The sequence below is a fragment of the Mastigoproctus giganteus genome, chromosome 2 (assembly GCF_048544385.1).
Source record: "Mastigoproctus giganteus isolate SK-2022 chromosome 2, ASM4854438v1, whole genome shotgun sequence".
Lineage (NCBI taxonomy): Eukaryota > Metazoa > Arthropoda > Arachnida > Uropygi > Thelyphonidae > Mastigoproctus > Mastigoproctus giganteus.
Genome location: NC_143576.1, coordinates 217,786,930 through 218,363,645, shown reverse-complemented (window position 1 = coordinate 218,363,645; position 576,716 = coordinate 217,786,930). Strand labels below are relative to the sequence as shown.

The 576,716-nt window shown below is 37.5% G+C and overlaps 3 protein-coding genes and 30 non-coding genes across 33 annotated transcripts in view; 14 read left to right on the top strand and 19 right to left on the bottom strand.

Moving 5' to 3' along the window:
- The window catches only part of LOC150090130 (putative receptor-type tyrosine-protein phosphatase mosPTP-1), a 529,269-nt gene extending 430,559 nt beyond the window's left edge, over positions 1-98,710 (top strand). The window contains exons 17-25 of the mRNA XM_090390174.1: positions 14,027-14,161; positions 32,134-32,285; positions 32,577-32,712; positions 42,146-42,301; positions 55,838-56,008; positions 77,219-77,347; positions 78,896-79,167; positions 92,899-93,034; positions 98,482-98,710. Coding sequence (XP_090246300.1) covers positions 14,027-14,161; positions 32,134-32,285; positions 32,577-32,712; positions 42,146-42,301; positions 55,838-56,008; positions 77,219-77,347; positions 78,896-79,167; positions 92,899-93,034; positions 98,482-98,649 — 1,455 coding nt within the window. The 3' untranslated portion in view covers positions 98,650-98,710. The remainder of the gene's footprint in view (positions 1-14,026; positions 14,162-32,133; positions 32,286-32,576; positions 32,713-42,145; positions 42,302-55,837; positions 56,009-77,218; positions 77,348-78,895; positions 79,168-92,898; positions 93,035-98,481) is intronic.
- A 42,451-nt stretch (positions 98,711-141,161) lies between these two features.
- On the bottom strand, positions 141,162-343,582 carry LOC150090129 (uncharacterized). Its single transcript, XM_090389758.1, has 19 exons — positions 343,444-343,582; positions 338,469-338,575; positions 276,550-276,645; positions 261,969-262,163; positions 216,167-217,082; positions 200,163-200,722; positions 181,958-182,002; positions 169,097-169,237; positions 164,958-165,050; positions 164,217-164,354; positions 160,058-160,118; positions 156,013-156,064; positions 150,945-151,041; positions 150,700-150,780; positions 148,568-148,760; positions 147,862-147,955; positions 145,982-146,146; positions 143,688-143,934; positions 141,162-141,608 (listed from the first exon to the last, which is right to left on the bottom strand). The coding sequence occupies exons 2-19, from the start codon at positions 338,553-338,555 to the stop codon at positions 141,465-141,467; spliced, it is 3,405 nt and encodes a 1,134-aa protein (XP_090245884.1). The 5' UTR covers positions 338,556-338,575; positions 343,444-343,582; the 3' UTR covers positions 141,162-141,464.
- A 19,221-nt stretch (positions 343,583-362,803) lies between these two features.
- On the bottom strand, positions 362,804-362,876 carry TRNAV-AAC (transfer RNA valine (anticodon AAC)). Its single transcript has one exon. It is a non-coding gene; the product is annotated as a tRNA-Val (tRNA).
- A 3,348-nt stretch (positions 362,877-366,224) lies between these two features.
- TRNAV-AAC (transfer RNA valine (anticodon AAC)) lies at positions 366,225-366,297 on the bottom strand. Its single transcript has one exon. It is a non-coding gene; the product is annotated as a tRNA-Val (tRNA).
- A 3,043-nt stretch (positions 366,298-369,340) lies between these two features.
- TRNAV-AAC (transfer RNA valine (anticodon AAC)) lies at positions 369,341-369,413 on the top strand. The gene has a single exon. It is a non-coding gene; the product is annotated as a tRNA-Val (tRNA).
- A 152-nt stretch (positions 369,414-369,565) lies between these two features.
- TRNAV-UAC (transfer RNA valine (anticodon UAC)) lies at positions 369,566-369,638 on the bottom strand. Its single transcript has one exon. It is a non-coding gene; the product is annotated as a tRNA-Val (tRNA).
- A 2,251-nt stretch (positions 369,639-371,889) lies between these two features.
- Positions 371,890-371,962, top strand: TRNAV-GAC (transfer RNA valine (anticodon GAC)). Its single transcript has one exon. It is a non-coding gene; the product is annotated as a tRNA-Val (tRNA).
- Positions 371,963-372,146: 184 nt separating this feature from the next.
- On the bottom strand, positions 372,147-372,219 carry TRNAV-AAC (transfer RNA valine (anticodon AAC)). The gene has a single exon. It is a non-coding gene; the product is annotated as a tRNA-Val (tRNA).
- Positions 372,220-377,062: 4,843 nt separating this feature from the next.
- TRNAV-AAC (transfer RNA valine (anticodon AAC)) lies at positions 377,063-377,135 on the top strand. Its single transcript has one exon. It is a non-coding gene; the product is annotated as a tRNA-Val (tRNA).
- A 156-nt stretch (positions 377,136-377,291) lies between these two features.
- On the bottom strand, positions 377,292-377,364 carry TRNAV-UAC (transfer RNA valine (anticodon UAC)). The gene has a single exon. It is a non-coding gene; the product is annotated as a tRNA-Val (tRNA).
- Positions 377,365-379,403: 2,039 nt separating this feature from the next.
- TRNAV-UAC (transfer RNA valine (anticodon UAC)) lies at positions 379,404-379,476 on the bottom strand. Its single transcript has one exon. It is a non-coding gene; the product is annotated as a tRNA-Val (tRNA).
- Positions 379,477-384,476: 5,000 nt separating this feature from the next.
- TRNAV-AAC (transfer RNA valine (anticodon AAC)) lies at positions 384,477-384,549 on the top strand. Its single transcript has one exon. It is a non-coding gene; the product is annotated as a tRNA-Val (tRNA).
- Positions 384,550-384,701: 152 nt separating this feature from the next.
- TRNAV-UAC (transfer RNA valine (anticodon UAC)) lies at positions 384,702-384,774 on the bottom strand. The gene has a single exon. It is a non-coding gene; the product is annotated as a tRNA-Val (tRNA).
- A 2,411-nt stretch (positions 384,775-387,185) lies between these two features.
- TRNAV-AAC (transfer RNA valine (anticodon AAC)) lies at positions 387,186-387,258 on the top strand. The gene has a single exon. It is a non-coding gene; the product is annotated as a tRNA-Val (tRNA).
- A 185-nt stretch (positions 387,259-387,443) lies between these two features.
- TRNAV-UAC (transfer RNA valine (anticodon UAC)) lies at positions 387,444-387,516 on the bottom strand. Its single transcript has one exon. It is a non-coding gene; the product is annotated as a tRNA-Val (tRNA).
- A 6,839-nt stretch (positions 387,517-394,355) lies between these two features.
- TRNAV-UAC (transfer RNA valine (anticodon UAC)) lies at positions 394,356-394,428 on the bottom strand. The gene has a single exon. It is a non-coding gene; the product is annotated as a tRNA-Val (tRNA).
- A 9,207-nt stretch (positions 394,429-403,635) lies between these two features.
- On the top strand, positions 403,636-403,708 carry TRNAV-AAC (transfer RNA valine (anticodon AAC)). The gene has a single exon. It is a non-coding gene; the product is annotated as a tRNA-Val (tRNA).
- A 184-nt stretch (positions 403,709-403,892) lies between these two features.
- Positions 403,893-403,965, bottom strand: TRNAV-UAC (transfer RNA valine (anticodon UAC)). Its single transcript has one exon. It is a non-coding gene; the product is annotated as a tRNA-Val (tRNA).
- A 3,867-nt stretch (positions 403,966-407,832) lies between these two features.
- TRNAV-AAC (transfer RNA valine (anticodon AAC)) lies at positions 407,833-407,905 on the top strand. Its single transcript has one exon. It is a non-coding gene; the product is annotated as a tRNA-Val (tRNA).
- Positions 407,906-408,965: 1,060 nt separating this feature from the next.
- Positions 408,966-409,038, bottom strand: TRNAV-AAC (transfer RNA valine (anticodon AAC)). The gene has a single exon. It is a non-coding gene; the product is annotated as a tRNA-Val (tRNA).
- Positions 409,039-417,841: 8,803 nt separating this feature from the next.
- TRNAV-UAC (transfer RNA valine (anticodon UAC)) lies at positions 417,842-417,914 on the bottom strand. The gene has a single exon. It is a non-coding gene; the product is annotated as a tRNA-Val (tRNA).
- A 3,218-nt stretch (positions 417,915-421,132) lies between these two features.
- Positions 421,133-421,205, bottom strand: TRNAV-AAC (transfer RNA valine (anticodon AAC)). Its single transcript has one exon. It is a non-coding gene; the product is annotated as a tRNA-Val (tRNA).
- Positions 421,206-426,713: 5,508 nt separating this feature from the next.
- TRNAV-UAC (transfer RNA valine (anticodon UAC)) lies at positions 426,714-426,786 on the bottom strand. The gene has a single exon. It is a non-coding gene; the product is annotated as a tRNA-Val (tRNA).
- A 1,741-nt stretch (positions 426,787-428,527) lies between these two features.
- Positions 428,528-428,600, top strand: TRNAV-AAC (transfer RNA valine (anticodon AAC)). The gene has a single exon. It is a non-coding gene; the product is annotated as a tRNA-Val (tRNA).
- Positions 428,601-432,413: 3,813 nt separating this feature from the next.
- On the top strand, positions 432,414-432,486 carry TRNAV-AAC (transfer RNA valine (anticodon AAC)). Its single transcript has one exon. It is a non-coding gene; the product is annotated as a tRNA-Val (tRNA).
- A 3,946-nt stretch (positions 432,487-436,432) lies between these two features.
- TRNAV-AAC (transfer RNA valine (anticodon AAC)) lies at positions 436,433-436,505 on the bottom strand. The gene has a single exon. It is a non-coding gene; the product is annotated as a tRNA-Val (tRNA).
- A 6,556-nt stretch (positions 436,506-443,061) lies between these two features.
- TRNAV-UAC (transfer RNA valine (anticodon UAC)) lies at positions 443,062-443,134 on the top strand. Its single transcript has one exon. It is a non-coding gene; the product is annotated as a tRNA-Val (tRNA).
- A 5,768-nt stretch (positions 443,135-448,902) lies between these two features.
- Positions 448,903-448,975, bottom strand: TRNAV-AAC (transfer RNA valine (anticodon AAC)). The gene has a single exon. It is a non-coding gene; the product is annotated as a tRNA-Val (tRNA).
- A 2,370-nt stretch (positions 448,976-451,345) lies between these two features.
- Positions 451,346-451,418, bottom strand: TRNAV-AAC (transfer RNA valine (anticodon AAC)). The gene has a single exon. It is a non-coding gene; the product is annotated as a tRNA-Val (tRNA).
- Positions 451,419-453,180: 1,762 nt separating this feature from the next.
- Positions 453,181-453,253, top strand: TRNAV-UAC (transfer RNA valine (anticodon UAC)). Its single transcript has one exon. It is a non-coding gene; the product is annotated as a tRNA-Val (tRNA).
- Positions 453,254-458,388: 5,135 nt separating this feature from the next.
- On the top strand, positions 458,389-458,461 carry TRNAK-UUU (transfer RNA lysine (anticodon UUU)). The gene has a single exon. It is a non-coding gene; the product is annotated as a tRNA-Lys (tRNA).
- A 2,711-nt stretch (positions 458,462-461,172) lies between these two features.
- TRNAK-UUU (transfer RNA lysine (anticodon UUU)) lies at positions 461,173-461,245 on the top strand. Its single transcript has one exon. It is a non-coding gene; the product is annotated as a tRNA-Lys (tRNA).
- Positions 461,246-489,948: 28,703 nt separating this feature from the next.
- Positions 489,949-521,297, bottom strand: Mkp3 (Mitogen-activated protein kinase phosphatase 3). Its single transcript, XM_090389757.1, has 3 exons — positions 520,583-521,297; positions 507,497-507,904; positions 489,949-490,537 (listed from the first exon to the last, which is right to left on the bottom strand). Exons 1-3 carry the CDS (start codon positions 520,980-520,982, stop codon positions 490,215-490,217), a joined length of 1,131 nt encoding a protein of 376 aa, XP_090245883.1. The 5' UTR covers positions 520,983-521,297; the 3' UTR covers positions 489,949-490,214.
- Positions 521,298-576,716: the final 55,419 nt, after the last annotated feature.

The following is a 576,716-nucleotide window of genomic DNA, read 5'->3' as shown; positions in this document are numbered from 1 at the left end:
TTTCATTTGTAAATTTTATAACTTCCACCATTATTTTTGTTTATAATTCTGTAATTAGTGCAAAATTTTATGGTCAGTGCTTGAAATAAAGCAGTAACCTTTTTTTACAGATTTTTATCCATTCAGTATAGCATGCTTCATAGCCATTCATTGTATTGTTTAGCTTTCTGTATTTTATTATCTAATTTAATAAATATATTTTAGCATAAATCTAAACTGATAAATGATAATAGATTACTGCATTTTCATGAATACCTCACACACTTTTTTTCCTTAAAGATATGGAAAAAAAAATTTGGGTGTGCTGCTTTTTTACAGAGTTAATCCAAAGTTTGACTACAGCCAAACAAACAAATAAAAATTCTGCATTTTTATTAATGTCAGTGTTTATATTTTCCCACCTTGTGATGACCTAAAAAAAAGTATTGTATTTATTAAAATGCAACTTGGAATGTTATGTTGCACTGAAAGTTAATTTTCTCTTTCAGAAATGAATATTCTTGTATCATAGCAGCATGTGCTCATTAAAATATTAGAATCTTGTTGATTTTTGGTCGAATTACAACATTTAATAACACCAATACTGTTTGCTACTCAGTGGAAATGAAAGGTAGGAGAATGGAGCATGCTCATTTGTCATCTTCCCTTACTATGACAAAAATATGGCATTACCTACAAGAAAACTAAATAACTGCCACAATACAACTACTTAAAGGATGTTTTGAGGCTGAACTGAGTAATGTCATCAGGCATAGAGAGCTAAAAAGCTACGATTGGCATTAAGGAAACTGAGACATTGTAGAGGCATTAACAAGTGACTGGCTTGAAAGAATGGAAGCCAGTAAAGGCAGCAGAGTTATATTTCAATACAGGCATTGGAATAATTAGATATTAGTATGCATTGTATTTCATTTTTCTGTCTTGCAAGCACTCTGGCTCCTCCACTGACAGCTATGAGGCTTTCATATTCATTACATTAGTTGCTATTTATGGAATTTTATTTTGGTGTGATTTATTTATCAGTTTTTTTTTTCTATATACTCTTCCATTAAATATGCATTTGAAGACTAAATTTGAAATTTCAAACAAAATTCCTACTGTTTGCACTTTTTTTAAAAATTTTAGGTTCAAAAGATAAGTTTTATTTATAAAATTTCAAATATTGTGAAAACATTTGAAATTTGTATTTACTTTAACAGAAATAGTAATACATAAAGGGGTAGTCTAACAACCATTGTAAGTCTTTTGCATGATTGTTTCTTCATCTTGAATATCTAAGTTTATGACATTGCTAATTTTTATTGAGGCAAGCAATGTTGTTCTTGTGATGCAATTACTTTTTTTTTGCTTTGCAAAATGATTTTATTTACATGTCACTTTTTTAAAGTTTGTATGCCACTTGCACTCTAAAGGTTTTTTAATGTTCTGTAATCTGTACATAGTTATTAGCATTGAGCAATTTAAAAAAATCTGTGGTATACCTAGACTTTATCTTTCAGAAGAGATAGGCCAGGCTCTACCTAGCTTTTTCATGTTTTTCCATATTTTCTTTCACTGTAAGAGAGTTATCAGCCATCCATTCAGTGTAGCACAGTTACTGTTTACCTCCAGTCTCCACCTTATCTAGATTTGAATAACTTGTCTTAACTTCGAGTTTTATAGTTATTTTTCCACTAACAGCTTGGAGGGCCAATGTCATCACTTGCTGAACACTTTATATCAAATGAAACTCTTTAACTTCATACACTTATTTTGTTGATGAAAATATGTAATTTAATTCTTGAAATATAAATGCATTAAATTTTTATTTGTGCGCAGCATAATGTCTGTTGTATTAATCCTAAGGTTTGTTTATTTATTTATAGTTTTTGATTTCTGATATTGCATGATTACCCTGCTATTTGCTTTGTCTATGTTTTTTGCTCATGCACATTACTATAATTTATGTCAAATTTAGCATTTTTGCATATTTTTTCAGTTATATATATCTCTGAGATCCTATCAAACATTCATCCTTTTGTGTTGGTGTTATTAAATCTAAGTCAGCTTGATGGCATAAATTTCTAGTTTTTAAGAAAAGGAAGAAACATGACAAAACAATAATATTGGAAGAAGATATCGTAGTTTCTTCCATTTAATATTGCAAGAAGAAACTACAAGCAAAAAGCAGTGCAATAAGTCTCTGAAAATTTCAAATAAATTGCATGATGTTTATAAATTTGATAGTATAAACCAGAGCTATGATGCCAAATACGTTCTGCATTAATTTCAATGTATGTAGAAGAATAAGAGAAATTTATCTCATAGATACGTAGAACACTTCCATATGCTACTCTTCAGTAATTAAAATGAATATAACATTAATGCAAAATGATTACAGTAAAAAATAAATAATTAAAAAAACAATTAAAAAAATCAATTGAACACAGTTAAAAAACAATAAAAAATCAATTGAACACAATTAAAAAACAATAAAAAATTAATTAATTTACAATGAGCCAGTAAATCAGAATGTCTTGTAATGGGGGATTTTAACTTTCCAGATATTGACTGGAACTTGTGGGTTGATCACTTGCATGATAGCAAGACTTTTGTGGATTTATTTGAGAATTGTTTTCTACAGCAACATGCTCAAGGGGCAACCAGAGAGAGTAATACTCTTGATCTGGTTATCAGCAGAGATTATTCGTGCCTTAAAGATTTTGCAGATAAAGGAACCACTAGGTGATCACAGTGTACTGATGTGGGATTTACTTAAAGATGTAACTAACATCGAGGGTGAAGGGAAGGGTTTTTGTTTTCATGAAGGTGACTACAGTGGTCTCATGCAGTTTCTAAATTCTATACAGTGGGATCAACTGATGATGTTATCAACGGTGAATTAATCTTGGTTACTACTAGGCTTTTCATACTAACTAATAAATAGTGTTCAAGGTTCAGGCCTAAATCAATTAATGAGGCTCGTGACAGAGAAGAAAAATGCATGGGATGCATATAAATTATCAGGCATATAAGCTAGTCTGTAATCAAGTCACAAAGGAGGTTAGGCAGGCGAAGGCAGATTACAACAAATCTTTGGCAAAGGACGCAAAGAAAAACAGCAAAGAGTTCTTTACTTATGTAAACTCTAGAAGGAAGAGGATGAATCAGATTGGTCCACTTAACATAGATGGTTCAGCTATTGATAATCCTGCTCAAGTAGCTGATAAACTGAATGAGTATTTTGCATCTACATTCACACATGAGAAGTTATTCAATGAGGGGAATGCCAGATGTTTATATCAAACTGGGAACTAAGTGATTTTGTAATAACTAAGAGCAAAGTGGAGGAGAAATTGTTTAAGTTAAAAAAAGGCATCCGGGACAGATGGAACCTATCCAGTTATAATGAAGGAGGTAGCAAGGGAAGTAAGCAAATCCTGAGCCATAATTATGAGAGCATCCTTAGAGTCAGTGGAGGTTCCCATGGACTGGAAATGTGAAAATGTATCCCCAATTCACAAAGGGGGGGGGTTCAAAGGGTGACACAAATAATTATAGACTTTTTAGTTTAACTTCTGTTCTGGGAAAAGTAATGGAGTCACTGGTTAAAGAGGTGATACAGGATCATCTAGACAAGACAGCAGCAATAGCTCAAACACATCATGGGTTTGTTAAGGGGAAGTCTTGTCTGATCACTTTAATTGGATTCTATGATATGGTCACAAAGTAACTGGGTGCAAAAAATAGTTTTGATATCATACACTTGGATTTCAGGAAAGCTTTTGATACTGTTGCACATGGAAGACTGCTATACAAATTAGAGCAGTATAGTATTAAGGGCAGGTTACTGCAATGGATAAAGGGATGGTTGAGTGGGAGATGGCAGAGAGTGGTAATAAATGGACACTGCTCTATGTGAACTAATGTTATTAGTGGAGTTTCCTGGGGTTTAGTGCTGGGCCCATTGTTGTTTTGTATATTTATCAATGATGTTGATGCTGTATATCACACTTAATGTCCAAGTTTGCAGATGATACAAAGGTTGCCAGGGTTGTTAATGACAGTAAAGACAGTATGCTACTGCAACAGGGTCTAGAAAAGTTAGGCAGATGGGCTGAGAAGTGGCAACTGAAGTTTAACATTGACAAATGCAAAATATTCCATCTGGGTAGCAGTAACCTAAGAGAAACAGTATCAACTGTGTGGTACTACTCTCAGGGAGATGGAGAACAAAAAAGACATGGGGGTAATTGTGCAGTCAGATACGAAGTTCTCTGGGCAGTGCAGGTGGGTTGCCAGAGCAGGTCATGGAGTTTTGTCAATGATATATAGGAATTTTGCTAGCAGAAACAAGGAGGTGATTATCCCTTTGTATAAGGCAGTGGTCAGGCCACACCTTGAGTACTACATACAGGTCTGGAGGCCTTATTTTAGGAAGGATGTAGAGTTGCTAGAATGAGTACAGAGAAGGGCAACAAGATTGGTGAGAGGAATAAAGGGGGTGTTCTTATGAAGAAAGGCTTAAGTTATGCAAGTTGCAGCATCTGGAGACTAGGCACCTGCGAGCTGATCTGATCGAGGTGTATAAGGCCTTGAATGGTTTGAGCAGGCTCAGTGCTGAAGGGATACTTCTGCTTGCTCAGATTAAGAACCTGGGGTGGCATAGATTCAAATTGAGGAAAGACAGATGTAGAATAGACTTGATTACTGGAACAGACTTCCAGCTGTTGTTGTGGAAGTTGATAGCTTAAATAAATTTAAGACTGAACTAGACAAACATTTGGAGTGACTGGATTGGTGAAATGGGAAGAGTTGGTTTTTTTTTTTTTGGTTGATGCTGTATAAGCTTGCTTTCTTGCATCATATTGAGTCCCTGAAGAACTCTCAGTTACATTTGCTTCTAGGGCTTGTTTCTTCAGTGACTCAAACTTTTATTGTAATGTACCAAGTTCTAATTTGTGTACACTCCTTACGTCAGGTGCAAAGAAAAGAATCATTAGTTGAGCTAGGACTGTTTACTGGACTAGCCTTAAAATACATGCCACAGGCTATACAAATGATGAAGTTGCGACTCACGCTGGAAATGCTCATTAGCATTTCTGTCTGAGTCATGTTGTCCTTGGACTTTGTATTGTAAATGGATGTTGTAGCAACTATTATTTAAATAAAATTTGAACTTTAGAAAGATTATGAAATTTAAATTTAGAATATACTATAGAATTTAAGTTAACAAAAATATTACAGAAATTAAACTGTTGCCAAATCTACTACTAAAGAAGTTAATTTTAAGCTACTGAACGAAAGTTACGAGTTTCCTGCCAAAATATCGATGATAAAGGCTATCTGAATATAAGTTGTAACTTTCCAAATGCTTTACAAATTTAAATTTACAATAATACTAAATAATTTAAATTAACAAAGTATTACAGAAATTATACTTTTGACAAAACTTTTAACCACTAGTGAAATTAAATTTAAGCTACCAAAGAAAGTTACAAAGTTCTTGCCAAAATATTGATAACAAAGGCTATCTGAATATTAAGCTGTAGCTTTCCAAATGTTTATCTAAATACAAAAATAAACTAACTTATGAGACTATAGGAATTCAAACTATATATTAACTACAGTTCAGTACTGTATATTAAAATAATAAGTGTAAGAACAATGAGGTTCAATATATTTTACATTATAAATTAATTGGTTAAAAAATAAGAAATTTACCTCAGTAATTTCTTATTTAGATATAAAGTAATAAAGCTGACACAGGTCCTGATTGTGCTTACACAATATGGGATACAATCTGTCTACTGTGGATATATCATATGCCAGATGTATATCCACAGTACACAGATTGGAGAGCCAATTACAGAATATGATTAACTCACTTATGCATCTTGAAGATTAATAAATGTTTAATCAAAAAAAGAGTTCATTAATGTTCTTAGAAATAACATGTACTAAGCTTTCTGCTTAAATAAGAATAAGTAAAAACATTCTAGGAACTATTTGCGGAAGGTGTATTAAGAAACTGCAAGCAACTCAGTAAGCAACAATGGATATACCTCTTTCACCTTTGTTAGTTTAATTTCATTTTTGTTGTATATTTCCAAATTACTATTCTCTTTCTCCATGTTAAAACTTTTAACATAACATTAAATGCTAATACTGTTTCTCTTTAGGTAACTAGCAGTGATATTAGAAATGGATAGTGTTAAGTGGTGACAAATACATTTGATTTGGCTATTTTTTAAGAATGGAGATAGAGTAGAGCGTCGAAAATCCGAACATCAATTATTCGAAATGTCAATAATCCGAACAAGCTAGCATTTATTATTTTATTTTATTTTTTTTATGATGGTACCATAAAATAATTCAGTAAGTGCCGGTTATTGTCATTGTGTTTGCAAATTGAATTTTGATTCTATTAAACAGCAATTGTAATAAGTTAAAATCTGAGGTATTATACACAAGCTATGAAAATGAAGATGTAAAGCACAAATTTACTTTTATTTTACCTTACCAATTAACAAAATATGTGAAAATCGAAAGAATTTCCGATAGCAAAATAAAAATAAATTTAGGCTTACGTACATAGCTTAATTAATATACATATAATACTAACTAAGCATAACACTTTGTAATCTGATATTTCTGTTCACTGACTTTTTTTTTTTTTTTGGTGGCAGGTTCTAAATTCTAAAACAGTAAAAAAGATAAGCATCAATCAATAACAAAGACAAATTATGAGAAATCTTTGGCAAAGGATGCTAAGAAAATCAGCAAGGACTTCTTTACTTATATAAACTCTAGAAGGAAGTCAGATTGGTCCACTTGATATCAATGGTTCAAGTGTTGAAGAGATCCTGCTCAGATAACTGAAAAACTGAACAAGTATTTTGCGTATACATTCACACATGAGGAATTCTTTGGGGAAGTGAAGGACAGAAGCTTATTAAACTCTAACAGGGAGCTTAATGATTTTGTAATAACTGAGAGCAAAGTGGAGGAGAAATTGTTGAAGTTAAACAGGAAAGGCTCCTGTGGTGGATTGAATCTATCCAGTTATATTAGAGGAGGCAGCAAAAGGAGTAAGCAAACCTTTAGCCATAATTGCAAGAGCATCCTTGGACTCAGGAGCAGTCTCCACAGACTGGAGATGTGCAAATGTATCCCCAGTCCACAGAGGGGGATCACAAGGTTACACAAGTAATTACAGACCTGTTAGTTTAACTTCTGTTCCAGGGAAAATAATGGAGTCACTGGTTGAAGAAGCATTGCAGGATCATCTAGACAAGACTACAGTAATAATTCAGACACAGCATGGGTTTGTAAAGGGAAAGTCTTGTCTGACAAATTTGATTGGATACTATGATGTGGTTACAAAGGAACTGGATGCGAAACATAATTGTGATATCATATACAGGTAACCCTCATATAACATGGCAGTTTGGTTCCTACAAAACCTCGTGTAGTGCGAAACTGTGTTATACAGAACTAAGAACCAGTACAAAAAGGAGGGTACGTTCCAAAAATACGCCATTTTTTTATAACTATCGGAAACTTAATTTTTATAGTAGTAATAACTTAATATTTTAACTTTATTTTTATAATAGTAATAACTTAAATAGTAATAACTGAACAAGCGTCTTACCTTACAAACTGTGATACATATATGTCAGGTAATGTACGTTCATTTAATTTTCTTCCTCTTTATCGCTGCTAAGCACAATCTCATCTGCAGCATCTAGATTTCGTGTACCTTCTGCTCTCTTTAAAAGTCATAAACTGCACTCTTCGAAGTCACAATTATTTTTTATGGTCTCAAACAAGCATAAGTTCAATAGCACAGAACCTAACCCAAGGTTCTCCCAACAAAATATAGTGGACCCCCACTTTAACTGATACGTGGAAATCAGAAGAATATTTTCCAGTTAGCAAAATAAAAATAAATTTATGCTTACATACATAGCTTAATATGTACATACTAATTGATATTTCTGTTCACTGACTTTTTTCTTTTTTTGGTTGTAAAATTTAAAACAGTAAAAATGATAAGCAATTAAAAACAAAGAAGCATGCACAAGTTGCAACAAACATGATACGGAGTAATGAGTTTCTGAAAATTTATTTATGTTTTTTTATATGATTGAATTACACGTTTCACCACAATGATGTGAAAACCCACAGAATTCCAGCTGCCGGCTACCCATTGATTGCACTAACAGAAAAGCCCACTAAATCGGAAAATGCAAATTGTTTTTATTGCTTTATAATAGTGATCTCCAGAAATGTACTTTAGAAAAAAAAAAAAAGATCACGAAGGCGATAACAACTAGCAAGTCAACAGCAGGGATTCACAAAAAGGTAAAATAGTACAAAAGCTGAAAAATACCATGTTATGTGAGATTTCCAGCAATTTTCAAACCGTGTTAGAGCGAAACCTTGTTGTAGAAGTACTGTGTTGTGTGTGGATTGCTGTAATTTATATATCATGTTAGAGTGAAACTGTGTTGTAGAAGAACCGTGTTATACGGGGATTGCCTGTACATCATTAGCATTAATAGATGCATATGATGCAAGAAAGCAAGCTTATGCAGCATCAGCCAAAAAAAAAAAAAAAAAAAAAAAACCCACTTCCACTTAACTCCTCCGTTCGTTCGAAATACCTGTCCAGCTGAGCCTTAAATTTATTTAGGCTATCAACCTCCACGGCAAGGGATGGAAGTCTGTTCCACCAACCAACCACCCCGCTGGCTAAAGACAAATTTCCACACGTCTATCCTACATCTGTCTTTCCTCAATTTGAATTTATACCCTCTCAGGTGATTATTCTGAGCAAGAGGAAGAATCCTATCAGCATTGAGCATGCTCAAACCATTCAAGGCTTTATACACCTCTATCAGATCACCTTGCTGGTGCCTAGTCTCCAGACACTGTAATTTGCAAAACTTAAGCCTTTCTTCGTAAGAGTACCTCTTTGTTCCATTCACTAATCTTGTTGCCCTTCTCTGTACTCGTTCCAGCAGCTCTACATCCTTCTTGAAATTAGGCCTCCAGACCTGTATAGAGTACTCAAGGTGTGGCCTGACCATTGCCTTATACAAGGGAATAATCACCTCCTTATCCCTGCTAGAAAAATTCCTGAATATCATTGACAAGACACCATGAGCTACTCTTGCAGCCCGTCTGCACTGTTCAGAGAACTTCATATCTGCCTGCACAATTACCCCCAGGTCCTTTTCATTCTCTACCACTGTCAGCGTAGTACCACAGAGTTCATACGTTGCTCTGGGGGTTGCTGTTTCCCGTGTGTAGTACTTTACATTTGTCAATGTTAAACTTTATTTGTCACCTCTCAACCCATCTGCTCAGCCTTTCCAGATCCTGTTGCAGCAGCATAGTGTCGGTAGTGTCCTTGACAACTCTGCCAACCTTTGTATCGACTGCAAACTTGGATATTAAGCTTGATATACCATCATCAATATCATTTTTAAATACAGAAAACAATAATGGACCCAACACTGAACCCTGAGGGACTCCACTAATAACATTAGTCCACGATGAGCAGTGTCCATTGATTACCACTCTCTGTCTTCAGGAAAGCTTCTGGTTTCAGGAAAGCATTTGATAATGTTGCGTATGGAAGACTACTGTACAAATTGGATCAGCCTGATATTGTTATTATTATTATTAGCCATATGGTGCAAGGAAGCCTGAGGCTTATGCTGCACCAGCCAAAAAAAATTTCTGTGTTACCCTGAGAGAATCAGAAGTAGAAGGAAATCACCAAGAAAGAGAAGAATGATGATATCCAGCTCAGGACCCTAGGTGTGCCAAGCCCATACTCACCAGATGTGAGCCCCTGGGGTTTAAGGTAAGTTGCTACAATGGATAAAACGGTGGTTGTGTGGAAGACAACAGACAGTGGTTACCAATGGTTCGTGGACTAATGTTCATTAGTGGAGAGTCTCCCGTGTTCAGCCCGCTGTTGTTTTCTATATTTATCGATGATATTGATGAAGGTATATCAGGCTTAATATCCAAATATGCACATGATACAAAGGTTGGAAGAGTTGTTAATAACAGTAATGGCAGTGTGCTACTGCAACAAGATCTAGAAAAGTTTGGCAGATGGTCTGAGAAGTGGCAACTGAAGTTTAACATTGACAAATGCAAAGTACTGCATATGGGTAGAAGTAATCCCAGAGAAACGTACCAACTGTTTGGTACTAAACTTAGGGTTGTATAAAATGAAAAAGACCTGGAAGTAATTGCTCAGTCAGATAGGAAGTTTTCTGAGCATTGCAGACAGGCTGCCAGAGGTCATGGGGTGATGATCAATGGTATACACAAATTTTTCTAGTACGGAAAAGGTGGTGATTATCCCTTTGCATATGGCAATAGTCTGGTCATTCTTTGAATACTGCCTACAGGTTTGGAGGCCTCATTTTAGGAAGTATGTAGAGTTACTTGAGCATGTACACAGAAGGATGACAGGATTGGTGAGGGGGCCCTCTTACCAATAAAGGCTAAGTTCTGCAAATTGCAGCAGCTGGAGACTAGGCACCTGTGAGGTGATCTGATTGTGGTGTATAAGGCTTTGAATGGATTGAGCATGCAGAATTCTGATGGGATTTTTCCGCTTGCTCGGATTATGAACCAACCGGAGAGGTATAAATTCAAATTGAGGAAAGACAGTTGTAGAATAGATGTGCAGAAATTTGCCTTTAGTCAGTGGGTAGTTATTTGCTGGAACAAATTTCCATTTGTCATTGTGGAAGTTGATAGCTTAAATAAATTCAAGGAGGAACTGGACAAACGTTTAGAAATTGGTGATTTTTTTTTAGCTGATTCTACATAAGCCCATATGCTTGCTTTCTTGCATCACATGCCTCTATTACTAACACAGCATGCAGAAATTGCAACTAACAGAATACACGCTGAGATATGGAGTAAAATGTTTATGAAGTTTAGATATAGAATGAAGAGATTCTGAACATTTACGGAGTTTTATTTTACTGTACTGAAGTTATGGTCTTCTTCTTTTAAAAGTAAGCAGAAATTTTTAACAATTAAATCGAAGATTGAGATTTTAAACACACTTTCAGAGGGAGAAAGCAGGTCTTTGTTAGTAAGATTTTACGAAGTAGGAAAGACAACCATAAAAAAGAAAACAATGAGAATAGCTAATGACCCATCCTCAAAGATGCTGTTATTTTGTTGTTGTAGTTGGGTTCTGAGAGCATCAATACTTAGGCCATATTGCTCCATGTATACTGTCTGTAAATTGCATGTTCTGTGGTTGATTTTCTGTTTGCTGGATGTATAAAGACTGTGTGTGCCCTGCATGCACAAAAGATATTTTATCTTTGACGAAAATGTTAAACTGAAATGATGAAGTTCTCTCGATGCAATCATAAATTGTGTAACTTTTAAATTATCTGTAAACTCTCGATACTGACCAAGGTAAATGCTAGGAAAGGACAATTCTTCAGCATGTTCATCAAAAAAGTAAACTTTGTGCAGAACATTTTGTTCACCAGGAGCTATTTGGAAATATTTGTCTTTGCTCCACAAAAGAATTTATTGTTGAGCGACTAAACTTTCTACAATAGGTTTCACCACGTTTAGGAGCATAATCGTGTTTAATGTCTTCATCGAAGAATACACGTTAATGCAATAATTGCCATCTATTCTCTGAGGCAAATAATTGATTATCGAATTAACATTTACAGGAACATTTATAATTTGGTCCAAAATTCTGTATTGGCCAAAACCATGTCTTAGTCTTCTAATTTGCATGAATGGTATATGAGGAGAAATGAGCCTCTTTGTCTCTAAATCCAATTGAGGCAGATGAGGTGGAATAGCAGGATAAACGAAACCGTTGCTATTCGAAAATGTTGGAATGGAATCATTTTTGAGAGATGCTCGACAAGTATTACAAGTCTTCATAGTCTTTTTGTCTGCAGTTGGAAATTCTAGAAGTAACTGGCTCTAAATGTATTTTTCTGAGTTTAATAAAATCTGCTCTGCAAAATCTTGAGAAGCAGATTTTATTAAACTCTGCTTTTTTTTTTTTTTTTTTTTTCTTTTTTTTTTCTTCTCTATGTTTTGAAATTCATTCTTTTGTCAACATGGGAGGCTTCTTCGGTGACTTTGAAGCTTTTATTCTTGCATAGGCTGAGGGAGCTGAAATATGATTTTTTTTTTTTTTTTTTTTTTTTTTTTTTTTGGGGTAATGCAATTGAAGCTGGTTGTTGCAGTATACTCTGTCTAGCCGGTTCAGGAATCAATTGAAAATCCTCAGGTAATTCTTCTAGATCGAAATCTTCTGGAAGTTCTTGAATATAATTACATGATGTGAACAGTCCAGCTTTTTGATGAGAAGTCGATGTAGTAGAAGCAGATTTTATTAAACTCTGCGTTTTTTTTTTCATTCTTTATGTTTTTGAACTCGTTCTTCTGTCAACATGGGAAGCTTCTTTGGTGGCCTTGGAGCTTTTATTCTATTCTTGCATACTTCTCTCAATTTCGCTCAGCTGGAGTTTTAACCCTCTTCAAAATACTTTTATAGGTATTTTTACAATTCGATAGTGAAATCCATTTGTAGACTAGTATGATGCCATAACCATAAAATTGCTGAAAGAAGTTATTGTTTGTCAAAGTGATTGTTTTATTGTTGTGTTCTTGAATCAAAACCATTTAAATTTTTAAATGGTTTTATCTTACTTACGCTACTTAGAAAGTTGATGTTGATCAAAATCTTAAGAAACAGATTTTATTAAAGTCTGCATTTTTTTCTTCGGTGGCTTCAAAGCTTTTATTCTTGCATAATATTACTGCCCGCTGTTTGCTATACCAAATAAATGTTAGTGACTGAGTTAGCGTCATTTAGGAAATGATGTCATTTCCGTATCTTAGTATGAACTTACTCTACTGAATCAACTACTTACCTTACCAAATCAATGTTAGTGACTGAGTTAGCATCGTTAACGCCATTTAGGAAGTGACATCATTTAAAATCTAACACCCACCTAATAGGAAGTGACGTCAATTGCATCATTTCCGTAAAAAAACTTTCGTTGACAATCGATTGTATCATTTCTGTTACTGTAAGAAAATTTCATTACCAATCGATTTTCTCTAGTGCGCCATAGATGTTTTCACATCAGAAACCCAAGTTTCGGGGAGTAAAACGATGCTACCCTCACCTGAGACCAACTACTTCAGCCATGTTGTGAAAAAAGGCCCATAAAAATTCCTGCCATCATTTACGGGACTCGTGAACTCAGGTCTTTTAAACCCAGGGTGGTGAGGACAGTGATTCTACCAACTGTGCTACCCATGAGGGCTAGGTACGAGCAACAAGCTGAATACTGTCTAACTGAACTACTCTTGCTGAAAAGAGTGAGAGATCTGGCAACAAAGAAACGAAGTTCGAAAATGGTGTAGCAAATAATAAGTAATTATTTTCGTTAATGGCCTATATATATGTGTTATTGTGGCTGAAAGTTCCATTTGTTTTGTTACCTATGAATAAAAATACATGAGTACAGCTTAGTGTTTTTATTTTTAAACTATCTAAACCTTTTTTTTAGTCTCCAGAACCATATTTTTGATAAGTTCGAAAATCCAAACAAATCGGAAGTCTAAACTACCCACAGTCCTAATTAGTTCAGATTATCAACGCTCTACTGTAGTTGGAAATATCAAATAGTTTTTGTTCATTCAGATTTATTTTTTGAAATTTATGCACAGTTAGGAATAATTGAAAAGAAATGCTAAGTCTGTTCATAAGTCAGAGAGTTAAAACATTTGGATCGTTATAAGCAAATTTTAAAGTTATATATTTGTTATCCATGGAAGTTAATCTTTTCATAGCTTTGACATACACTTGCATTTGGCAGGACCTCTTGATATTTCATTTTATTTTCATTTTATTTTCCTTTTTAGTAGTTTTTTTCCTTTGCCTGCTAAAACATGTATATGCTCAATTTGGCATTGTGTAATGAAAGTGAATTTACTGAAATTTCTTCTGTAGAGAAAGTGTGATATGTATTGGCCAAAAGAGGGAGCTGAAACTTATGGAATAATTCAAGTCCGAGTTGTACAAGAGGTTAACATGGCAACTTACACTGTACGCACATTTGCAATCCGCAATGTTAAAGTAAAAAAGGTAAGATGTGCTATTTTTAATTGTACTTGTTATTTACTTGTCAAGAATTTACTTGGCATTTTTTTTTTTTTTTTTTTTTGGATAAATAAAAAAAATTTTCATGCGTAAAAATATCTGCTAAGTAATATGCAATGTATTGTTATAATATATTATAAAAAAAAAAAATAAAGAGTAAGGGCCTAGTCCCCTGAGGGACTTCACTAATGCTCTTCATGAACTAATCAATGGGCAGTGCTCTTCATGAAGTAATAGTATGAGTGTATGAAGAACAGTGCCCATTGATAACCATTCTGTGCCTTGCCACTCATCCATAGCAGCAGGCCGACCGGGCTAGCCGAGTGGGTAAAGTACCTGCCCGGCAACCCAAAGGTCGCGGGTTCGATTCCCGCCTTGGGCTTGGATCAAAGTACTGCAAAAACCTTGGGAGGTGCAATATGGCCACAGAAGCCGATGCGCCAATAACTACCAAATCAAAATCAAAACCATAGCAGCCTGTCCCTGATGTTTGCCTCAATTGTTCATGTGGAACAATATCAAAAGCTTTACAAACCTAAGTATATGATGTCAAAAATATTTTTTGCATTCAGTTCTTTTGTGGTTATTCATAATAACTGATCATATGGCACAGACAAGATCTCCCCTAAATAAATCCATGCTGTGATTGCTGTATAACTGTATTAGTTATATGGTAATAATCGCTTCTCGGCTTTCTGACTTACATTGTATTGTAGTTATATGGTAATATCACAGCACAGATTTGTTATGACAATCATAACAAGTTGATCCTGCATTATTTCTTTTACAACAGACTTCATTATTTTTTGTGGAACAGAAGACAAGCTTACAGGTCTAATTTCTAACTTCACCCTTTGATCTTCCTTTGTAAATAGGAAGGACATTTGCTTGTCTCCAATCCATAGAGACCTCCCATGAGTCCATGGATGCTCTCACAGTTATGGCTAAAGGTTTGCCTACTACTTTTAATGTAATTGAATAGATACCATCAGCCATAGGTGCCTTATTTACGTTTAATTTTAACAATTTCTTTTCTGCTTTCTTCTCAGTTATCATAAAATCATTTAGACCCAAGTTATAATGTAATTATATCTGGCATTTCCATTCCTAAAAACTTTGAATGTGAATGTAGATATAAAATATTTATTCAGTTTGTTAGCAATATGAATAGGATTATTAATAGTTATGCCATTCACATTCCTTCGTCATCCCTTTCCTTCATCCCTTTCCTTCATCCCCTTCCTTCTAGTGTTAACATAAAGCATTCTTTGCTACTTTTCTTTGCATGTTTAGCCACACTTCTCATAATTTGCCTCAACCTGCCTACCCCCCTCTTTCCCAGTGACTTGGTTGCAAACTAGTTTTTACCTATTGCATTTTTCTGTGTCCCCTGATAATTTATAATCATCCCATACATTTTTACTGTCTGAACTAGTCTCATCAGTTCATTTGATGTCCATTTAGGTCTTAAAGTTGAATGATATCTCTTTGTTCATGTAAAAAAGCTGAACTGACTACCTCCGTGAATGCTTCCATTTAGAATTTGCAGTTCATTGTTTAACATCATCATTTAGTCTCACTTGAAAAGAATTTAAAAACTGTCTAAGACCATTGTAGTCACTGTAATGAAAGCAAAATCCCATTCCTTTAGTGCACATTATGGCCATAGATTTTTTTTTAATGAAAACCCCAAACACAAAAGGTATGAAAATTATGTACATGGATTATTCAATTCATATAATTAATACATTATATAAATTGAAGATTGGTAAGACAGAAGATACTTGTTAACTTGACATGAATTTCTGTAGATTGTAAATTATAAATGTTCTGTAGTAGTAGTAGAGGCATGTGATGCAAGAAAGCAAGCTTATGTAGCATCAGTCAAAAAAAAAAAACCCATTTCACAAATCCATTCCCTCTAAAAGTTTATCCAGTTCCTACTTGAATTTATTTAAGACACAATTTAAGTTCCAACTTTCACAATGACAGAAGGAAGTTTGTTCAAGCAATCAACTACCCGCTGGCTAAAGGCAAATTTCTGCACATCTATTCTACTACTGTCTTTCCTCAAGTTGAATATATGCCCCCTCAAGTGTATAATCTGAGCAAGAAGAAGAATTCCATCAGCATTGAGCTTGCTCAACCCATCAAGGCCCTATACATCCTCAATCAGATCACCTCGCATGTGCCTAGTCTCCAGCTGCTGCAATTTGCAGAACTTAAGCCTTTCTTGGTAAGAGGACCCCCTTCGTTTCCCTCACCAATCTTGTTGCCCTTCTCTGTATTCGCTCAAGCAACTCTACATCCTTCTTAAAATGAGGCCTCCAGACCTGTATGCAGTACTGAAGGCATGGCCTGACCATTGCCTCATACAAAGGGATAAGCACCTCATTTTTCCTACTAGCAAAATTTCTGTGTATCATTGACAATACCCCATGATTTACTCTGGCAGCCTGTCTGCACTGCTCCGAAAACTTCATATCTGACTGCACAATTACTCCCAGGTCTTTTTCATTTTTTACCACCCTAAGTGTAGTACCACACAGTTGGTACATTTCTCTGGGGTTGCTTCTACCCATATGCAGTACTTTGCATTTGTCAGTGTTAAACTTCAGTTGTCATTACTATCATATAGGTTAGTGCAAAAATATCATTTTACCATGCTATCATTTTACAATACCATGGAAACTTGTGAAGGCATTTACAATATGAGATATAACCAAAACGATGCCAATTTAATTAATTAATTTAACTACTTTGGTAGGTGGCTACATTAAAATTATGCTTTTGCACATAACCTATATGTTAGTCATCTTACCTCATAGAATGAGGCCTTTGCCCTTAAATATTTTATAGTCTATATTACTATTATTAACAGCCCTGCCAACCTTTGTATCCTTTGGTGCATCTGGTGCACCCAAAAAATTCTCAAGCAAACATATATCCTTTATCTAGAGATTCTTAATGCATGAAGAGTCACTGTTAATTGTCAAATCAAGAGTATTGCTTTCTCTTATTGCCTCTTTAACATTCTGAGTAGAAAATAGTCATCCATAGAGGCTTTACTATTGTGTTGAATGACCAGTACACAAATTCCAGTTGATATCCAGAAGGTCAAAATTTTCCATTATAAGACATTCTGATTTTTTGGTCCATTCCATTTCTCTGTATAGTTGTTCATTATAGTCAGTCATCAAGTCGTTGCGGCTGATAATTCACTTTTCTTATTTGATTGTAGATAATAACTACCATAGGCTTCTGTATCACCTGATAATTTATATGCATCCCATGCACTTTTCTTCTCTGCCACCTGTCTCAGTAGCTCATCTGACATCCATTACTATAGTTCTAAGCCTTGAATAGTATGTCTTAGTTGGTATGAAAAGCCTAGTAGCTTCTTTGATTATTTCCCATTTAGAATTTGTTGTTGGTAACATCATCAGTTGGTCCCACCGCACACATTTAAAAACTGTCTGAGACTTCTGTAGTCGCCCTTGACAGTAGTTATGTCTTTAATTAAATTCTTCATTAATACACTGTGATCTCTGCCACACAGTGGGTCTTTTACCTGAAGATTCTTAATGCATGAAGAATCACTGCGAATAACCATAGTTCTTGAGGGTGTCGCAGACATTCTCTCAGATATGTCAAGCTGGGCTTGCTACCTGGGAGCCTAAAATTCCAGTGGAACTGATATTTGGGTGACACTCAAGTCAAGTGGAGCGTGACCACCCAGGTGCGAACCAACGTAAGTAGTGGTTGAGGTGTTGCCGCCCACACCACACAGAGGAATGCCACCCTTTTGTGTTACCAGGCAATACTAGGTGGTAGATGAATCTCATCAACCGGTGCAATACCACCACTTTGCCGACCAGGCTAGCTGGCTGGGTCAAGTGCCTGCCTGGCAACCCAAAGGTCGCGGGTTTGAATCCCTCCTCGGACTTGGATCAGAGTGGTGCAAAAAAAACTTGGGAGGTGCATTATGGCCACAGAAGCCAATGCACCAACAACTAACAAAGGGGGGGGGACACCACTTTGTTTATTGGAGGCTTGAAGTGGTGGAACCCATGTTTGGTTTCCAGAGCAAAGCTCCAGTCAACCCTCCCCATCTCTTGCATCATGCAGTATGATTAATATCTTTTGAGGTTATGATGGACATCATGGCAAGGTTCAATCTTTCTTACATTACGAGGATACAGCTCTAAAACAGTGTTCACAGGCTGGCTGCTAGTTAGTACATTGGACCGAATCTATTGGTTATTCTCTAGAAGGCTTCTGGATAAGCTAGTGCATAATCTCACTGCCTCTACTCTGCCAGATAGTGACTGGAGGGTGTCCAAGTAGTGTATATGCAGAGGGCATTGTTGAAGCCACATTATGTCAAGGAGCAAGGTATATTCTTACCATGCGTATGCCATATCCAAATAATTTCTTACTTCATACGGCATGCCCCCCAAACTTTTTCATACTGCTGAACTACTGAATACACCATGTATTGTCAAACTAATAGAGCAAACTTATCTGCGAAAAGATCTAAACCTCTCAAACACTTCCTCATTCATTTAAGAAATATATGTGGTCTCAGTTATAATCTCAGCGATGTCCATTTCTACTTAGTCTGCCAAACCCCATGTACTTTTTTCTGACAGATCTCAGTTATCGGTTCAACCACTGCTCATCTCGGTTGTCTGAATTATTCACCACATGATTCCTTTTGCTTCAAAGGTGGTGCTTGTGCATATGTTCATTCTGATATTCCCTGTCAGAGACTTAGTAATTTGGAATCTCCTCTTTTTGATCTTCTCTGGCTTAGAATCTCTCTACCACATTCTGTCAAATTCATCTGTTGCATCTATCATTCTCCCAATTGCACTAACCACTAAGAACCCTTTGACTTCCTCTCTTTGAAGCTTAACTTCCTCCAGTCCAGCTTTCCTAACAGTGCGGTAATTTTAATGTTCACCACTCCAGATGGCTTCCATTTTCTAGTCACATTGACCCAGCTGGACGAGATACTGAGGCTTTTGCAATTGCTAATGACCTCCACAGATTGTAGTTACCTACCAGAATACCAAACAATCCTAACCACACAGTCAACATGCTTGATCTTTTTCTCACAAACAACCCTTCTAAGTACGCAGTCGAAGTGAGTGGTCCTCTAGGCACCTCAGATCACAACTTGGTGATTGTCTCTTCTCCAGTGGAACCTTTCTCTCATGGCCATTCCCAAAGTCGCGTTGTTTGGCATTAGAAGAATGTACAATGGGATGATCTGCAAGGTTTCTTTTCCTTGGTTGGATTACTGTTTCAAAACTCCTGATGTTCAGATCATGTCAGTGAAATTATTTTTGTAGTGATGGAATTTCCTTTATTCTACACTCCACCTTAAAATCTTGTCCTTTTTCCGAACCTTGGTTTTCCAATAAATGTGTTAAGGCTGTTCAAGAGAAGAATGTTGCTTATCGTAATTGGCTTGTTTCTAAATCTTCAGTTGCATTTTCTGCCTACACCAAAGCTTGCAACAATTTTAAAGCAATTATTAATCCAAACTAGATTTCGAACAGGCTGAGTAGAAAATTTGCTTCTTGCCCTAATGGTAGCCGAGCATTCTTGGTCTCTTGCCATAGCTATTGACTGAACTTTTTCCCATCTCTGCACCCACCTTTGTCAAAACCAGATGGTTCTATTGCCACTTCAGCCAAGGATAAAGCTGACCTGTTAGCATCCTATTATTCTTCCAACTCATGTATTAATGATCTTGGTAAAACCACCTCCCACCATTTCCAGTATGCTCCATTCAATGCCTCCTGTGGTCTTCCATCAAAAGAATGTTGAAGGATTTTGAATGATCCCGATGCTAAGAAAGCTGCAGGTCCTGATGGTATATCTCCACTTGTTGTCAAAACCTGTGCTCCCGAACTTGGTCCTGTTCTGTGTCTCCTTTTTTCACTTTCTTATTCCATAGGTGATTTTCTTTCTGCTTGGAAATTTGCTCATATCCAGATAGTTCCTAAAAAGGGTGAAAAATCCTTTTCATCCAATTATTATCCCATTGCAATTACTTCTACTCTTTCCAAGTAATGGAGAAATCAATTAACGGCTAACTCTTAGTTATCTAGAAACTTTCCATCTGATCAACGATCGCCAGTATGGATTCCGTCAGTGTCGATCCACTGGTGATGATATTCTGACTTATGTTACCCATCTATGGACAAATTCAATGGAAAAGTTTGGTGAAACTCATGCAATTGCTCTTGACATTTCAAATTCTTTCGATCATGTTTGACATAAAGGTCTTCTTAACAAGCTTCCATCTTATGGTTTGCCAACTGTTTTTTGTAATTGGTTATCCAGTTTTCTCTCTGATCTCTCACTGAGGGTGATGGTAGATGGCTCTCTATCTTCTAACTTCTCCACTAATGCTGGTGTTCTCCAAGTTCAGTTCTTTCTCCAACTCTTTTCCTCGTGAATATTAATGACCTTCTTCCATTGACTAGAAATCCTATCCATAGTTATGCTGATGATAATATATTACTTCCACCTTGAAGTTTGAGAAACCTTACTCTGCTCAAACAGCTTCAACTTCTCGAATATCCACTACCAATTTCCTTAAATGCTGATCTCCAGGTAATTCTCTAGTGAGGCAAAAACAACTTAGTTGATTTCAATCTTTCTAAAACTCAGTCATGTCTTATATCTTGCAAAAATCCTTCTGCTCCTATACTTATCTTTGATGACACTGATTTCTAGGCAAGATGATATGTCTCTATTGGAGATTACCCTGACTTGTAATCTCTCTTGGCATAAACAAATTATAAATATTGCTTCTTCTGCATTTAAAAAACTGGGTTTCCTCTTTTGCCCTTGGTGTTACTTTTCTTTCAAGCAGATGTTCACTCTGTATAAATTGAAAATCCTCCCTACCATGAAATATAGTTCCCACTTCTGGGGCAGTGCACCACCCAAACCTCTCTCAAGCTTCTAGATTCCATTCAGAAGAGGGCAGTTAGGTTAATTAATGACTCATCTTTAACAGAGTCTCTCCACTCTGTCTCATAGATGTTCTGTTTCTGCTGCATGCCTTTTCTGTGGATACCTGCATGGGGACGGTTCTTCTGTATTGGCTTCTATAATTCATGCTCTCTCTCTTTTGAAGCAGTCTGATTGCATGCAATTACCAACTCAACATTGTTTTATCGTCTAACTCTAAACTCACAGAACCAACTTTTGTTCTTCTTCCTCATTTATTCATTCAACTTCTATTTTCTGGAACAACCTTCCCTTGTACTTATTTCCTGATAATTGCAATCTCCAGAAGTTCAAGTCTAATGTCAACAAATATCTTCTTTTGTCTTCTCAACCTCCAACCCATGTATGGTATTAAGTACTATAACTTCTAATACCTCTCATGTTTGGGGGTTCCTAAAAAAACAAAAAAAAAAAAAAAAACACCCAGATCAAGAGTATTGCTTCTTCTTGTTGCCTCTCTGACATATTGCTGTAGAAAACAGTTATCCAAGAAATCCACAAAAGCCTTGCAAATGTGTGTGTGACCAACTCACAAATTCTACTCAACATCTGAAAAGTTGAAATCCGCCATTATGAGTGGGAGTCAGAATTGTTCAAAGTCGCTAAGTGGATTTTCTTATTTATTGATTTGAAATTATTGTTTTTCTAAAACTTTTGATTTAAATTTAGTAGTATAGCATTATTTTGTGATTTTCTGATTAATCTGGTGTATTTATTCTTTACTCGGCCTTGTAATTGCATAAAAGTATCGGTAAGGGTATCAAATCCACGTGTTACAAGTTGCAGTTCCGCTGAACGAGAAGTTTTTTAGCCATATTTAGCCGTTTTATTGACCAATTGTTGCATCAAATTATTTTCTATAGGCAGTTTATACACCTAGTCAGGAATCAGTTTATTCTGCATTGAGACAGCGAGATTTGGAAGTTAATTAATACTTAAGTGTCCTTAGATTTACCGTTCGTAACTTGCCGCCATTGTTACACGACACAATGTTATATCCCGAACTGGATAGCATAAGGTTAGTATAGTATAGTATATAATATAATATTGTCAATTAACCAGTAAAATCTATTAATCTTGTTAAACTTCATTGTCAATTAAATTGTACTTTTAACTAAATACATATAACGACTTAGATTACAAACGTAACATAATTAATTAATACATAACTTGATACGGAAGTTATATAAACGGAACTCGTAGATAATACTCAATACTGAAAAATATATATATAGCGTTATAACTGTGTTGGGATACAAGTTTAGCGTTATAGTTTTGTACTGAAATTGAAATTTTATTGAAATTAAATCGAAATCATGACTCAGACCAGAGCAGCAAAGCAAAAGGCTCAAGCTAATGGAAGTGCTGTGGCTCGGGAGAACTGAGGGGGGGGGGCAGTTGCCCTCTGAATCACAGCCTTTTAAAATACACTGCTTGCATGATGTTTGTGGATTAATTGGGTACGGGACATGATACTGCCATGAGGGATGTCTTTGTGTGTGTGTGCGCGCGATGTAAGGAAATCAGGCAACAATTCAGCGTTGTTATGGGCCTATATGAGAGTTTTAAGGACAGGGTGGATGCCCTCGAAGGATCTAAATTGAGGGGCCTATCAAGCTCTCAGCTGCCCACATCAATGCCAGAGCTTGCACTTGGTCATCGCTCAACACAGCGGAAACCACCAAGGCAGAATGCGCTGGTCCCATAGGAACTAGTAGTTGTTGGTGACTGTTGTTAGGGAAACGGGGAACATGCTTTGTAAAAAGGATAGGTGGAACAGGACCAGGGTATGTTTGCCAGGGGCAAAGGTTGATGACATTGTAGAGCGAATATCATCTTTTAAGGGCACAAAAGGTGATATAGTTGCACACGTTGGCACTAATGATATTAAGAGTAGGAGACCGGCAGAATTACTTAACAAGTATAGGTCACTGTTGAAAAAAAGCCATGAATTAGAAAGTGTCCACAATTCTGCCCAGACGCGATAGGAGGGAGTATATGATGAGAACCTTGTTGATCAATTCGGCCCTTGAAACATTGTGCACGGCTTAAGGGGTAAAATTTTTTTTAGCCTGGTCTGTACTTGTTAACAGGAGAGACTGCTTCTACAGGGATGGGATACACTTAAATAGAAGGGTGCAAGAATATTTGCTGATGCTATCGAGGCAGTGTTATGTGGGTCGGAAAACTGCTAGCTTGTGGGGGATACAAGGACTAATAGATTAACAGTAGCCACTGACAGAGGTGAACGTGATTCTTACACTGCTTCTATTGGAATGAGCAGCAGCCTGGAAAACAAGATGCAGGATATTTCAGAGACTGCTGGGAGTCATTGCGGTACAAGTAAACACATGGGTTGTGTTAGGGTAGCTAAGAATAGGAACAGGTGCATGTATACTTGCCTGTACACCAATGCTACACGTTGATGAATTTGAAGTATTGCTCAAAACTTCAAAGGCAGATATTGTTGGGATATCAGACATGTGGTGTCACACAGAGATAAGAAATGCAGAACAGGAATTTGGGGAGTACAATGTGTACAGGAAGGATGGAAAGGATAGGAAGGGAGGAGGGGTTATGCTATTAGTTAAAAAACACATAAAATCCAAGGAAGTGAAGCCAGTCGACATTGCTGGACAGTGCAGTGTCGAGTCAGTTTGGTGTGACATAAGCATTGGGAGATCAAAATTGAGAGTAGGAGTGTGCTATAGGCCTAATGACTCTGATGAATATAATAAGAAACTGTACAGGGAAATAGAGTGGGCCAGTAAATCAGAGAGTCTTATAATGGGGGATTTTAATTTCCCAGATATTGACTGGAATTTGTGGGTTGGTCACTCACACACTAGCAAGGCTTTTGTAGATTTATTGGATGATTGTTTTCTACATCAGCAAGTTCGGGAGGCAACTAGAGGGAGTAATACTCTTGATCTGATTATCAGTAGGGATTCTTCATGCATTAAGAATCTGCAGATAAAGGAACCACTAGGTGGCACTCATTACAGTGTGCTGAAATGGGATTTACTCAAAGAGATAACTACCATAGGGGTTAAAGGGAAGGGTTTTTGCTTTCATAAAGGCGACTACGATGGTCTGAGACAGTATTTAAATTCCATACAGTGGGACCAACTGATGATGTTACCAACAGCAGATTCAAAATGAGAAGCATTCAAAGAACTTATCTTGGAAGCTACTAGGCTTTACATACCAACTAAGAAATATTGTTCAAGGTTTAGGCCTAAATGGATGTTAGATGAACTAATGAGACATATGGCAGAGAAGAAAAATGCATGGGATACATATAAATTAACATGTGACACAGAAGCCTATGATAGATATAAGCTGATCTGTAGCCAAGTTACAAAGTTGGTTAGGTAGGCGGAGGCAGATTACGAGAAATCTTTGGCAAAGGATGCAAAGAAAAACAGCAAAGAGATCTTTACTTATGTAAACTCTAGAAGGAAGGGGATGAATCAGATTGGTCCACTTGATATCGATGGTTCAACTGTTGATGATCCTGCTCAGCTAGCTAACAAACTAAATGAATATTTTGCCTCGACATTCACACAAGAAAGCAAGCTTATGCAGCATCAGCCAAAAAAAAAAAAAAAAAAAAAAACTCACTTCCACTTCACCCCTCTGTTCGTTCAAAATACCTGTCCAGCTGAGCCTTAAACTTATTTAGGCTATCAACCTCCACTACAAGGGATGGAAGTCTGTTCCACCAACCAACCACCCGCTGGCTAAAGGCAAATTTCTGCACGTCTATCCTACATCTGTCTTTCCTCAATTTGAATTTATGCCCTCTCAGGTGATTATTCTGAGCAATAGGAAGAATCCCATCAGCATTGAGCATGCTCAAACCATTCAAGGCTTTATACGATTTATACGATCAATGTGAGTTAAGCTCACAGGTCTATAATTACTTGTGTCAGCCTTTGATCCTCCTTTGTGAATTGGGGTCACATTTGCACTTTTCCAGTCTATGGGTACCTCCCCTGAGTCCAAGGAAGCTCTCATAATTATGGCTAAGGGTTTGCTTACTTCCTTTGCTGCCTCCTTTAATATAACTGGATAGATCCCATCCACCCCAGGTGCCTTTTTTGTGTTTATCTTCAACAGTTTCTCCTCCACTTTACTCCCAGTTATTTCAAGATTCTGTAGCTTACTGCTAGAGTTGAATACACCTCTGGCATTCCCCTCGCTGAATAACTCCTCATGTGTGAATGTCGATGCAAAATATTCATTTAGTTTGTTAGCTACCTGAGCAGGATCATCAACAGTTGACCCATCAATATCAAGTGGACCAATCTGATTCATCCCCTTCCTTCTAGAGTTTACATAAGTAAAGAACTCTTTGCTGTTTTTCTTTGCATCCCTTGCCAAGGATTTCTCGTAATCTGCCTTCCCCTGCCTAACCTCCTTTGTAACTTGGTTGCATATCAACTTGTATCTATCATAGGCTTCTGTGTCATGTGTTAATTTGTAAGTATCCCATGCATTTTTCTTCTCTGCCATATGCCTCATTAGTTCATCTGACATCCATTTTGGCCTAAACCTTGAACAATATTTCTTAGTTGGTATGTAAAGCCTAGTAGCTTCCAAGATAAGTTCTTTGAATGCTTCCCATTTTGAATTTGCTGTTGGTAACATCATCAGTTGGTCCCACTGTATAGAATTTAAATACTGTCTCAGTCCACCGTAGACGCCTTTACGGAAGCAATAACCCTTTCCTTTACCCCTAATGGTAGTTACCTCTTTGAGTAAATCCCACTTCAGCACACTGTGATCACTGCCACCTAGTGGTTCATTTATCTGCAGATCTTGTAATAACTGAGAGTAAAGTGGAGGAGAAATTGTTGAAGATAAACACAAGAATGGCACGTGGGGTGGATGGGATCTATCCAGTTATATTAAAGGAGGCAGCAAAGGAAGTAAGCAGACCCTTAGCCATAATTATGAGAGCTTCCTTGGACTCAGGGGAGGTACCCTTGGACTGGAGATGTGCAAATGTGACCCCAATTCACAAAGGAGGATCAAAGGAGGACACAAGTAATTATAGACCTGTGAGTTTAACTTCTGTTCCAGAAAAATTAATGGAGGCCCTGGTTAAAGAAGCGCTGCAGGATCATTTAGACAAGACTTCAGTTATAGCTCGGACACAGCATGGTTTTGTTAAGGGGAAGTCTTGCCTGACCAATTTGATTGGATACTATGATGCAGTCACAAAAGAACTGGATGCAGCGAATAACTTTGATATTATATATTTGGATCTTAGAAAGGCTTTTGATACTGTTGCACATGGAAGACTGCTACACAAATTGGAGCAATGTGGCATTGGAGGCAAATTGCTGCTATGGTTAAAGGGATGGTTGAGGGGGAGAAGACAGAGAGTGGTAATCAATGGACACTGCTCATCGTGGACTAATGTTATTAGTTGCATCCCTCAGGGTTCAGTGTTGGGTCCATTATTGTTTTCTGTGTTTATAAATGATATTGATGATGGTATATCAAGCTTAATGTCGAAGTTTGCAGACGATACAAAGGTTGGCAGGGTTGTTAAGAACACTACTGACGCTATGCTGCTGCAACAGGATCCGGAAAGATTGAGCAGATGGGCTGAGAGGTGGCAAATTAAGTTTAACATTGGCAAATGTAAAGTACTACATATGGGAAACTGCAACCCCAGAGCAATGTATCAACTCTGTGGTACTACACTGATAGCAGTAGAGAATGAAAAGGACCTGGGGGTAATTGTGCAGGCAGATATGAAGTTCTCTGAGCAGTGCAGATGGGCTGCAAGAGTAGCTCATGGTGTCTTGTCAATGATATACAGGAATTTTTCTAGCAGGGATAAGGAGGTGATTATTCCCTTGTATAAGGCAACAGTCAGGCCTCATTTCAAGAAGGGTGTAGAGCTGCTGGAACAAGTACTGAGAAGGGCAACAAGATTAGTGAATGGAACAAAGGGTCGCTCTTATGAAGAAAGGCTTAAGGTTTGCAGATTACAGTGTCTGGAGACTAGGCACCGGCGAGGTGATCTGATAGAGGTGTATAAAGCCTTGAATGGTTTGAGCATGCTCAGTGCCGATGAGATTCTTCCTCTTGCTCAGAATAATCACCTGAGAAGGCATAAATTCAGATTGAGGAAAGACAGATGTAGGATAGATGTGTGGAATTTGCCTTTAGCCAGTGGGTAGTTGGTTGGTGGAACAGACTTCCATGTTGTGGAAGTTGATAGCCTAAATTTAAGGCTCAGCTGGACAGGTATTTCGAACGAATGGAAGGGTGAAATGGAAGTGTTTTTTTTTTTTTTATTCTGTTGGCTGATGCTGCATAAGCTTGCTTTCTTGCATTGTATGTCTCTACTAATGGTAATGCTAATTTTGATTTGCTGGCTCACTCTATTTCTCTGTATAGCTATTTAGTATGCTCATCACAGTCTTTAGGCCTATAACACACTTCTTCTCTCAATTTTATATTCCCAGTGTTTTATATTCTCAATTTTATAGTCTTTTATCACACCAGACTGACTCAACATTGCACTCGTCATCCATATCAACTGGATGCACTGCCTTAAATTTAATATTCTTCTTAACTAAGAGCATAACCCTTCCACCTCTCCTATCCTGTTTGGCCTTCCTGTATACATTGTACTCTCCATATTCCAATTCAGCATCACTTATGTCTGAGTGACACCACATCTCTGCTATTCCTTCAATGTCTGCATTCGAAAACTTAATCAGTACTTCAAATTCATCAAATTTATTTACAGTTTTTAGTATTAGTGTACATGCAAGTATACATGCATGTGTTCTTACTCTTAGTTACCCTAACACACAGCCCATGTATTTATTTGTTCCATTACGACCCACAGCAGGGCTTGAAATCCCAGACACCTCGTTTTCTGGGCTGTTGTATGTATCAGTAGTTATAGTGCAAGAATCAGTTTCATCTCTGCCAGCGGTTGTAGATAAACTATTAGTCTGTGTACCCCCTGAAGTTGGCAGTTTTCTGACCCACCTATTACTGCCTCAATAGCATTAGCAAATATTCTTGCACTCCTTCTAATTAAGTGTATCCCATGCCTGTATAAACAGCCTCTCCTGTTAGCAAGCACACACACCACACTGAGAAAAATTTTACCCTGTAAGCCTTGCCCATTCTCTTAACAGGTAGTCTGGGCAGAATTGTCTGCAATAATTTTACCGACATTGACCCGTACTTATCAAGTAAGTCCTCAGATCTCTTACTTTTAATATCATTAGTGCCAACATGTACAACAATATCACCTTTTGTGCCCTTAAAAGATGATATCTGCTCTACAACACATCATCTACTTTTTGCCTCTGCAGACATACCCTGGTCCTATTCCACTTTTTGCACAACATGTTTCCTGTTTCCCTGACAGTAGAGTCACTGACAATAACTAGCTCCTGTGGACCCAGTGCATTCTGCCTTGAAGATTGCCACTGCGTTACCTGATGCACAAGAATGAGCTCTGGCATTGAGTTTGGCAGCTGAGAGCTTGATGTGCCCCCCATTTTATTTCCTTCAAGGGCATCTACCCTACTCTTCAAATTCTTATAAATGCCCATCAGAACACTGAGTTGTGCCTAATTTCTTCACACTCTCTGCACCTAGCACACACACAGACATCCTCCTTGACTGGATCATGTCCTGTTTCAGAATGTCTGCAAACATTTCACAAGTTGCACATTTTTTTAGGCTGTGATGCTTTGGAGAATCCTCCCTTTCAGTTCTTCCCCAAGCCACAACACTCCAGATACTTTGTGCCTGTTACTTTTCTGCTCTAGTCTGGGACATGATTTCCATTTAAATACAATTTAATTGATTAATTGACAATACTGCACTAAGATAATAGATTCCAAAATGTAGATAAATGTAGATCAAGATATATGTTACACTATGCTGTAATGATTGCAATGTTAAATTAGTGCCTTGCCAAAAAGTAAAAATTCCTTAGCTAAACACAAAAAAGATATATGCCTAAGAAGTGATTAGAACCTTTGAGCTACTTATTTATCACAATTAAAACCTACTATTCCTCTGCACTATACATTACATGCTACGATATTCATGCCAAAACACTGATACAATAGCAGTACAAATAATAAGTTTTAAATGCAAATGGGCCTGTTGTACTGGATTCCATGACTTAAAGAAGAAAATAATGCAGTAATTAGAATTTTAATGATAAAGAATGAAGCTTTCAGGGCAAATGGACCCCTTCTTCAGCAAAAACGTATACAGATTAATATGGACATTATAGATAAAATTTCAATCTGTATACATTTGCTGAGGAAGGGGTCCATTTGCTCTGAAAGCTTAATTCTTTGTCATTAAAATTCTAATTACTGGATATATTGCATTATTTTCTTCTTTAAGTAAGTTTTAACTTATAAAATCACTAGCTAAATTTAAAAATAAGCTAACAAAGGTGACTAAGACTTTAAATTATTTGTAAAACACAATTTAATATGTTAATTAATCAAAAAGACTGTAAAAATTTCCAAAAAACTTCTGTTTTCATGGGCATAAAATTCTGTGGCTAACTTGTGCTGTCCATGAGAGCACATCAACAAAGAATAAGGAGAATAACAAAGTTATAGTTTACCAAACAAGGTATGTATTCTTAATTTTAACATATAGAACACAGGTAATTAAAAGTGCTTTAACATACATGACAACATAGTGACATCAGACATATTACAGCATATTGCAGTTTCCTAAGACTTTTACAATTAATAGCAAATAGTATAATTATATTATACAATATTGCTATTATTATACACTAAACAATTGGTGTAGGAAATTAGCAAATGAATCAGTGTTTAACATTCATTCAAAGTTACCTACTTGAAACTTAGCAAACAATTAATATTATTTGTTAATAGTATTGTTTATTTCTGAAACATAGTACTTAGTTCTTTTAAGTTTATATGGAGATTTATAGAAATAAGCTATCTCGTTTAACTTGAGATATAATGTAATTGATAAATTCTCCTGAAGTTAGTCTTCTTACTTAATGATCAGAATATTGATATTGTACAAAATATGTTTTAAAAAAAACTGTCTTATATTTAAATAAATACAGCAATTCCATCATATAATTTAATGATACAGATTGAAATTTTGAAAAATGGTATTATAATAGATAGTTGCTAAAGATTAAAATCTTATATAAAAAAGTAATTTTTTTTTTTTTTGTCAATTTTCATTTGGATTAATTTGGAAAGAGCTAAAGGGGTTTTTTACTGTTTATATTTTACATAGATTTTTAAGGGAATTAGTTTTTTTTAGTTGCCATTGTTAGTTGTGTATTCAGAGGAATTATAATTAAAGTGCACCAGTTTAGAGGCTTTTTTAAAGTTTGTTTTGAAATTTCATATGAATCATATACAAACTATATAAAAATGAATGACACAAAAAATTAATTAAAAGTAAACAACAGGACAAAAGTGCCACTGATGAGTCAGCATGCAAATCAAGTGCAGATAGCAATATGAAAAGACAAATCAGATGGGGAAGGGGGGGAAGCAGTTATGAAGACAGAAGTTAGTCGAAGTCAATGAGGAACTCTTGTCTTGGTAAGCTTAGCTTGTTCTATGTATGTATTGCTGGCAAACCTGAAAAGTTGTGTTTTGTCTTATTAGAACGTATTGTCTAATTTGTTTTATTAGAACAGCAGTTATGAAATTAATGGTAAGATGACACTTTTGCCAAATGAATTGTGCAAAATGAAGTTTGAGAAACAGGTATGTTGTCTGTGATCTGCAACAGGGACAGCTACTAACTGCTAGAGCAGTTTGACTAAAATTTGCCATTCCGTGACAAGTTTCAGTCAAATTCAGCCTACTTGTAAAGTAGCACTTTTACAAAATCCATATAGTGTTACAGGCTAACCCAGACTGATTCAGAGAAATGTAACACGTTTGCTCTCAAAACTCTGGTTAGGATAGAACTACATGAAATGTATTCCTGGAATATTCTGTATCCCTTTTCCGGCTAAATGGCATGAACAAAATTTCCACAAAATGCTATTTAAATCTTATGTGGGTTTGCAGCTAATGGCTTATGACATGTTCCTTGATGGATATTTGTTATTGCAAACTGCTTACTGGTCTTGTTATTCCTACTCCTCAAGAATGAGATTCCCTGTTTGTGGTCATCTTCGTGCAGGCTGGGACACCAGTCCATACTGTTTGTTCAGTGATATTAGAGCTTCATGATATATTTGCTAGTAACTTTATTATTTTGATAATGCCCCAAAGTTCTTTGCTACATTGTTCACTTATTCTCAGTCAATGAAGCTTTGGCTAGCTCTGTAAAGCATATCAAAATAGTATATGATATTAGTAACCGCTTCCAATGGCCTTCTTTGCTTTCAACATAGTGTGGATATGGGTGGTCATCACATTAAGCAGTTTGATTTACATAACATTTGGCATCTATTATTATTATTATTATTATTAGCCTACATGGCATGCAGTTTTACCTGTGGATGCACACACTTTTTCAGATATAATGATGATGGACATAGGAACTGGCATAGCATGTGAATTTGTATACTATGACCAAAGTAGCTGAGATTACAAAAAAACAAAAAAAAACAAAAAACGTTTTTATTAGTGGTAGTATATGGACTTTAATTCACTCGATGAGTGCAAGTTCGATATACAAGTCTTACACATGTAATGTATATGTTCTGTTTGGATTAAATGCAGTACCCATTTAGTGCTTTTTTTTTTCACCTTTTGTAAACTGCTTGAACTAAATTTTTTTGCAAAGTTGTTTATTTCTGCATGATGGTCATCATTCACTTTAATTATATTCAGTTTTTGTTTCTTTGTATATGTTTAAAAAGCATATAAATAAGTTTTAATTCTGTAAAATTTTATTAGAAACAAGGTGCTGAAAGAACTGTGCAGCAGTATCATTATACTAACTGGCCAGATCATGGAGTTCCAGATCATGCCTTGCCTGTATTGAGCTTTGTTCGTAAGTCTTCCGCAGCTAATCCACCCAATGCTGGGCCCATCATAGTTCACTGCAGGTATAAAAATGATAATATAAATAAGAATTTTCCAGAAGGGAGGCTATAGTTTGAAATTATTAACAATGTAATAGTCTTTCATTAACATTAAAATTAATTTTACCTATAGCTCATCATAAAATTAAACATTATCACAACATTAATTTCATGAAATAACAGTATTGTATTAATTACATTAATATTAAATTTAAGATAAAATGTTTATTTCTCATTCCCATGTTTTGTATGTTGTAGATACTGAGAAAGTTAATACTTTAATGATTGAAAAAATATTCTGTATTTTTATTTCAGTGCTGGTGTAGGCAGAACAGGAACATACATTGTCCTAGATGCCATGTTGAAGCAAATCCAACATAGACAAAGCATCAATGTCTACGGGTTCTTGAAACATATAAGGCAGCAGAGGAACTACTTAGTGCAAACAGAGGTAAGTTTTTGGATATATAAGAGTTATATGTGTGACCAAAAAAAAAAAAAAAACCCATTGTCATTAGTGGTAACTAGCCAGCAACATCAGTACAACAATTATCAAAAGAATTAATAACCAAAGTTTTAAAATGTAATGTAAAATCTAATTGAACTTAAAAACTAAGAGAAAATTATTCAATACTGGTTTTTCAAATTTAAATTAATTGCAAAGTTACTTTGGAATGCTTTATTGTAAATGATTCAAAAATTAATGGCCATCTGCTAAATGATATTTACCAACAAGGTGTACCAATGTTACATAATCCATGTTAGTGGTAGCTTTTGGAACCACACAAAAATAAAAAGATGTGTTAGGTGCACAATATGAAAGGTCACATAGCATCTTGCAGAAAGAAAAAAAGCAAAGAAATTTCAAAATGAAACGTATCATTAAAGTGAGGTCTGCAAATTTTAGTATTCCTCCAACATGAGGTATTCCTTGAGTGGCAGGCGCCTCCGTAGCCAGGTGGGAAGGAGCAGCAGTGCGTAGCACATGCTTCTTGATTAGACCGGGGTTCGAGCCCGTCACCACCAAATACGGAGAATGCGGAAAGGTCAGGGAATGACCACCGCATATCCCGGAGCAATGTGGCCTTAGTTGCTAATGCTCCTAAAAAAAAAAAAAAAAAACCAAACCTTGAGTGGCATGGTGCATAGGTAAACTGTGTTGTTTGAAAATAATAAAGCACTCAAATCTACATTGGTATAATTATGTTTATTTCCAAATTAGAAATATGTCCATAATGGAGTCAAATGTTTCATAGTATTTTCTTACCACTTCTTCAGTTCTTGTGTTCCTGTGACTGAAGTGACCTTTTGTGATGATGATATTACAAAGTGGTATTTTCTTAAGATTGAAGAAGTGGTAAGAAAATACCACAAAACATTTGACTTCATTATGTACATATTTCCAGTTCAGAAATAAACATAATTATACCAACATAGGTTCAAATGTTTTATTATCTTCAAATATCCAAATGCATGGGATAGATATAAGCTGGTCTGTAACCAAGTCACAAAGGAGGTTAGGCAGGCAAAGGCAGATACGAGAAATCTTTGGCAAAAGATGCAAAGACAAACAGTAAAGAGTTCTTTACTTATGTAAACTCTAGAAGGAAGAGGATGAATCAGATTGGTCCACTGGATATTGTTGGTTCAACTGTTGATGATCCTGCTCAAGTAGCTAACAAACTAAATGAGTATTTTGCATCTACATTCACACATGAGGAGTTATTCAGGGAGGGGAATGCCAGGGTGAATTAAGCTCTGGCAGTGAGCTAGATGAGTTTGTAATAACTGAGATCAAAGTGGAGGAGAAATTTTTGAAGATAAACATAAGAAAGGCACCTGGGGTAGATGGGATCTATCCAGTTATATTACAGGAGGCAGCAAAGGAAGTAAGCAAACCCTTAGCCATAATTATGAGAGCTTTCTTGGACTCAGGAGAGGTACCCATGGACTGGAGATGTGCAAATGTGACCACAATTTACAAAGGAGGATCAAAGGACGACACAAGTAATTACAGACCTGTTAGTTTAACTTCTGTTCCAGGGAAATTAATGGAGGCACTGGTTAAAGAAGCACTGCAGGATCATCCAGACAAGACTTCAGTTATAGCTTGGACACAGCATGGTTTTGTTAAGGGGAAGTCTTGTCTGACCAATTTGATTGGATACTATGATGTGGTCACAAAGGAACTGGATGCAGGGAATAACTTTGATATCATATATTTGGATCTTAGAAGGCTTTTGATACTGTTGCACCTGGAAGACTGCTGCACAAATTGGAGCAGTATGGCATTGGAGGCAAATTTCTGCTAGGGATAAAGGGATGGTTGAGGGGAGAAGACAGAGAGTGGTAATCAATGGACATTGCTCTTCATGGACTAATGTTATTAGTGGGGTCCCTCAGGGTTCAGTGTTGCGTCCATTGTTGTTTTCTCTATTTATTAATGATATTGATGATGGTATATATGGTTTAATTCCCAAGTTTGCAGACGATATGAAGTTTGGTAGGGTTGTTAATGACAGTATGCTGCTGCAGCAGGATCTGGAAAAGTTGAGCAGATGGGCTGAGAGGTGGCAACTGAAGTTTAACATTGACAAATGTAAAGTACTGCATATGGGAAGCAGTAACCCCAGAGTAACGTATCAACTGTGTGGTACTACACTGACAGTAGTAGAGAATGAAAAGGACCTGGGGATAATTGTGCAGGCAGATATAAAGACTTCTGAGCAGTACAGACAGTCTGCAAGAGTAGCTCATGGTGTCTTGTCAATGATATTCAGGAATTTTTCTAGCAGGGATAAGGAGGTGATTATCCCCTTGTATAAGGCAATGGTCTGGCCACACCTTGAATACTGTATACAGGTCTGGAGGCCTCATTTTAAGAAGGATATAGAGCTGCTGGAGCGAGTGCAGAGAAGGGCAACAAGATTAATGAATGAAACAAAGGGTTGCTCTTACGAAGAAAGGCTTAAGTTTTGCAATTTACAGTGTCTGGACACTAGGCACCTGTGAGGTGATCTGATTGAGGTGTATAAAGCCTTGAATGGTTTGAGCATGCTCAGTGTTGATGGGATTCTTTCACTTGCTCAGAATAATTGCCTGAGAGGGCATAAATTCAAATTGAGGAAAGACAGTTGTAGGATAGATGTGTGGAAGTTTGCCTTTAGCCAGCGTGTTGTTGATTGGTGGAACAAACCTCCATCTGTTGTTGTAGAAGTTGATAGCTTAAATAGGTTTAAGGTAAAACTAGACAAACATTTGGAGTGAGTGGATGGGTGAAATTAGAAGATTTGGGTTTTTGTTTTTTGTTTTTTTGGCTGATGCTATATAAGCTTGCTTTCTTGCATCATGTGCCTATGCTAATGCTAATCCTCCAATATGGTTTTAACCTTTGATTTGCATCATCATTTGTTAGCACTAAAGAAGCATGGCCATAGAAAAAAGCATTTAACATCTGTGCTCTGTTGTTGATGTACTCTTATACTTGTGCTTAATCATGTAAATCTGAAAATAGAAAAAAAAGTACTGCAATCTGTATAAAGTGTATACTGTGAACACTCAAAAGATTTTGAGTGCATCTTGTCAGAAGTGACCATGAACACTGGCAGACAGTTTTTTATTTAAAATATATATGTTTCAGTTTAAAAAAATAGTTATTTCTATTTCTATTTTAATATGCAATTTGCATGCAAATTTAATATTTTTTAATGAGCCCACTCAAGAGTTAAACAAAGGATGTTTGTTCAGATATTTGATTTTCAAATTTTTTGATTGAAATAGGAATCAGTATATGAGAGATCCAGATAATAAAAAGTGTCATTATTATGATTTCACTGTATTTATGAGGTTCTAATGTAGTTCTTCAGTATTTGGCATTAGTGTTTTCTTCTTAATACTTTATATCTCAGTTTAGGTATAATGTATGTTGTTTGATTTTGAAGTTACTCATTCTTGTCATTATATACTCTCACAGATAGCACAGTGGTTACGATTTCTCTGGAAGGAAAATTCCAGGATCTGCATTCCATCAAGGCTTTTTGCAGATTTTTTTTTTTTTATCATACTATATCTGAATTAATTGGTCTCCGATAAGGGCTGCCTGCTTTTATGGAAGGTCTAAAATTGAAGTGACGAGGGTATTAAAAGACGATATTGAGTATTTCATGGTAATAGGCTTCCATTATCATCTGATTAATTTGTATACTGAATAGGAGGCAAAAATGCCTCCCTCAAAGCAAACGAATATTTGGTGGACAATTACTACTGTCTGGAAAGAAGTGCTAAAAGGAAAGACAAATCAAAACAGTTTCACTTAATGTATGCTATTGAAATGAAAATCCATATGAATACTTTTCAAAGTTAATTTTTTGATTGCTTAATTTAAGTTAACTGATTGCTTGAAAATTACAAGCAGTTACTAGTGAGTGGCACTAGTAACTGCTTCATGGAAAATAACTTTCAAATTACAAACTTCTGGTACTTACAATCCTAAACAGCTGATAACTCTAGGCAGAGTGTCCTCACATGTACAGAAATGTCTGTTCATATTTCCCCCTCTTATGACTTGAATGAAACATTTTATTTATTCCTTTTAAATCAATATTTAAAAATTCAAACATAGTAGCTCTTTAATGAAATGTGCAAAACAGTGACTAGTTGAGCTGCTGATGTAGCACGTGTTAGCTTGGCCCCACCCCAACATTCTAGTTTATTTCATAGGTTTCAAATTGGGACCAGCAGTAAGGCATGCAGCATTATTCTGATGAAACAAATGTGAGTCTGTATGAAAGAGATGCCACATCGTAGGGAGCATGGAATTGTTTAAAATATTAAGGTAGGCATCAGTATTCATGATTCCCACACAACTGTCAAAGATCCTAAGAAAACCATGAGAAAAGTTCAACACCATATCCCCCACATCCTCCAAACTTTTGTTTGGAGGATGTAACTATAGATTATAATGCCCCTTATAAACCTTAAGTTAAATCTTCCACACGCATGTGTGTGTGCGTGCACACACACAAAATAAAAACCAGCTATAACAGTCCTTGTAATTTGTATTAATACAGTTGAACTTATTCAATCCCGATGATTGTGAGGCTATGGCCCTTGTAAATAAATAATCCTGTTATTCAAGCTGCATATCATATTAATTTTAAAATTTTCTTTCTTTTTTAACCCACTGATAAGTGTTTTCAGTGCAGAGTTCTCACAACAGACATTCCCTTGCATGTAGAATAAATACTCCATTAGACATTTACAAAATATGCCAACTGCCCACAGCACCGAAATGCTTCAGGCCGATATCATCAGTATTAACCCTACTCAAAATACTGGAAAAAGCAATTCTATCTGTGTTAACAAAGCATTCCATTACAGTCTCTGCAATGTCATTACACATTAGGTAACCTCTCTATTATAACAGATCTACTGGCAGTGTCTAACTTCATGCTCAAAGCCTGTGATCATATAGTAGAATTAGCTATTCTATATGTTGACCTGGAAGGAGCCTTTGACAGTTTCAATGTTGAAACACTTCTTCGCTGCTGGAATCATTTTTTCTACCTTCAGGAAATATCTCGGCCTTCATAAAATCCCTCCTCAGATACAGAATAACATACTTCAGGAACAAAAAATTACTGCTGGAGTGCAGTTGAAATACTGCAATCTGTATAAAGAAGGGAGGTTTGCCCAGATTGTTTCACTGCTATTCTCGCACCAAGACATTGGGGTTATTTTCAACCAAAAAGCTTAAATTCCACTAACATACTGAGGCACTAGTAACAGAAATGCATAGCTTTAGATGATGTGCTAAACAAAACCTTTTGTACTTAAATGTTGTAAGAACAATGAAGAACTATATCCAGACTGTAATTTACCTTTCAGTGCTCAACCACCTAGCTCAACTAGGTGGTTGATGGCCTAGCTCAACTTCCAAGCTGTTAACTGGTGCTGTTTCTTCTCCAAGCTGTATATTAAATTTTGGGGATCTCTATACTTGAAGTACCCTTTCACAATCCTTGAGATACCCCACTGCTACTGCTACTAAAATATAGACTTAAACTGAGTGATAGGTTCACAACTGTGCAGTCACTACCAGTATTGAAATATCAGAATCAAATGAAATGGATAAATTTGAAACCCAATCTGCTTATAGTTTCTGAATCACAGAGCAAAGTTCTTTCCATACTTGGTACATAAACATGTCAGAGCATTTAATGAGAACATTTGAAATATTTCAGTGTCAAGCTCTGTTTATAGTGATGGTATTCAGTCCATGTTGAAACAGTGCTCACAAAAATAGTTTTGAGGTATCATGGGCTGTAAAAAGCTGAGTGCCCTTGCATCTCCAGCCCAAATGATGAATTGTCTAAACAATATTTGCTGTCAATAGCTGTACAAGCAATTTTGTGAAAAACTCATAGTGATTGATAGGGACTACAATATTTAATTTGTATTTCAGATGGAAATTCTCGGCTGTGTTATGATATATGCAACTGGTAGGCTCTGCTGTACATCGTAATTTGTGTCGATTGGTATTGATTTTTTGTGTATATTATAATTATATCTAATTTTAATATAAATATCAAACAATTTATGCTGAACTTCATAAATACAATTTGCATGTTTATCTTTTGCCTCTTCTAGAAATTATTAACATATTTTTATATTATGCCTAACTTTCCCTTATCAGAATTGTTATAGAGACCTACTAATTTTTTATTGTTATACCACTAACTGTATGCAAATGTACTCATAATGTCTCAAACACCCACCTAGCCCTCTAGGATGTGATGAGTATTTATTGCCCACTGTATCTGTTGTGTGCAGTGAAAGATTATTTTTTTTTTTAATTATTATTATTTTTTTTTCTAAGTATAGAATATAATTTTCAGGAAACTTTCCCATGGCTGCTACTTTGGCATCTATGAGAAACTTCCATACATTGAATGGTGTGTTAAATAGCCAAATTTACAGTTTAGAAAATTTCACAGTGAGGTGAATTCTGGAATCATATTTTAAAATAATAACAATATGATATTCACAACAGTATTATATTCAAATGATAACAAAATAATATTCAGTCTTGGGAAGTACAGCTGGAATAACAGTAGTCAGTCAATTAGAAGCAACAACTAATTTGATTCATATAGGGAAATATTTGGCCCCATGCCATTTCCCATAGCTGTGTGTAATTATTTTTAAATAGCCAAAGATGTAGGGCCAGTGAACCATGGGATTCAGAGGAAACATTTGTTTATTTTTTTTATTTTAGTAAAATTTTCAAAACTGCTGGATTTATCGTATATTGTTTCTTTGGAATTCGCTTAGTTGTCATGAACTATGAAGATGTTACCGACAGCAAATTCTAAATGGGAAGCATTTAAGGATTTAATCTTGGAAGCTATTAGGCTTTTCATATCAACTAAGAAATACTGTTCAAGATGTAGGACTAAATGGATGTCAGACAAATGAATGAGACTCATGGCAGAGAAGAAAAATGCATGGGATACGTATAAATTATCAGGTGACATAGAAGCCTGTGGTAGATATAAGGTAGTCTGTAATCAAGTCACAAAGGAGATTAGGCAAGCCAAGGCAGATTATGAGAAATCTTTGGCAAAGAATGCAAAGAAAAACAGTAAACACTTCTTTACTTATAGAAACTCTAGAAGGAGGGGGATGAATTAGGTTTGTCCACTTGATATTGATAGTTTACTGTTGATGATCCTGCTTAGATAGCTGACAAACTGCACAAGTATTTTGCCTCTACATTCATATATGAGGAGTTCTGTAGGGAAGTGGAGGACAGAAGCTCATTAAACTCTAACAGGGAGGTTAATGATTTTGTAATAACTGAGAGCAAAGTGGAGGAGAAATTGTTGAAGTTAAACAGGTAAGGCACCTGGGGTGGATGGGATCTATCCAGTTATATTAAAGGTGGTGGCAAAGGAAGTAAGCAAACCCTTAGCCATAATTATGAGGGCATCTTTGGACTCAAGAGGAGGTTCCCACCGACTATAAATCTATGTGCAAATAATAATGTGCAAATCTATCACCAATTCACAAAGAGGGATCAAAGGTAAGATGAGTAATTAGACCTGTTAACTTCTGTTCCAGGAAAAATAATGGAGTCACTGGTTAAAGAAGCATTGCAGGATCATCTAGAGAAGACTACAGTAATAATTCAGACACAGCATGGGTTTGTAAAGGGAAAGTCTTGTCTGACTAATTTGATTGGATACTATGATGTGGTCACAAAGGAACTGGATGCAAAAAATAATTTTGATTCATATACTTGGATTTTAGGAAAACTTTTGATACTATTGCACATGGAAGACTACCATACAAATTGGAGCAGTATGGCGTTAAGGGCAAGTTGCTGCAATGGATAAAAGGGTGGTTGAGTGGGAAAAGACAGAGTAGTAATTAATGGACACTGCTCCCCGTGGACTAATGTTATTAGTGGAGTACCCCAGGGTTCGGTGTTGGGCCCATCGTTGTTTTGTATATTTATCAATGATATTGATGAAGGTATATCAGGCTTAATGTCCAAGTTTGCAGATAGTATAAAGTTTGGCAGGGTTATTAATAACAGTAATGACAGTATGCTACTGCAACAGGATCTAGAAAATTTTGTCAGATGGGCTGAGAAGTGGCAACTGAAGTTTAACATTGACAAATACCAAGTACTGCATATGAGTAGAAGTAACCCCCAGAGAAATGTGTCAACTGTGTGGTACAACACTCAGGTTGGTAGAGAATGAAAAAGACCTAGGGGTAATTGTGCAATCAGATATGAAGTTTTCTGAGCAGTGCAGACAGGCTGCCAGAATAGGTCATGGGGTCTTATCAATGATTTTCAGGAATTTTGCTATCAGAGATAAGGAGGTGATTATCCCCTTGTATAAGGTAGTGGTCAGTCCACACCTTGAGTACTGCATACAGGTCTGGAGGCCTCATTTTAGGAAGGATGTAGAGTTTCTAGAACAACTACAGAGAATGGGAGCGAAGGAGTGCTCTTACCAAGAAAGGCTTAAATTCTACAAATTGCAGCATCTAGAGACTAGACACCTGCAAGGTGATCTGATTGAGGTGTACAAGACCTTGAATGGGTTGAGCAGACTCAGTGCTGATGAGATTCCTCCTCTTGCTCAGATTACAAACCTGAGGGGACATTAATTGAAATTTAGAAAGGACATTATAGAATAGATGTTTGGAAATTTGTCTTTAGCCAGCAGGTGGTTGATTGCTGGAACAAACTTCCATTTGTCATTGTGGAAGTTGATAGCTTAAATAAATTCAGGGAAGAACTGGATAAATGTTTAGAGTGAATGGTTGTGTGAAATCGTTTTTTTTGCTGATGCTGTATAAGCTTGCTTTCTTACATCATATGCCTCTACTACCAATGCTAACTATTCTGCATGCAGTCTCTGAAAAAATCATATAATTTCTATAGCCAAAGAAAGTTTTAATAGTATTTACATGTTATTTATCTTTCACTTGATTTTACTCCTTTGATTTTACTTGATTTTACTCCTTGCTCGAAGACAGAAAGATGGCAACCAGAAATATGTGACACTGCTTATTCAGCAACCTGTGAACTTTTTATGAATTAATATTTCTTTCAGTTTGGTCTCCGTTAAAAACTAGTAATAGTAATCAACATAAGTCACCATTACAATTTTGCTCAACTTTATTGTCAAGTATAAGCTCCAAGTTAGTTAATTGGCTTATGTCTTTAAGTGAACATTAGTTGCTGATAAAACTCTCTTTATAACAACATAGTTTTCTGTTTCGTCATTCATTAATACTGTTCCAATATCATGACCTGCATTGATAATATTAGAATATATCATTGTAATTTATTGTATTTATTTTAGGAGCAGTATGTCTTTATTCATGATGCTCTGCTAGAGGCTATAGAAAGTGGAGAAACAGAGGTAACAATAAATCAGTTTGCCCAATATATCCACAGTCTGCAGACTCCAGAGAGCAGTGAGGAAAAGAGTGCTACTCCTCTAGAGAAGCAGTTCAAGGTATTACATACCTGTTATCATTAATACTTGGACTCTCATTCTTTGAAAGCATTTTTTAAATTTTATAAAAATGTTTTATAAATACTTTTGTGAATGAAATAAAAAAAAAAAACACATTTAACTTCTTAGTGGGTATGTTAGGACATTAATTATTCTTCTGTTAGTTCTACTCAGAAATGTAGTGTTCAGTCATGATGAAACCTTAACTACATTTCAGTAGCAGTATGAGAGACAGGCAGTAAAATCTGTATGGTGATGATAGTGCACCCAACCAGGGCCATCTTTCTTAGAAGAGCATGGTTATTCTTTAATATAAGACCAGTTGTACTAGAAAAACTCTCAATATTTTTCAAGAAAGTCAGCTGCTAGTCACTTTTGGCAGTTTCATCTGAGGGTGGTGGTTGGTTTGATTGATTTATGATCTCTACTCTCGCATGCAGTCTGCTTCTCTTGCTCTGTAAATACAATTTAATTTTTAGTTGTTTAATTTTCTAAATGGTTTTGTGACTTTGGAAAGTTTTTTTTTACTGTAATTCATCTGAAGCTTCCTCTGGAAAAGTGGTTATTTGATAATATTGACTGCTGTACCTAGATAAAGATAATGTTAGACATTGATAGTTTCTAAAAAGTTCCAGTTTTTTCCCTGAAACTTAGTAATTCATTCGCTTATGTTGTAACAAGCTAAAAAATTACTTAATTTTAGATTGCATTTATTTTGCTAAATGCAGTTTTTAAAAGTAACATTTAAATCCACCTAATGATAACTTGGTAGTTCATAGTAATAAATCATTAATACAGATTACATGGTTGACATGTGGTTTTGATTTTACTTTAGTCTATTGAGAAGTAGTAATAGTGTTTCTGTGATTTTTGCCCTCACATAAAATTTTTTCTAATATGTTTTAGGCTTATTCTTCTAATTGCTCTTAAGAAAGTGTTAGGAACCTGTGGCTAACTTTGAGATTGATTTATATTTTTTTGTGCTGTTGTTGTTTTCAAAAATATTGGGTGTTAGACACTTACTCCAGTATTAAAAAATTCTTCCATTATTAATCATGGTGAAAGTACTTTTCATTCAGAATTTTCGTTACTTCACATATGAACAATGTTGGGTGATAAAACCAAGACTTATTTTCAAAAATAGAACAGGCTGGAATTCAGATGAGCTGCATCGTGTTTCAATTTTAAAATGCAGAAATTTAGTTGCAGACAGAAAGGTGAAGACTTTTAGTATTCTGATGTCCTGAAGGGGGAAAAGAAGGAGGCTACTATTGCTACTTTTAATGTGTTTGATAAAATTTTTAAGATTAAATGTACTTTTAATACTTTTGGTATTAAATTAGTATTTTATTATTAATACTTTTAGTATTAAAAGATGGTACTTTTAATACTATTTTAAGGCTAAACAATGGAAGCAGGCTTTTCTTGCATCTGCCTAAAGCAAAAAAACCGTTCCTACTGTCCCTCTCTCCAAAAAGTGTCTATCCTATTCTGCTTTGAACTTAATCAAAATCAGCCTTAACTACTGTGGAAAACAATTCATTTCAGTGACCTACAATGCATTTCCCTAATTAAACTTCATGAGATCCAGCCTTCTGTTACTCCCCAAAATTTTATTTGTATCCTCTGGTTCTTCTGTCTCCTGTCAGTGAAAACATACCTCCTCATTTATTTTACTGATTCCTTTCAGGTCCTTATATACCTCTCTCAGGCAGGTCTTCCCCTAAGATATCCAGTTGCCAAGTTTTGCAGTTTGCATATTTTAAGCTGTTCTTCATATGGACATTGATTAGCACCCCTCACCAATCTGGTTACCCTTTTCTGAACCCTCTCCAGAAGTTCCATTCTTTTTTCAAGTGTGGCCTCCTGACTTGAACACAATATTCTATGTGTGGTCTTACCAGCGTCTTATTCACAGGGATGATGGCATCCTTTTGCTTACTTGAGAAGGTCCTATATGTCATAGGCAGGACACTTATCCTAATTGCTTGTTTACACAGCATGGAAAATTTCATGTCTGACTGAATTGTAACCCCTAAGTCATTTTTTTTTGTCCTGACCACTTTTAATTACTCTTTCTTTCTCTTCCCCCCTCCCCCAGCTTGTAAGCAACTCGTGGATGTCTCATGTTTGTACTAAACCTAGGTTTAAGAAGTATTAAACTTCATTCGCCATTTTTGCAACCAGTCTAAGTGATTTTGAAACAAAATAACCCTCTTGTTGTTAATCACCCTGCCTGCCTTTAAATAATGTAGCTGTGTAGCTCAGTAGCTGTGTCTCTTTCCATTGAATGCAGTATCTATACTGCAGAATTATTCGCATTAAAACTGGCTCTAGATAATATAAACAACTACCATATCAAGAAATCTTTGATATATACAGACTCCTTAAGCGCAATCACTGCCATTCAATCTACCTTTTCTCCCTCTCATCCCATTCTTAAAGAGATCCGATCTAAGTTATTTCACTATCAAACAGTCAATCAGAAGGTTACCTTCTGCTGGTTGTTATTGTTTGTTATTTGGTTTTTAAGAGCATTAGCAACTAAGGCCATATTGCTCTGGTATATGCGGTGGTCATTCCCTGACCTTTCCACATGCTCCGTATTTGGTGGTGACGGGCTCGAACCCTGGTTTAATCCAGAAGCATGTGCTATGCACTGCTGCTCCTGGCTACGGAGGTGCCCCTTCTGCTGGATCCCTGGTCATGTTGGCATCTCAGATAATGAACATGCGGATGCTGCTGCTAAACATCCCGACTCTGGATCTTCCAGACAACTAAAAGTTCCCTACACCAATTACAAATCTGTCATTAAAACAACATGCAGGAAACAATGGTCTCACCTTTGGAAAACTCAAACCAATAATAAACTGCTGCAGATAAAAAAAGAGCCACAACTGTGGACATCTAGTTCCAGGAGAAGTAGGAGACAAAAAGTGATTCTAGCAAGGCTCCGCATCGGTCATTCGCATCCAAATCACCTGTATTTGCTTATGGGAGAGAATCCTCCTCAGTGTTTCTTTTGTCAGTTGCAGCTAACAATAAAACACATCCTCATAGAATGTCCCCAACTTTCGACAGTCAGAAAATCAAGCTTTAGCTCCCTGTCCAACTTACAGGAACCCTTAACCTTATTTCATATTCTTGGAAATGAAGCAAATTTCGAGGAACTGTTTAATTATTTGAAACACATAAATCTTTATAATAGACTGTGATCATAGTGACAAACAAATCATGAACAGGCACAATATGGCCCAAGAGGCCCTTGTGCCAAAAAACCAAAATACAACAAAAACCAGACTGCGGTTTCGTCCATGATTGGGAGTCTCGTCGGTGGGCAAGTATTGTAAAAACTGTGACAACCCAATGATTAGAAGTATCCATAATATGTAAGATTGCTAGATGGTGTATGTTTCAAAATCAAATAAATATTTAGAGCAAAAGGCTCAAGCTGCTAATGCATATAACATTATAGTAAATGTTTATATACCATGAGTACCCTGACAACTCTGGATGAAGGTGCCTCAAATATGGGATCGGTGCATTCATAGCAAACCTCTTATGGATGCTATGTGTGTAAAGGACACCTTGATTAAATAAAGGAATCATTCCTTGTTGATTTTTTTTTTTTTTTTACTGTGCTTGGGTTGGAGGTTGAGAAGACAAAAGAAGATATTTGTTGACATTAGACTTGAACTTCTGTTCAATGCAATTTTCAGGAAATATGTATGAAGGAAGGTTGTTCCAGAAAACGGCAGTTGAATGAATAAATGAGGAAGATGAAAACTTGGTTCTGTGAGTTTGAAGTTGGACAGTAAATGGATATTGGCCAGTGGTGGCACATGTTTAGACTGTTTTGAAAGAGAGAGCTGGAATTATAGAAGCCAATTCAGAAGAACAGTGCCCATGGAAGTATCTGTAGAAAAAACATGCAGCAGAAACAGTATGTCTATGAGACAGCGAGTGGAGAGACTCTGTTAGAGTCATTAATTAACCTGACTGCCCTCTTCTGAATGGAATCTAGAAGCCTGAGAGAGGTTTTTGGGGCACCGACCCAGATGTGGGAACAATATTCCATGGTAGGGTGGATTTGCGATTTGTACAGAGTGAACAGCTGTTTGGAAGAAAAGAAATGCCGAGAACGAAAGAAAAAACCAAGATTTTTAGATTCAGAGGAAGCAATATTTGTAATGTGCTTGTACCAAGAGAGATTAGAAGTCAGGGTAATCCCCAAAAGAGATATATCATTTTGCTTAGAAATTGGAATGTCACCAAAGATAAACATAGGAACAGAAGAATCCTTTTTGCGAGATATAAGGCAGGAGTGAGTTTTAGAAGGATTGAAATCAACTAAGTTGTCTTTGCCCCACTGGAGCCCCTCGACGTGGGCACCTGTATGTGGTGGTGAGGGGACCTCCCAGTGACGCTGCTGGACTTCCAGACTAGCATCACTGGGATCCAACGCCCACAGCCTAGGTTCCAGGCTTACATCAATGGAATCCGGCGTGTCTGCCGTGCACTGCGACCCGTGGAAATTCGGAAAGGGGGATCCTGGTGGTTGAGGGGCCCAGCTTCGATACACCACTTTGGCCCCTGCTTCGACAAGACGGGTGGTCCTGGAAGGCCCGGCTAGGATCAATCGGCTAGTAGGCTCGCCTGCGAGGGTCAACCGTGTCAATGCCACGCCCCTACCCTCATGGTCCGAGGGACAGGATTCAGGCTGGTGGCAGTGCGGGTATGGTGTCTGGGTAGCCCTGGCGTTCCACTCCCGAGCGCATTTATTGCATGCCGGGTAGTGGGTGGCACTGAACAATTCAAAAAACTCCATGAATCCTGATAAACTTATTTCTTCAGGGGCCCCAACCCCGTCCCTATCTGAAAATATAGACACTGACAGCACTATTGCTTCAAAGAGGCAGCGGACTGAACTACCATCAGGGCCTATCCCACGGTTTTTAATCATGCACTCTACCAATGAAAAACCGATTGGTAAAATGTCACCTTTCTTTGTACAGAAAGGGTTAGATGGGTTAGCTGGTTCACCCAAATCAGTTAAGAGGCTCCGTTCCGGGGATCTCTTGATTGAAACTAAAAATGACAGGCAATCTGAACATCTACTCCGAGTAACATCAATCGGAGGAATCCCTGTAACCATGACATCACACAGAACACTAAATTCATCGAGAGGTGTAATTTCAGAGTGGGACCTTCTCGACGTCACCGAGGAGGAAATCTGCTCGGAATTGAAGTCCCAGGGAGTTATTGCCGTCAAAAGAATTAGTGTGTTTAGGGATGGGAAACTGGTTAAAACCAGAAACATTATCCTGACATTCAATTCACCTAAATCTCCTGATGAGATTAAAGCTGGATACATAAACTGCCCCGTGCGTCCATATGTTCCGAACCCTTTACGGTGTTTCAAATGCCAGAAATATGGACACTCGCAAATGGCCTGCCGTGGTTCCCTTGCATGCCCTCGATGTGGTGCAACGGACCACGAAATAACTGGATGTTCAGCTACAAAAGCCGCATGTATTAACTGCAATGGAGAACACCCTGCATATTCAAGAGCTTGCCAGCGGTGGAAGGAAGAAAAGGAAATACACCGACTAAAGGTAGAACTTAACATCTCATACCAAGAGGCCAGGAAAGCAGTTAAACCAGTAAGTGGCGGCAAATCAACATACGCTGAAAAGGTATCCAATAAATGCACGATTGGCACCCAAACGGATATGACTGTACCACCAAAAGAGTCATTCACGCCTATCGCCCGCTATCTATTAAGTTCAGTAAAACCAGCACAGAAATCTCAGTCAGCTGCCACTCCAATATCGATACCTCCCAGTGCTCAAGCACCATCAAAAGCGAGCACTAAAGTAACAGTACAAAAAAATCAAGAGACCATGCCAGGACAAGAAAAAATGGATGTCGAAACCAAGGAGGTACATGACGATTCAGTCTTGGAACTCTCTACGGAGGAAGAGATGGACACAGGACAGAGCCCTTTCTTCCCCAAAAAAGACAAATCCAAGACTGATAAAAGTAAGCCCTCAGCACCTCAGAAGCTGCCTGATGGACCCACCAAGCCAAAATAATGGCTAAAATCCTACAGTGGAACTGTCGTGGATTCCGACGAAACATTTAATGACATCAAGGCACTTCTGCAAAAGTACAAGCCATCGTGCTTTTGTGTACAGGAAACGTATTTAAAGGCGAATGATGACCCCACCATACGTAACATTATGATCATTCGTAAAGACAGAATTGGGGACAGTCCTGCTCATGGAGGAGTTGCAATCCTCGTGAGCAGCCAGATTCCCTTTCTGCCTTTGCAACTTACAACCAACGTAGAGGCTGTAGCAATTCGCCTTAAAGTGGGGTTTTTATTAACTGTTTGCTCTCTTTATTTACCACCTGGTATTGACATCCTCCAGAAAGACCTTGATGATCTCGTCATGCAATTGCCTCCCCCTTTATTATTTCTTGGGGATTTTAATGGACATAACACTCTGTGGGGTAGTACTAACATTAACGGAAGGGGACGAGTCATAGGCGTATGCTCACTGACAATGACCTCTCCCTTCTCAATGTGGGAACAAACACTTTCTTCCACATGCCTACCCGTATGTTTTCTGCCATTGATCTTTCTATCTGCTCCCCTTCTCTCCTTCCTTCAGCTATATTGGGAGGTGGAAGTAAACCCATAATGGAAGCGATCACTTCCCCGTGATAACCACCTTAACTAGTGGTAGACCGTGTCAGCCATTTAGTTTACCGCGGTGGAAGATTTATCAGGCTGACTGGAATGCCTTTCGACATCTGGCAAATCTTGACATCGCTACAGTCAGTCGGGAACATATCAATGATGCAGTCGCGTACGTTACAGAAAGTATTGCCCAATCAGCTGCAATTGCAATCCCAAAAACATCTAGCTAGTTTCCACAATTTCCTAAACCTTGGTGGAATTCAGAGTGCACAACAGCAAAAAAGGCACAAAACAAAGCCTGGGGGGATATTTCGTCGATATCCCACGACCGATAATTTAATATCATTTAAACATGCACGTGCAAAAGCACGTTATATCCAACGTCAGAGCCAACGGAAATCTTGGATCTGTTTTACATCATCCATAACCCAGACTGCCAGCTCAAAAGTAGTCTGGGACAAGATCTGGAAAATTAAGGGAAAATACCCACCATGCCCTTCGGTGATTCTCGAGCACAATGGATGTCTAATTGCAGACCGAACTGCAGTTGTAAACACTAGGGGAAACATTTGCCAAAATATCTGCAATAAGATCTTTCCCTCCAGAGTTTTTGCCCTTGAAAGAGAAATGTGAGAAACATCCATTAAACTTCTCTTCAAAAGGGTTTGAACCATATAACAAGCCCTTTACACAGGAAGAGTTGAATGCAGCACTCTTTCTTACGCATGCAAGTGCTGTCGGGCCCGATGACATCCACTACGAAATGATAAAACATCCGTCACCACATTCTAAAAATCACCTATTAATTTTGTTTAACAGAATTTTTCTTAATAAACAATTTTTGGAATCCTGGCGGAAAGCAATTGTTCTTACTTTCCCAAAACCAGGAAAGGATCCTAGATATCCAAATAACTATCGCCCTATTGCTCTGACAAGCTGTTTGTGCAAGCCTGGAAAGAATGGTTAATTCCCGCCTTGTGTGGTATTTGGAATCAAATGACTTGCTTTCCAGGACACAATGCGGCTTCTGAAGAGACAGAACCACTTTGGATCATTTAATCCGACTTGAAACATACATTTGTGACTCTTTTATTAAATCCGAGCATCTGGTAGCAGTTTTCTTTGATATTGAAAAAGCGTATGACACAGCCTGGCGAGTTGGAATATTAAAAGACCTCTACGGCGAGTTGGAATATTAAAAGACCTCTACGGCAAGTTGGAATATTAAAAGACCTCTACAACTTTGGTCTTAGGGGTAACCTTCCTCTTTTTATCAAAAACTTCCTTTCGAATCGTCATTTTCAAGTGCGCTTAGGATCCACTCTCTTGAGAGAGTTCTGTCAGGAAGAGGGAGTCCCACAAGGGTCCGTTCTAAGTGTCACGCTTTTTGCAATTAAAATAAACTCTATCACGGAACAACTTCCGCCCACGATAAACAATGCCCTCTATGTTGACGACTTTACTATATTTTGTCATTCATGCAATATGAGGGTCATTGAAAGGCAACTGCAGAAAACCATTGATCACCTTACATCTTGGTCATTGTCTAATGGGTTCAGATTTTCATCACAGAAGACCGTTTGTGTACACTTCTGTCGCAAACGTAATCTTCGTCCTGAACCAGATTTAAGGCTTGGACAAAATAACATCCCAGTCGTAGCAGAAGTCAAATTCCCTGGACTTATTTTCGACAAAAAGTTGACATTTCTTCAACATATTCGTCAGCTCAGGACAAGGTGTGTTAAAGGGCTTAACATCCTTCGTGCCCTTTCGTCAACTTCATGGGGCGCAGATCGCTCTACCCTTCTTCGTCTCTACCGAGCCCTTGTCCGTTCTAAACTCGATTATGGGTCCCAGGTATATGGATCTGCTAGAGAGAGTGTACTTCGGTGGTTAGATCCAGTTCACCATCAGGCCATTCGGACAGCCACAGGGGCATTTCGCACATCTCCAGTCCAAAGCCTCTACGTTGAAGCAAATGAACCATCCCTATTTTTTCGACGTAAGCAGTTGTCTTTACATTATGCCTTTAAATTGAAAGCCCTGTCTGATCATCCCACGTGGGCATCAGTTTTTGAGCCACGTTGGGAAAATCTCTATAATGCCCGTCGGACTGCCAACAGACCTTTTGGTATTCGGATTCAAGGGCTATTAAATGAACTAAACATGACGGTAGACAACGTTGCCCAGTCACCAAGGCAACTCCTTCCACTCTGGTATGCACATTTGCCAAAGTGTGACTTCTCCCTCAAGATCATGGAGAAGGCTAATACACCGGCGGCCGTCTATCAACAACTCTTCGCATCACATAGAGAGCAGTACTCTGACTTTCTGCCAGTCTATACAGATGGCTCAAAGTCAGAATCTTATGTGGGATCTGCCGTCGTATTTCCTCAAAAGACGTTATCATTCAAGATCCCGCAAGAAGCTAACATTTATACTGCAGAGTTGCATGCAATTGAAATAGCCCTTGAGTTCATTATAAATAGTGATTACCAAAGGTATATGATTTACTGTGATTCATTGAGCGTGTTACAGGCTCTTGTATCGATGAGGTACAACTCTCATCCGGTCCTATCCCGGATCCAGCAGATGCTTTGTTCTGCCTTTGAAACAGAATTTGACATTCGCTTCTGCTGGATCCCAAGCCATATTGGGATCCGGGGAAATGAACTAGCTGATATACTGCTGCCAAATCAGCCATTTCCCTGGATAGTTATTGCCTGTCAGTCCCCTATACAGACTACAGGCAAATAATATGGTCTAAATTATATTCCCAATGGCAAGACTCTTGGCACGGACAGACCGCGAATAAACTACACCGCATTAAACCTGTAATCATGCAGTGGCAGTTCAGTTTACGCAGGGTCCGAAGAGAGGAAGTGGTTCTTGCTTGGCTCCGCATAGGTCATAGCCCATCTAACACACTCCTTTTTGCTGAGGGCGGATGGCCCACCTATGTGTGAGACTTGTAACGTTATTTTAACTGTTTCTCACGTTTTTATTGAATGTCCTGTTTTTAGACAATCTTTTTCTAGAACTTTTAGTAATCTGGCTGAACCCTTTACACTCGGTCAGATTTTAGGTGACAGAGACAACATGTCTGACGTTTTTAACTTTTTACACTCGATTAATTTATACACAAAGATTTAAGTTTATATTTTTTACCTTTTTGACACGGTAGCCTGTTCTAAGGCTGACCAATATTTTTGTGTTAGTTTTATTTTCGATTTGGCACATTATGGCCACAGCTGCCAATGCGCCATTAAAAACCAAACCAAACCCCACTGGAGAATTACCTGGAGATCAGCATTTAAGGAATTGGTAGCAGAGATTTGAGAAGTTAAAGCTGATTGAGCAGGGCAAAGTGGAATGCAATGTGCTATCATCGGCAAAACTATGGATAGGATTTACAGTCAATGGAAGAAGGTCATTGATATACAAGAGGAAAAGAGTGAGGGAAAGAACTGAACCTTGGGGACACCAGCATTAGTGGAGAAGTTAGAAGACAGAGCGCCATCTACCATCACCCTCAGTGAGAGATCAGAGAGAAAACTGGATAACCAATTACAAAAAACAGTTGGCAAACCATAAGATGGAAGTTTGTTTAGAAGACCTTTATACCAAACACGATCAAAAGCCTTTGAGATGTCAAGAGCAACTGCTTGTGTTTCACTGAATTTGCCCATAAATGGGTAACATAAGCTAGAATATCACCAGTGGATCAACACTGAAGAAATCCATACTGGCAATCATTGATTAGACGGAAGGTTTCTAGGTAGTTTAAGAGTTGGCAGTTAATTGATTTCTCCATTACTTTAGAAAGAGTAGAAGTAATTGCAATGGGATGATAATTGGATGGGAGGGATTTGTCACCCATTTTAGGAACTGGCTGGATATGAGAAAATTTTCAAGCAGAAAGAAAAACATTTTTGGAATAAGAAAGTGAAAAAAAGCAGCAAAGAACAGGAGTAAGTTCAGGAGCACAGGTTTTGAGAATAAGTGGAGAAATACCATCAGGATCTGGAGATTTCTTAGCATCAAGATTCGTCAAAATCCTTCTGACATCCTTTTGACAGGAGACCTAATGGAGGCATTGAATGGAGCATGTTGGGAATGGTAAGGGTGTTTTACCAAGATTGTTAATACATGAGTTGGAAGAAAAATGGGATGCTGGCAGGTCAGCTTTATCCTTGGCTGAAGTGACAACAGAACCATCTGGTTTTGAGAGAGGTGGGAGCAGAGATTGGAAAAATTTGCAGCCAATAGCTTTGGCAAGAGACCAGAATGCTCAGCTACCATTAGGGCAAGAAACAGTTTTCTACTCCTAGCTTGTTCAAAATCTCGTTTATAACTTCTTTACATTTATTGCGAGCTTTGGTGTAGGCAGAAAATGAAATTGAAGATTTGGAAACAAGCCAATTACGATGTGTAATGTTCTTCTCTTGAACAGCCTTAGCACATTTATTGGAAAACCAAGGTTTAGATAAGGGACGAGATTTTAAAGTGGAGTGTGGAATAAAGAATTCCATTCCTACAAGAATAATTTCACTGACACGATCGGAGCAAACACTGACAAAAGTTTTGAAACAGTAATCCGATCAAGGAAAAGAAGAAAAGATATCTCGCAGGTCATCCCATTTTGCTTTCTTGTAATGCCAAACAATACGAGATTGGGAATAGCCATGAGATAAAGGCTCCATTGGAGAAGAGACAATCACCAAGTTGTGATCTGAAGTGCCTAAAGGACCTCTCACTTTGACCGTGTACTTAGAAGGGTTGTTTTTGAGAAAAAGATGAAGCATGTGAAGGCTGTATGGTTAGGATTGTCCAGTATTCTTGCAGGTAAATGAACAATCTGTGCAAGGTCATTAGTAATTGCAAAAGCCTCAGCATCTCGATCTGCTGTGGGTCGGTGTGACTAGAAAACAGAAGCCAGATGAAGTTGTGAACATTAAAATCACCAAGGAAAATTACCTCACTGTTAGGAAAATTGGACTGGAGAAAGTCAAGTTGCAAAGAGAGGAAGTCAAAGTGCTCCAAATGATTAGTGGAGTTGGGAGAGCGGTAGAGACAACAGATGAATTTGACACAATAAGGTAGAGAGATTTTAAGCCAGAGAAGATCGAAAACAGGAAATTCCAAATTACCAAGTCTCTGACAGGGAATATCGGAACAGACATATGCACAAGTACTACCTTTGAGAAGCGAAATAATCATATGAATAATTTATGCAACTGAGATGAGCAGTAGTTGAATCAACCGATAACTGAGATTCCGTCGGAAAAGCTACATGGGGTTTGGCAGACTGCAAGTGGAAATGGACATCATTGAGATTAGAATTGATTCCACGCATATTTGTGCAATGAACTAGGAAGTGTTTGGGAGGTTTAGATCTTTTCGCAATTAAACTTACTCTGACAATTCATGGTGTATTCAATAGTAAGAAAAATAGGCGCCTCCGTAGCCAGGTGGGAAGGAGCAGTAGTGCGTAGCACACGCTTCTTGATTAGACCGAGGTTCGAGCCCATCACCACCAAATATGGAGGATGTGGAAAGGTCAGGAAATGACCACCGCATATCCTGGAGAAATATGGCCTTAGTTGCTAATGCTCCTAAAAACCAAATAACAAACAAACAGGAAGAAAAATTGGGGTGGGGGGAAGATATGCTATATGAAGTAATGAAATTTTTGGATATGGTGTACATGTGGTAAGAATATACCCAGATTCTTGACATAACATGGCTTCAACAATGCCCCACGCATACACACTACTTGGATTCCCTCCAGTCACTATCTGGCAGAGTAGAGGTAGCAAGATTATACGCTAGCTGATCCAGAAGCCTCCTCAAAAGTTACCAATAGATTCGGTCATATGTACTAACTAGTGGCCGGCCTGTGAACATCATTTTAGAGCTGTACCCTCGAAATGTAAGGAAGATTGGATCTCGCCATGATTTTTATCATGACCTCAAAAGTCATTAGTCATACTGCGTGATGGAAGATCTGGAGACTAAACATGGGTTCCACCACTTCAAGCCTCCAATAAGCAAAGTGGTGGTATTGCTCCAGTTGATGATAGTCATCTACCACCTAGTATTGCCTAGTAACACTTAGGGGCGGCACACCTCGACCCCTGCTTGCGTTGGTTCACACCAGGGTGTGCTTGAGCATGGAGGTTATACCCAGGATTACTAACAGTCCCACTATCATGAAGATGCAAGCAGAGGATTTGGCTGTCACAGACTGTCCACACTTCTCCGAAATTGGGTCCACTTGACTTGAATGTCACCCAAATATCAGTTCCATCAGAATTTTAGACTCCCAGCAGGTTGCAAGTACAGCTCATCTGGCATATCGGAGAGAATGTCTGTGACAACCTCAAGGACAAGTATATCCGTGTTAATTATTATGCGATATGCTTTTGCAATACTTATTTTAAAACATATATCATTGTTGTAGTATTAATGACCAGGAAAAAGATTTTAATGAAAAATCTTTTCCTCTCTCTCTCTCTCTCTCTCACACACACACACACACACACACACACACACACACACACACACACACACACACACACACACACACACACACACACACACACATTTGTTTTGTTTGTTTTTGTAGAATAGTGCGATATTTTAATTTTAGAGTGATTGTAGTATTCAGTGACCAGAAAAAGAAATTCTTTCGCTTTCTGATGTGTTAATAGCACATCAATTACTTTATATCATTAAAAAATTTGAAAAATATATTGCATTTGCTGAACTTTCATATTAAAAAAATGCAGCATTTTTTTTCTCACCAGTGTATGGTTTTTTTTCTTTAGCTGCTGACCTCATTCAAGGCACGTGACTTCAATGTGGTATCTGCGCTGAAGCCATGTAATAAAGGCAAAAATCGCTCCTTAAACCTCATACCTATAGAATCCTATCGGGTCCATATTACTCCTAAGCCTGGAACTGATGGATCTGACTATATCAATGCCACATTCCTTCAGGTACATTTCTTCAGGTTTATGTATATGCTCTATAAATATCAGTTATTTGTATTTTAGCATTAACCATTAAAATTACAATGTTAACTTTACCAATTAATTAATAATTAATTAATCTTAATGTTAAGTTTGTGTGTGCATGCACACATGTATATTTAAGTGTAATGCAGAGCCTTCAAAAGAAAACTTAGTTGATAGATTTTAATAGTTTCACTCAATTCAAAATGTGATTTACTTGAAATATTTGGTTGTTTTTTTTTCTTCAGTTAATTATGTTTATTTTAATATATTGAAATAAACATAATTTTTTAACAACATAAGAAAACTTTTGCATTTGGAGATTCAATATAATTGCATTGGCTTCATGAAATAGTTTTCATATTTATAAATTAAAATATTGTTTTATCAGTTATGGTAATTTTAATGTACTGTTTTCCATTATCTGAGGTTTGGATTATTCTTTCTGCTTTCCTCTCATAACTGTGTATAAGGAAATTTTACTGTACTAGGATCTGGAAAAAATTTTAATGTACTATAAAAATATAATAAGGAAAATATGAAACTCTCAGTGCAGTTGTAAGATTTATCATTCCTGCTAGTGATGTAAATTGTAAAGAGCCATGTTATATTAGTGGATATTATGTCAAAAAGGACCAACAGGTTCAGAAGAAACATTTAAAGAAAGTTTTAATATTCCACAAAGAGATAGAAGAGAAAGATACTGTTTCAATAACAATACTTTCCCAAGTCTTAAGGCCAGAGAATGTCACAAATTTTACTAGGATGATGTCATTTTTGGAGTTTAAAAAATGGCACTTGTTGTTGAAAATTTATATTGATAATGAGGTTGTTGATAAGGTTAAAAAGTGTTTGTTAGAAGCAGGAAAGAACTGTTACTGGCAGTGAATAACAGTATATCCATGTTAATTCAATATTGGATTATTTCTAAATGCAGTGTATTTAAAAGTTGTTACCATTTCCTGAATAATTATATAGGAGTTGTATATATGCCTTTTAGTATGAGTAATTCAAAATGTGTACAATTTTTCAAAATGTGTACAAACAAATGAAGTTTGAGGTCTGAATTTGGTCCTGTGATTTGGAAATAGCTCTGTAATCTGGCACAATTTTTTGCACTTTTTTTTTTTATGCCTGCCCTTCCTTCCTTGTGTCTATCCAGTATTTTTATAAATTTTGTAACATTTTTGCCTAGTAGGAAGAATCATATGCTTTAATCTTTATATTATTTATCTCTCTCTCTCTCTCTCTGTATGAGAATAATAAAGTATCAATTGTCTCATTAAAAGAAAATGAAGTTTCACTTGTTACAATAAAATATTAATTTCCATAAATCGGTAAATGTTATAGATTGTGTTGTCTCTATGAAGTGCTTTTTGTTTTTTTATTATACATTTCATTGTTTGACTGTGATAGGTTCACAACTTTTATCTTCTCTAAAGATAAAAGTTGTGAAATCAAATCCAAAATATAACTTTTACATTAATGTAAGTGCATTTGCATCATTTCTGTACATAGCCAACTACATGAGTAGTTACAAAATGGCATCATTAAGTATATCTCATATTGTGAATACCTTCACAATGAGTTGCCATGATATTTCACTACCTCAAATAAGTAACGCTTCACCATAGGAGAAGACTATTGTTACTTATTCTCAGCGGATACCATCACCCAGACGACACTGTTTCAGAGCTTATTGACTCCTCATCAGTACATTTGCATCATTTCTGTACATAGTCAACTACATAAGTAGTTACAAATTGGCATCATTAAGCATATCTCATGGCAACTTGTGATGGTATTCACAATGTGAGATATACTTAATGATGCCAATTTGTAACTACTTATGCAGTTGGCTATGTACAGAAATGATGCAAATGCATTAACTTGTACATTAGTTAAACTATTTACATAACCTGAGGCTTTAGCCCTAAACTATACCATAATCTAAATTACTCCACACCATCAGGCAACTCTAATATTGTGGATTTATACTTTGCAACTGGGTTTTCATCATTGCAACACGAGGGTACCTGCCCACCCACTGATGAGGAGCCAATAAGCTCTAAAGCGGTGCCGTATGGTATCTGCTGAGAATAAGTAATAATAGTCTTTTCCTGTGGTGAAGCTTAACTTATTCGAGGTAGTGCAATATCATGGCAACTCATTGTGAAGGTATTCACAATATGAGATGTACTCAGTGATGCCAATTTGTAACTACTTATGTAGTTGGCTATGTACAGAAATGATACAAATGCACTAACTTGTACATTAGTTAAACTATTTATAACCTGAGGCTTTAGCCCTAAACTATACCGTAAATTTTACATTATTGTTTTGAATAAAGGTTCAGTTTAGTTTTATTATATTTTAGATTACTATTTCTTATTATAATGTAATCCCTTCCATTGGGCACAAAACATTGTGCCCAATGGAAGGGATTTGGGCACTTTTTTTTTATGCCCACCATTCCTTTTGTCTGTTGAGTATTTTTATAGAATCTATCTGACAGGCCTGACTATGTTTGGATATCATTATAATGAAATTGAAGGAGCTATAACAAAAATTTGCTACTATATAGTATTGTTACACAGTATGTATCACCTTTAAATTTTATTTTACATTTGTTATCCATTTCCTTAACCATGGATAAAAATACTGCTGTATAGAGGTGAAATCATGGAAAATTCATGTACTTCTGAACAGCAACTTGTAACTTATGCTACAAGTTGCTGTTCAGTCAGTTAAAGCACTGTTTGCTAAATAGTCCACAATATATGCTGCTGGTGAATCTCTTCAGTAACGTGGATAGCCATGGTATCGAAAAGGAAGTACAATTACTCTAAAACTCAAAGCCATATACTTCTTTTATCACTGAGTTTTATAGTTGTTATTATTAGAGCACTTTAAATGGACAAACAAGTGAAAACAAAAGGCAAAATTGCTAAGGAGTACAAGATTCCACTATTAGCTATTCCTATCCCTCTGAAAAACTGTGAAGTTATTTAAAGCATGCAGAAAGTAGTAGTAGTAGTGGCATGTGATGCAAGAAAGCAAATGTATGAGCTTATGCAGCATCAGCCAAAAAAAAAAAAAAAAAATCACACCATTCCCTCCAAATGCCTGTCCAGTTCCTCCTTAAATTTATTCAACCTATCAACTTCCACAACGACGGATGGAAGTTTGTTCCAGCAATTAACCACCCGCTGGCTAAAGGCAAATTTCTGCGCATCTATTCTACATCTGTCTTTTCTTAATTTGAATTTATGCCCCCTTAGGTTCGTAATCTGAACAAGTGGAAGGATCCCATCAGAATTCAGCGTGCTCAATCCATTCAAGGCCTTATATACCTCAATCAGATCACCGCGCAGGTGCCTAGTCTCCAGCCACTGCAATTTGCAGAACTTAAGCCTCTCTTGGTAAGAGGATTACTTCATTCCCCTCACCAATCTTGTTGCCCTTCTCTGTACACGCTCAAGTAAATCTACATCCTTCCTAAAATGAGGCCTCCAGACCTGTACGCAAGGCGTGGCCTGACCATTGCCTTATACAGAGGGATAATCACCTCCTTTTCCCTGCTATCAAAATTCCTATGTATCATTGACAAAACCCATGACCTGCCCTGGCAGCCTGTCTGCATTGCTCAGAAAACTTCATATCTGCCTGCACAATTACTCCCAGGTATTTTTCATTTTCTACCACCTTAAGTGTAGTACCACACAGTTGGTACGTTTCTCTGGGGTTACTTCTACCCGTATGCAGTACTTTGCATTTGTCAAGGTTAAACTTCAGTTGCCACTTCTTAGCCCATCTACTCGAATTATCTAGATCCTGTTGCAGTAGCACACTGCCATTACTGTCATTAACAACCCTGCCAACCTTTGTATCATCTGCAAACTTCGACATTAAGCCTGATATACCTTCATCAATATCATTGATAAATATACAAAACAACAGTGGACCTAACGCTGAACCGTGTGGGACTCCACTAATAACATTAGTCCAAGAAGAGCAGTACCCATTGATTACCACCCTCTGTCTTCTCGCACTTAACCATCCTTTTATCCATTGTAGCAACTTACCCTTAATACCATTCTGCTCCAATTTGTACAATAGTCTTCCATGCGCAACAGTGTCAAAAGCTTTCCTGAAATCCAAATATATGATATCAAAATTATTTTTTGCATCCAGTTCCTTTGTAACCACATCATAATATCCTATTAAATTTGTGAGACAAGACTTCCCTTAACAAACCCATGCTGTGTCTGAATTATTGCTGCAGTCTTGTCTAGATGATCCTGCAGTGCATCTTTAACCAGCGACTCCATTATTTTACCCGAAACAGAAGTTAAACTAACTGGTCTGTAATTACTCGTGTCACCCTTCGATCCCCCTTTGTGAATTGGGGATACATTTGCACATCTCCAGTCTGTGAGAACCTCCCCTGAGTCCAAGGATGCTCTCATAATATGGCTAAGGGTTTGCTTAGTTGCTTTGCCACCTTTAATATAACTGGATAGATCTCATCCACCCCAGGTGCTTTTCTTACGTTTAACTTAAACAATTTCTCTTCCACTTTGCTCTCAGTTATTAAAAAATCATTAAGTATCTTGCTACAATTTGATAACCTTCTGCTATTTTCAAACCTTAATAATTCCTCACGTGTGAATGTAGATGCAAAATACTCATTCAGTTTGTTTGCTATCTGAGCAGGATCATCAACAGTCGAACCATCGATGTCAAGTGGACCAATCATATTCATCCCCTTCCTTTTAGAGTTTATATAAGTAAAGAAATCCTTGCTGTTTTTCTTAGCATCTTTTGCCAAGGATTTCTCGTAATCTGCCTTCGCCTGCCGAACCTCCTTTGTGACCTGATTACAGATTAACTTATATCTGCCATAGGCTTCTGAGTCGCTTGATAATTTATATGCATCCCATGCATTTTTCTTCTCTGTTACGAGTCTCATTAGTTCATTTGACAACCATTTAGGCCTAAACCTTGAACAATATTTCTTAATAGGTATGAAACTTTTAGTAGCTTCCACGATTAATTCCTTGAATGCTTCCCACTTAGAATTTATTGTTGGTAAAATCGTCAGTTGATCCCACTGTACAGAATTTAAAAAACTGTCGGAGACCACTGTACTCGCCTTTACGGAAGCAAAAACCCTTTCCTTTATCCCTGCTGGTAATTAAATCTTTAAGTAAATCCCACGTCAGTACATTGTGATCACTGCCACCTAGTGATTCTTTTATCTGCAAATTCCTAATACATGAATGATCACTGCTGATAACCAGATCAAGAGTATTACTTTCTCTGGTTGCCTCTCGAACATGCTGTTGCAGAAAACAATCCTCCAATAAATCCACAAAAGTCTTACTAGTGTGTGAGTGACCAACCCACAAGTTCCAGTCAATATCTGGGAAGTTAAAATCCCCCATTATAAGACATTCCGATTTACTAGCCCACTCTATTTCTCTGTAAAATTGTTCATTGTACTCATTCAAATCATTAGGCCTATAACACACTCCTACTCTAATTTTTGCTTTCGCAGTGCTTATGTCACACCAAACTGACTCAACAGTGCACTGTTCATCTATATCAACTGGATGCACTTCTTTTGATTTTATGTTTTTCTTTATTAACAGCATAACACCTCATCCCTTCCTATCCTATCTATCCTTTCTGTACACATTGTACTCCCCAAATTCCAGTTCGGCATTCCTTATATCTGTGTGACACCACGTCTCTGATATCCCAACAATATCTGCCTTTGATGTCTTGACCAACACTTCAAATTCATCAAATTTATTTACTATACTTCTAGCATTGGTATACATGCAAGTATACATGCACCTATTCTTATTCTTAGTTACTCTAACACATCCCATATACCCACCTGTTTCACGATGACTGCCATCCGTCCTTGAAACCCCCAACACCCCTCACTCCAGGTCGCTACTTATTCTAATAGAAGTTGTGCAAGAATCACCTTCACCTCTGCCTACGGCTACTGTTAAAGTATTAGTCCTTGTCTCCCCCCAAGCTATCAGTTTTCCGACCGACCTAACACTGCCTCGATAGCATCAGCAAATATTCTTGCACCCTTTCTATTTAAGTGTATCCCATCCCTGTAGAAGCAGTCTCTCCTGTTAACAAGTACAGTCCAGGCTGAAAAAAAATTCTATCCCTTGAGCCTTGCACAATCTTTCCAGGGCCGAATTGATCGACAAGGCTCTCATCATATACTCCCTTCTATCGTGTCTAGGCAGAATTGCAGACACTTTCAAATTCAACCCTAATTCACGGCTTTTTTTCATTAGTGACCTGTACTTTTTAAGTAATTCTGCCGGTCTCCTACTCTTAATATCATTAGTGCCAACGTGTACAACTATCTCACCTTTTGTGCCCCTAAAAGATGATATCTGCTCTACAACGTCATCAACCTTTGCCCCCTAGCAGACATACCCTGGTCCTGTTCCACCTATCCTTTTTACAAAGGATGTTTCCCATTTCCCTGACAATAGAGTCACCAACAACTACTAGTTCCTTTGGGACCAGTGCAATCTGCCTTGGGGGTTGCCGCTATGTTGCGTGATGACCAAGTGCAAGCTCTGGTGTTGATGTGGGCAGCTGAGAGCCTGATGGGCCCCTCAATTTAGATCTTTCAAGGGCATCCACCCTGTCCTTCAAACTCTCATATAGGCCCATAACAACGCTGAGTTGTCGCCCGATTTCCTTACGCTCCTTACATCGCGCACACACAAAGACATCCCCCATGGCAATATCATGTTCCGTTCCAGATATTTCGGCAAACAATTCACAAGTTGCACATTTTTTTAGGCTGTGATGCGTTGGAGAATCGCCCCCCTCAGTTCTCCCCCGCGTCACAGCACTCCTGCCACTTTGTGCCCGTTGCTTTGCTGCTCTAGTTTGGGGCATGATATTTTAAATTAATAAGATCAATAAATTAAATTAAATTAAATGTCAATACTACGCTATCTAATAGAAACAGTGAAGCGTATTAATGTTTCTATAATTATACGTTAGAGCTACCTAGCTACCTCAATTAAAAATTTGAATTCCCTATCACTATATACAAAAAACAATGCCTGCAAGATTCGAACGAGATAACGGTTTTATAAAGTATTATGTATATCTACAAAAACTGTTTATATAAATTAAAATAAAAATAACAAGCGTAATTAGAACTATAAGACTAAGTATTAAGTACAATATAAAATCACAATTATGTAAATAAAAAGCAAACACTTATCGTTTTTTTCGGAGCCTGTAACTCGCAGCTGTATTTTCTAAAGAGAGTCAGCGCCCTCTCTTTAGAAAGTGAAACTAAAACGATGAGGAAGGGAAGCAAAGCACAAGGATTTAGAAAGAAAATTGTTCAAGTAGTTTTGTGTATTCCAAGTGAACAATACTACACTTTAGGGCCCCATTCTGAATTACAAAGCCATTAAATTGCTTTGAAACTGATTTCCAGTTCTTTAAGGTAGTTTCAGTGTCTTGTATATGTGGTGAAGCCTCACTGGTTGAAAATAAATGTGCTTCAATGAAAAATTGGTCCTTGAGGCTTGTCACAGACATTCTCTCAGTTATGACAAGCTAGTGCTTGCTACCTGGGAGTCTAAAATGCTGATGGAACTGATAATCAGGTGACTAAATTTTGGCAAAGTCTGGTCATTCTGCAACAACCAAATCCTCTGCTTTTACCTTCATGTTGGTGGGACTGTTAGTAATCCTGGGTATAACCCCCATGTGCAAGTCCTGAAGTGTGGCACCTGTTATACTGGAGGTGACTACCCATGTGTGAACCAGTGTGACCAGGGGGTTGAGGTGTGGTGTCTGTACCACACAGGAATGCCACTCCTCTGTGTTACCAGGCAGTATTAGGTGGTAGATGACTCTTGTCAACTGATGGAATACTACTACTTTACTTATTGGAGGTTTGAAGTGGTGAAACCCATGTTTAGTCTCCAGAGCAAAGCTCTAGCAACTCCCATCTCTTTCATCATGCAATATGATTGATGTCTTTTGGAGTTATGATTGGCATCTTGGCAAGATCCAGTCTTTGCATTTCAAGGATACAGCTCTAAAATGCTGTTCGCAAGCTGGTCACTAAATAGTCCACCAGACCAAACCTGTTGGTAACTCTCTAGGAGGCATCTGGATAACATAGTGGATAATCTCACTGTCTCTACTCTGCCAGATGGTGACTGGAAGGATTCTGAGTAGTGTGTATGCTGGAGCATTGTTGAGATCATGTTATGTCAAGGAGCTGGGTATATCTTGTTGTGTGTATGGTACATCCAAAAATTTCATTACTTCATACATGTCTCCCTGTACCATAATACATGTACCTTTGCTTTACTACTGAATACTTCATGAATAGTATACCAAAGTTTGCAACAATCGTAAAGCAGTTACAGGGCTGTTCAATAAAGAATGTTCATAATTTTTCATGGACTACTGTACTGCTTGCTATGTCTAGCTGAGCTGTGAAATTTAAGACCAAACCAAGTTGCATCACATAGCAATGTCACAGTTGATCCTTGTGCATGGTGGGACCTTGGTCGTCAGTCAAGTTTATGCCTGTTAAGTTTCGCCTATGTAACAATGGATGTGACACATGGGGAATGGTATGCTACTCTTAGATTTTGTTTCTGTCTCAAGGAAACATGCTGAAATGTTAAAAAAGGCTTATGGTGAATCTACGCTTCCATGTAGCACAGCTCGCAGGTTGTTTATAATGTTTAAAGATGTTTAACATTATTCAATCACAAAAATCAGTAGTTCTGGGGATCCAACCACTGTTGTCACCACAGGAACCATAAACACTGTTTCTGTAATCCTGAGAGAAGATTTTTGTATAACAATATGACAACTGGCAAAAATGTTGAGAATATTGGTGAGGAAGCACACACGGTATGACTATTTGCATATGACACATGATTGTGCATGCTGGGTTCCAAGACTACCCGCACCTGAGCAATATCAAATTTGCATAGGGATTTGTAAGGCGCTGCAATGGATAGTTACTGAAGATGGTGAGGTTCTGCACAAGGTGATAATGGCAGATGAGACAACCTCATCATTTTGACCCAGAGAGCAAGTGAAAAAGCTCTGTTTGGAAGTCTATGTCATCGCCAACACTGAAAAAAGAAAAAGTTGTGGCTTCTGCAGGAATGGTTATGGTCTTCTCTTTGTTTTTTGACATTCAAGGAATGGTTTACAAGCATGTCATAGCACATCATGCAACTGTTACTGGACCTTATTACAGAACTGTGCTGCTTACTTTGTGGGATCATTTCGCTGCAAATGACCACAACTGCATGCAGGTGGGTAGACGTTGCACCACGGCAATGCGAAACCTCACATTGCTCATTGTCATCAAGTACATAGCCAGCATTAATATCAGATGTGTTCCTCATAATCCTTACAGCCCTGACCTTGCACCTTGAAATGTTTCTTTATTTCCAAAGTTAAAGAAGGAAAACATTTCCAGTTGTCAGAAGGAGTTGTAAAGGCATCACAGACGATTCTCAAACACATCTCAAAAAATGGCTTTCACAGTGTTTTTTAAGAATGCTAGAAATGTTAGAGTAAGTGCATTTCATCAAATGGGGACCACTTTGAAAAGGACCATTAAAATATGGATGATTAATAAAGGTATGTTTGTGAAAAAAAAAAAAAAAAAAATTCTGATTATTGTTTATTGAACAGCTCTCATTAATTAGTCCAAACTAAATTTTGAATAGGCTAAGAGTAGAAAACTTGCTTCTTGTCGAGACGGTAGTTGAGCATTATGGTTTCTTTCCAAAGCTGTTGGCTATAACTTTTGCCAATCTGTACTCCCACCATCCTTTAAAACCTGATGTTTCCATTGCCACCTCAGCTAAAGACAAAGCTGACTTGCTTGCATCCTACTTTTCTTCTAACTCTCGTATTTACAATCGTGCTAAACCATCTCCTTCCATTACCCATATTATCCACTCAACGTGTCCTGTGATCTACCACCACATGGATATCAGAAAATTTTTGAACAATTTTGATGCCAAGAAAGCTCCAGGTCATGATGGTATTTCTCCACTTGTTCTCAAAACCTGTATTCATGAGCTTACTCACTTTCTTGGTCATATTTCTATAATTTCTTATTCCACTGTTGTTTTCTCTTCTGTTTGTAAATTTGCTCTTATCCAGCCAATTGCTAAAAAGGATGACAAATCTCTCCCATCCAATTATCATCCTGTTGCACTTCTTTTTTTTTTTTTTTTTTTTTAACTAATGGAGAAATCCATTAACCGTCAACTCCTAAACTACCTTGAAACCTTCCATCTGATCGATGATTGCCAATATGGGTTCTGTCAGTGTCAATCTGTTGAGAGCGAGTGTCAATTGTTTGAGAACGAGGGTAGCCTGTGCCGATGTAGCTTTTTGCCGCTCCTGGAACAGAGAAGTTTTTTCTGATTTATTTTCTGTTTTATTAGCTTAAATTGGCATATTAACTTATTTTCTAGAGTAGCTTTATATTCCTATTTATGATACTTAATTTAAAGTAACTTAGATAGAGATTTTTGTAGGTATTACTTAGTATCGGTAAGGGTATCAAATCCATGTGTTTACCGTTCGTAAATTGCCACCATTGTTACGCGATACAAAATATCTTGAACTAGATAGCATAAGCTTAATATAGTATAGTATAGTACATAATATTGTGCTGACCGGGCTAGCCGGGTGGGTAAAGTGCTTGCCTGGCAACCCAAAGGTCGCGGGTTCGATTCCCGCCTCGGGCTTGGATCAAAGTACTGCAAAAACCTTGGGAGGCGCATTATGGCCACAGAAGCCTATGCACCAACAACTACCAAAAAAAAAAAAAAAAAAAAAAAAAAAAAAACCCCATAATATTGTCAAATAATCAGTAAAATCTATTGATCTTGTTGAACTTCATTGTAAATTAAATTGTCCTTTTAACTATACATATAATTACTTAGGTTACGTAACATAAATAATTAGTAAAAATAAATAATTAATACTTAACTTGATACGGAAGTTATATAAAGGGATTTCGTAGATAACACTCGATACTGAAACATAAATATAGCGTTATAACTGTGTTGGGATACAAGTTTAGGGTTTTAATTTTGTACTGAAATTGAAATTTTATTGAAATTAAATCAAAATCATGACTCAGACCAGAGCATCAAAGCAAAAGGCTCAAGCTAATGGGAGTGCTGTGGCTCAGCGGAGAACTGAGGGGGGAAGTTGCCCTCTGAATCACAGCCTTTTAAAATGCACTACTTGCTTGATGTTTGTGGAGCAGTCGGGGACGGGACATGATACTGCCATGGGGGATGTCTTTTTGTGTGGCGATGTAAGGAATGTAAGGAAATCAGGCAACAACTCAGCATTGTTATGGGCCTATATGAGAGCTTGAAGGACAGGATGGATGCCCTCGAAGGATTAAAAGTGAGGGGCCCATCAAGCTCTCAGCTGCCCACACCAATGCCAGAGCTTGCACTTGGTCATCACGCAACACAGTGGCAGCCCCCAAGGCAGAATTCGCTGGTCCCAAAGGAAGTAGTAGTTATTGGTGACTCTATTGTCAGGGAAACGGGAAACATGCTTTGTAAAAAGGATAGGTGGAACAGGACCAGGTTATGTCTGCCAGGGGCAAAGGTTGATGACGTTGTAGAGTGGATATCATCTTTTAAGGGCACAAAAGGTGATATAGTTGTACACGTTGGCACTAATGATATTAAGAGTAGGAGACCAGTGGAATTACTTAACAAGTACAGGTTACTGTTGAAAAAAAGCATTAGCATTAGCATTAGTAGAGGCATTTGATGCAAGAAAGCAAGCTTATGCAGCATCAGCCAAAAAAAAAAAAAAAAAAAAAAAACCCACTTCCACTTCACCCCTCTGTTCGTTCAAAATACTTGTCCAGCTGAGCCTTAAACTTATTTAGGCTATCAACCTCCACCACAAGGGATGGCAGTCTGTTCCACCAACCAACCACCCGCTGGCTAAAGGCAAATTTCCGCATGTCTATCCTACATCTGTCTTTCCTCAATTTGAATTTATGCCCTCTCAGGTGATTTTTCTGAGCTAGAGGAAGAATCCCATCAGCATTGAGCATGCTTAAACCATTCAAGGCTTTATACACCTCTATCAGATCACCTCGCTGGTGCCTAGTCTCCAGACACTGTAATTTGCAAAACTTAAGCCTTTCTTCGTAAGAGCACCCCTTTGTTCCATTCACTAATCTTGTTGCCCTTCTCTGTACTCGTTCCAGCAGCTCTACATCCTTCTTGAAATGAGGCCTCCAGACCTGTATACAGTACTCTAGGTGTGGCCTGACCATTGCCTTGTACAATGGAATAATCACCTCCTTATCCCTGCTGGAAAAATTCCTGTATATCATTGACAATACTCCATGAGCTACTCTTGCAGCCCGTCTGCACTGCTCAGAGAACTTCATATCTGCCTGCACAATCACCCCCAGGCAGGTTGTAGAGTGGATATCATCTTTTAAGAGCACAAAAGGTGATATAGTTGTACACGTTGGCACTAATGATATTAAGAGTAGGAGACCAGTGGAATTACTTAACAAGTACAGGTTACTGTTGAAAAAAAGCCGTGAATTAGGGTTGAATTTGAAAGTGTCTGCAATCAACCTCCCTCCTGTCTTGTCTTTTCAGAGACAAGACAGGAGGGAGTATATGATGAGAGCCCTGTCGATCAATTCGGCCCTGGAAAGATTGTGCAAGGCTCAAGGGATAGAATTTTTTTCAGCCCGGTCTGTACTTGTTAACAGGAGAGACTGCAAATAGAAAGGGTGCAAGAATGTTTGCTGATGCTATCGAGGCAGTGTTAGGTGGGTCGGAAAACTGCTAGATTGGGGGGGGATACAAGGACTAATAGATTAACAGTAGCCACTGGCAGAGGTGAAAGTGATTCTTGCACTGCTTCTATTGGAATGAGCAGCAGCCTGGTAAATAAGATGCAGGATATTTCAGAGACTGCTGGGAATCATTGGGGTACACGTAAACACATGGGTTGTGTTAGGGTAGCTAAGAAAAAGAACAGGTGCATGTATACTTGCATGTACACCAATGCTAGGAGTTTAGTAAATAAATTTGATGAATTTGAGGTATTGCTCAAAACATCAAAGGCAGATATTGTTGGGATTTCAGAGACGTGGTGTCACACAGATATAAGGAATGCAGAACTAGAATTTGGGGAGCACAATGTGTACAGGAAGAATAGACAGGATAGGAAGGGAGGAGGGGTTATGCTATTAGTTAAGAAATACATAAAATCCAAGGAAGTGAAGCCAGTCGACGTCGCTGGACAGTGCAGTGTCGAGTCAGTTTGGTGTGACATAACCATTGGGAGATCAAAATTGAGAGTAGGAGTGTGCTATAGGCCTAATGACTCCGATGACTATAATAAGAAACTGTACAGGGAAATAGAGTGGGCCAGTAAATCAGAGAGTCTTGTAATGGGGAATTTTAATTTCCAGATATTGACCTGGAATTTGGGGGCTGGTCACTCACACACTAGCAAGGCTTTTGTGGATTTATTGAATGATTGTTTTCTACATCAGCATGTTCAGGAGCCAACTAGAGGGAGTAATACTCTTGATTTGATTATCAGTAGTGATTCTTCATGCATTAAGAATCTGCAGATAAAGGAACCACTAGGTGGCACTGATTACAATGTGCTGAAATGGGATTTACTCAAACAGGTAACTACCATTAGGGGTAAAGGGAAGGGTTATTGCTTTCGTAAAGGCAACTACGATGGACTGAGACAGTATTTAAATTCTATACAGTGGGTCCAACTGATGATGTTACCAACAGCAAATTCAAAATGGAAAGCATTCAAAGAACTTATCTTGGAAGCTACTAGGCTTTACATACCAACTATGATATATTGTTCAAGGTTTAGGCCTAAATGGATGTCAGGTGACCTAATGAGACATATGGCAGAAAAGGAAAATGCATGGGATACATACAAATTAACACGTGACACAGAAGCCTATGATAGATACAAGTTGATCTGTAACCAAGTTACAAAGGAGGTTAGGCAGGCGAAGGCAGATTACGAGAAATCTTAGACAAGGGATGCAAAGAAAAACAGCAAAGAGTTTTTACTTATGTAAACTCTAGAAGGAAGGGGATGAATCAGATTGGTCCACTTGATATCGATGGGTCAACTGTTGATGATCCTGCTCAGGTAGCTTACAAACTAAATGAATATTTTGAATCGACATTCACACATGAGGAGTTATTCAGCGAGGGGAATGCCAGAGGTGTATTCAACTCTGGCAGTAAGCTAGAGAATCTTGTAATAACTGAGAGTAAAGTGGAGGAGAAATTGTTCAAGATAAACACAAGAAAGGCGCCTGGGGTGGATGGGATCTATCCAGTTATATTAAAGGAGGCAGCAAAGGAAGTAAGCAAACCCTTAGCCATAATTATGAGATCTTCCTTGGACTCAGGGGAGGTACCCATGGACTGGAGATGTGCAAATATGACCCAAATTCACAAAGGAGGACACAAGTAATTATAGACCTGTGAGTTTAACTTCTGTTCCAGGAAAATTAATGGAGGCCCTGGTTAAAGAAGCACTGCAGGATCATCTAGACAAGACTTCAGTTATAGCTCGGACACAGCATGGTTTTGTTAAGGGGAAGTCTTGCCTGACCAATTTGATTGGATACTATGATGCAGTCACAAAAGAACTGGATGCAGGGAATAACTTTGATATTATATACTTGGATCTTAGAAAGGCTTTTATACTGTTGCACCTGGAAGACTGCTGCACAAATTGGAGCAGTGTGGCATTGGAGGCAAATTGCTGCTATGGATAAAGGGGTGGTTGAGGGGGAGAAGACAGAGAGTGGTAATCAATGGACACTGCTCATCGTGGACTAATGTTATTAGTGGAGTCCCTCGGGGCTCAGTGTTGGGTCCATTATTGTTTTCTGTATTTATAAATGATATTAATGATGGTATATCAAGCTTAATGTCGAAGTTTGCAGACGATACGAAGTTTGGCAGGGTTGTCAAGGACACTACTGACACTATGCTGCTGCAACAGCATTTGGAAAGGTTGAGCAGATGTGCTGAGAGGTGGCAAATGAGGTTTAACATTGACAAATGTAAAGTACTACATATGGGAAACAGCCACCCCAGAGCAACGTATCAACTCTGTGGTACTACTCTGACAGTGGTTAGAGAATGAAAGGGACCTGGGGGTGGTTGTGCAGGCAGATATGAAGTTCTCTGAGCAGTGCAGACGGGCTGCAAGAGTAGCTCATGGTGTATTGTCAATGATATATAAGAATTTTTCTAGCAGGGATAAGGAGGTGATTATTCCCTTGTATAAGGCAATGGTCAGGTCGCACATAGAGTACTGTATACAAGCCTGGAGGCCTCATTTCAAGAAGGACGCAGAGCTGCTGGAATGAGTAAGAAGGGCAAGAAGATTAGTGAATGGAACAAAGGGGTGCTCTTACAAAGAAAGGCTTAAGTTTTGCAAATTACAGTGTCTGGAGACTAGGTACCAGCGAGGTGATCTGATAGAGGTGTATAAAGCCTTGAATGGTTTGAGCATGCTCAATGCTGATGGGATTCTTCCTCTTGCTCAGAATAATCACCTGAGAGGGCATAAATTCAAATTGAGGAAAGACAGATGTAGGATAAACGTGCGGAAATTTGCCTTTAGCCAGTGGGTGGTTGTTTGGTGGAACAGACTTCCATCCCTTGTCGTGTTAGTTGATAGCCTAAATAAGTTTCAGGCTCAGCTGGACAGGTATTTCGAACGAACAGAGGGGTGAAGTGGAAGTGGTTATTTTTTATTTATTTATTAATTTTTTTATTTTTTTGGCTGATGCTGCATAAGCTTGCTTTCTTGCATCAGATGCCTCTACTAATGCTAATGCTAATCCGCTGGCAATATATTGGGTTATATTATCCATCTGTGCACAAATTCAATGGAAAACTTTGGTGAAATTCAAGCAGTTGCTCTTGACATTTCATTTGTAATTGGATATCCAGTTTGCTCTCTGACCACTCACTGCAGGTGATGGTTGATGGCTCTTCGTCTTCTAACTTCTCCACTAATTGGTAGTGTGCTCCAAGGTTCAGTTTTTTTTTTCTCCTGCTCTTTTACTCTTATATATTAATGACCATCTTCCATTGACTATAAATCGTATCTATAGTTTTGCTGATGATAGCACATTCCATCCCATCCTCCAGTTTGATAAACCTTGTCTGCCCATACATCTTCAACTTCTTGAATAGCCACTACCAATTCCCTAAATGCCAATCTCTATGTAATTTCCCAGTGAGAAAAAGTTAACTTAACCAATTTCAATCCTCAAACTCAGTCCTGTTTCATATCTCTCAAAAAGGATTGTTCTACTCCTATGCTTATCTTCAATGACATTCAGATTTTGAGACAAGATCACTTATCTCTATTAAGGATTTCCCTGACTTGTAATCTCTCTTAATCTCTCTTGGCCTAAGCATATTACAAATATTACTTCTCCTGCATCTAAAAACCTGAGTTTTTTTTTTTTTTTCTTTCATTCATGGCATTAATGTTCTTCTAAATAGCTACTCACTCTGTACAAATTGTAAATCCACCCTACCATGGAATATTGTTCCCGCATCTGGGGCAGTGCCCCTAAAAATTCTCTCAGGTTTCTTGATTCCATTCAGAGGAGGACAGTTAGTTTAATTAATGACTCACCTCTAACAGAGTCTCACACTCTCTGTCTCATAGACATTCTGTTTCTGCTGCATGCCTTTTCTATAGATACTTCCATGGGCAATGTTTTTCTATAATTTCCCCCTCTCTTCCAAACCAATCTGAACACATGCACCAGTCAACATCCATTTGCTGTCTACTTCAACTTAGTGGCGTCTCCATAGCCAGGTGGGCAGGAGCAGCAGTGCGTAGCACATGCTTCTTGATTAGACTGGGGTTCGAGCCCGTGACCACCAAATATGGAGGATGCGGAAAGGTCAGGGAATGACCACCACATATCCCTGGAGCAATATGGCCTTAGTTGCTAATGCTCCTAAAAACCAAATAACAACAACAGTCTACTTCAACTCACAAACTAACTGTTTTTTTCTTCCTCATTCATTCCTTCAATTTCCATTTTCTGGAACATTTTCCTCCCCTTCATACGGGGGCGCCTCCGTAGCCAGGTGGGAAGGAGCAGCAGTGCATAGCACACGCTTCTTGATTAGACCGGGGTTCGAGCCTGTCACCACCAAATACAGAGGATGTGAAAAGGTCAGGGAATGACCACCGCATATCCCGGAGCAATATGGCCTTAGTTGCTAATGCTCCTAAAAACCAAATAACAAACAAACAACATCCTCTTCATACATATTTCATGAAAATTACAATTTACAGAAATTCAAGTCTAATGTCAACATGTATCTTCTTTCAGCTTCTCATCCTTCAACCCACACACAGTACTAAGTACTATAGATTCTAATACCTTTCATGTTTGGAGGTTTCGTAAAAAAAATTTACTTTTGTTTTGGAGAATAAAAAAAATAAATATTTTTCTTAAGGAATAATTTATAAGAAGGAAGGTAAAGTTACAACAATATTACAGTCTTTATCAGTTTACACGAAATTTTTCTTTTAATAATAATATCTTGGGGAAATTCATTCAATTTCTCACTTGTAATAACAAAGACATAAAAATATGAAATTGCTAGGTTTCATTTTTGTTACCATTATTACTAGAATCATGCACTCAGTTTATATTAAGGTAATAGGTGTGCTATGGATTATTTTCAATAAGTTTCAGCTGTCCTGATGTGTTCATTATATACTGCATATGCTAAATACATCGGAGGGATGAAATGGGAGTAGTGTTTTTTTTTTTTTTTTTTTTTTTTTTGGCTGATGCTGCATAAGCTTGCTTTCTTGCATCATATGCTAATGGAAATTTTATGAAACTACTATACTGTACTATAAATATGTACGAAAAATATTTCTTTCTCATTCTTGTTACTTTCAAAAAAATCCTAAGGAGTTGCTGAAATTGAACTAACGATGGTAAAGTTGTGGTGTCAAAAACTCTTTAGCGTAACATCAAACATTTGTAAATTGGGAGATTACTATATATAAATGAAAGTATGTTTGGATAATCAGAGTACGAAAAGTTCAGATTGACACCATATCTATCTCTTGTTCCCCTGGGAAGGTTTGAAGCCTAGTTTATATTTTATAGTTATCCACACACACACACACACACACACACACACACACACACACACACACACACATGCAGAAAATTTGCTATAAATTTGAGACAGCAGCTTCAATCCTTTTAAAAATTTGAGCACTTATTTAGAATATTTTTTGAACCTTTGTGCCAAATTTGATTTCAGTAGTTTAATCCATACTGGGCATGGCAGTGATTTTCTTTTTCTCACACATTCACTCAATTAGTAAGGTAAAAAGCTGTCCCATTTATAACTTTAAAAAATTGACAAGAATAATTCAGAATTATTTGCTTTTTGCAGCCACCTTTATTTTCAATCATTTTTTTAACACGACTGTGAAAAATCCATTTTTATATTAAAAACATATATGTTTAATTTTTTTTTTTTTTTAAATAAAACATATCTGCAGTGCTTTCAACATATTTTTTATCTTCTCTTATTTGGGAGATTTGAATATTATCTCTCTTATTATCTTTGATTGATGGTGAGCGAAATTTCATTTGAAAAGCCATCATGCTCTATGATAAGGTATAAGGTATGTTCGTGTCAGACGGCACGAATATGCTACCATAAAGCATAAAGAGTGCACACTTTGATAATTGGGCACAAGAGATATGCACCAATTTGAAATTCATGTTTTTTAGCACATGCATATAATTATCAAGAATAGGCTTGACTTGATCCTTCATTTTTACTTTTTTTGCTTGATAACTAACAAATATTTTTGAGATTTTCAATGGCACAATCAAAGAAAACACTTTCTTTGAAAGATATTGAGAGTTTCTACTGTGTTGAATGAATAGATAGAGAGCACAACATCACTGAAGGTCATGTGGATGTCACAAAGACCCCATGTGCCTGGCTCAGGGCTAAGAAGTACTGCAACGCAAATCCTACTTTGTGGCTGCCCATCACCTGAATGTCGTGGAGAAATTTTGATGAACCTTTCTTGAGTATAGTATAAACGTTTTTAACCCCCGAGGCACTTATTTGCTAATTGATTGTATCTTAAATGTATTGCAATGCATGTTTTACCTAATTGTTTAATTTCCTCTGATACCAACTGCAAGTACATAATTCTTGTTTAAGAAAAATAATTCTTGTTTAAGTGCTGATTTAAATATGGTTATACATAATGGGTTATTTTTCAGTAAAAATATAATTTCATTCTTTTTCCTTGTTACTTAAATTATACAGGGTGTCTCAAAAATACTGGTACGAACGTTTAGGGGAGGTATGTAACATCTAAAGGAATGTGAATCGCATAGGAACCCATAACTGGAAACGTTACTGTAAGTCGGTACATGGTGCTGTTCATCAGTTTGTGAGAGGGAAAATTTCTGGTTTACTCATTCAAGCAATAGGCGCCACACAAAGAGCATGCATCAATATACGAACTGTGAGCTTGCAGACATGCACCTAGTGTATGGATTAGCAGAGGGCAATGGACGAGCCGCTCAACAAATTTATGGAGAACGCGTCCCAGACAGACATTTACTGGACCACCGTTTGTTTGCACATGTGCATCAAAATTTGTGCGATTATGGGTCATTTAGAGGTAACAAGAGTAGTGCGGGCAGACCACGTTCGACGTGAATTCCCGCCTTGGAAGAAAGTGTGTTGAATGCTATTCAGAATGATCCTACTACCAGCACACGTGCCGTTGCCTCTGCCTTAGGAGTGTCTCGTTGCAGTGTACAGCACGGAGATGGGAGAAATCCCAGGTGCCGTCCGACACAAACATACCTGCAGTGTACAGCGTGTCTGGCATGACGATTCCTTACACCCTTTCATCTCCAAAGGGTTCAGTTACTGCTCCCCCAAGATCATCCTGTACATGTGGCTTTTGCGCAGTGGTTTCTCCAAGAAAGTTTTCCAAGACTTGAATTTTCCTGCCTATGTTTTGTTCACGGATGAGGCTTATTTCACTCGGGAAGGCTTATTCAATCAGCACAATGCTCATGTGTGGGCAGGTATGGTCGGTGACTGCTTAGTTGGCCCATACCTGTTACCATCCCACATGAACTTCACTAAATATCGGATCTTTCTTGAACAAGTTCTACCAGGGTTACTTGAAGATGTTCCAGCAAATGTGAGATGCAACATTTGGTTATAACATGACGAGGCACCTGCCAATTATGGAAGGTGTGTTCATGACCATTTGAACAGGCGTTTTGGGTATCAATGGATTGGCCATGGTGGAACCGTTGCCTGGCCCCCCTCACCTGATTTATCGAGCCTTGATTTCTTTCTGTGGGGGGCCCTCAAATCTATCGTGTATGAATCACTTGTGGAGACGGAAATGGATCTCGGGGCGAGACTCGTCTGCACTGCTGCTACTGTCAAAGAAACTCCAGGTGTGTTCGACCGTGTCCGCCAATCCATGCTGTGTCGGTGTCACGCATGCATTGCGTCTCATGGTGGAACCTTCTAGCATCTGTTGTAACATCATGAAATGCATCCATCTCGTGCTCCATTGTTAATATTATGTCAAATAAATGTTTGCCACTAATTACTGTCTTGTGTCATTTCTGCTTCTTGTGCCTCTGCTACTACTTTCCCATGACGTTTCCGGTTATGGGTTCCTATGCGATTCACATTCCTTTAGATGTTACCTACCTCTCCTAAACGTTTGTACCAATATTTTTGAGACACCATGTAGATATAAATTCCTAATCACTACCTGGATAATAATTAGAAACATTTTTAGTGCACACATATTAAAAAAGTCTTTATTTCTCTTAAATTACTAAAATTTTGAGGTGTTTCATAAGTGCTTACCTACAGAAATACTTGCTTTTTCAGTAATCACATACTATAGGAATTTAAGGCTGAAATTAACAAGCATTTTATTTTTGTACTTATTTTAAAGATAAATGTCTAGTACTTATATTTTCCGTTTTCTTATCAGGGTTTCAACAAACTCCGTGAATTCATTATAACCCAGCATCCTTTTGAAGAAACTATATCAGATTTTTGGCAAATGGTATGGGACCACAATTGTCAAACTATTGTAGTACTTTCAGCTGTAGAAGAAAAGGTAAAATCTGTTTTACGTTTTGAGCCAATTCACAAAAATAATCTCCTAATATACTCTGAAAATGTCTGTTTAAAAGTCTTAATAGCATTAATAGTTTTAATGTAATACAATATTACACAGGATTATCAATATTACAATAATACAATATTACACAATAATACACAGGATTATCTTATATTTGCTCTTAAGTGTTCAAAACAATAATGCATTTGAGAAACACGTATTTATTATAAACTCTACTTTAACAAAATAACAGAATAACCTCATTTATTAAAAAAATTATTACCAAATTGGAGCAATTTTGGACTTAATAAATGCACATATATACTGCAGCATTCTTTTCACCAATTTCTGTTATAAAGCTAGTGATGCGGTTCTCTATTCTTCATTCAAAGCAGAAATGAGTTATAGCAATGCTGAGGGCTTTTAGTATGCTTGAATTCAAAGGCACTCTATTAGGTTGAGATCAGGGCTATCTAATTTCCACAGCATTATCCTGATGCTATTGTTTGCAAATGGAATCCACAAGCCATGCTTTGTGACATGAGGCATTATCACATTACTAGATATGTGAACCAGTTCCATAAAATTACCACAGCATATAAGTTACTCTGTGCCAGCCATTTTTTAACAACTATGCCTAAACATACTATACATGATATGTTTGGAGGTGAGGTGACATACATCTCCCACTCAACCATTCCTTTACCCATAACAGCAACTTGCCCTTAATGAGACTCTGCTTTGCTCCAATTTGTACAGCAGTCTTTAATGTACAGAAAGCACATCTATGTATGTTGACGTTTCTTTACAGTATGGCTTCACAGGATTATCTTATATTTGCTCTTTGTTCTGCTGTAAGCAAGCTGACTGCCAAAGCAAGTCATGTGTTTATGTTGTTAACTGACCTCTTTTCAACCAGGGAAGTGCAATCACTAGGAAGGCTACTTCCTGATTTCCCATCTTTGCCACACACACACTAGACTGCTTGCCTATACATTAGGTGTGGGAGGTAAGTCTTTTGAAGTTTGGTAGGAACAGAGTAAAGTTTATCATCAAATGTTTTGCTAATCAACTGCCTTTTACTAAAAAGGGTTTTAGATTAATTTTAGGAAATGTTCAAAACATAGAACCTTTTCATTCAAAATATTTGCCTCTCCATTAGTTTTCACCACTGGTAAACTAATGGAAAGTTATTTCTGGCAATATACACTTTATTCATTCTTGCCGTACTATATTATTCATTATATATTTTCATAATTTATGTTCACTACATAATTCTTCTTATTGCATTATTGCTAATTAAAATAATTTAATAACAGTCAGTAAGATAAACCCTAGTATCAGTCATTGAGTTTCATTAAATTCAGTTTATCCTTTAGCTAAAAGATATGGCTGGAATTAATCCAAAGAGAATAAAGACTATTGATCGCAAAAATAAAATTAACTAGTTAACATCATCTGAAAGTTGTAATGGATAAAATTTATAAAATATGTAAACCTTGAATAAATGAATAGCTCATTCATTCTTTATCTGTTTCTTTCCAGGATTATCCTTCCTTTTGGCCCCAAAAGGGAGAAGAAGTTGATCATGGTAGTTTCAAACTGAAGATGGTGGAAGAATCGTATCAAAATAACTTCGCTACTAGAGATTTTATGATGCAGGCCAACCAGGATGAGTATGAAGTAACTTGCCGAATCATTCAGTATCCTAGTTGGCCTGAGTCATGTTCCCCACTAAGTAGTGTGTTTGATCTACTTCATGTGATACAAGAGTGGCATTTAGAGTATCAGAATGGTCCAATGGTTGTTATGGATAGGTAATTTATTTGACTGTTTTGTTCAGTAATTTTTACAAAGCATTTTTTTCAGATTGCTTGGTTTTTTAAAAAAAAAAAAAATTGCTTGCAATTTGACAATGTTAAGAGTGTTTCTTTCTTTGCAGGGAAAAACTAGTGAAAAAATAATGCATATAACAGTAACATGTGTTAACATACATGTTCTTTTTTCCATTTATCCCTATTCATCCACTTTAATAGCCAGTATTCAGCATTTTATTTTTTAAGATGCATTGGAGGCATGGAAGAACAAATTATTGAAACATATAGAGGAACATTCATAGCTGTCAAGTCTGGAAATTCATTATCTGGATCCTATGCAGCCTGCAATGCAGCATAGACTCTTACAGTTAATTCTAACTTCCAGTTTATATAGCAGCCTTCCATGAGGGACAATATCAAAAGCTTTACTAAAGTATAGATATGGGGGGATAAAGGACCTGAAAGTAATTGTGCAGGCAGATATGAAGTTTCTGAGCAGTGCAGATGGTCTGCAAGAGTAGCTCATGATGTCTTGTCAATGATATCCAGGAATTTTTCTAGCAGGGATAAGAAAGTGATTATCCCCTTGTATAAGGCAATGGTCAGGTCACACCTTGAATACTGTATACAGGTCTGGAGGCCTAATTTTAAGAAGGATGTAGAGCTGCTGGAATGAGTACAGAGAAGAGCAACAAGATTAGTGAATGGAACAAAGGGTTGCTCTTCCATCTTTTGTGGTAGAAGTTGATAGCCTAAATAAATTTAAGGCTGAGCTGGACAGGATTTGGAATGAATGGAGGGGTGAAATGGGAGTTTTTTTTTTTTTTTTTTTTGGCTGATGCTGCATAAGCTTGCTTTCTTGCATCATATGCCTCTGCTAATGCTAAAGAAAGGCTTAAGTTTTGCAAATTACAGTGTCTGGAGACTAGGCACCTGTGAGGTGATCTGATTGAGGTGTATAAAGCCTTGAATGGATTGAGCAGGCTGAATGCTGATAGTATTCTTTCTCTTGCACAGAATACAAACCTGAGAGGGCATAAACTGAAATTGTTGAAAGACAGTTATAGAATAAATGTGCTTAACTTTGCCTTTAGCCAGTGGGTAGTTGATTGCTGGAACAAACTTCCACCTGTTGTTGTGGAAGTTTATACCTTAAATAAATTCAAGGATGAAGTGGACAAACTTTTGGAATGAAAGAATGGGTGAAATGCCTCTGCAAATGCTATTCAGCTTATCTGCCATTTTGGCCTTTCTGTTGACTTTCCACTGCAATTAGCAAGAAACTTGTTTGATTTACTTTTTTTTTTTCTTTTTTTTTTTATTTACAATGAGAACTCCTGATCCTTGTTCTTATCCCGCTTTTCTAGTGCATTCTCATAATCATCTTTCACCTCTCTCATCCTATCAGTGGTTTTGTTACATATTCTCTTGTACTGCTCGTACAACTCAGAATCACGTGATTGTAACAGTGCCATGCATGTTTCTTTTGCTCAGTTAAATTCTTAACCTGTCATCCATTCTGGCTTACGTTTACAGAATTTGACCTCTGGTACAAATGCATCTGTGGCTTCGTGGATATTGGCGCCTCCATAGCCAGGTGGGAAGGAGCAGCAGTGCGTAGCACACGCTTCTTGATTAGACCAGGGTTCAAGCCCATCACCACCAAATACAGAGGATGCGGAAAGGTCAGGGAATGACCACTGCATATCCCGGAGCAATATGCCCTTAGTTGCTAATGCTCTTAAAAACCAAACAAATGACAAGCTTCATGGATAAATGCCTTAAATATATTCCATTGAATATTTGTATCTGACAGTGTGCTATAATCTCTCCTGTTAACAGAGACCAAGAAATATCTCAAATAACCTCAAATATTTCATAGTCCAAAAAATAAAAATGAAATTATTTCTCCATCCAAATATACTACACTGTGTATATTTTGAAGGGAGAAAGTGATAGGTTTCACAAACAGCTCCATTAAAGTCTCATTGTTGAGTGTCTTGAACGATAGGCAAGGACTTATGTAATGTTCATTGAATTTTCTTTTAAATAGCTTATGGTGAATACAAATGGATTAAAGCTGATCAGTTAGTGTAGTTTGCAAACAATAATCTAGAATTTCTAAAACATGTACTAAACACTAAATGTGTATTAGCATTAGCATTAGTAGAGGCATATTATGCAAGAAAGCAAGCTTATGCAGCATCAGCCAAAAAAAAAAAAAAACACGCTTCCACTTCACCCCTCTGTTCGTTCGAAATACCTGTCCAGCTGAGCCTTAAATTTATTTAGGCTATCAACTTCCACAACAAGGGATGGAAGTCTGTTCCACCAACCAACTACCCGCTGGCTAAAGGCAAATTTCCGCACGTCTATCCTACATCTGTCTTTCCTCAATTTGAATTTATGCCCTCTCAGGTGATTATTCTGAGCAAGAGGAAGAATCCCATCAGCATTGAGCATGTTCAAACCATTCAAGGCTTTATACACCTCTATCAGATCACCTCGCTGGTGCCTAGTCTCCAGACACTGTAATTTGCAAAACTTAAGCCTTTCTTTGTAAGAGCACCCTTTGTTCCATTCACTAATCTTGTTGCCCTTCTCTGTACTCCTTCCAGCAGCTCTGCATCCTTCTTGAAATGAGGCCTCCAGGCCTGTATACAGTACTCTAGGTGTGGCCTGACCATTGCCTTATACAAGGGAATAATCACCTCCTAATCCCTGCTAGAAACATTCCTATATATCATTAACAATACACCATGAGCTACTCTTGCAGCCCGTCTGCACTGCTCAGAGAACTTTATATCTGCCTGCACAACCACCCCCAGGTCCCTTTCATTCTCTACCACTGTCAGTGTAGTACCACAGAGTTGATACGTTGCTCTGGGGTGGCTGTTTCCCATATGTGGTACTTTACATTTGTCAATGTTAAACTTCATTTGCCACCTCTCAGCACATCTGCTCAACCTTTCCAAATCCTGTTGCAGCAGCATAGTGTCAGTAGTGTCCTTGACAACCCTGCCAAACTTCGTATCGTCTGCAAACTTCGACATTAAGCTTGATATACCATCATTAATATCATTTATAAATACAGAAAACAATAATGGACCCAATACTGAACCCTGAGGGACTCCACTAATAACATTAGTCCACGATGAGCAGTGTCCATTGATTACCACTCTCTGTCTTCTCCCCCTCAACCACCCCTTTATCCATAGCAGCAATTTGCCTCCAATGCCACACTGCTCCAATTTGTGCAGCAGTCTTCCATGTGCAACAGTATCAAAAGCCTTTCTAAGATCCAAATATATAATATCAAATTTATTCCCTGCATCCAGTTCTTTTGTGACTGCATCATAGTATCCAATCAAATTGGTCAGGCAAGACTTCCACTTAACAAAACCATGCTGTGTCCGAGCTACAACTGAAGTCTTGTCTAGATGATCCTGCAGTGCTTCTTTAACCAGGGTCTCCATTAATTTTCCTGGAATAGAAATTAAACTCACAGGTCTATAATTACTTGTGTCCTCCTTTGTGAATTTGGGTCACATTTGCACATCTCCAGTCCATGGGTACCTCCCCTGAGTCCAAGGAAGCTCTCATAATTATGGCTAAGGGTTTGCTTGTTGTTGTTATTTGGTTTTTAGGAGCATTAGCAACTAAGGCCATATTGCTCCGGGATATGCGGTGGTCATTCCTGACCTTTCCGCATCCTCTGTATTTGGTGGTGACGGGCTCGAACCCCGGTCTAATCAAGAAGCGTGTGCTATGCACTGCTGCCCCTTCCCACCTGGCTATGGAGGCATCAAGGGTTTGCTTACTTCCTTTGCTGCCTCATTTAATATAACTGGATAGATCCCATCCACCCCGGGTGCCTTTTTTGTGTTTATCTTCAACAATTTCTCCTCCACTTTACTCTCAGTTATTACAAGGTTATCTAGCTTACTGCCAGAGTTGAATACACCTCTGGCATTCCCCTCGCTGAATAACTCCTCATGTGTGAATGTCGAAGCAAAATATTCATTTAGTTTGTTAACTACCTGAGCAGGATCATCAACAGTTGAACCATCGATATCAAGTGGACCAATCTGATTTATCCCCTTCCTTCTAGGGTTTATATAAGTCAAGAACTCTTTGCTGTTTTTCGTTGCATCCTTTGCCAAAGATTTCTCGTAATCTGCCTTCGCCTGCCTAACCTCCTTTGTAACTTGGTTACAGATCAGCTTATCTCTATCATAGGCTTCTGTGTCACATGTTAATTTATATGTATCCCATGCATTTTTCTTCTCTGCCATATGTCTCAATAGCATTAGCATTAGTAGAGGCATTTGATGCAAGAAAGCAAGCTTATGCAGCATCAGCCAAAAAAAAAAAAAAAAAAAAAAACCACTTCCACTTCACCCCTCTGTTCGTTCAAAATACCTGTCCAGCTGAGCCTTAAACTTATTTAGGCTATCAACTTCCACTACAAGGGATGGAAGTCTGTTCCACCAACCAACCACCCGCTGGCTAAAGGCAAATTTCCGCACGTCTATCATTAGTTCATCTGACATCCATTTAGGCCTAAACCTTGAACAATATTTCTTAGTTGGTATTAAAGCCTAGCAGCTTCCAAGATAAGTTCTTTGAATGCTTTCCATTTTGAATTTGCTGTTGGTAACATCATCAGTTGGACCCACTGTATAGAATTTAAATACTGTCTCAGACCATCGTAGTCGCCTTTATGAAAGCAAAAACCCTTCCCTTTACCCCTGATGGTAGTTACCTCTTTGAGTAAATCCCACTTCAGCACACTGTGATCACTGCCACCTTGTGGTTCCTTTATCTGCAGATTCTTAATGCATGAAGAATCCCTACTGATAATCAGATCAAGAGTATTACTCCTTCTAGTTGCCTCCAGAACATGCTGATGTAAAAAACAATCATCGAATAAATCCACAAAAGCCTTGCTAGCGTGTGAGTGACCAACCCACAAATTCCAGTCAATATCTGGGAAATTAAAATCCCCCATTATAAGACTGATTTTCTGGCCCACTCTATTTCCCTGTACAGTTTCTTATTATACTCATCAGAGTCATTAGGCCCATAGTACACTCGTACTCTCAATTTTGATCTCCCAATGCTTATGTCACACCAAACTGACGTGACACTGCACTGTCCAGCGATGTCGACTGGCTTCACTTCCTTGGATTTTATGTGTTTCTTAACTAATAGCATAATCCCTCCTCCCTTCCTATTGGGGAACTGGAATTTTCCCAGTTCCCCAACAGAACTGGAATTTGGGGAATACAATGTGTACTCTCCAAATTCCAGTTCTTCATTCCTTCTATCTGTGTGACACCACGTCTCTGATATCCCAACAATATCTGCCTTTGATGTTTTGAGCAATACCTCAAATTCATCAAATTTATTTACTAAACTCCTAGCATTGGTTTACACGCAAGTTTAGTGAATTATCACCTCAGTTTAATGTCTCATGTATCAACTGTGAAACTCAAACTGAATAATACATTACTTATTATCAATGAGTTTATTATCTCGTTCATGAACAGCAGTTAGCAGTGAAAGTAAAAACTTATGACTGTGAGGTAAAATCTTGAGGCTGCATAATCAACTCTTTGATATTGTGGCAAATGACCAATCTGAGAACTAAATTTGCAATTCTTGGTGTTTTTTTGGATTTGCCCATTTTTTTCTAAACATATACAGAAAATGAGTGAAATTAAATAATGGATTGCTGAATTTTCGAGGGAAATATTTCAAAATACAGCAGACTCTTGATTTACCGGGATTGGATTAACTGGGTCACTTCAAGACTCCAAATTTAAAAAAAAAAAAAAAAAAAAAATCAACCATAAATCATAAAATTCAAGTAGTAACTAGAATAGGTATAAACGGATATTTTGGAATTGTAAATAAGGGACAAGAAGCGGCATTATAAGTCGTCATTGAGAGATTAGTGTGCCTATTATCTTGCAACCCCTGTTGTCTTCACACCTGCCACTCAAAAAAAAAAAAAAAAAAAGAGAGAGAGAGAGACAAACTAAATGTTTAGTTTGTTTTAGTGCATCGCATCATGTCGATTTGTATTCCATCACACTGCAAAAGGACAAATTTTGTTTCATTATTTATGTCAGGAATGTTGTAATTTTTTTTTATAGTAACTTTTTTGTTTTGTTTTGTTTATAAATTGCAAAAATGATGAGCAAACGCAAGAGTTGTGTTTTCAATTAAACAAAATTTAAAAGTTTGAAAACGATGCATTTGTTAAATGTCTAAAGAACCATAATAATGTTGGTGACCAAACCATACGCGACATTGTTTTTTAAAACAATGTCGCATATAGTTTGGTCACCTACGTAAAAAATTAAGGGAAGCTATTAGATTTAAAATCAACATCATAAAAAATAAATGCATGTTCAATACACAAGTAGTGTGTGGTAAGTTTTTTTCATTTTTTATCTATTGCCATACTTTTTACGTAGGTTGCTGAACATTTTTCAATACAGTAAGTCCCTGACTTATGTAACTTCGGACTTACGTTATGTTATTTATATATATATATATATATATATTTTTTTTTTTTTTTTTTTTTTTATATGACTGAAGGGCGCCTCAGTAGCCAGGTGGGAAGGAGCAGCAGTGCGTAGCACACGCTTCTTGATTAGACTCGGGGTTCGAGCCCATCACCACCAAAAACGAAGGATGCGGTAAGGTCAGGGAATGACCACCACATATCCTGGAGCAATATGGCCTTAGTTGCTAATGCTCCTAAAAACCAAATAACAAACATATGACTGAAGATTTCAGTGAGGGGGAACTCATTTCACCATAATACTATAATGTAAAAACCCACACAATTCCAGCTATCGGTATTATCGCAAATGCAATAAGATCGAGTTTACTACCCATTTATAATTAGATGCACTAACAGAAAAGCCCAGTAAACCAGAAACTGCAAATTGTTTTTATTATTTTATGGTAGTGACCTATAGAAATGTGCTTTAGTAAAATGTGAGCTCTTGTGGGGTTTATAAATGAGTTTTTGCCCTGTGAAGTTCTTTTCAGGAAATTTAATTTTAACTGTTATCATGGTACCATCTAAGAGTGACAGCAAGACTAGTAAATCTACCAAGAAAAGGAAAGTGATCGAGTTGGATCAGAAAATTAAAATAATAAGGATGTATGAAAATGGCCAAACATTAACAAGTATCGCACAGAATTCAGATTTGTCAGTGGCGAACACAATAAAGGACAAAGGCAGAATACGAGAAGCGGTGAAGCGATCGGCACTAATGAAGTTAACTATAATAACCGAGGCTATGAAATACAAATCAGTTTTTACAGCACAATAACATGCATTTTTTCTTCCTTTTATGTTTTCTTTTCTTATGTGCCACTCTTGCTACTTCACCTCTGTCCCCAGATAAATTTTTTAATTGAACTAATTAAAAATATATAACTGTTTTTCTTCTGAGGACATTATGTGGCTTTTGTAATTTTGGCATATCACGTAAGAAGTCCTGGAATGTATCTCTTACATATGTTGAGGACTTACTGTATTTTTGGATTAACCGGGAAATCAATTATCCAGGAATTTTTTTTTTACCATCTATCCTGGAAAATCGAGACTTTACTGTACTTCAAAATACACTAGGGAAATCCTAATGTATTTTGAAGGTTAGAGATTAGGATAAAAATTAGGTTCCCCACATATGTTGCATTTTATGTTCTAGGTGATTGAGAGAATGGTTACAGGATTCGCAATCATGAAGTCATGCTTTTTTGATAGTGCTGTTGTTGTTGTGTTGTTTAATGGCACAAGAGCTGCTAAGGCCATATTGTGCCTGATTATATTTAATACTACAGTTAAAATGTTTTAAAATCTGTTTAATAATCGTGTCTGCTTCAAGAATGAAAAAAACTCAGCTAAATTTGCATTGTCTCCAATCAGATGAGATAATGTTAAAGGTTCTTGCAGATGTGAAAGCGATGTAAAAATTGTGTTTCGAGCATTAATGTAATGGTTACAATTTAGTAGGATATGCTTCACCATAAGTGCAGTCTGACAATATGTACAAATAGATGGATCTTCCCCCATGAGCAGATAAATATGGGTTAGATGCATGTGCTCAATGCGTGTCCTAGCCAGAATCGCCTCCTCTTGCCTATTTGATCTCAAGCTTGATGCCCACAACTGAGGTTCCCATTTGAATTGCAGCAGCTTATTACCATCCTGACCCTGCCAGATCTGCAACCATTGTTCTTCACTGACGTTTTTTATAACTGATTTGCAGTCTGTATACGGCACATGGTAGTTAGGAGAGCACACAGTGGTCGGATGTTTAGCAGCTAGATCTGCATGTTCATTTCCTTTGATGCCTACATGACCTGGTATCCAACAGAAAGTAACTGATTGGTTGGCAGCATGTAACACAATTATCTGTGATCGGATTTGCTTCAAGACAGGATGGATTGGCTTGGATGAAATTTTTAATGCTGTTATTGCACTCAGAGTCAGAATAGATCATTGTTTGCTTACAGGACAGATCAGTTATGTGATCTAGAGCTATCTTTATAGCAAAAAGTTCGGCAGTGTAGACACTGCATTCCTTTGGAAGGGACACAGAACTAGAAAAGATAGTGGAAACTACCACTGCACCTACCGTTGTACTTGTTTTTGAGCTATCAGTATATATATATATATGAAAATACTGGGAATTTTTAGCTACACGAGCAGCATGGAGTTTCCTGATGGTGGGATCTGCTGCCTGTTTTTTCTCCCATTGTTGGAAAGAGAGATCCCAGATCGGTATATAACTAGACCATGGAGGTTCATAAGTGTTTGTGCCCTGAAAGATATTATCTATATGTAAGTTCCAGCATTCTATTAACTGTAGTAGCCTTATTCCAATGGGCTTGATTTCATTGGGTTTGTTGTGATAAAAGGTGGTCCACTGGGGCTCGAATAAGTATGGCCAGGTAGAATGAACGGAAAGACTCCTTATTTTTGCTGCATAGTTCAGTAGCAACATTTTCCTTTGAAGATGCAGTGGGAGTTTGTGTGCTTCTATATATAGACTATGTACAGGGGATGTTCTGAATGTTCCTAATGCAATCCTTAGAGCACTGTGATGGGTAGTGTCTAGCTGAAGTAGTGCACTTTTCCTGGCCGAGTCATAAATTGGAGCTCCGTAATCCAAGCAAGATCTAATTAGAACCAGGTATAATTGAAGCAGAGTGGTGTATCAGTCAGCACCCACGTGGATGAAGATAGTACTCTGAGTATATTCAATTTTTTTAAGCAAATGGTTCTCAGATATGTGATGTGCTGTATGAAGTTTAATTTATTGTCCAGGATTAGACCAAGAAATCTGATATTATTGGAAAGAGGTATGGTAAAATTTAAGTTTTCATTGAGGCTCAGGGTGGATCTTACGATTTTTACAGAAATGAATACAGTTTGATTTTTGTGCTGATAAGCGGTAGCCATTGTGAGACATCCACAGCTCTATTTTGTTAATTGAGACCTGAAGCTGTCTCTCGATAGAATTCATATTTTTACCTTGGCACAAGATCATGAGGTCATCTGCATAGTGATATAATTCAACTGTTCTTGGAATATCATGGATGATGATGTTTATTTTAATTAGAAATAGAGTAGGACTCAAAATAGATCCCCGAGGAATGCCTTCCTCCTGTATCTGGATTTTAGAAAGAACATTTTGATAACGAACCTGAAAGGTTCTGCCCTGAAGAAAGCTTTGAATAAACAAGGGAAGCCTGCCTCGTAGTCCAAAGGTGTGAAGATCCCGTAGAAGACTTAAACACCATGTTGTATCAAAGGCCTTTTCCAAGTCTAAACTTACCATAACTAGGTGGTTATTTTTGACAAAAACATTTGTGATGTTTGATTTTGCTTTAGTCATCATATCAAAAGCAGATCTGTTTTGCCAAAAGCCACACTGATTTTTATGCAGGATGTTGTGTGATTCTAAAAACCAGGTGAGGTGTTTAAGAACCAATTTTTCCATTGTTTTTCTTAAACAACTAGTTAAGGAAATTGGACGATAGCTAACCAGATTAGAGAGAGATCTTTTCCTGGTTTAGGGATGGCTAATACAAGTGAATGTCTCCAAGAGCGAGGATAAATATTTTCCTTAAAAATTCTGTTAAAAAATATTAGTAGAGTTTGTAAAGCTATGTCATTCAAGTGTTTCAGCATAATATAAAATATACCACCAGACCAGCCACACTATTGGGTGCTCTGTTAAGCACTTCCTTTAACTTGGATATTGTAAAACGTTGATTATATGGAAAAGAGAGACAGTGTTGAAATTTACCTTGAATTTTTCTGCTGCCTCTTTAATTTTCTGGAATGGAACATCATATGAATGTGCTGCTGAAGTTTTAGCAAAAGCTTCAGCGAAAGCGTTTGCTATGTCTTTGGGGGAAGACAGTTCCTGTCCATTACAGATCAGTATAGGAGAGGATGACAATGGATATTTGCCATTTAGATGTTGGATTTTTCTCCAAATTAATCTAGTAGCGCTGTTTTTTGTGATAGTGGACGCAAACTGTATCCAAGAATCTTGTTTGGCCTTTCTTCTTATTTGCCTTGCTTTAGCATTCAGTTTCTTATAGTTTATAAGATTAATAGTAGTGGGATGCTTGCAGAAAATATTCCAAGCTTTATTCTTTGCCCTTTTTGCTCTATTACATTCTTCATTCAACCAGCAGTTTTTGTGCCTGCGTGGACGAGTAGATGACTGAGGAATAGCTTTATCAGCTGCTGCTAGTATTTGTTTTTTGTGATATGGTCAGTAGCTTCATCTATTGATTGATTGATTCTGTATGTAGTGTTTATCTAAAGTGGTACTTAAGGAGAATGTTATCCAGTTTGCTTTTGAGAATTTCCACCTTCTACGAATTTCCGGATAGTTAGAGATAGTTTGAAATTTGCAAGTAATTGGGAGATGATCACTGTTATGTGGATTTTCCAATACTGCCCAATGTATACTTGGATACAGAGCATGGGAGTAGATAGATGGATCTATGGCAGAAGTATTTCCTGTGGGAAAATGCACATGAGTATGTGCACTGTTGTTCAGCAGAGTTAGATTGTGTGTGTGTCCAGTAATGTTTCTATTAGCTGCCCTCTTTTATCTATATGAAGACTTCCCCACAAAGGGTGGTGTCCATTAAAGGTCACCCATTAAACAAATAGGAAGTGGTATCTGGGCAAGGAGATCATCAAATTCTCTGAGTATAAATGTTTGATTAGGCGGAAGATAAATAGAAACAAGTGATAAAATTATTCCAAGTTCTATGCTTACAGCAACAACTTCTAGGTTAGTTTGCAAGGGGATTTGCCTAGATGCAGTATTAATGGATACTAAAACCGCTACACCTCCATGCGCTGCAGTTGCTGCATTCCTGTCACGTCTGTACAAAGTATATTTTTTTATAGAGGGTGTCACTTGTGGAGTTAAAAAAGTTTCCTGTAAGCAAATACCTGCAGGATTAAGATCTCATCTGTATTTGTATGTAGTCCTCGACAATTCCACTGTAAAATGCACTGCATTATTTGATCTTAGTAGTAAGGTGATCTGGTTGCTTTTTAGAGGCAGTAGCCTTATGGCGATCTTTTTTTTTTTTTGGAAAGTTAGGACGTCCAGTGTCCATATCTTCTTCAACATAAATTTCTGATATAAGTTCTTCTTGTGTTGTGTCATCTATGCCCATTACTGCAGTATTAGTTTGGTTCTTAGCAGAAGATTCAGCCTTTCCCACCTCGTCTTACTTTGGGATTCAATGCCACTAGTAGCGGGGATGGAAATGGGAGTATTACCTGTTTGATCTTTGTTTTGCTTAGCAGACGGCTGAGGAACTGAAAGCATAGCTCTAGCCCATTCAGCAAGCGATTTGTCAGTTGGAATTGAGTCATTGGTTTGAGTCGCAACCGAGCGACATTTCTTTATAGCATTAGAATATGTACGTGCTGGATTATCTTTTACTATTTGTCGTCTGGCTTCTTGATAAGTCACCTTATGTTCGGCTTGATATTTCTGTATTGTTTTTCCAAGTTTCCATAAATCACAGTTTTTCGAATATGCAGGATCATCCCCCTTGCAATTTGGACAAACTGGAGATGCTGCAGTACAATCTGTTTGAGCGTGTTCTTGGAAACCACATTTTGGGCATACATTGTTTCCTCAACATGTTGTCTGAGAGTGTCCAGATTTTTGGCACTTATAACAGTGTATTGGATTTGGAATATAGGGGCGGATATGACAATTTAGATAACCAGCTTTAACAGTATTTGGCAAGTTTGGTGTGTTAAAAGTGAGTATTATGCTGCGTGTTGGAATGAGATTGCCATCCCTACAAGTCAGAATTCTTTTGGCTTGAATGACCTTTTGATTTTGCAGTTCTTTCACAAGCTCCTCTTCCGTTACATTCAACAGATCCCACTCAGAGATAACATCTTTAGAACTATTTAGAGTTGTGTTGGGAGAGATTTTAATGGGAATTCCCTCAAAAGTTGTAACCTTTAACAACAATTCTGAGTGTTTGGACTGTGTCGTTTCAATAAGTAAATCCCCTGATTGTAATCTCTTCACCATTTTAGGAGATCCAGCAGCATTTTCTAGAAATCTCTGTATCGTAAATGGTGAGAGTTTGCTCACTGGTTGACTACTACTTAAGGAATAAATGATAAGGAAAGTTGGATACTCCGGTTGGTGATTGTCTTTTTTTTGTTGCTTATGATGTGCATTATCTTCATCAGAGTTATACCAATCTGTGGTATTTGAGCTCGGAGGCTCTAATGCTGGATAATTTTCTGTATCCATGTTGGCTCCTTTTCGCCCTGGGGGATTTGCTTTTCCACCCAGGTTACCGGTCCACAAGCAGCACGGCAGGAGCAGTGCTGCTTGTGTTGGGTACTTGCCTTTTCCTGGCTCTCTTTTTATACTTTTAAAAAGTAGAGCTAATCAACAGAAAGACTTATGAACGAAATAAAACAAGGAAAAACTCAGTCGCTTCAGAAAATCACTTTGGGATTCACAGTACAAATAGCACAGAAGATCACTTGGCCTCAAGAAATGCTTGGCACCTGGGGCCTTTGATAGTACAAAAAGATTAAAGGGCCATATAAGTGATTTCTGTCTGTTTTGTTTGTATGGATTTTCGTCAAATTTGAAACATTTTATATTGTACATCTGCCATTCTATGACCTCTTGATGAGAACCTGCCAATACTTCAGCCAGTTTATAGATATAATTTCTGAATCCACTTTGACATTCTGTTATCGAATGGATTCAGAAATTTGGGATTCTGTAACGTAAGTGGATTCAGAAACATCTGTATATAAGTAATTTAATTTAGTACCAATTATATTGAATGTTCTGAATGGAGGGTTTCTCGGCATTACAGAGTCAATAAACAAATTGTTGCTTTTAATGTGCAGTTGTTTTTAATTAATTTAATCTAACTTTAATTGTTTATTCCTGCATCATAATTTCACTCAGCATATCATATTTTAATTTTTTTAGTTAAAGAATTCTAGCATGGCAAGTTTAAGGAAGAAGCATATTAAAAGTTCCACATAGGAGATAATCATTGTTGAAAAAAAAAAAAAAAATATATATATATGTATTGTAAAATGATATGAAATTTTGATATGAAAATTACAAATGAAGCTTAACTCTTTTATTTCTACATTTGTAGGTTTGGTGGAACAGAAGCAGCAATTTTCTGTTGTTTGACCACTCTCTACAAACAGATTGAACATGAGAGCTGTGTAGATGTATATGTATATGCCAAACTCTACCACATGCGCAGGCCTGGTATTTGGAGGACACAGGTGAGACGTGTAACAAAACTGTTATGATTCAGATGAGTTTAGTGACAAAGTGAATTTCATCTCAAACTATGTGCATCAGTTATCTTTAATTAAATGAGTAAAATCCTGAAGAAAATTCACACAGTTTGTTCTGTGTGTGGTATTTAATACTTCATTCTCCAGAAGTATTCTTTCACTAACTTTTAAGTAAAATTCACTGAAGAGAGAAATGTATATGCAGAAATATCAGTTCTGTTTTAAGTAACATAGATAACTGTTGCTGTTCAGAATATTTTTAAGAATATTCCAAAACTGAGCAATTATAAACAAGAAATTAACACTTGCAGAACCAAAAGTATCATTTTCCTATGGGAATTTATTTTTTTAAAAGAAGTGTGAGAATTATTTTTCTGGGTAATCCACATATGAATTCAAGTTAAGGTTTTATAATTTAGTTAACAGATATAGCATGTGAGGAATGAAAGTTATTTAAAAATTCAGGATAGGTCATATGGAGCAAGGATGGCTTAAAAACACATTCTAAAGTGCAGTCTGCAATTTTTCCTCCTTAATTTGAATTAATGCCCCTAGTTCCAACATCATTCATAACCATGAACATTTCAGTTTCATTCATTTTCTATTCCTTTTTGTCAGTTTCCTTATCCTGCATCACTTCAAGTATTTTCATTGGTATGTCATCAAGTCCAACTGCCTTTTCCTTTTTCATATCCATAATGTAGCTTCCATAATGGGAAATTCCCCCTAATTAACTGCTCTTTCCCTTTAGTATATTTCATCCCATTTGATAGAATCCAAGAAATTCTTTAGGCTACAATAATCCATGACTGCTGAAATCTTATTTTTTATCATGCACTTCAGATACTCTAATCAAATGCTGCTAATGGTTCATTGACATATTAGTGATATTACCTGAATTGCTAGCAACAACCAGATCAAGGATATTCATGCACCTTGTGCTTTCTCTTACATGTTGAGAAAGAACAATCATCAAGTTAATTCATCCAAATTCTAATCAACAAATGGTAAGTTGAAATCTCCCATAACAAGGCACTTAGACTTAATTGCAAGTTAACTAAGTCTCATCTGAGACTTAGTTGAGAGAGAGAGTGTGTGGGAGGGATAAGGAATAGAGTGTACATGTTTGCTAAATTCTATCCTGGAGTAATTAGTACAGAAGTTTTATTGGCAGTAATATGCCTATTAGACATTGGTGGAACCAGATTTTATGCTGGTACTGCTAATGTAACATGTCTTGCAACCTTGATAGCGCAGTAATATTCATTCCTGAAAAAATCTGTTTCAAGTGATGTGCTAACAAGCTGCAGTATAAGGTAAAATAACTTTCATACTCTGTAAGAGACTGCTTTAGTACTGGAGGATTCTCTGATCTATGTTTTAAAAGCAGAGCTACAGTATATAAATTAATGTCTTTTCAAACAGGAGATGTCTTCACCATTAATTCATAGCGCTATTTTGTAATATAGTAAATAATTTATCCAAATTTCTAAACAATGAAAACATTCAAACTTAAAAGTAGTGTTATTGGTTGCTGACGTGTGTGAGTGTGAGAGACGGGTAATCTAATCTAATGTAATTTATTTATTTATTTATTTCATATGATGTGATCAATACATGAAGGAACCAGTTTTTTCTTGCTTCCTTCGTGTATTGTGGCCGGGATATCCAACCAACCGGTTGGTTCAGCACCATCGTGATATCCAGCCCGAGGCAGGAATTGAACCCGTGACCTTTGGGTTGCCAGGCAGGCACTTTACCTACCCGGCTAGCCCGGTCGGCATCTAATGTAATTATAAGTTCATAGAAAGGCAAATGCTGCCTTACACATTGAATAGTTAATCTATTAAAAAGAAGGAAATAAAGCTACCTGCACATAGGAGAATACTACTTTAAAATTAATTTTGTAAAATGAAGAACAGAAAATACATTTGGAAGTTACTTGGCCAGTTTACTTCTGAATTCCTATATTGCAGTATAACCTTTAAGGCTTTCCTAGCCCTCATGAATAGCTCAATATATCCAGGGTGTCCATAAATGATGTTTCTGATTTTGATATTTTTTTATTCAGAATTACTTCAAGCTACACTCATGAAACACATACCAGCTGAAAGATCAATTCAATAAATTTTATTAAAATTGGCACTCGACTACCAGTTTTGCATTCTACCCACTACATTTGCCAGAATGGCAAAATGGCGACTGGACCTGAACAAACATCTTCCTCAGTGTTGAATTGGGTGTGGAGGCCATATGGAATGGCCTCCGAGGTCACCAGATCTGACACCAATGAATTTCTGTTTTTTTGGGTTATGTGAAGGGCAATGTGTACCTCCCTCCATTACCAATGACACTGCATGAGCTGAAGGCACGGATCATAGAGGCCTTTGGTAAAATTGATCACAAAATGAAGCACAGCATGTGGCATGAGATTGAATATCGCTATGATGTCATTCGAAGGTATGTAATAATTTTACGTACCTTCATAAAACTTATTGAATTGATATTTCAGCAGATATGTGTTTCAATAAAAAAAATATCAAATTCAGAAACATCATTTACGGACACCCTTTATAGTTACCATCCTCTTCACACTGGATGGATGGGAAAAGCTTGGGTTCAAGTCCTCTCAATCAGGCAAGGAATTTTTTTTTTTTTTCCTTCTCACAGTGTGGCTGAATTATCGGTCTTGGGTAAATGGTTGCATCGTTTTGTTTCCTGGAAACATGTTTTTCATCCACCGAATAGGCAAATTGATTGCAGAACACACACAGTTTGCAGTCATAATGTATGCACTGCAATATGGTCAGTATTATAGAAAATGGAGATTCTAGGACACTTTTCCACTTTTACAAACACAAAAAAATAAACACTTTAAAAACACTCCAATTTCTCTTTAAAATCATTCATTTTCCTAAAGTAATGTACAAAAATTAAAAAATAAAATTATTTACATTTTTAATGAAATATTGTTTTAAGCTCAATTTTTAATTAAAAAACCCCTGTTCTAATTATATACACTAATTTTATATATCCCTCTCTATAGGATTAATTCTCTATGCTACAGTAACTTTACCGTTGCACGTACACACACACACACACACACATATGCACATAGCTGATCAAATAGACTTCTCTTGCCACCAAAGAACTGTAAGCACTCTTATCACTACTTAAACACTTGAAACTCTTCATACCCCTATGCTGTTATCAGTAAGTAGAGATAAATAAAGGTGATAATAAGTAGGAAACTATTCAAGCTAATGTAAGATAATTAATTAGAATCCCCATTAACCTTTAACCTGTTATAATTTCTTAACTAATTATCTGATTTTAATGCGACTTTCAATAAATGACATGTCAGAATAAAGATTTTTTAAAACTATTTTCTATATTCAAAATCAAATACATGTTCAATATTATTTTGTAATTCACAGTGAATTTTAAATCTTTTTAAATTAAAAATTTTAATATCGATATCAGATAAGGTTTGACCAAACTTTTCTGGCATATAAATTTGAAGTAAATTTCTTTCCTCATTATAAACTTCTGCTATGAGATGAATGCCAGTGTCTTTTTTTAAATAGCTTCGAATTTATTTGTGTTGTATTCAAAGTATATTTTTAAATCAGTTATTTTTTTTGTAGGAAGGATTTGTAGCTTTGTATTAAGAATATCTCCCATTTAATTTTTTTTTTTTTTAAAGCTATTTTATTTCATAATTTTTCTAGCATATATAAAACTAGCCTTTTATAATTTTCGTTTCCGAATTCGTTTAATGAACGATTTAAAACAACATCCCATGAGGTTATTTTCATTTTATGTGTATTAACAAAGTCCTCGCTTAAAGATTGGTATTTAGCTAACTATTTCCAGTCTAATTTGTCTAATGGTTGCTTAATGACATCTGATAACTTCTGATATTTAGTTATAATTTGCATATCTAGTTCATCGGCAAATTCAAGAATAAAAGTATTACTAAGTGTTTGAAATTGAGTCACTTTTTTTGTGTTTAATTTTTCTTTGAATTCACAAATAAATTCCTCAGATAATCTTTGAAACTCTGAAATAAATTCCCAGTTTAGCTTATCTACATGTTCTTTAATAAACACTTCAGCTTGATGTTTAGATATTAGATTCCAGTCACTATTTTCATGAAATTCTTCTATAAAACTTACTGAGCATTTTTATTCTTTAGAAATAATATATTCCAATTGAGATAATTTTTAAATTTCCTAGCTAACTGTGAGGTTAGCTAGGCAGAGAGAGTGGGTTCTCTAGACACTTCACCCCATTTTACAGAATTAGGTTTAAAGCTGTATTAGGTTTAGAATGCATCTTGAGTACTGTATACAGATCTGGAGGCCTTACTTTAGGAAGGATGTAGATCTGGAACAGGTGCAGAGAAGGGCAGCCAGATTGGTGAAGGGAACAAAAGGGGTGCTCTTACCTAGAAAGGCTTCATTTCTGCAGATTGCAGCTTCTGGAGACTAGGCAACTGTGAGGTAATCTGTTTGAGTTGTTTAAGACCTTGAATGGTTTGAGTAAGCGGAACGTGAATGGCATTCTTCCTCTTGCTGAGATTGCACACATGAGGGGGTATAAATTCAAGTTGAGGAAGGATGGTTGCAGGATAGATGTATGGAAGTTTACCCTTAGGCAGTGGGTGGTTGATTGTTGGAACAGGCTTCTATCTGTTGTTGTGGAAGTTTGAATAAATTCAAGGAAGAACTAGATAGATTCTTTGAGGGTATGGATGGGAGAAGTTTGTAGTGTGTTTTTTTTTTTTTTTTTTTTTTTTGGCTGATGCTATATAAGCTTGCTTTCTTGCATCATTTGCTACTTCTCCTACTATTTTTGATTAACAGTCTTCCACTATATTTATTTTCAATTAAGTTATGATGTATATTAGCAGCTTTATTTACTAGCACTTGAAGTGGCGGAAAAGAAGTGTAATGATTTGTAAAATTTTTGAAAATATGTGGCGAGACGGCTTGTAAATTTTTTGACCATTTTCTGAGGATGTTTCAAGTCAAGGAACAGTAATGGAATGGTTTGGATCTGGATCCCCCATCACTGTGGTAATATTTCCTGCTTTTTATAAATATGCTTGAATCTAATAATGTCAAAAAAAAAAAAAAAGTAGGTGTCACCCAATGTGAATTGTGTTATTAAGTTAACAGTTACTTCCTCATAAAGGCGCATTATAGCCCCAGCAGCTTATGCGCCATTAAACCTCCATAACACATACACACACACACACTTCCTCATAAAAATTTTTATGAGGAAGTAACTCAATATGTTTTATTTTCAATAACCAAAAATATAACTGTATATTTAACAATTATTAATACAATTTTATTATTGAGTATTTTAAATATCAGCAATGATATGTACTAACATGTATGTTTTTCTTTTGTATGTATGTATAGGATGATTACCTGTTTCTCTATCAAGCCTTAGAAAGCATAAGTACTGCCTGTGGATCTGCTGATGTAGATACTTCTTTTGGCAGTCAGAGTGCCACTAATGGACATGTGAATAGTAATGGACATGCCGTAAAAATTTCATCAGCAATGAAAGAAGAAGCGGTAGCATGATGATAAAGAGATTAATGTGTATATAACTAGTATAGAAACTAATGGGAAACTGCATAAAGGAAGGCTGTAAAGTGTGTAATTAATGCATAAATCTCAAAAGTGTTATTGTTCCGAAATCTAAGATTCTCTGCTGTGGACTTGAGTCTCCGTTCCCAAGCTTGCAGTTCCCAAGGACTCAATTTTAATATGGTTTCTAAGGAATAAAACCACCTTGTTCAACACCAGTAAGTATTACAGTGAACAGGAAAATATTTTGTTTTTCCAAGGAGTGGATTTCAAAATGAATTGTCTGTACTCCATCTGGAGGATGCAAATTATTATTTTCTTTGAGATGGTTAAAGATGCAGACAGGAGAGTAAAGAAAGAAGAGTGGTGTTGACAGATTCTCCAATATGATGGTTCTCGCTACAGGCTCCATAAAGTTGGAGTTCTTTAGTTATTTACTCTTAGCACAATTGTAGTGAAATTATTTAGTTCAGCTTGAAAGACTTTGAAAGTGTGTACTGCTATCACATGTATTGGCGAACTCTGTATTCATCTTTGTATAATGTGTAGCCAATCATGGTGATAAATCCTTTGCAAGTGTCAGAGTCATGTTAAAGCTGACCACTAGTCAAGAGCTTGCCTGTCAAAAGAAAGGACTTTTCCTGGTTGCTCAAGTCACTGTTTTCTCTACAAGACCCAAGATTCAGACTGTTGATCTCTACTCTGTTGCCACAAGAACTTAAAAAAAAAAAAAAAAAAAAAGTCTAACCACTTATTGTTATGGAATCTCCATTTTACTAGATGTGCTTTAAACACCATGCTGGCACATTCCAGAGCCAAAAGCATAACTGTGCCTCTATCATCATGCGCTCTTTGAAATAATGCTGTGTAAGGTAATATTTCTGTGGGACTGCTCTTCCTTCATAATTTTCTTATTGTAAAAGTATATTTGCTATTATTAGGAAAAATTTGTTTTGCATTAGTATGTACTTTTTTTTTTTTTTTTAGAATATTTAATTTATCTAATAGCTACAGTACTGGTAGAAATTTCACCGTTAAATTGGTCATTTCTGGGCTGGGGGGTATCTCATCTCCTGTACCTTCAAACAGAAGTAAACTACTTATAGTCTTCCTACCAGCCATTGTTGGTAGTTGCCCATTTTTTGGGTAACTTCTTCATCCTTTCCTACTCTTTCTTACACTGTATCACCATTGGTTACGAAGTAATATTTCTAATTGCATTTGCTGAAAATTTTGCATAGTACATGAATGTGTTCCTGAATTATTTTTAGGTCTAGTAAATTTGTTAATTGTGCATTAATACTTAAGAAACCAGTGAGATTTATTATTATGCCTATTCAAATTTTTAAAGAAATATTCAAGCCTTTATATAGTATACAGGAAGTGAAACCAAGTAGAAACAGATACCCTTTATTATATTATTGAAATCATGGCAGTCTAGAAGGTTGTTAATTATGATAAAATAATAAATAAATATTCTGCTTTTCTCATTTTTGATACATGACATTTAAACTGTGTGTTAATTGATGTTCATAGATTTAAAAAAATATATTGAATAGTAGCATCCCATGGAAATGTTTTTGTACACAGGCATATGTGTTGGGTTGTTAAGACAGCCCTCCATGTAAACAAAGGTTTCCTTAATTTGTATTGTAAATTATAATTGTAAATCATCGTAGTTTTCCATAATGCTTGTGTTGTAAGTGAATTTGAAGTCGGGTACAAACTGATATTTCTGGTATGTCTGTCTCTCCATGGCTTTGATCTGTAAAGACATTGCTGTAGGAGATGGTCTGAATCAAATCGTTCCCAAGAAAGAGAGGAAGTCAAAAAATAAAACAAAAGCCATCTTTGTTAGCCTAACAAAGGTGGTCTAAACAGAGCTTCTTCAGGTGGCATTTGTATATTTCGAGGCTTTTCAGTGTACAGTAATTACAAATGCTTGTTTGATGTTAGATAGGCTTCTGACTCTAGACACTGCCATATTGCTCAAGGATATAGAGAATCTCTTTGTACCATTTCAGTTATTTGTAGGATTTTCCATTTTACTTTTATGTAAAAAAACATATGGTGTAAAGTTTCAATGCTCTTTTTGTTTTCTTATTTTAGCTCTTTCCTCCCATTAGGGATTTTGTCATTCCATGTTAAATTATGTTGTATGAGAATTAGTAGAGGTCAGAAATTTAGATAAGTTTAGCACAACTTAAAATTTTGACTTTAATTCTAAACTCTAATAGTGATTTGTACTGAACATGTGTTTAAATATGTGCTTTCAGAGTTGATTTCAAAATCTTCCTTTTTGTTAATTAATAAACAAAGTTATATTTGTTATAATCTGACATTGTTTTCCATTTTAAATAAGCTCTAGGCAATATAGATATATAGGAATGTCACTGATAATATTCTGTAGAAAGAGACATGGTACACAGTCATTATAAAATTTGATTAACAATATAGTAATATGACTAAAAAATGAATAGCAAATGCTTAGAAAACGGTACTCACCTTGTATAAGCATTTTTTCTAAGCATTTGCTATTCATTTTTTAGTCAGATTTATCACGGTATTATAAGATTACTATAATTTCACTATTGTCAATATAGTAATATTTAAGTAACTACAGCATAAACATCCAAGGGTTTCTTTCTCTCTCTTTTTTTTTTTTTTTTTTGTCAGGTAGTATGTAGAGGTAATGCTCTTTAATAATAATAATAAAAAAAAAAATCCTAAATTCTTACTTCCAGAACTTATGAGAAGATGAATAGAAATTAATAATGTCATATTGTAATATGTAATTGTCAACTACAGAAATAAAAAAAAAAAAGCTACTAGGTAATAACATTTTGTTCTGAGAGAGAGAGAGAGAGAGAGAGAGAGAGAGATAATGATATTATTTTGTTATTGTTTACCATTGTTATACATTTAGTGGGAAATGAGTTGCTCTTTGCATTGTATATACACCATCTGTATGATATTGCACTGACATAGTACTATATATAATACTGTGATGACCTTTAATGACCTTGTGGCGTGTATGTTATTTTACAAAAAATATTATCTTTTACTCTTGTTTTTCATGTTAAAATTTTGTCATCTTGATTAGTTGATTGAGTATGACCCTCTTATATTATTCATTTAACAGGAATTGGAAGTAATTAGTAAAGTTATGTTTTAGTATTATAAGTTATATTAGGCTACTCTATCAGTGTCAAGTAGCTTAAATCATAATAAAAATTTAGCATTCTTTATAAATAGCAATTCTGTTTACAATATATATTTTTTTGTATAGTTTGTTGTTTTTCTCAGGATGGAAAATAATTGTGATTTGTGATTAATAAAGCAGATTCTTTTCTCAGCAAAATATTAAAAATATAAAAATAACATGGAATTCATAGGTTTAACAAATAATTATAAATGTTAATATTTTACTATATTGTTTCAAGATAATAATAATTATTATTTTAATGTTTTTTTTAATTGGTGTACACTTAAAATGGACTGGGAAACCAGATGTAAAAAATAATAATCTGTAAGGATCACGGGATGTGTTTTAATTTTTTATACTTTTTGATAGTATTTAAGCAGCTTTCTGCTGGAAGTAGTTTAAATTTTTAGGCATTTTTTAATATTCTTAGCAGTAGAGTTTATTTGAAGGACAATTAGTTAAAAGTTGGTTGATAATGATTCCATGTTTATTTGGTATGATTTATTCATCAGTGATCCTTTTGAAATTTGAACTTATTCATGCTTACTTAGTAAAAACTTTAATATAACTGTTTTTCTTAAGAGAACCAACAATTGATACACTAATACCACAACTATTACCATTTATCTTTTTTTATCTTTTATCTGTTACTTTTGTTAACACCACTGCATCATTGGGGAATAGGGGATTACTGGGTTGACTGAGTCATCAGTTAGGAGTAATTTTAACTCTTATAATGTCTTCTCCTGGATTCTGATCATCAAGAGGAGAAGAGTGCATGATCAAGGGACTGGCAGAAGTTCTAGAACATGATGCTGTTAATAAAGGTAATAATCACAGTGTAATAGTGTATCAGTTGGTAGTTAACAGAAACAACCCGTGAAGAAAACAACTTTTAAATCATGCTTTTCTTGAATAAGAGAAGAAATCTTGTGCAACCATTTCCACAAGGTTCTGGAATGAAGTTTTGCTATAAAACAACCTTGTCTATATATTTATATATTTATTTATCTTGTGTTTTTTAAATACATTTTTTTGACTTGGTGATACTGTTAATATATACTGGAAAATATAGAAACCCCAGATGCTTGAACATAATTATGTAGAAAGTTATTCAAAAATAGTAACTAGGTTTATTTAATTTAAAAATATTGGACTATTGCTGTAAATAATCCAGGGGTAACAAATTGTTTAATAAGTTCTTTAATATTATTATCCTGCTGTGTGCTGTGTTTCTCTACAAGGTATTATCATTCCTCCATAATTTATCTTTTATTTGCTTACATGGATTTAAAATTAAAGTTTACTTTAAAAGACAATTGTATTATTTTCAAAATTTATGTTATTAAACCCTGCACCCCCTTGAAATAGTTAATCTGAATGTTTTAGGAACAATGTGCAGTTAACCTGAGTATTTGCATTCTTCTTCTACAATGTATCTTTTGTCTTTTTCAAAGATTATTATACTGTTGTCAAAGAAGGTCAATGTATTTTAAAAGAATGTTTTCCAGAAAATGTTTTATTTCATTGATGGAAAAACTGTATTTAAAAATGTTTGTTCCATTTTGCATTTTATAATTTTACTATGTGTATATAGCAAAAGATATGGAGAAAAATATGGCATATCAATGTGCAGCACAGTCATATGTATAACTGATTAGGTTAAATGTATTTTTAAAATTGGAAGTCATAGCCTACTCGTCTCAACATTCCACTTGTTATTTTTGTTTTACTTATTTTTTTTGAAACAATTTTATTTGCAACAAAGAAAGTAAACCTTTCTGAAGAATTGTATTTGAAATATAATATGCAGTTCAACTCTTACAATTGCTATTGTATATTCGTGCTATATTTGTTTTGTTTATATTACAGAATTCTCTTCTTTAAAAAAAAAAATAAATAAATAAAAATAATGGTTAATACGTTTCTGTTGATATAAAATACATTTCCAAGATATTTTAAGTGTATTTTATTATTAAGTGTATTATAACATAACCATCTGTATTTTCTCCATTAAAGGCTAGTGTCAGGAAAAGATGAATGCAAAGTCTTTACTGTTAGAAGGCTAAATGCAGTAGTGCGTATTTTTTTTTTTTTTTTTTTGTTTTTCAGTCAGATTCTTAGTGTTTATTTGCTAATAAATTGTAGATTCAATGCAATTATAGTTTAACCTTCCAGATGTCCGAAATATTCCTTGATGTCAAAAAAGGAATCATAAATGAATGCCTGCATTATAAAAAACAAAATGAGAAAACTAAATGACATACGATATTACTCAGGAAAGAAGTTATGAGTAGTACAAACTTTTAAACCTTATTTAACTATTTTCTAATGTCAGTTTGACTAGAATGATTCTAAGTGGTACTATGAAGTGATAAAAATGAAATTTTTTTTTTACAAGGAATGCGTTTTGTTTTGTTTTTTTAAGGAAAATTGCCGTTTGAATTTTTTTAATATTTTTTATTTCAAAATCTTCGTTTTGGAATTTAAAAAATGTAATTTATTTTAATTAATGTAATTAAAGTGTACATTCACTAAGGACAAGTGATAACTTTTGAGGAGGAAATACAATTTTTAAAATTTTTATTCAAAAGAACTATTGAAAAATGATACCTGGTAATTTGCGTAAAAGTGGTGGCTCTGTGGACACCCAAATGATTAACACTCCTGCTGTGACTTGTAGATCCTTTTATAATTATTTCTCCTGTTTTAACAAAACAGTGTTTTAATTGTAACTGTTCTTATTTATTTGGTTTTTTGTTTATTGTTTTCAATATGAATTTTTCATCTGACTTGAGAGTTGAGAATAAAAAATTTGGGTTTTAATTTATCCTTTAATGGATGTATATGCCTATATACATAAATTGTATGTTTACATTTCTACATATGTATGGGATAATTATAAAATAATTTCTCAAGGTTTGAATTCTGGTTGAAAAGAGTTTAAATTTTGAATTATTCCTGTATTGGGCATTTACTTAAAATATCCACATTATATTTGCATAATTGAGTAGCTTGAATGCACCTCCATATTTAAGATTACTACTATTAGGACAAATAAACCTGACACAAAGAATGACAACAAGAAGACTGTCAAAAAACTTTATTACTGGTATAAACTTTACAACATTCTCTCAGTGAAACCATCACTAATGTCTATAACACACTGCATGCACCCACAAGGCTGAAATAGCTGATGAAAGCATTTTATCTGGGATGTGTATTACCTTTTTAGGTAATACACATCCCTTAAGAGAAAGACTTAAGGTGCTTTTAAGTTTTTTACTGTTTATGGGACCGTGTATAAATTCTGGACTTAGTTGTCCCTATAATCTGAAATTGACTGTGTTAAGCCCAAAAAATGTGGGGACCATGTGTATGGATATGATGGGAAAGTACCCTACCAAGAAAATGTTCATTGAGGAATTACCTTTACCTTTCAGCCAGTATTTGGTGAAGTACCATCTTTGATGAAGATAATATTTCCCATTGCATTTCACTCTTGCAGAATGGGTATGATAACTTGGGTTTATTTTGGTTTGCTGACGATCACATTCCTGTTGGCATACTTGCCCAGGTATAATTTATTGACAATATGCTTGCCTGAAGGATGCCATTGGTGTATAGTTTATAGTCTCATTTCCATTATTTTACCAATAGTAGGCTCTTTATTTTGGCAAATCTTGTCTGTTTGTTATGAATATTACTCAAAGATAACAGCAAACCCTGAAGATAGGTAATAGATTTTATTCTCAGGAATAAGCAGTGCATGACTGGTGTTTATATTGAAATGTAGGCGTGCATAGCAGTTTTTTTTTATTTCAATGTTTGAATATCCTTAGGTTAGGCAGTGAAGTGTCAGCACATGTTGTAAGGTCAGTTCCTCTGCTTATAGCTGAAAAACTTGCACCTCCTCTTTATGCTCATTTACTCATCACATTTCAAGCTTATCATGACTGCATAGGCAACATATACATGCCTGTGGGGCATATACAGCAAAGGGAGACTAGAAATGGAGAAACAGTAACACTGGTGCACCACAAGTAACTGAAGAAACTAATCTTCACCAAGAATTAATTGGGGATGATAAGTTATTAAATAGCACATTTATTTAAATTGAATATATATTAGTTGCCCCCATAATCTGAAATTGACTGTGTTAAGTCCAAAAAATGTGGGGACCATGTTGTATGGATATGATGGGAAAGTATCCTACCAAGAAAATGTTCATTGAGGAATTACCTTTACCTTTCAGCCAGTATTTGGTGAAGTACCATCTTTGATGAAGATAATATTTCCCATTGCATTTCATAAATAAATTATATTATTTTGCATATTGCATGTATATTCTTTTAGGGAAAAAAATAAAAGTGAAAAAATTTAAGTATGTAATTCATTATTGGTGAAACAATGAATGCAAGAACAAAAAGTGCCCATTTGTTAATCAGTACAAATGAGACCAACACAATTCACACATAGTGGAAATGGGACTGACAAAAATCATCATAATGACTATGGGAAAGCCCGAGAGATGAACAACAAATGGTACCAAATACTACTAAATCTCATTAAGAGCATAATGTAAATTAGGTAACAGATGGATTGTGTGATTATTAATAAATGTGCCTTGTTTTTTAATAATCTGGGACATTGGCATGTCTGTAGAAAGAAATTTCAGTTTTTCAGCACAAAGAACAAAATTAAACAATATAAATAAGCAAATGAAAAGTAGAGTACGATTGGGAAAACACTGATATCAGGCAAATGTAGCATTGATGAATAATCCTAACTGTCTGTCAGGTGTACCTCCAGACAATTGGTATTGGGCAGACTTACTGTCAGGAATGTGATTGTTGTCTAGTAAACTTGATCTCTGTAGTACCCACTGTCACGATGGTATGTATTTTTGGTCCCTGCACTATTAATTCTTAAAAAAAAAAGTATAGATGATGAAATGAGCAATGAGGTCAAACCGAAATATCATGTTCATCATGAAGGGGAAGGGAGTTAGGTTTGCCATATTGTATTCACTGCATTTTTTCAGATTGTTGCCCTTATCTGGTAAGCTTTTGGGGCCCACACTGATATTTGTATATATGCCTGAAGTACACTTCTAAAGAAAGGCAAACTAATTAAAGTGAACTAATATTAAGAGAATGTGCTTCAGTTGTATTCTTGAATACTGTATTTCACTTTTTTCAGTATTGCCTGTCTCTCCAAGCAGAATTTCGAAATATATTTTTCTTAATACTTGTTTGGGCTGCAATGAACAGAGATTAGCACAGTTAGATACAGAATAATCAAGGATCATGGTGTGGATGAGATTCTGGCATTAACCAATAAAAGGGAGGCTAAGAATGCAGTAATGTTTGCTGAGGAAAAAGTCACAATGTTCATTTAGTATTATACATTTCATAAATCATTCTTCTAGCTTATAAATAATTCTTTCAATGGAATTTTGAAAGCAACAATATTTTGCATTAAAATTTTTCTTATGGTGAATTTTTATATTTAAGTTTTATTTTTGACATCATTCATATACTGGTTTTTTTTTTTGTTTTTTTTTTGTAACCCTGTTATTATCATCTTGATTTCAAATGAATTAATGGATATAGTATGATAATTATACTGTATACTATATCCATTAATTATATTATAATTAATGGATATAGTAGCTTTAGCATGAATATTTCTACTCTGACATACTGTTTACCTCTATTAAAAATCATCTTTAATTTAATTTACATTATGTCATGCAACATTTTCTGTTTAATATATAATTAGTTGTATGTCAGGGCTGGTGGCAGTGTGCTAAGTGAATTGAATGTGAATAAGATCCCAAGTTCTGTATTGATTGACCTTGAATTATATCATAATATGTTCATTCTGTTGGATTTTTAACTTTCCAGAAAGCCTTAAAGTCAGATGAGCATAGTACTAGCCACTCTGCCTCATTGTGCAGCATTTAGCTACAGAAACAGGTTGCCTTATCCATACCTGTTCCTATGCACCAGTCTCTGGTATGGGAAGGGAGAACTTTAGCTTTTTATGTTTAGTAGCTAAAGGGGGCTGGTTGCTCACTGGGTAAACTATTTTGCCCTGAACTGAATGGTCAAATTGGCAGTGATTGATTTCTTAGATCCTTGACTGGAAAAGCATGCATGTTGGCCACTAGCCCTGGATAGCTAGGTTAATAACAGAATTAAAGATAATTAAGTGCAGTTGATAACTATGCTGTTTTCTTTTGTAATGCCCTCTGACCTGATGCATCTCATCCGTTGTGTAATCTGAAAGTGTTGAAAAATGTGAATTTGACTCAAAAATACTGCATAATTTTTTTTCTGTTACTAATCATTCGTAGTGGAACTTGCTCTTTACTAACATTTTTGATGCAATTAGAATTAAAAATTTCTTTGAAAATTTTTCTCTGATCGGTTGTAATTTGCCATTTTACTTTTTGTTATTAAAGTTTCACTCCGTTTTCTGCATTCATTTTATTCACTTTAATTGAAGAGTAGAATTGCAAAACTATAAAACTGTAATAAAAATAAATTGAAATAACTAAAATCTTTGGTTTAAATTTCGAAATATATTTTTCTTAATACTTGTTTGGGCTGCAATGAACAGAGATTAGCACAGTTTTTATTTTTATGGAGGTGTGGGGAAAGGCAGACAGTTGCATTAGATTTGTAATATCTAGAATCGTCCAGTTTTTATCATTGGCCCAAAGGAGCAAATAATGTTCTTATAATTTGCTGAAGAAAATTGCAGTATCGTTAGCACATTTTAATTTTTAGAATAGTTTGGTTCAGTTTTTAGAAGGCTATGAAGGCTCTTTTTGTAGTGTTGCATAGTTAGTCATAGATGCAGTTATGTCCATAGGTGGACTTGACATTGCTTGTGCTTTTTGTGCAGCTTGTATATCAATATATCAGAGACAGTTAGTATCCATTTATTTTCATGCATGCTACATACCAGTGACTGCTTGATATATTTATAATGGACTATTGGTAAACTAAAAAAATATCCAAGCAAAAAGTGTTAATTCAAGGTCATGTTCTAATGTATTGCACTCTTTTCAACACTAAAGTTGGAATGATTTGCAAATTAATCAGCAGTAGTGTCAGATTTTTCTTGCATAAACAATATAACTTGTACATTAAATTATTTTAAGCAATATTAAAATCTCAAGAGGGGTGGAAAAAGATTCAAAATCAATATAGACTTTTGTAATTCATTAGCCCTTTCAGGAGTGCGTAGGTAGATCCATGTTTTACTTGTGTAGACTTTGGAGAGTATGTATGTAGATCACCTCAAACAGTGTCTGTTATTCTACAAATTGTTTCAAAAATTTTACAGTATTGTTGCCATTTGCTATATATTGGTTTCCTTCTAATTGTAGACATTGTTTTTAAATTAGAGGAAGAGATCATACTTATTGACCTCATTTGTCTGATTTGAGCTTTGAAAATTTGAAATCCAGAAAATTCTCTGGAATTCAGATCCAGAAGTTCATAAAATCAGATCAGGTGATACTTATGTATCACTTGACTGTTGAGGATATTATTGCATAAAAAAGTAACAACAGATTTTTATTTATTTATTTTTTTTTTTCAGAAATTATTTTGCATTCCTTTTTTAAATTCTGATTTTTTAACAATAATTTTACTCTAGCACTGGGGAATAAGGGAAAAAAAACCATAAATATAAGCATTTTGAAAGAGAAGTTTTTAAATAAAGTTTATTTCTGATTATCTCCTAGAAATTTATTAATGAGCTAAGATCATATGTATAAACATACAAAAAGTAATGAAGTCTCCCATTTCACGTCATCTAAGTGGCAATATTGATTTATGCCTGTGGGGACATTATTGTTTTATATGGCATTGGGAAATAAAGTTAGAATAAGAAAAAAATTAATGTTTAAAAGTGTTTATCTCAGTAGGGGTGTAAACAATGACAAATAAGGGACATTTATATACACTAAGTTTTTATCTTTTAAGTTTTTCTGATTTTTGCAAAATTACAAAATTCTGTGGAAAAACTCACTCTGCAGAGCCTGTCGCTATTAGAAAGTCACTTTGAAAGGGTTAAAATATTTTATTTTTGATATATACTATGAAATTCAATTCAAACAGGTAATGGCATTCAGAAAGGTTTATTTCTAAGTTTGTTGCTATTCAATATACTTCTATGTATTTTTTTTTTTAATAATGCTCTCTTCAAACTGACCTCTACAACTACTTTGTGTATATACTGTAGTTTAGATGTACTGTGAAAGGGCTAAGATTTATTCAGTTGGGGAGAGATTATGGTAACTGAATAAATATAATATGGGTATGTAGTTTTTAAATGATGTGCATCCTAGAGATGATCTGTATTTGGATTTCTATTTAATGCATGACACTTTAATTTAAACTTGATTCCTTGGTAATCCTGTATTTATATCTTCCCCTCATGACTGTTTTTAAAGTCATTTTTAAATGCATTTTTTCTAGATGCTTTAGTAATTCTTTATCTTCTAATTAGTATTTAATTTGTAATGTTTTTGAGTCATTTTACCTGTGAATAGAGAAGAGGAGAACTATCATTGTTTTGTTGTAGAAGGTTGGTGTGTATTTATGAGTATTATAATAAATCAAAGACCATTGTTTATTTTTGTTATTTCTTTATTTGTTTGTATTTATGCTGGAACTACAGTTTTATATTTTTAGACAGTCAGTAAGTTTGTTTATTGTAAAGTTTGTCAATTCTGAATGTACTGTCAAATCTAGCTGCTCTTTCCCAAGCTTTTTTTTTTTTTAAATTGTCTTGTGTAAATATCTTTCTTGGTGTAGTGTTCAGATATCTATTTTTAAAATAACTGTCTTCTAAAACATTAAATGAAAAATATTTCTCTTCCTGCCAGAATATTGTTTGGTATGATGAATAAACTGACTAAAGTTTGTATAGAGAAAGCTATATTAATATGCACTGAGGCCCGTCCTACATACGGGTAGGTCCTTGCATTGTGAGCAGTGTGTGTAGGATAATGACAAATAAGTGACCATAAGCCTTTACCCACCCTGGTCACATTTGACCTCCTATTTTTTCAATACTTCATTTGTGAATAAATCATTGTTATACATGCCCACAGTTTATCAGTTAACAAATAATAGAAATTGTTATTGTCACACTTGTTTGCTTTGTGTGTTGTATATAAAGCTTTATTCAGAACTTAAAAAAAAAACAAAAAAATAAAACAATTATATATATAGCTCAATCCTTATTTGGTGCATGTGTGAACATTCACCAACAGTTACTGCCTTGTCTTGTTCAAGCTTTATCTTTATAATAATTTTTCAAAGAAATAAAACCCATTGTGTCTCCAAATTGCAACATACTTTCTAATAATTATTTCAAACACTAATGTTGAAATGTCCATTTTAAAATTAACTAATAAATATATATTTTTTTTAAATTAAGTTATATTCACTTTTTCCTTGATATATTAAAATATACATTTTAGTGTATCACAAAAATCCTGGTGATTACTCATTATTGGACATTGAATCTTTGGATTGCATTTCTTTAAGTGTACCAGATGACTGTCAGTACTCAGTTGATGTATTTAGTTACTAAAATCTAAAAAAAAATTATTTATTTATTTATTTATTATTATTATTATTATTTTATTTTTTTTTTTTTCTTGGAGGTCAAAAGTTCACACAGTGACCAAATTTGCATTAAAAATTTGGGAGTGGGTAGAGGATTACAAAAATATAATATTCAACCAGTCCAATAGCTACTAGGGGCAAAAATTTGGGATTGACTAATATAGATATATATATAGATAGATATGGTAGCAAAGCAAGTAATTGTATCATTGTGCATATATATACCACCCATACATGTATGTGTTTAATCTCTTCTTTGCAGCTGACTTTTATTTCATAAGTATGATATTATTAAATTCTTCAAAATTATAAACACAATAAGGAACCATAAAATCTAATAATCTCATTCCAAGTAACCTTTTTTTATTATGGTTATAATATGGATTCTGTAATTCTTTTTCGGAATTTTTTTTTTTTTTTTTTTGTATACTCTCTTTCGGGACAATTTGGGGATGCAATATACTTTGTGTATATTACATCCTGTTGAAAAATTTGTTTGGTGAAACAAACTATCAGACTTGGCTTCCTATCAAGGTCCACACATTAAAGGGTGTACTTAAAGATTTTGTCTGGTTTGTTTTAAAATAACATGATTGGATTTAATAAAAGTTTTATATAATATTCCATCTTTATTTTACTTGCAAAATTATTTTTTTCCAAGTTAACTTCTCTGAAAAATGTCTATATAATTTCAGTACATATTATTGAGACAACTTCCATTCACAAAATGAATGCAGTTTTGTCCTTTTGAAATATAATGGAGATGAATAAAATCAAAATACAGTGGTTCCAGTCTGACGGAATAAATAATGTAAATATGGCAGTGCAGTTTTGTTCTTCCATTTAAAATTTCTTGTCACCTTTAAAAATGCAATTTCTCTTAATTTGACATAATGCTTCTGTTGGGTATAATTGTGAACAGCTAAAGTTCTCCCTTCCCATGGCAGAAATAGGTGCAAAGAGGACAGGTGTGGATAAGGAACACCTGTTTTTGTAGCCAGTGAGGCATATTATGTGGCTTGTGCTCAGCTGACTTAAGGTTTTATAGTTTCAGCATTATTTTAAATTATTTTCTCCTCTGTATGGTTGCAATATTCATAATTTTTAATCTTTTTTTTTTTTTTTTGTTTTTTTTTCTCCTGAATCTTAACTAGCTAACATATGGGATAATGTGAGACATGAGATTTTGTGCAACTGTTATCTGCTTTTTGTGGTACTCCAGTGATGCATTGTGATTTCGATTTAATGATTAAAGCTTAAACACATTTTTACCCTGTGAACATTACTGAAACTACTGTTTCAGTAATATTTCAGAAATTACTGGTTCAGTAATTTCTGTATGCAAGCAGAAATAAATAAAACATAACTGATTAAAAGCTAGAAACTAAATAGAGAAATAGTTAAAACTCATGTTTTTCCTTTCTTTAATATGATTTGTTTAAATTTTGAAAGAGCCTTATCTTGAATACTGAAAAGGGGTAGTTTTATATGAAAATTTTTCTAAATCTCTCTTATTATTAATGAACTGTTATTTCAAATACTGGATTCCATATTGTATTCCATTGAGCCTGAAATGATAATTTTGATGTATCACTTAGACATCTTATACATTGATATACTAATTTATAGTCTGTCGGGTGGTAATTTTTGATTCAGAGGATGACATGTTATAGTTTTTCTTTCCTGATACTTCTAAGTGTATCTTTTTAGTCAAAGTTCAACTAATAAGAAGTAATCTTAATATTTTTTTTTTTCTAAAACTAATTGGAAAAAATCAAACTCTTTACAAAAATAAAAGGTCTCTGGCTACAGCGACCTTTCTACAGAGCATTGTATCTGCCAAATTGTGTACACAATTTTAGTTACTGTAATTTTCAATTATTAAAAATGATTGAGCACTAATTACCTTTAAAGGTAATTAGTGCTCAATCATATGACTACTAGATGCTTTTATGGCAAAAGGAAATTTTCAAAATATACTTTTGGATTTTAATCCCATTAAATAATATTTAATCACAATTTAAATCATGGGATTCAATTTTGATATTCCATAATTTAAAAAAAAAAAAAATCCAGAATGGTCAGCTCTGTTAGAGACTCGCATTTAGTTGCCAACTGACCCAGTCTTCAAAATGAAGCTTATTAAAAAAAAAAACAAAAAAACCACCATCTATTTCAGGCAAAATTATCTTAGTTGGAAATTCCTGGTGTAAGCGTAAATTAATTTCGATAAACTATAATTTTTGCTTATAAACATGGAATCATGTGTCTGATTAGTGAAATTTAAAAAAGGTTTTTATGGAAGTTGATAGATTTTTCTCCCTTTCCTGATTAGGTATGCAAAACATTTTGCACCTGTAGCCGGTAATATGCTTTACCCTGGGTTGGGTGACTTCTTGTGACATTTTCTCTTTCATACTTCCATTTTTTCACTTTGCATAAAAACAAAACTCTGAGATGATTGAATTAGGAATTCTGTTGATATTGAGATTATGCTTATACCTTAATACATGCTCATCTAAATGTTTATAAATGAAAATGCTAATTTATTTAGCAACAACATCATCATTTTCATTGCCATACAAAATTATATTGACAATTCTAAAATATCATTGCGAGTTCTTTATATTAAAAATCAATCAGCAAAATCAATATTCATTGAATTGAAAGCTGCAGGAATTTTTTCCTAGTTATACAAGAATAAAGATCTGCTGAAGCAGAGATTAATCTTTCTTCTTACACTTCAGGTATATTGTATAGTGTGGCAATTCTTTAAGAAATTGAACATTTTCTCATATGATTTTAAAAAAATTTTAAATATTGTATAAACAAACGTTGAACAAAATATTTTAACTATAGCTGTGTTGTTAACAGGATAATAAAAATCAGAACTTGTTTTAAAAATTCCCACTTGGGAACAAATGATCCTTTTGTGTGATTGGATGATCAGACAAGACTTGGACTGGAGATTACTTCTACAGGCTTTATTGTAGTTGATTTTAAATTCAGCAAGATTTGAGAGTACATTTTTTTAAAAAATATATCTATCTATATACAGTATATACTTGATAAATATGTATAATTGCCCATCATAAAATCAATTGACCTTCATATCTTGCCCATAGCAAATGTTTTCTTGCCATGTACCGTAGCTTGTAAAACTACTACTGTTCTTTAAGACTGTGGCTAGCAGATTTTGTGACATGTTGACAAGCTAGGCAACTAATGTTTTGTGAATAGCTGCTGCAATAAACAAAGTTTAGAAAACTATATATATGTTTTTGTATGTTTTCAGTTTTATTGAACATAACATAGAAATCAAAAGTTCTACAGACAACCCCTCCCCAAAAAAGAGATGTGCACTCAGAGTTGTTCATATTATAGAATTCTTTCTGATTAAATAAAAATATATGAATAAACAAAAAAATACATGATTTTTACAGACAGCAATATTCCTTATAAGATAATTTATTAGGCATTTCTACCTTATCTTCTGACAAGGTAATAAGATAGGTAACTATTAACTAAAAAATAAATTTTCAGGATCATTGCTACTTGAATTACAGTGCAAAATTACATCACTCAGATGCTTGAATGTATATGGCCTACATGGGAAATGTGTTAGGGGAAAAATATACAACTCTCTAAAATATCTGAGAATAAGTTGTAATGACACTACCTGTATTCATAATAATAATATACTCATAAGCAGATGTTACAGAAAAACTTCTCAGACCACATCAAACAAGGTGAAATTTTTTTTCATATTTTTTATTTTATTATTATTATTATTATTTTTTGTACAAAAATTGAGAGGAAATGAATTATCCATATTAAATTTTGTCTTTCAAAACACAAAAGTGATGCTTTAAGTCACTTAAGTATTAGAATTACTAAATGAGGCAATAAAACAGACTTTTTCTGCATTTGCCAAAGGGAGGGGGAAGAAAATTACCCACATCACTCATATTTTCCTCACTGCTAAAAAGTAACTATCCGGCTGTGCTTTGAACTTAGCTAAATTCACAGCCTCAACCATCTTTGGGAGGTAATTTATTCCAGTGATTGAAAATGTTCTTTGAAAGTAAACTTATGAGCTCCTGCCTTCAGTTACTCCTTAAGATTTTACATTTGTGGCTTATAGTTCTTGTCTCTCCTATCAGGGAAAATATGCATCCCTCATTCATTTCACTGATAATCTTCGGGACATTATATACCTCTATCAGGTTCCTCCCCTAACATTTCAATCTTCAGAGAAGATTGCAAGTACATAATTTCCAAGTTGCAAAGCTTTGCAGTATGCATATTCTAAACTATTCTTTGTGTGGATGTTATTAGCACCTCTCACCAACCTAGTTGCCCTACTTTGAACACTCTATGGAAGCTGTACATGATTATCTAGATCCACTCCAATATTTTAAATGCAGTCTCACCATTGTTTTATACAGCAGGATAATGACATCTTTCTTCCTACTTGCAAAAGTCCTTTAAATCATATACAGGATGCCACGTGCCTTCCTGGTTATGCTGCATGATAAACTTCATATCTGATTGTACCATAACCCTGTCTTTTTTTTTATTGTCCTGAGAAACCTTTAACTTTTCTACTCCCGGCTTATAAGTAATTTCTCCTTAGAAGCATTAAACTAACACAGAGTAACTTGCATGACTAACACAGGGTTAACCATGTGTTAGTCATGTGGGGTCGATTCAACCCCAGTAATATCTCAGCAACTTGTGCTTCATGTACTCCAGCAATGCAGCTGAAACTCAATATCTGTTGTTGAAAAATTTTTTTTTAATTCTCTGCAGAAAATTCTAGAGATGTTAATTACCACACAATTAGGAAAAATTCATGATCCAGTTAAACCTAATTATGTGCACATATTGATTGTCATGTCACAAAGACCTATTGACAGCCAGTTTTCTTTACTGCTGCGTGATTTCCTCCATTCGGTAATACTTCTGATGTCAACGTTTGCTCAGATCATGTCAGTAAAATTATTCTTGCAGGAATTGAATCCTTTATCCCACACTCCACTTTAAAATCTCGCCCTTTATCTAAACCTTGGTTTTCCAATAAATGTGCTAAGGCTGTTCAAGAGAAGAATGTTGCATATCGTAATTGGCTTGTTTCTAATTCTTCAGTTTCATTTTCTGCCTACACCAAAGCTCGCAACAATTATAAAGCAGTTATTAATCAGTCCAAACTAGAGTTTGAACAGGCTAAGAGTAGAAAACTTGCTTCTTGCCCTAATGGTAGCCGAGCATTCTGGTCTCTTGCCAAAGCTATTGGCTGCAACTTTTGCCATCTCTGCTCCCACCTCTGTCCAAACCATATGGTTCTGTTGTCACTTCAGCCAAGGATAAAGCTGACCTGCTAGCATCCCATTTTTCTTCCAGCTCATGTATTAATGATCTTGGTAAAACACCTCCCACCATTCCCAACACGCTCCATTCAATGCCTCCTGTGGTCTTCCGTGAAAAGGATATCAGAGGGATTTTGATGAATCTTGATGCTAAGAAAGCTCCAGGTCCTGATGGTATTTCTCCACTTGTTCTCAAAACCTGTGCTCCTGAACTTACTCTTATTCTTTGCCGCTTTTTTCACTTTCTTATTCCAAAGGTGTTTTTCTTTCTGCTTGGAAATTTGCTCATATCCAGCCAGTTCCTAAAAAGGGTGTCAAATCCCTCCCATCCAATTATCGTCCCATTGCAATTACTTCTACTCTTTCTAAAGTAATGGAGGAATCAATTAACCACCAACTCTTAAACTACCTAGAAACCTTCCGTCTGATGAACAATTGCCAGTATCGATTCTGGCAGTGTCGATCCACTGGTGATATTCTGGCTTATGTTACACATTTATGGACTAATTCAATGGAAAGGTTCGGTGAAACACAAGTAGTTGCTCTTGACATCTCAAAGGCTTTTGATCGTGTTTGGCGTAAAGGTCTTCTAAACAAGCTTCCATCTTATGGTTTGCCAACTGTTTTTAGTAATTGGTTATCCAGTTTTCTCTCTGATCACTCACTGAGGGTGATGGTAGATGGCTCTCTGTCTTCTAACTTCTCCACTAATGCCGGTGTCCCCCAAGGTTCAGTTCTTTCTCCCACTCTTTTCCTCTTGTATATTAATGACCTTCTTCCATTGACTGGAAATCCTATCCATAGTTTTGCCGATGATAGCACATTGCATTCCACTTTCCATTTTGAGAAACCTTGTCCTGCTCAATTAGCTTCAACTTCTCGAAAATCTGCTACCAATTCCTTAAATGCCGATCTTCGGGCAAAGACAACTTAGTTGATTTCAACCCTTCTAAAACTCAGTCTTGTCTTATATCTCGCAAAAAGGATTCTACTGCTGCTATGCTTATCTTTAGTGACACTCCGATTTCTAGGCAAAGTGACATATCTCTTTTGGGGATTACTCTGACTTCTAATCTCTCTTGGCACAAGCACATTACAAATATTGCTTCCTCTGCATCTAAAAAACTTGGTTTTCTCTTTCGCTCGCAGCGTTACTTTTCTTCCAAACAGCTGCTCACTCTGTATAAATCGCAAATCCGCCCTGCCATGGAATATTGTTCCCATGGCAGGGCGGATTTGCAGGTGGTGCCCCCAAAACCTCTCTCAGGCTTCTTGATTCCATTCAGAAGAGGGCAGTTAGGTTAATTAATGATTCATCTCTAACAGTGTCTCTCCACTCGCTTTCTCATAGATGTACTGTTTCTGCTGCGTGCTTCTTCTACAGATACTTCTATGGGCACTGTTCTTCTGAATTGGCTTCTATAATTCCTGCTCTTTCTTTCAAAACAGTCTGAACATGTGCCACCACCAGCCAACATCCATTTACTGTCCAACATCAAACCCACAGAACCAACTTTTCATCTTCCTCGTTTATTCATTCAACTGCCATTTTCTGGAACAACCTTCCTTCATACGTATTTTCTGAAAATTATAATCTACAGAAGTTCAAGTCCAATGTCAACAGATATCTTCTTTCGTCTTCTCAACCTCCAACCTAAGCACGGTACTAAGTACTATAGGTTCTAATGCGTCTCGTGTTTGGGGTTCACATAAAAAAAAATAATACTCTCTGGCTTCATGACAATATGCATTGTCTGGAATGAAACCGTTTACATGCACACTTCACATTTCAGCAAGCACTCCTGTTACTGATATGTTTCCATCTAATGAAAGCATAGGTTGATGGACAGTTTTAAATTTGCATTCACTTGCCAACAGGTCTAAAGGGAGTTTTAATTTTCAAAAGTTAATTAAAAATATACTTTTAATGCAGAACATGAATTTTTTTCAGTTGTGTTCAGAAAAGACTGAACCGATTTTTTTCAAATTTTCTTCAGACTGCTGTTTAGTTAAACTTCAGTTGCTATTTTTTAAAACAATATCTGCAACTATACCAAGTAATTTTGAAGCACCATTGTCTGATTCTGGTTATTAACCACCCTTCCTACCTTCAGCAGCAGGGAATTCGAAGAATTGCAGGAGAAGATGAATCCATGGTGAATGGACAGAGAAAATCTAGAGATGATTCTCGAGTGTCCGTATAGTTGAGGCTGGTGATGTAACGGCAATGGTGCAGCCTGTGGAGCACAATCATTACTGGGGTCGGTATATTCCTATGGCTGACAAGTTACTTAACTCCTGCTGTGACTGGCAGTAGGGGGGGGCAAATGACAGAGACCTGTGGTTTTTGAGTGATTGTTCATTACGGGTATTCCAGTTGGAGGTTGTGAGTGATAGCGGCGTCTACAGAAGACTGCGGTGGTATAGGTCAAGAATGCTTTGTAGGCTTCTTTTGATTCCAATACACTAGCTTCTGGATAGATTGTTGATACATTGAGGGCCAGAAGAAATTGGTTGCAGAGGTCAAGGTAGATTGGACAGGAGTGCATCACATGGTTCCAGTCCTCTGGCTCTTTCAAAGATGCAAAAAGCATCATCTGCTAGATCAGTCAAAAGGAAGGATGTGTAAACATTAGGATAGAACCTGTTGGAACATCATTTGTTGAGGAAGGTATCATGCAGAATTTAGTAATTTCACTTGTTGATGAGCTCTTCCATCATGTCTGCTATAGGGAAACCAGTTCAGTCCACACATGAGCCATCTCATGTTTGATGGTGTCTGTATGTGTTTTAATGGTGAGTATTTCAACCTCTTTATTCTTTCTGATGGCAAGAGAGGCTGAATTATATGATGTGGAGATCTAGAGGCAGGCATCCAGTAAGAACTTGTAGTGCACCAGTTGATGTGAGTCTGACTCACACAAATCATTTGCAGCATCATAAGCCATTGGATCTGAAGGATCAGACATTGTATTCTTACTATCGCCATCCTGTTATACCACGCTGCACTGCTGTATGTGACAATGGGAATAAACACTGTAGTGTAAAGAAGATGTAAAACCCAGTCTTTGCAGGTGAAGCATGCCAACATTGTAATGTTGGCTTTAATTTTATCTTTGGGGGAACATAAGGTGGGGAATGAACATTCCCCACCTTATGTTCCTGCAATATAAACAGATGGTGGGAGGCCTTCTCACATCCAACTTCCCTTTCAGTAGAAGAGTTTTTGCTCTTTTCAGTAGAGACTGAAAGTTTGTTGTTCTCAGCCCACTCAGATAAGGCAGACAGTACTGCACCGGCCCTAGTTTCTATTGTAGCTCTCCTTCAATAATGATAACAAGGTCGTCGGCATAAGAAGTTTGTGTGACGTTGGGATAGATCATCAGGAGCTAGTCATCGAGGATCATATTCCACAATGATGAAGCCTTGGGGACATCCCCTGGTAAGTTGTTGGGTGATGAATGGAATTTCGTTTTGATGGTGAGACTCCGGTTACAGAAGTAGCCCTTGACAGTTGAACAGGTTCCTGGAACAGTAAGTGTCCCTGAGCCTTTGTAGGATGGGTGGCCACCAAATGGTGTCAAAGGACCCCTTTAAAATCTATAAAACTTTTTTTTTTTTTTTTGCTGGTAAAGTGGTCATTTTCTGCCCAGCATAAACATATGAATGTTATTATTAAATTACAGTTGCTCAGAGCAAAACGGATACAAAAATATAGATTGTGACAAGTTTAATAATAGGAAATATACATATATTTCCTATTATTAAACTTTGAACTTGAAAAATATACATATATTTCCTATTATTAAACTTGTCACAATCTATATTTTTGTATCCGTTTTGCTCTGAGCAACTGTAATTTAATAATAATGAATCCAGAGTGCACAGGCCTCTTTAATTATAACATACAAATGAATATTCTGTCTGGGTGGGAAACATTCTGACAGGATAATCTTATTTAGGTTTGTCTATATTGGGAATTGTCACAGTCCAGGTAGTTATGATTGTGTAAGTAGAGGAGGGGGTGGCACAGTCTGGGTGGTCATAATTTGGCTAATTCTCAAACTCCAAGACCTTTTGAGCAAAGCCATAGAAGGCCATATAGAGTGTTTCATCACAGATGAGTAGATGTTCATCTCCACAATTTATTGGAACTATCTTTGACAGTACACATCTGTGGGGATGGTAGTTGGAACAGTCATATAAAACATGTGCCTAATCCTCATCTGTTCCACAGGTTCATTTAGGATCCTGGATGAGATCTAGTTTGCATAGTTTTGGATTCAGGGAATCGCGCCCTATAAGCAAGAAGGTTGCATAGAGACCTGACAATTGTTAGAGGAGGGGCATCTGAGGGGGAGTGGTTTGGGAGAACTAGGGTTACCTGAGGAATAAGCCTCCTAGTGACTTCCCCTTTGATAGTCTCATCCCATCTGGTTTACCATAGTTGGCAGAGAGTATCCAGAGGGAGTGTGTCACTAGCATCTGAAGAGCAGGTGTGCTTACAGTATGGCGCCTCTGTAGCCAGGTGGGAAGGAGCAGCAGTGTGTAGCACAAGCTTCTTGATTAGACCGGAGTTCGAGCCCGTCACCACCAAATACGAAGGATGCAGAAAGGTCAGGGAATGACCACCGCATATCCCGGAGCAATATGGCCTTAGTTGCTAATGCTCCTAAAAACCAAATAACAAACAGCTTACAGTATATGTCCTTGTCAATGCATGATTGTGTCTAACTTGCCCTGTTCCTTTGATTTGCTGCAACACAGGTGTTTCAGAAACCCCTTTACAAGGGGTTTCTGAAAAGTAAGATAACACATTTTTTTTCTTAATAACGGTGAAAGGGAATGCGATAAAAAAACGCGGTGGACAGATAGACCCGTTCATAACGTTCAAAAAGACTGCTGGTGCAGTGTTGTGGTACTGTCGCCTCACAGCAGATTCCAATTGCAAAATGGCGGCTACCATGCTGGTGTGGTCCAAAACAGGTTTTTGTGAAGTTATTCGCTTTTTGTAAGCAAAAGGGTCTTCACCAAGTGACATTCACTGTGTGTGAACTAGTTGCTGTGTATGGCAAAAAGGTGATGATAAAGAAGCAGGTGTGTTTTTGGTGCAATGAATTTAAATCGGGCCGTGTTGACATTGGATGGGCAGGCTTTCATTGAGCAAGACAGAGACAATATTTTGTGCATTAAGGTCATCGTTCTTGAAAACAAGCAAGTGAAACTGCTTGAAATTGCATAAATAGTGAACATGAGTAAGTAGACTGTTCACGATGTCTTTGGCTTTTGAAAGGTGTGTTGCCACTGGGTGCCCTGACAATTGTCAGAGGAGGAAAAAGCAAGATGCATGGGGGATGCGTCTGGAGAACCTGTTGCAATACAGTGACGAAGGAGAGGATTTACTCACTCACATAGTCACAGCATACGAAACATGGGTTCTTCACTTTACCCCAGAGAGCAAACAAGACTCCATGACTTTAAAACATCCATAATCTCCTGTGTGCAAAAAATTCAAAACTGTTCCCAATGTCCACAGTGTTCTGGGATTGCCAAGGCATTCTGTTGGTGGATTTCTTGCCGAAAGGAGGAATAATCAATGCACAGCTTTACTGTGAAACGGAAAAACTGAAAGCCAACATTTGGCGAAATGACCAGGACTTCTGACAAGTGGCGTGATTTTGTTGCACGACAACGCAACCCCACGCACTGCCCACACCACTCATGAGTGGTTGCGCCATAATCATTGGGAAACTCTGTCACATCCCCCTACAGCCCAGACTTAGTACCTTCAGACTTCCATTTGTTTGGTCCTCTGAAAAAACACCTTTCGGGAAAGCATTTCACCACGGATGAGAAAGTTCATCAGGCGGTGCGATGTTGGTTACTGCGTGTGGGCATGGACTTCTTCAGTACTGGTATTGATAAATTGATCCATTGTTGGGACAAGTGCATCAATAAAACTGGAGACTGTGTGGAGAAGTAGTGCATGTTCACTTATTTCTTGGTATTTAATTTCAACTTCATATTATTATACATCGAGAGAAAAAATGTGTTACCTTACTTTTTGGAAACTCCTCATATAAGGAAATCTTCCTTCCAGTAAATGCAAGAGTCTGCCTTTTAAATCCCCAGTTGGTACAGCTAATCCTTACGATCATACTAATATAGTTCTGCACTTTTCTGGTAACATACATAAGATGGGAGCGAAAAGTTAGTCTAGTCAAACATTATTCCTAAGTATTTTTATTCCAATACTAAGGCTATTGTTTTCCTTGAGATTTTGAAGCCTATGGTTGATTTGTGGGTCACTCATTTACATTTAAACAGTATTGAGCTGGTGTCAGATAGTGTATTTAATGCAAAGTTTGCACATTGCCCCAGACCAGTTTGTTTACGCTAACCAAAAGAACAAGGTCATCAGCTAAGGCAACCTTGTCAAGTGAGCCAGTATCCATCCTCAGAAACTCATTCAGCACAAAGTTGTAGAAGGAATCCAGAACTGACACTTGGGGGAAATTCTTCTGTTATATTTCATTTGATACATTAATATCTTGTCTTGACTGAAACTTGCCTATCACTGAGGCAGTTTTGTTTGCAACTGTATAAGATCTGAAGTATTCCGGCATAGCAAAGTATGCGGGGCAAACATAATTCACAAGCAAAATCAATGTATATGGCAAGCTGGTAGGTTTCCTGTGTAGTAGTGGCAAGGGTCATTACATAATTCATGGCATTCTCAACGGAGCTTCATAACTTGAAATGAAACTTTTTTTGGATTGTAAGCCTGCACTCAAGTAATGAGTATCCAGGCAGAGTAGCATCATCCTTTCCATCACCTTTCCCAAGTACAATATATACAGATAGGACAGAAGGGGTGAGGGGAAGGGTTATGCTCTTGGTTAAGAAGCATATTAAATCTAAGTCAGTGCATCCAATCTAAATGGGTGGCCCAGTACAATGTTGTCAGTTTGGTGTGACATAAGCATGGGGAAAACGAAAATAAGTGTAAGAGTGTGTCATGGGCCTAATGACTATTATGAATATAACAAACAACTAAACAGAGAAATACAGTGGACCAGTAAATCAGAGCGTTTTATAACGAGGGATTTTAATTTTCCAAATAATGACTGGAACTTGTCAGTTGGTCAATTATACAATAGCAGATTTTGTGGATTTATTGGATGACTTTTCTACAGCAGCATGTTAGAGAGAGAACAAGAGGAAGCAATATTCTTGATCTGATTATCAGCAGCAATTCTTCATGCATTAAGAATGTGCAGGTAAAAGACCCACTGGGTAGCATTGATCATAGTGTACTGATGTGGATTAATTTAAATCAGTGTACTGATTGATTGATTGATTTAAAGACATTACCGTGAAGGATCATGATATCTTGGCTTTTGCTTTCGGTGGTCACAGACAGCTTTAAATTCTATGCAGTGGGACCATCTGATGATGTTACCAACAGCAAATTCTAAATGGGAAGCATTCAAGGAAGTAATTGTAGAAGCTACTAGGCTGGCCATACCAACTGTGAAATTCTCTCCAATGTTTAGACCTAAATGGATGTCAGATGTACTGATGAGACTTTTGGCAGAAAAGAAAATGTATGAGATGCATATAAAGTATCAGGTGATACAAAAGCCTATGGTAGATATGAACTATTCTGTAATCAAGTCACAAAGGAAGTCAGGTAAGCTAAAGCAGATTATGAGACATCTCTGGCAAAGAATGCAAATAAAAAGCAGCAAAGACTGCTTTGATTATATTAACATTAGGAGCAGTGTGTCTCGTGACTCTGATGTTTGGGGGTGCTGCGTCTTAAAGTAACATTAAATTGCCTTGGTTATAAGACATGTAGACATACACAGTAATAATAATAAGCAAGGTAAAAATACTACAAAACATTAACTAGACATTTATCATTAACAGACTTGAACTTTTATATAAAAACAAAATCCATTCTTTGGTTTTTATTTGTTGAAAATAGATTAATAACTTTTTCATTCCAGTTTGGTGCACTGTTGACCAGCTTTTTTCTATTGAAAGCATTGCTTGAGCATTTAGCCTTTCCTGATTCATAGTGCTCCTTAAAAATGTTTTTTTATTCTTTTTAATTTCGAATGGCAATGTTCTGGGTCTAAAGTAGTCATCAGAATGGTCAAAAGAACTTTTATGAGTTTTGTAAGTTCACCAAGAACTTCAGCTAAATTATTTTCTGAGATAATTTCAGTGTCAGTTAATTTGCAATAATTGTGTAGATGTCTGCTATAGAAAACTTGTAATTCTGTAAGAAGTTTTTCTCTTTCAATCATGGGATATGCCTCAGTAGTCTCCCGTACCTCTTCCATGGGCATTTTCATATGAAAAATAACAAAGTTCTCCTTGTTAAACAATTTAGCAGCAATTAATTGCTTTGTAAAAGAATTTTACCCCGGGGGCTCACATCTGGTGAGTATGGGCTTGGCACACCCAGGGTCCTGAGCTGGATTTCATCATTCTTCTCTTTCTTGGTGATTCCCTTCTACTTTTGACTCTCTCTCTCTCTCTCTCTCTCTCTCTCTCTCTCTCTCAGGGTTACTCGGGAACTTTTTTTTTTTTTTTTTTTCCCCTGGTGCAGCATAAGCCTCAGGCTTCCTTGCATCATATGGATATTAATAATAATAATAATAATAATAAATATCTCTCACCTATGTCAACACATATATAGTCACATACTTCCTTCGCTTCAATCATGAGTGTTTTTGAAGGATTTTCACAGTACATTGAATTCCTGATTTTTAGAATGGCATTCTTAAAGATTCCTAATATTAATGTATTTTAACTGCCTCAATTTCTCGAGATTGCATTTTGATTATAAATAACTTCCACGTGAGGCATTATCTGATGGAAAAGTTCTAACTAGAACTCGAATTTTTCATTACTCAAGGTGTGTAAAAGTCCAGTTGCTTCTGAAATCGTCTTATCTGCATTTGCTGTCGCTTGTAGTTCCTCCATGCACTTTTTTTTAAGGATTCAAAATTTTCATAAATGCTGTTCACTGTGCATACAGGGTGTTTCAGTTAAACGTTTCAGAACTTCTAAGAGGGGTAGGGTACATCCTGACAACTCGAAATCATATAGCAATGTGGGGTCGGAAATGCTTTCCTGAAGCGGTGTTGTACACAGAAGCACCATAAAGAAAAGAGACCATACTATAATAATTAATGATAGACACCAGCCAGGAATTAAACTAAAAATTTACTATACAATGAAATAATATACAATGAAATATGATGCAAATAAAATAAAACACTGATTAAATTATAGTTAAAATATAGTTAAAAACAATAAAATTAATTAAAATAAACTAGGTTAAAAGCGATAAAACAATACAATCTGGAGCTTTCGGAGAACTGCCGTCTCCTTCTTCAACAGCATACTACCAGTGCTAAAACACATCCTTAAGTAGCCGGTCCATGGCACTCATGCACGTGATCATCAGACACATGATCTACATTCTCCATGCGCGTATCGGAAATGGAAGTGGCTCGGGAGCGTGTCAAACAGAAACGGTCATCCCTTCTGAGGACAACTGCCTCAAACAGGGGGTGTAAACGGATCCCCCTGTCCCTATTAATAGTATTGTGACTGGATGAACCGATTCGCAAGCTCTCGAGCCACTTGCGTTCCCAAAATCCATGGGCGCGGTCGGTAATGACCGCGTCTTCAGGGGAGATCCGATGCTGCTTTTCCCAGAAATGCTCTGCCACAGCAGACCTCGCATAGTTAGCAGTCTTGATAGCGGTCGTGTGTTCCCCCAGACGGTCCTTTAAACGTCGGCCCGTTTCCCCCACATAACACTCCTCACAATCCGGGCACTTAATCTCGTAGACCACATTGCTAGTATGGTCCTGGGCTACGGGATCTTTAACTTGGGATATCACTGTGTACAACCTCCGACCCGGAAGTTGCACACAGCGAGTCTGGCACTCCCGCAATGCCCGTACAATACGTTCTGAAATGTGGTTTTATTTTTTTTTATTTATTTTGTTTTATTTTATTTGCATCATATTTCATTGTATATTATTTCATTGTATAGTAAATTTTTAGTTTAATTCCTGGCTGGTGTCTATCATTAATTATTATAGTATGGAAATTCCCAGCCCCATAGGCCTGTTTCAAGAGAAAAGAGACCGTAAGTGAGAAATCGTTTTAATAATACATGAAAAGAAGCAAAAGGTACATGGATTAAAGTAAGTGTTCGAAGTTTCTTCCACGGGCTGCAATGCAAGCCTCACATCTCCAACGCATGGACATCCGAACATTCTGGAATACTCCAGGCGAATTTCTTCGGCAGCTACTGCGATTCTTGCAACCAGCTCCTCAGCATTGTCAACAGGGGTGTCATAAACTAGCGATTTCATATGACCCCAGAAATAAAAATCAAGACATGATAGGTCGGGTGACCGAGCAGGCCAACGCACGGGACCACCACGTCCGATCCACTGTTGACCAAATGTGACATCCAGGTAGTTACGAACATCTCCGCTATAATGGGCAGGGGCTCCATCGTGTTGGAACCACATTGTCTGTTGCGTCGATGCAGAAATCTGTTCATCTCTCAAAAGTTGTGGCAATACTTGCTGCAGAAAGATCAAGTAGATAGGTCCGGTTAGACAACACGGTAACAAGTAAGGTCCGATGAGGTGATCTCCCATAATACCGGCCCATTCATTGACCGAAAATCGAATCTGTGCTGCACGACGACTTCTGTGTACAATACCGCTTCAGGAAAGCATTTCCGACCCCACATTGCTATATGATTTCGAGTTGTCAGGATGTACCCTACCCCTCTTAGAAGTTCTGAAACGTTTAACTGGAACACCCTGTATATTGAAGTTCCATCTTGTAGGGGAAGGTCAGGCTGTCCATATGCTTTCTGAGAACAGAGACACTGTGATCTCAAGAAAAATGTTGGTATCAATATAAGGTTCGAAAAGAATATTCTTGAATCTTGGGTACTACTTGCTGCATTTCTCATCATCAGATTTAGTTGGTGTGCATAGCAGTGAATAAAATGTGCATTTTTGTACACTTCTTTTCATTTAGACTGAACTCCCCCTTTCTTGCCTTTCATCACACTTGCACCATCAAATGTCTGAGCAACCAGTTTTTGAGTATTTCCTTCAAGGATTATGTCTAACTGATCTAGAATGCACTTCGATATTCTGTCTGCCTTTTGGTTTTCTGGAGTGAAAAAAATCCCAAAAAAACGCTCAAAAATGTCTCCATTCAGTTCATATCTCAGAACAGTTACCATTTGTATGTGTTCTGAAACATCTGTTGTGTCATCAGCCATGACCGCTATGAATGAAGCTTCTTTAATTTCTCTTTTTATTTCATCAAAGCATATTTGCAGCAAACAGTCAAGAATTAGTTTTTGAAATGCCTTTAAACGCTGTGTTACTTTCTAAATGGTTCTTTAAGTTGGAATATAATGTACAGGCAAAATTTATTAATCCTCTGAATACTCAGAATCTTCATGTCCATGTAAAGGAATTTCAAACTGTCCACAAAATTTAATGCAGCCTATTATTTTAGATAATATCTCACGATTCTTGGTAACTTTTCTGTTATGTTTGCAGATCGAAAGTCTGTAGGCCTCATAAGCTGTTCTTTAATATTTACGCTTCCTAAAAGCGATAGTGAAATCACATTATCAATATGTTTCTTCGAACTCTCATGTTTTAGAGTTCGTTCTGTTTACGTTTGTAAAGCCACTTTTTGTCCACGTTAAGTCACCTCTGAACAGTAAATATGGAAAACAAAACAATGCATTTTTAACTTCACAACCACAAAGCCAACTTTTCCTTTGGTACCATTCAGTTTTAAAACTGCGACTATATTTCTTATTATTACTTATTCCCCGCTGAGAAATTTGAATCTTTGGTGTGGGGCAGCCTTCTTTTTTAATTGCATTTTTTTCTTGGAGAGAGAATTGTGAAAAACTGAGTTGCTGAATTTTATTCACTGTCACGTGATTTACTTCATGGGGAAGCGTGGAGACCATGATCGAATCAAATTTCACAAAATCGTGTGTCATAGAAATAGTTTTACTTACACATCACCTCATAATATAACTTCAACTTACCAAGTTCAAGCTCAATTTGCAATTAAGCTGTAATCATATAATTACACTGTTGAGTATTGACTTAACACTGATATTATTTAATTACTTAATGGAAATTTGGGCAAATAACAAAAAGACACCAACATTGTGGCTACACACCCATCATGGCCAATGATGAAATCTGCACTGTGCGCTTTACAGCGACTTTGGTTCGTTTTACCTATAAAAAATGTATATTGGAAAGTTGCCAATGGCAACTAACTATTCAGTAGAATGCAAAATGTGTCACTCCCTGGTGCACAGGTTATGGTTAATTAGAGGCCTACAGTTCTTCAAAGTTGGAAATGATTTCGGGTTTTTATTCGTTTATTATTGAAATGATTACTGGAAATAGAGGATGCGCATACTATATGTGGGTCCTGTTAATAAAAATATTCATTGCGTTGCATTGTTCTTCACAAAATTTCATATAACTCCATTCACTGTATATCTAGATTTAAATAGCTGTGGGTGCTGCAGTGCCTATGGATGAGCTGCCCCTGATTAGGAGGAAGGGGTTGAATTGCATTAGTCCACTTGATGTCAGTAGTCTAACTGTTGATGATAAACAGTTAAATTTTTTTAGATCTTGTTTGCAGTAGCATACCTTGATTACTGTCATTAACCACCTGCCAAACCTTTGTATCATCTGCAAACTTAAACGTTAAAGCTGACACCTTCATCACATCACTATTAAATATAGAAAACAACAGCGGGCCCAGCACTCAACCATGAGGGACTGCTGTTAGTTCGTGAAGAGCAATGCCCATTAATAACCACATCTCTTCCACACAACCATACCTTTATCCAGAGCAGTAACTAGCCCTTAATGCAACACTACCCCAATTTATAAAGCAGTCTTTTTAGTGCAACAGTAGCAAAAGCTTTCCCTAAATCCAAGTATATGATATCAAAATTATTTTTTGCATTGTTTCTTTGTTACTGCATCATAGCATCCAAATCAGATTGGTCAAACAAGATTGCTCCTTAACAAATCCATGTTCTGACTGCAGTATTATTGCATTCCTGTATAGATGGTTCTGCATTACTTCTTCAACCAGTAACTACATTATTTTCCCTGGAAATGAAGTTACACTAACAAGTCTGCAATTGCATTTTGTCACCTTTTGATTCTACTGTGTGAATTGGGAATACATTCGCACATCTTATCAACTGTGCAGCACTACTCGTGGTAGGGAAAAATGAAAAAGACCTGGGGGTAATTGTGCATTCAGTTATGAAATTGTCTTAGTGCAAACATGCTGCCAGAACAGCTCATGGGGTTTTGTCAGTGATATACAGAAACTTTGCTACAGGGATAAGGAGGTGATTATCCCTTTGTACAAGGCTATGTTAGGCCACATCTTGAGTACTGCACACAGGTCTGGAGGCTTCATTTCTGGAAGGATGCAGATCTACTGGAATGGGTGCAGAGAAGGGTAACCAAATTGGTGAAGGCTTTAGTTCTGCAAACTGCAGCCTCTGGAGACTAGGCACCAGTGAGGTGATCTGATTGAGGTGTTTAAGAGCTTGAATAAGCTGAATGTGAATGGCATTCTTCCTCTTGTTCAGACTATACACATGAGGGGGCATAAATTTAAGTTGAATGAGGATGGTTGCAGGAAAGATGTGTGCCTTCAACTAGCACAGGTGGTTGGTTGTTGGACAGGCTTCTAACTGTTGATGTGGATGGTTTTAATAAATTCAAGAAACAACTAAAATTCTTGGAGGGTATTGTGGGTTTTTTTTTTTTTTTTTTTGGCTGATGCTATATAGGCTTGCTTTCTTGCATCTTTGGCCACTACACAGTTTGTCAGCAACCTGAGCAGGATCATCAACAGTCAGGCCATTGGCATCAAGTGGACCACTTGATTCAACCTCTTCCTTCTACTGTTAACATATTTAAAGTATTTGCTGCTTTTCTTTACAATCTCCAAAGATTTCTCATAATTGTCCTTAGCTTGCCTAACCTCCTTTGTGACTTCATTACAGACTAGTTTTTATATATACCACAGGCATCTACACTGGTGTTCAAAGAAAGTGCATCACCCCTTAAAATTGTAATTGTCATCCAAATAACGTAAGTATATGGCAATATTTCTTACAGATTGCATCAGATAAGATTGACACGCATAGGTGATGATGCAATATTGTATCAGCTGTTACTTTCAGCTTTATAAGCACGCTCTGCAAGAGTTCCTTGCTTGTGTCAGGATGGAGAGTTACGTACAGTTGACGCCACGAAGAAAGAGTCTATTGTGCTTTATGTGAGGAATGATGTTTTTCCCATCAGATTGCTTATAGTGTGTCTTGTAATCAGCCAACAGTGAATAGATTTCTTTACAAACTCAAGAATACTGGTTCTGCTGATAGGAAAAAAGGAACCGGATACAAACGAGTCTCTACGCCAAAACAGAACTGCATTTTGAAGCACTTATGCCTTAAAAACCATAAAACTTTTTCGTCCGAGTTGAAAAGAGAATGGGAAGAACATACAGGAGTGGTAGCAAGTGCAGTAACAGTCAGAAGATGACTCTTCAAAAATGGACTTGTAGCCCATCGTCCTAAGAAGAAGAAGCAGCCCCTCCTCGCACAAAAAATGAAAAAGGCCCAATTAATTTGGTGTAAGGAGCATGTCAAATGAACCCCCAAGCAGTGGAAGTCAGTTATTTTCTCGGATGAGAAGAAATTCAACCTGCATGGCTCTTATGGGAGACAATTTGTCGTAGACGTGGTGAATACCACGTCTACGTCTGGATGAATACCATCCAGACTGTACAGTGTCTACAGTGAAATTCCCTACCAGCCAAATGATATGGGGGTGCATTTCATATCACGGAGTAGGTCACCTGCACTTTATAAAAGGTTCCATCAATTCCAGTGGATACCTGGCTATATTGGAAGGTAAATTGCTGCCAACCATTAGAGACCATTTCAACCTGCCAAATAACTGCATCTTTCAGGATGACTCTGCTCCTTGTCATTGGGTGAAAAATGGAAGTGGGCACTTATGTAGTTACTTATGTAGTTACTTTAGCTTCATTTCTGCATTAGAGGTTCAACAGTAATGTGTTTACATTTGTTACAGGTGAAAAAATAGTTGGAAGAACAGTCCATTGCAACTCTTAGCTGGCCAGGAAACAGCCTGGACCCAAATCCTATAGAGAACTGTTGGCATCTGCAGTTGCCAGAAAGAAACTAAAGACCCTTCGTGAACTTCAGGGAGCCATAATTCATGTTTGGAATTACAAACTATCAGTTGATTATCTTCAGAAATTGATCTGGTCAATGCCATGATGGTGTGCTGCTGTCATCATGGCCAGAGGCGGTTCAATTAAATATTAATTTGCATCTGGTGAACTTTTCATTTTGTTTTCCATTTAAAATGATAAACTGAAGCAAATTGGGGACTTCTGATAACATTGCAGCCATAATTGTTGTGTTTACCAAAACTGTTGTATACAGGTTGTAAATACTCATTTTGGAATATTTTGAGAGCACCTGTCAAATATTACTTAGCTTTGCCTTAACTATTAATAAATATCTTGTTTATATTTCTATTTGTGATGCTAGTGATTAATGTAACACACCATCCCAAAAAAGGGTCAGAAATGTGAAATTCCTAGGTGATGCACTTTCTTTGAACACCAGTGTATATCACCTGATAATTTATATGCTTCTCACACATTTTTATTCTCTACCACATGTCTCAATGATTCATCTGATATCCATTTAGGTCTAAGCCTTGAACAATATTTCTTAATTGGTATGAAAAGCCTGATTAGTAGAAACTATTAGGCTTATTAGTTGGTAAATTCTAAATGGGAAACACATGCACGAGTACTTCCCATTTAGAATTGACCAACAGCAAATTAAAACCACTGTAGTCACCCTTTTGAAAGCAAAAGCTCCTCCATGTGAACACAGTCACCCAGTGGGTCTTTTACCTACAGATTCTTAATACATGAAGAATTGCTGCTAATAATCAGATCAAGAGTATTGTTTCCTCTTGTTGCCTCTATAACATGCTGCTGTAAAAAACAGTCATCCACAAAATCTTGCTATTATGTGACTGACTAACCAACAAGTTCCAGTCGATATTCAGAAAGTTAAAATCTCTCCTTATAAAGCATTCTGATTTACTGGCCCACTCTGTTTCTCTTCTATACTCGTCACAGTCATTAGGCCTATTACACGCTCCTATTTTCATTTTCTCCATGCTTATGTCAACACCAAACACTCAACAAAAGTTGATGATGTTGTAAAGCAGATATCTTTTAAGGGCACAAAGGGTAATATCGTTGTACACGTTGATACTAATGACATTAAGAGTACGAAATCTGCAGATTTACTCAACAAGTACAGGTCAATGTTGAAAAAAAGTTGCAAGTTAGGGTTGAATGTGAAAGTGTATGCAATTCTGCCAGACACGATAGGAGGGAATACATGATGAAAGCCTTGTCGGCTCTGGAGAGATTGTGCAAGGCTTGTGGGGTAGAAATTTTTTTTGAGTGGTTTCTGCTTGATGACAGGAGAGACTGCTTCTACGGGGATGGGATATACTTAAATAGAAAGGGTGCAAGTATATTTGCTGATGCTATTGAGGCAGTGTTAGATAGGTCAAAAAACTGCTAGCTTGGGGAGATACACAGATTAAAAGGTTAACAGTGGCCGGAGGCAGAGGCAAAAGTGCTTCTTGTACTGCTTCTATATGAATGAGCAGCAGCCTGGAAAGCAAGGTGCTGCAGATTTCCTGAACTGCTGGGAGTGATAGTGAAACAAGTAAATAATGGGCTGTGTTAGGGTAACTAAGAGTAGAAACAGGTGCATGTATACCAATGCTAGGAGTATAGTTAATAAATTTGATGACTTTGAAATTCTGGTCAAGATATCAAAGGCAGATATTGTTGGGATATCAGAGATGTGGTGTCACACAGATATAAGCAGTGCAGAATTGGAATTTGGGGAGTACAATGTGTACAAAAAGGATAGGAAGGACAGGAAGGAGGGGTTATGCTGTTAGTTAAGAAATGCACAAAATCTAAGTGCATCCAATTGACATTGGTGGACAATGCAATGTTGAGTCAGTTTGGTGTGACAGAAACAGTGGGAAAGGGAAAATGGGAATAGGTGTGAATTATATAATGAGTATAATGAACAATTGTGAAGAGAAACAGTGGACCAGTAAATCAGAATGTCTTATAATGGGGGATTTTAACTTTCCAGATATTGACTGGAACTTGTGGCTTGGTCACACGCACACTAGCAAGACTTTTGAGGATTTATTGGAGGATTGTTTTCTACAGCAACATGTTCAAGGGGCAAACAGAGGGAGTAATACCCTTGATCCAATTATCAGCAGTGATTATTCATGCATTAAAAATTTGCAGATAAATCAACCACAATGTACTGATATAGGAATTACTTAAAGATGTAACTACCATCAAGGCTAAAGATAAGGGCTATTGCTTTTGTAAAGGTGACTACGGGGATCTAAGACAGTTTTTAAATTCTATACAGTGGGATCAACTGATGATTTTACCAACGTTGAACTCTAAATGGGAAGCCTTCAGGGACTTAATCTTGGAGGCTACTAGGCTTTTCATTCCAACTAAGAAATACTATTCAAGGTTTAGGCCTAAATGGATGTCAGATGAATTAATGAGGCTCATGGCATAGAAGAAAAATGTATGGGATGCATATAAATTATCAGGTGACACAGAAGCCTATTGCACATATAAAATATGTCTGTAATCAAATCACAAAGGAGGTTAGGTAGGCAAAAGCAGATTAAGAGAAATTTTTGTTAAAGAATGCAAACAAAAACAGCAAAGAGTTCATTACTTATTTGAACTCTAGAAGGAATGGGATGAATCAGATTGGACCACTTAACATAGATGGATTGACTATTGATGACCATGCTCAGGTAGCTGATAAACTGAATGAGTATTTTTCATCTACATTCACACAAGGAGGGGAATGCCAGAACTTTATCAAACTCTAACAGGGAGCTAAGTGATTTTGTAATAACTGAGAGCAAAGTGGAGGAGAAATTGTTGAAGTTAAATATAAATAAGGCAACTGGAGTGGACGGGATCTATCCAGTTATACTGAAGGAGGCAGAAAAGGAAGCAAGCAGGCCTTTAGCCATAATTATGAGCGCTTCCTTGGACTCAGGGAAGGTGTGAAAATGTATCACCAATTCACAAAGGGGATTCAAGAGGTGACACAAGTAACTATAGACCTGTTAGTTTAACCTGTGTTCTGGGAAAAATAATGGAGTCACTGGTTAAAGAAGCATTGCAGGATCACCTAGACAAGACAGCAGTAATAGTTAAGACATAGTATGGATTTGTTAAAGAGAGGTCTTGTCTGACCAGTTTGATTGGATACTATGATGTGGTCACAAAGGAACTGGATGCAAAAAATTGTTCTGATAGCATATACTTGGATTTCAGCAAAGCTTTTGCTACTGTTGCACATGGAAGACTGCTATACAAAATGGAGCGGTATGGCATTAAGGGTAAGTTGCTACAGTAAATAAAGGGATGGTTGAGTGGGAGAAAAGAGAGAGAGAGATAACCAATAGACACTGCTCTTCGTTGATGAATGTTATTGGTGGAGTTCCCCAGGGTTTGGTGCTGGGCTCATTGGTTTGTGTATTTGTCAATGATATTGATGATACAACAGTCAGCAGGGTTGCTAATAACAGTTTGAAGATGATACAGTGGTTGGCAGGGTTGCTAACGACAGTATGCTACTCCAACTGGATCTAGATAAGTTGGGCAAATGGGCTGAGAAGTGGCAACTGAAGTTTAACATTGACAAATGAAAAAGTACTGCATATGGGTGGCAATAATCAAAGAGAAATGTACAAACTGTGTGGTACTACACTCAGGAAAGTGAAAAAGGTCTGGGGATAGTTGTGCAGTCATTTATGAAGTTCATCGAGCAGTGCAGACGGGCTGCAAGGGCAGGTCATGGAGTTTTGTCAATGATATATAGGAATTTTGCTAGCAGGGTCAGGGAGGTGATTATCCATTGTACAAGGAAATGGTCATCAGGCCACACCTTTAGTTCTGTGTAAAGGTCTGGAGGCCTCATTTTAGGAAGGATGTAGATTGCTAAAACAAGTACAAAGAAGGGTAACAAGATTGGTGAGGGGAACAAAGGGGGTGCTATTACCAAGAAAGGCTTAAGTTCTGCAAATTGCAGTGTTTGTACCTGGAGAGTAGGCACATGCAATGTGATCTTATTGAGGTATATAAGGCCTTGAATGAGTTAAGCAAGCTCAATGCTGATGGGATTCTTCCTCTTCCTCAGATTAAGAAACTGAGGAGGCATAGATTCAAAATGAGTAAAGACAGTTGTAGAATAGATGTGCAGAAATTTGCCTTTAGCCAGCAGGTGGTTGATTGCTGGAAAAGACTTCCATCTTTTGTTGTGGAAGTTGATAGCCTAAATAAATTTAAGGCTGAGTTGGACAGGCATGTGGAACAAATGGAGGGTTGAAATGTTAGGGGTTTTTTTCTTTTTTTTTGGCTGATGCTGCATAAGCTTGCTTTCTTGCATCGTATGTCTCTACTATGCCAATATTGATGCTAATCGTATGCTAATATTGATGAAGGTATATCAGGCTTAATGTCTAATTTGCAGACGATATGAAGGTTGGTAGGGTTGTTAATGACACTAATTACAATACTCTACTGCAAGAGGATCCAGAAACATTATGCAGATGGAATGAGAGGTGGCAACTGAAGTTTAATGTTAACAAATGTAAAGTATTCCATATGGGTAGCAGTAACCGTAGAGTAACATATCAACTGTGTGTACTACACTCAGGGTGGTAGAGAATGAAAAGGACCTGGGGGTAATTGTGCAGTCACATATGAAGTTTTCTGAGCAGCGCAGAAAGTCTGCAAGAGTAGCTCATTATGTCTTTTCAATGATATAGAGGAATTTTTCTAGCAGGGATAAGGAGGTGATTATCCCCTTGTATAAGGCAATGGTCAGGCCACACCTTGAATACTGTATACAGGTCTGGAAGACTCATTTTAAGAAGGATCTAGAGCTGCTGGAACGAGTACAGAGAAGGGCAACAAGATTAGTGAGTGGAACAAAGGGTTGCTGTTACGAAGAAATGCTTAAGATTTGCAAATTACAGTGTCTGGTAGTAGGTCCCTGTGAAGTGATCTGATTGAGGTGTATAAAGCCCTGAATGGTTTGAGAAAAGTTCAGTGTTAATGGAATTCTTCCTTTTGCCCAGATTAATTGCCTGAGGGGATATAAATTCAAATTGAGGAAAGACAGTTGTAGAATAGATGTGCGGAAATTTGCCTTTAGCCAGGGTTTGGTCGATTTCTGGAGCAAACTTCAATCTGTCATTGTAGAAGTTGGCATCTTAAATAAATTCAAAGCAGAACTAGACAAACATTTGGAGTGAATGGACAGGTGAAATGGTAAGGTTTTTTTTGGCTGATGCTGTATAAGCTTGTTTTCTTGTATCATATTCCACACTAATACTAAAGCATCTTTAAAGCTGTTGTAATGAAAACCATGAATGCATATACATAGAATGTGATAGTTTAAAGGAGCAAATAAAAAATACCAAAAAAGAAAAAGGCCAGGAATAATGACTGGTCAGTGGTCATTGTTATTATTAATATTTCAAGAAAGACTTTGGAAATTGAAAAATTATAGATTTTTGTTTGGCATTCTGCAAATGGAAATATTGAAAGAATATTTTCAAAAATAAAAAATACAGTGGACAGATGCTATGAAGCAATGATGTAAATACAATTTCGTTGTTATGAAAATTTAATGTGTAAAGATTTTTATAAGATAACCAAAATATTCAGCAAGAAGTTTGATAAAATATTATTGACTAAAACTTTTGGTTTCTGATTTATTTTATCACAATATTTCTTAAAATATATCCCATATTAATATCCCTCAAATATATTAATGTAATTATTTTTACTGTATATTAAAGCATACATTCTCTTTTATAAAGATTTTATTTTCCTCTTTGGAGTATATATGCTTAAAGCCAGATTTTAACTTTAGCATTTACTGTTCTGCTTAATCCTTTTGCAAGTGAGTTTTCAAACAGTATGTAAAAGACAGACAGTTTCAGACAGTAAAATTTTGGAAACACGTTTCAGATTTCTTAATTTTCAGTTTTTATTAAAATAGGAGACCGTTTTTTTTATTAAATTTTATTAAAATATTTTCTCTTATTGTATAAAAATCAAAAAACTTAAATAATATTTAAGAAACTTCTAGAATATTGTGCTATTATAACTCTGTATAAAGAAAGTTATTCTATAAGTATTGGCAAAAAATAGGCAATTCATTTAGAGGAGTACAAATTACTATCCAAAATTCAAGGAGGCTGGCAGTTTAAAGGATAAACCACAATCAGGATGACTGTGTGTAACAATGAAAGCACAAGATAAGACCTAATGCTGATTTCTAAATGCAATTCAGTGACTTGCTGACCGAAAATCTAAGCTGAGATCAATAGGAACAGAGAAACTCCCATGTACTGTAAAAAAAACTGTCTTAAACAAGGACTACATGGTCATATAGCAGTCCAAAAACCCTTATTAAAACCGGAAAATTGAAAGATATGGCTGGCTTGGGTTAAGAGCCATAATTGAAGAGTGGAAGAATGTACTGTGGACAGATGAATCCAAATTTGAAATTTTTGGATCCAAGAGATGTGAGATGATCAACCAAACAAAAAAAAAAAAAAAAAAAAAAAAAAATGGTGCCACATTGTTTAGTGCATACAGTCAGGCACGATGGTTGTTCCCTCATGATCTCTGGGTTCGCTTCTGTTTTTCTGGAGTGGTTGACGTCACCAGAATTGAAGGAATTTTAAGAAAAGAAAGCTACAAAAACATTCTTGAACATAATGCAATATCCTCTGGATTTCAACTTTGTGGAAGAAATTTTATATTACGACAAGACAACGACCCAAAGCATAGCTCTAAGCTGTGCAGGGACTTTCTTGCAACTAAACAACAGGAGGGAGGTTACAAATTATGGTGTGGCCACCCCAATCACTTGACTTAAACCCAATAGTGGTTTTAGGATCATCTAGATCATCGTCTGCGGCACCTCCATAGCCAGGTGGGCAGGAGCAGCAGTGCGTAGCACACGCTTCTTGATTAGACCAGGGTTGGAGCCCATGACCACCAAATACGGAGGATGCGAAAAGGTCAGGGAATGACCACCGCATATCCTCGGAGCAATATCTCCTTGTTGCTAATGCTCCTAAAAACCAAATAACAACCATCGTCTGTGGAGTCCACCCAAATATTTATGGGAAACTTTGTAAATCACTTGGAATAATGTTAGTCAAGATTATTATTAAACTGCCATAGATACTCTTATAAAAATTAATTTCCAGAATGCCACTTCTGTGTAAGGCAGTGATAAAATCTCATGGAGAATATTTTGATGAAAAATTGGTACAGTTGCTAATACTAATCATTTCAATATTTTTTTGCTGTAAATTTTTCAATGCTTAATAAAAAAATCTTAAAATACTTTGTGGTGTGTTTTTTTATATTAAATCTTACATTGTCATAGCTAATTTAAAAAAAAAATTAGCTAAAATTGTTGTTGTATGCTGCATTCCAATCTTTTACTTTTTTTTTTAATTAAAAAAAGTAAAGAATTATTTAAAAAAAAAACATGTCATTACTTGTTTTAATACAGCATATACATGTATTATTTGATACTTGTTTCATCAACTTCTGGATGCATATTCCAAGTTCCACATTCCAAAGAATTTTCTTCAATTTCACATCACCTCAAATTTTGTCAACAGGGTATGTCCTCCTATACCGATTTTCAAAACTATCGTAATTATAAAAATGACTATTAGTTATAAATACAGTTGATGGCAGCAAATCTCTGTGGAGTTTTGAGAGAATCTGTACATATACAGACAATTTTTTTGATAATACATTGAAAGAATCTTCAAAACATCCCCCCCCTTGGTCCTTCACACAAAAAAAAAAAAAAACATGCATACTTCAGAAATAGATAGCAGCAACCACAAAATCTTTAATGAGTTGTGTTAATTTGGGAAAACAGATAATTGTTTAAAATTTGTTGTTTTGTTTTAGCAACCACTTAGAAAAAACCTTCACATTTTATATTTGACTTTCGATAAGCAAATCAGAATCTCATATATTGAAAAACCAAAGTGTCTGCTTATACTATGTGGTGAATTATTTACGAAAAAAAAAAAAAAAAAGTAATGGTAAAATTTCTGTTTATTTCACCTTTCCACATTATTTTTGGTTTATATATTTTACAGCATTATCAAAGAAATAAGCTTTTAAGTTACAGCAGATGAAAAAGAAATTATTAATGTTAAATTAAAAAGGGGGAAAAATTCAAAAACAGTTGTACAAAACACTTCTTTCCTCCTGAAAGTTGCAGTAAATTTACATTAAACATTATGAACCTAATGATTAGATCCCTTCATATTTTTTTCTTCTCTTTACAAATGAAAGCATGCTGTTAAAACAAAGATTAACAACAGATAATGTTAACAATGGTTAAAAAAGGACATTATATAAAACATTTTCAAAAAAAAAAAGTTAAATTTGAAGTTTTTGATGTTGGTGAAATAAAACTTTGAGCACAAGAACAAAAAAAAATATTCTTCCCTATAGAAATTACACTCGCACATATAGGTACAAATGGAACATTGAGGAAAAATTACTGAGTTTTGAAATATTGGACAGTATAGTGAATTCACTACATCGTAAAATAAATGTCAACTTCCAGAGATGTGGCACAGTCAGATGAACACAAATGTGGAGGATCTGCACATTTTTGATGAATAACTTTATGAAATACATGCAACAGATCTCTCAAGTCAACAGATCTGTGAAATCATTCACATGGTATTTATGAATTGCAACACGTGTTACCATATTTTACACCTTTCTTCAGTTTCTTTCCTCTAAATGAAAGTTTCTTGGCACAGGCAGAGCTACTGAAGTCAGTACTCGAAATAACTTTACAAACTGTACATCAAGTCACTGTGTATGTTATAAAATTACTACACTGACAATAGTATAGTAAGAAGGATAGTGTGTATGTGTATATATATATATATATAACAAATTACCACATATTTTAAATGCAGTTCTTGGCCAATAGTTATAAAACATCTGGACAAATGAAACATATCCCTGGCTTATTTGTTCAACACAATAAATGCAACAAGACTGTTCTCACTGTTGATTTACAAAGACAGCTGCACTACAATTACACCATAAATAAATCTGTTCTATTATTTTAGACACTGATCTCATTTCGTATAGCTGAACAAGTTTACAACGTTATCACAGTCAAGTACTTGCAAATTCTCTTCTGTTCATTGTAGAACAGTAGGAATTTTATATATGCCACTTTTCTAGACAAGCATTTCCACACTTATGCCACTCATCAAGTGTTACACACACTTCATCAAAGCCTGCAGTAGAAGCTAGCTGACATGCACCAAGATAAGCCATATGGTAGCGATACGGAGATGCATGAACCTATAAGGAAAATAAAACGAGATGTTAAAAGAAGTGAAAAACACAGACACTGCGTAAAGCTAATTTCTGTTTAGTGTTGATTTCAAAAAAAAATAATAATAATAATTCCTCAACCCTTTTAAAGCCTTAAACACTCAGATCCTCCTCTTCCCCCCCACCCACTTTCTTGATAAGAATACCCTTTGCTACCTCCCAACCATCTTGTTAGGCATATTAACATATATGTACAAAGTACCTGTTGTTTCATTATGTCTGTCCATCTGTATGCACGTAACAACTCATCACCTATTGGATGGATTTTGATAAAATTTTATATTTCGCTATTGTAGAAAGATTTGTCAAGCTATCCCAAAGTTCATTAAGTCAAACAAACAGAAATCCAACAATTATTATTTTTGTCTGTCCATACAATAATAATAAATCTAGAGTAATAAATCTACTCCCTGTGGATGGATTGTCATGAAATTATATTTGGTGAGCTTTCCCAAATTTCATTAAAACTTGGACCAGTCAAAATCCAGCAATTATTATTTATTTATTATTATGTGCTAACGTGCCTGAAATGTAATGCACGGCATACATTAACTAACTTTTTGCCCTTCTTTTCTCTGCACCCTTTACAATGGATCTTCATCCTTCATTAAATGAGACTTCCATGCACCATTCAAGGTGCAGTTTAACCAGTGCCTTATATACAACAAGAGAATCACCTTGTTCCTGCTGGAAAATTCTTGCCAACAGGAACAAGGAGGAGATTATATCATTGTAAGCACTCCATGAGTTTTACATCTGCACTCTCAGAGAACTTTGTGTCTGACTGTACATTTACTCCTTCCATATCAACCACCTTGAGTTTGATGCTATCCAAATGGTATGTTATTCTGTGATTACTGCTACTTGTGATTGATTCCTGCAATTACTGTGATTACTGCATCACAGAATTGTGATGCAGTAATCACAATTCTATGATTACTGCATTTATCAATGTACTGCAAAGTACTGCAATTTACATTCTCAGAGTATCCTGAAGAATGTGTCACATTTACCACCTGCTTAATACAGATATCAATATGACAGAGCAAAGTAGATGGATGTTCATTTCTTGGTCTCCATTTCCTCAAACTGCCTTAATAAACCTAGCGAAATCAGTTCAAGCACAGCAACCAGTTTGGATGTTAAATATGCTTCAGTACTGAACACTTTGCTCCTTTTCAACTTTATGATACAACTTCAATAACACTGCCTTTTCCTTATGGGCTACTTCCTGAGTTAAGTTTTGGTAGGTACACTGCCACGCTAATCTTTGCCAAATTCCTTTCAGGCAGTCATTATGCATGCCTCTGCCTCTCTCTCTCTCTATATATATATATATATATATATCTCCAATAATTCAAAATAAAACAAAACATATGCCAGTAGTATGGCAAAAACTTATGTTACACTTTTAAGCCGTTATTTAAATATATATATTAGAGAGAGAGAGAGAGAGAGAGAGAGAGAGACTATATATATATATATATTTTTTTTTTTTTTTTTTTGATATGTTCTAGATATGTTAAAATGTTGATATAGTAGAATATGGTAGTGTAAAAATATCGGATTAGCGAGGTAACAAGTTGAGTGAGTTAAGGTGCAGTCTGAAAATTAATAACCTTAAGTTATATATGATTTTAAAATTTACAAATAATTCTTCACCTAATATGGAGATATATATATATATATATATAGTTACTCTTTAACATCACAAGATATTGGTTATATTCATTGGTTATACTACATAAAAACAATGAAAACGTTAAAAAACAAAATGTTATTTACAAATGCATTAATCATTAAAATGTACGTTAAAATATTTTTAAGCAAAATCGAAACTTTTTTGGAGGCCACTTTAAATTTCTTCACAGCCCATCAGTGGTCTATAGCCTACCTTTAGAGGATTGGCTCATTTTATAGATATTAAAACATATTGCTCACATACTTGACAAGCAAATAAATCGAACTGCTCCAACATACTATTAATTACAGAAATTCTGATCTAATGAGTTAAACCTAGTATTCTAAAAAAAGCAGTAAAATTACCTTAGGAGTGACTTTTGATGGTGTAAGCTTGTCAAGTTCCTTCTCTAGTCTCTCTTGAAGACCAGGCAATAAAGTAACACCACCACTGAGGCAGATACTGCGAGCCATTTCTTTCCTAATATCCATACTACACTCTTGAATGGCACAATAGACCAATTTATGAAGCCCTGGGTTATCCAGACCCCATAGGTCTGGGGAGAAGAGTCCTTCGGGAACCTGAAACCTACTACAGTCCAGTACAACTTCTCTGTAAAGATTACAAAAAAAAAAAAAAAAGATGTAAAAGCGTTTTATAATATCTGAAGATGTGAGAATGATTGTTAAACTTTACATCATATTGTGAAAAAAAAAATACTAATATATTTTAGCACACTAACGTAACAGGACTTCCCAAAACGGTGACAAGAACTTTGCAATATATTAACTTCAGGACCAGCAAGTATGTTGTTATTTGGTTTTTAGGAGCATTAGCAACTAAGGCCATATTGCTCCGGGAACATGCGGTGGTCATTCTCTGACCTTTCCGCATCCTCCGTATTTGGTGGTGACGGGCTGGAACCCCGGTCTAATCAAGAAGCATGTGCTGCACACTGTTGCAACTTCCCACAGAGGCACCTACCAGCAAGTATATGAAACTTGTTCTGGACACTCTTTAAAAAGCATTAAAGAAACTGGAATCTAGAGTTAATGACCCAGTTTATTGTAATGTGGTCTCCCTAAGTTACATAAAACAGGTACCCACCCTAAACCATCAACATTGCTGCTTGTTGTGACACCTGACACCTTCCAAGCACGCTGAAGTTATCTTTTGTTGGGAAGTGCCATTACACTGTAATTAGCAGTACTCATTTCTTGCATTTTCAGTTAGTTTAATATACTTGAAAGTGAGACCATGGTCTCCTTTGTTATGGTCCCACATTTTAACTATACTCTTTGGTTTGATTGAGTATGGGCAAATTCCAGTTCTGCTACTAACAAGGATGTTAAAATTGCAAGAGCTAGGGCAAATTTGGCCAAATGCAGGCATTCCCTCTTGTGTGCATTCCACAATGATGAATTTGTTTTCATGACCTTCAATCTACACTGTTTGGATGTTTTGTGTCTTTCCTGGGTGTTGCCCAGTCATTGCATGGGTTGTGTGCAGCTCCCTGGCAGGAGGTTGAAATCTATAATTATCAAAATAAAGTTGATTATTCCTTTCTTTTTACAAAATGGGTTCTGTTTATCAAATGAAATGCTCAAATTACAGTGTCTGTTTCAATAGTGAATCTGGCAGGAAACTTGGCAGACCATGTTTTGGAACATTTGTATAAGCAGCATATCAACCTCAATCCCTGCTCTAATATTGGGCTTGCCATTGAGATTTTGGGCTACTCTCAAGGATTTTACTACTGCTGATGGTAAATGAAAATAAGAGGAATCATACATGCATAAGTCTATGATCTTGCATTGTAATGGGTGACGTATCTCACCAAATATGATTCTATCAAAGCCTTTGTGCAATAGTGCCCCCAAAATCTAAAAAAATTATTCTTTCCTCCCCTCCCCCCTTTTTTAGCCACACAATCTATATTAGTTTATGTCTTGACTTGCATTTGGTGCACACATCTACCTTTATATTTTAAGAATTGTGTGCTTATAAATATACAAGGAGCACTCTATTCCTTCATCGTTGTTTTTCTGCTTCATTTTTTTTATTTATTTTTAATTGCTTTATACATTTTATCTATAGGTTTGGAATGTTATTTTATGTATTTAATCACTACCTGTTCTACTTATTAAGATTTGTTGTTTAGTTAATCATCACAATAATTTTTATATTATGTTTATTCCAACATTATGCTGTATAGTTTTTAATGTGAATAAATCATCATTATTAAACTGATATGCACTGCAATTTAACATCCAATTAAAGTTATTAACCAATGATAGTTGCTAGCATTTTCCATGTGTTACTTAAAATGCCTTTGCATGTCAGTGATTTGCCACTACTCTCCTAGAGTAACAGTTTTACATGCAAAGTTGTTCCTTTAACTGGCAGATCCATAATATTAGATAAATACAAGAAAAATAGTCACTTAATATATGATAATTCAAGTAAATTATTTGAGATGCCTCAATAAACAATAATTTTCAACCAAAAATTATTTTAGAATTACTTTTTTATTGTTTAATCTACTCTACATCTTGAAGGAATTTTTCAAGATTAAACAATTTTGTCCACAATAATCAACTTTTTTTTTCTCTGAAATTTACAATAATAAGATCTTCAATAAAGCATTTTTAGCACTTACTCCCATGGGCATTCTTCTTGAAAAAACTGCTGAATGGAAAGAGTAGCTTCCAGACTGTCTGGATCATTTCTAAATCTGGAAATTTCATCCTTGTAATCTTCTGCAACATAACACAGATGTTCAAGGATGTATCTCACCAAATATGATTCTACATCACTTAGTAAACTGGAAAAAAATAAAATAATAAATAATCAAATTGCATTGCATATTAAAAGATACAACAAATAAAAATAATGTAAAAAGATGAAAAATAATGTAAAAGTAAAAATGCATGTATAAATGGTAGCTTCCAACACACCAATTATTTTCGTAAACTTGATCACCTCATATCTGGCAGCATGCTCGCACCTGACATGTGGACGTTCATGTGCATTTGTGCTAACACTTCACTACTATCTCTGTAATTTGCCTTAAAGGTTGGCTGGGAAACCATGTGGATGCCATATAAAAAACAGATTTCAGCTTGACTATTGCCAAACACGTACAGCAGTCTGGGTCATCATATAAACCCCCACTGAGCTTCAATCATGGTTACAAGAAGATAAACAATGGACGATGGCTCACAGCAATGCATATTTGCTGTGAAAAACAATCAAAGAAAAAAAGGAACTTGTATTCACTGTCTTTGAATTGGTGATGTTGTATTATAACAGAGCTTTTTGGAATGAAAGAAGTGGCAGAAGTGGGGAGATTGGTTTGACAGATGAACCAAAAAATGACACATGCCAGAAAACCGTTAATGTGAACAGTCCACATGTCAAGTATTATACTATCAGATAATCAGGCTGAGATGCTGAAGACAATCTATGTGTTGAATGGTATCATTTATATATATATATATATATATATATATATATATATATATATATATATTTTTTTTTTTTTTTTTTTAACTCTCCAGTATTTTAATTGTATACTGATAATATATTTAATTTTATTATTTTATTTATATCAATTTTAAGTATTTTAAATTTTAATTGTACAGTATATATATTTATTATAAAACATGTAAATGGTGACTCAGTATTGTTAAAGGTTTTTAAATACAGTTGGTCAGTATTGGAAAAAAAGCAATACATAAGTTGATCTAGGGGTAACTGTACAGTCCAATGTGAAGTTCTCTGAGCAATGCAGATGGGCTGCTAGGACACCTCAATTTTGTTATATCATTAGGACAATGATATATTGAAATATTGTGAGCAGAGACAAGATATCCCAATGTATAAGAAATGGTTAGGCTGCACCTTAAGTACTGTATACAAGTCTCGAAGCTTCATTTTAGGAAATGATGTCAATCTGTTGGAATGGATACAGAGAGAAGAGCAACGACATTAGTAAGGGGCATACAGGAGTACGCTTATTTAGAAAGATTTCAGTTCTGCAAATTTCAGCAGTTGGATACCAATCAGGTATCCTGTGAGGAGACCTGATTAGAGTTTATAAAACTTTAAAAGATCGAGTAAACTTAAATGCTGATGGCATCCTTACTCTTTCTTTGAAAATGCATAAGGGGATATAAATTTAAATTGAAAAAAGATAGTTTCAGAATAGAAGTGCAAAAATTTGTTTTTCCATCCAAAGATTGATTGAATAAAAGAAGGTAGTCTGAATAAACATAGGGCAGAATTAGACAAATTATCAGAGGGTATGGACAGAGAATGAGGTTTTTTTGGCTTGGCTGATGCTGTATAAGCTTGCTTCCTTGTGTCATGTGCCACTACTAATACAATATGTTAACTACAAGAACTGTATATCAAGTGAAAAATAAACATGAAGATTGTGAGCTATGCATAATAATGTTTATAGCATTAACACTCCTAACACAATTCATTTCCTAACTATATATACTTCCTCAAAACTCAAAATGGGAGACAATGTACCTGATATGTTTTTGAGCTAATGCATGCCTAAGATGGTGGACTATCCTTTGACCTCCATAAGGCAGTCGAGTGACTCCATTCTCCACGATATACCCTAAAAAAAGGAAACAAATTTCTATATTAAATTTTTTATGTGATTGGTTTAGGAGGGAAAACAGAGTGATTTTCTTGAAGAGGGACTATTAATGTAGTCTTTTTATGATTTAATTACTGAAATCAAACCAAATAAAGTTTTGTTTACTAGCAATGCAACACCAAGGAAATTTACTGTAGTAGTCGGCCTTTACCATTATAAACTCTGATTTGAAAAATATTTATTTTAAGAAAATGGATGCAAATCCTGCTATTCACATTAATCACATTAATGCAGTAATTTGATTCAAATTAAAAACTACAACATGAATGCCATTATTTCTGAGTGTAACAAAAAAATAATCCTATTAAATTTTATTTTTTAATAAAATGTCTGGATATATAAACTAAAGTAAAAAAAAAATTAAAATTAATGTTTGATAAATAATTTATAGTGTGAAAATGAATGCCTGATGCAGCAGAGTGATCAAATCAGTGTACAGTAATACACACTTTTCAGCTGGGCATGGTTCATGTGATTGCTAAATACAATATAATGATTATTGTCATGTTGATTAAACTCTTGTGACCTACATGGTTGCTGGAAAATAAAACAGAATATTTTACTCCTTACCATCAATAATTGGCAAGATGTCTAGTCTGTCTCCAATGTCTACAACGATACCAGATGAAGCATTGTATGCATAAAGGGAAAGAATGGCTTGGTGAGTTAAATTGATAGCCTTAACTCCAAAGTCTTCTAGTAGTACTCTTGCTACTTTTATTTGTGTCTGTAAGCTGAAACTTCGAGGAACACACATCTGAACCTGGAAATTAAGAACGAATTTTTCTTTAAGAACTGGGTATTACTATTATTGAATTGAATGAAGATATAAGTAAGATGTATGGTTTATGCAGGTACATAAATAAAATTATTTTGTTATTACTGCTAATAACTTGTATGATTTTCACCTGACCTTTATTCAAAGAATTAAAATGTAGTTACAACTTAGTCATATCAATAAAAACCAATGTGAGATTAGTTTCAATTGATATAATGAATTGAACTGCTTGTGAAATAAAATGTTCGTAGTTATAAAAAGTTATTTAGGAATTAATTTTTTTTTCCAATTTCTGTTCATTTGATTTTCTATGGGAAAAAAAAAAAAAAAAAAAAAAAAAAAAAAACTTTTTTGAAGCTTTAAATTTAAAAATTTGCCAAGAAACAATTATTTTTATTAATTTATTAAATACATTTCTTCTAACATAAACAGAATTTGAGGGAAAAAGAGGATTAAGTTTAAATAAACAAAAAGTAATTCAAAAGTTCAAAAGTAATTCAAAACCATAACAAAATACAGAATTATCTGTATTTTGTTATGGTTTATAAATATAACCATATAACACGTATAGAAAACTCAAAAAGTAAGCACTTGGGAAAATATTATATTTTTGGATTGAAAAAAAGTAAATTTGGAAGAGAAGGGCAAAGCTTATCATCTTCAACTATCTTCATATAATTTGAAGAAGTTCTACCAGAAAACAGGACATTCATTACATCATTAACACTGTTCACCATTGTAATTATGGGTAACAAAAAAAACTCAAATTATATATAAAAAACAGCAACTTGTGACACAATGTTCAATTAAATTGCTCCATACAGGAGTAAATCACAACCAATTACTACTAGTAGGTGCTGTTGTCCCAGTACACACCATGCCTTACTGGCTGGTTTGAAACCATGGAAATCCTGTGCTTTCAAACTGTCCAGTAACATGATGGCACAGCAGGTCAGATTCTTAGCCTTCCTGTGACCTGCTATGCCACCTTTATGTCTATTTAAAGGGAACAAAGGTGTCCAAATATTTGGGACCACACACCCGAGGATCTTAATGCTTTAAATGTGAATGTGATACAATGTTTATGCACCGAACCTTCTCTTTTTGAAAAGATGGTATATGGGATTTAATTTTAGAAAACTACATGTAGCCTTAAGGAAAATTTAAGGGAGTTTGATTAGGAATAAATTCAAAAATATAATATTGGTTACACTGCAATTCTGTGGGTGTGCACCTCACACCTAGCACTTCCTGAACATATGCCCCTGCTAGATGCACGTTGTCCCAACCTGAGATTATCTTTGGTGACTCAAACTCTTTTTGAATTCAGCAACTCAAGCCTTCATGGTACCATATGATGGCCAATCATTATATGTCTCCATCATATTCTCACACATTTGCTTCCAGAAAGTCTTTAAAAACAAACTCTGCATGGTGCTTTTCTTTTGTGGAACCTTGCAAGAAGTCTTAATGAATCTTGTAATAGTTAAAAGTATAACAGGAATGGAGAAATGTTTTAATATTTTAGCCTTGACATCCAGTCAATCACATTATTTAAAATAAGAGAAAGCTTTCCATTCAGGATAAATGCATTTAGACCATTTGAGACTAAGTTGGATTTTAGGCTCCTATTACTACAAATTATTTATTTGGATGTATATTTCATCCTTTTTTGGGAGGGGGGTTACTCTGTGTCACCTAGCATGCACTAGCACAAATGCACCATTGCCATAAAATGTGGCTTAAATGTACCAAAAAGGCTTGACATTTTCATAGGGAATATGGGGGGGGAGGGAATGGTGAAGTCAGTTTTTAGATTCATCATGTCCTTGTGATGAAATATCATATGTTGTTGTTATAAACAATAACAACAACATAAGTGATAATGATAACAAAATAAGACTTTTTAATAAGGATGACTTACTTTATAATGCTTTGGATTCACATTCAGTTCCTGGAACACTTTTTTCAGCAAACCTGGTAGTGCTTCAACATCCATTGTATACTGTTATGAATAAACAGAAGTTACATGTAATGTGTAAAAGATAAATTAAAAAAACTAAAAACTTATTTCTTCACTCTAAAATGATCAAATGATTTTTAAAGCCCTTATGGAGGGCTTTAATCTTATCTCATATTAATTAATAAAACATAGTTCAAAACTCTTACTTTTGTAACTTTGGCAGAGGGTAGAACTGGAAATGTGAGTGATGAATTCCACCGAACTTCTGGCTGTAAGGCTTCGACACCAAATGTTTGCTTATCACTAAAATACAGAAGAATTAAGCATTTATTATTCCTAAATTTAACAAAGACAGTTTTTTAGAAAAGTTAAAATGAGACCAGTTTGTCAAAAAAGAGTTATAAAAAAAAAAAAAAAAAAAAAAAAAAATGGCTATATATGTTCATAAACAGGGCTCATTTTTAAGTTCTTATAGAAAAATTATATAGCCAATGCAGTATTAAGATGAATTTAATATAACACATGTATTGCCATCATCACAACATGATCATATTCTTTTACTGTATTTGTTAATGTATGATGGATATTAATGTATGATTGGACCCATATTATTAAAAAAATTAGTTCTATATACATATATGGAATGTGTATAGATGAAAACATTCTTTAAGTATATTCTGAAGAATTCATGTTCATTTTATATTTTAATACACAAAGGGAGAAAAATTCCATTACAACATAGTTTAACACTTTCACTGCTGGCTTTTAAAACAACCTTTAGGAAATAAATTAAAAAATTATGGGATTAAATTAATCTGGATTGGGGATGGCAGAGACATTTTTGGGATTTTGTCTCACTATGGTTGAATTTGTCAACTGCTAGTGAAGGTTGCTTGACAAAATATCTGGTTGTCCTTCTGTCAAATCAGAAGGAAATGGTTCTTAAAGTAAGGTGGTTTTACCTCCAAATGGATTAAAAATCCCATGACACATTTGCACCAACACCCAGTTAATATGGCAAGGACTTCATTTTTTGTTAACTGAAAACACTGATCTGAAATAACCACCCCACTCACCAAAATCTTATTTAATTATATCACTATTTTGCTGAGCAATATAAAAAAAATACATGCTACCAATGAGTGCTTAATGTAATCTTATTAATGTAGAAAATAGGATTTAGGTAACTAAATCTAGACAGGAATGCAATTATATTGCAGTCATAGGATGATTTCTTAAGGGGCAGCCTTGTCTGACCAATCTAATTATATACTATGATGCAGTAACAAAGGAACTGGATGCAAAAAACAATTTTGGTATCATGTACTTTGATTTCAGGAAAACGTTTTATACTATTGCACATAAAAGAATGCTATACAAATTGGAGAAATGTAGCATTAAGGGCAAGTTACTACTATGGACAAAGGGGGGGCGGAGAAGAAGAAGAAGAAAGAGAGAAATTATTAATAGGCACTGCTCTTTGAGGACTAATGTTACTAGTGGGGCACCCCAGGGCCCATCATTTTTGTTTTCTGTATTTATTAATGATATGCATAAATGTATTTCAGGCTTAATGTCTAAGTTTGCAGATGATACAAAGGTTGGCAAGGTGGTTAATGACAATAATCAAGGTAAGCTACTGCAACAAGGTCTTAAAAAAAAAAAAAAAAAAAACAGGCTGCCTGGCTGAGAAATGGCAGTTGAAATTTAACATTAACAAATGCAAGGTACTTCACATATGGGTAGTAGTAGTATTAATCCCAGATTAACATACCAACTGTGTGGTACTATACTCAGTATAGTAGAAAATGAAAATATCTGGGGGTAACTGTGCAGTCAAATTCTCTGAGCAGTGGAGACAGGCTGCCAGGAGAGCTTATTGGGTTTTGTCAATGATACACAGCAGGGATGGCCAATTTAATTTGCGATGCGATCTACTTTTTTCCTTCAAAATGTGCCGTGATCTACCATCTCGAGAATTTAATTGCACATGGTTAAAAAAGTTAATCAACATATATTGAAAAATGTTGTTTATAAATTTTTAAATTCAATACAATTCAGAATTCTTATTTTAAATTCATACGTATTTAAATTTTTAATTTATGTGACACTTTCAAAACGGGGATATACTGTGATAAGGCCAACCGTAAAGAGTCTTCTGTACGCAAGTCCGTAAGAGTAGAGCGATTCTTTGTCTTTGTTTGTTTCCAATACGAAAAGGCCGATTCACACAGATAACGTGGAACCAAAACAGGAATTTAAAAGTTGACAGCATTTTTTTACATTTGAGTACTTTTCTCAGCAAACGTATTTCCAAAAGTCTTTTTCTGATGGTCTGGCTTTTAGTAAGATATCGTTCTGCAACGTAATAATTTCATTTTCAAGTAATATTTTCTCCATGTGAAAAATCTGAGCGATTTTTTTCTGTAATTTGTTTCGTATATAAGTCGACACTGAATGGATAAGAAATATATTGAAAAATGTCTTCAATTGTTTTAAAATCACTGAATCTGGTTTTCAAAATTGTCCACAACTTTCTCAATTTCAGAAACACATTTCTCACTATTAAATTCAAAAACAGGATATTTTTGCAAATTATCTTGCATATTTGCAAAATGAATGATTTTTTTTTTCTTTGAGATCCTTGGCCATTGCCAAAAATTGATATATAAGTGCAGAAATACTAATAATCGTGTCACCCACATTTTTATTTTTTCCTTGTAATTCCAAATTCAGATCACTTAATTTACTGGTAAAATCTGCCAAAAAAGCCAGATTACACAACCACTCCATATCTTGTAGCTGCTGATAATCATCTCCCCTTTGATCAACAAATTTTTTAATTTCATTCAGGAAATTTCAAAATCTCTGTAGAAATTTACTCTGACTCAGCCACCTCACATCTGTGTGTAATATCAGATCTGGTTCATTTTCATCGAGGTGCATCTTGAAAAATCTCCTTTGAAGAGATTGTCCTCTGATGGAATTCACGATTTTGAAAGCTATGTCTGTAACACTTTTAGTATTTAATCTTTTGCTGGCTAACACTTGTTGGTGGATGATACAGTAGTAACTCAAAAAATCTGGGGATTCATTACCCTTCTGGCACAATGCGATGAATCTGTTAAGATGTCCTGTTATTGCTTTAGCTCCATCTGTTGTTATTGATACGACCTTAAATAGTGGCAATTTATTTTTTCAATAAAATTTTTGAATGCTTTAAATATATCAAGACCTCTAGTTCTTTCTTTCAATGAAACCATACCCAGCGTTCTTCTCTAGTGGCAGAAGAATCGAAAACCATACGAATAAAAACGAGCAATTGGGCTGTATCACTGACATCTGTAGATTCATCCAGTTGTAAAGAAAAGGACATACAATTTAATATCAGCTTGCAATTGTTCGCTCATACTTTTACTCATTTTTTTGATGCGTCGCATCACAGTATTTTGAGATAATTGCAGATCTTGAAGAGCACTTTTAATTTCATTTTTATTCTTAAAATTTTCAAAATGAGAATCTGTCAGTCCTAAAAATGCGTCTTTGATGAATTGACCATCAGAAAATGATTTGCATTTTTTTGCAAGAAGATGACTCGCTTTAAATGATATTACAGTTACTACTTTAGATTGCAAATTAGGTGTCATGAAGATATTTGGTTTCACGAATAATCTGGATTTAAGTTCGTTTAATTTATTTTTTTTAAGGTTGCTATTAGGCAGAAAATCTGATTGGTATTTAGAATGGAGTGTGTTGAAGTGCCTTTCTAAATTTCCTTTTTTCGGTATAGCCACGGAAGCACTGCAAATCAAACAGCAACATTTTTCTTTTATCATTACAAAAAATGTATTCTAGTTCCCACTCTTGGGGAAAATGATACGTTTTACTCTTTTTCATAGTATTTATTTTAAATCAAAGGATATTAAATTAACATTTAAGTACTACCCAGTTATTAATATTAAGTAAGCTAAATAAGAATTTCACACATACACTATGCTCTCCACAATGTAATTGCATAAATTTTCAGTCGACAACAGGGGCTCACATCTTGTGAGTATGGGCTTAGCACACCCAGGGTCCTGAGCTGGATATCAACATTCTTCTCTTTCGTGGTGATTCCTTTCTACTTCTCACTATGCTCTCTCTCTCTCAGGGTAGCACGGGAATTTTTTTCGACCGGTGCAGCATAAGCCTCAGGCCTCCTTGCACCATATGGCTAATAATAATAACAAGCTTGCTTAAAGTAGTCACGTGCCACAGATTTGTAATAAGAGTATGCAGTGGGGTGCATAATAATAATAACATTTAGATTTTGACTAATCTATTAAAATTTGTCATGATGAACCAAAATGAAAGCCGCAATCGACTTGTTGGCCACTTCTGATATACAGGAACTTTGCTAGCGGAGATAAGGAGGAGATTATCCCTTTGTACAAGCCAGTTAGACTAAATTTTGGGTACTGTATACAGGTCTGGAAGCCTCATTTTAGGAAGGATGTAGATCTGCTGGAAAATGGGTGCAGACAAGGGAAATGAGATTGGCAATGAGAAAGAAATGGTGCTCTTACCAGAAAGAGTTCAACAAACTGCAGCATCTGGAGACTAGGCACCTGCAAGGAGATCTGATTGGGTGTTTAAGAGCTTGAATGGAATGAGCAATTAAATGGATTGCATTGATGGCATTCCTCCTCTTGCTAAGACTACACACGAGTGGGAGCATAAATTCAAACTGAGGCAGGATGGTTGCAGGATAAATGTGTGGAAGTTTTCTTTCAGCTAGTCAGTGGCTGATTGTTGGAACAAATTTCCATCTGTTGTTATGTAAGTGGGTAGTTTCAATAAATTCAAGGAACTAGACAAATTCTTGGAGGGAATGGACAGGTGAGGTGGTAGTTTTTTTTTTTGGTTGATGTTCTATGAGCTAGCTTTCTTGTATCATTTGCCACTACTAATACTAACTAGCAATAACTGTAGCACTACATTATTAAGAAATTTAGCCCTTCTAAAAGAAATACATAAATTAAGAATTTGATACAAGTTTATTGTTGGATTCTGTTATTAGTACACATTCTGAATTCAGCAATTAAAGTAGATAAATTCCTTAACAGAAAATAGTTCTAGAGTTATTACTAAATACTATTTCCTCTTTCTTGCTATACATGTAACTGTACATTATAATTATACTGACTTTCCAGTCTTGAGACTGTTCAGTGGCATCTTTCATTCATGTGAATAAACTTATGTTAATAATAATAATAAAAAAAAAAATCATACCTTTCTCTATCTCTTGCACATACAGTAGGAAAAAACACTTGTGGTAGGGTTGCTGGAAAAAAAAAATTATCCTGAATTATGACCACCTCTTGAAGTTCAGTATATAAAGAGAAAATTAAAGTTTTTTTCTTTCTATTGGAAGAATACTTTTGAATTCTATTTCAAATAGAAGTTTTTAAATGTTTGGAAAAATAACCATTAAGGAATTATCAAAGAAGACTTACTTAGATATTTACTTACATAGGTTTACTTAGAATAAATAAATCATTCTAATAATTTAAGATTCTAAACATGAAAACACAATTATACAGGGTGATTCAAACAGAAGCAAAACACTTGCAGATATTTATGAAATGCTAACTTTGCATATGATAGTAAATTCTTAAATAGCAAATGATAAATACACTATGAATATTTTTACCTGCAACTAAATATGTAATTTACATGCTGCAGGTGGAAGCATGTTTTGAAAATTGCTTCTAGGTGGGGAAAAACATTTTGTGTCATCTAGTTTGCAGATATATTCAGTGGCTAGTGAGCAATATAGTTTTCATACATACTAAAAAATAGACTCTTCGCTACAGAATATGTCAATTTACAATTGGGGTAAGCAGTATGAAAGTAAATATTGTATTTACAAGAGGAAGTATCACTCTTATGCCACATAAAACAGTGTAGCATTTAAGAGATGTTCTTGCAAAAGTCCATGAGTTGAATACTCCTCAAACAAAGTGTTTACTTTTGAAAACTTACAAGTTGCAGCTAGGGCAATCATTAAAACTGAATGACAAATGCAGTAATATGAGGTTTACTGCAACTTTTAACAGAAAATGTATGAGGGTGGCATGGAAACAGTTTGTTTTCAGTGGCAAAGCCACTTTTTACTTGAACAGGAAACAACCACGTCATCGAGCATCAACACTACTTCAATGGGAACATTTACCCGGAGATGTTGAATAACTAACTTATATCTCTGCTTCATGAAGATTCCACTGGTATCATCTTCCAGCAACATGGTGCACCTCCTCATTTTCATGTGGATGCAAAAAATCTCAATATCGTACTATCTCAACAATGAATGGGATGGGGTACTAAAGGTGATGCAATATGGCTTTTTTATGTGGAGCTATGTAAAAATGATGTCTGTGAACCTTGCCAATGGACATTCCTAAACTGAAACACAGGATAACTGAAGCAGTGGCATTAACCATTATTACAGACATACTGTCAAAGTTCTGGGTAGAAACGAACTATCAAATATATGTCTACTGTATGGCTCATGGATCTCATATGAGGGTCTGTAAGAGCCATAGGAAGCTGTCAGAGAAATCTCTGTCCATATACCTTCCAGTGATAACAAATTTTTATTTCACCTGATCACAAACAGATTGCAAGTGTATATGGCCATATAATACTGGTATCCATGTCTAATTTGTTCCCCACCATCTCCTTATTTGTGCCAGAAAAAAATGATATTGTCATCTTTATATCTGTTGCTGGCTGGACAGTATGGGAATCATTTGACACTCTTTTCCATTTATCTTGAACTGCTTTGTACCCTTATGATGTCCTTCTGGAACTAACAACTCAAATAACTATAAATCTTAACCCCAAATGATTCCTTTATATAGGAATTTCATAATGGTGATAAAAGAATTCTGAAGAATAGAGACTTTGGTATATGTGAAGAAATCATTTTAATATGTCCTACAAGGGGCTGGTATATTGGTATTGGGGCTGGTAATACTGGTATCCATGTCTAATTTGTATAAGGCGATGGTCAGGCCACACCTAGAGTACTGTATACAGGTCTGGAGGCCTCATTTCGAGAAGGATGTAGAGCTGCTGGAACGAGTACAGAGAAGGGCAACAAGATTAGTGAATGGAACGAAGGGGTGCTCTTACGAAGAAAGGCTTAAGTTTTGCAAATTACAGTGTCTGGAGACTAGGCACCAGCGAGGTGATCTGATAGAGGTGTATAAAGCCTTGAATGGTTTAAGCATGCTCAATGCTGATGGGATTCTTCCTCTAGCTCAGAAAAATCACCTGAGAGGGCATAAATTCAAATTGAGGAAAGACAGATGTAGGATAGACGTGCGGAAATTTGCCTTTAGCCAGCGGGTGGTTGGTTGGTGGAACAGACTTCCATCCCTTGTGGTGGAGGTTGATAGCCTAAATAAGTTTAAGGCTCAGCTGGACAGGTATTTTGAACGAACAGAGGGGTGAAGTGGAAGTGGGCTTTTTTTTTTTTTTTTTTTGGCTGATGCTGCATAAGCTTGCTTTCTTGCATCAAATGCCTCTACTAATGCTAATGCTAATACTGGTATCCATGTCTAATTTGTTCCCCACCATCTCCTTATTTGTGCCAGAAAAAATGATATTGTCATCTTTATATCTGTTGCTGGCTGGACAGTATGGGAATCATTTGACACTCTTTTCCATTTATCTTGAACTGCTTTGTACCCTTATGATGTCCTTCTGGAACTAACAACTCAAATAACTATAAAATCTTAACCCCAAATGATTCCTTTATATAGGAATTTCATAATGGTGATAAAAGAATTCTGAAGAATAGAGACTTTGGTATATGTGAAGAAATCATTTTAATATGTCCTACAAGGGGCTAGATGTATGCTAGATGGTGCATTCAACTACAACTTAATTGCTGGTGTAGATCTGACTTTTGTCCAGAACAAATTTTAGACACTTTTGTATATAATAATTTTCATAAATATTATATATTCATTACTTTGCTATTGCAGAGCAATGACCGATTTAAGTATAAGTGATTTCTGAGGGGGGGCCCCCAAAATTTACTATATTTAAAATACAGTATAGTTAGGAGAAAAGTAGATTTTAAAAAAGAAGGCTAACACTTAACAATTAGACATTTGCTTGTAATATATTTTTAAATTAATCAATTAAAACAACATTTCCATTATGTTATGTGTAAACAAATACAAAATGTTATGTAATGTTATTTGGTTTTTAGGAACATTAGTAACTAAGGCCATATTGCTCCGGGATATGCGGTGGTCATTCCCTGACCTTTCCGCATCCTCCGTATTTGGTGGTGACGGGCTCGAACCTCGGTCTAATCAAGAAGCATGTGCTACGCACTGCTGCTCCTTCCCACCTGGCTACAGAGGCGCCAAATACAAAATGAATCATAATAAACACTGAATGAAAGTGTCAGTTTAAGTTGCTCAAGTATAGTTAATATAATAATGCACTATTACACAAAATGGGCCCAAAATATTAAGTCCATGCTGTTGTAGACAAAAATAAAATTTGATTCATTGGTTGTTCCATTTTCAAATGGTCCACTTCAATAGCTCCATGATACTGCACAGAGTGGATGGTACTGTTAATTATATTTAAATAAGGAATAAATATGCATCTGTACTGTAAATGATAGTGTTCTGTGATTAGAGAATATCTTATGTCCATGGTCTCAGACCACAGATGCAAGATATTCACTGTAATTGTTCAAGAGAAAGCAGTCTGGAAAATTTTAAATGTGGCATTACCAACTGATTTTGAATCCCACAGTCCTGTTAACAAGCATATCACTTACTTTGAACTATCGGATCCCTCAAACTTCAAAGGTTGTGATCAGAAATAACTGTTACTGATGAATATCTAGCCACCAAATAGTAATATATGGTGGCTCATAGCAGCAATGAATTAAGAATTTACAATATAAGCATACAGTTAATATAATTTTAAAATTAAAATAAAAAGAATAACTTTTTATATTTTTCCTTACACAGATTATTATAATTAAAATAATAATAATTATTATTATTTTAATTTAATTAATTCTGCAAGTTTAGATATTTGATATTTACTTAGAATTAGGACAACTTCATTTTCATTGTGGTTATGTCATCTCACAATGGTTATCTACGTCCCTGAAATAGTTGTTCACAAATAGTGATTGGCTAATTCTAAGCAATTTAAAGAAGACCAAAAAAAAAAAAAAAAAAAAAGAAAATATTTTAAAAATATTCTATTAATTTCATTTTTAAAAAATTTTACTTACGACTGTCCATAAGAATGCCTGCACGGATCGAACAACTTCCAAGGTCTATGACAATTACATCCTAGGAAAATAATTTAAAATGAATAGTTCATTTCTGATTAATCTCTTAACACATACTTAAACATATCAGTTATTTTACTGAATACATTCAGAAGAGATACAAGGAGGAACATGAATACATTCAGAAGAGATACAAGGAGGAACATGAATACATTGGTCTCTCCTTTTTTTTTTAAAAAGGTTTTTCCATGAGCACCACTGAGATTTAGGTTTTAATAAGTTTAATCTTCTTTGCTCTTTCAATTTCTCTTAGATTTTCTTGAGATGGTTTCTCAGCACAAACTCTTAAATTTTGAAAACTTTACAATCGCTACATATCACTGTCTTAATTATTTCTGTTGACTGTACGTATATACTTTATTTTCTTAAATTATTTCAATTTTTTTATTTAAATCATTTAAGTATATATCCCCAAGTTATGCAAGGGTCAAGATCCCTGTTGTTGAATATACACAAATTTGTAATCAAACCAACAACAAGACTTTAAGGAAATTTTAGAATTGTGAAAACAGTACTGTGCATATTAAAAGAAACATTTTAATACGGTAACTAAAGCAATGTGGCAGAATATATATGCATACATGACAACTTGGATCAAAACAGAAAACTGATCCATTTTTCAGCCAGAAAAGAATGGAATGTGTCTTCTAAATTAACACAATATAATTTATTTAAATCATCCACTTTATAATAATAATAATGACAAGGAAAATAAATAATGAATATCACATGTAACTGCAAAATTGTGTCATTATGAAATGTAATAAACTGTATTTTAAAGTTATTTGCTTTGTTCATATGTTCAAAAAGTCATTTATTTTTTTTTTCATCTTGTGTAATTACAATTATTGACTATTAAAAATTTTTGCATTTGGTGATCTTTACAGCCCTGAAAATATATATAATGTGTAGAAAGCCAAAATGACTAATTAGCCCACCAGTGGATCATCGCTTTCAATGAGAAAAGTCATCAGACATCAAAAGTTACATGCTCAAACTCTTAAATGCATTGCGGTATGCTTGTCAGCAATAATTTTTGGGGGGGAAAAAAAGACAAGAGACAGCTCAAAATGGTTTGCTTTAAAATTTTATTCTTAATTCCAGACTGGATAATAAAACAAATAATATCTTTAGTAACAAGTCTTATTATCCAAAATAATATTTCCTTATTACTTTAAATCAAATATTGGCACCCACAAAAACCACACAAAAAGCAAAGCTAAAACTATGAAAAGTTAACATATGGTGTGCAGTGCACTTTTAGCATGAGCATGTAGCCATAAACAAATTTTTTACAGCTATACTTCTGATGCTGATTGAAACCGAAGACCATAATTAAGGAATACTAAAATTCCCACTCAAAAAATTTTATGATATTTTAATTTAAGCTTTTTATTTCTGATTTACAGGATACCAAAATGCACTTACTAGAGGGTAATAATGCTTACAAAAACAAACACCAAAATTAAAGGATATTAAATGACAATCTTTAATAAAAAAATATCCTATATAAACATAGAGCATATCTGTCAAAAGATGCACAATAATGAGATGGACCTTCACCTAACTTGATATACTACTTCAATGAAGTAGCACATAAAATATTTGCTATAAATTTGCAATAAAACTCTGTTAACAGCAATAATTTGCATTATTATTATAACCCAAATTATTATTATTTCTATGAACTGAAATTAGCAAAAGATATGAATTTCATTCTGTTCTTTTTGGGAAAACCAAAACAATTGTCATATGACAAAACAATTTTAAATGTTTCAAGAACCTTCTGAGATCAGGAATTGGACACGTACGACTTCTTGCAAACAATGACAAGTTCAAAAGAAAATTTATTATAAAATAAAATTGTTAGTTTGTAAATTTTTATTTTATATTAAATTTTCTTTTGAGGTGGTCAGTGTTTGCAAGAAGTCAAAGTTTAATTTTAGACGTTCAAGTGTGTTTCATAATTCTAGGCTGATAATGTAGCCTGTTGTGCATCAACTTAGGTTCTGTTATGGTGATTGCTGAAATATCATTCTTCTGAAGATTAATTAAACTTTGAGGCTTCTCCACAAATGAAATGAAGACTTTTTTTTTGCATTCTGGAGCAGGCGCCTCCGTAGCCAGGTGGGAAGGAGCACACACTTCTTGATTAGACCAGGGTTGAAGCTTGCCACCACCAAATACGGAGGATGCGGAAAGGTCAAGGTAATGGCCACCGCATATTCCCGGAGTAATATGGCCTTAGTTGCTAATGCTCCTAAAAACTAAATAACAAACAAACAAACAGCATTCTGGAGAAGATGCTTGACAACTGATAAATTTGTTAAAAACAATAACCACAGAAATTAAACTAAATATTTGGGTGAACTACCCATTCCCAATATCTACTAATTAGGAGAATTAACCTAACACATTTTAGAAACTATTTTATCAAAGCATACAGCAAAAAATCAGAGGAAACATGGCATTGCCAAGACACTAAACCACATACTAGACCCTACCCTCAAGCATGCACTGTATTTAGTGCTAAAGATGATCTGAATAACTAATGGTAGCTTTGAATCCTCAGACATCAATATATTCAGTAACTTTGTATTTGAAAAACACAGAAAACTTTCCATGAGGGCACCTTATTCGTGGAAATCTTTGGGGAAAACTGGAAAGGTTGGCAAGCATGCATGTTTGGGAAGGAGATCCCACATCTCTACCTCAGATTGTTTACCTGCAGTAAAAACTGATAAAAAAATAAAACAACCACAAAATACATGGTGAGTGGTAATGCCACTATACCATCACCCCGACTATTTAGGGAGGAATTAATAGCAGGGTCACCAAATCCACATGAATTGAATCCTTGATGTGAACTACTTCTGGTAGGAGTGAGGTGAATTTCAAATCCTTCAAAGAGTTTGCCATCCAGGTATTCTGAAGATAGTTAATTTTGTTAAAAAAAGTGGAGTGAGAAATTAATTGTTGCCTTGTGTAATGAGGTTTTGTGGCCGACTGGAGAACAATCTGGTTAACTGATCATCAGAATGCATTTTAATATTTCAACAGGCAGGGTCGGATTTAAACTTGTTGTGGTCCTAAGCTATAAGATGTACAAGGACCTTCTCTCTCTTACAGTTCACCTGTGATAATATTAAAAAAAAGATTTTTTTAAGACGGAGGAGGCCCCTTGTAAGCTGTAGCTTATGTGTAAATCCGGCCCTGTCAACAGGGTAGGTGCAGGATGGTGCAGTGTGGTAACATTCTAATTATAGGTGGGAGCTTACCCCGTGCGGGAAGTGAAACCCAAACCATTTCAGAGAGAAAGACAATCTTCTCTCAAGACAAATGAAAAAAAGAAACACCAGTTAGCTATTTGCATTGACTTATTGTTATGCATTGCATCAAACTTCATGCAGAGATATACAGCAGGGGTTGCCTCAATTGGGACCACCTGGTACAATAAATAATAATAATAATAAAATGTACTTATAAAGGCAAAATAGCTTGACAAAACATTTCCTGTAAACACCAATACTGATTTTCCTATGCTATTTGATAATCATAAGAAGATATGATATAAATCATCAAACTGACATTTCACTTCTTTCTTGTTCATGAAAAGATTATTTTTCTCAACTCCTTTCCTTTGCCAACAAATAAGTGCAATTTTTTTCCCTTTAATCTTTTCATTTTAAATGATTTTACTCCTATGGTTTGTATAAATAACTTTGCCTTTATCTCACTATTAATTTATCTCAGCTAATTGTTATATAATTTCACTGTATTGAGTACTACACAGTTATGCTCTGTAGATAACAGCATGTAGATGATGCTCTAGATAATTCCTTCCATTCCTAGCAATGTATTTGCATTGCTAGGAAGCAACCTAGGAACAGTGATAAATCATAACAGGTAACATAAATGATAAGATATATCTTCATCATTATCACTCTTCATAATGGTTATAAAAGATACTCTATGGAAAAAATAAATATTATGGAGAAAAACTCTTTTAAGTCCACAAAATTCCATCTTTATATTCTCAAAATTGTTATTAATAAGTTTGCATACAATTTTAATGAATTAAATTAAACAAAAGAATTACCTTGCTACTCTTTAGGGGAAAACGTATTGGATGTATGTATGTCATAGTAAAATTTTCACAAATATGTGACTGTAAAGCTTCAATCCACAAATCTGCTTCTTGTACATCTGTACATTTCAGAACTACATAGTGTCCTTTCTGCAAAAAAAAAAAAAAAAAAAATCTGAAATTATAGAAATTACACATTTACAAAATATAAATAAATTTTTTTCTTTTTATATTTCAGGATGGTCACATACGGCATAAGAGTTCAGACAAGAGAGAACAGACAGAAAATACAACTATATCAAGCTGCAGAACGACAAAAATCAAGCAAAGTTCAAAGGTAAAGTAAATTAAATATCATATTTAAAGGGGGGAGGGGGATAAATTAAAAATAATATTAGTAACGCAAAGTTTTCTGGTAGATAACAGCATTTTTAAATTGAGCATAAACTTAGGCTGCCATTACTGGAGAACAATAGTCCCCAAATAGCAAAGACAAAATGGAGAGTAGCATTTGTGGCTAAAAATATTTCATTGCCTGCATTGAAATAGTTTCACTTCTTCACTAATTTAAATTTATATATTATGTATGGAGATGATTTTAAACAGAATCATCTCCATCTTGAAATTAATATTAACAGTTCTCTCTTAACCAGTGCTATATAACATACAAAGAAATATGCTCTTAGAAATATGAAATACATGTAAATGAAAATAATATGTATATATTTGAGATAGATAATCAAAATAACTTGCCATATCATCAATTCCAATCATATTGTTCTCCAAAGTTGAAATGTTTCCTCCCATAAGCAGAACTGATAACAGAGGTTTTTCTGAATGACTATTCTAAAAACAAAAAATTAAAAAAAATAAACAAACAAACAGATAAATAACAATTAAAAACTATAAAGTTTGCAATCATGCTGTGATTTCCATTTTATTGTAAATTTTCTACCCTAATAAAAAGAAAATCTTTAACCACTTTTATTTATTTATTGTTTATATCCATTTTTGTTTAACTGCATATGGCTATTTTAGTTTGATATATTACAGGAAGAAGAGGTGAAAAATATGAGGTCATTCAAATGAAAATTGAAAAACCTAACGGAGTGCATATTTAACCAAAATTGATGATAATCTAGATTTTCATCAATTCCAGTTAACACCATCAAATCATACCATGTGGCACCATCTGATGGTGTTAACTGGAAACAATTTTTAAGATGGCAGCACCCTTGCAGCCATACACCAAGATGTAGATGTAATCTTGTAATTTGATTTTTTTTTTTTTTTTTAATGCTGAAAGGATAAAACCTGCTAAAATTTACAGCAGAATGTTGGCTCAGTATTGTAAAGCATGCATAAGTTAAGTTCACAAGTGGATAAATCAGATTATTAATAAAACGGCATCGTTTTAAGTTATATCTCATATTGTGAATACCTTCACAACGAGTTGCCATGATATTGCACTACTTCGAATAAGTAACGCTTCACCTAAGGAGAAGACTAATGTTACTTATTCTCAGATGGATACCACCACCCAGACGGCACCGTTTCAGGGCTATTTGGCCCTTCTTCGGTGGGTGGGTAGGTACCCGAGTGATGCAATGATGGCAAAACAGTTATGAAGTATAACTCCACAATATGAGAGATGCCTGATGGTGTATCATGTATTTAGACTCAAGCATTTAGGGCATAAGCCTCAAGCTATGAAGGAGTCTAGACTATGTATAAATATAGTGCAAATGCATCAAGAATATTTTGCACTATATTTATACATAGTCTAGACTCCTTCATAGCTTGAGGCTTATGCCCTAAATGCTTGAGTCTAAATACATGATACACCATCAGGCATCTCTCATATTGTGGAGTTATACTTCATAACTGTTTTGCCATCATTGCATCACTCGGGTACCTACCCACCCACCGAAGAAGGGCCAAATAGCCCTGAAACGGTGCCGTCTGGGTGGTGGTATCCATCTGAGAATAAGTAACATTAGTCTTCTCCTTAGGTGAAGCGTTACTTATTCGAAGTAGTGCAATATCATGGCAACTCGTTGTGAAGGTATTCACAATATGAGATATAACTTAAAACGATGCCGTTTTATTAATAATCTGATTTATTCAGATATAGCTATGTATTCTTGATGCATTTGCACTATATTTATACATAGTCTAGACTCCTTCATAGCTTGAGGCTTATGCCCTAAATGCTTGAGTCTAAATACATGATACACCATCAGGCATCTCTCATATTGTGGAGTTATACTTCATAACTGTTTTGCCATCATTGCATCACTCGGGTACCTACCCACCCACCGAAGAAGGGCCAAATAGCCCTGAAACGGTGCCGTCTGGGTGGTGGTATCCATCTGAGAATAAGTAACATTAGTCTTCTCCTTAGGTGAAGCGTTACTTATTCGAAGTAGTGCAATATCATGGCAACTCGTTGTGAAGGTATTCACAATATGAGATATAACTTAAAACGATGCCGTTTTATTAATAATCTGATTTATTCAGATATAGCTATGTATTCTTGATGCATTTGCACTATATTTATACATAGTCTAGACTCCTTCATAGCTTGAGGCTTATGCCCTAAATGCTTGAGTTCACAAGTGGGTGAATAAGTTTAAAAACAGTATTGAAAGCTTGAGAATTCTCCTCAATCAGGGCAAGCACACTGTGTTGCAAGACCAGAAATCACAGCAGCATGGAAGAAACTCATACAAGAAACCATCATGTTAATACTGAAGAAATTGCCACATACCCCCAGGGGCTCACATCTGGTGAGCACACCCAGGGTCCTGAGCTGGATATCATCATTTTTCTCTTTCTTGGTGATTCCCTTCTAATTCTGACTCTTGTTTGTTCGTTCTCTCTCTCTCTCTCTCTCTCTCTCTCTCCCCCTCCCTCCCTCTCCTTCCTTCCTTAGGGTAATTCAAATTTATTTTTTTGGCTGGTGTAGCATAAGTCTCAGGCTTCCTTGCACCATATGTCTAATAATAATGTTCAAGATCAGTGTTGATTTGGCATATATTGTACTATAATTAACAAGGAGATGTAATTTATATGTTCTCAAAGGATTTCTCAGTGTTTAGCAGCACAACTGAAGGAATGACAACTAATTCTGTGCTTCTTGGATGGTACAAGCATGAAGGTTAACTGGAGGTAAATCCTAAGTAATTAAATAAATTTAAAAAAAAAATTATACTCTGGGATGATCACATAAGGACAGAAGAGCTCATAAGAGAAATACAAAAACTTCATATTCAGCAACCACATAGGCAGGCATGGACCACATGCAATTATACACCAGAAAGCAAAACTGCACAATACAGCTCTACTCTACATTCAAGCATTCAGCAGCAAATATTACTCACAACATTCTGGAATCATTGAGTGATTCTGGACATTGAGGGGTGGAAAAGGGGGACTTTCAAACCAATTAAAGCCAGCAATTTGAAAGAAGCATTATGGTTTGTCATCCTTCAGGTGTGTACCTGCAGCATCATAATGCCCATCCTCACACGTCATCCATCCTACAGTGAATCAGACAGGAATTGAAGTTAGAGATATTATCCCATCCTCCATATTCGCCAACCTTACAGGACATCACTTCTCAGATGACGAGGTCAAGATGCACAAACAGCTTATACCCACTACAAAACTTTGAGAAATCCAAGCATTAGTGTAATGTTGGAGGAAGTGTATCAAATATAAGAAGGGGGGCTAAACTTCTTTATGAAATACAAGTTTTATTTAACATTTGCAGTTTTCATTTGAATGACACTTGTACATATGAACTTTCTTGGATTTTTTTTTTATTACATATGGATAAATCTTTATTTATTTACTGTATATATCAATAAAAAATATATACGTATATACAAACAATGAATTAGCTGCTGTACTTCCATTTTTTAAGTTCTTCTCAAAATGCATCCCAGAGATTGTCAATAATAACTGAGGTTGATAAGTTACAAAGATTTAGTTGAAAGCAGTTTAGTTGAGTAGTGCTCAAAAGTTAAGGAACAAACACAAAAAGAATAAAATTTCTAAATACAAATAAAACAGAACCAAAAATGTGACACTTATGAAAGAAAGTAATTTCTTTCTGACCCCTATAACCCAATTCAAGCAAAACTTGTCACATGCAAATTGGATAACTAGCTAAAAACAGCCTGTTTTCAAAAACTCTGTATCTGGCAGTTATCACTCACACACTATTCATTTCAAGACATCCATAATTCTGAAAATTTCACAAAGACACTCTTCTATAAATTCTTTTAAGTGATGAGAAATAAGATGAATGAAGCAGGACAAGTCAAGCTGTATTCCAAAGTCAACCAATTCCAAACTATGGAAACTGTCTCTTTAAGACCTATCCTAGGATTTACTCGTGTTTCTCCCCCCCCCCCCACTCCATGCAAGGATGACCTAAATTTAGGCTTAAATTTTGCAAGGAATCATAGATTTCACAGCAACTTGATTCGAAGCTTGCTGAACCTACAGGAGAACTTTTATTTGACATTCGCACAGAACTTCATCTTGGTTACTTTTGGCAGACCCCAAAAAAGTTGGGGAACTGACTGCCAGAAAAAAAAAAAAAGAATTCTAAAATAGATAAACTGCCTCAGCTTAGAATAAGTTCTGAAACAGTTTATGTGTAGGATGAAAAATGCTGGTTTCTGGGAGGGAAAATAAAAATGCAACTGACTAACTTTGGCATGGGATACAAAAAATCCATGAAAGTTCTTCCCATCCCAAAAAGAATTGAACCTGTATCTTTACCACACAGAATATAAAAACAGAGATGAAAGTATATTAGCATTTTAATTAGGTAACATATAAATATGTTCAGAGTGCTGTAAAGTATGAGATACCATTACCTCATAACAATACAAGAATCCATCTTGTAACCTAAAGTAGCGTCTCTTCCATGGATTCCAATAGGTAGCTTTCTTCCTTCCTGATGGCAGCTTGTCTAGGTAGCCTTCAAGATTGATGAAGCCTGCAGATGTTCTTGATCCCTATAAATTTAAAAAAATAAATAAAATTGGCAAATTCAGAATTTTATTCATATTATACTGACTCCAGCATGTTTTACTCAATTTCTTTATTCTTAACTAATTACTTTTATTAAATACTTCTATTTAATAAATAACATGGCAGAAATATACACATTGATGTATGAATCGCCAACTTTAATATGCATAAGTATCTTTTATACAGTATGGATGCACTTTAATATTACATAAAAATAGCCATTTCATATCTAACACACACACACACACACACACACACACACACACACACACACACACACACACACACACACACACACACACACACACACACACACACACACACAATAACAAAAAAAAAAATTTAAACCCTTAAATTTGCATCTGTGAATTATGTTATTAGTGGAGTCCCACATGGTTTGGTGTTGGGCCCATTATTGTTTTCTTTATTTATTAATGATATTGATGAGAGTATATTAGCATTAGCCGAGGCATACAATGCAAAAAAAAGCAAGCTTATGCAGCATCAGCCAAAAAAAAAAAAAAAACCCTCCCATTTCACTCATCTATTCACTCCAAATCTTGTCCAGCTCAGTCTTAAATTTAATTAAGCTATCAACTTCTACAACAAGAGATGGAAGTCTGTTCCAACAATCAACCACCTGTTGGCTAAAGGCAAATTTCTGCACATCTATTCTGCAACTGTCTTTCCTCAGTTTGAATCTATGGCCCCCCTCAGGTTCTTAAACTGAGCAAGAGGAAGAATTCCATCAGCATTGAGCTTGCTCAACCCATTCAAGGCCTTATACACCTCAATCAAATCACCTTGCATGTGCCTAGTCTCCAATCTTAATATCAAGCTTAATGTCTAAGTTTGTGGATGACACAAATGTTGGCAGAGTGGTTAATGACAGTAATGAACGTATATTGCAGTTGCAACAAGATCTAAAAAAATTAGGTAGATAAACTTCAACTGCCATATCTCAGCCTAACATTGACAAATGCAAGGTACTGCATATGGGTAGCAGTAATCCCATAGTAACGTATCAACTATGTGGTACTACACTCAGGGTAGTGGAATATGAAAAGGACCTGGGATAATTGTGCAATCTGATATGAAGTTCTGAGCACTGCAGACAAGCTCTATGGATAAGAGACACCTGTGAGCAGGGCTGTAGTGGAGGGTATATGCTGGTATATCCTCTGGATTTTTTTTAGGTGAATAATGTATAGCTTCTGGTTTTTGATTTGAAAGACTTGAAAAAACAAATACAGGTAACCCTAGCTATTCGCGGGGGTTCCGTTCCTGAGAAATGCCGCGAATACCGAAAACGCGAATACTGAGTTATGGCTTCCATAGTAATAAAGGGGTTCCATTCCAAAGTATGAAATATACATCTGCACACTTGAAACAGTAGGATTGCTCGGACAAACCTACAAAGGAATTGAACAAATGTTTCTGAACTGTTTTTATTAAAACCGAGCAACAATTGAATATGATCTGCCTTCCTTCATAAGAGCACGAGTTGTGCTGTTGGGATGGTACTAAACATTTTCCTTTATCTGAAAAATAAAAAAATAGAAAACTGATTAAGGAAAAAAAAATTCAAGAACAAAATCAATGACTTTCTGCTTAAACCACCCCGGAATGCAGATCACTTTTTTTATTCTTCTTCAACTTTTTAACCTGAAAAAGGGATTATTGGTTTGCCATGTACGTTTGTCATTGGGGAAAATTTAAATATCCCCTAATTGAAAATATCAGAATCATTTGGCGTTATCCAGAGGACACGACAAGGAAACGATTCTGTCTTGCAGTTTCACCGACTTCATTGGAGGCATTGAAACTGCTTGCCAAACTGTAACTGACTTACTGTCTGCTCGGGTAGCACAGTGGTATCGTCACCATCCTTCCCACACCGGGTGGAAAAGGCCCGGGTTGGAATCCCGTCGATGACGCGCAGAACTTTAGTAAGCTTTTTTCACTCCTTGGCTGAGTTTTTCCGTTCAGCAAATCGACCAGAGAACACACGCAATTTACAGACAAAATAAATGGTTAGGTTCCTAACCCTGTAAATGTTAGGTTAGGAACCTAACATTTACAGGGGATCCTAATATCATAATTTTAAAAACAGGAAAAAACAATCCACAACACGTTTAAGAATACGCAACGTATAGCGAAAACCAACATTAAAATTTTGTCTTAATAGAACTGAATATTAAAGAAGCATTATTTATTTATCTTTTTTGAAGTTTTATTTTAATGGAAATGCGGCACTGAAATATCTTTTTAACTAAAGTACCTTTGAAGCAAACCACGCTATTCATGCTTTTTTTCTGAGATGCATTCTTCCGTTTTAATAATTGGTCTCAATTTTCATTTTGGTAATGACAGTCTCAGTATAGTTATCTTTCAAATTAAAGATCACCAGCTTTGTGTTAGAGGGAAGTTTAATTCGTCTTCTCTTCTCCAATGAATAGAGCTATCTACTCTGACGAGTACTGTCAAGGAGTTTCACCCTTGTGAAATGAATAATCTTTAAAAATTCAGTACTCCAGGGACTGCTTACTGTCTTTAAGACGAAATTTAAAAATGTTTTCACCTCACGTTCAAACATTCTGTCATAGTTCGGTTGTGTGGGTTGTTTCGATTAGAAAAAAGGAACGCTGACAATACTGCGCTTTTAAACTACGAATGTGTAAAGGTCAATTTGTCTGCTTCTCGAGGTAAAAACTCTGAACTGGAGTTTCCTGGATAGTGTAGTGACATTTGATTAAATGCGTATCGATCCAAAAAGAAATTTTTGTTAGTCTGTTGGTATTTTGCTAAAATGTATTAATCTATTGAGATTAATAAAAAACTTTCCAGGTTGTTAGGCCTGTTGGTTATTGAAATATCTCTTCCCTTAAAATAAGAAAGCCTCAAAATATTAATACCTACAGTAACTAAACTACCATACCTTCAGGGGAGGAGGCTGAGGGATCATGGGAACCAAAACGGTTGGTTTGATAGTTGTTAAAAAAAATGGGTAAAATTTCTAGGCTTCTGTGACATTACATACGGGATACTATAATATCTATACAATTTTTTTTATTTATAAATATGATTTTTATATATTTATAATTAAATAAATAAAAGCCGTCATGGTAGCACAGTTGGTAGGATCGCCATCCTCTCCACAACGGGTGGAAAAGATCTGAGTTCGAGTCCCGTCGATGACATGAGGAATTTTTATGGGCCATTTTTCACAACATGGCTGAGTTAGTCGGTCTCAGGCGAAGTTAGCGTGGTTTTTTCTCAAGGTTTTCTTCCAGCAAACAGAAAATCAACCTACAGACAATATACACGGAGAAATTTGGCCTTAGTCACTGATGCCTCTACTATAACGATTAATAACAATCCCAAATATATGTATCGAAAATTTTGTGCTTTACCCAGTCATTGAATTGGTCCGAAACAACTTACACTGGCATTTCAGTTATTAAAATATTCTCATCCAGATGTCAAAACCAATACTAGACTTGAAAGATGTTTATCTGTTTAATGGAATTTATAAGTGTAAGATACAACGAGGTCCATAAAAAAAGCCCTCTGCATAAATGCTCTGATAAAAGCTGCCCATCATTTGGAAGAAGAAGAGAGGTGATTAGTAGCATTTCATAAACATAGATTGCATTTAGAAGGGCAAAAAGCGTTTTTATCCATCTAAGACAAAACCAGCGGTAGATTTGACCAAAACAGCGTTCCAGCTGCTAAAATTTTTCAATGCGAACATGTCAGCGTTCTGGCTGTAAAAGTTTAACTTCGAACACTAGCTTTTTCTGAATGTACAGGAATTCAGTGCTTCTATTTTACCCTTAAATCTTTTGTACCTTGGTTAATCTACTAATAAAGGATATGTTGAGTGCCATCCTGAGCGAAGGCGCCATCTATTGATCATCTAGTACACCAATGCATTTTTGTTTAGAAAGATAAATTTCATGTTAATGCGTTATAAAACTAAACCAGGCCTTAAACTTATCGATCTTAAACGGAAAATTCGTAGTGAGGCCAAAGTGGGAAAAAAATTCAAATACTAGTGCTTAGAGTATCATTATTTGAAACTAATTTTATTTAATTAAAATTGATAATGATGGGTGTAGCATTATAGTGATTTAATGCAACCTTCCAAGCACCTAATTCCAAAAGATAATCCAATTAATGTAACAGATACTGGAACTGTTGTATGAGGCCAAATTAAATTATCTCTTATTTGCAAATTCAGCTCCGAGTTTGAGGGTGCTGGAATAATAACTTTTATTTGTTATGTTGTACAACTTCTACATTTTCATTTGCATAAACCTTCATTATCTGTAGCCTTTTCTTGGATTTTTTTTTTAATTACTGGAATAATGGGAAGATATATTAGTTTAAAATAGTTCATAAAGTATCTCTCAATTGCGTTTTATCAACACAAGTGTATTTTTACATTAGTTAAGGCAAAAAAATATGTTTACATTTATCTATACAATAGTTCTTCATACCGTCTAATTACCAGGAAGTGTACTCCCAGAATGAGATCTCAATACAACCCCTTCTCCAGGTATTTAAGCATATATGCATACTTGGGACTTTGCATAAATCTGCAATACTTGCGTAGAAACAGTCATAAAGTGCTCCTTGCCATGGCGTGTGTGTGTGTGGTGTCTGCACGGCACACGGGTTCCAAGCATGAAGGTAGCTTGCTAGAACTAGACATCCGAGGCGAATGCCCTTTGTTAGTAACACATATATGATGCATTTTCAAGTAATTTAATAATTTAACTGTATGCATTTCTAGCAAAAATGTAATTTTCGCGTTCTTCCTTTCACACAAATGTGAACTAAATAAGTATACAAAATTTTTATTGGAGAATTGGGGGTGCAGATTTTTTTTGCACGTGGGCGACAAATATAGGTACTTCATGGTACTTCAATCAGTTTCCTTCCATATACAAAAAAGTTCGATTTTATGAGGTTGGGACCATGGGGTCATACCACGGCCAAGTTAATTGGTCCCATTCAAGTTTTGCAAGTCCTCCCCCACAAAACCTGAGTTTCTCATCAAATAAAGACACTCACAGAATACATTCAATTTACAGGTACAATACGCTGATGTATAACAGCCTTAGTTGTATAGAATATAAAATCTATGACTGGTTAAAAGTGAGAAAAGCAAATACACTTCTTGAAAAACTTGCTTAAATCAGATCAAATATTCGTGCTACGCCCAAGGGCGTCCCACACATATTTTATCTGAGTTAAGTCTGCTGATCGTGCTGCCCAAAGCAGTTGTTGAATATCTTCAGTTTCAAGATTCCTCCACCTTTTCATGCACTGCCATGCATGAAAAGGCAATCTGGGGCAACCGTACCCCTAAAAATTCGACCATAGGGTTTGAGGATCTTGGTAACTCTGTGCAGTTACAGTACTGTATCTCTATCAAAAACAAGGGTTGTAACCATTGATATTCTGTCCCAAATGAGAACATCACCCCCACTGTATTCCTTTCTCTGATGACGGAGGGATGGTACCACATTCCTCATCTTCGAATGAGTCTCCAGATGAAATAATGAATATGATAAGTCCCTAAAATGGTACTCAAATAACAGAACTGTGCCCCATTTGTCAGGGCTCCAAGTCACATGTTCACGGCACCAGTTTCAACAAGTTCTGTGGTTTGGGGTTAATGTGATACAAACCACTGGCTTCCTTACATAGTCCACTTGATTTGAGCCTTCACAGCATAGTCCGATTGGAAATGTTTTCAACTGTGCTGCAGCAACCTGAAGAGACAGTTAATGACAGGACATAATAGGGTTCTATCTTGCTGTTAGAGCCAGATAGAAGTCTGTTCTGCTTGACATTACCCTCGGCCAGCTCTTGTAATGGTTCCTGTCTCCTAAAACTGCTTCCATAATGCTGAAATGACACATTAAGCCAACGTGCCACCTCCACCTGCCCGGCTTCTAGTTATCCAACAATCTGCCCTCTCAAAGAATCATCTAAATGACGATTACTTGTCACGCAGAGTGCTTGAGATGCAGCTATCCCACTGAGGAAGCCAAAAAAAAAACAGGAATGAAGTGATGTGGCTACAACTATGCTTTTGTACGCATGAATAATTTGCATAATGTGCAGCTCTGTAAGGTTATTGATTGATTTCTATTGGATACTCCTGTTTTTTGTTTCTTTCATGAAACCCCCAAACACGAGAGTTATTATTATGCACGGCAGGTGCATGGGCTGAAGGAGACCTTCCTAACATTCTGATAAAATCCTGGTTCATGCTATTGAATCAGAATTAATGGCTGCTTTGTACATATCTTTGAATGGTTCTTCAAATAGTATTATAACATGTCAGGAAGACAGAACTGGTTCAAGTAACATGGGTGAATTCAGCCTACTCCAGCAGCCTCCCCATTCACCAACTTCACCATCCAATTGAACACCTCTTCAGCAGTGATCCATAAACATCCTATTTGTAACAACTGTAGGAAGTAATTGAGTAGACCTGGAAGTCTCCCTTTGCACACTTTCTTTACTTCATTGAGTCCATGCTATGACAAATCCAAACTTTGCCAAAGGCTAAAAGGAAACCTACTCACTATTGGGTAGATATACCTAATAAAGCAGCCGCTCTATGTAGTTTTCAAATAATTTTTTAATATTTAAAAATGTCCACTAACATAATACTCCCCAACTAGTGGTGTTTTTCTTAATTGTTGGAGCATACGTTGATTGCTGCATTGCAACCACTTCCTGTATTATTTATTACATAGTGTTTGAAAATTGCACAAAACAACTTGTTATACAGTATTTCATGCTTTCTCGTGCACTTTTTATTTCCCCACCAAGGACCACTGTATACCATTTCTTTCATAACTGCATCTGGAATGTTCTCACATTGAAATAATTAACAGAGCTGACCTGCAAAATGCTTTCGTAAAGGCGACTATGATGGTCTGAGTATTTAAATTCTATACAGTGGGACCAACTGATGATGTTACCAACAGCAAATTCAAAATGGGAAGCATTCAAGGAACTAATCTTGGAAGCTACCAGGCTTTACATACCAACCAAGAAATATCGTTCAAGGTTCAGGCCTAAATGGTTGTCAGATGAACTAATGACACATATGGCAGAGAAGAAAAATGCATGGGATACATACAAATTAATGGGTGACATGGAAGCCTATGATAGATATAAGTTGGTCTGTAACCAAGTCACAAAGGAGATTAGGCAGGCAAAGGCAGATTATGAGAAATCCTTGGCAAAGGATGCAAAGAAAAACAGAAAAGAGTTCTTTACCTATTTAAACTCAAGAAGGAAAGGGATGAATCAGATTGGTCCACTGGATGTTGATGGTTCAACAGTTGAGGATCCAGCTCAGGTGGCTAACAATCTAAACGAGTATTTTGCATCTACATTCACACATGAGGAGTTATTCAGGAAGGGGAATGTCGTAGGTGAAGTAAACATTGGCAGTGAGCTAGATGATTTTCTAATAACTGAGAGGAAAGTGGAGGAGAAATTGTTGAGGATAAACATAAAAAAGGCACCCAGGGTGGATGGGATCTATCCAGTTATATTAAAGGAGGCAGCAAAGGAAGTAAGCAAACCCCTAGCCATAATTATGAGAGCTTCTTTGGACTCCGGGGAGGTACCCATGGACTGGAGATGTGCAAATGTAACCCCAATTCACAAAGGAGGATCAAAGGCTGACACAAGTAATTATAGACCTGTTAGTTTAACTTCGGTTCCAGGAAAATTAATGGAGACACTGGTTAAAGAAGCACTGCAGGATCATCTGGACAAGAATTCAGTTATAGCTCAGACACAGCATGGTTTTGTTAAGGGCAGGTCTTGTCTGACCAATTTGATTGGATACTATGATGTAGTCACAAAAGAACTGGATGCAGGGAATAACTTTGATATTATATATTTGGATCTTAGAAAGGCTTTTGATACTGTTGCGCATGGAAGACTGCTGCACAAATTGGAGAAGTGTGGCATTGGAGGCAAATTGCTGCTATGGATAAAGGGATGGTTGAGTGGCAGAAGACAGAGAGTGGTAATCAATGGACACTGCTCAATGTGGACTAATGTTATTAGTGGAGTTCCTCAGGGTTCAGTGTTGGGTCCATTGTTGTTTTCTGTATTTATAAATGATATTGATGATGGTGTATTAGGCTTAATGTCCAAGTTTGCAGACGATACCAAGGTTGGCAGGGTTGTTAAGGACACTACTGATACTATGCTGCTGCAACAGGATCTGGAAAGGTTGAGCAGATGAGCTGAGAGGTGGCAAATGAAGTTTAACATTGACAAATGTAAAGTACTACATATGGGAAACAGTAACCCCAGATCACCGTATCAACTCTGTGGTACTACGCTGACAGTGGTAGAGAATGAAAAGGACCTGGGGGTAATTGTGCAGGCAGATATGAAATTCTCTGAGCAGTGCAGACAAGCTGCAAGAGTAGCTCATGGTGTCTTGTCAATGATATACAGGAATTTTTCTAGCAGGGACAGGGATGTGATTATTCCCTTGTATAAGGCATTGGTCAGGCCACACCTTGAGTACTGTATACAGGTCTGTAGGCCTCATTTCAAGAAGGATGTAGAGCTGCTGGAACGAGTACAGAGAAGGGCAACAAGATTAGTGAATGGAACAAAGGGTTGCTCTTACGAAGAAAGGCTTAAGTTTTGCAAATTACAGAGCCTGGAGACTAGGCATCGGCGAGGTGATCTGATAGAGGTGTATAAGGCTTTGAATGGCTTGAGCATGCTCAATGCCGATGGGATTCTTCCTCTTGCTCAGAATAATCACCTGAGAGGGCATAAATTCAAATTGAGGAAGGACGGATGTCGGATAGATGTGCGGAAATTTGCCTTTAGCCAGCGGGCAGTTGGTTTGTGGAATAGACTCCCATCGCTTGTTGTTGAAGTTGATAGCCTAAACAAATTTAAGGCTCAGCTGGACAGGTATTTCGAGCGAACGGAGGGGTGAAATGGGAGTGGTGTGTTTTTTTTTTTTTTTTTTGGCTGATGCTGAATAAGCTTGCTTTCTTGCATCATATGCCTCTACTAATGCTAATGCTAATATAAGAAAAACTAGTCTAAAATTTTGTCTATGTATGTATTATATGTACCTTCATAATATGACTATATACATAGACAGTACATAGTGAAATGCAAGCATATGGCATCGAAATGAAAATAAGAAACAATTTAATATTAAATGTAATATTTATTAGAAATTTCAAACAAATCTTTCAAACCAGCGTCTTTGCTAGCTAAAAAACCTATCCCGCCAGTGTTATCACCAGTTTCGCTAAAGCGTTGATAAGGAGTTTTGCGTTTTCACGAATGATGAGTGAATTTAACGGAATTTTATTTTGAGTTCGGTCTTCTATCCACAGATTTAAAGCTTTTTCCATTTTTTCTAATTTAACATCACGAGTTACAGAGCAAATTTTTGAAGCAATTAGCGCGTTTTCACGGACACTACGGCGGATTTTTTCTTCCGATTTCTTGATTGATCGTACGTTGACTCATTGATTTTATAATGTTTTGCCACTGAGGAATTAGAAATTTTATCTAATAACTCAATTTTATTCGCTAATGTCATCACCTTCTTTGATATTTTCACATTTCTCTTGTTATTCGTAGTGATATTTTTGTAGGGGTTAGAAAGAACTTGTCCACAACAAAGTCACTTTCTTCCGTTAACACACTCGAAAAAGGCTGTTTTTCACCGCAAAACGGTAGATTTATCACTTTTGTAAGCATATCAATTTAAAATAAATTGATATGCTTACAAAATAAATAAATCAAAATCAAAATATCAAAATAAATCGATAAATTTATTTAATTTATAAGCATATAAATTAAAAGCAAACGACGAAACCTTCCATAACAAGCGCATAACACATATTGAACAAGGATTAGCGAGAAACTTTCACGCTCGCGATTTTGTCACCCCTCTCCCCCCACCCCCTCACCCACTGAGCGCTGTTTTGACCGGGAAAGATAATTTTAGCCACGCCCATGTTTTTTTATGGCGGAAAATATTCACGGCGCTTTAAAATTCACATTTTTTAGGTTTCATTTTATATTAAATCGGCGATCGCGAATACGCGAAACCGCGAATACAGATACCGCGAATAGCGGGGGTTTACTGTATTATTAAAATATTTGCTGAAAATTAAAAAATAAATTTATTAGAATTTGGTTCTTAGGTAACATTTATAGTTATTATTTTATATATATATGCTACATACATAAGTAAGTAAATATGCCATATATAAGTATGTATGAATGTATATATTAGATAAAGCATCCATAAAATTACTGAGTTTAGGTTGTAAAGATGTAAAATTATAGTTAAAGTGTAATATATAGAACACCCAATTAATGCCATCAAACGATCGAACATTACATCGGACATTATGTATATACTAAATAGATACGTTATAGTGTAAAGTTAATATCTTTAAAGTTTGAAAATCCATATAGCCATAGTCCTGCCATATCTCCAGTATACATGAAAACCAAAATATAAATCATATTAAGTAAATTAATAAAATAATAAAATAATAAGCCCAACACAGGAAAATTATTTTGCAAGGAACTTTGTCGAGGGCTAAACCCTTACCAAATAACCAACCCATGCTAGACTGAGCCATCGGTTTCTGTTATCATCTGCCTGTATACTAACGCCAAAATAATATAATAGTGGAAATGTGGAATAATTTAGTATAACATTAACGTAAGATTTGAGACAAATGTAAGTCTAGAATGCCAAAACAACAAGTGTCGTACCGTAATACATAACAACAATTTATAAATGATACAGGCTGGATGATATTTAGCCAGACCGATCGCTACCACATTATAAGCACAACTGAGTAATTATTAAAATTTTTGCTGAACACAATTTAGCATAAAATTTTGCAGAAAATAGCTAATAAAGCTAACCGAAGGAGAACGGAAAAATGTATAGTAGAGCAATAGTACCTCACTCCCCCTCGAATTACTCTAATAGTTCGCGAGGTATGAAAAATAAGGCAAGAGGAAAGCTAAAAGCAAAAAGAAAGAAAAGGTCAATTTATCGATAGTACATCGGATATTAACCGGGAGCGTAACTTCCCGACCCTAAAAGTAGGGATCCTGGTTAGGTAGTAAAGGCCTGTAAAAATATATCAATCGAATAAAAAGAAAAAGAAGAAAAAGAAAAAGGAAAAAACGGAATATTAGATAAATATGCATAGATGGAGGTGAAAATTACACAAAGTGTCAGTGACTAGAAGGGAAAGGATAACAAAAAAGAGAATTATAGTAGATTTGTAAAAGATGAAAAAATGTTAATATCCTAAAAACTATGATGAATTAAGATAATTATGGGCAGAATTACAAAGCCAATAAGAGATGAGTGAACTGTAAAGTAAAATTATTAATAATATGGTAAAGTACAAATAAAATTAAAATTAGATACAATAAAATAAAAAGCAGTAAAGCTGTCATCAGCTATGGGTAGGTATATTTAGATAAAGGTCAAATACAGGTAAGGAAAATATGCAGAATCTGATGTCAGCTGAAGTAAATATTGATACATGGTCAGGTATTTCATATTGTATCCTTATTATATATCTACCTTATCCATACTGTATAAGAATGTGCTAATTTCACTTTTTTTGCTATTTGGCCATTCACCTTTCTTCTACTACTATGGATAAGCACAGAATATCAGTTCTTGATACATGGTCAGGTGTAGTCCCCTTATTCAAGGAGTCGAATCATATATCTGATTAGACTCCTTGAATCTACTTAAATCATTTTCCTTTTATGTCCTGTTTTAATTTTGGGAATAGCCAAAAGTCACATGGTGCCAAATCTGATGAACAATATGGGTTCATCACAACAAATATTTTTTTACAATATTTGTAAAAAAAAAAAAAAAAAGTTTTCACATGTTTAAATTTCATCATTTTCAATACATAAGATAAATGAGAGTCACTCAAACCAGGTTTCCACTAAACTGGCATGTAACAAGTTAAATTTGGGAGGTGCACATGCAGAAAACATTTTGTTGTTAAACCCTGCTCAGTCTTTACCTATGATTATGTGTTCAAGAATTATAAGTTCATCTATTTCCTCTCTGCCCTGGGTTGACTACTCCCTATGGTCAACTATCCACGGAGAAGTATTAAGAAAGTGCAGGATTTTCGAATGGCAGATTTATAAGGTTCTATTATACTTGATATATGTCTTGTTGAAGCCAGTCGGCTCTCTTAAACATGACAATCATAAGTTTATCGTAATTCGAATAGTAGCAGCTGTCTTATTAAACTGCAGTGACTGGAGGGACGTTAATATAGATCTAACAGCACTTATAAGTAGAGGGCAAGTAGAGTACACTGTCGAACCTCAGTGGAGTTAGCATGATTTGTAGTAAACTATAAAATTCACAAAACTATAGCTAGATATTCTTGCTAAGCATATACTGTATATATAAAATGTTTATTTTTTTTTCTTTGGTGGAATCCTTTTCAATTTCTTAAAAATATATAAAAAAAAAAAAGCTCCTGTCTAACGAAAAAAAAGTTGAACAGCAATGGTCAAAAGACTACTGTCATAATTATGAGAAGTTAAAAAAAAACTTCAAAATAGAATATAAAAAAAAAAAAAAAAAAAAAATTTACCTCTTCTGGATATTCCACTTTATAAAGTTCCATTAACAGATCAACCTAAATAAAAAGAAAATAAAAATAAATTTTAAATTCTAGTACCTTTACTATGTAAAAGATACTTTATGTAGCCTTAAAAAACTTTAAAATAAAATAAACATTCTGAATAATTATTTGCCAATCAGAAGCCTACACATAACCAAACAAATTAGCTTAAACACAGTTGTTGTTGTAGTAGGGATTTAGGAGAATCAGTGACTTAGGCCATATTGTTCCATATATACTGTCTGTATTATGCTACCCTCGACTGAAGCCGACTAATTCAGCCACATTATGAACAAGACCCATAAAAATTCCTCACATCATTGATAGGACTCAGAACTCAGGACTTTTCCACCTGCTGTGGGAAAGGATGGCAATTCTGCCAAACGTGCTACACACGAGGGCCTAAAACACAGCATTAATGCTTTTCTTCCTCATTGTTCTCTCATTTTAACCAAGATTTATTGTATCCCAAGGAGGCATGGAACCCTCATTATTACTTATTTACCAGTTTTAGATGGTGCACTATGAACACTGTTGCCGATGTGCCTAATAAATCCCTAAACAAACAAACAAACAAACCAGTTTTAGAGATGAAGTGCAAAACCAAATGAGGAGAGAGTTCCCTCTTGCTCCTTAATAATCAGCCAAAGTGCTTTTTTTTCCTTTTAAATTTAAAGCATTATTTTTGTCAAAATAATTGGTGACCATATAAGCAATAAGTAAAGTTTAAAGGAACGAAGTTAGTGTGCAATAAAATAACCACTTCTGCACGCATCACCCTTTACAAAAAATACCCAAGACAACAGAGAAAATAGACAAAATAAAATAGTTTTACTTAAGGCTCTCACTCCTCTGTCAACCAAGCAGACTCTCCATATCCTATAATTTAGTTGATAAAGCTTTTTTTTTTTTTTTTTTATTCAAAGTGCCCACATTACATTACATTACAGTACTGTAGTGAATTTTTCCATAAATTCTGTTTTTGCATTCAGCATTATTAGAGGATCCAGGCTTAAGCTACAGATGAATGCATTTTTTTTTAGTAAAAAAAAAAAATCATTGTTCAGCTGTTGCACTTAAACGCAGCTGAACAATGTCCAGTGAACAGATGACCTGTAAGGCATATCTTGATTCCAAAAAACCCCAGAAGGATTTAAAAAAGAAAAATAATGAACAGATTATGTTCACCAATAATAGAGGTGGGGGACTGTAGTGTCAAAAATTCCAGGGGAGGAATGCTAGGCATATATGCATTTTCAAATTTTGAGTACATTCTTCCCTGAAGGAAGAATGCATCCAAAATTTTCAAATAAATATATCATAAACATAATACACTGAATGGACAGAAATCATGGGATACCTACCTAGTAACAGCTAGGCCCACCTTTCACCCAGATAAGGGCACTCACACAGCGAGGTATTTAGTCCACTAGTTCATGAAAGCATTCCATAGATAATTCCATCCATGCTTACTGTACTGCTGTCCATAATTCCATCGCATTCCTGGGTGGAGGATCCAAAGCTCGAACAGACCTTTCCACAGCATCCCAAAGATGCTCCACAGGGTTCATATCTGGTGAATGGGGAGGCCAATCCATGGTAGTAAAATCTGCAGAATACTCTTCTAACCATGTTCTAGTCACCATGGCTCTGTGGGGAGGCATATTGTCCTGCTGGAAGGGACCATTGCCCTGTGGTTGCATATGACCATGAAGGGGTGCAGATGGTCTGCAAGGATGGGCATGCAACCTGGACTGTTCAGAAATGTATCTAGACGTACCAGAGGTCCCAACGCGTGCCAGTTGAACATGCCCTAGACCATTACCGACTGTCCACCTGCCCGAACAGTTCCTTGTTGACATGATGGGTGCATAGCTTCATGCAGTTTCTGCCAGATACACACCCTCCCTTCCACTCGGAATAACTGGAAATAGGACTCATCGGACCAGGAGACCAGTCTCCAATCATCCAAGGTCCAGTGCCGATGTTCTTTCACCCAGTTGAGGCATAGAGTCCTGTGTTGTGGTGTTAGCAATGGGACTCTGGTGAGTCGGCGGCTCCCGTAACCTATTGCAGCTAATCACCTGATGGTCTTGGTGGAGATGTTTCTGGCATCACCCTTGAAGCCTTCAGTGATTTGTGCCACTGTCGCTCTCCGGTTGGCTGAAACAATGCAAGACAGACATCAATGGCCGCGTTCATCCACCACCTTTCTCTGCCCACAGCGCTGTCCACAATGATATGTTATTCCAAAAATGGCATATTCCTGATACACTCTTGATACTGTTGAATGGGGACAGTGCACTTTCTGTACCAACTCCGTGACAGAGTGGCCCAAGCACCAGGCACCCACTTTCATCCATACTGACATTGAATTACTGTCTACATGAACCCACTGCAGTGCACCTATATACCTGCCAAGCAGCAGGTATATAGGTACACTGCAGTGGGTTCATCCACTAGCGAGAGGGGTGAGAGTGTAATCATTGCCCAGGAACCAGGTATCCCGTGAATTCTGTCCTTTCAGTGTAATCATAATAAATAATAATAATATCTTTATAGTAACAATTTAAGTACAGTATTTAATATGATTAAATTAATCAATATTAATGTCTTTGCTAGAATCATAATTAACATAAACTGTATTTATTGATTTTTTTGGAAAAAAGGAAGTGCACAAACCGGGCATCTTATGTAAGAGAATAAGAGCTATTTGTGCATATAATTATATGCACACATAGCTCTTATTCTCTGCTATTCAGTATTGTAATGATAAAAAAGGGTCCGTAAAGTCCGTCAATTTTTCAATCGCTTTTGCAATGGAGGAACAACCAAAATTTTGTTTAATAGGAAAAGACATCTCGGTTATTCCTTGTGGATAAACAACCTTGTGAGATATATTCACTATTCCCATGTCCTGGCTGAGTATTTGAGTAAAAATTAATATCTCTCTATACATTAAAAAAGTTTTCCTCCTAGTGATATTAATTCGAGCCAATGGGAGAAGAGGGCAAGGGAATTACATCACTACAAATGCAATTAATTATTGACAAGTGTTTCCATAATGTTCACCAACCCTCGTGCTACCATTTGATATTCCAATATTAATGAATATTGTATACAATATTTGTATAGTTTATAAATATTTCGGTTAAATATTTTAGTCCTGCTCTTTCGGATGCAACAATATTCCTCATGCATTATGGGAAACCAAAACAAAAGGCCTTTTCCTATGTAAATGCGGGTAAATAATTACATAGTGATATTTATTTGACCTTGAGAACCCCAAGGGCTCACATCTGGTGAGTATGGGCAAATTAGCATTAGCATTTAGCATTAGTAGAGGCATTTGATGCAAGAAAGCAAGCTTATGCAGCATCAGCCAAAAAAAAAAAAAAAAAAAAAAGTAACATAAATAAATAAAAATAACCACTTCCACTTCACCCCTCTGTTCGTTCGAAATACCTGTCCAGCTGAGCCTTAAACTTATTTAGGCTATCAACTTCCACGACAAGGGATGGAAGTCTGTTCCACCCACCAACCACCCGCTGGCTAAAGGCAAATTTCCGCACATCTATCCTACATCTGTCTTTCCTCAATTTGAATTTATGCCCTCTCAGGTGATTTTTCTGAGCTAGAGGAAGAATCCCATCAGCATTGAGCATGCTCAAACCATTCAAGGCTTTGTACACCTCTATCAGATCACCCCGCTGGTGCCTAGTTTCCAGACACTGTAATTTGCAAAACTTAAGCCTTTTCTTCGTAAGAGAACCCCTTTGTCCCATTCACCAATCTAGTTGCCCTTCTCTGTACTCGTTCCAGCAGCTCTACATCCTTCCTGAAATGAGGCCTCCAGGCCTGTATACAGTACTCTAGGTGTGGCCTGACCATTGCCTTATACAAGGGAATAATCACCTCCTTATCCCTGCTAGAAAAATTCCTATATATCATTGACAATACACCATGAGCTACTCTTGCAGCTCGTCTGCACTGCTCAGAGAACTTCATATCTGCCTGCACCACCACACCCCAGGTCCCTTTCATTCTCTACCACTGTCAGTGTAGTACCACAGAGTTGATACGTTGCTCTCGGGTTGCTGTTTCCCATATGTAGTACTTTACATTTGTCAATGTTAAACTTCATTTGCCACCTCGAAGCCCATCTGCTCAACCTTTCCAAATCCTGTTGCAGCAGCATAGTGTCAGTAGTGTCCTTGACAACCCTGCCAACCTTCGTATCGTCTGCAAACTTGGACATTAAGCCTGATATACCATCATCAATATCATTTATAAATACAGAAAACAATAAAGGCCCCAATACTGAACCCTGAGGGACTCCACTAATAACATTAGTCCACGATGAGCAGTGTCCATTGATTACCACTCTCTGTCTTCTCCCCCTCAACCACCCCTTTATCCATAGCAGCAACTTGCCTCCAATGCCACACTGCTCCAATTTGTGCAGCAGTCTTCCATGTGCAACAGTATCAAAAGCCTTTCTAAGATCCAAGTATATAATATCAAAGTTATTCCCTGCATCCAGTTCTTTTGTGACTGCATCATAGTATCCAATCAAATTGGTCAGGCAAGACTTCCCCTTAACAAAACCATGCTGTGTCCTAGCTATAACTGAAGTCTTGTCTAGATGATCCTGCAGTGCTTCTTTCACCAGTGCCTCCATTAATTTTCCGGGAACAGAAGTTAAACTCACAGGTCTATAATTACTTGTGTCAGCCTTTGATCCCCCTTTGTGAATTGGGGTCACATTTGCACATCTCCAGTCAATGGGTACCTCCCCTGAGTCCAAGGAAGCTCTCATAATTATGGCTAAGGGTTTGCTTACCTCCTTTGCTGCCTCCTTTAATATAACTGGATAGATCCCATCCACCCCAGGTGCCTTTCTTGTGTTTATCTTCAACAATTTCTCCTCCACTTTGCTCTCAGTTATTACAAGATTCTCTAGCTTACTGCTAGAGTTGAATACACCTCTGGCATTCCCCTCGCTGAATAACTCCTCATGTGTGAATGTCGATGCAAAATATTCATTTAGTTTGTTAGCTACCCGAGCAGGGTCATCAACAGTTGACCCATCGATCTCAAGTGGACCAATCTGATTCATCCCCTTCCTTCTAGAGTTTACATAAGTAAAGAACTCTTTGCTGTTTTTCTTCGCATCCCTTGCCAAGGATCTCTCGTAATCTGCCTTCGCCTGCCTAACCTCCTTTGTAACTTGGTTACAGATCAACTTGTATCTATCATAGGCGTCCGTGTCACGTGTTAATTTGTATGTATCCCATGCATTTTTCTTCTCTGCCATATGCCTCATTAGTTCATCTGACAACCATTTAGGCCTAAACCTTGAACAATATTTCTTAGTTGGTATGTAAAGCCTAGTAGCTTCCACGATAAGTTCTTTGAATGCTTCCCATTTTGAATTTGCTGTTGGCAATATCATCAGTTGATCCCACTGTATAGAATTTAAATACTGTCTCAGTCCATTGTAGTCGCCTTTACGAAAGCAATACCCCTTCCCTTTACCCCTAATGGTAGTTACCTCTTTGAGTAACTCCCACTTCAGCACACTGTGATCACTGCCACCAAGTGGTTCATTTATCTGCAGATTCTTAATGCATGAAGAATCACTACTGATAATCAAATCAAGAGTATTACTCCCTCTAGTTGCCTCCCGAACATGCTGATGTAGAAAACAATCATCCAATAAATCCACAAAAGCCTTGCTACTGTGTGAGTGACCAGCCCCCAAATTCCAGTCAATATCTGGGAAATTAAAATCCCCCATTATAAGACTCTCTGATTTACTGGCCCACTCTATTTCTCCGAACAGTTTCTTATTATACTCATCAGAGTCATTAGGCCTATAGCACACTCCTACTCTCAATTTTGATCTCCCAATGCTTATGTCACACCAAACTGACTCGACACTGCACTGTCCAGCGATGTCGACTGGCTTCACTTCCTTGGATTTTATGTGTTTTTTAACTAATAGCATAACCCCTCCTCCCTTCCTATCCTGTCTATCCTTTCTGTAGACATTGTACTCCCCAAATTCCAGTTCTGCATTTCTTATATCTGTGTGACACCACGTCTCTGAAATCCCCACAATATCTGCCTTTGATGTTTTGAGCAATACCTCAAATTCATCAAATTTATTTACTAAACTCCTAGCATTGGTGTACACACAAGTATACATGCACCTGTTCTTTTTCTTAGCTACCCTAACACAACCCATGTGTTTACTTGTACCCCAATGATTCCCAGCAGTCTCTGAAATATCCTGCATCTTATTTTCCAGGCTGCGGCTCATTCCAATAGAAGCAGTGCAAGAATCACTTTCACCTCTGCCAGTGGCTACTGTTAATCTATTAGTCCTTGTATCCCCCCAATCTAGCAGTTTTCCGACCCACCTAACATTGCCTCGATAGCATCAGCAAACATTCTTGCACCCTTTCTATTTAAGTGTATCCCATCCCTGTAGAAGCAGTCTCTCCTGTTAACAAGTAAATGGGACACACACCCAGGGTTCTGAGCTGGATATCATCATTCTTCTCTTTCTTGGTGATTCCTTTCTACTTCTCTCTCTCTCTCTCTCTCTCGGTAGCTCGGAAATTTTTTTGGCATAAACCTCGGACTTCCTTGCATCACATGGCTAATGATAATAATAATGCTGAGCACTAGAAATGCACAGGCAAATAATTACATAGGTCATTTCTTGATTAGATATCGATCAGTGCATATTGACAGGTGTGTCTTTTACGTAAAAAATATTTGACTTACTCCGTATATCTACATTTTATGTAGAAAAGCTTGCCCAGGGGTGGGCGAGCAAAGCCCCCTAGTTAATATTAAAAAAATAAATATCTGGGGAAAAAATTTATATTTTTTCCCCAGATATTTATTTATATTTTATATTTATAATTTATATTTATATTTATAATTTATATTTTATATTTATATTTATAATTTATATTTATAATTTATATTTATAATTTATATTTTTTCCCCAGATATTTCCCCAGATATCTGGGGGAAAAAATATAAATTTTTTCCCCCAGATATATTTTTTTATTTTTTCCAGGATAAAAACTGAATGAAACAGCAATTGGTTAAACATTAGAATAAGGCACTTAACCATCGATTTTTGCAACTAGAAGCGATGGGCATGTCTAGTTCTGCCCGCTGCATTGACGTGATTGGCTGCTGATCACTGAAATTTTGCATTAAGCATGAAGGGCATACTGCAAGTGAGTAGAGCCAACAGAATACACTAGTCAGGCTGGGAAATCTGACCTTCATTTGCATTAGACTTTCATTTCGACTAATGAAAAAAAGGTTAGGTTTGTAACACTACCAAATCACGACAGGTTCACGCAAAAACCGGTGTCCATAATCTTCAGTGTACAATACTAGTGAAAAAAGGTTATGTTAGTTCATGCCACCTAGATGGGGTGAATTCAAGCATAAAATAGTGTCAGTTGATTACAGACATTGTTTTTTTTGCTTGAATCCATCCCTAATTGGTTTTGTAGCCTAACTACTTTTTTTCACTAATTGAACTGATAGTCTACTTAAAAAAAATAATAACTACATCTCTGTAATCTTCCAATCATGGTGAAGCAGTGGGCATAGCTAGATGTGCCCATCACTTCTAATCACAAAGATGCATGGGGAAGCACCATATTCTAAAGATAACCAAGTAATTTAAAATGCAATGTTAGTGTAAAAAGAAACTAACAAACCATCCAGACGATTTTAAATGTGACAAAATCGATAAACTTTAAGGGTTAAGAAAACATTAATGCAAACTGTACAGGCTAAATTCAGAACAGGGTGCCACTGGGCGTGGCAGACGAACGGGCGAAGTGAAGGACGAGATTGCTTCTCCCCGTACGTTTCAGTAAAATGTCACGTGACGAACAAAGGGTTAAAATCGGGAAACGAGTCCCCCCCCCTCGGTGCTGGTTTAAAATCGGATAATGAGTCTTCCCCCCCCCCCCCGCCTTCGCCAAACAAGTCCCGTAATTTCATGTTTAATCGTCAGGACCGCCGGCTTACCTAATTTTTACCTTATAATCAATAATAAAATTTTTTGCTTTTATACAAAAAGCAAAAGGTTTATGTGTAATAATAATGTCATATTATAATTTAAGTATATTTATGAAAACAAATGTGCATTTCTAATAGTTGGCCATATGCGTCGAAATTCCTAGTTATGCTTCTGCTCCTACATCTCCGATACACTACTGCAAGAGTTGCCAACTTAATTTGTGATGCGGCCTACCATCTCAAAAATTTCATTGCACAAGGTGCACAAATCGAAGGATGACTGTATATTTAAAATTCGTCGTGATCGACCGAAATTAAATCCGCGATTGACTGGTAGATCGCGATCGATTCGTTGGCCACCCCTGCACTATTGTATACAATAGTGCAGGGGTGGTCAACTTCCACTATTGTATACAATAGTGCAGGGGTGGTCAACTTCCACTATTGTATACAATAGTGCAAGTATTCCTCCCCTCACAGGATTCGAACCCAGATGTCTCTAAAGGGGATAAAAATGTGACGAACCCCTCTATACTCCACGAAACAATTATTTCGATTATTTTACAAAACCAATATATAAATTTAAATTTTGAAACTACGAAAGTCAGTGCCACTTTCTTGCAGATTGCAGAAACCGAACCCAAATTGTATAAACGTAACGGTGCACCTGGCAGCCGCCAGGTGGGGAAAGAGGATAACTAGTGTCTCAATAATTAATGTTAATAAAAACGAAATATTTTTTTAAAAAAATTAAATTTTCTACCGTTTTCTCATGTTAATCAAATGAGTAAATTATACTTTGTTTCTTCCCCCCCCCCCCAGTGCGTCCGACTTCACAGTAGCGGCGGCTCGTTTATGTTATTTGGATAGACGATAACTAAGATCCACATTTCCAGGTAGGCCCAGACAGTTTTTGTTATTATTATTAGCCATAGGGGCTCACATTTGGTGAATACGGGCTTGGCACACTCAGGGTCCTGAGCTGGATATCATCATTCTTCTCTTTCTTGGTGATTCCCTTTCAATCTCTCTCAGGGTAACTTGGAAATTTTTTTGGCTAGTGCAGCATAAGCCTTTGGCTTCCTTGCACCATATAGCTAATAATAATAAGCCTGAAGCTTATGCTGCACCAGCCAAAAAAAATTCGAGTTACTCTGAGAGAGAGAGAGAGAGAGAGAGAGAGAGAGAGAGAGAGAGAGAGAGAGAGAGAGAGAGAGAGAGAGAGAGAGAGAGAGAGAGAGAGGGGAATCACCAAGAAAGGGAAGAATGATGATATCCAGCTCAGGACCTTGGGTGTGCCAAGCCCATACTCACAAGGTGTGAGCCCCTGGTGTTCTTGAAACATCCTCAGCTATGAAACGCAGCCACGTGTCTGGCCGAAAGCACTATTCTCAATAATTGATGGGAGGATTGTGGGTTCAGTGGCAGCTATTACAGCCCTTCTTGTGCACTTACAGTATACAGTACTTAACACATACCAGATAAATACCATTCCAATATTTTATATATTCTCATAAAATAAATTTTAATATTTTCTCTCTTAATACGAGAATATTAGAAATCTGGATACATATTACTCGTGCATGCTACAAAAGTCAGTACCACTCTTACCACTTGGAAAATGTATTTTTCATCCTTTCTTTCTCCCACATAAATAATGTTTGTATTTTGTGTTTATTCGTCGATGCGATATTTCTGGTCTAAAATATGAAATGTCAAAAAAATCCCGTCATCCCATTCTAAAGCTACCACAAAATGCTGGGCGAAAATGCTTAGGGACACAGACCCTCCAATGAAGCATTGTCTTCAGCATACTGTATTCTGGGAATGAATACCTAAAATACCTTTTAACCAAAATAGGTTCCATGCCATGTTCAAAGTGGTAGCAGCGAAAATTCCTATATACAAAAAATCGCCTGCAACCTGATAAACCTAAAGCTTTCTTGACTGAAGCTATGACTGTACAAAATCAACATTCGGGAGAGAATGGGGAGAAATCGCAGTTAAATTGAATATGACACACACCACGAACCAACGAAGTTAACAGCTTCCTCAGACGCACAAACTAAATGAGCTCATACAGCTTCTAGATTTTAAAATAACATACTAAACCTCCATAACACAGTTTATGAAGAATTATTGGCAGTAATAAATATTTTAAGAACTTACATAAAATATGTTTTTCCTCTAGTTTTATTGACTGGATTGTGACATGCAACTAATAATGTTCGTAGTAATGCAAGCTATATTCAACATCGCAAATTTTAACTTTCAAAAATCTACAGACCTATTTCCTTGTAGCATTCATTATTTAGCTTTATGGCTTTTTATTGCATGCTTCTGTCCGAGAGATTGCAACTCAGACTTCTTTTTAGCGTGTTTTCATGAAACAAGCTTATGGGTTTTGGATTTTTTGTCTGAGTAATTTTATTTCAACAAACTTATTTACAGAGATTACTTCATAGGTGGGTTCCCCAAATGAATCTCACATGGCGTGATATTTTGAACTCTGATAGAGAAAGGTTGGGGAAGACGACTTTAATTTAAAGTGATTTTTAAACTGCTGTGTCCACATCTAATCAGTAATATATATGCATATGTTCAACCACCTACCCTTATACAAATGTTAATCACAGTACTTAATTCAACGCCCATTTCAAATACAGGACGCACATTACCTGACAACATCATGTGTTATCGCTCTATCATCATGTTTTGTCCACACACTGAAACTTGTGCATTTTTGAATCTACTACACCTTAAGTTGAATCTTAACACTAACTCTCGCCATTCAAAATGCTAATAATTCTAAGACACGAAAAGAATCCAGACCATTGTTATTTATCTCTTCACAAATAACACTTCCTAAAAAGGAACTCTTTGTCTCACTCTAAAATAAACCCCACCTCTCCTAGTGCCATCATCATTTGAAAAAACATTCAACACTTTCTGTACAGAAAATGCACCTCAATATCGTATACTATTCTCTCAAAAATCAGACAACCATAGGGGTGTGTATTTCACAGACCAGGGATTCTCAACTTAAGCACCAATAACAGAAAAAAAAAATAATAATAAATAAAATAATAAAAATTTTCTTTTATTCATAGAATTTATATAAAAGTGATTCGGCATGGATGCTGGAACCACGTCACATATCTCTTTCTGAGCCGATAACAATAAGAAAAGTTTTCACAGAAAGTCATGGCGATGCTGTTCTCACTTCTTGCCACCTGATCATGTTCCAAATGACTGCACAGTAGACAATAAAAAATGTCTCTCGGACCAGTCATTGTGAATAAAGAACGACCTTGTATTATCAAAATGCGGTAAAATTTTGATAATACAAGGAAAAGAGAACACGAAATACAGTACACTAAAATTCTACACAGGTTAACTCGCACAGTATATTGAAGAGACTATGAAGTGTACATGACTGGTGCGAAAGGTTTCAGAAGACGTCACCAACTGACTAGTTCATGTTCAACTGATAACTATCGCCGGGACCGACCGCACAAATGAAGAGTGCACCGGATGAAAAGCATTCGGTAACTACTTTTCATCCAAGCACAGAAAGCGAAGACCAAGAGGATTATTAAATGGCTATAAAAATAGTTAAAGCTTGTGAGGTTCAAAACCAAGTACATCCAGTAAAAAAAATGTTATTGCATGGTACTGGCTATTGGTGATGCAATTAGCCAGTTGGTCGATCGCACGAAGGGACTGGTCATATGTCGACGGATTTATACGGTTATACATGTAATCTTTATTTGTGTGTATTATGTCTGTAAAAATGTAGTCATACAGCCATTTTGCGGGTTGTAAGGACTGAAAATCTGTAATAAATGACGGAGAAACCTTTTGTGCCTGAGATTGGCTAATTACAACCCTGATTAACGTTGTTTAAGAAATCCTTCAGTCTCAGATTGGATTCGAACCCAGACCTCTCCATACGAGTGATAAGTGGCACTCTCACTGTTGTGTCACAGAGTACACAAGAGATAATATTCATGAAACATGCTTATCATTAAATGAAAAGCACAGGATCGGGTTCTAGTTGGGTTCGAGGACTGCACCATGCTCTTATTATATATTTATTTATTAGAAAACATCAATTCTATGTGTAACTAAATTACAATAACGTAAAATAAAGTTTGCAAAAAGGATATTATTTTCTTACAGTACATCTCCTACTATGAAATCTTTCACGAGTTCTGTCGAATGCCTCCACTCAGGCGGCTGACTGTCTCCTCATTTTGGGTGAATAGGTATCCAGAATAAGAGCTAACAACCCAGTTGTGAATTATCAAAATATGAGAGAAAGAAAACTTTATTATTTTTATTTTAATTTAATTATTTATTTAGTTTTTTTTTTTTTTTTTTTAAGCTTCTTAAGCTTACAAATTTATTTTTGTAAGCTCACAGCCTCTACCCACCCTTGAGAGAGAGGCCAGGAAAGGTCTGTTAAGTCGCCTCGAAAGACATAGTATTGTTAGTGCTCTTCGGATGTCGAGGAACTGATTTTGGAAGTCAGACGCTTTAGAATGCCTTATATTATATCTAAACTGTATATAAGCATTGAAAGTTTGGAGACTATTTATGAGTTCCTTGATGTTCAAAGAGTGTGTTCATGACGGGAATCAAAGGTGTTAACTTTCGACCAGAAGGCGCAATGCTTAACAGGTTTTATATTAACAGTTTTCTGATGATATACTAGTTGGAAGGATGGTAAATGATAGTAACCATGATATTCTGCTTCAACAAAAGCTATATAAATTATTCAGTTGTTCTTTAAAACAGCAGTTTTATCCAAGGTTATATTATTAATCTCTGGAAGCAACAGACTTTAAGGAAGTGACAATGACAAAAACTTAGTACAGTTGTATATGAAACCTTGTGTAGACCAAGTCTGAGCACTATTCATTGATGTAAAGAAGAATTCTATGGTCAGCGACTTTAGTTTTGTGGGATGCAAAGGCTTGAGGCAAGTTTTCTGCATGGTGGCTTAGTAAGGTATTTAGGGTACTGAAAATTTCGTAAATTAAATAATATGTATTTTTCTTTGTCAGGTGAGCACAATATAGAGGGCACGCAAATTCTCTTTTAGCCAAAGGACTACTGTTGAAATAAATGGCCACCTGATCTTGTAGAACTGAAGAACATATGTAAATTTAAGAAGGGTTGGACAAATTCCTGAATGGAACCAGGTTAAGTACAGTAGTAAAAAAGGAGGCCAAACAGGCTCCTTGTAAAATACTAAGAATCTTTCCACCTCCCAGATATATTACTTTCGGGTAAGGCTCTAAATTGACTGCCGCACACCGGAACGCCGATCTGGTTAGTTACGTGCGTGGACAACGATTCTTAAAAATAAAATAGTTTATTAACGAGCGTTCGAGCGTGGATGTTTCTCGCTAATCCTTGTTCAGTATGTGTTATGCGCTTGCCATGGGAACTTTCGTCGTTTGTTTTTAATTTATATGCTTATAAATTGAATAAATTTATCAATTGATATGCTTACAAAAGTGATAAATCTACCGTTTTGCAGTGTAAAACAGACTTTTTCGAGTGTGTTAACCCGTACAAAAATATGGCTACGAATAACAAGGGAAATGTGAAAAGATCAAAGAAGGTGATGATATTAGCGAATAAAATTGAGTTATTAGATAAAATTTCTAATGGTGAAAATGTCTCCTCAGTTGCAAAACATTATAAAAATCAATGAGTCAACGGTACGATCAATCAAGAAATCGGAAGAAAAAATCCGCCGAAGTGTCCCTGAAAACGTGCTAATTGCTTCAAAAATTTGCTCTGTAACTCGTGATGTTAAAGTAGAAAAAATGGAAAAAGCTTTAAATCTGTGGATAGAAGACCGAACTCAAAAAATAAAATTCCGTTAAGTTCACTCATCATTCGTGAAAAGGTAAAACTCCTTTATCAACACTTTAACGAAACTCGATAGCACTGGCGGGATAAGTTTTTTAGCTAGCAAAGGCGCTGGTTTGAAATTTCTAATAAATATTACATTTAATATTAAATTGTTTCTTATTTTCATTTCGATTTTTCACTATGTACTGTCTGTGTACATAGTCATTATGTACAGAGACATGTATGTATTATATGACTGTGTACATAGTCATATAATACATACATGGACAAAATTTTAGACTAGTTTTTCTTATATATTTCATACTTTGGAACGGAACCCCTTTATTACTATGGGAGCCATAACTCAGTATTCGCGGCATTTCTCAGGAACGTAACCCCCGCTATTCGCGGGGGTTTACTGTACAGTATTATCGGAACTTCGTGTTGGGATGGAGAGGTTTTTCTTTGCATTTGACACTTAAAAGTATTGACACGGCCCTAAAGCAATACAGTATTTCTCTTCATTATTGCATACATGGACATTGAAAGCGAAGGATAAGAGAGGAACTTGTCCCTTGTAATTCGACAATATTGCTTTTAGATTACTCCATACTTTTCTTTTATTAGACGGACCCTGACTTGTATAATACTAGTCCCTTTCCAAGGCAGAATAATTTCTGCTTTGGGGAAGAAACATGAGTTATAAAAAGAGGACTGGTATGAAAAATTAAGTTACGCTGTGATCGTGGAATTGTGTATACGCCTATTGCGTATTGAGAAATCAAATGCATATGCCAAAAATGTTTGGTCACGATTATTAATTATGATCAGGCACTGAGTAAAAAAAAAAATTTTAAATGTATCGTAATCTTAACTATGAGTTAAGTTGACATTATTTTTTCAAAATAATTTAGAAAAAATAAACTTATTTACACGATGTAATATAATGTAAACGAAAATATAATTCGGTTTTGGTGAATGGTGTAATTGCTATCTTCCAAACTTCTGATTATGCTATTTAATTATTCAACAAATTTGTGTAGATTATAAACTATAGATTTTTTTTTTTTTTTTTTGTAATTTTTTTTTTTACGACACTCCTTAACACTTCTGGAAATAATCGTTACTAACTGGACAAAAAGTAGTGAACATGAAGGGAAGCATCTTGTTGGTACCAACGTTCAACTACTCTTAGATTGTGACATTTATTTGTTGATCCGCTAGTATAAGGGAATCAAACGTGTGCCACCATCACAATTCCACCACCTCTTCCAGTGCTGACACTTGACACGATCAGTCCCTTAATTCAAACTATCGTCGCCATACCTTGGTCCCAGTATGTTACAACTGGAACCGGGATTCATTGGACGAGGCAACCTTTTCCCACTTCTGAAACAACCATTATGATTATTTTGTGCCCACCGCATCAGTAGAAGCTTGTTTTTAATTGACAAGAGTAGAATCTTGTCAGCTAAAAGTAAGCTAGTGGAACCCTATAAGGTCGTCTGCTGCTATACCCCTTCTCCCATTTGTGAAAGAGTTCGAAACATTTGTTCCGAGATACCCATTTTAGGATTTTTTTTACCCTCCGTCGGCCTCTCACATTAACGAGCTGTCTTCGACAACAGGACTACCGTTGGCTGGATGTTTTCTGGTTGCAGGACCATTCTCCTTGCACGCTAGACACTGTCAAGCATGAACGCTCCAGCAGAGCCGTATCGATAATACTTGCACCCCCACGTCCGGTGAAGACTACCATACTGCTTTTAAAAGTTAGGTTGCACCGTTGTCCTATTCTTTCGCTGAGCTACAAGCGTGCGCGCACGCACACAATCTCTCCATATCTAACTACCCGTTTTATTAATTTTACTATTATTATTATAAATTGTTTTTGAATCATATCCACCTCTTTGTAGCCCAATTCAGTTTCACACTACAATATACCAATTTATGTTGTAACATATGTGGTTTTATCAAAACGTTCTAGGATTGACTTTGTATTTTGAAATTTTAGCGTCTTAGCTAGTTAACGACTTGTCATAACATGTTCGGTGGGTAATGTAAACAACGCATGAATCCTGCTCATCTTCAGTCAATCTGAATAAGCACGAGAATATGTGATTTATGTGTTTCGTCTTAATGAGAAGCGAAAATTTACAGCAAATTTTGCTTCAAATTAAGGAACAGTGCAATAGGTTCAGAAGAAATGTTAAAAACTGCAAAACAGTTCTATGGTGATTGCTCGATGCTGTTAGGAGAAAAAGACCGGAAGAGGGCTTCGGGAAAATTCTTTTATTCAAAGAATAATACAGTATATATATTATATAGAAAACTTCAATGATAATGTATATGTGCAATATTATAAAAGACGAATTAAATAACAGTGCATATAAAAGAATAATATACATATTTAAATGCACACAGAATATACATATAAGCATCTGTATTTATATACAGAAACAATCAATTATTGAAAACGTATAATTAAACATATCAGAAAAAGTGCTGGGCCCATGTATGGGGCCGTATTAGCAGAGTTGAGGTGGGGGGATCCCGGTGCCGCTTGACAAGAAACACTATAGAGATCAGATTGAAGAATCGGGAAGAGTGCTGCAACAGATAAATGTCTTGTAAACACAGCATTGTTGAAAGTACTGTATAAGTAAATATCTTGATGAATCCAAGTACCTTATACGACTTCTTAAAACTTTCCAAAATATAAGAAATAAGAGGTTTTGGAAGAAAACAACCCCACTAGTTGTCCTTGTGATGGGATTCGTGTGTTATAAATTGATTATCTATATGGTAGTGATGAAAGAGTTCCTTTCTAGGATTCGCATAGATTACTACAGTGCATTTTGAAACATTGAGGATCAGGTTATTGTCGCATGCCCATTGTGAGAATTTGTTGAGTTCCCTAGGTTGAGCAGGGCGCACTCTAAACCGGAAGAAATAGAACGTAGAGCTTAATATTATCAGCAATGAAGAAATGATGCAAGTACTCCAGCACTACATCAGTGTGGTTCCCATCCGACACTCACCGGATTTAGCTACCTGTGATTTTGTTTGCTAAGCTTAAAGTCCCCTCGAAAGGTCACAGATTTGGAACGACTGAGGAAATTATTCAGAACGAAACACAGGAATTATTAACAATTTCAAAAGTATCTTATCAGGAATACTTTGAAGGCGATCGATCCAAATTACTGATAAGCTTCATCATTTCCCAGATGTTAACTCAGTCCTCCCAATTTTTTTTTTTTTTTGTAAAAATATCAATAAATTATATTTTTTTATATGTAAAAATATCAATAAATAAATGCACTTTTATTAGATGTAGAAGTCTGCATTATAAGTCTGGGACGGGGGAGACTCATTAGTCCCGCTCGAGCAACAAACATTTGAGCAAAATCAAAGTTAAAAGGGTTTGTAAATTATTTTGCCTGACACACAGAGTGGTCAACAGAAAAGTACAGTATTACAAACGTTTGAATTTTCCGTGATTCAAATACACATAACCACAACATACGGTTAATGATAATATTCTTATCAAATGGCTAATTTGCAAACTCTTCTCATCTACATGATCTTGTCCGCGAGTAACAGAACCTTAAATCTGTATAAGCTGTTAACGTCTAAATTCAAAATTTGCTACGAATCTAATATTTTTAAAAATCATTTCCCCCCCCCCCTCTCTATCATTCTTTTTAAAAGGTTTATAATACACAGTTTCTTATTTATGCTTATCATATTTGGATGAATTCTGTTCAAAACTAAACATTTTTATTTGAAATTTTAACTACTATTTTTTTTAGAAAAATAGTTACGATTTTTAAAAATAATTGTTTACTCTTTCAAACAGAGTAAACAATTTTTAACAGAGGCGGTTTAATGGAGCTTATTGCTTTAAGTTCCATTAAACCGTCTTCCTCCAAAATCTAAGATAATTTTGCTCCAGAAAATATAGATATTTTATATGAAGGTCTGATTACCTTGACCATGTTTGAAAGGATGGAGGGTAGGGAGAATACAATTCCTCCCGTGACGAGAATCGAATCTAGATCTTTTTCTAAATCGGTACGCCACCAATTTGGAAAAAAGATAATTATTCATATACATGTATTCTATATGTGTGTGTTCGCGCGCGCGCATACACAACACGTATACGAGTATATAACCTCTAATAATCAACAATAATGAATAATATTCATAGTTATGAAAAAATAAGTAAAGAATACAAACTTACAGGATTCCAGTTCATGGTGGAATTTCTTGGCTGTCTCATCTCTTCCACATCATTTCCATTTCTATTGACGTAATAATCTAACTTACTTCTGTGGAATGGTGATCCAACTGGGAGGTCAATTGCAGAAGTAATATCTAAATGCTTCAAATCGTTTTCACATGATAGTAAGGATGGAGATTCTGTAAACTGTGGAGAAGGAAAATGTTTAATACTGGAACAATACCTTCTGGTTTCACTTGGAAAATTTACTGTGTCATGATTTTCAGAATAATTTGTTGAAGAAAACATATCAGGATGATCTGAAACGGAACGATGGCTCTGCTTTTCTAAATAAGTTGGAGATTCACTGCATGAGTCATGTTGCAGAGAGCCTTTTGCACTATCTGTATCTCCCATGCTGCTGCTGTGCCTGTCAAAATCCTCTTCGCCCTCTTCTATATCACATTCTTCTGCTGTGCTGCTGCGTTGATCATCTGTAACTCCAGAGTCGCATTCTGTTGGACTAGTCTTGATGACATCATCTTCGCAACTACCATCAGTGGGTAGCTGTATCCCAAGGTCTTTGAAATAAAAAAAAAATTAGGAGAAATAAGGGTGTATTATGACAATGATTAATTATGTTTAGAGAGCAATAATTAAAGAATTACAAACACTTCCAAATAAGAAAGAATTAATAAGGAGAAAGATAATTTAGGTTTTAATTATGCACATGAGATTACCCAATAGAACTTTTATGTAATCATAAAATATTTATTTTCTGCTTATACCAAAAATGTTAAATTTTACTTAGGTGGCGCGCAATATCAACAGTTTTTAGTTGTTGCCATTTTGTTATACTCGTTAATGAGTTACGTCTTCTACGCTGGATTTACTGGTAACTTAAATACTAAAAATTGAATTATAAGATTGTTATCAGTATTAATATTATTGAATTAGGATATTATGGTAGAATGGATGTTACATATTGAACAATAAATACTTTATCGTTCAATGTAGTGATATACAAATCATGTGGTTGCAAATAACGTCTGCATTTTCTAAGCGAAAAACATTTTATCCAAGAAATAAGTTTTAAAATCTTTATATTTCAGCATTAAAAAATATAAAAAAAAAATCCGGTGAAAGCCATTTCAAATACGACTTTTCAGCATTTTCTGCAATTTTTTATTGATATATATATTCTTAAAATATAGTGAATTAATTTATATTGAAGCCATTTTTAATCCAATTATCAGCTTTGTCAACAGTTCTTCGTTAAGGCATGTTTAATAACATACTTGTTGAATGCCACTCCTAAACTTAAGTAATACAGTTATGTACTTAAGTGTTTGTTCAACGTTTTACACAATTCCATAGTGCCATTTAAAGGCTACATCACCTACACATCAACACCACACCTACTTGAAGATTCTTGCGTAGGCAATCCTCGTAGGTGTCACTGGTATGCGTACTTTTTCAAGGTATGAGTTTTCAGTATTAACAGGTGGCAAACAAGTTCACCCCTTTTAACTTTTCCTCTAATGAAATACATTTTTCTCTAAGCAAATAGATTTGCTGAAATATTTTAAAAAATACATAAATTTTAATGAAATATGTGCGAAAATGCTGTATCCTTACCTAACCACTGTTATTGAAATTTTTAGTGATTGCAAGTAGAAAATATTCTTCAAAAGATTGTTCTTGAGAATTATCCATTAAGTATATGCCATAGTAAATATAAACAACACACCCGTGCAGTTAGTAATAAATATCAGTATAGAAACAAGCAGTGGAAGAGCCTCTGGTCTCCTCCTTTTGTTGATTAGTTTCGTAATTTTAAAACTGCAGTGAAATAACTTTAGAAATGGTGATGCGCTTATCAAAACAACAATTTTAATGATGGCACAACACTGTCATCTTACAGACTAGTTCATCAGTTTGTTCTTATGATGCGTGGGTGAAACTCCTACGCCTCCACAAAGCAGTAGCGCTTGTTTAACTGTACTTTCTCATTATTTGCTTATTTTTTTTAATTTATAGTCAGATTAATTTATATTACTGTTATATAATAATTAAATTTATTATTCTATAACAGCAATATTATTCTATAACAGTAATATAAATTTAATTTATATTACTGTTATAGTCAGAGCTAGCGCGGAAAATCGCGAGGGTCGGCGCAAAGTGCGTGTGGAGCCTGTACGAATAAAAATTTAATAATAAAAATTGTCTTACGACATATTAGTGTGCACAGGGCCTCTGTAAACGCGGGCCCGATGCTGTTGCATTTTTGGTACCGTGATCGGGTTGGTTCTGAGTATACTGCTGTGTTTGTATTAGCCAAAGTCAGTTTAATATTCTTGTATAAAGAATGTGAAATTTTTCTTTTTTCAGATTAGGTATTTAAGGAGGTGGATCTAAAAAAATAGCTGTGTTGGAATAAGCCCTTATGAGACACAAAGCTAATTTTTTAATGACTACCTAAGCACGATATTAGAGTATTGTGATCGAATTATGCTTTCGAGCTGAATCTCAAATTTGATTTGATAAGTAATTTTAGATTATACGAAAATTTGTTCTCGCAAAATGTGAAACGGTCCCTCAAATGAAGTTAAAAATGGGAGATGAGAGCCTAACCAATCCATAAAATGCACTTCTATTGTTGGGATGGGGAGAAGAATAATTTTTAGTAAATTGGATAATTTATGGTATTTCATATTTATTAAAGGTCTGAGAAAAGCAAAACAGAAGCCCTTATTTAAAAAAAAAAAAAAAATCATCGCGATATGGCCACAGATGCTACTCCACTATATAAATCATAATAAATCATTCAGCTCACCTGTTCACTGTCACCTTCCTTATCAACAGATATTGAAATAAATGATGTAAAAGGAACTAGCCAAAAAAAAAAAAAAGAAAAAAAAAAAGAAAGAAAGTTGAAAGCCTATCGAGATTAATCCGAAAATTGAAATTTTTTCAAACCCTTAAAGTAGTAAATGTGGTCAACATAATCCTGATACGCTAACTCCAAAAAAGACGAATTCGGAAGATTTTTTCTTAAAGTTTATAACAACGAATGACTTTTAGTACTCTAGCACTGAACATTAAAGGAGCTACTGCGTCCTTGTTTGATGCTAGCGTTATGTTATAATCAAAGAACAGCATCGCGATCCTCGGGGTATTCAAATGACGCTGCTGCCAGACAAAGAAGCCAAACTATGGTGAAAAATTGTCGCCAATGAAAAACCGTACAAGTGTTGCAGTCTGAATTTCATCTGAACAACTTTATGTTGCCCAATATACTCACTTCATTGCAAGTGCTTCTGATACGCAGACATAAAATCATGTGAGAACAAGCAGTAGTCAGCAAAAATAGCTATTGTAAAGGTTTAAATATAAGCAGTTTATAATAATTTAAAGTTTCATCAAATATATAAATCTATAGGAGATTTATAATAGTTGGAATCTATGCAAGGTGGTGTCATTTAAAATATTTATTACACTGGACGCCAGTGTACCCCCCCCCCCTTCCATCTGTGTTCACTCTCAAGGTGACTTCCATTTGACATATCCAATATTTCTTCTGCAAATAATGCTCAACCTTTATGTCTCTCGTGGCACAGAGATGACAGAGAAATTGCTGCACGTGTTTGAACTATGATTGAACTATGCGCTGGATCTAACGGAAATTGCAGAATAAATCATAGAACGATATACCATACACACGTTGGGTATATTGATTTAACAGGAACTGACTGGCATTATTGAATTTACTTGAACCGTACCTTGAAGCATACTATGTCAGTAAAATCCAGGCTACACTAGCAACTGGTCATATTAGATGACAAAGAGAAGTCTTCTTTTAATGTTCTTTCCGCCAATTAAACTATGTAACATGTTTTCAAAAAGGTTCAGTTTCTTTATGAATTTTACCTTAGTTTTTGCATCACAATACTAATGGTTTGCCGAGAAATGAAAGAAAAGTAAATATGCAATAATATTATATCGGATTATTAACAACGTTTTAACTTCTGTACAGAATAGAATATTAAATCTTTGCTACAAGTAAACAATAAGCTAAAGATAATCACAAATTAAAAAGTAGAAACGCTCCTCAGATTAATCTAAAAAAAAAATATATTTCAAAATGTACATTTAATTATCTTTGTCTTTTGAGGTCAGTGGACGTGTGTTGTGTCTTATGTAAGGACGTCCCTAAACGTTAGTTCATCTCTGCCATAGTTCTCTGTAATGATATACAAAACTCTGTACAATGGCCAGAAATGAGTGTAGCGCTATGTTTGCGTAGTGTGTGTGTGTTTAGCTGTTTCTGGCCGCTTTGCTACCAGTATGCAGCGATTACCAGGAGTGTTGATTCCCAGTAAAGAACCAAATATGGCTACTCATCACAGCTTCATCCCACCTTCACTGATAACCCTTCTCCATTGATTTCGCTAAGGCGAAATCTCTCCCAATGATATTCAATGACATCGCTCCGATTTGTCTGAAGAAATCTAGGTGAGTGCAAGCAATAGAGTTTGACATCCGTTTTCCCGTAATTTTTAATCAATTTGTCAACCTGTTCTTTGTAATTTTCACTCTTAACGTTACCAAGACATTCACTACAAGGCAAAACACGACTGTCAGGCAATTTGCATAGCACCAGTCATTTTGTCTTCCAGCCCTTGCGACGCCAACGTTCATTTTACTTTGTGGACAAAAAAAAAAAAAAAAATGCCACCTTTCACTTTTGCATCAGACAGTTCTGGAAACATTGTATATGCTTGAAGATAGCATATTTAATCCAGATGTAGAGATATTCGTTACGCCTAGATTAAATAAAACGCTACAACAAAACATCAGACATTCTTAATCAGTAAGAATTAGATGACTAAGTGAGAGACTTGGGTCTGACCAAATCGGTGAAGAGCTCCTGACATCTCATTTGAACGATTTGGTATTTATGAAGAAATTGGTGTGGTATTAGTCATAATCCAGAGAGTGGAGTCTTTTCAGAGGCAATTCAAGTAAAAGTTTGAAAGCTCTGTTGCTTCACAATGTGAATATTCACTCATCGATTGCTGTTGCGCATTCTGTTCGTATTAAAAAAAAAAAAAAAAAAAAAACTGAAGCATGTGTTAGAGAAGACCAGTACAGTATAAATGGGATGTCTGTGGGGTCTTCAAGATGGAGTTCCTTCTGAGTTAACTAGTTTCACTACGTTCCCTTGCTTTTTCACCTCTGGGACAGCAGGGCAGTAGATCAGAATTACGGGAGAAGTGAACAGTCTGCCAGAATTGAGTTTTAGCCGGCAGCGCATAATGTAATAAACAAGCCCTTCTAAGAAACAAAAATCTTGCTTCCACTACCTCTTATTAAAATGGAATTGGTCAATATTTTAAAGCATTGAATCCTCAAGGTATGGTATCTCATTTGAACGAGTTTGAAGTGTGATCCCAATAATTCTGTTTACCAGATCCATCATACAGTTCCAAAGATTCTCTGTAATATCTATAAACATAGCAGAACGACTGTAGGGATGATAACTTTCACTTTCTTTTAGGAGCATAGAAACAGCAAAAAAAAAAAAAAAAAAATCGGTCAGCTACTGAGTGCCGGGCACTCCGGATGAAGGGTCCGTAGTTACGAATGGTCATTAGTGTAGTATCTCAAATAGAGAGCTTTATGGTAACTGAAAAAGAGTTTATAGTACCCCGGCTTGGCCTAAACCTGAGGAATTAACGAAAACGTTGTCTATTTTAGCCTTTCCAGTTGTGAATGACAAGGGCGAGAGAAGCGAAGTCTTGGGGGAGAAGCGACTGGCAGGCGAGGGCCATGCAAGACTCCGCGTAGGCTCCTCCCCACCACCACCACCTCAACACTGGCTCTCCGAGTACCTTCTTGCCGGGACAACTCCAGCCTTGAAAATTGTTAAAAAATACTTCTCGTCACAAAATTTATAAATGACCTTTATAGAATTATTAACTAACTATTTAGCAACTTTTTGCCACCCAAAGGAGAGTTACTTAGTACAAAGAAACGCGCTATCGAAGTGCAATAAAAATTTTTTTTTTTAATTAAAAAAAAAAAGTAAATGATAGATTTCAATCGGAATAGTTTTCCCTTGATAAGCATCGAATAACGCATAGCTAATGTGATTTTTAAATTTTTAGCTCCATTAGCGACGGAAATAGATGGGGGGGCACGAAAATTACTCACATTTTCCTGTCTGGCGCCGCCATTTTTAATTTTAAAAATATTTTAAAATTATATTTTAAACCTACTCGTTGAGCTCTTTCCAACGGTGTATAATAAGCTGTAGGTTGTCAACAACGTTTTGTTCCCCCATACATTTTACCCCCCGACCCCCGTTTCTCAGACAAATTTTTGTCAACAACAATCAACATGGCGCTATGTTGGCCCACATGATGTACAAACCCATGCAAAATTTCAAGTCAATAGGTTGAGTGGTTCCAGAGATACAATGCTGTGACAGATGGATGGATGGACGGACGGACAGACAGACAGAAAAAAAAAAAAAAAAAGTGTCATTATAAGGGTACTTCGTTAGACTACAGACCCTAAAAAGAAAAAATACAGGTTCTTTCTTATATATCAGAGTATTGGTACGCACTTACATAATATGTAAGTCCAAATGCTGCAAAAATATAAAACCTTGAATTGCTGCCAAAATATTGAGTACTAGAGAAAAACCAATGACATCGAGGATTGTGCACACAGAATACACATAGAAACAGTTAAATATAAATTTTCCCGCAAAATGATCAAATTTTCTGATTGGTGAAATCTTTTTATTTATTCATTTATTTTACCGAGTTGCCTTGTTTAACCAAAAGTAAATCTTCTAACCCGTATAACTAATTGTGATAATGAAATTCCCCATCTTTCAAAAGTGTTCCGAAGGGGCTTACATATTTAAGCACAGTCAGTTATTTTACCGAATTTTGATATTTCGATTTATATATTTGGGTAGTAAACCCGAGGAATGTACATCAGATTTTAACTTAAGATTTGAAACTGTTTTCTTCAGACTAACTGTTCCTACCCTGTTTCCACTTAGCAAATTTAGCATTACGAAAAGGATACTTTAAAATCTTGGTCGTTATTTGTATGTGGATGTTTCAACACCACCTGCAATTGCTATTACTATATTGCTGAATCATTTCACCTTTTATCTATTCTTCGTACCTCGTCATCATCAATCAGTGCCAGCTTAATGGTAAACGACTCACTCATTGTTATATTCCTTATCTCGTCTTGCCCAAGAACTGTTTCTCCCGTGCCATATGATTAAAAAAAAAAATGAAACACCCTCCCCCAGCTCTTCTTCCTTTCGCTGTTTACAGGTTTGGATCTCCAATCTAACCTCTCGATGCCTTGCTAGTCAACTATTGTTTCGACCTTCCAGCCATAATTGGCAACAAATTTGCTGCCCGCAAATAAACCTGCAGTGGATGGGAGGGGGGGGGAGTTGGCACGAAGAGCACCTGCCGTCCAACGCACGCCTTATTCATAATGCTATAGTGCGAGCACAAATTGAGCCAAGTTAGAAATATAAGTAAAAGCAATAAATAAAAAACAAAATGATACAGCACAAATAAAAAAAAAAAAAAAAAAATGAGTGCTTGATTGGTCAAATTTAAAGTATAGAATTACGTTCTTATGGTCCATATTGTAAAATTCTACTGGCCTTATGTGGCCGTCTCGGAATATAAACAGAAATTTATTTTTTCATTCATAAATATTAAAAAAATAAAATATAAGCTGTATGCAAAATAAAATTATAACTAAATCAGGCGATGTCCTGTCACCACCCTCTCAACTTTTTTTTTTCTTTTTTTAATCAGATCACTGAGCAGTCGGAATTTACCCGGATAGAATTTATGATACTTAAGGTGTATTTGTTAAATTTTTAATTATAATTTTAATCTCGATCTCTCTCAGCAATTACGATTTTCTAATATGCAATAGCTTCTCTTTTCACATAACCTAATTACTCTTCTAACGTGCGATTTCTTGAGGCAAGGGAAATCACTACAAATTGGGGATATGTAGATGTCTCTTATTAAGAAAGGGTGAAGTGGACTTATAATCTTGACTTCTGTTCCAGGGAAATTAATGGAGTCAGCAGTTAAAGTGGTTCTGCAGGATCCTTTACAGAAGAATGACGTTATACTTGTTACAACATGGATTTGTTAAGGCCTTGTCCGATCAGTCTGATTGGATACTATGATGCGGTAACAAGGGAACTGTTAGCAAAAATAAATAAATAAATTTAACATCACATACTTAAGATTTCAGAAATGCTTTTGATACTGCTCTACGTGAAAAACTTCTGTACAAATTGTAACAGCGTGGTATTAGGGGCAAGTTACTGCTGTGAATAAAGGGATGGTTGAGCTGGAGAAGATAGTGGTTATCAATGAGCACTGCTCTTGTTATTAGTGGATTCCCCCAGGGTTCAATGTCGATCCCATTGTTGTCTTCAATATTTATTAATGATATTGATGAATACTTCGAGGAAAAGAAAACAGAAAGGATACTAATAAAATGGGATTCATTTCATGATTCATCAAAATATTAAAATTTTATGGGGAAGATTTGCATAAAAAATAATTATTACTGCGATAATGGAAAACAAATATAACGAAATACTCTAAGCATATTCAATTTACTTTGAGAGAAAAGTTCTATGGAGCCTAAATCATATCAGCATTATCAAGCTAAAAGGAGCATCTTGTACAGCATGAAAAAGTTATCAACACTCTTTGAATTGTCAACCTGCTAGCCTGACGTATTTTCAGTCAAATAGCATATTTTATATTTCTCATGTTGGTTTGTGATATTGATATTATGTCGCAAAAAATTACGTAATTTAACATATTGCTGAGGTCAATTATAAACTTTGATAAGTCAGGTTTGGTTATCCCCAACTTATAAACTACGTTTGGGTTACCTGTTGATTACGTTAGCTCAGGTTACATTACCTTTGATTACTTTAATTAGATTAAATAAATTCAGATCAGTTATACGCTAAACACATCAGAAATGTAAGGAAATTAAAGCGCCTGTTACTGTTATCTGCCAATATGTTGAGGCCAGCCAATGAGATGGATACTGCGTCCTTTTTGATGGGCAGTATGCCAGGCAAATTAGCGAGTGGCACAGTTGCTGCTGAGATCTGGCTGTTGAAGTCAATCGATTCTTTCCTGTTGCCAAATTTAATTCTATTTATATTAATTATATATTATTTTGGAGACCAATTACAAAATTAAACATCAATGAAGATAAATTTTTAAGACCACTGACAAAATAAAAAATATAAATAATTTGTTGGGAGTTTCCAAAAACTGCACACCAAAATTTATTTATATATTGTATTTAAATTTTAAATAGAGCAAATTCTGGAAAGAAGGAAGAGAGAACATAATATCAAGTTTTCTCAAAAGTAGAGCTCATTCATAGAACTCAATTGCATTAAATCAGTCGCATTTCATCAATTAAGAGATCAGAGGGAGCACCATTAGCTGCTGAAAAACAATTGGCAAAATTATGGTTGGCATGCAGTGAACGATTGTAGATATTGCTTCGGATGAATAGATAGTTTAAAAATTTTTTTTCTTCAGTTTTATTTATTTATTTTTCACTTAACCCATGTGTTTATAGCAATTTTGGTTATTTTAGATATAGCGCTTAGGCAATTAAAGGATGTCTATATAAATTTCATTCTGTGATCGGTTTACCTGCTTTCCTGGATGAAAAACCCGAGTTTTGTTGGTGGGGGGCCGGAATAATATGTAACACTCACCCGACTAACTCCGCCCTCCCTCTCGATGTCAGTCAAATTCGAATCCAGGTTTTTGTATAGCTATCGTAAATATTGTGCTATGTTTATCATATACTGAGAGGGGTCAAAGTTTAAGACACGGACTAAAACATATCAGCGAGACATGGAACTGAAGAGACAACAACGTAAGAATCGTGAGAGGAAGTAAGACGGAATGCGTAAGGATTCTGCTTAAATTCAGAAATTCCTGTACTTTATTGAAGTATTTTAAACGAAACCGCTTGTTCTTACAGAAATTCTTTTTATCGAAACACGTTTTTCTTATATGTACCTTGGTGCGGTTGGAGCTTCATTCTCTGCTGTTTTATTTTATTCTATGCTTCGAGTATGTTTCAGTAAGACTAAAATTTTGTTACCAACGAGTGGATTGAGTGTCTTATTTAAAATAATTTATTTTTTCTGTAATCTTGTAAAAAGTTATGTTCACACTTTTTCCAAATCCCAGGTGGGAGTTGTCATACCTTATATTCCCCTATAGACAGAATGATGACACGTGGTCGCCTATAATAATGTATAAATTATACAAAGTGTAATATACGGTACGTGAGCTTGCGTACGTAAACCTCATGTGAGGTTGTCTTGCTTAGTCAGTTACTGGATTTTCACTCTTCGCTGATTAGCGTAAATTCATTGAACTTTGGTAACGTAGCAGTTCTCAGACAAAGGGATAATTAATTCCAAATATTAAATTTCCAAACATCGTGGATATTTGTATAAAGTTCTAGGGAATAATCAATGCAGAGCAGTGTTTTCTGTTGGAGATGCGTTGTCTTTCTTATACGAGAGAATTTTTCTGAAAATTACGTTTTCCACCAGGATGACTCAGCATCTTGCCATAGAATCCAAATGTGCGTGTGGGGGGGGGGGGGGAATTTGAGCGTGGCTTCAATACGCTAGTGAAGCTACGAAACTCACCTGACCTAAATTTAATCAAGAACTGTAAGCAAAGTTGTGAAACTACTAGTATCAGCGAGGTTAACAACTACAACAAGACAAATGATCGATGGAAGCATATGGTACAGAACCCTGAATTATCAGCACAGCATGCTCAGAATCTAATTTCATTTATGCCTTCTTAGAGTACTGTATAATGATATTGTAGACACTAACGTGAAAATTATTAGCTGTTATAACTATCCCGCTGGGACAGCCATTTCTTATTTTTTAAGCCTTTATGATTAAAGCCTTGTTTGTGACAATGCACCGGTTTTTTTTTTATTATTATCAAAAGGCATTTGATATTTTGAATAAGCTTGATTACTGAAAAAAAAATTCTTTATAGTATTAAAATGCTTTAAAAAATTTGTGAAAATACAGTTATTTTCTTACAGTTCTTCCACTTTTTCTGTTATCAGTGTTCTGTTCTGAGGATGTTTTGTAAATCTAATAGCAGATGCTTGTTTACAGCTTAAAATACACTTCCACTGGCACTGAATCTTGCTGCTTTGTCCCGATTTCAACTATCGCTGTTCTAATTAGGTGTTTTCACTTATCCTGTTTACCAGTTAGCTAGCATGGTGTGAATAACCTGTTCCATTTCATCCATTCTTTTCATGGTCTAGTCTCTCATTAATTCAGGAAACTATTCGATACGTTTTCTATGAGGACAATCAGACTTGCTCCTTATTGTATACGAATTTATTCTCTTGAAATTCACCCAGAGATGAACTTGAGATAATTATTCCTTTGATGATCCCATAACTAATCTCACCCTCTCTCTGACTTCGTGCCTTTTGCTAATCGATATTTTAATTTGTATTCATGTTAAATACTAATTACATTTTTCTTTTATCTTCTGACTTAACCAAACATTGTCATATCTAATAAAAAGATAACTTGGATTACAGGAAAAAATAAACTATTTAGCTTTTCTGCTAAATGTGGAAGCTTTTAAAAAGTCATACCTTGCTAAACTTACAACTAAAGCTAAATAAACTTAATTTTGCTATGGCTGAGAAGCCAAATTACATAATTATAGTAATACACTTCATATAAATAAATAAACCTGTTCGACAGGTTTATTTATTTATATGAAGGGTTTATTTATTGATTCTTGGCAGGTTTATTTATTGATATACGACAGGTTTATTTATTGATATAAATAAACCTGTCGAACAGGTTTATTTATATCAATAATGAAAAGCAATTCTGCAATTTTACAATTTTTTACAAATACAATGTTTCACCCACGTATGGTGTACAAAATACACCATACATGGGTGATTAACTATGGTATTTCAGTACACTTTAATCTAGTATAACATTCTAATTTAGCATCTTTAACTGCGTAAATTCAAATCACAATGAGATCTGCCTACTACTAAGAATGTCGCGGCAGTCAAATGAAAATGATACGTACTCTTGAGGTTCCAGAGATCCTCAAGCCACACCAAAGAGTCTACCGTCTCCGACACCACCGCCAAAGTACTCAGCGTTTCGTTCATGCTCCACGTGCCACAAACACCAGCTTAACGATCAGATGTTTCACACCAGGCCGATTCACAGATTTCGTGTAGCTTCGTGCCACCCCATCCTTGTGGAGGTCGGACAGCGAATAACGGATGTTACAGCTAGTTTCATCAATATCCTAGACATTTTAAGCTCGTCACGACAAACAGGTGATTGCAGAACACGGGTTTTCAAGCATCTCCTCTTTGCTCATGCGTAGTAGATTCTGCAACTCGTTTGTCGACAGATCCGCAGTCTTACCACACCTACGCCGTATAATTCTTATTTCTTTTTTGTAATATAATACAGAAATGTCAAGAATCTTTTTTCACAAAAGTCTAATTTTTATTATTATTGTTAATCCAGTCACTCTAGATTGCTAATTTATAAATAACTTCATTGTATTTTTTTTTCACCGAGCAAGTTTATTTATCTTGCTCTTTTAAGTTTATTATTTTCTGAACTAAAGTAAACTGTTATTGTCACATTGTAATAATTAAAATTATTGAGCAAATGACAAATAATATCTCCAGAGGGCGTAATTCGTGATTTTTCTATTGATGTACCGTTTTTCTCCATACAAAGTACAATACTGTATAACATTTTATGATAGAATAATTAGCTAAGTAAAATTAATATTATCATTTTATAAGCTGCCTCAACATTTCCAGTGAAAAAGACGGGATAATTCTTAAACGCGACCCATGTAAGAATTGTTTAAAAAATATGCAAAAAAATGCCAACGATGGGAATGATTTCCAAAATATATGTGATTTTTTAATATAGTTCAGAAATTTGGAAATTGGGTTTTCAGACTAGAAAGTTTTCGAAGTCCATTTTGGGTAATCAATTTAACAATGATTTTAATTCTGATGTTCCATCTCGTTTTTATTGACGAGTAGTAAATGTTTCAAGGTACTTGACAAAGTGCAAGCCAATAACGATTTCAAAGAAAAGGAATTATTTGGGTATGTTAACTTAGAAGGAAAGGAATGACTTACATTCAATATAAATGGCATAACTATTGATGATATTGTACAAATTACTGATAATATTCTGAACCAGAATGATTTTATAATATCAGAAAGAAAGGTAGAAGAGAAACTGCTGCGGCTAAAAGTGAAGAAAGCACTTGAGGGTTGATGGAGGTTCATCCAATAACATTAAAAGAAGCTGCAAAAGAAACTAAAAGTCATGATGATGAGAGCATCCTTAGATTCGGGAAAAGTACCTGCAAATGATATGCAAATATATCTCCCATTCACAGAGGTGTTTCAAAGGAGGAAGTGGGCAAATACAGATCTGTAAATGTGAAGTGGTGGACCTCTGTGCGAGGGAAAATAATATATGAAATAAAATAACAATAAATGGAGTCAAAAGTTAAAGGTGCATTGCAAGATCATCTTGATAAGAGTGGAGTCATGAGCAAATCAAATCATGTTGTTAATGGTAGATTATGCCTGAATAATCTGATTACTATGAGGTCGTCACAAGAGAACTAGATGCAAAGAATAATTTTGACATCATATACTTATATTTCAGTAAAGCGTTTGATCCTGTAGCACACGTACGATTGTTGTACTGAAGCAATGTGGCATTAGGGATAAGTTACTACTATGGATAAAGGGATGATTCAGTGGAAGGAGACAGAAGGGATTGCTCTTCATGTGATGTCACAGAGGTCGGTATTGGGCTCTTTATTGTTTATAATATTTATTAACGATATTGGGATTAAGTTGGATGTCTAAGTTTGCTGATAGAAAAGCGGGCGCAGTGGGTAATAACAGTAAACAGGATATGCAGCTTCAAGAATATATATGTAAACTAAGTGGATCGGCTGAAAGGTGAAAACTGAAGATTAATATTGCTAATTGCAAGGTTTAGGTAGCATCAATCCCAGAATAATATACCATTTGGCTATCACGAAAGCCAAGGCAATTTGATAAGGATAAATACCTATAAGGTAATTGTACAGTCCGACATGAATTTCTCTGTACAGTACAGACAGACGAATAAACCAGAACAGCACATGGGGTTCTGTAAGTGGCATACAAAACTTTGCCAGCAGGACAAAGAGATGGTTATCCCATCTTGATTACGCCACATCTGGAATACTATGTACAGGTTTGAAATCTTATTTTAGGAAGGATATAGATTTGTTGGAAAGGGTGCAGAGAAGAGCATCGATTAGTTGGAGGCCCAAAAGGATATTCTTACTAAGAAAGACTGGAGTGCTGTAAATTACAATCTGTGGAAACTATGCATCTCAGTGTATAATGCCTTAAAAAGGGTTGAGTAAACTGAATACTGATGGCTTCTTTAGTTTTTCACAGATGATACACGCAAGAATATAAACTTAAATTGAATAAGGATGGTTTTAAAATAGATGTACGGAAATTTGCATTCAGCTAACGAAGGAGTGGGCAAAAAAAAAAAAAATAGATAATTTTTTTTTATATATTTTGATTAGTGCTGTGTAAGGAACTTACACAGCACTAATCAAAATATATCATGTTGCCTGTACTAATATTGGTGTATTCATGTATGAAACAAAGAATTTTGCTTTGACATTAAAATTAAAAAATGAACATATTTTAAATGGGAAAAAATAAATTGCAAAAATTTACTGAAATTCAAAACTCATTTTAATTATATTAACCATTTTATATAACAAAAAAAGTAATAAATATAAGACAAGAATAGCTCAATGGAGGAAAAATTCAGTTTTGAGACGAAACACTGAATAAACAAGTTAAGCAATTTCCGGGACACCATTTGCCATGGTTTCTTAATAAAATAATCTTATGCATCCTTATTTAAAGTATTTTAAAGAAATTAAATGATCTTCGATGTTTTAATATAGGATATCCTCTACAGTATAATTATCATTAGCTGTAAAATATATTTTTTAATTACTAATTGTCTTAAGATTTCAAAAATAATTAAAAAAAAAAACCCAAAAAACTCACCAACGTTTTGTCGCTTTTTTCCAGAAGTATGCTTGTAATGCCTTATTAATTGTAATGTCAAAATGACTGATGCTCGAAGCCGGAAGTTATCCTGTTAGATGAAAACCACGTGTATATTGCAACTTCCTCGTTTGTGTCTGTATTCACAAAACCACAAATTGAGCGCAAAATTGCTCATCCACAAAAGCACAGCTAATGACGATTCAAGTGATGGTAACTTTGGCAACGTGAAAATTTGATATAAATGAGCTTGAAATTACTTCCAATCCGACAACTTTGTGCCTAACGTATAAACAGCAATATCCCAGTGCGGCTACAGCTGCAGTACTGGTTGCTACAGCAACGATGTTCATTCTCCAAGCTACAGCCTCGTCATCAGCATGAAAGGGAGTTAGAACAAAACTGGAAGAATATGATTACGCTGCAAATGATTTGCACACACAATCACGACCAATCCGAACATTCTTCCTCGCTAGTAATACACTGCACGTGATTTAGAAAAGACTTCCAGGATTACATCGTATTGGTGTTCTGCAGAAAGAGCAGCGACCTTGACCCTCACCGCAGATGCTTATTCAGCGTCAGGTACTATCTGCTAACCCGGCCGGAGTCTATTTATTTTTAATATAATCAATTCTCTTAGCGTGCACAATTCGCCTTACTCTGAGTTGTATCAAGACACGCAAAATGAAATAAAAACTAAAAGTCAAAAAGACTAGAAAAGAAAAAAAAACACGTACCTGTGATCTTTTCGCGGTTTATCTCCTCTTCATCCTCCTCCTCATCTTCGCGTTCGGAGTAAGTGTCCTCGAAGTCTTCATCTTCTTCTGGAATCACTTCCAATTCTTTGTCCTCGGGATAATACACATACCTTCTCGGGTCAGCGATGTAGGCGGCACTGTTGTCGACGAAATCGTCGTCCTGTTCCACCACGTAGTTGTTTTGCTCACCGTTGTGGTGAACTTGATAATCTTCATCATCACCCTCTTCGGAACTTCCATAGTCCGGTGATGGTATGTCTGGGGCCACGGTTGCCTCCTCCGTCGTGTCGTAGTCGTCAGTGACGGAGCTGTACGCATCTTCCGAGAGTGCATCATCAGCGAAAGTGTTCTGGTGAACAACGAAGTCTTTGGAATCGTAGTCGGATTCGTCATTGGCGAAGTCTTCGCTGTCGCTGTATTTTCGGTCGTGTTGGAGGTCTGAAGATTCTGAACAGATGGAAGAAGTCCGAGATGTGGAAGGAGAGTCTCTTAACGGCGAAGTTTGCACTTTCGTGGCCGTCAGTTCTTTGTTTTCTAAACGAGCCACAGAAGCGTCCTGAGAACTACGTAGTAGCTTTACACTGTTCAGAATACTTTCCACCGTTGGAGCACTGTTACCTGTCCTGGAATCCACGGTGGATTTTTGATTGTGTAGTCCATTTGGTACATGCACTGACTCCACTCCGGATGATGGCTTGGTGACTGAAACGGGTTTCAAGTTGTTTTGGAAGAACCGAAGACTCTCTCGAAAGCCATTACTAGAATGATGGCCGTTTTCAAGAATGGAAGGAGTGGCCATGGCTTGGACGGTGACGAGTGGAGGATCTGGGTTAGACCTCTCCATATTTTTCGACCGAGTGATCATCCACTGGTCTTTCTTGGCACGGATGGCTTGCTGAAAAATAATGAAGTTTTATTGATATTTTTAGGGTTTAAATATAAATGTAATTAAAAATTTAAATAAGTGGTTTATGAAAATTAATAAGTCTTTAAAAAAAAGTTCATCTTCGTTATAAGTGAGAAATTTGTGGAATTCTTTTCTTCATCAGTCTAAACAGTAGTTTAGCATCCTGGTCTGTTGCCAAAGCTATTGGCCACAACTTTTTGCCCATCAATACTCCCACCTCTGTTAACGACTGATGATTCTATTGCTATCTCAGCTAAAGATAGAACTATCCTAATCTTCGCAAATTTCAAATTGCAGCGGCTGGAAACTAGGCACCTGCGAGGTGATCTAATTGAGGCGTATAAGGCCTTGAATGGGTTGAGCACGCTGAATTCTGATGAGATTCTTCCGCTTGCACAAATTACGAACCTGGGGGGGGGGGATAAATTCAAATTTAGGAAAGACAGTTGTAGGATAGATGTGCGGAAATTTGCCTTTAGCCAGCGGGTAGTTTTAAGTAAAACTGAAAATTTCCTACTGATTTCTTGATTTCAAAGTATTTTACCTTCAAAGACTTAACCACAGTAGGTACAAACTTATGTTTTGTTTGGTGGAGGGAAATTTGCGTACTACTGTATATTTTCATATACATTGTTTAATAACCTGGATATAAAGAAAGGCTGAAATTTAAAGTAAAATTTTTTTAAATAAAAAATATACAGTATTAATATTGAAGATATTATGCCTTTTTTTTTCGATAGGAATATATACTCCCTATATCATCGTTTTAAAATCAGAAAAGTGAATGAATTGTTAATGTGATCACATCAATGATTTTATGCAAAATTCTCCACCCTTGTTTCTATATCCGCGTAACTAAACAGTATATTATACACTGGTGTTCAAAGAAAGTGCATTACCATTTAAATTTGCAGTTGTCGTCCGAATAACGTAAGTATATGGCAATATTTCTTACAGATTGCATCATGAGATTGACACGCGTATGGGGATGACGTAATATTGCATCAGCTGTTACTTTCAGCTATATAAGCACGCTTTGCAAGAGATGCAGTCATTCCTTGCTTGTGTCAGGATGAAGAGTTACGTGCAGTTGACGCCACGAAGAAAGAGTGCTATTGTTTCTTTAGGTGAGGAAGGATGTTCTTCCCGCCATATTGCTTATAGAGTGTCTTGTAATCAGTCGACAGTGAGTAGATTTCTTTCCAAACTCAAGAATACTGGTTCTGCTGATAGGAAAAAAGGAACCGGACGCAAACGACTCTACGCCAAAACGGGACTGGGTTTTGAAGCGCTTATGCCTTAAAAACCGTAAAGCTTCTTCGTCTGAGTTGAAAAGAGAATGGAAAGAACATACAGGAGTGGTAGCAAGCGCAGTAACAGTCAAAAGACGCCTCTTCAAAAATGGACTTTTAGCCCGTCGTCCTAAGAAGCCCTTCCCTCACAAAAAATTGAAAAAGGCCCAAATTATTTGGTGTAAGGAACATGTCAAATGGACCCTCATGCAGTGGAAGTTAATTATTTTCTCGGATGAGAAGTAATTCAACCTGAATGGCTCTGATGGGAGACAAACGATTCGCCGTTTCATTTCACTGCAGACTGGTGTCTACAGTGAAATTCCCTACCAGCCAAATGACATGGGGGTGCATTTCGTATCGCGGAGTAGGTCACCTGCAGTTCTGTAAAAGGTTCCGTAATGCCAATGGATACCTGGCTATATTGAAGGCAAATTGCTGCCAACCATTAGAGACCATTTCAACCTGCCAAGTAACTGCATCTTTCAGGACGACTCTGCTTCTTGTCATCAGACGAAAAGTGTAAGTAGGCACTTCTGTAGTCACTTTAGCTTCATTTCTGCATTAGAGGTTCGACAGTAATGTGTTTAAATTTCTTGCAGGTGAAAAAAATGGTTGGAAGAACGGTCCATTACAGCTCTAAGCTGGCCAAGGAAACTGTCCGGATTTGAATCCTATAGAGAACTGTTGGCATCGTGTGGAATCTGCAGTTGCCAGAAAGAAACCAAAGACCCTTCTTGAACTTCAGGAAGCCATAATTCGTGTTTAGAACCACGAACTATCAGTTGATTATCTTCAGAAATTGATCTTGTCAGTTCCTCGACAGTGTGCTGTTGTCATCATATTCAACTGAATATTAGTTTGCACCTGTTGAACTTTTCATTTTGTTTTCCATTTAAAATGATAAACTTGAAAAAAAATTGAGGGCTTCTGATAATATTTCAACCGTAATTGTCGTGTTTACCAAAACTGTTGTATAAAGGTTGCAAATGCTCATTTTGGAATATTTTGAGGAGTATCCGTCAAATTTTACGTAGCTTTGCCTTAACTATTAATAAATATCTTTTGTTTATGTTTCTATTTGTGATGCTAGTCATTAATGTACCATCACGAAAAAGGGTTAGAAATGTGAAATTCCTAGGTGATGCACTTTCTTTGAACACCAGTGTATATATGAAAATATATTGCATGCGAAGTCCTCACAATCTTCAGTTCTGCTTTTGATTAGAACTTCAGAAGGCCTAGCCCATTTAGGTTTTGAAAGCTTTACGAATGGACAATAGACTGCTCCTTATCGTTGAAGATATTGAGAATAAGTCTTACCTTATAAGCTTATTCTTTCAAGAAAAGCTGCAGTTTAATGATATAGTATGGCAGGGGATATTTTAATGTAGGAAATAAAATCTGACAGATATGAGGCGCATTACTACGTTAGGTGCTCCATCGCTTCCTCAGCATGTTCAAAACGAAACTAAGCACTAAAGCTCGTAAATATCATTATCCACGGTTCGCTTAAGTTGTTAATATATTTTTAAATTGAATAGCATCTCGTACACAAGTGTTTGCGCTGTAGTACAGTAGTTATAATCACGGTCCTCCCCATACTGGGTTGATAAGGCCAGGATTCGAGACCCATCAGTGACATGAGGAACGTATGGACTTTTTTCACTACGTGCCAGAGTTCTTGCGTGTACAGCAAGGTTTCCCCTTTATATCAACGAATGAGAAACTCGGATTTTTCATCCAGAAAAACAGACAAATCGACCATATAACACACGTAGTTTATAAACATAATACACATGAGTAGATGAGTTGGTTCCCGGGTGGAAGTAATATGACAATTTTAAAACGTTTTTAAAAAGTCACCTGAACAAGTGAATGCGCTATACATTTAAAAATCTGAGACACCGCCAGGACAGTTGTTTCGAAGCTTATCAGCTGGTCTCTATTAGCAAAATTATGCCTAAATGAGTGAAATAAGTATTTTTTTCTAAGTGAAGAGCCAAACGGTGTATGGAAGTAAACTTCCATTTAAATATGGAAGTTTACTTCCATACACATTCAGTTTGCATTCCTCTTAGAAATGGGCTTGGCTAGTCCTATTCAATATAATGATATAGGCAGGATGAATGGCATACTTAGGGAAATACACTACTAATACCAGAAATACCGTTTTTTTGTTTGTTTTTTTTTTGAAACGGTATTTTTGTTAGTGTCTATAAATACTTCAGATTTCCAAAGAAATGAAAGGACTTTGAAATTAACTGCGAGAATTAGATTCTTTACGGATTTGGATACGATGATCAATGTTGATACCTTAAACTCCTGGTTGGCGCTTGTAGGAATGTCTGAGATCGTTGTACTGTCGTACCCTCTAGTCACGTGAAGTGAGCTTCTGTGCTCTTTCTTCTAGTCGGTGGTGGCACAGTCATACTTCCACTTCATGATAACGTCACCGATGGTCAAATTTGGATAGTATGTATGCTAACAGCAATGTGACAACCAACTATAACATCCCTCCTGAAATTATTCAGATTATTCAAAACTTTGTGGATCATACGTCTTACTTATATATCGGTCTGAGTCACTTGTTTATCCGGGAAAGTCCAATGGACTGTGAAATAGGGATGCCTGGATAGGTTTTGGAAGATAGCATGCCTACATAGCAATAGTAATGCTGAAAAACAAAAGTTACGTGATTTTAATAATTGTAATAAAAGCTCTGCCTTAAATACCTTTTAGAACTGTGGGGCTCAATTTTTCGCATCGCTGTATGAAAAGTTGCACAGTCGCAAATGAGGAGTTACTTCCATTTTTTTTTTTTAAACCTAATTTAATCCACTGCTTAATTTGAATTTCTTACTTTTAGCAAGCAAGTCCTAATATACCTATAAAGGTACCTGATTTCGTACATTCTGATGTGTCTGTTATAAATAGTTTCTGTAATGCTGTATTTTTTTTCTTCTTAACTGTACAGTCAGTTATAACATTTTCGAGGAAGAATATCTTAACCAATACAGTGAGGTAGGTTTAATAAAAGCGCTATTGGTTGAGTAAGCATTTTAATTGACGCCTGAAAAACTCGATTGGTTTCTTTTCACTTTTTGGGTGTTTCGTTTATAAATGCCTCAAAAAGAGTGGTCATATTCAGACGAAGTATCATGAGCATTACTTGTTGTTAACAATAATTACAGTAAATCCGAATTTGAGATATGGTATTTCTGCGAACTCCTTTATGAGTTTTACTTTCACTTTGGGTACTTAAAGTAGTGTTGATCGTGGAATTCCCGGCAATAAATTTCCGACTGTCCTCCAATGCAAGATAAAAAATAACAAAGGACGAATAACAAGTTTCAACTGTGCCTGCCTTTTTATGTCGACAGAAAAAGAAATATAGAAAGACCGTTGGTTGGGTGAATTCTAAGTATAAACACCATTATATGGAAATGTCTTATACAATCTATTTTAATCGTAGAAGAGAATCACATGCACTTAAAAAGATGGCGTGTATCGCTTGTATTTCAGATGATATGACTTATTTAATAGTAAAGCTATTCCAAAGTGAATTTTTAAATAATTTAATTAAATATAATAAATGTGGATAAGCAGAAAGTAAAACAAAAGACATCGATTTACATATAAATCCAAGATTAATTCGCTGTGCAAAAACAGTAAACAAAATGTGTAATATCGGATACATGTTTTTTTACGAGATTTTACCAGAGGCAATCGTTGAACGTACCCTATACTACAAGCTATAAATACTGTTACAAGGATTTCTGTTAACAACTACCCTAAAAAACTCTGTACGAAACAGAAACTGTTGTACGAAGAATTTATTATATATATATTAGGAAACAAAAAAAAATCAGTAGTGTCGTTCAAAATGGTCATCCCCCCCTTAGCCTTTACACATTCCTTCAAGCTACAACGCTACTCATCTATCGCAGTACCGCCCAATTAAATATGACCATTGATCACTTCAAGACTATCAGTATTAGTGTGTCCTTTGCGGAATTCCATGAACTCCAACTGTGGCCATGATCTGTAAATCACTGAGTTCAGATCGATGCTCCCAGAAGGCCTTTCCAAAATGCGATGAAATTCGGGACACGATTTGACATCGATGTCCTGATTGCTATCCCTTTAGTAACAGTCCTGATTGCTATCATTTAGAATAGGAGTTAGCATCTGCCCTGTCCTCTTACGGAAGGCACACATACTGATATCTGATTCATTAGATATCAGTATCTGATTTATTAGTAAAAACTTTATTAATCAAATACAAATTACATTCAAAACTCGATTAACAGGAAACCCAGGAATTGTACCATTTGATTAGCCTTGACACGGTTTTGGGTGATATTTCTATTTCCCTAGCAACATCACCTTTTGTTTGCGGAGAAGATTTCGATGAATTCGGTTGCTAACAGCCTTGGTCGCCTCTGGAGCTCTGGCTATGCGTAGGCGACTAGATCTAGAGCAGTCATTATTCTCCAGGTGTCACTGTTTCTTTTAACTTTCTTTGTAAGTTTTGTATATAATTTGTAAATAATTGTGTACAAATAAATGGAAAAATGGAATGTAGTAACAACTACTTGATTTTCTCTCTTTACCTCATTTTGTGTTTATCCTGTGAGAAGAGAACTGTTTAATTACTACTATATTGTTAAATACTACAATTGGGAGTTTAATTATACTTAGATATTTCATTCCTCTGACTTTAAAACGGCATTTCTGGTGTATAAACATTTGATTTCCAAAGAAATGAAAGGACTTCGAAATTAACTTGGAGAATTAGCTTCCTTACGGATTGGGTAATATATCGAAAAAGTCCTGTAATATTAGGAGGATTTTTCATACTAGGTGAAGGTTTGGAAGAAACAGTACATAGTCATTTCTAATAAAAGAACAAGACAAATTTGAAAAATTGTTCCAGTAGTGTAGTTGTTCGTTTATGGAATGCATCAACCCTGCAGATTACGGAGAGAGCAGTTGTATAAAAGTACAAGGGGGTCTTACTTAGACCCCTTGTGCCTATTAATGATAAAAACAGTTGGATATAAGAAAAGTTCGTTCGTTTGTTCGGTTTACTTGAACCAGCTGATCACGTAATCTGTTTTTACCATGTATAGGATTTGTTTAGAATTTTTGCAGCATATTGTGCTCGTGAATTACTTGTATTCTCTGGTCCTTTTGCGGGATAAAAACTCGAGTAACTGGGATTAAAAAGTTCTCTTGAGAAAAAGGAGTGTATGATTATCTGCAGCTGATTTGGCTCAACTATAACGAAATTTAATCATGATCTAAAAGAGGAGGCAATCCTCAGGAAGTCAGATATTGCACTATTTTAAATGGGATTCAGCAGAATTTCGAAATTCTTTAATTTTGTGATCCGGACTTTTATTACGTTACTAGACTTTTTTTTCCCTCCTCCAAATGTTTAATGTCTAAACCAGATATCGCGTCATGAGAGCCAACTTCCTTCAAAAAGAAAGGACAGACTTAGGAATGCAACACTTACTGCTTTATTCTCCCCAGTCCTAAATATTGTTCACAAATTTTTGGCATAGCCTTTATTCAGACGGCATCGACATAGACAGCCAGAACAGGTAAAAACAAATGTTAACCGTTGGTCCTTGAGCTGAATGAGATAAAGCAAATCTACACGCTCGCCCCACTTACACAGGATAATAATATTATGATCAAATATATCTGAGAATTGCCATGTTAAAAAAAAAAGAGAAAATGCTGATGGAAAAAACGAAAAACAAAAAAATAGCATATTGCAGCACGAATAATGTTTTTCCTGGATCAATATTACTAGAAACTTGGGAAAATGAACAAACTTGGCCAGTGAACTGGAACTCCCCTGTGGAAAAACCAGTCGAGCAGGAAGCAAAGTCCTGTTCTTTGACTTCTATAAAAGTTTTCTGCCAGATTTCAGGTCACTTAAACATCTCTCCATCTCCCTCAACCGGTTCCCAAATTTTTCAACATTACCCACTCTAAACTGAAGTATGTGTCACCTATGTTTAATGGTTACTCAATTAAAACCATGCCGCTATTCTAGGCAACACGATTAAGGCAAACGATATAGGACTCCAGTTGCTCAGCAAGTATTAATGCCAAACAAATTACACAGAATTATTATCACTTCCTTAAAGGTGTAATAGTGATAACTGAATGCTGCATTCGAAAGCTAATGTTTAAAATTAACCTCTCAATTTTGACTTTATGATGATTCAACTTTTCCCCAAAGTTGAATCATCCAAACAGTTAAGTTAAAAAGTGGGGGTCAGTATTTTTTAATTTTTTTTTTTAAATCCCAAACGATTACTTGGTATTTATAATACTCTGGTACCACGAATCGGTTGAGGGTTGGCAAGTCAAAAGAGACTTATTAATAATGGACTTATTCAGTAGGTAGAAAATTTCCAGGAAATATATAAAAAGGAGGTTATTTCAGAGAACAAGAATGGAAGAAATAAATAAAATGAAACAGAAAAGTTGAATTTGGAGATATGAATCGTGGCGAGTTGTGCACGTGTTCGGAAAGATTTAGAAGAGGTGTCAATTCAAAACAGTGCCCATTGAATCCGGAAAAGACATTGCAGTTGATCCCGGACGTGCTGCGTAATAGAAGTGGAATGAATTTGTGAGAGAGAGATCATTAATTAACCTGCTGCTCTCCTTTGGATAGAGGAGAGTAGTTTTAGATATCTTTCCAAATAGTATTCTATGTAGGAAATATTTGATTTGTACAGGGTTAGCAGCTTTTCGGAGAAAAAGCAGTACTGAGAGAGAGAGAGAGAGAGATCTGATGAGTGTTGTTGAAAATAAACAAAAAAAAAAAAGTTTCCTAGGTGAAATAAGATGACTGAAAATATCCCATTTTTTCGTCTACCTACTCACACTGGTGAAGGGCTTCAAAATCAGCATTAAGCACTAGTTGTGGCCCATCTGCCTCCCCAACATACAGAAGCCCATAGAAATAAAGACATCGTTAGAGTTTGCACTCGAGTGTCAGTGGGGGGAGGTTCAAGTATGGCCGGGAGAGAGGCACTCATTCGTATTTTCACGATAACATAGCACTCAGTTCAAAAGATATTTCACAGTAGTGTGTAAAATCAACAGACATCTTCGCTCTGCCAGGAACGGTATCTAGAATAATCTTCAAGCTTTTCAGTGTCTGTAAAGGCCAGCAACTGTGTTTTATTGGGACCATGGCAACTCGGGCACGTAGGCGTCGGTATATCGTGTCTGTAAATTGCGCGTGTTGTTAATGCCAGCTTGTCTTTTCAGTGGGACGAGAAATCCTCGCATAAAAAACAGGAAGAAATGCTAAACAACATCAGCGCTTCATTCAAGAAGATCTGTACGCTACAGAATATTGTCAGCATAAAGCGCCTACCACATCCTGGAGCTTTTGTTTGTCTGTTTTGATGCATATTTTTAGTTCCTTATTTTTATACCGTGACCGAATTGTTTGTATCAGGCTGGATGAGTAACGCTTCCCCGAAGAGAAGTATGCAATTAACTTATCACTGATTTTTTTTATTTCTTGAAAATGGATTAAATCACAACTAGATTCTCTGGCTTTCAATTGATGAGGTGGAAGTAAGCGCCACATTAAAATAAGTAGTCGTATATAGTACAGTATATCTGTTTGGAGAAGTGTTATTTGTAGTGCAGTATCCTCACATTATGAGAAATTAATGCCAAGACTTTTCTTAATCGAATGTCTGTATGGTCGATTCAGAGTCTTATAATTCTTGAAATATTTTTTTAAAAAAATATTGAGGTTATCGTTAAAAAAAAAAAAAAAAAAAGTAGGTCCAATGTACATTGAAAACTATTATTACAACGCCCACAATTAACTTTATATAAAGAAAACTTGCTGTTGTTTTAAACTCTCCGTACGCTGATGGTGAAAGTATGAAGTGTGTTCCTTACTGGTGAAGAAAACAGCCTGTGGATTAATCCACTCCTGTGACGCATATGACATAAATTATACTGGTCAGCAAAAAAAAAAAAAAAAAAAAAATTCGCTCCCTGTTAAAATTCAGGGTGTTTCTTGTAGATTTGACGTTGGGAAATTCAAATATGGCAACAAATATTGCTGTAACTCCCACCAATTTTAAGGGAGAAGGGATTAAAATCATCAAGTTTCTAGTAAAAAAGATTTTTTTTTTTTTTTAAAAAGAAATGTTACATACAGTACTGATATTCAAAAATGGGTCTGTTAACCTTATTCTATTTACAAAAATATTTATCTGATAACAAAACACTTCTTTTGTCGTTTTTTTTACCTTTTATAATCGTCCATTGGTGGTCTCCGGTACGAGATTCCAAAAGTAGTGTGCCAACATATTTGGACTCCATTTTCCCTGGCTTTTTCCCATTTGAGAAATATTTTGGTGAACCTTTCACCGTGTTCATCGGGACCGCTCCCAAGTTTTCAGGAAAAAAGTCTAAATGGGAATGTAGGAAATGAAGCTTTAACGACAGGTCTTGAGTTTCGGTCATTAACCTACGATATTTGAAAACCGAGGGTGATGAGAACTGTTTAAGCACATATCTGAGTTTTTGAACATATTTCCTACGAGAATCTGTCGAAATTATTTCAGGGAGGAAATTGATGCCGACCAGTGATTATCGATTTGGAAAAAAAAATTCACCCAACACCTCTTCTCTACAAAATCTAATTCTGCTTCAAGGAAACACAGCACATCGAAATACACAGTGTAAACAAAATTTTCAGTTTGAAAATTTTCCTATTAATTCATAATTAAATATCACTAATCAAATATCTTTATTTTACTTTTATAAGTATAAAATACAAAGATGAGACATGTCGACCCTCAGATTTAAAGCCAGAAATTTTACAAAACTAAAAACTTCAAAAAAACTGGACAGGGAGAAAAGAGCCAGCTAAAAGATACAATAAAGTAAATTACTTAGAAAATGTAAGCATATACCGAAACAGTCGAGAATTAACCAAAGAAATCAAAACTCAGCGAAACTATTAGGATAGAATATTATGTACAAGGCATAATTAATTTAAGACTATTGTGATGTAGATGATCAGATCCGAAAAAGTCCTAAGTGCAAAAACACAAGTTGAGGATAAGAACACTATACATAGGTACACTCACGGGGTAGCTGATGGGGCTAAAGTTCACCGAGAATATTCTGTTAGTGTGGTAAATAATGCAAGGAGGCCAGCTTATACAGCATCAGCCAAAAAGAAGGGTGACATCATTATCTGTCCATTCAGGTTAATAACTTATATAATCTTCCCTTAAATTTATCCAAACCACCCACTTCCACAACCAGATGGAAGTTTTTCTCAAAAACCAGCTACTCTCTGGCTGAAAATAAATTATGCACACTATCTTCTTTTTTCAATTTAAGTTTGTCTCTTTGTTATCCCATTCTTCATACTATGTTATCCGAGAAAGAGTAAGGATGCCATCAGCATTTAGTTTACTCAATCCATTTAAAGCTTCAATCTTTAAATCTCCACTTCAATCAGGTCTCTTCGCAAGTTCCTAGTTTCCAGATGCTATAATTTGCAGAACTGAAGCCTTTCCTAGTAAGAACACCCTTCCACTAATTTCATTACTCTTCACTGCACTCGTTCCATATCCTTTTTAAAAGAAGGCTTCTATACCTGTTTTGCGGTACTCAAAAAGCGACCTAACCATTGCTTTACACAATCGGATAACTGTTTCCTTATCTCTGCTGTAAAAATTTTTGTATAACATTGACAGCACTCCATGAGCTGTCATAGCAACCTGTCTACACCGCTCTGGGAACTTTATTTTAAATTGTACTGTCGTGTGATGACGCTTCTAAAAGCTGTGGAACGTATAAGCCTCCTTACCCCTAAACACAATTTCTGGGTGTTCCACTGACTTTATGATGAAGCTGGGCGTTATCAGTACGTACCTTCCAGTCACCTCTTGCACACACTTGAGAACTTAAATCTGCAGTCCAACCTAATGGACGTCCGATAGCATACAATTTAGACAAGCTATTGGGAAGCAGGATAAATCGACCGTGAACTGCAAGGATAAGGCAAGTGGGAGAGCGAAAATTTTGCACTGGCACATCTGTCATTTTTTTTCAAGCGACAAAGGCTGCTATTTAATCCTAAGGTTATGGTCTTATGTTATCAATACTCGCAAAGTTGATCGGCATCTAAAAATATCTGAAACAGGTAATGGGAGAGTGCGACCTTGAGAGCTGTATATCAGCAAAGTTCAAGGGTAATGGGGAGGGGAAGTATTTATATACTGGACACGCTTCGATACTGATGTTGAGATAAGGGGGAGCTGAGACAGGGTGTTGTGCGAATTTCACATAACTTCAGGAGGTGATTCCTGCGGTCATTCTGAGTGAAAATTCTTGAGTCCGATTCTCAATGATTACGGGACCGACTGTGATTATTTGAAACGCAGCATGTATGCAAATAAGCGTTCTCCAGTTTTAAATCCTTTAGGTTACCACGTGTTGGATCAATGAAAAACGTAGTGCACATAACTCTGCAGTTCTTCGTAAGTTTACACATTAACATTAGTGTACAGTCATGAACACTAATTCATGTGCACAGTCACCTAAGCTGACTATACACATGAATCGTAGATTAAAATACTAAAATACCCATAGCTCTGTAACCTTTGCGAATCGGACCTTTGTTAATATAACACTTTTCACTTGGAATCTCAGCAATAACCTCTTGAAGTCAAAAAGTTGCGAGACACCTTGTATGAAATAGTGTTGAATGGTAGAATAAACGACGCAGTAAACCCATAAAAGCAATACATTACCAGTATACACCACAGGAGGGACATCACGCTACTACAAGTAAGAATAAGGAACTCTGTGAGAACCATTGGCACACAAGGGGAAAGATACAAGTTCTTCCGATGCACTGGATTCCTATCCTTCAGTCTAACTGCTATTGGTAGCTTATGCAGAAACTGAGAGGACACAAGGAGCAATATTGCACTTGCAGATTAAAGCGAAGAATGTCAATAATGTTCATGACCGTACACGCACCCGACTGGCTTCTACAACAGTTCATTGAGTAGTGACACGAACCATTGCAGTGACGTCACAACCAGTGCAAATAACAAAACTCGCGTTTTGCGCAACGTAACACGCGAATAATATTTTGCGAGCACTTCCCCGCGAACATTTTGTATTAAAATTAAGCACGACAACTGCGCCCGGAGCTTGTTTATTATTACCAACGATCAAAATGCTTTTATCTTACCGCAGGCCACATCAAACGATGGCTGTAGAACACTTCCGAAATATCCTGATGCATTTTCTGTCAATAAAAGGTTGCGGTTCCGGGTTTGACGTCGACGAGATGAGGTGAGGGTGTAGGGAGGGAGAGATGAAACGAATAATTGCCTCCATTAAATTTGCTCAGTGAATCGTATCTCAGTCATCTAACTTAACTCCATTCATGCGGGTTAAAGGAAATTTTGGAATACAGTACACGCTTTATGAAGACTTAAGTTTTTCATTGTTTACATCATGTGTGTGTCAATATTGATGTTATCACGTGTGATGCCCCTCGAAATGTAACTCTGAACAGTATCTAGGCCTGACGTAGCCCAGTGGTCAGGAGCGAGAGTGCATAGCACGCGTTCCTTGAGTGGACCGGGGTTCAAGCCCGTGACTACTAAATACGATAAATATTTGTATTGACGATTTAGTGTAAACTCTACTGACTTGGTTGTCGTGCCGGAGTATAAACAGAAAATTTATTTTTTATTTATTTGAACGTTTTCAATAGAAAAATAGCAAGGTGATGCTGCATTCCATGAAGCAATGAAGATATTCAAAATTAATAATAAATGACTCCTAACAGCAGGCATTATCGAGAAAAGCACCTTCACGGAGTTCCTGGATTGGCAAAAACACCTAAAAGTTCCCATAACTCTTAAATGTACCTAATCTATATTAAGTCGACTTTTTTTTTTTTTTTTTTTTGCCTTAAATTCGCCTTATAAGTCTAAACCTTTTTATGCGTGTTAACATATATGGATAATGCGCCTATTGTCTTCACCATGTCTGTCCGTCCACAGGTAATAACTCGCTCCTAGTGGATGGACTTTAATGAATTTTTATATTTGGGCTTTTAAAAAAGATTTATCGAGCCATTCCAAATTTCATTAAAATCAGATCGAATAGAAATGCGGCAATTTCCTTTTTTTTTTTTTTTTTTCTCCTAGTAAATGGATTTTCATGAAATTTGATATTTGGGCTGTTGCTGTTGATCCATTCCAAGTTTCATTAAAATCGGATTAATAGAAATCTGACAATTATTATTTTCTTGTCCACCTGTATGTTATAGTTCGACTCCCACTGGATGGATTTTAGAACGAGTTGTCGAGCTTTCCGAAATTTAATTAAAATCAGACCAACAAAAATTCGGCAATTATTATTTATTATACATATCAGATAGACTATCCATATAGTGTATACTGATGCACAGGATATTATGTTTGTTGCTATGCGCTGGTTGAAGCCATCAATGGGCAATGTGGTGGATGCGCAGAAACGAAATGTTCTTGGTACGCGCATAATTTTTTTTTTTTTTTTTTTTGTTATAAAGCATGAGTTATTACTATTTGCTAACGCGCTTGAAATGTAACGCACTGCATACATTAACTTTTTGTTAACAGTTCTTTAGCATCGCGTGTGTATAGGTATTACAATATGATACAAGTTAAGACAAAAGCTCATATCTGCTACGTACAAGTTTGTACGTAGCAGCTATGAGCAAACTAGGTTTACTACGAATGCATTAATCTCATATTATGGAAGCACAGTGCTATTTATTTAAATTTATGCTTATTACCCAGGCTACGGTTTCGTCCATGATTGAGAGTCTCGTCGGTGGGCAAGTACTGTAGAAACTGTGACGACCCTATGATGAGAAGTATCCATAATATGTAAGATTGCTAGATGGTGTATAAGTTTTAAAATCGAATAAATATTTAGAGCACAAGGCTCAAGCTGCTAACGCCATATAACATTATATTCGAATGTTTATATACCACGAGTATCCTGACAACTCTGGATGAAGGTGCCTCAGATATGGGATCGATACATTCATAGCAAACCTCTTATGGATACTATGTGTGTATAGGAAGCCTTGATTAAATAAAGGAGTCATTCCTTGTTGCCTGTTTGGTACGGTAATACAAAATTTTTTCCTCTATAAACAACGCCTCAATATGAAGCACGTTGTAGAGCATTATTATTTGCTAGAAAACACTGCCCAGCTGTCAAAATCCCAGGACTTCAGGTTTTAAATAAGGACATAATACTCCACCTGATACTGTTCAACTAATAGAACCCAGATCACGTGTGACCACTTCGATAAGCATGGCTATCAATTATTTTGTATGCTGCTATAATGCTATTGAATTGTCGTAGAACGTGCCTCCACTCTCTACTACATTATGAAGCTTTATCCACAGAAACATCCTCATAGTAATGAATTACGCATGGGTTATTGTGAGTGCCTCTTGATCTAACCTAATGCCAATAGATATTTTCTCTGGGATAACAAAATGTCAAGTGTTTATCGCACTATCACAAAAAGCTCAAGAAAATGTCTGTACTATATTATAAAGCTGTCACAATCTCTTTTCGAGATATTTTCCTTTTAAAAAAAAGTTTTGTACGTAGGGCCACATGAGTGTAGGTAATTGTAAGAATAAACTTGTTTAAAATATATTTGACAGTGCATATAGATTAATTAGCAGAAGCAGTTCTGCCATGTTTTAAAAAAAATTTACTTCTTCAGACGTAGTTGTAGGCGACTTATTTCACAATGGATTTCTTTATTTTTCTGTGGCCTCGTTCTGAAAGAGGGTCAAAGAGGCACCAATTAATTAGTTTTTGTGTAATTTATACCATATTTTCCAGCAGAGCGAGACTTATTTTGCGATACATAAAAACCTAGTTATTAGAGCATGCGTGTGTGGATGGGTATGATAATATCTATTGTTCTCACATGTCATTTGTCATCCCAACCCTTTGAACATTTTTTATGCATCCATTACTCTGCATACATCTCAAATGTGGGCCATTTCCAACAAAGTAATTATCACGAACCACTTCTGTGAAGGTCGCCATCCTAGTCAAAGCACATTCGTGTAGCCGAGTGGTCAAACATTAGGGCACGAGACTTCGAGCTGACCGTAGTTCTAGTTTATGTGACTGCTAAATACGGTGTTGTACTTGTATTCTATCTATCGTCGATTTTGTACACTCCTCTGCCCTTTGTGGCCGTTCTGGAGTATAAACAGAAAATTATTTTATTATTATTTTATAGCCAGTTTTCTGTTTGTTCTCACTTCTTTACAGTCCATGAATCCTCTGAAATATTGCTTAGCTTCCGGATTTTTAAAAATTTATTTTTGGAAGAGAAATTTTTGTGGGATGATATCATTACGCATGACCGATCATTCACGTAATTATACACTCAATATACAAGTAACATGTTAGACACTTGTTCTACACGAAGTACCACTATATACTGCTATATGAATAATAGCCTCTCATGTTCTAATAAAGAATAAATCCTTCCTGGATAGTTTTAGTCTGTGACGAAGGCCATCAGTTCGTTGGCTGTCAGAAAGCTATCAAAATACCACTGCCCAAAGCGTAAGATACATTTGAGTTTGTAGTCATTTAGTTGTGAAAAATGATAAATATTCTAGCATTTGTTCACGTATTGGTCTTTATATTAATTTCAAAGTAGAGGGACATGCTTTCGGATTGTTTTCAAATTGTTAAGCTAACATTACTGTCGTCAAAGTCCCTGGGGACATTGACAGATATAACCTGTTGCTATAGTTACGAGTGGTTGTCAGTAATATCCTGACTCGTAGACGACAGTTACGTATGACTGGTCAACCGAAAATGAACCGTATTTTTAGACCTAAGCCAAAGCTACGTCCTTGGATTACCGGGACAGTTGAATGCATCTCATTTACATGACATGGTGTTCAAAGAATGGTAATCACCAGAGAGTCCAAACACTTCACCTATGGTAACGTCCGTTCGTTATTCTAACTGTTACCGCGAAAACTTGGAGGGGTGGAGTTAATCCCATCGCGAAGGCGAGACAGAGGTCACAATATTGAAATGATTTCAACCACACTAAGAGGAGGAGAAAATTGTACTCCTTTTATCGGAACATTCTTAACAAGTAAAGGTATCCCATACTTAGATGAACATCTAAAAATAATAATGAAATAACAAAATTCAACTGTTCCCTCCTGAAGTGTCCCAATTATGATCGTAATTAAACTCATCCTACTTTTGCTTGCTAGAGGTGATAACTGAACAAGCTGATTCTTACATCATTTAGTAAAAAAAAATGTAGAGCATGTGGGTCTGATAAGCCTCAAAACTATTTCCGAAGTAACATTGCTTTCAAATACCCCCACCGGGTAACTATTAATCTTAGTTGTTCTAGATACGGCACGTGCGGGTACACTCTACAAGAGGTCATATGTTGTAAGTGGCTCTGCTCTCCATTAATTAAGTTAACTCTCCAGTTATTGCTGCTAGAAAAAAAAATCCGTAACAGTCTTTTAAAGTGCGGGCCTAGCTAACCGGAAGAAGAATGTAATAAGTTATCGTAGAGAGGTAGTTATTGAGTTCGTTAAGTGCTGCCACTTCCTCAGAAGTTCACAAAAGATAAGTTTAAAAGACCAAATATAGGATGCTTAAGAATGAAGTGCTTTTGCTTTTCCTTAAATATTTCGTAGGCACCATTTATCCTAATCGTTTTCATCATCTAAAAAAATAAAAACTTTTTTTTGTTATGATCAAATAAAGAACTTCGAAAGAATTACGGTAGATGGAGTTATTCTGTCAACTATTATTCTCTTAACGTAGTTTCTCCCAACGTTTCACTTCAAGCCAGACTATGACGTTAAGCGAAGGCTCTGGTTGTTCTTGCACGCGACCTTCAACCACCATATTGTTAACAATATGGTGGTTGAAGGTACTTACTTTTCAGTAGTCCAACTCTGGATGTGGATATTCTATAGATTATGATTTCTCTGTTGACTAAGTAGCTTTGTTCTTTTTTTTATTTGAGACATTAAGGAAGGTGGGGGTTACCATAGATTTTCGTCACTATAACAATGAAACGTGGTAGAGTATAGTCGTTAAAAACACGCAAGCTGATGCTATCTCTAAAACGAACAAATGATAATAAAACTGACTTATTCTTGATATGAGAAAGCTATAATTAGACCAATTTTCCTCAAAGGAAAGGTGTCACAATCGAGTAAATACAGCAATACTTGATATCCTTGACGTACCTAGTTATCTACTTTTAAAGAAATACAATTAGACTCGACCATCAACGCTAACCTCTCAGTAGTCCAACTCTGAATGTGGATATAAAATTATCATTTCTCTATTGACTAAGTAACTTTGTTCTTTTTTTTTTTTTAATTTGAGACATCAAAGAAGGTGGGAGTTTATCAAAGATGGAATATGATTATAAAAACTGTAAACTCCATACTTCCTTAATCAGGAAACTTCCCAACTAGGAAATGCAACGATATATTTCAATGGACAGAGGAAAGGTTATAAAGGTTCACTCCGATTCTAGAAAAAATGCAAACTTCCATTTTATTCGACTGAAAAATCATAAAAAGATTTTTAAAAAGTTGCAGCGTGTTCCATATAATATGAAAACAGTTCGAGGTGATTGGCCTATGGTGACTGTCACGCATTAAAAAACACAAAGCACCAAAAAAAAAAAAAAGCTATGTCGTGCGTCGTGTCCTGTGACATCCGAACGCTTCGACATACCATTCTTTCGTCACAGTACGATTAAAGCGAAACAGCAGAATTATTTGAAGCTTACGAGCAAGAGTCCGTAATAAATATAATGCACGCTCAGGCGGTGGAGAGAAGCCCAAGTTAGGTAGCACCAGCTGTTTACATCGTGGTGTTCGCCTTCAGGTGGCGCAAGGTTCGGTCTGGCACCCTTGCGGGCATGTTTTCATTAATACAATACACTGAAGTAGATTTCGTGGAATTGTACGCGGGTTCGAAGGGAAACGGATACGACAGACATTTCATTATGGTCCTGACGTGTATTTTGATGCAGGGGCATCCTTCCGAAGTGGCCCCTTTACGGAGTGTGTTAATTAACTGAAAAGTAGAAATTACAGTATTTCTACGTTACGTCTCGGGTGATTACTGTGGTGTACGGAAGCTGTTCGTGTCCTCCCACTTCTCCCCCTCCCCTCACTGGGTTCAAAAATGAGATATTATTGGTCGTATTTTGCCCCCCTTGACTGCATCATTGTGGCTGTCTAGATCTACATCCATAGCTTAAATAAACCTATAACCCTAATATGGAATCCAGCGGATAACGCAAGCATTTAAAATTTTGTGTTTGCATGAGTCAAGGTCAGCCAAACTCGTTTAACACCACAAGGCCTAAATGATACAAAAAAATTTTAATACCTGTATAATTAGGTCGCATCCACAGGGGCTGCTAATGAGCAGAACATTTGAAAACACACTGTTTGTAAATGCATCATGAGGTATTACAAAGTCTGATTAAGGAAATGTTTGGGGGCCCCCATTGGACAGTATGTGTTTTTTTTTTTTTTTTTTTTTTTTCTTGCTTTTGATCAGTGCACAAGATCAAATGCTTTTGATCAGTGCACTTGAAAGTGAAGGAAGGAACATTATTTTTGTCTAGGTGACTTAAATATATATATATTTTAATTAAATTAAAAAAAGGGAGATTTCTATGGCTTTCTCATTGATAACTTGGAATAAATTTGTTGCAGTTGTAGAAGTGTGAATAACTTCTTTAGTGGATAAAGAAAACAATCTTTTTCTCTAATCAACTTGTTTTGGGCCACCAGGCACGAATTTACTGTCAATTTCACTGTCAAATTCGTGATTCAAGACACTCAAAAATGTGCAATTCATATTTCCTTATATGCATCTCAAGTTTTGTCTTCATCTTCGAGCCAACTCCAATTACAAATTTTTCTTTGGCCTGGAACACTGACTCTTGAGAAGGCTAGACAGAATGGTTTTATCACTTCAAGGGCTTATATGCCAACTTAGGAAATTACAACTTGACGAAAAGTGGTGATAAGGGCACGCAACTGATAAGAAGATGCTAATAATATTAACCACTGGCTCACACCGGACCCAGAAAGCTAGGAACTCTGAGAAGCAAGCTGACTCAGTTGGACAGTTTGCAGAGATTCGTCCCATCAAACACACTGAAAACTTTTTCGATATGTTAATAATGATCCTGAAATTCTGTATACCAACGCACGTTGGTGTACCGAATTTCAGGATCATTATTAAGTAGTGGTAACTACGCCACTACTTAAAATTTACTATTTTAAGTAGTGGCGTAGCTACCATGTAGGCAGGCAAGGCAATTGCTTCCGGGCTCGGCATCTTTGGCTGTCTCCTGTTTTTGCAATTTTTATTAATTAAGTAGGGGCCCGAACATGTTCTTTGCCTCCCCGAAAAAGGGTAGCTACGCTAATGATTTTAAGTCTATTTCATATAAAATGGACTTAAATATCTAAATATTGTTCTAACATTGTATCTGATTTTCTTACATGCGACAGATGTATTTTAAATTTATTATTAACGTGCTATGCAGAAGTTTATAACTAATTATGTGAGAACCGAATTTGTTTGTAACTAATTATTCTCACATAATTAGTTACAAACAGCAACATTTAACATTGTAACCTCCATGTTAAAATGTCTACTCAAGTCTGAAGGTTCACCCCCCTCCCTCCATAGTCAAGAGTTGTCTCTGTGTCTCAAGTGAGAAATAGTGATAATAATTAATAGTTTCAGAAAACTGTGCAAAGTTATCCATAAGAAAATATTGCAAGTTTTCCAAGGATACCATATTTACGAAAGTTGCTCGAGCCGTGCAGAATTTTTCTTAATAGCCAGAGTCCTGGGCAACAAATTTTATCATTATTATTATTATAGAAAATGATGCAGTCATTAATTTGACTAAGGGGCTGGTTTTATTATGGGCGATTATACATTAACTGAACATCTGTGGAGGTAGTTTATAAAACTCAAATCGAAATTATCGAAAAATTTCCTCGTTTCTGTTAGCTTTTGCGCTAACTAAACAAGGAAGAGAAGTAGAAATACAAATACAGAGGGAAGGAACTATGTTTACTTGACCGAATATACAAAGACACTTAAAACCTTAAAAGACGATCAGTTCAGGATGTTACTGAACGAGGGAAGATCTAAAGAATAGCACCGTTATAAATTTTAATGTTTTTCTTTAAAATTTATAAAAGTTTATAAATTAAAATAATTTCATATCATTGAGGGAACCGTTTTTCACATCCATTTAATAATTAACTGATCTGCAAAAGCCGAGTAGTCAAACGTGAGGGTATAGTAGTATACCCATTTAAGTTGTCTTAGTTTTGGCTCACGTAACTGCTAAATATAGTTGGCTTAAGTTTTGCAAATTACAGCGTCTGGAGACTAGGCACCTGAGAGGTGATCTGATTGAGGTGTATAAAGCCTTGAATGGTTTGAGCATGCTCAATGCTGATGGGATTCTTCCTCTTGCTCAGAATAATCGCCTGAGAGGGCATAAATTCAAATTGAGGAAAGACAGTTGTAGGATAGATGTGCGGAAGTTTGCCTTTAGCCAGCGGGTGGTTGATTGCTGGAACAAACTTCCATTTGTCATTGTAGAAGTTCATAGCTTAAATAGATTCAAGGCAGAACTTGACAACCATTTGGAGCGAGTGGATGGGTGAAATAAGGGTTTTTTTTTTTTTTTTTTTTTTTTGGCTCTATATAAGCTTGCTTTCTTGCATCATGTGTCTTTGCTAATGATAATTCACTTTACGTTGTAAACTCTGACCTGACCCTACCTGATCCTCTTGGAGTATAAACAGAAAATTTATTTTATTTAAAATTTCACGGTGACTCATAAGCATTGACCAATTCGAAAAGGTAGTCCGTGACCAAATTGTTAGGCCATGTTGCTGCTAGGTGTGTACTTAATTTTCTAGTTGTAAAGTATTCTTTACTAGTAATTTATAGCTGTGCCACACCTTTGGGTAGTGTGTATGCTGCAACCTAATTTTTCCTTAATCATCTTTTCTCCTATGGAAAAAAAAAACAAAAAACCGTCCGCTAGAGGTAAATCTTATCAGGTAAAAATTAGCGTGTCATGGTATTTAAGTTTCAAGTATTGATAATAACGTAAAGTTGAATGTGCATAAAAATTAAGAGTCCAGTCTTTATTTTTGGCAAATATGTGGTTTCTAAAGAATTAGTGTTGTAAATTTGGCTGCAGTCATTAATTCACATATTTCATTTCAATTCGCCATCTGTTATTGCATTTATTTGAGTGAAAGTCAATGCAACAAGGCATCGTATGTTTAAGAGTATAATCTATATAATATTGATGTAAATACACCATAGAAAACTCTTAAACGAAAAAACTACGTTTGTAGTGTGAAAGGGCATCATTTTATCTCATATTGTGCTCATCAATAGTCTTCTCTTTTAGTGAAGCGTTACTTATTCGAGGTAGTGCAATACATGGCAACTCGTTGTGAAGGATGAGCACAATTATGAGATACAGATAAAATGATGCCCTTTCGCACTACAAACGTAGTTTTTTCATTTAAGAGTTTTCTATGGTGTATTTACACCAATATTATATAGGTTACTGCATTTATATATTTTATTTTTCTTTGAACTGCTTCTTTTCACAACCATTTTTTCTAAAGGCATTACTGCAAGAGGTATAGCATCGAGACTCCTTCTCTTCGATTTTTCCCTCCCCAAAAAAGCAATAGGTACTGTTGGTCCCAAAGTGCCTTTCACTCTTCATAACACACTAAGGAAGTTGAACATCAGAGTTAAGAGTGTTAAAATATGAAAAATTATGGGATCAGTGAGCACAAAAACAAGCCTTAATTATACGTCATGCATAGATAAACATCTTCCGTTCGTAATTCAGGCCATGGGGCCTCTTCCAGTCCCAAACCATCCATGGTGTGCCTCTATCACGTTTAATATGTCATTTAGTCTTGGTTTAATTCCGGTAATGCTTTCAAAAGTGAGACTTCTCGTTTGAAACAACGCAATTGTTTTTAGTTTTGTATTTATAAACTAAAATTGGCTTTTTTCGTAGTTTTAATAAAATTTCATATATTACTAGACAGTGCTAATTCTCTCAGTATATCAAGTAGTTAATATTTATCAAGTTAACATTATCTCCAAACTTTCCACTCTCCTGTAGTTCCAAAAACATTGATATTTTCTGGTAGAAAACTGTCCTTACAAAGCAAATTATATGCTGGATTAGGAAAAGGACCAACCATCTTATCTGAAAACGAAGGCCATAAGAAATAAAGGACCCAAAATTGTAAAGAAGGAAAAGGTAGAAATATTTCCAACCTGTAGAATTTAACTGTAGTAATTATACACTTACAGAGGCCCAGGAAGTACTTTGAAATAGGAGAATCAGTGCTAGAAATAGGACAATGCTACCTCCCTAACCCCACCCCCCCTTCAGTTGGCATTTCATGGGAACTGGAGGGAGATCAGGGAGGATTCAAATTATAGTTGGGTGAACCTGTTAGGAAACCGAATAGCTAGAGGACCAACTAAAAAATACAGCAGACTCTTGATTAACCGGTCTGCTGAATAACCCTCAGCGAACCAGGATATTCCCACAAATTGTTCTAAATAAATTTGGGTCTAAACTATCTTTACTACTGATGTGTTCATCCTGTTTACCATCCCTTTTATTTATTTTATTTTTTTGCCTTTCATCTACAGTATTTTCATAAAACGTAAATGAACTGTATTAACAATGTAACAAACTTTAGATTACTGAGAAGAAAGAATAAAGTTCAACAGTGAAGTCTACTGAATAATTAGCGAAGCGAGAAGTTTTTTTTTTTTTTTTTTTTGAATAAGGGCCATACTGATGATTTTAGTAAAATTTCCATCACTTTGCATATTATGCTTAACCTTTTTCTCCTGATAAGCGTTACGGCTTCACAACCTGTATTCTATCCACAGTGTAAACAAGACTGTTTGTACCGTTCTCCGTGTATGCAATAATATCCTAAAAAGAATCCTCACCCTTCCTTGAACTCCTTCTGGACGAAGTTGAACTTATCTTAAAGTTACAACGATATCTTCTTGCTTTTAACACCTTGTAATAGCAGAGGTGCTTTTTCTGATCTGGTAAATACACAACAGTGTTCCATGTTAGGGATCACTCTCTGCTACAATTTCCTTGGCTTCACTGAGCAGGGAGGGCAGACGTGCCATGGATAACTGCTTAAGGGGGTGGTGTTGTGTCATTTTTTGCAAAGGCAAGTACCAGTACTATCAGTACTTTGCCATATACTATTTTAGAAATACATATTTAAAAAAAAAATTAATGCTTGAGCGGTGTATTTAAATAATGCCATATTTATTTCATTTTCTACTAGAGTTTTGTTGCTGTTGTGTTTGTTATTGGCTCTTTTGTGATTATTACTGTCCATTATAGATTAGGAATAATTCGGCTTTGTAATCTGCTTATAGTCCAGCACGACCAACTAAGGGTCAGAGGAATTTACAATAAATCATTTCGACAATGATTACAATCGTTACGTATTAAATATCGGTTTCACAGAATTGAAAATCAGCCATGGGAAGATGGCAATAGAAACCTAATACAAAAATTTCATCACATTCTAGACGTAACGTGGGATCAAGACTTCTTTAAAAGACTATTTCATTAAGTATTGAAAAAAATAATAATAATAAATAAGACACGTTGGACTTTATGAGAGATCAAACAGGAATAAAAATTGAATGGGAATATTCGCCAGTTTGCTTTTAAAGCATGTTTATTAGCACAGAATACGAATACCGGATCTGAAGACTACTGAATATGGCAGGAAATAACCCACTTAAGATCCATATTATACGCTAACCTCACGATTGCGTCATTGATCTAAAAGCTACTCCAACGGTATGCAATTTTATAAAACAACGGGATGGCAGTAGGCCCCTCAGGAAAACGAATTGCAATAATAGCTCAACAAATAAAAAAAAAAAAAACGGCAGGAAAGAAGTAACCAGATGAAAAACTAATATCCAACTGGAAAGCTGTCTAATCTAAACGGCTGAACAAAAAGAAACAATTAAGTCAAAGGACTGCAGATAGTAGAATAATGCCTAAAATAAAAGTAAAAACTTATTTTAAGCCATCATTCTAATAATGAAGTCCGAGAAATCAAATAGATTAAGCATAAACGGCACTTCTGGGATACGAGTCATTCGAGAATGTGTAAATTTAAATTGAATCAAATGAACAAAGTATTACTATTTCTCTTTTTCTTTTATATGATATTTTAGTGATTTACCAAGCAGGTGTTCATTAACGCTCGCTCTCTTCCCCCTCAAAACTATTTTGTCTTCGATCACTACAGCCTATTTCCATATTAATATTCATAAAAATGCAAAGAAAACAAATTCTAGGCATTTCAATAGAAATGAAACTTGAAACTGTCAATCAGCATTAAAATCCTTTTCACGCAAAGGAAGGCTAGTATCCAAAATTAAAATTTTCCGAGTAAAACAACCTACACTTCAAATTTCGAAAACTAAATGAGCCTACATTTCACAACGGAAGATTAAAATTTTCTGAACCAATGCCAAACCAAATCAGCATAAGAACTTTCTTTGATATAAAATAAACATCCAAACCATATCAAAATTTATGAATCATTAAAAGTCTCCTTCAGACAATCATAAAAAAAAGACATCCATTTTGATTTCGCATGCAAATGATATGATGGAAGAGTACTTCCGTAATTGCAAGGGTTGACAAACTAGTCTCACTAATACACAATTTAATATAAAATTTTTCGTTTTATTATTATAAGCAATTAAATTAATATTTCATTATTCACTATCTTTAAGATTACAAACTTTACAGAGTATGTGCAGAGACATTAAAATCATTTTTAAAATTACAAGAAAAATTTTTTATGGCTGCTTAGTCAACAAATATACGCAACTTCCAGATATTTCGAGCTTCTGTCACAAAACAGTTTTAAGTGGGGTGCAGAGTCCATTAAGATTCTGGTGACTGGCATGTCGTCAGGGGTCTCTTGAATATGTTAAAAGAATGTCCTGCGATGACGAACACGTGGTTCTCAGAAAATGCGCTTAATTTCCACCCTTATAAGGAAGCTGGAAAAGAGCGACCATTTTATTAATCATACCAACTCGCACTCCTTACCTGAGATGTGTCCATGCTGTCATTCATTCTTCAGCAACAATCATTGTCCGCTTCTCACGCTCGCTCAAGATAGCAACAAACACACAACAGCGCGTAAGTCTTTTAAAAAGAATGAAGCACTATTCCAGAAGGTACCGTTGGCTACAGCAAGCTCATTATAGCTGCTAAACAATCCGTACGAGACCTGACACCCAACCCTGTCTGTACTAGCCAAAGTAACTCGCAGAACCACTCTCTCTTTGCCTTCCCCTCTCTCCTCCCCCTGGTCTACGTGGTTACCTCCTTGCTACTATCTTATAGGCCTCAGTTGCGAACGAGGTCACAGGACACACAAAGGCATGCTGAGAGAGAGAGGGGATAAAAAAAAAAAGGGAAAAAAATTAACTAAACACGTTCTCTGCCTACTGATGCTGCGGCTATGGTTTCTATGGTAACCGATAGATGGCTTCAGTTGGAAATACTCTCGTTGTTGGTAGCTACTACGAGTTATAAATCGTGTTTAGAATGAAGCTTAAAGGCTTATGAATCCAGGACAGGGTGATTATATGGGTTAACTAGGATCTATATGCAGTACTGATGTCACTGCTGCATAGGTGGGCGTGAAATCGGGATTGAAGGTTTTTCTTGGGTGCTAAGGACATCAGTCAACTATTATTCATTGATATATTTGCCATTCCAAGAAGAACTACTCTACCGCTGTCTTAGACCAACTGATTCAGTATGGAATGAGAAGCAAGTTTCTATGGATGGAATAAAGATCCGGTCGTTCACCCATTGGTAATGGTGCTTTAGTTTCTCCAAGACGGTCACCACAATTCAGCCTGCGATTTCCCACACAAGTAAAACGCTTGATCCTGTGACTTTTCCAAACAATAGTAGATCAACTTTAGATAATAAAAATTAGGGGCACGAGATGTCTTTTGTGTGTGTGTGTGTGTCACAGCGCGAGCGTGTTTGACCCACAAAACGCTTAGCCAGCCAAAAGGGGACAATCAAGTATAGATAGAGGGGGAAAAATAATTCTTCGAAGCGGAACAATAAATTTCTTCATTCATTTTTTCAAGACAAATGGAAAACAGTGTAGTAAGGACCCGTTATTATAGGTCAGTCAAACACAATTCGTGTCAAAGTTACATTTAAACCTGTTTAGTTGTAAATATGTACGTGCTGCGACCTTTATTATGCATTACGCTAAAACCTAAATGTGTTTACCAAATATATTGTGGAATTCATAAACGTTCAAGGTTTAAACAGAATAGTTCAATGGTTAGGCATGAGGGTGCCTAAGTGCACGTGTTTTGAGTGACCGTGGTTCAAAAGTCAAGCCTCGCGTTAATACAAAATCGTGCAGTTTCATTGCATTAAAACATTGTCTTATGAACTGTGACGGTGTGGTTTTCCCGGATAGAATATTTACTTATTTTTAGGCCACCTTAGCTGAGTGGTCAAATGCGAGGGTGCATAAGTATACGTGCTTTGAGTGACCGTGGTTCTGTTCCTCTTGATAACTAACTACGGTGCTGTTTCTTGTATTCTATCTTAAGAATTCTTCTCACTGTGTGGTCATCCCAGAGTGCGAACAGAAAATTTATTTATTTAACGTGTTACTTTTCAACATAGTCCCCTTTGGAGTCGGTACACTTTTCCCACTGGTACTGCAATTCGTTGATCCCGGCTGTGAAGAAAGTTTTCTCTTGGGCTTCCAGGAATGCATCCACTGCAAGAACGACGCTACTGTCGGTGGGAAAAATTGATATCAGTTAGGGATATTTTCGAATTAGGAAATACGTGAAAGTCCAGTTGTGCTAGATCTGGTCTAAGATTTAAAAACTGCACTCATTCAGTGCAACCATGGCATTAACAGACTTGTGAGCAGGTGCATAGCCCTGGTGGAACAAGATTTTTTCTGAGTTTCCCTCGGCGTTTGTCTTGGAGGCTTTCACGCAAACGCCTCATAAGCTCTTCGTAATGACTCTGAAGTTTCTTAAGGTAATCCGCTAGCAGCACACTCTGTCAGCACCTTTCCAGCAGAAGGGATCAACTTGGTTTTCTTTGGAGGGCTAAAAGAGCCGTGTTTACACTGTTTGGACTGCTCCATTGTCTGGCTGAAAGTGATGGACCCATGACCTATCCATGGTCAGAAACCTTGCAAGGAAATTTGCTGGATCTGCTTAAAAAGGATGCAAATGTTCACTTGACTTGGCAACTCATGCGTTTTTGTCTGCTGTGAACAACTTTGGGACCCATCGCACTGATACCTTTTTCATAGCGAGAACCTCTGTTATTATGTGGTACCCACGTCCAGATGAGATGCCCAAGACGATTGCAATGAACTGTGACTCGTCCCTCACCCATCGCTAGATCCTGCACACTGTCAACAACTTAATGGACGTTGCAGGTCTTCCACAGGTCATCTTCCATGCTCTCCCTCTCTCGTTTAAATTCTGCTACCCACTTCTTAACCATGGAACAGAAAGGGACATTCTCTTCCAATGTTGTAACCAGATTCTGATGAATTGCCTTTGGTAACTGATTTTGTCCATCTTTGTCCCATTTATACTTTAGGACCTGTAAATAAAAAAAGGCATTATTGAAACTGCATGGAACTTGGTTACTATTCAAAAGTCCCTCGTAAATAGTGCTGTTGTGATGGAAATTAGATTGTTATTGAAAACGTGTTGAAGTCACCTTTGTAAGAAGATAATGAAACCACGTTGGAATCGACTCATTGCTGATGTACTGAGGACATTTAATAGTGGACAGTGTATTCGTTAGGCAGTTCCTGTGGTTTCCCACAAATCCGCTTTAAATACTCTGTAATGATGCACAACTTGCAAAGCCAGTCGATGTGGGTAATGTGAGTAGTGTGTTGTTCGACTGGTCTCTTAGTTACCGAGAAGCGCGATCACCAGGAAAGAACCTCCTAGCATCCGTCCACGGCACGGGGAGCCGAACCAGGGATAGTAGAAAAATCTTGTTGGGCTGCTTGCACTCTTGCAATAGCGAGAGTGAAGGGAGAACAGCAGAAAGGAGCATTTTACAGAAAATGATGAAGGTAAGGAAGGCATATGGAGGCGGCAGAGCGGAAGGCACCTCCAAGGCGAAAATAGAGAAGAGGAAAATACTTAGCGCAAAGGGATGTCCCTAGAGAAAGGCGTGGGATGGGGAAAGAAAGAGAAAGTGCAAAAGCGTGAGTAGAAGTTCTGCCTGCTGCGAGGAGTCATCTGGAAAGTTGGGGTATCGGTTGAATTTGACTATGGAAGAGTTGATTCACTGTTGCAGGAGACTTTTCTGATGGAATGATCAGGGTGGTGCAGCAGAGCAGAGCAGAGAGGAAATTTAATATAAAATATCACCGAAAAAGAAGTCGATAATGGTGAATATTTTTACAATCGAAGAGTCGAGATCGGCACTGTAAATGAACTGTCGCCGACATTTATCGTCATGTACACATCTATTCAGACAAGGACCAGCCTGTTTGCCCAAAATGGTCACAGATAATCAGCAAATACGTTGTAATTGCCATCAATAGTCCTTCCTCACTTATCGCAGCAGACATATGCAGAGTGGAGTGGTTTAGTGTCAAACGGCACCAGGGGTTCTCCGCGTCGCAGCAGACATGAGCAGCCGTTTCCAGGACAGGTCAAAGGACGTCTGGCCTGGTGCATTAAATATAAAGATTGGGACGCCAACCGATGGTTATAAGTAATTGGCGGCGATGGGCCACATTTTAAATTAATAGTGAACGCAGAACGTTTATGCGGCATAAGTCATTCGAGAAAAATTGTTCATTCGAGAAAAAAAAAGTTCGGCGATTGGCTTCTCTTTTTTTCTGTCTCACAAAGCAAAGAAAAAAATATAGCTATATAATATACATTAATTGGTTTTACTATCATAAAAATTGTCTGAAGTGGCAAACTGCATTACGACTTCAACCCAAAAAAATGTTTGGTAAACTATTGATCATAAAGCTGTCGAAATATTAAGTTTTTATGGGAAAAATTTGGATAAATCTTTCTGTAAAACTTAATTCCTTTCTAAAGATAATTTATGACGTTAAACGTAAAACTTGTAGGCCATCATTATTGTTTCTTGTATATAGTTCCATAACCCATCGCTCAAAATAAAATGTTCGAAACATTAATTTTCCCCCGTAACTGCGAATGTTGATATTACACATAATTAAACTACAAACAGATGGATATTTAAATATTTAATAATCATTTGATAAATTAATTTTAATATATTTATGTACAGCATAAAACTGAAAGGTACTGCTCCATGTTTTGGCACACACTACTGTATGCGCGCGCGCACGCACACACACGAGTATAATTGGCTCATCTATTGACATATTCCCAACCTAAATGTACAGAATCCATGTCACTGAAGAAAATTCCAAATACGATAAGGGAAAAATTAGACTGTGTAGTCCAAAGTAGCAGTTATTCTCTTGTGCACCAAGTACACACGTTGCCTTTTATATTCTTAATAGTCTGGTGGTTCGAGACGGTATTATGTTATGTATGACATGAGTGGCAGGTTGAATAGATTGGCAGCCGCATGGGAAATCATATCCTGAACTAAACAGCGTATTAATCACTTGAAAATTCAGCGTGGCACGCATGCATCCCATGCCACTGGATGCTCCCTCACAAACTCAGAAAAAATAGTTTTATATTTTTAATAGCCATCTATTTCATCTATTTTTTTAAAGAATTGTTGTCGTGGAAAAAAAAAAAAAAAAAGGTTTTTAGTTAGTTCTCATACGATTTAAAAATTAAACTCAATTCCTTCGCATGTATAAAGTTTTTAGATGAGAGAAGATGCTATACTAGAGCGTACTTTAGTTGGCTACCTAAATTTTCTTTTGCTATGAATCAAAAAGGAATAGACACAGGAACACAAAATTTGATTTACAGGTATTTATACATTTATCTGAACAAAGATTAACAAAAGGTGCTGAAAATGTCCACCATCCTCGAATAGGCAGATACCTACGTGGTGGCACATATCTCCGATAATTAGTTGGAAGACAGTCTTACAAATATACTGTATTTCTCTTAGTAAGAACAGTTTGTGGAAGTAAAGCACTTAAGCAATAAAGAAAACATCATTACGGTAATATTTCCATTAGTGGGAGTAAGCCTGGTGGTAGGCCACTTAAGGGATATGGTCAGGTGCGAAAGGGTTAAAATTTGAAGAATATTTTAATCCTTCTATTACACCGCTACTTGAGGACGCGTCACAGTGCATTTTGGGGAAGGGCTTCCGTATGGAGGTGCAAAGGTATGATCAGCAGGTGATCTAGAGGTAAAAGATGAAAGAGTTACGTTGTGTGGGGAAAACAAAATGTGAGTTACTGACGTATGAGAAGAGTTTAAAGAATAATACCGTGATTGGGTCAGGTTTGAATTAGATAGGAGATAAGTAAATGAGAAGGAAATAAGGTTTTCGCAGAAAAAGTAAGGGGTTGTGATTGTTGTTGTAGTTCTGGGTTCAGTTCCTGGTCCAGCCCTCGAAAAGTCCCGCTATGTAGTGAAGAGAGAAATCTCAGTGTTAGGAGAGAAAGTATCGAAAAGAGTAAAGTAAAATGGTATCGGTCTTGTCCAGTTACTCCTTAACGTTATTAGGGAAAGTTTAACTTATCTGTTTTTGGGAATGTTCCTGTGCTAGAAGTTAACCCGGAAGCTGAGTAACAAGCCAGTCAGATAGTGTCCCTGACTTCTACTACTGTGGTAATTTCCTTCAGTATTAACAGAGAACTGTTCCAAAAATAAGACTACTTGAAGAGCTATATGGCAGACTTCAACTAAGAAGAGACTTCACCACACTCTGTGGAAGGAATCCGCACAAATAAACCCCATCCTGACAAGAGAAGGACCTGTCCTCTGAACTGTGTTGTATTGGAAAGGGTGCCTAGATAAAGCTGTAGATTTTAAGAGCAAGGTTGAAGTTGAAGAAATTACGAGAAATATAAGGAAATGTTTAGCATTCAGTTGGTTTATTGCTTGAAGTTGTAAAGAGAATTGATATTGCTAAATTAAGGCTAATCAGTCTTAAGTTAACTTATGGATTGCTGTTGTGAAAAGAAATAATATTGCTGATTAAGAGAAAATATGAGGAAGTGATTAAGATTGAATTAGTTTAGTGTTTTTAGCTGTAGAGAGAGCTGATACTGTTAATTGAGAGAAATTGTACGGAAATGATAGCATGTATTAACAGATTAAATGAGAAAATGAAATAGTTTAGATGTAAATGAATACCAGTTATGTATATACTTGTAAGTAGTTTTGTACAATAAGCGACTGTTTTATAATATTTGTGTCATTGCTCATGAGAAACTGACAGCTCACATATATAATACTGTACATATGGGAAAATTCCGATATTTTAACTCAGTCAGGTAGCTTGTGGGCCTTAGTGCTTGAGTGGAGCTGTTGTAATAAAGTAATAACACTTGCCACTGACCGCAATACTAAGGAAAATGGAGAAATAAATAAATATAAGAAAACAATCCCCCCCACCATAGTGTTATAATGGCCAAATAATGCAAGCAAGCGGACGTTTTCTACATCAGCCAAAAATAAATAATACAGGGGGGGGAAAAATTCTGTATTGCTCATACCTTCCCAGTCTCCAAAAATGTGGTTGTCCAATCACATTTTGAACTTTACCAAACTCTGTCTCGATCACACTGGCAGGCAATTTATTCAAGATCTACGGCAGTGCTATTCAAAGTGTGGTCCGCGACGGATTGGAAATAAAAGAAACTGGCCCTTCATCACAGATAGTTTGAGAAGTACTGATCTACAACACGCTGCCCGACAGAAAACTTCTTAAGATCCAGCCTTCTTTTACTCCCCAAAATTTTGTGTTTGTTGCCCCTAGTTCTTTCCCCTATCAGTGAAAATATACCTCCCTTCAGGGCTTTATATACCTCTATCAGATCTCTCCTTTAAGATGTATTGTTGCCTAAATTTGCAGTACTCACCCACTACACCGTTCTTCATGTGTATCGATCAGCATCCCCCTCCCCCTTTTCAACAGTCTCATTGATTTCTTTGAACCCTTCTGACTTATTGTTCCCCAACTCTGTCGGCAAACCGCTTTTAGGTGGTGGCTCAATGGCCACTTTAAAATTATTCACTTGTCAAGTAATCGTTCTGATACATATTTGGTACAAAGGCATAAAAAATATTCTAAACCTGTCGAACTTTATGAAAGACTCAAATATGAAAATTTAATGAGAATACGTTCACTAGGAATTCAGTTTCTAAATGCGGACAGAACTGACAGATAAAATGAAGACAACAGGCGCTTTATTCATTTTCAAAGTCAATAGCCACCCGATTTATTAATACAACTTGAGATTGAATTCGGCAATTTTCCTTACACTTTGCTGAAATTGACAAAACAAATATGGACAAATTTTGAAGATTCGAGAAAAATAAATAAATAAAAACTACCTCTTTCATCAATGAATGAATAAAATACATTGAAACAATGTACTTTATTCATTGATTAAAGTTCGCAATGCACAGTTTCACATCGCGAGCTTAGCATACATTAAACGATGCCCACTTATTGAAAAAAGGCGCAGGGTTAGGTACATAGGGTGTGAGGCATAAGGTAATAGGAAGCCGATAATATTATTTCTAGTGCAAAATTAAAGGTAATAATTAAATTGCATAAATTAGACCTGAATTAATAGTTAAACATGCACCTGTTAATTTTTCAGGTATATTAAAGTGCTCACCAGCAATCATAGTAAAGAATTTTGTGCCAGAACAGGTGATATACTAGTTGTTTATACAAGGAGCCCATATCTTTTTCGTAATCTGTGTATATTTTAGGCTTGAGAAGACCGACTAATCTTCTATAGGGAATTCTTCCCGTTATCTCCTGCGTTTTCAAAGGAGTGATGCGTGTGCTATTGTGTGTGTGTGTGTTAGTAAAAACAAGCAAAAAGTGGGCCAGAATAGCGAATTATAAACCTTATTTAATGTTATAGTGGTATTTAAAAAATCACTTTTGTTTTCCAAAAAAAAACTGGAGGCTGCTGAATTTCCCCAAAATGATTTAGGTCTACGTACTACTAACTTTATAGAAAGCAGTGGGGCTGGCTATGTCCATCCTGCATATTAGAGTCCTTACTCAGTCATAAAATTCAGTGCCCTGGTTCACTCTGATGGTGTATCGGCTACTGTAAACCTATGTTATAACCTGCACTTGCTACCGAGTGACTGTCCTGGAATTGTAAACCTGGACCACATACCGAAGTTAGCAAGCGAAATCCTCCTCCTTCTGCTGCCCCCCCCCCCCCCCGCCACACTGTTCTCTCCTCACCAAATGACATCCGGTGAAACAGGGGTGCAATTTCTGTGATAACACACTGTAATTCTGGGGCTGTTCCGTCCCACCACCTTGCATTAAAAAAGAAAAGAAAAAAAAAAGGCACATGGATGTTTTATACAATTGCAGGTCGCACAGCCTTAGGAAAAATATATACCGCCCCCTAAAAAAACCGAATTACGACAGAAAAAAAAGAAAGATAAGCGAAATCTGTGGCTCGTACTAATACGGAGAATTATTTATTATTTATTTATTTATATTTTAATAAGAAAAGATATGTGGATTGGCGTGAGTGCTTCAAAAAAGTGTATGCATGAAATTCACACTGGTCTATAGAGTGTTTGATGATTGTACTGGTGGGTTCTCCAAATAAGCATGTTCTTGCTTTTGGTGTCATTTAGGCGCATTAGCAACTCAGGCCCATATTGCGCCATTGTGTCTGTACAAGTGTGTTTCACGGGCCAATTTGCATGTTGTGTGGATGAAAAACCCGGAATAACTCAGTGACAAGACTCGAACTCAGACCTCGTCAAGCGAATTACAAGGGTTGAAGCCATTATACTAACAAGGAGGACAGAGAGGGGTAAATTGTACATAAACTACGTCAACACTGATACTTATGCTATAATTAATCGCTTCACAGTTGGTTTCCTTTTTTTTTTTTTTTGTTCTTTTCCCAGAGCGGTTGAGAGGAAGATTCCCCTCTGTTGTCATTGATGCAAGCATTGGTGAAACAATAAATACAGGACCATAAAAAAAAAAAAAAAAAAAAAAAACAAACACACTTGGGTTTTTTGGTCCTATATTCATTGCAAAATTATTAATATAAGGTATTCATTGATCAAAAAATAACCATTGCGTAAACAGTGGAGGTGAGACCAACAAAATTCATGGACAATGGTAACGAATGATGAAGAAGTGCGAAGAGCAACAAATGCCACCAAATATTGCGAAATCTCACCGAGAGTGTAACGGACAAAGGACTTAGGTACCAGATGGACAGTATGATTATTAATAAATTTAACCTAGTTTTAATGAGCTTGAAACAATGGCGTGTTTGTAGAAAGACACGACAATTTAAGCGAATCGTCGGCAAATCGTACTGCCCATTAAGCGAATGGTACCTGAACCCGTAAGAAGAGGATTGTTTCGGCTTTTCAAAAGAATTCAGTGATTTCAAGACGAAAAGTGTTGGAACTAACTCTTTGGTGCCCATTCAAAGCTGTTGTGAAAAAATTCTTTGGCTTTTCAGTGATGCTCGAATAAATTATCAATTTTAAAGCAAAATTAAATCTTCATTTTTTTTTTTTTTTTTTTTTTTTGCATAATTTATTCTTTACTCGGACTTTATTTCGTTTTCCCTCCTCCCGCATACCCTCAGTTTCCACACTTCATCCGTCGCCCTTTCCGAAATATTTTGCCTTTACAGAATCGACATCATCATGGAAGGCATTAGAATTTTCAGCACCACAGAACATGACATATCGGTATAAGTCGAGCATATCTGCATTTAATGGGTAGTTGAATTTTAATTCCTTTTTTAGGAGCTTCTACAACTCTAAGTACTAACTTAAGAGACTTTCCCATGAGAGCATTCATCATTCAAATTGACTTTTTCATTTACCTTTAAAAATATGCCATTGTGTGCATACTGCGAGACTTTATAACGGTATTAACTTTGATTCTGTAAAGAGTGGGTCAAAAACGAGAAAATATACTGAATGAGGATTACTAGTGGTAAGAGGTTGATGTATTGGAAGAAAGAGGATTAGTGGAAATTTTCACTTATATTAATGTGATATCTTAATATCCTCATAGCATTAGCACAACCAACAATTTACATAAAACGGTTATTGGTCGATGTTTCAATACTTTTAGTAACACAAAGCACCAAAAGTATTAAACACTTTAGCAATATTGGATCGCCAGCAATAAAGTATCAGTCATGTTGGACCGGAGTTGTTCTTCGCCAGTCAGTCTCAACAGATAGATAGTGGAAAGCAATACTATCAGATATACATCCATTCCTCACTTAACAAAAACAACTCATTAATTGGAATGCGTCAAAATTGTAAAACAATATGTCAAAGTTTGCATAAACTAATAATGACAACTACCAAACTATATAACAAGTAATGATAAAAGAGAACTCCATTAAATAAACCAACTATGGTTATGGAAGAAAGAAACGGTAGAAAGAAAAATTCTATAGTTATAGAAGCGAAGAATTGAAAACAGTTTATGGCAATAGTTAAAAAGAAATAGTTATGGAAGAAAGAAATTATAGAAAGAAATTCTGTAGTTATGGATGGAAGAAATTATAGAAAGAAATTCTACAGTTATGGATGGAAGAAATTATAGAAAGAAATTCTACAGTTATGGATGGAAGAAATTATAGAAAGAAATTCTACAGTTATGGATGGAATAAATTGTAGAAAGAAATTCTACAGTTATGGATGGAAGAAATTGTAGAAAGAAATTCTACAGTTATGGATGAAAGAAATTGTAGAAGGGAATTCTATAATTGTGGAAGAAAGAAATTGTAGAAGGGAATTCTATAATTATGGAAGAAAGAAATTCCGTAGTTGTTGGAAGGAAGAAATTATAGAATAAAAAAGATAATAAAATAACAGAATATAATGATAGAATAAAATCAATAAATGAAATGGGTGAACAAAATATAGCGTATAAGTATACTTATATGCTATTTTTACTTACTAAATGATACTTCGATTCAGAGGTAAACCTCGTAGCAGCTGTTTATTTTTACTCAGCTTGGAACGCTGCTCTTTGGTAGTGCGTTTTTTAATATTTCTGGATATTATTATTATTAATGTGTGGTCATAATGAGATGATGGATGTCGTAAATAGAATGTTAGCGGTCGTTTAAGTGTCATTATAATGAAATCTCATAAGTGAGACAGTACTGTATTGCTTACTGAAATTCGAGTTATCTTTGATGGAAAAATAAGGAAAACAAATTTATCATAAATTCCGTTATCTAGTGTTTATTACTAAGAATAGAGAAGAAATTTTAGTTACATATAAATAATTTATCCATTTTACATAATTTGCATATAGTTCAGTTAAGAAATATCAACGATAGCGCAAAGCCTAATAGTCAGGTGCTTCGAGGGTGCCTGCCTGTTGATCGGAGTACTGGGATTTGACTCTGACTTACGAATTATTTCTTTTTACCGATGCCTTTAGAAGGTGGGATCAATGGCCCTGTAGAAAATCATACTGCCAGAAAGTTATAAACCAGTTTCTACTTCTTAAACCGTGTAATCTGACGGAGACAGAAATCTCTTGATATTTATTATGAGCAAGGAGCACCAATCTTCCTCTCTCAATGCTATCATTACTCTCTGCGCTTTGGGCTTTTTTACATATACGATTACAGCCATTGGCGTAAGTAGCTTTAAACCACCCACCATTAAACGCTATCTACCAAAGTAAACATGCACATACCTTCCGATCAGACACTTGTAAAGGAATGTGGTCCGCTGTACAAGGCACAACACTTAATTTTCATCCTTGACCCAAATAGGTAACTAGTACGGTATAGCCACCAATTATTCCTAATCGGAGAAAGACCCTTAGACATCTCTTCGTAAAATGAAAGTATCATTTACCTGTATACAATCGAAAACAGTTACCTGCAACTAGTGCGTGACCCCAAGACGACAACACCAAGTGTCCTGAATGCGGCAGAACAAAACTTACCAACTCTCCTTTTCTAACGAACTAAAAACCCGACTATCTTTCTCTGTGTACACAGATTTTAAAAGTACGCCATGTGGTCACTTGATTCGCTGGAACGAGTCTGCTTGCTAGAGACTTGCAAACACAATCAGTCTAGTGACGTCACACGCATCCGGAACGCGGAAAGCTTTCTTTGTTAAAGGTCGATTATTTAAAAAAGAAGGAAAAAAAAATACGGAGGGAGGTGGGGGGTGAAATGCGTCACGCACTTTTGGACACCCTGATAGGCTGTGAATGGCTGATTTTGATGGGCATCTGCTCTCTATTTCCGTCCGTAGTGTAGCGGACGCTTCCAAGTCGGGTATCTTAACCCTTAATGATCTGTTTGAATAAAAAAACATGTTGATAAAATAACTATAAAAGTCCGTTGAAGCCATTACATCTTAAAACAATAGAGACATTCTCATTAGTTTAAAAGCCTCTTCGTGTCCAACGTATATATAGTACGATTAAATGACAAAAGATATTAATTACTATGGCGATTAACTCTAGTTAGAGAGAACCCTTTTCTTTATTTTAGTAAAATAACATGGTACTCACGAGGTCTGTAGGACATATTGTCTTTTCCATCTGGAACTGTTGTTGCATTCTCCAGTAATATCTAGCAACAACATGAGATACATGCTAACCAACTACAAACTGTAGTTGATAGTGACGTGCAGTGACGTCATCACAACTGTCGTAAAATATCCTTGTCATTTAGGTTTGCAAGAAAAGGTACAGGTAAATAGTACCATATATTACCGGGACTGCTCCAGCAGCATGCATATATTTTATAATGAATTTTATTTTAATGAAGCGAAGGTTTCAAGTCAGTATTTAATAGGGTGGGTTATGCAATCGAAACATGATGCGATTGCGAGCTAGATGCTGGCCAGTTGGTAGCACCGAAAGAGTTAACTTTGTTTTTTAATAGATCAGGAAAAGTATAATTATTGTCAACAGAATGTTGTTGTAGAGGTGACTGTTAACACCACCTTTCGGCGCTAACCATAAGTAGTAAATAATAATCACGAAAAAGTCAACAGAATTGCAAGAAATTCGTAATTTAAAAAATCGTAATAAAAAAAAGGTGAAGGATGACTTTGCTTTTAGCAGCTTTAAAATTAATAAAATTTTTCGTATTCACAACTTTGTTTTCCCAAAGTGAGACAGGGTATTTCATGTATTCTAAGGGAGGTCAGTGTGGGATAAACGAGGAAGTTTTTGTTTATCTCGCACTAACTGTACTTCTTTTGAAATGGGCTAACTCAACTGTTCTGGAACAACTTTAGTTAAGTTCATGTCACTGACAGAATTACCCGCGAACTCTGCCACAGAAGCTCCTCCATTTCAGGAGATAAACTTCACAAAGGAATGATACGAAGGTTTGAAGAGTGGTTAGTGATAATAATAAACTATGCTGCTGGAAAGTGATTTAGACTAGTTATAAACATGGTTTGAAAAATGTTACTACGGAGATTTGACTGCTAAATGTAAGGCCTTGCACCGGTGGTACAGAAACTCAGAAGTAACTTATACACTGGAGGAGGGATTCAACGTGGTTCAGGGGAAAAAAAACAAAAAAACAAATTTTGATATTAGGCTCCCCGTAAATGATTACATCTACCCATATTTATTTTATCTGTAAATTGCGTGTGTTCTCTGGTCGATTTGCCTGTTTGCTGGATGAAAAACCTTGCTATCTACGTCTGATACCGACCGACTCAGCCACGGAGTGAAAAAAGCCCACTAAAGTTCCTCGCGTCATCGACGGGATTCGAACCCGGGCCTTTTCCACCCGGTGTGGGGAGGACGGTGACGATACCACTGTACTACTGCGCAGACTTGGTTCAGGGGAAGAAAGTCTTAAAAAGCATGGTAAAAACAGACACGAAGTCTTCCATTAAGTATAAACAAGTGGAAAGAAAAGTGTGTATGCTGAGCGCCAAAGAAACTATGGATATGAGACAACGGTATATTGTGTTGGTAAATTGCTTGTATTCTCCGGTCGATTTGACTGTTTGTTGGACCAAACACCATGCAACCATCGCCAGAGACTGACAAAAATCATCCATATTCGGAAAAAAACGTCTGTAAAAATTCGTTGCGCCATTGACGGGATTCGAATTCAGGCATTTTCCACCGGGTGTGGGAGGAATGATTATATCCACTGTGCTACCCGCGAGGGCGACAGGAAGGTATAGTGTTCTAGCAATGGTTTATCGGACCTTTTTAAGTAGGGAGAAAGAAGTTCATTATTCCTCTGTATAGAGGAATATTATTCACCGCACTTGGAATACTGTGTTGAAGACCAGAAGCTGCATCTAACTGAAAGACGTTGAACTTTTAACAGAGGGTACAAAGAAAGACAGTCAGTTGTGGGCTACAAAGCTTGGCAACTAGACACCTTGTGGAGAGGGAAGCCTGATTAATGTGTATCAGGCCCTTAAGGGAATGGGTAAAATGGAAAAAGGAGGCACATCCTAGCTGATAGGCGAGAGACAAGACCTGGGGGTGGGATAATATGAAATATTAGGTTGTAAAAAGACTGGATGTCGTAAGTTTACCTTTTAGCAGCGTGTTGTTTATCACTGTAATAAATTACTTATTTTATTTACTTCATTTCACATAAGGTGGACGAGAGACGAATTTCTGGAATGGGAATAATGAGTGATTGGGGAAGGTTTTTCCTTTTTTTTTTTTTTTTTTTTTTCCTGCTGATGCAGTAAGTCCACTTCTCTGCATCATATAGCATTTTAATATTAATACTAATGTAAATATTGTCTCTGTTATCACCCTAATCAATTTTAATGCGAGCAAAGCTTCATTAACCGAAATCTGCTAAGCATTTAAAGCTCCTGAGTTATTCCAGGCTACTGAATTATAGAAAGAATGATTATTACAATTGATTCAATAACAACATAACAACCCACGTACTTTACTAGTTCTTCAACCTTTCACAGCAGAATTTTTTGCATAACAAATATTACCCAATACAGTATATATATATATATATATATTTTTTTTTTTTTTTTCTCTCTCTCTCTTAATGCGATACTTGCTGTCCATTGTTGATTTAGTCTAAAATCTTACTGGTGTTTATGATGAAACTCGAGGAAATCACACAATCTGATCATATAACTTTGATAATAATATCGTCGACATAGTAACAACCAAAACTCTCTACGCCCAGATGGGAAAACACTTGAGATAACTGACTTCCAAAGACTTTCGTTTGTAAGTGAGAATCTCTGACTACAATAGCTCGAACTACGGAAATCACAAAATTGGCCAAGGATACAATTTCCAGAATTCATAAGAGAGAGAGAGAGAGAGAGAGAGAGAGAGAGAGAGAGAGAGAGAGAGAGAGAGAGAGAGAGAGAGAGAGAGAGAGAGAGAGTGTGTGTGTAAAAAAGATTTCATATATTTTAAGACTAAATATTGAAAAATGTGTCTATTAATCTTGTTTTATTTACAAAAATGTTTATTTGATAACAACACACTTATTTTGTTGTTTTTTGCCTTTTATAATCGTCCATTGGTATCTCATGTACAAGATTCCAACAGTAGTGTGCCAACATATTTGGACTTCATTTTCCCTGGTATTTTTTTTCATTTGAGAAATATCTTGGTGAAACCTTTCACAGCGTTCATCGGAGACCGCTCCCAAGTTTTCAGGAAAAAAATATAAATGGGAATGCAGAAAACGAAGCTCTAACGACAGATCTTGGTTTTCGGTCATTAACCTACGATATTTGAAAACTGAGGGTGATGAGAACTTTAAGCATATATCTGAGTTTTTGAACATTCTTACTAGAATCATTAACCGACCTGTTAAGCATGTGAATAATAATTCACGTGCTTAGCAGATCGGTTAATGAAGATTTTCTCAGGTTATAATTGAAGTTAACTTCGCTGACATGCTTTTCAAGTCTGGAATAGGCCAATTACAGTGCTTTGAATGTGTCAAAGGAGAGTTATTTGTTTATATAAACAGACCCCATATGTAGAGAATCGGTATCTAACGATTATTCCTGGACTATTTTTTGTTTCTTTTTCTCTTCTATTTTTTGCCTGTGGTTTAGCCTAATTTCACTCTGCATTTATTTAATTTTTTAATGAGAATTTTGCACTAAAAGTAAAAATTTCGTTTAAAAAAAAAAAAAAAAAAAAACCACACGGAATGTCTTCACGTGCAAGTAAGCGAACAAAATGATTACTTAGTTCTTCCTTAAATCTTCGCCGATCTGCTGGCCTCAGGTCGTTGCACTGTAGGCACGCATGGTCAGCCTTACATGATACCGCTTAGAATTAAATCGCATCTTGAAGCGACAGAACAGTTAAGAAAATCTGACTGCATGCGGAGAAATATGGAAATCAGAGGGTTCCTGTAACGGATGGCTGAAGACGGAATATCGATTTTTTACTTTGAAAGTGCGGAAACGAAAGTAAATTGGCAGGAGAAAGCAGCAACGATCAATCGACACAGTTAATAAGCTTTTAAAACGATAGAAACTCAGTTCGCAAATTACAGGAAGTATACGAGGAAGGTCGGCAATTGGGATGGGCCCGTAGCGATAACACTCAGCCTGCTTATTAATTCAGGCTGGAGATGTCTTATTAGCGAAGTTCTATTAGGGGTACTTGCCTTCTTAGCCTTCTAGTAATGAGCAAATACAGCGCCAGGGGACTAAGAGTGATACACCGTGGATAATTCTCTGACCTTCTGTTGACTTTCATTAGCCTCTATTTTTGCTAAAAAAAAAAAAACTTTGCACTTTTCGGTCATCCCCACTGATTTACATTCGGTCATTGGCAATCCGATTTTCTCACTAGCTTAGAATTTTGTCATGCGCACATTGGTTAAAAAAAAAAAAAATCCACTACAACACGTTGATTACTCATTTCAGAATATTCGCCACACCAAGGATTTCGACAAGTTACCACAACTACAATTGATGAATAGGCTTAAAATTGATGTATACTGCTCCCCAGAAATATTTGGACACCACAGCTTGTGGATTATCAGCAAGGTATACTTTCTATTAAATACAATAAATATTGTTTAATTCTCCTTTTATAATCACGTGCAAGTAAAACTCTAGAATTTTTTTGAAACTTTTTGTTTACACGATGTCAAACCGTAAACACCAATTGGTATAAGTCAGTCTGCATACCATTTCCAAATCTCGGTGGGCCATCGGGTGGTATGCCAAGTACTGTTTCTTTTGTTACTCCGCAAAAGGACAAGACAATCTTTCCCAACAGCATATAGTGGATGGAAGTTAATGTTTACAAACACTACATTCCACTGCTGAATAAATTAATGAGAGATTCTCTGGGGTGAATATCTCTATCATCCCAGATACCTATCCCTCGTCAATACGGAAGGGAGTGTGTATTTTAAAGTAACTAAATAAATAATTTAAGAAATAGAACTGTCATAAAAATTAAGCCAGAAAACAATTTTAAATTAATAACAGCTGAATTACTTTTATATGGTTAAAAACCTTAAGATTCATATTTAAGGATCTTAAACTTTAGAATTAATTCTCGATGTTAATAACAAAGCTTACCTTGCTTGCTAAGACTTGTTAAATCTTAATGTGAAGGGAAAAAAAAAATCTTTCTGCTTATACTCCGGCACGGCAACCAAGTCAGTAGAGTTTACAATAAATCGTCAATACAAATATTTATCGTATTTAGTAGTCACCGGACTGAACCCCGGTCTACTCAAGGAACGCGTGCTATGTACTCTCTCTCCTGACCACTGGGCTACGTCAAATTAGGTCCAAGATGGTTTTAAAAAAAATGTTCCTTAACTCAGATTAAAGTAATTCTTTGTAGTTATCAAGTAGGGAAGATTTGTTTTAACATCAAGTATAGTTTACTAAAATTTTAAATTGACGATGCCATTAATATATCAATAGGAGAGATCCTTACTGAATCAAAATTAATTATGTGAAACAGTTATTAATTAAATATTGTTTTCTTTAAGAAGTTCATGTGACGAATAATTCTAATGTATTGGACCACATTTGGATCTAAAATTGGACTCGGGGTGATTAACTGACCGAAAACATTGACAAGAGTCCCTACATATTATTATGGGCATAATCACTATTTCAGTTGCTATATTTAGGAAATAACAAACATCTGTTTGTATGTGCTTTCGGGTCAAGGTTCCATCAAAAAATAAAACCAGCTCATTGCACATCATCTAACTCCAATCAAAGCTGCGGACTGCATTCCAGTTTATTAAAGGTTCTTGACAGGTACGGTATTTGAATCCTCCCTTCTGTGGTATCGAAGGTGACCCAAAAGACAAAGTGGGAGGGTTACGAAGGCGAGAAAATCGTTAAGAGTCAACATACTATGCTCAGTCTCACTCCACCCTTTTGAAAGAGTGAGTGGAGTGAGGTCAGCAAGCACCCACGAGGTGGCCTAGCTTCTGGAACATCGCCGGCGCGTGCACAGAGGTCGAAAATTAGGCGTGCCTTGAAATGCACGTCTTTATAAGTTGGCATCCACTGCTTAAATACTAGAGAACTTCGTAGCAGGTGGCTGGTGGGACAAATTATGAGAGAAAAATTGGACGAGAGAGAGCCAAAAACAGTCTTACCATTTATGAATACCTCAGATATTCCCCGAAATACTGTTCACTGTACACTTATTCACAAAGATGAGGTCGGTAAAGCTCTTTTCCAAACATTAGGGTAATGCACTAGGGGCACCTTGTAGCGAGCTTTAGTAGGCCGTGTATCCTGCCGCCAGTTGCTGCCGATAAGAGAGTAAAGATTGCATTCAAGGTCTCATATTGTTGGCTTTATGCGACTGGTAGGTGGGTATCCGGAATTTCCCGTTACACAGCTGTAGGTCATGGCCTTTATTGTCGTCAGAAATAGCCAAGCTTTCACGACAGCGATGTTGAGAAGATTTTAATCTAACCGCTCAGTTAAGTGAAAAGATTAACACCCCCGCAGTACTCATCGTTTCAATAATCCCAACTGAAGGAACTTTCCGAAATGGTGCCACTTGTCCTCCTGCTGCGAAACTAATCATTCTATTTCTTTCATTTTGTTTCAATCCTAATTTTATATCGATGTTAAGGTGACTTACCTGCGTGAAACACCTCATGTTTCTGGTACACAGCCGAGCCAGCCTCATCTGGGATGTACATAGTGCAGCAGAGATTTTTTTCTGATCCGGATTTTCTGGATCGGGATGGAGTTGTAATTGGAGACTGAGTTGGTCAAAGTGGTGCTGCTCTTCTGTCATGGCATTCTGAAGAGCAGTGACCAGATCTAGCAGTTCCTAAAATAAATAAATAAAAAAAGTAAATAATAATAATAAAATAAACAATACAAAGTACATTTAAAATGTTCCCAGAAAATTATCACAATAAATCTTTCCATGATGGAAAATGGCAAATCATGTCACTTCTTTCTCGATAAGCTTATCTGGAAGTAGTTTGCAACTTCTAGAATGTTTAAGATGGTAACAACACGTTGCATTCTGGTTTCTCTTGTAGCGTTATCCATTGTGTTTGCAGAACAGATGGATTTTTCGAGAAATTTATTACGGCAGGATGATGGTATGATGTCTCGTATGATTCACAAAGAAAATGACATGTCAGATTATAAGTTACTGTGAGGCAAATTCGAATGAACAGGAGCAAAGGCAAAGTAATGTTAGGAGTTTTATTTATTTTTACCCCAAACATTGTCCTTTTTGAATGCATCGTATACTGTATATGATATCCAGGGCCTACACAAATTTGTTCAAAATCTGGGTGCCGCTTCAAAAAATTAATCACCAACTGAATAGTACCAGCGCTTGGTAGCAGACTTATGTCGCAAGTACATAAATAGGCATTTTTTGCAGTATTGTTCAAAAGTCTGAAATAAGCATTTCTTCCGGATTGGCATTGTCTGTCGCCTCTATTTATAGGGCACCACAGGAAATATTGCAGATGTATCCCTGTAAAGTGAAGGCAGTAAACGAGTTGCTGTTGCGGGACCGTATCATCGATCTTTCACCGTTTCTATGACTCAACACCTGAAGCTGACAAAATGAATGCCTGGTTTTGAGCAGACCACGCTCGGTTCCATTGGGATGGATGAATACTTGAATATGGTTGGCAAACAATCGTCACGAAATTCGTGAGACTTCTGAAAATGTTGAAGTCTAGTGTACAATTTTGCGAAAAGCCTACATTATACTCTATTCTCTGTATTTACAAGGGATGTGTTCCTGGGACGATAATGGACTCGAATATTAATACTCTAATGAATTACATACACACACACACACACCATGCAGTTGTCTCGAACGATTTTCTGTTTTCCCGTTCTTAGCATTAGGCTGAAAAGGCATTTCTAGAGTATAATTAATATTTCCTTGTCCTCTTAATGTTTTTGTGGCCAGCAGGACAAACTGCGTTGTTAACGCAATGGTGTTATCGCAAACATCAGAACAAACTTTGCCTTCACAACGAGTTACGTTGTGAAGGCAAAGTTTGTTATTGAACTACATTCAAACAAATGACACCGCCAAAAAAGTGTCACATCTTTTAATTTAATGGCAGGTTAACCTTTTGGCGATCCATTTGTTTTAAAATAGTACAATACTAGAGCAACTTATTGTAAAGACAAAGTTTCATTGAGATGTTTAGGGTAGTTTAAGTCATGCTGGCCACAAACAAAAATACATGGAGGGGCAAGGCACTTCCTCTATGTTCACTAAGATCAAATAGACATTGGCCGTTTTATAATTTTGAAGCTCTAATTGTGTATAGTTAATTTTCATTCGCGTTAAATATCCAAAAATAAAAATTTATATTCTGTGAAATATAGCTAGTCCAACTATGAATCCTGTTATTTAACAGGACATACACGAGATATTATAGCTCACTTGAAATCTTAAGACACTTGCGCAAAAACGAATCGAAAAGTCCATTCTCAGCCCATTCAAAGAATTTGTGATCAGCGAATGCGGCGGATAGGGTGAACTTTTTTTAATGAGACGATCACCAGTGACTCTTATGCTGATGTTAAGACATCGTCAACGTGAAACCAGACGATGAAACTGCTCACACCTCTCCCGTGTCCTTAAAGTGTTTCATAGACAGCTTCTTCCAAAGGGATTGCGATTACCAAGTACAGAGCTTAGCCCCCCCCCCCCCATTTCTTTTTGTGTTTTTTCTTGAGGATATGGTGGCAAAGACCATGGATAACCCTATGCATTCACTTTAACCCATAGGTTTGCCTTCTGATAGATAGTGGCATACTGTTTGTGTGGGGGGTGCCTCCAGTGATTTCCCACATCTGCGCCGTTTACCTCTGTGTGGTAATCCAATACTCAGTAAAAGCCAGAGGTGTAAGTTGTGTTGTTTTGTGAAGTGTAGTGTTGGGTTGTACTCTGGCTTTTCGCCCCGTAGCCCTCATGTTGCCCGCCACTAGCCTCTGAGAGGTAGCCAGGCGGTTCCAAAGCGCTCTGGCAGGTCCTGCCGCCTAATTGTCTGAGCTTTCAGCAGCAAGGACCTAAAAAAAAAAAAAAAAAGAAAAAAAAAAAGTGAAGTTAGATTGAGGGGTAAAAGCTGACCTTTTACCCCTCAATCTAACTTCACTTTTTTTTTTCTTTTTTTTTTTTTCTTTTTCTTTAGGGGGAGAGAAAATGTAGAAGTATGGGGATGAGAAGGAAAACATCCCCAGAGGTTCAATGGAGGCAGATCACCATTGACATTGAACCTGTGGGGATGTTTATTTGGAGCACATTTCTCCCGTTCCCTTTTCCATCAGAGGAAAAGGAACGGGAGAAAGGATAAAAGTAGCAGTGCTAGAGTGCACAACGTCGCCAGTGCTATCAGTCACTTTTCAGTGTGATATCAAATCCAGTGGTGTATAGTCCAATTCATGGATGTTCAATCCGGTGAGTATATTCAAATCAGAGTGTGTTAGTCACGTTCTGTAGGCATGTCCAGTTTATTAATCCGTTTTATGAAGGTCAGGTAGATGTGTCCTAGTTGCATATTAAAGTTGCGTTTGTCAGTCGGAAGGGGTAGAGTCCTGGTCAGGAGTTTAAGTTGTTTGTCCAAAATTGGTGCTATTGGCATTTTCATTATCTTGATCAACACCCCTCCCGTGACAGATAGCGGTTTCAGGTTATATCTGGGTAAGCTAGTGGATAACCATTGCTATTGTAATGCTGGATTCCACCTTGTCTTGGTAAGTATTTTGCCATACGGATTTGTATTTTTTCATTTATTTGTAGCATTTTGAGAAATGGATATCAACGCCAGATATGCAAATTATAGCTGCGAATAATATTTTTGTAAATTTAGAATTGTATGGGGTGGGGGAGATGCAAATCGTTTAATAAATCCAATCTTCAGATAGTCTTTATATTAGTAAGGTGGCAAATAAACAAGAAGTTTGGTTGCCAATGCGATAATCGTAAACTATTTTTTCTGGTATCCTAAAATGAAACAACTTTGAATTTATTAATATAGTATTGATAGTGAAGTAATTGTTAAAGCCTCAGATACAAAATGTATGTAATGAATTCTGCATTTATGCGGTTAAATTGATTACTGCGGATTAAATAATTTTATGTCAGCTACGAAGACTGAAGAGTTTCTTTATCAGGAAGGTAGATCAAAGCTTAATCGTTAATGTTTCCTTATGCGTTATCAAGATATGGAATTTTATACAACCTGTTGGTGATATAGTCCATTAGCTAATCTAATAATGGTGGTTTGGTTTGGTTTTTTTTTTTTTTTTTTTAGGAGCATTAGCAACTAAGGCCATATTGCTCCGGGATATGCAGTGGTCATTCCCTGACCTTTCCACATCCTCCGTATTTGGTGGCGACGGGCTCGAACCCCGGTCTAATCAAGAAGCCTGTGCTATGCACCGCTGCTCCTTCCCACCTGGCTACGGAGGCGCCTAATATAATGGTGCACTAAAGACCATAAATTTGTAGTTTAATTTTTAATAATGCGATAAGTCAAGTCAAATGCCCTAGATAAATCTGTGTCGATGACATCCACTCAATTATCCCTTACGTATAGGTAGAGATAAAATGATAGAGGGAGGTGAGATTCGTCACAACAGACCCAACAATCCATGAAATGAAGGTGATAATTTGGGGTAAAAATTAATCTTAGGTTGAAACTGGGATAATGATCACCCTAAGATTACGCGCCTTTTCCAGAAGAAAACGAAAGCTGTATTTATTAGCTACCGTTGAACACATTTAAAGCTTTGCCTGGTTTCAGTTAATGTACACTCCCGCCTTAAAAGTTTGGAATCATTTCTTTTTTCTTAATTTTCAAAATTTTTATTAAAATATTTCATATTATGTATAAAAATTCAAAAACTTGAAAACTTAAATTCAAAAAATTTAAGAATTTCTAGAATATTTGAAAACATCCCAGAAAGGTATAGAAGGCTCCAGAATATGGTAGAACATTTTAGAAGATTCTTGAACTTTGTAGATGATTCTAGAAGATTCTTGAAAGTGGGACTATTGTTTCAATATTATAGAAGATTCTTGTGTTTTACAATACCATAAATTGAGGAGTAAGAGATGTAAGTTATAAAATCGAACACCCGTCATTCAGAAAGCGTTTGGTGTAAGTTTTGTTTGGACAAAAGAAAAGTTATTTCATGAGAAGTATTGGTAAATATTACAAATAGAGAGCAGAATCCAGCATACTTCAGGGTAAAGTAAAATGACTAACACACACGAACTCGCAGATGAGTATGAAATAACTCCTCCTATGATGAATATAAAATGTTCAAGTTTATATCTGTTGATTATCCTGCGAAATGCTGATTTTACACCGGGATTCTCTGTAATATGCTTGCTGAACTGCTTCGATATAAAGCTCAGGCAACTGCAGTGCCAGAAATGACTGGATATTTCTCATAATACCCATTTTTCAATTTATACAAGCGGCATTCAGACTATCGACGTCAGTCAATGAATTCATTTGACCATGTTAAGAGTAGGACGTATGTTTCAAGAATTCATCAACAGATGAAAATCCGGATTTGCTAATACAAACAGGATTCGTTTCTCTCTTCATGGTACTGTCAACACCCACAGCTAAGTCATTTTGGATAAAGGAGAATCCTAAAGCTTACTTCAAATTGTTTACTCATATCTTCATTCTGGCGTATATTTCCCCCAGTGAATAGTGCAAAGATATGCCGGGATTTTGTGAGGCATCGTGCTGCCTTGAATTAGCTGAAATTCAGGCAACCCATTTGCAGAGTTTCACTATCGGCGAAAACCTGACTACCGCTGGAATTGTGTTGTGTTACAAAGGCAGTTTACACAAGAAGGATTTCTTCGATCAAAAATTGCACACGTAACTCAGAACACGAAATTGAACTTCACTGAAATTATCGCATAATACTGAGCTCTGCATACACTACTCCCGCCCACAAGAAATAAGCAACACTCCTCGTGCCATGTTTAAACCACACATTCAAAACATGCATAACTCAATCTAGCTTCGCCATAGATTGAGAGCAGAATCAGCAACTCCGCAACACATGCAAAAATAACGGTCAATGTGCAATTACATACATTCACTATTAAAACAATGCCACCTAGCACGTGTTTCGTGCATCTGCCCAAGTAGTTAAGCACATGTAAGAAATGTAGTCACGAGATATATTCTAGACTACATTAGTTTAAATTATCAAACATGCCACTCAGCTAACTCCGAGTACGAAACAGCTCCCTTTACTCCACACGAAATTAATCTCCGTCATTTTAAGGTTGCCCAAGATTCATAGTTCGAATGTACGCAGTCATTCCACCAAAACCACCAAATGTTACCAAGCATAAGATAAATATAATCATGCGATACATCCACTTTCTCTTCACAAACTTTCTCTTAAACAACTTCATGGTTGCAGCGGTCCGAAAACCCTTATTAACACCTTAAAATCGAAAAGAAACAGTTGACTTAGGCTAAGAGCCATCAACGTTGGACAATTGAAGAGTAGAATCCGTACTGTAGACGGATAAAAAGGCTATAAAAACATTCTTGAACACTGAGGGCGAGCCGAACGAGGCTCTTGCCTCAGGTTAAAAGCTGAAAGAGGCGCCAAAATAAAGATTAAATAATTGCGAACATTGCCATCATTAACAGTAGGGAGCAATTTTCCATTCTTGCCTCAGGTACTAAAATGGCTCGGCTCGGCACGGCCCTGCGCAACATAATCCAATATTCTCAGGAAGAAATTTTATATTAGAAGACAGGTACTTTCTAGCAACTAAACAACGGGGTAGGGGGGTATTGCAAATTATGGTTTTGGCGCCCCAGTCGCATGATTTTAACCCAATAGAGCTTTTATAGGATCATCTAGACCGCCAAGTCCATGAAGTCTGCCCATCTTCACATAAATTTGCAGCAAAAATATTGAAATGATTAATCTATATAATATTGGTGTGAACACACCATAGATCACTCTTAAAGGCAAAAAACTACATTTGTAGTGTAAAAGGGCATCATTTTATCTGTATCTCATATTGTGCTCCTCCTTCACAACGAGTTGCCATGTATTGCACTACCTCGAATAAATGATTAATATCAACAACTACATTGATTTTTCATCAAATTTTTCACTTTATACTGGCATAGCTAATTTAAAAATAATAATAATTAACGGAACTGTCATACGCTGCGATTCCAAACCTTAAAGCGGGAGTGTAGCAATAGTTCTGACCATGGTTGCCATGACGATATAAAATACGTTATCTGATAACGACAGTTCCAGAATATCCATACATATCCTTAGCGTAATTTATTACTGGTACATGTACTGGTATTCGTGCTACTTCGTCACCTTTCCCAAGGTATAGCCTGTCTTCTGCAGTTCCACTCTTTCATTGATGCTGTGGCTTTTATGTCTTGCCCCCCCAGTTGAGTATAGTCCGCTTGGCGACGTTATTGTTACTTCCTGTGTGGTCTTCATGTCGTGACTACCACCAGAAGATCACGGCGACGAAGTTTTAAAGAAAAAAAAAAAAAAAGAATTCTTTTCACCGATCGCGCTAATGTTCCGCTCGTCTGACATATCAACTGAAGGATCCACTCAGGACACAAATGAATGGCAGTGGGTCAACTACTAGACATTACTGCTCCTTGCGTCAGCTCTAAAGTTAAAAAAAAAAGGTTCATTTTCTTCTTGTCCCCTTAGGCAGTTTCGTGCCAGTTCTACCATTATTAGAATACCCTTTTTTTCTTTATCCCTTTCTCCTCGTCATACTGACTTGAAATGGTAACTACTACATCGGAATGCAATGCTTTTTTTATTGCGATTTTTTCCCGCTAGATGCCGTTGTTATCCAATGACACAAAGTAGTTCCAGTAGCAGCAATTGGGAGAACGGTTTTTCCTGCTCGAACACGTCAGTGTTTCATCGACACTATGAGAACTGATGTGGCTGTTATGCTGTTAATATTAGAGTCAAAGATTGAAGGAAGGAGAAACTGGGGATCAGGATGAAAGAGGGGCTAAATACTGTATCCAAACTTGGCTAATTTTCTGCTGAAAATGCGGATTCATCTCCTTTTCTTTAGCATAGAGAAAATATGAACAATGATCTTTTTCCTCATTGGGCCTTATTTAAAGATTAATTTATTCTTGTCAGATGTTATGCGAATTTTATTTATTTCTGAGATTACAGGAATTATTAAACAGGGTTTTTAGAATCTATTTTGGGATAAACAAGGTCGCACGACCGATCTGCAAGTAACCATTTCAAAAACTAAAATTCAAGACGTTAAACGTTCGCTCAATTCCCTCTGCATCCATGGTTTCTTTTCATTAAATAGCATTGCCAAGCGTTTGGGTAAGTTACTGGTTTTTAATAAACTGTCTTCCAAGGGCGATTGCTCAATTTGTGAGGTAAGCTGATGGCAGGATTAAGCCGTATGGAACGAAGACTTGGTTTTTCTCAAAATAAAAATGTTATTTATATGCATTTTGTGGTTCAGCAAATCCGATAGACACCTGGAACATTTTTAGTGGATAAGGAGGTCTCTGATGAGGTTACAGGTTCGTGGTGCATTTCTTGTAAACAAGGAGATAGTTGCTGGAGCACAAAAATGGCTGTAACTCGAAAACAAAGCGAAATTAGACCTATGTTTATATGGATTTTTTAAAAATTGGCTTTTGAGCCTAAATCCATCTCTCAAGTCGTATTTGTCCTTGTTTTCTTAACGATTTGAAGATTATCGTGTCTCTCTCTCTCTCTGTTTTATTAACTAACATTTATTTTACCCTTTACGTATCTCTAAACGTTCAATAAGTAATGCTGAAAGTAATGATGTTGGCAGGACCTTACTTACACTTCTCTTGTCGAATTTGATCTTTTTCTCGTTACCTCTTTCGTTTAGATGCTCCAGATTCATATTTTCGCTGGGTTATTAACTATTAAATTGAACTAAATTTCACAGTTTTCGGATCTCAGCTTATATAAATTCTGAAATCTATGGGTGGTCCAATTAAAATAGTTTCCGTAGAACGAAATTTCTATATAAACGAACGGATTTCGAGAGACCTGGGTACGCATTGTTTGCATCTCTGGCCTTTAGACAATAGAGCGGCTGCTGTAGAATGCACGAATTAAATACTAAAGGGGTATTCCACAATTTAGTGGTGTGCATAACACATTTACAATCGACTCCCACATACTATATCGAGAAGTCGCGCTGGTCAACTGCTTTCTTGTGTTCATAGCCAGTGGAAAAGATTAAAGCATATTCCGACGCGGGTAATACGCCGTGGTAAACCTGTGTTCTACTTTTACATCCTATTAGAGAATTAGGAGAGAGTGATTTTCCTGTATTCTGGAAATTAATCTGTTCTTAGGCAGAAATGAGTCATCCACACCTGTCTGTTTACATGGTAGATACAAGTGGGCTCTAGTTTAGATCAGGGCGTTAAAAAAAAAGAAATCGCTTTAAAAATTTGCTATTGTAGAGGCCCTGCGAGGCTCGACGCTGGCGCCTCATGTTCCTGTTCATTAGTACGCCCCTGGACGTGGAGCGGAAGATAAAAGCACTGGCAGACCTCATTATGTTGCATAAATCAAAAATGAAGTTTATATATATATATATAGAACACGATAAACTTCATAATATATAAAATATATATATATATATATATATATATTTTTTTTTTTTTTTTTATTATTAACATATTTGTTTCCCCTCCCTATTTTTCATGGGATCCTTAGTCTTGTATCAATTGTATACTTGCGTTTTAGCTCCTTAAAATGAAAACAGGATCAATAATGTAGAATTGAAGTAATATCAGATCAGAGTATGACTACCGTAGTTCCCTGCATACATAACCAGATGTGTACTGTAAGACACCTGTCTTACAAAATTAGAGGTTATCTAGGGGAAGCGATTTAAAACTTGTTAATCGTGTTCCAAGAAAGACAATTGGAATGCAAAGCACAATATAATCGAGAAACAGAAGAATGTGTACCCTTCCGAATTCCAAGCCGGAACGAATGGGATTATGGTCAAGGAGAATGGAACACTTTGGTCATTTAGGACGCTGTTAAAAACCGTAAAAGCTAGCTTTGAAATGAAGGATGGAAAACTTTAATTTCTATGATTACAAGAAAGTAGTACAGTATCTCAGAAAAGTAGTATCTTTATCTGGGTGAGATTAAGAAATGTTGTGTGGAAAACATCGAAAGTTTTTGGGGCTGAGATGTTTGTTATTTGGTTTTTAGGAGCATTAGCAACTAAGGCCATATTGCTCCGGGGATATGCGGTGGTCATCCCCTGACCTTTCCGCATCCTCCATATTTGGTGGTCACGGGCTCGAACCTCGGTCTAATCAAGAAGCGTGTGCTACGCACTGCTGCTCCTGCCCACCTGGCTACGGAGGCGCCTTTGGGGGCTGAGAAGAAGGGAATGATGCATGACGTTCAGCTCTTGGAATGCGACAGAATCTGAGAAGGATTTTATTGGCCTAGTGGAGACGTTTAGAGGGGAGCTTGGTGTACTGGGGGAAAGATATATAAGAAAATTTTGGGGAGCGCAAGAAAAAAAATAGGGGGGGGGAGCGAGGCAGTGTAAAAGTGATGCAGTGTGGTGTAATGGGTGCATGTCCAATAAACGGGAAAAAAATCGTGGCGGGAAACTGATGTCGAAGAAAAGGGATAAATGGAAAAAATTAAGAACTTTGGTAGCCAACCTTTTGAAGGCGATCTTCCCTTAAAGAGAGCAGGGCAAGAATTGTAGGAGGGACATTCCAGTAATAAGCGCATAATAAGGAAAAGAAAAGAAGGGCCCAGCTAGAAACAACCCCCTCACAAAGGAAGGATGGTGCTGTTAAAAAAAAAAAAAAAAACAGAAAGGCAATCTGTTCTGCTTCGCAATCTGTTCAACCCATAAGTATGACAAAAATAACAAAACTTAAGAAAGGAAATAGGAAAATTAAATTGTACAGTGTAGTTCCCTAGTAATTAAGGTTAATTGAAGTTAGGTGCATACAAGGACGGACTAAGGTATTCCTCCGCTCCGGGCAGAAATATTATTTCGGTGCCCTTTGCATATCCTAGAAATCTGCGTAAGGTTTTGTAAAAAAAAATCCTTCCCTTGTTCTTCAGCTTCAGGCGCCCCCGTAAGAATTGCGCCCAGTGGGTCTGCCCTGTTAGTTCGTACCTTAATCCGGCGCTGGATGCATAACTAGAAACTTTATATAGATGTAGTAAGTTTGGATTTAAATAGTATGTGAACAAATTACTGATCTTAATGTTCATACAACTACAGAGTTTTCTAATTTGCTCTAAGGAACCGGATAGAGAAAGGACTGACTGATTTTATGATTGACTGAACAAGCTGCAGTATTTTAATTAAGAGTTTTGGTGGATGAAGAGAGTGAATATCTGGTGAAAATTTTGAAATGAAGGAATTAATGATTTTTAGTGATTGCTTATGTACATACCTTATCTTAATGTTTTGTTAGTTATTTTGTCTCCTCTAAATTGCCCATAAGTTACACATCCATTTTGCCCAAGAAAACAAATTATCAAAAGCTGTAACTCTCATTGTAACCAAAATATTGTAACTATAACATCCCTGCCCAGATAGCATGTGGGCAGGGATGTTATGGTTAAGGAACAAAAATAATAACAGTAGAACAACGAACCCTCCATAGTACCTTGCTGAGGCCAACAATTTTAAAAGAACGGACCCGTTTTGGTCAAATGGTTCCTCTGCAATTCTATTTACGTTTCGAGAATCATGTACAGATAAGCATTACACCTGTGATAATCTCAAACGCATCACAAGGTCGTAGGTCTTCTGCGTTGCTACTGTAGGTGTACACTCTTCTACTCAGTGTACTATATATATATATATATATATATATATATATATATATGACTGCATATACTGGTCCACGGATTTTCGGATTTGCTAGAAATCCGTGGACCAACTTCTTTTCCAACCAACTCTCCCAGATTAACACAAGTAAATTGCAACATGTTTAATTCTAGGAAAGTGACTCATGTACATACAAATTTTTCGCTAATTTTCTAATACAGGGCACCTCCACTGGGATGTACAGTTACAAAAGTTCCTTACTATATCTCATTACCAAGAAGATTTATTTACAGTTCCTTTAAAACATCAATTGTGTTTTTCCTTCCACCTCACAAGCTAATCAAGTCATTCACAGTTAGGATTTCAGAATGCCTTTCTCCTTTCCCCAGGACTATATCTTGACTAGGTATAATAATACTAACAGTACTTACAATTATTTGTCTCCTTCAGGTTGGGCCAGCTCCTTGATTTTAAGGCGACTTTCGATTATGGTCTTCAAATCTGATTCCTTTGTTCTGTACCCAAAAAAAAAAAAAAAAAAAACTCGCCAACCAACTCACTCCAATACTGCCTACTCACTTAAAACCACCAACAACTACTTATACTGTATATCCTTTTTGTCCTCAATTCTTCCCCTTCCCTTATTTTAATAGATTTGATAATAGAGAGCTATTAAGTGCTCCATAATTCCTATATTCTTTTATATTATGAAACAACAGGGATTACCTTTATTTTAGATATAGGAAGCTTCTTTTCCAACCAACTCTCCTGGTCCAACGCGCTAATAATTCTTTGGGAAGGCGATATCAAATTTTACAAAACATGTGGGACATCTTCCCCACTGTCAGAACCGTAGTGTTCAGACCACTCAAGACTTCTGTCTTCAAACACCATACCTCTGGCAGCAAGGAAACCATTACGTGGATTGACATAAAATTAAATTTTGAAGGTCTGAACCGCTTAATAAATATGGACCGATTATTTTCTTCGGTCCAGTAGCTTTACATTAGAGTTAAATTTAGGGGTCTAAAAAAGTTTAATGGATATGGGGGGAATTATTCTATTTTTTTAATATAATCCCAGATTAGTTCCATCGTCCTTGACCTTCTTCGTATATTTCTCCTGGTTCGGATCATTTCGGGGAAATTTAACTTGACCTTTTTGTAGCTCACCCTCCTTCTGGGAATTTTGTCTTGCCCTTAAACATTTTCCTAACGACTTATTCCTAATCCTAATTAATTGTTCACTGAATCAGCCTAATTTGTAAGAATATTCCGCTGTTAAATGCATATGTATATTATTACTTTATTTATTTATTTATTTTTTATTATTATTATTATTATTATTTTATTTTATTTTTTTTTGGTAAGCCAAATTTTCACTACACACACTTTATACTACCTTTGTAAAAAATCATTATTCAAGTCTCTGGAGTCTAAAGGTTAGATTTCCATAGGAGAACTGTGGTTATTTTGATCAGTCAGGTGGAGCATTGGTTCCTTGTTTTTGAGCATTGTTACACGGAGTTTTGCTGTGTTACTTTTTGCGATACCCTGTATTAATGGGTCTGGGAAGCATAATGACAGAAAATGGGAAACGCCTGGAGGGAATAAAAACAAGAATTTCAATGGGCAGAGGCATTTAGTAATAGAAAAGTACTATTGAGAAGAAATTTCAAGAAGGAATTAAGAAAGCAAATGGTGAAAACATTAATATGGACTGTTGCACTATAGGGCTCACAGACATGGACACTGCGAAGAGAGTAGATCAGACGGCTAGGAGCTTTCGAGATGTCGGTGTTGGAGGAGAATGGAAAGGGTGAAATGGGTGGTGGACAGAGTGAGTAACGAGGAAATATTGAGGAAAGTAGGAAAAGAAAGTTAGTAAAAGAACTAAGAAGAAGACAAAAATAACTTTATAGGACATGTTTCGAGAAGAGAAAGCATGTCGAGGAAAGTGATGGAGGGGAAGATGTGTGGAAAGAGAGCTGTTATGTTGGGGGAAGGAGAATCGAAATGATGGATTGGACGGGAAGAGGAAATTATGCAGGAATTAAAAGGAAAGCCCCAAGATAGAGAAGCATGGCGTCAATGGAGCCCTGAACCTATCTGAGGGCAGAAAACTTGAAGAATGTGTCTGGATTTTTTTTTATTTTTTTTAAGCATTGTATTCGTGTATGCGTACGAAGATGTTCAAAGTACAGTACAAAAATCTTTCTTAAGAAATTCCCTCTCTCCAGCTGGTACGGGATCATTTTCCTTTAACTGATGTAGTCGTGTGCTATCTGTGATGCCCTAATTATACGTAATGTCGTGTATCTACAGTAAGAAATTCAGCTGTGTCATTCAGTCTTAGAAAACTGAACTGCCCATGCGTACACATCTTTAAACTTGTCCTGAAAGCAGCTTATAGCCTTATGTTTTGAAACGGTTGATTTATTTACAGTGTATATGTTTTATTAAGAACGAATATAGTGTGTCGAGTACACTACAGCACATTGGTACGTGTACAGATCGGAGTGTTACAAAAGCAGTTTTGCAGAGAATCGTTAAGCCTTAATCCCATGCAGCAGATTAAAAAAAAAAAAAAAAGTCAAAACCGTTTAAAATCGAACAGCCAGAACCGGTTATGAACAATGTAACGTTTTATGCTCATGCCCGCTACTTACTCTACCGAATCAACGTTAGTGAATGAGTTAGGAAGTGACGTCATTTTGGTCTCGCATTTTCGTTACCAATCGGTTTTCTTCAGTCCGAAAAATTTAGCAGTTTTCACACAAAAAAAAAATTCCACATTACTTTATATTCCCTTTAGCCAATACCTGTGATCATCACTGGACATACTGAACATCACGATAACACTTATATGGACATTAAAATAATTTGTCAGTTAGGTCGAATTACATTTTGATGTAAAAATTACATCAAAATAATGTTAAATTACGTAAAATAATGTTAAGACAATTTCTTTTTGGAAGCGTGTTCAAAAAAGAAGCTAACATTTGACCCGCTATTCATATCGTTGTCATGGCAACCAGCCACAGAGATGAGGAATGAAACAGCAATACTGTACACCTTACCTATGGGGATATGAAAATTATTACTTGGAGAGAATAGAAACTACAAAGAGGAGTTCCAGTTCACGCATGCGTGCTTCGTTGTTCTGTTAATCTTGCAGTTAAAAAAAAATAAGAGTAATTAGTTCCGCGAAACTATGCGCATCTCTGTCGCTTTTTTTACCGTAGATACGACAGGATGTTAACACGACTCGACAGCCGTGTCGTGTTAACATCCTGTAAGTAGACTTGAAAAGCAGATCACATACATACCCTCATGTTTAATCCACTCACTGCATTCTCAAAGTCATCATCTTCGCTCCACATCAACCGCTGGATTGTATTCCAGTCGAGGTGTGGTCCTGCCATCTGGTGGAGAAAACATTTATATTAAAAATTGTACAATTCCTTAATTTGCATATTTTATTAATGCAGGATAATATAATTTGCAAATGTTAAGATTCTTTTGTAATTATTTAATTCAGAATAAGAAAGCAAAACACTTAGTGTAAATAATTAGGCCTAATAATTTGAAAATTAAAAATAATAATAAATGTTAGAAAACAAAAAAAAAAACTAGTTTTAAAATAGTTGAGTTTTGATTTTGTTACAGTAAAAACCTTAATGGTATGCATATTATATTACGCTACCCCCCGAGATACTGCTAATCAAATTATCTTACATATGATCAGATTTAAGAAACCAGTTTGTATGGTGGTGCCATCTAGTGTTTATACACAAATAAAATAAAAAAAAAACAAAACTTGTACCATTTTTTTTTTTTAATATGCCGATTGCTACTGATTTTTTTTTCTTTTAAATCCTTTTTTTTTTTCATACCGATGCTATATATAAAAAAGAAGTTAATTTCTTACGCATTAAAATTAATTTTTTTGATTTTGTAACAATACATAATTTTTAAAAAATTCAAAAATGAAAAGGCTATTAATTGATTAAAAAATAATTAAATATTTACAATATTTTTAATAAAAAATTCTTTCCCTAGAAATAGAAGTTAAATTACTGTACTCTACTACATCCAGTGGAGAAAGGAGTTAACTCGACTGTTTTTTGCGGCAACCGATATGACAGCGCCCAATTAAAAATGGTTAACTTTTTTATGACTATGTATTGATTCGATTCGAACAGTACTCTGGATCATCTTGTTCCCGGTTGCTTAAAAACCAATCTTCGATTTAATTCTTCTTCTTCGGGAAAGAGTTCGCTTGAACGATTAGGCCACAGCTCCAAATTTCTTAAGACTTCATTGCCAAAGCAGACGTTGATTGTTAAAGTCACGAACCCCAAAAATATTCAAAGGGCGAGAGATTTGGTTGGTTCAGATGTACACCGTCAGTGGCGCTTTTATGCATAGGCATACTAGGCGCGCTGGGAGAGGGCCCAAAAAGTCAAATACATACTTTTGTAGCAGTGAGCTACTCATAGTCAACAGCACCTTATGCTCCCCCCCCCCCCCCAAGTTGAACTGAATGCACCACTGATTGAATTTTTTTTTTCCATTCATATGTGGATCCTGTACATAAAAATGTTCATGCATACATCAAATTGAGAAATATAGTACTCAGGATGCTCCCACAAACAGAAAGTATCGTTTCAACAGGAGTCAAGCAATTGTCCAACGAATTGTGCTTTCTTCTCCACAGTTGTCACCATTGATGAGACACAGATCCCGTTGTGTCTCATCTATCTTTCTCATTGATCCTTCTTGTCTAACAGAAGTTGGACAAGCTTGATCTTGCCCTCCTGATTGAACCAACACTTGTCCAATACTGATTCACCACTGCCCTTCGTTGCAAGAAATTTCCAAGCTGATCAGTAGCATCTAGTGACACTGATAAATGACACTAGATGCTGCTAATCGCCTCTAAAGAAAACTTCGATGCTTCCTCCGTAGATTAAAAGGATTCAACAACTGTGTGGACATCGTTAAAAACAAAGTAAATATCATTCCTATTAAGCGTCATTTCTGTTCAATAAATTAAAATACTCGAACTTCAGCGAGTCTCCTAATCATCCTGCTTTTTGTGCAATAAATAATGTTGATGGTTTTTTTCCGATGCGACTTCTTCCCCTTTCTTAAGAACTTGTTAAAGAGAAATGATTTTTCAAAGGATTCCATAAAAAAGTTTCCAGCAGTGCAGCATCGTTGATTTAAGTGCGTGGCTTCACAGGAGACTGTTTTGAAAAAGATAATTTGCTGATTATGTACCAATAAAAGTGTTTATTATAAAATTAGACTCATTACTTTAAGACCACACCTGGTCGTCCACGACTTCGTGATTGTGGTTGTCACAAAAGACGACAGTAATCCTTGAATAAGTAACTTTCCATTGTTATTCCCGCCCCCTCGAGGATTAAGCTGATCGACTTCAGCTTTCTCCCTTTGGCAGGCGACAACGTAAAATTAGGTAGGTTTTGTATTAATCATCCCCGATTACAAATGGAATAAGGCGATTGTGGCATGCCACACTCCAGAAACAGTTCATTCACATTGGCGCACATGGAAGAAAGTAATGCTGCGAGCTGTCAGACGAGTTTTGTATGCAATAGCTCGCAAAAGAATACAATACAATAAGCTAATAACAAAACAACAATAGAGATTTTGAGTGATTCTGTTTGTTGAACATTTTGTTTTTTAGGTCTGAACCTCATTTATATATTGCAATTAAAACGGTGGAGGCTTCCTATACGAAATTATATATCCGTTTGTTAATTTGTGTGATTACCTTGAAAAAATCAGGTAGAATAGCAAAGGTACTATACCATGTCCAGCCTGGACATGGTCTCGTCTCCATGGTAACCGCTATGAAGACAATTTAAGATTCTTGCTTTACCACCTTAATACGGTAGCGATACGTTTGTGTTCTACTGACGGTTACCAAAGAGTCGACAACGTCACAGTAGAATTTGGATGGGTCAAATTTAGCAAAGCCCACAATGAATCTGTTATTAGTATATCAACCATGCTGCTTTGTACATCAATACGAAATTATATATCCGATTGTTAATTTGTGTGATTACCTTGAAAAAAATCAGGTGTCAATGATATACAGGAATTTTGCTAGCAGGGAAAAGGAGGTGATTGTCCCTCTGTATAAGGCAATGGTCAGGCCACGCCTTGAGTACTGCGTGCGGGTCTGGAGACCTCATTTTTGGAAGGATGTAGATTTGCTTGAGTGTGTACAGAGAAGGGCAACAAGATTGGTGAGGGGAATGAAGGGATCCTCTTACCAGGAGAGGCTTAAGTTCTGCAAATTGCAGCAGCTGGAGACTAGGCACCTGCGAGGTGATCTGATTGAGATGTATAAGGCCTTGAATGGGTTGAGCACACTGAATTCTGATGGGATTCTTCCACTTGTTCAGATTACGAACCTAAGGGGGCATAAATTGAAATTGAGGAAGGACAGATGTACGGAAATTTGCCTTTAGCCAGCGGGTGGTTAATTGCTGGAACAAACTTCCATCTGTCGTTGTGGAAGTTGATAGGTTAAATAAATTTAAGGAGGAACTGGACAAACATTTAGAGGGGATTGTTTGTAATTTTTCTTTTTTTTTTTTGGCTGATGCTGCATAAGCTCATACACTTGCTTTCTTGCATCACATGCCACCACTACTACTATTACTTTAATCGGAATGTATAAATAGAACTGTTTAGTTAAAAGTCCAATAAAGTGACATTTTACAAAGCGGGAACGGCCATGGGGGAACAGTTTCCAATCGTTTCCCTTATTTTCGTTGAGGATAAAAATGCTTTTAAAGCCGATCGAATTCGCAGCTTTTATGGAATTATAATCCATTTTTGAAAAATTTAAGTGTTAAAAACAAAGCTATTGGATAATAATTGAGTATTTCGATTCCAGTGCAACAGAATCAGTTGACTGGTAACTCCTATTGGAAATAATGTATTTAAAAATGGAAGGACAGTTGTGCTAGTCGTTCACTGGCTGTGAATGCTGTCAATCAAACAACATACGGTGCGCATCTCATTCGTCATGTGGAATAGTACGGTTTTTGAGTGTCTCATGAGTATTGTACTTGCCCATTAGGGGAAAAAGAAATCTTCTCGTTGACGAGAATTCAAGAAACTTTTTCTCTAACCAGTCAACATCCTAAAGAATAAACAGCGAGATCTATACCAGAGCTTTTCGAAGTATTTTTGGTTGAAGAACCATTTTGTGCATATAATTCTTTCGCAGAACCCTAATATCTTTAAGAACAGTAAATAATTAACATCTTGTCTTCTTAGGACGTAGTTTAATCCATGCACAAGACAAGTTCTATAGATTATAATAGAAGGAGATATAAAAACAAGATTAGAACTGTTTAGAAGCAGCAGATCGCATATTTAAGGGCGACCAAACGTATAAATGCTCCTTTGAATACCTGACATCGATTGACAGCATTCCAGACCAATAAGCAATCGGCGCAGTTTATGTGGAACAATCTGTAGTGGACGTAGTTTTTACTCCTCTCTCTCTCCACATAAGAAAAGGGGTAAAAATTAAAGATGAACAGAAGTGGATACACTTGACTTACGAGCAAGACCCCACACAGTGTGTATACCGAAACAGCACAGTGGGTGATGAAGTGATTTACCGAACTTGCGTGGAGTCGATCGCTTTGGTTGACCTCGAGGATAGACTGCGAATATCGTTAACCGTTACGCACTACTTGATGTCTCAGACATCAGCGCTAATTGTGTAATTATGGAGGATTCAAATTGAGCTATCCTGGAGAGGTTAACTTAATTTTTTTTTTTTTAATATGGGCGTACACCGGCAGTTTGAGAAAGACTTCGCCGTTAAGGTAAGTGAATATCGCTCATAATGGTGATAAAAGCAAACGACACTTATAATTGTGACGTCACAGTCTGTTTAATTCGCAGTGTAGATTTCTATGCCGAGTTAGCAGCAGACTGTTCCAAATGAGGATAGTGTTTTCAAAAATATTTAGGTCGATTTGTACAGTAAAATGCTCTTTACTTCTGGTAATGTTAGAAGATAATTCCGACGACAGAACTGGCCCATTTTCAACTAGGTCCCTTCTCCGATTAATCTGCAAGCGTTGCATTTGTACAGTAAAGACATCGTAGAAATAAAGCCCAGCTACAATAGCGAAAATAAATTTAAAAACAGCACTTTATGTGAATATTGATGACCTTAAGGCCTCGGTGGTCTAACGAATGGTAAACTGGTACAATAATTTCGCAACTTCTTAATCCCTATTCAAGTGTTTGTGACCTCGTTTTTATCTTATGCTTGGTAACATTTGCATTGCGTCTTGTGGGTGGATCGTGCCGTCTGTTTACTTGAAAGGACCGTAAAGGGCCAAGGGGTTCAAGTGTATAGAAGCGGCAATAAACCAGGGTAACCAGTTCTCTAGTGAGCCGAGCCTTACTTTGGTCAGTCTTAATTTATCTTATCAGCAAAACAGCGTGACAGGATCGCTCTAGTAACCCATTAACTGTGATACATGAGCTGTGGACATCCCCTTTTCAATTGATGCATCCCTTAAGATATTTTCGAAACTCGCATAGCCCCTGGTAGATTTTGAACTTAAACACGCCCTATATAGTGCCTTGAACTTCAAATTACTGTGTTCAGGTATATCATCCCTAATCTTAGGGGCACTGCAGTGGTGAAAATTGAAATGATTTTTTTTTTAGATTTAAGGTACACTGCTCGACAAAATTAACAGAACACATTACAGAAGTCGATACAAGATGTTCGAAAATATGGTCACATGACATTAGTACGGCATATAATCCTCCCCCCCCAACGGCTAAACAGGCCTGACAGTGATGAACCATGCTCGATATTAGGGTGAGATTCTGTAGCAACAAATCCCATTCTTCCACCAGTGCATACCTTAGCTCATCAAGTGACCGAGGAGTTGGTTGTCGGTGTGCAATCCCACACATGTTCGATCGGATTTAAGTCTGGTCATTGGGTTGGCCAAAGCAGTCCTTTGATGTCTTCACTTTCAAGATATTCCTCCACCACTTGAGCTCTATGTGCAATGGCGTTGTCGTGTATGAAAATAAAATCTCGACCAACCGCACCCCTAAAAAATTACCAAATCCTTCGACTTCCACCGCATAGTTCGTTTGGAAATGGGTCTTTTTCCTAAATTGGATTTTTCAGTCATTTGCTGCACACTGGACCTCGTCCTTGAAGTATCTTTCTGCCACATTTCTGAAATTCCTTTTAGGGATGCATTCTTCTTTCGTACTCTTTTCACTTATTTTATACTTTTGAGATGGTTTCTTTGTTTTCTCAATTGTGGCTCCTGCTAAACGTGTTCCAATAAATAACACCTTTCTGAAAATCGGAAACATCACCTGTCTTTTCCATTAGTGGTTCGAATAAGAAGCCTCAGGAAAGAGTACAGTATTTATGTGATATCAAGGAACTTGTGATCATGCCATGTGACAACTCACCGACGCAATTTGCAAACGGTTTCTAATTTTTTGTCCAGTGAGTATAGTTTTGCTTTCAATACTGCCATACAAAGCTTCTTCTGCATCCTTCTCTACAACGATTTTGTTTTGATTATTTGGTGCAACATTTTCACTGCTACAGGAAGGCTAACTTCATTTTCATCCATTTAAAAAAGGATATTTGTTTTTTCTCCTTTAAACAGTAGAATTTTTGCTTACTATATTACCTTAGCTTCTTTTTACCATTTTCAATCACATTAATATAAAATTTTGTGACGTGGCCCCACACTCAAGCGACTAATGTTACAGTTAAAACTGAAAACCCAAGATACAAAAAAAAAAATATATTCTTAACTTTTTTAAAAATTGACTCTAGTCAGTTTTTAAACAGTCCTTTTTGGTATTTGATTTCAACAGCTCGTTTAGTAACTAGAAGAAAACGAGAATTGGTGTGACGTAATGTGTAGCTCATGTCAAGGTGAACCTTTTTTCTTGTGGCTGCCATGTTTATGCAGACGCTTCCAAGCTTGAGGACCTTTAGTTCCTAATGGCCGTCTGAAAAGGTTGTTACATACGAGTTTAAAAGCAGTTTCCCACGGCGGCTCTTAACCTCAGCAAAAATAAGAACAAAAAACGGAAGCAAGAAACATCATTTAACCTTCTTGAGGTCCTGGAGTATATCCTACCACAGACAATTACTCTTGTTTTTATCCCATTACCTTAACTTTCCAAAGGCTAAACAACAGAAAATTTATAAGTAAAATCACCCGGAGACGAAAAGTCTTGGGTGCTCAACAGGTGTTCACCTTTATGATATACTACCCCTAACTTTAGATCCAGCAGCCACTAAATATTTCGAAACTTCCGTTTATTATTCATCAATCTGTGCAGCTGACACTTGATACAAGTTTGAAGAAATCGACTCCATCCCTTTCATCTTAAGAAAGTGTACATCTTAACTTTCCTCGTGGATGTAGAGACTTTTCGAAGATAAGCCAGATGGTTCAGAATTATTTTAGAAAAAGTTTATAATTTAAAAATAATGTTTACAGAATACACTTTTTATTTATATAAATATTAATTAAAGTACATTTTTAATTATGTTCTTAAATTTTCTATTCGCAATTTATGAATTTGAAATAATTAGTGTAAAAGAATTAAAAAAAATTATTAATATACACAGTACTGTATTTCGAAATAGGCGTGATTATAAAGTATTTGATCATTTTTAAAAATTAGTTATTGAAAAATGAATCTCTGTATAAAAATGTTTTTCATCTATATAATGTGCAATGAAGTTTTAGCGATTCAAAATTAGTTACAAATCTCTCTCTCTCTCTCTCTCTCCACCAGATGGCCAAAGTGGTTTGTATTTATTTATCAAATCCAGTACATATAGTGGCATTTCAAAAAAAATCTTAGCGTGTCTGCCATGTTGGTCTAAGTGTAAGGTCACGATTTCAAACATATGTGGCAGAAATATATCCTTGCAAAACACCAATGCAGAGGGCACAGTGTACATTTGACCCTCTGGTGGCGAGATTTGTAATTACTTTTCTTTGGTTAAAGAAAACCTCCAAAAACATAAATAGTGAATTTATCGATTTTTTTTGCTTAGAAAATTAATCAAATTTGGAAACAAATCAAAATATTTCCAAAATTTCTTCTTGAAGTTATCGAGGTAAATAAATCAGGCAATTTTAATTTTGAACGAACCAGATTGTTTTATTTCAATGTTCACAACAGTCCCATTCCCAAAAAGGCCACCATTCAATCCCTCTTTAAACTTAAGACTCATTGCCTCTTCCACGTTGGAAGGCGCCCTTTTGCACTGTTGGACAACCTGCTGCCCATAGATGAACTAACGGGATCCAATCATGCATTGTTTCCTGTGATTTTATATTTGGGCCCCCGAGTAGTCAGGGGCTTGAACCCCGGTCTACTCAAAGAACGTGTGCTATTGCAATTCCACTCCTGACCACTCGGCTGCGGAGGCCTTTATATTCGTCTAATTCGTCAGGAGCAGAGAATTATGAGTGAAATTTTGGATTAAGTTGGTTTTGGTATCGGAGATGGTGCTGGCGACCAAAACGAAAGATTATTTTGTAGTTTGTTTACAGACAAAAGCCAGAAGAGTTATTATATGATATGATGTGATATGGTATGATATGATATGATAAGCGCGTGTTTACCGTGGAGATAGCTGGTGCAGTTAACTTACTACACGAGACAGTAAGTCATTCAGTGATAAGATTAGGAATCATGTTATCAAGGAACTAGTAGCCAACGTGTCCCCTTTTGACTTCCTTATAATACAGTTTCCGTTTTAATGGAATTATTGAAAGTTTTGTCCAAGGAATGATACATCACTGTTAAAATGTGAATGTTTTATTCAAGATATTATGACGTGGAGGAAGATCAACATTGGTTTGGGCAGCAATATCTTGATATTCTTTAAGTCCTCTCATTACCCTGAACTGGGGAATTACTATCTTTGATTACTGATATTCTGAGTGACCAGTTCATCCCATGGTTCAAATGTTGTTGCCCACACGAGATGCCATGTTTCAAGATAATGCTCCAATACACACAGCCAGATGTGTCCAGTGTTGGTTTGAGTAGCAGGAAACCGAAAAATAAGCATCTCCCATGACTTCCACAATCACCAGACTTAAACGTTATCGAGCTACAGCGGGCATGTTTGGAGAGGGGAATGAAGTATAATTTCTCCACCTTCACCACTCAAGGAGCTTGAAATTTTCCTTCATGAAGAATGGTCCAATATTCCTTTTCAGACAGTACAAGATTTAGTTGAATCTATTCCAGGTAGAATATAAGCTGTTTTAAAAGAAAAGGATTGCCCAACACCATATTAGTGCATAGCTGTAACTCTCAACGCGAGCATTTCCATTATTTTGCCCACTCCCCCGGTATATTAAATGTATAAAAGGGGAATTTTCTAGGACTTTTGGCTCTAAACCTAGCATACACATGGATCGTCCTTGTCCGTTTGGTCACCAAAAAATGGTTTGCCTGGATGATGGCTGTTCCATGGTGGGTCCACTCTTAACATACACAAGAGAACTGTATGTGAACATGAGACAAAGATGTCCCCCCCCTCCTTTGAACTTGGTTGGTTATGTCCTCGACCAATTCTTCGCGGTACATCGATCTACTGAATGCTTTAATTCCGGCCTCTTGGCCTTATATAGGGAATGCACTACGTGGCTACAAACGTTGCGTATTAAGTCACAATTGAAGGAGGAGGGATTCCCTAATGCAAAACTATCTCGTGTGTATATTTACATACACGTACGCATTTTTTTTTTTTTTTTTTTTAATATAAGTAGTACTTAAGTACCGTTTTTCTTTTCATTGATCGCATCTTGGGCTACGTGCCAATAAAACACCTTCAAATCCTCCCACAAAGAGAAGGTTATAGTAGATATCATCTGAACAAAACCTCCTTCAAATAAATCTTCTCCTTTGTCAGGAAGCCTCCCTGACAAGTAGTTTCCATGGTTACAAGGTGCATAGGAAAAAGAAAATGCGTGCTAAACTTCAGGGAAGTAAGAACTTAATTATAGTCTCTTCTGTTGCTATATTCTCGTTTCATCTGAAAAGGTAATAAACTTGGTACCATGCTCAATCCCACCCACTCTTTCGCTGTGTTCATGTTCACCTGGTAATGCCGAGAATCCTTGACACAGTCTAGGCTGAGAGAAAATAGAAAAGAAATCTCCGAAACGGCTGGTCTGCTAAAAAGGTCATGGAAAGGTGGCTTCAAGTTGTTTCCTGGAATAAAACATTGACTTTACTCGTCTCGGAAGATAGTTGATATTGCCTGTTAATATAAATCTTTAAGATGCTAAAGAAATCAGAATATTTATCTATGGAGGGCTGTTAGTGAGGGCTATTTTTAATTATTTGGAGCAATAAACGGATTCAGGAAAATTCCCAGGAAGGATAACAGTAATCCACGATCAATGTTTCTTTATTGTAACATATCCATAGCACGTCAAGTGTCGATTCTGGCGAGCTCACTAAAAGCCAAAGTCCGATGTCACGTGATCAAAGACAATGAAGAGACTTTCACTTTTGTAATTTTTCCGAAAAAAATATATAGACACGTCTGGAACAAGGCGACCTCCTTTTAGGCTAGTGCACGAAGACATGCATAATTTATTAATCTTTCACATCCACTCTGCATTTAACCCTAAAAGTTATCCGCCAAAATTCGGATAAAGCCTTGCTTCTCGGGTACACACCCTCTTTTTGATGATCCTCGACTCCACCCTAAGTACGACCAATGTGATAACGTACGAATCATCTGTCCAACGCCCGTGCACAAATTTCATCTCGACTATGCTCATTTATAAAATACCCAATGAGCTAAATCATCTTCAGCACACAAAAAAAACCACGACTTTCTTATAAGAGAATTCTTCTTGCTGTTGACCTGACCAGTAAAAGTACCATTATGTTATGAGGTGGGGGGGGGGAAGGGTTTTGCTCATCTATTAGGAGTTCACAGAATTACGGACCACCACCCTGCTGATTTGATCGTGGTGATACGTCGCCGAAGGGTGGGTCCCAGTTATCGGTAACGTATAGTTGGATCGATGGTCTTTCTCACTATAAACCCAGCTGTTACCTACAGCTGGTATTTATCCTCAAATGTAGACTATAATTTCGCTCACCGAAAGGAACTTGGACGTTTTAATGAGTTCGCTAGACAGTTAAAGTTGTCTCCATATGATAGGCGCCAATACCTAATAGGTTTAGTTGAACAGGGTTATCATCTGGAGACAGTTGAAGACGATGTATTGGAATATTTGGCTTACTAGAAATAATACTCGTAGTAGGAGGGGGGGATGATTTCCTCCTGGATAGACATCAAATCCCTGTTCCGTAAAAATTACTTTCGGAAATATGACGTCACCTTTGCTATGTACAAAAGGTCATTTGGGAGAAGACTAGACGAAGATAAAAGGGATTGTGTGCGCACGTGCTATTACCTATTCCCCCCAACTACGCCAATGCATTGATCAAAACCGCTTCGTGTGTTAGTAATGCCAAGCAGCACGCATGTGTAATTAAAGTAATTTTCCCCAATACCTGCCCTTTAGGAGGACTCTCATCGGAGTGGTGAAGGCGTAACCTCGTTCTCACGTTCTTGATAGAAAGAAATTCAAGATTAAATAAAAATTGACTTCGAGAAAAAAACCGAGAATCAATTGACCGTCGCATTTAGGTTAAGAAAAATGCATTTTGATTGGGTGGTTGAATGAACTGTTGAGTCATTAGATTCCTTTGCTATGATTGCTGGACATCGCTCGTGCACGTAGAATATTAACTCACGAATGGTCTGAGATATTATTTATGGCTAAAAGTGATGTGCTCTATCAGCCGACTGTGGAAAATGCATTAAGTCCACTTTAGACAACCAGTTTTCTCTGCGGTTCCAGCATCCCTTCCTTACTTAATGCATAAAAGTAAATTAAAATCATTATGGGACCCTCTAGTTTTTATATAATCCCAAGAACCCGGATGTCCATGGATCGAAGAAGAAAACAACTTACCCCATACAATATTCCGTTGACATCTGACATCAATAAAAAGCGTTACTCAAAATATTCTCGTACACCAGTGTCATGTATCACTGATAACTCGTAGCCAATTCCACCCTAGCTGACAATGTGTCGTTAACACTCGATATTTTACTGTCACGCCATCTGTGTGTAGCCTTGAGAAAGACGATTCTCAAGTGATGAGGGGATGACCGCTATTTCTAGTCTACGTTTGGCTGCCTCGTATCGCACATACTGACCAATAAAGAGGGCATTCAACTCCCTCGTGCCAGCAACTTCTCAGGGGAATCAGAAAAGGGACAGTAATGAATATTGCTTACTATATTTCACCTCTGTCTACTTCCGCATCAGCAAAGGAGCAAGTTTTGATCTCTGCCCAACTTCTCTCTGATACCGTGTATTGCTAAATGAGAAGTAATAGTGCTCATGCGTGCTTCAGAACTCTGTTGTCATGACAACTGTCAGTTCCATCAGTCTTCCCAGAAATGTTTAATGTTTAGCAAGATATGCCGATGAAGTTTTGAATTAAACTCTTGTATTAACATCTTTGTTGGTAACGTCTCCCAATAATATCATGGAGTAAATAGACAGAAATGGTGTTCTTGTTATACGAATCTTTTAATAACAATTTCATTCAGAGTGTCAAAACAATTTATGATATGATAAGCTGGATGAAAATCTGAGTTCAACCTAACAGATGGAGGTTATGAAGCTTCAACATACCACTTAATTTATGATAATCCTAATAAAAAACAAAGCTATTTTAGAACATCTGGAAGTACCTGTCGAGTTAAATGAAAGCCCCTATCGACAACATTTTCCTTGTGTGTATGGGCACGTCGACACGTTGTGCAAAGCCAGAGTGAACGATCTGGCTGAAATTAGGTCACACTGAAAGTCTAATAAGAGATTGTTTTATGCGACACAATCTAAGCTTTATCAGCCCAACATCTGCCATTGTACGATTCATGGACCACTTTCTATATTCTATATTTGTGTTATGATTTCAGTTCAAAGTCATTGTTTCAGAGTGAACGTGTCTATAACGTAATTTCTATAGCGGTGTCCAAAAATAGAGACATTTCAATTAGATATCCTGTTTGAAAAAGAAAGCGGCTTTAAATACACTTTATTGATCTGTATGTATTTTGATAACTTTTGGTTGGTCTTAATCATGAAATAGTTGGATATCTTTTCGGGTTTCCTTGCTAGAGGTGGGTTGTTGTGTAGAATGAACGATGAGGCGAATAAGGCCATGGGATAGCGGTTGCTGTATATAGTTGATAAAATGCATACCGTCTAGCTGTTTGGTGAAACTACCCATTTTTAATGCAATACTATAGAAATGGTACATAATTTTATAAACTGATCAGAAAAGATAAACAGTGGGTACGCACACTTCACCCTTTGATTTCTACTTCTTTGGTAGTGGGAATCCTCAAGGATCGGTTCTTGGACCACTGTTGTTTCTTATTTTCATAAATGACATCGACGAAGGACTAGAAGGCGTGATATCAAAATTTGAAGGTGACGTAAAGATTGATAGAGTCGTTAACGATCAGTGCCAAGCAGCGCTCATTCAGGATGACTTGAACAGACTTCAAAGATGGTCAGAAGTGGCAGCTATGTTTTAATGCTTCTAAATGCAAGGTATTACACTTGTGGTGTAGCAACCCACAAATAAATTATACACTTGGAAGAGTTGAATTAAAAATAGTGGAGGAGGAAAGGGATCTGGGAGTTACAATACAGGCAGATATGAAGTTTTCTGAACAGTGTAAATAGGCAGCCAGGAATGCCCATGGCGTCCTATCGATGACTGATCGAACATTATTCTGTAGAGATAGGGAGATCACAATCCCACTGTATAAGGCAATTGCAAGACTACATTTGAACACTGTGTTCAAGTATGGAGACCTCATCTGAAAAAAGACATTGAGAAAGAGTCCTAAGACGGACAACTCGAATGATGAGATCGGCAGAAGGTCGATCGTATTGAGGAAAGACTCCGATTATGTGGGCTACAGAGCTTAGCAACCAGGCACCTCAGAGGTGACCTGATTGAGGTTTAAAAGGCTCTGAGAGGGATTAGTAAAATGAAAGAAGTTGGAATTCTTACTGTTATAAAGAATTCCAGAACTAGGGGTCATAAATTCAAAATAGGGGTTGAGGTTTAGGACAGATTGTAGAAAGTTTTCTTTTAGGCAGTGAGTCGTTGATTGCTGGAACAAGTTGCCCTCGCAGGTAGTTGAGGCTGACTGTTTGCATCACTTTTCATCAGTCACGTGAGACTAATCACGGTCAACTCAAACGCATGTATTACTGTATCCTGCGTTAAAACGGCTGGTGTGCTCAGATGTTAATCTACACGGTAGTGTGGTTACATATCATCCTTATCTTTATGCTAAAGATAAATACCATGAAGTTTTCGCTCTATTTATTCTAGACTACTGCCATTTTAAGTACCTTAGATATATATACGGTACAGCACCCCTACGCCTAATGTTTATTAGCTTATGGATTGGCTTCACTAATCAGCTCATACGGGTATGTAAAAAATAAAATCTTATTAAAAAACAGAATGAAGAAACCAAGAAGCGAATTCATTTTTAATAATAAAAATCAAGAATAAATTAATTTATAAATTTCGTTATAAACGTTTTGTATAAAATTCATTAGCTCATTAATGTACTACAGAAAAATCTCTGGACACTTACCAAAACAGGATATAATTAAAAGCTTAAAAAAATGATACTGGTTTGTCAGCATCCTCTTGGCGTTTGTACGATGCCTTTACCATCAAGAACCCCGCTTCGAAATTCGTGGGAAACTTGAGTCACCGTCACACACTGGTGTTTTCCCAAACGCGCGCACAACCCCCACTTCCTTTCTGTTAAATCAGCGATTTCAATTTTCTAAGCCGTTCTCAAGAGACTTTTTTGTCTGGATGAGAGCAGACTTCCCACGCCTCCACAGTTCGATCGTAATAAAAACAAAATGATGGAAGAGAAGGATGACCCGAACTGATGTTGCTAATCGTGTTCTAATGTGGAAGGACCTGTTGAACCACTTAAAAACTCAGAAAGCATCAAGAACAGTGCATGGGAGGTTGACAATAAGAAAGAGAAGAGCAAACGGCTATATTTGGTACCAATATATTCAATCCGAAGTGCATTTTAACACATTAGTACATTGAGTAGTCAGAAAAATAGCAACCCAGCACACAGAATACAATAAAACTTAATGTGGTAAAAATGAGAAAAACAATTGTGATTCTTTTGAAGTTGGATTATTTTCGAAGAAGAGATAATGCAGCCAAAGTCATTGAACATGTCTCGTGAGTTTCATGCATTCAAGTGTGTCAAGTGCTTGTCCTGAACCCAGTGTAAGGAGATTTGTCACTTAGTGCATATTTAAAAGTTATAAAAAAAGGGGAGAGCTTCAATGTTGTTTGTCTTGATGTCCCTGTCTATAGCCTACAATGATTTTCATATATATATAGGAGGAAAATGAACTATCACCTTCCCCACTGTCACTGGCCAAATCTAGCATTATATTTATTTAATTTTAGAATCATCTTATCAGTACCTCAAATAGATTCTTGTTCTTGTGTAGATTAAGGTGGCAATACATTCTGCGTATATATCTCCTATGTAAAAGTTCCAATAGTGCTATTCATATCTATGACCATAGAATAATGTAGAGGGCTGGATACGAATCCTATTAGAAAAACTGTTAAAAACATTTCTAATTGATACAGTAGTTAACCGATATCAGGAAGACTTAATGTGGTTCCTCGCTAGTTCGATTTTTCATCCAGCACCACACATGCTGGTGTAGATATAATACTTGCAGGTTCATATCCAAAAATGGACATTCTATAAAAAGTGTGTCTTCTCACATTCCCACGCATGCATCCACCGAGACATCTCTCTAACACGATATAGCAGAGTAGAGGCAGCGAGATTATTCACTAGCTGACCTACCTACAGGAAGTGGACAAAATAATGGAACAACTTTTGATAAGAGTTACAGGTATGCACTAGTATTGAATCCCCTTTGCTTTTAAAATAGATTGTATTCCACGTGGAATAGATTCAAATAAATCTTAAGCTCTCTTAAGAGGAACATTGGACCATTCTTCATGGAGGAACGTTTCAAGTTATGTGAGTAATGAAGATGGAGGAAATCTGCTTCTCATTTTTCTCTCCAAATATGCCTGCCCACAATGGCTCAGTAACATTCAAGTGTAGTGATTGTGCAAGCCATGGGAGATGCTTTCCTCAGTTTCATGATCCTCAGACCAGGATTGGACACATCTTGCTGTGTTTGTGAGAAAATGTTTGCACATGGAATGAACTTGGACATTCAGAATATCAGTAGCAGTAATTCGCCAGTTCAAGGTGATGATAGGACCTAAATAATACCAAGATATTGCTGCCCAGACCATTGTTCATCCTCCTCCATGTTTGACAGTTGGCACAAGACAGTTAGGATGATGCGCTTCATTTGGCATTTACCAAACGTAAACCTTCCTGGCGTTGGAAAAGGTGACACCGATTGGTGGGAGTGAAGTGAAGGGCCGGAACTTCTGATGTTCAATCACATCAAAGTTCCTAAGAAGCAAGTACACAGCTCCTAAGGAGCGAGTACACTACCTATTAGTATTAAGTGGGATTTTCCATAGCTGTGCAGGTGTGTAGCAGAGACTTCTTTCGTCATCTGTACGTCAAAATAGCCCACCACTATCGCACTTTTCAGTCAGACGCAGCTGCAACACCGTGGGCGAACGTTATGCAGCTGTTCGGGATCTGTCAGTGACGGCTTCTTTGATCGCGCTGATGAACTTTTCCTTGTTCGGACAAGGTTCTTCTTTCTGTACAATGTTTTAGTTTCGGTGTCCACGACAGGGAAGTAGAGCAGGCCATTTTAAGAACGTTCCGGACTTCCTCTTATGTCTCCGTGAATATGCACAAAAAGTTAATACCATTAGCGTAACCCTCCCTCGAATACACTTCCCTTAATCGCTAGTAGCATCACACACACTGCCAACAAAGCCTTCGCAGTGATTCGTCCGTCTGCGAACCCTTTCGGTATGTTGAACCCTTCTGTGACGTCATAGATGTGGGTCTGTTTACTTTTGAACTCTTTTTAAGCCTCGATCGTGCACGAGACTGTGGTAAGCCATCACGTGCCTGGATTTTCCGCTTTCAAGGCTAATGAGTCAGATGGACAAAGGATTTTTTTTTTTTATCCATTTATTTATACATTTGTTTCTCTGCCACCTTTCATTCAGAGGTGCACACAACTTATTTTCTCTACGAGTGTTTCCCTACATTTGTTGGAGGTTAGGAGAGTGAATCATAAATGCTTACAATTTCTTTGTTTATACAATTTTCCTACTTTAATTTGCTGATAAATTAATATGTTTACAATATTTTATTTCAATACTTGCTACAAAATATGTACAAACTCAGTCTGTTTTTTTTACTTCCACATTAAACTTATTTATACTTTACAGTCCTGGTATTGCTCCTGTTTACTTAAAGTTCTTTCCTTAGCCAAGGTAGCAATTATTAGCGTTAATTGTCTTCTTAGACGTTTGAAAATCCCTGAAACTTAGTGTCCATTTTTTTTTTTTTTTTTTTGACACTTCGCCGATAAGACTTGGCGAACATCGGGCTCCACCTCAACTCCTTGTAATCCCTTTCCTGAGGTTAATCTTCCTGGTGTTCAATCAATGTCTAGAGTCTCACAAATTTCATTGCATAACTTAGTATGTTTCTTTAAATATACCCCTTTAAATTTTCTTAAACTGGTTTACTGAACCAACTGTATTGCCTGGAACATTCTCTGAAGGGCTTTCATTCCAATCAATTCAGTTCCAGTTTATTGTTTCTTCTCTGGACATCCGATTCTCTGCTAATTGCCATATGCCACTTAGCTTTGGTGCATCAGTTTGTCCGTTACTAAGTTTTGCAAGGTACTTCGCTTTATTTCTGATTAATGGGAAACATCGATCTGTACCACTTTTGTTCAGCTGTTTCAGTGGCCGATACTCCTTTGCCAAGATCTGATTCTCGTTTATGTGTGACCGATAATCATGTAAATTGCTCCAGACATAAGAAATAAATAACAGCAAAACGAGAAAAATTATTTGGTGGGATATTTAGGTCTTCATAATCTTCTGTAGAGATGCTAGGATCAAGACGCTAAGCTGAAAACGTACCCACTATAGGGACATTTTCTTGATACAAACCACGAGTAATTCATGCCATATTTTTCTCAGGAAGATTCACTTGTTTATGGCAGCAATATTTCCCATTAATAATTAAGAACATGGAGCCTTAGGAGGTCTAATATATGAACTAGGTGAATGGGGACTGTTCGTAGAATGCTCCAAGATTAGCTTCTAAAAGGTGTTCTCCTTCGTAAGGGGAACGTACATGCTTCCGTTCCAGTTGCACTTTCCGATCAAGCAGAGTGCGAAATTAGCATTGACAAAGAAGCAGTGGCAGGATTGAGGTTTAAAAGTATTGAATGCAGAAGCTTATTGGACCAGACAAAACCCTTATTACCTCCACTTCGTTATCAACATAGGGATAATGAAGCCATTTATAAAGGCTTTAGACAAAAGTGGTAATTGCTTTTAGTTTCACTATCAGTTTCCAAGTTTATATGATAGAACGTTAATGTCTCAAAGAAGGCATTAAGGTTGGGTCACAGATAAGAAAATTAATTTCAGACGAGCAAGTTTGAAGAAACAATGATCACAGTTGAAAAGGAATCATGGATTGGCTTCAACTATATTGTCCACACTTCTTAGAGGACACAAAAAGAAAGATGCCAGTTATGAAAGTGTCGTTAAATATTCTCAATAAATTTTTAAAAAATTTTGGAGGTTCATTTCTTTCACTCCCGGAAAATTTTAGTTCTCAAAGGAGATTGAACAACAATACCAGGGAAGGTGGAAAACGTAAACATGGCACGGATTGCTACTGGTCGCTGAAAGGAGAGACATGACACTATGTCAATAATTATTTACTGATTTAAACTTAGATGTAATTAAATCTAGTTGACTTTGCAGAAAACTTTTCATTCAGTCATCTTATCGCATTTAAGAGAATAATCAGAGGGTGGGAGATGTCCTCAGGTTTTATTGAACCTGGAAAATACAGAGAAAAATCTCGAGGACCTCGCTAAGGCCAGCTCTCTGTACACTTTAACACACAGCCCCCCCCCCCCCCCAAATTTATTTTCCTGGGGCATCGTCATATGACACTTGTACTACAACTGTAAATACGTGGCCATGAAGGGGACGATCTCTCTAACCAGCACACAACCCCCCTCCCTATTTTCATGCAATGAAATCCAAGTGTCGACCTTTTCTTATTCATGCATGATAGCGTTACTAATAGTTTAAATACAAATACACCGGAAACCGTTATTTGATAATATCATCTGCGCGATCCGCATCTGTTACCAGAGCTCTGTCACCTTGCTTGTACACTTCGAAGCATTACCTTGGTAATTTTAACTCCAAAGAAAATCGGTTTTTAACATCAGTTGAACACTGCCTTTTGAAGGTCCCCTTACGGCGCATGTCTACTGATGCAACGTCTGTAACGGAAGTCGTTTGCGTGTGTCTGAAATACGAACATGGCTTTGTGTTCAAAGCAGTATTGCAATACAGTGTCATTTCTGACCCAAATGCTAATTTCGAAATTCCATCTCGTGATTTGCTGTTACTATAGCAACGATGCAAACGAGTACTTAAAAACAGATTTGGATAATTAATATAACCAGACTTTTGCGCAGAACAAAAAATACATTATTTTTTCCCCATAAGTGTATACACAACTGAAATCGTCCGTTGCTAAGGCACATTATCTCTAAGAACATTCTCATGAATAAGAAATGTGGTTTAAAGAAATTTCTGCAATTCTTTTCCGCGTTGTTTGCAATAAAAAATGAAGAGGGTTCGCCTAAAGGGACAAAATCCATTATTTATTAATGAATCACCCACAGGTACAGTATTTGCAGTAGTACACCTACTACGAAACGTGAAACAGCGCTCATCAAAGCAGAACAAAATCCTGGAAATATTCAATTTATACAGGGTAGTTCAGAAATATTCTTTGAGAATCTGAGAACATTTCTGAGATTCTTAAGAGAATTCATTTCTTAGATTTTCTAACTTTTGACTGCTGAAACTACAGCAGGACCTGTGCTCATTATTAAATAATTTATCCTTTTAAAACTCCCATAAAAATCAATCATAGATTTAAATTCGGAAAGCGCGGTGGCTATTCAATGGACCAACACCGTCCGATCCATTGACACTGGAACTTTTCATCGAAGGATTCGCGGGCAGTTTTTGCATAGTGAGCTCCTGCATAAAGAAGATGCTGAAAATTCATTTTGGTTCCATTAACCGAATGATTTTGTCTTTAAGAAGCCTTAGTTACTTTCTTCTCTCACGGTTCCCTGAAAGAAAAATGGTACGAGATGACATGTTCAAATTCCAGCGCAGATTGTCAAGCCAGGAGCTTTTAGGTCCTTAAATAATAAATGTGGGTTGGTAAAAGAGCAATAAACACAGTTTTAGCAATTAATGATTCCATTAAATGTGGCTTCATGGGTCCATGAAAAATTGTCAAGGATATCTGGCAAATAGTTTGTAACACTCATGACACAAAAAACCGTTCGGCAAATTTACAGTCGTCTCATTGGATCGTCTTCATTTCAAAATTTAAGTTCCTATGATTTTATTTAAGCTTGTTTTAGGGTATTTCAAGTTCCAACTTGGTTGATGTCTTGGAGATGTATGGTTCTTGTTCTTGTAGTAGGGTTCTAGGAGCTGTAAATTGCGTGTGTTCGAGGAGTCGATTTTCTGTTTTCTGGATGAAAAACCCAAGTTTCCAAGAGGAAAAACCATGATACCCTCTCCTGAGACGACTAACTCAGCCACATTGCGAAAAAGGCCCATAAATTTCTCCCGTCATCGACGGGACTTGAACTCACCTTTTCCACCCGGTGTGGAGAGGACGGCGATCCTACCAATTGTGCTAACCACGAGGGAAAGATGTGTGATCTACTAGATTTTGGTAGTTCCTACTTCAAAATTCTTCACAATTTGCTTTATGGTCTTTATTGTGGGTGTTTATGTCCAAAAATCTTCTTGAACTGGCGTGCAACTTCTGCAGCATTTTTATATTTGACATTCCACTTTACAATTTCAATCCTCTGCTTCATTATTAGGCTCATAGTACTTCTCCTGTGTTCAAATTATTCCGAAACAATAAAAAAAAAATTATGAACTCTTTTTCAAATTTCTTATACATGTTTACATCAGCAATACACCTCCCCCTTCAATTCATTCTGGATTTGCATATACCGAAAGAGGTGGAACTGTAGTCGCTCCTAATGCAGCTATGAGATGTATCTGTACATGCTTATCTGGATCAAGTTATTCACAATTCATTAAATGGACCACAGCTTTCTGTATTAAGATATGTATCACAGTTAGATGCGCGCGCGCACACACACAAGTTCCTCTTCAGGCTCTAATTATGTTCGACACTATTTCTGACTCGTGCACACATACGCCGTTGCGTTTTTTACGATTTATTTACTAGATTTCTGTCTCCGTTCTAATGGAAAGGCCTTGTGAATCTTGAAATCAGACAACTTTACCTACCTCCTTGTCAAAAAATATGACAAACGAGATTCAAACAGCATAAACTGGTTGGGGAGGAAAGCACGCAAAAGCGCATTAAAAACAAAAGAAAAAAGAACAAACAACAACAAATGGGCCTCAATTAACAATACGTTTTCAGGAATGCTTATAAGTTAATGTTCCTTGTTGCCGCTAGACGGCAGCAGACGACATCAGGAATAGCTGTATCATCGAATACAGTTCCTTAAAAAAAAAAGAAGAGAAAATTCACTCATCCGCATAAAGAAAAAAGAAATTCTTGGTCTTCCTCAATTTTTAGAAATATCAGAAGAAAACACATAAGGAAGCGATTATTTATTATATATTTTTTTTAACTGGTGTAGTGTATTCGGGTTCCAACCTATCAACTCGTAAAATAGGAAACAAGTGCCATTTTAAAAGGCTTAGCACACTCCACTGGTTTCTGCTAAGTAGGAAGATTTTTATTACAGTCGAATCGGACAATTTATAAAAACTGAAATTCTTTAGCACATAGTTATTATTGTGTCCGTTTGAATGCTCAGCAGATTATACCAAAGAGGTCTCGCACCATTTGTTTCAACATTTCCAAGAGCTAAGCAGTACAAAATCCGACATCGCTTTCTAAGTACAAAAACATTACAAGCTAGATTTAACCAGAGCGCATTCAATCAAAAGTCTCTCTTCACCAAATAAATTCGATGAGTATTTGAGATTCTATAATAGTGAAAGCCAGATGAAGCCATATTTTGTTGCTGGTACAAGTGCAGTATCCGAAGGTAAGCCGACACGCAAATACCCGTACATGACACATTATGGCAGCTGCTAGCGTACCCAATCGTTCACGGTTAGTCAAACAGCACGCTAGAGGTTTCAGGTGAAAACAGACAGGGAGAAACCCCATCTACTTTCTTTTACGGTAAGATAAGTTATCTTGTTAACGTTTATCAGGACCACTGCACTCAACCATAACCACTGCTTTTATCGGTATACCGTCATGGAAATTCATTTTAAGCGTTGTTCAACGTCACAGAAGACAGTACACTCTAAAGGCCAAATCGGATTCACATTATAAGGGGCCAATTCGCAAATGATGTGACACGGTTTCATTTTTTGAATACTCATAACACTTCGAAAACATTCATTTTATTCCTCCCTATTATTATATAACGAAATACTCCAATTCCAATTTTTTTATGAAAAAACCTGTTAAGTAACATTCGTACAACTCCCCCCTCCCCTCAACAAATGCATGCTTTCTTCTTTAAACATACAGATTAGTTTTTAATTTTTTGATCCACAAAGTAATTGACCTATTAAAATGTATAATCCTAGACTTAAATATACAAATTTATTATTTATTTATACATCAGGACAGCTATATGAGTCGCTAATATATTCCCGGGTTCAATATTAATGTAGATTGATAGTAGGTCAATCCCTCCCTCGAAGAAATAAATCGCCGTTCCTCCTCCAGAAGACCAAATAAATAATTAAATGAACCGCCTTATGGTCCATCATCTTATCGCGGTGAGGAGGTTTGAGTAATTAAACGAGTTAAAATAAATTTTTAATATTTTGCGACTCCTCCCAGAACGCGCCATCCTCCCTAAAGGCACACCCACTGTTTGAGAATCACTTACTGCAAGCGTATGTCTCTATTATTGCATCACAAATAAATAATTTGAAGCAAAAAAAAAAAATAAATAATAATAATAAACACGTAATACTGCAACATCACAGATTTAACAATTAAAATCGAGCAGCATTGTTAAATACGCAACAATATAAAATGAAAAATCTGCCAGCAGCAGACAGATTAAACAATTAAAATTGAGCGGCATTGTTAAATACGCAACAATATAAAATGAAAAATCTGCCAGCAGCAGTCAGATTAAACAATTAGCTGCCAACAACATTGTTAAAACACATGGAATAAAGAAGCATTATTGGTACTTTTCGTAATTAAAATATTTTCCAGTTTTTAGAGGTGACAATGTTCCTACCTTATAGTTGACTTCAAGTTGCTCACAACAGCCAATATTCCATCATTAGCACCACCAACATGTACAGTAACGTTTTCCAGCTACATCTTACCACCGCAGTCGATAGCACATTCTGTTACAAACGCATATCCACAATAAAATCAGACGTAAACAAGCACAAACACACGATCGACGCACACGGCTCCCTCCGACACCAACTTTTCCCGCTCGTCAGTTGAAACTTCGCAAACTTGACTGAGGGAGGCTTTAACCGTCGCTCGCGCTGCAACAATAGTCACACGCAACTAGCTATCCGTAGAGTGCTTTTCCAGATGCGCCGACACACAGCCGGTCCGCTGATTCAGACGCTCACAGCTGGTCGAGTCTTGTGGAGCGTGTTGGGCAACACAAAATGCAGATCACGTGCCGACAGTTAGGCCTTCTCCAGATATGGTACACTGGCGAATGTGTGTTAGGGGTATGCCGGACCCTGTCATGCACGACAGCCTGCGTTCCACTTAAAATAATCGCGACACGAAAAACAATCAACAATATGAGTGGTCACTTTTAAAAAAATCTTCCTAATTGGCATTCGTTATGTTTGTTAAGTTATGTTGTTTCCACTTGCTAATTGCGTCTGAAAAATCCTGAATTAGATCGCACATGGCGGCTTCTGTATTATTTTATCGCTGTGCGCTAATTAAACAACAAATAATTGGACCTCAAGCGATCAATCATTTGCTGCACGACAAATTAATTGAACATTATGAATTGACGTAGAGGGCGCTGGTGTCGATATCATAAATAATTTATCAGAAAGTGGCCGTTACAACGGTGTTTTTTTGTTTCTTTTTTGAAGTGTATGTATGTGCGCGTGCGCAGAGTTCTTTTAGCCTTGATTTAAGATCATTACGAATGTCCATAGTTCGATTTTACGATAACATACAGACGATTTTTATGGCAATGATTATCCACAGAAGATCAGATAGCATGTCAACTGGGTGAGAGAATGACATATGTAGTGCTGCACACGAAATAAAATTATTGACCGGGTCTCACCCACCCCTAAGTGTGCATGCGTCTCCCCTAAATCGGTATTACTATCACGTACCTTATGGAAAAATCCTATTAAGTGGCGGCGTCGTGTTGGGGAGTAACAGCCCATTGTGGGGTAGCGGAAGATTACGTCAGTCGTAAAAATACCTCCGGCGTCCGATGTTCCCTGTAGTCTGTTGGTATAGGGGGAAATGAAATTATGGGGGTGGTATCTTCCCTACTGGCCATACGCATTTTGTATCAGTTGAACTGCGTACTCTTATTGGTGTATAATCCCTGACCTTGTTTGTGGCTTTTTCTGAAATTTATTAATCAATTAAATTAATCAAAAATTAAATAAAAAAGCATGTCGCCGGAATAGGAATTCACTGACTAATTAACTAACCATTGAATGCTAAGCTGGAACCTTACTTTTGACATTTATTATCAGCCTCCTCGGTATTCCACGATCCACCTGGACCACAATTACCATAGACAAGTGAATCACAGATTCCGGGTGAAATAAAATGACTCCTTTGCTTATGTGGCCCTCGTGGGTAGAACAGTTGGTAGGATCACTATTCTCCCCACACTTGGTGGAAAAGACCTGGATTCGAGTCCCGTCGATGACGAGAGGAATATTTATGGGCCTTTTTCACAACGTGGCTGAGTAAGTTGGTCTCAGGCGAGGGTAACATGGTTTTTTCTCCAGGAAACTCGGATTTTTCATCCATAAAACAGAAAATCGACTAAAGAACACACGCAATTTACAGACAGTATATACGGAGCAATACGGTTATAGTTGCTAATGCCCCGATAACAACAACAACAACAACAACAACAATTTGTTAAATCATTGTACTAACTGAACATTTATAACACGCATTCCCAAATATCTTTGATAAATCCCACAAGGCAAATACTCTTAAGGGTCGATGTACACATTACAGTACAGCGTCCGTACCGTATCAGTACCAGCCGTGCTCTCACTCCGATATACTGTACGGGAATTGGAAGTGACCTATCCTTCCGGTGTCCGTATTTTCTAGACGTAGACTCGTGTATATGCTTGTGTGTTTTGCAATCTGATAAAAAATGACCTCATTTTTAACAAGAGAGCTACTATGAAATCTTTGCTTTTGGACAAAGACGGTGTCAGCAGCCAGAAACATAATTTTATTGAAAAAATGCGAGAGCACTTACATCTTTAGTCTTACGAGGAAGCTCAAAAAATATTTGGATTCACCCAGAAGTAGTTGTGATAGAAAGATGAAATTTTCTTTTTCAATACTTTGATATATTTATACTACACAAATTTTTGGTTTCGGTCTGACAATTATATTATTTTTCTTTGCAGCACTAAATCATATAAAGTGTCATAATGGAATGCAGATCACTGATTTGGTTCCTTTTAGCCCACGTGAAGCATAATTTGAAATGGAGTTAGAGGACTTAAAAATCAAGGACATATGGAGTGCAAGACTAAAATGCCTTAAAACTGAAATTCAGGATTTGGAGAGGCAAATGGCTGGCTGCCCTTGCAATTCTACACAAATGGATGGCGATAGATGAGTTGAAAAAGCAAGACCAAATTGTGTTCGATGCGTGGAGTAGCTTATCGGACTCGCATACAGAAATTTTAAAATATTTGCGTTTGGACTTCTCTCAGTTTTTGGTTCGACGAATTTCTGCGGGCAAATATTTTCGAACATGAACTTTGTATTAAAAATAAATCAAGAAACTGCCTGAACAATGCGAGTCCCTCAGCATGTTTAAAAATGAAAATTACGGTATACTCGCCTGATGTTGAGAGACTCGCTCAAGAAGCTCAGCAGCAAAAGTCACATTAATTCGTACCTAATTGCATGTTTGTTACGTTTTTTCAGTATTAATAAATAATATTTCAAAAAATATGTATATTTTTTTAAATAAAACACCTTCCCATTCTATTCCATTTCTTAAAAAACTCCCCCACCCCTCCTCCTCCTCCTCCTCCTTTCAGCTTGAGCTGAGATGTGGCTCTTCGGATTCTCTTTTTTTTCAAAAATGGTTCTTTACTCAAAAAAGGTTGCCGGCCCCTGCTATACGGTAATGTGTAAATCGACACCGTTAATCTTTCCCGGCTTAAGCTTGTTTTAATACAAAAGCTGAAACTGAATTCGACTCTAAAGAACTTGCAGTCAACAGCAATAAAAGTAAATAGGGTGGGATTGGGTCCATTTGGCGCTCTTTGATGTTTGCGACACGCAGTGATAAAAACAAAAGGCAATACCAAAAAGCTGTATTGGCAGAATGGTTTCTGAAGTGCCGGAGAGGCAAGTGCCCATATTTCAGCTGCATGTAATATTGGAGGGTATTTGTATAATGGACTGAGGTATCTGCTAGTCGTCTCTCTATATAGAGATGGTACTGTTTGGCCCTCTAATGTGGGGTGCTGAATCATTTAAAGAGATAAGTTACATGACATCAAAATCGAGTGAAATGTGATGATGAGATCTTCGTGGATAGTTACATTCAAGATTGGAGTTCCTTGTAGCTCAGGCAGGATTGCCTGAATAGGGAAACAAACCCTTTTTTTTTCCCTATCATCCACGTTTATCTCTAGAGATGGCAGAGTCGTTGTACTCATAACAAATGCCAAACGTAAAAAGTTTATTAACAAGAATTCGACTTGAGATTTCAACTCCGTGACTTACTCCAGAGTTCAGTTCGTGTAACGGTAACCTCGCAAATTACCTTGGTTTTTCACTTCGACCAAATAATCGTCCTCCTACTATCAATGCCAAACTTTAACTTTCTAAATCCTGTTGTGAAGAGAGTTGTGATGTCACCACATTGTGCTGTCTCTGGCCTTCCTGAATTGCTGAAATTCCTAAATATCTTGAAGCCGAAAGAATTAACCACCCTTGCAAATACAACCAAATACAAACAGTTATTGCTGGTAGATTCAACCTGCTTAACTGCCACCATCCCAAATCATTGTCTCATATATTAGAACTTGTAAGGCCACGATGAAAATTTTCTCTGATAATTTTGGAAGCTTGAGTAGCAAAAATAGATATTCTTGAACAGTTTCTTGAAGAGGAGGTTCTTGTTTGGCGGTGCACTGGATACACGTTTCTTTTGTCCAGTGTACCACCGTTATTGAGTTATGCATGGATTAACTTAGGTTAAATCTTACCCAGTGTTTTTTTACCTATCATTGCTTATGCAGCTGGAGCGTGGGGACATAGGGCCAACAAGTCTGCAATTACGAAACAGCTTCTGCAGGCCCAGCGTGCTGCCGCCCTGATGATGTCACGGACGTGTAGAACCACTTCTACTATGGCTTTGCAGGTGTTATTGGGAAAATTACCTCTACACTATGAAATACAAACAGATACATGAAGTATCATCTAAAGAAATCAATACTTGTTACTTTAGATGATGTGCAACTTAACCTAGATGCTTCTTTAACATCTGAGAAAAGAAGGTTTCGTTCTTTTATGTAGATAAATGGCAAAGAGACTGGTCAGCTTCGAAACTTGGCGCCGTGACAAGAGAGTTTTTACCATCGGTGAAGGAATTTAGGAAGAGAGAATCTTTGTGGTTTGCACCTGGATTGCATAGTACATTTTTGCAGTATTAACAGCAAATTATTCAAATTAGAATTGTCTCCTACCCCACTTTGTCTCTGTGGACAGGAAGAGAGTCTCGACCACATTATATTCGATTGTCAATATTATCAAGACTACAGGCGTGAACTGCAGCTTGTTTCAGATACCTTCACAATGGGAAATAAACCTGCGCTTATCCGATCTCAAGCAGCATTTATAGCACTGAACACCTTTGCCTCACGTGCTTTTAAAAGAAGAGAGGAGTTTAGACTTGCTAATTTGGGATAATTTTATCAGGAGTTGATGATGATTGGCTACTCATTGCAACCAAATATACCCTGCTGGACATTGAACGTGTACCTGTATGTAGTGTAAATTCTTGGTGTCCTTCTGGAGACGTGGAACCTGTTTATAGCGTGATTGGGGGGGAAAATAAATAAAACTTGTTTCTCCGAAGAAGTGCATGTAGCAATGTCTACAAGAGATTAGCCATAATCATATCTGAAGAAATCTTGCTGATCCAAGCTTCTAGGATGGGATCCTCCATGGGATTATTTCCCATGGCAAGAGAAGTCAGTCCACTTCTCCACCTCTATTTCCTTTAGTCTTGCTTTATTTCTTCTATCTTCTAACTATTGGAGGATTTCTCTGTTTGATCCTCCTCTCTTCTATTCTTTCCTACCTCTCCAGCTCCAAAACTTCTCCTTCTATAGCCTTTTCATTTCATCCTAATTTTGCTCTCTCCGGTCTTTTGCCCTGAGCTAGTCCAGCAGGTGATAGTAGATCCTGGCCACCTCCACGTGGCGGGAATGAGAGGTGGGACGTGGTGACCAGGTGTTTCTATTTCCCATCTGCTAAGAGCCTGGCCGGAAAAATAACAACACATCATAGAACTGGTCCCATATACTTTTCGACTGTGCAATATATGATGAATCTAGAGAAAAGTTGAGGAATAACGTCCAGGGATTCTCCCCAACTGCAGTGGAACATCTAATTCAAACACCAAGTAATCTTACAGCACTCCAGGCCTTTGCAAATGAAGTTTTTGCTCGAAGGAAGAGGCTTATTCTGGGGCGAACCCGGTTCTGCCCGGGTTCGCCCCAGAATAAGCACATTGCATTCCACCTTCCAGTTTGAGAAACCTTGCCCTGCACAAACAGCTTCAACTTCTCCAATGTTCACTACCAATTCCTTAAATGCTGATTTCCAGGTAATTCTCCATTTGGGCAAAGATAACTTAGTTAATTTCAAAACTTCTGAAACTCAGTTCTGTCCTATATCTCACGAAAAGGCATCTACTTCTATTATTATCTTCGATGGCGCTCAGATTTCTAGACAAGATCATATATCTCTATTAAGATTACCCTGACTTCTAAGCTCTCTTCTCATAAGCACATCACAAATATTACTTCCTCTGCATCTAAAAACTTAGTTGTCTCTTTCGCTCTGAGCGTCACTTTTCTCTGTACAAATCTCAAATCCATCCTACCATGGAATATTGATCCCACATCTGGGGCGGTGTCCCCATAACCTCTCTCAGGCTTCTAGACTCCATTCAAAAGAGGGAAATTAAGTTAATTAATGACCCATCTCTAACAAAGTCTCTCCACTCTCTGTCTCATAGACGTTCTGTTTTTGCTGCATGCCTTTTCTATAGATACTTCCATAGACACTGTTCATGGAAGTATCTATAGAAAAGGCATGCAGCAGAATCAGAACGTCTCTGCCGCAACTAGTCAGCATCTTTTTTACTGTTTAACTTCAAACTAACAGAGTCATCTTTTCTTCTTCTTCTTCATTTATTCCTTGACATCCTGTTTCAAGCTTCTCTGGATAAAATGTCCATCATTGCAAAACTAGGTTGATCAAGTATTTGTGATTAACGGATATATCTTTGTAACTGTTCCGATCCGGACACAATTATTTGCTCAATGGTAGTTTCATAATTTCCTAAGTGTGGGAAGTGTGCGACATTAGACAATTTGTATCGAGTCATACACAGAGAGGTGCCACTGGGCTCCAGCTTTAAGCAAACAAACAAACAAACAAACAAAAAAAAGTAATTTTTTTTCTAATCAAAGCAGCAGTCTGCGCGGGTTGCACAGTGGTTATAATCACTCTTCTCCCCACATCAAGTGGAAAAGGGCCTGGCGAAACCCGTCAGAGACGTGAAGAATTTTAATGGAATTTTTTTTTCCAATCCTTGATTGAGTTAGTCAGTCTCAGGAACAGATAACAAGGTTCCCCCCTCCCCAGGAAAATCGACCAGAGGACACATGCAGTTTATGGACATAATGTACATGGGCATATAAGTTTTAACGACCTCAGTCTCTCCCTGGGTGCGCTACTGTCCATACAGGTAATTATATTGTATTTAATACTTATGATTTTGACTGAGTCAGGAGCATGTCTTCTGAGTTGTCATTATCAGTTTGAGTTTCTACTTCAATGAGAATTGGCAAAGGTGGAATAGGAAGGCATTTTTAGAGATTTTTGTGGGGAGAATTAAAATCCGTCCACACATATCTTCACTTCAGGCGATCTCCCCTTTCTAACGCCGGCCCTCTTTTTGGCTCTGAAGAATTCATTGGAATGAGTATTACAAGTATCATTTCTGAAAAACCTATTTGAAGAGTGTGGAGAAACGCAATTTTGTAAGGAAACATTGATAAAATTTCTGAGGAACTCGACTTTTCAATATTTTATGATCATAATTGGAAAAAATAACAACCGAATGAAAAATATATTTATTTATATCAGTATATTGTTGTTAATCATTATTATTTTTATTATCTGTAATAAGGGCCCCGATGCTCTTTCGCCTTTGAAGATGCTAAGAACGCATGATTGAAATGCTCAATATAAGAATGTGCACTCACGATCATCATAATTCTTCCATAATTATTATAAATATCCTTATTGTAACTCAGTAGGACGTGCAGTAATGCCTTTCGCGGCTGAAAAATGCAAAACATTGATCAAAAGGTGAAGAGATCAAGATCCAGGCACGAACCTATCAACTGTTAGTCTGACTAACAAATACTAATAACAGTAATCACTCGTGATAAATAATAATAAAAATAAATAATAAAGCAATAAATATAAATTTTTTTAGCGTTATTAGTACTATTATTATCCATGTCGTACAAGGAAGCCTCAACTACCTGCTGAGGCAACTTGTTCCAGCAACCAACGATTGGCTGGATAAAAGAAAACTTCCTACAATCTAGTCTACACCTCTTCCCCTGTAATTTGAATTTATGACTCCTAGTTCTGGAATTCTTCATAACATTGAGAATTGCACCTTCATTCATTTTACTAACACCACTGAGGGCCTTATAAACCTCAATCAGGTCCCCTGTAAGGTGCCTGGTTGCCAAGCGCTATAGCCCACATAATCGAAGTCTTTCCTCGTACAGTCGCCCTTTTGCCGATCTCACCATGCAAGTTGCCCGTTTTTGAACCATTTCAAGAAGCTTAATGTCTTTTTTAAGATGGGGCCTCCATAACTGGACACGGTGTTCCAAATGCGGTCTTACAATTGCCTTTTACAGTGGGACCATGACCTCCTTATATCTACAGGATATTGTTCAATAAATCATCGATAGGACACCATGGGCTTTCCTGGCTGCCTGTTTACACTGCTCAGAAAACTTCATATCTACCTGTATCATAACTCCCAGATCTCTTTCTTCTTCTACAGTTTTTAATTTAGCCCTACCAAGTGTATAATTAATTTTGGAGTTTCTGTTCCCCAAGTAGTAAGATTAACACTGAGTGAAACAACAAATCTTATGGAACGTAAGCGTTTATCATGGTAAATTAATTGGTTCCGTAGAATGCCCAATAACATGTCTGTTACCATCCTGAAGTAGGAATCTGAAGGTGCTATTAAACACGTGTGTAAACGTTAGCAGGCAAAGAAAACGGTGAGCGTGTGACCATCTAACAGTACACAACGCTTTTAACACGCTTAAGGCAACGTTATGTACGGCTGATAGACTTTGAAAGAAGTTAGAGCGGAGTATCGAGAAGCAGGATGGTCAACACTGCAAATCGGCGTTCGTAGACGTGATGGGGATGGTCATTATTGTTCCATATTTCACATTTCTTTGACTTCCTGTTTAGGCCTGTGTATTTATCTTTCCCTCGTAGATTTTCTGGATGTTGCTGGTGTTAGACCTGAGTTCGAGTCTTGTCGATGATGGGAAGAACTTTTATGGGCCGTTTTTCACAACGTGGCTGAGTTAGTAGATCTCAGGCGATTGTAGCATGGTTTTTCGTCCAGCAAACAGAAAATCGACCTCAGAACACACGCAATTTCCTAAAATCCTACTACAACAACCGCTGGTCTTTGGCAGATCAGATAAGTAGCCCTTTCGTTCTTTTTTATTACGGTTATGTCTGGTCTATTGTGCAGGATCGTTCTGTCCATTATAATGGGATGATCCCCCCAATATACACTGAGTGATCACTGAATTATGACCATCCCTATGAAAACTGAATGCGACCCGTTGACCACGTGAGGTGCGACAGTGCGGAGTTAGTCGACCTACGTAGCATAGATAAGGTGTCAGTGGTTCAGTAAGTAGTAAACTTCCGAGCGTGATGGGTAAAAGGAAGGATTTATCGGACTTTGATTAAGGACAGATTGTGGGGGGCTCAACGAGCTGGTGCCTCGATTTCCCAAACGGCTGAACTGGTGGGGCGTTTGAGAGCCGCCGTTGTTAAAGTGTACCAGGACTGGCAACAAAATGGTCAAACAACGACCCGACGGCAAAAACTGCAAAGGTCAGCGAAAGGTTGATGTTTGAGGTGAGTGCCGGGTTCGACGACTCGTACAGGCGAACAGGCGCAGCACTGTTGAAGAGTTGACTACCCAATACAATGTGGGCCAACCGGGAACAATATCTAGCATGACCATGCGTCGCACGTATGGGCTATACTAGCAGACTACCTCTGCAGCATCCTCTCCTAACCAAAACCAAGGTTCATCGGCGTAAAAGACTCGCCTGGTGCAAAGAGCATGCAAGTTAGACGTTAGAAGACTGGAAGAAGATGTACTGGTCGGATTAGCAACGTTATTTACTCTACACCGTGGATGGTCGTGTACGGATTTGGCGTCAACAACGTGAGGCTCTTGATCCGTCATGCATTGTATCAAACGTGTAGGCCGGTGGAGGCAGTTGTATGGTGTGGGGCATATTTCACTGGCAGGAACTTGGACCTCTGGTACATGTGGAACAACGTATCAGTAGTCTCCGCTGTCGTCAACTGCTTGCTGACTGCGTACACCTCACTATGTTACACTTTTTCTCGAATGGCGATGGTGTCTTCTAAGATGTACAATGCGCCGAGCCATCGGGCACTTGTAATGCAGGAATGGTTTGAGAACCACAGTTCTGACTTCCAGCATATCGATTGGCTTCTGAACTCCCCTCAATATCAATCCCATAGAGGACTTGTGGGACACTATAGAAAGGCATATCAGGCATCTGGATACACTCACCTCCATACTTGCATTGCTGGCCGCATTACACACAGCTTGGTTGGCCATACCTCCCGAACGCTTCCGACATCTTGTTGAATCGATGCCACATCGGATAGTTGCTGTACTGGGAGCAAAAGGAGGACCTAGGAAGTACTAGATAGGGGGTCATAATTCAGTGATCACTCAGTGTACGCTGCCGTACCATTAATATCCGGACACCTGCCTTTAGACAAAAAAAAAAAAAAAAGAGCTTTTATTGTGTCATTTAATATTTTGTGCTGAAACCTTTTGCTTTTATGACGGCCTTCAATCTTCGCGACATACTCTCAACCAGCTTTTTATAAATGTCAGGTGATATGTTCCTTCACTCGGCCTTTAACGGAGTCACCAGTTCGGCCTTGTTCTTTGGGCGAAATAGGACCTGCACGTACTCGATGATACAATACATCCCAAAGATGCTCGATAGGGTTCAGATCAGCACCCCGGGCTAGCCAATCCAACTTTTCCACATCCATGTCCTCAAACCACTCTGTTACGACCGAGCAGTATGGCATGGTGCGTTGTCTTGCTGATAACAGGTATGGGCCTTCCTCGAAGTATTACCATAATGTTGGAAGTACATAATTGTCCAGGCTGTCCTGGTATTGCACAGCATTCATGGTTTTGTCGTTAACAACTAATGGGCCCAAGCAGTAGCGTAGCTACCCTTTTTCGGGCCCGGAGGCAAAGAGCATGTTCGGGCCCCTACTTAATCAATGAAAATTGCAAAAACAGGAGACAGCCAAAGACGCCGGGACACTAAAGGGCCCGGAGGCAATTGCCTTGCCTGCCTACATGGTAGCTACGCCACTGGGCCCAAGACAAACCATAAAAGGAGCCCCATACCATGACACTGCTTCCACCAGACTTCATTGTTGGGAGGATACAATTAGGAAGGAACTGTTCCCCTGGCATTCGCCGCACCCAGGAACGGCCATCAGACCTGTAGAATACCAACCTCGACTTGTCTGTCCATAGGACTGATTTCCACTGCTCTACAGTCCAGGATTCGCGCTCCTTACACCATGTTAATTGGCGTCAATTCTGTTGAACTGTTGAGGTATTTCGGTTGAACGTGTCATCTTGCATGCCCACTTTTGCAATTGTCTGTTCGAAGCCCAGTGTGCATATTTATAGGGGCGCTGTTGTCTGCCTACTTGGTTAGTCGCACATGTTTACTGCTCCAGATTTTTGCTTTTAAAAATTAATGTTAACAATGAGTTTTGTTTTAAAACATATACCAACGGATTCCTCGTCGTGTGGACTATCGCGGGAGTAAGTTTATTTTTGATTTTTTGGGTTCACCGCTGGGATATTTTCGTTATTTATCCGGCGCTATTGTCTGTGGGCCGGGTCACCACGCCGCCATAGACATAGCATTGGAGAGTGCGGTCACTCTATCTTGGCCGCCACGAAAGTATCTAGGCGACCTTGACTGGGGGTGGGTTCCCCCCTTGTGTGCTGACAGTGGATAGATTTGCTTGTGACTTAAGTGCGCTTGAACATTCCGGCAACTCTGCTGACCTTGAAATTCTCACCACGTTTTCTCTTACTGACCTTGCTGACCGACGGCAAAAAGAAGATCTGTATTGTCTTCCTCGGAGCGTCTACTGTGCTACAACTGATTCTATCATGTTTTCTGTATTCCCTCCCTCCCCACTTATTCAAATTTTCCGCGACTGACTTTCAACTCCTCCCGTTTCTTGCCCCAAATTGACGCACGAACTTGTGCTTCATCGCATGCATCCTGCAGCTGTTGTGGAGAACTTTACACAGTATAGCTTGCATCCCGCTAAACCAGAGAGCCCCGCAAATCCGAAATCGTAGGGAAATGGAGAATGGAATGGAAGAGACAGAGCTTGGTGCTCCAAGCACAATTGAGGTCACGCCACCAATACAGGGGACACAACCAAACTCAACCGAAAGAACAGAGGAGACCAAGGATCCAAAATCGGTCACGAAGAGGAAAAATACAAAATCGACGTTACCGAAATTTGATCGGGAAACCCGGAGTACAAGTGAGGCCAAGCAACCAAGCGATCAGGTGGGAGGACTTGAAGAACAGCATAAAACGGCAGAGGGAACCATCCTGGACCCGACACTCCCACAGGGAACTGTGCCAGAGCAGACACTCCTACTGCGTATGGCCCTCGAAAATATAATGAAGGAGAATAGTAGTAGGATCTCTTCATCCATCCGTGCAGAAATAATCCTGCAATGGTATAAGCTGGAGACCATACTAATGAACACACATACAAATTACCAGAGAACAATGGCAACCCTGGATGCCCTACGTGCAGATGGCGGCAATCAAATGCCACAGCGCGCCCCATCATATGCTCAAGCGCTGAGGAACACACCCACGGAAACACTGAGAATGGGCAAGGCCATAGAAGCTAAAAAGAAAACACTTCTGCCAACGCCCAATATAGTCATTTTAAGACCAACAGGGGAAGAAACCAGTACAAGTGAGGAAATCAAGAAAAAAGTAATCCAAAACCTCAGAGAAGAATTCGGAGCAACCAGAATAAAAGCCATAAGAAAGACCAGAAATCCAGGGATAGTAATAGAAACGGAGAGTAAGGAAGAAGCAGAAGGAATTATAACAAACCCCAAGATCCCTACACTGGGCCTCACAGCGGAGGCCCCGAAGAGAAAAAGGCCCTCAGTGGTTATCTTCAACATGGACCAGGATTTGACCCCTGAACTTCTGGCTGAGGAGATCTACAGGAAGAATCTAAAAAATGCACTCCCAGACCGGGATGGGAAAGTGCTGGTTTTCCCAAAATACAAAACCAGAGTAAATAACAGTGGCAACTGTAATTGGGTCATAGAACTTGCCCCTGAGGCTTGGCGAATTCTACGAACACAGAGTACCATCTATGTGGAGTGGAGCAGTCATAAGTATAGGGAGCATGTGGCAGTAATAAAGTGCTATAGGTGCTGCAAGTATGGCCACACCTCCCATACCTGCAACCAGAAAGAAGCTACGTGCGGCCACTGCTCAGAGAAAGGGCATGAATTTAAAAACTGCCCAAACAAGGAGAAAGATCCCATATGCGTCAATTGCAAATCCCTGAGGCTGGACCACACACACTCCATACGGGATGCAAAAAGCCCAACTTACCAAAAAGTAAAGAGTGTATTCCAACAACGAATTGATTATGGGGACACACCATAAGAAATATAACTACGGAGTTCTGAAGATACACCAGATCAATGGGCAGCGTGCCAGGGCAGTGGTTGACCAGGTGCGCCACAAAGCCGATGAAGAAAATGCCGACATCATCCTTATCCAGGAGCCCTATACACACACAAAGCAAGTCAGGGGATTCCCAATGAGTTATAAAATTATCCAGAGTGACGAGGATACCCCATGGGCAGCAGTAGTAGTGAGGAATCCGGAAATAGCGGCAACAAAATTACCACAGCTCTGTACGCCCTGGGCTGCCTGTGCTCATATAATCAGCTCAATTGGGAGCTTCTACGCAATTTCATTGTACTGCAGACCTGGTGTGGAGATCGACTTTGCTATCACATATCTCCAATCCGTCCAGACAACCCTAGCAGGACAAAGAATAATTGTAGGAGCAGATGTAAACTGCCGCTCCCCTGTTTGGCACAGTGCCACACCGGACCGCCGCGGAACCAGAAATGGACAAAGACTGGACGAATTCCTGGCAAGTTCAATCCTCACAGTCAAAAACCAACCCTTTAACCTGCCCACATTCTGCAATACCTTGTGGGAAGCCACGATTGATATCACCCTGACTACGAGGAATATTGAAGCCCACGTGACCGATTGGACAGTGCAAAATGCCTGGACCACATCGGACCACCGTACAATAACCTACCAAATCAGAAGATCAATGACAAAAATAACTACAAACAGACAATTGGCAAACAGATTCGCAATCCAAAAGGCAGACTGGGAACTCTTCAGAGTACAACTGACCAGCAAGGCGCAAAAAACGCTGGAGGAAATGGATAGACAGGCGGTGGACAGTGAGATTAAAAACCCAGATACACTCCAAGAGAAAATCACCAGTATCATAACTGAAGCAGCAGAGACAGCAATGAAGAGGAAAACCCCCTCAGTCGGGGACATGCCCTGGTGGACTCCAGAATTGCAAAGATTGAGAAAACAGGTCCAGACAAAACGGAAAGAATTCCAAAGAGCACGAAGAACATGGCCACCAACAGAGGTAGCAGTACTAAGGCAACAATACAAAGAGGTGCGAAACACCTATACAGAAAAAATTAAAAAGAACAAGCGAGCCTCTTGGGAAAACCTGGTCTCCAAGACAGGGAACGAGAACCCCTGGGGCGTAGTGTATAAAATCACCACAAACAAGCTCCCCAGGGGAGAAGCATCCACTGTAACGAGGATGCCCAATGGAAGCCTGACCAAAACGTGGGAGGAATCGATTACCAATATCCTTAGTACTATCATCCATGAACCACCAGATATCCTTAATGAACAACAAAAGGTAATATGCCAGGCAAACCAAACGTATAGAACCCAAGAAATAGAACCGCCCTTCACAGTCGATGAATTACAGGGTGCGGCCTTGCAAATGCGCAACAGGAAATGTCCCGGCCCGGATCTCATAGAACCAGAGATGGTCAAAAAAGCTGTGGAATATATACCAAACCTGATACTTAATCTCCTCAACCGATGCCTGGAAACTGGGAACTTCCCGACAAGTTGGAAGACTGCACACCTAAAACTTATCTTAAAAAACCCAACAAAACCTCCGGACCAACCAGCCTCATATCGCCCCATAGCCCTACTCTCTACCCTAAGCAAACTCTATGAAAGGCTGCTCCACAAAAGGATCATGAACCATTACAAAACCGCCAACCTAGAATCACCCAGGCAATATGGATTCAAACCGGGCTTCTCGACTATTGAAGCAGTCCAAAACCTCATAACCAAGGCAACCCAAAGTAACAAGAAATATTTTCTGGTAATAGCAGTGGATTTTGCTGGGGCCTTCGACACCATCTGGTGGCCCAGTGTCCTTGGCAGACTCCGGAAAGCAGCAATCCCAGAAAACTTGTATAACAGTGTCCGGGCATATCTGTCGGATAGGAAAATTGAGGTCGTCACAACTTTCCGAAGAGTTGTTAAAAGCGTCCGAAGGGGCTGCCCACAGGGATCTGTCCTGGGGCCACTAATGTGGAACATGGTTTTTGATGACTTCTTGGCTCTGGACCTGGGAAATGTGGCCAGTCAAGCCTTTGCTGATGATCTCATTTTAATGGTGGAAGCGGACTCCAGAACGGGACTTGAAACACAGGCAAACCAAGCACTACAAACCTTACAGAATTGGGCAAAAACACATATGTTAATGATCTCACCAACCAAGACAAACTCAGTACTACTAAAAGGCTCTCTAAACATCAGACGACCACCGCAAATAAAGATAGCGGGATCCACCATTAAACTAGCAAAGCAAATAAAGTATCTAGGTATTATCCTGGATGGAAACCTGTCCTTTACACCTCACCTCACCTACTTGAGAGAGAAACTAAGGAACTATGCAGCACTTGTAGCAAGAGTATCTCGCAGGGACTGGGGACTCAACAGGAAGACCCTGTCCCTGTATTATAAAACAATATTCATCCCAGCGATCACCTACGGATCACCAATCTGGTTCAGGAAGGCCGGAACCGCGGTCAACAGAAGACTGCTAGACACTATCCAAAGAAACATACTTCTAACTATAACTAGGGCATGCAAAACGGTGAGCACCCACGCTCTGCAGGTCTTGGCAGGAGCTCTTCCGCTGGACCTCGAGGTGACTAGATGTGGACTCATGTATTTACTGTCCAAGGATATACCTGCCTCCATCTATGACTTTACCTTGGACCCAACCAACAGCCGGACGGTAGAGAAACAACGAATAGTGGCTCACATGTTGAAGATTTGGCAGCACAGATGGGAGATGTCGCCAAAGGGTCAAGTTACAAGAAGCTTCATACCGATAGTCGCAAAAATGTACCCAAAAGCCCCCTCGTGGTTCTATCCTGGGCTAAATACAACCTTCCTCCTGACGGGCCACGGCCCATTTAAAGCAAAACTGAACGCACTCGGAATAATAGAAGAGTCCACATGCACCTGTGGAGAACCTGAAACCTGGCAGCATATTATGCACGACTGTGAATGCTACGAAGAACACAGAAGTAGACTTATAACTGAGATTCAATACTTGCCGAAAAATCAAGAGTACCATCTACTGGATTCAGAAGATGAATACAAAGCCCTCAGCCGATTTGCACTTGACGTCTTCAATAGACGACGAACAGAAATAGCCATCCACAACGATTAGATGACCACAAATAATAAATAAAGACAAACTGATAAAACATCAACACAGAGGAAAGGATCGCAAAATACTAAGGACAAACGGCGTAATATGCAGCAGAATAAATGAAACAGCATCGACCTAGGAACCAATGGGAGTGGCTCCAGCCAGATTGTCGTCGCTCCCAGGATGAAACCACACACCTAGAAAAGGACCAAACCCCACCAACGAGTCATCAACAGACTGCACTTGCTGGAGGGCACTGCAAATTGCCGCTATGGCGAACTGGGCAGGGCTCCCTTGCCCAGCCCACTTTCATTCCCTATCCCTGGTGGGGTGAGGGGAAGGACTTCCTGCCCCCTCCTCACCCCACCACCCCCTCATTTCCCTCTGGTGGGGCAAGGGCATGCCCCACTGATATACCTGGGGTCGCCTTCCCTATTGACCCCATACTTCTGTCTTTTCCCCCCAGCCTTCCGTCTCTCCCCCCTACTCTACCTATATCGCCAGCGAAAAGCGAATGCCCCACACAACGTAAAAATTTTAAATGCCAAACTCGACACACTTGCAACCTCTTTCGGCCTAATTAAATCCAAGCGTTTATCCCCCCCCCCCCTTTTTTTTTTTTTTTTTATATATAGGTCCTAGTCACTGAAATCTCAGGAAATTAGGTGGCAGGACCTGCCAGAGTACTTATCTAAAAATACTGGTGTACCTGGTCTGCCTCCACGGGGCTAAGTGTGGGCAACGTTGGGCCTCAGTAGGGGTCCAGCGGCTAAATGGCCAGATGAACAACAGAACACAACACTACACATGTACAATATCCATACACTTTTAAATCTCTGGCCTTCCCAGTGAACTGGTACACCCACAATGAAAGCAACGCGGAGATGGGGGAAACCCCTGGTGCCGTTAGACACTAAATACACTTTACACTTTGTGCATATTTATAGCAGGTCCTGTGTCTTGTTGCATGCATAGGACCTGTTTCCCCATCCATGGAGGGGTATTCGGATATTAATAGTAGGGCAGTGTAGTTTGTGAGTAGGTGTCTCTAGTACGGCCGGAAGTACTTGTACTACGGTACACTTTCTTTGATCAGCTGGTATTTTATTGTATTTATTTATTATTATGTTTATTAATTTTGATTTCATCTCCTGTACAACCGCTTTGCTAGACGGGCCTACATAAAAACGTACACAGACAGCACAGATATTACAAGGAAGTAATTAGGTTGCAATCCGGGTTGGACTGCTGGTATCTGTTGCCATGTTTTCCCAAGACTATTAAATCTCCCACATTTATAGAAACTCGTTATGTTGTACCTTCCTGGCACTAGAAGTGTGTTATGAATTTTAATTGTATTTATTATTCTGTTTTCTTTGTTATTTGTACTTATTATTTTTTATATCTATTTTTGTGTATGATATTCCTATTTATTTGTAAACTCCTGAAGAGTTGTCGAGATGGAGGAAAAGGGTATTTATTTAAAAGAAAATTATTAAGTTTAACAACATATTTACAAGTAGTTAGTTAAATCTGACTCACGATTATTCATTAGGCCTACCCAAATGGTTTCCCTGGAAATAAAGCCCAATTCACTGCGCACGCGTACTAGCCTCCACTACTCTTTATCGACCATGCCTTAAACTGCTACGCGAAGAGCAATACGTGAGTATTATTTAGTATGATGAGTTTTCCTCTCTTTGTGCTCATCCTACTCAACACCTACTTCCGCTTTTGTTGTATGAAGGGGTGCACTCGATGTCGCAAAGTTAGGGATGCGTGCGTCATATCCCTTTACCGGAAACAAATCGTAAACATTTTCCAGAAGGGCGAATTTCGAAATGGAGTCGTGTTTTACTAAATTTCAGAACAGCCATGTGTCGCAAGTGAATGTCCTGTTGGGACAAAAGGACGGAACTTGTGAGGAAGAATGCTCAGTACCCTCAACACGTGTCAAACCACTAATTAAAATTCAAAAACGAATTCTATTTAGCTGGCTTCGTACCTCACAGCATGTAGACCGGTAAATCACAGTCGGATGATTTGCTGGTCCTCTGAAATTCATCTCAATTTATTTTGCCAGTTGACATCTGTTTCTGGAGTTCTTTTCGCACATAAAGTCATGAATCATCCTGTCCTCCCTCATCAGAATAATCTCTGCAGCAACTGTCACGGTTAATGTGCTTGGTTGTTGTGACCAAAATGTTGTTTTGACTCCTTTGAGTTATGACGGGAAATAAACCGTAAGCATGACTATTTTAAGGCGTCTCAGTAGGAGCACAAGAAAGTCGGATGGAGGAATAGTTCAGCTAGTCGAAATAGTGAACATAAATTCAAGTACAACCTCACCTTAGTTTATATTATCGTAAGAAAGAAACAAAGGATGTTTACGATAAACATTTATGAAATGAAAGAACATCTGTTATCTTAGTTGGTATTTAAATGATAAGAACTGGAGCACTGGAGGTACTATATAAGGAGAGGGAGTGTGAAGAAGCCATAAACATAAATGTTAATATATCAGATCTTGTTCATACTTTTGTTATTCTAAGATGCTATTCGTAAATAATTGGAATGAAATGAGTTATTAGAACTTGGGAGCGACCTGCTACTCCTTCGTGGGTAGCACAGTTGGAATAACCACAAGACTTCAATTCGAATCCCCTCAATTATGCGAGGAATTTTTATGAGCCTTTTTTCAAAACGTGGCTGAGTTAGTCGATCTCAGGCAAGAGTAGCATGGTTTTTCATCCCGGAAACTCGGGTTTTCATCCAGAAACCAGCAAATCTACAGAACACACGTAATTTATAGATATGTTCTATAAAGCACAATATGGCCTAAATTGCTGATGCGGCTGAAATCCTACAACAACCAACCAACCTTCTCACTCTGTCTTCATGACGAATACCCAGAGTTCGCAAGAAGTCCGAAACGTTGCCAAGAATGCAGTATTGTTTATTATACACTGGTGTGCAAAACTTAAGGACCAGCACTAAATTTCTAAAGGTTACAACCACAAAATCTTTACTTAAGGTACTCTTTACTGATGAGAGTAGATTCAGTCTCAGCAGCGATTCTGGACGTCAGCTAATCTGGCGAGAGGTTGGCACACGGTATCACCCTGAAAATGTCACTGAAAGGGATAGATATGGCGGTCGAGGAGTTCTCGTCTGGGGAGGCGTTATCTTGATACACAACTCCAGATACTGGAAGGCGGTACTGTAACCGGTGAACGCTACTGTACTGAGGTAATCCTTCCCCCTGTGCGTCTGTTCCGAGGTGCCATTGGCCCCGAGTTCGTGTTTATGGATAATAACGCCACACCCCATCGTACTGCAGCTGTTGATATGCTTTTAGAAAGTGAGGACATTGTTCGTAGGAATTAGCCTGCCCGTTTCCGTCGATCTAAATCCCATCGAACACATGTGGCACGCTCTGGGGAGACGCCTAGCGGCACGTCCACACCCACCAGAAAATGTTCACCAGCTGAAGATAGCGCTGACAGAGGAATGGACGTTGTTACCGCAAGAACTTATCAACAACATTGTTCTAAGTATTGTTCATTGTTCTGCATCGACATTAGGGGTGGCCATATCCCCTACTGAGGACCACCTCTTCTCTTTGTTCCATCTTTGGCAGTGATGCATCTATATCATAGCAGCCAGTGCTATGTTGCCATTTTTGAATAAAGTCCCTGTGTACCGTTTTGTTTCTGTTGTTATGTCGGTGTTGTTTCCTTCATCATTTCTGTACCTCACGAGGTTCCTTTGGTATGCTTTTCCCATATCCAGGCCACTTCTATGAGAAACTACAGGTGAAAACATGAGTGATCCTTAAATTTTTCAGACCAGTATATGAAGCATCCCTTTAGTAGAAAATATGGTTAAGATTTTTGTCTAATTTCTACTTCGGAGTTTTAGTTGTTGTAGGATTTTAGGAGCATCAGCGACTAAGGCCATACTGCTCCGTGTATATTGTCTGTATATTGCGTATGTTTTGAGGTCGATTTTCTGTTTGCTGGACGAAAAATCCGAGTTTCTGGGAGAAAAAACCATGCTCCCCTCGCCTGAGACCGAGTAACTCGGCCTTGTTGTGGAAAAAGTCCTATGAAAATTCCTCACGTCATCGACGGGACTCGAACTCAGGTCTTTTCCAGCCGGCGTGGGGAAGGACGGCCAGGCGGAGTCTTAGCTAATCAATAAGAATTGCATATAAAAAAAGTGGAGTCAAGTGTCAAATTTTTAATAAATTGATTACAGTATTAACTGAAATTATTTTCTTGTCAATATGAATCTTTTATACACATAAAACTTTAATATAAATACACTACCTCACGGTATCACCCCGGGTTAAGCGCTAAAGCAACTAAGGTCTTGAGGTGTTAATATACAGTATTGTGTTTACAAACTGTGTGCATTCTGTGGTCGCTGTGCCTGTTTGCTGGATGAAAAACCCTAGCTTCCGGAAGACAGAAACTTGCAACTCTAGCCTGTGAATAACTGAGCCGCGTGATGAAAAATGCCCATAAAAATTCCTCGCGTCAATGACGTAATCCGAACCCAAACCTTTTTCAGCTAGTGTGGGAAGAACGGTGATTATATCCACTGTGCTACACGTGAGGGTGTTTCTTGAAGATTTTGCAAGATGGTATTAGTAATTCGAGTTTCCCCTTTAAAATTTCTGTGATGCTGCTGAATAATACATGAGCGAAGGTCCGGTGCAGAAGAGCCAATACAACCCTAAAATACTTCCTGAAATATTACCCTGAAGTAGTAAATAAACCCTGGCGTCACTCCGTGGATAATGCATTTAGCCTGATCGTTTAACATCCTCCACAAGTGTAGCCTTATACAAGTAAACTGCGTCTATTAGTGCTATACGGTGCAGTCAGTGGCGATGACCTTGTGCCGTGCGAGCTGGCTTTTTGAAAGAGCGGCGTACTTCATGGTGCAGTTTAAGCGATAACCAGTAGCCGTGATGACCCCCGCTGGATCAAGAAAGCAGTTCTTTGTCACGAGCACTTCCCATATCTTTTTCTTAATCCTCTTGTAACGAATTTGGCGGGGAAGGCCTTCATATGTCACCACAGTGACATAATACGACAAGGGGAGGGGGTGTGAAACTCCCTCGAATTTAGCGATAACTTACTCATTAAGGGTGCATTTCATCCTTGAAATTTCTACTCTGTTGTAAATCGTTGGAAGGTCATCATGCTCCCTCTGTCTTACCACCATAATTCCAAATAGGGTTTACTCCACGTCACGCTCTGTCCAGGGTCATTTAGAAAACTTCCTTATTATCATTGCTCAGGTAATCCTTAAGGAAAAGGCGGTCTACTTCCAATAGACAACTGAAGACCGAGGTCATAGAGAAGATAGTTATTTATTGTTTGTTTTTCTTTGAAGATAGCCTACACCAGGAAGCCTTCAGCGGTGCCAAAAAGTCTCTGTCAATATACCGCTGTCAGCGTACACTCATTTGTCAAATTATTAACGTCGCCTTACATATTATATTTCTATAATTCCCTTCAAGGTGGAATCAAGGAAGGCAAGAGCGGAAGACCCTAAGCTTCAGTACAGAGGATAAAGACCTTGATGGGAGATCACTGAACTCTCGGAAACTTCAGAACTTTAAATCATCGGAAGAAATAATGCGTAAAATCGAATTGGAAAGCGATTTTTCACGTTAAAGAACTTTTCCTCAAGAGAGGCAGAATTTAATAGAAGGCTTTGACATGCATCTATAAACATGTTTCTTTATAATCGCTCCAAGAGACAGTCATCTATGGGAAGAGCATGGTTTGCGTTCTGGCATAACGGGTATTTGACGTTCCTTGAAATAACTGATGACAAAATTCGAAACCAAACCCGATACACGGGTTGTTGGTCAGAACAGAAAATTGAAAATTAAGTGTGCGAAAAACCAGATGTCTACTTGTTCCTTGGAATGTTGAACAAATGTTTAACAATTTTTTTAAGGTTTTATTCTAAAATTAATAAAGGACATATGTGCGTGGATAATGTTATCTGCTTCAGTTCTTATGACCTTCAAGGAACACGACAAATTCTCCAACTGTCGTTTTAGCCTGGGGTCTAGAAATACCTGAGCAAAGTCGCATTTAAGTTGGAAGAGTACCATTTTTTTCCTGTTTTTTTTTTCTTCTTTTCTTTTTCGCGGGTGTATGTCTTTGGCATTGAAAAAATGTCTCACCGGAGAGGTTACTAACCCTTTTACTACCAGTCCTAAGTGTAGGCCGAAGGATGTACAAATACGGATGCCTTCTGCAAGGTCAAGATAAAATAATAATAAAAAAAAACCATGATCTAAGAAAGGTATCAGAGACATTCCAGTGACATTTCTTTCCTTTCCACCTCTCATGTTTTTTGTTTCTTTTTTGCCCTTTACTTTTTTATAACCCGATCTTTGTCTAGCATTTGGAATGAAAATGAGGCTGCAGTGATAAAAATATGAGGTCGTTTTCGTGGAATGTTTGCAGAAAAGTAACATTCTTCGAGTTGCTTAAAGTTCATAATATTGCTAATGTTTAACTTTTCAAAAACATACCAGTTTGAAATAAGAATGAATCCCTATTAGCTTTAGTTTGCCGATTTGCATAATATACAAAATAGTATTAATTATAAATACATTTTTTCCCTATGATATGTATAAGGCAGTAATAGTGATAACTCAAGTTAATGCAGCTCTGCTGGATATCGAATTGATCTACATCTTGAACAATCTTTTGAGACAATAAACCATGTTTCTAGCTAGCTAGATAATGAACAAACTTCAGACGCCTGAAACTCACCTAATATATGGGAATTTTAATCTTCCCCCACAACTACAGAAGTTTCATGACATTCTGTCAACTCATATTGCTCCGAATGGTATGGTGGTTGTTAATCAAGACCCTGCTGGAGGATCCAATAGCCTAAAATTTGGTCATCGGATAACTGAACCAGTAGCTGTTTCCTGAAGTTTGTGTGTGGTTGGTTGGTTGGTTGGTTGATTTGAGGGCGTCAGCTTTTTAGGCCTTATTGCGTACTATATAATATATCTAAATTGCGTGTGCTCTGTGGTCGAATTGCAGTTTGCTGGACGAAAAACCCGAGTTTCCTGGAGAAAAAAAAACATGCTATCCTCGTTTGAGACCAACTAACTCAGCCACGTTATGAAAAAGACTCAGAAAAATTCCTCGCGTCAATTTGTAAGATGTAAAATCTTACAAATATGTTATTTTATAGAAAAGTGATATTAGTTTAAAGTAAAACTTATAATATGGCAATATGGGGAAGCGAACCTTACAAGCCAAGGGATTAAATTAGACAACGTCTATACAAGGGGAGCGGTAAGTGAAAAGCTATTAGCAACCTGGGTAAACTCGACTCCCAGCTCACACAGGCAAACCAGAACAATAGAAACCAGTAGCAACTGCTATTAGTAGAAGGTGTCAACTCTGGAAAACAATGGCGCGGTGGACCATGTGCTGGAAGTGATGGCAAGTTTTTAGATCGTGGGAAATTAGTCTGCTACAGTATAACTATAAGCGGCGAACTTCAAAGGTACAGACAGCCTGAGAAATTTTACCAACTTCTTAAAATAAGAAGTTAGATCGAGCAATAAGGAATCAGCTTGAGAAAATAAAACGGGCAAATAAGAAGAGAGTGGAAGTTGATAAAATGAGTAAGATTGGTTAAACTAAAAACTAGGACCGATTTGACATATGTAGGCGGTACAGAAATTGAGATGAACAAAAAGTGAGTGAACAGGGGGAGACAGAGTCAGATCCCTGAGTTGAGATTCATGTGGGTGTTTATGGAAATGAGTTAGGGGAAGACAAAGTTTAGATTCTCGTCGGGTTTGGGAAAATGAGTTAGGACAGACAGTTGAGTTTTTTGTCGTTTTATAAATTGTGAGTAAAGACACAGATCCCCGAGTTGAGTTATGTGGGTGTTTAGGAAAATGAGTTAGTGGGATTCTAAGTTGAGTTTTGTTGGTGCTAGGGAAAATGAAATAGTCAGCGGACACAGCAGTCGAGATTTTCGTCGAGATAAGTAAAATGAGTTAGTAACATGGACAGTTGAGGGTTCTGTTGTGGTAGGAAATATGTGTCATTTAACAGTTGAGTGTTTGGTCGTGGTGGGAAAAGAGAAGGGTAGCGCCCTGGGAAGTTTTCTTCTTGAAAAAGTTCTTAATAGGTGGAGCGAAAAAACGAGGGTAGCACCCTATGAGTTTTTCCTTGTGATAAGTTTTAATAAAGTGGAGTGGAGAAGGAGTTAGTGTGAGATGCCCTATGAGTTTTCCTTGTGATAGGTTTTAATAAGGTGGAGAGAAAGGGAGCGAACTCCGCAGAATCAGTAGCTCGAGAGAAAGGAGCGAAAATGCGAAATTAGTAGCTCGATGAGAAGGAAGGAAGCAGCGAATGGATGGTAGCCCGAATAAGGTGGAGAAAGAACGCCAGTCCCATGCAGCCAAGAGTTCCTAAAAAAATTATCTGTAGCAAATTCAGGTGAAAGCAGATGAAGGAGATCCTCAGTGAGCCAAAAATGGAAGTTTGAAACCGCCCCGGAAAGCAAAGGAAAGAAAAAAAAGATAATAGTAAGTACTGTAAGTTAACAAGGACTGTTAGTAAAACAGTATAGTGATTAATTAATAAAAAAAAAAAAAGGATAGCACTAGAAGTAAATTGATAGATAAATTATCTCTTAAGTAAATTATATATCTACTAGCAGAGTTTAATTAATTAAAAAAAAGGGTTATTGTAAAATGCAAGAGAAACGAAAGATAAGTAATAGATTAAATGGTTGTTCAAATGATTATAATGTGTTAGAAGGATAAAAAGTTTATAGGAGAGGTTTTGACTATGTTTTAAGGATAGATAATTGAATATAGTGAGAATCTTTGAATGTTCTAAGGATAGATAATTGAATATAGTGTTTGTATTGATGAAAAATTGTTGGTCCAACTGAAAGACTAATAACAAATAGAGACTTTAGGAAAGTTAAGATTGGTTTTCAGTGTATTGTAACAGAATGGCGAGAACACAGAGTATAATGATGAAAATAGCATATTGATTGTTAATATAAGAATAATTATATGCAAGGTATCCTTGACTTAACCTTGTATGCATATTACATGTTTTTTTATTCAATTGTATATTTTGTTGTATATGTAAATAAACTTTGTTGTTTATTAATCTGAGTTTATTATTCCTGAACACTCAGCCTTTCCGAAGGGAATTATACACAATTGAGAAGTTCCCACGAATCTGGAATTCTCCTAGGAAGTAAAGTCAGATGCGTAAGTGGGGGAAATAAGAATAAAGTGGATAAACACATAATAGGGAACAAAAAAAAAAAATAAATAAGAAACAAGGAATAAATAAATAAATACCAAATATATATCCAATCATCCTCTTTTTCACCCCCCACAAATTGACGGAATTCAAACTCAGGTCTTTTCTTTCCAGTGCGGGGAAGATGATTACACTAACCATGCTTGCTACCCACGAGGACATTTTACGTCTGATCACAACCCTATAGCCATACCATTACAATAAAATTTTAATCAAGTTTTGTAATCAGGTAAATAATTTATGACTCCCTGTACTCTTTGACAAAGGCGATTTCGTGTGATTTGCACTAGATTCTGGAAAATGACTTCGGAAACGACTCCTGAATGTGTGAATTAAACTTAGCCTGTATTGAAGCTGGTACAATCAGTGCAATCGGACTCAGGTTCCCATTAAAAATAATATATTTATTTAAGAAAACATTTCTTATCTAATTCGCAAAGTAATAGAGTAAAATAAGAAATGGTGGCAGATTCAGATAACAGATAGTGGCAAAGTAGGGCTTACAATACTCGTCAAAATCTTAATACCGGTATTTCGGTATTTTTAATTTAGGAAACCGGGAAAAATAAATATTCTGAAAAAAAAAAAAATAATTAAAATACAGTTATTCTAAAAACAAAAAAATACATATTGTTACTGCAAAGTTTAGTTATGTTTAAGCATCCACACTACCTGTCCGAATAAAGTGAGCTCTTAAGAAACATAAACAATCAATAGTATGATCGTTTAAAATGGATCTAATTTTGGTACATACAGTATTTGATTAGCGGCAGAAAACGCCCTTTCGGATTCTATTCTGGTACTGAGATAATCGTAGACGATCTTAGTCCACATTTTTTAGGCTTTGAACTTTTTTAGCAAAAATAGTTAAAAGTATTTCATTCATTTCCGATTCAAGTTCATCTTTTAAAATCTCATTGGAGTCGGGCAGTTTCTTATTTTGGAAAGAACACTGATGTTCTGTTCCATCTTGGTCTTCCATGGTTGAATTATGTTCATCATTTTCTGAAGGAGAAAGACGTTTTATTCAGCGAAGTATAATTTTCACTATAGTATCTTTACTGAGTCTGGCAGAGAGCAAAGAGTGGGAATAAGGAATAAAGAAGAGAGCAAAGAGTGCAGTTCAGGAATTCTTCACATATATAAATGCAAAGAACAGAAGGACAAATCAGATTGGACCCTTATGTAATGGACGTGGGATAGTATTAAATAACATAGCTGAAGTTGCAGATGAACTCAACAGTTACTTTGCATCGATATTTACATAAAAAAAAAAACCTTTGTGTCAATGAGATATTATGGAAGTGAAGTTGAAAAAAATTTAATTAATGATGTTGAAATTTCAAATGATTATTTAATGAGAACACTCGCGCCTATAGTCGAGTAAGGCTCCTGTGGTTGATGGAATATACCATATAATCTTAAAGGAGGCGGCAAGTGAGTGCATTGAGCCATTAAGGCTAGTTATGAGAGCATCAATGGACAGGAAAGATTACGTTGGATTGGTGTAAATTGGAACATAAAGGCGGTTCTAGGAGTGCAACGGGAAATTACCGACTGGCCAGTCTAACTTCAGTAGTAGGGAAAATCATGGAGGCAATGATCAAGGGTGGAATTCAGGATCATTTAGATGGAAATGTAATTCAGGATCATTTAGATGGAAATAGAATTCTGTAGGATACACAGCATGGTTCTGTAAAGGAAAAATCATGTTTAACAAATCTGGTTAGCCATTTTGACAGGTCACTCGTGAGCTGGATTTAGGGAATAATTTCGACATTGTTTATTTGGATTTCAGCAGAGCATTTGACTCAGTCCCACATGAGTGGTAACTTTATAAGTTGGAGCAGGCTGGAATCATAGGGAAAATCCTTAGATGGATAGCACGAGGGCTTGAGGGCACTAGGCAGAGGGTTGTGATAAATGGTTATTTCTCAAATTGGGTTAATGTAAGTAGTGGGGTTCCCCAAGGATCAGTATTGGGACCACTGTTGTTTTTGATTATCTTAAATGACATCTATGAAGGGATGGAGGGCGTGAGGTCTAAACTTGCAGATGATGTAAAGATCAGTAGAGTAATTAATGATCGCCACCAAGCAGGGCTTTTTCAGAGTGACCTAGATAGACTTCAGGGATGGTCAGAAAAGTGGCAGCTATGCTTTAATGCAACAAAATGCAAGGTCTTACACCTGGGGAACAGCAACCCCAAAATAACTTATACACTTGGCGGAGTTGAACTAAAGTCAGTAGTGGAGGAACGGAACTTGGGAGTTACAATACGGTCAGACATGAAGTTGTCCGAGAATTGTGGACAGGTTGCAATGTTGCATGGTGTCCTATCGATGATTTATCGAATATTTGCTAGTAGAGATAAGGACGTCATAATCTTTATGTGATTAAATTATAAACAATTTTTTTTTTAAATTAGTACCGAAAAACCGGTATTTTTTGAATCAATACCGGAAAAAAATGTCCGGTATCCCGGTATTGTAAGCCCTATGGCAAAGTGATAGAATAAGGTAAGAATCGTGGAACTAGTTCCAGATCATTGATCGGGAACCAGTACCACGATTTCATTTAACGCATATGTTTAGAGCCCCCCCCCCAAAAAAAAAAGATAGCGGGGATCACTGAAGTCACAGTAATTTCATTGTTTCGGGATCCTCCACGACTTTGGGACCCTGAAGCAACCGGATCACTACACCTCTATAAATCCGACTTTCCCGATGATCACATTTTCTTAAAAGATTTATTTAAGGACATTTTATAGATGAATATTTTCTTTATTATTTTTCTTAAAAGTTTATACAACCTTTTCTGTAAATATAAGAGAAAAAAAAATACTGTCTCTATGGAGATGAATCATGTCCGTTAAATAAATTTTCTGTTTATACTCCGGCACGACAACCAAGTCAGTAGAGTTTACAATAAATCGTCAATACAAATATTTATCGTATTTAGCAGTCACGGGCTTGAACCCCGGTCCACTCAAGGAACACGTGCTATACACTCTCGCTCCTGACCACTGGGCTACGTCAGGCCTGATAGTTCATCCACATGTAATAACTAGGATTCCAGTGGATGGATTTTCATGAAATTTTATATTTGGGCTTTATAGAAAGATTTGTCGAGCCATCCCAAATTTCATTAAAATCGGACCATTAGAAAGTCGGAAATTGTTATTATTTACTTATTTATTTTCCATACATATCACATAGGCTAACCGTATAAATTAATTTTCTGTTTATACTCCGGGACGACCACACGGTCAGAGTTCACAAGGTAGAGATAATATAAGAAACAACACCGTATTCAGCAGTCACGGGCTTGAACCCGGATCATTCAAGGCACGTGTACTTATGCACCCGCGCGCCTGACCACTCGGCTACGGCGGACTACGAGTATATACACTGTGCTGCCACTTTATTAGGTACACCCCTGCTGTGCACACAAATGGTTTGTCCCACAACGTTGCAAATCACATGACCACAGTTGTGGATATAAATGCAACAGAACAACCTTTCTAGTATCACTTTAAGCGTACAAACCGTAGCAAGAATGGGGAAAAGGAGTGATCTAACGGACTTCGAAGGTGCAAGACGTGCTGGACAAAGCATCTCTGAAACGGCAGTTCTCCTGAACTTTTCACGCACCGCAGTTTCAAGGGTGTATCGAGAATAATGCAACGAACAGAAAACATCCTCTCAACGGCACTCCTGTGGAAGAAAATAGCTTGTTGATGAGAGAAGTCAGAGGAGGATGGCTAGAATTATGCAAGTAAACAGAGGGGCCACAATGTCGCACATCACGTCAGAATACAACCTTGATGCGCAGAACAAAATATCGCAAAGAACTACTAGTCGCACTTTGTCGCGAATGGGCTACAACTGCCGACGGCAGTTGTAGCGACCGCGTACCTTTGTTATCAATGAAGAACAAGAGAGCACGCCTCCTGTGTGCACAGCAACACCAGCACTGGACTATCGAGGATCGGAAAACAGTTGCTTGGTCTAACGAGTCGAAGTTCCTGGTGCATCATGTTGGTGGAAGGCTCAGAATTTGGCGAAAACAACATGAATCTATGGACCCGTCATGTCTGACGACTACACTGCAAGGTGGTGGGGGCAGTATTATGGTGTGGGGAATGTTTTCTTGGCACACCTTGGGTCCACTGATACTCATAGATTCACGTCTGAATGCCACATCGTACCTAAACATCATTGCTGACCAAGTGCATCCGTTCATGTTGACAGTTTATCCTCAGTCAGATGGTTACTTCCAGCAGGATAATGTGCCGGTGCACAAAGCCCGAATCACTATGGAACGGTTCCAGGAACACGACAATGACTTTTCTTTGTTTCAGTGGTTCGCTCAGTCCCCGGATCTCAATCCTATTGAACATCTTTGGGATGACCTGGAAAGGGCTGTTCGCTGCAGGCCTACACCTCCGTCGAATCTCAAGGAACTGCGTGACACACTGATGTCTGCATGGTACTCCATTCCTGCACAACGTTTTCAGCATGTTTTTTTTTTTTTTTTTCACAATTTTTCACAATTTTTCTTGAAGGATTTCCAAGCTTTAAAAAACCACACAGGGGCAGGTAAATTCTTTCTCTAGTGGCCCAAATATGAGTTTTTTTTTTTTTTGCTTCACTCACATAAAAAGCAAAAATATTTTGTATAGCCAGATTGTAGATCTCTTAGGCCTAAAAGCTGGTGAAAAGGTCTTCTCACCATCCCAACAAGATCTAGTTCCAATGGACTTCAAAATGTCAATCTTTCAATAACTGTCAGGTCTACAGACCGACGAATACAGCTACTTTGATTCTGGCATCAGTAATGTCTGGAAATTTTACTTTTAAATATTGAAAGCCATTTCCATTCTTGTTCGTAGCTTTTACGAAATTCTTCATTAGACTTCCCTTTATGTGAAGTCTGTGGGGAGTGCTCTGGCATACGCTCCTTGAGTATACCCGGGTTCAAGTCCCTGACGGCTAAATACGTCGATCTGCCAATCCGCACTGGATCAGTGTGGCAGATTAGGGTTCATTTCCCTCAACGTGAATTGTTGAGGAGGCTTCCATCCTGCAGTTGGTTGATAATGGCTGCAGTTTCCTTTTTTATGTGAAGCAGTGGTACATATTATTATTTATTATATATGTTTGGTCGAGCAGCTAGTGGCTTATAGGTGACATGTTTGTTTCTAGGTACAAGATTCATGCCAGCGATCGAAATCTGAGTTTCATAATGAATAGTTGGGGGTTTGCTGCCCCGTTCGCACAGGTCTTCGCAGGTAGCATAGTGGTTATAATCACCACACTAGCTGGAAAATTGCCCGATTCGAGTCCCCCCAATCGAGTAAAATTTATGGGCTTGCTTTTTTTTTTTTTTTTTGCAGCCCGTGGGTGATTTAGTCTCAGGCGTGGACAGCAAGGATTTTACCCTGAAAACTGGAGTTTTTCGTCCAGCAAAAACACAGGCTGATCGACCAGAGATGACACTCAATTTTTGGACATAACATACAGGGGCAGGTAAGTTCTTTCTCGAGTGGCCCAAATATGACAGTTTTTTTTTTTTTTTTGCTTCACTTGCATTAAAAGGAAAAATATTTTGTATATCCAGGTTGTAGATCTTTTAGATGAAAAGTTCTTCTCACCACCCCAACAAGATCCAGAAAAGCCTACCTCGAACTTCTCAATCAGAAGTATAATTAATATGAAATTATAGATCAATATCTAAGTACCTGGAAACCATTCAAAATATAATATATCTTTGCTAAGTGAGGATGCTAAGGAAAAGGTGCACTATGTTCAGCATCTTCAATAAAAAATAAAAATTCGCAGTGGTAACAGAACGAAATGTTTTTCACGAATATTTTGTTGTGAACAGTGTCTTCGGCGAAACTGTTCACAATAAAATAGGAGACCATTTTAGCCTACAAACGTTATTTCACCTGGAGATAACGAGGAATGCGATACCATCCCTCTAACATCAGAGAAAGGGACACTTAGGGTGGAGGCGGTGTTCCCGTGTCGGGCGGAATAATGATCAACGGCCGCGCCCCCTCTTCATGTTTTTGATAGGAGTGCCGTAACTGCGAAAAGGTACTGAGAACAGATCCTCGAACCTCTGTGCGACTTTTTGGGGTGAGGTTGGGCAAGTTGTTCTTTTCACGCACGACGACGCCATTGCACATAGAGCTCAAGTGGTGGAGGAATATCTTTAAACTGAAGATATCCAAGGACTGCAGTGGCCAGAGCGATCACTAGACTTAAATCCAATCGAACATGCGTAGGATGCCCTTGGCCGTCACATTGCACGCCGACAGCCAACTCCTCGGTCAGTTGGTGAGCTAAGGTGTGCGACGGTGGAAGAATAGGATTTGCTGACGCAGAATCTTAGACACCTTTATGTTGAACATGGTTCACCGCTGTCAAGCCTATTTAACCGTTGGAAGGGATCATATGCCGTACTGATGTCATGTGACCATATTTTCGAACATCTTGTATCGACTTCTGTAATGTGACCTTTTTGGTAATTCTTATATAAATGTCCTTTAAACCTATCCGAAGTTTCTCACGGTCTCTTCATTTCATCGTTATTCTATGGAACACCACTATACCAAATTTTGTCCCGGTTTATCGCAAGCTGCACGAGTTACATCATGTTTATTACGTGTTCTGTTAATTTTTTCGAGCAGTGTATTTTTCACTACAATAAGCACAATTAGTGGGTTTTCATTACTGGAGAATACGTTTTATTCATTAGGCTTAATTATTCAATGTGTATTGTGCATAATGAATTGACTATCAGAGCATTGTGATATGTATTCTAATAAGCGTAGAGTAGGCTGAATAGTTGAACATGGGTATCTTCCCATTGGTCTGTATTTGCTCCATGCCAAGGTTATAAACCTAACCGCAAGTGCAACCTTCACAAATCAAACAGAATCATTACAACCTCAAAATAGCCCTTAACTGTGTGAAACGCATCTTACCTTTGACCTCACTATGCCATACATTAACAACACCTCTGGGTTCATTTAGCAAAGAGAGGGAGATCACAAAGTCTTGGGCAATTGAGAACAGACACGACGAACTTCAATCACCTATTTACTTCCAGCAGTCATGCATTGCTCGTGCTAACCTCGTTCTTAAGGGGAGAAAGGTCGTGGGCATAAGAATAGGACATATACAAGCTTTCTCTCGAACAACAGGAGATACGGTTCACTGCAGCTAAACGATCGCACAACCTCCTCCTCCTCCTTCTCCTCTCTCAGTTTTCTCTCTATTCGCATTCGCTGATGATGTCACGATTTCTCCAGTCCTTAAGTGGTTGCACTTCGGCAGATTCTCATGTAATGCTAAGCTATAGTTGCATCAGCAAACATAAGTAATATTGGTCAATTAGCTGTGCTACTCTGGTCTGTACTTTAGTTCTTTAACCCTAACGGCCATATTTTTATAGTATACACTCGGGAGGGTGGGGCATTGAAATAAAATAAAATTAAAATAAACGTACACGTAATGGCATGGATTCCAAAAGGTGCCCGAGAGAGTTTAGCTCCAGATTTCAGCCATTTATCCATCAGGAGTATCTTTCCAACTGCCCTTTCCAACATATCCCACACTTTCTCAATTGGGTTCAGACCTGGAGAATTAGGTTGCCAGGAAATCTTGGCCACCCAATTATTTAAATGTTCCTCGAAGCATTCAAGTTTTTGTGCGGTGGATAGTTGCGTTGTCGTCTTTAAAGAATCCATCGCGATCAGGGTAAAAATGAAGCCCTACAGGGCAAAATTGGTGAGATACAACAGAAAAATGTTCACTGGAGGCAACATGACCTTTAACGGAATGAATTGACCCACTTCGTACCAACAGCACATACGCCATACCATGACACCACTTCTAGCCGCTTGAGTGGGATACTAAACTGTATGGATGTATGATTTCATGATATTCACCCCACACGTTCACCCTACTATTGGTGTACAAAAGTGTAAATCGAGACCTGTCAGACCACACTATCTTTAAATTTAAATTTAAGATTTAAAGTTAAATTATTAGAAACATGATTGGGCAACTTTATAACCAAAGCAAAATTCTTCATGGAAAAAGAGATCTCATACTTACTCCAAACGTAAAAATTTAAAACTGAACTTTTGCTTTCGTTATGCGATTGGAGCCGGATGTCACAACTCTTTAAAATCCTGTTGCTGATCCTTCTTTAATCCTGGTTTGTAGCAAGACATGCAGTCGATTTGATGTATACAAACAAGTGGAGTTACAATGCTACGTATTTCATCTCATATTAGTTAACTCAGATGATTCCATTAATCTTGAAGGAGCATTTTAAGTATCCATCTTATGATCCTTGTTTGATTCACAGTATCCTAGAAAGCAATACCCCACTGCCCCCTCACTATCTAACAAAAAATACTTTCGTTAGCTTAGCAAAAGTAAGAGTTCCTTCGACTGACTCACTTCTTCCAAAAATAAACCTCAGATAATCGACTTCATCTGGCTCACCATTACATGGGTGGGAGAAGGGGGAATCCGGCACGACAGTGCATGCCACAATTCAATTGTCTTCTTCCAAACCACTTCTGAGCTCCGATAGAAGGAGCTGGGCAGGTTCTTATCGCACGTGCAGTTTACGCGTGACAGGTGGACATTCGCTCATTTATTAAGGTTCAAATGGACTCCCCGATAACTGTCATTGCTCCGTAAGGGTCCGCATATAATAACTGTGTGGGCAGGCAAAGAAAGATGAGGCGTTGTAATTGCTTGTCAAACGTGTCCCGAAGACGGTACGGTCAAACAATGACCCCTAAGGGTTCGGCATTTCGCTTTTTGGTACGAATCATAACTACTACTGTATCTAGGTAATGGGAAACTGTGACCCGTTGCTGGAGGCATAGAGGGGGAGGGAGGTCGAATCGAAAGAAGATGAAGCCAATCAAAGAATGGAGTGCTGGCTGTGATATGAAATTGGAGGGCTGCATTCGTTGACTTGTGGAGCCAATACAACCAACAGTGTTTGGAATCATTTACCTTCATAAAAAGCGAGTGCGACTAATTTTATCATAACAATACCTAAAATAAGGAAAATTATGTTAAACAATAAATTTCCATTTTCATCACTACACTGCAGGAAAAATCCTGATAATGTTATCTTAATTTATAAATGCATGATTATAAATTGCAGCATTCTATACTGGTATACGAAATAGCTTCAGGATGCAGTTCAGGCCACCACAATTATAAACAGTTGTTGTAGGAGCATCGGCGACTAGGACCATATTGTTCCGTATATACTGTCTGTAAATTTCCTGTTCTGTGGTTGATTTTCTGTTTGCTGTACGAAAAACCCGAGTTTCCGAGAGAAAAAAACCATGCTACCCTCGCCTGAGACCGACTAACTCAGCCACGTTGTGAAAAAGAACCATAAAAATTCCTCACGTCATCGACGTGACTCGAACTCAGGTCTTTTCCACCCGGTGTGTGGAGGACGGCGATTCTACCAACTGTGCTACCTACGAGGACAAGGGCATCAGCAACCTAGACCAGATTGAGCCATGTATGCTATGTCTGTGGAAGTGTGTGTGTGCGTTCATGGGCCGATTTGCATGTGCAGGATGAAAATTCTGGAAGAGTTTATGGGGACACACGCTACACCCTCCGACTACATCCTCGTATGAAAGGACTTTTGAAATTCATTGTCATATACAGGAATTGAATCCGGATCTTTCCAAACGAGTAAAAAACGAAACCACTTACTGTCACAGAGAACCGTATAATTAGTATAATCAAATACGAGAGACCTCGTTTAACGTCCTTTCACTTAAAGCATACAGCGTTTTTAAAGACTAAAAAGAACCGAGGCATAATTGGGAGCATAGCAGTTCCCAAATGTTTCGAAGAGTAAAATTTCTCGTCCTTTGCACAAGTTTCACATGGTTAGAAATTTTGACATCAACAAACACCTTTTCACGCTATGAATACATTTGCTCCAAATAAATTTAAATTTACAATGTCCAAAAGTTCCTCCACGAGGAATGGTCCAATATTCCTAAGACAGTTTAGGATTTTTAAAATATATTCCACGTAGAATACAAGCTGTTTTAAAAACAAAAGTAGCCTAACTTCATATCGATGCATACCTGTAGCTCTTATTACAGGTGGTTCCATTATTTTGTCCATCCCCTGTATTTGAATGCCTTGAGATACGCGCCAAACTAGGAATTAGACTTTTACGATCCCGTGAGAACAAGACGTTGGTAGCAGCGATATGAATACGAATATAAAGAACGAGTACAATTTGGTATGAAATTCGTCTTAATCCTGACCATATCTACCATGTAAGTCCATGCATACAGTAATTGAGACAGTAATCGCAAAGGATCCATCAGTACGATTACTAGAGGAAGTGGCGTTCAGAATACAGAGGGTACATTGATAAGGTTGCTATGGAGTGTACGATCGATCAGCAGTTCAACACCTGCTCAATGCCACGCTCCAAACATATCCATGTTGCATATAAAAATATTGGAATGCATTATCTAGAAGGCTGGTCACACGGGTAACCAGTTACCAGTCCGTGTATTATAGCCATAATAACACTTAGCCTGTATGTCGTTTAATATGATGATAATCTCGTTGAAGGTCAACGTTCCGGTGTTATCTACCATGAGTGTTCCGATCTGAGAACGCTTATATAAGAAAGATTTTGGCTGCTCTCTTCCTGATAGCAACGAAAAGGGGAAAAAAGAAAAACTCAAGGGATGTGGCAAACTGTTCAAAATAACAGAGAGGTTATTGTTTTTTTACTTAGTGTTTCTCTTTAATGAAAGCTGTATGATAGCTGCTTACGTCAACAGGCACAATGAAAAAGACCGCCAGAGGTCGTTACTGGACACGATCACCATTGATGAATTGGTTTTTCCTGGTATGCAGAGGTTGTTTTGTAGAGAAAGGAGTCACTCCGTGATTCATTTGATTATTATATAGCTTCTGCAAACATATAATTTTAACAGTCAAGATATATGAAACTCTACTATCATTGCATTTATAAATTCTTCCTGCGTTTATTCTCAAAAATTATAAACAAATAATTACATGTCGAATCTTATTCAAATACAATAAACAGTAATCACTGGTGGCAGTAATTTAACTAGCGGAACTATATGGGGTCAATCAAAAAAAAATTGTACAAGTGAAAAAACTCTTATTGATGGTTAAGGTACAAGTATTTAAGATACTGATTTTAAATTTATCTACAGCGAATACAGTGCTTTGGGTTACCAAAAATTTGGATTCCCAAATTTTCTGGCCCTTGTGGGTAGCGCAGTTGGTAGAATCGCAGTCCTCCTGCACCGGGTGGAAAAGACCTGAGTTGGAGTTCCGCCAATGACAGGAGAAATTTTTGTGGGCCTTTTTCAGAGCGTGGCCAATTTAGTCGGTCTCAGATGAGGGTAGCGTGGTTCCTTCCCTCCGGAAACTATGGTTTTTCATCCATCAAGCAGAAAATCGCCCTCAGAACAGACGCAATTTATAGAGTTACAAGGAGCAATATGGCCTTAGTCGCTGATGCTCCTAAAACTCTACAACAACAACATTAGGAGTACCAACAACAAATATTCATATACGAGTACCCGTATATGAATAGCTGCTGCTGATATGGTCAAAAATATGCATCGAGGTGTGCGAACGCCCTCTGACGGTGTTGAGCTTTCTCAACCGACAGACAAGGTCACTCAATTGCTTCAGTGTGTTAACTGCAGTCTTGACTCTTGGTTTGAGCTTGTGTTGCAGCCTAAGATATACTCATTCAAATTTTAAATCAACTAAAGTAAACCAACCCGAAATTTCTCCATCATTCGAATTTCGATTGAACTGAATGATGGTTTTTAACGAATGAACGTTACGATTATTGAAATTCCTCGATACTAATCATTCGATTATAATACTAATCATTTGATTTTCCTATTTAAAAGAAAAGTACCAATATGTAAATAATAATATTAAAAACGCAGTGCTAAGAAGAACTGTATTAACTGCTCCTGAAGTTTAAATCTCAACATCGTAATTGATTAATTGCCAATCAAATTGCCAAAATAAGAACTTCAAAAGGAGTACAGACTTATGTTCCAACTCCATACCTGTTTGCAGTTGGGCATCGCTTAAACGTTTTTGCTTGTATCAAGCACCAGTTAGTATCGACGTGGCAAAATGATGAAAATCGAGTCTGGTTTTGCACGCAAACCTAGTCTGCAACTGTCTCAAGGTCATTCGATGCATTTATTAGCATGGGAATAGTTCTGTCTCTCACAGCTTGCTACTTGATAGGGACAGATACACAACATTAGTCATCTGTCGTAATTTGCCATGCGGACGATGTTTTGTATTAGGAAATGTAAATGATATTCAGAACGTGTGGATCATCCTTTGTATCAGTGCGGATCCTAGGTGGGTTTTATCTAGGTGCCCTCGAAACCCCTCATGTACACCGAACAGGATGATTCATTAGCACCCTGCATCTGTATGTATGAATGAATGATTTACGCGTGGCACTCGACTATTTTCTGACACTGTCCTATATACTGTAAACGTTATCAGTCACTTACCTCATCTTCCCCATCATCTAATTCATCGCCATATAACTGATCCGGTGCTATGACAGGGGTTGCAGTCATCGCACGTGATTTCTCCATTTTTTAACCAATTGGAGCATCTGAAATAATCATAAGACATGTCTGAGATTAAACATTAAGTATGCTACAAAGTATTTATGTTAACAGCGAGCATTGACATAGAGCTCTGGTTTAATTGCAAACATTAATGTGCACTAAATAGTTTTCATAGCATTACTGTAAAGATTTAAAACAAAATATATCTACAATACCAAATTCAGATTATTATTTAACGACATTGGAAATTGTCATTGATTCAGGCTTAGAAAATCCAGAATAACTCAAGAAGTAAAATGAGTAGCAGATGCCAGTAATGTGACCACCAACTGCCCCACAGGATGTTATCTACTTACAGAAAAAATAACTTTTATTAAAAGAGTTAAGTGGGGACTTAAGCCATTGATTGTACCATTTTCTTTTTCGCAAGCCGACAAACCAGCCATTGAACACTGTTTCTGACAACTTCAGTACTTTTCTCTAACATTCAAGAGAGCTACTAGACTATCTTCTTATCTTTGAGAATGGATGAGAAGAAATACAGTAGAACCTCATAAATCTGACATCCTGAGGAACATACCACCATCCGGATTTCAGGTATAATTCATTATTTTTATTAGGTAATACAATAGCTCTGATCCCTATAATCTTCACAGAGCGATGGTCGCCTGCATTAAAAATAAAATTTCTTAAAAAATAAAATAATATCAGAAGACAAGAGCATCTAGTGGTCACTAGCTTGAACCACGGTCACTCAACCTCCTGTATTTTTGTGCCCTCGTTCTTGACCACTCGACTACGGTGGCTGTTAAAGTAAAAATATTAATCCGTACTACCGGATTGGTTTAGTAAAATAAAGGTCGTGGGTTTTCGATTGCTGCCTCCATTATGAGTGTTTCAATTGTCACCTGAAATATGGCCCTCCTGTGTAACACAGTTGGTGGAATCGCCGTCCTCCTCACACCGGGCGGAAAAGACCTGAGTTCGAGTCCCGTCCATGACGTGAGGAAGTTTTATGGGCCTTTTTCACGACGTGGCTAAGTTAGTCGGTCTCAGGCGAGGGTAGCATGGTTTTTTCATTCCGGAAACTAGGGTTTTTCGTCTAGCAAACAGAAACAGGCAGCATATACGGAGCAATATGGCCTTAGTCGCTAATGCTCCTAAAACCCAACAACAACAAGCTGAAATATGCGGAAATTCTATTTATTTTCAGAGCTCCTAAAACTATAGAATTATAAACTCTGATTCCCATATTGTTATGCAATCCACCAATTCTAGAGGATGTTTTTCAATCCAAGAATTGCAATTATTTCTTAAAAACGCATCTTGAAAATCATGAAAATCTTTCTTACCAGAAATTATGCAAATTCTCATAAATACCACTGTTTTTTTCTTAGCAATAATGGCCCATGTATCCGCTGTCAACCAGGAACAACTCTGACTCCAGCACTATTAAAAATATCATCACACTAAGAGGGTAGACTTTTTCGACTATTAGCAACTCTCCTACTTAGAGGGTGGAGGGCTAATCTCCTAGCGGTTTCCCATAGCGTTGGAGGAAATGTTTGGGATTCCAGCTGTAAGTAAGACAGGGTGGTATTATTTTCGCGGACGGTGAACTTCAACGTGAGGTAACAAAAACAAACAACACCCTGATACTTCTACAGATCTTGAGATTTGGTTTCAGTAAGCATCTCTCTGAAAACTAAACGTTTGAAATTCTCCTCTTCTTACATACCTCGAGAGATTCCTAACCGTACGCATCCGTAGTGAAATAATAAAAAAACTACAAATCTCCACTTATAATCTTAGACCCATGTAAGAAGAACACCCACTGTATCAAATATAAACCAGCGTTACTCATTAGGAACATACCTGTATGTCTTGTCGAGGTAGAGGAATGGGCATCTCAAGGAGTTGGGTGAGGAGGCATTTTTTTAAAACTTGGTCTGATTACTTATCACAAAAAAGGTAGTTTTACTAACCTCTAAACGACATGCTCGCTTTCAGGAAAAGTTATAAAAAATAGAGTCGTAAATTTCTTTATAAAAAACAGCTAGCTTCTTAGAAGCAATGTAGGTGTATTATCACCTGAACAAGTATGCATGGGGGTGTCTCAAGTAGCCTCAAGCATCCAAGCAGCGTTTAGAGAGAATTCTGTAGGTAGAAAGCCATCGCCCACTGCTCGTATCTTTGTAATACACACCAACATGTGATAAATAATTTTGAACACAATTATTTTCTATAAATATTTACCATGCATTAAAGAGAAGTTGGATAATCACCAAAAAATCGCATCTTGTTGTTGGAAGGGTTTTAGACGCATCAGCAACTTAGGCCATATTGCGCCGTATATAATATGTCTGTTCTGTGGTCGATTTTCTGTTTTCTGGATGAAAAACCCGAGTTTACGGGAGAGAAAACAATGTTACCCTCGCCTGAGACCAACTAACTTAGCCACGTTGTAAAAAAAGGCCCATAAAAATTTTCACGTTATCGATGGAACTCGAACTCAGTTCTTTTTCAACCAACATCATCATCAACAATTTTCAATCCACTGCAGGATGAAGCCTCTCCAGCAACTTTCCAGTTCCTTCTGTTTTGAGCAATGAACATTCATTTACTACCCACGAACTCGTGAATTTCATCTGTCCATCTCCGTCGTTGTCTTCCAGGTTTTCTTCTAGCTCCTCTTGGGTACCATTCTGTTATTTTCTTAGTCCTCTGATCATGTCTTCGAGCTATGTGTCCTGCCGAAGCCCATTTTAGTTCTTTAGTTTTGATAAGAATGTCCTTTACTTGAGTTTGCTGCCTAATCCACCTGTTTCTCTTCTTATCTGACATTTGATTCCTAATATAATTCGTGCCATTCTTCGCTGTGTAGTTTTCAGCTTCTCTTCCATTCTTTTGGTGAGTGCCCAAGTTCCACCATAAGTCATGGTGGGGAGTATACATTTGTTCTTTATTTTATGTTTCAGACAAATTGGGATATTGCACCTCAGTATGTAACTATATTTCCTGAATGCTATCCATCCAAAATTTATTCTTCTCTTGACTTCCAGCCATTTATCATTATTACAGCTAATGACTTGTCCCAGATAATTTTTCAATGATTATATCCCTTTCTGTGGCATACTTTTTCATCATTACTTTTGTTTTAGCCATATTCATCTTTAGTCCGAAATTCTTACTAACTCTGCATAACTGATTAGGATTTTCCTATAATTCTTTGGGATCGTGGCTTATGACCACAATGTCATCTGCAAATCGTAAATGGTTTAGGTACTCTCTATTCACATTGATTCCTTTCTGCGACCAGTCCAATCTTCTGAAAGCGTCCTCAAGGGCAGCAGTAAACAACTTTGGAGTTATTGTGTCTCCTTGTCGAACTCCTTTCTCAATTTCCATCCATAAACTCTATGAATTTTACGACTGGCCCGTGTTTCGTAAACATTGTAGGAATAAATAAAGTTTTTCAACTTAACTGTTGAGGCATATTCTGTCTACTGTGTGAAATAAGTTCATTTGGTCAAATGCTAAAATGTGCCAATTATTATGAACAATGTGGATCACGCGTTTATTTGCAGCGCATGCGCAATGTGGTATTATAACAATGGCTGTTGTCCATGATATAAGGCCAAAATTCCTAGTTAAATCTTGCCTACAGGTAAAATCACGCGCGAAGTAGTGTTTATTGGACACCATTTGTGTTATATTGCCAGTTCGTGATAACAGCTATCGTGCAGTACATCAATAACCCAAATTCTAGTCTGACTGCTGCTTATAAAGTACAATGGACACTTAATTAAATTCCTTCAGTGTGTCATTAATATAGCCCACGTGATTTTACAAATTTTTAAGATATTATTAGACGAAAAAAAATATTTATTTGAACCAAATGAAAATGATAAAAGGAACAAAAATAACCGTTATTTTTTGGTTGCGTAATTCGATACCAGATGGCGCTGAAGATTGATAACTCAGATTTGTAATTATTATTCAATTTTTTTTGTATAACTTGTGCTTTTAAGTGGGTAGAAAAAGGAGACTGCGCTGGATAATATTTCTCTACAACTACAGGAATCACTGCTGACAAAGCTTCTTAGAATTTGAAACAGTAGGAGATGTTATGTTAGGAGATGAAATCTTTGTACCTGAAGTGTATTAGACACACTTAATCTCATGACTTCCAGATATCCGGTTAGAAATATAAAAAGCATAAAATAATCGCCATAACTGTTAAGAGTTTAACTTATGGTAGATTTTCCCAAAAGGGAAATGACGTAATAAAAACACGGATACGCTAGCATGAAACCGGAAGTAGTATGCTATAGGTAAATTTAGATTTAACCCACTGAAAAGGTTTAATATACCTCTAGGAGATTCCCCCAGCCCTCTTTCATCGTATTAAAAATACCCCTCCCCCCACCAAAAAATAGTTTATATGCAGGTTTCCTCATAAAACTTGAACTGACATAATGGAAGCCCGAGGGCGCCATCTGCGGTTAAATATATAAAAAGTCAAGGAATGTGCTGGTGATTTTTCTAAACTTCTCTAAAAACTAAAAGGAGGAAAACACTCCCCTAGTGTTTTCCTTCCCTCTCAAAATCGGCAATCCAAATGAAAATATTTTAAAAACTGATAACTTTAAAGCATGATTCAAATATCTTTTGTATTTCCTGACAAATATAGTAGATAAGTAGAAGGGTCATTGGAGATCCTTTTCCTTCTCTTATATTTATATATATATGCACTCCTCCCCCAAAAATTGGACGACTACAAATCTCTTGAAGCTCTGAAACCGTTCTGTTTATTATGAACAATGGATAAAACGAATCTATCAACCTGAGCATTGTTTTTACATCATAATTGAGTTAAAAATTAGTTAATTCTAAAAAAAAAAAAACTTACCTTATCGTTCAATCAGTTTTCCGGCATGTTCTTCCAATATCTCGTAGATCTCTTGAATAGCACGCACTTTAAACATTCACTGCCATCTACAATCCACCAACACACAGGTAGACCCAACACGAAACTTCAAAACAGGCTACAGATCCAGTGCGGACTTCTAGTTACTGGTTACTTCGCTATCTATCGGCAGTAGCGGAAAGTTTAAGAGGTGGAAAAAAAGAATAAAAAATGAATATTATAATAAAAAAAAAACCCTACTTCCGTGCTGAAGCCAGCCTGCCTGCCGCAGGGCCCAAAGGTCAATGAACACTGTAAGCCTAACCTACCGAGGCGTGTGGTATGGCGACTGGAGCCGTCCGGCAACTCTGTGGGTAGGGAGGCTCGCTAGTGTGCGGCGGAGATAAACTGAGAGGATGTACGTAGTTGGTTCGTAGTCGGTCAGCACCTGCGGGGTAAGTGCAGGTCTGGGGGTGACGGGAGATCGTGGGGAAATGGAGCAGGATTAATTAACCTAAGCCTAAATGTTGAATGTAGATAGTTTAGTCGATCGGTTAGCCTGGATATTTTACTCCCTTATTCTTTGGTGTGGGGGGGGGAGAAGGGGAAGGTTATCATATCCACGGGTCGAATGGTCTCACTCCAAAGGTGTCGGGGGTTTCTTGTCTTAAACTTCCTGATTTCCTTGCTTGAAACAGAGAAATTGTCGCTCACATGCTTGTGGCACAAGACATGAATGGTTTCGCCACGTGCAATGACGCGTTACTGCACCTGTGGTACCTCAGGTGAGGGTACCCGGGTATTAGCAAAGTTGGCAGTTGCTTAGTTGTCTTGTTAGAATGCCATTTGAAGTCCAAGGTCATCCAAGGCTCTGACCAAACTGGTTTCGGGTTTCGCGTATTGTGTGTACCTGGCAAAGATGAAGGGAAGGGGGGGAGGTGGTGGGGAGGGGGATTAATGTGTTACGTAAGAAATGTTCACAATGATGGCATGTGGTTTCGTGCTTGTGAGTATAATCGCGGCACTCTGGGCTTTTTTCAATGTGGTTATCCTTTTTACGACTATGTTTATTCGTGAAGTTCAATAGAACGGTGTCAGGAGTTTCGTAAATATTTAATTGTTTTTTCTTTTGCAATGGAAGGGGAAAAAGGAACGATAATAATCATACAGGATACGCGAAAATCTTTTGGAACATAATAAGCGGTTTACGCACAAAGAAGATTGAAAATTTCACTTCAGCATGCAATTCTAAGAGCTCGGCTGTTTCTTAATCACAGCATCCCAATTTGGGATATCCATTAATTGTCATTTCTTCTTTATCTTCTACCCAGAACTAATGGTGTACGTTTAAACCACGTTTCTTCTTTCTCTGTGTTTCCCTCCTTTCTTTCTTTCTCTTTCTGCGTGTTTCCTTCCTTTCTGTCTTTCTCTCTGTCTAGACAACTGCTTCTGTTCCTCTGTCATCTTTTTCTCTGTCTCTTTTCTCTAAAGTTCCTCTTCCCCCCCCCCCTTTGTTTCTTTTTCTCATCCTTTCTCTATATTTTTCTTTAAATCTTGTTTCCTTTTCTTTTGTTTTTCTTATTTCCTTTTTATTTATATCGTTTTCTCTTTCTTTCGGTCTTTTTATCTTTCTTTTTACTTCTCTATCTCATTACTCTTTCGATTAGCTTCTTTGTATTTCATTTCTCCCTCTCTCTCTTTCACTCTACCCAAATCCCTCTTTCTTCCAAGTTCCTTTTTATTTGCATTTCTTCTTTCTTTTCCTATTTCTGCACGTCTTTCTTTTTTCTTTTCTTTCTTTTTCTATTTCTTCTTGTCTTTCTTTCCCACTTTCGTACTATTTTCCGCTCTTTATTTTTATTTATTTTTTTCTCTTTCTTTCTGTCCTTTTTTTCTTCTCCCTTTTTATTTTTCACTTTTGCCTTCTTTCTTTCTGTCTTTTTTCTTCTCTATATATCACTCCTTCCAATTTTTCGTTTCTCTCTCTGTCTCCCTATCTATCTATGCTTTCTATCCCTCTCTTCATCCATGTTTCTCTCTATGCTCTCTTTCTCTCATTTTTTTTCTCTCTCTTCTTTTGTTATTCTCTTATTTTCATACTTTTTTTTCAGTCGTGCATGTCTGGGAATTTGTTAGCATCACCACCCTTGCATTCACTTGGAATGCAGCGAGCGATGAATGACTTGTACAAAACGCCTGCCACCCATCACTTCTCTTAGACACAAATAGGGAAGGGGAAATGGGTGGACACATGCTAAGGGGTTAAAGAGATCATGAAACAGTAGCATCTCTTAACCAGAACGAATATGACTTGCAGGTTCCTTTATTCTTTTCTGAAAGTGCAAAAACAACATCTTCACACTTGGTGGCCTTCCGGCAATTGGAAAAATATAACTCCTTTCATCCATAAGAATGATAAGCATTATTAGACTTCACACAAAAACTATCCACTTGGCATGTCGCAGAAGCGCATTGAAGGAATTCTCAGCGGTTGACCGACCCATTACTTCTTGTATGTAACGCATTGTCGATAATATATGGTGGAGGGTTTGTCTACTAACAATATTTGTATCCAGATATTACATCAAAGCAAATTCAGTATATTCAAAGATCTTGAGTAGGAAGCTAAACAGACTACTGTTAATGCCCATTTAGAAGCCAAAGTGAATATTAACAAAGTCCTGTATTCAACTGCGCTATTATATTAAAAGTTAACTCAATTTAATCCAATCTTGTAACTTCGATCAACACAACCAAGACTTACCTTATTTAAGAAAAAATTTATTTCCGATTTTAAGTTTAGCTAAAATTCAAACAAATTACGTGAACTATACACAAGAGGTAGATGTAAAAACAATGTTATAGAAAACGTGCACCAACTTGCGATCCATGGTTCATTGATATTTTAATCTGTATATTGAATCATCTGTCCGTTAAATCCGAAGTCCGTAAAATTGAGAGTTTATTGTATAGTACAGGATGATGAAAAATGATTTTCTCAATCTTAAACATTTATTACGGAAAAATCAACAAAGATGAAATTGAAAAGACTTAAAATATGTGAAAAAAATTAATCTATTTCAATTCAATATGAATTCCTTTGTGGCTTTGCGGACATCAAAGTAGGATTCTGTTTCTTTTCTTATATTTAGCAGAATGTCTTTCTGAACTTATTTTTAAAAAAATTACCTTATCCTTTCTTTCAAATTATCTGGAATTGTTGGCATTGATGAAACAATTTTTTTTTTTTTTTTGACTCAGAGTTAAATTTAGATAAAAATGGATCAAGCTCTTCTTTGCTCAGTGTCCAGCAGTAGTCCCAGACATACTCGACTTCTAGTTTCTGCCATGAGTTGTTGGCTTATTCATCATCGTTGGAAAAGCGAATGGCAATGATACTTTACGTTTATTTTTTTATCATCCTCTGAGACACTCTATAAGGTGTTTTTGTGCGTTTTGGTCTAATTGTAACTATTTTCCCACCAATATATCGCGCAGCTGCGACAAAGTTGAAAAGGACTTCATCGCTGAATAGCTTTCTCCAGCATATCCCACACATTCTCAATAGGATTGAGATCAGATAAATGTGGGGCCAGGGAAGATGGTGGAAATCCGTGTCATGTTCTCCGAACCATTCTTGTATGACTCTGCCATGTTGCGCTGTTGCATTGTCATCCATAAAGTGGTCGTCACCTTCGAAATGGCCTCTTATGGATTGCAGGGCGCAATAGATCTGATACAAAATTCAAGTATTCCCTGGATGACATTCGACATTCCATCAGTATCAACGGACCCAGTCCTACCAACAACACAATCCTCATACCATGATACCACCTCCACATGCTTGGGTTGTCTTAACCAGGCAAGAGGGATCCATTGCTTCGTTAGGTTCTACCCACACCCTCTGCCTACCATCAGTGCAAAACAACGTGTATCTTATTGGTCTGACCACATGACTTTCTTCCATTGCTCCACTGTCCAATCACGACGTTCTCAGCACCACTACAAGCGTATTTTTCTGCTTTTCTCAGAAACAAGTGGCTTCCGAATAGGCAGCAGATTACAAATACTTAATTTATTGAATTCCCTGCGCATGGTGCGTGTTGAAATAAGACAGTTCTGGGCTTGGTTGAATTCAGATGTAGCTTACTGCACACTGGATGTCCTATTTTCTCGTACACTCCTTCTCAGAGTACGTCGGCTTCGCTCTTTGAGATGTAGGAGGCTTGCTTTCCAGTCATTAAAATTTTTTGAGATGGATACTTTTGAGAAACTAGTTATGTCTTTCTTTTCTTGAATTGTGTCTCCTGCTAATCCTATCATGCACTCTCGATGAGACCTTTTTAGAAGTATGATCTGTCTCAATAAAAAGGTTCATATTTCTTTGGCCAGTGTATGTATATTCGTCTGATATACAGATTCGAGTGAAGGTAGAATAGCCTAGAAACTTCCGGATTGAAGTAAGATCTAGAAAGTTCTTGACTCCAGAACTCAACACGGGGTGCACATTGGCAATCAGTATTAAAAAAGTACAGCGAGTCTCCCGAGGAAAGAGGAGTTGGTAATAATTTCTAGTCTTTAAGTGTAAAGAATAACGGAGAAAAACAGAAACCGCTGAGAAGTTTACTTTGTTCTCTCTCTAAATGTTTTGAAGGATGTGTCAAATCCAGTTCCTTGTTTTCTGTTTATTTGCCCTCTTTTCCATATTACCTGAACGACTGAAATACGGGTCAAGATGGCCAGTTGGATTTCCATGACAATGTTTCCTTTTGTAGAAACCTGTTCGTCTTGTGTACCCTTAGCATTCCAGCATCAGTATAAAAATAAATAACAAACAGATGTGGACTATGCAAAACCAAACTCATGATTCATGATAGGAAGTTTGCCTTCTTAAATAGATGCATTGAAAAATGCCAGAGATTGGTGTCACAGTTAATGGTTTTGCAGCTAAATGTGTGACGGTCTGGGAGTATAAGAGTGCAGTGTCAAGTTTAAAACTTCCTTCTTAGATTCTTATATACGCAAGGAATGATACGTTTCTTGTTGGAATACAAAGTTGTAAATACCTGCACTTCACACGTATTTAATCAGGATTGTTGAGAAGCAATGCCTTTCATTAGGACGAGAAGGGAAATGTCGCGGGGCACTTGGCTAAAATTATTTGTGGGGCTCTTAAAAATATTAAGTAAGCACAATTTATATTATTATTAAATTTTGGTAACGAAAATAATATTTACATTATCAATTCGAAGGATCATTCAAGGATTACTTGAAGGACCCCTCTAATTCTTAGGATCATGGCAAATCCTGTACTTTGGATATCGTTTTGGATCAACTGCCAGTATTTAGGGATTCTTTCATAAATCATATACACTGCCCTACCATTAATATCCGGACACCTGCCTTTAGACAAAAAAAGAGCTTTTATTTATATGACGACCTTCAATCTTCGCGGCATGCTCTCAGCCAGCTTTTTATAAATGTTAGGTGATATGTTCCTCCACTCGGCCTTTAACGCAGCCACCAGTTCGGCCTTGTTCTTTAGGCAATCTTGACGTGCACATACTCGATGATACAATACATCCCAAAGGTGCTCGATAGGGTTCAGATCAGCAATCTCGGTTAGCCAATCCAACTTTTCCACACCTATATCCTCAAACCACTCCGTTACGACCCGAGCAGTATGGCATGGCGCGTTGTCTTGTTGATACAGGTATGGGCCATCTCCGAAGTATTGCCACAATGTTGGAAATTTCAAATTACCAAATTTCATTGTTGGGAGGATACAATCAGGAAGGAACTACTCCCCTGGCATTTTCCACACCCAAGAACTGCCATCAGACTGGTAGAGTGAGAACCCTGACTCGTCTGTCCGTAGGACTGTTTTCCACTGCTCTACAGTCCAGGATTCGCGCTCCTTACACCATGTTAATCGGCGTCTAGCATTTGTTGAGGTGATCAATTCTGTTGAACTGTTGAGGTAATTCTGTTGAACGTGTCATCTTGCATACCCACTTTTGCAATTGTCTGTTCGAAGCCCAGTGTGCATATTTATAGCAGGTTCTGTGACGTGTTGCATGCATAGGACCTGTTTTCCTCATCCATGGAGGGGTGTCCAGATATTAATGGCAGGGCAGTGCATAGTACATTGCTGTATTCCCAACGTGTGGACATGGTGCGATATTTATTAGCTTATTTTGTTTTTGCACCAAAGAAACTAAGGCTGTGAGGCGTCAGCTTAGTGTCTCTGTAAACTGAGTGCATTCAATGGCCGTTTTGTCTATTTTTCTGGACATAAAAGCCAAATTTTCCGGAAATAAATTCTGTAACCTTCGCTTGAGATCGATTAACCTGGCCACATTGTGGAAAAACAGCCCATAAAAATTCCCCCAGGCTTTTTCGATGCGGTGTGGAGGGTCAACAATTGTAGCCATTGTGTTATCAGTGAAGGTAAAGTGACATGCAAGAACCCCTCTTCCTCTAATTCGCAGGACTTTGTTGAATCCTCCATTTTGGATATCAAATCTGGCTTTGTCTTTCGTTTAAGGAAAGATACCGCAGGTTTCTAGCTGATGTGCATGCGCAGATATAAAATTTAAAGCTTTTAGATTCTTTAAATTAATTACATTCATAACTGTGCGCTGGTTAACTTAGGTTCATCAGCATTCGCTGAAGGAATGCAATATATTAGGAGAAATCAGTAGACTTATAATTGAGGATGCGTGTTGCAACATCCTGTATATCTGCAGAGTGAAAGTATCAATTATGAAATCAAAGTACTGTACCGTAGGTGTGCAGGAATTTGTGCAACGCTGAAGAGCGTGAGAGGAGAGGAGGGGAGGGGAGGGGGGAAACGTGGGAGCTGTTTTTGCGACACCCTTCCAGTCATCGGGGGCGTAAAAGATGGCGAAAACAAGTGGGACGTATTCTAACCAAGAAGTCACATGCGAACTTTCTCAATCACGCTTTTAAAATTCCGCTCAGTCTCATAGGGTCACTTAATTCCTTGCTAGATGTCCTTGAGCTTATTAGGCAATAGCCTCAAATTGCTATTAATACTCTGGAACGACCACATAAGGTCAGAGGAGTTTACAAGAATAATACCGTATTATATGGCACCGCGTTTTCGCACCAGGAGGTAATAAGTGGTCTGTACTTTAACTTGACCACTCCAATGTGACCACCTTACTGCCAATGATCTTCGAAAAGAGGCTAGCATTAATTGTACTTCCAAAAGGTTGTAATTTCAGCTGACTGATTCGCCAGATGGGATCTGCTGGTACAAGGACGTTTTATGTACATAAAAAAAAAGAAAACGCTCGATGAATTGTATTAAGCAATGACAGTCTAGAGGTGATCGCGTTCGATGCATAAAATATCTACCGGAGGTGGGGGGGGGTGAGTCGTTAGATGTTTGTCTCACTCCAGTCACGTAGTTTGCACACCAGCTATTAGTCCTTGAGACAGTGGTTGGATCTAAAAAAGGTCACTTAAGACAACGAAACTAGCTAGGTACCGAAGTTTCAAATAAGTAAAAGAAAATGAATAAAATAATTATAATAATTGTAATAAATAAATATCAATGAAATCGGATTTAGTAGGCATATTCTTCGGAGGATGCGAAAGAGAATTACATGAAAAGCAAAATGTTTCCAGGTTGCAACTGTTGCAGTTCTGGAATGTTAATAATCACTAACACGTCAGTGCCACTGGACAATAACTGAAGTAGCTGAAGTCACACCATACTGTTTGTTTATTTATTTATTTATGTATTGTACTATGCTGTCCCATCCAGCTTTCCCAGTAACCCCGCAATCTATTTACAATGCTGTACCATTGAACAATGTTCTATGTACAATTATCTCAGATTCCCTCGTGGAGCTTAAATTCGTTCTCAAAGAGATATCCACATCACAATTCAATACCATGAAGGTATCTGACACTATAAAGTCCCAACATAAGTTTGTGATGATGTAGGTCCATTATGAAGATTCAAAATGAGGAGGAGAACAATCCAGGAAGTAAATGTCTAAACCAAGAATAATGGTCACAATGAAGAAGTCAACTTTTCCTCAAACCTGAACAGTCCCAAAACCATAGCAGTTAACAGTACAGTAAAGGGTAATACAGTTCCTAGAACCACAATAACGAGGAAGTAACCACAACGCCATCCAACTGGCTCATTGTGGTGGTCTAACCCTCCATTGGAGCCCCAATTTCTCCGTTACAAGCCTGAACGAAAAATCGTCAGCGGGCTTCTCAACAACTGCTCTGAATCACCTGTTAGTGGAAGAGGCATCTGGAGGGAATATCCTGAGGTTCCTTAGAAGCCGTAGGATAGACTCCCACCTATAATTAGAGGATAGACTCCCACCTATAATCAGAACGGTACCACTCATCCTGCGTCCATCCTGTCTAACATAATAATAATATTATTAATACTTTTAATAATAATATTAATACCTTAAGTGTATGTAAGGATTTTTCCTATATCCCATGGCTGCTTTGTGGCCAAAATCCTACAACTTTAGACGTTCACATCTCAATTCAAGTGGAAATAGGCCTCATCTTCTTAAATGATGTTCGATGGCCACTCGGGGTCTACCTCCAATCGAGCCAGAAAGTTTAGAGCAAATGTCAGTCGAATTTTGGCTTCATCTGCTTGCATTTATGTCTCGCCGTGGAGTTTGTGTCGCCAAAAACTTTACGAAACATCCTCCATACTATTGCATACGGGATATCTAGTCGTCTTTCTGCAGCATGCGCACTAGTTCTACCTTCTGCTGCTGATGCTGGTACACCAGTGTCCACGGATATTTCCATGGCTGCAACAGCAATATTTTCAATTCACTTTTAGTTGAAGTAGTTTCCATCTTCTTCATGGCTTTACTCCAACTTCCTATTTCATCTAACCATGTAATCACTTTTCTGACTCCACATAGTGTTAGTAATAATTCATGATTTATAAAAAAAAAAAAAAAAACGCGCAAAACACTACTACTTTTATTATTCGCGAACCAAGAGCATTTCATTCCTGCGCATCCCGTACATTGTCCATTCAGTCCTCCAACCAGTGTATGGCAAAAAACGTAACATCCCGTACTTCAGCTACAATACTATATGGTATGTATATAGTCTATGTGTGATAGGTATTAAAAAATAAACAATTGCCGGATTTCTATTGGTCTGATTTTAATGAAATTTTGAGTGGCTCGACAAATCTTTATAAAAGGCACAAGTATAAAATTTCATGCAAATTCATTCACTAGGAACCGAGTTATTACATGCGGACGGACGGACATGGTGATGACAATTATTCATTATATGATAACGCGTCTAAAAATGAAGTATTAAAGACTGTAAAATCAGTAAAACACAAAAATTGATCTGAGAGCTGGACAATCGCTCCAGGTCCTGGTGGTGCCTTGAATGGCCTTGGTCACAGGAGCTGACATCGATAACTCTAGATGCTTCTAAAAGGCATATCTTTGGTAGGCTTGATTAAATGGAGTTATTGGGGAGAAGGATTAATCCGAGACTGATGGTAGGTAACTAGTGATGGACATAGTCAAGTGGTCACAATCGATTATTTCAATTGCAGCAAATAAGTAGAATATTTCGATTATGGAAAATCATTCCATTGATTTTCTATAATCGAATGAGTGATTATTAAGCAAATAATAGAATGAATACTTCGAATGATTTCCGTAATCGAATGAATAATTCGAATGACTAATTAATTCGATTATTTCGATTATTAAAATATCTTGATTACAGAAATCATTCGCTTACGCCCATACAAATCCAGTGGTAACGAACTATTTCCTCTCTATATTGTCTCCAAAAACCAAAAAGAAGAGTCTGTCGATCTCTTGGAGTGAGGGCAGCATGTGTTCAAATAGGAATCCAGCTGTGAGCGAAGGCCTGACGTTGCCGAGTGGTCAATAGAAAGAATGTAATAGCACACGCCCTTTGAGTGGACCGCGGTTCAAACCCGTGACTGCTAAATACGATTAACGAATTGTATTTATGATTTAGTGTAAGCACCTCGACCTGAGCGTGCAGGAGTACAAACAACAACTTTTTTTTTGGCCTGTTATGGTTTACTAATAGTTGTTGTTGTTTTGTTGGGTTTTAGGAGCATCCGTGACCATATTGCTCCGTGTATATTGTCTGTAAATTGCGTGTGTTCTGTGGTCAATTTTCTGTTTGCTGGACGAAAAACCGAGTTTCTGGGAAATAAAACCATGTTACCCTCGCTTGAGACCAACTAACTCAGCCACGTTGTGAAAAATATCCATAAAAATTCCTGTCATCATCGACGACGCTCATTACCGTAAGTGTGTTATATCTATAACTATCTATAACACACTCGGCAAGTGTGTATGTTCACGGGCCCATTTGCACTTTGTGAGGGATGAAAAACCTGATATAACTCAAGGGAAGAAATCCTACACCCTCCGCCTCATAATCTGATAACTACAGCCATCAGATAAGGACTTCAGAAATTCCTCCAGTCATCGACAGGAATCGAACCCAGATTTCTCCAAACGAGTGGCAGGCAGCGATAGGTTACCAGGGGCTATAGTGGCGCTGTTGCTGCGGATTCCACAGTTACAGAGAGACCAGAACCGATGTAGTTCCTGTAGATAAAAAACCACCCCTTATCCCAACGTTATTTTGAGGTCCTCCGAAAATATATGCCATGGGCTCTATTTTTTCTAAATCCGGTTGTAACCCTATCCAGATGCTTTGCTTAAAGCTTGATAGCCTCACCTCATTCAAAAGATATTTCCGATATGTTATTTTTAATATTCTAACCACTTTCAAGTTTGCTCCTCACCTACGTCAAGCGACCCTAATTACCAAGTGGCAACCAGAGGAACTGAATAAGTGCATCGAGAGACGCAGTGTCAATCTTGTCATTCGAATGCCCAAAGTCTGTCTAGACCGGGAAAGAAAGACCGATCACCCGGAACTAGAAAGCTGCCACATGGTGTTCTCAGCCATCAAACACCCCTGGTTTCCCCATTCAAAGTTGTAAAAGTGCTCAAGGCTTTCTCCGGGCACGTGTAAATGTGCTTCCGAAACCGAACCGAATAAAGAACGCGTGATCAGTAAAGCAGTAGCTGTCGCCAGGTGAGTTTGATAGGCCACTCACCCGTGTGAAGGATCCTTTCCTGCTCAATAAATAGCTCTCCGGACCCAGCTGGAATCGGCTCTGTTCGTTTTTAATCCAATACAATTGAATTTAACTTGTATGAAATGTCGTTACTGCTATTAGTCTGCCACATTTTCAATACCATTCTTCAACATTTGTTTGTTCACAATATTGGCCTCTTGTTTTGCATCTACAAAGATACATTTTATACCAGAAAAATCTCAACCGGAAATCGAGTTTATGATAATCAGAATTTAATGGATTGACTTATATCGGTGGGCAGAGGTACACGGGAGGATTTGATTTCATTTACAGATTTAAAAATAACAGAAAAAAATGGGGGGGGGGGGAGGATTCGTTAGACACCATGCTAGAAGATGAAGGTTAAATCTATCAGAGAAAGCGAAAACCAAATATATTCTCTATCGTGAGGTGCTGTGAAACGAAAGATGCCTTCTAGCGAAAGATGTTACAAATAACCAAACTAAACTGAAATTCAACCAATGTACATAAAATTATTTCATATATTTTTTTAAATAACTATTTTTCTTTTATTGATTAACAATAATTAATTATGCATATCTTTAATTTGGTAATAAAATATATTTTTTAAATTTGTCTTTATTTCAACTCCTGGCATTCTGATGTCGATGTTAGGAGACAGTGGTGCTGAGTTCTAATTTTTCGTATTGTTTTCTAAAATTTCATGCAAGGACCTTATACTGTTAGATTCTTATGGAGGCTCTTTGGCACCATGCCGGTGGTTGACACAATGATCGGATGGTCATTACTTATCCCATATGCCACATTTCTTTGACTTCCTGTCTTAGGTCTGTGTACCTCCTGATCTCTTCCTCGTTAGTTTTCTGGTGGTTTCAGGTGTTGGTCAGCGCTATGTCGATCAGGTAGGTAGCCCTTTCCTTCTCCTCGATGAGGGTTATGTCTGGTCTGTTGTGTAGGATCGTCTTGTCCATTATTATCGCACGGTCCCAGTACAGTTTGTAAGTAGGGGTCTCTAGTACGGCCTGAGGTTCGTACTTGTAATATGGTACACTTTGTTTCATCAACTGGTATTTTTGCGTTAGCTTCTAATGTATTATCCTGCTGGATAGTTTCTAGGACCAGGTGGTATCGTTGATATGTTTCTGTCACTCCGCGTTCGATGTCCAGTTCCTAATATTATTATTACTGTTGGTTGAGGAACCCTCTGACGCCTCTACAGGTGTTCTGGATCAGAGCTTTCTGCAGTTCCATGTAAGTGTTCTCTGGGATATTATTGTTAAAAAAAATTATTGTTTTTATTAATAATAATACATTGAAAATTTGAAGAAGCAAACAAGGCGTCCACTATCGGGTCGATTTTTTAAAGCTTAAAACTAAATTACCATATCCAGACAGTTTGCCTGGAAGCGTAACTTGAAAGGTTTAAATACGGCAGGTCCAGTTTTATTATATTTTTTAGATGCAGCATTAAAAATTGTAGGTTAATAATGTTAGTAAATGTTACTGTTGGGCAATCAGCTCAGGACGGATGTATCAACTCATTAGAATATATTTTATATCGAAGTAACTTGAACTGGTTTGTCTGTGACTGAAACGACCTATTGAACTATTTATTATTCTATTGTGAAATGACCTAACAGATGTGGGTAACTCGATTTTTATCACCAGTCATAGAGCTGTCTTTAAGTCCAATATGAACATAGACATTGGACTTAAATTTTATTAATAATAATGATCAGTTTAAGGCAGGCCCCGTTTCAAAGTGTATGAGGGACTCTCCCTGACTTTATAAGCGTTGTGTTTGTGTGTGCTTATGTGTCCACATGTTGATGTGAAGATTAAAAAGCAGCAAGCCAGTATCTAATATATAATAGGTTATTAAGATAAAAAATTAATAAAATGAAAAAAAAAATAGTTTCTAGAATTTTTGACAATTATTAAAAATTAATTTAATAGGTCTCGATGGAGCTCCTTAAAGAATTAGGGGCCTGGGTACTGTAGACCTCTAATTCCCCCTCCCCCATCTTGTCGGGTCTGGCAGGAGTAAAATGGTTACACTCTGTACAAAAACAATAAAAACAAATAACAAACAGATTCTACATATCCTTTCATCCTCTCTGGCAATATAGTGGTTTCACCAGTTGTCACTCGTTTAGAGTGGTCCAGATTCGATTCTTGTCGTAGACTGGTGGAATTTCTAAAGACCTCTTCAATCGTGGCTATAGTTAGCCGATCTCAGGAGGAAGGAGTAGTGATTTCAGCCCGGAATATGGGCGTGTGAGCATACACACACTTCTACAGACATAATAAATTTATAAGTACATTATGGATTAAACTTCCTCGGTCATTTCATAAATATACGTGGTTTCAGTTCCAATCTCAATGATGTCCATTTGCACTTACAGTCTGCCAAATCCCACTTACTTTTTCTGACAGAATCCCAATTATCGGTTGATTCAACCACTGCTCATCTCAGTTGTCTTAATTATTCGCTGTACGATTCCTTTCACTTCAAAAGTCACGCAGTGTTGGACAAAGTAATTGCAACACCTTCAAAAAGTCCACCAAACATCTAAATAAACACTTAAATTACAATCTACAAAAATCTAAGTCTAATGTCAACAAGTATCTTCTTTCGTTTTCTCAACCTTCAACCCATGCACGATATTAATTACTATAGGTTTTAATACCTCTCGTGTTTGGGGTTCCCATAAAAAAATTAACTTTAAAACAAACTTCTTCGAATTAAATCTAAGTTTCATTTACTAAAACTGTTAATTCTACTATTTATTTCAATTAAAAAAAGTTAGGAGTTCCATAATAATAACCCTTAGCTACTGCCTCTGCAGTCACTGAAGAAGTGGTAAGAAAATAACAAGTAGGTTTTGATTGCTTTTTAAGCTTCAAAGAATTTTGTTTCTTCACTTGATACTTTTCACGATAGCAAAGCAAAGGGAAGGCTTCTAACATTCTTTTTGTTTTGAGCTGTTTACTTACACTGCTGGCTGCATTCCTCTTAATCCTGAATTCACCCTTTTTTGGCACGTACCATTCATCGTAGCCCAAGTTCCTTCCCTCCTACGATATCAAAACCTTGTCGATGGACTTCTTAATACTGTATCCCCTCTAGAACTACCCGAACTGATAAATGGTCCTCGCCAACTATCTCGGTGATCAGTTGTGGCATAGTTCACCGGATATAATAGTCTTCAACTGGCACTATCACTTTGGTCCATCGATTACAACAAAGAGGTTGTATTCGTTGGCATAAAAACGACTTGTACGTTGCCATCCAGGTCTTCAGTGTTAACATGATGGCCAGCCGTGGTATAAAAAACAAGCAAGGTGCTGATGTTGAGAATTTTTTCTTTTAATATTTCTTGACGAAAGTAGAGAAGAAGCGAAAATTTTTAAATCTAGATTAAAATTTTAAAATTAAAAACGACGTTATACTGAAACAACGTAATTCGCAACTACGTAGTAGACCGCCTGTACAGAATCAAATAATTGAGTCTAGAAAGGAGTATTATAAAAGTCTGGGTACATTTAAAGAGGTCGTGCAGGGTGGTTACAAAGTCCTTTTCCACTTTTAAAAATTAATAATTTGACTATAGGTCTTACTGAAAAATGTTTTTTTTTTTTTTTTTTTGTTTTTTGCATTTCAGGGTATTTGTATTCCTGGAGAAATGTTCCGTGGTTCTTTCTTCTATCTTTGAACTTTCTGTAAATATCTTCGTCTTTCTTTCATCATATTATGTACCCGTCCCCATCGATTCTCTGTCAATAATTTCCCATCCAGTGCTGACCTTTTAGTCACAAATCGCCCACACACGCTTTATCAATAGGATTTCTCTTATTGCTAGCAGTAGGCTTGTACAAGTAGGTGGTTCAGTGTTACGTGCACTTCAACAATATATCCTTTTAATTTTCAGCTTCCTGCTGTTTTCTATAGCTCCCATACCTCTTGATGTGCACAACATTTTGTGTACTGCCTGTACTATCCCTGCTGTCTTTTCAAAAGTACTCTGTTGGAAGATTTCCATTATCCAAAGAACTTTACGTTATGTTTTGTTAAAATTACCCCCCTCTGGATTATTCAATTTCTATCATATGCATTCACTTGCCAAAATATCAGAAGCCTTTTGCAATTGACTTCAACAGATACTTAGTACGGTATACAAATATAAATTGTCACATGGTATGATTACAAATTTCTTGGTATCCGATAAATACTGTATGTTATACTGTGCGGTCATGGTGAAGACAAATGATCATTCCGGTTTTCAGAAAGGTGTTATTGTTGGAAAATTGTTTAGCAGAAGCCACAATTGAGAAAGCAAAGGAAACCACTGGTTTGTCGAAAGCAACCATTTCAAAATAAATGAACAGAAGACTAGAGTAATAGAATTGCCTACTCCAAGAATGAGACCGCCGAAATTTAAAGCGAATTGTGGGTTAGAATAGGGTGTCTAGTGTGCAGTAAATGACTGAAGAATTCAATTTAGACAAAGGAAGATCCATTTACAACTGAACTATGAGGCAGAAATTGAAGAATCTCAGATTTAGTAGTTGTGTTCCTATACGAAAGTTACTTCTTTCTGTAAAAAAATGAAAGATTCGACTGGAGTGGTGCTGTCATCGCCAATACTGCACTGTGGAACAGTGGAAAGAGATCATGTGGCCTGACGAGTTCTCGATTTACACTTTTATGCACCAACAATAGGGTAAAAGTGTGGCTTAAACCTCATGAAGTCATACATCCATACTGTCTCGTGTCCATCACTCATGAGGTTGGAGGTGATATCGTGGCGTGGGGTGCGGAATGGATTAGCTCATTCCATTAGAAAGTCATGTTACCCCAAATGAATTTTTCTCTGTCATATCGGACCAACTTCAATGCTTCATTTTCACGCGGAGTGCGATGGATTCTTTTAAGACGACAACGCAACTATCCACTATGCAAAGTTATATCTAAATGGTTCGAGGAACATTCCCAAGATTTCAAACATCTGCCCGGGATGCTTAATTCTCCAGATCGGAATCCAATGTCTGTGATATGCTGGAAAGGGCAATTCAGCTTTGCCCACAACAATACACCAGCTGACAAATATCCTGATGAAAGAATGGTCAAATCTGCAGCTACACTTCCTCAGACACCTGGTAGCAGCATCCATGCTCCGAAGTGTGAGAACTGACGAACAAAAAGTGATCCTAGTAGATATTGGTTTCTAATTTTTCGTCCAGTGAGTATGCAATAACACCCAGTTTTTATTTAAGTTTAAAAAATTAATTAAATTTTTAATTTGACTTTTTAACCACGTTTTTGTACATGCTTGGTAGTAATGAGTACTCTGACTGCCGGTGTCTAATTATTCACGGCTATTCAGAGCGTGCTCTACAGAGCATATTAATAATACTACAGTTTTAACTTCGACATGGACTGCATTTAAAATGACATGTCTGTTTATGGGTTAACTCTTCACGTGATTGGCCTTGCATGACGTTGCTCTCTCGAAGTGAAAATTTACCTTTCAAAGATAATTATCGCATAATTATTATTTTAGGTGCCAAAATCATTTTCAAGAACAGGGCCAGACTCACTCTGGTGTCTACACTTTCTTTTTTCGTTGTATCCATCCGCCAAAAAAGGTCTGAAATTCTTCATTTAAAACTAACGACCGTTTCAATACTTAATGGTCTAGACGAGATATTCGATACTATAATATATAAATAATTAAAGTTTTGTTTGTAGAGTTTATACTATTTTATTATTCTTCACTGGTATAGCCCAGGAGAAAGCCATTGCAGTTGTTATAATAATAAAAGGACTCGACTGAAAAGGTTCCAACGATCGACCATTTTTCAGTCTGCCGTGCCTTCGTGGGTAGCATAGTTGGTAGAATCGCAGTCTTCCCCCACCGGGTGGAAACGACCTGAGTTCGAGTCCCGTCGATGAAGGGAGGGTTTTTTATGGACCTTTTTCACTAGGTGGATGAGTTAGTCGGTCTCTAGCGAGGGGTGCATGGTTTTTTCTCCCGGAAACTCTAGTTTTTCTTTCAGCAAACAGAAAATTGACCACAGAACAAACGCAATTTACAGACAGTATACACGGAGCAGTGAAGCCTTAGTTGCTGATGCTTCTAAAACCCTACAACAACAGTCTGCAACGCTTAATTACGGGATTTACTTCTCCATCCCTTGTCTTATTTTCTTACTTCTCCATTTATTTAGTACCTTGTTTATATATCAATGATATTACGATAAACTTTTTATTTAACGCTCTAAATGAATCTTATAAGTTCCGATATTCTTTCTGTTGTCTTCTTTTGTAGTCAAGAATTGGAACATTCAGGTTATACTGCACATGGATGGATCCAGCCTTCGTGTTAAAGTGGAGATAGCAGCATTGACATTTTTTTCTGTTTTCAGTAATGCAGAGGCAAAACATGCAAGGACATTGGATAATCTGATGAGGGTCATTATCTCCATTAGATAGGGGGGGGAAAGAAGGAAGGAAACTTATAATTTTGTCCAATTGTGAGAAGGACCGAGATTAGAAAATTGATAAAAAAAAACTTATTTTTACTATCATAATCCATCTTGTTAGATGCGAATAGCAGGATTAGAAGAGTACATGGAGACTACAGAGACTATACTAGATAAATAAAAAATAAATAAATTTTCTGTTTATACAGATAAATTACTCTCTATTGGTTTTTCATATTTTACAGTGTTTTTAATTTATACGGTTTTATTTTGTAAATTCTCAGGGGCCCACCTTTCTAGTTGGGCCCCTGAGACATTTCGTGGGGTTTGGATGGGCCATGTTATTAAAAAGAAAAACAAAACAAAAAGAGGTTGAGAAACGCTGTTATAGAGTATGAATATTTAAATTGCAAATGTTTTCATTGGCCATATATTTGTCTAATTATATTTATATAATTAGACAAATTAAATTAAATTATATATTTAAAACATTTAAAATTAGCTAATCGATTAATTCATAGAAATAATTTTTAATTATTTAGTTTTACTTTTTCCTACCAAATAAATAAGTTGATTGCTATTTATTGAAGTATGGATTTTTATTTATAAATAAATAGTTATAGTATAGTTTTATTTTTAATTTATGTTAAAATATTTATAATACTTCAAGCTAAATTACGTCAGATACTTCAAACTAAATTATTTTCTTATTAGAAAAGTGGTTATCAATGGGCAGTGCTCTTCTTGGACTAATGCTGTTAGCAAAGTCCCCCAGGGTTCAGTGCTGGGCCCATTGTTGATTTATGTATTTATTAATGGTATTGATGAAGGTACATCAAGCTTAATGTCTAAGTTTTCGGATGATACGAAGGTTGGCAGGGTGGTTAATCACAGTAATCAGGGTATGCTACTGTAGCAAGATCTAGACAAATTAAGGTAGATAGGCTGGAAGTGGCAATTGAAGTATAATGTTGGAAATGCAAGGCACTTCATGGGGAGCAGTATTCCCAGATTAACGTACTGACTGTGTAGTACCACACTCAGGGAAAATGAAAAAATACTTGAGGCTAATTGTGTAATCAATTATGAAGTTCTCTGACCATTGCAGACAGGCTGCCAGGACAGCTCATTGGGGTTTTGTCAATAATATACAGGAATTTTGCTAGCAGGGTTAAGGAGGTGATTATACCATTGTATAAGGGATGATTAAGCCAAATCTTGAGTACTGCATACAGGTATGGAGGCTTCATTTTAGGAAGGAGGTGGATCTGTTGGAATGGAGGCAGAGAAAAGGGTGCTCTTACTTAGAAAGGCTTAAATTCTGCAAACTGCTGGCCCTGGAGACTATGCACCTTCAAGATCTAATCGCGATGTTTAAAGCTTTGACATTGAATAAGCACAGTGTTGATGGAATCCTTCCTCTTGCTCAGGCTACACACATGAGAAGACATTAATTGAAATTGAGGAAGGATGACTGTAGAGTAGCTGGGTACAAATTTGCCTTCAGCCTTCAGGTGGTCGATTACTGGAACAAACTCCCATCTTGTGTTGCAGAGGTGGATTGTTTGAATAAATTCAAGGAAGGGCTAGGAAATATTTTTATTTTGGAATGTTAGTTATCAGGAATTAAGCTGTATATAATATATACCTCCATAAGTAGGAAGTACTGTATTCAAAATTATGCTAGAATGAAAAATAAATAAAAAGTTGAACTGTACCTGCCAGGGCTCGAACCTGGGACCTTCCGCGTGTTAGGCGGATGTGATAACCACTACACCACAGGTACAACGGTGCTAGTTCTTTAATAGCAAATCTAGAAATTGAGGACATTTTACCTTACAGTTCACTGCTTTTCTGATCATGTATGACGTAACTGATATATAAAAATCAATTACACGAACGGGGTGAATTAATTGCTGATGGAAACATTGATATTTTATCCACATGACTAGCATGACTAATTTTATTTCAGTATACCATTTATGGCATTTTAGATATGTTTTATTTGATGCAATATTTATGAAATTATTTCAGGCCCCTGAAATGCGGGTTTGTCTTTTCTTTTGGAGAGGGTAATGAAACCTTGGTCTAACACCAAGTTAACTCGATCCTTATCGAAAAATCTCCATTGTCAACAAGGGTGATTCGAACTCAGATCTTTCTAAATGGGTACCGTTTCAAACTTCTTGCGTTATTTGTTATTAGATATTGTAGATAAGAAAGGACCTCGTAAGCAGAGGCCAACAGTTCCAGTATTATTGATACAATTATTTCAAGCACAGCAGTTATAAGATGGATACCTGGGAAATCAGAATTTCAAGTAGATAAAGATTACTTTTTATACAAAATCCACGCTAATCGGGAGACACTCTCAGTGATATATACCATGAAACTTTAATTTTGGTGCAAATCCACTGGAAGTTTCAGTCTTTCTTCCCATTGTAGATGTAAAATAGTGCTGTAAAATTAGTAGCTCGGCACATGTAAAAATAATTTTAATTTAAAGCACTTTGGCCTTTTTTTCCCCTGAAAAACTTACTTTGTAGAGTTAAATTCTTAAATTCTTTGTTGACATCCTATAAAAGATTTTGCTGTAATTCACATTCTGACACTAGATGGAGCCACTATATTAATGTGAAATCCAAACTCGACTTCTTAACGATTTTCCTGGATATCAAGAAAAAGATTATTATTATTATTATTAGCTATATGGTGCAAGGAAGCCTGAGGCTTATGCTGCACTAGCCAAAAAAAATTCCGGGTTACCATGAGAGAGAGCAAGAGTCAGAAGTAGAAATGAATCACTAAGAAAGAGAATAATGCTGATATCCAGCTCAGGACCCTTGGTGTGTCAAGCCTATACTCACCAGATGTGAGCCCCTGGGGTTTTTTACATTCCAATAGAGGTCGACATTGAGAATTTCCATTTTCCAGAATCGATATGAAATTATTGTCTGGCACATGTCTTTTAAGCATGTTCGTCAAGATTGCAGACATCGTAGAAGAGAACGAATATTTAGGATCCCTACATTAACCTAAGGGATCCGTCCAGATGTGTACGGACGCGAAAAATGATGATTATAGTTAAGAGGGATCTCTGCTAGTATTAAAGATGGCCCAGTATACCCGACAAGTCCATAAAAATATTAAGGAATTTTCGTGGATTGAAATTACATATTCTTCTTGTGTATTCTCATTTTAACTTATTTTTGAATGGACTGAAACGTTTCTTTTAATAGATTTAAATTTTCTTGCTCTGCAACTGTCAACATTCTTTTGCTATTTCATGAATAATTTATATCCCACACAAACATCTGTTAAATATTCAAGATTATTCAGGTAGCAAGTTCAGTTACAACTCTTAAAAGTTTGGAATTGAAGGTCTTTAATAAATAAATTAATTTAATTAACTTAAAAAAAAACTGGGAATCGATTAATTAATAAACGACACATCAGCATAAGAATACAAGTAATATTGCTTTATTGGGATTTCTTAAGTTTGTTTATGTCTATCTTATTGTACGCATAAAGATAGACATAAACTTTATTGCCCTTCCCCCCCCCCCTTTTAATGAGAACCCCAAGCAGGGTAATATAGAACTTATAGTGCTTAGTACTGTGCATAGGTTCATTGTTGAGAAAATAAAAGAAGATACTCGTTGACATTAAAATTACATTTCTGTAAATTGAATTTTCAGAAAATACATGAGATGGAAGGTTGTTCTAGAAAACGGAAGTTGAATGAATAAATGGGGAAGAAGAAAAGTTGGTTTTATGAGTTTGAAGTTGGACAGTAAAGGTATATTGACTGGTTGCGACACGTCTTCGGACTAGTTTGGAAGAGAGAACGGGAATTACAGAAGCCAACTGAGAAGAACAGTGCCCATGGAAGTATATATGGAAAAGGCATGTAGAAGAAACAGAACGTCTATGAGACAGAGAGTGGAGAGACTTTGTAAGCGATGGGTCATTAATTAACCTAACTGCCCTATTCTGAAAGGAATCTAGAAACCTGAGAGAGGTTTTGGGGCCATCGCCCCAGATGTGGGAACAATATTCCATGGTAGAGCTTGTCTAGAAATTGGAGTATCATCGAAGATAAGCATAGGAGCAGAAGAATACTTTTTGCGAGATTAGCATTAGCAGGCATACGATGCAAGAAAGGAAGCTTATGCAGCATCAGCCAAAAAAAAAAAAAAAAAACCCTCCCATTTCACCCCTCCATTCGTTCCAAATGCCTGTCCAGCTCAGCATTAAATGTATTTAGGCTATTAGCTTCAACAACAAAAGATGGAAGCCTGTTCCACCAATCAACTACCCGCTGGCTAAAGGCAAAATCCGCACATCTGTTCTACAACTGTCTTTCCTCAATTTCAAACTGTGCCTCCTGAGGTTCTTAGTCTGAGCAAGAGGAAGAATCCCATCAGCATTCAGCTTGCTCAACCCATTCAAGGCCTTACACACCTCAATCACATCACCTCGCAGGTGCCTACTCTCCAGGCGCTGCAATTTACAGAACTTAAGCCTTTCTTGGTAAGTCCACGCTTTGTTCCCCTCACCAATTTTGTTGCCCTTCTTTGTACTAGTTCTAGCAACTATACATCCTTCCTAAAATGAGGCCTCCAGACCTGATATAAGACAAGACTGAGTTTTAGAAGGATTGAAATCAACTAAGTTATCTTTGTCCCACTGGAGAATTACCTGGAGTTCAGCATTTAAGGAACAGGATAAACTGAGATTAAATATGCTCAATTATTGTAATAAAATTTGAATCCAGAGTATAGTAGATGTTTATAGGATCGAATTTGCACCAGGTAAACAATACCCAATTTATACAATGTGATGAATAATTTTGCAGGTCGCAAAAACAAACTGCATAATCCAAATTAGATTTCAAAGGGTATAAATGTTCGTTAACTGAGCACAGATGTGTCTGTTGTGTACTGTTATCACATCCTCCTAATACGCGAAAGATCCCAGATTCGGTCCCCTCTGACTTCTTTGTTGTACTGAAATAGAAATTAATGTATTTTAACTGACATTTGAAGAATTAAAAAAACCGGTGATACAATATCTTGCTAGAATTACATAAAAGAAAAAAAAAAAAAAAAAAGAAAGAAAAACAAACATTCATTGTGCCTGCCAGGTATCGAACCTGGGACCTTCCGCGTGTTAGGCGGATGTGATAACCACTACACCACAAGCACAACTTGCTTGAGTTAATTAACATTTCAAGAAACTGATGGAATTTTGTTTTGCTCTCTGTGCAGTTTTTTGCAGCTTTCCTCCTTTCTTGGGCCCAATGATGGGATTCGTCATGAAATACTGAAACGTCACCAATATATGTACTGAAGGATTTTTTTTTTTTTTTTTTTGTAAAATTTAAACTTCTCGAAGTTACCCAAGGAAAGAGTTGGGAGTCTTCTATTTAGAAAATGTATGGAAAATCATGGTGTCAAATTTCGGATTTGTTAAAGATTTTCTAAGTAAAAGAATGTTATTATATTTCTTAATGAGATTTCTTTTTTCCCCCCTCCCTTTTTTTGTTTTTTTTAGCTATGGCTGCTTAATGGCTCTGAATAAGCCATACTTTTATTGAAGAAGTTATTCTAATAATTAATTAAGCGTTGTGATTGACGAAATTTCAATAGATGGGTCACAAAGTCAACCTGTGCAACTATCTTAACTCTCCGCCAAAGCACCAAAAGTATTAGTAATAATAAATCATTTTTATTTTAAAATAATTTTTTTATTTTAAATTTATGATTTTTATATATTTTTAACTTCCGGAACGCGGTAACAGCGCGTTTCGCAGAAACAAAAAAGATTGGCATTATCCAAGAAGTGGCAAGTAACATCTTCCACTCATATGGAGTATCGAACCTCTTCGTGGTGCTCTGCAGGTCTGTCTTACTAATGGATAGACGCTTCACTCCATCAGGCTACCAACCCTGACTGGATATCTGCCAGTCTGCACTGCTCCAGCTCCACAGATTGTAGTTCCTTTCCTCAACATGACTTCACAACAAAATAAACGGCCCTCATTGTCTGGAGGCCTGCGAGCAGCAGGAAGACCAGCTCAATGGCAGAGAGTGCTAAGAATCACCGGGTTCAATCAGGTTGCTTTTGGATTTAAACGTTGGAAGGCTAAACATTCAATCTATGAGTACAGACTGACGCCTAGAGGAACTATTACAAGAAAAACATCAATTGGGACATAATAGGTTATATGAGATTTGAAGGAAAAAGGCGAATATCTGATGAAATTAGAAGATGGGCATTGTCTGTACTACAAAGAGCAAATAATGAACGGTGTGGTGGAACTGCGTTCTTGATCAACAAAAGTCTAACAGATTCAGTCATAAAGAAGGAAAGTTTTACCGAAAAAACTGCTGGCTATGCTATTAAGTTAAATAATCGCATTGCCTTAAAATTATTCAAGCTTGTGCTCCTACAAGTAGCTATAGTGATGATGAAGTTGAAGAATTTTATGAAGATGTATTGCGCGTTAACAAGGACGGTCACCACTATAAAATTGTAATGGGAGATTTCAATGCAAGTATTGGCAAGATCCACAATAACCATCCAAAGCTCACATTTCTGCTATCTTTCGCGGCAGTTCCTCATGCTATTTTTGTAGAAAAACTGACTTTGCTCTTGAAACCATGCTTCTGTTGCAGGAATTACCTTTGCATTAACAAAAAAAAAAAAAAAAAAAAAAAAAAATCAGCTGAGAGGAAGAGTTTTAAAGTGCCGAATCGGAGGAATCAAGTGGGTGTGGAGATATCAGAAGTGTTAACTTCCTGACAAAATCAGTGGTTGCGACAAGAGTGTGGGCTGGTGCGTTGATAAAAGCAACCAAAAAAAAAAAAAAAAAAATTAAATTTATTAAGATCACCCGTAATTGATTACATCTACCCTTGCGTCTGTAAATTGCGTGTGTTCTCTGGTCGATTTGACTGTTTTGCTGGCAAATCGACCAGAGACCGACTAACTCAGACACGGAGTGAAAAAAGCCCATTGAAGTTTCTCGCGTCATCGACGGGGTTCGAACCCGGGCCTTTTCCACCCGGTGTGGATGATAAAAGCAGCAGCACGCCTTTGCTGAGCAGCCCGCGTCTCATTTTGTTAATTTCGGCATACAATTGCTTCAGTAGGTTGCCGTCATAATGTGTATCGTTGGTGGTACCCTTCTTTAAATAATCGGTGAGAATAATGCTCATCCCAGAAAACTGACAACATCTTCCCTGCAGATGGTTACACTCTGGCCTTTTTTGGGATTCTGCGATGATCGATGTTTTCGTTGTTTCAAAACCTGTTTTGTTTCTGTGTCAAGGTGATGTATCCACAATTCATTCACTGTAACCAATTGGGATAAAAAAGATCAACGTGGCTGTACACATGGCTATTAACTCAGCAGGGTAGGCAACTTTTTTTTTTTTTTTCATTCTGAAGACATGTGGGTAAGCGAAGAATGCATTCTGCTAAAATTGATTCATATTCAAATTCTACACTCCATATGAGCCATGACTTATCCCAAGGCGCATTATGGCTAAGTTGCCCTTGCACCTTACAACAAATAAACAAACAAACATATAAACAGATTATCCCAATCTCAGCAATTATCTGCTTAATTGTTATCGCGCAGTCCTAGTGGGTCTCCAAGGATTCAGTAATGTGAGAACTGGATGGCCGGTTCTCTTATTCTTTCCTCATCATGGACGCACCCCGCACCGTACTTGAACTGTCTCCAACAATGTTTTACAATTCACATTGATTGACGAATATCCTCATACACAATAGATATCTCTTCATGGATAGTCCTTAGCTATTAGCCTTACAAAAACAAGAATTTGATAATGGATTGATATTGAACTTTCTCCATAATGACATTCTGTCACTTTAGCTCTGTAACAAAAGAAACATAATCAATCATTGCAACACAACTGGAATCCAGAGTGTGGCAGTGTATTGATAGATAGCTGGAATCCAGAGTGTGGCAGTGTATTGATAGATAGTTATCTGTTAATGGAAGTAATCTGAGAAAGAAACTCTACTTTTAAATTCGTTTAACTTCATTAATTCTTTTACACTCTCTTAAGAGCTCAGCTGAGTTCAGCTCTTAAGAGCTGTCAGTAAGACAAAATCGATTTATTGATGACATAAACTGATCATCTACTTAAATCATAGTGAAATTTAATATAAAAGCATAATTGATTTCTTAAATTTCTCAGGGAATGATTTTAAAATGTGCTTGTGGTGTAGTGGTTATCACATCCGCCTAACACGCGGAAGGTCCCAGGTTCGATACCTGGCAGGCACATAATGAAGTTCTTTTTCTTATCAGCATTAAGTAGAGGAATGCTTTCAATTTACTTTAGAGATTATTTTGTTCAGAAAGACATTTGAGAAATATATTGGTCGATACAATATTATAACAGATTTGCTAAACTTCACCAAAACAATACTCATTGCTGTGCCTGCTAGGGATTGAACCTGGGACCTTCCGCGTGTAAAGCGGATGTGATAACCACTACACCACAAGCACAGCTCCCTGAAAGTGATGAATATTTCATGAAATCGGTGGAATTTTATGTTTCGTTTTGTGTACAGTTTGTTCTACTTTTCATTCTTTCTTGATTGGCCCCAATGATACGATTCATGATGGAATTCAGAAACCTCGCCAATACAAATTGGGGCTTTTTCTGTAAAATATGAACTTAATATATGCTGAGGAAGTTCCCTTAGGAAAGATGGATGGCAATCTGGGAGAGTTCTTCACCGGAAATTTTTTTAGAAAAATATATAGTGCAGAATGCGTCAAATTTTCGAATTTGGGATATTTTTACAAAGTCTTAAATAGTTAGTTTTGAATTTTTTTTTTTTTTTTTTTTTTTTGAGATCACAAAAAAAAATAAATATATATATATATATAGATATAAATTTCATTTTGGCTGCATTTTACTTTCTTCACTCTCGCATCTTTGTTGCTTTCTGTTTAATAAAATAATATTTTCCTTTATTTGATATTTCAGTGATATTGCACTCACTCAATAACAGCAGTCTTTTTTATTCCCCAGTGATGTTTTTAATTAATGGAGTCGTAAATACCAATTTGACGTTTTGGAGTTACAAAATTATCCTAAAATTAATTAGGAAAACATATTTATTTATTTATTATTTGAAACGTTTTTATAAAGATTTCCACAGTAAAAGTATGTTTTTCATCTTTCTTTTTTTTTTTTTTTCCTTTTTTTACTGTTTATGTCCATGGCCGCATGATGGCGTTTAATTTATTAAGCGTTTCATTTATTAATTAAGCGTTGTGGTTAGCTAACACTCGAATAGACGAGCCACAAATTTGACATGACAAGTTACATCTGCATTGCCAAAAAAAAAAAAAAAAAAAAAAAAAAACAGTACAAAAAAAGTATGATTTCCTTGCAGAGATGATTTAAGCTGCTTAAAGCGGAAGAAATCAGAAATGCCACGTCGGAGAGATAAGGAGGGTGTGGCAAGGTAAGATGTCGTAACTTTCGGGCAAGATCAACTGTTGCCAGAGAAGTGTAGACTGGTGCGTTGTCATACAGCAAAAGCATGCCTTTTCTTTTACTTAATTGTCGCATGCCTCAGTAAGTTGCTGTAGTAATGTGTATTGATGGTGGTATTCTTCTCTAGATAATATGTGAGAATTATATCAATCTCATCCCAGAAAACTGACAGCAACTTGTTCCCTGCAATGGTTGCACTGGCCTTTTCAGGAGTTAGTGATGATGAAGTTTCCATTGTTTTGAAACGTGTTTTATTTCTGGATAAAAATGATTATCCACGATTCATCCATCATTAATTAATGGGGAGGGGGGTGGAATCATGATCTCTGTTACACATGGCGATAAATTCAGCAGAGCGGGCCAACCTTTTTTCTTTCTGAAGCGATGTTAGTAGGCGAGGAATCCACCGAGTTGGGACCTTGTTCATTTTCAATTGCTCTCTATATGATCCATACCTTATCCCAATCTGAGCAATTATCTGCTAAATCTTTATCTGTCAGTCATTGCAGATCCCCACGAAATCAGTAATGTGAGAAATGGATGGCCGGCCATTTTCTTTCCTCATCATGAACACCTCCGCGCTGTACTTGAACTATCTCCAACAATGTTTTACAACTCAAATTGATGGACGGATATCCTCATACACCGTCAATATCCCTTCATAAATAGACCTCAGCTGTTTACCTTACAAAAATAGAAATCTGATAATGGATCGATATTCAAATTTATCCATGATTACCTTCTGTGTCTTCTGTAACAAAACATACGCAATGAATAATTGTAATACAATTGAAATGCAGAGTATAGGAGATATTTCTAGGATCGAACAGCAGGCAAACAAAACTTAAATTATAAAGTGAGATGAATACCTCTGCAAGTCGTAGAAACAGTACTGAATAATCCTCATGCACACATTTATGAAGTCTGGCACTGAAGGAACGAGTGTTGCTGTTAATAAAGTAATAATGTGAAAGTATATTGATAGACAGTTATCTCTCAATGGAAATAATCTGCGAAGGAAACTACTTTTAAATTCGTTCGAGTTCATTAATTCTTTTATACTCTTTTAAGAGCTCAGCTCTCTTTTGCACTCTCTTAAGAGTTCACATCTCTTAAGAGTTGTCAGTAAGACGCAAAATCGATTTCCAAAGATTGATTGATGAGTTAAACTGATAATCTACCTAAATTGTAGCTCAATTTAATATAATAGTTAATTCGTGTCTTAAATTTCTCAAGTAGAGTATACGTGTGCCTGTGGTGTAGTGGTTATCACATCCGCCTGACACGCGGGAGGTCCCAGGTTCGATACCTGGCAGGCACATGACGTGGTTTCTTTTTCCTTTATTGAATATCGTTAACAGCATTAAGCAGAGGAATGCTTTCAGTATAATTTTTGCTGCACAGATTAATTTATTCTAGAAGACATTTGAAAAATTAAAAAATAACCTGGTTGATACAGGATTATAAAAGATTATCATGGAATTCTAGAAAAGCCTACTGATTGCTGCGCCTGCCAGGTTTCGAACCTGGGTCCTTTCGCCTGTTAAGCGGATGTGATAACCACTACACCACAAGCACAACTGGGTTTAACTTCATGAATGTTTCAGAAAATTGATAGAATTTTATGTTTTTGTTCTTTGTGCTGTTTGTTCTAGCTTTCATTCTTTTTTGATTGGGCCCGATGATACCGTTCAACATGGAATACTTAAAAGTCACCCGTACAGCTTCCCTGAGAGCTCGTTGCTGTAAAATATAAACTTGAATTATGCTGAGGAAGTTCCCCTAGGAAAGATGGTGGGGGTCTGGAGGTTTTCTTCACCGAAAATGTTTTAGAAAAATATAGTGCGAAATGCGTCAAATTTTCGAATTTGGGTTATTTTTTACAAATTGTTAAACAGTTAGTTTTGAATGTTTTTTTTTCTAAGATCACAAAAAAGAAAAAAATTATTTAATCAATTTGGCGGATCGTTACTTTTGCCGCCGGCCCTGCACTCTCTCATCGTTGTTCCTCTGTATTTAATAAAATCATAATAAACCTTATTTAATTGGTATTATTTCCCTAAACGTGTTTATAAAAATTTCCAACGTGAAAGTATGTTATCATGTTCTAATTGCTACAGTCTTCTTTTTTTTACTGTTGAGGTGTATGGTTGCATGATGGCCCTAAAAAGCCATGGATTTATACAGCGTATTAATTACTAATAAAGCGTTTTGATTGGTGAATAGATGAGCCACAAAGTGAAACTGTGTATCTTGCTTTAACTCTCCCACAACGGCATTAGTAATCATAAATATTTTTTTGTTTCATTTCCGGGGGGGAAAAAAAAAAAGAAAACAAAGAAAATTTTGTACCAGGTACATAATGTGTCCTGCCACTAGCATATTTAACTTGTTTTCCATATAAGAGTCATCGCAGGCGTTAAAAACGTTTTAGTTTTCAGATATTAATAAAATTCATGGATAATCATATAACAATGTTTTGATGTTATTAATAATAATTACATATCGGTTACTGAAAGTATTGGTCTGTGATCACTAAAGTAGGATTTATAGTTTTTACATTGAAGAGTTCACGACCAAATACGCCATGTATATTTGTTCTATTACGTGTAGTATTTATCGAAAGATCTGATGACATGTCCAAGTTGAAGAATGTTTTCATAAAATGTGCCCAACTCTTTTCCTCCCTCAGAGTTTAATTGTAAAGAAAAAAATTACATTCAATATGAAAACACCAGGTCACTTGAAACCAGATGCGTTTTTGAATTAACGCATTTTCCCAAAAGTTTATTTGTGCCTTAAAACCTTAATATTTTTGGTTAGCTGCCCTTGAGGAATCTTTCGCATCTTTGTTGCTTTCTGTTTAATAAAATAATATTTTCCTTTATTTCATATTTCAGTAATATTGCACAATGTTTTACAATTCATACTGATTCATATTGATATTGTATTTCGATAAATACCACACGTAATGGAACAACTATAGATTGTGTATTTAGTCGTGAACTCTTCAATGTAAAAACTATAAATCCTACATTAGTGATCACAGACCAATACTTTCACGAACCGATATGTAATTATTATTAATAATGTTTTACAATTCATATTGATTGACGGATATCCTCATACACCATAGATATCTCTTCATGGATAGTCCTTAGCTATTTGCCTTACAAAAACAAGAATTTGATAATGGATCGACATTGAACTTTCTCCATAATGACATTCTGTCACTTTAACTCTTGACAATATTCTATCTCACTTCACAAGCAAATCCCTTAGTCTTCTGCTGATGGGAGACTTTAATATTAACATACTTCAAAGCTCTTCCTCTCAAGTGCAAGACCTCCTAGATGTCATTTCTTCCAATGGTTTTTCTCTTCTGACTGACGGAATTATCCCGACTAGAATGGGAGAGTCCCACAATTCCCTTCTTGACTTCGCAATTGGGGAATGCTCACTAACCTATGCAGTACTGGATGCAACCATTTCTGATCATCGTCCCATCTTAATGGTAATTGAAAATGAAGAAATTGTGGAAGAGATCATGCACAATTACAGATCTGTGACTCCAGGCTCTCTCAATCAGCTCTGTTATGATCTCCAGCAGTCTTCGTGGGATGGGGTGATTAGCACAGATGATCCTGAAATTGCGACGAACGTCTTCTTTGAGCATATCCTAAATAGTTACGAAAAATGCGCGTCATACATCAGGATCCCAGGGATTAAAAAGACCACTAGGCCAAGTCGGAAATTATGCCCATTTATGTCAAACAAAATTTGTAACATGCTAAAGAAAAGGGACAAACTTGCAAGAATTGCTAGAGAAACAGGAAAGGAGGCGGATAAAAACAAATACACAACGTACAGAAACAAAGTCACCGACACTATTAGGTCGGAGAAAAGGAATTATTATAGTTCCCAACTTAAAGGCGTCATTACAAGCAAGGAAAAGTGGACAGTCTTGGACAAGCTACTACCTGGAAGGAAAACGAAATCACAGAGCTACGTTGGAGATGTAGTTGAGAACGAGGTACTCATTTCGGATGACCACGAAAAAGCCGCAGCCTTCCGTAATCACTTTATCTCAAGTGTGAATAACCTTTTTAAAGACGAAATTGACTCTAGAGATAATGCAACGAGTGAATCTGTCAAGCACTCAATGAGGAGCTCTTTTTTCCTCGCTCCGCTCTCAGATCAAGATATTTTAGAAGCAGGACATCAACTAAAAGAAAAGGGAGCCCCTGGCTTTGATGAAATATCTCCTGCTCTGCTGAAAAAGGTCCTTAACTCAATTCTAACACCACTGAAGTATATTTACAATCTTTCCTTTCAATCTGGTAAATTCCCGTCTCAATTCAAAAAAGCAGTCATTGTTCCTGTTCCTAAGGGAAAAAATTGTAACTCTATCACAAATTTTCGTCCAATAGCTCTTCTCTCAGTTTTTGCAAAATTATTCGAAAAAATTCTTCACGGCAGACTCATGGGCTTCCTGGAAGTCAATCAGCTTATCCATCAACAACAGTATGCTTATCGTTCAAAAAGATCAACTGACCTGGCAATTGTTGACTTCTGCTCTAGGATCACGGACTGTCTTGAAAAGGGTCACTATGCAATAGCACTGTTTCTAGACCTATCAAAAGCTTTTGACTGCATAAATCACAATATCCTACTCAACAAGCTCAACAATCTTGGCTTGAGAGGAAAAATTAACCTTCTCATTGAAGACTACCTTACTGATAGGCCATTTGTCGTCAAAACAAACCAGTCCTTTTCAGACATTTCTTATTTCTCCAGGGGAGTACCTCAAGGCTCACTTCTCGGACCTATCCTATTTGTTCTTTACATTAATGAATTTCTCTCTCATCTTCCATCTTCCCACCTAGTAGCGTATGCCGATGACATCTCTATTCTAATCACTGATAAAGACCCTAACCAACTTCAATGCAAGATCTCTGCCCTGCTCTCTGAAATGCATAGTTGGCTTCAAAAGAATCAGCTGATACTAAACCCAGAAAAATCCAAATATATGGTGTTTAGGACGAAAAATAAACCATTAAATATTGATTTCGAAATAACATACAAAGGAAAACAACTGGAAAGGGTGAATGATACCAAGTTTCTAGGAATCTGGCTAGATGACAAGCTGAGTTGGGATAAACAAATGATCACCTTACGAAAGAAGACTTCGTCACTAGCAGGAATACTCGCCCGAGCCTCTGCCTGGGTACCTCCTTCCCTTCTCAGACTAGTATTCCTTTCCTTAATACAGCCTCACTTCACATATGGAATCATCTCATGGGGTACGACCAGTCAACATAACCTTAGGAGAATCAATTCAATCGTCAATCGATGTGTTCGTTCAATTTTGGGCCTTCCCTGGAATGCATCGGTGACTTCGAGATATAAGGAAGCGAGACTCTTAAGCATCTACCAACTGATACAAAAAGCTGAGGCGGTTTTTGTCTACAATGCTTTGAAAACACCAAACTTTCCTCCTCTCTTTAGATCCTTTTTTATAACAATAGAAGAAGAAGGAATAAGATATAATTTAAGAAACGAAGCGAACCTGAAGGTTCCGCTTTTTAGAAAAGCCATAGGTCAAAAAAATATAAAATACAGAGGCGCAAAAACCTGGAATAATCTTCCTGAAAATATCAAAAATGCCATTTCACTAAACAGGTTCAAGAAGCTCCTAACTGAACACATCACCAGGAATGTCTGATATAAATCACCTTCCACTGAACTTTCCACAATGCATACCAGCTTGGAAACTATGTAAACAAGTTGAAAGAATAGCTATCAAAAAGCTTGTAACTCTATACGCAATTATTTCATAATTTTTTTCTTTCATACTTGTTATTGTAAAAGTACTCACAATGTAATTATAAGTACTGTTGTTAACCACGCGACATGTGTGGTTGGTTTACGAAGTCTCTGTAATGGAATGTAGAAACATGTCCGATTCATGATGTATCTGTTTTTATTGTTATCTTTTTCAAAGGGAACACCCCCTAAAAAGCCTCTGGCTTATGTGTTCTCCCTCCCTTCTTGCTGTTAACTCCCAACAATTGTAACACAAAATAGGGATAAATAAATTATCAAAAATTATAACTCTGTAACACAAGAAACATAATCAATCATTGCAACACAACTGGAATCCAGAGTGTGGCAGTGTATTGATAGATAGTTATCTCTTAATGGAAGTAATCTGAGAAGGAAACTCTACTTTTAAATTCGTTTAACTTCATTAATTCTTTTACACTCTCTTAAGAGGTCAGTTGAGTTCAGCTCTTAAGAGCTGTCAGTAAGGCAGAATCGATTTATTGATGAAATAAACTGATCATTTACTTAAATCATAATGAAATTTAATATAAAAGCATAATTAATTTCTTAAATTTCTCACGGACTGAGTTCAGATGTGCTTGTGGTGTAGTGGTTATCACATCCGCCTAACACGCGGAAGGTCCCAGGTTCGATACCTGGCAGGCACATAATGAAGTTCTTTTTCTTATATTATATATCGTTAACAGCATTAAGCAGAGGTTTGCTGTAGAGATTATTTTGTTCTAAAAGACATTTGAGCAATATATTGGTTGATACAATATTATAAAAGATTTGCTAGAATTCACCAAAATGATACTCATTGTTGTGCCTGCCAGTGATTGAACCTGGGACCTTTCGCGTGTAAAGCGGATGTGATAACCACTACACCACAAACACAACTCCTTAAACGTGAACGAGAGTGAAGAGAGTAAAATGCACTCATTTTGGCTGCATTTTACTTTCTTCACTCTCGCATCTTTGATGCTTTCTGTTTAATAAAATAATATTTTTCTTTATTTGATATTTCAGTAATATTGCACTCACTCAATAACAGCAGTCTTTTTTATTCCCCGGTGATGTTTTTAATTAATGGAGTCATAAATACCAATTTGACATTTTGGAGTTACGAAATTATCGTAAAATTAATTTTACGATAATTTCAAGCTGTGCTACCTACCAACGTAGGTAACACAGCTTGACCTACGTTGGTAGGTCAAGCTGTGCACCTACCAACGTAGGTGCACAGCTTGATTTTGCCAACGGCATTAGTAATGGTAAATAAATTTTACTCTTGAAACCATACTCCTGTCGCACAAGTTACATCTGCATTGGCAAAAAAAAACATAAAAAAACAGTACAAAAAAGTATGATTTCCTTGTAGAGATGATTTAAGCTGCTCAAAGCGGAAGAAATCAGTAATGCCACATCGGAGAAATAAGGAGAGTGTGGCAAGGTAAGATGTCGTAACTTTCGGACAAAACCAACTGTTGCCAGAGAAGTGTAGACTGGTGCGTTGTCATACAGCAAAAGCATGCCTTTTAGCTTTTACTTAATTGTCGCATGCCTCAGGAAGTTGCTGTAGTAATGTGTATTGATGGTGGTACTCTTCTCTAGATAATATGTGAGAATTATGTAAATCTCAACCCAGGAAACTGACAGCAACTTGTTCCCTGCAATGGTTGCACTGGCCTTTTCAGGAGTTAGTGATGATGAATGTTTCCATTGCTTTGAAATGTGTTTTATTTCTGGATAAAAATTGATTATCCACGATTCATCCATCATCAGTTAATGGGGAGGGGGAATCATGATCGCTGTTACACATGCCGATAAATTCAGTAGAGCAGGCCAACCTTTTTTCTTTCTGAAGCGATGTTAGTAGGCGAGGAATCCACCGAGTTGGGACCTTGTTCATTTTCAAATGCTCTCTATATGATCCATACCTTATGACAATCTGAGCAATTATCTGCTTAATTGTTATCTGTCAGTCATTGCAGATCTCCACGAAATCAGTAATGTGAGAAATGGATGGCCGGCCATTTTCTTTCCTCATCATGGACACCTCCGCGCTGTACTTGAACTATCTCCAATATTGTTTTACAATTCAAATTGACGGACGGATATCCTCATACACCGTCAATATCTCTTCATGAATAGACCTCAGCTGTTTGCCTTACAAAAATAGAAATTTGATAATGGATCGATATTCAAATTTATCCATGATTACCTTCTGTGTCTTCTGTAACAAAACACTCGCAATGAATAATTGTAATACAATTGAAATGCAGAGTATAGGAGATGTTTCTAGGATCGAACAGCAGGCAAACAAAACTTAAATTATAGTGAGATGAATACTTCTGCAAGTCGTAGAAACAGTACTGAATAATCCTCATTTCCATTGAGAGATAGATAGTTATCTCTCAATGGAAATAATCTGCGAAGGAAATTACTTTTAAATTCGTTTGAGTTCATTAATTCTTTTACACTCTTTTAAGAGCTCAGCTCTCTTTTACACTCTGTTTTGCACTCTATTAAGAGTTCACATGTCTTAAGAGCTGTCGGCAAGACACAAAATCGATTTACAAAGATTGATTGATAAGTTAAACTGATAATCTACCTATATTCTAGCTTAATTTAATATAACAGGTAATTAGTGTCTTAAATTTCTTCGAAAGAGTATACGTGTGCCTGTGGTGTAGTGGTTATGACATCCGCCAACACGCGGAAGGTCCAAGGTTCGATACCTGGCAGGCACATGACGTGGTTTCTTTTTCTTTATTGAATATCATTTACAGTATTAAGCAGAGGAATGCTTTCAGTTTAATTTTTGCTGCACAGATTAATTTATTGTAGAAGACATTTGAAAAATTAAAAAATAACCTGGTTGATACAGTATTATAAAAGATCATCATGGAATTCAAGAAAAGCATACTCATTGCTGTGCCTGCCAGGTTTCGAACCAGGGACCTTCCGCGTGTAAAGTGGATGTGATAACCACTACACCACAAGCACAACTGGATTTGATTTCATGAATGTTTCAGGAAATTGATAGAATTTTATGTTTTTGTTCCCTGTGCTGTTTGTTCCAGCTTTCATTCTTTCTTGATTGGCCCCGATGATACTGTTCATCATGGAGTACTTAAAAGTCGCCCATACAGCTTCCCTCAGACCTCTTTGCTGTAAAATATAAACTTAAATTATGTTGAGGAAGTGCCCCTAGGAAAGATGGTGGGGGTCTGCAGGTTTTCTTCACTGAAACTGTTTTAGAAAAATATATAGTGCGAAATGCGTCAAATTTTCGAATTTGGGTTATTTTTTACAAATTGTTAAACAGTTAGTTTTTTTTTTTTTAAGATTTTTTTTTCACAAAAAAGAAAAAAATATTTAATCAATTTGGCTGATTGTTACTTTTGCCGCCGGCCCTGCACTCTCTCATCGTTGTTCCCCTGTATTTAATAAATTCATAATAAACCTTATTTAATTGGTATTATTTCCCTAAACGTGTTTATAAAAATTTCCAACGTGAAAGTATGTTATCATGTTCTTATTGCTTCTTCTTTTTTTTCTTTTAGTGTTTAGGTGTATGGTTGCATGATGGCTCTGATAAAGCCATGGATTTATACAGCGTTTTAATTACTAATAAATCGTTTTGATTTTACATTGAAGCGTTTTACATTGAAGAGTTCACGACCAAATACACCATCTATAGTTGTTCTATTACGTGTAGTATTTATCGAAAGATCTGATGACATGTCTAAGTTGAAGAATGTTTTCATAAAATGTGCACAACTCTTTTCTTCCCTCAGAGTTTAACTGTAAAAAAAAAATTACATTCAATCTGAAAACACTAGGTCACTTGAAACCAGTGACTCATCTCAACATTTTCGAATTAACGCATTTTCACGAAAGTTTATTTGTATCTTAAAACCTTAATATATTTGTTTCCTGTTAGCTGCTCTTGAGAAGCTTTTAGAAGATTAGGCTGGTCGCGGAAAGGAGTCAATGTGAATGGAGAGTACCTAAACGATTTACGATTTGCAGATGGCATTCTGATCATAAGCCACGATCTCAAAGAATTAGAGGAAAACCTTAGTCAGTTATGCAGAGTTAGTAAGGATTTTGGACTAAAGATGAATATGACTAAAATAAAAGTAATGAACAAGTATGCCACAGAAAGGGATATAATGGTTGAAGGAGCAGTACAAATTGAAAAGGTGGAGTCATATACTTATCTGGGACAAATCATTGGCTAGAAGTCAGTTGCTTCAGTAAGTTGCCGTCATAATGTGTATTGATGGTGGTACCCTTCATTAAATAATCGGTGAGAATAATGCCTATCTTATTCAAGAAAACTGACATCTTCCCTGCAGATTGTTACACTCTCGCCATTTTTTGGGAGTCGGCGATGATCGATGTTTTCGTTGTTTTGAAAGCTGTTTTGTTTCTATGTCCAAGTATCCACGATTCATTCACTGTAACCAATTGGGATAAAAGAGATCAACGTCGCTGTTACACATGGCTCTTAACTCAGCAGGGTAGGCCAACCTTTTTTTTTTTTCATTCTGAAGACGTGGGCAAGCGAAGAATGCATGCTGCTAAAATTGATTCATATTCAAATTCTACTCTCCATATGAGCCATGACTTATCCCAAGGCGCATTATGGCTAAGTTACCCTTGCACCTTACAACAAGCAAACAAACAAACATATAAACAGATTATCCCAATCTCAGCAATTATCTGCTTAATTTTTATCCGGGAGTCCTAGTGGATCTCCACGAATTCAGTAATGTGAGAACTGGATGGCCAGTTCTCATATTCTTTCCTCAACATGGACGCACCCCGCACCGTACTTGAACTGTCTCCAACAATGTTTTACAATTCATTTGATTGGCGGATATCCTCATACACTATAGATATCTCTTCATGCATAGTCCTTAGCTATTTGCCTTACAAAAACAAGAATTTGATAATGGATCGATATTGAACTTTACAGGACAATGTGAGCTCCGACTCTGATTTTCACACTAATATTCGTTCTGCCAATTCTCTGTATGTTTCTTCAATTAAGACTGAGCCTTTTAGTGCCATCGAGTTGGACACAGCGGTCAAACAAGTGAAAGTTAAGAAATGCCCAGGGATGGACATGCTGGAGAGTACCTTTATTGTACGGCTCGGCAAGATTAAGCCCAGTATACTTCTAAAACTTTTCAATAAATGTTTAGATGCTGGGACTTTCCCAGATCTGTGGAAGACAGCCCTTATCAAGCTGATTAGGAAACCAGACAAGCCCCCCCAGGAACCGAGGTCTTATCGGCCTATAGCCTTTTTGGCCAACCTTGGTAAGCTATTAGAACGTTTAATTGCCCTGCGATTAAACAACTTGTTATTGGAACGGGGACTAATTGCGCCTAATCAATACAGATTCACTCCTGGAAGGTCCTGAGAGGACGTCCTTGTACTCTTCATTTCTTCTGTTGAACACTCCAGTTTCAAGTATACTCTTGTTATCTTTATTGACTTCGAGGGTGCTTTTGATTCCCTTTGGTGGGAAAGTGCCCTCGAACGTTTACGTCATGCCGAATGTTCCCAGCAACTTTATCTTCTAATTAAGAGCTCTAACAGATTTATCACCGTCAGATCTAAGTACAGACAAATTTTGCGTCAGGTCTTTCGAGGGTGTCCTCAAGGCTCCATTTTGGGACCACTTTTCTGGAACTTTGTTCTGCAAGGTTGGATTACCCGAACCTTTGACAACGTGAAGATCATGGCATATGCGGATGATTTGACAGTCCTTGTTGGTGGCAATTCAAGGTCTTCTATTGAAATATCCGCTGAGAAAGTTCTATCTGATCTTCAACAATGGACAGTTGAAAATAAGTTAAAAATTAGTTCTACCAAGACAAAAATTATGATCCTTGGCTCTAAATTGGACGTTCGTCGACCACCAAGAGTTAAAATAAACAATAGACAAATACCTCTAATAACGTAAATTAAACATTTGGGAATAACTATTGACAGCAAGTTAAACTTTCTCCCTCATTTATCCAATCTGCGAATTAAGATCAGAAATTTCACCGGCGCTCTTGTCAGAGTTTCTAGAACTGAGTGGGGTCTTTCTATAAGATGTTTAAGAATCTAATATAACTCTGTGTTTCTCCCTATGGTTGCCTATGCTGCTGGCGCTTGGTTCCATAGGGCGCGGACTTTGATTGAAATTGTACAATTTCAATCAAAATTGATGTCAATCCAGCGTACAATGTTACTTTGTATTTTGAAGATTTGTCGAACAGTTTCAACACCTGCTTTACAGGTTTTAGCCGGAACGTTACCACTCGATCTCTACGTAATTTTCAGAGGCTTATGTTATCGCTTGAAACGTCAGATTCCCAATGAGATCCTTGGTATTTCTATTAACACTCAAGTCGATGTTAAAGCTGAACGACAAAGAATTTGGCAAGAGTTGATCAACTTGTGGCAGAGTAGGTGGGATGGCACAACACTGGGCAGTGTAACGCGTAAGTTTTTTCCTGAAGTTGACTCTCTTACGGATAAAAAATCTACAGCCTGGTTTAGCCTTGACTTGTTTACCTCCTATTTGATATCAGGACATGGATCATTAAATAAGAAATTGTTTAAATTTCGCTTGTCTCCTACGGAACTCTGCCATTGTGGCGGTGTGGAAGATTGGCAGCACGTGTTGTACTCTTGTCCCTCATACAATTAATTTCGAGTAATTCAGCAGAATGCAATTCCCAACTTTTCATCAGGATTGGAACCTAATTTTGTATCAAATGCCACCAGTTACCGCGCTCTTCAGGATTTTGCTAAGGCAACCTTCAATAAAAGGCTCGCAATCCTTACTGCAATGACTACACATGTGAATGTTTCAAATTCAGCTCAAGACTCTTCACCTTCACTGCAATGACGTCCATTTTTCTCAACAAGATCTACAATTCTGGACTTGTGCTCTGTGTGTTGTGTTTTTTTTTTTTTTTTTTTTTGAAACTCTACAAGTGTCCTACAACTACAACTCAATTAGGCGATGAAAATTCCTGTGCGCCTTTGCTCGGATGGCTGTTAAATGACTGTGACTTTGTTATTGGTGATTGACTGTGACTTTGCTACTAATGACTGCAGGACTTACTGGATTTAACCTCAACTGTTCATAAGATTTGTGCCTGCTTCTGGGCTTGTGTAAAGTTTTGTCGGTTGAATGGTACTGTTATCCTTAATTATTTTCTTTGAACTTGTTTTTTTTTTTTTTTATGTTAATATGCATAAGATTACTTTCATTGTTTACTTTGACATTTCAAAGTATCATCTGTGTTTACCTCAATCTGTTGAGGTTATCTTTTGTACAGTATTTAATCTTTGTATAGTTGTATAAGTTCCTTTTTTTTTTTTTTTTTTTTTACTATTTTTGGCTCATACTTTGTTGGGCTCTTGGCGTCCCTCTCTTCTGCTGCCGCCGGTTGGTTGCCTCTGGTCTACCGTCCCGTGGCGGTGGTGGTGGCGCGTCTCCGGCCTGCTGATTCCAGGTAGCCAAACAGCCAGTTCACTTCTGGCCATTTCTGCAGAATCCTCTAATTTAAAAGTGAAACGAGGCGGAGATGAACTAACGTTCCAGGTGCCGCCCAAGACAAATACATACATACATACATACATATTGAACTTTATCCATAATGACATTCTGTCACTCTGTTAGCTCTGTAACAAAAGAAACATAATCAATCATTGCAACACAACTCGAATCCGGAGTGTGGCAGTGTATTGATAGATAGTTATCTCTTAATGGAAGTAATCTGAGAAGGAAACTCTACTTTTAAATTCGTTTAACTTCATTAATTCTTTTGCAGTCTCTTAAGAACTCAGCTGAGTTCAGCTCTTAAGAGCTGTCAGTAAGACAAAATCGATTTATTGATGAAATAAACTGATCATCTACTTAAATCGTAGTGATATTTAATATAAAAGCATAATTAATTTCTTAAATTTCTCACGGAATGAGTTCAGATGTGCTTGTGGTGTAGTGGTTATCACATCCGCCTAACACGCGGAAGGTCACAGGTTCGATACCTGGCAGGCACATAATGAAGTTTTTTTTCTTATCAGCATTAAGTAGAGGAATGCTTTCAATTTGCTTTAGAGATTATTTTGTTCTAAAAGACATTTGCGAAATATATTGGTCGATACAATATTATAACAGATTTGCTAGACTTCACCAAAAGGATACTCATTGCTGTGCCTGCCAGGGATTGAACCTGGGACTTTCCGCGTGTAAAGCGGATGTGATAACCACTACACCACATGCACAACTCCCTGAAAGTGATGAATATTTCATGAAATCGGTGGAATTTTATGTTTCGTTTCGTGTACAGTTTGTTCTACTTTTCTATTCTTTCTTGATTGGCCCCAATGATACGATTCTTGATGGAATTCAGAAACCTCGCCAATACAAATTGGGGCTTTTTCTGTAAAATATGAACTTAATATATGCTGAGGAAATTCCCTTAGGATGGATGGCAATCTGGGAGGGTTCTTCACCGGAAATTTTTTCAGAAAAATATATAGTGCGGAATGCATCAAATTTTCGAATTTGGGGTATTTTTACAAAGTCTTAAACAGTTAGTTTTGAAATTTTTTTTTTTTTTTTTTTGAGATCAGAAAAAAAAAATATATATATAAATTTCATTTTTGCTGCATTTTACTTTCTTCACTCTCGCATCTTTGTTGCTTTCTGTTTTATAAAATAATATTTTCCTTTATTTCAGTAATATTGAACTCACTCAATAACAGCAGTCTTTTTTATTCCCCAGTGATGTTTTTAATTAATGGAGTCGTAAATACCAATTTAACATTTTGGAGATACGAAATTGTCGTAAAATTAATTAGTAAAACATATTTATTTATTTATTATTTGAAACGTTTTTATAAAGATTCGCACAGTAAAAGTAAGTTTTTCATCTTTCTTTTTTGTTTTTTTCCATTTTTTAATGTTTATGTCCATGGCCGCATGATGGCGTTGAATAAGCCATATTTTTATTAAGCGTTTCATTTATTAATTAAGCGTTGTGGTTGGTTAACACTCGAATAGAACAACCACAAAGTCAACCACAGTGTTAACCAACCACGTTGTGGTTGGTTAACACTCAAATAGAACAACCACAAAGTTGTGGTTGGTTAACACTCGAATAGAACAACCACAAAGTCAAGCTGTGCACCTACCAACGTAGGTGCACAGCTTGACTTTGCCAATGGCATTAGTAATAGTAAATAATTTTTTACTCTTGAAACCATACTCCTGTCGCACAATAAATAAAAATAAAAAAAACAGTACAAAAAAGTATGATTTCCTTGCAGAGATGATTTAAGCTGCTCAAAGCGGAAGAAATCAGAAATGCCACATCGGAGAAATAAGGAGAGTGTGGCAAGGTAAGATGTCGTAACTTTCGAACAAGATCAACTGTTGCCAGAGAAGTGTAGACTGGTGCGTTGTCATACAGCAAAAGCATGCCTTTTTGCTTTTACTTAATTGTTGCATGCCTCAGTAAGTTGCTGTAGTAATGTGTATTGATGGTGGTACTCTTCTCTAGATAATATGTGAGCATTGTGTCAATCTCATCCCAGAAAACTGACAGCAACTTGTTCCCTGCAATGGTTGTACTGGCCTTTTCAGGAGTTAGTGATGGTGAATGTTTCCATTGTTTTGAAACGTGTTTTATTTCTGGATAAAAATGATTATCCACGATTCATCCATCATTAATTAATGGGGAGGGGGTGGAATCATGATCGCTGTTACACATGCCTATAAATTCAGCAGAGCAGGCCAACCTTTTTTCTTTCTGAAGCGATGTTAGTAGGCGAGGAATCCACCGAGTTGGGACCTTGTTCATTTTCAAATGCTCTCTATATGATCCATACCTTATCCCAATCTGAGCAATTATCTGCTAAATTTTTATCTGTCAGTCATTGCAGATCCCCACGAAATCAGTAATGTGAGAAATGGATGGCCGGCCATTTTCTTTCCTCATCATGAACACCTCCGCGCTGTACCTGAACTATCTCCACAATGTTTTACAACTCAAATTAATGGACGGATATCCTCATACACCGTCAATATCCCTTCATAAATAGACCTCAGCTGTTTACCTTACAAAAATAGAAATCTGATAATGGATCGATATTCAAATTTATCCATGATTACCTTCTGTGTCGTCTGTAACAAAACACACGCAATGAATAATTGTAATACAATTGAAATGCAGAGTATAGGAGATGTTTCTAGGATCGAACAGCAGGCAAACAAAACTTAAATTATTGAGTGAGATGAATACCTCTGCCAGTCGTAGAAACAGTACTGAATAATCCTCATGTACACATTTATAAAGTCTGGCACTGAAGGAACGAGTGTTGCTGTTAATAAAGTAATAATGTGAAAGTATATTGATAGATAGTTATCTCTAAATGGAAATAATCTGCGAAGGAAACTACTTTTAAATTCGTTTGAGTTCATTTATTCTTTTCCACTCTTTTAAGAGCTCAGCTCTGTTTTACACTCTCTTTTGCACTCTCTTAAGAGTTCACATCTCTTAAGAGCTGTCAGTAAGACACAAAATCGATTTCCGAAGATTGATTGATGAGTTAAACTGATAATCTACCCAATTTGTAGTTTAATTTAATATAACAGTAATTAGTGTCTTAAATTTCTCATGAAAAGTATATGTGTGCTTGTGGTGTAGTGGTTATCACATCCCCCTAACACGCGGGAGGTCCCAGGTTCGATACCTGGCAGGCACATAACGTGATTTTCTTTTTCCTTTATTCAATATCGTTAACAGCATTAAGCAGAGGAATTCTTTCAATTTACTTTTTGGTGCATAGATTAATTTATTCTAGAAGACATTTTAAATATTAAAAAATAACCTGGTTGCTAGAGTATTATAAAAGTTCACCATGGAATTCAAGAAAAGCATACTCATTGCTGTGCCTGCCAGGTTTCGAACCTGGGACCTTCCGCGTGTAAAGCGGATGTGATAACCACTACACCACAAGCACAACTGACTTTGATTTCATGAATGTTTCAGGAAATTGATAGAATTTTATGTTTTTGTTCCTGTGCTGTTTGTTCCACCTTTCATTCTTTCTTGATTGGGCCCGATGATACCGTTCATCATGGAATACTTAAAAGTCACCCATACAGCTTCCCTCAGAGCTCTTTGCTGTGAAATATAAACTTGAATTATGCTGAGGAGGTTCCCTTAGGAAAGATGGTGGGGGTCTTGAGGTTTTCTTCACCGAAAATGTTGTAGAAAAATATAGTGCGAAATGGGTCAAATTTTCGAATTTGGGTTATTTTTTACAAATTGTTAAACAGTTAGTTTTGAATATTTTTTTTTTCTAAGATCACAAAAAAGAAAAAAAAAATTATTTAATCAATTTGGCTGATTGTTACTTTTGCCGCCGGCCCTGCACTCTCTCATCGTTGTTCCTCTGTATTTAATAAAACTTATTTAATGGGTATTATTTAATTATTACCCTAACGTGTTTATAAAAATTTCCAACGTGAAAGGATGTTATCATGTTCTTATTGCTATAGTCTTCTTTTTTTTTTTTTTTTTTTTTTTTTACTGTTCAGGTGTATGGTTGTATGGTGGCCCTGAAAAAGCCATGGATTTATACAGCGTTTTAATTACTGATAAAGCGTTTTGATTGGTGAATAAATGAGCCACAAAGTGAAACTGTGTTTCTAGCTTTAAGTCTCCCACAACGGCATTAGGGCCGACCGGGCTAGCCGAGTGGGTAAAGTACCTGCCCGGCAACCCAAAGGTCGCGGGTTCAATTCCCGCCTCGGGCTTGGATTAAAGTACTGCAAAAACCTTGGGAGGTGCAATATGGCCACAGAAGCCGATGCGCCAACAACTACCAAATCAAAAAAAAAAAAAAAAAAAAAACGGCATTAGTAATCATAAATATTTTTTTGTTTGATTTCCGGGAAAAAAAAAACAAAAACAAAGAAAATTTTGTACCAGGTACATAATGTGTCCTGCCACTAGCATATTTAATTTGTTTTCCATTTAAGAGTCATCGCAGGCGTTAAAAACGTTTTAATTTTCGGATATTAATGAAATTCATGGAAAAAAATATAACAATGTTTTGATGTTATTAATAATAATTACATATCGGTTACTGAAAGTATTGGTCTGTGGTCACTAATGTAGGATTTATAGTTTTTACATTGAAGAGTTCACGACTAAATACGCCATCTATAGTTGTTCCATTACGTGTAGTATTTATCGATAGATCTGATTACATGTCCAAGTTGAAGAATGTTTTCATAAAATGTGCCCAACTCTTTCCCTCCCTCAGAGTTGAATTGTAAAGACAAAAATTACATTCAATATGAAAAAAACCAGGTCACTCGAAACCAGATGCGTTTTCGAATTAACGCATTTTCCCGAAAGTTTATTTTTATCTTAAAACCTTAATATTTTTGGTTATCTGGCCTTGAGGAAGCTTTCAGAAGATTAGGCTGGTCGCGGAAAGGAGTCAATGTGAATGGAGCGTACCTAAACGATTTACGATTTGCAGGTGACATTTTTATCATAAGCCAAGATCTCAAAGAATTAGAGGAAAATCTTAGTCAGTTATGCACAGTTAGTAAGGATTTTGGACTAAAGATGAATATGACTAAAATAAAAGTAATGAACAAGTATGCCACAGAAAGGGATATAATGGTTGAAGGAGCAGTAATTGAAAAGGTGGAGTCATATACTTATCTGGGACAAATCATTGGCTAGAAGTCAGTTGCTTCAGGAAGTTGCCGTCATAATGTGTATTGATGGTGGTACCCTTCATTAAATAATCGGTGAGAATAATGCCTATCTCATTCAAGAAAACTGACAACATTTTCCCTGCAGATTGTTACACTCTCGCCATTTTTTGGGAGTCGGCGATGATCGATGTTTTCGTTGTTTTGAAAGCTGTTTTGTTTCTATGTCCAAGTATCCACGATTCATTCACTGTAACCAATTGGGATAAAGAAGATCAACGTCGCTGTTACGCATGGCTATTAACTCAGCAGGGTAGGCCAAAGTTTTTTTTTTTTCATTATGAAGACATGTGGGCAAGCGAAGAATGCATGCTGCTAAAATTGATTCATATTCAAATTCTACTCTCCATATTAGTCATGACTTATCCCAAGGCGCATTATGGCTAAGTTGCCCTTGCACCTTACAACAAACAAAAAACAAACATATAAACAGATTATCCCAATCTCAGCAATTATCTGCTTAATTGTTATCCGGCAGTCCTTGTGGATTTCCACGAATTCAGTAATGTGAGAACTGGATGGCCGGTTCTCATATTTTTAACTCATCATGGACGCACCCCGCACCGTACTTGAACTGTCTCCAACAATGTTTTACAATTCATATTGTTTGACGGATATCCTCATATACCATAGATGTCTCTTCATGGATAGTCCTTAGCTATTTGCCTTACAAAAACAAGAATTTGATAATGGATCGATATTGAACTTTATCCATAATGACATTCTCTCACTTTAGCTCTGTAACAAAAGAAACATAATCAATCATTGCAACACAACTGGAATCCAGAGTGTGGCAGTGTATTGATAGATAATTATCTGTTAATGGAAGTAATCTGAGAAGGAAACTCTACTTTTAAACTTCATTAATTCTTTTACACTGTCTTAAGAGCTCAGCTGAGTTAGTATTAGTATTAGTATTAGTAACGGCCGTATGGTGCAAGAAAGCCTATGGCTTATGCTGCACCAGCCAAAAAAAAAAAAAAAAAAAAAAAATCCGAACAAAACAATGATATAAACAAAAATTAAATAAATAAATAAATAATAATAATTAATAAATAAATAAAAATAATAAAATGAAATAAAAAATAAATAAAAAGGAAATTAATCCTATCATCCTATGCGCTTCCCTTACCCGAAAGTACTATCCAGATGACCTTTGAATTTCCCCAAACTGTCGGCCTCTACCACCCATGAAGGCAACTTATTCCAATAATTTATAACTCGCTGGCTAAAATAAAACTTCCTGCAGTCCAATCTAAACATTTCCCCCCGTAACTTGAATTTATGTCCCCTAGTTCTAGCATCATTTATAATCTTGAAAATTTCGTCCTCATTCATTTTACTGATGCCTCTCAGAGCCTTAAACACCTCAATCAAATCTCCTCTAAGGTGTCTAGTTTCCAAACTCTGCAACCCACATATTCGAAGTCTTTCTTCATAAGGACGCCCTTTTGCCGATCTCACCAGGCGAGTTACCCTTCTTTGCACCCTTTCAAGAAGCTCGATGTCTTTCTTTAGGTGCGGTCTCCATACTTGAACACAGTATTCCAAGTGTGGTCTAACATAAGCCTTATATAATGGGATTATCACGTCCCTATCTCTACTTGCAAAAGTTCGATAGATCATCGATAGGACACCATGGGCCTTCCTTGCAACCTGTTTACAATGCTCAGAGAATTTCATGTCTGACCGTATCGTAACACCCAAGTCCCTTTCCTCCAGTACTGGGTTTAGTTGAACTCCACCAAGTGAATAAGTTATTTTGGGATTACTGTTTCCCAGGTGTAATACCTTACACTTTGTTGGATTAAAGCACAGCTGCCATTTTTCTGACCATTCCTGAAGTCTATCTAGGTCTCTCTGAAGAAGCTCAGCTTGACAGTGATCATTAACTACTCTACCAATTTTAACATCATCTGCAAATTTAGACATCACGCCCTCTATCCCTTCATCAATGTCGTTTATGAAAATTAAAAACAACAGTGGTCCTAATACTGATCCTTGGGGAACCCCACTTCTTACATCAACCCAATCTGAGGAATAGCCATTTATCACAACCCTCTGCCTCCTGCCCTGAAGCCATCCTTCTATCCATCTAAGGATTTTCCCAGTGATTCCAACCTGTTCTAGCTTATAAAGCAACCGCTCATGTGGGACTGAGTCAAAAGCTTTGCTGAAATCTAAATAAACAATGTCGAAATTATTCCCTAAATCCAGCTCGTGAGTGACCCTTTCGAAATAGTGAACCAGATTTGTTAAACATGATTTTCCCTTTACAAAACCATGCTGAGTATCCTTGAGAATTTCAATTCGATCCAAATGATCCTGAATTCCACCCTTGATCATTGCCTCCATGATTTTCCCTACTACTGAAGTCAGACTGACAGGTCGATAATTTCCCACTTCACTTTTAGAGCCACCCTTATGTATGGGAGATACATTTGCACTTTTCCAATCCAAGGGAATCTCCCCAGAGTCTAGTGATGCTCGCATAACCAGCCTCAGTGACAGCTCTTAAGAGTTCAGCTCTTAAGAGCTGTCAGTAACACAAAATTGATTTACTGATGAAATAAACTGATCATCTACTTAAATCATAGTGAAATTTAATATAAAAGCATAATTAATTTCTTAAATTTCTCAGGGAATGAATTCAAATGTGCTTCTGGTGTAGTGGTTATCACATACGCATCACACGCGAAAGGTCCCAGGTTCGATACCTGGCAGGCACATAATGAAGTTCTTTTTCTTATATTATATATCGTCGACAGCAGTAGAGAGGAATGCTTTCTATTTGCTTTTTGCTGTAAAGATTAATTTGTTCCAAAAGACATTTGAGAAATATATTGGTTGATACAATATTATAACAGATTTGCTAGAATACTCATTGCTGTGCCTGCCAGGGATTGAACCTGAGACCTTCCGCGGGTAAAGAGGATGTGATAACCACTACACCACAAGCACAACTGCCTAAAAAGTGATGAATATTTCCTGAAATCGGTGGAATTTTGTTTCGTTTCGTGTACAGTTTGTTCTGCTTTTCATTCTTTCTTGATTGGCCCCAGTGATACGATTCATGATGGAATTCAGAAACCTCGCCAATACAAATTGGGCCTTTTTCTGTAAAATATGAACTTAAGTTATGCTGAGGAAGTTCCCTTAGGAAAGATGGATGGCAATCTGGGAGATTTCTCACCAGAAATTTTTTTAGAAAAATATATAGTGCGGAATGCGCCAAATTTTCGAATTTGGGGAATTTACAGTCTTAAACAGTTAGTTTTGAATTTTTTTTTTTTTTTTCTGAGATCAGGAAAAAAAAAAAAAAAAAAAAAAAAAATATATATATATATATATATAAATTTCATTTTGCCTGCATTTTACTTTCTTCACTCTCGCATCTTTGTTGCTTTTTGTTTAATAAAATAATATTTTTCTTTATTTGATATTTCAGTAATATTGCACTCACTCAATAACAGCAGTCTTTTTTATTCCCCAGTGATGTTTTTAATTAATGGAGTCATAAATACCAATTTGACATTTTGGAGTTACGAAATTATCGTAAAATTAATAAGTAAAACATATTTATTTATTTATTATTTGAAACATTTTTATAAAGATTTCCACAGTAAAAGTATGTTTTTTCTCTTTCTTTTTTTTTTTCTTTTTTTAATGTTTATGTCCGTGGCCGCATGATGGCGTTGAATAAGCCATATTTTTGTTAAGCGTTTCATTTATTAATTAAGCGTTGTGGTTGCCTAACACTCGAATAGACAAGCCAAAAAAGTCAAGCTGTGCACCTACCAACGTAAATGATTATCCACGATTCATCCATCATCAATTAATGGGGGGGGGGGAGATCATGATCGCTCTTACACATGCCTATAAATTCAGCAGAGCGGGCCAACCTTTTTTCTTTCTGAAGCGATGTTAGTAGGCGAGGAATCCACCGAGTTCGGAACTTGTTCATTTTCAAATGCTCTCTATATGATCCATACCTTATCCCAATCTGAGCAATTATCTTCTTAATTGTATCTGTCAGTCATTGCAGATCTCCACGATATCAGTAATGTTAGAAATGGATGGCCGGCCATTTTCTTTCCTCATCATGGACACCTCCGCGCTGTACTTGAACTATCTCCAATATTGTTTTACAACTCAAATTGATGGACGGATATCCTCATACACCGTCAATATCTCTTCATAAATAGACCTCAGCTGTTTGCCTTACAAAAATAGAAATTGGATAATGGATCGATATTGAAATTTATACATGATTACCTTCTGTGTCTTCTGTAACAAAACATACGCAATGAATAATTATAATACAATTGAAATGCAGAGTATAGGAGATGTTTCTAGGATCGAACAGCAGGCAAACAAAACTTAAATTATAGAGTGAGATGAATACCTCTGCAAGTCGTAGAAACAGTACTGAATAATCCTCATGTACACATTTATGAAGTCTGGCACTGAAGGAACGAGTGTTGCTATTAATAAAGTAATAGTGTGAAAGTATATTGATAGATAGTTATCTCTCAATGGAAATAATCTGCGAAACAAACACTATTTTTAAATTCGTTTGAGTTCATTAATTCTTTTACACTCTTTTAAGAGCTCAGCTCTCTTTTACACTCTCTTTTGCACTCTCTTAAGAGTTCACATCTCTTAAGAGCTGTCAGTAAGACACAAAATCGAATTCCAAAGATTGATTGATGAGTTAAACTGATAATCTACCTAAATTGTAGCTTAATTTAATATAATAGGTAATATAAGAGTTAATTAGTGTCTTAAATTTCGCAGGCAGCGCATACGTGTGCTTGTGGTGTAGTGGTTATCACATCCGCCAACACGCGGAAGGTCCAAGGTTCGATACCTGGCAGGCACATGACGTGGTTTCTTTTTCTTTATTGAATATCATTTACAGTATTAAGCAGAGGAATGCTTTCAGTTTAATTTTTGCTGCACAGATTAATTTATTCTAGAAGACATTTAAAAAATTAAAAAATAGCCTGGTTGATACAGGATTATAAAAGATTATCATGGAATTCAAGAAAAGCATACTGATTGCTGTGCCTGCCAGGTTTCGAACCTGGGACCTTCCGCGTGTAAAGCGGATGTGATAACCACTACACCACAAGCACAACTGAGCTTAACTTCATGAATGTTTCAGAAAATTGATAGAATTTTATGTTTTTGTTCCCTGTGCTGTTTGTTCCAGCTTTCATTCTTTCTTGATTGGGCCCGATGATACTGTTCAACATAGAATACTTAAAAGTCACCCATACAGCTTCCCTCAGAGCTCTTTGCTGTAAAATATAAACTTGAATTATGCTGAGGAAGTTCCCCTAGGAAAGATGAGGGGGGGGGGGGGGTTGGAGGTTTTCTTCACCGAAAATGTTTTAGAAAAATATAGTGCGAAATGCGTCAAATTTTCGAATTTGGGTTATTTTTTACAAATTGTTAAACAGTTAGTTTTGAATGTTTTTTTTAAAAGAAAAAAATTATTTAATCAATTTGGCTGATTGTTACTTTTGCCGCCGGCCCTGCACTCTCTCATCGTTGTTCCTCTGTATTTAATAAAACTTATTTAATGGGTATTATTTAATTATTACCCTAAACGTGTTTATAAAAATTTCCAACGTGAAAGGATGTTATCATGTTCTTATTGCTATAGCCTTCTTTTGTTTTTTTTTTTTTTACTGTTCAGGTGTATGGGTGCATGATGGCCCTGAAAAAGCCATGGATTTATACAGCGTTTTAATTACTAATAAAGCGTTTTGATTGGTGAATAGATGAGCCACAAATTGAAACTGTGTATCTAGCTTTGTCTCCCACAACGGCATTAGTAATCATAAATATATTTTTGTTTCATTTCCGGGGGAAAAAAAAAAGAAAAAAAAAACAAAGAAAATTTTGTACCAGGTACATAATGTGTCCTGCCACTAGCATATTTAACGTGTTTTCCATTTAAGAGTGATCGCAGGCGTTAAAAACGTTTTAATTTTCGGATATTAATAAAATTCATGGATAATATAACAATGTTTTGATGTTATTAATAATAATTACATATTGGTTACTGAAAGTATTGGTCTGTGATCACTAATGTAGGATTTATAGTTTTTACATTGAAAAGTTCACGACTAAATACGCCATCTATAGTTGTTCTATTACGTGTAGTATTTATTGAAAGATCTGATGACATGTCCAAGTTGAAGAATGTTTTCATAAAATGTGCCCAACTCTTTTCCTCCCTCAGAGTTTAATTGTAAAGAAAAAAATTACATTCAATATGAAAACACCAGGTCACTTGAAACCAGATGCGTTTTCAAATTAACGCATTTTCCCGAAAGTTTATTTTTATCTGAAAACCTTAATATTTTTGGTTAGCTGCCCTTGAGGAAGCTTTCAGAAGATTAGGCTGGTCGCCGAAAGTATTGGTCTGTGATCACTAATGTAGGATTTATAGTTTTTACATTGAAAAGTTCACGACTAAATACAATGTGAGTCAATGTGAATGGAGAGTCCCTAAACGATTTACGATTTGCAGATGACATTGTGGTCATAAGCCACGATCTCAAAGAATTAAAGTCAGTTATGCAGAGTTAGTAAGGATTTTGGGCTAAAGATGAATATGACTAAAATAAAAGTAATGAACAAGTATGCCACAGAAAGGGATATAATGGTTGAAGGAGCAGTAATTGAAAAGATGGAGTCATATACTTATCTGGGACAAATCATTGGCTGTAATAATGATATAAAAATATGTAAAAATGGCTGGAAGTCAGTTGCTTCAGTAAGTTGCCGTCATAATTTGCATTGATGGTGGTACCCTTCATTAAATAATCGGTGAGAATAATGCCCATCTCATCCCAGAAAACTGACAACATCTTCTCTGCAGATGGTTACACTCTCGCCTTTTTTGGGATTTGGCGATGATGGATGTTTTCGTTGTTTCAAAACCTGTTTTGCTTTTGTGTCCAAGTCATGTATCCACGATTCATTCACTGTAAACAACTGGGATAAAAAAAGATGAACGTGGCTGTTACACATGGCGATTAACTCTGCAGAGTAGGCCAACCTTTTTTCATTTTGAAGACGTGAGCAAGCGAGAATGCATACTGCTGAAACTTGATTAATATTCAAATGCTGCTCTCCATATGATCCCTGGCTTATCCCAGGCGCATTATGGTCATGTTGCCTTTGTGCTGTACAACTAACAAAGAAACAAACAGCTTATCCCAATCTCAGCAATTATCTGCTTAATTGTTATCCGGCAGTTCTTGTGAATCTCGACGAATTCAGTGATGTGAGAAGTAGATGGCCGGTTCTCACATTCTTTTCTCATCATGGACGCACTCTGTGCCGTAATTGAACTGTCTCCAACACTATTTTACAATTCATATTGATCGACGGATATCCCCATACACCATAGACATCTCTTCGTGGATAGTGCTTAGCTATTTCCCTTACAAAAACAAGAATTTGATAATGGATCGATATTCAGTTTTATCCATTATGACATACTGTCACTTTAGCTCTGTAGCAAAAGAAACATAATGAATTATTGTAACACAATTGGAATCGAGAATGTAGCAGTGTATTGATAGAGAGTTATCTCTTAATGGAAGTAATCTGAGAAGGAAACTCTACTTTTAAACTTCATTAATTCTTTTACACTCTCTTAAGAGCTGTCAGTATGACATAAAATCGGTTTCCAAAGATCACGGATGAAATAAACTGACCTAGCTAAATCGTAGTGTAATTTAATATAAAACAAGATTAATTTCTTAAATTTTGAAGTGAGTGTTTGTGGTGTAGTGTTTATTCCATCCGCTTAACACGCGTAAGGTCACAAGTTCGATACCTGGCAGGCACATAAATGACGTTTTTTTTCTATGTTTATTATTGTATATCGTTGACAGTATTAAGCAGAGGAATGCTTGTTGTTGTAGAGATTAATTTATTCTAAAAGACATTTGAAAAATATATTTGTTGATAACAGATTTGCTAGAATTCACCAAAAGAATACTCATTGCTGTGCCTGCCACGGATTGTTCCCCAGCGAAGTTTTAATGAATGGAGGCGTAAATACCAATTTGACATTTTAGAGTTATTATCGAAATTATCGTAAAATTAATTAGTATAACTTATTCAGTGGGTATTTATTTATTATTTTAAAAGTTTTTATAACGATTTCCACAGTAAAAGTATGTTTTTCCTCTTGCTTTTTTAAATGTTTATATCCATGGCCGCATAATGGCGTCAAATAAGCCAAGGTTTGAACGTTTCATTTATTTTTAGAGATCACAAAATTTTTATAAAACATTTCATTTATTAATAAAGCGTTGTGATTGGCTGACACTTGAATAGACGAGCCACATAGTCAAGTTGTACATCTAGCTGTAGAACGTAATTAGTAATGGTAAATAATTTTTTACTCTTGAAACCATGCTACTGTCGCAGAAGTTACATCTGTATTGCCAAAAAAAAAAAAAAAATAAAATAAAATAAAATAATAAAAAAAAAGTATGATTTCCTTGAAGAGATGGTTTAAGGTGCGCAAGGCGGAAGAAATCAGAACTGCCAAATCGAAGAAATAAGGAGAGTGATATGAAGTCTTAACTTTCGGACCAGATCAGTCGTTGTAACAGAAGTGTAGGCTGGTTCATTGTAATGAAGCAACAGCATGCCCTTTTGCTTTTCCTTAATTCTCGCATGCAATTGCCTCAGTAAATTGCTGAAGTAATGTGTATTCTTCTCTTTTTTTTTTTTTTTTTTTTTATGTAAAGCACCAAACACGAGAGGTATTAGAACCTATAGTACTCAGTACCGTGCTTGGGTTGGAGGTTGAGAAGACGAAAGAAGATATTTGTTGACATTGGACTTGAACTTCTGTAGATTGCAATTTTCAGGAAATACGTATGAAGGAAGGTTGTTCGAGAAAACGGCAGTTGAATGAATAAATGAGGAAGATGAAAAGTTGGTTCTGTGGGTTTGAAGTTGGACAGTAAATGGATGTTGGCTGGTGGCGGCACGTGTTCGGACTGTTTTGAAAGAGAGAGCGGGAATTATAGAAGCCAATTCAGAAGAACAGTGCCCATGGAAGTATCTGTAGAAGAGGCATGCAGCAGAAACAGTACATCTATGAGACAGCGAGTGCAGAGACTCTGTTAGAGATGAATCATTAATTAACCTAACTGCCCTCTTCTGAATGGAATCAAGAAGCCTGAGAGATGTTGTGGGGGCATCACCCCAGATGTGGGAACAATATTCCATGGCAGGGCGGATTTGCGATTTATACAGAGTGAGCAGCTGTTTGGAAGAAAAGTAACGCCGACAGCGAAAGAGAAAACCAAGTTTTTTAGATGCAGAGGAAGCAATATTTGTAATGTGCTTGTGCCAAGAGAGATTAGAAGTCAGGGTAATCCCCAAAAGAGATATATCATTTTGCCTAGAAATCGGAGTGTCACTAAAGATAAGCATAGGAGCAGAAGAATCCTTTTTGCGAGATATAAGACGAAACTGAGTTTTAGAAGGGTTGAAATCAACTAAGTTGTCTTTGCCCCACTGGAGAATTACTTGAAGATCGGCATTTAAGGAATTGGCAGCAGATTTTCGAGAACTTGAAGCTGATTGAGCAGGACAAGGTTTCTCAAAATGGAAAGTTGAATGCAATATGCTATCATCGGCAAAACTATGGATAGGATTTCCAGTTAATGGAAGAAGGTCATTAATATACAAGAGGAAAAGAGTGGGGGAAAGAACTGAACCTTGGGGGACACCGGCATTAGTGGAGAAGTTAGAAGACAGAGAGCCATCTACCATCACCCTCAGTGAGCGATCAGAGAGAAAACTGGATAAACAATTACAAAAAACAATTGGCAAACCATAAGATGGAAGCTTCTTTAGAAGACCTTTATTCCAAACACGATCAAAACCCTTTGATATGTCAAGAGCAACTACTTGTGTTTCACCGAACCTTTCCATTGAATTAGTCCATAAATGGGTAACATAAGCCAGAATATAACCAGTGGATCGACACTGACGGAATCCATACTGGTGATCGTTGATCAGACGGAAGGTTTCTAGGTAGTTTAAGAGTTGGCGGTTAATTGATTTCTCAATTACTGTAGAAAGAGTAGAAGTAATTGCAATGGGACGATAATTGGATGGGTGGGATTTGTCACCCTTTTTAGGAACTGGCTGGATATGAGCAAATTTCCAAGCAGAAGGAAAACACCTTTGGAATAAGAAAGTGAAAAAAGGCGGCAAAGAATAGGAGTAAGTTCAGAAGCACAGGTTTTGAGAACAAGCGGAGAACCATCAGGACCTGGAGCTTTCTTAGCATCAAGATTCGTCAAAATCCTTCTGACATCCTTTTGACGGAAGACCACAGAAGGCATTGAATGGAGCGTGTTAGGAATGGTGGGGGGTGTTTTACCAAGATCATTAATACATGAGTTGGAAGGAAAATGGAATGCTAGCAGGACAGCTTTATCCTTGGCTGAAGTGAAAACAGAACCATCTGGTTTGGACAGAGGTGGGAGCAGAGATGGGCAAAAGTTGCGGCCAATAGCTTTGGCAAGAGACCAGAATGCTCGGCTACCATTAGGGCAAGAAGCAAGTTTTTTACTCTTAGCCTGTTCAAACTCTAGTTTAGACTGATTAATAACTGCTTTACAATTGTTGCGAGCTTTGGTGTAGGCAAAAAATGAAACTGAAGAATTAGAAACAAGCCAATTACGATATGCAACGTTTTTCTCTTGAACAGCCTTAGCACATTTATTGGAAAACCCAGGTTTAGATAAAGGACGAGATTTTAAAGTGGAGTGTGGGATAAAGGATTCCATTCCTGCAAGTATAAAAATTATTATTTTAGGGTTTCCCGTAATTAAATACATTAACCCGTATTTGTGTCTGTAAATTGCGTATGTTCTATGGGTGATTTGCCTGTTTTGCTGGACGAAAAAAAGTTTTTCGTCCAAGGTTTTTCTCCCTGTTTTACTGGGAGAAAAACCTTGCTATCTACGCCTGAGACCAACTAACTCAGCCACGGAGTGAAAGAAGCCCATTAAAGTTCCTCGCGTCATCGACGGGATTCGAACCCAGGCCTTTTCCACCCGGTGTGGGGAGGACGGTGACGATACCACTTTGCTACCGCGCAGACTTTCTGCAAGTATATGTGGACATGTGTATATGTAAAGGGCGGCACCTAGAACATTCGTTCAACTCCGCCTCGTATCTCTGTGAAGAACAGTATCACTACAGATGGGCCTGATATGTGTGTGACGTCGGTTTGTGTGTATTATGTGTGTGTTCTGTTGTTCTGTTCTGGCCGCTTGGCTACCCAGAAGCATCAGCCACCTGGACAGATGATTCTGGGTACTCGTCCACACCACGGGAAGGTGGGCCAGTTCCAGTATATCACGTAACGTCTCGAAAGAGACTCTGACTCACCTGGTGTTGCCAGCAGGTGGGCCAGGATCCTCTGGGGGCCCATTTTTTTCACTGAATACGATCTGAGCAAATGTTGACCTCATAAGTTTTGAAACAGTAATCCGACCAAGGAAAAGAAGAAAAGAAATCTCGCAGGTCATCCCATTTTGCATTCTTGTAATGCCAAACAACACGAGATTGGGAATAGCCATGAGATAAAGGCTCCATTGGAGAAGAGACAATCACCAAGTTTTGATCTGAAGTGCCTAAAGGACCTCTCACTTCGACCGTGTACTTAGAAGGGTTGTTTGTGAGAAAAAGATCAAGCGTGTTGGCTGTATGATTAGGATTGCCCGGTATTCTTGTAGGTAAATGAACAATCTGTGCAAGTTTATTAGTAATTGCAAAAGCCTCAGCATCTCGACCAGCTGGGTCGGTGTGACTAGAAAACGGAAGCCAGCTGGAGTTGTGAACATTAAAATCACTAAGGAAAATTACTTCACTGTTAGGAAAGTTGGACTGGAGAAAGGCAAGTTGCAGAGAGAGAGAGAGAGGAAGTCAAAGAGTTCCAAGTGATTAGTGGAGGTTAGAGATCGGTAGAGACAACAGATGAATTTGACACAATGAGGTAGATAGATTTTAAGCCAGAGAAGATCGAAGAGAGGAGATTCCAAATTGCCAAGTCTGTGACAGGGAATATCAGAACGAACATATGCACATGTACCACCTTTGAGGCAAAAGGAATCATACAGCGAATAATTTGGGCATCTCAGATGAGCAGTAGTTGAATCAACCGATAACTGAGATTCTGTCAGAAAAAGTACATGGGGTTTGGAAGACTGCAAGTGGAAATGGACATCGTTGAGATTAGAATTGAGACCACGTATATTTGTGAAATGAATTAGGAAGTCCTTGGGAGGTTTAGATCTTTTCGCAGATAAGCTTGCTCTGTTAGTTTGACAATTCATGGTGTATTCAATAGTAAGAAAAAGTGGATGGGACATGCTGTATGAAGTAATGAAATTTTTGGGAATGGCGTACACATGGTAAGAATATACCCAGATCCTTGACATAACGTGGCCTCGACAATGCCCCCCGCATACACACTACTCGGACTCCCTCCAGTCACTATCTGGCAGAGTAGAGGTAGCCAGATTATACGCTAGCTGATCCGGAAGCCTCCTAGAGAGTTAACAATAGGTTCGGCCCGGTGTACTAACTAGCGGCCGGCCTGCGAACACCGTTTTAGAGCTGTACCCTCGAAATATAAGGAATATTGGATCTCGCCACGATGTTCATCAACACCTCAAAAGTCATCAGTCAAACTGCATGATGGAAGAGATAGGGAAGGTTTGACCGGAACTTAGCTCTCGAGACTAAACATGCGTTCCACCACTTCAAACCTCCAATAAGCAAAGTGGTGGTATTGCACCAGTTGATGAGAGTCATCTACCACATAGTACTGCCTAGTAACATAGAGGGGCGGCATTCCTCCATGTGGTGTGGGCGCCAAACCTCGACCCCTGCTTACGTTATTCACACCTGGGTGGTCACCCACCACGTACTTATGCATGGAGGTTATATCCAGGATTACTAACAGTCCCACCATCGTGAAGGTGCAAGCAGAGGATTTGGCTGTCACAGACCGTCCGGACTTTGCCGAAATTGGGTACACTTGACTTGAGTGTCACCCGAATATCAGTTCCATCAGCGTTTTAGACTCCCAGGTAGCAAGTACAGCTTGTCTGGTATATCTGAGAGAATGTCTGTGACAACCTCAAGGACCAAAGCACCTCTAGATAATAATTGAGAATTATGTCCATCTCATCCCAGCAAACTGACAGCAACTTGTTCCCTGCAATGGTTGCACTCTGTCCTTTTTAGGAGTTGGTAATGATGAGTGTTTCCATTGTTTCGAAACGTGTTTTATTTCTGGATAAAAGTGTCCATCGTCAATTGGGGGGGGGGGGGTTCTGGATAGCTGTTACACATGCCGATAAATTCAGCAGATCAGGCCAACCTTTTTTCTTTCTGAAGCGAAGTTAGTAGGCGTGGAATCCATCGTACTGGGACATAATTCATAATCAAATGCTGTCTATGTGATCCATACCTTATCCCAATATCAGCAATTATCTGCTTAATTGTTATCTGTCAGTCATTGCAGATCTCCACGAAATCAGTAATGTGAGAAATGGATGGCCTGCCATTTTCTATCCTCATCATGGACACCTCCGCGCTGTACTCGAACTATCTCCAACAATGTTTTACAACTCAAATTGATGGACGGATATCCTCATACACCGTCAATATCTCTTCATGAATAGACCTCAGCTGTTTGCCTTACAAAAATAGAAATTTGATAATGGATCGATATTCAAATTTATCCATGATGACATTCTGTGACTTCTGTAACAAAACACACGCAATGAATAATTGTAATACAATTGAAACAGTATAGAAGATGCTTCTAGGATCGAACAGCAGGCAAACAAACCTTAAATTATAGAGTGAGATGAATACCTCTGCAAGTCGTAGAAACAGTACTGAATAATCCTCATGTACACATTTATGAAGTCTGGCACTGAAGGAACGAGTGTTGCTGTTAATAAGGTAATAATCGTGATGTGAGAGTATATTGATAGATAGTTATCTCTGAATGGAAATAATCGCGAAGGAAACTACTTTTAAATTCGTTTGAGTTAATTAATTCCTTTACACTCTTTTAAGAGCTCAGCCCTCTTTTACACTCTCTTAACAGTTCAGGCCACTCCACCTCTTAAGAGCTGTCAGTAAGACAGAAAATCGATTTCCAAAGGTTGATTGATGAGTTAAACTGATAATCTACCTAAATTGTAGCTTAATTTAAAAGAACAGGTAATTAGTGTCTAAAATTTCCCTGGAAGAGTATATGTGTGCCTGTGGTGTAGTGGTTATCACATCCGCCTAACACGCGGAAGGTCCCAGGTTCGATACCTGGCAGGCACATGAGGTGATTTCTTTTTCCTTTATTGAATATCGTTAACAGCATTAAGCAGAGGAATGCTTTCAGTTTAATTTTTGCTGCACAGATTAATTTATTCTAGAAGACATTTGAAACTTAAAAAAACCACCTGGTTGATACAGTATTATAAAAGATCATGCTAGAATTCAACAAAAGCATACTGATTGCTGTGCTTGCCAGGTATCGAACCTGGGACCTTCCGCGTGTAAAGCGGATGTGATAACCACTACACCACAAGCACAACTGGGTTTGATTCCCTGAATGTTTCAGGAAATTGATAGAATATTATGTTTTTGTTCTAGCTTTCATTCTTTCTTGATTGGGCCCGATGATACTATTCAACATGGAATACACCTCAGGACTTTTTTCTGTAAAATATAAACGTAAATTATGCTGAGGAAGTTCCCCTAGGAAAGATGGTGGGTGTCTGCAGAAAACCTCCAGAAAATGGAGATTTTCTCCAGAAAATGTTTTAGAAAAATATAGTGTGAAATCGGTCAAATTTTTGAATTTGGGGTATTTTTACGAATTGTTAGACAGTTAGTTTTGAATGTTTTTTTTTTTTTTTTTCCTAAAATCACAAAAAAGAAACAAATTATTTAATCATTTTGGCTGATTGTCACTTTTGCCACCGGCCCTGCACTCTTGCATGTTTGTTCCTCTGTATTTAATAAAATCATAATAAAACTTATTTAATGGATATTATTTAATTATTACTCGAAACGTGTTTATAAAGATTTCCACAGTGAAAGTGTTATCATGTTCTTATTGCTAATTCTTTTTTTTTATTTTTTAACTGTTCAGGTCTATGGCTGTATGATGGCCCTGAAAAAACCATGAATTTTACAGCGTTTTAATTACTAATAACGCGTTTTGATTGGTGAATATATTAGCTACAAAGTCAAGCTGTTCATCTAGCTTTAAGTCTCCCACAATGGCATTAGTAATCATAAATATTTTTTTTGTTTCATTTCAGGAAAAAAAAACTAAAAAGGAAAATTTTGTACCAGGTACATAATGTGTCCTGCCACTAGCATATTTAACATGTTTTACATTTAGGAGTCATCAACAGGCATTAAAAACGTTTTAATTTTCAGATATTAATAAAATTCATGGATAATAATATAACAATGTTTTTATTTTATTAATAATAATTACATATCGATTACTGAAAATATTGGTCTGTGATGACTAAAGTCATCACTGAAAAATTTAAAATTTTTACATTGAAGAGTTCACGACTAAATACATCATCTATAGTTGTTCCATTTCGTGTATCGAAAGATCTGATGACATGTCCAACTTGAAGAATGTTTTCTTAAACTCTTTCCCAGTCTAAGAGTTTAATTGTAAAGAAAAAAATTACATTCAATCTGAAAACACCAAGTCACTTGAAACCAGATGCGTTTTCGAATTAACGTATTTCCCAATTTCCGATTTTTTTCTTTTTTTTTTTTGTATCTTAAAACCTTAATATTTCTGTTTCTAAATTCGTTAGCTTTCGAATGATATGCTATACGTCCATATTATCTCTTTTATTACGTGAGAAAATTTCCTTGATCACATGCTCATATTTTTCACTGTACTGGAAAAACTACTGCAATTTTCAGAGATTTGAAAGTTTTTCCTCCAGTATAGAGCTAAGATGAAGCACCCTGAAAAATTTCATTGCATTTAGTCCAGTAGAAGGTAAATTAAACTGGAATAAATTTTCGTAACGCTTTTCGCATGACGCTTTTTCGTTTCAAAGTTTTTGGAATAACGCCAGTAAAAACGTATATACGATATATACGTTATACAGTATATAACTGTCGAGTCCGGTATATACTGTATATATAGCGGGCTCGACAAATACACTCGCCCCTGGTGAGTAGCAACAGACTACACAAAATAGAATGCTTCCATGAACATCAATAATAAAATATTATTGTGACATTCACAGGTGTTTTTGAGACCGCGTGATACATTATCATGACGCCAGTTATCGTTGTTAACCATTCTTTATAATGGTAAACAACGATAACTGGTGACGTGAGCCACACTACCAGCACACTGATCGGAATTTATTAGGACTTTATGCAATTTAAAAAAAAAACATTTTTTGGGGGGCTAGCCCTTTTTTTGTGTGGCCAGTACGGTTTTGCACAATTTATCAAGCCCTGTATACATATGAGCGGTAACAAAAGGTTTTTCCTTTAACTATGTTCTGCACGTTGCAGTAGGTTCAGATTTGAATCGTACACTGTGCTGCCACTTTATTAGGTACACCCCTGATGTGCTCACAAATGGTTTGTCCCAGAACGTTGCTAGTCACATGACCACAGTTGTGGATATAAATGCAGCAGAACAACCTTTCTAGTATCACTTTAAGCGTACAAACTGTAGCAGGAATAGGGAAAAGGAGTGATCTGACGGACTTCGAACGTGGCATGATAATAGGTGCAAGACTTGCTGGACAAAGCATCTCTGAAACGTGAGTTCTGAACTTTTCACGCACCACAGTTTCAAGGGTGTATCGAGAATGGTGCAACGAACAGAAAACATCCTCTCAACGGCACTCATGTGGAAGAAATTCGCTTGTTGATGAGAGAGGTCAGAGGAGGATGGCTAGAATTGTGCAAGCAAACAGACGGGCCACAATGTCCCACATCACGTCAGAATACAACCGTGGTGCGCAGAACAAAATATCGCAACGGACCACTAGTCGCACTTTGTCGCGAATGAGCTACAACAACAGACGGCCACACCGCGTACCTTTGTTATCAATGAAGAACAATAGAGCACGCCTCCTGTGGGCACAGTAACACCAGCACTCGACTATCGAGCATTGGAAAACAGTTGCTTGGTCTGACGAGTCGAAGTTCCTGGTGCATCATATTGATGGAAGGCTCAGAATTTGGCGAAAACAACATGAATCCATGGATCCGTCATGTCTGACGACTACTGTGCAAGGTGGTGTGGGCAGTGTTTTAGTGTGGGGAATGTTTTCTTGGCACACGTTGGGTCCATTGATGCCGTTGGGTGCATTGATTAGGTACGATGTGGCATTCACGTCTGAATGCCACATCGTACCTAAACATCGCTACTGACCAAGTGCATCCGTTCATGTTGACAGTTTATCCTCAGTCAGATGGTTACTTCCAGCAGGATAATGCGCCGGTGCACAAAGCCAGAATCACTATGGAATGATTCCAGGAACATGACAGTGACCTTTCTTTGCTGCAGTGACCGGCTCAGTCCGTGGATCTCAATCCTATTGAACATCTTTGGGATGAGCTGGAAAGGGCTGCTCGCTGCAGGCCTACACCTCCATCGAATCTCATTGAACTGCGTGATACATTCATGTCTGCATGGTATTCCATTCCGGCACAACGTTTTCAGCATGTTGTTCAATCCATGCCTAGACGAATTCAGGCTGTTTTGAAGGCTAAAGGAGGCTCAACACGCTACCAGGTAGGTGTACCTCATAAAGTGGCAGCACAGTGTATACTCAGGGTATTTTCTGTGAAATATAACTTTTTGGAACTCTGATGATTTTTTTTTTTTTTTTTTTTGATTTGGTAGTTGTTGGCGCATCGGCTTCTGTGGCCATATTGCACCTCCCAAGGTTTTTGCAGTACTTTGATCCAAGCCCGAGGCGGGAATCGAACCCGCGACCTTTGGGTTGCCAGGCAGGTACTTTACCCACTCGGCTAGGAACTCTGATGAAGTTCCATTAAGTTCCATTAAGAAAGATGGTGGGGTCAGGGTGAGGGGTGGTACTATATCGGAAATTTTTTTAGAAAATCATGAAGCCACAAATATCTCCAAATATTCGAATATGGCGTATTTTTGCAAAGTCTTAAATAGTCAGTTTTGAATATTTCTTTCGTGAGAAATTCGACAAAATTAATTAATGAAACTAATTTAATTTGTTTTATTTATTTTTCTAAAAATTTTGATGCAGATTTCCACAATGAAAGTATATTATACATTTAATACGAAAGCTGTTTTCTGTCGACAGTCAGTGTGAACGATAGGCTTCACCGATCGGGCTGAAAGTGGTCTCAAATTGAAGTTAATCCTTCCTTGGTGTGCAGAAAGTTGTTAAAATTTTAAAATTCCATATGTACCTGTGGTGTAGTGGTTATCACATCCGCCTAACACGCGGCAGGCCCCAGGTTCGATACCTGGCAGGCACACGACGTGATTTTTTTAACCCCAGGGGCTCACATCTGGCGAGTATGGGCTTGGCACACCCAGGGTCCTGAGCTGGATACCATCATTCTTCTCTTCTTGGTGATTCCCTTTTACTTCTCTCTCTCTCTCTCTGGGTAACTTGGAAATTTTTTTTAGCTGGCGCAGCATAAGCCTCAGGCTTCCTTGCACTATATGACTAGTAATAATAATAATTGCCCTCCTCTGAATGGAATCTAGAAGCCTGAGAGAGGTTTTCGGGCACCACTCCAGATGTGAGAACAAAATTCCATGGTAGGCCGGATTTTCAATTTGTACAGAGTGAACAGTTGTTTGGAAGAAAAATAACACCAAGAGCGAAAAAGAAATACCAGTTTATTAGATGCAAAGGAAGCAATATTTGTAATGTGTATATTCCAAGAGAGATTTGAAGTCTGGTAGTCCCCAATAAAGATATATCATCTTGTCTAGAAATCAGAGTGTCATCAAAGATAGGAGCAGAAGAATCCTTTTTGGGAGATATAAGACAGGACGGAGTTTTAGAACAATTGACATCATCTAAGTTATCTTTGCTCCACTGGAGAATTACCTGTAGATCAGCATTTAAGGAGCAGGATAAACTGAAATTAAATATGTCAATAATTGTAATAAAATTTGAATCCAGAATATAGTAGATGTTTATAGGATCGAATTTGCACCAGGTAAACAACGTCCAGGTCGCAGAAGCAAACTGTATAATGCAAATTACATTTCAAAGGATTTAAATGTTCATTAACTGAGCACAGGTGTGCCTGTTGTGTCCTGGTATCGCATCCTCCTAATACACGAAAGATCCCAGATTCGATCCCCGACAGGCACTTGATAAAACATTTTTCTTATTCTGTTAAAATAATTAATTTTTTGTATCGTAAACAGCATTAAGTTAAGGAATCGTTTCAGTTGACTTCTTTGAGTACTAAAATAGAGATTAATCTATTTTAGATGACATTTGAAAAATTAAAAGATAAACAGGTGATACAATATTATACCTCATCTTGCTAGAATTACATAAAAGCAAAAAGTGATTGTGCCTGCCAGGTATCGAACCTGGGACCTTCCGCGTGTTAGGCGGATGTGATAACCACTACACCACAGGCACAACTAGTTCGGTTTAATGAAAATTTAAAGAAACTGATGGAATTTTACTTTTTGTTCCCTTTACAGTTTGTTGCAGTTTTCCTTCTTTCTTGGGCCCGATGATGCAATCATCATGAAATACTGAAACGTCACCAATACTCAAGAAGCATTTTTTGTAAAATATAAACTTGCGAAAGTCCCCAAAGGAAAGAGTTGGGAGGAATCCTTTATTGGAAAAATGTTTAGAAAATCACGGTGTCAAATTCGACAAAATTTCGAATTTTATAAAGATTTTCAAAGTAAAAGAATGTTATAATATTTCTTATTGAGTTTTCTTTTTTTTCCCTCTCCTTCTTGTTGTTGTTTATATCTATGGCTGCATAATGGCTCTGAATACGCCATAGTTTTATTGAAGAAGTTGTTTTCATTATTAATTAAGTGTTGTGATTGACGAACGCTTCAATAGATGAGTCACAAATCAACAGGTGCATCTATCTTAACTCTCTGGCCAAGTGCCAAAGTTATTGGTAATAATAAATCATCTTTATTTACAATAATTTTTTTGTTTTAAATTTATGATTTTTATTTTTAACTTTCAGAACGCGGTTACAGCGCGTTTCGCAGAAAAAAAAAACAAAAAAATATGTGTATATATACACTGAGTGATCACTGAATTATGACCACCTACCTAATACTTCGTAGGTCCTCCTTTTCCCCTCAGTACAGCAGCTATCCGACGTGACATTGATTCAACAAGATGTCGGAAGCGTTCGGGAGGTATGGCCAACCAAGCTGTGTGTAATGCGGTCAGCAATATAAGTATGGAGGTGATTGGTGTATCCAGACGCCTGATATGCCTTTCAATAGTGTCCTACAAGTGCTCTATGGGATTAATATCGGGGGAGTTCGGAGGCCAATCGATATGTTGAAAGTCAAAACTGTGTTCCTTAAACCATTCCTGCACAACAAGTGCCCGATGGCTCGGCGCATTGTCATCTTGGAAGACACCATCGCCATTCGGGAAAAAGTGTAACATAGAGGGGTGTACACAGTCAGCAAGCAGTTGACGATAGCGGAGACCACTGATACGTTGTTCTACATGCAACATGCACCAGGGGGTCCTAGTTCCTGCCAGTGAAACATGCCTCACACCATACAACCACCTCCACCGGCCTGCACTTTTGATACCATGGATGATGGATCAAGAGCCTCATGTTGTTGTGGCGCATTATGGCCACAGACGCCCATGCGCCAAAAAAAATCCTCAAACAAACAAACAAACAAACAATCATGTTGTTGACGACAAATCCGTACACGACCATCCACAGTGTGGAGTAAGTAACGTGACTCATCCGCCAGCACACCTTCTTCCAGTCCTCTAACGTCCAACTTGCATGCTCTTTGCACCAGGCGAGTATTTTACGCCGATGAACCTTCGTTAGGAGAGGATGCTGTAGGGGTCGTCTGCTGGTATAGCCCTTTGCAGTTTTGCTGTCGGTTTGTTGTTTGATCATTTTGCCGCCAGTCCTGGTACACTTTAACAACGGCGACTCTCGGACATCCCACCAGTTGAGCCGTTTGGGAAATCGAGGCACCAGCATGTCGAGCTCCCACAATCTGTCTTTTATCAAAGACTGATAAATCTCTCCTTTTACCCATCACGCTAGCAATTTACTACCTACTGAACCACTGACACCTTATCTATGCTACGTAGGTCGACTAACTGCGCACTCTCGTGCCTCACTTATTCAACGGGTCGCATTCACTTTTCATAACGGTGGTCATAATTCAGTGATCACTCAGTGTATATGGCCCAAGAATTGGCAACAGCTTCCACTTATGTGGAGTACCCAACCTCCTCGTGGTGTAGGCTGGGCAGGTCTGTTTTGCTAAGGGATACACTCTACACGCCAATTAGGCTACCAACCCTGACTGGCTACCTGCCAATCCCCACTGCACCAGCGGGACAGCTTGTGGTTCATTTCCTCAACGTGGCTTCACAACAAAATAAACGGCCCTCATTCTCCCTGATGTTGAGCTGCTCTTCCAGCTGCGAGCAGCGGGAAGACCAGCTCAATGGCAGACATTGCTAAGAATCACTGGGTTCGAATAGGTTGCTTTGGACTTTAAATGTTGAAAGGCTCAACATTCGAACGCTCAAGCGCTGAGGACCAGAACCCAGGAACCACCAGAGACGACACTCCAATCGGCATCCAGACGGAAGACACTACTCCCAAGGCCGAATTTGGTCATCCTCAGACCAACTTCCACAGAGGAGCACACCTCCAGCGAAGCAGTCAAAACCACAGTAATGACAAAACTAGCAGAGGATCTCAAGACCACAAAAATTAAATCAGTACGGAAAACGCGCAACACAGGCATAATAATCGAAACGCATACGCAGGAAGATGCCCAAAAAATAATAGCCAATCCGAGAATACAAACTCTTGGCCTGGAGGCCGCGCCCCCCCAAAAAAGAGGGCCTAGTATAATTATATTCAACACGGACAAAGACCTCACGCCTACAGCTCTTCGAGAAGAACTGTATATGAGAAACCTCCAGCAAGAACACCCGGAGGTAGATCCAGCATCACTTATAAATCCGAGGTATCAAACCAAATCCCGAATAGGTAGCGCCACAAACTGGGTGGTTGAGCTTTCGCCTGCGGCCTGGAATACTATAAACAAACACAACAGAGTGTTCATAAACTGGGGCAGTCATCGCTACAATGAACATGTGACAGTCCCCAAATGCTTCCGGTGTGGCCGCTTCGGACACACCACCCACACATGCGCCCAAACGCAACCAACATGTGGGCACTGTGCTGAAGTAGGACACGAATTTAAGACATGCCCTAAAAGAGAGGATCCACCAACATGTGCAAACTGCAAGGCGCACAAAATCCAGGCAGACCATTCAATCCGTGACAACAAGTGCCCTGTATACATAAAGGCCAAGGGAGTATACCAAACAAGACTCGACTATGGAAGCACGCCCTAAACAGTATAACCAACTAAAAGTTCACTTCACACAGATCAACGCACAAAGGTCTAGGGCGGTTGCCGCCCAGTTGGTAAAAAAGGCCAACGAAGAAAATGTCGACATTATGCTCGTGCAAGAGCCGTATACACACAGCAAAAAGGTCAGGGGATACCCCATGAAATACAAGATTGTGCATACTGATGCTGAAACCCCGTGGGCAGCCATCCTAGTTAGAAATCCGGATTACACAGTGACTAAACTATCAAACTACTGCCTCCCCTGGGCTGCGTGTGCCCACATAGTCACCGCACTAGGGGAATTTTATGCTGTCTCAATATACAGTCGACCGGGGGAAGAGATCCTCCCAACAATTAACTACCTACAGACCATGCACACAGAATTTCCGAACGCCAAAATAATTGTAGGCGCAGACGTACACTGCCGCTCACCGGCATGGTATAGCGAAACCCCAGGACGGAGAGGCGTTGTGAACGGGCAGCATCTGGAAGAGTACCTCACAAACAGTTGCTATAATATACTTAACCAGCCAAACAACCTCCCAACATTCTCCAGTACTATGTGGGAGTCAACAATTGATATCACCCTTGCCACAAGATCCGTCACTGATCACATCACAGCCTGGACAGTAACGGAAAACTGGACAACATCGGACCACAGAGCAATAACCTTCCAACTAAACCGAACAATAGCCAGAAGCACAGATACGCCATAGGAAAAGCAGACTGGCACAAATTCCAACAAACCATACGGGTGGCCGTCCACACATTCAATACAGAAGAGACAACCCCAGACCAACACCAGGCAAAACTGGTGAGACTTATCACAGAAGCGGCGGACAAATCTATCAAAAGAAAGAAACCATCTCCGGGGGCGGTACCCTGGTGGAACCCTGAGCTTCAGCAACTAAGGCAGGTAGCCAACACCTGTCGGAAAAAATTCCAGCGGGCTAGACGTGATTGGCCTACTGCAGAAGTAGAGGCGCTCCGGGAACGATACCGTACTGCAAGGAATCAATACACAGCAAAAATCAGAGAAAGAAAACAGCGTACTTGGGAGCACCTAGTTCCACGACAGGAAATGACAACCCCTGGGGAGTGGTCTATCGGGTGACTACAAATAGGCTTCCCAGAGGCGAGGTACTCCCAGCAATGAGGAAACCGCAAGGGGGGGTTCACAAAGACGTGGTACGAAACTGTCAACAATATTTTGGATGCTATGTTTCTGGAGCACACTGATCCCGCTACGCCAGAACAAGTACTGCTCTGCCAACAGAACAGGATATACACAACCCAGCAAATTGAGGAACCTTTCACCAAGATTGAGTTGGAGATCGCGGCGGCCAAGCTGAGAAACAAAACGTCCCCAGGGGAAGATCTCCTAGAGCCAGAGATCATCAAGAAAGCAGTGGACACTATCCCGGAGGAAATACTGAAACTATACAATAAATGCCTCAAAGAAGGCTACTTCCCGTGCAGTTGGAGGGTGGCGACGCTCCGGCTAATCTTGAAGAATCCCACGAAGCGGCAGGACCTCCCAGGGTCCTATCGCCCGATAGCGCTCCTGACAGTTCTCAGCAAGCTTCTTGAACATCTCCTGCGAAACAGGATAGAGAAGCACTATAGAAACGCAGGTCTAGAGTCACCCAAACAATTTGGATTTCGAAAAGGATACTCCACCACCGATGCCCTACGCAGCATCATCAACGCTGCAACAGAAACAGACCGCAAATACTTTCTTGCCATCGCGGTTGATTTTGCCGGGGCGTTTGACACCCTCTGGTGGCCAAGCGTCCTCAGCAGGCTCCGTGAGGCCAAACTCCCAAGTAATCTATACAATTGCATCAGCAGTTACCTATGCGACAGGTCAGTAAAAGTCACTGCTCCTTACTGTACAATAACCAGACGCATCTACAGAGGATGCCCACAGGGCTCCGTCCTGGGCCCACTGCTCTGGAACGTGGTCCTGGACGGATTCCTCAACCTCAACCTCGGAAATGCAACCTCCCATGCGTATGCGGATGACCTTGTCCTGACACTGGCAGAAAACTCCAGGGCACAGCTGGAAAACACAGCAAACCGGGCGCTCGCCACTCTACAACAATGGGCTGACGAAAATAACCTGAAGATATCATCCACTAAGACAAGCTCCATCCTACTTCGGGGAACCCTGGACACCAGGAGACCCCCCCCCCCAAATAAAAGTACAAGGAACCACCGTCAAGCTGACCACAGAAATGAAATTTCTTGGGGTTGTCCTTGATAGAAACCTATCCTTCACTCCCCATCTTAACTATCTCAGAAATAAAATCAGAAATTACTCGTCACTATTTGCAAGAATCACCCGCAAGGACTGGGGCATAAAGAAGAAAACCCTTGCTCTTTTTCACAAAACTGTGTTCCTGCCAGTCATCCTCTATGCCTCCGGTGTCTGGTACAAGAAAGCAACCACTGCAACTAATAAAAGAAAACTAGAAACCATACAGAGGTACATATTACTGACTATCTCACGAGCTTGCAAAACAGTGAGTACACACGCGCTTCAGGTGCTCACGGGTGCCCTCCCCTTGGACCTGGAAGTGATACGCAGTGGACTCCTCTACAGCCTTTCCAGAGGCATACCGGATACCTGCCTAAATTTCACATTAAATGTAGCCAGCGAACCGAAAATAGAGAAAAGAAGACTAACTGTACATCTTCAGCAAACCTGGCAAACACGGTGGCAAAACTCAACAAAAGGGCAATTAACGCGAAAATTCCTCCCAACTGTCTCGGCCGTATACCCAAAATACCCAAGCTGGCCCTCCCCAGGATTGCTGGCCACGTACCTCCTAACTGGCCACGGCGCCATCAGATTCAAACTAATGACCTTTGGACTGAGCAACACTGCCCTCTGTCATTGTGGCTTAGTGGAAACGTGGGAGCATTTAATGTACCACTGCAAGCTTTATGAAGACCTCCGATGCCGACTAATTACAGAATTACATTATGTACCAGAGAATCAAGAGGAACGCTTATTGGAGGAGGAGCACAGCTACAAAGCACTGGCAAACTTTGCACAAGATCTTTTTCACAGAAGGCATACTCTTCCGCCCCCACAGCCACAATAGCGTTTCTCAGGCCCACAATATATCACTTTGCAAACAACCATATAAGGTGCACGGACAGTCACCATCAAGACAATCCACAAAGGGATTGCATCCCAGGAAGAAACAGCATAAAAAAAAAAAAAAAAAAAACACCCGGACTCGACAAACTCGGATCCAACAAATGGACCCAGGATCCAATAACTAATGACCATGACTCCAGATAGAGACATAAGTACAGACTGGACTAAATACCCACAACTACGGACCTGACTAAGGCACCTGTCCTGCTGCCAAGTGACAACCACAGACAGGAGCCTACACACGGATGGGACAACAAGGACCTGACTCAAGCAGACATGCAGCCGCCAGGCCATATGGCGACCTGTGCCGGCTCCCTTGCCGGGCACACTTTCCTCCCTTCCCTGGCAGAGGGGGAGGTGACAGCCTTCTTGTTGCCTCCCCCCTGCCATCCCACATCTTTCTCTCTGGTGGAGCATGGGCATGCCCCACTGGCACATGCTGGGGTCGTCTACTCTATTGATCCCAGTCTTTCCTAGCTATTCCCCCCCTAGCCTTCAGTCTCCTCCCCTCTCTATCTCTATGCCAGCGCAAGACCCACACCAAAATTCTAGCTTCTCTAAATTATTTCGCCCTCTCCTTGGCCATTAAACTTTCAAATGCAACCCCTTCAAACCGGGAAACATGTATGTGATCAACATACAACGTGCGAATTTTTTTTTTTTTTTTTTTTTTTTTTAAGGTCCTAGCCACTGAAATCTCAGGAAATTAGGTGGAAGGACTTGCCAGAGTATATTAATTATAATACTGGTGTACCTGGTCTGCCTCCACGGGGCGAAAGTGGGGCAACGTTTGGGCCTCAGTAGGGGTCCAGCGGCTAAATGACCAGATGAACAATGGTACACGACACTACATGTGAACAATATCCATACACTTTTAAATCTCTGGCATTTCCAGCAAACTGGCACACCCATCACAATGTAAACAACGCGGAGATGGGGGAAACCCCTGGTGCCGTATGACCCTAAATACACTTTACACTTTACACTTTACATTCGAACTATGAGTACAGACTCACGCCTTGTGGAACTATTACAGGAACAACATCAATTGGGACATCATAGGTTATGTGAGATCGGAAGGAAAAAGGTGAAAATTTGATGAAATTAGATGTGCATTGGCTGTACTACCTAGGAACAAATAATGAACGGTGTGGTGGAACTGGGTTCTTCATCAACAAAAGTCTAACAGAGTCAGTCATAGAGGAGGAAAGTTTTGCCGAAAGAAGTCTTAAGGTGCCAAATCGGAGGAATAAAGTGAGTGTGGAGATATATGAAGGGTTAACTTCTGGACAAAATCAGTGGTTGCGACAAGAGTGTGGGCTGGTCCTTTGATTAAAGCAACAGCACGCCTTTGCTGAGCAGCCCGCGTTACGTTTTCTTAATTTCGGCATGTAATTTCTTCAGTAAGTTGCCGTCATAATGTGTATCGATGGTGGTATTCTTTAAATAATCGGTGGAATAATGCCCATCTCATCCCAGAAAACTGAAACGTTTTCTCTGCCGATGGCTACACTCTGGCCCTTTTTTGGGAGTTGGCGATGATCGATGTTATCGTTGTTTTGAAAGCTATTTTGTTTCTGTGTCAAAGTGATGTATCTACGATTTATTCATTGTAACCAATTGGGATAAAAAAAAGATCAATATCGCTGTTATACGAGTACATGGCGATCAACTCAACATAGTAGGCCAACCTTTTTTCATTCTGAAGACATGTGAGCAAGCGAGGAATGCATGTTGCTGAAACCTGATTCATATTGAAATCCTCTCCATATGATCCATGGCTTATCCCAAGTCGGATTTTGACCATTTTGCCTTTGCATCGTATAACCAACAAACATATAAACAGCTTATCCCAATCTCAGCAATTATCTGCTTAATTGTTATCCGGCCGTCCTTGTGGATCTCCACGAATCCAGTGATGTGAGAAGGGGATGGTCGGTTCTCACATTGTTTCCTCATCATGGACGCACTCCACGCCGTATTTGAACTGTCTCTAACAATGTTTTACAATTCAAGTTGATGGACGGATATCCTCATACACCATAGACATCTCTTCATGGATGTCCTTAGTCCTTAGCTATTTGCCTTACAAAAACAAGAATTTGATAATGGATCGATATTGAACTTTATCCATAATGACATTCTGTCACTTTAGCTCTGTAACAAAAGAAACATAATCAATCATTGCAACACAATTGGAATCCAGAATGTAGCAGCGTATTGATAGATAGTTATCTCTTAATGGAAGTAATCTGAGAAGGAAACTCTTTTACACTCTCTCTCTTAAGAGCTATGAGTAAGACACAAAATCGATTTTGAAAGATTGATTAATGAATTAAACTGATCATCTACATAAATCTTAGCGTAATTTAATATAAAACATAATAAATTTCTTAAATTGATCAAGGAATGAATGGCGGTGTTCCTATATTGTAGTGGTTATCACATTCGCCTAACTCGCAGAATGTTCCAGGTTCGATACTTGCGAGGCACATAAATGAAGTTTTATTTCCATCTTTATTATTATATATCGTAAACAGCATTAAGCAGAGGAATGCTTTCAGTTTGCTGTAGAGATTAATGTATTTAAGAAGTATACTGGTTGATACAGTATTATAACAGATTTGCTAGAATTCAACAAAACAATTCTCATCGCTGTGCCTGCCAGGGATCGAACCTGGGACCTTCCGCGTGTAAAGCGGATGTGATAACCACTACACCACAAGCACCACTGCCTGATGTTGATGAATTTTTCATGAAATTGGGGAATTTTATGTGGTGTTCCTTGTGCAGTTTGTTCTAGCTTGTTTGTTTGTATTGAGGTTTAGTGACGCATGTATTACGTGGGTCAAAATGCGCCAGTTCATATGATGTGATGCATGTCAGAAGTGTTTACTTTTGATTTAAATTGTTCCTTTTAACTTGATTCTTACTTCATTGGGTTAGTCTGTTGCTTATGTTTACTTCCTTAGAGGAGGTGGTATAAATTAATAGCTTTAAGGAAGTTGAAAACATTTGTTAAGTTATGTCTATCATTCAAGAGGTTCGTTAGGGTAATGGTGTGATGTGTCCTATAAATATCTTTGAAGGCGTGTTTGCGTTCATTTGCGTATTTAGGACAGTCTATTAATGTGTTGAACTGATTAGATAGTGTCACAAGTCTGGCATCGTGATGATTCTTCTGCTCCCAACAAGAAAGAGTGCATAATATGGGTATGCCCAATTCTTAGTCTGACCAGTGCTGTTTTTTCTTTTCTCGACCTTCGTGTGCTAGAAATCCAGTTTTCAATATTAGGCTTTATTTGGTATAATTTGTTTGCAGTTTGCCGATTCCAAGTTTCTTGCAATTGCAACTGGCAAGTATGTTGTATCGCAGGCAATGTAATCGGAATACGGCACTGATATACCTTCTCCACTCTGTACTATGGCTTCTTTTGCTGACTTGTCTGCTTCTTCATTTCCAGCAATCCCTGTATCTCCTGGGATCCAGCAGAAAAGTGTATCCTGTTCATATTTGTTCTTGCTTTCATTCTTTCTTGATTGGGACCGATGATACGATTTATGATGGAATACAGAAACCTCGCCAATACAAATAGTCAGTAAGACATAGAGCCGGACCAAACTATTTCCGTGCCCCGGGCAGAAAGGTTTTTCAGTGCCCACTTACTAAGGATATACATTACTGTATATATTTCTTGCCTCATTTGTTCTGTTTTTGGCTCCCGTTAAAGATTGGCGCCCCGGGCAAGGACCCTACTAACGCGTGCCTTAATCCGGCACTGGTAAGACACAAAATCGAGTTCCAAAGACTGATTGATGAGTTAAACTGGTCATCTACCTAGATCGTAGCGTAATTTAATATAAAAGGAATTAATGTCCTAAATTTATCATGAATGGATTACAGTTGTCCTTGTTCACATGCGGATTGTTCCAGGTTCGATACGTGGCAGGCATACGAGAGAAGTTTTTTCTGTCTTTATTATTATATATCGTTAATTGCGTTAAGGAGACAATCTCTGCTTTCAGTTGAATTTTTGCTGTACTGATTAATTTATTCTAGAAGACATTTGAAAAATTAAAAAAACACACTTGATACAGTTTTATAAGAGATCTTGCTAGAATTCAACAAAAGCATACTCATTGCTGTAGCCAGTTAGGTATCGAACATGGGGACTTCCGCGTGTAAAGCGGATGTGATACTACTACACCACAAACACAACCACCAGATTTCAATGAATATTTCAGGAAATTGATGGAATTTCATGTTTCCTGTGCAGTTTGTTCTAAGTTTCATTCTTTCTTGATGGCCTGATGGTAAGATTTAACATGGAATAGGCAATACATCTTTCTACAGGGCTTGTTCTGTAAAATATTAACTTTAGGCAAGCTGAGGAAGCCCTAGGAAAAATGCTAGAGGTCTGGTGGAGTTCTTCGCCGGAAAAAGTTTTAGAAAAATATGGTGGCAAATTTTCAAATTTGGGGTATTTTTACAAAGTGTTAAACGGTTAGTTTTTAATGTTTTTTTCTACTTCTGCATTGCCACAAAAAAAAAAAAAAAAAAAAAAAAAAACATTTAAAAAAAAGTATGATTTACGTGCATAAATGATTTCGGCTGCAGACATCAGAAAAATTCAAAATATCAAATTGGAGAAATAAGGTGAGTGTGGCAAAATGTGAAGTCTTAAATTCGAACAAGATCAATTGTGGAACAGCAGTCTGCTGGTGTGTTGTCATCAAGCTACAGCACGCTGTTTCGGTTTTCCTTAATTGCCGCATGTAATTTCTTCTGTAAGTTGCTGTAGTAATGTGCAATGATGGTGGTATTCTTCACTAGATGATCTGTGAGAATAACGCCCATCTTATCCTAGAAAACTGACAGCAGCATCTTCCCCGCAGATGCTTGTACACTGGCGTTTTTGGGAATTGGTGATGACGGATATTTTCATTGTTTGAAACCTGTTTTATTTCTCTGACAAAGTGATGTATCTTCAATCCATCCGTTGTCACTATTTGGTCAAAAAAACATCAGGATCACTGTTACAGATGGCCAGAAATTCAGCAGAGGCAGGCCAACCATTTTTCTTTCTGAAGACATGTCAGCCGGCAAGGAATCCTTCGTGCTGGGACCGTATTCATATTCAAATGCCCTCCATATGAACCATGGCTTATCCCAACCTCAGCTCTTATCATACTTAATTATTATCTGGCAGTAACCGAGAATATCCACTAATTCAGTAATGGGAGAACTGGATGGCCGACCACTTTCTTCCTTCATCATGGACACGTTCTTCCCCGTAATTGAAGTGCCTCCATCAATGCTTTACAACGTCATGTTGATGGACAGATGTCCCCATACACCTTAAGTATTTCTTCATAAATAGTCCACTGAAGGAACGAATGTCGCTGTTAACAAATTAATCATCATGGTGTAATGTAACAGTTTATTGATTGATGGTTATCTCTTAATGGAAGTAATCTAAGAAGGAAACTATACTTTTAAAGTCGTGTAAGTTCATTAAATCTTTTACACACTTTTTACAGCTCAGCTCAGCTAGTAAGACGCAAAATCTCTTTCTAAACATTGACTGATGAATTAATTAATTATCTACCTAAATTATAGCGTAATTTAATATAAAATTCAATTAATTTCTAAAAAAGTTCAGTAAAACGAGCATAAGTATACCTGTGGTGTAGAGGTTATCGCGTCCACCTAACAGGCGGATGGTCCGAGGTTCGATACATTGCAGGCACAGATGAAACTTCTTTTTCTCTCTCGATTATTGCATATCGTTAATGGCATTAAGGAATCAAATACTCTCATTCGTATTTTTGATGTGCAGATGAGTTTATTTCATCTGACATTTGATAAATTAAAAAATATAATGGGTGATACAGTATTATTACACATCTTGCTGTAATTAAATAAAGACAGAAAAACGATCATTGCTGTGCTTGCCAGGGATCGAACCTGGGACCTTCCGCGTGTTAGGCGGATGTGATAACCACTACACCACAAGCACAACTGGTTATTGTTTATGATTGTTTCAGAAAATTGATGGAATTTTATATTTTATTCTCTTCGCAGTTTGTTCTAGCTTTCATTCTTTTTTTGTTTGGTCCCGATGATACCAATCAACACGGAATACAGAAACGTGACCATTACTCTGGGATTTTTCTGTAAAATATAAGCTCCCCTAGGAAAAATGGTGGTGGCTGGGAGGAAGGCCTAATTTAATTCGTATTATTTATTATTGGAAACCTTTTTATGAAGATTTCCACAATTAAAGTATATTATCCTATTTCTTATTGCTATTCTTTTTTTTTTTTGACCAACGGTTGAATAGATGTGTCCCAACGTCAAGCTGTTCATCTTGTTGATGATTGGTGTTTGTTTTCAAACTTGTTTTCTTTCTGGGTCAAAGCCATGTATCGACAATTCATCCATTGTCATCAGTTGGGGAAAAAAGCCAGATCAGGATCGCTGTTACACATGGCAATAAATTCAGCAGAGTAGGCGTACCTTTTTTCATTCTGAAGACATGTGAGCAAACAAGGAATCCATCGTGCATCACAAGGCGGTTCCTTGTGCCGCGGACGACAGCTGTGTGATACGGTTCCTGATACCGCAGGCATGAGCTTTGGCAGCTGCTAGATAATCACTAATGATTCAAGAGGACTAGCGCAAATAGGCCAGACAAGCATCCCTTTTCATCACTGAGTGCTCTTTCACGACGGAGTATTCGAGGACAGGTGCTTCCCTGAGTGGTATTTCAAGTCTGAGTACTCGATGAGGATAGGTGATTCAGGTTGTGCATTCATTACTGATTGGTCTTTTAAGTCGGTGTACTGGACGAGTCGATTGGAAACGTCAACCTCTAACTAAACACATTTCAATGCTTATGAAGATGATGCATTTGCACTAGATCCGTATTCATCTTCTGACTAAAATTTACTGATGAGAATACTTTTCCGGTCTGATTGCAATTTACTTTGAAGAATACTTCCATTTGGTGGAATTCAGCTTTCTGGGTAAGATTTAATTTATTAAAAAGACTTTTCTCTCTGAGACTGGACATTACATTGAAATTGCCCTGACGGCAATTTCTTTCTCACTAGCTACTTTCCGTAGCAGGGACTCCAAATTCATTTTATATGAACTGCAGCCCTGCAATGCATTACACTTGTGCGGGAACATGAAATCCAGAACTTCAATATCTTGTAATGGATCTGGAATTAGTTAGTGATGTAAGTCTGTAAATATCTGTACAGTATTGTGATTAGTGGCCGGGATGCCAGGAAAGCTGGTTGGGACCGCCTTGTACAATAAATAAATAAATTAAAAAAAAAAAATGTTCAAATACTTTCCATATGATCCGTGACATATCCCAATCTCAGCAGCTAGCTGTTTAATTGTTATTCGGCAGACACTGAGGATCAGCTGTTCAATTTTCTCCAGAAATTCAGCAGTGAGAACTGGATGGCCACCCACTTTCTTTCTTCATCATGAACGCTCTACGCGTCGCACTTGAACTGTCCACCAATGTTTTACAACGTCATACGATGGAGAGATATTCCCATACACCGGAGACATCCCTTCATGGATAGTGGTTAGTTGTTTGCCTTGCAAAAATAGGAATTTGATAATGAATCGATATTGAACTTTATACATGATGACATTCTGTGACTTCAGTAGTGTAACAAAAGGCACATAATGAATAATTGAAATACGATTGGAATCCGGAGCATAGGAGATGTTTCTAGAATCGAAGACCAGACAAACAATACCCAAATTATACAGTGGGATCGTACAAACAGTACAAATCAAATCGTACAAACAGTACTAAATAATCTACATGTACACAGTAATGAAGTCTGGCACTGAAGGAATGAGTGTTGCTGTTAAGAAAGTAATAACGGTGACGTGACAGTGTATTGATATCTAGTTGTCTCTTAATGGAAATAATCTGAGAAGGAAACAGAACTTTTAAATTCGTTTTAAGGTCATTAATTCTTTTACACTGTCTTAAGAGCTCAGCTCTCGTTTACTTAAGGAGTGTCCTTTGCGCTCTTTTGAGAGTTCGGCTCTCCCCATTTTTTAAGAGCTGTGAAAAAGACATAAAATAGATTTCCAAAGATTGATTGATGAGTTAAATTGATCATCCACATAAATTGTAGCTTAATTTAAGATTAAAGATAATTAATGTCCTAAATTGCTGGAGTGGTTTGTACAGATGTCCCTGTGGTGTAGTGGTTATCACATCCACCTAACACGCGGAAGGTCACAGGTTTGATACCTGGCAGGCACATGACGTGGTTTTTTCTCTCTTTATTGTATATCGTTAAGAGGATTAAGCAGATGAATTTGTTATCAGTCTACTTCTTTGCTATACATAATCCTCATCATGGAGGAGTCTGTATAGCAAAACGTTTATAACACTTTTTGCAATACAGAAGCCTTAAAGAATCTCTCCTATCTTTATCGGCACTTCCTTATGTCATTTTTCTAGAAGGTGTCACTTTAATCTTGAAATCATGCTTCCGTCTCAGAAGTTACATCTGCATTGCCAAAAAACAAACAAACTATGATTTCTGTGGAGAAATGATTTCGGCTGCGCACAGCAGAAGAAGTAAGAAGTGTGGAATTTGTAGACTAAGACGAGTGTGGCGAAGTGTGAAATCTTAAATTCCAAGATCAATTGTGGAACAGCAGTATCTGCTGGTGCGTTGTCATCAAGCTATAGCACGCTGTTTTGCACTTCCTTAATTGCTGCATGTAATTGCTTCTGTAAGTTGCTGTAGTAATGTGCAATGATGGTGGTACTCTTCGCTAGATAATCTGTGAGAATAACGCCCATCTCATCCTAGAAAACTGACAGCAACACCTTCTCTGCAGATGTTTAAACTCTGGCCTTTTTGGGAATTGGTGATGACGGATATTTCCATTGTTTTCAAACCTCTTTTATTTTTCTGTCAATGTGATGTAACTTCAATCCATCCGTTGTCACCAATTGGGGAAAAACATCAGAATTGCTTTTACCGATGGCAAGAAATTCGAGCCAACCTTTTTTCTTTCTGAAGACATGTGAGCAGGCAAGGAATCCTTCGTGTTGAGACCTTATTAATATTCAAATGCTCTCCATATGAACCATAACTTTTAACAACCTCAGCAATTATCTGCTTAATTGTTAACTTTCAGAAGCTGCCGATTTCCACGAATTTAGTAATGGGAGAACTGGATGGCCGGCCATTTTCTTCCCTCATCATGGACACTCTCCGCACAGTACTTGAACTGTCTCCAACAATTTTTCTACAACGTCATGTTGATGGACGGATATCCCCATACACATTAAGCATTTCTTTATGCATAGTCCTCAGCTGTTTGCCTTACAAAAACAGGAATTTGATAATGGATCGATATTCAACTTCATCCATGATGACTTCTGCCACTTAAGCTCTGTAACAAAAGACACATAATGAATAATTGTAATACAATTGGAATGCAGATTATATGAGATGTTTCTAGGATCGAACACCAGGCAAACAATACCCAAATTATACAGTGAGATGAATACCTCTGCAGTCCTCAACAAACGTTATTGAATAATCTGCATGTAGATAGATAGTAAGTCTGCCTTTGAAGGAACGAATGTTGCTGTTAACAAATTAATCATCATAGTGTAATGTAACAGTGCACTGTTGATAGTTATCTCTTAATGGAAGTAATTTGGGATGGAAACTGTACTTTTAAAATCGTATAAGTTCATTAATTCTTTTTACATTCTCTTAACAGTTCAACTCAGCTATTAAGTGCTGTCAGTAAGACGCAAAATCGAGTTTCAAAGATTGATTGATGAATTAAACTAATTATCTATCTAAATTATAGCGTAATTTAATATAAAATGTAATTAATTTCTAAACATGTTCAGTAAAACGAGCGTTTGTATCCGTGGTTATCACATCCGCCTAACACGTGGATAGTCTCACATTCGATACCTTGTTGACACATGATGGAGTTCCTTTTCTCTCAATTATTGTATATCGTTAACAAGATTAAGGAATCGAATGGTTTCAGTCGTCTTTTGGATGTTCAGATGAATTTATTTCAGCCAACATTTGATAAATTAAAAAATATAATGAGTGATTCAGTATTATTACACATCTTGCTAGAATTAAACAAAAGAAAAGCAATCATTGCTGTGCCTGCCATGGACCGAATCTGGGACCTTCGCGTGTTAGGGGGAGTGTGATAACCACTACACAACTGGTTGGAGTTTATGAATGTTTTAGAAAATTGATGGAATTTTATGTTTTCTTCCCTGTGCTGTTTGTTCTAGCTTTTATTGTTTCTTGTTTGGCCCCAATGATAAGACTCAACATGGAATACAATAACGGCGCCAGGGGTCCAGCGGCTAAACGACCAGATGAACAACGGTACACGGCACTAAACATATACAATATCCATACACTTTTAAATCTCTGGCATTTCCAGTGAACTGGTACACCCACAATGAAAACTACGCGGAGATGGGGGAAACCCCTGGTGCCATCTAACACTAAATACACCTTACACCTTACCTAAACATCATGGCAACGCCAAATCTCACCTTTTCCTCTACTCCCCCGCCATCCGGAGTGGGGGAATAGGGCCGATCTTCCCTTAGACCTACCCCCCTTTCTTTCCCCCTCCTTCTCCTTCCTCTACCTAGAGCACTCCTAAAGTTCTTTAGGAGTGTTCAGCATGACGATAGTAGAACCCGGCATGCCTTCACGTGGTAGGGCTGGGAGGGGGTGGAAACGGCGACTCGGTGTCTCTGTCCCCCATCTGCTAGGTTGCCGATCCGGCCACTACACATAGAACAATGGCCGGAAGAGAGATACCATATTACAAGAAGAAATGAAGCGGCTAATATAATGGGGGAACTTCTGGGCTCCGCTCAGGCAACCCAACACACACACACACACACACACACACTTAAACATCATGTCTACGCTAGGACAGTGGTATCGTCACCGTCCACCCCACACCGGATGGAAAAGGCCCGGGTGTTCGAATGCCATCGATGACGCGAGGAACTTTAATGGGCTTTTTTCACTTCGTGGCTGAGTTGGTCGGTCTTAGGCGTAGATAGCAAGGTCCCCCGCCCCCGAAGCTAGGGTTTCTTCGCCCAGCAAAACAGGCAAATCGACCAGAGAACACACGCAATTTACAGTCATAATACATATACGGGTATATGTAAGAGATTACGGGTGGCCTAATATGATAATTTGAATTTGTAGCGTCCATGTCTCGCCGGGCACGAGGTGGTTTGGCTGCACGTTCAGGACCAACATCATTTTAGTTAGGAGGTCATAATGTTTTGGCTCATCGGTATATATCGTTAATAGCATTAATCAGAAGAATGCTTTCAGTTTGCTTTTTGCTGTAGAGATTAATTTGTTCTAAAAGACAATTGAAAAATTAAGAAATGTATTGGTTGATACAGTATAATAACAGATTTGCTAGAATTCGCCAAAAGAATACTGATCGCTGTGCCTGCCAGGGCTCGAACCTGGGACCTTCCGCGTGTAAAGCGGATGTGATAACCACTACACCACAAGCACCACTGCTGAATGTGTCTTGAAATCGGTGGAATTTTATGTTTTGTTCCTTGTGCAGTTCGTTCTACTTTTCATTCTTCCTTGATTGGGCCCGATGAGACGATTCACGATTGAATTTAGAAACCTCGCCAATACAAATAGTCAGGGCTTTTTCTGTAAAATACAAACTTAAGTAATGCTGAGGAAGTTCCCCTAGAAAAGATGTTGGGGGTCTGGGAGAATTCTTCACTGGAAAATGTTTTAGATAAAATTTGGTGTGGAATGCGCCAAATTTTCGAATTTGGGGTATTTTTACAGTCTTAAACAGTTAACTTTTTTTTTTGAGGTCCCAAAAAAAAAAAAAAAAAAAGTAATTTTTTCCTTTATTTGATACTTCAGTAATATTGCGCTCACTCAATAACGGTAGTCTTTTTTATTCCCCAGTAATCCTTTTAATTAATTAAGTCGTAAATACCATTTTTGACAATTTAGTTACGAAATTATCGTAAAATTAATTAATAAAACTTATTAATGGGTATTTTTATTCGAAACATTTGAATAAAGATTTCCACGGTAAAAGTATGTTTATCCTATTTCTTTTTTTAATATTTATGTCCATGGTCGCATGATAGCGTTGAATAAGCCATGGTTTTATTAAGCAATTTATTTATTAATTAAGCGTTGTGATTGGCAACTCTTCAATAGTATTAACCAAAAAAAAAAAGAAAAAGAAAAAAAAAGACAATTAAAAAAAGTATGATTTCCGTGCAGAAATGATTTCAGTTGCGCAAAACGGAATATTGGAGAAATAAGGAGAGTGTGGCAAGGTATGATGTCTTAAATTTCGGACCAGATCAGTTCCAAGAGAAGTGTAGGCTGGTCCGTTGTCATGAAGCAAAAGCATGCCTTTTCGCTTTTCCTTAATTGTCGCATGCAATTGCCTCAGTAAGTTGCTGTAGTAATGTGTATTGAGAGTGGTACTCTTCTCTAGATAATCTGTGAGAATTATGTCCATCTCATTGCAGTTAACTGACAGCATCATGTTCCCTGCAGATGGTTGCACTCCGGCCTTTTTAGTTTTTGGTGATAATGGGAGTTTCCATTGTTTTGAAAACTGTTTTATTTCTTGATAAAACTGATGTATCCATAATTCATCCCAGGTCACCGATTGGAAAGAAAAAAACAACAGATCACGATCGCTTTTAAACATACTGATAACTTCAGCAGAGCAGTTCAACGTTAGTAGGCGATGAATCCATCGTGCTGAAACCTAACTCATATTAATATGAATATTAATTCATATTAATATGAATTCATATCCTCCTCCAGTCTCAGCAATTATCAGCTTAATTGTTATCTGTCATTAGTTGCGGATCTCCACGAATTCAATAATGTGTGGAACTGGATGGCTGGCCACTTTCTTTCCTCATCATGGACACTATCCGCGATCTACTTGAAATGTCTTACAACTCATATTGATGGACAGATATCGTCATACACCGTCAATATCTCTTCATGAATGGACGTCAGCTGTTTGCCTTACAAAAATAGGAATTTGATAATGGATCGATATTCAACTTCCTCCATGATGACATACTGCCACTTAAGCTCAGTAACAAAAGACACGCAATGAATAATTGCGTGTCATTAGTGCGCCGTCAGTAAGATACAAAATCGATTTTCAAAGATTGATTGATGAGTTAAACTGATCATCTACCTAAATCGTAGCTTAATGTGTTAAATTGCTCATGAGGATTGTACAGTTGTGCCTGTGGTGTAGTGGTTATCACATCCGCCTAACACGCGGAAGGTCCCAGGTTCGATACCTGGCAGGCACACGACTTGATTTTTTTTCTCTCTTTATTGTATATCGTTAAGAGCATTGAGCAGATCAATGCTGTCAGTTTACTTTTTGGTATACAGATTAATTTATCCAAGAAGACATTTGTGAGTTTAAAAAATACACTGGTTGATACAATATTATACCAGATCTTGCTGGAATTGAACAAAACCATACTCATTACTGTGCTTTCCAGATATCTAACTCGGGACTGTCCACGTGTAAAGCGGATGTGATAACCACTACACCTCAAGCACAACTGGGATTAACTTCATGAATGTTTCAGGAAATTGATAGAATATTATGTTTTGTTTGTTCTAGCTTTCATTCTTTCTTGATTGGGCCCAATGATACTATTCAACATGGAATACTTAAAACGTCTTCAATACATCTTCCCTCAGGGTTTTTTTCTGTTAAATAGGAGGATTTTCCCTCGTATATGAGATGAAACGCGGTGGACAGATAGATCCGTTAATAACGTTCAAAAAGACCGCCAGTGCAGTGTTGCGGTACTGTCCCCTCGCAGCAGATTCAAGTTGCAAAATGGCGGCTACCGTGCAATTGTGGTCCAAAACAGGTATTCGTGAAGTTATTCGCTTTTTGCAAGCAAAAGGATTTTCACCAAGTGGCATTCACCGTGAACTGGTTGCTGTGTGTGGCGAAAAGGTGATGACAAAGAAGCAGGTGTGTTTTTGGTGCAATGAATTTAAAGCGGGCCGTGTTGACATTGAAGATCGATATTGGGCGGGTAGGCCTTCGTGCAAACTGCGTGCAATTGCACAAATAGTGAACTTCAGTAAGTCGATTGTTCACGAAATAGTTCACGATGTCCTTCGCTTTCGAAAGGTGCACAAGCACAACTGGCTATTGTTTATGAATGTTTCAGAAAATTGATGGAATTTTATATTTTGTTCTCTGCGCAGTTTGTTCTAGCTTTCATTCTTTATCATTTGGTCCCGATGACACCATTCAACATGAAATACAGAAATGTGACCATTACTCAGGGCTTTTTCTGTAAAATATAACTTTTTCGGAACGCTGAAGAAGCTTCCCCTAGGAAAGATCGTGGGGGTTGAGGGCGGGGTTTGCATAGGAAAAATTTTTAGAAAATCATGGTGCCAGAAATTCGCCAAATATTCGAATTGTGCGTATTTTTACAGACTTAAATCGTTAGTTTTGAATATTTTTTCGTGAGAAGTTAGAAAAATTAATTTAAATCTTATTATTTATTTCTTATTGGAAACGTTTTATGCAGATTTCCACAATAAAAATATATTATCATATTTCTTACTGCTATTCCTTTTTTTTCCCTACTCTTTATGTGTATGGCTGCATGATGCACCTGAATAAGGAATTGTTTTATTAAGAGTTTTAATTATTTAAGCGTTGCGAATGGCCACCAGTCGAATAGATGTGTCACAAAGTCAAGCTGTGCATCTTGGTGATGATTGGTGCTTCCATGTTTTCAAACTTGTTTTCTTTCAATTGAAGAATCCTTCAATTTACAACAAAACTAAAATTCAACGCCTATCATGCGCTCAATGTTGGATTATGGATGGTACATTAAAACCCGTGCCCACAATTTTTTATCAATTATACAGTGCAATACATGCACCCGTCGGTAATGAAAACTATCCAATTCTTCCCTTAGTTTACGTATTGATGACGAATAAGACTGAAGAAAATTATAAACGTTTGTTTCAAGATATGATTAACTTTGCCGAAGAAAATGAAATTGAACTCAGATCACAAGCCATATTAACTGACCTGGATTAGCTGCAATAAATTCCTGCGAAGGTAAGTTCCTTAACGTGTCTAATAATGTCTGTTTTTTCCACCCTGGGACAATGTGTTTTGAGAAAAATTCAAGCAAGTGGACTGGCATCTCAGTACGGCACCGATGAAGAATTTAGTTTGCTGCTTCGACATTTGTGTGCCTTTGCATTTATTACTTCTGGTGAGATACCACAAGCATTTAATGTTCTGAATCTACATTTACTGAGGGAAGCTAGTGGTGTGATAGCGTGGTTTGAAGACAGTTATATATATAAAAAATTTTCACGGTATATGCGTAATGATACGGTAATTCTCGCTCCACCATTATTTCCGCCAACATTATGGTCCGTATACGATTCCATTCAATTGGGAATTCCACGCACCCAAAACAGTGTTGAGGCTTGGCATAGAAGACTGGAGTGTATAGTTGGACAAGCACATATTGGCGTCTATAGGATCATCGAGGAATTTCAGAAAGAACAGCAACAGGTCGATAACCAGGCTGAATGTATACTTCGTGGTGAGTCCTTGTCCAAACCGCAAGAAGGCGACAGTCGAGAGAGAGAGAGAGAGGGAAAATCGTGAAAATAGATCTGTGATGGATTAGCTTCTCGGTATTGCGCACAATGTATCTTTATAAATATTATATTAGTTTATGCATATATATAAAGTGTGTGTTGTTTATTCATTAATATGACAGAAAATATTAACATTATCATATACTGTTTGCATAACTGCAATGTTACATGTGTTCAAATTAACTTTTTATGTTTCTAAAGGCCGTTTTGATTACATGAAAAACAGTTTTTGAGAAATGGGCTCTAACTTTTGTTTTTTAAAATACAATCGATATGTCGGGATTTTGTCCTGTCGGGAATCTGGCTGTCGGGTTTTGGACGGCACCGACAAAACTATACTATCATTGAGGATGAAAGCTTTCAAATTCGAACCCTAGCCCATGGAATGTAATGAGGCCAAGCATGTCACTGTGCTACAGTGGGTGTGACCAGTATCCTAGGCGAAGCTAGCATTAAGCAGCCAGAGGAGGAGGAGTGAGGGGGATTACATTGACATTGCAACTCTTTTATGGCTGTAAAACAGTTATAATAGAAAAACATCTCGTTTGATTTAACAGGTTGGTATTGATAGACTAACAAAAAATTTCAAGAAGCTTTAATTCAGCCAAGAGACGATTTGGAACCCGGTTCATAAGAGTTTTTTTATTTTTAATTTATTTTTTATTTTATATAATTAAATATATATGTAATTATTATTAATCTAAAACACGCTCGTGAAATTTATTTAGCAGGATAATTCTGATTCGGTGGAACACCTAAAAATTTTGTTTGAGTTGGCAGGCACGTTCCACATTGATTGCTTTTTAACAAGCGTTAACACGTCACGTGACAGTTAATGTAACATGTTCTTTACAGTGGAAGTTGAATCTTTCTCACCTTATCTTCTAAATCACAGTATAATTGTGTTGTACACAAGCAGTTACTACATTCTGCATCGCACAACGAAATGAAAATTAGCAAACACCGAATGCTACGTTAAACCAGAAGTTTCCAATCTTTTTTGTAACCTCACTGCCAATATCAGGCTTAGGTGCCCTCAGAATTTGGGAGCCCCAAAAAGTTGAATTATACATCCAAATACATTACATTTGACATTAGTACAACCCCCAAAATCAAAACCTCTATAAGGATCCCCCTCCAAATGGTTTAAACGCAATACTTCCAATTTCAATGGAATTGATAAAAATTAATAAAAATAATTACATTATTTTTATTATGTTTGATATCCGACAGATGTCGTACAAATCGTACGTTTTTTTTTGAACTTCAAGTGTAAAAATAAAATTTCAGTATAATAAGTCGTTTTTATTCGTTTAGAGTATTGTATAGATCTTCATCTATAAAATACTCAAATATATTTACTATTTTAAGAAGATTATTAAAAGGTAATAATTATAAAATAAAAAACATTTAAAATGCAAAATACCAATATCAATAGGATGCAAAATGAACTAATTGTGCCTGTGGTGTAGTGGTTATCACATCCGCCTAACACGCGGAAGGTCCCAGGTTCGAGCCCTGGCAGGCACAGCGTCATTTTTTTTTTTTAATTTTCATTTAAAATCAGAATAAAATGTTACAATGCTTTATAGGGAGGAAGTCACACGAATGTTACGCAACAGTTCTTTTATTTATTAAAAATAATCGAATAATATGAGTTTAATTATTGTTAAAAATCAGCTTATTCACGAGTGAGCGAAAAATTCTCTGGGGGCTCAAGGCTAGGGTTACCAAACGTCCTAGGTTTTAGGGCGTCCTCGGTCCTCCGGGATTTTACACTTGCGTCCTAGTTTTTTGTAATTTAAAACATTTCATCATAAAATGAATTTCATTATGAGATTCCACACAAGTGGATTGTACGATATTGGTGCACTCCACACAAGTGAATTGTACCATCATCTGTTGTTGTTTAATTGAAAATCTATGATAGTAGATTTGACCAATTTATGAATTTTATGGAAATTGTTTCTGAGAAAAAGAAACATGATAATTGGGAAAACCTATTAGCCCATAGAAAGTTGAGTGAATATTTCAATCAATGCGAGACTTCCTAGGTATGTTCCAAGTTTTTAAAAATTGCTCAATATACGTTTTATTTTTTTTGCCCAAAATGGGACCGTAGGTCGTGTATTTTCATTAATTAATTAGCAATCAATGGAGCAACATTAGAAATAAAATGGAAACTGTGAATAGTATTTTGTTGGTTACTTATAATTTGAAAATGTAAAATATTTTATAATTACTTACTTACTTTGCAAACCAAACTTACTGAAAATGATTGGCGGTAACAATAAATATGTATTGTAATTTTTTAGTAGTAAATATAATTTTTAAAATGTCCTCATTTTTAAAACTAAAAATGCCCTAGTTTTTTTTCTATTTTGTCCTAGCTTTTAAATTCTAGATCTGGTAACCTTCTAGCCTTGACTCAAGGCTAGAAGGTTATTCCAAATATTTTGTAACGAAAAACCGTCATGCCAAAAGCGTTACGACAATTTATTCAAGTTTAATTTTAGCTTCTACTTTAGAGGTTCCCAACCGGTGGTTCGCGAACCGTTGGGGGTTCTTGAACTTCCCAGGGGAAGTACAGATATCAATGGGTACTCATTGCTGACACCTATTGCCTCCAGGCAATTATTGGAACTGCCGTTTTTGTAGGAATTTGTGATAAGGTAAAGAAACTTGGAATATAGAAGTTTTAATCATGGATATGATTTATGGTTCTCATAAATTACACAATTTTCATTGTGTAATTTATCTTCGAATTAATCTAGGTTTTCCATCTGCAGTTAACATTAAATGAAACTTAATTATTAAAATAGAAATCATACACTGTATGTTGTATTTTGATGTTGTGTAGTACGTATAAAGAAATGGGCAGTGAGCATGTAACCCTTTTGACACCCACGGATATTAGATGGCTGTCACGTGGCAAAGTAATTACACGCCTATTTATATTAAGACTAGAATTAATTCTTTTCTTCATGGATCAACCTTTTCATCTCAGTGGGTGTACAAGCTTATTTGTCAGATTTATCATTAATGAACTCAATTTATCATTATAAGGTGCAAATACAACGGTTTTCACTGTTCAACACCGAGTGGAAAGCATGATAAAAAAATTAAAAATTTGGGACGACTGAGCGTTTTAGAATTTTACACAATTTTTTAAAACTGAAAATGAACTGACTTTGGACAAAGTTGTTAAGAAAAATATTAAAGAGCATCTCAACTTCCTACAGGTCACTTTTAGAGAGTATTTTCCACAAATATCAAAAAATCTGAACTGGATTCCTAATCCGTTTGACGAGTCTTTTGTGGCAATGGCTAACAGAAAACTGACAGAAAAAGAAAACCTTTTTGATATATCAACAGCATTTGAACTTCAAAACTTATTCAAGACTGAAAATCTTATAACCTTTTGGCTTGGATTAAACACAATGATTGGACAATTTGTGATGATTGGAATATCCATCACTTAGCGAAAAACCTGTGAAAATCTTGCTGCCATTTTCAACTATTTGTACCTCGTTGAAGTCGCAATACCGGAACAAACTTGATGCAGAACCAAATTTGAGGGTGTCTGTCTTTCTTCGAACCAAATATTGCTACACTTTATTACATATTACATTAAAGGATTTTATTATATACATTCTGTAAGACTTTGGCAATTTTAGTATTAAATTAAGTGTTTAATTTGAAAAGGAGGAACAGAGAAACCTTACAAAATTTTTAAATGAGACAAAATTGTTGTTAATTTGTAAAAATGTGTAAAATTTTGTGCGTTAATAATAGATATTTGTTGATCATTATTGGTATCCTCGTAATTGTTCATAAGCTATTGATATACACATTTTCCCAAAAAAAGAAAAGGCGAAAATGATAATTATTACCTAAATATTTTGGACCTTCTGATTGTACAAAGCAGTTAGGTATTTTGTACCTATAATTCCTTATAGGTATTTATAGCGTACCTTATTCCTTATAGGTACGCAGGGTCTCTGGTGGGACTCCACGTTGCTCGCACACACAACTAGGAGGTAGCCAATCTGCCCATTATTCTCTGGCTTGTCTCCGCCAGGGTCGCCAGAGCTTCCTGGACGGGGACAAAAAAAAAAAGAAAAAAAAAAAGGTAGAGTCGGGGAAGTACAGAGTGTACGCAAGAAAGGAGGGTATAGCTAGAAATATGGAGGATGTAGGCGAAGGCATCCTCCAGTTTATCAATGAAGCAATGAGCGCCATCAGTTGAAAGGAGAACCCGGGAAGGACGATGAATAAGACACAGCAAGAGAGCTGCGTGTAAGTTGCCACTGAGGAATGAGGTGGCCCGTTTGCCAGTTGATCCTATCCAGGTTAAGATCGGTTGACCAGTTAGGTAAGGGTCAGATGTTTGGGTTGTTCCTATTTTGTGTTGGCAATAAGGTGCTCCGTCTTGTGAAGAGGGCTTGTGCAAACTTGGTAAACTCATAGTAGTAGTTTTCTTCTGTGATGAATAAGTGTTCATTTCCTTGAGGGTTATCTTGTATACGAGTAAACAGGATGCTTCGGAGGTCCTCATAGTGTTGACAGGTATATACTAGATGGTTCTAGTCTTCTATTTCACCACATGCACAGTAGGGGTTGTCAATGATTCCCATGGATGTTAGTTTATGGTTTATTGATCCGTATCCGGTAATGAGATAGGTGGTATAAAGACCAGGAGAAAACCAATTTGGAGATTTTGGAAATACGGCATTCACATAAGGTATAAATTTTTTGGTGATTGGGCCCTTGTCGGTAGCAGTCCATCTGTCCTGCCAAGACTGAAGTAGTAGGGTGCAATTTGTTTCTTTTCTGCCTGATTTCATTCAGGTTACTGGCGGAGTGTCCAAGGATAGTTGCTGGTATACTCCTGGATAGACAGTAGTGGAGGCCCCTTCGAATAACCTCCAGATCAAGCGGAAGGATGCCCGCAAGAACCTGAAGAGCTAGGTTTCTAACTGTGCAGGATGCCCTTGTAATAGTAAGAAGGATGGTGCGCTGGATGGTTCCCAGTTTATGTTTGTTGTTGTAAAGAGTTGCCCTGCAAAACCAGACCCCTGATCCATACGTTATGAAGGGAAGGAAGATTGATTTGTACACCAATATCGTACAGTCCACGTGTGTGGAATCTCATCATGAAATTCATTTTATGATGAGATTTTTTAAATTACAAAAAACTAGGACGCAAGTGTAAAATCCCGGAGGACCGAGGACGCCCTAAAACCTAGGACATGTCCTCGGAAACGAGGAGGTTTGGTAACCCTAGGCTTGAACCCCCAGAGAATTTTTTGCTCACTCGTGAATAAGCTGATTTTAACAATAATTAAACTCACATTATTCGCTTATTTTTAATAAATAAAAGAACTGTTACGTATCATTTGTGTGACTTCCTCCCTATAAAGCATTTTAACATTTTATTCTAATTTTAAATGAAAATTTAAAAAAATATACAAGATGTGCCTGCCAGGGTTCGAACCTGGGACCTTCCGCGTGTTAGGCGGATGTGATAACCACTACACCACAGGCACAATTAATTCAGTCTCTCGCTTATTGATATTGCAATCTTATTACTTTGCATTTTAAATGTTTTTTATGTTTATAATTATTACCTTTTAATAATCTTTTTAAAATAGCAAATATTTTAGAGTATTTTTTAGATGAAGATCTATACAATACTCTAAACAAATATAAACGACTTATTATACTGAAATTTTATTTTTACACTTGAAGTTCAAAAAAGGTAACAGTAACATACGATTTGTATGACAACTGGTGGATATCAAACATAATAAAAATAATGTAATTATTTTTATTAATTACATTATTTTTTGAAATTAGAAGTATCGCGTTTAAACCATTTGGAGGGGGATTCTTATAGAGGTTTTGATTTGAGGGTTGTACCAATGTCAAATGTAATGTATTTGGATGTATAATTCAACTTTTTTGGGGCTCCCAAATTCTGAGGGCAACCAAGTCTGATATTGTCAGTGAGGTTACAAAAAAGATTGGAAACTTCTGGTTTAACGTAGCATTTGGTGTTTGCTAATTTTGATTTCGTTGTGCCATGCAGAATGTAGTAACTACTTGTGTACAACACAATTATACTGTGATTTAGAATATAAGGTGAGAAATATTCAACTTCCAATGTAAAGAACATGTTACATTAACTGTCACGTGACGTGTTAACGCTTGTTAAAAAGCTATCAATGTGGAACGTGTCTGCCAACTCAAACAAAATTTTTAGGTGTTCCACCGAATCAGAATTATCCTGCTAAAAAATTTCCCGAGCGTCCCATCCCTTGTTGTTGAAGTTGCCTAAATAAATTTAAGGCTCAGCTGGACAGGTATTTCGAACGAACGGAGGGGTGAAGTGTAAGTGTTTTTTTTTTTTTTTTTGGCTGATGCTGCATAAGCTTGGTTTCTTGCATCATATGCCTCTACTAATGCTAATGCTATTTTAAAAAACAAAAGTTAGAGCCCATATCTCAGAAACTGTTTGCGATAAAAATGTTTTTCATGAAATCAAAACGGCCTTTAAAAACAAAAGTTTTATTTGAACACATGGAACATTGCAATTATGCAAACACTATATGATAATGTTAATATTTTCTGTCATATTAATGAACAAACAACACACACTTTATATATAAACTAATATAATATTTATAAAGATACATTTTGCGCAATCCATCACAGATCTATTTTCACGATCGTTCACAACCGTCATTATTCTCGTTTCTCTCTCTCTCTCTCTCTCTCGACTGTCGCCTTCTTGCGGTTTGGACAAGGACTCACCACGAAGTATACATTCAGCCTGGTTATCGACCTGTTGCTGTTCTTTCTGAAATTCCTCGATGATCCTATAGACGCCAATATGTGCTTGTCCAACTATACACTCCAGTCTTCTATGCCAAGCCTCAACACTGTTTTGGGTGCGTGGAATTCCCAATTGAATGGAATCGTATATGGACCATAATGTTGGCGGAAATAATGGTGGGGCGAGAATTACCGTACCATTACGCATATACCGTGAAAATTTTTCATATATATAACTGTCTTCAAACCACTCACTAGCTTCCCTCGATAAATGTAGCTTCAGAATATTAAATCCTTGTGGCATCTCACCAGAAGTAATAAATGCAAAGGCATACAAATGTCGAAGCAGCAAACTAAATTCTTCATCGGTGCCGTACTGAGATGCCAGTCCACTTGCTTGAATTTTTCTCAAAACACATTGTCCCAGGTGGAAAAAACAGACCTTATTAGATACGTTAAGGAACTCACCTTCGCAGGAATTTATTGCAGCTAATCCAGGTCAGTTAATATGGCTTGTGATCTCAGTTCAATTTCATTTTCTCCGGCAAAGTTAATCATATCTTGAAACAAACGTTTATAATTTTCTTCGGTCTTATTCGTCATCAACATGTAAACGAAGGGAAGAATTCGATAGTTTTCATTACCGACGGGTGCATGTATTGCACTGTATAATTGATAAAAAATTGTGGGCACTGTTTTAAATGTACCATCCATAATCCAACATTGAGCGCATGATAGGTGTTGAATTTTACTTTTGTTGTAAATAGAGGATTCTTTCCTCTCCCACTGCAGAGACTTTAATAAGAAATCCCATTTTCTTCTTCTTATTATTATAATAATACGAAAATAGGATATTTTTTCCTTGATTTACCTGTTACCCCTTTTAAAATATCCTGCCTGAGCCCATGGTCATGCCTGATGTGCTTTCCAAAGTAATCACTATGACTTAAGTACATAATTAGTTTAATTCATCAATCAATCTTTGGAAATCGATTTCGCATCTTACTGACAGCTGTTAAGAGCTCAGCTCTGAAGAGAGAAGGTAAAATAACTTGAACGACTTTAAAATAACAGTTTCCTTCACGGATTACCATTAAGAGATAAACTATCCATCAACACAGCTACAGAACAAGTATTACTTTGTTAACCACAACACAAGTTCCTTCAGTGGCAGACTTCACAATGATGTTTTGACAAGAGAAAATATGGATTATGCAGTACTCTTTGTCTGACCTATTCATAACACAGTATAATTTCGGTATTGTTTACCTGGTGCAAATTCGATCCTAAAAACATCTACTGTACTCTGCATTCCAATTTTATTAGTCTTAATCTCACTAACAGTTTACGACCGAGTATCAAAAAGTTTTTTCCTGACTTTCTTCTCTGTGTTCTGTGAACTTCATGTTTTATTGGCTGCATTGTTTATCTAGTAACATATGCCAGAAGTTTCATTGCTTTTACTCTTATGTTTCTTTTGTTACAGAGCTGAAGTGACAAAATGTCATCATGGATAAAGTTCAATATCGATCCATCATCAAATTCCTATTTTTGCACGGCAAACAACTAAGGACTACCCATGAAAAGATGACTACGGTGTGTGGGGATATCTCTCCATCGTATGAAGTTGTAAAACATTGGTGGATAGCTGGAGCGCGACGCGGAGAGAGTCCATTATGAGGGAAAAAAAATGGGTGGCTATCCAGTTCTCACACTGCTGAATTTGTGTAGAAAATTGAACAGCTGATCCTCAATGACTGCCGAATAACAATTAAACAATTAGCTGCTGAGATTGGGATATGCTATGGATCATATGGAAAGTATTTCAATACGAAGACTGTCTCAGCACGATGGATTCCATGCTTGCTCACACGTCTTCAGAAAGTAAAAATTTAGGCCTGTTCTGCTGAATTTATCGCCATGTGTAACAACGATCCTGATCAGGCTTTTTTCCCCAATTGATGACAATGGATGAATTGTAGATACATCACTTTGACCCAGAAAGAAAACAAGTTTAAAAACATGGAAGCGCCAATCATCACCAAGATGCACATCTTGACTTTGTGACACATCTATTCGACCGGTGGCCATTCGCAACGCTTAAATAATTAAAACTCTTAATAAAACAATTCCTTATTCAGGTACATCATGCAGCCATACACATAAAGAGTAGGGAAAAAAAAGGAATAGCAGTAAGAAATATGATAATATACTTTTATTGCGGAAATCTGCATAAAAAGGTTTCCAATAATAAATAAATAATACGATTTAAATTAATTTTTCTAACTTCTCACGAAAAAACATTCAAAACTAACGATTTAAGTCTGTAAAAATACGCACAATTCGAATATTTGGCGAATTTCTGGCACCATGATTTTCTAAAAATTTTTCCTATGCAAACCCCGCCCTCATCATCATCATCATCATGATGATGCAAACCCCGCCCTCAACCCCCACCATCTTTCCTAGGGGTGGCTTCTTTAGCGTTCCAAAAAAGTTATATTTTACAGAAAACGCCCTAATGGTCACGTTTTTGTTTATCATGTTGAATGGTGTCATCGGGACCAAATAAAGAATGAACAAACTGCGCAGAGAACAAAATATAAAATTCCAACAATTTTCTGAAACATTCATAAATAATAGCCAGTTGTGCTTGTGCACCTTTCGAAAGCGAAGGACATCTTGAACAATTTCGTGAACAGTCGACTTACTGAAGTTCACTATTTGTGCAATTGCATGCAGTTTGCACGAAGGCCTGCCCGCCCGATGTCGATCTTCAATGTCAACACGGCCCGCTTCAAATTCATTGCACCAAAAACACACCTGCTTCTTTGTCATCACCTTTTCGCCACACACAGCAACCAGTTCACGGTGAATGCCACTTGGTGAAAATCCCTTTGCTTGCAAAAACTTGACGAATACCTGTTTTGGACCACACTTGCACGGTAGCCGCCATTTTGCACTTGAAATCTGCTGTCTTTTTGAACGTTATAAACGGATCTATCTGTTCACCGCGTTTCATCTCATATACGAGGGAAAACCCTCGAATTTAACAGAAAAAAACCATGACGGAAGATGTATTGGAGACTTTTTATTTATTCCATGTTAAATAGTATCATTGGGCCCAATCAAGAAAGAATGAAAGCTAGAACAAACAAAACAGGAAACAAAACATAATATTCCATTTATTTCCTGAAACATTCATGAAGTTAATCCCAGTTGTGCTTGAGGTGTAGCGGTTATCACATCCGCTTTACACGTGGATCTGGGAAGCACAGTAATGAGTATGGTTCTGTTCAATTCCAGCAAGATCTGCTTTAATATTGTATCAACCAGTGGTTTATTTTAAACTCAGAAATGTCTTCTTGGATAAATTAATCTGTATACCAAAAGGTAAACTGACAGCATTCATCTGCTCAATGCTGTTAACGATATACAATAAAGAGAGAAAAAAAAATCACGTCGTGTGCCTGCAGTTTCGAACCTGGGACCTTCCGCGTGTTAGGCGGATGTGATAACCACTACACCACAGACACATCTGTGCAATCATCATCAGCAATTTAACACATTAATTGTCTTTAATCTTGAATTAAGCTACAATTTAGGTAGATGATCAGTTTAACTCATCAATCAATCTTTGGAAATCGATTTTGTATCTTACTGACGGCGCACTAATGACACGCAATTATTCATTGCGTGTCTTTTGTTAATGAGCTTAAGTGGCAGAATGTCATCATGGATGAAGTTGAATATCGATCCATTATCAAATTCCTATTTTTGTAAGGCAAACAGCTGACGTCCATTCATGAAGAGATATTGACGGTGTATGACGATATCCGTCCATCAATATGAGTTGTAAGTCATTTCAAGTAGAGCCCGGAGAGTGTCCATGATGAGGAAAGAAAGTGAACGGCCATCCGGTTCCCACATTATTGAATTCGTGGAGATCAGCAACTAATGACAGATAACAATTAAGCCGATAATTGCTGAGACTGGGATAGGTTATGGATCATAGAGCGAGCATTTGAATATGAATTAGGTTTCAGCACGATGGATTCATCGCCTACTAACGTTGAAGTGTTTTGCTGAAGTTATCGGCATGTTTAAACGCGATCGTGATCCGTTTGTTTTTTTCTTTCCAATCGGTGACATTGGATGAATTATGGATACATCAGTTTTATCAAGAAATAAAACAGGTTTCACAACAATTGAGACTCCCATTATCACCAACAACTAAAAAGGCCGGAGTGCAACCATCTGCAGGGAACATGATGCTGTCAGTTAACTGCAATGAGATGAACATAATTCTCACAGATTATCTAGAGAAGAGTACCACTCTCAATACACATTACTACAGCAACTTACTGAGGCAATTGCATGCGACAATTAAGGAAAAGCGAAAAGGCATGCTTTTGCTTCATGACAACGGACCAGCCTACACTTCTGTTGGAACAACTGATCTGGTCCGAAATTTAAGAGTTCATACCTCTCATTATTTCTCCGATATGGCACTTCTCAATATTCCGCTTTGAGCAACTGAAATCATTTCTGCACGGAAATCGTACTTTTTTTTTTATGGTTAACAGTATTGAAGTGTTGTCAATCACAATGCTTAATTAATAAATAAATTGCTTAATAAAACTATGGCTTATTCAACGCCATCATGCGGCCATGGACATAAACATTAATAAAAGAAATAGGATAAACATACTTTTACCGTGGAAATCTTTATTCAAACGTTTCGAATAATAAACAAATAATACCCATTAATAAGTTTTTTAATTAATTTTACGATAATTTCGTAACTAAAATGTCAAATTGGTATTTACGACTCAATTAATTAAAAGGATCACTGCTTTATTACTGAAGTATCAAATAAAGGAAAAGATTACTTTGTTGCACACAGCAACAAAGATGCGAGAGTGAAGGAAGTAAAAAGCAGCCAAAATGAAAAAAAATTTTTACAGTTTAAGACAGTAAAAATACCCCAAATTCGAAAATTTGGCGCATTCTACACCAAATTTTATCTAAAACATTTTCCGGTGAAGAATTCTCCAAGACCCCCACCATCTTTTCTAGGGGAACTTCCTCAGCATTACTTAAGTTTATATTTTACAGAAAAAGCCCTGACTATTTGTATTGGCGAGGTTTCTAAATTCAATCGTGAATCGTCTCATCGGGCCCAATCAAGGAAGAATGAAAAGTAGAACAAACTGCACAAGGAACAAAACATAAAATTCCACCGATTTCAAGACACATTCAGCAGTTGTTCTTGTGGTGTAGTGGTTATCACATCCGCTTTACACGCGGAAGGTCCCAGGTTCGAGCCCTGGCAGGCACAGCGATCAGTATTCTTTTGGCGAATTCTAGCAAATCTGTTATAATACTGTATCAACCAATACAGTTCTTAATTTTTCAATTGCCTTTTAGAACAAATTAATCTCTACAGCAAGAAGCAAACTGAAAGCATTCTTCTGATTAATGCTGTTAATGGATCCTGGACGTGCAGCCAAAACAGTTCGTGCCCGGCGAGACATGGACGCTACAAATTCAAATTATCATATTAGGCCACCCATAATCTCTTACATATACCAATATATGTATTATGACTGTGAATTGCGCGTGTTCTCTGGTCGATTTGCCTGTTTTGCTGGACGAAAAAATCCTAGCTTCTGGGGGGGGGGGGACCTTGCTATCTACGCCTGAGACCGACTAACTTAGCCACGGAATGAAAAAAGCCCATTAAAGTTCCTAGCGTCATCGACGGGATTGGAACCTGAGCCTTTTCCACCCGGTGTGTGGAGGACGGAGACGATACCACTGTCCGCATGGACGGTACAAGATTTCTAAATGTGTCTTGTGGTATCTAGTACCAACACGTAACCAGCAGATCCTTTAACACCTGTAAGGTCAGTAGTGAAGATGCCGCAGATCGGAGTTGCTGTTCCAACACAAATCACAGATGTTCGATGAGATTGATGTCTGGGGAATTTGGAGGCCAAGGCAATACCTCGAAGGCCTCCTCATGTTTCTCGAACAATCTGGGTGGTGTGACATGGCGTATTATCCTGCTGAAAGACGGTACGGCCAGAGGGGAAGTCCGTTGCGATGAAAGGGTGTACCTGATCAGCAATAATGTTTAGATAAAAAAAAAAAAAAAAAAAATTATCATTAATTTTTATTTTAATATGGCATTCGAACCCGGGCCTTTTCCATCCACTGTGGGGAGGACGGTGACCATACCACTGTCCTACCTGCGTAGACATGATGTTTAGGTGTGTGTGTGTGTGTGTGTTGGATTGCCTGAGCGGAGCCTGGAAGTTCCCCCATTAGATTAGCCGCTTCATTTCTTCTTGTAATATGGTGTGGACATGTGTTTTTGTAAAGGGCGGCTCCTAGAACGTGAGTTCAACTCCGCCTCATATCTCTGTGAGGGTAATATGGTATCTAGTAATATGGTATCTCTCTTCCGGCCATTGTTCTGTGTGTAGTGGCCGGATCGGCAACCTAGCAGATGGGGGACAGAGACACCGAATCGCCGACTCCGCCCCCCCAACCCTATCACATGAAGGCATGCCGGGTTCTACTATCGTCATGGTGAACACTCCTAAAGAACTTTAGGAGTGCTCTAGGTAGAGGAAGGAGAAGGGGGGATAGAAAGGGGGCAAGTCTAAGGGAAGATCGGCCCTAGTTAGAAGGAATAAGTGTTAAGCAAGCAGAAAGATTCCCCCACTCAGGATGATGGGGGGAGTAGAGGAAAAGGTGAGATTTGGTGTTGTCATGATGTTTAGGTAAAGTGTCAAATGTATCTAGGGTCAAACGGCACCAGGGGTTCCCCCCATCTCCGCGTAGTTTACTTTGTGTGGTGATACAGTTCACTGTAAAGGCCAGAGATTTAAAAGTATGGATCTTGAAATGTGTGGTGTCATGAACCGTTGTTCTTCTGGACATTTAGCTGCCAGGCCTCTGCTGAGGGCCGACGTTGCCTTATTTTCGCCCCGTGGAGGCAGAACAGGTACCTAGTAATTTGAATTTACTCTGGCAGGTCCTGCCACCTATTTTCTTGAGATTTCAATGGCAAGGACCTAAAAAAAATAATAATAATAAAAATAAATAAAAAATAAAAATAATAATATAAAATAAATAAATAGAAAAAAATAAAATAAATAAAAATAAAATAATTTTTGTACGTTGTATGTTGATCACATACATGTTTTCCGGTTTGAAGGGGTTGCGTTTGAGAATTTAATGGCCGAGGAGAGGGCGAAATAATTTAAGGCTAGAATTTTGGTGTGGCATACAGATAGAGAGGGGAGGAGACTGAAGGCTGTGGGGGGCATAGCTAGGAAATACTGGGGTCAGTAGAGTAAACGGCCTCAGCATGTGCCAGTGGGGTATGCCCATGCCTTACCAGAGAGAGAGATGTGGGATGGCAGGGGGGAGGCAACAAGAAGGCTGTCGCCTCCCCCTCTGCCAGGGGAGGGAGGAAAGTGTGCCCGGCAAGGGAGCTGGCACAGGTCGCCGTATGGCCAGGGGGCTGCATGTTTGCTTGAGTCAGGTCCTTGGTTGGGTCCTAGTTGTCCAATCCAGGTGTAGGTTCCTGTCTGTGGTTGTCACTTGGCAGCAGGACAGGTGCTTTAGTCAGGTCCGTAGTTGTGGGCATTTAGTCCAGTCTGTGGTTACTTATGTCTCTTTCTGGAGTCATGGTCATTAGTTGTTGGATCCTGGGTCGATTTGTTTGTCGAGTCCGTGTGTAGGATCCTGTCCGTAGTTGTCACTTAGCACCAGGACAGGTCCATTCGTCAGGTCTGTGGTTGCTGTTTCTTCCTGGGATGCAATCCCTTTGTGTATTGTCTTGATGGTAACTGTTCTTACACCTTATATGGTTGTTTGCAAAGTCATATATTGTGTGCCTGAGAATCGCTATTGTGGCTGTGGGGGCAGAAGAGTATGCCTTCTGTCAAAAAGATCTTGTGAAAAGTTTGCCAGTGCTTCGTAGCTGTGCTCCTCTTCCAGTAAGTGTTCCTCTTGATTCTCTGGTACATAATGTAATTCTGTAATTAGTCGGCATTGGAGGTCTTCCTAAAGCTTGCAGTGGTACATTAAATGCTCCCACGTTTCCACTAAGCCACAATGACAGAAGGGAGTGTTGTTCAGTTCAATGGTCATCAGTTTGAATCTGATGGCGCCGTGGCCAGTTAGGAGGTATGTGGCCAGCAATCCTGGGGAGGGCCAGCTTGGGTATTTTGGGTATACGGCCGAGACAGTTGGGAGGAATTTTCGCATTATTTGCCCTTTTGTTGAGTTTTGCCACCGTGTTTGCCAGGTTTGCTGAAGATGTACAGTTAGTCTTCTTTTCTCTATTTTCCGTTCGCTGGCTATATTTAATGTGAAATTTAGGCAGGTATTCGGTATGCCTCTGAAAAGGCTGTAGAGGAGTCCACTTCGTATCACTTCCAGGTCCAAGCGGAGGGCACCCGTGAGCACCTGAAGCGCGTGTGTACTCACTGTTTTGCAAGCTCGTGAGATAGTCAGCAAGATGTACCTCTGTATGGTTTCTAGTTTTCTTATATTAGTTGCAGTGGTTGCTTTCTTGTACCAGACACCCGAGGCATAGAGGATGACTGGCAGGAACACAGTTTTGTGAAAAAGAGCAAGGGTTTTCTTCTTTATGCCACAGTCCTTGAGGGTGGTTCTTGCAAATAGTGACGAGTAATTTCTGATTTTATTTCTGAGATAGTTAAGGTGGGGAGGGGTGAAGGATAGGTTTCTATCAAGGACAACCTCGAGAACTTTAATTTCTGTTGTCAGCTTGACGGTGGTTCCTTGTACTTTTATTTGAGGGGAGGTCTCCTGGTGTCCAGGGTTCCCCGAAGTACAATCGAGCTTGTCTTAGTGGATGATATCTTCAGGTTATTTTCGTAAGCCCATTGTTGTAGAGTGGCGAGCGCCCGATTTGCTGTGTTTTCCAGCTGTGCCCTCGTCCAGCGTCAGGACAAGGTCATCCGCATACGCCTGGGAGGCTGCATTTCCGAGGTTGAGGTTGAAGAATCCGTCTAGGACCACGTTCCAGAGCAGTGGGCCCAGGACGGAGCCCTGTGAGCATCCTCTGTAGATGCATCTGGTTATTGTACAGTAAGGAGCAGTGACTTTTACTGACCTGTCGCACAGGTAACTGCTGATGCAATTGTACAGCAGTTTGCGAGTTTGGCCTCACGGAGCCTGCTGAGACACTTGGCCACCAGAGGGTGTCAAATTTTTGCTGGAATTTTTCTCAAAACACATTGTCCCAGGTGGAAAAAACAAACCTTATTAGATACGTTAAGGAACTCACCTTCGCAGGAATTTATTGCAGCTAATCAAGGTCAGTTAATATGGCTTGTGAGCTCAGTTCAATTTCATTTTCTCCGGCAAAGTTAATCATATCTTGAAACAAACGTTTATAATTTTCTTCCGTCTTATTCGTCATTAACATGTAAACTAAGGGAAGAATTCGATAGTTTTCATTACCGACGGATGCTTGTATTGCATTGTATAATTGATAAAAAATTGTGGGCACGGGTTTAAATGTACCATCCATAATCCAACATTGAGCGCATGACAGGCGTTGAATTTTACTTTTGTTGTAAAAAGAAGGATTCTTTCCTCTCTCACTGCAAAGACTAATAAGAAATCCCATTTTCTTCTTATTATTATTATAACAATACGAAAATAGGATATTTTTTCCTTGATATTTTTACCTGTTACCCCTTTCAAAATATCCTGCCTGAGCCTGATGTCTGATGTACTTTTCCAAAGTATTTCGGCGAAAGTATAGCTAATAACAAATACCTGTATAATTACAGTTTTAGATATGCTAATGACATTCATGACACAGCTGCCAAAATACATTCTCTAAATTTTCATATTCTAAAAGTATTCTTAATTCAAGTTTTTTATCTTTAGGCATTTCAATGCTGTATCTATAATTATTGCTCAATATCAAACACCCTATACAAATACCAAAATTCGACTTGAAAAATTACCAATTAAATGTAATATAATAAAATAAAATTAATTAAGTTGTTTTTATTTGTTTGATCGTATTTTAAAACTATTCTTTTTCTATAACAGAAAACATCACCTGCAAATTGAGAGTGGTAAACATTTTTGATATTCTTTCTACCAAATTTATCTAATAAGGTAAATTTTTACTTACCGAAAAACTAATAAATATATAGGATTATATTTATATACAGTATCTTTACAATATAGCAGATACTGTCAGAATTCTGGGCTGTCGGGATTTTGGGCCAAACCCTACTTTTGTTATTTTTCATTCGTTTGGTGAGATAACGGTTTAAAAAAAAAAAAAAAAATTCTATTTATATTACGGAATGGCCACCTAGACAATAACATCACTGTATTTAGCAGTCATATAAGACAGAACCACGGCCAACTCAACCCCGTGGAACCTCGCTTATTTCTTTCTCGACTACAGCAGCCATTGAAGATTCGAGTTCTCTCGGAACATGAAGAATACTTAAACGCCTCACCAATCTATACCACAAGCACTATGGTTCTGCTTCACCAATCTCGTGCCGAGTAAGCTTTTTTCAGCCCGCACAGAACTCAAATCGCCCACGAACATATGCATAGCACAATGATTCAATACAGACTAAAGTGCATCAACATGAATAACATTTACTGATGTGGTTGCTTTGGAAGGTAAGAAAATATGATTGTAGGTAATCAAAGTTACAAAGTGTATTCCATGACGAATCGTATCATGGGGCTCAATCAAAAAAGATGACAGATAGAACAAACTGCACAGAGAATACATAAAATTCCAACAATTTCTCGAAAAATTTGTCAGCTACAGCCAGTGGTGTTTGTGGTGTAGCGGTTATAACATCCGCTTAACATGTGGAAGGTCCCAGGTTCGATCTCCCGCACGAGTGAGCATTGATTAATTTTAGTAGGATCTGTTATAATACTGTTTCAGCCATTTTATTTTTCTCAAATGTCAGCTAAATAAATTAACCTGTATATAAAAAAGTCAACTAAAAGCAGTGCTTCATTTAATGGTGTTAACAGTATACAACAATAAATAGAGAAAAAAATTCATTATGTGCTTGCCAGGTATCGAACCTGGGTCCTTCCGCGTGTTAGGCGGACGTGATAACCACTACACCACAAGCACAATAAGTTACAGAACACCTTTAGAAACCAATTACTTTTTATATTAATTCAGGCTATGACTTAAGTACATAATTAGTTTAATTTTATCTTTGGAAATCGATTTCGCGTCTTACTGACTGCTGTAAGGAGCTCAACTCTGAAGAGAGAATGTAAAATAACTTGAACGACTCTAAAATAACAGTTTCCTTCACGGATTACCATTAAGAGATAAACTATCCATCAACACAGCTACACCACAAGTATTACTTTGTTAACCACAACATAAGTTCCTTCAGTGGCAGACTTCACAATGGTATTTTGACAAGAGAGAATATGGATTATGCAGTACTCTTTGTGTGACCTATTCATAACACAGTATAATTTCGGTATTGTTTACCTGGTGCAAATTCGATCCTAAAAACATCTACTGTACTCTGCATTCCAATTTTATTACAGTCTTAATCTCACTAGCATTTTACGACGGAGTATCAAAAGGTTTTTCCCTGACTTTCTTCTCTGTGTTCTGTGAACTTCATGTTTTATTGACTGTATTGTTTATCTAGTAATATATGCCAGACGTGTCATTGCTTTTACTCTTATGTTTCTTTTGTTACAGAGCTGAAGTTACAAAATGTCATCATGGATAAAGTTCAATATCGATCCATCATCAAATTGCTATTTTTGCAAGGCAAACAACTAAGGACTACCCAAGAAGAGATGACTACGGTGTGTGGGGATATCTCTCCATCGTATGAAGTTGTAAAACATTGGTGGATACCTGGAGTGCGACGCGGAGAGAGTCCATTACGAGGAAAGAAAAATGGGTGGCTATCCAGTTCTCACACTGCTGAATTTGTGTAGAAAATTGAACAGCTGATCCTCAATGATTGCCGAATAACAATTAAACAACTAGCTGCTGAGATTGGGATATGCTATGGATCATATGGAAAGTATTTCAATACGAAGACTGTCTCAGCACGATGGATTCCTTGCTTGCTCACACGTCTTCAGAAAGAAAAAAGTTAGGCCTGCTCTGCTGAATTTATCGCCATGTGTAACAACGATCCTGATCAGGCTTTTTCCCCCAATTGATGACAATGGATGAATTGTAGATACATCACTTTGACCCAGAAAGAAAACAAGTTTGAAAACATGGAAGCACCATTCATCACCAAGATGCACAGCTTGACTTTGTGACACATCTATTCGATTTAACATATAACGATTTAAGTCTGTAAAAATACGCATAATTCGAATATTTGGCGAATTTCTGGCACCATGATTTTCTAAAAATTTTTCCTATGCAAACCCCGCCCTCAATCCCCACCATCTTTCCTAGGGGGAGCTTCTTCAGCGTTTCGAAAAAGTTATATTTTACAGAAAAAGCCCTGAGTAATGGTCACGTTTCTATATTCCGTGTTGAATGGTGTCATCGGGACCAAATAACAAAGAATGAAAGCTAGAACAAACTGCGCAGAGAACAAAATATAAAATTCCAACAATTTTCTGAAACATTCATAAACAATAGGCAGTTGTGCTTGTGCATCTTTCGAAAGCGAAGGACATCGTGAACAATTTCGTGAACAGTCGATTTATTGAAGTTCACTATTTGTGCAATTGCACGCAGTTTGCACGAAGGCCTGCCCGCCCGATATCGATCTTCAATGTCAACACGGCCCGCTTTAAGTTCATTGCACCAAAAACACACCTGCTTCTTTGTCATCACCTTTTCGCCACACACAGCAACCAGTTCACGGTGAATGCCACTTGGTGAAAATCCTTTTGCTTGCAAAAAAGCGAATAACTTCACGAATACCTGCTTTGGACCACACTTACACGGTAGCCGCCATTTTGCAACTGGAATCTGCTGTGAGGCAACTGTACCGCAACACTGCACTGGCGGTCTTTTTGGACGTTATTAATGGATGTATCTGTTCACCGCGTTTCATCTCATATACGAGGGAAAACTCTCGTATTTAACAGAAAAAACCCTGAATGAAGATGTATTGGAGACTTTGTATGTATTCCATGTTAAATAGTATCAATGGGCCCAATCAAGAAAGAATGAAAGCGAGAACAAACAAAACAGGAAACAAAACATAATATTCCATCAATTTCCTGAAACATTAATGAAGTTAATCCCAGTTGTGCTTGAGGTGTAGCGGTTATCACATCCGCTTTACACGTGGATCTGGGAAGCAGAGTAATGGATATGGTTCTGCTCAATTCCAGCAAGATCTGCTATAATATTGTATTAACCAGTGTTTTTTTTAAAACTGACAAATGTCTTCTTGGATAAATTAATCTGTGTACCAAAAAGTAAACTGACAGCATTCATCTGCTCAATGCTGTTAACGATATACAATAAAGAGAGAAAAAAAAAATCACGTCGTGTGCCTGCCAGGTATCGAACCTGGGACCTTCCGCGTGTTAGGCGGATGTGATAACCACTACACCACAGGCACATCCATACAGTCATTATGAGCAATTTAACACATTAATTGTCTTTAATCTTAAATTAACCTACAATTTAGGTAGATGATCAGTTTAACTCATCAATCAATCTTTGGAAATCGATTTCGTATCTTACTGGCGGCGCACTAAAGACACGCAATTATTCATTGCGTGTCTTTTGTTAATGAGCTTAAGTGGCAGAATGTCATCATGGATGAAGTTGAATATCGATCCATTATCAAATTCCTATTTTTGTAAGGCAAACAGCTGACGTCCATTCATGAAGAAATATTGACGGTGTATGACGATATCCGTCCCTCAATATACGGTGCTGTTTCTTGTATTCTGTGTATCTTGTAAGCTCCTCTGACCATTTGGTCGTCCCGGAGTATAAACAGAAAATTTAAATTTAAATTTAATATGAGTTGTAAGACATTTCAAGTAGAGCGCGGAGAGTGTCCATGATGAGGAAAGAAAGTGGCCAACATCCAGTTGTGGAGATCCGCAACTAATGACAGATAACAATTAAGCCGATAATTGCTGAGACTGGGATAGGTTATGGATCATATAGCGAGCATTTGAATATGAATTAGGTTTCAGCACGATGGATTCATCGCCTACTAACGTTGAACTGCTCTGCTGAATTAATCGGCATGTTTAAAAGCGATCGTGATCTGTTGTTTTTTTCTTTCCAATCGGTGACCTGGGATGAATTATGGATACATCAGTTTTATCAAGAAATAAAACAGGTTTCAAAACAATGGAAACTCCCATTATCACCAACAACTAAACAGGCCAGAGAGCAACCATCTGCAGGGAACATGATGCTGTCAGTTTTCTGGAATGAGATGGACATAATTCTCACAGATTATCTAGAGAGGAGTACCACTATTAATACACATTACTACAGCAACTTACTGAGGCAATTGCATGAGACAATTAAGGAAAATCGAAAAGGCATGCTTTTGCTTCATGACAACGGACCAGCCTACACTTCTGTTGGAACAACTGATCTGGTCCGAAATTTAAGACTTCATACCTTGCCACACTCTCCTTATTTCTCCAATATGGCACTTCTCAATATTCCGCTTTGCGCAGCTGAAATCATTTCTGCACGGAAATCATACTTTTTTTAATTGTCTCTTTTTTTTTTTTTTGTTTAACACTATTGAAGTGTAGCCAATCACAACGCTTAATTAATAAATAAATTGCTTAATAAAACCATGGCTTATTCAACGCCATCATGCGGCCATGGACATAAACATTAAAAAAAGAAATAGGATAAACATATTTTTACAGTGGACATCTTTATTCAAACGTTTCGAATAGTGAGTGCAATATTACTGAAGTATCAAATAAAGGAAAAGATTACTTTGTTGCACACAGCAACAAAGATGCGAGAGTGAAGGAAGTAAAAAGCAGCCAAAAAGAAAAAATATATATATATTTTTTTGATGTCACAAAAAATTTTATTACAGTTTAAGACAGTAAAAATACCTCGAAAATTTGGCGCATTCCACACCAAATTTTATCTAAAACATTTTCCGGTGAAGAATTCTCCAAGACCCCCACCATCTTTTCTAGGGGAACTTCCTCAGCATTACTTAAGTTTATATTTTACAGAAAAAGCCCTGACTATTTGTATTGGCGAGGTTTCTAAATTCAATCGTGAATCGTCTCATCGGGCCCAATCAAGGAAGAATGAAAAGTAGAACGAACTGCACAAGGAACAAAACATAAAATTCCACCGATTTCAAGACACATTCAGCAGTTGTGCTTGTGGTGTAGTGGTTATCACATCCGCTTTACACGCGGAAGGTCCCAGGTTCGATCCCTGGCAGGCACAGCGATGAGTATTGTTTTGTTGAATTCTAGCAAATCTGTTATAATACTGTATCAACCAATACAGTTCTTAATTTTTCAATTGCCTTTTAGAACAAATTAATCTCTACAGCAAAAAGCAAACTGAAAGCATTCTTCTGATTAATGCTGTTAATGGATCCTGGACGTGCAGCCGAAACAGCTCGTACCCGGCGAGACATGGACACTACAAATTCAAATTATCATATTAGGCCACCCGTAATCTCTTACATATACCCATATATGTATTATGACTGTAAATTGCGCGTGTTCTCTGGTCGATTTGCCTGTTTTGCTGGACGAAAAAAACCCTAGCTTCTGGGGGGGGGGGGGACCTTGCTATCTACGCCTGAGACCGACTAACTCAGCCAAGGAATGAAAAAAGCCCACTAAAGTTCCTAGCGTCATCGACGGGATTCGAACCCGAGCCTTTTCCACCCGGTGTGTGGAGGACGGAGACGATACCACTGTGCGCATGGACGGTAGTGGAGATTCCGCAGATCGGAGTTGCTGTTCCAACACAAATCACAGATGTTCGATGAGATTGATGTCTGGGGAATTTGGAGGCCAAGGCAATACCTGGAAGTCTTCCTCATGTTTCTCGAACATGTGGGTGGTGTGACATGGCGTATTATCCTGCTGAAAGACGGTACGGCCAGAGGGGAAGACTGTTGTGATGAAAGGGTGTACCTGATCAGCAATAATGTTTAGGTGAAAAAAAAAAATTACATTTAGGCCACCCGAACAATTAAATTTATCTGCCGTGCTGTGTCTTATGTCTGTTAATTGCATGTGTTCTATGGTCGATTTGTCTGTTTGCTGGACAAAAAACCTCAGTTTCTGGGGAAAAAACCTTGCTATCTACGCCTGAGACCGACAACAGCCACGAAGTGAAAAAAGCCCATTAAAGTTCCTCGCGTCATCGAAGGTGATTCGAACCCGGGCCTTTTCCACCCGGTGTGGGGAGGACGGTGACGATACCACCGCAGACATGATGTTTAAGTGTGTGTGTGTGTGTGTGTGTGTGTGTGTGTGTTGGATTGCCTGAGCGGAGCCCGGAAGTTCCCCCATTAGATTAGCCGCTTCATTTCTTCTTGTAATATGGTATCTCTCTTCCGGCCATTGTTCTGTGTGTAGTGGCCGGATCGGCAACCTAGCAGATGTGGGACAGAGACACCGAGTCGCCGCGTCCACCCTCCCCCCCAACCCTATCACGTGAAGGCATGCCGGGTTCTACTATCGTCATGCTGAACACTCCTAAAGAACTTTAGGAGTGCTCTAGGTAGAGGAAGGAGAAGGGGGGATAGAAAGGGGGCAAGTCTAAGGGAAGATCGGCCCTAGTTAGAAGGAATAAGTGTTAAGCAAGCAGAAAGATTCCCCCACTCAGGATGATGGGGGGAGTAGAGGAAAAGGTGAGATTTGGTGTTGTCATGATGTTTAGGTAAAGTGTCAAATGTATCTAGGGTCAAACGGCACCAGGGGTTCCCCCCATCTCCGCGTAGTTTACTTTGTGTGGTGATACAGTTCACTGTAAAGGCCAGAGATTTAAAAGTATGGATCTTGAAATGTGTGGTGTCATGAACCGTTGTTCTTCCGGACATTTAGCCGCCAGGCCCCTGCTGAGGCCCGACATTGCCCCACTTTCTCCCCTTGAAGGCAGAACAAGTACCTAGTAATTTGCATTTACTGTGGCAGGTCCTGCCACCTATTTTGTTGAGATTTCAATGGCAAGAACCTAAAAACAAAAAAATAAATAAATAAATAAAAAATAAAAATAATAATATAAAATAAATAAACAGAAAAAAATAAAAATAAAATAAAATAATTTTTGTACGTTGTATGTTGATCACATACATGTTTTCCGGTTTGAAGGGGTTGCGTTTGAGAATTTAATGGCCGAGGAGAGGGCGAAATAATTTAAGGCTAGAATTTTGGTGTGGCATATAGATAGAGAGGGGAGGAGACTGAAGGCTGTGGGGGGAATAGCTAGGAAATACTGGGGTCAATAGAGTAAACGACCTCAGCATGTGCCAGTGGGGTATGCCCATGCCTTACCAGAGAGAGAGAGATGTGGGATGACAGGGGGGAGGCAACAAGAAAGCTGTTGCCTCCCCCTCTGCCAGGGGAGGGAGGAAAGTGTGCCTGGCAAGGGAGCCGGCACAGATCGCCGTATGGCCTGGCGGCTGCATGTCTACTTGAGTCAGGTCCTTGGTTGGGTCCTAGTTGTCCAATCCAGGTGTAGGTTCCTGTCTGTGGTTGTCACTTGGCAGCAGGACAGGTGCCTTAGTCAGGTCCGTAGTTGTGGGTATTTAGTCCAGTCTGTGGTTACTTATGTCTCTTTCTCGAGTCATGGTCATTAGTTGTTGGATCCTGGGTCGATTTGTTTGTCGAGTCCGTGTGTAGGATCCTGTCCGTAGTTGTCACTTAGCACCAGGACAGGTCCATTAGTCAGGTCTGTGATTGCGGGTGTTTGGTCCATATGTGATTACTTCAGTGTATGATGTTTCTTCCTGGGATGCAATCTGTTTGTGGATTGTCTTGATGGTGACTGTCCGTGCTTCTTATATGGTTGTTTGCAAAGTCATATATTGTGGGCCTGAGAATCGCTATTGTGGCTGTGGGGGCAGAAGAGTATGCCTTCTGTCAAAAAGATCTTGTGAAAGGTTTGCCACTGCTTTGTAGCTGTGCTCCTCCTCCAGTAAGCGTTCCTCTTGATTCTCTGGTACATAATGTAATTCTGTAATTAGTCGGCATCGGAGGTCTTCATAAAGCTTGCAGTGGTACATTAAATGCTCCCACGTTCCCACTAAGCCACAATGACAGAGGGGAGTGTTGTTCAGTCCAAAGGTCATCAGTTTGAATCTGATGGCGCCGTGACCAGTTAGGAGGTACGTGGCCAGCAATCCTGGGGAGGGCCAGCTCGGATATTTTGGGTATACGGCGGAGACAGTTGGGAGGAATTTTCGCATTATTTGCCCTTTTGTTGAGTTTTGCCACCGTGTTTTCCAGGTTTGCTGAAGATGTACAGTTAGTCTTCTTTTCTCTATTTTCCGTTCGCTGGCTATATTTAATGTGAAATTTAGGCAGGTATTCGGTATGCCTCTGAAAAGGCTGTAGAGGAGTCCACTTCGTATCACTTCCAGGTCCAAGCGGAGGGCACCCGTGAGCACCTGAAGCGCGTGTGTACTCACTGTTTTGCAAGCTCGTGAGATAGTCAGCAAGATGTACCTCTGTATGGTTTCTAGTTTTCTTATATTAGTTGCAGTGGTTGCTTTCTTGTACCAGACACCCGAGGCATAGAGGATGACTGGCAGGAACACAGTTTTGTGAAAAAGAGCAAGGGTTTTCTTCTTTATGCCCCAGTCCTTGAGGGTGGTTCTTGCAAATAGTGACGAGTAATTTCTGATTTTATTTCTGAGATAGTTAAGGTGGGGGGGGTGAAGGATAGGTTTCTATCAAGGACAACCTCGAGAAATTTAATTTCTGTTGTCAGCTTGATGGCGGTTCCTTGTACTTTTATTTGAGGGGAGGTCTCCTGGTGTCCAGGGTTCCCCGAAGTAGGATCGAGCTTGTCTTAGTGGATGATATCTTCAGGTTATTTTCGTCAGCCCATTGTTGTAGAGTGGCGAGCGCCCGGTTTGCTGTGTTTTCCAGCTGTGCCCTGGAGTTTTCTGCCAGCGTCAGGACAAGGTCATCCGCATACGCCTGGGAGGCTGCATTTCCGAGGTTGTGGTTGAAGAATCCGTCCAGGACCACGTTCCAGAGCAGTGGGCCCAAGACGGAGCCCTGTGAGCATCTTCTGTAGATGCGTCTGGTTATTGTGCAGTAAGGAGTAGTGACTTTTACTGACCTGTCGCACAGGTAACTGCTGATGCAATTGTATAGATTATTTGGGAGTTTGGCCTCACGGAGCCTGCTGAGACACTTGGCCACCAGAGGGTGTCAAATTTTTGCTTGAATTTTTCTCAAAACACATTGTCCCAGGTGGAAAAAACAAACCTTATTAGATACGTTAAGGAACTCACCTTTGCAGGAATTTATTGCAGCTAATCAAGGTCAGTTAATATGGCTTGTGAGCTCAGTTCAATTTCATTTTCTCCGGCAAAGTTAATCATATCTTGAAACAAACGTTTATAATTTTCTTCAGTCTTGTTCGTCATCAACACGTAAACTAAAGGAAGAATTCGATAGTTTTCATTACCGACGGGTGCATGTATTGCACTGTATAATTGATAAAAAATTGTGGGCACGGGTTTAAATGTACCATCAATAATCCAACATTGAGCGCATGACAGGCGTTCAATTTTACTTTTGTTGTAAATAGAGGATTCTTTTCTCTCTCACTGCAGAGACTTTAATAAGAAATCCCATTTTCTTCTTATTATTATTATAACAATACGAAATAGGATATTTTTTCCTTGATATTTTTACCTGTTACCCCTTTCAAAATATCCTGCCTGAACCCATGGTCATGCTTGATGTACTTTCCAAAGTAATTCGGTGGAAGTACAGCTAATAACAAATACCTGTATAATTACAGTTTTAGGTATGCTAATGACATTCATGACACAGCTGCCAAAATACATTACTCTAAATTTTCATATTCTAAAAGTATTCTTAATTCAAGTTTTAGGCATTTCAATGCTGTACCTATAATTATTGCTCAATATCAAACACCCTATACAAATACCAAAATTCGACTTGAAAAATTGTAATATAATAAAGTAAAATTAATTAAGTTGTTTTTATTTGTTTGATCGTATTTTAAAAGTGTTTGTTTCTGTAACAGAAAACATAATCTTCAAATTGAGAGTGGTAAAAATTTTTGATATTCTTTCTACCAAATAATCTAATAAGGTAAATTTTTACTTACCGAAAAACTAATAAATATATAGAATTATATTTATATACAGTATTTTTACAATATAGCAGATACTGTAAGGATTCTGGGCTGTAGGGATCTTGGGCCAAACCCTACTTTTGTCATTTTTCATTCGTTTGGTGAGATAACAGTTGAAAAAACAAAAAATAAATTTTCTATTTATATTTGAAAAAAATTCATTATGTGCCTGCCAGGTATCGAACCTGGACCTTATTATCTCATGAAATTGTTATCAAATGGCCCGGATGGCTCAGTCGGTAGAGCATTAGGCTTTTAACCTAAGGGTCCAGGGTTCGAGTCCCTGTTCGGGCGTGAGTTTCATTTTGGGCTGTAATACCCGAGTGGTCAAGCAAGAGGTTGGATAAGTACATCTGCCAAGCCTTACACTGCTGTTTCTTGTATTCTTTCTGTCTTGTGAACTTCTCTGGTGGTTCTGGAGTGAAATTTATTTTATATTCAACACCAAATGGAATACAAAGAGTTAAAATGAAACAGAAAACAGTGTGGTTTGGGGAATGTGCTAAAATGAGAGCTAGAATGAATTTTCAGCGAGACCCCTCCATTTACAATATTTCTTGGCGTAATTTCATTACAGGTCATAAACTAGTATATGATAAATATGAATTATCAGGTGTACGCCAATAAACAAGGTGTAATTCAATAAACATTGAATGATCGAGCTTTAAAGCATTTTTTTATAAATAAAAGCATTATTTAATGTATGTAAAATTTTCAATAATATAGTGTTATGCTTATTATTTAAGGTTATTCTTGTTCATTTATTTTTTCATATTGTTTTAACAATTGTATTTTACATACGTCTAGTCTTAATAATTATCAGCAGATGGCGCCACAAACCCACAACTAGCTCAGTTAAATGTGTGACACGCATTTTATTTATTCATTTCACAATGTTGCCCAAAATGAAATGTATTCAAATGATAAAAATATGTTCCTAGAGAACAACAAAATTGTAATTATATCTTTCAGATTCAGTTGTGAAATCTGATAGATCAAAAAATTGTTATGACTGTCAAAATTTGGTGTGGGAATGCTCGATAAAAAGAACACAATTTCCTGGACTGGCTGGATAAAAAGAAGGAGCTCAAAAATGGCTTCTATCAGAGGAACCAAAATCTGACTGAATGCACTTTTTACGCTGCTCTAAAAGTTTCTGAAAAAAGTCAGCAAAGGTGTCCAAAGAGATCTACTTTTCGGTGATTACGTTTTTCTTCGTCCTGAACATCCTGAAATCTCTTTTCTTTGAGGGCAGTTTACGCCTTGAGATTTTTTTTTTCTGCCTGAACGAGGCCAAACTCGTTTTTGGCATTCTGTATGGGACAGTTGTGGCCTACCGCGACTTATGATTAGTTGTGGCCCACCTCCTCGTGGTGTAGACGGGCACTTGGCAGGCTTTTTTGGTGATCTCCTTCCCGGTAGCTGTTGTTGTTGTTTGTTGTTGTAGAGTTTTAGGGGCATCAGCGACTAAGACCGTATTGCTCCGTGTGTGCTGTCTTTAAATTGTGTGCGTTCTGTGTTCGATTTTCTGTTTGCTGGACAAAATATCCGAGTTTCCTGGAGAAAAAAACCATGCTACCCTCGCCTGAGACCGATTAATTCAGCCACTTTGTGAAAAAGGCCCATAAAGTTCCTCACGTCACGCATTTCTGGCCGTTTTACAGAGTTTTGTTTCATCGCAGTGTACCACGGCATAGTTGAACTAACGTTCCGGAGACGCATTACATAAGATACAATACAAGTCTACATTGTACATTCACCTCGGGAAAGAGGAAGAACGGTGCTAAATTAGGAGAGTATAGTGGATGGTTGATCTGTACAATGCCATGTTTCTTTAGAAATGTCCTCCCAACAAATGTGATATGAACGGGAACATTGTCAGCAACAAAAACCACCTACCTTTCTCCGGAAATTGCACTTCACCTGGGAAATGCACTTGAATAGTCTTTGAAGCATCTGCATGTAGAGCATTGACTCTCTTCCCTTTAGGTACAAATTCTTTGTGAATCATACATACCCTGTGTATCGTAAAATATAATCAGTATCATCTTGATCCTGGACTTCTGTAAAAGAATGTTTTGGGCCTTGGAGATGATCTTCAAGTCCACTGCATACTCTGATGCTTCGTCTCTGGGTCGTATTGAAACACCCAACATTTATTTCTAGTGACAACTCATTCGACATTAGGATTGTCTTGACAAATCTGGATGAAATCTTTGCATGATGACACTCTTCGCTGCTTCTGTTGATCCATGAGGTTGGTAATACAAATTTTGCACAGACCTTTTCCCTAAATCTTCGTGCAGAATTTGACGAACCGTCCCCTTATTCATTTCCAACTCATCAGCCATCATCCTAAGGGTCAAACGACGATCTCTTGCCAGAATTTCCCAATTTCGAGAATATTGTGGAGACCTACTTCTTAGATCATTGCGAATATTCTCATGTCCTTCTTTGAACTTCTTATGCCATTCAAACACACTCGTCCGACTTAACACTTCATCATCTTAAACAGTTTTAACATTTTATGCTTTTCTGTTGCAGATTTCCTTGTATAGGTAGGGAGGTCATAATCCCACTGTATAAGGCAATTGTAAGACCGCATTTGGAATAGTGTGTGGACTTCATCTGAAAAAAGACATTGAGCTTCTTGAAAGAGTACAAAGACGGGCAACTAGCATGGTGAAATCCAGGAGGAAAGACTCCAATTATGTGGGCTACAGAGCTCCTCAGAGGCGACCTGATTGAGATTTATAAGGCTCTGAGAAGGGTTATTAAAATGAAAGAAGCTGGAATTTTTATTGTTATAAAGAATTCCAGAACTAAGGGCCATAGATTCAAATTACCGGGAAGTGGTTTAAACCAGATTGTAAAAAGTTTTCTTTTAGCCAGCGAGTCGTTCATTGCTGGAACTTTGAATTTATTCAAACTCTCAGTCTCAACTACTTGCGAAGTCAGGTAGGTAGTAAAGAAAAATGAAATTTTATGAAAATGTTTTTTCAGTGTCCCGGATGGCTCAGTCGGTAGAGCATTAGGCTTTTAACCTAAGGGTCCAGGGTTCGAGTCCCTGTTCGGGCGTGATTTTTCTTTTGGGCTGTATAGCCGAGTGGTCAAGCGAGAGGGTTTATAAATACAACTGCCAAGCCCGTTACTGCTAAATACGGTGCTGAATCAATCCCAATATACAAAGTCCTTTTCCACTTTTTTTTAGGACAGTTACCTGCATTGTAAACAATATATCTGAGAGTTGTTCAAAATAAATATTTAGTTCGTAATTTGACTCGCCAGGGGCTCAAAAACTAATTAAAAAAAATAATATAATGGTAAAATTTTCAATATTTATTGATGATCGATTCTTTTTTACATTTTTTTAAAAATTAATAACTCTAAAACTATAGATCATATTGCAAAGCGATTTACTGCATTATAATCAGTATATATCACAGCTGCCTTCAAAAAATATATATACACAGTGACCAAAAAAACACGAACCTTTATTCAGTATCGAATTGATCAGTCTTTGCTTCCAATAAGAGCAAGGGTGTGGCGCAGCATGGATTCTATATGGGGTTTAGTGCGTTTTTTTCTAATTGTAACCATTCCTCCTGCAAAATATCGCATAGTTGCTACAAAGTTGAAGGAAGAGAACTTCGTTGCCAAATAGCTCTTTCCAGCATATCCCACACATTCTCAATGGGATTGAGATCAGAAGAATAGGGGGGGGGTGGATGCTGGAAATCCGTGTCATGTTCTCCGAACCATTCTTGCATGATTCTGGCACAGTGCACTGTTGCATTTTCATCCATAAGAGGTGGCTATCGCCTTTGGGATAAAAGTGCAACATTGCGGGTTACAGTAGATCTGATACAAAATTCAGGTAATCCCTGAATGACATTAGACCTTCCACTGGTATTAGTGGACTTTCTTCTTACCATCAGTTCGATACAATCGTGATTCGTCTGACCATACAATTTTCTTCCATTGTTCCACTGCCCAATCATAACACAAGAAATTTACAGACAATATACAAGGAGCAACATAGCCTTAGTTCGGATGCTCCTGAAACCCAACAACAACTAACCAATCATTAGATATTTTATACACGACTGACGATGAAAAAGTCATCTAGTGTGCAGAACTGTACTGGTCTGGTCACAGACAACAAGTCATCGCCGAAGGGACAGAAAGTTCGCATCGAAATTGAGTCGCTCCGCTGGAAGAAGTACTTAAGTCCATACAGATAATAACCCCAGGGGCTCACATCTGGTGAGTATGGGCTTGGCACACCCAGGGTCCTGAGTTGGATATCATCATTCTTCTCTTCTTGGTGATTTCCTTCTACTTCTCTCTCTCTCTCTCTGTCTCTCAGGGTAACTCGGAAATTTTTTGGCTGGTGCAGCATAAGCCTCAGGCTTCCTTGCACCATATGGCTAATAATAATAATAATAATAAATAATTGACTGAGGCCGCGATGATTGATAATAATCATACATCCGTGTCAACTGTTCCCAACCCAAGTTGTGTTGCATTAATTAGATCATGCTTTAATATAATTAGATCATGTTTTAATAAGAAATAGTCTTGAAAATTAGAAATTGAATGCTAGATTAAATGTGTGTTAACCAACAAAGCAATTAAGACGATAAGGCGTCAGCTTTTTGTGTCTGTAATTGCGTGTATTCTTCCGTTGGGTTGCTGGAACGAAAAATCCCTTACCAGAATAAAAACTCTCGCCTGAGACTGACTAACACTGAGACTGACTACGTTGGGCAAAAAACTCAAAAAGTTCCTTGCGTCACTGACAATGACGCAAGGATTCGATTGGGATTCGAACTAAAGTATTTTCCATGGTAGAACGGTGATTATAATCACTGTGTATAAAACAATAAAATGCAGTACAATTCAAATTAATCGTTAATGACGCGTTGAAACAGAAATAACAAGTGGTTGTTTTATTAGTCGCTAGATGGAGATACTGTACAAACAACCTTTACATAACGCGTCCGCTGTATGAAAGCTAGGGACATACACTATCTTGTAAAAAGTCCGGATTCGTACTTATGAAGGAAACATGCATTTATTTGAAGATATTAATACCTTGTTGGCCACCATTTTTAATGATTGCTTCAGAGCGTCGTGAAAGACTTTCCACCCTTCGTCTCAGGCGAAGGTAGCATGGTTCTTCTGCCAGCTCGAGTTCTTTGTCCAACTAACGGCAAATCGACCGAAGAGTACACGCAATTAAAGACAATATACTGACGTCTCATAGCCTTAGTTACTTGGTAGTATTGTGCTTTCGCTCTTCCTTTAAAGCATTCATGAGTTCCGCTAATGAAAAGAGTCATCTTGGATTTGTTTTATCGAAAGCCATAAGGGCCGTTTCCATATATGTAGGACATACAATGCTGCAGTCTACTTTCATGTCCAGATCATCATATCCTCCTTTCCAATTTTTCACAGTTGTGCCAACGCGTTCAGGTGGTAAGCGTTCTCCTGGTATCCTCCATATTCCCATCCTGGTATCCCCATCAGACTGGTAGAGCATGCTACTCATCACTCCACAGGGTCTATTGGCATTGATCAACTGCACAGGTTTGGTGCGTCTTATATTATGCCAATCGACGGTGTGCACGGGCATTTGTAGGTTCTTTTCAGTCAGTATTTTACGCCTAATGGTCAAATGTGTATTAACCAACAAAGTAGGTTTCTTAGGTTCATCTCTGGACTTCCATTTTTTCAGCCCCTTTGAAAATTGTTGAACTGGGAATGCTTATTTCTGGAGTAATAGCACGGACATACATTTTCCACAACACATCCAATTGGTAGGATCGCCGTCCTCCCCACACCACGTAGAAAAGACACGAGTTCGAATCCCGTCGATGATAGGAGGAATTTTTATGGGCCTTTTTCACAACGTGGCTGAGTTAGTCTGTCTCAGGCGAGGGTAGCATGGTTTTTTCTTACTCGAAACTCAGTTTTTCGTCCAGCAAACAGAAAATAGACCTCGAAACGCACGCAATTTACAAACAATATACATGGCCTTAGTTGCCGGTGCTCCTAAAGGCCAACAACAGTGTACCAAGACTTTTGGTAGGATAGTGTATTTCAGGTATAGTACAGTATAAGCTCGAACTTGCGACGTGTGAAGCTATGTACCTCAAGAGATCCACACTTCCGTTTTGTGTTCCACAGAAACAATCGATGGTTCATTAGCTAAATAGACTGGTATTGTATATATTTTTACCATAGTTGAAATCAATATTGTCTGAATTGCTGTCTAGTCAGTCATCACACAAACTTCAAACATTTCTGAAAATAGCCAACGCGTCTCGCTACCTGCGTGAACATCAAAATGTCAAATGTTTTCTTTTGTAAAACTAGCCCGTTTCTTCGAATTGTGAACAGCACATCACGCAACAAGAACCGAACCATTCGTTAGCAAATCAGGTCTTCGTACGTCTTTCAGTTGTATTGACGTACGTTGTGCCATATATACATTCCAAGAAATATCTATGGTATGAATCCCTCCCCCCACTCATTCCATCGTTTAGCTGTGAGAAATGCTGAAATGCTGCTGTGTATTGCTGTGAATTGTGCAACGATTTTATATTCCATTCTGGCAAATATTTAGATCAATCTGTAGAGGTAGAATGCATTGCAGAATGGAGTCTGTAACTTGTAACAAGGAAAAATACTGAGACACATCTGATGCGCTTACATGTATCGATGGTCGGAAATACCGTCGTGGTATCTATTGTCTTGGACCTTTGATTATCATCTAAGAAATGATGGATGATGCTGGAGATTATCCTCTTCACCATGCAGTTTATTCCCTAAAGTTTATTAGCGAGTTGTTTGTTTACGGTCAGCGAACTAGAACATCACAACAAAATGATGGAGGAAAAGTGTAATGGTTTGTCTCCAGAGAGGGTCATTTGCTTGCAGCAACTTTATTTATGAGAATGATATCGCTAACCAAATATCTCCGTTGTCTCTAGGGAGAAGTTCCAGACAGATAGCGTTTATCATAAATCTTATCCTATGATAGAATAAAAAAACAGCAAAAAATAATCCCTGTAGCAGTATACAAACTGATTCTTTTGTGACTGTTTTGAAAATCTGAATAAGCTTATAATAATAAAAAAAATACCAGGCAGGTTTTTTTTCTTTCTGTAACATGTCTGTAATTTGCGTGTATTCTGTGTTCGATTTGCTATTTGCTGGACGAAAACACCCGAGGTCCTGGGAATAAAAACCATGCTACACTCTCTTGAGTGAGACCGACTAACTCAGCCAAGTTATGAAAAAGGCCCATAAAACTTCTTTGCGTCATAGCGGCATTGCAGCTCAGGTCTTTTTTTCCCAGTGGGCAGGACAGTGGCCACAAAATCCGATAGTGCTAGATCTAGTGAATATGGATCCAAGATTTGACAGGCGCACTCACGCACTGCAGCCATGGTAATGACAGACTTGTGAGTTTTCCTTGCCGTTTGTCTTTGATGTTTTCACGCAAACGCCTCACAAGGTCTGCGTAATATGCCTCTGTGACTGTTTGGCCTTTCTGAAGGTAATTCACTATTAACACTCTATCAGCATCCAAAAAAACCAATGTCATCACTTTGCCAGCAAAAGGAATCAGCTTTGCTTTCTCTGAACGGGAAGAAGAGCTGTTTCCACTGTTTGAACTGCTTCTTTGTCTCTGGCTGAAAATGATGGCCACAAACCTTGATGGTCACAAGCCTTGCAAGGAAATTTTGCAGCTGCTTGAAAACGATGCAAATGTTCACTTTACTTGACAACTATTGTGCGTTTTTGATCTGCTGTCAAGAACTTTGGGACCCATCGTGCTGACACCTTTTTCGTGGCGAGAACCTCTGTTATTGTGTGGTACCCACGTTTACATGAGATGGCCAAGATGCTTGCAGTGTACCTAACTGTCACTCGTCGATCACTCATCACCAGATAATGCACACTGTCAACAACTTTTGGAGTGATGGACGTTGCACGTCTTCCACAGCGTGGGTCATCATCATCTACCTCCCTCGTTTAAATTCTGCTGTCCACTTCTTAACCATGGAACAGGTCCCTTTTCCACCGAAATATTGGATGACTACACAATGACTGATTTTGTCCATCTTTCCTCTTTCTCACAATTTCTGGAATTAAAAAAGACATTAAAACTGCATGAAACTTGATCGATTACTATTTGAAATGGTATACATTAAGTACAGAAATTTTTAATGCTGTACCACTACCCTTTAATACTCAGGCCACGAACTTTTCAAATGCCCCTCGTACATCATCTAACTTTTTTTACATTACTGACATGCATTTATTAGACATACTGTTGTTATCATAATAAATATACCTTTATTAGTATAAATCAATGACTGTATTTCCTTTAAACACGTCCCCTTGGATGCTATAAACTTTATCAAACGATATCCAAAGGTGCTATCGCTTTTAAAAACATTTCTGGTGCTCTCTTTCTAAATATCCTTCATATTCTTTAATCTATCAATGTTAGAAAATCTTTTCCTTTCATTGAGTTTTTCGTTTCTGAAAAAGAAAGGAATCATAGGATAAATTCGGTGAAGAACGCTGTCGACCAAAATGTATGATTTATTTTATTATTTTTTTTCCCCTGGTGAAAAATCCGTTTAGTCGGTTAAACATTTTAGAACTTCCAAGCAGTAAGTAATATTTGACCTTCATGGATGATTCTGAATGACCCACATATCAAAGAATTGTTTAATCTGTAAATTTTCTCAACGCCACTTAAAAAAAAAAAATAAAATGTATTAATTATCTCCGAAGACATTTTCAAACACCTACCACAGTTCATTAATTTTTATTGAATTTTGAAATCGATCACTTGATTTACTTTTCCAAAGCCTTCTTGGGTGGAAAGTGGGTAGTATCATAGCTCTTCAAATTGAAAAAAGGGAATTTGGACCTTTTAGACTCCTTTCACACTGTGGTCAAGTTAGCCGGTCTCGACGAGAGTATCGTTTTTTTTTTTTACTCTGCCAGAAACTCTAAATTTTCATTTGAAAAAACTTTAAACCACCCACAGAATACTCGATAATCTTCTATAACTAAATATAAAAATACAGGTCTTGTATTGTGTTGAAAGCTAAAAAGATTCCTCTGCCTATAAAAATTTATACTATAAAAAATGTATAATAAAACCGTTTTACGGGCCCCAAAAAATTACGGGCCCTAGGCAGTTGCCTAGTCTGCCTAGGCCAAAATCCCCTCCCCCTGAAACTAATGTGCGCTTCCATTTTGCGAATACGGCTTACGATTGGAATTTATTTTCCTTTTAATCTGAAGAAAATCGGAAAAGAAAATAAATATTTAATATTTAGAGGTATGGAATGCTATAATTTGAAATGATAATAAAATATTATATAAATAAAGCAAAATAAAATACTGTATGTAATTAAGTATATTTAATCATTTAATATTATTTAAAATTTTATGCTTTTTTAATACAGAAATTATTAAAAAGTTAGTATTTAGTTAGTTAAATTTTAAAATTACTGATGCACTTTTCTGTTAACGTCTAATTTTTTAAACGATTTTCAAATATTTAAATTTTATGCAATATTTTTCCAGTTTTTAGTGAAAATGTAATACAGGAAGTGTCCGTGATGCGTCGCCACCTGTCTATCACGTGCACACCACGTGATAGCTGTTATTGCTTTTGCTTTGTATATTTATTGAGAATTTCTCAAAATGTCTTATAAAAACGAGATTGTTACTTTCGAATATTTAATTATTTTCAAGAATAATTTAAAAAAAAAACTAAAAATGTCTTCAGATGTTTTAATACACTTCTTGCCAAAATTAAAATTTATATTAATGAAGTTTACAAATGCGTGTAAAGAAAGAATTTGGCGAAAATCTTTTAATGGTGGTTTTTCAATGATGGTGATTTTGATTTATCGGTGATAACTGTGACTGCTCTTAAAACGTATCAGTTACTTTTATAAGTGACAAAATCACTCCGGTATAACGATATTTCACAAATATCGTTAACTGTGACAGAGATTATTATCTTTGTCTTGATCGCTTTAAATGCAGTTTTATCTTATAAAGAACTTTACAAAAATGAAGAAATGCAAATAAAACAAACTAAAATTAGTTTTCTTTAAGAAAAATGAGACTGCAGTATTTAAAAAAAAAAAAAAAAAAATCGATCCCCAAACTGAGTCTTTGCAGGAATAAACTGGTGACTGTTTGTTTATAGCTTACGTTACACTTAGGAGAAAAACAGTTGGCGACTCGAGAGCATGGATTATATGGGAGAGAGGGCAAAACCTACACAGAGTGAGGAGGTGATTGAACCAACAATTGTTTTTCTCCTTAATAATATTTGTATACTTTATTAAAAGTGAAAAATGTGATCTTAAAGAACATCTGCGCTTTTTATACACATAAATATATATTTATTTTCTTTACTACAAATCTTTCGTAAAATACATGTCATGTGAAAATCAATAAGGAGGTTAACCGAGCCCATTCGCCATTTTCGTTGTTGGTCGCGGTTCTAAGAACATAATTACGACCAACGAGGACTTCCTGTACTAAATAAGAATTTCAAAAAATTGAATCGGACTTCTATAAGTCATTTATTACTTACAGAAGTCTGAATGAATTGCTTCGGCCAATTATACTTTTAGCATTTAGCTGAATTTCATTTATGTTAACTTTTTCTTGACATTTGGTTTGTTTAACTTTTGGACGACAGTATGAAAATTCTGTTTACACACGCACATGCGTAATTTTGAGCAATTTGTTTCAGTACGCTTGCAGAACAAAGTGATGAGCTCACCATTAATTACATTCTGTTTGAAGGCTGTCCACGCATCTGAAAAATTGACTTCTCAGAAACCATGGTCGTGAGCTAATTTATACAGAGAGAGAGAGAGACACTCCATCAGTGCTTTCTTTGTTGATGTAATTTATTTTCTCCAAGAAATCAATCATTCGGAAATGAAAGAGTTCATAATGATTGATCTCAAGAGAGAAGATAATGAAAGAGCAGCAGATCTGTTCTTCCTCTTTTATTTCAATGTTATGAAATTTCGTAATATAGAAATATGGTGACATAGTTACTTCTTCGTTCTTCTTTCTCTTGAATACCTCTGCGCTTTCAACTGAAAGTTCTCAAATACCGGTTGAAATTTTATTATTCTTTTTAGATGGATTAAGATATGAGCAAATGAATTCATTTTTAGATGCAAAAGGAATAAAAGGAGAAAATTCTGATGCATATTCAGTATTCTTTCGCTTGCTTTTCTCTTTGATCGATTCATGCATTATGTATCGCTTTTATGAAACATCCGTTTTTCCCTTTCTTCCTTTCCCACTTCATTTTTTCCTGTATTTTGGCCACTGATTTCTATTGTCTCCTTTCTCCGCTGCAAGTACCTCTCAACGTCCTCTTTCCCCTCATATCTCTTCAACATTTCCTTACCGGAAAAGTCTCATTTTAAGTTTCCGTCATTTTGTTATCATGTTCGCCTTCCCCAGGAGGGGATACGTTCTCAGTGGAGAAGGGGATAGGATATTTCCTGTTTCCTAACGGTAATAGAACTTCGGTTATAATTCCCATTGCTGTCTTCCGCTTGTCAACTGCTTTTTAAACGGTCCCTGTCTGGTCTGTTAAAAACTTGGCCTCGGTTGGTAGCGTTGCTGTTAAACCTAATGAGGGCTATACGTGTTACGACTTTGAACAAAGAAACCTTTTTGTATATTCAACAGGAATAGGGTGACCAGATTTTCAGGGCTGAAATCCGGGAAGAAATGAACTTAGAAGATGGCAAAAAAAAAAAAAAAAAAAGGACAAAACTGTGACCCAGCTATTTTAAGCCAGGGCGAATTAATTTTTGTACTTCGACTAGTTATAAAGATATAGCTATTGAAATTTTGTCTCAAATTTCGCTTTCGGTGATGGTGCTTTTGAAAATCAATTCAAATTGAAAACACAGAAATGTTAAAAAACTAATTTCATTGTAATCTGTTACAGATCTAAAATAATGATACTTTATTTAGTTACAATTCATTCTTCAGTGAATCTTTTTATACAAGATGTTACAAGTTGTTGTGGTAGGGTTTTAGAAGCATTATAATCTAACTTGCGTGTGTTCTGTGTTCGATTTTCTGTTTCCTGGATAAAAAACCCAGGATAAAAAAACGATGCTGCCTGAGGCCGACTAACTCGGCCACTTTGTGAAAAAGGACCATAAATATTCCTGCATTTTCTACAGTTACTGGTAGTATTGTATTCCAGATGTAACATATCAAGAAACGGTTTTTGATATTATTATTTTGTGCATGGACGTGTGACTTCTTGTACCGCAGAACGCCATTTTTTTTTTTTGTGAATAGACAAATTGGCCTTCAGTCAGCCTTCGGAAATATTACTACAAGATGTATGCAGTAAAAGAGAAGCTAGCGGCTAGCTGATTTATCTGAAGATGCATAAACGTGGCAAATTAAAATATGAGAAAACTGGAAGTCAAAATTACTTCAATAAGAGAAAAATCCGTGGAAATATCTATGGAAGGCAGCCCACAGCAGAATATTTTCCTGTTAACGAAGGCGTTGTAAAGCAATTAAAAGGCACACAGAAGAACACGTGTGTATGTTGACTTTGTATTTTGCTAATGGAAATATATTCTCATTATCGCTTGAGTAATCTTCCTGCAGATGAAGAAATGGAAACTTAAAACTGAGTCATTAATTTAATTGCTTTGCATCCGATTGATTGCATTAATTTTAAATTTCAATCCATCTAAAGGTTGCTACTGCAATGAAAAAGTAATTTTATCATTAGTAGATAATAAATTTGAAAGAAAGTAGATTTAAACACCGGATAGGGCTCCAACCATTTTATTGATACTAGGCTTGTACGGGAGCAAATTATCTGTTGAATCGACTATCATGGAAGACATTTGGGTTCGTCCAAGGTCTTTAGAAAGTAGTGTTTACAAGATTAAGCAAATAGACATAAAAAAATACTTGCTATCTGCTTTCCAGACAGAAAACAAGACGATTAACTGAATGAAGTCTATTATTGAGACATTTCTCGACAAATTATTTATTCTTACCTTAATACGAGGTATTTTAATGAATATCTGACTTTTAGAAGCTGAGCGGTATCCTAATACTTTCATCAATAAGTAATCAAAAAAAAACAAACTTCTTTTCTTGTCTGAAGTCCTGATAGCCGTCTGTACAAGACACGTCAAGTAGTACATTATTTTAAAATTTATGCATCTTTCAGAGTGGTTAGTCTTGCTTCTAAAGATGACGTACTTCGAGAATTGTTATTTTTTTCCTTCTTCGGATTTCAACCAAGAACAAAATGTAAATGCAAAACTCTAAGCCAGCGAGCTACTGCAATAATCGAATAAATAAATTAATATCAATTTAGACGACAGCAAGGTATTGAAACTACATTTGCAGACCTTCCATTTATAGCAATTCTCTTCGTCAATGTCAGTATTTGGCGAAAGAAAAAAGTACTTATCGACACGAGGCTGAAAAATGGAAAAGCATCATACAATAAGTCTTACATGAGATTTCAAATCGATGGAAGCCAATGACGTGCAATGAAGAATGATTCTGTGCAAGCATTTTACCTTTTTCCATTCGCTATTGATTGCTTCTACGACCTTGACGCTCACCATAAGTCATTTTGTGGAAAGTGAACGTTGTTTGCTAAGAAACAACATACGACAAGACCTTTTAAGTGACTTCAGTTTCTAGAGATTACATTGAAATTTAAATCTCGTATCGAAGTCTGTATATACAATCAGATGCAAGGAAAGATTTGCAATACATTGCATCTTAAAATCATTTGCTTTTGGTAATTTCTGAATATGTTTATACTGTATTGATATTATAATGCATATTGGATCAGTTTGTAATAGTTAAGCTACAACTGGTTTTGGAATTTGGTGGTTTGAATAAATTCGAGGAAGAACTAGACAAATTATCGGAGGGGGATGGATAGAAGATGTGGGAGTGTTTTGTTTTTAATAATACTACCTCAACTTTTATCGATAAATTTACAAACGTGTGCAGTCAGATATGAAGTTCTCTGACAACAACACTCGTGATGTTGAAGTTTAAGTCCCGATCAGTGTATATCGAATATTTTCAGAATAACTCCAGAGCGAACAGTAACTGGAGTTTGATGGAACATGACAGATCAAATGCAAAGTACTGTAAACTTGCAGGAACAGTTTTTGTCACCGTTGCTGACAGAATGTGAGCGGACACCGCCTTTAGTATGATGTTTGGTTTCCAGCAACAGCCAGACGTGTTTCGCACCTGCCATGCATCGATGTAATAAAGGTACTGATGAGTTTTTGTGGAATCACTCTCCACTTTTGTATAAATGCTGTTCCCAGCTGATTAAATGTCAGACAGAGAACAGTTCGTATGAGCTTCTTTGGTATCCCAGAGATGGGATATCTTCTTTGGTATCCCAGGTCGGGGAACCCGCAGACTAATTCCCACACGTGATACCCATATCCTCCAATATTTTGTTGACCAGCTGTGCAATGGGGAGTTCAGTGTTTTAGTTCATCGGGACGAACTCTCTGTCTGGAGCACTAGCAGAGGAAAGGATCATGGGCGACAGGATCTCATCTTTGTACAAGCGTGAAGTCAGGATCCCGTTTCTGATGATATGGAGGTCTGTGTGGTCAAGAGATTCATGGTGTACCATACCATCAACCCACCTCCACCGAACTGACTTGTTCTTATACGTACACATGACATTTTCGAGTTCCTCTTTCCCATTATACCAGGACCCGACAAGAATCCATCTTCAGGCTGTATCTGGACTCGTCTATGAAGAGCACACAGCGCCATTCCTGATCAGTCTACTTGCGATGTTCGAATTGCCCTTCTTCTGACACTACGATGTCGAATACTCAGTTGAACTCACAACATTGAACAGATTGGGTTGACATCTGTGTTCTCCTGCAAAGCATTCCAGTTGCACGATAGCGTTCAAGCGTCGATTCCACAACTTGCTGATGATAGTTTGTGGCACACACTGTTTCAGTCAGTACATGAACCTTTGCTACCATTGTAGCCCCAGTGGATAGCAACACGATAGATTGTGCGGTAATTGCCTAATTGTTTTGATCAGCGTACTTCGTCGTGTACTTTATCTGAAGAAAGAAAGAGAGCTAGGAGGAGATGTGAAAGGAATGATTTATTGATTTAATGAGTAAGCATCACCAGTAATTGTTACATGTTTGCGTAAACATCGAGATCCTCGAAGATCCTCATGAACTTAGGACAATTGTTATCTTCGTCATTAATTCATGCACGTAGGAAGATAAACCCCAGTTTCCAGGGTACCGTTAAAATTGCACCTTTTGAGACCAGCTAATTTACAGCAGTGAATGAAAACAAAAAGCCATTTTAGCGATTCTTTCAGTTTGCGACTGAAATTGAACCTCAGACCTTTTTTTTTTTCTTTCCCAAATAGAAGGCAAGCCGAAAATTTGTATTGGTTCTTTTGAGAATCTATTTTTTTTTCGTTCGACTTAATAAATGATTCATTCATTCAAAAAAAAAAAAAAAAAACCATCACTTTTTGCAGTTACACAAACAACAACTACCAGTATTCGCAGACATTTTGAATAAGTTTTTGTTGGTGTTTATTTTTTTCCATCAAAGTTTCCATTGTCTCAGTACACACAAATCACTATTGCCAGGACAAAAGAACTGGAATATAAATGAACTTAAATAAGACTGCTATCGCTTGACCAATAGATTCCTGGGTCGCTATATTATAGTCTTCTTTGATGCTTGAGAATTAACTGGTATCAGCCATACAAAGAGCACAAACAGGGAATCAATGCTACTGTCAAAGCCTGGATATTTTCGCCCACCCCAAGCCCACGTTTAAATTAATGAATATGCACAGACTCGTTATTCATCGGAGTAAAGTACTTAAATAATTACTAACATTATTTTTCTTCTTCTATTTCTCTTTCTAATGTTCCATCTATTATGAGGTTATTTAAATCCTCGCGCACTGACCAGTGGGATTTGTTCGTATTATGTGTATGCGCTGTATACTCACATATACTCGCTTTATACTGTTTGAAAATTTAGACGAATTTAAAGCTAGGAATAAAGGAAGGAGGAAGGCCCTATACCTGCATCTTGAAGCGACTAATTAGAGTTCTGAGTGAAAGAGCCTTTTATCAAGTTCCTCTGGCTCACTAGGAAATTGAATCCAGACATTGCGAAACGGGTAACAAACAGCAAAGCCACTGTGCTTTCTTACTTCCATTAATTTAAGTATGATTGGCCAATTCTTGATCTTGAACAAATAAATTTCAGTGTTGTATGGATTAGAGACGCCTTTAGGTAACATTTTAATGCCTTTCTTTAAGGTTAAGCCAGTTTTATTTTGTTTTGTTTTATTTTATTTTGTTTTTCTATATGAGTCGCATACATATTGGCTAGTTGTGGTTGTTGTAGGATTTTAGACGCATCAGCAACTTAAGCCATATTGCGCTGTATATAATTGTGTGTGTTCTTTGGTCGATTTGCTGTTCTTATCTGGAAGAAAAACCACACTTTACGGGAGATAAAGCCATGCTATCTCACTTGAGACCGACTAATTCATGCACATTGAGAAAAAGATCCATAAGAAATCCTCGCGTCATTGACGAGATTCGAAGTCATGTCTTTTCCACCCGATGTAGAAAGTGCAGTGATTATACCAACTATGTTATTCACTGCCCTACCATTAATATCCGGACACCCCTCCATGAATGGAGAAACAGTTCCTATGCATGCAACACGTCACAGAACCTGCTGTAAATATGCACACTGGGCTTCGAACAGACAGTTGCATAAGTGGTCATGCAAGATGACACGTTCAACAGAATTACATCAACAGTTCAACAGAATTACCTCATACAGTTCAACAGAATTGATCACCTCAAAAAATGCTAGACGCCGATTAACATGGTGTAAGGAGCGCGAATCCTGGACTGTAGAGCAGTGGAAAACAGTCTTATGGACAGACAAGTCGAGGTTGGTACTCTACAGGTCTGATGGCCGTTCCTGAGTGTGGCGAATGCCAGGGGAACAGTTCCTTCTTGATTGTATCCTTCCAAAAATGAAATTTGGTGGAGTCAGTGTCATGGTATTGGGCTCCTTTCATGGTTTGACTTTGGCCCATTAGCCGTTATCGACAAAAACATGAATGCTCTGCAATACCAGGACAACCTGGACAATTATGCACTTCCAACATTATGGCAGTACTTCGGGGAAGGCCCATACCTGTATCAGCAAGACAACACGCCATGCTATACTGCTCGGGTCATAACAGAGTGCTTTGAGGACATGGGTGGGTGTGGAAAAGTTGGATTGGCCAGCCCAGAGTACTGATCTGCACCCTATCGACCAGCTTTGGGATGTATTGGATCGTCCGGTACGTGCATATCGAGATCGCCCAAAGAACAAGACCGAACTGGTGGCTGCGTTAAAGGCCGAGTGGAAGAACGTATTGCCCGACATTTATAAAAATCTGGTTGAGAGTATGCCGCGAAGATCGAAGGTCGTCATAAAAGCAAAAGGTTTCAGCACAAAATATTAAATGACACAATAAAAGCTCTTTTTTTTTTTTGTCTAAAGGCAGGTGTCCGGATATTAATGGTAGGGCAGTGTACACGAACGCGTACATATTGGCACATTGTTGTTGTTGTTGTATGGTTTTAGGAGCATCAGCGACTAAGGCCACATTGCTCCGTGTATACTGTCTGTAAATTGCGTTTGTTCTGTGGTCAATTTTCTGTTTGCTGGACGAAGAAACAGAGTTTCCGAGAGAAAAAAACCATACTACCCTCGCCTGAGACCGACTAACTCAGCCACGTTGTGAAAAAGGCTGATAAAAATTCCGCACGTCATCGACGGGACTCGAACTCAGGTCTTTTTCACCCGGTGTGGGGAAGAAAGCGATTTTGCCAACTGTGCTGCCCACGAAGATGGCACATTGTGTCCTATCTATCTGTGTGATGTACAAGACCTTTTCAAACAGAGAAAAAGATGTCATTGTCCCTTTATTTAAGTCGATGGTGAGATCACATGTGCTCTCGTGGGTAAAGTACCTTTCACCTTAGCGGTAAAGTGGTAAAGACCTGAGTTCCAAACCTGACAATGACGCTAGGAATTTTTGTGCACCTTTTTTACAACGTGACTTAGTCGGTCTCACATGAGGGCAGCATGGTCTGTGCTCCGAGAAACCCGGGTTTTTCTTCCAGCAAACAGAAAATCGACCACAGAACACAAACAATTTATAGACATATTATATCACATATTATATCACAATATGGTCGCTTAAAACCCTACAACAACCAACCAACCTGAGATCGTATTCAGAATATTCAGAAAAACATAGAACTTCTAGAAAGAGTTCAAAGAAGAGCAACGGGATTGGTGACCGATGATAATGTTGTTGTTGTTATTTGGTTTTTAGGAGCATTAGCAACTAAGGCCATATTGCTCCGGTGCGGTGGTCATTCCCTGACCTTTCCGCATCCTCCGTATTTGGTGGTGACGGGCTCGAACCCCGGTCTAATCAAGAAGCGTGTGCTACGCACTGCTGCTCCTTCCCACCTGGCTACGGAGGCGCCCCACCGATGATAATGGATGTTAAGAATGGCTAAGAGGATGTGGAGGACTGCTGAGTTTGTCAACTAGACATCTTGGGCGAGGACTGATTAATTAATGTGACCCGTTTATTTAATGTAACATATTAAGTTAAGCGTGCATTAAGCACCAAATCAACTTTGAGCCATCGGTATATTGTGTCTGTAATTGCATAAATTCTCAGGTCGGTTTGCTGTTTTCTGGACTTATATTTGTATTAAAAGCGGAGTTTCCCCTAAAAAGCCAAGCAATTCTCGCCTAAGACCTACTCTTTCAGCCACGCTGTAAAAAAAAGCTGATAAAAATTGCTCACATCATTGACAGGATTCGAGCCGGGGAATTTTCCACCAACTGTGGGAAGATAGTGATTATAATCACTGTCTTACCAATCACTGTCTAATCACTGTAATCAATATTGCTTACAAACGAAAAGTTCCAAAAATATTTGCTGACTACATTTTTAACTTCTGACCAATACTTTATGTGTATGTTAACTGTTCCATTGACTCTTAAAATACTAGAAACGTATCCACGTGTTTGCTAAAATGTAGAATTCACAACTAATTTGGAAATGTATCCCTAAATTTCAAACCATGGATGAAATCTCCAACTGATACTTGATTTAGGCTCTTGGGTTCTTCCATTGCTATTATTTACGAATTCTCTGCACTCATCACCGCTATACAATAGCTCTATCTGACAGGACGCACCTGGATAGAATACTTGCTGGATGTTTTCTTTTCCCAGAACTGGTTTTAATCACCATACTAGGCTGACTTATGATAGAACGCACCTGACTGGACTTACCTGAATTGATTTCACTTGCTTAGACTTGCCTCGCCTTTCTTCCCAGCCCCTTAAAGAGGCAGAAATTGTGACCTCGTGTTTTCAAGAGGGGATACCAGGAAGAGTACTCTTGCTGGTAATGAGGATTTGGCTCTCCTGTGGTAGTGGCGAGCAGGCACCTACTGGTTTCTCGCTTCTCTCTGTGGGTGCGAGATTTAAATTTTATTTATATATTTTTATATTTTTTATTTAATTTCCTTATTTTATTTTATTCTACTTATTTTTCTAATTCATCATTTTATTCTTTTTCTTATTCTGTTCCAATTTTAATTTATTTTATTTTACATATTATTATCTATTTATTTTTTTTTTAGTATTTTCTCACTCTTTTTTTTTTTAATCTGCCTTTTCCCTCTTGTGCAGGGACGGACTCTTTTATTGGTACCATTGACTGGGCCCCAGTGGTACTAGAATGCTGGCACCAGGTCACAAAGGACAGTTCGTGTATATAGTTGTGGTCCTTCTGCTCGTGGCGTGGACGGGTACTGTGAAGCAGCCTTCCTGGTGATCGTTGTTTCGCAGTAGAAAAGTGGCCAGAAACAACAAACAACAGAACAAGACAGCTTACTGTGTATGTTTTAATCTTACACACAGTAAGCTGTCTGTCATCCTTTTACTTTTCGTGGCACCCTATCAAGCCCTTCTTCAGGACCCTTCTCTGTCATCCCCCACCTTATTGTTTTTCTCTGTCTTATGTTTTGTTCTTCTCATGAAGGCGACTCTATTATTGTCCTGGTTAGAGTAGAGCCAGCCTTCTAAAAGTCCTTCAGCTGTCTTTACCCGCGCTGCTTCCCCTCGAGCCATGGACGGATGCTGGAAGGTGCTTTCCTTGGTGATCGTGCCTCTCAGTAACTAAGTGGCCAGATGACCAACACAAACAACAGAACAACACAACTTGCAGTACTCAACACAACTCACACTCAGACGCTTTGCAGCCTTTCATTTTCACAGTGTCACTAAATGCAGTTTTGTAGGGAACTACTGGCACCGCATAACAAACTCACCATGTCCACTATGTCCACTATACAGTAAGCGTATTTAGACAAAAATCTAGTGTTTCATGCAGTAATTGTCAACCCAGAAACTTTAAATAATCCATCGCTTGTTATCAGAGTCACTAGTTTTTTTCACGAATAATACTTACCCATCCCATGATATTTCAAATTTCTGAGGTGATATCCTTAGTCCACAATTAGTTCTAATACGCGCTGCTATAGCAAATGGCCAACCAGAGGACTGAATCTGCTTCTTTTTCGGTCTTTTTCCGGATTTTCCCATTTTGCTAAACACAACCACAAAATGGATGGTGGTGGATAATACACTTCCGGATTTGGGAAATTGATGTGAGATCATAACATCTTTAACCTGGGTAGTACACGACAGATCTGTTACAGTTTTATAATTAGATAAGTAATTAGTCATGCTGTTAAAGATATAGGGGCCGGAATAGAGGGGTTTTTAAAAAGTTCTACGATTCTACGAAGTATTACGATACCTGTCGTGAATTCTGAAGTACAAAAGGCTAATAGTAAGAAAAATTAAAATAGGAACTGATTTTAGACTTCACTAGTTGCATCATTAGGAGGGGAATAAGTCGAACCGACCGTTAGGTTTCTCTAATACCCATTTAGTCACTCGTAAAGACGAACGACTAAATGCCTCAGTGAACCAAACTTTTGTTCTTAATGAAAGACTTAAAGGTGATTTCAGAAAGAACAAAGAAAAACAGAGTGGTCTATGAATCCCTCATTAGTCGTATGAGACAAGAATGTCTGAGAATGCTTAAGGAAGTGTTTAAACTTTCTGTATTATAAACAAGTTATTCTATAATGATTTTGATTGGTGCCATTATTTTGGCCTCCAAATAAACAATGATTTCAAATACAAAATATTGGCGAATTGGCTTTTGGGCAGGATACATGATTTCTCCAGATCTTGTGTGCTAGATTTGATTTCAGTTGTCCCTGGTCGTACATTGCATCATTCACGTTTTGAAATTCTGTCTTATTCTAGAACGAACCATTCTTATTAATCTTTTTGTAATTCTTGTCCTACCTCTTATGATTAAGGAACTGCTCATGCTCAGTTGGTAGAATCGCCGTCCTCCCCACACTTGGTGGAAAAGACCCGAGTTCGAGTCGTCTCGATGACGTGGAGTATTTTTACGGGCCTTTTTCACAACGTGGCTGAATTAATGGATCTCAGGCGAGGGTTGCATGGATTTTTTCTCCCGGAAACTCTGGTTTTTCGTCCAGCAAACAGAAAATCGACCAGAGAACAGCGCAGTTTACAGACAGTATGCACGAAGCAATATGGCATTAGTTACTGATGTTCCTAAAACCCTACTAAAAAAAAAAAAAAAAGATTAACTCTCAAGACAGCTTTGGTTTAATTTCATGACTTGGTTCTTTTTATTTCAGCAATGCTTAATTCTGTTTTATTTTCTTCTGCCCTCGTGTGTAGAACAATTGGTATAATCAACGTCCTCTCCACACTGGACGAAAAAGATCTGAATTCGAATCCCATCAATGACGCGAGGAATTTTTATATGCTTTTTAACAACGTGGCTGAATTAGTCGGCCTCAGGCGAGGGCAGCATTGTTCTTTCATTCCGGAAACTCGGGTTTTTTGTCCAGCGAAAAAAAAAGGGTTAAGCGTACTAGAGAATACACGCAAGATATGGACATTATACACATGAGTAAATAAGATTATTTTAGGTGAACCAAATATGACACATTCTTTTTTATTGGATTGGGACCTTTGATTCTGGCTGGATATTCCACACGGGTTGTAGTTCACTAAGAGATCCTGTTGTAGTTCACAATGATTTTTCACCTGCACCAGTTGCTCCTGCAAAAGAGGCTATTTTGTTTCATAAATGAAGAATTTGGTTCGAATTTTATTTGGATTTAAAATGTATTCTCACCTTTGTGTTTGGTCCTTATTTCTTGAGAATTACCACAATATATAATATTATCTAGGCATTGTGGAAGTAATTGTTGATGAGAATATTGTAATTTTTGATGTTTTAATTAAGCTGATCAATAAGGCTGTTGTTGTAGGACGGTTTTAGGAGCATTGGCGACTAAGACCATATTGTTCCTTCTATAGTATTTGTAAATTGCGTGTGTTCTGAGGTCGATTTTCTGTTTGCTGGTAGAAAAACCCGCGTTTCCGGGATAAAAAAACTACGCTACCGTCGTCTGAGACCGACTAAACTCAGCCACGCTTGTGAAAGTGACCCATAAAAATTCCTCCCCTCATCGACTGGATTCGAACTCAGGTCTTTTCTACCCGGTGTGGGGAGGACAGCAATTCTAGCAACTGTGCTACCCACGAAGGCACTTTTCTACAGTATTCAATTTTTTTTCAAATTTTACTGTATTCCAATTCAACACTTTTCAAATTTCATTTCAGAAACAATGAAACATGGCGTTGCCAGTATGACTATGAACACATCAAAGTGCGCAATGGGAAACTCTGACTTTCTTGAAACCCATTAAAACCTGTGACATTAAAATGCTCATGTCAGTCATGAGAATAACCAATTATATAAGTAATGATTGTTTTATTTCGCCATACTAAAGCTCTAACTTACGATGCACTTATAGTGAGTGTCCACTTTATTAGGTACGTGTACATAATAGTGACTTAATTCGCCTTAGTCCTCAGAACAGCCGGTATTCGTCGTGGCTTGGAATGAAGATTGTCGAAAGCGCGCCACAGAAACGTTGGTCAATGTTGACTTATTTGTATTCCATAGTTATTGCAAATTGGATGGTTGCAAATCTTTATTCCGAAGAGCTCGTTCCACCTCGTAGGAAAAGCTCATTCGCATACGGATACACTGCAGCCATGAAGGCATGTGTCTGATTAGAAACAATTTCCAGATAACTGTAACATATGAATATTGCACTACTGGTATCAAGGAGCCCATTGGGCACCACAAAAACACTCCCCACACCATTACACTGCCACCACCTGCCTGCATTGTTCATTGACACCTAGACTGGTCCATGGTCTCTTGCTGGTTTCGCCACATTCTCATTCTCCCATCATCATGAAACAGCAGCATCTGGGATTCATCAGACCAGCCAACGCCTTTCTAATCCTCTACTGTCCAGTTTTGGTGTTCTTGAGTCGGCTTTAACTGCAGAAGTGCGAGTGATGTGTGGTGTGTGTCGTGGTATGTTGTTTTTCTGTGGCCAAGTAAAACAACATACCGCCACACTACACGACACAAACCACTCACAATTCTGGCATATACAGAGTCTATAATCTTCACAAGAGTACTAACGGTGCAATTGTGGGAAACCACCGGTGGCACCCTACCCTCAACACTATCTAACCACACTTTCTTGTTTTTCGCTGACACCTGTTCGGTCTTCGGCTACGATACCCCATCTGTGACAAGGTACGACTAATTGTGCATTCTAAAATGCCTTTTTTGGCTATCACTGTTGTGCTGGGTTGTTATTTGACTGACTGTAGCCTTTCTGTTATCTTGCAAAAGTTTTGTCAGCCTCTCATATTAATGCGCGCTGTTTCCGACCTCAGGATCACCAATCTCGATAAACCGAGGCACAATCTGCGTGAGAACCCTGGCAGGACTGCATTTTCCGAGATATTCATACCGGCGCATCTGTCGCCGACTACCAGCCCGTTTGAAGTTAAATAAATCTTTTCTCCTGCTCATTGTTGCACTGAATTGCACACATACAGGATTCATACATATCTGACGAACTGCTTTATATTACATAATACGAACATAAATAATAATAATATTGAAGGACTGCTCCATTTCATGGAAAGAGTAAGTGTACCTATTAAAGTTGTCACACAGTGTACTGTGAAATAATTTCTAAAAAGAAACCTTATATTATCCCATTTGTTCAGCCATCTTGTTCGCAAAACGTGCCCGAATGACTTTTGGCTGCATTCAAAAATAAAATCCACCCTCAAAGGACGAAGCTTTATCACTACTTTAAGAACGTTGAAAAGAATCGATTCGAAAAGATGAATTCTTAAAATTCGGGGGAAATGGCGGCATCTTTAGAATACTCGTGTAACCCCTCACGAACTGACTCCAAAGGCAATAACACTCATTTAGATATATAAGATGCAATAAGTTTATTAACACATAGCCATCACTATATGGGTATACATAGTACTGCTTTAAGCAATTGTTTGTGAGATTACAATGGCTACGTGCCCTAGCGGTAGCACTGTGGATGACGTTATGCTTTCCCATGTGTGAAAAAAGTCTTATATCGAATCCTGTCACCGCTCAAAGTTGAGAAACACATTGGTTTCGAAAACTTAAGCATTACGTTTGCATTGTGGCATATTTTTCATGTGTAATGTAAACATTTAATGGACAGATCACCAACCACTCAAAAGATGGCGATGATTGTTTTTTATGTCTTTGGCGTAGCCCACCCAGAAACTGCATTTTACAGGAAGCGGGTATGAAGATGAGCTTATTTCTTGTTCCGGATTGCCAATATGTTAAGAATGCCTGAAAGTCCTCTCCTCACCGGGTGGAAAATCCTGAGTTTGATTCCCATCAGTGATGAGAAATTTTTATGGACTTTTTTTTTCCAAAGTGGCTGAGTTGGTCGATCTCAGGTGAGAGTTGCATGGTTTCCCTCCCGGAAACTCAGGTTTTTCGTCAAAATCGACCATAGAATACACGTAATTTACAGACATATTGCGGCACCGGGATCTCCCCCAACTCCGTGTAGTATCTCTGTGATGCATATACAGTTCACTCTAAAGACCAGGCTGTGTATGTGCAAATATTGGGTTGTGTTATTATGTTCATCTGGCTTTATAGCCGCAGGGTACTTTGAAACTAAGACACCATCTTCTTCGAGGAGATGGGCTAGGGTAGTACATAAGTGGACGTGTGAGTACTCTGCCTGGGGCGAACCCTGTACATCTCCTGAGCTTGCCAGGGGCGGGCTCGATAATAAAAAAATGATATACGAACAGGAGGAAGTGGAAGGGAGAAAGGGGTAAAAGCGGAAAAGGGAAAAAAATTGAAAGGGAGCATGGGGATAACAGTTTGAGATTGGGACAAAAAGGAAGGAAGTGGATGATAAGAAGAACACTGATAATTAAGAAAAACAAAGAGATATAGGGGCACCCCTACAGAGAAAAAAATTTACAGACACAATATACTGACGCCTTATAGCCTTAGTTTCTTTGACGCTTAGCACATAGTTAACTTAATGAATCGTTTGAGGCTGGTCACCTTTTTTTTTCTTTCTTTATTTATTTTTTTCATTGGTCTCGCCATGGAAAGCTCAGGCGGCGCTGTGGCGAGACTAGCCAGAGATTTCTTTCTGACAACTACTTGGCCTACCTCCACCTGGTAGTGACTGGCAACGTGGGGTTCCAGCTATGGCTCCGCGGCTGAACAGCCAGTGGAACAACACAACCCCACGCTGTAATGACACAAACCACCCTTCATACACATTCTGGCCTTGGTAGAGTTCTGTGTAAAAGCGGAGTTGAGGGTGCCGCTAGACAAACAATACTATGTCACTATATCATGAAGTGGGACAGTATTGATCACAGTTGTCCACATAACCTTCGGTAGAAGGTCTCAAAGAATTATGGATCGGTGCGAGAAGACGAATTGTAATAAAATTGATCAATGCCCGCTTGTCGTGGACAAGCTGGCATTGCTTCTTCTAGAGAGACTCTTCAACAGTACTCGTCATCCCACTAGGGTTCTGTATTTTAATCAGGGAAGTTAGAGTCCTCGATCAATATATCATTCTCCATGATTTGTGTACAGTATCTGTTTCCATTATCACCATCAGATTGTCACTAATGAAACTAAATTTTCATTTTCTGTTTACCAATATTATTTTCATTACTTGAAAAGTTTTCAATCCACGATTTCTTTTCTTTTCATTCTTTTTTTCCCTCCACGGGCTCCCACAATAGCATCTGTTTTATTACTTTTACTTAAGTTATGGAAACCAGTGTGCTTATCATCAGATAGGAAGAGCCTTTATGGTTTCTTTTTTTTTTTTTTTTTTTTTTTAATAATGAATAATAACTGATTTCTTCTCTGGATGCAAGCGATTCAATTAAAGTTAATCTTGAAATAATACTAGGTAATAAAAATAAATATTATTATTAACTATAAACAAATATTTATAGCGTCCTATTTCATTCATAAAACTGACATTAATCCCAGGTTTTACAAATCAATTAAGTCGAATTTACAAATTCAAATTAAGTTGAATACAAAATTCAACTTAATTCAATTTTCAAGCAAATGGATTTGCTTTCTTTCATATTTATAACTTCGTGAAATGTGGCATTTATGGCGCCATCTTTCGTTTAATAGTGTAAATTATGAGAAAATTTAATAACGCAATAAATTTTTTTTCCATTAATTTAATCGTTATTAGATTATTATTCATGGAGCGTTATATATTTTTTAAATTATATAAAATTAATAATGAAAAATAGCCGTTATTCTAAACACAGATATATTTTATATTTAGTTTTGGTAATATTTTATTTTTATAATTTATTTGTAATATTTAATATAATTTTTTATATATTTGAAATTAATTGTGTAATATTTTATTTTTTTAAATTAATATTTTTGTAATTTATTTGTAATATTTCATTTTTTAAGTTATATTTTTATAATTTATTTGTAATATTTTAATTTTTTCTTTAAATTTTCGTAATCTATTTGTAATATTTTATATATTTTTTATTTATATTTTTGTAATATTTTATTATTTTTAATTTATACCTTTTCTAATTTATTTGCAAATCAGGGAATTATATTTTGTAATTTCATAATTATGTAAATTTATATTTTCACGAAACATAAAAAGTAGCCCATTTGCGGTTACTGGTAACTTCCTTTTATTACATTAGATAAATTCGAGCAGCATGCCAATTTATAAAATCGAATTTCCACACATGCGCACTGCGAGAAATGCGAAAGAGTATAATTCGCTTTGCAGCTATTACGATTTTACGATCGTGTCGCCGCTGACATGACATGCGCGTTACAGGAAACGCTCAATTCACTTTTTAGAGACTCTGAAGAGCTTTTCATGCCATCCGTTGAATACCGGATGTCACGAGGAAGTGTGCAAGGAACGTGGGAAGTAACTAAGTTAAACGTTTATAAGGAAATGACGTAGGGATGTTCGCTCTTTGGAAATGGTGACTCGAACAGTAATTGTTATTTTTGTCTAGAACGTGTAATAATTGTGATGGTTGAAGAGGTATGAATTTCCTTTAAAATTTATATTTGACATTGTGTAAACGTTCTATATTTCAGTCTTTCCCGATATAATTATAACGGGAAACGCTCAATTCGAAAAATTACGAAAATATTTTCAGAGAGAGAGAGAGGGGAAACTTTTTTTTGATATGAAATTAATTAAACATCATTATGAAATGAATATGAATTTAGAAAAAAAATCAATTTGATTTTGTTTTTATAGATTAATATCAGTATTATTTAGTAAACACTGAGTAAAATGAATATTTCAAAAAGCCATGGGTTACATCCTGCTCTTTTTTGATTTGAATAATAATAACGGATAAGACAATCTCGCACAACAGACCCGATGGACCCTTGTGGACAAGAAGGAAAAGGCTACCTATCTGATTGATATAGCGGTACCCAACACTGGCAACCTCCAGAAAAACCCATGAGGAAAAAATTAGGAAGTACACGAACCTAAGACAAGAGATGTGGCCTAAGCAACAAGTAACGACCATCTAGATCATCGTGTAAACCACCAGTATGGTGCCAAATATCCTACAAAGCAGCCTAGCTGCAATAGGTCTTCCAGCGAACACCTACAAGGAATTCCAGAAAGTCGCAATCCTGAACACCTGTAGGATAGTCAGAGAGTTCCTCGACCAACAAAAACCACCCTGTGTACTTGGTAGCAATACCCGTCAGGAGGTGGAACCCCAAATCAGGGAGAAATAATATAAAGAGCAATGATAATGATAATAAATTCATCACACAAAGTATATACCAATATCATACCAATATTTGATCGAGAGAGACTTCGTATTGAATTAGTACACACATGGATATCCAGAAATCTTATGATTTCACTGGTTTCAGGATTATTCTAAAATGTTTGTACCTTGAAGTCAAATAATTTGTGGTGTCCATTGAAGAAATAAAACGCCTTCTTGTCTGTGTTTTTGGCCAATAGACTCACTGAGATGTATGGCTAATGTATAGCTGCAAGATTTTTTTTAACAGTTTTTAAAACTGGAAAATGGAGAGAGCTGACAGTTTCATTTTTATATTTTATATATATAATGTTTTTTTTTTTTAATTTTCAGTAGAATTAATATATATTTTTTTCAAAATAAAAGGTGTGTAAATATTTAATTTTTTTTAAAATTACAAACTAAACAAAAACACCCACAGTAAGTATCCATTAAGAAAAGGTGAAATATTGGTAAACTCCAAACAAAATTTAGAAAAAAAAATTAACTTTTTCCGAAAATTAAAAAGAAAGTTTACATCTGTTAGGTGTAGCACCATCATTTTTGTAACTGGGAGAGCTGCAGAGCTAATTAAAACTTTATTTTTTTTTTATTATTATTTTTATGACACTACTGATTTCGAATTCAGCACGGTACAGAATGCATCTGATTAGGCTTTCTCTTTCTGCAGAATGAAACGTAGACTTACAAGTTTAGAATAGTGGATGGCTAATAGCAGTATGATAGCAGGTGCTCTCAAGGCAGCAAAGCCACGAGAAGCCAGCTGCTGTATCTCTAAATTGCGTGTCTTCTATTAGTTTTACTGGTTGAAAAACTCTAGTTGTTGTAAGAGAGAGAGAGAACATGCAACCTGAGCCAGATTAATTTGGCCATAAGGTGAATGCAGCCCATAACTTCCTCTAAACAGGACTTGAACTGGTCTTTTCGACATGCTGTCGAACGACTGTGGCCTGGATAATCATGATCTCATGATTATGATTTAGGGGCATATTTCTTCCCAAATTCAATATTTCAAAAGATTTTCAAGAATTCCATCAAGTAGACTACGTATTTTTCTTTCTCTTAGATTTATGGTTGTAACTTAACTTTTTGACACAATGTCTTTTATGTCCTTACCATGTAACATCAAAACTGTGGAACCTTCTGGAACATTTTGATAACTTTTGTTACCCAACAGTGCAGTATTGTTATGGTTTAAATTTTAAACTTTTTATGACAGTAAGCAGGCTCATAAGATCACCATATTGTATTTTGTGTGTCCCAAGTAAGTCCAACATATTGGATCAACAAAATGACTTTAAAATAGATATAAATTGTCTAAAGACGTTATGGAATTGTCTTATCATTTTGGATCCAACATGGCGTTATCTAATATCCGTTTCAAATCATTGGGTGTAGTGCGATTTTCAAGTTTTCAAAATAACAAAGCTCACACACTTTTAAATCTGTATAAATGAAACAGTTTAATTTGTAATCAAGAATATAATCTTTAACTGAAAAACCTTAAGGCCCTTTGTAAAAGCTTCTTTCATACACATCATAAACTTTGTATTTTACAAAAATCGAAATGTTGATAGAATTTATTATTTATTATTTTTTCAATAGAATTTTATTTTTTTTGCACACCATTATCTGGGCTGCTCATAACCTGAATGAATTAATTACAAATAACTTCATATGAAATGTTCAAAAATTGTTAACCTACCAAAACATAAAAAAAAAAAAAAAGTAGAAAATTGAAACAAACAAAAAAAAAAAAAACCATAAAATGAACGGGTCATAAAAAAAGTAACTGCTTTTTTTTTTTTTTTTTAGTATAACATTTAATAATATTATACTAAACTGCAAATGTTTATACATATTAAACAACAGAATTCTTCTCGATGTTTTGTATACAAGTCGAGGAAGTTTAAGCACGCGTATGAGTGGGTGGGTATAGGATGTTATCTGGGGGTGGGGGTTGGGGGTATTAACATTTACGTTATATATCATCTGGCAGTCACATTAACATAAAAAATTCATATTGATTCTAGCAGCAACCATTAATAAGAAGTGAATTTGCAGGAACAAGGTATGAGTAGTTTATTATTTTTTTTTCTAGAATAATATTGAATTTTATAGAATATTTTAGCATTTACATTTCATCTCACGAGAGGGCAGCACATAACATCATACAATTCTCACTGGCTGAATTCACACCGGATGCATAAATAGCAATTAAATGCAGTAAACTCGTTAATCCGACAGCAATTTCGTTCTGGTTGGCAGTAAATCCCAAGTATAAGGCAAAGGCTAAGATTACAGAGTGCTCAGCCCTAATCTTATACTAAAACCTCTTATATTAACTTCTTGAAACGTAGACAACAAAGTGTCTCATTTTGTGCGTAAAAAAGATATTTTAATTGCTTAAAATACTTGATGCATTTACTCGCTAATCCATAATTAGTATTACACAGTTAATTTTAATGAGTTACTCCCTCTGGAACTAATAAAGATTATGATACTAAAGAATACATACACCAACTAAACAAAAATAACTATTCACTCCAAAAAATATTAGGAATGTGTAACGGTAATTCATGAATAGTTTTTTTTTATTATAAAATTAATATAATTTTGAAAATTCACCACCTTTTTAAAAAAAAAAAAATCCTTGTTCCTGCAATATACACCTATAAATTCATCAGGTGATCCTTTTTTTTTTTTTTACAGTTTTACAATAAATTTAATAATTTCAGTTCAAACGAACATGGAATGAGGGCCAAACAAGTGGCATTTAACTTGAAATTTGGCATATAATCTCTCCCGTCCCTCGGTCTACACAACAAATTTCACTCTGTTCACTTAACATTGGATTTAAACTTCATCAAAATATAACTTCTTTTTTTTTTTGTATTTTTTTTTGGTTTTTTTTTTTTTTTTTTTTTTTTTTAAATCTTCAGGTTACCCGCTCCTTGGCAAACGATTGTTCCCGTAACATGACCTCTATACAGACCTTGGCAAGGTCAAGAACCACATACATATAAACGCAACATTACGCATATAACATTTATAAAAATCGAATACAGTAATATACAGCAGATTGAGGGTGGGAGGGATCGACTAGATGGTTAGAATATCTTTTATGTTACAGTAAAAGACATGATATATGGTTGGATAACAGTCGGGCACCGCCCTGTAACAGTTATGGCAATTCTACGTGTTGGTTTTTATTTTTGAGGATGGGAACAGTGTGCCAGCACAAACTCCCTCCAACAGCAATCCACAGAACATTATATATATATATATATAATATATATATATATATCACTAGTCGCTAAGTTTTTATTCTTTGATTAAAAATAAGTAATGTACACTTTTTTTTTCCTCCCCCAAATATTCTTCTACTTGATCTTGTAGTTACTCTTTCACACATAAGATGGCGCCACTTATTGGAGGAAAAAATTGTGGATATTGAATATTTCGTTCACTGTTATGGCCATCGATCAATATCAATACCCGAGTCTGGAGTAGTTCGAGTTGGCGATGTAAAATGAAGAGCCTGGCACTTACAAGGGGTTTCGTGGCATGTGCAACTGCAAGGCGTCAAGTTTAATTGGCGCTCGAAGTCCATTAATTGGCCCATGAAGTTTATATTTGGTGAGATGTTGGCCTTCCTTTGTCGGACGAAGTCATAGGCATCATTCAGTGGCATGCTCAGTTTATGCATGAGGTAGGCAAGAGTGATAGTCACAGATCGGCTGATACCAGCCAGGCAATGTACCAGTATTCCTAGCCTTTTCTGGCGGGCTTCCTCTGAAAGAAAGGAAAAAAAACAAATAAATTAAAATTCTGTACAAAATACAAACATTAATACAACAGTAGCATTTAAGATCCACAAATGACCCAAGAGAGCCTAATAATTTGGTCAATACGTGCATATTATCAATATAATTAACACCACAGAGTGGTATTTTGTTAATGGAGTCTCCAAAACACGCATGTGGTCATAAAAAAAAAAAAAAAAAGATTTCAACGTTCGCCAGAGATAATCAGATAGTACAGGTTTGAGAATGTTCTTGCCTGGTGGGAAAGAGTTCCAATAGGCTTGTAATAAATCCCATTTGCCGAATGCAAACCAAATTCCCCCACGCCCCTTGTATAGATACGCGAGGGTCCCCGTAATTACAGACTATAACCGAGAAGATAAACATCGCCGATTGGCAACATAATTCTTTTGTCAATACCCACCAGTGCGTGTCATCAAAAGCTTAATTCCCCCCCACCCCCCTCGAAAAAATCAAACACATCGAGACGAAAAAATAAAATAAATAAATAATAATTAAAATAAGGTTTATGTCAGCACTATTATGAAATTTAAAAAAATCTTCCCTTATGTTAAAGCCTTAATTTTAGGGGGGGGGGGGGAACGTGTATTTTTGCGTGGTACTATCAAGGATAAATTATTGAGGACCCCCCTCCTACGCCACATTTTCAATAGCCGCTTTCACCATGAAAGGAGCAATCAAAGTTGGCCACCTGCCAACAACGAGCGAGTTTTCGCATTTGTAACGCATGCGCAGCTACAATGGAAAAACAGCTGAATTGGTACGTATCATTTTTCCCTTATGAATGGACGTACTTGACCCACGACTTATCCATGTCGAACGTTAAAAGAAAACACGGAAGAAAATCGTGAGCCAGATAAAAGTAATTGATAACTTCGCCTTTTCTAGATTACGGACGCAAAATGAATGACGGAACACGGATTGATTACGAGGTGTCACATGGCGGAGGACATGAGCTACCGATCGATGGAGTGACTGTCAACAAATGGCATTCGCGACACTCCTTTTTGTGATAAAACAATTGGTATACTGTACATCGAATTGTTCGCTACTTCCTGAGCCTTCTACCAGGATATATCAATCGATCAGAAAAGCTCACCGGAATTTGTAAAATATAAACGTCATTTTTCGTGCTATCAATCATTCCAGGAAAAAAGTACCATTAGTATGTGGTCATCACAGATTGCAGCGACACCTATAGGCACTCGTCTGTGAGTCAAGTGGAATTTATTAGCAAGAAATTATGCAAGAGGTGGAGGAAATGCTTATCGATGATGAGTCTGCTCGTGAGGATGCAAAGTGTTGGGGGGAGGGGGAGTCAGAGGAAACTAGCCTCGCATTTCAACTATAATTACAATAGTTCGAACCTGTGAGGTGACTTAATGGATGTCACTACCCAAATTTTGAAATATTTCTTTTATAACACAAATGATGTAATTGTTTTTGAAATTCTGCTATTTAATAAACTCAATGGTGCAACCGAGACGGGAGAAGGCAAGGGTGAATTGCATCATCATTAGCCGTTTTCAGCCCACTGCAGGATGAAGGCTGCTACAGCAACTTTTTAGTTCTGTTTTGTGCAATGAGCATCCATTTACTGCCCACGAACTCTTGAATTTCATCTGTCCATTGTTGTTATCTTCCAGTTTTTCTCTTGTGTACCGTTCTGTTATTTTCTTAGTCCATCTGTCATCTTGTCTTCGAGCTATGTGTCCTGCCCAAGACCATTTTAGTTCTTTAGTTTTGATAAGAATGTCCTTTACTTGAGTTTGCTGCCTAATCCATGTGTTTCTCTTCTTATCTAACAGTCTGATTCCCAATATAATTCGTTCCATTCTTCGCTGTGTAGTTCTCAGCTTCTCTTCCATTCTTTTGGTGAGTGCCCAAGTTTCACTTCCATAAGTCATGGTGGGGAGTATACATTGGTTCATTATTTTACGTTTCAGACAAACTGGGATATTGCTCTTCAGTATCTGACTATATTTCCTGAATGCTATCCATCCAAAATTTATTCTTCTCTCGATTTCCAGCCATTTATCATTATTACGGCTAATGACTTGTCCCAGATAAGTATATGACTCCACCTTTTCAATTACTGCTCCTTCAATCATTATTTCCCTTCTTGTGGCATACTTGTTCATCATTACTTTTGTTTTAACCATATTCATCTTTAGTCCAAATCCTTACTAAGTCAGCTTAACTGATTAAGATTTTCCTCTAATTCTTCAGAATCGTGGCTTATGACCACAATGCCATCTGCAAATCGTAAATCGAAATGGTCTTGGGCAGGACACATAGCTCGAAGACGATGACAGATGGACTAAGAAAATAACAGAATGGTACCCAAGAGGAGTTAAAAGAAAACCTAGAAGACAACAACGGAGATGGACAGATGAAATCCAAGAGTTGGTGGGCAATAAATGGATGGCCATTGCACAAAACAGAAGGAACTGGACTTCATCCTGCAGTGGATTGAAAGCGGTTAATGATGATAATGAATGTTTTATATAAATATTTTCAGTTACAGTTTCTCCTCTCTAAATATTCAGTTGTATCATTGGTTGCGCCTGAATTTGTTTATTTATGATCCGAGAAAGTGTTTGGTGATGTTCAGAATTCTGCTCGCATGACAGTCTTCAAAAATTTTGTCTCTCAAGGCTGTAGTTTGCGTTCATGGGCAATAAGCTCGAGTTGCTCGAGAGGACCAAGGGCAATAGCTCGAGTTGCGTTGCAGATTGATCAATTCAGATCAATTGATCTGAATTGATCAATCCTTGAAAAGAAACGTATCACTGTTCATGATACGTATCTGTGATGGACATCGGAAAAACATTTCACACCAGGGGTGCTGTAACAGTTGCAATTGGATAAAATCATCCAGTGGTCCGGAAAATAGTCTGAAATTTGAACTGATATATAACATGCAAACACACACGCACGCATACAGGCATAATATCTAAAATGAATGACGTGTTCTTCCCGGAACTTGAGAGAGAGAGAGAGAGAGAGAGAGAGAGACATTTAAAAGTCATAAACTACTCCCTCATCTGTCAACAGAGGATTAATTTTCGTGTGCTCCTTGCCTCTGATGCATCATAATGAATGAACAGTGCATGGATGTTGGGGGATCATATTACGAGTTGACTGACCCTAAGTTCTTACCAAGCTTCTTACAAAAAAATCTTAAATCTATATGAAAGCATTTAGTTGTCTGGTCTGTGTGGTTTCAATTATTTTTTTAGGATGAGCTGGTTTATTAATATCTTCGTGTAAGTTGGGCAGAAGACATCTTGAACTGAAAAGAAGCAACCAATGAGAAGAGGGCGGAAAGAGAGAAAGGGATAGATAAAACGAACGAGGGTGGAGTTGCGGTGCCATGTGCCACAGGTACTTTCACAGAACAGGGTGGCTAAAGGAATGCGACATCTGCTTGCGCAGGGTTTGGTCCGAGCACGTGTGACATCGACAAAACACCAGGGCGGAACAGGGCTGACAGGAACTGACGGGGGAATGGTGAATGATAATAGAACGGAACGCTCTTAAATAAAATGAGAGAGTTTCTTTCAGCCGTCACTAACCCTCGCTTTCCTTCATTTCAAAAGCCTTCGACTGGAGCAGACGCAGTTTCCCACGGTACGGGTCACCGTTCAAAGCAGCCTCATGAATGGTGGACGGCTACAAACCAGCGAGCTGCTCTGGTAAAGGCAGCCACAACAAGGCACAGCATCGATATTCGTGACACGCGAAGAATGAATATCAAGCCAGCCAATCAGAATATAGTATGCGTGACGTCATCCAGGAAACAGCGTCTACAATGAGAAGGACCATGGGAAGGTATGGTAGGAAGCAGCTCCTATCCATCGCGATAAGGGTTAGCAGAAGAATCCCTTGTCTGATGAAAATCCACCATCAAGGTGCTCTGGTATGATCCGACTGAGATAGATGCTTTAGATTAAATTCAAAACAATCGAGCTAAACAAATAGAAAACAGTAATTCTGTTTCCATAATCTTCTTTCCATTTCCCGATTAAAACTCCAACAAGATTGATTCTGTGGTCCGTCAGCACTGGTGTAATTACCGCCCGCTACTCCTCAGCGTTTCGCTTCGTTTGGCAAAACTACCGTAACGGCTCTAGTGGCGTGCCCCAGTTGTGCCCTGGTGGCGAGAGTGTGCAGTTAGACCTTGAACCCACGCCATTCGGAGTTCAAAGTACACGAGGATGTTTACAGAGATGGTTGAGGGCTTCGTAGTGAAGAAACGGGGGTGGAAGAGGGGGTTGAACCCATTTATTTTCACACTCGAACTCAAGTTACTCGGTGGTTGGCTGTTAGAAGATGCCGTACTGGCACGCTCTATACCGTTCACCCCATGCAGGGTCATGTTTCGGAACGATGCTACGTGCCGAAGAAACTGGTCGCAATGCTAATTTCAGAAATCCATGAAAATCGTGTGGGATTATCCAAGAAAATTCACTAAAGCCTTCCCTCTTAACCGGGCATTGCAAATAGCAGACTTCTATCTCCAGAGGTGTGATTATAAAATATGGAATGTATCGAAGAGATCAGTTATTGATACGATAAATTTAATAGGATTACACTATAGTCGACAGAGGGCGCCCAATCGTTATGGTATTCTGAAATATGTCCTAGAAGCGAATCAGTGGAGCGTAGTCTGATTTAAAGTCTGTAACATTCGTTCCCTCCTCACAAACTCGATAAAAAAAGGTTGATGGAATTCTCCTTGCGGTACATCAAACGCAATTTGGATCTTTAAACAGCTTCGGAGACACTGGGGGAAGGTGTAGGAAGGGAGAAGGGTGGTTGGTATCCGCATTTCATCACTCGACAGGGATGGATGCCAGATGAGCACACTTCCAAGTTGGCAGAGGGCCAAGAGCCGCACTCATCACACCAGTATGGCATTGCACGTGCGAAGATGACGTTCAACACGTGCACTTGATTTCCAAGAGCCATGACGGAGGATGAGGGGGAAGATACTAAGACGAATGAATGTTTACATTGCGAGTCTCTATCAGATGTCCTTTCCGTGGCTCACACATGGACCAACCCTGATGAGAGGAGAGAGGGAATAAAGTGAAACAGATGGGCAATCGGAAAGAGAGAGAAAAAGAGAGTATTTTACTATAAAAATAGTCCAATTTTCACTTATATTCGTGTTATATAGTTGAATGGTTAGTGGTTGTAAGGTTTTAAGGGCATCAGCAACTTAATGTCTGTAAATTGCGTGTGTTCTGTGGTCGATTTGCTGTTTGCTGGATGAAAAACCCGAGTTTCCAGGAGAAAAAACCAGGCTACCTTCGTCCTAGACAGACTAACTCAGCCGCGTTGTGAAAAGATCCACAAAAATTCCTCGCCTCTTTGAGGGATTCGAACAAGCCCTTTCCACCAGCGTGGGGAGGACGACTATTGTACAAAGTGTGCTACCCACGAAGGCTATGGATATTATAGTTAATATTAGTTAACACAGTGGTTCAGTCTTTCCTTTGGGAACCTCAAATTCTGGGGAAGGGGGAAATGTTCCATTATTTATTTTTTGTCAGCTATTTATTCTCTTTGTTGTATTACTGATTTTTATTTCTTTGTGTACAAGGTAATCCAAAAGTAGTTTCACAACCTCACGATAAAAATATACCATGAAACCCGTGGTCTTGAAGTTTTTATTGGTGACAAGTAATTGATAGTTCGACCACTAGTTCGGATTCATTGAAAAGCAGAACGCGTGCACTACGTATTTCTCTTTGGAAAAAAGAAATAAAACAATGGAAGAAGCGCGTAAATTATGACACTCACAGAAATATAAAGACTGCTTTTATGTTCGAGGATATTACTCCTTTCTCCAAGGTTTCTTCTTTAACCTTCTTTTCCTATTGTATATAACCTTCTTCCGTTGGCTACAAATTTTATCCACATAGTTTTTTCTGAAAAAGAAAAGCTAGTCTACTTCAATCCTAAGACTTGGTCCTGTGTAATTTCCCTCTAGAAAAAAATCTAAACAAGATCACCTTTCTCTATTAGGGATTACCCTGATTTCTAATCTCCTTTGGCATAAACACACCACAAAGTTAGTAAGTGTTTAGAGTTACTTTTCCTTTAAACACTTAGACATTATACAAATCTAAAATCCACCCTACCATGGAAAATTATTCCAGCATCTGTGGTGTTGCTCCCAAAACCTCTCTCAGGCTCCTAGACTCTGCCCAAAAGAGGGTGGTCAGGTTAATTAATGACCCATCTTTTACAAAGCTTCTCCTGTATTTTCAAGGGCATTATTCTTCTGAACTGGCATCTGCATTTCCACCTTTCTTTTTCTCTCTTCGAATCCAGTGGAACATGTGCCTCAATTAGTGAGTATCCATTCGGTGTTCAGCTGCAAACGCATTGAAGTTATTTCCCCCCCCCCCTTCTGTTCTTTGAAACAACCTTCTTTCGCATGTATTTTCTGAACATTTTGCAAGCTACTAAAATTCAAGTACAACCTCAACAAATTTCTTTTATCTTCCCATCCATCAAACCACATATAGTACTAGAGTACGATACTATAGATTCCAATAATCTTTCGTGTTTAAGAGTATCTGAAATAAGCAAACATCTTATGCGGTCCGTATTATTTTACGAGGAGGGCGAGGGTTCAAAAAAGATTGTATTCGTCCAGGAGTAGTTGTGATAGAAAGATGAAAATTTTTTTCTTCGATACTTTGAAGTCTCTATAGCAACCACAAAAATTTTGGTTTCGATCTGACAGAGGAGGAAGCTTATTAATGGGCAGTTACTTTCCATTGGTGTATTCCATCATTGTGTGAAAATAATCAGAACAACTCTATTGATGAATTACTTAAAAACACGCGAACACCTGCAAAACCCTCGCTGACATCCACTTGAGTCCGCCTGCCCATCCCACTGAAGATGAAAACACCTCTGTACAAGAAAAGGTCACGCACTTTGTGGGAGCATTCACAGCCAATTGTAAACAAATGACTTCCGGAAACACCAAGCTGAGAAAAAAGGTGGGGTCCAAGGGACGAGAAATAATTTCTAAAACACAATGGGAAGGGGGGGATGAAAGTTAGGTCGTCATCCGTACTCGGTAAGTGGCCATCAATGTATTCACCTCCACCACCTGTGTTCACCTTGCCTTATTAAGTGACTTACGGGAGTGGGGTTGGGTTGGGGGTGGAGAAACGCCAGTCATCAGGTTAACCACTACCTGTAGAATCATGACGCACTGGAAAGGCAAGGTCGGCTGGCGTGCTCCCTTACGAATCCATGACCCATAAACGACTGTCACGACTCGGCAGGGAGACACCGACGGGATGTGGAATGAGAAATGCGACACAACGAACGCTGAAGACGTTCAGCTCAGCAGGAACAGGGAAAAATAGGCCCAAGGAGGAATTTTTAAACGGTGGGCATCGTGTGACACGTTTTAAACCTGTCTCTTAGGCTTAAGGAAACCACGATAACAGTTCGTAACAGAGAGAAAGGAAAGCCAACAGCTGTTTCCACCCACATGCTCTTCGCTTGAGATAAAATCCAACCCTGTCGAGTTGGGGGGGGGATTAACATCTTGCAAAATATTCATCAAGATTCACTTGGGTATTGACGTCATTCTGCGCACCTGGAGCACGTCAAAATAGCAATGCATTTCCACTAATATACAGTAAGTCCATATGCATGTCAAGGAATGAGGAACATTGATGATATATTGTTTCTGTAGTGAAAGCAAATGGTTTCCGTTGGAACCAACATGTTCTGTAGCTATAATGCTTTCTAATTGAATGAAAATGGTTCAGTTGTTTCTGGAGAGCCCGTTGAAAATTATTGTTCAATGGTTTCCAACGGGTTCTACAATTGCAACAGCGTTTTCAGTGATGTTTCCAGAGAGGTCGAACCTCTCCGAGATTTTTTGGTTGAGAAGAACCAAAAGAGTTCTTTTCAATAATTTTAAGAATTTTAGTCATTGCCAAAATGATTACTTGTAAACCCCTCTGACCTAGTGGTCGTGGTAGAGTATAAACAGAGCAGCTTTTATTGCAATTACATTAAGAAACTAATCCCAAATCCTTGTAAGAAAATTCGACATTGAGTTTCTATTATCCCAAAGTTCACTTGTCTGTTTTCTTTCCATCTTTACAGCTACCACATGTACAGTACATATAGAGCGTACGCGTGTGTGTACTACGATATACATTTTCCCTATATTTTCTATTTTATTACTTTTTATATAAAGCTTTTTAAATATGAATATTTCTTTTGTACTCCCATCACACAATCCGAATTCCTGGTTCCACTGTAACTGACAGTACTTTGAGTTAAGGATAAAATTAATGGCAAATTAATTTATTTAGTTTAAAAGTACGAAACATGAACACAGATTGCACTTAGAGAGAGAGTGGTTTATACTTCGGGATGACCACAAAAGGTCGGGTCAGAGGAATTCGCAAAATTGAGAGAGAATACAAGAAAATCACCGTATTTAATAAGTGCGTGGGCTTGAACCATGGTCACTGAAGCGTATTTTACGTACCCTCGTGCTTGAGGTTGGCCATTTATGGAGTTTCCTCGCCACTCTATACTGACTTGATCTTTCTTTCATCGAGTATTTGAATGCTACATGTGATGAAAAACCTGTAATAACTCACAGGGAAAACCCCATACTTACTATTCCTCAGATCAGCTAACTATATCCTCTGTTTAAGAGTCCTTTAAGAAGTCCACTCTCCAACTAGCATTCGAATCTAGACTTATGACAAGAAACGAATCCTCTCTATGGTCACCGAAGATAATGATATTATTTTCTTATATACTCCCTTTTGGCTTCATACCGAGGCTACAAGAATATATTTCTCAATGAATTGCCATTTTCTAGAGTGTTAATTCGAATTCAAAAGAATTTAAATTTTTTTCTTTCATTTTTAATTTTCCAGTGTGACAGAACAAAAACAACTCTATAGAGATGGATAGAACGTCGATTCTTAGACAATAAAATCAAAATAAAATAATTGAGTGCAGAACAACCTTTCGATCGAATGTCTATGGTACCATCTGAAGGTCATAACCTCAAAATATCACACAGTTCTCCGAAGGGGATGCTGCTGGAATAGAAAATTTTCTAGGCTTTACCCAAAATTGACTCGGAAAAATGTTTCCAGTTATACAGATTGATTCTTTAGTGTTGGGCTACCCACAAATTTTTGTCATAAACCATAAATGAAACTTGGTGGCCAAAGTCTCTTCAAAATTACTGAATCTGGGAAAAACAGATATCATCTTTGGCATCGAAGCTCAGAAAGTATGGTAGGTAACAACTTCCTTATCCTGGAACCTTTCAGGTTCAGAGTAAATATTCTGGGTGGCCCCAAAAAGAACCCCCCTATGTAAATAACCGCAAGTTGATAAGAGTACTCAGTGCCACGAGAAACAATAGAGTGATCTCCACAGTAACAATAATGGTTTCTTTAGTAACATGGCTTCCTGAATAACTAAGAATTTTTGTTTAAAATGTATTTTTTTACAGTGACGTCAACAGTTTAAATATCAATGTCACGTGGGATCATTATTCTAATGGATTTTCGTCTGGTACAAACCGAGTAGATCCTCTATCAGCCACTTGCCTTCTCTGTTATTAAAAATCAAAAAAAGACGACGTTATTACAGTATCTCAATACTTTGTACTCGACCCCCCTCCTTCCAATGGGGAATGGATCTTCTACAGTCTCCCTGAATGTAGCACTGGACAACTCTTCCCTTCCCAGTAAAAGTGATGACAAATCTGTTTACCTGGAAACGAGTGGCGAAATGAAATGAATGGAAAAGTAGTTGAACAAATTACACCTGATTTAGCAACGTGGGTTAGCTATGCGGAAAGAAGTCTTTGTGGTTGGTTGGAATGAATCATTTTCAAGGATAGTTGCTCAAGGTGAATAATTTTCTGACTGACACATTTCACTGATTCCGAGTGGGGTAACACCCCTCTTAGTTGTGATGGCTATATATAGAAGTTCAATAACCGATACCAAATGTAGATAGTTTACAATGCAACACGCAGACCATCTTGATGTAAACATGGACGGGCAACGTGTCCACTGCACTTTTAAGGACTTTCTTCGGATCGTTAGACACGAAAATTAATTTTCGAACATTAATATTTTACAGTTGTTGTACTAATATATTTAATTGCCAATAAGCTGAAAGTGTAAAAAGTAAAAATAACCATCACAGGAAACTCACCAATACCATAATGTTTCCACGCAGTATTTCAAACAAAACAAGTTTGGTACATTAATAAATATCAAATCCTCGACACGTTCGATAACAGGAAATAGGATTAATTAATTCAACTTCGTAATATGTCCTTCAAAAGCCCGATTTAATATTTCTGGTAAAGTTTTAATATTGCATCAGATGGTTCACAATATGGCAGTAAAGATTTCAAAAGCTGGCGTTCGCTTTGACATCTCCAAACATAACGTGCATCTTATGAAAATATAATAACTTCATAATGCTGCATCTAATTTGTTATTCTATTCACAATCGATGCATGCACAGCAAGTACATCATTCAGCATACGGAATTTGAACCTATTTGCACAACTTTGCGGTGGATTGCTATTTGAAATGGAAATTAAATACCGCTCTTTGGTTTCCACGAAACTCTGTTAAAAGAGTGAATACAAAATGAGCCATCTGTGTTAGTATAATGGAAAAGCATATTTGGACTCCGGCTTCTACCAAGAAAGTGATTTGTCACATTTAGTCCAAGGACTCATTGTCAATTCTTTTGAATCTTGATACCAAAATCGAATTCACATCTGTTTTCTATATTTTTTTCTTTTATTTTAAAACCGATACTAAACAAGCAAAGAACACCAATTATTAGTCGAATACCAGAAGATGAATGGTTGCTATGGCAACTGTTATTAACTCGCGCGCTTATAGTCAGTATTACGTTGGCCTACCGCTACCCATAGCCATCTATTGACTGTACGTCATCCATATGGATCAACCGAATAGCCAACCCTCTTTCTTCTAAGATGCGAAAACTTGTAGTGCAGTTTGACAGGCGGCAAATGAGGTTGCCAAAGCGAATTACAAACGCTGAATGAAGACGGAACACTACGTTGTCTAACAGCGTTCTATGAAGATGAAAAACAGAGCGGGGGAAAAAAATGGTCATGAATAGGATTAAACAACAAAGCTTTGTATTAATTTCTTCCAATTCAAATCTTATTTATTACATGCGATCTCCTTGATTGTGACCGGCCCTTATATAAACTCTTCATCCGAGTCGGTTAGTTTATAATTTTTTTTTTTCGAAAAGTGACTAATCCGCACAATCTAATTAATTGGATATTAAATTAGGCTTAATGTTAAGCCTAACGAATTGATTTTTAATAATTTTTTGGTTTAAACTTGACGCCTTTGTTTCTATTTAACAGTACTGAAATCGTCACCAGATTGTGACCGGCCCTTATATAAACTTTTCATCGCCGAGTCGGTTATTTATAATTTTTTTTTTTTGTCGAAAAGTGATTAACCAATACAATTCTAAGAGTCTTACATTAAGTTAGGCTTAGCGTTAAGCCTAACGAATTAATTTTTTAATATATTTTTTTTTTGTTTAAACGACGCCTTTTTTTTTTTTTTTCATTTAACAGTACTGAAGTAAATAAACAAAACAACAACATAAGAGTGCGTTGTGGTCTGTAACGTATACTCAACATTAATAATAATGGAGAGAAGAAAAAAAAAACTTTCTTAAATGATTTTACTTTCCCAGTGGGTATATAATTGTACAGGTTCTCAGAAAGCAATTTTCGTGGTTGATAGGAGGACACTGGGAGGTGATGAGGAGGTTAGTTAATGTGTCCACCCCGTCCGTATCCTGTTCTAGTCGTTTCCTGCCTGCTTTTAAACCACCCTTTACTTGGCCCCATCGGTACGGGAAGTCGACTGTCTTGTGTGTGTCATCGGCCTCCGCTTCCTGTGAGAGGAACTTGGGGGAAAAGGGGAAAGAAAGAAGAAGAAAAAAAAAAAGAGAGAAAAGAAAAGAGGGAAAAAAAAAAGGGTGTCAACGAGATAGCAACGTAATGTAGCCGCCCGTCACGGTTAGGCGGTAGCAGGGAAATTATAAAGAGAAGGGGTTGAGAACAAGGGTTGGGAGAGGAAAGACTCTAGTATCAATAGAATTCAGTGATAAAGGAATGCAGGGGTAAAGGGCGAGATAAATGTAGAAGTCACTGCATAATAGCAGTTTCAAACTCTACACTTTAAGTTGTTCTATTAAGAAATATGTAGCCTCTTAAGTCTCTTTGGAAAGAGGGCAACAGTGGCTAAAGGTGGCGCCACCGTTCGTTTAATAGCAATCTAGGGACGGATTGTTTGGGTTCAAAAAGTGTATTGGTATGTGCTGGTCCTAACTATTGTCCAACAGAGTTTTGTAATCCTCTGTTCCTCCTCCTTCACACCTACCTTGGTCCTTTTGATGTCAAAAATGGGTGAGCAGACTTTGAATTTCAAGACAATCCAATAGGGTCGCTTTCCAAAATAAGTAAAGCTTTTACATCTCCAATTTTTAAATCAAGGCTTTCAGTATACCACTATCTTAAGAACTAATAAGATACTAGAATATTGAGCTTATTTTCCTTCCTCTTTCGCTCTCGTGGATAGCACAGTTGGTAGGATCGCCGTCTTTTTCACACCGGGTGGAAAAGACCTGAGTTCAAGTCCTGTCGATGACGTGAGGAATTTTTATGGACCTTTTTCATAACGTGGCCGAGTTAGTTGGTCTCAGGCGATGGTAGCATGGTTTTCTCTCTAAATCGACTTCAGAACATGCAATTTACAAAAGGAGGAGTAATTTGGCTCTAGACGCTGATGCTCCTAAAATCTTATTACAACAACAACTTCCACTTTCTTACTTGTATTCCAATGGGCGATAAATTTTTAGAACAGAGAATCAGTATCAATATTTCAGAACGATATGCAGAGCACAGGTGATTTTAAAAAGAAAGGGGCATTACAGGTGATGGATGATTGGACCATCCAGCATTTTCAGTAAGTTTTCACCATTTTAGTCACCTTTTCACACCTTGAAATCGTGGACTGGTCTGTTTTGAAGCTAGCAGAACTGGATATGAATAGAGAAATCATTGGATTGCTGTTGATCTAAGTAAAATAAGTTTATATTGCTGCACGACCACTTAATTTAGAGGAACCTTCCAGCTAATCATTTTAACAAGGATACAATGTTTACAGTTTTTAGCAGTCGCGTGATTTAAGCCATGGTCTACTGCAAAACGTGTGCTCCTGCTTTTTTAGCCTGACCACTCAGCTACTTCTGGCCTTCACTGACAAATAACCAGATTTGTCCAGAGAATCCAAATTTTGGAGAATCTGATCTTACTGGAAGATTTAGCACTTGGATCCTGGATCTTAATGGAAAAGTCCAGGGTCTCCCAAAAGAGAAAGTGCAGAGGTCAAAATCGAAGGTCAATCGACTTGTCTATTATGAGTCTCTTTCTCAGCGAACAGTCAAAATTAAGAATTCTTACTTTTGGTGAAAGAGAAAAAATGTTGAAACATCATGGTACTCTCTCGGATCTTGCCCAATGACTTTTTCATGTTCCTAAAAACTGAAATCTCATTTTGAACCATGGCAAAGAGTTTTTGGCCCCGTCCAAAGGATGGTATCTCCGTATAAATCCTTGATGAAGCTGAAATTCAAGCCGAAACGTGCAATTTAAGATTCTAAAGAAGAACCTTTGTGGAGTAAAAAAAAAAAAAATGAACTCGAACGAATACCACTCTATAACAGACGATGCTTGCAGAGCGGATATAAACAAACGTAATTTTCTAATCATAAAACGCAAGGCCGAACGCTCGCTTATTACGAGTCACCGCTCCAAGTAGATTTGTAGTTCCTATGTCATCGAGAGTTGGCACTACTTCCCGGAAATGATGTCATGTCTTTATGAACAAAACAAAAAGAAAAGGGAATTTCATTTTCGAAAAATTATTTGTAATGACAAAACCCACATCGTTCCCTTTTTTTCATAAATGAAGTGGAGGAGGGGTAAAGTTTAGCGCACTCCACCAGATCTGTTAATTATTACGGGGTCGTACATAATGGCAGCAAGGCCCTACGGGTGTTCCCGAACAAAACCATCTGAAACGTCTCTCAGCTTTTCGCCAAACACCCCACCCATGTGGCAGCCTTCCAACTTACAAGTGTGGCCTTGGTTAGTTGCTAAGCGACTAGCAGCAAGGAGTCACTGTTGACACAAAATACTAAAGGCGCTCCTAAATGGGTGGAACAATGCGAAACTTTGGGAGGAGTTGGGTCAGGTGCATGAAAAGTCTTTTAAGGTGTTTCCCCTCAGTTTCGTTGTTGTAGAACAGCCCTAGAGAAACAACATTAGTTATCCTGGTAGGCAGAAGCAGTTCCAGCAATAATCGACAATCTTTTTAGTCGTTGAAGGGTCAAGTCGAAATCTTGAGTCCAATTTTTTTAATGATTTTATCTTCAGTAGGTAACCTGTTCTAGATATTATGGCTTCCATGGTTGCGATCAATATTCTGTGGTTACTGGTTTTCAATCAAGTAGTCTTGAGGTTTTCTGCTTTCAACCTGTTTTGTAATCGACCAGATAAAAATTGAGTTCATTTTGTTGTTGGAAGTTTGGACCAAAGTTGACCAATTTCCAAACTTCCGAGTGAAAGGCAGTAGTTTCTATTTGCTGGATGAAAAACCCGGGTTTCCAGGAGAAAAAACTATGTTACCCTCTTCTGAGAACGAATAACTTAGGTCTTTTCCACCCGGTGTTGGGAGGACGACGATCCTACCAACTGCGCTACCCACGAGGGCAAGCGAAAGCAAATAACGTATGATGGTAAACAGATCGGTAATGTTTCACCACCCTTTCTTGCCATGACTCCATCATAATAATTATCTTAATTGTTTATCAAGTATTTTGGTCCAACTCCAAAATTATACAAGCGTGGGCAGAGTGAAAAAACTCTTTGTTGATGTTGAAGAACATGATTCTTTCCAATTTTATTTTATTATTTTTCCTTCTCTTTCTCTCTCTTCCACCCACTTAAGGGAAAACCGGCTAAAAATATAAGAACACTTGCGAGTACATAAGATTAATTATGCATCACTTGCTTCGGCATACTCCAAGATCTTTTTCCTTCTACAACACACGCCATTCATGCTTTAAGAGGAAAATGCGTAGGTGATTGCACGTACCAATACACCGAACAACTTCTCTTAAAAAAAAAACAAAACAAAAAAAAAAACGTAAGTAGCTCGTATTGCACGCATTCAAGATATTACGTCAAACATCTCAGCAAATCACGTGACCAAGAGATAACGCAAGAACCCTCTGCGTTCTTTACCATAGTGATTTATCATCGAGGAAAGTACGAACGAATTGTGATAATATCGTACATAATTTTTACGATATGACACGATTCGAGGTAGGTTGGTCGGTCGGTCACGTGATGCTGCTTCTCCTCTATTAATGCCCACAATTGTGAGAGTTTCCATCCATGTCATTTTCCCTTTTCAACTAATATTTATTGTTATGTAAACATTATATGCCAACATAGCTTCGAACAGTTTCGCTGGGTTAGCAGTTTTCAAAAGCTTCCTTTCCGGTATGCGACACAACTGACGAAAGGGGTGTTACGCAGTCAGGTGACATGGGCGGCAAGTTCATTCATGGCGCCCGCTTTTAACAGAAAGGAAAAAAACAAAGTGAAGTTGGATGAGTCCATGTTTGAAAAGATAGAGCGTTTGTACGAGAGAGAGATATCTCATCTTTGTGTGATCGTATGTGTGTGCGTGAGGCATGGGGCATTAAGAATGGGGGCAATCGATAATCTACTACCTCCACCCACGCACTGGAAATACGCGCGAGCCGTAGGATCGATTTACTCCTCGGAGCTGGGTTGTACATTGTCCTGCTTTCTAGAGAGAGAGAGATCTGCAGGGTGAAGCATTAGTATGAATGAAGTCAACTGCTAGCATATGGAAAGCCAATGAATGAAACATTTCCATTCCTCCCCCCTATTCTCTTATCATAATTTCCTGTTAACCGAGAGATCACGTGGCTGCATTTAATGTTATCACTCGTGCCTTAATAATTTAAAATGTGATTTTTTGCAGTTTTTTTTTCCCCTTCTTCAGAATCTTTCGCTTTCGAATGACTTCCTTTAAGATAATGAGCTCAAATAAAAATCAAAATGGCCGCGCAATACCTGAAGATTTTAATTTAAATACAGTAGTGGGGAAAAAATGTTCACCGCCGTTTTGTTAGGGTTTCGTATCATTTTTCTTCACTAGTGTCTGCGAATATTATAGAGATATATTAGTAAAATTTGATTTATAAACGATTTACTCTGAGGAAGAAGTTTTATAATTATCTTCGAAACGTTAGTGTTCGTAAAATATTATTTTACGTAATATGTAGGCTTTTTCTACAATTTTTTTGAGATATTCGGGCTCAGGTGAAGGTTACATGGTTTCTTACCCCCCCAGGAAACAAGGTTTTTCTTCCAGTAAACCAACAATATACTGACGCTTCACAGCCTTAGTTGCTTTGGCGCTTGAAGCAGTAAGAAATTGTCTAAAAATCCCAGAGTCGACTTATATGGCAAATTTAAAATTCTAAACTTCAATTAGGGGGTTGGAAAGACATAAATTTAATACCAATTATTTACAGTTTATATTTTTAAGGAAAAATACATCGTTTTTAGCAGTGATGTGGGTTTGAACCAGGCATCGAATGCGTGTACTTCTGTACCCTGGCGAAAAGTAAACTTTTTAAATGTTGTCAGTTTCTTAGAAGATTATTATAAAGTGGTTCTTAATGAATCTTATAAATGACAAATCTATAGTGTACTTACCGATGAAGGCTATGGCCTCAGGGAAGAAACTTGCTAGGTTTTGCGACCAATGATCTTGAATTGGTATCTGCATGTATTTTATGCCTATGTTCTCCTGTTCGAACCTGTTGGGTAGATTGGGAGTGACATTGAGGATGTAGCGAATTTTATGCTTCTCCAGAGCGTCCAAATCACAAGAGTTCTCTGCATTGCCAAGAAACAGATAGGGAAGGATCTCCACTGGAAACGGTGGGTCATTTGGACTGGCGTCACCGGCAACTCCGCTATCACATCGATCTATTTCGGCATCACTGTCGGACAGGGGTGTGATCCTTAGATTTTCCAGACTTAGGAGGGATGATTCTGATGAATCGGAAATGTCTGATTCACACCACTCCGGGCACTGAGATTTGAAGCTGTTAAAACCTCCTAGAGGGAGAAAAAGCGCAAAGGTTGATTAGGGTTAAGCATCGAAGAATTAACATGTACACTGCAGATCATAAAAAAAATTATGTTGAGTACAAGAAATATGTTTTGTACACTAGGCGCGTTATTAATAATTAATTTTTTTTATTGGATAAACAACTCCTGAAACTAGACGTTAGATATACGACTCCTTGCAGGAGAATGACTTATTTTAAGCCACCATTTTTATCGATTGCTTCTTACTGTGAAGTGGTTTGTTGCCATCTGTCCTCGTGTTTTGTGTACATATTCCATATTGCCATATGTTGCGTGATTTATCTGATATTTTCGGTAGCCCTATCTGCATTTATTAGCCTTTTAAAACAGGCTCCTGTGGCTTGTAAATCTTATCTCTAATGACGTCACTCCCCCTCGATATTATTGGCTGTTTATTTAAAGAAGCCATTTTTGCGGCACAAAAGATAAACGCGAGTGTGATGCGATGGGATATTACTAAAAAGGAGAAAGAAGAGGAGAAATAAAAATTCGTCTGGAAGAGAAAAATGAAATATCAGAAGAAAATGTGTATATAGAAAAAATACAATAATTACAGCTAAATTAGAAACAGAGAGACGATAAGGACCACAAAAGAGGGTTCAGATTGAGAGAAAATAATATTAAAAAACAGAAGAAACAAAAACAAAAGGTGTGTGTGAGAGAGAGAGAGAGAGAACACCGAATCAAAAAAATAAGCAGAAAGGAGAAACACAGAAACTGAAAGAGGAGAATCAAGAGAGAGAGAGAGAGAGAGAGAGAGAGAGAGAAGAAGGAAGATAGTTAAAAAGAAAGAAAGAAAGAAACATAGAAGAGACAGACAGATATAAAAAAATAAACACAGAAGAGAGAAATAAGCGTAGAGGAGAAAGATAAATAGAAAGAAAAGAACATAGAGAGAAAGAAAGAAAGAGCCTGAGATAAAGAAAGAAACAGAAAGACGGAGAAATTCGGATGAAAAGATAATGATAAGGATAAAAAGGAAAGAGAAAGAAACATAGAAGAGACAGATAGATATAAATAAGAAACATAGGAGAGAGAGAGATAAAGAAAGAAATTCAGAGGAGAAAAATAGATATAGAGAAAAAAATATAGAGAGAGCCAGCGATAAAGAAAGAAACATAGAGAGAGCGAGAGAGAGCCATAGATAAAGAAAGAAACAGAAAGAGAGATAAATATGGATAAAAAGATAATGATAAAAATAAAGATAAAAGAAAAGAGAAAGAAACAGAATGAGGGATAAATATAGATAGAAAGAAAGGAGTACGGGGAGGGAGAAAGGTAGAGAAAAAGAAACATAGAGAAAGCGGAAAGGACAAAGGGCAAGAAAGATAATTATAAAGTAAAACATAGAAAAGAGAGAAAGGCAGAAAGAAACACAGAAAAAAGGAAGAAACAGAGAAACAAGGAAAAAAGGAGAAAAAGACAGAAAAAGGGCGAAATATAGATAGTAGAGAACGTTGAAAGAAAGACAGATAGAGGGGGAAAATCATCGACAGAAACAGAGAGAGGGGAGAAAGGCAGCAATAAACAGAAAGAGGGAGAAATACTTTTATAGATACAAAGAAAGGAAGGAAAACACAGAAGGGGAGAAAGAGATAGAGAGAAAGAAACATGAAAGTGTAGAAAGACTGATGAGAGAGAGAGAGATACGGATAGAAGATAAAAGGAATGAAAGAAACACAGAAAAGAGAGAGAAAGAGATAAAGAAAAAACGGAAAGAAGCAGAAAGAGGGAAAAATATAGATAAAAAGAAAGTAGTGTAGGAGGGAGAAAGATAGAGAAAAAGAAACATAGAGAAAGCGGAAAGGACAGGGGGGAAGAAAGATAATTATAAAGTGAAGCATAGAAAAGAGAGAAAGGCAGAAAGAAAGAGAAAATCATAGAAAAAGGTAGAAAGACAGAGAAAAGCATAAAAAAAAGGGAGAAAGAGACAGAAAAGGGGAAATATAGATAGAGAACATTGAAAGAAACACAGATGGATGGAGAAAGACAAATAGAAAGAAGAATTATTGAGAGAAACAGACAGAGGGGTGAAAGGCAGCAATAAACAGAAAGAGGGAGAAATAGTTGTATAGATACAAAGAAAGGAAGAACACAGAATGGGAGAAAGACAGATAGAGAGAAAGAAACATGGAAAGGTAGATATGAGAGAGAGAGAGAGAGAGAAACTGAGGAATAAAAAGATGGAAACAGAATGAAAATGAGAAATAAAGAACAAGAAAAAGTATGGGAGGAAGAGAGAATGACAGAAGAAGAAAAAAAACGGTGACATGGTATGTCTCACAGTGAGGCCCACTTACGTTTGCCACCTATGACACTTGACAGAGTTACACAAATCACCTCCCGCCCTTCTTACGGTTAATGACACGTCAAAACACTTTGCTATCTACCGCCATAGGCAGTGTGCATGGAACCGAGGTCACTAACACCTGTCCAACTCAGTCACCACGGTGACAGGGTGTTCGCTCTCACCTTCCCACCCACCAACAAGTGCTTATGCTAATCACTCGCACTTTAAAGCCACTAATTGCGCGACTATATTATCCCAGCTAATCGCCGAACACTCACTCGACAGGGGAAAGAAAGACAGAAAGAAAGAAAAGAAAAAAAAACTGTTTATATTCCTGCACGACCACTAGGTCAGAGAACCTAGTTGAAAATTTTTGTGAAAATTTGAAACGAAATGTAATAAACCAGCTCGGACAACATCACCCTCCTGTTGCTAGGTTACAGACACAGCAAACTACGAAACATAAACTGTAGGTTAACAACAAAATTTAACCACTGTACAGATATAAAACACTGTACGTTAAGTACAATCGTCATTTTAGCGTTTCCTTCTTTAATTACTCACCTACGTTATCCGGCCCGCGTTTCAAAGAACGCATTACGATCTTCCGCCGTGAACTTTGCATTATAATAACATTTCTAAGTTCGTGGTCAGACCACTTACCCAGACATTTTGGCACCAAGGAAAAGGCCCGTTCACTTGCACGAGGCAAGACAGACAAACCCACCGGATACGCGCCCCGAAGGAAAGTTTTTTCACAAAGGTGAAATTACGCCATACATTCTCCTCCCTCCCCATTCAAACCCTCCCGTTTCCTTTGCTGAAAAAAAAAAAAGGGCAAATACTTTTCCACACAGTTTATCCAAGTTTCCGTTTTAGACAAGCATCCTGGCGTGCGTCTGTATTACGGTGCGAGGAATGATGACGTCATCGTGATGTCATCCATCTCGATCATTTCGTGTGAGTAGGAACAGGTCCAAGGACTACATCTCATTGTCAAATACTTCTCTCCCAACTGAAGTTTCTCCTACAGGTGGCGTTGTAGTTCTGTCTGTATTGTGTAGATTCTGAAAATTGCCCGCTTTCCGAGAATATCAGAAAGGAGGGAGGAATTATTTAGGAAATCTGACCTTTGAATACGGCGCATGCGCTCTCCTAGCATTATTCGTTAACTGCTTAAAGTGTGATGAATTATTAATCTCATCTAAATCCAATTTCGATTTTTGGTTTCAAACGAACCGGACGGAAGGTTGAGTCAGAAAAATCATTAATAAGCACGCGCGACTTACAATCTCGATTAGTCATGTCGCTAATTGTCATCGAACGTCTGTATTTCCTGAGAACATTGACCCCTGAAAGATGTAGTAACAATTTATTTGCAAAGGATGCACTTTCTAAACACTTATACCTGAAATATGTGATCATTTAATGAAAATAAGACAAAAAGTATCGCACCTGTATCCTTTTGTACATTAAAAAAAATGTGTAAAAGATATATATAAAAAAAAAACTAATGAAAGTTAAACGCCATCTTATAAACTTCACACAAACAAAAATAAATCATCTAGATAAATTTAATAAATTTTAAAAGTAAAATATATTCACAATTAAATCTTTTAATAAACATAAACACAGTTTCGAGTATACGTCATCAGATGACATCATATTTCCATTGCTGAAAATTTTGAAATCAACCAAATGAAATCTAAAACTTAATCGTGGACAACATGAATTGGTTTCTGTTGCTAGGTTACTGACAACACGTGTATCATACAACGTGTTAAAAAAAATTACTTCAAAACAATGTGAAAAAATTATAAAAATAGACCTTTTAGAGCTAAACAAAGTTAAACGCTTATAATTATGGATAAATTTAATAAATTTTAAAAGTTAATATATTCTCAATTAAATAAATCTTTTAATTAAACACCATCTCGAGATACGTCATCAGATGACATCATTGGTTCATTTCATATTTCCATTGCTGTAATTTCTGAAATCAACCAGTTAGGAACTGAAATGTAAAACTTAATCACGGACAACAACAATTGCTTTCTGTTGCTAGGTTACAGACAACACGTGTATCATTAATTCTGTTAATATCATCTTAAGTGAATGCGGATGAATACAAAATTAAAAATCTAGGCTTGTAAATAGTACAGAAATCACGAGTTCTGTGAATCGGTTCGGTCATTATCAACAGAAATCGACTCTATCAGTGACTTCTTCTAGTTCCAGTTATAAAACAGCTGAGTGGACAGTTCTGCTTCAACCACTTCACTCAATAATGAAAAATCTGCCTAGTCAATAACGCCTCCACACACACACACACACACTGTTTAACGTCACGCGCTGTTCCGTTTTCCGCTCAGCCGATCGACCTCCTTTTCCTCTCGCCCATCACGCTAGTCCGAAGTTAACGGGCGACCAGTTCCGAGGAGACGTCCTTGAGAAGTTCTGTCAGGCTATGAATGAACGAACAACCCAGTCGTGGTCTCATGACACCTACGCAGCGGCAAATTTAAGGTACCCAACACTCCCTGCCCAATAATGGAGGTTGTCTTATGAGGGGGGGGAGGGGAAGGAAGAGAAACAAAGTGCGACGCATGCCTCTCCGTAGCTCGCCACTCCCTACACTTGCCCTCTAGTTTGACCTTTCACATGGGTCAATGTTGTCCCACCTACAGTAACAGGTTTGGGGGAAGCTCTCGTGGGTATTTCTTTCGCTGAAGGCTACTTAAGGGGAAACTGGAGAAGGAGGGGGAAAACCGTCCTTCTAGAGGGAAGTTTTTACCGAACAGCTGAAACTGTTTTAATCACAGGATCAGCTTAAAATAACCACATCTTAGAAATGGAACTTTCAAAGAAATCTGTTTCTGGAGAAATCATTACCAGCTGTTTTACGCGTCTAATGAGCGCCAATCTGCATGCTGAAAGAAAAGACGCGTTCTGGAAACGAGATCTGCACTATTTTTTGATGCGTTAGGTTTATTTGTTAGCGCGATAAGCAGAACGAAATGTTAAACTCGTGACTCTTATACGAGGTGTGATCAAAAAGTTCGGTGATTGACTTACCTTGAAATTTCGGGGGTGTAACGAGTTTATACTTGTCGCAACGTGTTCGTTCAATGAAATTTTGTTTTATATTTGTGAAAGATGCAACAGAAACACACAAAATGTTAGAAACAGCTTTCAGAGAAGATGTTGTAGATGAAACCTTCAGTGGTTCGCAAAATTTAAAGGTGGCCTCTTGTCAGTCGAAGATGATCCTCATTTTGACCGCGCTTCAACTTTAAAATCAATGAGTCAGTCGTTCGAGTTCTTAATCGTATCGCGAGTGATGGACATTTAATTACCCGCGAAGTGAAGCTTTACCCCCTCCCCCCTTTGCAATGTCACAGATTCGTAACGACTGAGAAAATTATTGAGAACGCGACACAGGAACTATAAGCATTACCAAAAGCGTTGGAATAGGTGTACATAGTGTTCATTTTTCAGTAGCCGAGTGGTCACGTAAAAGGGTGAATGACCGAGGTTCAAGCGTGTGTCTGCTAAATACGGTGCTGTTTCTCGTATTCTATGTATCTTGTGAACTCCTCTGACCGTGTGGTCGTCCAGGAGTATAAAGAGAAAATTTATTTTACCTCCAAAGAAATCCATCCAAATAGCCAGTAAATTTAACTTAACCCAAATACTTCAAGCTCCGAACTTTTCGATCACACCTCATATCATTGAATACCCAAAGTTGCTCCGGTTATTTTAAGTTTGATTTGAATCTAATTCTTGTTAACTTATATTTAATGATCTTTTGTTAACAAGTCGAATTGTTCACTTTTTTCTAATTGGTCATTGTTAACGTATCAGTTTCTCCAAATGCTTTTTAAATTAATATTTCTGCTGCTGTTTTAATTCGTTAATTTCACGTTTTGTTTTTAATAGATCTATTGTTAACAAGTCAAATTTTTCATTTGTTTTTAATAGGTCATTGTTAACACGTCAGTTTCATGTTTTGTTTTTAATAGATCTTTTGTTAACGAGTCAAATTCTCCATTTCTGTTTTAATGGGTCATTGTTAACTTGTCTGTTTCATGTTTTGTTTTTAATAGATCTTTTATTACCCAGTCAAATTGTCCATTTATTTTTAATGGGTCATTGTTAATATGTTAGTTTAACGTTTTGTTTTTAATAGGTCTTTTGTTAACGAGTAAAATTCTCCAATTGTTTTAAAGTCAGTTTCACGTTTTGTTTTTAAGAGATCTTTTGTTAACAAGTCAAAATCTCCATTTGCTTTTAATGGGTCATTGTTAACACTTCAGTTTCACGTTTTGTTTTTAATAGATCTTTTGTTACCCAGTCAAATTCTTCATTTATTTTTAATGGGTCATTGTTAACATGTCAGTTTCTCCGATTGTATTTAATGTAACATTCTGTCGCTTTTTTAATTATTTGTTTCTAACAGCTCTTTTATTAACCAGTCGAATGCTCCGTTATTCTTTTCTAATGCGTTATTTATTTTATTTATTATTTTTTTTTTGTTTTGTCCCGTTAATGGGTTATCTTTTGGTGTAATAGTTCTTTCTTGAGTACGGATCAAATAAACAGTTTTCGGAGTTAGTGACGAAAGTGGATCGAATGAGAGGGCGTAAACAGACGCAGTTCGCAGATGAACTGGTTTTTGGGGAGTGACGAAGATCTTTTTAATGACGCACAGATGTGATGCAAAAGGGTTAGTCAGAGGTGTCAATGACAAGCCTATCGGAAGAGGAGACAAACCTCGCGGACCCGATTAAAGTGCCCCGTCAGCTGCATAATGAGAAGCGCAACAGAATGCAACCTGTAATTGAAAGGTCGTCGGCTTACGGACCAATATTGCGCTTGTATTTGCCAACCGATCATTACCTTTTTATGACACACGCCGCCTATGGTTCCCACAGGTGAATGTCCCCTTACAGCGAATCGATAATATTTAGTTATCGTGCCCGCTTCCGTGTCTACAGCGTTGTCAGTGTGTATCAGTATGCTTTCACCCGCAACACACCCACCCACCGGTTTCATCCGTGCCCAGCCATCATCACGAAATGGAACCAACTGCTCCATCCATTAATCACCGAACATTCTTCCCAGAGTACAACACTCCACTCATTACATATTGTCCACTTACCATCAACCATCTCTCCCTGGCTCTATCAAGCCACTACCTACCACTCTCTCTCCACCTCCACCTGTTTATCTTTGTTTCCCTTTCTCTCCTTCTTTTCTTTGTTTGTTTACCTCTCTCTCTCTCTTCCCCTGTTTATCTGTATGTCTGTTTCTTACTCTTTCTTTCATTCTTTCCTTCTGTTTGTCTCTCTCTCTCCATCTGTTTATGTTTGCTCTCCTTTCTCTCGTTCCATCTGTTTATTCCTGTCTCTTTCACTCTCCATCACCTTATCTGTCTTCCTCTTTCTCTTCATGTGTTTCTTTCTTTTTTCCCTTCTGCTCCAGCTGTTTCTTTCATTCTGCCTTTCCCTATCCATCTTTTTATTCCTTTTTCCTCCCTGTTTATCTATTTTCATGTCTCTTCCTTTCGTTCTATTTGTTTTTCTCATATTTCTCTCTCTGCTTTTCTTTCTCTCTCTCTCTCTCTCTCTCTCTCTCTTTCATTTCTCTTTGTATCTATCTGTTTCTCTCTCCATCTGTCTGTCTCTTTCTATTTCTATCCACCTGTTTATCTCTTTCTGTCTTCTGTAGCCATGTGTTTATCTCTTTTTGTCTATCTGTGTCCATCTCTTCTTCCCCTTCTATCACTATTTTTCTCTCTTTCTCTTCTTCCATTAGTTTATCTGTCTCTCCTCTGTATTTCTCTCTTTCTATCTCTTTTTCTCCTTGTCAAACTTGTTCTATTTGTTTTTATCATCTTTCGTTCTTCGCCCCTCTCTCTCTCTCTCTCATCTGTCTTTTTCATTTCTCTTTGTCTATCTTGTCTCTCTCCATCTTTTTTCTTTCTCCCTACCTCACGTTCCATTTGTCTACCTCTTTCTGTGTGTATGTTTCTGTCTATCTCTATCCATCTGCTTATCTCTTTTTATATACCCCTATTTATCTTTTTACTCATCTCATCTGTCTTTCTCTTTCTGTTTGTTTATCTGTCAATATTTTTCTCCCTTTCTTTCCTTCCATTAGTTTATCTGTCTCTTCCTCCGTCTTTCTCTCTTTCCGTCGCTTTTTCTCTCTCTCTATCACTCCATCTCTTTGCTTCTTTCTCCCTCTCGTTCCACCTGTTTATTTCTTTCTGTCTATCTATGTCCATCTGTTTAATTCCTCCCATCTGTCTCTCTACTTCTGTTTGTTTATGTCTTTGTTTTCCCCCCTTTCGTTCCATCAGTTTATCTATCTGTCTTTCCGTCTATCTTTCTATCTCTTTCTCGCTCTCTCCATCTCTTTGCTTCTTTCTTCCTCTCGTTTCGTTTATTTCTATTTGTTTTTATTCCTTCCTTCCTCTCTATTTGTTTTTCTGTCTATTTTTTCCCTTTTTCTCTCGTTCTATTTGTTTAACTCATCTTTCTTTCTCAGTTTCTCTCTCTCTCTCTCTCTCTCTCTCTCTCTCTCTCCATCCGTTTCTTTCTTTCTCCCTCTCGTTCCATCTGTCTTTTTCTTTCTGTCCGTCTCTATCCGTCTTTTTATTCCTCCTATCTCTTTCTCTCTCTCTCTCTCTCTCTTTCGATCCCTTTTCCTGCCTGTCTTTCCATCTCTTTGACTCTCTTCCACTCATTCCATCTGTTTATCTCTTTCTGTCTTTCTCTATCCATCATTTTTATTCCTACCCCCAACCCTCTCACTGTTAATTTTTTCTCTCTCTCTCATTCCATCTGTCTCTCTCTGTGTGCCCCAACGTGTTTTCATCTTAATCTTTGCCCGCTGTTTCTCTGCGGATAACTCATTTCTTCATTTCTTCATTTCCTTTCGCCCACTTAGTTGACAGCAGAACGCCGAACGTTTTCGCGAACGCCTACACTGGCGAAGGATGCGCTGTCTCGCCTCACTCTGCGTGTGCGTGCGTTGAAAGAAGATGGGAAATGGGGGAAGGAGTTGGGGGATGGGAGGGGGAGGAGGAGGAGGAGGAGGAGGTGGCTAACTGACTGTTGATGTAACTATGGGATGGAAACGCCGAAATGACAGAAATCGTCGTGCGTGACAAAAACTCCGACATCGCAGTCCCACAAAGCGGTCAGCCCGAGCAGGCAAAGTTGTTCCAGGTGAGTGGATACATGCGCGCGCACACACACACGCACACACACACACACACACAACACATGGAGAAAGGCAGCGCCGAATACATACAAGCTACTGTAGGCAGCATTACACCGTGACAGTTTTCAGTCCCTCCTCCCCCCCCGTACATCCTCTCTGAGAACATGTAACAAAGAAAAGGCAGTTCAGGCGCGAACAACCCCCACTCTTCACCTCTTCGTGTCCTGTCACCTGAGTGCTACGGAAGATCCTTTCTTTAACTCTAACCTCCGGTGTGTGCGTGTGTGTGTGTGTGTGTGTGTGTCCCCCAATATCCCTTTCAAATGCAATTTCCAAAATTCAGTACATATCTGTAAAATTCGGTAAATCTGCTAAAATTCACGAAATCTTAATTTAAAATTAAAATTTAATTTAAAATTAAATAGATCTTTTGTTAAGCATTTTCTCTTATAAATTATTACTGGAGGGGAAATTTCCCATTCTGCAATAACACGAAAAAAAAAAAACAATCCATTTTCTTTTTTTTTTTCTATTGCGTGAATCGCGATCAGTGAGGAGGTCGCGAAGTAACAAAAAAAAAAAAAATCGTGAATAACTAATAAGGATATTTATATAATAATTTCACATTCATAACATGAAGTATTCTAAAAAAAATACGTTTCAACAGATTTCATTGATAAACTGAGATAAATCCAGTTCGGTGTTATTTCAGTCCAGCTAATAATTACTAGGAATTGCTAGTTTAAACAAGTGGGAAGTGTTTACAACAAACCGGTGTGTTGTTCCACTTTCTAGCCAACACACACACAGAACCAGCACAGCTGCGGGGTATTTCTTTTTCTTTTTTTCCTGTGGTTGAAGCTGATCTCGGGAGAAAAAAAGATTGAGATGGCAAATAAAAAGTAATAGGCCACAAGAGTGAAAACTCTCTCTCTCTCTTTCTCTCCTATACACAACGCGTAGGAATATTTCCAGAAAAATGGATGTCTTCATGTACATCTTTTACTGATACAAGCCTTGCTGTGTCATAATTTCAAGGTCCCTAAGCGTTAATTCTCTTTGCTTTGTATTGCCCCTTCTATTTCGTTGTTGTTGTTGTTGTTGTCATATCAATATCATACAAAAACCAGGTTACTATCCAAGAGACGTCAAGGATTTTCATCCCATGAATTCTATTTAGATTAAATCTCATTTACCATTTCTGTATATCTTGTAAAGCAAAATACGAAAATAGCCAAACAAAGAAGGGATCCATTTTACCAATCAACAAACGTGTATTATGTAATACAAAATACGCCATATCATTATAAAGGAAGTGTACATATACTCCCCCTATGATGTCCTTAAAATATTTCATTCATGTGTAGATAAAATTCGAAATCAAATTTTCAACTCACACATTTTAAGTTAAACAACTTAAAGCCAAAATATTTGAACTATTTTGAATAACAGTACTTAAGAACTGTTTATTTTTCAATATCAACAGCATAATTCTGATAAAATGAACCTCGTTTTATAAACACCAACGGCTAATTTTTTTATATCCCACGATAGCAGAAGATTGGTAGGTTTATAATATCAAACTAAACTTGATTTCAATTTTGATCTTATCGGGCCAAATCTTTCTAGATATGGCCCGACGTAATTTACATATATCGGGCCACATCTGCAAAAAGTTCTGTGTTTTCATTAAAAATAAATAAATTAATTAAAAAAGACTTTAAAAATGACAAATAAAAAGTAATAGGCCATAAATAAACAGACACAGAGAAGAACAGATTAAACCCTAGAGTATTCACAACAAGTAGGTAATACTGTATTTAAATTTACATTAAAATTACATTTAAATCTGCAATTATTTACATTAAAATTACATCTAAATTTACAATTATTTACATTTTACAATTAAGTGTCTAAAAAAATACATTTACACGCAGTTCACACGATATTAATATTTTAAAATTCTTAAATTTATTTCGTTAATTTTTTGTTTTGGAAATCTTTTTCCAATTAAAAAAGTTAATTCTTTATTATTAAAATAAACCCCAGGGACTCACATCCGGTGAGTATGGGTTTCGCACACCCAGGGTCTTGAGCTGGATATCATCATTCTTTTTCTCTTTCTTGGTGATTCCCTTCTACTTCTGACTCTCTCTCTCTCTTTCTCTCAGGGTAACTCATAATTTTTTTTTTTTTTTGGCTGGTGCTGCAAAAGCCTCAAGCTTCCTTGCATCTCAAAACGTAAAAAATATCTCGCCGAATAATTAATTAATATTCAAATAAATAACAGATCGTCCACCTGGTGATCATTTCTACAAACTACTGGTAAGATTGATAAGTTAAAATATCAACTAAGCTTGATTTCAATTCTGACCTTATCGGGCCAAATCTTTCTAGATATGGCCCAACATAATTTACACATAAAAATTACATTTAATTTTGCAATTATTTACATTTTACAATTAAATGTCGAAAAAAAAAAGAAAAAAAAGACATTTAATATTTGAAATTTATTTCGTTAATTTTTTGTGTCGAAAAATATCTTTTTACAATAAAAGTTATTCTTTATTATTAAAATAAACATTACGTTCATTGATCTTAAACGATAGACGAATATCTTAATTAATATAAAAATATCTCACCGAATAATTAATATTCAGATCGATAATAGATCGTACACCTGGTGGTCATTCTAACTTACCAATCTTACCCAGTAAGATTGGTAAGTTACAATATCGAACTAAGCTTGATTTCAGTTCTAACCTTATCGGGCCAAATCTTTCTAGATATGGCCCGCCATGATTTACAATTTTTTTTTAATTTTACAATTAAATGTCCGAAAAAAAAAAAAAAAAGACATTTATACGCAGTTCAGATTATATTAATATCTTAAATTTATTTCTTTTTTCCAATTAAAAGGTATCTTAAAATAAACATTATGATAGACTAATATCTTAATTAATATAAAAATATCTCACCGAATACAGTATTGAGATCGATAATAGATCGTACACCTGGTGGTCATTTCTACAAACGACGGGGGTCAGCGTTCAAAATCATCTAAAGCTCTCATCGTACAAATAAAGAAAAAAATAAATAAAAAAACACAACTTTTAAAGCTTTACCTTGTAAACAAATAACGTGGCAGCCATCTTGTTCGAGTCGCCTGAGTAGAGTGCTGAAAACCGTAACCCCAGGAGATAACCTATCGTTGCTTTCCGAATCGTATAGAACGAGACTGTGCGTTTTCCAATGTTTCGTGAACTTCTCACGACTCGTCTGGTCCTTGATAATGCTCGGAATACAAAGTTTCCCGTTGGCGAGTCGACGTAACATAATGACGGACGCCGGCAGGGTGACGTTGATAGCTCCGCGTATGTGCGAAGAATGAAAATCTGTTGGCGATCTGGTGTCGAGCACCAACATCTCACTATTTGCATCGCGTATTTTGTCGACAAGCCACTCGGCAGCGACAACGGGGTCATCACTCATGGCCTGCTGTTCAATATGCTCTCGAGATGGCATAATTTTGAAAGACAGTTTTGTCCGATTGTGCGTTTCACCTTAGGCCTAACTAGGCCTAGCATCCCGTCCACCGCTAGCTAGCAGCGGCCGATACGACTGAAATGTGTTGCTCCTGCGTCCGCTATTCCGTTCATCGTTTCTTCTTCTACTATCACCGATGTACGGTAGACGGGGGGAGGATTAGGAGTAGGAATGGGACGGGGTTTTGTAATCCAGCACTGGGTCGAAATACGCGGGCAACTTTTTACTTGTTCAGCCATGAAATCGTAAATTCATCGCTGGTTTCGACGCGACCCCAGCTTCTGCTTGACAACTGGAACTGTGATTTAGATGAGGAGTCCACGGTAAGGCAAACGCCAACGACGGTAGCGTCTACGTCACGTGACCTGCGTGTTCCAGTAGGATGTGGGAAAGAGAGAGTTGTTTTCTCATTGGTTCCTCGCTCCACCACAAGACGTGTATACAAGAAGTAATGACGTGCACGGCCCACTGAGGATGGAATGACGGAATCCGACACTACACAGAAGCAGAGTGAAGAGATGGATCTCTAGGAGAACTGCTTGAGAGTCGTACCATTTGCGTACAGGGGGCCCTTTGTTTGTTCGCTTGGATTTTATTATTATTATTATTTTTTTTTTCTTTTGGCATCGGGAAGATTTTTCGTATCGATCGATCTTTACAAACGAGATTTGTTTACAGCGAGTCCTCGAAGGTACGGAGGATAGATGGTGAATGGAAACAGTTGAACGCTCCTTGTGATCAGGCACTCCACATGATGCGAGAGGCATTGACAGTCTTCGCAGGATTGTATGAATAAAGCGAGATGAATGTATTGAATTGGGATAAATAGATTTACTTCAATGGGAAGAAAGAGATGAAAATTTTGGCCACTCTTTGGTTCTGTTAACGTGTATTTTGAAGTTATTGTTCTAAATATGTACAAGAATCAATTTTTGTTTTTCTCTTTTCCTTTTCTTTCCTTTTACTCATTTTATTATTGTATTTTTCCTTTTTTTTAAGCGCGTTACTATATGCATAATGCACCTATTGTCTTCACCACGTCTGTCTGTCCGTCCACGTGTAGCAACTTGACTAGCAGTGGGCGGATTTTCATGAAATTTTACACTTTGAGTCTGTAAACAAAAAAATGTCGAATGATTCCAAATTTCATTAAAATCTGACCGATAAAAATCCAGCAATTATTCTTTCTTTCTTTCTTTTTTTTTTTTTTTTTTTTTCCATCCTCATGTACACTGCCCTACCATTATTATCCGGACACCTGCCTTTAGACAAAAAAAAAAGCTTTTATTGTGTCATTTAATATTTTGTGCTGAAACCTTTTGCTTTTAAGACGTCCTTCAATCTTCGAGGCATACGCTCAACCAGCTCTTTATAAATATCAGGTGATATGTTCCTCCACTCGGCTTTTAACACAGCCACCAGTTCGGCCTTATTCTTTGGACGATCTCGACCTGCACGTACCCGGCGATCCAATATATCCCAAAGATGCTCGATAGGGTTCAGATCAGTATTCTGGGCTGGCCAATCCAACTTTTCCACACTCATGTCCTCAAACCCCTCTGTTACACTATGGCATGGCGCGTTGTCTTGCTGATACAGGTAGGGCCATCCCCGAAGTATTGCCATAATGTTGGAAGGGCATAATTGTCTAGGATGGCCTGGTATTGCACAGCATTCATGGTTTTATCGATAACGACTAATGGACCCAAGCCAAACCATGAAAGGAGCCCCAAACCATGACACTGCCCCCACCAAACTTCATTTTTGAGAGGATACAATCAGGAAGGAACTGTTCCCCTGGCATTCGACACACTCAGGAACGGCCATCAGACTGGTAGAGTGCGAACCTCGACTCGTCTGTCTATAGGACTGTTTTCCACTGCTCTACAGTCCAGGATTCGCGCTCCTTACACCATGTTAATTGGCATCTAGCATTTGTTGAGGTGATCAATTCTGTTGAACTGTTGAGCCACCTTGCATGCCAACTTTTGCAAATGTCTGTACGAGGCCCAGTGTGCATATTTATAGCAGGTCCTGTGTCGTGTTGCATGCATAGGACCTGTTTCCCGTCTATGGAGGCGTGCCCGGATATTAATGGTATTTGCTAAGTCTTCTGAAATGTAATGTACTCGTACGTTAACTAACCTCGTTTTTTCCTCCCTCCTCTCTCTACTGCTATTTAAAATGTAGCACAGTGATTATACTCACCGTCCTCCACACACCGGGTGGAAAAGGCCCAGATTCGAATCCCTTCAATGATGCGAGGAACTTTTATGGGCCTTTTTCCAAACCGTCGCTGAGTTAGTCAGTCTCATTTGAGAATAGCAAGGTTCTCCCCAGAAACTCAGGCTTTTCATCCAGCAACCAAGTCAACTGACAAGAGGACACACACAATTTATGAATATAATTCACAAGGGTGGATGAGGCTGTTCTCGAATGGCTGTAATATGGAAGTTTTAGAATAGGAGCAGCCAAACCATAAGTTTACAAGACAGAGAATACAATTAAATTAAAAAAATAATAATAAATTCCCGAATAGCAGCTGGAATCTTTCAAGAAATTCTTGAAAGATTCTTATTGCGGTTATGAAAAACAATTCAAATTAAACTTAAATACAGGAAAAAATACATAAGAAATCATAAGAAAATCGAATATTACTAATCGAATATTTTCGAAACTCAATGTGAAAAGTCATAGTCAATATTTTCAAAAGTTAATATTTTATACTGAGGACGGGGAACAACTTTCCCTTTCATAAAAAGGCAACTGACTAGAAAAAATTTAAATCTAGAAACCGTAAAATTAAGAAACAACTTTACACGAGATGTAACATTAGAGAGTAGTGTATGCGAACGCGCTTAATAATGACATTCAATCGAGTCTTGTTAATTTTCATGTTTTAGTGGCATAAAAAACATGGCAGACCTCTTCAGGAAAACCCGAAAAAAACAGAAATAAAATACGATACTTTTATTTCCTTTAAGTTTTCACTTGAAGTTCAAGATGAGACCGGTTGTAAAAGCATAGTTTATCCTAGGAATGTTTTATGGATACTTAGTTCCACCATGTGGTATCTGAGGTCATCATCCGGATGACCAAATATGGTTTTCATCAAGAAAGATTACTTTTCTTTGGTGAAAATCAAGAAAATTTACTTGGTGAAAACCATATTTGGTCTCAAGAACAAAGCTCTGGCACCTCCTTACCTCTTCTGTCATGCAATATGAGTGATAACTTTTTAGGTTGTGATGGACATCAAAGATCTAGTATTTCTTACATTTCAAGGGACCAGTTATAAAACTGTTTTCGCAGTCTGACCTCTAGATAGTCCACCGGACCAAATCAATTGGTAACGCTCTAGAAGCATCTGGATCAACTAGTGTAAAATCTCGCTTTATTCTTCCAGCTGTTAATTGAATGGAGTCCTAGTAGTGCATGTGCATAACGGGAAAAGCACTGGCTAGATCACCTTCTGTTAATTCATAAGGATATTATGGATACATGTTTTTAATTGATAGAAGTTCTTTTCCCAACTTTTACCTCATTTATGGTAATGCATCATGAACAGTTACATAACAGAACAAACTAATCTTTGGAAAGATATAACCCCTAAAACTTCTTAATTATTTTCACAAATATACGTGCGGTCTCAGTTTCTGTTTCAATGATGTTTGTTTCCATCTACAATCTAACAAACCGTCCTTATTTTGATGACCACTTTGATATTCTTTGTCAGAGACCTCATATTCTGGAATCATCTATTTTTGATGGCTCAAAATCTCTTTATCATTGGATCACGTCAATTCATTGAAGACAGTTCGGTATACGAGACAATTTGGTGAATGACATTTCGCTGTATGTGACATTTTGGTTCGGTGGGCAGTTTGGTGAAAAGCTCGGTGGGCAGTTTGGTGAGTTCGATGATTCTGTTGGAGAATTCGGTGTATAGCAAAGCAAGACAGAAATTGCAACCTTTTAACATACCGTGCTGTAAATGGTGAATTTAGGGATATCGTTCTTGATGTTATATATATTTTTGATGAAGCGTACTCTCCATCTTCGTTTTCTAATGCACACTCTTCTTTCTAGGAGATCCTAATAAAAGAGTGCCACGGACAGGGGATTTAAGAGAACCTTGTTCGCACTTTACTTTCACTTCTGTTAGTTACATTTTTAAGGAAATACATGGGGGGGGGGAGTTGTTTCAGAGACCAAAAGTAAAGATCATTAATGGACTCCGGCTGGGTAATGCAGATCTTCTGACAGTCGGTTTGCAACCCACGCTATAGTTTTTAATTGATAGAAGTTTAATAGTAGGACAATAGATGGATGGGTTAAGGGTCGGACGAGGATAAACTTCTGGAATTTGACCAAGGGTGGTACGCCAAAAGACACTTAGTATGGAGAACGGTATTTAAAAGAGTGTTTATTTTTGCACCGAACAACTAAGGTCTTGAGGCGTCTGTATGTAATGCCTATGAATTGCATATATTGTATCGTCATTTTGCCTTGTCTACTTCATAAAAATCCCCAGTTACCAGGTGGGGAAGAGAACCAAGCATCCATCCATAAAAATTTCCATAATAATTCCTCCAACTCTCACAAATCCATTTTGCTATAATACAGCAAGCTTCGGAGTTCCTCGTAAAAATAAAAGGAACCTACCTTCACTAACTCTCCTTTCCTGTGGTGTCTTTTCTGTGTAAATGAGTTTCTTCAGGCTTCCCAACCGTCAACCAATCCATGTTACTAAAACAGCGTATGGCTTTAACAACTTTCACAATGGTAATTGTCATGTTTGTTCCTTTCACCTGGTTTCTGCGCCCATAATTTTTTTCTAGCCTCATTCTTTTTTCATTCAATTTTTTCATCAATTCTCAACATCTCATGCTCCTGGAAAAGCACAGGATTCATCCGAGTAGGTATATTAAAAATAATAAATAACCTTATCTGGATTAAAAGTTTCTCTTTGAACCAACAGTTTCCTTCCACTTGAATGGAAGAGTTATTTTGTTAAGTCATTGCCAAAAATTGCATCCCGAGTAGACATGAAACGCTTCATAATCATAGCAAGATCCTCATACTTGCTTAAAGTGACAAAGAAGAAACCATCTTGCCAGTTCTCATCAACTTACTGTTCTCACAATTGTTACCGAAATCTACCACTCTCTATGAAACAGATATACTGAGACCATTCTCCTCCCAGAAACACTGAATATTCTCCCAGTTTTTGAATGAAACACCGAAATGGGCATACCATATGTCTACTAGCAACGTTTGATACCATTAATGTAAGTGTACTCTTGAAAGTTTGGCATTAATTCTATTTCATCAATGGAGAGTGCTGCAGTGATGTCTTCTTGAATACAGGAACCTTCACCTAACGTCTAAACTACAAAATTACGATTGTCAAGTGAATACTGCTGTCCCCAAAAAAGGAGACCATTATCAGGTCTATTTTCGCTGCTCTGTTACACCTGTTTACTAAGAACAAGGATGATGTTCTAGTTTATGCTGATGATGATGCCCGCATGGGAAGCACAGTTGGTACAATCACTGTCCTCCCCACACCGGGTGGAAAAGACCTGAGTTCGAATCCCGTCAGTGATGCGAGGAATTTTATGGGCCATTTTCACATGCCACAAGTTGTTCGGTCTCAGGTGGGGGTGGAATGGTTTTTTCTCCCAGAAACTCGGGTTTTTCAACAGCAAATCGATCGCAGAACACACGCAATTTACAGACATTTTATTTTCTCTACAACAACCATCCAACTTCAAGGTTGGATGGTTCAACAACTTCAACAACAACCATCCCTCCACCTTACTGAAAAGCATGATTATTTATGGGTGATGTTTGAGTCAAAGGTAAGGTTCCATCACAACCTCTAAATACGAAAAAATGATATCAAGAGAATGAAGCAACGCTTTATCTATTTTCCAGGGATGTAGGTAAACCCGAAGACAAAGATAATGATTTTTTTTCTAAATTCCATGCTGTATAGAACTGATATTTGGGACTCTGCATCTTTAAGTACCATTAAAGAACTGTTTGCAACTGTGCATATTCGCTGTCACTCTTGGGCTGTGTATAAACATCATCTTCTTGAAGTAAACAGCGCAATCGCCCAGGAAACCATCTTCTAAGTCCCTATCAATAACTAGTCAGATACGATTGGTCACCGCTATCAGAATGCTATCTGGCATAATCTCTTCTCCTGATCGATAGTACACCTGCAGCTAAAGAGTCTCTGAATGAACACCAAGATCATTTCGTCGATTGGCTGAATTCATTCAAAACTAATCTTACGGATAAGCTCATTTCATATCAACGGTTCAACAACGTTCCATATTGATTTTGATTTTTGAGATTTTTTAGTGGTAAGATTTATCTCCTGGAAGTCCTCGATTAAACACAGGAATCCTCCATTGATTAAACGACTCCTAATGAACATTTTAAACTTCCTTTATTTTGCAGAATTTACAAAGGAGATAAACTGTAATCTTCTGGTAGTAAAGTCACTTTGTCCTTGTTTAATTGTAATGTATGGTCTCAATTTGTTAATGGAATTTGAAGTTATGACTTTGCTCGATAGAGTAGATTTGTAAACAATCCTTTTGTATAAATAAAAACTTTCCCCAAGGGACGTTTGTCTAGTTCGCTTAATCTTCGTGCATGTAGTGGTTTAGCGTCTCGATGTGAGCTCTGTTCTGCAGGCAAAGATAAATGTTTGAGTTGTTTTTTGCTTGTTAAACCTTTGTCATATGGCCGTTGTGGGTATTATCGTGCAGGCCGGTCATAAAGTAACTTAATGTAAAAAAAAAATGCGAATGTTTTGACGTAAATATACTCGATGGTCAAAAAATTAGAAACCATTTGCAAATGGCATCTACAGATAATTAAATGTATGGTATGCAAAAAGTTGTCACATGGTATGATCACAAGTTCCTTGGAATCAGATAAATACTGTACACATCCTTGGGTATCTTAGTCAATATGGTCATGAGGAAGACAGGCAATGTTTCCGATTTTCAGAAAGGGGTTATTCATGGAGCACATTTTTCAGGAGCCAAAATTGAGAAAATAAAGCAAACCACTGGTTTTCAGTGCTTATATCATACCAAACTGACTCAACATTTCAGTGGTCACCCATATCTACTAGATGCACTGCCTTAGTTTTGATATGCTTCTTAAACTAAGAGCATTACCCTTCCACCTTTCCTGTTCTGCCTGTCCTTCCTGTATACATTGTACTCACCATATTCAAATTCAGCATCGTTTATGTCTGAGTGACACCACGTCTCCGCTATTCCTACAATGTCTGCATTTGATGACTTAATCAGTACTCCAAACACATCAAATTTATTTACTGTTCTCCTAGCATTAGTTGTCCATGGAAGTGTATATGCACATGTTCTAACCCTCAGCTACCCTTACACAGCCCATGTATTCACTGATTTCATGATGATCCACAGCAGGGACTGAAATCTCCAACACCTAGAAGCAGTGCAAGAATCACTTTCATCTCTGCCTGTGGCCACTGTTAATCTTTTAGTCTGTGTATCCTCCACAAGCCATCAGTTTTCCGACCTACCTAAAACTGCCTCGATAGCATCACCCAATATCCTTGCACCCCTTCTATTTAAGTATATCCCCTCCCTCTTAAAACAGTCTCTCCTGTTAACAAGCACAGACCGTGCCGAGAAAAATTCTACTCCATGAGCCACAATCTCTCCAGGACCGAATTGATTGATAAGGCTCTCAACATCTACTCCTTCCTATCGTGTCAGGGCAGAATAGCATACACTTTCAAATTCAATCCTAACTCGCGACTTTTTCTCTGTACTTGCTAAGTAAGAGTCCTCAGATCTCCTACTCAATATCATTAGTGGCAACTTGTATAACAATATCACATTTTGTGCCCTTAAAAGATGTTATCTGTTCTTCAACGTCATCTACTTCTGCCCCTGGCAGACAGACCCTAGTCCTATTCCACCTATTTCTCTTGCACAATTTATTTCCCATTTCCGTGAAAGTGGAGTCACCGACAATAACTGCGGTACCAGCACTCAGCGAATTCTGCCTTGGAGATTGCCACTATGTTGTCTGATGCACAAGTGTGGTATGTTGAAAGTAACCATTTGAAAAGTATACACTGATTAGAAAACGAAAGAAGAATGCAGCTCTTTGGTACTCCAAAAACGAAACCGCAGCAATTTAAAGTGTTGTAATCGATGCCTATACGAAAGCCACTTCTTTCTGTAAAAAATCGAAAGATTGGACTAGAGTGGTGTCGCCAATGTCAAGACTAGACTGTGGAAGGAACAGTGGAAAAAGATCATGTGGTCTGACGAGTCTCGATTTGCACTATTTGAACCAATTGTAGAGTGAAAGTGTGGCTTGAGCTTCATGAATCCATGCATCCAGACTATCTTGTTTCCAACCACTCAAGCGACTGAAAGGGGTATCATGAAATGGGGTATGTTCTTTTTATCTGCACATACCCTTACAAGGTTGTACATCTCCAATGAAAATCTTTCTATCATGTCGCTTTGAAGATGACGAGGTAGCTATCCACTGTGCGAATATTATCTGAATGGTTCGAAGAACATTCCCAAGAATTCCAACATCTATGGGGTAAAGGTAAAGTGCAGCCATTATCAACCCACTGCAGGATGGAAGCCTCCTCAACAATTCATGCTGAGGGAAAATGGACCATAATCTGCCACGCTGGTCCAGTGCGGGTTGGCAGATCGACCGTATTCAGCAGTCAGGGGCATGAACCCCGGTCTACTCAAAGAGCGTGTGCTATGCACTCCCGCTCCTGACCACTCGGCTACGGAGGCCCAACATCTATGATGGCCGCCTAATTCTCCAAGTCTGAATCTAATTGAGAATGGGATATGCTGGAAAGAGCAGTTCGGCTTCGCTCTTCTCTACCGACCATAATACACCAGCTGACAAATATCCCGATAGAAGAATGGTCAAATGTGGAGCCAAACTCCCTCAGATACCTAGTGGAATCCATGACATGACGTACAGCTGCAATTTGAGCAAAAGGTGGGCCTTCTAGATATTGAATAAAGGGTTCCATTTTTTTTGGCGATTGAGTGTATAAATCTTCACGATTTATTTCATTGTTTCACCCTTAGGAGAAATTGAGGATAATTCGGTGCATACAAACATGGCTTACAAACATTTAAAAATTCTTGAAACTTCACTCTTCTAAGTTCAATACGTTCTCCTCCCAGATTCAGAAGTTCAGAAATTCGTCCAATTTGAATATGAACCATCAATGGCTGTATTGTGTTTTATGGTTGCAAGAAGCCCACTTTCATCTTTATGGTGTTGTTAACACACATAATTTTGCGGCGTGCTAAAGAAACCCAACATCCAAAAAAAAAAAAAGATTAGATGATATATTATCTTATAGATATATTACGAAAGCGCAGTTGAGCCAATATTTCTCTTTAGTCCTCAAGAACAGCTGGATTCGTCGTGGCATAGATCCAACAATGTTTTGAAAGCGTGCCAGAGGGATTCTGGTCTATGTTCGCTCAAATTCTTGCTGCATTTGCAAATTGGATGGGTGTGGATCTGCACTCCGAAGAGTACAGATCCACACCCATTCCACTTGATCCGACAGGCGGTCAAATGGATTGAGATGTGGTGAGTAGGCAGGACAGCGTAATATCTGCATAGATATTACAATACACGACCTTCCAAATAACTTGGAGTTTATTTGATTGTACCCCGTAAGTACCACAGGTATTCGTACCTTGATATATTCAGTCACTCTCCTTGCTTTCACAGGATATTGATATTGAGACGACCTAAATCTGCATAGTTATGTTCTGACATCGACTGCACGTGACATTCCTAATGATGGAAGACGTGGGCTTTGTTATTTAAGCCTAAGATAAATCAGGGTTGCAGTAATGCAATTTCATCTGTCTTCCCTACTGACACAATGCTTCACTGGAACTACTCGTGTTTCTAGTATGATAATGATATTTTAGTGTCATTTGACGTCGTATCTTTAAGGTTATCATCACAAACTGATATCTTAGGGCCACCAGAGAACCAACTCATCTGCCCATGTGAATTATGTCCATAAATTGTGTGGGTTGATCGATTTTGCTGGAGGAAAACACCGGGCGAGGAGAGATGGGAGAGAAGGCCTTGCTATGCACTCCTGAGAATAATTAACTCAGCCATGGAGTGAAAAAAGCCCACAAAAGTTCCAATGAAGGGATCGAACCCGGGCCTTTTCCACCCGGTATGGGAAGGACGGTGATTATAGCCACTCTGCTGTACCCACGTGGACGTTGCTGTTATCATTGCAAAATAAATAAAGAAATTAATTAATTAAACAACGGAAACCTACTTTAACCAAGGGAAGATCCTCCCCCTCAGCCCTTCGCGAGGTTGGCGCGATGCTGGGCCTGTGTAATGCTAAAAAGACTGAAGATATCCATCCCCAAACAAAAGCAGATTCCCAGTTAAGAAATTAACTGAGATCATAAAATATCAAGAAAGAATAAAATCAATAGGGGTATCATGTGCATGATTTCTTCAACGGAGCACCCACCCACCCCCTCAGACACCTAAAAGATCGTATTTCCATAGTGAAAGTGTTGAAAGGCAGCCAAGCTTTCACTGGTGCCCCTATACGACCCAAACAGAACAAACCGAGAGAAGTGATCAATCTACAGAAAATACAAACTCAAACAAGAACAGCCCGCTTCAGGTACACTTAAATTCAATCAGTTCAGTTAAACTGTTTGTTTAACTGAACTGATTGAATTTAATTTTTTTAAAATGTACCACGTAAGTTTTCTTTTTCTTATCTGCGCGTGTTATTTAGTATGGATAATCATAGTGCTTTGACATATATTTTTTTCTCCTTTCTTCCTTCAGCTTCTTTCTTTTTTGATTTTTCGCGATCCTCTGTGCGGTTAGTCCTCCCTTCATGTTTTCTTTGAACATCATCGTTTAAGTTAATAGCGCTTATTTACATTGTAAAGTCAAAACATCACGACCACCCCGGTGTTTTTGCAATCGGCCATTCCTCCCTTCCTGGTGGTACACGTGTCGTGGTGAGAACCAGTAAATACCTTAATGCAGGTTCACAACATGCGGTCCACATGAAGTAATCGATTGACTTTGACAAGGGACGTGATGTTGTTGTTGTTGTTGCTGAAATAGGGCTTTAGGAGCATCAGCGACTAAGGCCATATTGCTCCGTGTATACTGTTTATAAATTGCAAGTGTTCTGAGGTGGATTTTCTGTTTGCTGAACGAAAAGCCCGAGTTTCCAGGAGAAAAAAACATGCTACCCTTGCCTGAGACTGACTAATCGAGCCACGTTGTGCAAAAGGCCCATAAAAATTCCTTACTTCATAGACGGGACTCGAACTCAGGTCATTTCCACCCGGTTTGGGGAGGACGACGGTTCTACCAATTGTGGTATCTACGAGGACAAGGGACGTAATCTGACAACCTTCGAAATATGGTGATTATCGGGCACCGGTTTTGTCATGAAAACTATACTCTTTTGGGCTGTGCTCGGAGTATTGTATTTAAGGTGTTCTTAGAGTGGACGGACAGTGGACAGCGCAGGAGTCTTTTCTTGGCCAATGGCGGGCGCCCATGGCTCATCGAGGATCCTAGTGAACGTAGGCCGTCTTGTGCAAGCGGATAGACCAAAAATGGTGCAACGGCTGATCGCGTTGTTTCCAAGACCACACTCCAACGAACCCTTTTCCGTATGAGTTGCCAGAATAGTGGTCACCATCGCCAACGACGCCTCAAGTTTGCATCTGAACGGCGTCGTTGGACCATTGACGACTGGAAAAATAGTTGCCTTTTGCGATGAATCATGTTTCCTGCTATACAGTATAATCTGTAGATGGAGGGCACGGCAGAAACTGCTGAGAGGAATCCCACCGATAGCCTGGTCCAATAGAAACAGGCAGGTGGTGGCAGTGTTTTGGTATGAGGGATGTCTTCTTGGGACTATGTGGAGCCCCCCCCCTAACCTGCACTCTAAATGCTAAATATTACCTATCCATTGTGGCACAGGTGTGTTCCAGCAGGTAATGTGCCCTGTCATGTTCCTAGTATTGTTCGAGAGTGGTTCATGAAAGTGACTTACATACAGGCTGAGCAGAATAACCAAGAAAATGATAGATATCAGAGCTGAACTTCCGATTGGAATTCACTGCATTGTGCATCAAGGAACTCTCTGTGGGAAAGTACTCCAATACGTTATGAATGTGGTTTTTCCAACTGTAAATTTTATAAGATCACATGGCCTCCTTAACCATCGTATGTTTCAACAGTTTCTTTAAGAAATTGAAGCTGAATACGAAGATGTAATCTTACAGAGTGCAGCGAGATGGCTTAGTGTTTTATCATTTATTTAAACTGTGTCATGAAATTGATATTTTTGTGACAGAAAAAGGGAAACCAATAAAAGAACAATCAAATATGGAGTGGCTGTTTGATCTTGCAGTTCTTGCAGACGTTTTTAGTCATTTAAATGCTTCTAATTTAAAACTACAAGGGAAAGGAAAATTGATCTCTGATTTGTATGGTGACATCAAATCATTTCAGAATAAGTTGTTATTATTGAAATCCCAAATTGAGCAAGACAATTTAATTCACTTTGAATGTTGTACAGATCTAAAAGCTATCTTATCAGCACTGATCTTATCTTATCTTATCAGCACTGATCGCCCAATGCTTCTCTCATAGACCGAAACATCTGCACACCGTGATCCCCAAAAGATCTACATATACAAACCTACTGGATACCCTATTTAAAATTCAAACTGCTCTCAACAGTAAATCTCAGCTAGACGTCATCTTCCTGGATATTTCATCTGCTTATGATAAGCTCTCAATTCCCGCTCTCATCAACATTCTGGAAAAGTACTTTGGCATTACTGGAAGCCTGCTAAAAACCATCAACCGCATCCTTACACCAAGACAACTCATCATCAGCTATAAATCCTTCCAACAGGAGTGCAGTATAACGAGAGGAGTACCACAGGGAGGTGTCCTATCTTGTGTACTGTTCGCCGCTGCCCTTGAACCCTTCCTCGCAAGGTATACTGATTTCTCATCGTATGCAGACGACCTCAAATTATACATAACTTCTAAAGAAGCTGAACAAACTCACCTGACCAATCAGCGAGTCTCCGTCCTGATCGACAGCCTTGTAGCATATCTACTGCAAATAGGTCTGGAAATAAATGCATCAAAGTCAGCTCAACTTACCTTTACAAAAAAGAGAATAAAAAATGACATCACAGCCTATCACAACGGAGTGCAGATAAGGAAAGTGAAGTCTCACACCGACCTCGGCTTGACTTGGGACGAGGGCCTCACTTTTCAGACCCACTTCTCGACCATGAAAACCAAGACTTTCTCGGCGATGTGGGCAATTCGACAAGAGCTGACGGGGTTACTGAACGTAGATGTAGTCGGAGGATACGTCCAGCGGTGCCTACAACCTATCGCATTGTATGCATCAGCAATCTGGTCTTCTGCCCCGACGTCGTACATAAACAGATTCCTCGCAGTCGAGTACTGGGTAATGCGATGGATGAACAGGGTCACGGGCAATGCTTTCACCATCTCCAGGGCTGTGTTATATACCAACTTAAATATGACTCCCTGGAGAGTTCACATTGCATCCAGGAATATTCTTCTTCTTTCTCAGATGCTTACCGGTGTGATTGACGCCCCCAGTCTTCGAGGACTTATCTCTACTCCACGTGCTGGACGCAGTAATGACAGTCCCTACCTACCACTGCATTCTACACTATCCAATCTGTGCTGTCTGAAGAACTTCTTCCCAAACAACGCAGTGAACCTTTTCAACTCATTGACAATAGACCCTGTGAAATACTCCGAAAGCAAGCAGTACAGAGTGAAGAGCATCTCAGAAGCGCACTGCTTACTTCAACTATAATCTTGACAATGAGTGAACTTGTAAACAATATTGTAAATATACGCACTTGTGTAAATATTGTAAATAATTGTATTCGTGCATTTTTGTACACTCTTCTTATATTGTAAATACTGTAAATAATTGTAATTTTTGCTTTTGTACACCCTTCTTATATTGTATATAATTGCAATTCTTGCATTTTGTACACCCTTCTAGCCAGTCGGCTGTGTATAAGGGATGAAAGCAAACACTTGCTATTTTTTTTAATAAACGGATTTTAATAATAATAATAATAAAAGAGAAACACATATTTCCAAAGAATCTTTGCCTTTCTCGTTATTACGATTACTTTTTGATGGGTTTGAAAGTCGATTTGTTGATATAAGATCCCATGAAAACGATGTGTCTTTGGGAATCCATTTACTTATGTGACTGGAAACTACGATCCCAGCTTGCAACTTGAAATTATTGATCTTCAAGCCAAAACATGGTTCAAAAATAAGTATATGGACTGCGAAAATAAACTACTTGGTTTCTACAAGGCTCTTCCATCTGAAGATTTTCTGCTAATAAAAGAAAATGCCATGAAAATGGGTATTTTGTTCCGAATAGAATAACAGATGAGCATCTTCATTCAGTATTGAGAATGGCGTTACAAAATTTCAACCAAATTTTGAACAATTATCTAAAACTATCCAGTCTGAATCCTCTGATGAAATGTTAAGTTTTGAAACTTCCTTTTACATGTAACAAGACATGGAAATGTAACACAATTTTTCTCGATTCATTCAGTGCGGCCTGCGAAACAAATCTATCTTTGAATATGGCCCCTCTAAGGGAAAAGGTTGGACACCACTGCCATAGACTATCTCCGAGATTACTTGGATCGACAGATTTGGTGTTTGGATCCTCCATCACGCACTATCGCAGATCTACTGGACACAATCTTGTAGACGTGGTACAACATACTTTCTGCAACATCCAGAGGTCATGCTTCGCCGTTTAGTGGCTGTACGGGCCACAAGCTGGAGTAGGTATCCGTTATTAGGTAGGTGGTCATAATGCTTTTACTGAACAGTCTTCATATTGTTTAATTATGATCGATTATTTTCTTCAGTAGAAACATTGGGTGATTTTATTTTGCATATTCGCATCACTTTCGGCTTGGTCGATTTAGATTTACATTTCGATGGTTGGTTGTTTGTAAGTTGGCCTGAAGAGCCCTGTCTATTTGAATTCGTGTTTTCTGTAGATTGGTTACTTCTCTCGGTTTGTTCTGTCATGGGTCGTGTCCAGTAACCGCTTCGCTGTGTTGCTGCAGTTCCCTATGGAAATTCCACCTTTTGGGTATCAACAGGTGTGAGTGCTCCCCTGAAGAAATCATGTCTCTGATATTCATATTCTTTTAATTCTGTTATTCTTTCTTCTTTGATTCTTTATTACTATTTAATGATTTCCGTTAATTTCTTATTCGAGAATTTTTTGTCTTTGGGGATTGTATTTCCTCATTCTTTTTTCGTAACATAGGCCACACCATTACACAACCTTGAGAAGGGCTGAGGGGCTCTTTCCTTGGTGAAAGTAGGTTTCCGTTATTTAATTAATTTTTTTAATTGTTTTTTATTTATTTATTTTTTTTTTTTGTTAGTGTAACAGCAGTAGTTTCCTAAATATGTAATCTGCTGGAGTTTCAGCCTAAATATGTAATCTGCTGATGGGTAGCACAGTTGGTAGAATCGCCATCCTCCCCACATCGATGGAAAAGACCTGAGTTCGAGTCCCGTCGATGACGAATTATTATAGGTTTTTCACAATGTGGCTGAGACGGTCTCAGGCGAGGAAAGCATGGTTTTTTCTCCCAGAAACTCAGGTTTTTTGTCCAGCAAACAGAAAATCGATCTCAGAACACTTGCAATTTACAGACAGTATGTATGGATCAATATGGCCATAGTTGCTGATGCTCCTAAAACTCTACTACTACTCATTTACAGGAAAAGCATACATACAGCTAAATTTCCACACTTTTATTCATATCATCTGCTTTAAAAATCTGTATTACACACATGCATTGGGTTGGCTTTGTATTAGCGATATTTACGTAATACCTATTGGGGGACCTTTTGCTCGTAATAGAACTCTTACACGTCTTGGTACATACCCCACAAAGTGTTGCAGAGCGTGTTGTGGTCGTGCTACCCATGCATTGCACAATATGTACAGCAATGCCCACACATGGCCAGGTGGATAATCGTTGCATCCAATATCCGTTTCCAGGAGGCCCCAAACACGCCCAATTGAGTTGAGATGAGTAGCCATATTCCTGAATCCAGTTAGCAACCGTTAGGCCTTCTGACATGGCGCGTTGTCTTATTGATAGACGCATTAGTTGGATACACTGTCTTCACGAAGGGGTGTACTTAGTCGGCGAAGATAAAAAGGCAGACGTCCCCATCGAGCTGTTGATTAAAGGTGATCAGAGGAGCCAGGGCATGCCACAAAACAGTTTCCAAACCATAACACCACTATCTCCGCTATGAACACCAACATCAAGGTGGCATGGCCTCATGTTGCATTCTCTAAATGCGGATACACCCATCAGCATAATAGAGTTGGAAAAGGGGTTCGTCAGAGCAGGCGAAGATTTCCACATGTCGGTGAACCAATTTTGGTGCTGACGTGCCCATGTAAGGTGCAGTTTCTTGTGTCTTGCATGTGTATGGGTACGTGTGACAGCCATAATCTGTAATAATAATGTGCTGCGCACCCTTGGTTGGTTGTTCGACCACAGACCGCTTGGTTATTCAGTCATGATAGACTTGTGACACGGCAGAACAGGAGCACTTAACCATCTTGGCGGTTGTCGAGATACGAGTACTAGCACGTCTTAAAGCAGATGATACAGAAGCAGAAGTATCACTTGAAGTACAGTAAGTTAATTTAGGCTAAATTAATTAATGGTGATCTAATTAATACCTTTTTAGAGAAGGTATTAATTAAGAATCAACTGACACGGATACTTCCTCTTAGTGAAGTATCCGTTTCGCTAACATTGACATGTCCCTCTGCGTCTCCCCTTCCATTTGCTTATCTACTACATACAAAATGGGTATACCCGGCCCTCCTACAACATGGGCCGATGTATTCTGGGAAAGTGCTGTGCGATGCGAATTAACAGCACCATGTGAAGCCTCTTATGCGAAAAAAGCTTTACATTGAGAAAGAAGGGCTACTAGGGCGCGCTGAATTCCACACCAGTACGCATGAAACCCGTTTGATCGCGTTTGTTCGCGTTTGATCGCCAACTGTTGCCACATCCAATGCCGGATTTAGGTAGTCTGGAATCCTTGGTGCACATATTTTTAGAGGCCCCTAAGAATAAGATCACGGAGGGCCCTAGACAATTGCATTTTTCTGGATGCAACGCGACTTTGCAATTCTGTAACAGCTTATCCACTACACTTGGGTAATCCAGCCTAGCCAATACCTTAAAGAAAATAGGATCTGGCACTTTGTTACTCTGCATGGAAAAAACTTCAAGTTTAATGCACCTAAAACTTGTTAAAGTGTTCGGCCTTTCTAGAAGAAATACGATATCGAAATATCCAAATTATACTTATTTTTATTTCTATAAACTCTACATTGTAACTCCTAACTTGGCAGGACCTCGTCGGCATTTGCCAACCGGACCCTCAAGACATTCAATGCTTTCGAAAAAAATTAAAATCAATTGACATATTCTGAATCTGGTTTTCCACCCCAGAGGTCTTACATCTTTTTCTAACACTGAATTTCTCATTATTATCAATATTTATAAGATGGTCAGAGATCATTAAGGTATTTGCATCGCAACTAATCTTCGGCAGGGATCATTAAGATGATTTCCTTTGCAACCAATGAAGAAATAACTCTTAGCCAGGATCGCTGCCTTCCTACACAGTATGAAAAAGACCTTTGCTCGAATCCCATTAAATCCAGCGAAACAGATAAACCAACGAAGAATGCACAATATTTACAGACCATACATTGACGCCTCATAGCGTTGGCGCAGAAACAACAACCCTAGCACGGTTGTCGTTGTAAGGTTTTAGGCACATCAGTGAAGCTGTCCTTGTCTGAAACCGACTAACTCAGCCACGTTCTTGTAAAGGCCCATAAAATTCTTCACGTCATTGACGGGAACATTGGTATTTCTAACCCGGTGTGGCGAAGACGATGATTATATCAACTGTGCTACTCGCCAGGGTTCACTAACATGGCAGGATACACAAGACCTTTTGCACCTCCAAATATCTTTGTTAATTTCATAACTGTATTGCCCTTGCTTTCAACCTTGAATCCCAGAAGATCACACGAGTTGCTGAATATTGCAAAAAGTTATAAAAGCGGCTCGAACCACACCTGACAATATCACATAAACCCGCGGTTTCTATATTGATTATAAGATGGCCAGGAATTATTAAACCATTTTATGAGGTCTTTTATGTAAAGCACACTGCTGTTCGAAAACTAAGGAATAAAATTCTGCCAAGGGTCCAATAATAATTTAAATTGTCTGTTATACCCTGGGATGGTCACATGAACTGTTCAAAAGGAACAGGGAAGATAGCCACTCTCCCTAAAGTTGGCAATTTAAATCATTACGAAACCCTCAAGAATTTCCTCATTAAGGATATTAGGAATAGTTACGAGTATTATCCTGAATTAAGGAATTAGGGATGGCTGTCATCCTAAAGAAATCCTAATTATCCTAATGAAATTGGGAATATTATTATTGCAGGTGAAGAAACTAGGAAAGCTAATTTCCCAAATAAATTGGCGATAGTTATTATTCTACGTGTAGAAATTAGGGATAGTTAATATTCTACGTGTATAAATTAGGGGTACTTATTATCCTAATTAAATTGGGAATATTATTATTGCACGTGAAGAAATTAGGATAGCTATTTTCCCAAATAAATTGGCGATAGTTATTATTCTACGTGTAGAAATTAGGGATAGTTAATATTCTACGTAGAAATTAGGGAGAGTTAATATTCTACGTGTAGAAATCAGGGATAGTTAATATTCTACGTAGAAATTAGGGAGAGTTAATATTCTACGTGTAGAAATTAGGGATAGTTAATATTCTATGTGTATAAATTAGGGATACTTATTATCCTAATTAAATTGGGAATATTATTATTGCACATGAAAAAAATTGGGGATATTTATTGTCCTAATGAAATTGGAAATATTATTATTCCAAATGGAGAAATTAGGGATAGTTATTTTCCTAAATAAATCGGGAATAGTTATTTTCCTAAATAAATCGGGAATAGCTGTTTTTCCTAAATAAACAGGGAATAGTTAATTTTCTAAATAAATCGGGAATAGTTATTATTCTACGTGTAGAAATTAGGGATAGTTAGTATTATTCGAGGTGAAGAAATTAAGGATAGTTAGTTTCCTAAATAAATTGGAAATAATTATTATTCTAAGTGAATAAATTAGGGATAGTTATTTTCCTAAATAAATTGGGAATAACTATTCCCAATTTATTTAGGAAAAAACTTAGGGATAACTATTATCCCCAATGTAAGATTTTTCATCTGTTCTTAGGGATAGATAAAAAAAGATTATTTATTTTTTCTCCAAAATGAGTTTTTTTTTTTTTTTGGTAATATATGGTGCTGGGAAGTGATCTTGTTAAGCCAGTCCACCTAACAAAAACATGCTTATGGGATTTGAAGCATGCCTTATCCATAATGGTGCCTTATTTCGAAACAGCGTTCCCTGCGGTACACCTGATGTGTCGATATCTTGAACCTCGGTGCGGATTGTTGCTCGCTGCTTAGTCGGACAGGATATTGCCGTACTCACGCAATCTCCGAGCACTCTATAGCCTTCCCCTATGGCGTGGTTGTCCTTGGTCACTTCCTGCTATTTTACCACACACCGGAAGTTCCTGGTTTACCTGACCCGTGCGTTAAATCCTACACGAAATCTCCGCAGATGGCCGACAAACTTATTTTGGTGCAGTGAAGCGAGAGGTTGAAGAAGTTGGATAAATAAATACACGATAATGAATATCTTCCGTTTCCGCCTTTCTCCAATTCGCCGTTTTGCTTTTCCAGATGGTTTATTTCATTCATTAACCACTTCAGACCGTAGGTGACATCGGAGTGGGCCACTTCCTTCTAATTAAATGCGTCTCGATGTTTTTAATGGCCTTCAAATGCCACCAACTTTCATTATCATAAGGAAATCAGTCGTATGCCACCAGGGGTCGCCACCCGTGCAGATTAAGTCAAAAATTTTTTTGGTTCAACACCACCTCCTACATAATGGAAAAATTGACAAGTGACAAGTGAGTCTGATTGCATAGTTCCATCGATTGCAAATGGCTCATTCAAGGAGTTAATTATCTTTTGCTGGTTTTCATTCAGAATTCAAGATGTCCGAGGTTTATGCCAAAATACTCTGATTATCATGCTGCAATTCGTGGTGTTTGTCATCGGTGTACGTCTATAATACTTAACCAGACCTGTTGTCTATCGATTGGTATATTTGTCTTCGTAAGTCCATACTGTCCTTTGCTCTTTTTAAACATTGGTAATCAAAAGGCTGGAGTACCAGGTGTCAAACTTCCTCCCCTCTAATTCATCATAAAGATGATTATCTAAAAATTGGTAAACTAAAGTTTTTTTTTTTACCATTATTTTTCCTTAAGTGGGAGGTATCCTAGAGAAGGTGTGTGTGTGTGTGTGTGTACAGCAACTTGTTTCACAGCTCTGATTTGCAAGGGGGTTTCTCTCCAGGCGTACACAGAAGACTTCCCAGCAGGGTCTGTATGCAAGACGACCATGTCTGCGTTCATAGGACAGCTGCACAAACAGTGTGTTGGATTGGTACTGACAAAATTTTGACTGGAACCAGGAGTACTTGATCATGGTGCTCTTCTCTTCACTGATACTGTCTTCAGTCAGATTCTGGACGCACTTTTATTTGTGAGGCACGAGCAAGCAAACTCTATCTCAGTGAAATCGCCAAGAGCAACACGTTTGGAGGTAGTAGTTTAATGGTATGGGTTGGTTTTTTAGGTTAGATGCCAAGTCTGTAATTGAGTACATTATGCTGTTTGCTGAATGAAAAAACCGGAGTTTCCAGGAGAAAAAATCCTGCTACCTTCGCCTGAGATCGACTAACTCAGCCACGTTGTGAAAAAGATCCACAAAAATTCTTCGCTTTCTTGATGGGATTTCGACTCAGGTCTTGGAGGACGGCAATTCTAGAATGGGAATCTGTCAATAGTCGTATATACCTCCACGAGCTCCTGAGAGGAACTTGGTTGTTGGTAAGCTATTTAGGTGAGATGCTTGATTTTTATGTTCAATCTTTTGTAGGCGCAATTGGTCCAGACTTACTTCCCTTTAATGGATGAAAATACATGTCTTCACAGAGCTCTCAATACGTTCAGAGAGAGAATATAATCCTAATGGACAGTTCAGCCACATCATCGATCTCCAGTAGAGTATGCTTGGGATGCTCTAGGCAGAAAAATTTCCAGTCACGGTTTCTCCTAAGAAATCTCACTGAACATGCACAAGAATGAGAATTGATACTTCAGACATAAGTCTCGTCCTCGACTATCCACTAAGAAATACGTCCATCTCTCTCTCTCTCGTCTTACATACACTTTTACCCTCCATTCCTTTTTATTTTATTTTATTTTTTTATTTAGCATTTGTAACCCGAATGCAGTTATCACAAGAAGAAGAGTAGACCATTCATGTTCGTCAGCACCTCATACTTTTGACAGGGTAGTGTACGATGAGGAAAGGCAAACGACATTTGAAAAAAAAAAAGCTTCAGTCAGTCACCGCATCACACAGAAATAATTAAAAGAATGTGAAAAATCGAAGAAACATAAAGCAAGACTCTTATTATTCTATAAATACACAAACGCCACCACACACAAAGAGAATGTAGCAGGAATCCGAGTTGAACATTGGTTACAAAGCCCTCACGTGGTCACACTTGTCACCATAGCAACTGTTTAAACAGTTCTCCATTCTCTGAATAGTAATCATCTTCACATATTTGCTGGAATTGCGCAAAGGCCGATTCGTAGTGCGAGCGCGAGCAGCTGCAAACGCTCACGTGACTTTCTATATTTGCCCAGCACGAACTGAACCACGTGACCCTTGAACGTACTGGTTTTTTTTTTCTTTTTTTTTCTCTCCCTCTACTGGTTTATTTATTGGTTATTTACTTACTCCATCTCTTCCCAGTAGGCTCAATAAGTAGTGGAACTTTTTTTTTGTCGGTACTGTATGTTATTCGATGCTCCGAGTGTTGTATGTTATTCTGGGAACTTGGATTAACAGGTGCACCATGTTGGGGTGCTTTCCATTTTTTTTTTCTCTTCTTCTTCTTCTTCTTTGTGTGAATCTTTTGTCTTTTGTTTTGACGCATTGCTGAGTTGAGTTAGCAATTAAATCCAAATTAAGTAACAGAAGAATCTATTGTTGGCTCGACTTGGTAACCTTCAGAAAAATAAAAGAAAATTTCCGCGGTGGAATCAGCTTCCTGTAGGGAAGGAATTTTATTTCTGGTGATTTAATTATGGATAGAAAACATTCAGTACAGAATAAACGCGGAGGGAAGTTTCTTTAATTGACTTTCGCCTCTTCCAGGAGACGTATGGTTGTAACACGCATGCGTACTTCTAAGAACTTTGGTCGCCTACGTTTCATTTTCCAAGCAACTAATCGACTCTCGCGATGATTTCTTTTAATGGTTCGAGATAATGTCAATGTTTCATAGGTGGCGCTCGATTTCGTTTTGGTCCAATATCTAAGGTATATGAGATGGAAGGGGTCGAAATATTCAACTATAATAATTTGTATTTTGATTATTCTTTAACCTTCAAGTATTGATCTTGCAACTGGAGAGAGAGAAAGTTTAACTTTGGATAGGGGTCGCTCAAAAATGTTTAATTATAAATTAAACTGCGTTGTCCCATATCTTTGACCATAATATCTGCAATAAGACATCGTGGAAGACGTTTTACCAGTTTCTGGTAGAAACATTGTGGGGTACACAGAACTGTCCAGAACATCAGTGTAGGACAGCGTTCATGGTACAACTACTAGTGGACACTTGTCCATACGATGAGAAACATTGCCAGAAATAGTTTGTTGCAACAGTTCATTTAAAACGGTTCAAAAATGCAATCCAGTTGTAATCTACTTCCATCTATTCCACTTGCATCATTACACGTGGCATCCCAATGGAATACATAATGACTACCTACCTAATACATGGGCAGCCTTTCTCCGTGATAACTGTTTGCACCTGCAATGGCATCGACTCCACGAGACCGCGGAAGATGTCCTCAGGTCCTGGACAGTTGGACAGAAGGAAGATCCGGTGTTCGGCAACGGAATGGCGCGCTGGCGAATTCTGCTTTCCACTGCATCCCACAAATGTTCAATGGGATTGATGTCACGGGACAATATGGTTGGACATGATCCTCAAACCGTTTCTGCACAATGCGGGCCTTCTGACACGGAGCGTTGGCTTGTTGAAAGAGTCTAATGCCATCTGGATACACGATTACCATGTAAGGCAAAATTTGGTCCGAAATAATGCCAAGGTAGAATCTGTCTGTGAGAGCATGTTCTATGGGGATGAGGGGAGATAGCGATATCCATTAAAATATCCCCCAAATTATGATACCACCACCGCTTTCCTGTTTTCGTTCAACCGTGCAATCTGTTTATAGCCGTTCACCTGCTTGCGGTCAAATACATATCGTCCGTTGGTATGATGGAGCTGGAACTTTGATCCATCCATCAAGACGGCTCTTTTCCAGTTGTCCAATGTCCTGGACATTACACAGGCTTCGTACTGACGAACTGAGAGGCACTACCGTGCCGTCACTATATATGCTACCTGGTTGGTCATGTCACTCCTAGGTGATCCGGGATGCGTCCACTAGTGGAGACAGGGGTGGTCATAATGTTTTTACTCCTCAGTGTATGTATTCCATTGAGGAGACACGTTTAATACTGTTTATTACGTGTGTCACATGCTTGAATGGTTTGAAAGCAATCATTGCTGATCATTCCTACCATAAATACGTGCAATATTTAAATTACTTGCCATATTTTCGTTATATTGTATTAGTATTAATCCTAGTAATGGCCAAAGGATGTAAGGAAACTAGGCTTCTGCTGAATCGCCTCCCCCACCAAACGTTGTTTATACACCTTGAATCCATCTTAATATACTCTATTACTACTGCTAGAAGGGAAGGTACCGGTCTCTCAAAAGAGGATCGCATGGTTTTTCCTCCAGCAAACTGGCAAATGGACCACAGAACACACACAATTTACAGATATTATATGCAGCAAAATATGGTTAAATTGCTGATACGCCTAAAACCATACAACAACAAGGTACCGATCCATTTGTCTCCCTTAAACCTCTCCAGGCTGTCGACCTCAATCTGGTTATCTCACATTCCTGTTGGTGCTCGCATTGCAGCTCGGGATCCTTCCCTCAAGGTTCATCCTCTGGTGGTAGGAGTTTTTTCTGATAACGCCACCCGGGCGTGGGATCTCTCTTAAGGGTGCTTTCCCACTAGTGGCTTCCTGCTCGCCTCGGAACTTCCCTTCCTCCAGGTCCCAAATTTGCCTTTCCCTTTCTTCCCTATACCCTCTTCATTCCTTGAGTCCTCTCCATTCTTTCTGTGTTGGGGCAACTGGACTCCTACAGGCGTTCCTCTAGTGCCATGGACGGATGCTGGAATGCTCCTTCCTGGTGACGGGACCTCCCTGTAACTAGGTGGCCAGATGAACACCACTCTATCCACGATACCACACTACTCACACCCTCATCTAGCCTTGGCAGATTTTGCTTCTTCGCAATAACACTTTCACGCGGTTTTGTGGGAGACTGCTGGTATCATTGACAGATACACTGTGTCCACTATGTCCACTATATCGATCTCAATCATCCTGGGAGAAAGTTTATCTCAATGATTGGCAACACGCTGATCAAACATCTTGAGCTCCAGTCCACAAATTTTCCGTAAAGAAAATTATTTATGCCCTCAGGTTTTTGGGTCCCATTTCAGTGTAATGCTTTGTTTATGCTTAGATCATAAGAATAATTCTTGCATGTGTCGATGGGACTTCCATGTTTATTAAAAAGAACGCAGATATATTCATTCCAGAGGATATTTCAACGCTCGTGGAGAGATTTATTTGCCTGCATGCAAGTAATTACTGGTATCTAAGCATGCTAAGTAGTTGAGATAAAACAAGCTTCAATAATTGTATTATAAACACCAAGATGGCGCAATCCATTTACCCATTCACTCAACTTCATCAACGAGACTTTGCAGAAGTGTTCAAAGATGAACACATCTGCAGTTTTGATCAATCTCAGATAATGGGCTTACTAACTTGTAAACAGGATTAACCGTAATGATTTCAACTGGGAAAATTGCTTGTATAATCTACTTGGATCTCTAACAACCTCTTTGGGGAGTTTAGACTGGAGAGAGTTGATATTCTGTTTCTATTATCGATTCATAAAAATCCGAGATAAACCAAATAAGATAATGTCTTATGTCACGTGACTTGGATGAAGGTACAAAGCTTGGGAGAGGCTCTTAAGTCATTAAGAATCAGAGAAAAGGATGGAGGTTTGCGATGTTATTGACAGTCTTCTATAGCTGTCTGGTTTCCAGTTGCCTTCGCTGGTCTATTTAAATCGATTTTTGGTTTGCTTCCACAAACCGTAGGACATCGAGGCAACAATAGGAGCAAAAGGTCAGGCAAGAGGTCGTGACAAACAGCTGCCAGTGACATATTGCTCGCTCTTTGGATCCGCAGCATCCAGGGAGGCTGATAAGAAAAAAAGAAGAAGAAAGAATCAAAAACTATCTTATGTGCAGATCCTGGCTAAAGTTAGCAAAAGAATATTTGATGTATATGATGCACGAGTAGGGGAAGAAATAATCTTTTTAATCCAGCGAAAGGCAAACCGACCAGAGAACACATGTAATTTATCAACAAAACACACTGTCGCCTCGTGGCCTTAGTCACTTTGGCAAAAACACAAGCAGCAAACAAGTGTTCAATAATCTGGATGAAAAACTTGAGTTTCTGGGAGAAAAAAACCACGCTACCCTCTTTTGAGATTGACTAAACTCAGCCGCTTTATGAAAAAGATCCATAAAAATTCATGACGTCATCCTGAGTACCGGATTCGAACTGAGGTCTTTTTATTGTTGATTACACAACTGTGCTACTGAAGATTGGTTGAACAACCATCTGTTATGTACAACCATTAAAATCAATAAATAAATTATCTGTTTATATTCCGGACCACCACATGGTCAGAGGAGTTCACAAGATAGCGAGATACAAGAAACAGCATCGTATTTAGCAGTCACGGTCTTGAATGCCGGTCACGTGTACTTATTGTACCCTTTCGCTTGACCACTCTGCAGTCAGAATAAGAGAACGCCTACTATCATAACAGACGCTAATTTAGGGTAGTGTTTAATGCTAATTAGCTTTTAAAAGTAATAACAGGAAGAATAGTTAAGCACATTTCCTCTTTTTAAAGGGTTAATAAAATGTAGCCTCACAACTTTATATCCTAAAATATAAATATTACAATTTCGTGGAAATGTGGGGGGGGCGTAAAATGGTCCAAATAAACTCCCTTGGATATCTCCTAAAGTGGAAGACATTGGTGTGCATTGAATCTACAGATTTAACCTGATTCAATTGGGATATCAGTCGAGTTTGTTTAGCTTGGGTGGCGTCACTTAAGCTTCCTTTATATACAATAATGACAAGGACTTCCCTCCACTTCCTCCCGGTACTATTTTGGCAGGATGTGACGTAATATTTCTTACAACTTTAGCAGAGAGTAAATAAATATATAGAAGGTCCAGTGAATAGCGTACAGGAACTGGTGGTTGCATTTCCTTTTCGATTTCTCACTTTCGTGCGATTTAGGCCCACCCTTTTATTCAAACCACCGGTTGAGGTCATCATCAAGGTCACCATGGCACGACGCGTAGTAAAGGAGCGGGTTAATTGAGCGTTGCCTGCCACTTGAAGAAAAGAAACCAAAGATACGCCCACATAAGGCAACACTTCCTGGCAGAGTGTTGAATCACCCGGACCCATTACATGTTTATCATGCTACCGACGGGAAGCGTCGCCAAAAGATAATGTAATCTCTCGTCTGTGAGCGAGGGAGGGGGAGGGGGAGGGGAGATGGTCAATGGTTTAGTCCCTGACACTGGGCAGGTCGTTACCAACAATCATCCTGTATGCGTGCCCATGATGGACACATTTAACAACAATAGTGCTTGTTGAAAAGTAATTACACTTCCGGGAAATACAGAGAGAGAGAGAGAGAGATAGAGAGAGAGAGTATAAGATGGCCAAATGAAATTGTAAGAAAGTGTTCAACAAAAAAAAGAAGAAAGAGAATGTCAATAATGCATGTGCGCGTGCGCACAAGCTTTCAACGAGTCCAGAAGTATGTCATCGCGGATTAAAAAGGTGAATTTTGAAGCCAGCATGCTGCTGCGTGCTGTTCGAACACCCCACACAGCTTCCTTTCAGACCACCTGCTCGCTAAGATCACGTGACCATTGAGTTGAAAGACGGTTTCACGCCCGGGAGACTTCATTCATAAATACATCGCGCGCTGTCTGTGGCAAGTGCATATGCAAGCGGTGGTTTATGGCAGCTGCGAGCGAAACCCCCGCCTTGTGACACCACGTGGGAAAACGTGCCGGCGGCGAACACTCGGCGGCGGCAGTGCGGGGCCGCATTTGCTTTACTGCCGATTTACATCAGCGAAGTTTAAAAGCAGCGAATCGCTTTTCGATGTTTGTCCGGCCCTCTGGTCTACGTGGGTTTGTGCCGATCGCTACCTTCCACGACGAATTTTGCAACGGGATGGTCGCAAATCACCCGAGATATGAGTGTGACGTCACTTCCGGCTGATAAGCTCGCTAAGAATATCGAGCCGTGTATTTGCGTTTCCTTATTTGTATCGACTTCCCTTCCATTCTGCCAGGTGTGTGTGTGTGTGTGTGTCAACATACTTCCTTTTTGAATAACACTTGTAGAAATCCCAACCAGTTTCTTTCTCCTTTCTGCGGTTTTCATTATATACACTGCATTGCAAAAAGTAACCGGATGCATGAATGTTTCTAAGAACCTTTTATTCTTATAATATCGGCCCACCTTTTAGCTCTTAAACCCTAACCACGTTTTGATAAGAGAAAGACGATCTTTGGTCCATTCTTCTTTCAGCAGTTCGGCACTAATTGAGGGCATACTCACCTGGTATTCATTGTTTCAGGAACGACAACCAATGGTCCAAGGCCAAACCATGAGAAACAACCCCAGATTGTGACAGCACCTTCATTAGGATGTTGGAAACGCTCTCTGCCACCAGATCGAAAAACCGCGAACTCTATTGTGATTCCTCATCTTGCTACTGCTCAACAACCAAGAACTAATCAGGATCGGTTGAACACCAGGAAAATGGGCACTTCACATCGGTTGTTATGCTGTGATGTTTGGTTTGTGTGCTGCAGTTTTGTAAAATCCGATGCGATTCAGCTCCTGTCGTTCTTAGAGTAATCTCAGTTTCTGTGGCATCCTTGAACTTTTAGGTTCAGGGATGGGAATAGGAATGAAATTCCCATTAGGTTCAGCGTTGGGAATAGCGCGTTGTACTGGCCCAACGGCAGGTAACTGTGCTTCACAATACAATGTGGGGAATGCAAGAACAATATCCAGAATGACGATGGGTCTCACACTCAGACGTATTGGGACTCCACAGCAGATGACCCAAGAGACACCCTCTCCTCACCTCTGATCATCTTTGATGTTGAATGCTGTGGTGTCAACAACACGCTGTTTGGACACTGCAGGACTGGAAACGAGTGTGCTGGTCGGATGAGTCCAAAATACCTAGTGCAATACGCCTATGGACTCCTGTGTGTGGCGCAAGCAACACAAGTCCATGGACCCGCTGTGCATGGCCCACTGTCCAAGCAGGTGGCGGTGATTGCTTAATAAGGAGCATATTTTGTTGGCAAGAACTAGGACCTCTGGTGAGCACAGACTAATGTTTCAATGATGAAGTCTATAGGCAGCTCTTAGGAGACCATATGCACCCTGCCATGTTGCATTTTTTCCTGTACAGAAACGGGATCTTCGAGGACGATAATGCGTCGTGTCATTAGGCCCACACTGTGCACAAGTGGTTCGAAGAACACAGTGAAGATATCGCCCATCTTGATTGGCCTCCAAATTCGCTTGACCTTAATCCAAATGAACATCTGTGGAATGTTTTGGAACGGAAAATGAGTAGTATGGACACGCAACAGGGAAGGGATTATCGTTGCCAATATCGTTACAGATACCGAAATATATCCCAGGTGGAGTATCATAGTTGTAGTCCCCTGATGATGTTGGCTGTGATAATCCATCCTCCCTTATTATTAGTATCAATATCATTATTATAGTTTTTTTCTCCTCTAAGGTTTTTTCAACCCCACGATGGGTGCCGGTACCAAGTGCATGGGGTGGTTTATTGTATCCGGTTACTATTATTGTGATTAGTGCTGGTGGAGGAACTCTATGAATATCCTATGGTTGTTCAGGATTGCTGCTTTCTGAGTTCCATGAAAGTTTTCTCTGGGACTCCTATTGCTGCTAAGTTCTTATGAAAGATCTTTGACACCATGCAGGTGATTGACACGGTGATCAGAACGGTCATTACTTATTCCATATGACACGTATCCTTGACTTCTTGTCTTAGGTCTGTGTACTTCCAGATCTCATCGTAGGTTATCTGGAGGTTGCTGGTGTTGGACAATGCTGTGCCAATCAGATAGGTAGCCCTTTCCTTCTTGTCGATGAGGATTATGTCTGATCTATTATGCGGGATCGTCTTGTCCGTTGTTATGGCTCGGCCCCAGCATAGTTTGTGAGTGCTGATCTCTAGTATGGCCTGGGATTCATGCTTGTAATACCACACTTTCTTTGACCAACTTGTATTTTTGCACTAGCTTCTGATGTATGATCCTGGCCACCTGGTTGTGTCTGTGAGTATACTCCGACTGGGTGATAACTCTTCATCCTGCGATGGTATGCTGGATTCTTTCTCGGGCCAGGCGACAGATGACACATGTCGACGGTGTCGTCAACATGTCTCATCTGTCATTCGGGGTTCTTTGCGATGTATGTCCTGGTGTTGATTACCTGCTCTTGAATGGCGAGCATGACTTCTACGGTCATGGGGAAGAGCCTCCCGCTCGTGATCTTTGCATTCGACGTCATCTTATCTATGTGTCCTGATGGAGGTCTTTGTAGTGTCTGCCATGGAGTGCTTTTTGACCCATCTTTCTGTCTTTCTTTCTTATGTCTGTATAAGTGAGGTCTCCTTGTTGAGGTTGAGTGTTGTGTGTCGTTTGTCTATCTTTCTTATGGCTTGGTAGATTGGTGCTGTGTTTTCCTGGAAGTAATCCCGCAGGTTCTTAAACACCTTCTTCTCTTGCTCAATGAGGTCAGCCAATACCCCTCCGTCCTTTCCGAGCTATGGTCAGTCTCTCGATAGAGATACCATCTCCTCTAGAAATACCATAAGACGCTCTTTAGTCTCTGATGGTATTCTTCTGCCTGAGAAATAACCATCAGAGACTGAAGTGCCTGCTAAAAACAAAGCTGAATGGCATGGCGGGGTCATTATCCTGGTTAATCTCATAATCTCCAACAGCTCGCTGTTAGTCCCATCTATGATCCCGAATGAGTATCTTAGTACTGGGGCTGCATAGGTTATTTATAGCTCTGACCATGTTCTCCCCATGCCATTCAACTTTGTTTTTAGCATTCTCTTCAGTCTCTGATGGTATTTCTCAGGCAAGCGGGCCTTGATCTCTTTGTGTTCTAATTGTTGAGTCTGCGTCATCCCCAGATATTATTGTCATTATTATTATTTATCCACAAAAACGCTGATCACTCGAGATGGCTATATGCCAGGAGGGTGTGCTATTTACAAACTGAGGTACGAGTACCACATGTACAACGGGTTAAAAGTAGAGTACATGCGGGCTCGACCCGGGATATTTAACGCAGAATTTTACTTATATACAAATGATTGAAGTAATATACAAAGTTCCAAAAATGCTGTACGCAGTCTGAAGTTATTTGTAGAAGGGCATTCACTGGTCAGGTGAAAGTGACCATCACAGATTCATCAGCTAATAACAGTTCTCTAGGTCTAGGGTTTTCTTTCTGTAGAGCTATCTTCGCACAATTTATTCGGATGGATGTTATTGTTGAAGATCTCAAGACTATTGGTAGGAAACATATCCCATAGAGAATTACGATTTTTCAGAGTTAGCCACAACAGGAGGCAAAAGTCAGGGTGATCTCTTTTCTCCTTTGGTCCGGAGAATAAAGCTGATACAGTTGGTCATCTATTCGCCCCGTTATAAACCGTGAGGACGTTTCTTGCAGCTGTTAGATGTCTTCAAGGAGAGGATTTGCTTGGATTTGTTTGGAGGATGGATCTGGAAATAGTAAAGGGGTTTATTTACTAAGGTGGATGAACAGGGTGTTCATCCATCTTAGTAGCAACCAATATTCCAATCAGAGGTTTGTTTAGGTAGGAGGCAGGAGCAGAGGACCAAATTTCAGAAGCGTATTGTGGTATGGGTGTAAGCCGCTTAAGGATTTACTGGAAAATTAGAGCTGGATTCAGCTCACCCACTGGCTCCTGTCCACGGTCCATAGTAATCTAAATTGAGTAATATAAATGCTATCGTTTTTCTCTAGATGTAAGTGGTAATTGTGTGAGACAGCGGCAAAAGCGTCCACAATACTTTGTCCACCTATTGAGAAAATATATAGTCCATTTGTTCAGAGCTCAGATGTTGCTGTTGTTGTTATACAGTTTTAGGTGCATCAGCAACTTAGGCCATATTGCGCCTTATATAATATATCTGTAAATTGAGTGTGTTCTGTGATCGATTTTCTGTTTGCTGGAAGAAAAACCGGAGTTTCCGGTAGAAAAATCATACTGTCCTCGCCTGAGACCGGCTAACTCAGCCACGTTGTGGAAAAGGCCCATAAAAATTCTTCGTGTCATTAACAGAGGTCAGATGGTTGAAAAATATCAGATAATACTTCTGTACAAAGCCTGGAAGGCTGAATATAAAAGTAAATCTAAAAATATCGAAGAGATAAGGAAAAGGATAAGGATAAAGAGATAAGGAAATACAGGGAAATTTTCTAATTAAAAATGCATTAATAAGATAAAATTAAATAATATAAAACAGAATAAGAACAGAAATAATAATGGATAAAATGTGTGCAACCTGTCCAGAGCGTTGAGATCAATGAGGCCCTAAGGGACATGGGATTTGTATCAGGATCCTAATAAAATTATATCAATCTTTTTTGGGTCCCGAAATAATGACCCTATGCCCACTGGTTAACCACTGCTGAACCTGATAGGCAGAAAAATATTTGGTTGAAATGTGCAGAGCCAGAAGGACAGAGAATGAAATATAAAAACAAAAAAAAAATATATATATATAATAATAAAATAAAATAAAAGAGACAAAAACAAAAAATAAATATAAAATCAGACTAAAACAAAAAATATAAAAGAAGACAAAAATAAATATAAAAGGAGGCAAAAATACAAGAAAAATAAAAGGAGACAAAAGTACAAGGTAAATAAAAGGAGACAAAAAACAAAATTATAAATAAAAAGAGGCAAAAACAAAAAAAGAGAACGAATAAAATATAATCAGGGGGCAAATACAAAAAAAAAAAAAATAAAAAGATAGAAACAAAAAAAAGTAAAAATTAGTGAAAGAATTAAAAAAAACAAAATTATAAATAAAGAGAGACAAAAACAAAAAGAGAAAATAAATAAAGAGACGAATAAAATAAAATCAAGGGACAAAATCAAAAAAATAAAATAAAGAGATAGAAAGAGTAAAAAATAAAGAGATAGAAACAAAGAAAAGTAAAAACTGGTGAAAGAATAAAAAATAATGAGACAAAAAAGTAGACAAAATAAAGACAAAAACAAAAAATAAAGAGACAAAATAGACAAAAACAAAAATAGAGAGACAAAATAAAGACAAAAACAAAAAAAAAAAATAGAGTGACAAAAACAAAAAAAGTGGGGGGACAAAAATATAAGAAATAAAGAGACAAAAAAAAAAGTTAAAAATAAGGAGACGAAACAAAAAATCTGGAGACAAAAATATACATAAACGGTAACAAAAAGAGTATTGATCATTGCAGAGGGTATTTTCAGTGGATGCTACCAGTGAGTACAGTATAAGAATACCAGTACAAAATGCTTTGTTTTGACGTACAAGACCAAAGTCAGAAACCATGATTTATGTCCATGTAGTATTTAAAATCCGTTTTAGATTTATTTAGTTTTGAATTAAGTTATGCGAAATAATGTTTTAATGTGGCTTAACTATCAGCGTTTTAAGTGGACACCATTCATTTTATATGACGACATCTTCGCTGCTGAAGAATCCAGCGTGTCTGATTGACTGCATAAACATTCCGTTTATTCTATTCTATCTATTTACCCACGAGACGTTGGAACCCTAATTCCCATTTACACAGATGAGAGACATTGAAAGCGAAGTCCACTCTCATGTGACACTTAAACTGTCTTCTTAGCTGTATTTTGAATGGTGACATCTAAGACAACCTAGCCAGCTTCTTAAATCTTTGGCTGAGTTGTGAGGAGGAAAGCTGTTCATTCTTTCCATCCTTCAGATAAATATCCTCATATTTATTAATTATGACAGAGAGAGAGAGAGAGAGAGAGAGAGAGAGAGAGAGAGAGAGAGAGAGAGAGAGAGAGAGATCGAATGACAGACAAAGAGAGATAGGCAGAGGAAAGATCGAGAGAGAGAGACCGAAACACAGAGAGATATAGAGACAGACATACAGACCGAAACACAGAGATATAGAGACAGAAAAAGAGATCGAAAGATTGATAGAGATAGAAAGAGGGAGGGAAAGAGACCGAAACATAGAGAGAGATATAGAAACAAAAAGATCGAAAGAGGGAGAGAGAGAGACCAAAACACAGAGAGATATAGAGACAGATATACAGACCGAAACACAGAGAGATATAGAGACAGAAAAAGAGATCGAAATAGGGAGGGAGAGAGACCGAAATAAAGAGAGAAAGAGAAATTATTCAAACAGTTGGATACAGATAGAGATAGACAGAGATAAAGACAGATAGATGAAAAAAGACGAAATTAAAGACAGACATATTGAAAGCAGCAGACAAAGACAAATAAATAAATAAAGAGAGAGACGGAAAAAAAGAGAGAGATTGAACGACAGATGTAGTTATTTGAAATTAGCCTCAAGGGATGGGACGCAACCAGCATAAGAACATTTGCGTTGCTGGCTTGTCTATTTGAGGGATGAAAATCTCGAAAAATCACGGATCTGTCAGGAAGCAGTACAATGGGGAGTGAACCAACATTTCCTCTCATTCTATTACACAAATCAAGAATTCATGCCTCAGATGGCCTGTTGCAGTTACATATTGGATTTAGTCCGTTGCTCTTCCACAGTCCACCCTGTTTTCCCCGTTAAATTGATTTGTAGTTTAAAAACTGGGACAAGGGATGAAAAAAATCAATATTGAAAAACATCTTTAACAAAAGTAACATACCCTCATCTGGAGCATGCTACTTTTGTTACACTCTGCATTCGAACTTCAACTGTGCCATCCTCCAATCCTAAAACTTGCCCAGTAGAAGAACAATGATTTCACCACGAGTAATTATAATATTTATCGCCTTTAAATGCATGTCACCACCCTGAAACCCTTTAATACCATCAGAACCATAGAATGCGCATGCGATCTTTCGCCTTGAAAAGTGTGTCACATTGATAGAGTCCTTCGCATACCAAAGAGGTTTCGTGCTTTAGCATTTTAGCTTCGATAACATCATCACGCTCTTGCTGAACCTCCTCCTCCTCCAGGATGAACTGAATACATTTTAAAGCGTCTCTTAATACGACAACACCCGGATATTATATACACAACCTTTGTACGTCCAGTGATGGCGTATTATCAATTTCTTTGGTAGCCCTTTCTCTCTCTTTCTATCTGCGATGGTTTGGAATTTGCCTTGACCTTAAAGGGATTATCTTTCTGTTCGTAATTAGCAGTTGGGTTAAGGAAAGGAGTGTGTGAAGATTATTTAGGGGATTCAATGTCGACCAAGGAGTGTAATAATCATTACTGTACTCAGATAACGATGCGGACGAAAGTTTTAAAGTGAAAAATGGTGCTGGAACAAGTGCTGACCTTGTTGGTATCATTAATAAGAAGGCATTAGAAAGAAGACAAATCAATGTCCTAATGCGCTCAGGTAGCCGGTCCATACCTGCTAATGGAGGTAATTATCCTGATAAATGGTTGTAATGCTGGAAACAATCAAGTGTTGCTATCGACACTTGGAAAGCTATCCAACGGTGATTGATTGCAAATGGCCTTCAGACCATCCAGGGGATGCTTCGAAAGACGCTTTCGTATTAATAATCGTCGTGAAAGAAAGTCGAATGTCAGATTCTAGGAATATTTTTGCGAAAAGTTAATCAGTTCCTGTGAATCAGCTATTCATATACCGCCCAGCCAAAATATTAGAAACCGAAATTCCAGTATCTTGTAGGAACTTCGAGTACCTGAATTACTGTGGGAATTCGATTATATTTTAATACTTACCACAGATTATCAGATCTGGAGAAAGCGATTGAATTCACTATGTTCTTCGGATAACTCACGAACAGTTGTGGGATGGTGGACGAGAACATTTTTATCTTGGATGTGATCATCTTCAACAAGATGTCACTTTTGGAAGTCTTTTGTATTAAGTGCCCAGCTAGACTTCGAGTTTTGGTCAGTGACTAAGTTGAGGGTATTAAAGGCATCAAGGTTGGCACGTGACCATATAATTTGTTCAGTTTGTCCAATTCAGATGTCTAATATACAGATAATTTACATAATTTATTCTAATATACTCCTTCACCTGTTTTAGCCCAATTACAGGGTGGGAAATATCTTCTAAGATGATACAAAAATAGATACACGTAGAAAACAGTCCAAAGTCCAGTTTAAAGTAACCAAGTCCAGGTTATAAATAATTGTCAGCTCATTTCAAAGTCCACACTTTCATCAATTAAGATGGCCATGGTGAACCATATCAAACCACGCCCCAATGGTAACTTATAGTAGAAAAGAAAAACAGAATCTTCCAACGCTTGTATGTGCCTCAATATGGATTTTTTGTTGTCTGCGCTGGTAATACAATGGTTATAATCAATGACACCCCAATACTGGGTGGAAAAGTCCCAGTTCGAATCTTGTCAATGATATCAGGACCTTTAATGGGCTTTTAGCACTCCATGGTTGAGTCAGTGGATCTCTGGAGTGGACAGCAAGGCACCCCTCTGCTGCCCCTAGAAACTCGCGTTTTTCTTTCAGCAAAACAGGCAAACTGACCACAGAACACGTGCAATTTATGGGCATATGTGTGGATGAGGTTGCAATTTATGGACTTAATACGTATGGGTGGATGATGGTAACCTTTATTTAATGATGCATTATTTATTATCACAATTTTTCACATAGGCACTGTTGGGATATCAGAGCCTCGCGTAGGTGTGCAATGTCCTGCTGGAAAACAGCGTTTGGAATGGGACTTAGAAAAGGCGAAAGCATTGATCATAATGTCAACGTTCCATCAATAATGACCATAGGTGAATGGCTATTGCGCTGATGGTTCTGAATACCCAAATAAATTCCAGGTGTTTTGCCGATCTACCACTTTTCGATGCAGGCTGGATTACTCCTCTCTCTCTTGCAATTCTTGTCCCGAAACAGTTCTCTCCCTGCACCATTGCAGACGACGTGGTATCAGAAGCAGACGAAACAACGATCGGATAGAACGCAGCCCCACTTTTCACAATCGTCTGCTAATAATGTTTACCGAAATTGACGGAGACAGGGATGGTGTTAGGATGATGGAAATAACAGAAGCAATCTTACAGGAGGTGAACAGTGATTTGCAAATCATCACTTTAATTAGCGTGAGTTAATTGAAGGTGTTTATCCATCACCTTGTAGAAAACGAGAATGGGTTTTGGATCCAAAAATTAAAACGGAATTGAACGAGAAGTAATTGGAAATCTACGTTGTAATTGATGACTTTATTAACAAGGGCAGAATCTTCTCTTAGAATACGATGGAACAATTTTGAAAGGTGACAATGAGATTCATAGAAATTTTTGTTTATACGATTCTATCTTTGGACATCTATTATCCATCGAATAATGTATTCACTAGTTAACAAAAGAATGGAAGGAAATCGAGGTAGCGTGTTTGTATAGAGAAACAGCAATTTTATTTCTCCTTTATGGAAGAAAGGAGAGATTTAATTCGTCGACAATGAGATTCATACACAATTCTATATTTGGATTTCTATCATGTGTTCAATAATGTATTTGCTAGTTAAGAAAAAAAGGATGGCAGATCTAATTAGCATGCTTTATATAGATTGATAGTAATTTTTATTTCTTCTGCACGGAAAGTAAGATCGACTGAGAGAGTTCTTCAGGGGAACGTAACCAGCCATTGTTCACGATATGGATAATGGTTGTAGAGCGTGTGATCTTGTTTTCCACTAGACACAGGGTTAGACAGATAGACAAAGCATCGAGATCACTGTAGATGGAAAAGCAATTAATTTCTTCTTCCAACGCTGCTCTTTGATGGATTCAGTCGTGTTGGTTTCCGTATTGTGATTATAAAAAAAATAAATAAAATAAGAAAAGAATCTTTTTTCAATTATCTGGAGGATTGGAGTGTCAGCGAGAGCGAGCTCACGTAATCCATTGATCACGTCTTACGTAAGGATGGATTTTTAAGTGCAACCTCAACAAGGTCACACACTGACACGTTTTTCAATAGTTGTTACTCGCTAAGACAGCGTATTAGGAAATACTCACTAGAGAGATATTGGTACATCGATCCCTCGTAATACTTGGGCAGTTCCTGATAAAACGCAAAAGAAAACGATTACTTTAAGAATAGCCATCTCTCTTATGTGCCAGGGTAGCACAGTTGGAAGGACCGCCGTCCTCCCCACACGAAATGGAAAAGACCTGATGACGCGAAGAATTTTTATGGGTCTTTTTCACAATATGGCTGAGTTAGTCTGTCTCAGAAGAGGGTAGCATGGTCTGTTCTGCTGGAAACTCAGGGTTTTCATCCAGCAAACAGAAAATCGACTACAAAACACACGCAATTTACAGACCAAAAACAGAGCATTGTGGCCTTAGTTGCTGATGCTCCTAAAACTCAATAACAACAGCTTCTAGTCTCCATAGAATATTCAGTTTTTTGAAAATATCCTCCGATATTTTATGCCGTTTGGCCTTCCAAATCATCTCAGAGCTCCTCTGTAGGACTGAGGTGAGGGCTCTAGATTGGTCAGTCCAATTACTACCGTCTTATAGAAGGCCTACGGGCATATTCCTAGTTGGGTCTAACATGGGCCGCTTGTGAATTCCTTGATATAAGACGTGACCAACTATCAACGATGGGGTGTTTGGGTATTAATGGAACAGCGGTATAAATCAACACCTCATGGCTTTAGTTTCCTAAATTGCAAAAAAAAAAAAAAAACCAAACCAAACAGCATTTAGTAAACGCACAGCGAATTCAGAAACATAAATTTCTAATTAACTGTGAACGCGAATAATAACTTTGTTATTTAACCTTGGAATATTTGCGAATCCTGAATGATTTTGAATTTTCTCAAGGCTTGTCTGCCAATTACTACAAGATATTCATCTCGCAGATACTAAATTTCGCTTTCGTAAGCAACTTATTATTGGGGTGCATCAGTTAGTAGTTCTTAATAGGATCTTGGATATCTCAGGGGAGTAGGATTACAAGGGCAGACAGCAAATTTTCGCAGATAATCTTCCTAGTCTTGTTACCTTTAAACTTCTGATATATCGGAGAACTCTCAGAAAATTTGTTTCATCATCCACAACTTGATTACATCCCAAATCATAACCTTGGTTAAATAAAGATAATCAATAATGGTATATTCAGTCTCTAAATATTAATATCTTACTATCTATGTGATTTGACCACCCTACACTGATTGCGCAAAGTGTTAGGAACAGCTTCCTGGTACATTGTCCTTGGTAATAGAACTAAATTACTCAGTCTAACTTGGGTTTCTTAAAAAAATACCAAAACAACGTCTTGGATGATTTCAGATAAATATTGTCTACCTGGAGAAATTCTAGACGGTGATGCACAATGCTCTGAGCTACTGCGATATTTACCTTATATGAAACATTTCTAGACAGGTAGAAATCGATTAAGTCTGCTCTCATGAATTATGCAAATGATGTTCTTATTAACTTTAATTTGAGTCTGTGCGTCTTTGAGGATTGTTGATTGGTTGGTTGTTGTACGGGTATCAACGACTTAGATCATATTGCGTGTGTCCGTTGTCCATTTGCTGTTAGCTGGAAGAAAAATTCGACTTTCCGGGAGTAAAAACCACGTTACATTCGCCTGGAACCGACTAACTCAGTCACGTTGTGAAAAACATCCACAAAAATTGTTCCCGTCATTGAGGAAATTCGAACTCAGGTCTTTTCTGCTCGGTTTGGGGAGGATGGCAATTTTACCAACTTTCAGGGCGTCTTTAAGGTGAATCTTATTTCGACATAATAAAGGTGAAGATGACCATGACCTTTGTGGATGAATTTCTCTTTCCTCTTTTTTCTTTTTTGCTAAAGAGTCTGCGTATATGTATATGTGTGTGTGCTCCGCTGTACGGGTGTCTGCACTTTAATTCCTGTCTTCGCTCTATTTATCTTTTCCATTTCGTCCTTCACCTACTTTCGTTACGTTTGCAGAAGGGAGTGGTCGGTTTTCTGCTTGGTCACATTTCGCATTGGCTGCTTCTCTTTTCCTTTCCGATTAAAACCTTTTCTCTAATGCCGAATAGAAATTTTTTCCCTTGAATGGAAAATTGTTATGATTATTTATATAAATTCCAATCCAGGATTCTGGAAAAGACGATAATGTGTGTCAGAAAACTAGAAAAAATATTACAGAAAAATCTCCCCACACTATCTGTAGGGAGGTTTTTTTTTACTTCCATCATATTGTGCTCTCCTCTCGAATATTTTTTTCCCACACGTGCATCTTCGTGGTACACTGGTGTGCAAAATTTAAGGACCAGTCAGGTTTCCACCTGTAGCTTCTCATAGGAGTGGCCTGGATATGGGAAAAGCATACCAAAGGAACCTCGTGAGGTATAGAAATGACGAAGAAACAAAACCGATACAACAATGGAAACAAAACGGTACAGAGGGACTTTATTCAAGAATAGCAACATAGCACAACATAGACTGCCATGATACAGATGCATCACTGCCAAAGATGGAACAAAGGGAAGAGGTGGTCCTCAGTAGGAGATATGACCACCCCTAATGTCGATGCAGGCTTTGCACCGCCTGTCCATACTTAGAACAATGTTGTTGATAAGTTCTTGCGGTAACAATGTCCATTCCTCTGTCAGCGCCATCTTCAGCTGGTGAACATTTTCTGGTGGGTGTGGACGCTCCCTACGCTCCCTGTCCAAAAAACTAGAAACCTTTTGCAGTTGGCGTTAACAGATGATTAAACGTACATTATGCAAATAGGTTGTTACATGGTACTATCACGAATTCCTTGGTATCAGATAAATACTGTACGTTTTACTGGGTTTCTTAGTCAATCGGGTCATGGGGAAGAGAGGTGATCTTTCCGATTTTCAGAAAGGTGTTGTTGTTTTTGGACCAAGTTTAGCAGCAGCCACAGTTGAGAAAACAAAGGAGTGGAAGACCGATGGAGAATGTAGCTCTAAAAGGAAGATTTGCGGCAGAAAGTCGGTACTCGAAGACCGAGACCGCAGGAAGTTTAAGCAAATCGTGTGTCAGAATAGAAGGTCCAGTGTTGAGCAAAGGAATGAATAATTATTTAGGCAAAGAAGAACTCATTTTCCAATCGAAGTATGCAGTGGGAGTCGAAGAATCTCGGATTTGGTTGCCCTATGTCTATACTGAAAGTGTGGCGTGAGCCTCATGAAACAATGCATCCAGACTGCCCACCACTCAAACGGCTGAAAGTGGTATTATGGTTCGAGGTCCACTCTTACCTTTGGAAGGTCGTGCTACCTCCAATGGATATCTTTCTGTCATTTCACTCGAACTAATTACCTTCGTCGAACTAACGTCATATTGCATTGCTCCATTTATCTTGGATTTCGATGGATTCTTTCAAAGACGAAAAAGCAATTATTCAACGGAAAAATTGTATCTTAATGGGTTGAGGAATATTCCCAAGATTTCCATCATCTACCTTAGCTTCGTAATTCTCCAGATCTGAATCTAATTGAAAATGTCTGGGATATGTTGGAAAGGCCACTTCAGCTTCTCATTTCTCTACTAACAACAATTCAGCAACTGACAAATATCCTGATATTCGTAAGAATAGTCAAATCTGGAGCTAGACTCCCTCGACACTTAATACAATCGATACCACAACGTGCACGTGTTGTAATTCAGGCAAAATGTGGCCCTACTAGATATTCAATAAAGGTTTATAATTTTTTAGCCAGTGAGTGTGGTATCCTTGCAACTCAGCTTAGAATTTTTAGGAGGGAATTCATAGTCACTAAAAAAACATACTTCTATATCCATGTTGCTATTAGTCTTCTCTCCTGCAAAAGAAAATCTTTTTAACGGTCCTGGGAAGGAAATCTCCAGAAGAGTCTTACCTCTAAGGGAATGGTCCAGGATCCTCAACTCAGAATGTTCAGTATTCATTCTAGAGCTGAGCGTTGTTGTTGTGAAGAAGAAGAAGAGTGATCTTTTTTGACCCTAGCATGCGTTTTTATCCTCAACACTGCCTGGAACTTCGTTGTCACGAGATTAGAATATTACTGGGACATTATTGTGACGTCGAAATACAAAAAATCTGCGACATTGATAATTACTTCTTGTTAATGCAGAAATGTAATCTACATTGAGCCTACTTAGTCCTTGAAGTCTTGATTTCCTCAATGCACCTTTTCATGATAGAGTCACCTTCAAACAACACCTCCTGGATGCTCTGGAGTTGAATGGTCCTGACCTCTGTACTCACTAAATTATAATTATTATAGAAATTTCTCAAAGATCTTGTTTACAAGAATTAAGAATTTGAATTAATCAAACTCTTAATTCTTCAAGAGTTAAGAGTTTGAACTGAACTCTCGAAGAATTAAGAGTTCAAATCTCAGCTATCGTGAAACACTTTGACTTTATGTAAATTTTCCTAGCGTTTGCTAATGGTGTTGGATGCGCATTGAAAATTGCTGTATGAAATTAAATCATAGAAATAATTCTAGAAGTATCCAATAAATATCCAGTAGTCAGGACATTCTAATTCGTTGAGTGGATGACACTGAAAAGAGATTTATGTATATTTACCCTGCATGCATCCAATTTAACTAAAAGACTGGAAGCGCAGGAAATCTAATTGATTTCATCAATATTCATGCTCTGTTCTTTTTCACTGAAGTTCCACTAGACTGCTGTAATTGTACACGCTGTCTGTGAAGTCCTAAAGTTTAATAGAAAAAAAGTAGGACGTACTCCAAAAAAAAGACCTGACTTTTTATAATTATTTATGGTATTGTTTTTTGATATTTCAAAGACAACTTTAAACTGTTCCAAGATTCGAAGACAGTCCCCCGCTATAAAGAGCGTGGCGCAATATGGCCAAAGTAGCTTTTGCGCCAAAAAACCCAACAACAACAACATAAAGAGCCTGTCCCCCAGCACACACACGCTCAGCAATACTGTTATTTGCAGCATCTTAAGATGATTTCTTCAGACTACAGAAGAATTTGTTAAGTTCTGTAACCTCTAATGACTTATTCTTTGTTCTGAAATCTTACAGTTATGTCGACGACCTTCCACCCTTACTCGGAAGGTTGCGTCATTAGAAAAGCAATCTTCCAAGAAAAAGTCCGGGATCCGTATTTAGGAAATCAAAAAGCTTGTAACACAGGTCTATTCGTCTTGGACAATTTATAAACTTCATTCATTACCTTGATTTTACATAATAGCGCATGAGCGACAATGAAATACCTTTGGATTCGTTGCTCAATTATCTTTGAAAATGTCATTGCGCAATGAGTCTGTCTTTCTTTATCAAAGAAGGTTCTGAGCTTTAACGGTAAACATTCACCAGCCCGACTCCATCTGGTAGCAGAAATAACAGTGGTGAATATCCTCCACTAATTTCATATATTTTTCTTCTAATATTTTTAAAGGTAACCTTAAAATCGTTCCAAGATTCCACGTATTTATTTCATGTTTTCCTCCATCGAGTTTTGCCTCCATCAGGGCATACTCTAAAAGGCGGATTTCAGTTACATTAAGATTTTACGTCTTTCACAGTTGCTTTGACAGCAGAATGGGAGGGGTGCGTCTAACTAATGATTACGCCTAGTGCACGAACTCTTCCAAGAATCACGAACCCGTATTCATGGCTAGTCACGTGATCGAGTGCCAACAAACCTTTCGTTGCTAACGCGTTTCACCTGTGTAGGAAGAAATCATGACTCCACTCTCACGATGTATCTGCTTTTTCATCTACAGGTGCCACAATCCACACACAGCTGTTTTTCCACAATGTCTTCATCAGCACAATGCTTTAGGATAACCAGGCAGCCAATAGAAATTGAAGCTTTTACACCTGACGATTCACCATTCTAAAATTTCCTCAATTGCCCATCGGATCCATTACTAACTTGTGGAACTAATAAGGTTTAAATATATATTTCTAATTTGGTTTCGAGTTGCTGTATTTGCATTGTAAAATTCTTTGAATTTTATTTCTATGTTTAACAGATTATTCATTAAAAACTGGAGTATTGGAACTTTCATAAAATGGAGTTGAGGCCTTCAACTTTAAATCTTCTTATGTACTCGAAAAGACAGTGGAGAATTCATTCGTCCATCTAAGTGGACATTCGTTGTTTATCGAGGCCGGAAGTTACGACCCTTGAACGTGGGGGAAAACAGGATAAAGTGGGAGCTACAAGATCATCTGGGTCAAGATATCTGAAACTCATTATAGCCCTGGTGTGTACAGAAGGAAAGAAAGAAACGTTTCTAAGGATGAAAACGTCTCAAAATGAAGTCAATGGCCTTTATTATTAGGAAATTAGTCGAGGCCAGAAAGTTGCTATCTGGTAATCTTTGCAGGCCATCTGGTGTCAGAAAACTGGAGTATATTGCAATTAGTTTGTTTGGTACACCAAGCGCGACTGTTATTAATGTCATAATGTTTTAGATATGCGATAACTTAACCTGATCTGGAAAAGCAAACATCTGTCGAATTTCTTAAACTTTTCTTATCTAATTGGCGAGTGGGGGTTGAAGCTAAATACACGTTTACTTTATTTATCGAGGTCATCGATGCTAAAAAGAAACTTGGAACGAACGGGTTGTGGTTTTGCGCTTGTTTTGAATTTGTGCAGAGGCGTCTGAGGCCATTAGGCATTGATGTTTCGTATCTGCGGCCTTGTGTCTGTTTTTAAGTTTTCGTTCTTTTAATGGAAAAATAGTTCTTAGTAATATCTTTATTGTTTTCATTCCCTTAGTTACAGTAACTAGGTTTGTGATATTAATAAATATTATTGTTTTCAGAGTTTTTCGGCAGAGGGATTTGTCTCTGTAATTAATGTCCAAAATTGGGAGGAAAATTGTATTTTACCATTTTTGAAAAGATGACAGTGAACGTAAGGTTAAAAATAAATTTATAGTCCGGCCTACAGCGCAATGAAACCTGTTTTGAAAGTTGAGAATTGGAAGGTCAACATTGCCATCTGTTGGCCGTGAGAAGAATTAAATATCTAATAAATATTCTTCACTATGAAACGAAGCAAAACCATTTTAAAGTGTTTTAAAGTTATGCTGATGGACTTAAAAATTAAGGCAACCTAAAACCAGAATAACCAGATGAAACCTGACATTTGGGAAAATAAATTTAGCAAAGGTCTCCAAACAACGATTTAGTAATGATTTGACTTTAATCACGTCTTTAAATGAGACGTTTTCATTGTCAAATCACCGTTGGAACCATTGTCAAATCATCATTTGGAATAATTATGAAACCATCATTGTAAAATTGTGAAATCGCAATGATCTGGAAATGATTCCAACAATGATTTGATGATGATTTAGCAGTGATTGGACAATGATTCCAGCGGCGATTTGACAATGATTCCAGCGGTGATTTCACAATAATTTAACAATTATTCAAATGATTATTTTACAGTGATTTCATTATTATTCCAATGAATATTTGACAGTGATTCCAGCAGTGATTTTACAATGATTCCAACGGTGATTTCATAATGATTTAGCATTAACATTAGCATTACCATTAGTAGAGGGGTACGATGCAAGAAAGCGAGCTTATGCAGCATCTGCCAAAAAAAAACCCCCTCCCATTTCATCCCTCAATTCGTTCCAAATGCAGCTCAGCCTTAAATTTATTTAGACTATCAACTTCCACAACAAAAGATGGAAGTCTGTTCCACCAATCAATTACCCGCTGGCTAAAGGCTAATTTCCGAACAATCTATTCTACAACTATCTTTCCTCAATATGAAACTGTGCCCCCTCAGTTTCTTAGTCTGAGCAAGAGGAAGAATTCTATCAGCATTCAGCTTGCTCAACCCATTCAAGGCTTTATACACCTCAATCAGATCACCTAGCATGTGCCTACTCTCCAGGCGTTGCAATTTGCAGAACTTAAGCCTTTCTTGGTAAGAGCACCCCTTTGTTCCCCTCACCAATCTTGTTGCTCTTCTTTGTACTCGTTCTAGCAACTCTACATCCTTCCTAAAATGAGGCCTCCAGACCTGTATACCGTACTATAGGTGTGGCCTGACCATTGCCTTGTATAACGGGATAATCACCTCCCTGTCCTTATATTCGGCAATAATTCCAATGATGGTCCCACAATAATTCCAATAATGATCTCGCAATGATTGCAATCATAATTTCGCAAAGATTTGGTAATGATTTCAATGATAATTTCACAATGATTTGGTAATGATTCCAATGATAATTTCGCAATGATTTAGTAATGATGCCAATGAAGGTTTCACAATGATTTAGTAACGATTCCAATGATGATTTCACAACGATTTAAACGATATTTTGATAATTTTTAAATATTAAAACCACGTAATAATTTTTTGCAGAGCTTACAGGGGAATTAAAAACATTTCATTGATTTTAGTGAAATTTTAATTTTCACTAATGAGGCTACAGTTATATCAACAGTGACTTTTATGATTGCTTTATAATGATTTCAACAGAGTTTTTGACAATGATTGACAATAGTTTTAACAGAAATTTCTGCAATGATTTTATCAGCGATTTTAATTATCTGAATCATGAAAACAGTGATTTTAACGATTTGGATTAATATTTTAACAGCGATTTTTCATGATTTGACAATGAGTTTAATAGTGATTTTAACAGATTTTTTTTATCATGATTGATTCATGTCCTCCCCACATGGGATGGAAAAGACCTCAGTTCAAGTCCCTTCGATGACGTGAAGAATTTTTATGGGCCTTTTTCACAACGTGGATGAGTTAGTTGGTTTCAGCGAGGGTGGCATGGTTTTTTCTCCTGGAAACTCGGGTTTTTCGTCCAACAAACAGAAAATCTACCACCGATGCTCCTAAAACTATATGACAACAACAACAACAACAACATAGTTAGTTTAGCAATAAAAAAAAATGAAAATCGAAAAATAAAATAATACGAAATAAAACCAAGGGAATTTAGAAAAAAATAATCTTGGTACAGAGATGTTTTAAAGGACCCTTTTTGATGATTTGACGGGGGAGGCTACGTGTAACTTTTCCCTAATCATTTAATGTCGATAAGCGGATTTTGTTGTGGACTTTATTGGGAGGTAATGGCCGCTGTGATCTGGAACCTCATTTCTGCGAGTAGGCCATTTACGAGGGAGCGCTCTTCCCATTGGATCAGCGAATTTTCATCGGTAACCTTGCGAAGTATTTTTCGTCTGGACGGAAAGGAACTGATAAAGCTCAAGCAAAGCACTTAACGACTGGATTTTGTTTACTTTCACTCGTTCCCCACCCTTTCCTGTGTTACTCTCTGATGCCACCTGTCTCGTTTCTTGCTTATCGCAATTCTGAAGGTCGTCTAGTCGAGTAGCAACAGCTATTTCCATCAGCTTTTCCGTCACCAGAGAGAGAGAAAACTTCAAGAGTGTTCTCAACTCCGAGGTATTCTGAATGGGATGAGGTATCGTGCTGAGTTCCTTCTCAGTTTCGTGTGGTGTAATTACCCGATGGCAGGAAAATAGAAACGTTTCGATTTCTCTATCGATAAATAATTTTTAAAAATTTTAACTTCTTTTTTTAAAGAAATTAATTAATAAATACCAGCCTACGAACATATTTTCAAATTTTCTGGATTTTATTAAGCTATTGTGGTTATTTAAGGTTATTTTGATCGGGAGCCCCTCGGGGATCAGCTTCAGGATCCTTCGTTATAATTTTCATTAACGGTTTTTGGTCCATAAAAACTTGTTCTTTTAATTTTGCATCGCTTTATTTTTGGATATTTTCTCTATCAAAATTAAAATATGGTAATAAGGATTCAATGTCGGGTCATCTTGATCGCGATAGCAATGATATTATAAGAATCACAAGATGATTTTCTTAAGAAAAGACATTTTCACAACGTGGCCGAGTTAGTCGGTCTCAGTCGAAGGCAGCGTACGTTTTTTTTCACTGAGAAACTTTAGTTTTACCTCCAACAGTCAAATTGACCACAGATTACGCCCCATTTACTGACGCCACACATGTGGCGCAATATGGTCCAAATTGCTGATGCACCTAAAACCCTACAACAACATAAGGAAAGATCTTGTCTCACCTATCAGGTACGGTATATATGGTCATGAAGTTATTTTTTCTGTATTCTTTGATTGTAGGAAAGAACTCCTATACTTGGATTTTAGTAAGGATTTTGACACATCCACATCTTGGGATAAATTAGAGAAGTGTTGAGTAGTGGGTAGATTGGTGCTGTAGATTAAGGGATGGTTAATGGTGGAAAACTCCAAGCAGTAAGTCCTTTATGTGGGTGTCTTCTGGGGGGCACCCCTCAGGGATCTGTGTTAGGACCCTTGTTCTTTCTAATTATCATTAACGACGAGTAAATAAATTTCCTTTTACATTCTATGCAGCTGGAGCCAGGGGACTTTACAACTTCATTGTAAGCCTAAATTTTTACTGCAACCGAATTACAGGGGCGAAGTCAAAAATGTGCTGTGGATTTTTGTGGCAGCATACAAGTTCAGTTTCGGAAAATGAGGATGCGCTTCCATCATCCCAGGATGTCCAACCATTGAGAATAATGTCTAAAAATCTGTGGATAATATTAAGGTGGGCAGGATTATTAATAGGTCGATCGATTATAGTCTATAACTTGCATAGAAATTATGGTGATTGAGTGTTAATAATAGTAAATGAAAGGTTCTTCAAGGTTCTGCGCCTGGACCAACGTAATTCCAAGGTCAGTTATCAACTGATGAGCAGTACACTCGACGCAGTTGATTACTAGTATGTTTCATAATATTTTTTTTTCTTCTCAAAGAAGGTTGTTTCAGACAACAGAAAGGATAAATGAGGAAGAAGAAAAGTTGGTTCTCTGAGTTCGAAGTTGGACAATAAATGGACGTTGACTGGTTGAGAACGTATTTCGATAGGTTTAAAGAAAGAGGTGGAATTACAGATGTCAGTTCTGAGGAATAGTGCACATGGAAGTATCTGTAGAAAAGGCATGCAGCAGGAAAGGAACGTCTAAGAGACAGAGAGCGGAAAAACCGTAGGCAATGATTCATTAACCTGAGCGCCCTCTTTCGAATTACAGTCTAGGAACTTGAGAGAATTTTTAGGGGAACCATTCCCAGATATTGGAACAATGTTCCATGACAGAATGGATTTGAGATTTGTAGGGTGGGTAGCTGTTTAGGAGAAAAGTAACGCCGAGAGTAAAAGAGAAAACCCAGTTTTTTAGATGCACGGGAAGCAATATTTGTGATGTGCATATGCCAAGAGAGTGAGAGGAAAATTAGAACTCAAGGTAATCCCCAAAAGAGATAAGTGAACTTGTCGACAAGTATGAGTATTATCAAAGATGAGCGTAGGAACAGTAGCCTCTTTTTTAAGAGAAAGAAGACAACACTGAGTTGTCTTCTTTCAAGGTTTTTCAAACTGGAATGTGGAATGCAATGTGCTATAATCATCAGAACTATGGACAAGATATTCAGAAGGTGGAAGAAGGTCATTAATATACAAGGGAAAAAAATAATGTGAAAAAGAAGGTCTTTTGAAGAAATTTTTAACAACGATTCAGAAGCGGTTGATTTCCCGCGAAGCGACTAAGGCCATGAGGCATCAGTGAGTTGAATACAGTCAGAATGATGGCAAAACACTCTAACGATGGGAATTTGTATTATGATTTCACGTCTATCCAACGTAATGTGTGTATTATATTAATTGTTAATTAGTTTTTAACATCAACGTAGATTACAGATTTGCTATTCGCTAATCATTTTCGATCCCGATTCGAAGCCCATTTTCGACACAAACAATTTAAAGCGTCTTTCATGTGCAGTTGATTAAGTCGGTTTACTCGAAGGAGAAGAATATTTCCAATATCTTTCCGCAGAACAGACAAACCAGCCTCAGAACATTTATTTTAAACACAATTTAATGGTACTTTTAACTATGGAGCAAGTTAAATAGAGGTATTTTTAGGGTGTAATATTCGATAAGCGAAACCGGTTTTGTCTCCTTTTTTTGAGACCCAAATAATGGAAATATTCAGGAGTACTGTCGAATAGAAATCATTCAAAGTTGCATGTTCCATGACCATCCTTCTCCGTTTTGTTTTGCGTAAGCAATTTTTAGGACTGCAGCCCCATAAAGTTGTTATTCGATACTTTTTATTGATCTCTTTTGGGTTTCGTTTGTAGGACACCTGCCTCAACAAAAATTTTGAAAACTTGCATACGCGGAACTCCTAAGAAACAAATAGAAACTGGTTTTGTCTTTCTGATCGAGTTTTCTATTTTAACGTGCAAAGAATAAATCTTCGATCTAAATCTTTATGTCCACTTGTATTTGAGCTTGCGCGTGGGCTGGTTCTTTTTATATTCAGTAATTAAATGCCCAAGGAAGTTGAATATTTATTAACGCATCTAACTTGTGATGTGGTATCGAGTATCATTCGAAATCACTTAATGAAATTCGCTCTTTTCTCCCCTCCATCCTGAATCCTCAACAGTCACCCCATCCATCAAACCCATCTGTAGATTCTAATCACATATTTAACGAGATGTAGTAATGAACAACAGCAAAATGTCGTTGCCACATGATCAGCTGTTATTCAGTTTCCATCGGTGGATGTACAAAGATTAATGATTTTCTCTCGCCTAACCACATTGCATCACTGCCTCTCGCTAAATGCCAAAGAGATGACAAACAGCAGCTGGACAAAAGGAAGGAATACTTCGCTGGCTATGAATTACGCTTTATAATATTATTCCTTTGATCCTTTTTTCAATGCGCGCATGGTCTGAATAAAAGCGAGCATGCGCACAAAGGGTAAGCTCCTTCTCTGAGAATTTTGCAATGCAAATTGCTTTATCGAGATTATACGAAGAGAATTTTTATTTGCGTTGAGGTTTTCTAGCGTGAATAAAGCCGCGCGCAGTTTCTTGGTGGTAGTGGATCAGATGATAGGACCATTAGGAGGTATTCCAAAGTTTTGTTCTTTTTCTGGTCTTTTGTGTGGATGCAGTTGGCCCAAAGGTTATCAAAAATAGATGGACGAGTGGAGAGTAAAAGGGATCAGAAGAGACAGAATTATGTTGGACTTTGTGGCCCACCAAGTGAAGATGAAGAGATAAAAAGATTGGATGGGATCGAATAGAAGCCAGAGAGTAGAAAATCGAAGTGATAGGTAAAAGAAATTCCTCTTGTAGTGAAACTGGTCGAGTTGCCTTGATCTATACTTTACAATGATGATATGAATAATGCATGGGCGTGTGGTTGACGATGAATATTGCATGGACCATATGATCGTGCTTCATCGGCTGCGTTGGCGTACGTCATCTGTTTATTCTCGGAATGGGATAGACGCATGAGTTGCTCTGGTGTCACAGAAATGTTTGTTTTACTTTCATTCGGCAGGTGGCGCTCGCATTATGGCTCATTAAGGACCGGTGATTAGTTCCTGGTTCGATAAACGACGTCCTTTGTCTTATCGCCGATTCAAGTTGGGCACAGAGGAAATGGATGGTTTTCTGTCACTGCTAATTGCTGCATTAACCTTTAAGTAAGTGTTGTAAACAGACACGGAGAAAGGATGGGAGATGGCACTGGGTCACTGGATTTTGTAGGGGTATGCTCATGCAGCTGCGTGAAATTGTTCCATCCTTTGAATCACGCAACATTGGATTATCGATCGTTTAACCCCTTCCTTCTTTCCTATCCCCACCTCGGCTGCAAAAGTAGATTTTGATTTTTCAGTTCAAGGTTTTTCCTAGTTCCTTTGCAACGCTACTGGCGCATTTGAATATTGGAATTATTCTTCTTTCCATGAACGCAGTAATAGCACGGATATTATGGATACTATAGACACAATGAATAAATTGAACTCTGATAATCGATAAGTTCAAATAAGTATTTTGTTAACTAAGAGTGGAGAACTTGTTTTTTACCTGCTGATCTCCGATATTTATACAAGGACAAACAATCCTTGGAATACACTTAGTTTACGCACTAACCCTTTCATTCTACTCAACGGCTGATTCACAAGAAACTCAAAATTAAATCCTACCTAATCCTAGAGTACCATTTCGCCATTATTCAGCAGGTGGCGCTCATATCGAAGGTTCTAAAACGAACCTATTTTAGAACACGCTCATTCTCATTCATCAGGTGGTGCTCACTTTAATGACTAAGAAATCCCAAAGAAAAAGACAAACCAGCTTCAGAACATTCTCATTTCGTACACTACTAGTTCGTTGTTTTCTTTTCTCTCAGCAGTTGGGGTGTCCATCAAGTAGTTATGGCCCTCGTGGGTAGCACAGTTGGTTGGATCGCAGTCCTCCCCACACTGGGTGGAAAAGACCTGAATTTGAGTCCCATCGATGACGGGAGGAATTTTTATGGGCCTCTTTTACAACGTGGCTGAGTTAGATGGTCTCTGGGAAGGGTAGCATGGTTTTTTCTCCCTGAAACTCGGGTTTTTCGTCCAGCAAACAGAAAATCATCCTCAGAACACATGCAATTTACAGACAATTACACGGCGCAATATGGCCTTAGTCGCTGATGCTCCTACAACAACAACAACAACAAGTTATGAAGAAATGAAGAGGCAATTTCTTCAGTTTCCTACCCTGTAAGTAGTGTCAATGTCCAAATGTCGATAGCACGAGTCTAAGGCAATAATAATTATTACAGTATTTCTTTGCTTTTGTTAGCTTCACCCTTTCCTCCTCTACTGTTAAATCCTCTGCTTGTTTACAACTTGGTATTGGTACCTTGCCAAAAAAATCCATTAACAACGTTTTCATCAATGGTAAGCTGATTTTAATATTCCAGCCCTCCTTTTTTTTTTCTTTTTCGAATTCTGTGTCAAGGTCAATGATATGTTCAGTGAAGCCTATGAGACAAGGACAGCGAAGTAACAACATATCTTAAACAACTTAACGTATGTATTACTCCGCCTAATTCTTTAACCATTAGGGCGTAGCCAAGTTTACCACAGCGATAAAGTAATCTTGCAATCCACTCTCTCTCTTTTTTTGGTTCTCCAGTGAAGTGCATCAGTCGACTTCCGAGATCTAATTTGCTACATCAATAGGAGAATAATCAGACACTGGAAGATTTAGGTCATCTGTCGACCTTCAGCCTCGATCAATATGTTCAACGGAATCCATCAACACCACTGCGTTAATGTTTCTTGTTCTCCGAAAGAGCACAGAAGTCTGGTGTAAGCTTTTACAGTAATTCATCTCTGTGCGCTAATTAAAGACATCCTTTGAAATCTGAATATTACCACAAGCTTTTAATAAAGTTCGCAACAAATTAACGCATTCGTGGATAAATCTTTATTATTTAATATCTACCATCGTGATTTATCTTTTTTCTAAAATGGTAAACATTAAATAAATAACAGAGATTTAACGTTAATTCTGCCTTCCAGATGAAGATTATTGTAAGTACCTTTTCAATGTTTATATTATTTATGTCCCACAGACGTGCCATCTGGTGGTTGCTCGACAATAGGCTGACTTACCAGAACGAGTTTTTCGTTGTTGTAATTTGATTAGTCCTGTTATATGGGCTTCTGTTTCAGCGCATCCATTCGTATGCGGGTTGCAACTGGATGGAGCGACCAAAGAGTACTTTTGTTTTATCGACCCGTACCATCTGGTTTCTTGCGGTAGAGACCTGTTTCTGTGGAAAAATAATCCTTCAGCGCTTCATAAGCGCAATTTTTAGGTGGGTTTTAATCCGGTAACGCCGATTAGTTTTATCTGTTTCTTAATTCCGATGGTTAATTCAGATTCTGATTAACCATCTTCTGCGTTGTTTATGGAATATACACTAGCGTACAAAAATTAAGGAACATATGCGCTTACAAACGTCGAAATGCTCAAGGTTTTAATAATTTACACACTAGCTTCCTACAGTCTGTCTATTAAAAATGCTTCTTGGAGGACAACGTTTTTTGTAATTGAGTTAGTCTCATAGAGTTTTATATATTGCTAAGAGGAGTCAGTGACATTTGCGACCAGTCCAGGAGTAGAAAACCAAACTCTTTTGAACTATTTAATCTATAATAAGATGAAATGATTCAAAAAGACAGGACAATAACCACTTATGAAATGATGGCAAGCACTAGAGTGGTCAAAGAGAAGTGTATTAAACATTTTAGATACATTAGATTATAGGAAAACGTTATGCAAATGAGTAGCCAATCTGTTAACAAGAAAATTAAAATTCTCCAAGGAGGTCTGCCAAGGTCTGTTGCTGAAGTGCAATAACTTGCAAGGAGATTTTTTGAAGATCTGATAAGAGGTGATGTGATCTTCTATTATGATCTGTTATGATCCTCATTCTAAACGCCAATCTATGAAGTGGACACATCATCATCTCCAGTTTCCAGATGATCACAAAAAAAAAAAAAAAAAAAATTATGGCCTCTGTTTTGGGACACAAAAGACCCAAATTTGGTTGATTTTTTGGAGAAAGGTCAGTCTATGAATAACGAAAGATATTGCTAAACCTAATAGGGGCATAAAACAAAAAAGAAAGGCTTTTACAGGACGCCAAATCATATTATATCATAATAATGCCAAGCCACACATTGCCCATATGACTCAGATGAAAATTGCAGATCTATGGTGAACAATTTTGCCTCATCCTACATATTTTTCTGACTTGGTTCCGTCTCATTTTTTTTCTTGGACGCCTGAGAACATATCTTATTATAAAACACTTTTTGAGTGATGATGAGTCGAAAAAGACAGTCTCAGGTAGATCCTTTTACCACAATACTCATGTGAGTTGAAAAGAACAATAACAAAATATATTGGTAAAAAAGTTGGATACATAAAATAACATATACATGCTTCCCAATGTTTGTTTAACAAATGATACTTTTATGGCCAAGGAGGCATTATTTATAGATCAACCCTTATATACAAAAGATGACGAAATCCACTGTGGGTGGGAGGATGCTCTAGCCCCCAAAGTTTCAGTCCATAGGCTGGAGTGAAAATCAAGTTTCACCATAAACACTGTTCCAAGCCGCTGCTAGGAGCTCTTCATCACAGCCTGACCACCGGTACTATTACTATTAGTTGCTATGGCAACCTATATGTAGTAGTACACATGGATTACAACCTAAGCAACATCTACTGAGCTCAGATATCACTCTACTGTCCCTATTCTTTTGCTTATCAGAAGGAGATCCGTTTCCTGTTTTCAAATTTTGGTTCTGTAATATTTCTTGCACCTATCAACTTGGTGTCAGCCAAGAATTCACAATTTTATTTTTCCTTTTTTTAATTCAACAACTGTATAATATATTTAATATTTGGTAGATTGGTAGATCCTATTGAGCGTATTATGAAAGAGATGGCACAACTAATTCAATACATTTCTACGAATGGAGTTGGTTGTCCACCGGTAGGTTGGTTGTTTAGTATTACTTATACACTTATACTTTATAAATCGAATTGAAATTGTACACATGCACTGAGTGACCATTATTCGTAGGTCCTCTTTAGCCCTCAGATCAGCCTGGACTCACCTTAGCATGAACAACAGAGTTTTGAGAGCCTACCACAGCGGATGCTGGCCAAGATGACACAAGTAGTCCACATTGGATGGCATATCTCTAACCTAAATGCTCGAATACTCATTCCACTGGTGTTGGTTG

Bases quoted from the DNA above. Each gene is read 5' to 3' on its own strand.
- LOC150090129 (XM_090389758.1), bottom strand. From the start codon at position 338,555: ATGGAGAAATCACGTGCGATGACTGCAACCCCTGTCATAGCACCGGAT. The intron at 182,003-200,162 runs GTAAGTTTGTAT...CTTTTTATTTAG, and splicing joins CCACCATGAACTGGAATCCT to GTTGATCTGTTAATGGAACT. The intron at 160,119-164,216 runs GTAATTCTTTTG...TTATTTTCCTAG, and splicing joins TTCCCCTAAAGAGTAGCAAG to GATGTAATTGTCATAGACCT.
- Mkp3 (XM_090389757.1), bottom strand. From the start codon at position 520,982: ATGCCATCTCGAGAGCATATTGAACAGCAGGCCATGAGTGATGACCCC. The intron at 507,905-520,582 runs GTAAAGCTTTAA...TTCTCCCTCTAG, and splicing joins CCACGTTATTTGTTTACAAG to GAGGTTTTAACAGCTTCAAA. The intron at 490,538-507,496 runs GTAAGTACACTA...CCTTTCTTTCAG, and splicing joins TGAGGCCATAGCCTTCATCG to AGGAAGCCCGCCAGAAAAGG.